The 576716-nt window shown below is 41.6% G+C and overlaps 1 protein-coding gene and 1 long non-coding RNA gene across 2 annotated transcripts; one reads left to right on the plus strand and one right to left on the minus strand.

The window, feature by feature from the left end:
- Nucleotides 1–70954: 70954 nt before the first annotated feature.
- ZNF804A (zinc finger protein 804A) lies at nt 70955–380540 on the minus strand. The gene is made up of 4 exons (XM_090045284.1): nt 379249–380540; nt 143172–143315; nt 79570–79700; nt 70955–75035 (listed from the first exon to the last, which is right to left on the minus strand). The coding sequence occupies exons 1-4, from the start codon at nt 379357–379359 to the stop codon at nt 71741–71743; spliced, it is 3681 nt and encodes a 1226-aa protein (XP_089901410.1). The 5' UTR covers nt 379360–380540; the 3' UTR covers nt 70955–71740.
- A 41270-nt stretch (nt 380541–421810) lies between these two features.
- Nucleotides 421811–442880, plus strand: LOC149867388 (uncharacterized). The gene is made up of 5 exons (XR_016442027.1): nt 421811–421929; nt 427241–427316; nt 431254–431301; nt 440216–440354; nt 442687–442880. It is a non-coding gene; the product is annotated as an uncharacterized LOC149867388 (long non-coding RNA).
- The last annotated feature ends 133836 nt before the right edge of the window (nt 442881–576716 follow it).

A 576716-nucleotide genomic window follows, 5' to 3' on the forward strand; every position in this document is an offset into this window, starting at 1 on the left:
TGAGGAGTAAAATTAGTTTTAACTTGTGGCATTTCTTTGTCACTAAAAAATTATTATAAACAAAAAATGCTTCAATAACCAACCACATTAAAAAATGCTGCAATAACCAAGTACACCCCTCAATAACCAGCCACATTCAAAAATCTACATGCGTTGCTTTAAATTCTGGCTCTAGTTATTTTCCAGTTAAAGTAGAATGAGGATAGACTGGAGGACTTCTATCCAGAAAAGAAAGTAATTTAACTTAGTGTCTAGATACTATGGTGAACACAAATAAATGTTTGATTAAAACAGATTTTGACCAGGCATTGTCATAGATGCTTTTCAAAAAACATCCCCATTCTTTCAATATTGTGAAAACGGTTCAATCTAAGGGTTCTGTTATGGGTCACCTTTAATTAAGGCTTAATGCTGTCTCAGACCTGCACTACTATGACTTGCTTCTAGAAGGCCTGATGAGCAAGGGCATGGACAGGAGCCAGGACTCTATCCCTCCTCTGGGGTGGGAGAGGAAGAAAGATGGTGGCATGTGGCTCAGAGGTAAAGAAACCACCATGGGGGCTGTGGCTTCCCTCACTCCACTGCCAGCAGGAGCCCAGTGGAGCCATGGGTGAGAGGGGAAAAGCCTGGGGGGGAACTTTGAAGTAAATGGGCAAGGGAAAAAGTAAGAAAAAGGAGCAAATAAAAGAGAAAAAAAAAGGACTAAAATCTTGCAAGTGTTTCACTAAATTGGGATTGTCTGAGGGGCAGAGGGGAAGAGCTGAGAATCAGCAGGCTCTCTGCATTCATGCCACAATGGGGCAGAGCTGAGACCCAGCAGGCTCACTGCATGCTACACCAGGAAGAGTTGGGTTAGTACTCAAGCCGTGACCGAGCTATGACCCACCAGGCTTTCTATCAGAACAAGACACGTGGAGGAGCACTTCAGATGCTTTGCAGAAGTAATCAAGAGTGACCTAAAGCTTTTCACTGAGTGGGCACACCACAATTGTCAACTGAAGCATCTGAAGATGAACTGAACTGAAGATTGGTAATGGAAATGATAGTTATCTTTACTAAGCATCATTTCTTGCCTATGTTGCAGTTCTCCAACTTATCAAGTTCTCTTTGTATTTTCATAGTAACTGTTAAAACATTTACAATCTCTCCCAGTTCTTTGGGCATGAGGCAGCAGCACTGTTCAAATACGGAAGTAAGTGGGTTTTTTTGTTTTTTTTTAAAAGGACTTCATCCTGTAGTTTGCTTAGTGGATATTGGTAATACTGCAATATCCTTAGCTGCAGGATCAAGCCTTCCTGAGTGTAGAAGAATAATTTATGTAAGATATTGAGTTACCATTTGCTTATTTTAGAAGTTTTGTAGACCCATTACTACAGTCATATTTTGGTTTGGAAGTAGTTTCTACTAAAAAAAAATCAATATACAACTATTAAAGGGACACTATCAACAGAAAAATCCCTCTTCATTTCAAACAAAACATCAACTATTTTTATACACAACTATAGTATTCTGCTTATGTTCCATTGAAAAAAATTAAAAGCAAAAAATACCAGTATGTTTTATTTAGTGATGGCACTTGAACTTCATTTGTGAGTGGTCACTTCATAGTTTCTTATGCTGCTTATGGTCTTCCACAAAGTATCCCAAGAGAGGAAGAAAATAAAGCAAGAGACTAAGATTTTAAATCCGTTCAAGGAGAATGTTTTAGACCTAACTCAGATTTTGGTTGATGAACCTTTAACAAGGACGTTTTACAGAATATTCTACATAATTTTTATATATAATACAGTAATAGATTTTTATAACTCATAACAGCTTTGTAGTGTGTGAAGATCTTTTCTACCAGAGGAGACAAAGAGCTTTGACAAATGATTACAGCAATTTATAAAACAATCAAGCTTCTGCTTCAGATTTAATCATCCTATAATCATGCACAGTATGTAGACAGAAAGCTATAGTATTTAGTAGCTGTTGAATTAACTGAGAAAAGTGTAATACTCAGAGATGTTGCCTTAGTTGAGGAAACACTAAAACTCATGGATATGATGAAATCTGCTCCAACGTATTAACAGCGATAAAAAATCTGCACGATAAGCAACAACATAAAGTTATTATTTGACCAGTCAAGGATAAAAGGTTTTCAGAAATAGTAGAAATGGATAAGATTCACTTAAATACATTATCTAAAAAAATCTGACATAACATGATGGGGGGTGGGGGTGGAGAAGAAACAGAAAGCCAGGGATATACATTCCAATGCTGAAACTTTTAAGTAGTGCATTTAAGTAACACTTTTGAGTAGTCTTCTTTTGAGTAGTCTTATTTAAGTCATCTAATTAATTTCAGTGAACTTCATGCTAGGCCCTTACCTAGCATGGTCACATGCGGGATGTATGGTTTTAAGCTGTTATTACACAATCATGCTCGAGAAGCCATAAAGCTACCACAAGAGTTTTGAGAGTATTCACAGACTCAAGACCTGTAATTTGCCCTTGTTTTCACGGAATATAGATATATAATCCATTCCTTTGCAGTTATGTTCTCTGTAAAATGGAAGGGTCAGTTTAGTAGTTTAAGCATTAAGACTAGATTTCCAGCATCCAAGGATTTAGAACCTGGCAGTTTGCCATCTGTCAAGACACAAAAGGAACCCAGAACATATGAGTTTTTTGAAAGACATCTTCATACCAAGGTATCCTTTATTGTGAGCAGACACAAAATATGCTATGAACTTTTAATAACAGCTGGGGATTTGCCTAATACTCTTACATAAAATGAGTCCTTTGCTAATATTTCACATACCACTACATTCTGTAGTACTTTCCACAGTAGGTGAAGCTGTATTCCTGTGATACTATATATAACTGGAGGATGTAAATGGAAGTCATCTTTGGAGCAGCAGCAGTTGTGCCAGGATGTGTCCCAGGACAGCTGAAATGCTTCACTGGTGTTTACAGAAATTGTGCAGCACTGTTGTACCAGAGGGTCAGGCCCCTGCAACTCCCAGGGATTCAAAGGCCCAATTCTATGGAAGTTGGGGTGCAGCAACCTGATAGATGTACCATGGGCATCCCCTTCAATCCCTGCAATAAACAAGCAGACCTCCTCCACTATAAACATCACAAACTGCACCTACTTTTGGCTGTGGCAATGTTTTGGGGCACATGGAGCACAACAAGGGTCTAGGAGGTCTGTTTGCTCACAGCTGGTGTTGCCATAAACATTTTAATTGGCCATGAAGAAAAATTGTTGTCTGCATGGCCTATTCTGTATCAAACCTTCTGCCTAGTAAAAGCATGCTGTAGCTGCCCCAGTAAGGTACTCAGTATGTATCTTCAGCAGTCCATGCTGTCAGACCTTAATTCTTAAAGGTCTGTGGATAACAAATGTCTTCATAATTTCATTCCTTCCAAATGGTGTATGCCAGTGGAAAATGAATATGAAGCATGAAATAAAAAAAAAAAAATCCTACATAATAACAGTTTGAAAGGTAATTATTTTATTAAGCAGAGACCTCCAGGGTTGTTCAAGGCACAAGGCTGATTTAACTTTTAAAAGACAGTACCACACATCATTTTGCTGATTCCACTAAAAGGAAGCACTTTATCCCTCTGCATATTAACAGTCCCCTGAGACTGCTGTGTTTCATGAGAGAAATGAACAGTATATTGTATTAAATTGATTATGAGAGGGCACTGAAGCTCCTAAGAAGTGAGAGTTGGGTACTTTCATCATGGCTCATTGCCATCAGATCTGATAAACCTTGTGGCTCACAGGATGCAATACTGCATTAACATTTGTTAGATCTGCAATTGATTGGGCTTTGGAGAGCTACAATTGTAAAGCAGTTTTGGGAGCTGTCTAGCTGTAAAATCTCTTAATGGCACCCAGGAAGACTCTGGGTATAGGATACAGAAGGAAAGGTCCATGCCAATAGAAAAATTTGCAAGTAACTAGAAATGCCCATATTGAAAATCAATCATTTACTTTTCAGAATAGAGATATTTTTATAGTACCAAAACCTGACAATTATGGGGGAAAGATCATTATACAAGGGGTGCATCTACGCGGGGGCATTTACTGCTTAGTAACTGAAATCACTGCACAGCACAGAAGTGCATCTACATGAGCATGCCCGTACTGCATAGTAAATATGGCAACTTATGCCAACTTGAATGTAAATTTGGTACCTGCATTATACAGCTATCAGATTTACTCAAAATTAGTTACTGTGCAATAACACACCTTAGACAACTTGCTGTTCAGTAACACTGTGTGTGTGGAGTGACTTGGGACTATCTTTAGTCTCAAGTCATTCTACACACAGCATTAATGTGACTTAATGCCTGCACATGTAGATGCTAGTCTATTTCAGTTTACTGAGCAGTAACTTAGATATATAACCTATACAGTTCCACTGGAATCAATTGTGAGGTGCAGTTCAAAACCTGGTGTTATTTTATGTCATGCATTGTTTGCATTCAGAATGCTTCCAGGATACACCCATATAAAATACATCTGAACTCTACAGTATATGTTCAGTCATTCATTGAAATGTAGCTTGGCAGCTCCAAGTGCCCCAAAAGTTTGTTTTATTCATTTTTCACTCCTTTATCCTGACACTTAAATATCAACAGATGTCAGCAAATGTAGGTGCTTGCAATGCCATTGCTGTCTCACAGAAATGGGGTGCTGGAGGTGGCTTCACATATGGTGAAGATACAGTGCTTTCTGAGTTATACAATCTGCTTTTTTTTTAAAGCATTTGCTGTTTGGCACCTATGAAACCTTGGTGAAATGCTCCTGGAGTATTTCAACAGGAAACTGCCACCCAAACAGATGGTTGTAATTGCAGGCAGCCAAGAGTCCATGCTTGTTCCTGAAGTGTGGGTGTTGACAGGATTTCCATACATAAAATCCAAATGACTGTCAGTCCTGGAGCTTCTTTTTAAAGGGGTATGTCAGTATTAATCCACCTCTGAGATCAGCTTTCACAATAGAAAATCTTCCCCTTCTTCATAAACTGGTTTACTCTGAGCAATACTTAAACATTTTCTTTTTCTAAATTATTGTGTAATGTTTCTGGATATTGCTAATGACAGTTTACTCCAGAGGTGGCTACATTTCAGCAGTGGGAGTTAAATTTGTATATCAGCTTTTAAAGGTTATTTTTAGCTGTTTGAGTTTGTAGGGATATTTTCAGGCATGCATTCAGATAAATGAATTGAAATTTAAATTATTTGGTGTTGTATTGGATAAAAAATACTTGATGTGGCATGTTAATATACAAATAAATAGCCTCAAGTATATCATTGTTATACACGAGGGGCTCGATTCTATTCTATCTATTGGGTGCATAAGTGGACTTAAGCACTGAAGCAGAATACTACTCCACCACTACCAAGTCCCAGAAAAATAGTTAATGCAAGAAATCCTGCTCTACCTCACTGCTTTTTTGTGACTCAATCTTAAGGCTAAGACGACAGTTTATTAGAAAAGTAGATCTAATGCATTAATGTAATAGGGGCAACCTTTTTGGCAGGGTTATCGCAAATTAGCTCCACGTCCTCCTAGAGTGACACTCTGACCCCTTTCCCCTATCTAATCTGAGTGCCGCTATCTAATGAGTGCCAAGTGCCTCTCTGATCCCCTGTCTTTTGGCTCCCTTCCCTGTGTTCCTTGACCAAGTTCTGCATTCTGTTTCCTGCCTGATATCATGCTTTGCTATCTGCTTCCTGCCCTATCTTCCATTGTGCTACCTGTCTTCTCCCCAGTTTGCCCCATGCCACACACAGAGGCTGCCCATGCCACTTGTGTCACTTTTGCTGTAGGTTGGCAACCACTGCATTCATGTAATTTTCAGGATCTGAATATGGTGGAATAAAATCTCACCCAAATTCACTTATGTGCCTAATAGATTAATAGAATCTGGCCCTAGGTCTACATATATTTGGCATAGAATATTTATATACAGATGGATACGTAAGGCTAGCTCTTTGTGCTGACTTTAGAGGAGCTAGCCGTTTATGTGAATTGGGCATCTGACATACAGTCCCAAACTGCTAAATTAGCTAGCCAAAGTATATAGCTAAAGTTATATATATATAAGGTGTAAGGTAGATAGAAAGCTAGTTGAATTGCCAGGTTCCATGGGTAGCGATCAATGACTTGACATCTAGTTGACAGCCAGTATCGAGTCGAGTGCCCCTGGGGTCAGTCCTGGAGCCAGTTTTGTTCAATATCTTCATTAACGATCTGGAAGATGGGATGGAGTGCTCTCCCAGCAAATTTGTGGGGAGTAGTAGATGCACTGAAGGGTAGGCCTAGGATTCAGAGTGAGCTAGATACATTGGAAGATTGGCCCAAAAGAAATCTCATGAGTTTCAACAAGTACAGGTGCAAGGTCCTGCACTTAAAACAGTACAATCCCATGCACTGGTACAGGCTTGGGGCCATCTGGCTAAGCAGCAGCTCTTCAGAAAAGGACCTGGGGGTTACAGTGGACAATAAGCTTGATATAAGCCAACAGTGTGCCCTTGTTGCCAAGAAGGCTAATGGCATATTGGGTTGCATCAGTAGGAAAGTTGCCAGAGGATCAAGAAAAGTATGATTCCCCTCTACTCTGCATTGATGATGACACTTCTGGAGTAATGTGTCCAGTTTTGGGCTCCCCTGTATAGAAATAATGTGGACTAGTTGGAGACAGTCCAATGGAGGGCAATGAAAATGGTTAAGAGGCACATGACTCAGAGAAGACTGAAGGGGGACTTGACTGTAATTACCTGAAAGGTGGTTACTAAGAGGATGGAGCTAGCCAGATCTCAGTGACGACAGATGCCAGAACAAGGAGCAATGGTCTCAAGTTGCAACAAAAGAAGTTTAGGTTGGATATTAGGAAAAACCTTCTCACTAGGAGGCTGGTGAAGCAGTGGAACAGATTACTTAGAGAGGTGGTGGAATCTCCATTCTCGGAGGTTTTTAAGGCCCAGCTCAACAAAGCCCTGGCTGAGATGATCTACTTGGGGGATGGTCCTGCTTTGAGCAGGGGGTTGGACTAGATGACCTCCTGAGGTCCCTTCCAGCCCTACTTACATGTACTGTATATAACACATATACTATATAGGGACTTTTAAAAACACTTTAATAAGTGGAGTGCTTAAAAGGGTATAAAAAAGAGGGTAAAAAAGGAGTCCAAATCAGATCTTCAGATAAATTGGTCTGAGAAAGGCCAGTATAAGTATATAGATCACTAAAAAAAACTAAATTAAACTAAACTAAAGATATTAAAAACTAAATAAAGTGCTCTTCTGTTTCTCTGTAATGTTCTATGCTTATATTACTGTATTTATAATGAATCAACACAGTTTTTATATTGACCTTTATTAAAACTTATATTATTTTATTGGCTCCCATTGGGACTGTAACAACATTACTTTAAACTACATGTTACTCTTAACTTTCCTTCATTGTTGTACTATTTGTTTGCATTATTTGTGTTCAGTAAACAACCAGATCTCAATGGGGTCCTCAATCTAGAGTGGCCACTCTAAGATGTTTGTGCTAGTTCACTGAAGTGTACGTGAAAAAACTGGACACGGTACAATTATTCCTTTAAGAGGAAATCACCTTCCTTTAGATCTCAGAGCAATGACAATGCAGAAGCAAATTTACTCTGCTACAAATGAAACTGAGATGGTTTTAAAAATATATACTAGTAGATGAAAATGAAAATCTGTTGAAGGCACTCTTCCAGTTTTCACTGAAAAAAAGGAACCATGAATAAAGGAAACCCTAAGCAGGCTTTTCTACTCAAACTCAGATGTCTCTCCAAATTCACCTGACAATAATAATACTTGTGTAGCATATGGCAAGGGATAGGGATTTCTAAAAATGTTGAGTCCAACAATCTGCAGAAGAAACAGCCATTTTAAAAATAATTTATACTTCCCTTAGCCTCTCCCTCATTCTGGCATCATGATCATTATCCCTGTTGTACTGTTATGAGATCAGCCTTTCTGCTGTTACTCTTCATTTCAACAGCACGTGGAAGCTGCAGTGGGAGACTTTCTAATATCTGGAACACCAATAACTAGACTGTTATTCAAAGCCATATAATAGGGCTATTCCTGAAATCCTCTGTACAACAGCCAAGTCATAAGCCTTCATGCTGTGCAGTAGGTGGGCTATATAAGTAACTTAAAATAAGTTGTGGCAGTTTCCAAGAGAGTTGCATATATGCATTCCCTTTCCACCTGCGCGTGTGATTAAATGCAAGTCCCACACCTTTTTTCATCCCAGATTAGAGTTAGTTTTCCCAGGCCACATTATTTTAGCAATTGCGAAGCTTTATACAAAAATAACTTCATTGCCTGGAGAAGAAGATGGTTAACAAAAGGCACCCGTGGCTTTTTAGCAGAATCCAGTAAATGTTTCTCTCTCTCAGAAAGACAAGGACTTCATGGATGTATTTCCTTTTCTTCAGTAATTTATCCAAGAGCCAACCTTTCACTCTACCATGACAGGTACAACTTGCTAACCAGCTCTGAAACACCCCCATTTGAACTACCATATTGTTCTCAGGAGCTTACAGGGACAATTATATTTTCTCCTGTGGATCTTAAAAAAATGCATACAAGCTGTAATTTCAACATGAATAAGGAGTATCTCTCACATAGATTACCATCAGCAGTGTATGAGATGCTCATTTGAAATTCTCCCATAATTGTAAAGGGCCCCTTGAGAAGAACAAATAAGCCCTGCCATGTTTCCTAATCTTGCTGCACTAGTTGTACGCTCCTAATGATGACACAAAAGCTGCTGTAAGCTTTTCTTCTGTGACTCCACTGCTTATATCAGCTATTATTCAGTTATTCCATCCTAACGGTGAAGAATCATTTTTGTGCTTTTCATTCTTCCTCCCAGAGGGCAACAGATGTAATAACTTATTCCCTGTCTGGCACATTAAGGCTTGAAAAATTAATGCAGTGCTGCTGAGATTTCCACTTTCAGCTTTACTTAGAGAGCCAAGCTTTGCATTTCAGTGAAAAAATATTAAGTAATAAAAAGCTTATTTTAAATTTGTTAATGTACTTGTCTGTTTTAATGCCTTTCTGCGTTTGCTGCAAAATAAGAATTCCAGTAACTAATCTTTCCGAATTGCTTTTGCTCATCAGCTTCTACTCTGCGTTTAGTTTTGGACAATCTTGCCACAACCCTAGAACCTGCTACTGTTTAAAATATAAGTGCCACAATCAACTGTATATTGTTACATTCTTTAAAGGATATAATATTAGATTAATGTGAACATACTTACCAGTAATGTGTTTTATTACAGACAAATCTGCGCAATCAGTTTAGTCACTACAGCTAAGATGGTAAGCAATTTATCCAGCTAGACATTACTCTGTGAAACATATATCTATCGGTTGTTTCATGAATTATACTTGAGTTCACCCCCTCTCCCAAAATACCTCCCAATAACATGACTTTGTGAGAGACGTAAATGGTTTATGACCAATTTTACTTGCATTTTATTGCTTTAGCTCAAGCCTGTCTTATAGAAGCAGCACACAAAACAAACAAATGCAGTTACGATCATGTCCATTATCAGGAGTTACAATAACAATGCAAGATGGCAACAGGGATTGCCACACTGCATCAGATCAGTTGTCTGTCTGAAGACTCGGTGACAAATACTTTGGAGGATAATATAACAAAGCTGAAATAGGCAAGCATGACATAAATTGTAGGGGAAGTATAGGTACAGAATGACTTATAACCTGGTTTATATATCTTTTCTAAATTTGGGGGGGGTAATATTTTGTTTTGACTTTTTAAAATCTTATCTAATGTACCCACCAATGTCCCCATTTAATACCATTAGATTTAATATACTGTTTTAATCTTTCTTACTAGTATGGACCCTGTCACCCTCACAATCTTTAATGTTCTAAACCTCACAACATGCTGTTATTATAAATGAGAAATAGATGCACACCTGAAACTACCACCCTTGCCACTTGACATCCAACCTCTTTTTAGTACAGATGTACTCAATTGGTGTGCTATCATGGAGTAAGCAACTAAAAATACCAAGCTCCATGGGAAGTATAGTGACAAATAGCAGAGCTCAGTGAGGTGTAAATAATTAAAAGTTTCAACCATGCACTGAGGTGTGATAAGGGGAAAAACACCAGAAATATGCAGTTCTCCTGAAAATATAGCAGAATCACTCCATTCAAAAGGTAGAGTGAGATGAGTTCCTGATTCAGAATTCATTTGCATACGAGGCAACAAACATGGTCTAAATGTAATCCCAGAAAGGATCAGATTAAATTTGTATATTCAAAATGTAGTTGAAACTTGGAAGAAAGGAAACCCCAAGATATTCTCCCAATCACTGTACCATGGTGCTGCAAAATTAGACATTTTAGTGAACTACTGTTTCTTTTCTATCCATCTCAAGACTTTAAACAACCATTTTATCAGCCTGTCATTTCACTCCTACATGTAGCTACTTAACTTTTCTCTTCTTCCAATAGAAATTCTTGAGTTGTTCATCCTTTGTCCTACAGGCAAAAGGCTATTCCACAGAGAGTACTGAAGGCTGACAAACACAAATTTTACTCCATCTCTGGAAATGCCAATTCTTTTATCCCACAAAGAATCTCCATTTCCTTAGGAACAAATTTTGCTGATTCAGATTTTATCATCCCAAAGATTTAAATTCAGAGTTTTATTCAGCAACATGAAATCTCAGAACAAGCTGCTGCAAACAGGACATAAGAATCAGGATGGCTTAAAAAATTCCTCTAGAGTTTAAAAAAGATTAATAAAAATATATTTCTAATTGCTAACTAGCTACATCAGGGTAGCAAGGAAATTTGTCAGTGTTTGCAAACTGCCATACCATTATGTGGTGCTAACTTCTTGTATTTATCTATATAAATATTGTATGTGTCATTTACAGTGATAATGCTGCCTAAAATTAATTTAAGGTTTAATTTTATATTTACCAAAGTTAATGGGTAGCTAACATTTCTGGATGATATTCTTAGGTATGGAAATGGGTACTGAAAAGCATAGACATGGTCTAATTTGCATAAAACAGGACCAGGTAACAAAGTGATACCCTCCAAAACAGTCCCAGATGCTCCTTGAAATGGCATAAAGATGACATTTTTAAAGGGGAGTAACACTGTCAATTAATAAGAGGTGTCAACCTGCAGGCCCTTTGGAAGTCCTACTATACCACATGACCTACCAGGCTATTCCTGCTCCCACTAGATGCATAATTCAGTTTACAGAATAAGAGCTCTTCAAAAGTGGCATTGTCTGCAAGGGGCAATCTGTCAACAAGTCCATCAAAAGCTAGGTTCTATTAGCACGGTAACACTTAAGGATGTTTATACACACGCTCCTGGAGTACAGAGGGGGATTTTAATTGAGCAGCTCCAAGAGCCGCTCTAATTAAAGTGCCCAGAGCGTCTCATGTATCAGCATCTCTGCACTGAAAAATAGCAGCGGGGACACTTTAAAGCTCGTCAAACAAGCTTTAGCTAAGGTGCCTCCACCACCATTTTTCAGTATGGGGATGCTGATACATGTGATGCTTGAGTCTGCTGGAGTGCGGCAATTACCCCTTGATCAATCAAGACTTGACTAATCAAGTCCGCTCAGATGCACTTTAATTACAACGCATCAGAACAGCTTCACTGCATGTATATACCCTAGGTATATATCCTAGGTGAATAAGTACCATTTTCAAAGAGGGCAAAGTCTAAATTGGCACCTTACCCCAAGAGGGAGTCTTAGTGAGTATTCACCAATGTTCCCTATACAGTCAGCAGGAGCTTCTGAAGGGCAATTCGGAGAAACTGTAAACTGAATGGGGAGCTTCCTGGAGCTAACTAATATGAAATAGTTATCATATAAAAGTATGTCTGAATTTCTGCCTCTCTTCAAAGTTTAAACACTGAACTCAGGGCTGCAAGTTAGAATTGTCAGTAGAGATCCTTCAAACCCACATCCTGCATTTCCTAGGAAAATTCACACATGATCTGGCTAAAAATAGTTTGGGGAGAAGAACCCTCCATTCCTTCTGTTAAAGCTGGGTAGCTAAACAAAATATTCATAGCTCAGTGAAGAGGGAACTTAACTTGTCTAGTACTTTGGGCACTCATCTTGGGAAGAGGGAGTTCTGGATTTTGGTCCCTGGACCATTTATGCATCTTTATTAGACAGATTAAAAGAGATAAAAACTAGAAACAATCCCAACAGCACTGAAAATGACCACGGCTCCTCTATTTTGTCCTGAACCTAATCATCTTAATGTGCTTTGGGGACATTGCATTGACTAAGTACAGACAGTCAAAAAGTCCAAGCCTGAATCAATTCAGTCTTTGCAGGTTAGTTTAAGCTGCAAAGATTAAACGGAGAAACAACTGGACACACATTTACCTTTAATTCTGGAAATGCAGCCACATGCCTGCAGTGGCTCAGGCCAGAAGCTGGGAGTCTCTCTTGCACATAGCCAGTATGGACTGTATATTCACTTCTGCTTCCTGATGCCTCCAGGTCTCTGGGATTTGCAGTCCAGCATCACAGAAGCAAGACTCTGCAGGGTTACTCATTACTTCCTCTTCCTGCTTTCAGATGCCTCTGGAATTTGTAGTTTGCAGTCTCAGCCAGCATTAACTTTCAGTAAGTTTACCAGGGCAGATCCACTTTGTGAAGGGGGCTTTAACCTCCCTTCCCTGGCCCCAGACCCCACCCAAGGTTTGCTTGGGGAAATGAGGGGACCTGTCCCTACCTCTCTCTCTCTCTGCCCCCCAACCCTTCTCTGCAGAAGCAGATAGCACAATCCAGCCCATGGCTACAAAGCATGCTGGGATGCTAGGAGACTGTGATTTAACTTGAACCAGTAAGGGGTATGGGACAGAAGTTTCATAAACCAATTTGACCCAGTATTAAGTATGATAATACTTTTAACCAGGTTCATTTTAAACCAGTTTCAGCCATTTTGAAATCACATTTGAATCACATTGGAGCCAGGCAGCCAGCCCTCACACATGTTGGGAAATTCTGGTTTAGGTAAACTTGTAGGCCAAATTGTAGGTACCAAATGCAAATAGATTGTTGGCTGCTTGTGTAGGATTATACTGGGTTGTTGGGTTTGTTGGTTGTCTTTTTTTTTTTTTTTTTTTTTGCAGGGATGGAAGGGGATTGTTAGTTATTTTGTGATTTAGGTGTTTAAAATAATTAAATCACAGTATCATCAGCTCATGCAATAATAACATAAACCCCATTTATAGACAGAAACTCTAAATTCTCTACCTAAGAAATTCATAAGGGATAACTAAGCAAACAAGGACTTGGAACAAACCATAAACATTAGCATGCTAAGACTCTCTTGGACCAGATAGGGCTGTATTCTCCAAACTTTTGAAACTTAGTGTTTTGTCCAGGAGATCAAAACAGATATCACTTACCTTCAGCTAACAAGAATCATGGAAAGGGTTGGAAGGGACCTCAGGAGGCCATCTAGTTCAACCCCCTGCTCAAAGCAGGACCATCCCCAACTAGATCATCTCAGTCAAAGATTTGTCTAGCTGGGTTTTGAAAACGAGAATGGAGATTCCACCACTTCTCTGGGTATCCTGGTCCAGTGTTTTATTACTCTCCTAGTAAGAAAATTATTCCTAATATGTAACCTAAACTTCCCTTTCTGCAACTTGAGACCATTGCTCCTTTTTCTGTTATTTGCCACCACTGAAAACAGTGCATCTCCACCCTCTTTTGAACCATCCTTCAGGTAGTTGAAGGCTGCTATTAAATCCCCTCTTGGTCTGCTTTTCTTTAGACTAAATAAACCCAGTTTCCTGAGCCTTTCCTCATAAGTCATGTCCCCTAACCCCCTTACCATTTTTTCACCCTCCACCGGACTCTCTCCAATTTGTCCATATTCTTTCGGGGATGGGGGGGAACTGAACACAGTACTCCAGATGTGGTCTCACCCACACTGAATAGAGGGGAATAATCACTTCCCTTGGCCTACCGGTAACACATATATCAATGCAGTCCAGTATTCTGTTAGTCTTCTTAGCAACAAGGGCACACTGCTGGTTCATATTCAGCTTATTGTTCACTACAACCCTCAGGTCCTTTTCTGCAGAGCTGCTGCCCAGCCAGTTAGCCCCCACCTTGTGGTGGTGCAAGGACTTTGCACTTGTCCTTGTTAAACCTCATGAGATTCCTTTTGGCCCAATCCTTCAATTTATTTAGGTCACTCTGAATCCTAGCCCTACCCTCCAGCATATCTACTACTCTCCCCATCTTGGTGCCATTGGCAGCCTAGCTGAGGCTGCACTCTATGACATCTTCCAGGTCATTGATGAAGACATTGAACAAAACTGGTCCCAAGACCAATCTCTGGGGCAGTCCACTTGATACAAGCTGGCAACTAGACATTGAGCCACTGATTACTACTCACTGAGCCCAATGCTCCAGCTAGTTCTCTATCCACCTTACAGTCTATTAATCCAGCCTATACTCCCTTAGCTTTCCTGTGAGAATACTGAGGGAGACGGTGGCTAAAATCAAGGTACACCACATCCACCAGTCTCCTTGCATCCACAGAGCCAGTCATCTCATCCTAGAAGGCAATCAGGTTGAACAGGCATGACTTGTCCTTGGTGAATTCTTTAAAGTACAACCAGTTCTCCTGGACTCCTCTCCCCCTCAGTATGGCTTCCCAGTGATCCTGCCCACAAGTACCCTGCATGAGTTGAAGCCTGCTTTTCTGAAGTTCAGGGTCCTTACTCTGCTGCTCTCCATCCTTACTTTCCTCAGGATTCTGAACTCTATCATCTTGTGGTCACTGTTCCCCAAGTCATCATCCACTACTACATTCCCCACCAATTCATTCTAGTTTGTGAACAGCAGATCAAGAAGATTATAGCCCCTAATTGACTGCTCCAACACTTGCACCAGGAAGCAGTCCTCAGTACTCTCCAGATTGCCTGAGTAATGTTGTATTGGCCTCCCAGCAGAGGTCAGGGTGATTGAAGTCCGCCATTAAAACCAGGGCTTGTGATCAGGAAACTTCCACTACCTGTTTGAAGAAAGCTTCATCCACAACTTCATCTTGGTCTGGTGGTCTATAGCAGACCCCCACTATGATATCACCCTTATTTAGCTCCCCACTGACGCTAACCCAGGGACTCTCAAAAGACATATCTCCAGTTTCATACTGGAGCTCTGAGCAATCATATAGCTCTTTTACATAAAGTGCAACTCCTCCTTCTCTTCTCCCCTGCCTGTCTTCCTGAGCAGTTTATACCCATCCATGACAGTAATCCAGTCATGTGAGCTCCCACCAGGTCTCTGTCATTCCAATCATGTCATAATTCCAAGACTATGCAAGGACTTCCAATTGTTCCTGCTTGTTTCTCTGGCTCCATTCATTTGTGTACAGGCACCTGAGGTAATTAGTTGATTGCTATGATTTCTCAGGAAGTATAAAAGCACATACCTTGTTGCTTCCTCTTGCTTGCTCTTCCTCCAGGTCTCCCACTTTCCCACTTACCTCAGGGCTTTGGTCTCCATTCCCCAGTGAACCTTGTGTAAAGCCCTCCTCACTAGGTCAGAGAGCCTGTCTGTGAAGATGCTCTTCCCTGTCTTCATCAGGTGGATCCCATCACTTCCCAACAATCATTCTTCTTGAAAAAACATCCCAGAGTTGAAGAAGCCAAAGCCCTGCTGGTGACACCATCTGTGCAGCCAGGTATTGATCTAAAGGATACATCATCTCTTGCCCAGGCCCTTTTTCTTGACTGGAAGGATTGATGAGAACAAAACCTGAACCCCAGACCCCTTCATCCTTGGACCCAGAGCTCTGTAGTCAGTCTTGATACACTCAGGGTTTCCCCTGGAAGTATCATTGGTGTTCACATGGATAAGTACATGGGTTAGTAATCAGATGGCTGGATGAGCCTAGGTAGTCCCTCCATGACATCTTGGATCTGGGCTCTGGAGAAACAGCAGACCTCTTGAGACAACGGGTCAGGTTGGCAGCTGGACACCTCAGCCTCTGCAGAAAGGAGTCTCTAACCACATAACCTGTTTCTTCTTCTTGGTGGCAGTCATCTCAATCCTTCCCACCTTGGTGAGGCCTGGCCTGTCCTTCTCTACCAATGGAACATGCTCCTCCCTCTTTACTGTTACAACTGCATATCTGTTCTCTAGACAAACCACTGCAGGCAGTGATGAATATCTCTGCTTGCTGCCACAAGTCACAAGCCTCCATCTTCCACCCTTTTGGGTGTCCATGTCCTTTCTCTTGTCTAGTGCTGCCTCTAGGATTTTTCCTTTACAGTCATGGAGGTCTCCTCCAGCATCTAATTGATAAACTCCTCATGGCACAGGATGCTTCAGAGCCTTGCCACCTCCTCCTGTAGTTCTCTTGCCTGTTCCCTAAGAGACACCACCAGGAGGCACCTCTCACACCACAGGCACTCTCTGACCTGGCCGCCCCTGGAAGGAACCTGCAAGCCACATCCCCACAGTGCCAAACCTGTACCTCAGTGGAAGCCTCCATGGTGAGTGGTCCTGCCTGGACAGAAACTGCACATGTGCAAGCAGAGGCAGTGTCCCCCAGCCATTCCCATGGGTCTCTTAATTTGCCTTCTTTCTCTTAAGGCTCTTCTTCCAAGCACACCTTCCTTAGCAAACTCACCTGGAAGCTGCCCTGTTTATTGATCATTGTCTCCAAAGGATTCCTTTTTTTCCTGCTTCATCACATCAGGCTGAAAGGCTTGCCTCTCAAAAAGGCAGGGGGCCATGACATGGCCTTGGAAATGGCCTGCAAACTGTTTACCTTGTTCACTGGCTCCCTAGTCACTGGTTCCCTCATCACCTGGGAAGTCACTTTTTATACCCTGCTGTGCCTGGACCAGCTCCACCCACTCACTAGGGCTTCTGTCAGGCCTAGGCAGCAATCATTCAGCAATCAGCATTCACTCAGTCAGCAACACTCGCAGTTTCTCAGAGCACACACCACAAACACACACAGCCCACCAAACAAACCAAAGGCACTGGCAGCTGGATCACTTACCTTTCCTGGGACATATATGCTGCCTGGTGCCTGGCTTCTCTCCCCCTTACTCCTCTCACCCCTAGCAAACCACCTGCAAACTGCTTACCCTGATTGCAGCCCCTGGTTGCTTGAGAAGTTGTTACCAATACCAGTGGGAACTAAAGTTAATATATATGCATTTCTTTCTTTTTTAAAGAGAGGAACTTTTGTTTTGAAATCTGCAACAAAGGGAGATTGCAGAATAATCTTTTAGGGTATAACTGTTTATCTTCCATCAGTTGTTTTCTTACAGATTGCTGTAATTTGTGATTATTGATGCTTGTAATAATGTTCACATACAATGTTTGCAGTTCACTGTTTTCATTATTAGCTCCAACAACAATACAGATAAAAAAATTAAAGGAGCGTAACGTTACTAATGACACATTAGTAAGTAATTGAAATCCTGGATTAAAATAAATCATATTCTGTACCTACAAAACATTGAGTGTTCTCCAACCTTTTCAGATTTGCATGCTTAAACTTAGGCATAGAATACATCTGTAGGCTTCTAAATAAGAATCCAGATTTTCAGAAAGCCACCCTGCACATGTTAGATTCTATGTTAAACTGAGGTCATTCTTTGGGCCAAATTCTCCACTATATTCTACCTTTTGTAGTCATTCACATCAGTGTGTGATGGATATAAAGTGTTGATGAGGAAAAGCACTGGAGCAAGCAAAATAAAGTTAGGTCATAATAAGGAGCATAAGTAAAGGCCAAAAAAACAAAGAAACCTTGAGATAAACTTACTGGGAGACAGCTGGAGAAAACACGTTTAGTCACGACTCCAAGGTGATTTATTATCAGACTGCCAAGAATGTATTCAAAGGGAGGCTTCTGTGTGTCTTTTTCTCACAAGTACAAAACAGAGTCTCTGCTCTACTGCTGCAGAGAATTAGCAGCCCTTGCTTCTTCTCCCCTGGCCATGAAAAATAAAGCGCTTCTGTTAGCCCAGCAGTGATCCTGTCGTGATTTCCACATCAGTGTCACCATTATCTTCTAGTAATTTTCATCAGTATTATGACTTTGCAAAGCAGAAAATAGTATAGAATTAGGCCTGTGGAAGGTTTTTGGGGGTGGGAGGGAGCATGAGGACAGGAGATTTGGCATGATTTTTCCTCATGCAATTCACCATTTAAATTTGCTCTACTTCTTTTTAAAAGATCTGCTCAAACCATTTTTTTAAACTTGCTTCCAAAATTAAGTTTTCTATGCCTTGGATTTAAATAGGTGGGAATATTATAGGTGGGATTTTTGTTTGTTTTGTCTTGTATGTTATCATTATTTGCTTTATTTAGCCTGTAGTCTAAATCTAAACTGAAGAACAGAAGAAAAATGCATCAAACACCTTCACTGAGCAATAACTTAATAACCCCATAATAGTATGGGGGAAAGCCTGAACAAAGAGCCAATAACAAAACAAAATGATATGAGGAAGAAAGAGGCCACAGATTAAGTCATCAGATTAAGTCATCATGAGTGTGTCTACATGAGATGCTTTACTGCATGGTAGACTAATCTACTGCTCATTAAAGTGTCAGAGTCTACATAGTCTACTGCACAGTTAGCTACTACCTGTCTTTACAGGTAGTAAACTAACTGCACAGTAGATTCTGCACAGAAGCACATGTGTAAACACTGACAGGGAGTAAGTTTGCTCTCAGGCAGCCCCAACAATAGGGTCTGCAAAGGATGGGAAAGTACCCTGGTCCTGGTGCTACTCAGCTTCCAGTTCCCCCCAGAAGCTGGAGGCCAAGTAGTGCCTGAATCAGATAGCTCTCTGCCCACCATATCCTGGCACTGTTCAGCTCCTGACTCCCCACAGGAGTCCCCCACAGGGAACCAAGCAGCACAGGGACTTAAGAGCTCCCTGCTTCCCAGTGCAGCCTGGGGTTGGCTGAGATCTGTCTCTTCTGAGGCAGGTCCCAGTCAGCTCTGGGCTGTAGGGGGATTTCCCTAGGCATAATGGAGCTAGTTGGAAACTGTTCCCATTCTGGGGGGCAGCTGGCTGGGAGCTGCCTCAGAAGCAGGACAGCTCTTGGCCAGCCCTGGGCTGCACAGAGAAGGCTTACTGGGCATGGGGCTTATCCGCCTGTGCACAGGGCTAGAAGAGTTCTGTAGTGGCAGCTGTCTCCCAGCCCCATGCAGATCAGAACCCCTCCTCATGTGTACGAGGCAAAGAGATAGCTGCCACTGCAGCTGGTAGAGCTCTTCAGACTCCGTGTACATAGGAACTGGCCCCATGCTCCCTGCCAGCCTCTGAGCTAGCACCCTGGGGGAGTCTGGAGCTCCCCTGGCTGCTGCTGGGGGCAAGAGCAAGTAGAAGCAACCCTGTATTGGGCTACACCCAACAGAGAGCATGTGTAGATGTGCTCCCAGGGAAATCTTACTGTGCAGTATTTCACTGTTCAGTAAACCTTTAATAGCATATGTAGACATGCCTAGTGAGTAACATGTAGCACTGTGAGGGTTGCAAACAACTTTCCCTAAGGTATGTTGATCTCCACCTCATGCAAAGTTCTATTAAATTCTAGTTATTAACTGGTAGTTCTTTTGTTCATAGAAAACAATGATTATTGTAAAGTAACACATCCTTTAAAACCATGCAGAAAACTTTTACAAACATAACAGTGAAAAAGATCTGAAGAAGACAAATCACATGGAAAACTGTTTCATACATAGAAGACAAGTTTCCTTCCACTAGTTTAAAATTGAATACTATGTGAAGAACAAGCAGTTTTCCTTTTTGCTTTAATTGGCACTAATTTAAAGAATGTCAGTGAACATGCAGGCAAACAGAAAGCTGTGGAAAACATACCAGGAAGAATTCTAAAACATTTCATTTGCATCAACCTTCCTTCATAGGTTGTCACACAGTTCAAGCTAAAATCTCAGGCATATTGATATTTTGTTATAGTATTATATATCTAGGTGCTTTTGTGTTCAGCTGTGAGGATTAAGAATTTTATTAGGAGTTACATTTAAAACACTAGGAAAGATTCAAACTTAGGTAAGTCCCTTCTCCTTTACTTTTCAGTCTCAATCTCTGGTTGTCCACTTTCTGAAATTCAGTTAAATATTGCTTCCATGCTGATGACACCCATCATGGAATGGGTTTACCCTTTCATTACTTTTGAACAGCTTAGACTTAGCAGTTATTGACTCTTCTCTAAAATTCAGTGTATCCAGAAGCAATAGCCACTTACTGTATAAAGAGAATGCCCCATGCAGAACTTGAGTAAAAAACACAGCAATGATTTTGTTTGAAGTTTTAATCAGTAATGAAAGATGAAGTGTCAGTGGGAATGTCTAGATATGCATTTGATCCAGGATCAGTTTACTCTGGAGTAAACTTCTGCAGATTAACTGTTTTCACACAGGTGTTACAAGCAGGGACTAGGCAGCATATTTTCTGCTTTTAGCACCAAACTTCCTGCAGCCCTGCAATGGGCCCATGCCACCATGGCAGGAAGGTCAAGGCTCCCTCTGGGTGATAGCCCAGGGGCTGGCAGGGAACATCAGACCAGGAGGCAGATGTCTTCTGGCCCTGAGGGGGATGCCTGATGGGGCAGGGACTATGTCCTCCTACCCTGGCAGCAGGTAGCTCTGTGCCCTGGCTCCCCAATCAGGGGTGGGGTTCTTGGAAAGAGATGCAGGGAGGGGAAGGTCCCAGCCCCATACCCTGTTCCACTGGTGGGACAGCTAGAAGCTAGCTTACTGATAACTGTCCTGCTGGCAGCTAGCAGTGAGTTAGTCCCTGCCCATGCCCCTGTGGCACAGCCTGCTCTGGCAGCAGGCAGTTCCCAGGGACAAGGAGCTCTCTCTCACCCCCTGGTGGATGGCTGACTGGTAGTAGATTTGCTCCCAGTCAGGCATCTACATGAGTGCTACTGCACCATTACTAATCTTGAGTAAATTTGCTACTTGTATTTGCAGGTAGCAAATTTACTTGGGATTAGGGAAGTTTACTGCATGTGTAGATAGATGTACATGATTACTTAACAGTAAATTATGCTAATGCACAGTTAAGAGTCCCATGTAGATATGCCTAGTGTTCTCCAAATTCAGGTGAATTTTAAAGGAATTTTAAATAAAATATATTCTTTTTGAACCTAACTTATATTTACATGACCAAATATTCAGGTTTTTAAAACAGTGCAGCCAGAGTGAAGCCGTAGTTAATGGAATGAAAATACTGACTAGACTTTCAAAGTTATTTTCTCTTCTAAAATTGGTAGGACAGCACATTTACTCTATGAAGTGAAGAGAGTGAAATCATGTTGATACATATCAGCTAAGAATCTAGCCACATAGCCTTTTCAATAAAAAATTCAAACTTTGTTAACTCTGTTTAAGCCTAAATATTGCTGAAAACCACCCACAGATAGACCTGAACAGGAGAACAGGCTCAGCTGGAAGCTCATCATGACTTTGATTATTTGTTTAATCTAAACCCCAAAATTGTACCAGATTGGTCTATGGAGCATAATTGCCACAGACAAAAAGCTAGTGTTCAATACCACCTAGCTATGAGCAACTTTAGTGTGACCACTATAGTAATTATCCAAAATAGTATTTATGGATACTTTTACTACTCTGTACAATTATGAATTGCTTTTTAAATGATATAACCTTTCATTTAATTATTCTTCACAATAAACACCAAATGACACTTAAACTTCTTGTTTCAGTTGTTAAATAGAGATGACTACACTTTCTTTTCTTCAGAAATATAGGGATGTTTAAAGTACATAATTTATGCCCATGTCCTTGTTTTAACATGGAAGGACTAGAAATGGTAGAAAACAAATACAAGAATTATTTTACTTGATATGTTTTAGAAAAGAACGAAACAGTCTCCAGAAACTAAGACCCGTATTTTCATTCTACTAACTTGTTTATGCAAACATTGCAATGTATATGGCATTAGGAAATAATTTATTTTTATTAGACTTTCTGTGAGGTGATATAAATCACTGTTTTCATTTTGAGATCAGTATTACAAGAGTGATTTAAATGAAAAAAATTCTCTCTCATGGCCTCTAGGAGTGAAAGGTTAATGGCATAATGAATTCCTATAAAACAAATAGTAGACTTTTACCATCCTTCAGCCAGCAGGTGGTAAATTAGTGGGTAATAAAATGTGCATGTAATCTGCATTCACAGGCCAATAAATAATATTCAGAAGCTAGTTTTACCTGCTCTACTTGACAGTGCATTACTGTGACCATACAGCTCCACAGAACATTAGAAATTGTACAGTAAACAGACGGGAGATGATGTTGCAGGAGCCTGACTTTTAACACTGATATATGTCAGATATTACCAGACAGGCATATCCAGCATATTAGAGCAACATTCATAAATTTTACATTGTACTGTAATAAAGACCAATTTCTACAGGTGGCAAATATATATTCTTGTGGTCCCTTTAGCTTGTGACATTTACTCTGCTATCATATTACTACTGTTGGCATTTCACTCTGGTAATGGAATAGCTAAGGAAAGAAATGTTAATATGCAGCAGCACTCACAAGAAGACCCCCCCACATTGCCAGAATAATAGGCTGCCTCTCACTGTGAAAGTAAAACATATCATCAACAGGTTTTTTTTCCTTCTTTTTTATAAGCAGGAGTGCTAATTATCTATTGAATCTGCCAGTGTTACACAATTGAAAAATGTATTGTTTCCCTCCACTGATATAAAATAATGTTGCATTTCAGTGTAATTAAATCAAAATACTATTAAAAGGAAATCCTTTTAACTGGCATTCATTTCTTACTGTAACCCAGGCGGTACTCCAAGAGGTACCCCCTCTCCAATTGAAGGGATCAAAGCAGGGACTCTCCTCCCCACACTGAGCAGAGCCAGACCACCAATGGTGACTTAACCATATACCTTTTAATGAGAGAACAGTATTAGGAACATAACCAGTATAAACCGGGGGGATAGGGGACACTATAACGCCCCAAGTGGGCAGGATTCAACAAAGGTCAGACACTTACAATCATAGACATATTCATCCAGTTGACAAATGACAGATTAACCAAAATGTAAAACACAAACAGCAAAACAAACAATACTGGTTGGTGAAATATAAAAGGCACAAAATCTCAAATAACAAGGAATATTGGGCCTAGGTACCTGGAGGGGAGAACACAGGGGCCCCTTTTTACTGCAATAGAGATACCTCCTTATTATTTCACTAACCCCAAGTCACCCCCACTGGGACTTAAACTCAGTTCTTCCACATGATGGGCAGAAACTCTACCACACAACCACCAGTGCTGGGGCTGCTCCGAACTGCTAGGGGTCTTGACCTCTTGGAGCCCTGGCCTCATGTTGAGCTGCTTGGCCTCTTATTGGAAGAGCTGGGAGCAGAGCTGAGAACCTCTCAGGTCACTGCTCAGATCCTTGCTGGAGCTGGGGAGCCTCTCTTGCTGGCTGTGAGAGAAATTTGCTCTGTGTGTGCTGCCAAGACAGAAGCTGCCAGGCATGCGCCATGGCAACGGGCCTTGCAGGTGCCCTTTTCATGACCTGTTGGCCTGTCACTCAGGCCTGACTTACATTTTCTCTGGCGCAGACTCGGTTGCCTCACAGCTTGCAGCTGGGCATGCTCAGAGACTAACTGGAATGAGGTCACCCTTCTGGAAAATTCACTCAGTCAAGCAGCCTGATTGGCCACAGGACTGCTTTGAAAAGTTGTTGAGCCCCTCCCTGCGGGGGGAGACCCGGGAACTCTGTGACAGAGACTGGCTTGCCAGAGACTCTCTCAGAGACAACCCGCGTGGCTAGAGATAGTGACTGCTCGTCACAGTGCTGTCTCTTAGCTAGGCCCTTAGGCCTACCGGTCTCCTCCTCACCTGCCTCTCGCTTCGCATCGATACCGTTTCTCCATTTCGACCCATTGGCATTCGACCTTCGGCCCGCTCGACCTGGTTACGACTTCGGATTACCTCATCGGACTCCCACTATCTCTCGACTGGCTACCGACTTCGGCTACCCACTGGACCACAAACTTTCTCCGTGTTCAGTTACAGTTTTGTTTGTTCATTATCCCTTTTCATAAGCTGTCTCCCAACTCTGGGACTAGGCATCAGGCTGCCGCATCTATCCCTGGGCAAGTCCCAGGGGTAGAAAGCAAGGGCTTGTTTGCCGAACCTCGTGAGTGGACAGACCCCCTTGTTTGTTGTATAACTGTAACAAGAAGAAGCATCTGTACCTGCGCCACCAAAGCGTAAGTCAATAAATCTGCTTGTTTACAACCATCAAGCTTTTGTGCCACCCCGACTCAACCGCTGCTAATCCCAACCTGTTCGCATCCAATTTGCCCCCACCCGGCTGATGCAAAAATGCTGCGGTTCATTTCTCGGGAGGCGAAGAACTCTCAGACACACTATTAGCAACACAAAAGGTATATTTGCAAATAGGGTCAGAGCGAAGACAAAAGACCACACTCTGCCCTCAGGGAAAACTCTCAGCTGGGTTTTATCCTCTCTCTCCTGAGCACGTGTGCAGAAGCAGGAACTCTTACAACTCATTTCCGGTTCATACAAACATATATGAAATGACGTCACGTCATCCGTCGCATGTGCATTATAATTAACTACTTAAGTATGCGGGGCGGATAGGCTTATATGCATTAGCTAATTACGCATGCTTAGAAAAGCTCTCCAGGTTACCAAAAGTTCAAACCCCCCTCTTTCCCAAGGACACAGCCAATTAAATCATAGCCTTTGTAGTTTACAAGAGTAGAGGCAGAGGAGTTTGAAGGTATGTGTGATTTAGTGTTACAAAGAGTTAGTAAATTAGCGAGATGTCCTTGGTGGTGTTTCTGCTTATCAGGTACGAGATACAAACTGTGCAGCTTTAACAACACTCTATTCATTATGCATTTCTAATAATATTTCTATTTTAATTATATTTCTAACACGGCCAACCCATTGTGACCGAGGAGACCATGAGCTTGGCTCAGCCAGCTGCCTGCACCCTTCTCGACACTGGCTACAGCCTCTCGTAAGGGATCCTGGAGCCCAGCAGGGAGCCTCTCCTGCCTGCCGCACGCCACACTGCTGAGGGTCCAACTGCTGCCTGCAGGTCCCACTCCTTCAGGTGCTTCTGGGGCACCTGGTCCCACCCCACTGGCCAAGCTTTTGCCAGCTCTTTAAAGCTCCTTCCTTGTGGACCCTTGCTAGTCTCTCTGAATCACCCCTCCAGGTGACCCAAGGGGCCAATCAGGGGACCTGGGGTGTGAGTCTCTGGGACCTGATTGGTGGGGAAAGGGAACCCCAAGTCCTCCAGTCATCTTTTACTCCTTCAAAACCCCTGGGCTAAGTCACTGCCAGCTAGCCTGTCACATCACCAAAAAAAGGGAGGGGGAGGGGAGGGGCGGGAGAGAAGGAGAAGATGCTACTTTCTTATTTCTGTTGTCTTGAATGAGAGAAGTAGGATAAACCAATTCCCAGATTTTCAAAGCAGCAGAAAGCCAAAGTGATCTGGACTTAAGTGATTTTTAATATTTTATCTTATGAGCGCAATCCTACCCAGAGCATTCTAGCCCTATTCCAATCAAGCCAGTATCCCGTATCCAGTGATACTGGTATGCTCAGAAATTGCTAAAGAAATAGGCACATGGGACATTATTATATCATCACATTTTCCCTTATTATTGACCCCCTTTCTCCTGACCCCCAATTGGGTGGGGAGGAAAAATTTCAGGATGAGTGGATCTGGTTCTACAACAGACAACAAAGTAACATAGACTATTAATTCAGTCTTCAAAACCCAAGGAGTGACCCACTTGTTCAAAGCAGCTGTATTCAGGTCTCTGCCAGTGAATTCTCACTTCAGAGCCAGGCACATTCCTGATATTTATAGCAACATTGCCAGTGCTCTCTCTCATTCTCAGATTGCTGGATTTCAGGAACCAGCAAGGAATGAATCCTCAAGTCACATGGAACCTGGGCCATGCAAACCGGTAGAAAAGTCCATGGCCCCTGGCCATTCCAGTATTTCAGTACACCGAGGCTTTTCAAGAGCTGGTGTCTGAGCCTACTCTACAAATGTCCTATTCCAGAATCTCAGATATGTTAGCCATAGTTAAGTTAATATTTCAAGGCCTGGTATCATTTACAATTGGCAGGTTGATTAGAAAACATACCTTTCTATGTACTGTGGTTTTTAGTTTTCAAGTTAGTGTAATATCCAAAGGACCCCCAAAATAGATTCCAGATATCTATTCTCTATTCAGATCTGACTGAATTTAGTCTGTATGCTTTCTAGAAGTGTATTGGTGAGAGTGGGTGTATCTACATATGCATCCCACTGTACAGCGCCCACCAGTACTGCGCAATCCCCGCAGCGCGTGGGTCGTTTCCGACACTACTGTGCAGTAGCAATGAGCTACAGTGCAGCAGCTCATTTCTACTGCATGGTAACAGCAGTGTCACAGTAAGTGCTCATCATCACCATAATGACTGAGTTATGTGTAGATGCACCCAGTAAGGCAATACTGTTTAAGCAGCTTGACAGGTGGCCTTCTGGGGGGCCATTTAGATGAATTTGGGTTTTATAGTGAATAGTGATGCTTAAGATAAAATGTCTAATCATTTCACTTATTCAGTGAAATCATAGTTTGCCAGTAACACTATCTTTAAGCTATTTTAAGGAAAAGGAAATAGGACTGTGTACTTTGTTGTTTTTTCTGTAACACCTAATACAGTGGAGATAATCCAGTTCCAAAATGAATCATATGATGAATGTTAATTGCAATGTTGTTAATACATAATAATGTTTGCCTCAGTGCATGTGCCCAGACAAGCACTATTAACTTTTTAGTGTTAAGTGAGTGGTGGTTGGTTGGTCTACAGTTCAAAGGCACCCAAGACCTGGGATCTATTTCCATCAATACGAATATATTACCCTCTTCTTCTTGGCAATTACAGTTGACTTCTTCACACATCCTCTTAAATTAGACATGGAAGTTCAGGACATAGTCTGTTTTGACACTCCTGGCTTGGAATCCTGCCCTCAGATACACATACTTGATGCTTAGACAAGGTCTCCTGGATGCTTACACTCATACCCATCTGTTGGGATGGCATTATGCCTACTCTTGTGATGCTGTGCCAGTTTCATATGGTTGCCAGGCAAAATGAGTTCAGTTGGGCAGTCTAAAAGTGGCATCTTTTCTATAGGAAGTCCCTCCTGTGTGACAGCCCTGACATGTTGGTGCCAAATGCCTCTTTACACTTGATCACATCTGCTGATATTTTCATGCCAAGAAACAAATTCCTAAACTGAGGGGGAAAGGGAGAAAAGAATCCATATTTATGGCTGCCAAAACTGTATTTAAGCATGTAACTATTAAGATGATATAGGATATCAAACTTTAATTTTAGACTAAAAGTTTATTAAGGCAAATTCATAAGTGACACCAGGATGACAAACAATATCAGAAAGGAGGAAAAATGACAGAGCTTGGAACATGGTTGCATATGTGGTAAGGAATGTGAAGCACCTGCAGGTATATCACTCCATAAGCACTCTTGAGTTTGGAGGAGTGGAGGAGATTGGAGAAATTCCAGTTTACTTAAAGTTATCTCATATTTTATCCCCTGCATTGCAACAATGTACACAACTAAGTTTCACAGAGCTGGACCAAATGAAAATGCTGAAGTCTGTGTCCAACTGTCTGTTCATTCATTTATATTCTCAGCACTTTACTGCCTGCAATCTTTAAAAATTCTGAGTCTAAACATATTAAAGAATCCTTTACTCCATGTCTTACAGCAAAGTTTTATTATTCATTGAAACATCATCATCATCATCATCATCATATAGTAATTGTCCCTACAGACAAAATGTTGCAGTCACATGAAAACTCCTTAAAAGGTAAAAGAGATGTATCACAAGTAATACATTTTTCTGTAGCTCTTTTTGTCTCTGTTCTATAGCATACATTCTAGCCGGTGTTAACCACCTTATGTTTTTAAAGAAACTTTGAGAAATGTCTACAACAGCTGCAAATAGGCATACATACACTGTGTATAATTTCCTCTAGGATGATATCCCTAATCACTTCCTAGTACCTTGAAACCCTGTGGAAAGTCTCTGATGTGAGCTATCTTCAACATATTGTGCTTGAAATATCAGTTTCAATGCTCCATCCTGGGCATTTTTTATTATTTTATTTCATTATTTATATTTAACCCCCCCTCCAAAAGGCTTGGATTGGCCTTGACCACCTTTTTTAATTTAATCCATTTTCTACCATGCTTCTTTCTGCCCTCTTCAGGAATTTATACAGGTGCTCTGGGAGTGGGGGAGCGGGGTGCTTTATTTAGAGCGGCTTTGAGAACAGAGTAATTACAATGCTTCAGCAGACTCAATTAAGCAAATCTGCTCTGACATGCTGTAATAACATCATATCAGACCAGCCTCACTGCTCATGTATAGACACCCCTCATTTTTGCCTCTAATCTGTTAGAGGAAAATATGTGAGAGTGAACTTTCTGTGTCTCCTTATCTTGTTGCACCTGATTACAGGCAGCTCATCTCTCATAGCCATACAACTCTCTTCCCTGAAGTAGGCCCTTATGATCTACTATGCCTGGAAAAATCCTGCTTCAAGGCTTTTAACTACTGTTATATGGCCTATAGGTGGACACCAAGATCAGGATTCTGTGCTAGGCACTGTACAAATACATGATAAGAGACAACCCATGCCCTAAACAGTACACAGAGTTAAAACTGACAAAATATACTACCCATCAGGAGAGCACTTGAGAGATTAAATGACTTATCCCATGTACCTCTCCACCTCTTCATTGCCCTTCCACTAACGTATATATATTAGGGCTGTGTGAAGCTTTGGTTGCAGCAGAGATTCGGCCCAATTTGGCAGCTGAATCTTCAAATGTGAACCAAATCAAGAGACCCTTTAAACTCTCTGAGCCCTTCAAATTGATTCAAAGAGATTCGATGATTCAGACATAGACACAGCTTTAAATATTTTTTCTACATATCTCAAGGTACCAGGCAACTTGTGAACACTGAGATGTTGGGGCAGATGGAGCATCCCACAGGAGTGTGTGTGTGGGGGTGTCCCCACTGTGATTGGAGGCAGACCCAGAAGCGGACCAGAAGCACTTCTGGTCCGCTTCCGGGTCTGCCACAGAGTGTGTTGCAGTCCCTCCCCCCACCCCCTGGCTCAGTGACTGGTGCCTCCTGGGCCTGGCGGGTCACCCAGGGTCCCCCTGCAGCTGATCACCAAGCCATAGGGCTGTGGGTGGAGGGTCCCCTGAGAGCTTGGCAGTGGACCCAGAAGTGGGCTGGAAGTACTTCTGGTCCATTTCCAGGTCCACTGCCAAGCACACGGGGGCGCCCCCCCTGCACACACACTCCTGTGGGACACTCCATCTGGCCCAGTATCGCAGCATTCACGAGACATGCCTGGTACCTTGAAGTATCTAGAAAAAAAAGCTGTGTCTGTGACTGAATCACTCATTCTCTGAATCAGCATCAAATCTCCAGATTCGGATTCAGCCAAATCAAATTGGGTCAGTGATCTGAATCAACTAACTGAATCACTGTCCCCTGATTCAGGCCAAATCCAGCCCTTTTCACACACCCCTAATATATATTAAGAGAGAGAGAGAAAGGGAGATGCATCTTGTAACATGTTATATATTTCAGCAGAATTAGGCCCATTGCTAGCAAATGCTGGCAATACCATTGTGAAAGATTGCACTGCTCTACAAGTACTCATATTTTATGGTCTTTTCCAATAGCTCAGCCTCAAATTAAACATTCCAAATTGGTCTTTTCTCCATTGCTTCCATATATTCTTAACATGTTTTGGGGTCCATTGGTTTGTTTTTGACATTTAAGAAATCTGAAAAAGGGCTCAATTTATTTCTCTTTGGGTGCATCTGCACATGTTGTTAATTCTCTAAAGGTTTACTGTGCAGTAAAATACATGGGGAAAATTACACAGGGATTTACCCAGAGAAATACACAAGGATTTCCCTGACCAAACTGGAGGTGGCCAAGAACTGTCCCCTTCTGAGGCAGCTCCTAGCCTGCTGCAGGCTGTGCCAGGATTTCCCCAAGCAACCCAGGGCTGGTGAGAACCGTCCTTTCTGTGGCAGCTCCTAGTCAGCTCCCAACAGAAGGGGAATAATTCCCCAGCCCTGGGCTGCTCAGGGAAATCTCTGTACTGTTCAGAGCTGTCTGGGAGCTTCCTAAGAAGGAACAGCTCCCAGCCAGCCCCAGGCTCTATAGGGAAGCAGGGAGTTCCTGAGTCCCCAACCTACTTGGTTCCTGGCTCATGTGTAGAGTTGGGAGCTGAGCAGCGCTAGGACAGTGATGGGGATGGAGTGGGAAGAGACCACCCCATCCAGGCTCTGCTTGGCTCCGAGCTTCTGGGTAGCCCCCTATTATTCAAGTCTTCTGGAGCATTTGAGTAGCCCCCTATCAATCAAATCTTCAGGAGCACTCAAATCAGAGCACTCCAGCATGCTGCAGCATCTTGTGTATTCAGTGTCTCCACATTTCAAAATGGTGGTTGGGGTCTTTAATTAAAACTCATTAAGCAAGCTTTAGTTAATGTGCCCCTGCCATCATTTTGAAAGGTGGGACACTGGATATGCAAGGCACTGCAGGTGTTTTAATTATAGCGGCTCCTAATTCTCATTGGTACCAAAGGGACTTCAGCACAAGCTTCCAGGTAAAATCATGCAACCCTTATACAGTAGCATATCATTGGTGTGAACTTGTCAATTATTGTCGTATTTTTTCATATTCCATCGTCACAGAATGTGCTGTTTTTTTTATTCTACAAGTCAGCTTGATTTTATGATTTACTTAATTTCACACTTGGCAACAGAGCAAATGCAGAGGTAATAAAGAGGAAATCCTTTGGTAATAAGGAAAACAACTAGAAATCTAATGATGTGTCTTGTTTTTCAATCAATCAGAAGTGTGTGAATTTTCACAGGAAGTATAAGTTAGTTTGCCACGGCAACATGGCAGGATATTCTTGGGTTAGCACCATACTCTCAGGGGGCAAAAATCTAATAAGATTTGCATTCTAACAAAATATATTTCAGAGCAGAATATATGTAGCATAGGTAGGGACCTACCCAAATTGAGGTGGCAGATGAGCAATTTCACAAGCCAGTCGTGGCACCAGTACCATTTTTGTGGGCTTATTGCAGCAGGGCACTCCTATTCCTCTGATTGGCCAAGGGGCCCCGGTGGTCCCACCGCTCACCACAGAAAGCCTGAAACTGCAGCATAATTACCCTGATTAAGCCTGCAGAAGTCATTAATCGATGTATTATTAAGCAATCTAAGCATTCAATTATACTCTAAATGGAAATGTCTTATAAAATTAAAGCTATACACACCATGAATTGTAACTAATACCATCATCATACTTTATTAATGACATTGTAAAACAGCTTAGTAATACTCAGTGCTAACTTGAGATAGTTAAACACTAGCATGCAGCATCCATTGATGGTTACTGCTGACATCCTCTGTCTCTGCAGAGTGAACATTTATCCATACGCTGAAATCACGTGCTTAGTGGCCTCTGAATTGGCTGTAGTGGTGAGGCAGCATTTTGCCAGGGTGTACAGAAGTGAAAAGTGGTCACAAATACAGTCCCAAAATACAGGCATAGGTACAGACATCTGGCCCTCTTTTACAATGTTCACATAAGCAGCATATTCCTCGTCATGTTCTTTCTGCCAGCCAGGGATTGATTTCACTAGCTGGGGGTCACAACTCAGAATAGGCACCAGGGGTCCAAAATGTGAACAGCACTAAGAAAAGGTGGCAGCCAGATTTCTGAACTGTGGTGGCAGTGGTGTGTCGCACCTATACTAACTGGTTCAGCCTCCTAGCTAAATAGGTTTCTTCCCTGCTGGTTTTCACAGTGACATCTGGTCAGTTCTTGTGATGCCATGTCTTTGACCCAGCTTATCAAATCCATCAACTTGTTGTGTGTGTGGTGGACAAAACATGCCAGGCTTCAAACCACATTAGAAACTCCATGAATGGGTGGCATTTTCCAACACAAACTTGACTTGATCTTGAATGTGTCCCTATTCCAGGAGATCAGTAATTTTAGCATGCACTGTGCCAGGTATGATGTCCAGCTTCTTCCATGCAAACTGCTAGTAATACTGCATATGTTTGGAATGATAACAGAAGACACTGAATCACAAATTTCAACTTGTAAGCACAGGCTGTGGTGGCAGTGACACAGTTGCATATGAGTCCTCACTTTGACTGGCAAAGGCTTCCCTGTACTGGAGCTTATAGCCTGGACAGTGCTTGAAGGCTTTCTTGAATGTGTACATCAGGCTATCCACATCAGGGAACTACATGCACCAGATGTCACTTACTAAAGATGGAATATGCACATTGTGGGTGACATGAACTTCATTGGGCATCATTCCACAGAGCACATCAGGGAAAGCCTTGCACATACACATGGCACTGTTGGACAGAAATGCTGAGATCTTATTAAATTTTAAGCTATAATTGACAAATGCCTTCACTATACCCTGAGCCACAGTAGAAAAATTGAAAGACATGTGGTGGAATGGCTCTATTTGAAAAACAGGCACGTCCTGATCTGTCCAGCTCCCAGACACAAACCAAATGTACAGCACAGTTTTCTTGAGTGTCAGTGGCTTCATCAGCCACAGTGGAGAAGGATTCATACTCTGCAAATGCAGACTTGTGGACTGTACATGTAAAGTAATTAATGGGAGATATTTATGGCAAAGCTTGTTTGCATTCAAAAAACTGACAACTTTTGGCATGTTTGGGTTCAGGTAGTCCTTTGACTTAGGGTGATCAAGTTTCTCAAGTGGGATGTTTGCCACTGCAAAAGCTTTCATGAGGGAAAATGTCACTACTCACCTTGCCAAACTGTTTTCCATGGCCCTTTTAAAGACCAAGAACATGGTCACTTGTTACTTACTCTGACCTTAAGCCTTTGCAGCAGCCTTTCGTTTCATGTGTACCTCAGGCTCTAAGTATCTATACTGGTTTTCCTTGACCCATCCATTAGGTCCTAAAGAATCCATTTCTAAGCACTTGGAGTAATCAAGAAAGTGATGAGGAGCAGTCAGCATGGTTTCACCAAAGGCAAGTCATGCCTGACCAACCTGACTGCCTTCTATAATGAGATAACTGGCTGTCTGGATGAACAAAAAGCAGTGGGCATGATATACTTTGACTTTAGCAAGGCTTTTGATACCTTCTCCTGCAGCATTCTTTCAAACAAACAGAGGAAGAATAGATTGAATGAATGGGCTGTAAAGTGGATAGAAAACTGGCTGGATTGTCAGGCTCAGTGGGTAGTAATCAATGGATCAAAGTCTAGTTGGCAGCTTTTATCAAGTGGAGAGCACCAGGGCTTGGTTTTGGGGCTGGTTTTGTTCAATATATTTATTAATGATCTGGAAGATTGAATGGTTTACACCTCAAGCAAGTTCGCTGATGACATGAAGTGGGAGTAGATATATTGGAGGGTAGAGCTAGGATTCAGAGTGACCTAGACAAATTGGAGGATTGGGCAAAAAGAAATCTCATGAGGTTCAACACGGACAAGTGCAAAGTCCTGCACTTAGGTCAGAAGAATCCCATGCACTGCTACAGGCTTGAGACCAACTGGCTAAGCAGCATCTTTGCAAAAAAGGACCTGGGGGTTACAGTGGACAATAAGATGGATATGTATCAACAATGTGCCTTTGTTGCCAAGAAGGCTAACAGTATACTGGGCTGCATTAATAGTAGCGTTGCCAGCAGATCAAGGGAAGTAATGATTGCCCACTGTTATGCACTGGTGAGGCTACAACTGGAGCACTGTATCTAATTTTTGGGCCTCCCACAATAAAAAGAATGTGAACAAGATGGAGAAAGTCCAGCAGAGGGCAACAAAAATGGTTAGGGGGCTGGGAAACATGTCTTCTGAGGAGAGGCTGGGGGAACTGGGCTTATTTATTTAAACTGGAGAAGAGAAGATGGGGAGGAGTGGATTTTATAGCAGTCTTTAACTACCCAAAAGATGGTTACAAAGAGGATAGAGTTAGACTGTTCTCATTGGTGGCAGATGACTGAACAACTGTCTTCAGCTGCAGCAAGGGCAGTTTAGGTTAGATATTAGAAAAAAATCTCTTGCTAGTGCTAGGAACAAACGTTACACATAAACTGGTTTAAGTGATCAGCAACTGGTTTAAACCTGTAACAGAACAGGGGGACCTGTACACACCATGGGGTTTAAACCTCATTAAATTAAATTTAATAGGTTTATAAAATTTAAACTTGTTTATTTTGTAGTGTCACATCAGTGATTGCATGCACTCGATTTTCAAATGAATTAAACCCGGTCCCTGGCCAGCACCACAATCTAGCGCTAACCCCCTGGCCCAGGGCTCCCCACTCCATGACCTGCAATGCAGCTGTTGGAGCACAGAGCCGGCAAACAGCACACACACAAAAAATGTGGAAGCAATTTGAATGTGGAAGAAATGGGTAGGGGTGAACTACAAAAAAGTCATAGTGCCATCTGGTGGACAAATAGGCTCATTACATATTTTGAGTGCCTTTGTGCTTGCACACAATGAATCCACGGACACCACACTTTAATTCATGGCAAGCCAAACTAAACTATGTCCAAGGAGTTTTATTTTAATCATCAGACTTTTAAAAGATCTGGAAAACCTGCTCATGCAAACAGTCACACCATTGCAATGCAAGAAAGGGCAAAAAAGGTGGCATGTACAAAGGCCCCAGGAGTGCAGTGCATATAAACCAGTTTCAAAATGGCTGGCATTGGTTTAAGATAAACCTGGTTGAATGTAGCATTACCTGACTTGGGTCAAACCAGTTTATGAGGCTTCTTTACCAGACCCGTTCTTGGTTTAAATTAACTCAGAGTCCCCCAGCATCCCAGCATGCTTTCCAGCCCTGGGCTGTGCTGTCTGCTCCAGCAGAGAAGGGTTCAGGGGAAGGGAGGCAGGCACTGCCCCCACAGAAAACCCCAGCTGGGGTCTGGGGCCAGGGAGAGGGTTTAAAGTCCCCTTCCTCCAGTTAAACTCTCCTTCCCCTGAGTCCAGAGCTGCCCTGCCCTGCTAAATTTACTAAAAGTTGCTACTGGCTGTGGCTGTGGATTACAAATCCAAGAGGCACCTGGAAGCAGGAAGAGGAAGTAATGAGCAACTCTGCAGGGTCCTGCTTCTGTGATTGTGCACTGCAAATCCCAGAGGAATCGGAGGAAGCAGGAAGAGGAGGCAAACACACAGCCTATGCTGGCAACGTGCCAGAGAGGTGTGGCTTTAGCACCGCCCCCCCCGCCCCCCCCCAGCTTCTGGCCTTTGCTACTGCATGAATGTGGCTGCATTCCTTGAATCAAAAGTAAATGTGTGTCCAAGTGTTTCCCAGTTTAATCTCTGCAGTTTAGAGTAACCTGTAAAGACTGAATTGATTCAGCCTCGGGCTTTTTGACTGTCTGTACTTAGCTTGGAAGGGTGGTTACTGGAACAAGTTACCTAGAGGACTCTCCATCCTTGGAGGTTTTTAAGGACCAGCCTGACAAAGCCCTGGCTGGAATGATCTAGTTGGGATGGTCCTGCTTTAAGCAGGGGGTTGGACTTGATGACCTGAGGTCCCTTCCAACCCTAATTTTCTATGATTCTATGATCCAGAGATACGTAGCCAGCAGTACAGAACAGTCTGCCTACATCTGTGTTTAAGGTTCTTGCAGGATCTAAGTATAAGCTTTGGGTGGAGAACAGTTTATATGAATTCAAGTTTACTACCTTACTATTTTCACCAGGAAAAAAGCTTGGATTATGTACTTTTTACCTGTCAGATATCAGACAAGTTCTTTGCCAAATATTTAATCTGAGGAAAATTGGAGGTTAGCAACCACCAAAGGAACATATAATTTTCTACTTCATTTTTTGGAAAGGGACAGGCTTGCAGGGCCTGGGGACAAAGTAGGGAATAGACATGATCTTTCCTTTCATATAATTATATACCCATGTGCACTATGTAATCAAAATGAACACTTCAAGGTGTTATATGTTTAGCTGGAGGAATACCAGGCATATGGAATGAAAGGCCCCATGGGCAAATAATCTCACTCACCTGGAAAACAGTGTTTGCGTTAATAGAGTAATTTCTTAATTAAAAATCTTAAAATGTCCACCAAAGCTATTTACTTTTGAATTACCACATCCTGGATTTGAACAAGATCCTGGGTAAAAATGTAATTAGAAACTCCCTTTTTTGTAAGTCACAGTTGTTTTTAAGCACAATCAATTTGACAAGTATCCCAGGAGTTACTTCAGTAGCAGATGGTCTATATACTATCCATATCAGCAGAGAGCACCAAGAAAAAAAAAGATAAAACGATTTCACACTTGTCATTAAAGCTTTTGGATATAGCACTGTATTGAATTATTTTCAAATTAAGCTTCTTTCTTACAGTGGAGCACAAAGCAGGGACAACTCCAGAAGACAAATAAAAAAGAACTAACAACCCTCATTTATAGGACTCTGAGTAGACTGCAAGTATTTTTAGAATTCACTACGAATATGGGAGGTGTCATTTAGGCTTACAACTTCAGTACACAAACCTGAATTTGAATGTTAAGAGCTATCTAGAGACAGACTCCCATGGCACCTAAGCACACTTTCCTTTTTCAGCTGTGTTGCAGTCCATTAGACAACAGGAAGCTAATTTTGTCGGGTTTACACAAAGAAATGACCAAGTTGCAATTTACGGATGCTAATCTCTACATTTTGTTTTTTAATATAATCAAGGAAGAAAAGGCAAATAGTTATTTTAGCTACAGTATTAACAGCTCTTAAGTAATTAATTCCTAGGTATGTGTCAGGTGAGATCTTTGCTTCATTTTATGGGGATACTGTAGGTAACTGTGGGCATGTCTACATGTGCATTAATACACCATAATTATGGCACATTTAGTTTAGTTTAACTAAATGTGTCATAATTGGCACCGCACATTAGCACTGAGACATGCTTTTTAAGTGACACTGATACACAGTAGACTAATTCTACCATGCATTACTGTATTAGCACAGTGTTTCATGCAATGTTAATCCGCAGTAGAATTAGTCTACTGCACTGTTAGCATCTCATGTAACTGTGTCCTCTGAGAAAAGGTTTGTCACTAGGGAAGTGATCTGATTGCCTCCGCTTTGTTCATTCTAATTGCCTATTCTCTTACTGCTGCTCCAAATGTTAGAAGATCTAGTATGGATCAGAAGATATTGCCAGACAACTAGCCAGATGGCATGACTTGCAGGTTTATAAGCAAAGGGATAAACATGACAGAGTCAAAGAAGTTTAAGACAGAATTGTAGCAAGTCATGCTTGCATTCTTGTTAAATTATAGAGGATCTAGGAATGGTGGAAGGAATTTTTCTTCATGGCATGGGTTAAAGAGAGAAAGCAGATGATAGTAAGAATATCTTCATATTTGTAGCAAGAAAACATTTGATATTAATTGTAGTTTTTAAATTTAGTCTTTTCCTTAAACAACATACCAATGAAATGGTCAGAAATTATAGAGTCTCTCTAAGGGATGGAGTAAAGGTACACTTGCATTTGTGTAAGTAGCAAATAATGTAAAGAGTAGAGTCATGCATTGTGAGCTTGTTTAGGTCAGTCTCTCTCATGAAGGGTGACCCCTTGCTGATTTGCAAGAATAAAAGGAGTCAGACATAGCATTTTGGAAAGCTGCTTTAACAGAAAAAGGTTCATGTCCAAGCTGTATTGCTGATGGGAATATTGCTCTCAGAGCTGTCATTCTGTGTTTCAAACAAAATAACCACTCTTTTGAATAAGACAGTGCACAATAAAGGCAGTTATACTTGTAGTTTCTCTGTGATGAAAAACAGGTGTTTCCCTTGTCTACAGCTGAATTTCAGAACAAAAGATATTCTTATCCTCTTCCCACTTATAACCTCCAGTTTTGATTTTAGATCACATCCACACATTATGCACAGTTCAGAGAATAAGTTACCCGGTGGAAATCCATATACAGCAATCTGCTGATGAATCATTTTGATAAAAAGTAAGTAATATGAAGAACGCTGATTAAAGTAAACATGCAGGAACAAACTACACCGGGGAAAGAAACATCATAAAACACAACTTGTAAAATGAAACATACTATAATGACAGCTGGTAAATAATGCTCTGTTGTAAGCCACACAATCAACATCCTAGACATTTTAATGAACAACATTTTGTTCATTAATGGACAAAAATCTCAACATCACAAGACACAACTTATCACCCTGAGTCAAACATGATTATGTGGATCTGTTGACTCAAAACCTGGGATTGGGGAAGCAATGGCGTTTTGAGAGAAAGAATGCTTGAGAGAAACAGCTTCCACTCCTCAAATGTAGTTTTATTTACTAGATAGCATACATCCTTATGCTAAGAAGTGTACTAGTTACTAGGGCTGTGCAAAACAGTACCATTTCATTTCCACTTCTGTTTTGATGTTTTGATGAGACAGTGTTTCATTTTGAGTTTCGTTTTGTTTCAAAACCACTGTTCTGTTTTGTTTTGTCAAAGCTGATTTGCTATATCAACGTTTCACCCATAGGCTATAATGGGGAACTACAAACTGCCTATAACTTTCTCAGTTCTTGCCTGATTCAGATGGAACTTTCAAGGATGGTAATTCCTTCTGAGGCCATGAAGCCTGCCAAGTTTCAAGGACATAGATACAGGGGGTTCTGGGAAACTGCACCTCAAATTCTTGAAAGCAAAACTTGTGTCACGTGTGTGTTAAGGCACAGGGGGGTGAAAACAGCAGGCATGGTAGCCCCTGCTGAGGCCACAAAGCTTGCCAAGTTTCAAGGAGATAGGTGCAGGGGGTTTTGAGAAACTGCACCTCAGGCTGCTGACAAGCAAAACTCATGACATGGGTGACAGTGTGTGTGAGTTAAGGTGCAGCAGGGAGAAAACTCCAAGGATGGTAGCCCATGCTCAGGCCATGAAGCCTGCCAGGTTTCAAGGAGATAGGTGCAGGGTTTTCTGGGAAACTGTACCTCAAGCTGAGAACAAGCAAAACTCGTGACAAGTGTGACAGTGTATGTGTTAGGGCACAGCAGGATGAAAACTGCAGGGATGGCAGCCCCTGCTGAGGCCATGAAGCCTGCCAGGTTTCAAGGAGATAGGTGCCAGGGTTTCTGGGAAACTGCACCTCACGCTGCTGACAAGCAAAACTTGTGAAGTGTGTGACAGAAAGCAGGCCAGTTCAAGCAATGCTGCCTTTTATGCTGTTTTTCCATCCCTCCCCCAGAGCACTGGGATTGGAATGGACCTCAGGGAAGGATCACAGTCACTGGTCAGCTACACAGTCACTATGAGAGCACCCCTTCCCCCTCCCTCTCCTTACTTTCTGTTTCCCTGCAGGGAAGACCCGCTTCAGTTTTGAAAGCTGAAATGTTTTGAAACTTTCAAAACGTTTTGACTCATCTCATTTTGCTTTCAGGCTCATTTTGCTTTGAAGCCCCTCATTTCATTTTGATTTTTCTGTTTCAAGCTCGAAACGAGTCGAAACAAAACAGCTGGCAAAATTTTGCACAGCCCTACTAGTAACCTTGCAAGTGAATCTTGCTCCTTATCCTGGTGATCAGACAGTTCAGGGGCTCTCTGGGTAATTCAAGGACATAGACCAGTAATCCAGTGACCTTTTGTTCCCAAACTTGCATACCTTTTTTTTACTTGCATATTACTACTACTACTTATGGCTATTTACAGGCTATTTGTGTGACTGAGTTTTCACTCCTGAGTGTTTTTCATAAAACTCTATATGCATAAACACACCCACAATTGCATATTTTTCTTATCTCACTTTCTGTCTTTCTGCACATCATCTTCCCACTGTTCTTTCCAAGGATTGTGCTTTGACAATGTTAACAGTCGTTTACTCAGCTTTAACTAGATACAGACCTTTTAGCAAGTTTGGTTGCTATGCAATGCCTCACAGGAGTGGACACTAGTGATTTTTATGGTTACAGCGCCCTCCGTTCATTCTGTACATAACGCATCCAGGTTCATTCTGTGCATAACAGTTATGACAGCATACTGCTAACTCATGAGTACCGTTGCCCATGGGTTGGCTCATCAATTTATATAGTTTACAAGCCATTGGGCAGCATGAAGGCATTGCACATGTCAATGGAAGCACTTTATGCAGCAGCACATCATAATCCGGCTTACATATATCATAACCTGCAAGTACAACAGGTCTTCCAGTCAGTTTCATCTTATTGTACCTATCATTAGTGCGACTGCCGGGCCTCCGCTTGCTGCTTTCTGGCGGCTCAGGTCGCTTGGCGGATGTTCCTCCCCTTCCAGGTCGGTTTGTCATCAAGGTAGCTCTTTCCTCCCGCTTCACCAACTCTGTTCTCGTCTGCCACGTCTTGGTGTTCCTCAATGAGTGGGTTAGTTGACGGGTCCCTCGATGATCTGGGTCAGGCCCGATGGTTTCATAGTTTCATAGTTTCTAGGGTTGGAAGGGACCTGAGGAGATCATCTAGTCCGACCCCCTGCCATGGCAGGAAAGAATACTGGGGTCAAACGACCCCAGCAAGATGTTAATCTAACCTCCTCTTAAACACCCCCAGGGTGGGAGCCTGCACCACTTCTCTTGGAAGCTGGTTCCAGATCCTAGCCACCCTGACCATGAAGTAGCGCCTCCTGATATCTAACCTAAACCTACCCTCTGCCAGCTTGTGACCGTTATTCCTGGTCACTCCTGGCGGTGCTCGGGGGAACAGTGACTCCCCCTATGCCTGCTGATCCTCCCTGACTAGTTTATAACAGGCCACAAGATCCCCCCTCAGCCTTCTCTTTTGGAGGCTGAACAGGTTCAGGTCCCGTAGCCTCTCTTCATAGGGCCTGCCCTGTTGTCCCCTGATCATACGAGTGGCCCTCCTCTGGACCCTTTCCATGCTGTTGACATCCCTCTTGAAGTGTGGTGCCCAGAACTGGACACAGTACTCCAACTGTGGCCTGACCAGTGCTGCGGGGGGGGAGGATCACCTCCTTGGAACTGCTCGAGATGCATCTGTGGATGCATGACAAGGTGAGGTTGGCCTTCCTGACTGCCTCCCCACAATGCCGGCCCATGTTCATCTTGGACTCAGTGATGACCTCAAGATCTTTTTCTGCTTCCGTGCTGACAAGAGGGGAGTTCCCTAACCTGTAGGTATGGTGCCGGTTGTTCCTCCCGAGGTGCATCACCTTGCACTTGTCTGTGTTGAAACCCATTCTATTCTCATCCGCCCACCCTTGTAACCTGTCTAGGTCTGCTTGTAGCCTGTTGCATCCTTCCAGTGTACCCATGTCCCCCCACATCTTAGTGTCATCAGCAAATTTGAACAGGGTGCTTTTTACCCCTCGTCCAAATCACTGATGAAGATGTTGAACAGTGCAGGCCCAAGGACCGAGCCCTGCGGAACCCAATGCCCACGTCCTTCCAGGTTAAGAAGGACCCATCCACTACCACCCTCTGGGTGCGGCCCTCCAGCCAGTTGGCAACTCATTTGACTGTGTGGGTGTCTACACCACAGCCCCTCAGTTTCTTAATGAGAACGGGGTGAGAGACAGCGTCAAAAGCCTTCCGGAAGTCCAGGAAGACTATATCCACTGCTACCCCTGCATCTAATGATCTGGTGATCTGATCGTAAAAGGCCACCAGGTTGGTCTGACACGACCTGCCACTGATGAACCAGTGTTGGTTGCCCAAAAGCATGCAGTCCCCTGCTGGCCCCTCCTGGATGTGTGCCAGCATAATTTTCTCAAACAGCTTGCCTAGGATTGAGGTAAGACTAACCGGCCTATAGTTTCCCGGGTCCTCCTTCCTGCCTTTTTTGAAGATGGGAACCATTCTGGCCCTCTTCCAGTCCTCCGCTACCTCACCAGAGCACCACGAGTGCTCGTAAAGCCATGCCAGGGGACTTGCAATGACCTCGGCCAGTTCTTTTAGAACTCTAGGTGGAGATCATCCAGACCAGCTGACTTGAATGCGTCCAACCCTTCCAGAAGCTCCCTAACTAAATTCTCGGTAACCCGTGGCCCAGGTGTGCCTCCCTTGGGGCCCGAGGGAGGCCCAGCAGGGAGGTGGGTGTTCTGGTCCCTACTTAGGAAGACGGAGGCAAAGAAATCGTTAACCATGTTAGCTTTGCCATCTGGTGTGACAACCAAGTTTCTCAACGTGTCCTGCAAGGGCCCCACATTACCTGGGACCTTCTTTTTACCCCCCATGTATTTAAAAAAGGACTTCTTATTGTCCTAATCTGGGAAGCTAGTCCCAGTTCCATCTCTGCCTTGGCCTTCCTAACTACACCCCTACATCCCTGAGCAACTACAGAATAGTCCTCCCTGGTGATGACCCCTTCTTTCCATTGGGTGTAAGCCTCCTTTTTAGCAAGGAGACATTCCCGGATGCTTTTGGTGAGCCATGGAGGTTTGTGTGCTCTCCTGCTCTCTTTGATCCTCGTTGGGATTACCTTCCTTTGGGCTTGGAGGATCGTCTCCTTAAGGAGCGACCACTGTCCTTGGACACCTGGCTCCCCTCCCCTCCGGGACCTCAGCGCTTCTTCAACTATCCTTCTTAGCTCATTGAAGTCTGCCCTCCTAAAATCTAGGGCCGCTGCCTTACTGCATGCCTTTGCCACCTTGCGCTGGATGGTGAATTCCAGCAGGCGATGATCGCTGTCGCCCAGGTGGTCGAGCACCCGCAGCCCCCTCACCAGGTCATCACCCGTGGCCAGCACTAGGTCCAACAAGGCGTCTCCCCTGGTGGGGCTGTGCACCTCCTGGGTTAGATGGAGGTCCTGCACTCTGGCCAAGAACCTACGTGAGTGTTCAGACCTGGCTGACTGTTCTTCCCAGCAGATGTCCGGGAAGTTCAGGTCCCCCATGACTACCACATCCTTAGCCTTCACTACCTCTGTGAGCTGACCCAAGAATTCCTGGTCAAGCTCTTCTCCCTGGTTGGGAGGTCTGTAGTAGACCCCCACCGTTAAGTCTCTTTCCCCTCAACTGCCTTGTACTCTAACCCAAAGCACTTCAGAGTGCCCCTCCCCTGACTCCTTGCTAATTGACAAGGATGTGTATTCCTCCTTAATATAGAGTGTCACGCCCCCACCTCTCTTTCCTATCCTGCCCCTCCTGTACAGCCTATAGCCCTTGACATTCACCGCCCAATCATGCGTTGCATCCCACCACGTTTCTGTAATCCCCACTATGTCCAAGCTGGTGTCAGCCAGCAGGAGGGTGAGTTCCTCCTGCTTGTTACCCATACTGTGAGCGTTTGTGTAGAGTCATTTGAGGCCTCCTGTGGATGTGTATACTGACCCCCTCGTCCCAGCGTTACCCTGGCCCCTATCTCTTACCTGTTTATTTGCTTCTTTCATTGGGCTGGGCTGGGCTGTAGTTGTGGGTGCTGTTTGGTCTGGCAGTCTGATGTTTCCTCCGCCCTCATCTTCCCCTTCCCCTGACGAGCTTAGTTGCTCACGGGGCTCCGCCCCCCCTACACCCCGGCCTCATGCCACCTTCAAAGGGCTGTCTAGGTGTTATCTTGCAGCCTTCTTTGCAGATCTCAACCACCACTCTGCATTCTTAAGCCTACAGCAGGAGGTTGCGCACACTCCTGCGGCACCTCACTCCTGGCTCCTGTCCCACGGAGAACCTTCCCCACTATGCCCCGCCCAGGGCTACCCTATGACCTGAACCCCAGGTGCCCTTATGGAACTCAGCCCCAGCTCAGGGTAATCCCACAACACCAAACAAAACCCAGTGCACCTCCATCAACCCTCCACCTATTCCTCATCCCTGGACCCTTAACGAGGAGGAAGGGGCACCCTGTCTGTCACCCCAGGGCTCACGCCCATCCTTTGCTGACCCTCCTTGGTCCTGGCGGTGACCCTGCCCTGATTATAAACCCTGTCCAGGCCATTCCAGGCTTTCTTCTCCCGGCGTGCCGTCCTCAGTGCCCCACCATGCCAGTACTCCATCTGGGTCTTGCTGCACTCTAAGGGCTGCCTCCAATCCTCCTTCCCTCAGCCAACCATTCACTCTTCTGGTGTATGGTAGGGGTCTTCAATGGGGTGCTCCTGTCCATTCCCAACTTTGCCTCCAGCCCGTCGGTCTCCTTGGGGTCCTCTCTTGGGGCTCCCTCTGATCCTGGCATCAGCAGCAGTCCGGACCATCCGCTCCCTCTGCAGCAACGGCCGCCATTTTTATTTTCACTGGCCGGCGTCTGATGCTGACGTCACTGGCCAGCTGCAGCTGTACATAAAAGCGGCTCACGAGCCACACGGGTTCCTCTCCCCATTCTCCGTGAGCTCTGTTCCGAGCTGCAGGTGAGTGCCCCACATTACCTCATTTCCCAGGACAATTAGGTAAAAAATGTTCTCTCTTCATGCTGTACTCATCCCTTGTACATTTCTAAAATAAGAAATAATTAACCCCCCTCCCCCCAAAAAATTCCTGTCCCTCTCCACTCCCAGACTCTGATCCACCCACCTTGACCAAACAAATCACAAGTCCAGCCTTACAGGAAATGTTGCTTATCAGAAACAGAACTTTATACCTAATTTTTTTCTTGATCTGTATTGATGCTGTTGGGATCACTCCCAACATTTCAAGTGCTACTTGCACTGTAATCACTATCACTTAAGAAGCCAAATCCTGAGCTGTTATCTAATAACAGTTGATTGATATGGCTCTTCATAATCTATTATTTAATATCTGTTAAACATGCCACTGGCCCCACGATCTTCTTTACCTCACATTTTTCCCAGTTTGTCCTTTCCTTGTAATTACACAATATGTTTTTTTCAATGTGGGTTGAGGGGGAAAACAAAACTGCTGATTGGATGTTGTGTATTTTTCAGTTTACTGTTTTAACTTGAGTAATCTACATGCTTTTGTCTTGATAAATACAATCGAGTCCAAATCTTTTTAGTAGTAGTCTGTGAGGTGGACCTATGGTAAAACAGAAACATCCAGTACCATGTCACAAAGTTTTTCCTTCATCTTTATTTATTACCTGTCCTATTGTCTGCAAAAATTGTTCTGGCAGCCCATTTGATGCTGGGTCATAAGGATCCAGACTATTTTTTGCTAAATTGCTAAAATTCTTCAGAAATTGTGGGCCATTGTTTAAAACAAGCTCCCCAGTTGAGTCTTAAGTGGCAGGCATGTTACAACCCCATTTGTTGTTTATAGAGCAGAAACTATTGCCATGTACACCATTTCTAGCCAGCTACCACTAAATGCAGCTCTTGCAGCTCTTGCCATGATTTTGATATATCTGACAGATGTTACAGGAGTCATTCTGACCATCTTCTAGCTCCACATTTGTCACCAAAAATAATTTTGAGCCATTCCATGCACTTTTGCTACCCCTTAGTGCTGCTCAGGTAATGCTATTAGTATGCCTTTCAGATGTCTTTAATTACTTTTAATCTCCATAGGAAAGACCCATTCTCCATGGATAACTTTAATTACCTGAAACAACTCTTATTCTGAGATATGTGATATGGTCATCACAAAAGTGTGTAGGGCTTTTACTTAACCAAACTGCAGATTTTTTTTGGTATCAGAGCAATTTCCTTAGCTCTAGTAGGGAGCCCCTGTAGAAGAAAGGGGATATACGGGCTTTCCTCCCATAAGCTTTTCTGTGTTAAAGGACAACCAGGGCTGTGTATCTATATTAACAAATTTTGAATGCTCTATATGGTCTACATGTATACTGGTTAGCTTCTAAGAGTCAAAGTCCATCTTTGCAGCCTGGACAATACAATCAGAGGAATATTCATATTTGCCCCCCAACATTATAACCAGTGGCCTGTGATCTATGATGAGAATTTTTTCCACTTTTTTCCTGAAATGGATACTCATAAAACTTAACAACCCCCAAGAAGAGATGCCTAAAGCCTCCTTCACTCTTTATGAGTAGTTCCTCTCAGCTATTAGTAGTGTCTTGGATGCAAATGCCAATGTTCCCTTCTTTACAAATGCCTGAACTCCTATACAGGAGAGTCTAGACATTTTCCATTTCTTTTTCTTTTCTTTAAAACCCTTATTTTCTTTTTCTGTCTCTAATGTACCACTTTTTTTTTCCATGAGAGGGCAGACAAGCCTATTCATCTGTGACCATGCAACAAGTTTGGCAGTATATACATATAGGGACCAGCAGCATTCTCTTAATGTATCCTTCCATGTGCTGTGGTACACCTGAAAAGCATTCTCATTCATCTTGCCTTACCCAGACTTCAGCTTCTTCAAGAAGCATTGCATCATGGAAAAATAGAATTCCAACCTCTTTTTTTTTTTGATCCTATAACAAATTCTAACCTATGTCATTGCTTTTTTCTCTGCTGAAGCCATTCTTCCCAGTCCTGGCACAATAATCATTACATTTACAAATTCTGGCACTTAGTTTTAAGTGAATTTGAACAGGAGAGCTGTTTCCTGTGCTCTCTCAAGTAGCAATTTCTTCTTTTAGAAAATATAACCCAATCTTGGGATGTTTTACTGCAACCCCCCCCCCCCTCAATCTCTAGGCCCCCTTTGCCAAGTTAACAAAACAAAAGGTAGCTAATATTGTTTAGAGTTGAAAAACTTAGACACTTACTTCTACTAGTTGGTTTTTGAGATAAAACTTGTGTTGTTTTGTTAAAAACTTTGAGAAAGCACATCAAGTTTTTGAAAAGCAATATTATATCTTTTTGCTCTATTTCACCAGTTTTTTGTGGAAAACATACATTATTCAGCATTGAATTTATGGCAGTTTCCCCACCCCGAGCACGAGAGGACAACCTCTTAGCTGCATTTTTATGGCATTTGCTATATATATATATTTTAAATAACATAAAATTATCCTAATTTCTGAGTAAATTTTAAAATCTTCCTGTGTTCCATTAAATTGGAAACTGTCCACATGTCCATATATAATCTTTTAATCTTTGCGCTTTCTTTTCCTTTGTCAGTTTTCTGTTATGTTTCCCATTCACAGAGCAGTATAATAATAATAATAGTAATAAACTTTCCAAAAAATCAGCAAAAGACCGGTGCTTTATTTACCCAGAATGCAGAATGATAGCATCTGACCCCACAAAATAAAGACCCTCTAAGGCAGAATACATGTAATCCACCATATTGCAAGAAAAAAACTCTTCATTGAACTCTTCCTTTGGGTCCCTCAGGCTGCAAAGAGGAAATAGATGGCCATCCAAAACTATAAAGCAATAGCACAACTTCTTCCATTTGCATATAGCTCTTGACATTCCTAGCCTAATTTAAAAAAAAAGGGTTTTTTTTTAGAGGTTTCATATTTTTAAAGGAGCAACACTGTTCAATGCAACTATCACCCCTTTGCAGGCCTGTGCAAATAGGGAACCATTAGATTCAGATTTAGATTTGGCCAATTCAGATGCCAGAGATTTGATTTGGAGATCCGAATAATTTATCCAATTCAAAGATCTGAATCATTTTTCTGATTTAATTCAGCCGAATTGCTTCGGAAGATTTGGAGCTGATTCGGAGTTTTGGCCATGGTGTATAGTGGGGAATCAATGAAATATCTATACCACTGTTTTATTTTGGCTGATTAAGATGAAACTTGCAGGGATGGTAGCCATTGCTAAGAGCATGACACATGCCAAGCTTCAAGGTGATAGCTGCAGGGGTTTCTGGGAAACTGTACCTCAGAGTCCTGAAAGCAAAACTGATGTCACATGTGTGTGTTAAGCCACAGTGGGGTGAAAACTGCAGAGGTGGTAGCTCTTGATGAGGCCGCAAAGCATGCCATGTTTAAAGGAGATAGGTTCAGGGGTTTCTGGGAACCTACACTTTAAACTGCTGGCAATCAAACCTCATGACATAGGTGACACTGTGTGTGTTAAGGCACAGGAGGGTGAAAACTGCAGGCATGGTAGCCACTGCCAAGGCCATAAAGCCTTTCGAGTTTCAAGGAGATAGGTGCAGGGGTTTTGGGGAAACTGTACCTCAAGCTTTGGACAAGTAAAACTCATGACACAGGTGACACTGTGTGTGTTAAGGCACAGCAGGGTGAAAGCTACAGACCTGCTAGCCCCTGCTGAGGTCACAAAGCCTGCCAGCTTTCAAGGAGATAGGTGCAGAGGTTCTGGGTTCTGGGACCCTGTACCTCTAGCTGCTGATAGGCAAAACTCGTGTCATGGGTGCTGATGTGACTGTGTCTGCCTTGGGGCATGGCGGTGGGGGTGGGAGGGACTATTGCAGGCCTGGCTGCTAAGCTACTGTGTTACTAATCAACCATGATTCACTCAGGGATCAGCTCAATACACAGTTGCTAGCGAGGATAATGAGTTAATAAGTAAGGGTTAACACCTACAGAACCACAGACTAAGGAGAGGAACAAATCAATACAGAGCCCAGAACTGCTTATGCCCCAAGACAGAGACAGTCAGTTGCACAAGCATCCATGTCACAAGTTTGTCTGTCAGCAGCTAGGGGTGGAGGGCCCCAGAACCCCCCTGCACTTATCTCCTTGACAGCTGGCAAGCTTTGTGGCTGCTGTAGGGCCTAGCAGCCAGGCCTGCAGTAGTTTCCCCTCCTTCTCCCTCCCATGCCCCAAGACAGACACAGCCACACAAGCACCCATGACATGAGTTTTGCCTGCCAGCAGCTGGAGGTGCAGGGCCCCAGAACTCAGAAGCCCCTGCACCTATCTCCTTGAAAGCTGGCATGCTTTCTTGCCTCTGCAGGGGCTACCATCCCTGCAGTTTTCACCTTCTCTGTGACTTAACACACACATGGTGTCACCTATGTAATGCATTTTGCTTGTCAGCAGTTTGAAGTGCAGTTTCCCAGAAACCCCTGCACCTATCTCCTTGAAACATGGCAGGGTTTGTAGCCTCAGCAAGAGCTACTGTCCCTGCAGTTTTTACCCCACTGTGGCTTACCACACACGTGACATGAGTTTTGCTTTCAGGATTTGAGGTGCAGTTTCCCAGAAACCCCTGTCACCTTGAAGCTTGGCACATGTCATGCTCTTAGCAGTGGCTGCCATCCCTGCAAGTTTCATCTGAATCAGCCAAAAGACAACAACATTAAAGATATTTCATTGATTCCCCATTATACCATATGGCTGAATCTCTGAATTGCCAAATCTTTTCTGAATAGATTCAGAAGCTCCAAATTGATTCAGAAAGCCTAAAGCTTCCAGCAATTCAATTTGTATTAATAGATTCAACCTCTGAATCATCTGAATAATCTCCGAATCCGAATCATGATCTGAAACTTTGCACAGCCCTACCCCTTTGCCAACTGACAGTAGATGGTTTGGGCTTTGCATGCCAGCTTCCCATATATAGAAGCTGGTTTATTTCCAAATATATCCCAGTTCTAAAACAGAGGTGGTCAAACGTCATGCAGTTTATCTATTTTTTTTCACAAATATCAGTCTAGGACTAATGCTCATGTTTTCCTTACCTCCACAACTCTCCTTTAAAAACTGACTGTAATCCAAGACCACAGAAAAGAGTTGGCTGTCACATTGTTCATTTGACCCTTGTTTAATGATCACTATTTCTACACAAAAAAATGGCAGTCTCCAAACTAACAGCATATCCTGTTTCTCAAATCTATACATTTTCCTGTGTGACAAGAAATAGAACTTGGAAAGGTACATGTAAGAGGCCACCTTGTGACATCTCTCACAACAGTATCATGTATCTTCAAAAAACAGCACTTCATTACTTTTCTATCTAGCTTTAGACAATCCTTAGATTTAGACATTCAACAAAAGAACAACCAAACAAAGGAAATGTGTAGCCATTAAATAGCATGTCTGGATATTTCATAGATTATCAAGCAATTATCTTACTTTACTTCACTTACTTTATAGACTTACTTTCAGCCTTTTGGTTGTCTCTGTTTTCTGTTTCTTACATTTCCTTTTCCATTGACAAATGCTTCAAATACTGTGGAGACATATTTGCTCCAATGAAAAATTAGAAATCCTGCTGGAAAACATTACATTCTGTTTGTATGTATTCCTTTTTATGTCCAAACAACTCTCTCACCATTTGCTTGGAAACTCTAGTTAGGAGACTGTAGAAGAAGAACATAAGAATGCAAGAATTGTCATTTATAGGGTCAGACCATGGATCCACTTTGCCCAATATCCTGTGTTGCACAGTGGCAAAGAAAGAATGAAGAAAGGGAGAATGAATAGGGTATGACCAGCCTTTTTTCCAGTTTTTCTTGCACTTGCAGTCTCCAGCATTTAAAGTCTAGTGAGTTCTGATTCAGAGCCTGTATTCTTAATTCCCATGATCAATAACTACTGATGCACCTTTACTCCAAGAATTTGTCCAATCTCTGTTTGAATCAGGATAAATTGTCAGTTTCCACAATATCTGGTGGCAGTAAATTCCATACTTTAATTATATGCTGTGTGAAAACCAACCTCCTTTTGTTCATTTTAAACTTACTACCTACTAGCTTCATCTTGTGACCCCTCGTTCTTGTATTGTGAGAGATAGTCAATAATAAATCCATAATCACTATCTCTTCACCGTGTAGTATGTTGTGAAACCTAACCATGCCCTCCCTCTCCCAAGTGTCTATCTTCTAAATTGAATAGGCCTAGCCTCTTTAGTCTTGGCATACAACTTTGACTCCATGACTGCTTTGTGACAGATTCTACAGCTATGCTCACCTTATTGATGCCCTTCTCCAAGTGTTCTGTAGCATTCAAGTTTTGGAAGAGGATAGAAGCTTACAGTTTGATATATTGTTCTCTCCTTGAAATTTGCAGCACATGCTCATATTAATTTTCTGCTTTAACATGCTATTTTTGGCATTAACATTCACATTATATCCTGCTACGTACTTGAATCCTTCTTTCCCTTCACACTAGCTCTTGGAAGAGGCTATATTAGCTTTACTTTTTCAGGAGCTATTTTGACCTGGGATAGATTGTAATAGCAGGTCTGAAGGGACCTGTGGTTTGATACATTTGTCATTCCAGTGCAGGGGAGCAAGTCCTCACATCTTTCAGCTGATAGAAAAATTAGCAAGATGTACAGTGGGTGCATTTACATGTGACGATACTTTGCTGTGCATATGGTGATGTAGCATAGGTGGGCACAAACCATGACACCACAGCTATGTGACCATTGCAACGTGTTCCCTTACTATAGTGTATTGTTACAGCAACATAGCAGCTAAAAATATAAAAATAGCCAAAAGGAAGCGCTAAATGATGACACAGCAACAACAGCACCATAAGGGCACATGTAGACATTCCCAGTGAGTTCAGAATCAGGAAATAAACTGCATAGGATATTCATTCAAAGAGAAAAACTGAACTCAATCAGAAATCGGAAATCATGTAAGCAAGAAAGCTGTTTTTCACTGTGTTTGTGTACTGCCAACTTCACATTTTACTGGCAGACAAATTTATTATGAGAAGTAATGTTCATAAGTGCAGACAAGAGGCTGAATATATTAGCTCTGTAATAAACTCAAAAGGCTGAATATAATTATTTATTTTGGAAAACTGATGCATGTGCAAATCAAGAAAATAATTTATTATCTGGCTAAGATAAATGGGTTAGTTCCAGTCCCACTGTATGAGCTGTTTACCAAAGAGAAATGCATCTACTTTAAGTGAATTTTCTTTTATTTCTGTGTAAAACTATTTTTTAAAAGAAAACTATTTAAATTTTATTATGCTTTTTTATTTTTAAAAAGAAAACAAAACCACAGATCTGGTAAAAGAGCAAAATCTTGTATAGAACGACAATGAAGTATATTTTAAGGCTGGAAGATAAGCTCTGTATACTTATAGCTGCTGGCAGAACCAACTGTAAATCAATGACAGGCAAATCAATACGATAATCTAATGGGACCATAAGAACAACTTGAAACTCTAGATGTTGAACCAAGGTCCGGAACAGATCTGTAACTGTAACTGAACTATATCTTAAATTATTTGGAGGAATGAAAGAGTTTTGAAAATCTTTGACCCATTCTATTTGATGGAGTAAGTGCAACTCAACTGTAAAATAGTCGATAAAAGTAATAATTCCCTTAATGTCTACAAGTGAAAAGGTTGCACTCAACATAATAAATAATATATGGCATAATTGTTGTTTGTTAAAAATAAATCAAGTCTCAGTGAAATCTGAAAATGTCAGTTGTCAAAAAGGATCGTAACTTAAATTGGAAAACTAAACTGTGAATAAAAATATAGTCCATTCCAAAAAAAGGAGCCATGGAAGATCGTATTTTTTTACTTATTTTGTAAGGAATGAAAGCTGTTTAAATGAGTCATAGGAGTGAAGGTAAACTTCAGTTGCCAAGAACAACATAGTGAATCTTTAGGTCACAGTCTAAGGCATGTTCTGAACTAGCTAGGCAAAAGTGCTACTGAAGGTTATTAACTTGAGCAGGTCCCAAAATTGAAGTCTATGAGAGGTTATTCTACCTAAAAATTTCAGTTTTCAGCTCTTAGAGAACAACAAACTGAGTTATAAAAGGAATTCTAAAACGTTTTACAAGCCACAGTCCAGAAATTCAGCCCTAATATGAAGGCATCTTCTTCTTACAAGAAAAATGCTGTAAGCTATAGAATTGACTATATGAAAACAATTAATCAATAACCTACGATTTCTCATGTAAAAATTGATTTCTCATGTAAAAATCAGCTGAAGCTCCAGGTGGACAGAGATGCACTATATGAACCAAGGGTTCCTTCCATCCCTACTTTACTATGATGCTATGTTGTAGCTATACTGTATGGCATAAGTTGGTTTGATTCCAGCTATCTGAATAGCATGGGAGTTCCCCAGGGAGTTCCCTAGCTGTGATGCTAAGTGCGTCCCTGGGGAACACTCATGCCACCCGAACTTTGGCATGAGGCAAGTTACGCTGGAGGTAGAAGGGGAGGCTGTGGTCTGCACTGTACTGGCTCCAGCAGCCTTATCTACAGTCCAGGAGCCTCCCAGGGCTGGAGCCACGGCAATCCTGCCAGGCAGAGGCTGCCCGACAATGGCAGTGCAGCTGCAGGCAGCCTGGCTCCACTTTTTAGCAGAGTATGCTGCCTGAACATGCACTGCTTTGTTTTTTTCCCTGTGTTTTATTTTTACCCCTGGATATCTTTATATTGATATATTTTATATATAGATTAATATATTTTTTCTGCCCCTCCTTTCCTATCGGTCTTCACTGTGACCAGTCTTTCAGTTTATTGTATCTTTTGTTGCTTTGTAGGAAATAATTAGACATTGAATATCTTTTTTACAGTACTGTAATGTTTGAAGCATACATCTATACGTCAGCAACAGCATGTCCCATCAAGTACACACCTGAGCATACCCCACTTCCCCACTCCCACTTGTATGCCCCAACCTAGAAATATTCTGGTAAAGTTGTTTTAATGTATCCTAGGTTTCCAACATGATTAACAGAGGCTGCTGGGAAAGTATGTAGATTGAAAGTGATGGATGTGTAGGCAAGGCTAGCTGCATGCCAGTGGGACATGCTGCCAAAATTGTATTGTAATACCTTCTGAGTCATCATTACATTTTCAAACCAGTAGAGGTTTTTATTTGATTATTATATGCTTCAATTGCTGTCCAAACTTTGACTTTTTACTATCAGTTGGATGCAATGAATCATGCATGCACTGCTTTCTAGAATTCTGCTATGTTACACTCTAAGGAACTATTAATGATACATGTCTTTCACTCTCCTGCAAGGCAGAATACTCTACTAATATATTGTGCTATGTAAGAATGTCAGACATGTTACACTGGATTAGACCACAGGTCCAGGTAGCCCAGTATCTTGTACTTCACAGTGGCAGAGAATAGATGCTAAAGAAAATAGTATTTCTGCAGGAACTTTCCAGAGCGTCCTTACTTACTCTGTCCTTACTTCTTTTCCCCTAAATATTTCAGCATTTAGAGGCTTAGGAAGTCCTCATTTGGATGTTGAACTATAATGTCTGAAGATTACATTAACACTACAATTAAGTACAAGGCTTAATATCCACTAATGGACCTCTCCTGCATGAATTTTATCTAATCTTGTTTTGAACTTGATTGTTCTCAGCCTCTACAAAATCTTGTAGCAAAAAGTTCCACAAGTTAATTAGATGCTTTGTGAAAAAGGAACTTCCTTTTGGCTATTTTAAACCCTTTTCCTAATAATTTAATTGTATGTCTCCTAGTATTAACATTGCAAGGGACAGCAAATACTAAATCCTGGTTTACTTTGTCCACACTATTCATTATTTCATAGACCTCTACCATATCCCACTGTTGTTCTGAAGTGTGTAGTGCTTGGGTGGCTTCTGGCTTGCTGTGGTTCTTGGAATTCAGGCTGCTGGGGTCTGTGTGCCCCAGGAGACCAGTGCTAGAAAGTAGCTTTCTGGAAACCTGGTGTGATGCAGAAAGAATGACTTAAATTTGTGTTCAGGGGTGAAAAGCTTAGAGAAGTTTATTGTCACTTATACAGTATGCTAGCTGGTCTGTTTGGCAGTCAGCCTAACTCTGTAAAGCTGCCCAAGACAATGGTAGCAACACTGTGCATCAATTATGCTCCCCTGGGTTGTTATAAATAACAAATAACGTGGCACTTATATTCATACACCAAATACCCAAGTTTTCATGCCAATGCTTATCTACAATTCTGTCCAGATATCAATTTCTACTTATCTCTTTGCCAAGTTCATACACCTTGCATGTTCAGTTCTTCTCTTAGCTTTGCACCTGCTCTCATTCATTTCATTTTCCTCCTACTACTCATTTATCATACTAGTTTCTGTGTTTAGTAATGAATTTTACTTCATACATTTCTCCTTGAGTCATCCAGAGTGAGACCTATTCTTCCCAAGCTCTTGTTTGGCACCTTAGCTTAACTACAGCTTAGCATAACTATGACTTAATGTAAAGGGGAGTCCCCCACCAACCCCTCAGTCATCTTTTCAAAAGCCTAGCTTGAGTATGTGCATTTCACGTTCCTCTTTCCCAAATGCAACACTTTGTACTAATGAATATTGAAATACATTTGCCATTTTGTTGCCAATTTACTCCATTTTATGAGATCCTTTTGTAGTTCCTCATCAGCAGCTTTATTTTTTGTGACACTCAGTAATTTAATGTTATTTGCAAATATGCCCGTCTGACTATCATTATATGTTAAACAGTGCAGGAGTGGACCTGTGGTGAACCCCATTGTTACCTCCCTCCATTGTGAGTACTACTTTATCCCTTGTAGTTTTTTAGCCTTATAAGAACATAAGAAGTATCATATTGGATCAGGCCAATAGTCCATACAGCCCCATATCCTGTCTCTGACAGTGGCAGGAATGGATGCTATAGAGGAAAAGCTGTGAACTGGGCATATCTAGAATGATCTATCTCCTATTCAAAACCCTATCTGACGTGCATCATTATTAATTTAGAAATGCCTGGGGAAACATCTCTAACCATTCTGTTCAATAGTTATTAATTGATCTATCATTCATGAATTCATCCAGTCCCTTTTTGAACCAGGCTATACCATCTCCATCTACCACCTCCTCTGGCAATGAATTCCACAAGTTAACTGCATGCTGATTTCGTATGGATTTCTTTTGTATATTAACTATTGGGTAGAAATGGACAATCAGACACCTGTTGTAGTTGTTACTGTGTTGACAGAAGAATGGGAAGCAAATTTTCACCAAAAAAATGTGTAGATGAAACACTGCTTATTGGAAAAATATATGGACAAAGTTATGTAATTTTACTATGCAAGTATTTCTAAAGTGTAAAAGCCTTTCTTAATACAAACAGTATTTATCAAGGCAAGGAATTTCTTACCTGTAGACATCAGGTATAGGTTATTTGGCAGCCTCAGTGGATCTTCTTTATATTCTCTCTCCTGCACAGTGTCTAGGCATAGCTGAGCAGATGCAGCTCAGCAGGTTCAGCTCCATGTACAGCATTGCATCTGGAGGGAGAAGGGGGTAAGACAATGCACCCCCTCAGGAGGCTTTGCCATGAAAGGAGCACCAGGAACAGCCTCCTGGGGAGCCCATGCCAATGTCTCTCCTTTACTTGCAGCAGCTTAGCCTGTGCTGCTATGAGAGAAGTGACTGCAGTAGCAGCTTCTGCTGAAATGAGGAGAACCAAGGCAGGTAAGACTCCTTTCCCCCTTTCTCTCCCTGTTCCTGTCCTCTCCTTCTCTCTCTCCCTCCTTGCTCACCTTTACTCCCTCCCCCTCCTCGCAAGGACTGAAAGAGCTCATTACCCCTCTGCATATAAATGAAATAGCTAAGTTAAAGAAAGATAAGTTTGGCTGCATAAGGACATGACATCTATTGAAATAGAAAGAGAGAGAGAGCATTTCCAAGCACACATTAAAGTAAAGAACAATATTGCAGCCTCATCCCCATTGACATCCCTAATGCCAAGCCAATTATGTCAATGGAAAATCCCAATTGAGTGCAAAGGTATCTGGGGAACATTTGTTTCCTGTTATATGGGCTTCAGAAACACAGAATCACAGGCCTGGATTTTTGGGTGGTTTTTCATTTGAGATTGTTTCCCCCAAATGATTGTCACCATTTTATTTTTAAAAATGCAGAATTTACTGGAAAATATATTCATGTAGCTATCCAATGTGCATAGTAAAAAAACTGTAAATAATTTAAATAAAAATACAAACAACAGGACATGAATTTACAATCGCAAGTTAGAAGAAGTTTTACATTACCACAGAACCCTTTTATAAATCAAAATCAAGCACCTCCAGAAGGAAGCTACATTTTGGATAAATCATTTAAAAACCACTTGAGAAATAAAAGGTTCTGGATCATTTTCCACCCCTCAAGTCCAATGTGATGAGAAGACTTTCACATGCTGATCTTTCCCTTCCTGTGTGGTTGGGCATTTGTGAAGACCTAGATTCCTTGAAGTAATCTTGGTGCTTCTGGTGAACTTTATTATACCACATCCACTAAATGTTTATAGATCTTTATCCATTTTTAGTATCTGATTAGAATCCAAGCTAGTGCTAATTTAATGATTTTTTTGCACAACCCTGGGCCTCTGTTTATGGTGTGATTAAAGATTTCTGGCATAGTATCTCCACTAGAGGTTATTACAGTCTGCCTACCTAGCATTCCCCCCCCTCTATATTTTGAATGAAATGTATTTTTTTTCATTTTCTGTTATGTCGTATTGTGGTGTATTGATAGACACTAACTGTATTTTACCAGAGGGGATGGTACTGTATTGCAATAATAAATTAAATATATTTTAATATATATACTTATTTCTATATCAGTTGTAATTGCTTTTGTGATACTCTGTATTAAAAAAAAAATTTGTTACTGTTCAATATCAGTAGTGCAATTGGTTTTCCTTGGTCTTTTTCTAAAATAGATGAACTATACATTTTATTTTTAACAAGTAAAAAACCCACAATAAAACTCAGCTCTTAATGAAATGTTTATTCCAAAGTATATTGCAACAATTATCCTGGTTTTATAAAGGAGTCATGGAGAAGCAAGATTTGTCTTACGTCACACACATTGTCTTTAACTGCGTTGGAAATCAATGTAGTTAAATTACTACAGCCCCGTGCTCAATCCAGGATCCAGCATCCATCTTTAATTTTTGTATCATGTTCTAATATACATATCTTAGCCATTTTCCCAGAACCAACAGGAAGAAAGACAAGGAACCATGAATGTTTCTTTCTCTTTTTTAAAAAAGTTAGATTGCACATGAGGGAAGTATCTGATAATAATTTGTCTAGTTCAGGTAAATCATTGTCCAGTCCAGGTAATTTTTCCTTCTTTAATCCATGCCAGCTAAGGAAGCTGCTACCAACTCCCTTCTCCATACTGATACCTGAGACTTCCCTCCTGTCTGTATATATGAGGGTTAAGACACTGGAACAAAAGGTCCTTGTTGCAGAAGGCATTGGGAGTGAAGCCCCTCAAATTATTACCACTTCCTATAGCAGATGCCTTCCCTAAATCTTTCAATTCCATTTTATGAGACAACTAGATCTCATACTGACTTATTCCCTGCACTAAGTTCCTGTCAAATTGTGAGAATTAACTTTATTAATTAACCAACTCAATCTACAGGGAAGATGAAAAAAAAGGCACATTACCCAGGCCCAGTAAGGCAGTGACAGAAAATTCCTTCCCAGACTCCAAAAGACAACCAGCATCACGCCGGCAGCAAAGTTAACAAAAAAACTCAGTCCAATGGGCAAAGGAAGGAGACTCAGGATAAAGGGAGAAGTTATAACCTGTCCCCTTCATATATTTGGATTTAAGATTTCAGGTCCTTCTTGCTATGAATTTGTAATCATAAAAGTGATAATTCAAGTCATTTATCAGTTTCTTATATTTCTTATTACATGGCAACAAATTCATAAAATCATCCATCACTTTTTGGAATAATACATTAATTTTTTATGTCTTTTGAATGTGTATAAACATTTTGTGGAAGAAAAAGTTTCATCTCATGAAGGGTGCAAAAATGATTCTAACCTAAACTTCCACTTACTTCCATATAACTGTTCAGTAACTAGCTCATGGTGGGAAATCTTTGTAGTCTCATGAAAAGGTCAGAAACAACCATGAACTGAAATCTCTTCTTTTTAAATTTTAGATACATGGAAATTGTTATTTGAATGAAAGGAAACATATAAGATCATATTATTTTATCTGTTACTTTAACATGATCATATCATATGGCACACCGATACATTGCAGTAAAATATCTAGTGACAGAATGCTTAACGTCTATAGAACTACCCAGCTGAGACCATGCTTACCAGAAGGAGGAGTGCTTAAAAGAAGAGTTCCAAAGCTGGGTTCTAATTAAGTTAAGCAGCATAATTTTAGTAACTTACTATAGACAAAATGTTTATCATGACTTCCATGAAAAAAATACCGCCTTTCCTACTTCTCTCCATGGTGGTATGTTGACTGTTCAATAGGCATACACATAAATACACATACACATACATACATACCACTGCTCTCTACTGGGTGAAATTTAGCTTTGTGTTCTACCCATTACACAATCCATTCGCAACAGTGGGGTGACTGCATTGTTGAAGAAGAATTTCTCAGTTATGAATTATTATAAACTTGCCAATCTACCTTGAAGAGCTTTCTATCTCTGCAGCTATCAAGAGGTTCATTGCAGCTTCTTATGTAGAACAAAGGCAACCATGGAGTCCCTGGTGGCTATATGCATGTTACTGGACCTCTTGCTAGAATTATGCTAAACATGTCATCAACATACTTTTCTGCCTATTCCTTCCTGCATCTCATTTCTAATTGTACTAGTGATTATGTGTGACATCTCACCAGAACATGAAAAAAAGCTAATAAAGAATATAATCCTTGTCATCATATGTAAATCAGTTTTATTTAAATGTATTACAAGAGGGTTTTTTCTTTAATTGTGGCTGCTGTTTTTGAGCGAATCATGTTGTTTTCAGATGTTCCCACTGACACATCTTCTTGTGATGTGTCAAATCAAATCTATCAGCTATGTTAAGCTTCATAACACTGCACGACAATGAAAAATGATGGAAAGAACTAGCCTCGATAAAGAATATTCACACTGTGACACAGCAGTGGTGGGATTTTGAAACATTTAAAGCTCAAATAAAAAGCTTTAGACCTTCAGCCATAGGAAGGCTCAGATCATGCTCTAACAAAGCTTTGCTCTTTGTGAAAACCCCCCCCCAAAACACTACATTCTAATAGGTGTTTGCCTACATTCTAATAGGCAACTTAAATCTTTTCAGGTAATTAGTCCCTTTGGTGCCTCAGGATCGAGAGCTCCTGCTGTTTGTACTAGTGCCACACAACAGTGTGTCAGGAAATCCCACCCTTTCTATATCCAGGGGTTAAAAGGTAAAAATACTCCAAAGGAGCAATGGGTAAATAGAAGTGCTGGGTTTCTAGAGATTAATTATCACTACTTTCTATAAGGTTCAGTACAATTTCATAAAGTTTCTTGTAGTCTTTTTTTAAGGCCCTTTGAGATCTTTGTGTATTTATCTTATTGGTTTGCAGTAGTAGCTCTATGCACTATGCCAGCCTCTACCTGTTTGCTCACCTTACCCAGAAGTATTTTCCTGCTTTTCTCTATGCTGCCTTTCCAGGACATCTCCCAACCAGATTGTAAAACTACCTTCTTCCTCCAGGACACCTGTCAGGACAGCAATCATTGTTCTTTAAAATCATAATTTTTCATTTCAGCTGAACACAATATAGTACAGACTCAGTTATCTGATCCTCAATAATCCAAACCTTTGGTTATCAAAATGTCATTTTTTAAATAACTCATATTATGTAACAAATTATTCTCTTTTTAAGCTTTATTTAATATAGCACTGCATCTCTACACGGGGCGCATCCACACGAGCGTACACATGCCTCTTGTCCCACATCAAACCCCTTTGAGGCGGGGCAACAGGCATGTGCGGGAACAAAAAAATGTTCCCCATGCTGCAAACTTGCAGCATGGGGAGAAAATTAGATTCCTAGATATCCAGCGCCCCCTTGATCCCTGACTCCTGCCAGAGCTGGCCCCTCCACCTGCCAACCTCCCCAAACCCCCCTCCTCCTGCCAGCCGCCTGACATCTGTTGGAGCTGGCCCTCCCCCACCATCCACCCCAAGGCCCCCAACCCCTGCTGCAGCCAGCCCCTTCCCTCACCAGCTTCCCCAAGCCTTCCGACCTCTGCTGGGGCCAATCCCAAGCCCCACCAACCCCCCTGAGCCCCCCGACACCTTCCAGGGCCAGCCACTCCCCCTACCAGCCCCTCCAAGGCCCCCTCTCACTGCCACAGCCAGCCCCTTCCCCCACCAATCCCCCCTCCCCCCTCTCTCTGCTGGGGCTGGCCCCTCCTCCTGCCATCCTCCCCGAGCCTCCTAACCCCTGCTGGGGCTGGCCCCATCCCCCCAAACCCCCCATCCCTGCCCCCCCACCCCATACTTTAAAAAAAACCAACCCAGCACTTACCAGCAGTTGGAGCTGTCTGCTGACTGGGGCCCCACCCACACAGTGCGGGGCAGGGTGACAGCACCAGCAGCCCCAGCCTGAGCCCTTCTGCCCACCGGCTGTCCTGTGCTGCCCAGGGAGCTGTGCCAGGAGGCCCTGGAGCTCCCCCACCCCTGCTTCTCAGGTAAACAGAGGCTTTTTTCCCCACATTTTTTCTGTTCTTTTTCTGAGTTTTTTTTTTTAAGTGATGATGCCTGGAGGTGTGGGGGTAGCCATGGGGACCTGGGGGTGCAGGTTGGGTGGTGGGGCAGCCATTAGGGGGCTGCAGCTGCTGGTGAGAGATGCAGCTATGTGGGGCAGCAATCAGGGGGCTGGGGTGTGGCATGTGGACCACACCCCTTGTGTGTGGTGATGAACCCCCTGTGGGGGGCTGTACCCCTTGTGAGAGAGCCAAGCCCCCCCGTTGGAGGTCTGAACCCTTTTTGGGGAGCTGAACCTTTTGTGTGTGGGATGAACTCCCTGTTGGGTGGCTGAACGCCCTGTTGGGGGGTGTAGCCCTTGTGTGAGAGACCAACCCATTGTGTGGGGGCCATTGCCCTGTAGGAGGACAGCAAAATATGTATTCATGAATTCATGAAACCTGTATTTATAGTTCACTTTATTATTATGATAAGAGACTTGCTTTAACACTGTAGAGATATCAAATAAATATTGTCCAACTGATCGCTATCTCTGTCTCACACTCTTTCTCTCTCTTTATAGTGGTCTTTTGTTTTAATTGTGGAGGAACATGGATTTTGGGGTCTTTTACAGAGTGACTTTGGGATTTTTTTTATCAGGGATTTTTCAGTTTTCCAATAGGAAACACTGGAATTCCTGCTAGGGAGGTCAGTGGCAGGACCCTGCTTGCTCAGAGCTGGAATCTTGGACCCAGCTGGCTGTGGCTGACCTCTTGGCCAAATGGGCAGTTCAAAGCAGGCCACCACACCTGGAACATCTTCTGAGTGACAGCTGCTCAGACGGCCGGGCAGGGGGCACAAATGGCAGTAGTGCCGCACAAAGGTCAACCCTGCAACCGCAGTCCATTGGCAGCTGGCCCAGAGGGGCAGATGCCTCTACTGGCTGTGCAGTCCCCATCCGAGTCTGGCAGGTGCACAGCAGGTCACAGCCAGGCAGCAGCCCCCACTGCCAGGCTGCTGCAGTGGATAGAGGGTGCACAATTTGCTCCACAACAAAGTGCATGTCTGAGCATGTGTGCTGATGCAAAAAGCCCCAGCTCAAATTTGCACTGCTTCTATTTGAGCTCCTGCAAGCACACGTGCTTGCATGTGTGGACGCACCCACTGAAGTTAGATATAGTATTGTAACTTGGAAGTTAATATTGTATACTTTTCTCTTTGAATATAATTCTGTATCTATACACTTACTTACCTTTGATACAATCACTTAGAACTGTTTTAGTTATCAAAGAAAATTTAATTATCTGAACAACTTTTCAGCAAGTGCTTTCCAAAGGGGTTAGATAGCCATGGACATATTGTATTCACACATTACTCCATAGCAAAATGCATGCATCCATTACCCAATTCCTCCAGTCACATTTTCAAGACAGTATTGATGCCTGAGTATACTATTTTTTGATCAGAACTTTGAATATGTAAAATTCTATACAGAAAATTAACATAATGTGTTTTTATTTTTATTATTAATTTATAATTGCTGAAGAGTCCTGAGAGCAAGCCAGCCAAGATGGCTGCTTTGCCTGACACCCTTCCTCCTTTAGATCTTATTTATGGTATCTGCTTGCCTGGCATTTCTCTCCTTTTACCTGCAGAATGGCATTTTCTTTTTCATTATCCCCCTAGACATACAGATTTATTTTTTATATTGTTATACTATGGAAGAAAGAATGCAAAATATCCCCAAATTTTTAAGACTTCAAACTAGGTATGCCCCTACTGCAGGAAAAAGATTCCAGTTAACCTCTATCACAATCAGTTTTAGGGAAACATCATTCAATAGATCTCAGAATATAACTCAGCCAGTAAAGTTCATCCTTTCTATGAACTGGATAGCATTCTAACAGAAAAATAGTGGAAGCATTCTCAAATCATGACTTTCTAATGCAAATGTTCAGGTCATTCATTAATGACATGCTTTGCTAGAATCACACCACTACAAGCATGATAGTCCAGGTATCATAGTAATTTGGATTTCTGGCAGCAAAGTAATATTAAAAAGTAGACTGTTCACCAAAGTGTCTCAGCTAAGGAGCATGAAACATCAGCCGCCTCTGAAAGTGAAATCATAATAATCTTCGTGCCTACCAATTCATAATCCATTTTTTACTAAACACTTGAAAAGTGAAAAAACAGAAAACTCATCATAAAAGGAACTTACATATGTGACTAAATAAAACAATAGAACTCTGGATTACTTTATTTAAATATCGTGTTCATTAACAAAGGCCATTTGACCCTATTATTTTTATTTGTGTGCTTTTTTTTAACTGGCTGTAAATCACACTTAAGTACCCAAGATTAAAAAATGTTTAGTTATTAGAAAGAATAGTGGAGTTCTAGGCAATAACAGAGAAGTTAGAGTGTCTGTTTTGTATATCGAGACCTAGTTATATTGAATCATTTCTCCAGAGAAAAAAAGAACACTTAATTTGGAGCAAACTGTATGCAGGTCTTTTCTCATTATTCTGTCTTTTGTAACAATGATGAATTGTAGGACGTGCTAGTAGAAATCATAGTTAGCAAGGAAAATGGCATTACTAATGTAAAAGATAAAAATAAGGGACAAAAGAAAAAGGTATTAAAATCACTTGAAACTAACTTCTTTCACCCGGCAAGATTGAAGTGTTTATCACACAATAGGCACCATCATCCCTCACTGTTCAAACCATATTAACAGCCTGCTTTTCCTTGAAGCTTTTCATTGATTACCTGCTTTACTATGTCAATTTCAAGTTAACTACAAATATTCATGTCAATAATGACTTACAGGTGCAAACTTGCACCTGCAAAATATAAGTCTATTCCTGTGTCCCTGATAATAGATATATAAAATATCTATGTTAATTACAATAATGTGAAAATTGCATTTCTGTCCTACCTGTTTTAATTCAAAGGGGAAACAATGTCCTTCCCTTTTCCACATATCTATATACAGTACAAAACCACCATTGTTCATTTAAACTGACCTTTCATTTACACAATTAATGAAAGCACCATAATGAGTTACCAAATGTGAAGCTTAGTGACTATATGTCTCTCCATCTGGATTTGTACCACCTTCCTTGGCTTGAAGACACACGAGTCTGATTCTTACATCATGTTCTATAAATATTATGTGAAAGTTGACACAATGCATATGAATCCATATACTAGCCTTGATGTAGAGAAAGCCCAGCACTAGCCTTGATGTAGAGAAAGCCTTGATGTAGAGAAAGCCCAGTGCTTTTAATTGCAAAAGCACTTATTACCTTCTGACTCAGGTTATATTACTTTTCCTGAAACTGAATACTATACGATAAATACAGAGAAACAAACACATTATCATTAAATAGAACATTTTCTATTTTTCTATATCAAGAAATACCTTTTATAATTAGAAATAACTTTGCTGCCACATATTTTATATTGAATTGATATTGGACTGAGAGGAGTAAATATGTCAGCCAAGTTTTAATAAATAAAGAATATTATTTAGGAACACATGGCAAAATTCCCTATTCTGAGGGGCCAGGACTTCTCCAGTGAATTGTAATTTGGACTACGGATAGAAATTTTATCTGGTATTCAAGCATGGGAAATATCTATCACGTTGAAAGGCTGAAACTAAATTAAAAAATCATCTAACTGATCCAGCAGGTACATGGATTTTTACTATTAGGAGCACAGGAAAAAACCTAGATATTATTTTAAAATATACATTCATAGAAACCTTGATGATGTCACAAATTGGTAAAGAAAAATGAACAAACCTTTATAAAATGCCAGAGTAAGAATGAAAAAGTATTATATGAAGAAAATAATATTAAAGCATATAGTTTCTGGACACATTTAGCCAAAACAATCCACAACATTCTGTATACATATTATATCCCATAATAATTTATAAAGTTAATGGCATTTGCATAATACTCTACATATCCTACTTCACTAAAAAATCTAAAATTTCAGTAAAAAAAGCACCGGTATAACTTGGTATTTTTTTACAAGAGTAAATTGCACATGCATGTACAGTGGCACAGTTTTCATATATACAGTTACTTAAACAATATACAATAATATAGATTAGAAAATAAATATATTAATATGGATTTTAGAACAGATATTGGACACATCAAAATATCATAGGCTCATTTACAAAGTGATAACAATTTAGAAGTGCGTCTTAGAGACTTACTGCTTACGTTAATTATGAAATGTTAGAGATTATAAAATACATTGGTCTGCATCTTCAGCTTAGGCAGCAAATTGATGGCTCTGCTGGCTTCCACAGAAACCAAAAGAGCTGCATTGCCTTACACCAGAAGAGCATACTGTTCAATATATTCACAAAATATTTTAAATGAAGAACATTATTAAATAAACTTTTGATTTATTGCTAATATGTTATGTATGTTATAAAAAGTCACTGTAAAAACTATACTGAAGGCTCAAAATGTAGATGTTTAACAAATTAGAAACTTTTGTAAGAGCAATTATAGTATCAAAACAGCAAAATATAGAAGGACTGCCCACCTGAGGCATTTAACCTACTATGTAAGACACTGTCACAAAAGGAAAAATCACAGTTTAAAAGATCGATTGCTTGACATAAGTATCAGTAAAATATTCATATTTCAGCTAGAGAATTTTTTGACTGTGATTCCAGAGCCATAACAAGTGCTAAAAAGAGATAATATGATGGCAATCTGTCGTATATTGTTGGAGCATAATTTTCCTGTAACAAGTCTTTTCTCAATGTGGGACCCACTTCTAAGACTGAAAATTCATGCTGAAATCAAAACCTAAAATACACTAAAAATTAAAAGCAACAGAGGCAGGGAGTGTGGTGGGGAGGGGCAAGGGGAAGAAGGGGAGGGAGAGGAGGAATGATGGCATCAGAAAAGTAAATTGTTTCAAGCAATTTTAAATTACATTTTGTAGTAAATTCACTGATTCTGACTAGAGTGAATTTTCACCTTCTCTTCCAGCATTGAAAAATGAGAATGTTAATAGACTAGTCAAATCAGCATAATGATTAAAATAACTTAAATGTACTGGATGCATTGTTCAGCCTTAGGTCAAGGAAAAAGCCAAGCACAACGGCACAAGCCAAAATGAAAACAGCACTGAAGGTTTTTATCAACTAAAAATTACCATGCCTTCTCTATCAGGTAACTAAATGGAAAAGAAATGGATGTAATACTTCTGCTGGCTGCTGATTTGCAGATACACTATTTATAAATAAAGATGTACCTGCCATTAAGGGCATTTCCACTGAAGTCAAATTGATTATTTACATATTTACAGTCAGCTTTACATTTGCATATTTAAGTAACTTGTGGCATCAAGACTATAAGAATGAAGAAAGAAACAACAAACAGGGTGTAAATATAAAATAAAAGTCTTCAAAAAACGGGGGCAGTTCCAGTAAAAGGATTAGTGTAATTTTTATTGCAGGAATTTGTTCTCATTTGAAGAAAAGAATGCTTGAGGGACGTTTAAAAGATATCTAGATCTATTTATATCTATCTTTTAAACATCTCTCAAGCATTTTTTTCTTCCAATATACAACTCACAACTGTTTGGGAGATGCTGAGTGCCCACAGTAACCTCTGACTGTAGTTTGGATTCATAGGTGCTCAATAGGCAGTCAATAATGGCTCTATAATATGAAAGTTAGCTGTAACAATATATCCAAACACCATTTTGTTCATTCCTGAAAAAGCTCTACGGGGGTTTACTCCTCTTCAGCTGAGCTAAGATTTGAGATAATTTCTGGCTATGTGCAATAAAGGAAATCAGACAAACAATTTGTTTTTTTTCATGTATTGAAGGCATTTTAATGGTTGCATGTATCCACAGACCAAAAAGGTAAGTATGTAATTAGTTTAACCTGCCCATAACAATGCAAGATCATTATGATTCTTAATGCTTGAAAAATCCCATTTAGAACATTATTTTCTGGATCATATTACCTGAGAAATGCCATGCCTCCAGGAAGGTCATAGTCTGGACAGATTGCTGCTTTCCAAGGGCAGGTGAGGGAAAAACACCTCTGTCATCTCAGTATACCATATTAACTTTTTCAATCATTTCTCTATATAGCAGTTCTGGGAATGGGAAAACATTTAACAAAATCTATAACTTAATTTAGACTTATCTGAAGATTGAAATCTTAAGATTTAATTCTAAATACTCAAGTAATTTAAAGGAAAAGTAACAACAAAAATATTTATATTGGGATAGTGCAATCATTTCATCAGATGGTAGTATGAAATAGAATATGACTATATTAAACTATTAGATTTGGAAACGCTAAAGATATTGTTAAGATTTAACAAATTAGACAGATTGTATATATAATAATAGTGATGTCTTCAATTATTCAGCAGTTGCAGAGTTTTTACTTACACATGAAACTATATAAAAAAGTAGAAGTATACATGAAATCTACAATACGAATAACATTGGAAAAAGCAGAACTAGAGTTAGATAATGTATTTATTATGGTTATTTATTTGGTATTGAAACACAAATGCAAATGATATATATGTATATATTAAAAATTGATGTAGCATTTTCAATCTTAAATTCAGTTTGTGTTTCTTATAATGTTGTTTTATTAACTTGTGGATAGAAAACACTTCCAGTGCTAAAGGTATTACTCTATAAAGAATTTTTACTCCTAAAGGTTTTTGGTATTTCACTATAGCTGGCTTGTAGATTATCGAAAAATAGTTGCTTTAAAAAGATTACACAGTACTAAATATTTTTTTCTGTACTTTAAAATTCTGAAACTGAACATAGAAACTGTTTCAGTAAAATTCCAAGGAAAATGTAAAAATAAAGGTAGGGGGAATACTGGAAAAAAATTTTGGATGTTAATAAAAAATATTTTTCAGTGAAGATTTTTTTCAGTTGAAAGTTGGAAAATTTTAGCCAGCTATAGCATAAACATCATTAGTCCGAGAAGTTGCACTAATTATTTTTCTATAGCATCTTCTGATTTTCTAATTAAGACATCATATAATATTTTGATTTTGCTCCTAATACTTCCTAAATAATGTGTTAGCTACAATTTGTTGCTTGAATGAAGTACCTGGATCTAAGGGCATGTGAACACTCCACAATACAATGCTGATATTATACTAGCTATAAAAGGAACTAAGAAACATGGAAATTACCACATATGGATCTCTTGGCTACCTCAGTTAAGCTACTTCTGACACCTGAGCTGGCTCATTTAGAATTAGTTGAGTCCTTCACACCCATGCACTGCAGACAAACCTTAAACTCAACTTAGAAAAAGTAAATTTGACAAAATATGTGAAAAAGTATAATTTTTAATATACCAGAGTAAGGAAAAGTAGTCATCTACACAGAAGAGACTCTGTGCCCTGGGTAGCGGCTGCAGCAAGGGCTGGAGTGACAGCGGCAAGGACTACAATAGCAACAAGCTCAGAAGTAGAATTGGCCAGGGCAGGCATTGTATCAGCTCCATTCTCACACCCTCTCTAAGGTTGGTACCTGGGGCTAGTGACCTGCCTGCTCACTCACCCTACCGCATCCTCACAAAAATGATTAAGGAGCCTTCTCCCTAAACTACCATATCATTGGCCTCATTTTCAAAGGAGTATGTCTGTGCAGCATCTATTCCACAAACACATCGGTGTATGTTCAGCACCTTTGAAAATTAAATCATTCATTTTCTCTCTGTTATCACCTTTGGGCATATTGATATATATTTATCCTTTTACAAAGCAAAATAAATTTGTAGGCACCAAAACTTTAAAATTGAAATGGAATACAATCAATTTCCTTGTATGTTTTCATGTAATATTATAATAAAACTTGCCTTTTAATCAATAAATTCTAATATTATAGATGAAAATAAAATACCTCAATTATATAGTATCTGAACCAATTAAGATGTGATTTTGCTTGTTTTTATGAGTAAAATAGATATTAAATACTCAATGTTCTTTTATAACCTTCAGAAATTATATTTTATTGAACTTTATTTATACTTAATTTTATCATAACTTTTTAAATGATGACAGGAAGCCACCATTAACTTTAGAGTTAGACATGGTATTTTATTACTGGAGAATATGTGACCTAACTCTAGTTCTCTCTGACATAATTTGTCTCATTTAAATTAAGTTGCATTGTCCCTATTGAAAAATAAACTAACATTCCAAAATCAGGTCCATCTTTAACTTGGGCTGTGTTGGAAGGAAGGACCTGATATGCCTTCATTAAACTCAGTGGAAAGAATCTTTTGACTTTAATAAGTGTTAGATCAGTTTAGAGTTAAATAAGCAGGATTTGTAGGTTGAGGGGAATTGTATGATGAAAAAGGCATACATTATTTATCATTATATATTATAATTTTGATGACATCCTGCCAAAACACAAAACCATTTAGAAATAAAGTTTAATGCAATATTAAGAATATGAGTCAATCTCATAAAAGATTAGAAATTCCAAGTCAGGTTTAACACTACTGATAACTCTTCCCATTATTCTTACAGATCACTGCCATTTTGAAATACATCCTAAATTTATACCAGTGGCAAAAATTTCTCCCCTCTGATATGCTTAGCTGTCTTCCACTGAAATAAATTTGAGTTATATATCCATCAAGAGAACACTTTAAATATTTACCCCTTTTTATGAACAGCCTCCATTCTCAGGTATACAATAAATTATATTATCAAAATTATATTATCAACACCCATACTAGCAAATCTAAGCTAAATAAAGACGGTTAAAAAGCCAGAGGCTGAATTGATTGAATTGCATAAATTGAACTCATAAGCAAGTGAACAGACATTCACTTTTAATTCTGGAAATGCAGCCACATGCCTAAAGTGGCCTAGGCCAGAAATAGAGGGTGGTGCTAGAGCACACAGCTTGGGCCAAGGCTAGCCTGCCCACCCTGCAAGGGGAGTGTGGAGTGGAGGGGATCACAGCAGAAGTGCAAAACATCCAAGGATGCTGAGGTACTATGAGTTAATTTGAATAGTGAAGGGATTGGGGACAGAAGTTCAAGGAACCAATTTAAGCTAAATCAGTTAAGTCTGATTTACATCCATCCATGTTTATCTTAGACCAGTTTTGGCCATTTTGAAAGCAGTTTATGTACACTGAACTTCTGTTGTATTACATTCTTGAAACAGTTTATGGTCACTTATATGAGTTTATGTTTAATTTCTGTCCCTAGCCCTAGAATTTCAGTTACATCAATGACTATTCACTATGCTTGTATGCCACTATGCCTGTAGTCTTACAGGTTTAAAATATTTTTGTGGGTGTAATCTCCTACAAAGATGTATGTATAAAATAGCCTCTTGGAAGTAGAGAATAACTGGGTGCTTGATGGTACGCTGGCCCTCTCTATTCTTTAATATTCAAGCACTGATATTCTTAGATGATGTTCTTTGATATTCTGCTTTTATTGTTTTTAGCTGTCATTTATGTTACTTTAGTTACATGTTTTTTGGTATTTTAGGTACACGTTTTGTGGTTAAATAAATAATAAAAATAAAGTGGTTCAAACAGATGGTAGTTTGGTCACATACTGCTTGTAAGCAAAATTTGTCTCAGTGACATTGAACTGCTAACACAAACAGATCTATTACCCTTTTTGCCTTGCTCAGTAAGATACTTGCCCTTAAGGTATTAACCTCTGAGCCTTGGTGATAAATCACTGAATGATAGAAAACTTGATCCAAATATAGCAGAGTTGGGTACATTATTCAGAGGGTGAAGAATAACATCTGTGAGGCTTACAATGAATGATTTTTGATATACTTAAATAGTTAACAAAAATTTATTGCAAGAGATAGTTTGTCACTAGATTTACAGTTTCAAGGAACATAGTACAAAACATAGTGCATTAGCTTTGTCTAAACAGTAAATAGGTGCAAGTACACAAAGATTAAAAAAAAGGAGCATACTTTACAACATAAATTACAGTACTATAAATATATTTTATGTACATTATATTCTAAGACATAATTTCACTTATATATATATAGTTCATATTAGTGTCAGACTATTCAGTGCTTTAATTATATTATAGATCAGAAATTTACATAAAGTACTTGCATCATTACACTTACAGTAAATGATTCCAAATTAATGAGGCATTTTAACCAATCTCAATCATTTGCAGAATGTCAAAACCTAGGAGTGCTTTAGATAGAGCAATATGTTTACTTGGAGTTCTTCTTCCCATTTGTATTCTAGAAAGTCAAGCCTAGAAGAGGGGCTGTAATGGAATGACAGCTGGATGTGGGGACAGCAACGAGGGGAAAAGCGCATGGGGCAAAGGAGGAAAAGCCAGGTGACTTGGATGAAGAACTGAAGTTGGAATTAGTGGCAAATGTGGGGGAGCAATAAAAGTTGTGTGGCCTCCTGGACAAAGTCGAGGTCCAACTGATAGGTGAGGTACAGGTGTTCTTGAAAGAGCTGGGACTTGTGACAGGAACTGTTGGTGAGGCTGAAGAACTTTAAAGGTACTTGCAGCTGCGGCAGCAGCAGCAGCATGCTGCTGTAAAACAGTGTGATGGATTGTGGTTACAGAGGTAGAACACAGTGGCTGCTGCAAAGGTAATGGCTGCAGAGGAGAGTTTGAAGGTTGAATTGCAGGGGAAGGAAAGGTAAATTTCATCTTGTTAGCCAGCATGTTTTGCTGCATGATCTGCTGATAAGCCTCACATTGCAGATCTTTAAATTTCTCATGGTTTTCTTGGGGAAATATCAAAGTCTGATCAGGTAATGTGAATGGGGTAAGTATCTGTTCAGTAGCTAAAAAGGTATGACTGTTTATGTGTGCTTCTTTGAATGGCAAAGGTGGTGGGCTGTTAAAAATGCCTGAATTGTACCGTAACCATTCACTGGTTGCTTCATTTATTTTCTCTTGTGGTACAGTTTCAGCTACTTCATAGTGGCATAGATAAGATTTAGGAGGAGTTTGTTCCACATTTCTGTCAATATTGGGCACTTTATATGGAGCTTGAGTTTCATGAACAGTTATATTTTCATGTTTCTTTTCTTCTTCCAGCTTGTTTTCTTGTGTTGCTGTTGTTTGAACACAATGATCAGAAACAGAAGAAGCAGAGTGTGTGGCATCCTCCAAAAATGCATTTGGAGTGCTCTCCATCCCGAAACACTCTGTTGATTTGTCTTTTTCTACTGAATGCAAACTATCAGCTTGTAGAGGCAAATTGTTTTCTCCCAACTGCATTATTTGGTCCTTATCTTTTGCATAATCCATTATGGGTTGAGATTTTGTTTGTTCAATATTATCTTGAATTAACAATTCCCCCAAAATATTTACTGTAGAACTGTCTTTCAAAGGCCTATAATTTTCATTTCTTTTTAGTTCCCTGTCAACAAACGCATGATGAATTCTATTTTTTTTCCTTCTCCGTTTCCCTTTAGGTTTACACGGTACAGTTAGATTACTCATTTGATTTAAACACTCTTGTGATAAAAATGTCTGTTTATATGAACTTTCATCTGACGAACAAGAATATGTTTGTTGTCTTCGTTTTCTATGGGATCGTTCAGGTTCATCAGTCAGAAAGTTGTAAGCTCTCTTTATAGACTGGCTTTGACTTGTACATTTTTCCTTATTATATTGGCCCAGACATTTATGATCTGGACTACAGGTAGACCTTTTGACTCTCCAACCACAAAATGTTCTAGAGTACATTAAGTTATGTCTTCTGGAATTCAAAGTTAATTTTTTTGAGCATTTGTGAGAGCTTGCTTTGTATTTTCTGTGGAGATGTTTAAAATCAGTGCAGTGGTCATTGCTATTTGTTGTGTTCCAAATAGCACATGTGCCCCTATGCTCATGTATGTGTGCTGCTGTGAACATAACTCTTTTATGATCACTGTTTTCAATGCCAGGTTTTTGACATGACTGTTGCATTTCCTCTGAAGCTAACCACATGCTGCTAATTTCAGACTTGCACATGTTTGGAGCGTTCTGAAGAGGCTGAAGTTTATTTTCCTTAAGATAATTAATTTCCTGTCCAGCTGTTAAAGAAATTTCATCTACTGCCTTTCCAGTTTTCCCATGATGATGATGACACAGTTTTCTCCTCCCTCTTCTTTTTCTGTTTTTGCGAAACCATTTTTCACAAGGTTCTTTGATCCATCCTTTATTCTGTCCCTCATCTATCGCAGTATCCTGTCGTGAATTTCTTCTCAAAATGTGGTACTTTTCTGTTTCTCCAATTCTGAAAGAGTTGTCTAAGCACAATTTAACTTGTTTTTCAGAATCATAGCTTTTAGTTGAAACACCATTAGTTTTAATTGAGGATGCATGATTGCACACATTCTTACACATTTCTGTTTCACAGTCAGCTAACTCTGAAATAGATTTATCAGCATAATCCCAAACTAGGCTCCGGTCAGACTCAGTCTTGTGGTGAGAGTGAGGTACGTTTAACTCATGCTTACTCTTCTCTAAACTGTTAGTTGATTTTGATGACTTGAAGTCAAAATATAAAGGATTGCAACTGTAGGAAACTGATGGTTCTGTATTGGTGTAAATTAACATTTCAGATGGCCACTGAAGAATAGTAGATCCATGTTTACTAAGGACAGGAACAAATGGTTCACAAGATCTTTTATATGAATCTGATTTATTTTGCAAGGCTGCACTGCTCCCTTCATAATTTGAGGAAATTAATACATTGGACCCAAGTTTTTTAATTTCATTTTCAGCCTTGGAGGAATTACTATTAATGCCTTCCTTATTTTCCTCAGTGATATCATGCAAAGACAAATTATTCTCTGTGACAACAAAAGCTGTGGATTTGTTTCCCAGTAGGTCAGAAGTGTTACATTCTATGGGTAGTTCTTGATTACAGATGGTAGCTGTGGGTGGAGTTGTATCTGGGAATGCTGTTGAATTTATGTCAGTGCAGTAGCCATTCAAACCAGAATACATAGATTGTTCCAAATGAGAAACAGCAGGCAGCATTTCTGTATTCTCGAGTGTTGTGTTTTCATTACTGGCTAGTTCTTTTGGTTCCTGAAACTCTGCAGCTTCTGCTGTGTCAGTACATTTTTCCATTAGTGAGTGAATATCATTATGTTTCTCCTCAGAGCACAGAACCATTTCTGTTGTGGATGGAGACTGAAGATTACAGGAACCTGGAACAAATCTTCTTCTTCTGCTAACTCCATGTTCAAAAGATGTTTCATCATTATATTCATAGAAAACAGCTGCTGAGGACTCCAGTTTGACAGAAGCTTTCTTTGGAAAAGCAAAAGAGAATCCAACTTTGTGTCCTTGAGCTCCATGTATTTGATTCCCAAGTTTATTAGTGTCAGATGCATTACTGCTTGTACTTTCAGAAGTGGAAGAAGCAATAGAAGCAATATCTTTAGTATTCTGTGCCTTGTACATTAATGTGGAATTGAAATCTTGTTGTTTGTTAGAAGAGTCTACGACAGCATTTTGTGAGATTTCATTACAATTCTCTCTCACAGTAACAGTAGTGGACTTGAACATGGGGCCACTCCCAGGAGCACTGAAAAAACAAAACACAACCTGCCATAAGTACACTTCAGAGAAATTAAATGTCGACAGTTACTGCATTCCCACTGTACAATTACATAGAAATGTGATTTTTATATTTGTATCCATCAAGGATTCTACAAAAACAGGTTATCTAACAAATTGTTTGCTACAAAAAGTCACAGCTTCAAAACATGAATGAACTTTTTCATATTGCAAAATATATTTAAACTAAAAAAGTCTCTTAGCTGACCTTCACCTCACTCACAACCTCAGATATTAGCTCCCCTTCTCCATATGATCACTGTATTGATGACCTTCATTTTTGTGATTATAAATACAGTTATGGCAATCTCTGCGAATTCTTACATGGAAAAATAGTCGCTGAAAGTATTTATGCTCTCAGTATTCATCCTAGATTTTTTTTTTAAGTCTATGACTGTCTTCTTTTAACAATCATTACATGTCCTCCTACAAGTGTTCATGTTTCATTCAATAGAAAGCAAAAATAGATAAAAACACATGAAAAACAAAATTTCTACAAACTACAAATAACTGACCTACAGAGCACAAGTAGTCTATACACAACAGTCTGAGCATTTTTGCAGTAAAATAGGTCATTTTATTTTTGAAACTCAGCCAATAGCAACTTTTAGTCAAAATGAAATACAACACTTCTGTTTTAACTGGAAAATCAAAATTACATTTTTAAAGCAATGATGGATAAATCTGAATACTCAAAAGGTTAAGTGCACGTGACTATGTGACACTCCTGCTTGAAGAAGGGTGTTTGTACCTGAAAGCTTGCAAAGAGAATTTTTACAACTATTTTACTCTAATAAAAGACACCAGTTTTACACAAAGAACGTTGTCTGCCTATGTCCTTAGACCAACACAGCTACAACCAACACCCCTGTAACTATGTGGATGTGTTACCAAGTTTAGCCTACTTGGGATAGAACTCAATATAGAAAACTCACTAGAAAAGGGTTCATCATGAGCAGGGATCCCCAGTCATTGCCTCTCACTCCCAGCCTCTTGGCCCTGGCCCGTGCCCTGGCCCTGGCCCTGTTGGTGCCCCTGACTCTGGACCCACTTCCCCCTGCTCTCAGGCTCCCAGTGTGGAAGGCTGGGGTCTGGGGCTGGTGGCCAGTGGGTTGAGAGTGAGGGGTACCAGCAGGGCTGAGGGGGCTGTGTGTTGGCAGTGAGGGGCATTGACAGGGCCAGGAGACTGTGGGTTTGGAGTGAGGGACACTGGCTAGGTTGGGGCGGGGGGGCAGGTTGTGGCTTGGGAGTGAGGGGCAATGGCATGAGCAGGGGGAAGGCACTGGTATATCAGGGCTGCTTAGCACCACAAAGTAGCATGGGGACAGCTGAAATTGGACCCATATCCTGGTGAGCAAAGTGGGCAGGGGAAGCTCATATTTTCCATATTAAAAAGAACAAAATCAAATGCCAAAATATATAGAAATTTAGAATTAATTTTATAATTATCATTGAGGCACTGGTAGGCTTCCAAATTGTTTTAAAATTGTAGATTCATAGATGCTAGGGTTGGAAGGAACCTCAACAAATCATCAAATCTGACCCCCTGCCATGGCAGGAAAGAGTGCTGGGGTCAGATGACCTCAGCCAGATGCCAATCGAGCCTTCTCTTAAAGATCCCCAAGGTAGCGGAGAGCACCACCTTCCTTGGAAGCCCATTCCAAATTTTGGCCACCCTTACTATGGAGAAGTTCTCCCTGACATCGAGCCTAAATCTGTTCTCTGTCAGTTTGTGACCATTTTTCCTTGTTACCCCAAGAGGCGCCCTGGTGAACAGAGCCTTTCCAATCCCTTGCTGCATCCCCCTAATGAATTTTTAGGCGGCCACAAGATCATGTCTCAGGTATCTCTTGCAGAAGCTGAAGAGGTCCAGGTCCCTCAGTTTCTCCTCATAGGGCTTGTCCTGTAAGCCCCTAACCATACAAGTGGCCCTCCTCTGGACCCTCTTGAGTCTATCGACATCCTTCTTGAAGTACAGTGTGCAAAACTGGATGCAGTACTCCAACTGTAGTCTGACCATTGCCGCATAGAGGGGAAGTATCTCCTCCCTGGTTCTATTTGTCATGCATCTGCTGATGCATGATGAAGTGTGGTTAGCATTGCTGATGATTTCATCACACTGATGACTCATGTTCATCTTGGAGTTCACTATGACTCCAAGATCCCTTTCTGCTAATATGCTGATATATATATATTGCATTATGTGGTTGGGGCCTATCAGGATGTGGGAGTGAATAGAAGATCCCAGGAGTGGGGGACAGCATTGCTGCAGCTAAGTAAGACTGCATTAAATTTGAATCCAGCCTTTGTTATTGCTGTCTAGAGCTACAAGTTATATTTACAGTATATGAAACATATGCCAGTAAAATCATATATTAGTAAAACAGATTGGTTGACAGTAAAAAGTTTATTGATTGTTAATATAACCTTTTTTTCTTGGATTGGCAAGCCTGGGTCCAACCTAGAAAGTCCCAGTAAAATGTTTTGTATCTCTATTGCACTCTAAGAACAACACTTAAGCCAGATCTGATTGTTTATTCTCATAGTCCTGTAGTCCTGTATTGTAATATACATTATATTCTATCAATTAAATTTAATGAAGTTCTAATTTATTTGCAAATGCAGTTTTTTGTGTTTTTATGATACTATTTAAATAAAGCATTATACAGAAATGCAGAACAATAAAACATGCTTTGAGTAATAAAAGTTAATTTTTAATTTGAGTTCTGTCTCTTTATTTATTTCTAATGTTCCACAATACTCCGTTATTAAAGACTGCAAAATATCATCACTTCATTCAATAACCTGCTCCTTTTCCTGCAGATTTTCATTTAAAATCCCTAATTTTGTCATCAAACAAGTAAATGAATTTTAAATATTCTAGTGTCAAGTTTGCTAGCAGTTTAGAGTCACAAAATAAATACAAATCCATATTTTGTGAGGATAATTGAGGTTCAATGCAAATTTGGTCCCACATATCTTAGCTCTCGCACATTTATGAATTCAGTGAACAGAACAGGTATGTGCTACAGAACAGTCAACTCAAAATGAGCAAGAAAGACAAATTCAGGAATAATAAAAATGGCCAGTTAATTTCTGCTTGCAGAATTAATATTGTTGTTTATAAAATGTAGAGCGAGAAATGAAGACTGTTGATAGATTTTCAAATTGCACATTTACTTTACAGTCTGGTTATTTTGAATTTTTATCTGTAAGTTAATCAATATGCAAGTCATCGAGAGAGAATGAATACAGAACCCCACAGTGTTACTTTTTAGAGTATAACCTCACTGTAATAAACATGTCTGTCTTTTCTCTGATGAAACAAGTAGCACTACTGCACCTTCTTTACATGTACAAAGCACCCCTGGAGCCCAGCTAGAACTTCCAAAGTTGCTACTGCCTTTCATTATCTCCATAGTATACCATTAAAGTATTTAATGTTATATATTCTATGAACCATAACAGTGAGATAAAATTACCTATGTGTTATCTAAAGGTTCCAAATGAACCTGATGAAAAAAAGTAGAACCACACTCAATACATCTCAAAAAGTTATTGTCACTAAAGAAATTCAAAATCAGATTCTGTGTTGTTCATTCCATATGCACACTACCCACATCCATGACATCCCCACTTCTAGAGGAGACCTTCATTTCAGTATGTTGCACAACATCCAAGTTACAAAGATTGCCAGCTCTCCACAGAAACTGCAGAATATTTGGTCAACTGCGGTATCTGGCAGTTTATGTAGTGAGATGCACCTGGAAACAAAGTCTGAATAAACATTCTGTTTACACAGCAATCACCAGCTTTTTTCTTCTTGTGACTACATTACATAAACCGAAATTGGTTCAAAAGCACTTTCACTAGACCCTCAGCATCAAAAGTATTTAATTTTTTTATTACGCATGCTGTCAACTCCAGCAAACTAAGATCTGTTAATATCAATTAAGAATGTATTTCCAAATTCAATAAGAATGGACAACAGGTATCAAGTGACTCTTATGTACTCTACTAGGCTAGGGAAAAGCGGAAAAAAACCTTTCATACAGGTTCGCCCGTTATTTAAATGTAAAACTAGATTTTGGGATGCATTCCCAGGTAACCAGTTTGAACACTAAATCACACAGATCTGTTACATCTAGGAAAAATAGAATGTATTTCTCTCTTCATCAATGAAGTAATGCCAGGCTTCAAATGTATGACCTAGTTCACTAATGCTTTCAACAACAGTGCCTAGTTCCATGAAATATGCATGGAACATTTTCTTAAAAACTAAAACTACATGTCATTTTAGCTTCACTGAAAAAGTAACGTTAAACATTTATTTCCCCATGTAGTGCCAAATCAAATTACAGCAGGCATACATCTTCAAAAATACTATAAAAACATGTGCAGCTTGTTCTGGATGAGGGTCTTAATAATGCCATGTCCCACAACCCCATGAGTCTGAGAATTAAATACTAGTGTGTTTTACATTTCAGTAAATATCCACTTACCAAGATGTCTCTTTCCTTAGTTCAGCTAATTTGTGCAAACGTTGAAGGGCCTTTTCCTGCTTCCTTTCATCTTTTCTTGACTTAGAAGCTACATTTCGAGCAAACTCCCTGTGTTTCAGTTCCTTGAGTCTCTATTAAAAAAATTAAAAATGAAAAAAAGAGATTTAATATAAAAAGGATGCACAAAAACAGCAGAAAACACCTATAAAGGCTATCATTTTCTATTATTGCAAAAACGGCGAATTTGTTCATTTACACAAATAGAGAGGATTAGCTAAATACACCATAGCATTACCGTTACTACAGTGTTATATTTGTTCTGTTTACAAAATTTAGTAGCAATTTTGCCAGGTATAGTCTTCTGTAAAATAAGAAAAAGGAAAGAAAAGAACATCCAATTTTTAGTTTGCTCAGCAACATTAAAAAGTACACTAGATGGTTACATGATTCTCTCTCTCAATTTCTTACATTTTTGTATCCATTTACTTAAATTCATTCCTGGTATAATCTTACCTTGTACAATGAGGTTATACTTTAGGTGAATTTAGGACTTCAGGATGAATGGAAAAACAATAGATATACACGAAAAATGTTTTTATCATTCTGAATAGACAATCCAAAATTTTATATTATGGGATCATTGAGTCAGCTAAACATGTCCAACATTTGATAGATTTTTAAAGTGAAAAATAAAGCAATGCATGCCACGTGCATTGCTTTGTTACTTTGAAAAAATAAAGCTTATTTTCTCTACAAAAATGTTAAATCTTTGATTTTGACAAATTGGTTAATCTTTGTTATATGCTTTGGAAAGTGGAAATTTGATAAATAGATTTTATCTAGTTCTACCAGCAAAAATTGTCAAGGTTGAAATTTGTGATTAATCATAAAAAAGTCCTTCACCCTATCTAGCAATCATGGCCATGGCAGCAGTCAGCTAATTGTCAACCTCCAGTCAAACATTAAATTTAAATTTAAATTTAAACTTAAATTAAATTTAAGGCATTTTAAATTTAAAATGAGTCGTAAACTTATTCTACATTATTTACAGAACATTTTTGTGGTTCATTCCCCATTAATGGTGGCATACATATAATGTAGGGGTCTGATACGAATAATAGCACAGACAGGATTTTTTTTTAAGTGGATAAAACACCACAAGGGAACTGCTAGGAGCCTGTTGTGATACCATTGTTTCCATAGCCATAAATCTTGGTATATGAAAGCACTATGATCGACAAAGATCAGTAGTCATTTGGCACAGAGAACCAACAATACCAGAAATTGTCTGAATTTATGTCATTAAAGGTGTACTCAAATCTATCCTGTCAGAGTTGTCCGTTCCAGAAGTGCAGGCAGTGGAGCAGAAGAACTGCCCAATAAACACTAATTTCTATTTTCCTTTGCTATTTTTCTGTCTTTGTTCTTTCTAATTTGATCCTGTCACTGAAATTACAAATAAAAAGACAACAAAGTATAATACAACACAATCTGCTTATCCTCTGTGCTTGTCTGTCTGTCATTTTGGGTGATACCTAAAACACACAGACATATAGACAAGTGAAATACTTTCAGATAGATGAATGTTACCTTTTTTCTACAACTTTCCCATTATTTTGCCAGCAGTTTTCTATACCTTTGAGGGAAAGTTTGATGGGTATAGAGAAATGATTGGAAAGATAAGTGATTGTGAATGTTTCCTAGCTAGAATCATCAACAACTTTATTACCATGCTAAAAGAAGTGCAAGGTTAAATAGCTCAAGCAAGACTTGAATGTACGATTGCTTTATTTTAAAGCAGTAGACCAAAAGTGTGAAGGTGTTTTTTCATAAAATTCCTTACCTCTGTGTAATCTTGTTTTCCTATAGATAATATGATACTGACCCTGGTTCCACTTTGCACTCATGCTTGAAACTTTGCATTCATTTAGTAAATGCATTTTGAGCATTGAGTATAGTAGTTGATGTAAAAAATGTGCAGAAACAAAGGACACGGATACTACAGAAGAATGAATGTCACTGCTTATTGTGGCATTTTATCATTTTCTGACCATAAATATGTGTTTTTCTTTCAACTACTCATTCAATGAATAAGAAAAAAAAATGCAAAAAGATAAGGACAGCCATATTACTGTTTAAGGGAAATAAGTTTTCAGTTTTCATCTTAAAGACTTACAAGAAGAAACTGAGCCAATCTGAGCAAAACTAACCTTTATGAGTACTTAATTATAATTATTGTGATAATTATTGCCTTGAGTTCCTCGTAAGGGTCAGTTTTGCATACTTTCCTTCCATAGGTAGGTTGAAGTGAATATTCTATTTATGTAAGTGTCAGCAGGGGTTATGAATCTGACACTAAATATTGTATATTTGTATTTACTACACAATTGGAGAGCTTCTACAGCTGAACTCTATAACTAAATTCCTTGAGACTTGCATTGAACAGGACCAGAAAATCTTGTTTCCCAGTATGGATGTATCCATTGCTGGCTTATGGAAAGACATGTGCATTTGTGTTGTGTACACAAAAACAGTCCATGCTGTTCGAAACTATTTTCAAGCAACATGATATTGCAAAATAATATCACGGTGTCAATCTGAGTTTCATGTCAAATTAACCAGCTGCTATTTGTTCAGCACATGTAAGCACAGAAGAAATACTGAATATTGTTATGTAAGGAAATTGTTTTGCTTAACTGTTGTGAATAGGTGTTATAACATAAAGGTGCCTGAGGTCAGTTTTAATTTGCACAGCTAAACGTTCAGAGAACGTTTTTTTCTCTTCATATACCTGTTCATTCCAGATTCACTCTTCTCTCAACTAGCTCTGGATGGTCTTTCATATACAGTAAAAGCTCCGTCAACCGGCACCTTACAAGCTGGCATGTCTTATCAAATGGCATGCCGGCTTCTAAGGTAAAGTGAAACCAGAAGTGCCCACTGTGGCACTTCTGCTTTCGCTGAGCCCCCATGGCCCGGGGCATAGCAGGCTGCATGGGGCCCTCCTCCCCATCCCTCAGGGCCCACAGGACGGTCGGCAATGTGGTGGGAGGGTTGGCGATGCCCCAAACATGGCGGGAGAAATGGCGGCCCAAACAGGCAAAGATACCTGTTTGGGCCTCTCAATTAACCAGCATATTTTGTTATCTGACACCCCCCATTCCTCATGGGTGGCAAATAACAAAGCTTTTACTGTAGTAAAAGTAAGTATTTATGAATTTAATTGCTGTGTGTGTTACATAAGAAGTTATACTATGTGAATTTTTTTCTTTCCTTTTTTCTAATCTCCTCTACAGAATATGCAAATGACTTAATAAAAAAATCTTGGTATAGAAACTTCTCTATTTAAATTATTTAGATAGCTTTTAATAAAACATGCTACTATGCATAGTCAGTGGCATATTCTTGCAGTAAGTGTTGGTAAGTCTGGGACCTGAGTTACTAGGCCTGTGCAAAGTGGCTAGCATTTGTTTTGGATTCAGACACAGCCAATTTAGGGGACAGTGATTCAATCTGGTGATTCAAATCACTGTCCCATCCCCTGCCCACTCTCTCAGCCCTGGCAATGGCTACCCCACCTGCCCCAGCTCTTGGCACTTTGAAAAAAAAACCCCAACTCATTGGGTGCTGCCCTCCACTGCCCCATGCTGCATGGAGGGCTCTGCCACAAACCCCCCAACCTCCCCTCTGCTGGCCCAGCCCCCCCACGGCTGCCCTGCCCATCCCAGCTCCAGCCCTTTAAGAATAAAAAGCTGGCATGGCTGCCCCACTACCCCGTGCTGGGTGGGGAGCTCTGCACAAGCCCCCAGAAGCCCCAAGGAGCAGGTGAGTCTTGGGGGGGTGTTGGGTTTTTTTCTTAAAGGGCTGGAGCTGGGGCAAGAGAGGCAGTCATGGGGGGTCTGGTAGAGTGGGGGGGTTGTGGGACTCATGGCAGAGACTCTCACATGGCATGGGACAGTGGGTGGCAGCAGGGATTGCCCCTCCACTGGGCAGCATCCAGTATGTGAGGGCTTTTTTTTAAAGCACCAGGAGTTGGGGTGGGTGGGGAAGCCATGGGGGGGCTGGGTGCACTGGGGTGACTGGGGGAGCAGGCAGGGGATGGGGCCTGGTGGGGGTCCAGCTCCCTGCTGCAATGGATGGGGACTGCCTGAATCACTGAAGCTCTCTGAATCTTTTTTGAATTGATTTGGAGAGCTTCTAAGCGATTTGGACCTTTTCATTGGTCTCCTGATTCAATTCAGATTTGGAGATTCAGGCACCAAATCAGGCCAAATCTCCTTCAAGTTGAATTAGCACCTTAAGTTTTGCACATCCCTATGAGTTACTTATATGAAGACATGTCTTCCCTATTCATACGTCAGGAAGAACTGGCTTAATACTAATCCTTTCTGAATACTGTTGTTATTTTCTCTTATAAATCTATTCATCTGATAAACTATAACTGAAAGCTCCCATCCTTATAAATTCTTATTCAGGCTGCTAACAATAAAAAAGCAGTAAGTGCTTATAGGAATGGACCACAAATAAATACACCTAAGAAGGTAAAAAGGATAAATGGAAAGAAACACCTCTAGTCTATATATTATTTGATATATTGATATATTGTAGAGTGTTCTATGGGAAGTTTTGAAAGAGATGTTGAGATTCTCTTTTCCTTAATATGATTTTGTGTACTGGAATTATAAATTATAACCCTCCATTGTTAATTTATAATATATATGCATTTATATCCATGAATTCTTTCTATGCAAATTATGAGTGAAAATCTAACTGCAAGTATAAAAGTTCAAACAAGTAGAGAACTCATCAAATAGTTTGTCATTAATAATTTAGGCAAGAGATTTCTCTGAAGGCCAGATTTTCTACTGGCCTGCACCTGTGGAAGTTATTCACATGGAAGCAAGATGGGTATAAAATGTAACTGTTCTTATTAGATAGCATTCTATGACCACTTTTAACTCATTTGTAAATGGCTGTGCAAGACATCAAGCTGAGGGAAACCTGACCCTAAGGCTTCATTCCTAGAATATGGATGGATACATACACTCATGCAGAACTCCATTAACTTTAATTTGACTTTTGGATCAGACCTACAATGTCAACATTTTACCCTCTATAGAGGTTAATTGGTTGTCTTCCTGTGCACTGAAATGCACAAGACATGAGCCATTCATGGACTGCACATATTACTTGAGTCTATATGCTAGGGAAGAGCTGGTGTTTATCATTACTATTCTTCCCTCTGTTCATGAGGAGCACCAGTGACATCTGTACACCTGAGCTGCTGAGGGAAAGGAAGTGTTCCTGGCCAGGAAAAAGGCTGAATCAGGTTGAACTAACCTGGGAGTATGAGAGGCTCAATGTGATTCCTGTCTTACTTCTGGTTCAGCAGAACCATAAACTGTCCCCTGTAAATCCTGGGAAGTAGGGTTCTTAATATTCACTATGCATTTTGTACTATAATTACCATTTGTCCATACTCCACTCAGAAGCTGAGACTTCCACTGTCAATACCTCCATTTACAAAGAAGCACAAGTATTGCTTTTCTATCTCTGGAAATTTTGATTTAACCAAAGGAAGTAAGGCCATTTTTGTACTAATATACAAGCCCCAGGTATCTATATCATGGAAGATCAGTCTTCAACTCCCATTTGAAGCCCCATAAGGACAAAGTATTAATGGTCTGTGTCAACCCCCTGCCACTTCCAGTGTCAGTTTAGTAGCACAATGAATACACAGTTGTGGGGTTTCTGGACATCAAGCTGTTAAGTGGTCAAAACTGCTACATGACTGACAGCAGTAAGTCTGATCAGTGAAGATCAGAGAGGGTATTAACACTTCATGTGTGACTGCTCAGACATCAATCATACTTTTATGCCACCTAACTTGTGCACATCCTAATTGTAACATGTAACTTCACCCTTATGCAGCTCCCTGCTCAGTGTTCTGACCTTTAGGAGTTCCCCTTGGTTTGCCAATTTTTTGGGGGGGGGGAGGTCTCATTCTGAAGTATCTTATGTGGGGGGGGACTAGATACTTCACTCAGGAGTGTGGATTTTACTATAGGACCCAGGAACCTAAGTTCCTTTGTAGGTATGGGCCTAGGTTCATAATCACAGGAAAAGCATTGAGCACATTTTTTACATCTCCTTTACAAATTTTTTGCCAACTGACAAAGGTTGAACTTTCTTTAACTGAAGATTTAAGTATTTGTAACCAGAGCACTTTAAACTAATAGGCTTAAAACATGGACAAACCATAAATTAATAAATATGCTTGAGCTAGCCAACACACTTTTAGTGGTTGAAAATGAAGCACAAAGAACTTGAATATTTTCATAACAAAATTGACAGAAGGAAAAAAGAAGCAAAGGCATTAAGTTATGAAACTAGTATCCTAAGAACTTTAAAACAGTTAATATGCTAATAAAAATGCTAATAAATTCAATATTAACAGAGCTGACCATGTGTAATACAAAGAAAGTCAGATAATGTCATTGGAAAATAGTGAAACCTTCATGGAGCTTATAAAAGTATGGAAAAAATGTTACTGCCTAGAGCAGGTGTGATGTGGATCTGCTCACTTAGCTCTGTCAATTGTATTCATTCCCCACTCTCCACCATGCCCACCTTAAAATAACCACTAAAGAGTTGCTTCTACAGCATAGGTCATAAGAAGCGAAAGCAACTAGGGTTCACTTTACTGGCTGGGGCACAACCAGAAGCACTAGGGACATCTCCTTAAAAGAGGTGGGAAGAAAGAGATGCCCAAGGATCCAGAAGGGGTTGGGGCTACAGTACTCCTGCTACTATAATCCTTGGTGCTTCCTGAAAATGGATTAGCAGTTGTAGCAAATTATGCAGAGAACTTATAATGCTGAAGATATCCAGGTCTTTGTATTCACTTTTAAGAAAGGAAAAAGTTAAAGCACTGACCTATTCATAGAATCATAGAAAACTAGGGTTGGAAGGGATTTTAGGAGGTCATCTAGTCCAACCCACAGCTAAAATCAGGACCATCCCCAACTAGATCATCCCAGCCCAGGCTTTCTCTTCTTGGGTCTTAAAGACCTCCACAACTTCTGTGGTAACCTGTACCAATGCTTTACTACCCTCCTCATGAGAAAGTTTTCCCTAATTTCTTACCTAAACTTCCCTTCCTGCAATTTGAGACCATTGCTCCTTGTTCTGCCACCACTGAGAACAGTCTAGCTCCATCTCCTTTCAAACCACCTTTCAGGTAGTTGAAGGCTGTTATTAAATCCCCTTTCAGTCTTCTCTTTTCCAGATTAAATAAGCCCAGTTCCCTCAGCCTCTCTTCATAACTCATGTGCCTCCAAGCATTTTCATTGCCCTGTTAGACTCTTTTGAATTTGTCTATATCCTTTCTGTAGTGGGGGGCCCAAAACTGGATGCAGTACTCCAAACATGGTCTCACCAGTGCCAAAGAAGGGAATAATAACTTCCCTCAATCTTCTGGTAATGCTTCTACTAATACAGCCCAGTATGTTGTTATTTTTCTTTGGAAGAAAAACACACTGTTGGCTCATATTCAGCTTGCTGTCCACTTTTCTGAAGAGCTGCTACTTAGCCAGTCCATCCCCAGCCTGTGCAGGGTTCTTTTGTCCTAAGTGCAGGATTTTTCACTTCTCTTTACTGAACCTCACAAGATTTCTTTCGGTCCAATCCTCCAATTTGTCTAGGTCTCTATAAATCCTAGCTATACTCTCCAGTGCATCTACTATTCTACCCAGCTTGGTATCGTCTGCAAACGTACTGAGGGTGCACGCCACACCCTCTTCTATGCTGTTAAAGATATTGAACAAAACCAACCCTAGGGTAAACCCCTGGGCCATTCCACTTGAGACCAGCTGCCAACTAGATACTGAGCCATTGATTACTACCTTTTGAGCCTGATTATCCAGTCAGTTTTCTATCTGCCACATAGTTCATTCATCTGACCTATACATCCTTAGTTTGCTTGCTAGAATGTTGTTGGAGACAGTATCAAAAGCTTTGCTAAAGTCAAGGTATATCATGTCCACTGCTCTCCCCACATCCACAGAACCAGTCATCTCATCATAGAAGGCAAACAGGTTGGTCAGGCATGACTTGTCCTTCATGAATCCATGCTGACTGTTCCTAATAACCTTCTTCTCCTTCAAGTGCTTAGAAATGGATTCCTTGAGGATCTGCTCTATGATTGTTCCAGGGACTGAGGTGAGGCTGACCAGTCTGTAGTTCCCTGGACCTTCCTTCTTTCCTTTTTTAAAGTTGGGCACTACATTCACCCTTTTCCAATCACTTGGGGCCTTTCCAACCACAAGGCATTGTCAAAGATAATGGCCAGTGGCTCTGCAATCACATTGCCCAAATTCCTCAGCACCCTCAAATACATTGTGTCTGGCCCCATGGACTTATACACATCCAACTTTTCTAAATAGTTCTGGACCTGTTCTTTCATGACTGTTGGCTGCTCACCTCCTCTCCAAACTGTTGCCAGATGCAGTAGCTTAGGAGCTGACCTTGCCTATGAAGACTGAGGTGAAAAAGGCATGGAGTATTTCAGCTTTTTCTGCATCATCTGTTACTAGGTTGCCTCCCCCATTTAGTAATGGACCAACACTTCCCTGATCCTCCTCTTGCTGGTGACATATTCATAGAAACCCTTCTTGTTACTCTGTCTCCCTTGCTAGCTGTAATTCCAGTTGTGCTTTGGCCTTCCTGATTTCATCCCTGTGTGCTCAAGCAATATTTGTACACTCCTCTCCTAGTCATTTGTCCAAGTTTCCACTTCTTGTAAGCTTCTTGTTTGTGTTTTAGTGCACTGAGGAGTTCCATCCTAAGCCAGGGTGGTATTCTGTCATAATTGTGAGTCTTCCTTTGCATTTGGATGCTTTCTGTGCCCTCAGTAAGGTTTCTTTAAAGTACAACCAGCAGACTGGCCTCCCAGGGGATCCTGCCATCACTTCCCTGAATAAGTCAAAGTCCAATTTTCTGAAGCCCAAGAGTCATTATTTTGGTCCTCCCATTTCTTCCTTTCTTTAGGATCCTGAACTCAATCATTGCTTGGTAACTGCTGCCCAAGCTGTCATCCACATTTCCCACCAATTCTTCCCTGTTTGTGAGCAGCAGGTCAAGAAGACCATGGTCCCTAGTTGGCCTCTCCAACACTTATACCAACAAGTTGTCCCCAACACTCTCCAAAAGTTTCTTGGGTTGCCTGTCCATTGACCTCCCAGCAGATGTCAGGGTGACTGAAGTACCCTTTGAGAACCAGGGCCTGTGATCAGAAAATTTCTACTATCTGTTTGAAAAAAGTGCCATCCACCTCATTTGGTGATCTATAGCACACATTCACCATGACATCATATTCGTTGCTCTCCCCTCTTACCCTAAACCAAAGACTTTCACCAGGCCTATCTCCAGTTTCATACTGGAACTCTGAGCTATCATACAGCTCTTTTACACAAATTGCCACTCCTCCTCCTCCTCTTCTCTTCTCCCCTGCCTCTCCTTTATAAACAGTTTTTATTCATCCATGACAGTACTCAAGTCATGCAAGCTATCCCACCAAGTCTCTGTTATTACAATTACATAGTAGATTTGTGACTGTTTGAGAATATCCAATTCTTCCTGCTTGTTTCCCAGGATCTGTATATTTATGTGGTAACTAGCTGATTGACCTGCTTTCTCAAGAAGAATGAGAAGGCCTCCCTTGTTCCCCCTTCTACTTGTGATTCTTTCAGATCACCCACTTTCCCACTTACTCTGGGGCTTTGGTCTCTGTTGATATCTCCTGATGACTCTTGGTCTGTGGCTGCCATTGTTGGTCTCTCTGTGTTCGTCACATGTACATATAGCTCATCACATGCACACATACTAATTTGGTCCTTGTAGGCCTTCTCCTAATTTCATCTGTTCTCCCAAAACTGGGATTCAGCCTGCTCCACCCACTCCCCCCAACTCTGGGGCTTAACCGGTGACACCTTTAGCTCATGTTATGGAACAGTGTGGTACATGCCTTCTCTTTCCCAGCCTGTGTTTGTAGCCATTGGTCTTGTGTTAGACAGCCTGTATAATTTGAAGGCTGTGTGAAACTGCATGGGTGACTGGTGCCTCACGAGTCAGGGGGGCATGCCCCCGCCTCTAGTTCCACCCCCAGGGGTTTAAAGCAAAACTTTAAATACCATTTCTAAGCCAACAGTCTCCATCCGCCCTGCTCACCAACCCTGAGAACTTGGTTTAAAGCACTTCTCACTAGGTTAGAAAGCCCATCTGTGAAAATGTTCTTCCTTCTTTTCATCAGGTGGATTCCATCTCTTCCTATTTATCTTTCTTCTTGGAACAACATCCTATGATTAAAGAATCCAAAGTCCTTCTGGCAACACCATACTGCAGCCACGTATTGCTCTGTGGGATGAATCCACTCCTGCCAGGGCCCTTCCCCTTGACTGGAAGGATTGAGAAGACCACCTGAGTCAAAGAGAATACCACCTGAGACATCACGTCACTTCTTCCATGCTGTTTTAACTAAGCAATATCACCTTCTGCTCACAGATCTGTCTCCCTGGGATTTATGCTATTAAGTAGTTTCAACCAGTTGCAAGTTTATTTTAAAGTCAAATCCCTAGAAAAGTATTTCCTTCTTCTTCTAGAAGTGAAAATTACTGCATCAGATCCATATGCTAAGGATTGTAGATAGACAAGATTCAGCTTTTTCAGATCAGTAAAAGCTTTTTCCATAAAGATGAGGTGGCATGAAGATTTTGTTAATGCTCACTTGAAATCACCTGTAAAACTCTTGATACCATTTCTGAACATGTTTCCTTTCCTGACAGCTAAAAAAGTAACAAAATTGGACATTGGTTAGCATTAAAATATTCTGACTTAAAAGATGGTAGAGTAAAACCAAGCAGAGTAACTAACAAGAGTGTAGAAAGTACTACAGGGGAAATAGTTTTAGAAGAGAAATAAAAACAGAACAGGCATCACACAACTGATTAAATCGATGTGAGCCATAAGGCCTCTAAAGGGAATGAACCTGTAACAGTTCATTCCTGAATGGACAGTGATAAAATTGAAGTTATGTTGGACTAATTTAAATTTAATGTTCAATGCCTCAAGTATTATCTATCTATAAATAATGAGAGAACTCTCAAGGAAAAGGTGATATGTATATTCATTCCTATTACACTGCTCACTGCTGCATTTCTCTGTGCCTATTTAATACCAAGATGGTTATCATCATTATAGTGTCTGAGCACCTTGCAACCATTAATTTCTTAGCACAACAAATGGGAATCTGAAATCCAGCTAGATTTTCTGCAATGGCCCAGATCACATGGGAAGTCTAAAAGACATAGGAACTGAACTCATATCTGCAGACTCCTATTTCTGTGCCTTAGACCCCTGCCAGATGTTACACTTAAGTTGACCTTAACTTGTTAATTGAGTCTTAAATGGTAACCCAGCTGCATGTTCATGAAATTAATGTCATGACAAAACAGGAAACCAGCCACAAAATAGTTTCACAAAATATGTGTAATATTTTTGTGGCTGGCTCTAACTGCACCTTAACTTAAACGTTTGTCAGGGTCCCTGCATTGCAGCCTGATTCCAGCTATATAGTGGGCCTTGGTTGATGACTCCACCTTGTTGGCAAGTTAAGAGTTATGTGGTGCAGTTCTGCATCCATCTGTACTCTGCTGTTGTCAAAAGGGGTTCACCAGCTGTGCTGGGGTGCCAGCTTGCAGGGAGCCAGGAGGCACTCAACAATCCAGAGGGTTGACTTCCTTGCCCTGCAGCTCCTAAGGAGTTGTGGTATAAGGCAGCCGACACATCCTGGCCAAAAGGATTCTGTGACTGAGAAAAGATACCAGGTTTTCCCTACACTGGAACTTTAAAAAACTGCACATGAAGTTTTATGGTATTCCCAGCACATGGGGATTCTCGGATTGAGGAATCTCTACTGGATTCCAGAACAAGACATGCTGAGAACATAAAAATTGTGTGTTCAGCTAGGCGGTACATGAGGTTTTCTGGCATTCTCATCCTGGATTTAGGGCCAGCCCCAGGGCAGAGTCTCCAACCAGCTCTGATGAAATACAACAGTTAACTTATTGTCAGTCCCAGCCCTGGTATAGCACTTGTTTAGCACTTGGGTGGCGGGGGGGGGGGGGGGGGGGGTGGTCGGGCATGGGATCATGACAAGCGGGAATGGAATGACTGGTATCTGTTCCTCAATTCCAAAATTATACATCCTGCCATATATGTGTGGCATTGAAGAGGTATGACTATTGGGATCAGGGATCAGATCCCATCACATCATTAAATAAATGTATGCCAGGGGCCTTTGTTACAACAGCACCCACATCTTAAACTAGTAAGGATTTGAGAAGAGATGGCAAACCCATTTTCTCAGAGCTCAGTTGACTTTATTACCCACTCTAGTTTAGGGGGACCAAATTCCCCAATTCTTTCCTAGCATTAAACCCTCTTCATTAAGGAAGACTATGAAGAGAATGTCCACATCAGCATCACTATCATTAATTTTCTGATGGGCTTCAACGACAGCAGCCCTTGGTAAGATGCAAAGTGAAGACACTCCCAGTCACAAAGTTTACAGTGCCAGTAACCAAAGATGCACAAGGAAACCCAGAGGAAAGAATAACATAGAGCACATTTTAAAAAAAGGGTTTGATGGAGCATACCAAAAGGACACTTAAATATGGATGCCCATGTCTTTAATAAAACCATTAACCCATAGAGACCCAACTACCAAGCAAGGTTCCTCTAATACAGTATAACGGACCTATAAATCTGAAGACTGGAATGTGGGAGATGTCTATCTGGATTTGTTTGTTTGTCAATTTGCCATATATAAAAATGTATCCAGACCCCAGAAAAGTCTGAAAATTAAAAACAAAGTTCAAAAAGGAAATTTCTAGTAACAATGGGAAGCAAAAGCCAACATGCCTTTCTTCTGCCTCATTATCTCCCCAGGTCAATCAGGTTATTTCATTGTTTGGGACTGTCGCAAAGCACTCTGGTGCTCTGCTGCTATAAAGAGGGGAGGTGTGTAGGAGGGTATTGAGATGCCTGCTACTTAGGAAGCAGTAAGTAAGGAGCCCAGCTGTGGGTTGCCAGGGCAACCAGTAGAAGTCAGATGCTCTCCACCCCAGGGTATTGAGGGAACTAGCAGGCGTTATTGCAGGGCCCTTGGCACAGCTTTACAAGTACTCTAGTGCTTGGGCCAGGTGCCGGATGATTGGAAGATAGTCAACGTGGTCCCCATCTTTAAAAAAGGGAGGAGGGAGGACCCAGGCAACTATAGGTCCGTCAGTCTTACCTCAATCCTTGGGAAAATCTTTAAGAAGATCATCATGGAACACATCTGTGATGGGCCAGCCTCAGAGATGATACTCAAGGGCAACCAGCATGGTTTCATTAGGGGCAGGTCATGTCAGACCAACCTGATTGCCTATTATGATCAGGTCACAAAAGCACTGGATGCAGGTGTTGCCGTGGATGTAGTCTTTCTGGACTTCAGCAAGGCCTTTGACAGGATGCGTTTCAATACTGACAAGTGCAGGGTGCTGCACTTGGGCAGTAGTAACCAGCAGCACACTTATAAGATGGGAAACTCCCTTCTTGAGAGCACGGAGGCAGAAAGGGATCTTGGAGTCATTATTTACTCCAAGATGAACATGGGCTGACAATGCGAGGTCACGGTTGGCAGGGTTAACCGGACCTTGTCATGTATCCACAGGTGCATCTCAAGCAGGGCCAAGGAGGTGTTCTTCCCCCTCTTCCTGGTCAGGCCAGAGCTGGAGTACTGTGTCCAGTTCTGTGTGTACCACTTCAGGACAACATTGAGAGGGTTCAGAGGAGGGCCACCCGCATGATCTGGGGACAACAGGGCAGACCCTACAATGAGAGACTGTGGGACCTGAACCTGTTCAGTCTTCACAAGCAAAGACTGAGGGGGGACCTGGTGACCGTCTATGAACTCACTAGGGGGGACCAGAAGGGTTTGGGAGAGACCTTGTTTCCCCTAGCGCCCCCTGGCATAACAAGGAATAACGGCCACAAGTTGTTCGAGAGTAGGTTTAGATTAGACATCCATAAGAACTACTTCATGGTCAGGGCAGCTAGGATCCGGAAGCGGCTTCCAAGGGAAGTGGTGCTAGCTCCTATCCTGGGGGTCTTTAAGAAGAGGCTTGAGGCCTACCTGGCTGGAATCATTTGACCCCAGTTTTTTTTTTCTCTTGACCAGACAGGGAGTTGGACTTGAAGATCTACAAGGTCCTTACCAACCCTACTTCTATGATTCTATGATAGGAAGGGGCAGGGCCTGGCCCCTATATACTTCCCAGGCTGAGGCCAGGCAGGGAGTTCCCTGCTAGCAGCCATAGAGGAAGGAGCTCTGCCAGACTGACCAAAGAGGATCGTGGTGGAGCCAAGGCCACAACTGGCCAGTTTGGCCAAGAGGTGATTGTGGGATACCAGATCAAAGGCTTTTTTGAAGTCAAGATATATGACATCAATCTCTTCTCCCTTGTCCAGATGATAGGTCACCTGGTCATAGAAGGAAATGAGATTGGTCAAACAAGACCTACCCGCAACAAACCCATGCTGGCTATCCCTTAGAATGTTAGCCTGGGCCAGTCCATCAAGGATGGCCTCCTTAATAAACTTTTCTAAGATCTTCCCCAGGATAGAAGTCAGGCTAATGGGCCTGTAGTTAGCCGGATCCACTCTCCTCCCTTTCTTGAAGATCGGCACCACATTGGCCTTCTTCCAGTCTTTGGGCACTACACCAGAGTGCCAGGAGTTTTCAAATATCCGTGCCAGGGGCTGGGCTATGACGCTCGCCAGCTCCTTGAGTACCCTGGAGTGCAGATTGTCAGGGCCGGCTGACTTGAAGGTATCCAGCTTCTCAAGGTGCACGAGGGTATCCAGCTTCATGAGGTCAGCATTTATGGAGGGTAGGGGATCCCCTTTGAGTTGTGAGACTGGGGGAAGGATAGAGCACCCCGATGTGGCGGGACTAATGTTATAGCCAAGCAGCTCGAATTTATGTTGCGGCCAAGAGGCTTGAGTTTCTGTTTGCTGTTTATGACTGGTGGTTTGGGTGAGGCTATTAGGGGTTGGAGAAGGCCTCACTGGGGACCCACGGTAGTGCGGGGACCCTGGTGCCAGAGAGGGCACAGCGTTTGGGGTGCACTGACCCCAGCGCCAGAGAAGGCGCAGCATTTTTGGTGCACTGACCTCAGCCCCAAGAAGGGGAGTGGAGAATTGGAGGCCAGGTAAGGCTGAGGCCACCTGAGCCCTCCAGGAGATTCAAGACCCTGAGGAGGAGATTTGGGGGCCAGGCAGGGCTATGGCCACCTAAGCCCCAAGGCTGCGGAAGCCCCAGAGCCAAGGGGGCAGCGAGATGAGCCCCGGAGCCAAGGGGGCGGAAAGCCAGAGAGCTTGTGGGGCGCAGTTGTGAGAGACGAGGGCCGAGGAGGTCCCGAGTGCCAGAGAGAGGGTGCAGAGAGCGAGATAGACTGAACAATGTCCGGTACATCAGTGAGACTTGGGGCGTGGTACAGGGGTGGTTGGAGCCATGCATTGCCCATAAGGCCAGCATGCACGGAAACCCCATTGTGAGAACAAGACGAGTGTCAGCAGGAGAAAACTGTGTCCAACAGGACGAAGGGCAGACTCTCTTTAATATTTAAGATCAAGATGTGGTGGGAGAGATTTTGAGGGCACTTGAAGTACACTCTTCTATCATATAAACAAGCTTCAGGGATTGGGGAGGGGGAGCAAGGGAGGACATGTGTAAGCACTCTCAGGACTCGTGGGGTCTTCCCCGCCCTTCCTTTTTAGCCAGAACATGAAGTATCTTCAATGTTTCATAAACCAGCACTGTTGGGATTCCTTTCTTGTCAGAATAAGAGGGGAATGCTGGGCTACTGATTCTCTGTCTTTCATCTTAATTTAGTTATCTGCTACATATACTTCAGTAACATCTGGTATTACTACACATCAAACTGGTTTATACTGCTGCTTAAAATAATTACACTTTTTTAAAATAAACTCATTTTGGAGTGTTACTAGAACTAGCTGGACTATTTTCTGTAGAACCATGTGAATAATGAGAGTTCCTGACCTGCATGCATTTGAATTCTTTAGACCCATTCACTTAAACCGAGTTTCATTTCTGTTTTTTAGTGATTATTCCAGCATAAGAATAGTGTTGAAAATATAGCATTGAAGTCAGTGAATGTTACAGAAGAATTGCAAGAAATCTGTTTGGTGGGGCCCTTGATGGATGAATCAGAAAATTAGCAATGGAATACAGAGGATTTTTTCTCTATTAAAAGTTGCTATAGTAACCAGAAAGGGACCTAGATGTGACAAGAATTAAGCTTTTCTTTAATCCTATATTAACCAGAATGCTGAAGTTCTGGAAATTCAGGGAAACTCATAAGATTTCCAGCTAAAACCTTCCGGTTCAACTCAACTGGCATTACTATTATCATCTCAATATTTTACAGAAGAAGACTGTGATAGAATATGAATCTAGAGCATTTGAGTGTCTCTAGTGCCTCATGCAGATACAGGTTTGATGAGTGGTTTGGACATAATGACAAGAGCCAAGAATATCTAACTTTTACTCTTTGCTCTTTTTGGAAAATGTACTTGAGCCCATTTGTCTCATTTCTGCTACCAGTAAAAAGCTCTAAGTTGTGGCTGAGATACGGTTCAATGTAAACAGCCCAGATTCAGGGGAGAATAAAATGCTGTACAGCCACTGTTGCTCCCTCCCCACCTTGACCTGTACTGGTCAGGAGCCAGAAACAGTCAGTCTGTTTTCATATAAACATATAGAAATGCTTAAATCTTACTATTCTCAACTCTAGCTGGGACCTAATCCCGAATTTCTTGCACTTTCCTCAATTTTAAATACAGCTTCAGGAGCTACAAAGAATTTTAGAATTAGGCCATATTAATCTTACTTTTAAAACAACCCATTTTCTGAATGTATTTATTCTATTTTGAAAAAACTTGAGTCAGTCTATTATAAGATTTAAAAGCATCTTGTAGATTGAATATTTTTGTGATACATTTTGTTCATATTCCTGACAATACAAGTATGTCACAGAAAAAATGCATTAAAAGAATTGCAGCTAATCTGACTATCTATTTGCTACCTTACTTCTAGATATTTCAGTGTACTCTGTGGTTTTCTGAGTGTTAAACAATTTTATTATTCAACATAGGCTCTGCAATGCTTTCCATAGTGGGTATCAATATTCCTATGGATAATTTCTTGGTGGATTGTGTATATTTCTTAGTAATGGTATTATGGGGTGTGTGTAGATGAAACTGGGGCCCTAAATTGAAGAGGTGGGTTTTAAAAAACACCACTTCAATTTAAGTCTGATTAAACCCCCCTGTGTCGTGCACACACCTTACCTGCCTTTCTGGCGGAGAGGGGAGGACAAACTGCCAGTGGGTGGAGCAGTTCCTGGGCTGCGGGGGGTGGGGAGCTGGTGCTTCCCTCCATGGTAGTGGCACCCCCCCCCGGGGGGCACACACCCACAGGCACCTGGCTCAGGTGGCACCAGGCCCCTGCACAGGTCACGCAGGCAGGCAGGCTCCAAGAGGGACGGGGAGTGGGAAAGATCAGTCTCACTACTTTTCTTGGGTGGAGCCTGCTTTCCCAGGCTGCTGCCAGGATGCCTGCAGAGCTTTCTGCCGAGCCGTGGAGTTGCACAGAGCCTGGTGCTTCACTCTGTGGCTGTAGGGGCAGCAAACTCAAAGTCCTTGAAGGAGTTTATTTATTTAGACCTGCTGCTCTAGAAATTTTGCACTAATCAACCCATATTGTGATGTTGCTTAATGTACAGCTGGAAGGTAACCACATGTCATAATGATCAACATGATATAAGAACCTGAACAGAACAAAAATTGAAAACAACACAAAAATTAATTTGCTTCATTAATTTTATGTTTGACAATGATTATGCTTATATGCTAAACTCCTGGAGAAGCAACGATATTACAAATTGCTTTTGAAAAACAACAAAGAATTAATAAGTCATGAAAGATTCTTCTTAAAAAATTATAATCTTGATGATTTAAACCTGATCATGATGTACAAGAAAAGACCCTGCTATTCCTTTCAAAGCCTTTTCCTGAAAGCACGCTTACTGAATTACCACTGTAGAAGAGTGATAGAGACACAAAACAGTTTTCAACTAGAAATTAAATATAATTTATTTTGAATCTTGTAAATTTTATTTAAAACTTTCTCACAATGTTTTTACTGAAAGTATTAAGTACTTTTCTTTGGTTTGAATCAGACTTTTAAAATATGTTTCTCAGGGCACATCTATGCATAACTGTACATTGCTGTAGCATCTGTGGGCAAAAACCATGATGCTGTACGCACAGTGCAGTACGTACTGTACTAAATGACAGTACACGAAGGAAGTACTAAATGACAGTGCAGTAACAATGGTACTCTAGGGGCACATGTGTAGATGTGTCCACTGTTAATCATTAACAGGATCTGAATCTGAATTATTCAGCTCTCTCAGCTCCCAGTAATATTATTGGAAATTGAATATATTCACTTCTTCAATGGATTGAGCTCTATATGATCTATTTAAATTTCCTGTTAATCAGGCTGCACTATTGTATTTTTTTATGAAGTATATTAACAGTGGATAACAGGACTCTTATATCATCAAAGTGTGTGAAACAAAAATGATTAATATCTTTTCTCAAAGAGGGTCTGGTTTAATTACTTACAAATAATAGTTGAATAGCTTAGGTTTTCCATGGCTCCTGTAGGTACTTGAACATAGAAAATGTGCCTTTTAAAATAGAAACCACTGTTTGCTGAAATGTAAAGTACATGCTCCTTTTACTTTGTTCTTGATTATTTGCATGTGTATGTTTCAGATTGTCATTCATCCAGGGACCACCCTCTATTGAGTCTTATACAGCATGTTGTAATATTATTTGAAGTTTCAATTTTTTGTCAAATATACTTTTGCATTATAAAAACTAATGAAGATCTTTTTGGAAACAATATAATGACTACAAAAACAACAAAAACAAATCTTTGGCATAAGTCATCTAGATTATTATTGGGGAAAACCATTTGTTGAAAATATTAAACTAAAAATAGTTTTTGATTGTTCTGGGTTGAAAACACTAATATCTCCCAGTGAAAGAAGACTATAGTCACAAAAATAAGAAATGGTATTACGTAAAATGTTTATGTCACTACTTTTTGTTTGCTGCCAGTCAGTACAAAGTTGATTCCTACAGTACCTTTTACAATGACTCCCTCCATCTGTTAATGGGATGTATTTTTCTAGCTTCTATTTAGAAGCCTTATATTTCCCATTAGCGGGACTTTCTCCTGATCTGGTGGGAATTTTTTTTTTACTCAGTTTTCTTCCATTGTTGGTTTTCAAGTCATTGGGCAGGAATAAACAACAGAACTCCAATCTCAAGCATCTCATGTGAAGACTTTTATTTAATGTCTGTGTCTGCTTATATGCTCTTATGTATTTTTCTCTGAAGTGCCTCTCTTATTAAAGTGCCTGCAGTTTCAATCAGATGCTCTTGTATAATTCATAGAAAATAAATAATTGAATAAATAATTTGAGCTTGAAATGAAAAAAAAAACTTTCAAAAACCTATGAACGAAATCAGGCATCACTATCACATGTCAGAATAAGTATTTAATTAACAGAGTTATTTATTGTTGAATAAATCATACCTAATATTGCTAATTAGGTCATTGTGAAATAATGAACACATCATTTAACAAAAGAAAGGGAAATATGATAATTTCTTCCTCTATGCTCTTTCTTTTTAATGCTTTTCACTGAAAACATGTTTTTGAGAGGGAAAAAACAAACTTTAAATATTTAAAGAGTAAGGCATTTTCCAGCAGCATGATGCTTATGTGAGCCTTCACATCACTCTGGCACCTAATTCTCTTTCTGTCCCTCACTATCCTTTCAGTCATAGTAAAGAAGCACCGTTATGTCCTGCAGCATAATAGGGGTCCAGTACTAATAATAGTTTCTGAAGCAGAAATGCAGGTATTTTTATAACTAATCTTATCTAAAGTTGACTAAATGGCCAGAGCATTCAGCTTTTTAAATGCACAAAATTGCTGAGGATTGCACATTGAATATTTCACTGTGATAGCTGGTAAGTAACCATGTGCATAAAAGCAGTCTGGTCAAATTGCAAGCTTTAGGATATTTTTGTTAGCTTCAGCAAAAATATTCAGAATACCTCATAAATATTAAGGCTAGAACCAATGAAAGCAGTATAAAAACAGAATTAGCATTTTGATTATCAAATTAATTTTACTAGTTAATGGAAAGATCATAAAGCTTGCATTCATTTGTATATATGGAGAGTGGTTACATATGCTAGATCCTTTGGTTTTAAATGTATTTATTTTAATGGTTCTGGGCCTTATTCTGTCTTAAGCCCATACTTTTAATTATAAAGCGCAAATTTTAAGTAACATTTAAAAAGTTTTTTTCAATCAGGAAGGTTAAAGATAATTTGAGTATACTGTCATCTGTACCTTGTAGAGATCACTTCACCTTTCTTTCTATTTCTTCATCCTTGTGGGCTTGTTTAAAAAACTTTGGTATATATAGATGGATCCATTCTAGCCACAATGATGAATGCATGCATGGTATTTTCAAAGAGATGGAGTGGATTGTAAGATTTATCTTGAAGACATACAGTCTATTTTCAAAATGACTCTAGTGTTCCCCATGACACACGCAAGGTTATTGTCCCTAAAGTCGAGGTAGACTAGATGGTGAATTGGTGCTACAGTCATAAAAACCCAGAATTGTTTTCTTACTTTTGTGGACTACTTATTAATAGAAAATCCAATTCACCAGTCCTATAGATCATTTCAGGCATGACAATTTGGACCACCTAGGAATCACTTTCCGTTGGGCACTACTTACCCTTTAGCTCACATCATTGTCTCTCAACTACTCAACTTCGGGTAATCAGCTTGTCTTTTGTACAGATATGTATTATTTTACAGGTCTTGGTCTTGTCCACAGTTTCATTACGCCTTCAGTTTTCCTGATACTACTCAGTGATCACTGAGTAATAAAGACGCTTTCAAGATACCTACTTTATTCTGGCTCCAATTGTCACATATAGCAGGGACTTCATAGTATTCCATACAGACTCTGGTCAGGTCCAGACATTAAATACAGACCAGTCTAACTCATCAGAAATGGTCTAAACACATAACCATGCAGAAGTTTGGTGTACATAGAGTGCAGCAAAAAAATGGCAGTCTAAAAATTGTGGAAACAGGTCTATGACAGACGTTATCTGATGTACACTGAAAAATAAGTGATTTAGGGCCTGTGTAGACAAAATGAGGGCCCTAAATTGAAGTGGTGGGTTTTAAAAAACACCACTTCAATTTAGGGCTGATTAAACCCCCAGGTTGTACACACACCCTGCTGTCTTACTTGCCTCTCTGGTGGGGTGGGGAGGGGAGGGCAAGTTGCCAGCAGGTGGAGTGGTACCTGGGCTGTTTGTGTGGGGGGAGGCTGGTGCTTCCCTCCGTGACAGCAGCAACCCCCCACCCCCTCCCAGGCTGCACCTGCCTGCAGGCACCCAGCTTGGACAGTCCCAGGGGGCACTGCAGCCACAGAGGGAAGTACCGGGCCCCTGCGCAGCTCAGGCAGGAAGGCAGACTCTGGGGTGGGGAATAATAAGACTCACCACTTTTCTTGGGCAGTCTGCTTTCCTGGGCTGCTGCCAGGCTGCTTGCAGAGCTTCTTGTGGAGCCTTGAAGCTGCAGGGAGCCTGGTGCTTCACTCCAGTTTAGGGCCCATGTCTAGGGAGCTCAGTTTTAAATGGTATAGCATTTAATATCACAATGCTGTCCTGAGTAGTCTTCATCTTGTAGGAACTGGCATCAAAGGAATGATTCATTCTCCTTCTCTTCCAGTGCTAGGAGTTTATCCCAATACCCATGGTAGAGTCTCATGTGCTTTACATTTGCTCCTTACTTAAAATAAGAGTGTGGCCTTGTTCATTACTAAATTGAATCATGCTAACTTCATAGCTAGCTTATGCTTAGTGCTACTTCTCTGTCTTCCTAATAGATACATTTCTTTCATGGAAAATATTAAAAGCAAATTTCGGACATACCATTTAATCACAGTCTCATATTTAAAACTCTCTCTCATCTAGCTGTTGAAAATTTGGCCAGACTTTCACATTTTATTCTACCCATAGAGTAGAACTCCAATGATGAGAAGACAGGAATTTCATATTGCTATTTTCCCACATGCATTACCACTTCAAAAAATTGTTGTTTTTGAAGGAGAAAATATCAGTTTGTAATCTTTAGTCATCATTCTTTTGCTTAAAAGAACACTGTCCCAGTTATAAAAACACTTTGAAAGTTGCAGACATCAATTTTCAGACCATTTTGCCAATTTAATTCACTATGTTCATCAACAGTCTCACAAAGAATGGTTTACATTGCCATAGAGCCTGAAAATGAGCTAAACATTTACCTTGCAAATGTTTCAGTCACTGAAATTAGTTAGAGAACTAAAAATGAGGCACAAATCTGGTACTGGACATTACATATCTCTTTCCATTCGTTACTGGTGAGTTCAAACATGTTTTATGCCACAGAGTGTGCCAATAAACCAGGGCGGGTCAAACTTATGACCTATAAGCTGGATCCAGCCCAAAGAGAGGGGTTATCTGGCCCTCAGACTTTTACCCTAGCTGTGGTGGCAGGACTTCTTCGGTGATGGGGCTTCCACCCACTGTGGCAGCTGGTGCATCACAGGCAGAAGTCCCACCACTGTAATCAGAGATTCTGCTTTGGACACTGTGGCGGGGCTTCCAATATAGCAACCAAGGCCCAGAAAGAGCTGAGGCTCTGGGACCCCAGCAGTATCATGGACAGAAGTCCTGCCATGGTCCGAGCCCCACATATGGCTGCAGTAGAAAGGCTTCCTCCTTCAAAGGCAGCCAGTACGCTAGGGACACTGCAGGAAGAATTGCCACCATCACATCGAGAGATCCAGATCTGGGAAAGCTGGCAGTCCTTCCTCTTGCAGTGGTAGCCAGGGCCAGGGTACTAGAGCTTCAGCTCCACCATAGGCAGGAGGCCTGCAACTGGTCTGAGCCTCAGTGCTGCCTATGGGCATCAGAAAAGCAGAGAATGTGGCTCTCCAACCAATTTGAGTTTAATAACCCTGCAGTAAACCATATGCTAAAGTATGAGAGGGAAGCCGTATCTTGGTCCTTTCTTTCAATAAGCACTTGTATCAACTGATGTGTCTACAAGTGCTATGCAAACAGGCCCATCTTTATTGTGCTGCTTCAATTCCCACTGTCCTTTTTAGGACTCCACTCTGTCCTCCCTAGCCTTTCTCTCTTCAGGTCTCTCAGAGCCTCCTTTTTCTCCTCAGGCACAGTCAAGCACATTCCGTAAAAAATATTATAGAACTCTAATATTAAACTTTGAGACAACATTTATCTGCTAAAATGAAATAGTCATGGGGAATCAATCAGAGAGGAGTCTCTGCAGCCTGTCATCAGGCCTAAAATGTCATCTGTTCCTGGAGTGAAAGGAGCATATAGGTATCCTGCATATGAAACTATTTACAGAAACTATTTATACTTGTTCAGATTGAGACCACCAAAGTGTTTCCCATCAGAACTGCAGGCTAGAACTCATTCACTTCATCTCTTTGGTCACAAAGTTAAAGCAAAAAAGTCTCTCCCTATCTTGTCTTACTAAGTAAGACAAGTTATGAGGTAAGATAAGATATGGAGAGACTTCTTTGCTTTAACTTTGTATTATTTTCACAAGCTTTGTAAAGTCAAGTTTAAGATTAGCGCAACCCTGCACCCTCTTCTAGGTGATTTTACAACTTGCTGCTCTGCAGAAGCTGTCTCCTTGTTTCATTGAGGCTTCATTTTTATCTATTTTCAAGCTCTTTTAGATTTTCTGTCTGGACTTCCTACCATTAAAGAATAGGATTGTCCCTCCAACCTGCTTCAGGATCAGTCTGATTTCATGACACAGGGCATGTGTACACATGAAATGAATGCACAGCAATAAACTCTGGTGCATACTTAACCAGAGTTTATTGCTCCCAGGTACCACATTTACATGTGCACCCGGGACTGCAGCACGTAGAGCCACGTTAGTGCAGCCCCAAGCTGGGGACCTGAGGGGAGGGCAGTCAGCCTGCCAGACCAGGGATGCTCTAACCTGGCTCAGTGTGCTGTGGAGAGGCTGGCTGGGGCACAAGGGTGCTCTAATGCAGGGCTAGCCAGCAGGCAGCCCCCGCACTGAAGCACCCTCATGCCCCAGGCAGCCCTGACAGAGTCTACATGTGTGTTGCTGTACAGTAAGAAACTTCTCTGCAGAATAATACTTGTATTTACAACTACCAACATACTGTCGAGTTAATTAATTTACTGTGGCTTAATAGGGCTGTAGACACAGAGACACTACTGCAGAGCTAATTAGGCAGCTCCACAGAAACAGCTCATGTAGACATGCTAACATAGAAGTAAACTTCAAAGGAATTAACATTTTCCATTTTCTGTTGAAATATTGGGACTGTCTACAACACTGATTCTCGTTCTACAAGATCTGTATGAGAAAAGGTGGATTTAACTCTTTTGTATGCCCATATTACATATTTAATTTAGATTTTTACATGGGGTATCAGTGTTAACCCTCCCCACTCCATGCCATTTATACAGAAGAGGTCTGACTCAAGTCTGAGGTATTATAAGCTCAGGATAAATGGTCTCTAATTAGGAAACTTAATTAGAGGTGTGAATTAAAAACCAGGCTGGAACCCATTTTGCAATAAGAATGCAGGAAAAAATAATCACTGAATTTTTCAAAGCTTTCCCCATATCTGTCTTTAAAGGAAAGCCAAATTCTCCTAAAGTCTACTTGATCTTTTTAGCACAAAGAACCATGGATATAGTACCATGTCCACATAGAAGAAGTGAGGACATATTAATGCAGATAGGTCTTTGTTCTGTGGGCTGTCACATCTGGGCTAGGCTAAAGTAGGTACCATAGATAAAACTGGCTTAGTTATCCATTAGCTAGCAACAAACCAGCATTAAAAAACACATAAATTATGCAGTATAATTATAAAATGAATACAGATGTCTTGACATTCTTCATTTAGAACTGTTTCATTATATCTCCTTGCTAAAAAGGAGGCTTACACCCAATGGAAGGAAGGGGTCATCACCAGAGAGGGCTATTCTGTAGTTGCTCGGGGATGTAGGGGGTAGTTAGGAAGGCCAAGGCAGAGATGGAACTGGGACTAGCTTCCCAGATTAAGGACAATAAGAAGTCCTTTTTTAAATAGGTAGGGGGTAAAAAGAAGGTCCTGGGTAATGTGGGGCCCTTGCAGGACACGTTGAGAAACTTGGTTGTCACACCAGATGGCAAAGCTAACATGGTTAATGATTTCTTTGCCTCCGTCTTCCTAAGTAGGGACCAGAACACCCACCTCCCTGCTGGGCCCCCCTCGGGCCCCGGGGGAGGCACACCTGGGCCACCGGTTAGCGAGGATTTAGTCAGGGAGCTTCTGGAGGGGTTAGACATATTCAAGTCAGCCGGCCCGGATGATCTCCAACCTAGAGTTCTAAAGGAACTGGCCGAGGTCATTGCAAGTCCTCTGGCACAACTTTATGAGCACTCGTGGTGCTCTGGTGAGGTAGCGGAGGACTGGAAGAGGGCCAACGTGGTCCCCATCTTCAAAAAAGGCAGGAAGGAGGACCCGGGAAACTATAGGCTGGTTAGTCTCACCTTGATCCTAGGCAAGCTGTTCAAGAAAATTATGCTGGCACACATCCAGGAGGGGCCAGCAGGGGACTGCATGCTTAGGGGCAACCAACACGGGTTCATCTGTGGCAGGTCCTGTCAGACCAACCTGGTGGCCTTTTACGATCAGATCACCAGATCATTAGACACAGGGGTAGCAGTGGATATAATCTTCCTGGACTTCCGGAAGGCTTTTGACACTGTCTCTCACCCTGTTCTCATTAAGAAACTGGGAGGCTGTGGTGTAGACACCCACACAGTCAAATGGGTCACCAGCTGGCTGGTGGGCCGCACCCAGAAGGTGGTAGTGGACGGGTCCTTCTCAACATCTTCATCAGTGATTTGGATGAGGGGGTAAAAAGCACCCTGTTCAAATTTGCTGATGACACTAAGATGTGGGGGGACATAGGCACATTGGAAGGATGCAACAGGCTACAATCAGATCTGGACAGGTTACAAGGGTGGGCGAACACAGACAAGCGCAAGATGATGCACCTCGGGAGGAACAACCGGCACCATAGGGGAACTCCCCTCTTGTCAGCACGGAGGCGGAAAGGGATCTGGGGGTCATCATTGACTCCAAGATGAACATGGGCCGGCAGTGTGGGGAGGCAGTCAGGAAGGCCAACCACACCTTGTCATGCATCCACAGATGCATCTCGAGCAGGTCTAAGGAGGTGATCCTCCCCGTCTATGCGGCACTGGTTCAGGTCGCAGCTGGAGTATTGCGTCCAGTTCTGGGCACCACACTTCAAGAGGGATGTCGACAGCATGGAGAGGGTCCAGAGGAGGGCCACTCGCATGAACTAGGGGTAGCAGGGCAGGCCCTATGAGGACAGGCTGCGGGACCTGAACCTGTTCATCCTCCAAAAGAGAAGGCTGAGGGGGGATCTTGTGGCCTGTTATAAACTAGTCAGGGGGGATCAGCAGGCATTGGGGAAGTCACTGTTTCCCCAAGCACCGCCAGGAGTGACCAGGAATAACGGTCACAAGCTGGCAAAGGGTAGATTTAGGTAAGATATCAGGAGGCGCTACTTCACAGTCAGGGCGGCTAGGGTCTGGAACCAGCTTCTAAGAGAAGTGGTGCAGGCTCCTACCCTCAGGGTGTTTAAGAGGAGGTTAGATGAACATCTTGCTGGGTCATTTGACCCCAGTACTCTTTCCTGCCATGGCAGGGGGTTGGACCAGATGATCTGCTCAGGTCCCTTCCAACCCTAGAAACTATGAAACTATCTCACTGAACAATCTTCTAATGACATAGCACATTATATGCTTTCTTTATTTTACTATATTACTGTAAGTAGTCAGACAAAAATCATCTGATTCAGAGCTGTTATCTAAAGGACTTCTAAACATCCTTTTGCTAGAGAATTAAAAAAATCTTAAAAAAGAGAAGAATTGAAAGTTATAATTACATCTTGGAAGAAGAATTTGATGAACTCAAATTAGCCTGGATTCATAACTCATTTTACAGAAATATAACATATGACAGACACCAGTTGTGTTGTGTAATCAACTGCCCTGCTTTAACTATATAGAGTCTCCAAATAAAAAGCGAAGTTCATATTTGAAATAAACTATAAAACATGGCTCTAAAGTATTGAAGATAAGTCATTTTATAGTCAAGTTGGGGGGTTTTTGGCGAGGGGACAAGAAACATATAAAAAGCTAACCACGTTGTTAGTGTGTCTGTGCAGGGTACCACCGAATCCCCTGGTTCTCACCTGCCACGACTTGGATCTTGTTAAAGAAATGGGGAGGAAAGTGATGTTGTGATAATTAGTACCTGCAGAAGGACCATGCTTGGTCTATTTCATAATCTAGGTACTTTTTCTTTTAAAAAAAAGCAGCTCATTGGAGTTGTTCCTGGGATCACCCCTGTGCTCTGAAGAGGATCCCTGGCACCTCAATTGGGATGGTAAGTGAGGAGGTGCATTTCGCCTGCTTGTGGCTACATTGATCAGTCCACGCAGGGTCCCCTCTGCATCCTCTGCCCTGCAAAGGGAGTCTCTGGGCTTCTCCATCTTATTAAAGTCCTTGCCTGATCCCCATAATCAAAAGAAAGTAGAAGGGAGAAGAGTTTTCTTTGTTCTTTCAAGTCTGGGCTCCCTGCTGCTAATTACCTCATTAGCAGCTTGTTATGGGCACTGCCCAGCCTCCTTTGCCATGCCGTGCCAGCGTGTGGGTTCAGGAGTTCACCCACAGACAGGTCTTGAGATCTCAGTCTGCAGAGTCCCTCTCTCCTCAGGGTCTGGATACTGTGCCAGGTCTCTTCAGGCTGTCCTGTGGTGCCCGAAGACAACTTTCCCTAGGGACCGTCCTCTTCATATCCCCAGGTGCCGAGCCCCGTTGGCTCTCTGCGGGTGTGGGGGCATCTCCTCGCCGGGCCATAATCACTATCAGCTGCAAAATTTCTCAAGTAACAGGGCTTTGGTCTGGAACCCTGTTACACACATGTCACATAAATAAGGACTGCAATTAACCAAGTGGACTTCCTTTGTAACTCAACAAAAGAACAGTTTAATGTCTACACAGTAGTCTGAAGTTATTTTTGCCTAAAATACTATGCAAGGAAACAAAAAGGAACCATTTCAAGATGGAGATTTATTATTTCTTTGGTAAAACAATTTTAACATTTCCCTACCACCTCCCATTACTGAAAACAAATAATATATTTCCAGACCAGAGCATCTTCAATTGAATATCTTCAATATTCCTGTATGCCAAGAAGATAAGCCACATCCTGACAGGGTGCCTGTGTTAACACAACTCAAGCATTTCCAAAACACAGTTTGCACTATCAAACATTGTGTTGACAGGTAATTTAGAGTTCCCTGGATCAACTTTTAATTGTGTTACCCCAGTTCCTGTGAAAACCTCATGGTATATTCCTGTGTCTGGAAATATAAACCCCACACCAGCCAAATCAGAAATTTTGCTTACACTTCTTCCATTCTGGGTGCAGATAGTTTCTTCTGCACATCCCATTTCATGAAAGAGTTCACATTTACATTTCAAAGATCTCCTTCTTGTCTTCACTTAGCCACCTGCACTGCACCTCCTCAACTACAATTCCTGAAGAATTGCTGTGCTGCTGAAAGATCCCACAACCACTTTCCCAGAACCACTGTATGCTTATTATTGTTGTGTACACTGGATGATGCTCTGGGAAGATAATCTGTTAGATATCTGGTTGCTATTACCCTATCATGGCCTTTAACACCACAGATGCTCTACATGAGGAGGTGAAAGTAACATTGTCTCCTGCACATTCTGAGCGGGTTCTTGGGCTTGAGATCCCTATTTTTGGAAGACCAGAAAAATATGCTTAGTCCTTTGCTGATGTCTCTTCACTTCAACTTCATTTTCACTTCATCTCCTAGTCATTTAATTGTTTTCTTGGTACAGAAAGACAAGATCCAATGCCCCATTTGCTTAGGCAAGAAAGTTTATAATCTTCTAAACAATGATAAGGAATGTAGATTATAAGATTCACCTTGGGAAGCATCATCATTCCACAGACTCCTCCCCTCCCTCATACACATACCCAGAAGGAATTTTCCACTTAAGGTAGAAAAGGTATATAGTAGGAAGGGTCATATTTATTCCTTCTGTAGGAAACATGCAAAGATATTCAGAGATATTTAGTACCTGTACAAAGGCACCACCTTTGGAAATGCCCCAAAATAGCCAATGCTGCAGCTAAGCACTCGACCTGTCACCACCACTGGCAAAATAGCAACTGATATTGCCCTGTGCACCACTGTTGCCCAGGGTATTGAGCTACTATGTTACACCTCTGTCCACTACAAAGACAGGCTGTGTGGAAAAATGAATGCAAGGCATCCTGTCTGTAGTAGGTGGACAGGGTCTTTTGTAATAAAGTGAAACTGTAGTCCAGTCAACATCGTGCTAAATGTAATGCAACGAGATCTGTATTTCATTCCTAGGTCTGCCACAGACTTATTCACTGACCTGAAAACAAAACAGATTCTGTACATTACAGATTCTCTACTTGTAAAATAGGATTAATTCTTAATTAACTTAATGAAGCTTTATATAGCTGTACTATTTTCATGAACAATGTCCTGGAAGATGTGGGCCATAACTGAATATTTTATTCAGTTAACAATTGAGATACTTTGTTGATATTATTGACCTTATTAAAGTTGATGAATTAGGAGACATCTTTGATGATTTGCAAGCAGGAGATGAGATAAAGTAGAACTGTCATTACTCTACAAAAGTAGCAAGATTTGTATATTACCTATGTTATTTCTACACTACATTAAATTATAGTCCTTTGCCCCTCAGTAGGTGCTCTAAAAGTGTTCTAAGTAGAATTTTATTGAAACTTATTTTCCCTTAAAAGGTGGGAGTTCACAGCTTTTTGTGAATAATTAAAAATGTTGTTAAAGAGGTTAAAAATCACTTTCTATACTTCTATTCTTCACATTTCAAAAATCAAATATACTAAACACTGAATAAACAGACACATACAGAACCATCATCCTTAACTGTTTTCAAAACATAAATAATATGTTAATTTCCTGATTTTACCTGCTTTTTGACTAAGCTACCAATTTGTTTATTGTGTTGACTTCTCGTAAAAATTGAACTTTGCTAGTTAATAGGTAGAAATTGTAAATGCTAATAAAAAATCTGTTTAGATATACAGTAACTCTCCTGCTGCATTCTATAACTCCCTGACTTAAATTCAAAGCTTTCTCTGGTGCATTATGTATATATGAGCATATATAACACAGACAACAGTTAGATCTAGTTATCATACCTTTATTCTGTTAAGGATTGCAAGTCCTCAGCATTTTTCAGTACTGAAAATAGAAGTGGCATAGTTGTGATTTCCTCCCATGTTTTTCAGAAGTGCAATAGTTCAGATGGGGGTAACAACATAGTTATTTTGTACCTGTTAAATAACTGTTGAAATGTCATTTATTCTTTTTAGATAACCCTTCACATTTAAACGTGATCTATTCTGTGGGATACCATGGCATTACATCACCAGTAATGCTGCTAATCAATTTGCAGGAAGAAACAATTCTGTAAGCTGCAGGACCAAAGATCACAGAAGGAAGGTGTGATGTGTTTTTTTCCCCCTCTTTAATAAAGTTTTTCTGAATTAGACTGGAATGGAAAGGATTTCCACTTTCTCAGTCACAACATCAAGGCCAATTGTATTAAGTGCCTTTAGTGATAGCAAAATTTTGATTTCCAGAAGACGTTTGAAACAGTATAAGAAGAATGCAGCAACTGTGCAGTACATTAGTGACATTATACAATATTGTAATACTTGTATTACAAGTATTACAGGGCCAGGCCCAGCATCAGGATCATTTCTACTCTATCAGCAGCCTGCCTTGCTCCTTTTTATAGATAACCTACAATAGCTTAGTTTACTATTAGGCGTTATCCTTTAGACAGATGTCGCAAGCTGGTTTTATATCCTTTCCCAGTCTCAGGAAATTTACTGCATCTGGTGGTAGAGAAATAAAACAACATTTCCTGAGATTTAGATCTGGTGAGAAGCTTGATTACTGAAGAAAGGGATTGTGACCAGGGAGATGCTGCAGTTCTAAATGGGTAGGGGAAAGAGTGGTAGACGCTGAACTCCAGAAATCATGAGTTTCAGGATCATTTAGGAATACCCAGGAGCTGTTACAGCCGCAGAACTCCCAAGGCACACAGCAGTAGAATCAGCCTACTTCTGTTCCCCAAACTTTTACTGACTACACTTGGGGGAATACTCAGGACACATGGAGTGAAGGCCCTCTTCTGGACACCTGAGTAAATGTGACCACCTTTCAAGTCATGCTTTCAAACCTTGCAGGGAAGTGTACTCTATGGCCAGGAATCTCCTGCCAAACACTTACACATCCTACTTGTATTTCTTTGGTTTCCTAAGCCATAGTGTCACCTCCTCTCCATCAATACAAATGCTTCCAACTCTTCAAATACTACAGTTAAAACATCTATTTAAGTGAAAAGGATGCACATTCTGGGGAGCAAACATTTAATTCCCATACTAAATGTCAGGGATCATATGGGGTGGGGGAAACTGTTATTTGCCTCACCTATAACCACAAACAAATTTAAATGCCAAAATGAGATTCTAGTCATAGCAGATTTTAATGTTTTCCTTCTCCTTTTTTGCAGTGAAATAGTTAAAGTTGGTGACATTTCCAGTTTGGTTGTAAGCTTGTAGAGCCGAAACCTCTTGAAATGAAGTTGGGCAGTTCACTTTACTTTCAATTATACTGATTAAACCTATCTACAGATGCAGATACAGGAGATCACTGCAACACAACTGGGTCTCCTATTTAAGAGTGCCAATGTCACCATAAAGGCTTGAGACTTTTTTCTGTAAAAACTTAGATTCTACAGCATAAGATAGCAGCCTCCAAAAAAGTACCACTGTACCCCCACTTAAAAATTGGTGACTAGTGTTGTTGGTGGCTCTAGAACAGATGTGGGCAAAATAAAGCTCATGGGCCAGATCTGGCCTGCCAGGAAATTTCATCCAGCCCATGGGTGCCCACCAGTTAATTGTATCCCATGCAGCCTGCACACCTTGCTCCCACGCTCATGCATAGAAAGGCCCAGTCCAGCCAGCACGCAGCCTCCAGACAAGGCTGCTGCTGCCACTGTTGCAGCTGCTGGGGGACCTATTCAACTTTCCTGGTGTCCAGTGGCTCTTCCCTGTCTTCCTGCTACAGTACTCACTCCAGGCAGCAACTAGGGAAATGGTGTGGGAGGTGGGTAGCTGCAACAGGGATCGGGGTGAGCTGCAGCTGGGTAAGGGCAGGGAGTGTGTGGCTGGCAGGAGCACAGAGTTCAGGTGGGCAGGGTATGGGTGTGAGGGAGGGTGGGGGGTGTGGGCACCCTCCCCACACTCCCCTATATGGTGCACACCAGTGGTGCAGCAGCGGGAGGCAGTGAGAACTTGGGATTCTCATGGCTTATGCAGGTGCTGCTGCTCAGCGGTGCATGGTTCTGGCCAGCACTGCACATGGCAGCAAGGAGTGCAGTCATGCCAGCCGGCCTTTATCATGAGGGGATTCTTGCAGTACACATGCAGCTCCCAGCACTCACACACCACCAAGGGAAGCCCCATACCATGGAGCCAGCTGCCTTCCTCACATGCATCTACCAGGACTCTGCTGGAAGTGGTGGGGAGCCATGTTCCCTGCTTCCATGGTGGCAAGGAGCAGAAAAGGTAGCCATTTTCATTGTGTGGGGCTTTCCCCAGTGGTGTGTGAGTGCCAGGAGCTGCACATGCACTGTGGGGAGCCCCATGCTATACAGCAGGGATCAGCTTGGCTGCACTCCTTGCTGCCATGTGCAGTACTGGCCAGAGCCATGTGGCACTGGGCAGCAGTGCCTGCATGGGCCACGAGAACCCCGAGCACCCACTTCCTGCTCCTGGCAGTGGGGGCTGTGTGCCATGGTGGGGAGTGTGTAGGTAGTCTCCATACCTTTCCCCCTCCCTCATCCTTCACAAACCCAACATGCTTCCCCCAACACCCCAACATATACACACACCTCTGCAGCATACTTTATGCCCCCTCACACACACAGCCACACTCTCTCACAACCCCCACACCCTACCATACACTCACACCCACCTGTAACTACACCGCACCCCCCCACACAACATACATAAGACTTTATTTTTAGTTATTATGCGATCATCTCTATATCCAGTATGCAAACACAAATCATGACAAAAATATTTTTTGTAATAAAAGTAAAATATATTAGAGTAGGTATTTGACTTTTAGCATATGCTTTATTTTTTCTGGTTCAAAGATGGCAAATCCCTCCTCACAAAAGGAGTATTTCCAGGGCAAGGGAGGATCTTCCAGTGGCAAAGGTCAGGGGTTAGGGGTAGGATTTACAGTCCCAAGATGGCAAGCAGGGGGTGGAGCACCTGTCAAGGGGCAGGTCTACTCTTGCAGCCTTGGATAGCTCACCAAAACTTATTAAGTGGCCCTCCAGCCAAATAATTTCCCACCCCTCCTCTCTTCTATTTTTATAGAAAATAATACTTTCAATTACACAATGCCTTGTATTCCATGACATCAAAAAACCTTACAGACTTTGTATGATCTAAAACGTTCCACCTGAGGCACTGGAAATAAATATATCAGCAACACACCATTTATCAGTGATACGTAACCACTACTGGAGCAGAACATGGCAGCTGTTTGACAACGCATACCAATTATAAACAACTGTTTAGAACAGGAAGCGAGAAGACACCGTAATCACTTGAAGCTGCAGGGGGCATTAATGTAACAGAACCTAATTACCTGACTTGGAATTTGGCCAGCGCTCTTAAAAAGGTGTCGTGGAACTTTAATTATCACAGTGGTCAAGGTCTTGATTTTGTGTGTCAAAGACAGCAACTCCAGCATCCCAAATAAGTATTGCTTCAAAGCCAACTCACAATAAGAAGTGCTATGTATTAAAGTATTGCCACTTTCATAGCACACAGAAAGTCTTTTATCGAAGTTCGGAGGTGTCACAACTTTGATTGGCTAGTGAGAGCCAATGTGTTGAAAGTAGGGTTAATAAATCGATTTCCTATGCAATCCTGCTTCATTAAATGGAAAGCAGATACATGGATCTTAACAATCAACAGCTGCATACCTACATTTGCAAATGGAAATACTTACTTTTCTGGGATCTTTCTGAATAGCAAGTGCTAAGCTAGCATTATTTACTGGAAAACAATGACCCAATACAGGAAAAGTAAGGACATCAAGTCCTGACTTTGTTATAAGAAATATGGAAAGATAGAGAGAACCAACAAAAGCATTATGCAAGAACAAACAGTAAAGGTACCATTTTCTCAAGTGAACAACTTTTTAAAAGCTGACAAGAGCTGTCAAGGTGTCAGGACAAGAAAAATAAAAGCCAGCATAATTAACATAAAGCATAGTTCAACCTATTGGGAGGGTAAAAAAGCAGAATTTGGCTTTGGACAATTACAATTTAATAAGTGGATGTGTCAGTTCCTCTATACTTATTTCTAAAGCATACATTAAACTGTATTAAAGGCCAAAACCTTTTACAGTCTCTGTCATGTTAGAAAACACGCTACCATTAATTTGTATTTCAAGTGATTTTATTGTCAATGATAGCAGTTACAAATGTATAAGAAAATGTTTTCCTTAGTGCTATACTAGACAGTTTGCTCTGCTGAGAGTGACCTTCATTTTATATCTGTGCTATGTACAAAGTGAATATTTTTTCTCAGAAAATACATGTATAAAACTATATAAAAAGAGCTATTTGTTAATCAAGAATAATATTCATCCCTATTCTGTAGATCAATACAAAGGATAGGTACTCAATAAATTCCAGTAAAGCTTCTGCAACTGGGAAATTTCAATTTCATAAACTTGAAATTTAATTTGATAAATTTCACCTCTCTAGCCCAGTAAATCTTACTCTTATGTATTTACTGGATAGTTTTTATTATGAATAGGCCTAATCACAGATCCAGTATTGCAAGGGAATTGTTTCCTATTATGAGTATATTAAAATTATTGAATACACTTTGTAGAAATATCCCCAGGCATTAATATAGCAGGCAGGGTTCATATATTTGTACACAAAAGGGTTTTACACCAGCATTGTTACAAATATCTTGCACTGTCCTTTTTATTCTTCTAAATACCTAGTCCTTTTCGGTTTTTTTCAATAGTGGCTCCTTTCGTCCCTGACAAACACTGAATCCTCTTTCCACATTATGACTTCCTTTCTAAAAATATACTACATATCAACAAGTGGATTTCATATGGTATTTGTTAATGACTTTTGTCTTTGTTGTTGCAAAGTGTTAGATAACTCTGGGCTACTTCATCCTAAACCTTTCTGACAGATATAGTATACATCATATAGTAAATCTGCCATTAGTATTTCTTGTATTTCATATTTATTTTGGCTTTTTCCCCCTTTCATTTTCTCTTCCCCCCATGATCTTTTCAAAAGTGTACCTGGGAGTATATGTTGTCTCCCTCTCAGGCTATTGTGGCCAAGAGGGAGAGGGTGAATCACCCCATCTTGAATGCTCAAAGTGCAAGGCTTCAAGCAATTAAATGCTCATGAGGTCTCTATCTTTCAGCACTGGGCAGACTACTTACCCTCTCCATTTACTCCTGCCTGCCCTGGACTGCAGCCAAGGCACCAGGCCCCAGTCCCCCTGGCCTTAGGCAGTTAGTAGCCTGTCTTATAATCTATGTCTATGGGAACACCTCTCTGCTTCATCTCTCAGGGCCAGGCTCAGTTCTTGGGAGAAAAGGAGCCTCCTCTGAGCTGGCCAGAGCATTGGTGCTGAAACAGCTCCTTCTCACCCTTGCACTCACAGAAAGGCACTAAAAAGTTTATTAAGCTCTGCAGACAACGTGTAAAAATCAAGTACACTTGCTGGTGCTTGGTGCTCTGCCCCAGTTGGTGGTGCCACAGGGCTGGGTGACAGAGAGGACACTGAGGTCAGGGACATGAAATAACACACAGCTATCTATGAGAACCACTGAAGTTGCAGTACATCAGGGCAGAAAAAAATTCCCCTTTGACAAACAACCCCTCTGCCTCCCTCCATCCTAGGCCAAGGCAGGCACAGATGTGATGCCAGGAGTCCCATGTGGGAACCTTAGCTGATTTGATCGCACTGCAATAGTGACTCACGAGTTGTGTACCTGGAGAGGCTTGCAAATGGCACTTCATCACTTTTCCCCCTCCCTTCTCATCTGATTCCTGGGGAAGGTCCATGTGTACCAAGTGACCAGGTGTTTTTACACTGACCATGGCACTCTATTCTGCAAGACTGAGGTTGCAGTATAAATGCTGGCAGTCTCAGAGTGGGCACAGAAACAGAAATAGTTTATATATAGGTCTAGATTGAGGCTGCCACCCTCATGTAGAATCCCAGTGCTGTCCTTTTTATTGTGCTGTATATGGATCTAATCTGTGGAGGGTTGATCATTGCAAGCTTGTCTTCATGGAAATATTCCCTAGATGTTAGACTATGGAAAAAGTCCTGAAGGCCATCATACAGCAGAACATTTTGGGGTTGCATATTAGGGTAGAAAGAAAGACCCCAAGATAGTAAAAGCACCTCAGCCAGGCGGAGAGTATGGTTGAGCAGGTTGCTGATATTATTATGGATCATAGGGTTATTGTTGCATCATAGTGCAACAATAACCTTACAGACTGCATCGTAGCTCTGTAGTCTGTATATTAGTTCTGCTGGTCTGATGTTGATCTGTTGCTTTTTGCTGTTTACTGATAAGGTGGTATACAGAGAAACAGTGTACATTTGATTTAAGGAAACCGGCAAATTGGCAGCTATATTACAAAGTTTAACACAAAAGATAAAGTCACTCAGAATGACCAGCCCTATTAAGCATGTATCTTAGACTGTGAAAGGCCTTAAAACCACTGTTAAAAAGAACAAAATGCATCTTTTCTTTAAAAGCAGGATTGATATAGCTAGGATCTAAGAAACTACATGACAGTAGAGGAATTTCATAAATTAGTGCATTACAAATTGTACTCCCATTTAATTGACATAGCTGATGATCCAAAAGGTAGATATATTTCTGGTTAAAGTGTTAAAATTATGGACTCCGTTTTTACTTTGGGATGTATCTATAGTCCCAATCCAGATAATCCAACATTTTCATTTGTTTTTGTAGAGCTCTATGATTTTGGGAAAAAACCCTTATGTTTTTTGAGGAAGATGAATTAAACTATAGCTTTTGTCATTGGTAGGTCTTGTGCTCCTTTGTTCACAAGATTTACTTCTAGGGAAGTTATTAAACATTTCATGTCAGACCTGGGTTTAGAAGATATTTGTAGAATAGTGAATCCAATAAAGAATGGTTATAGGTTTTTTCAACATCTCTGTATATTCTGGAATTGACTACTTTTTAGGTTCTCAGAGCATAACTGACTCTGTAGTCAATGCTTCTAGTTGCTCTATAGCTGTTTTGGACTATGCTGAGGTGGAGCTTCAGCTCTTCTTCATGGATATATCAGCTGTAACTGGGTATACTAGCTATAACTATTATTGGAGACTCACCACCTCCCTGTCGAATGGTTATAAATTTGAATAATTTATTCTCAAACAGTTGAAAAAAAAGGGAATTAATCAACCTACTGCTTCCTCCACTCCAATATTATGAGAAACTACTACAGTCTTCTTATGAGGGCATATAATATCATGCTTCTGGGGAAAAAAATTAAAAAGGGATACAGAAATAGACACTTTAATAAGAAAAATTAAGTCTTTAGATGAGGATTATATCACAAATCCTTTGCCTAATAAACTACACATTCTTACCAATATGAGATATGAATTGAATAAATTACTGTCCCAGAAGGTGAAGTATGCTTCATATAGATTATGCCAATATTATGAGGAATCATGGGAATGTGCAGGAAGGCTGCTAGCGTATAAAGAATAAATCAAACTATGATAAAATATAAGTTATAGGAAGCTCTCTGGGGAATATGCATATGCACAGAGACCAACTGTTCAGTCAATTTTATTCTAATTTCTACAATGAGAATCTGAATGTTACTAGTGAGGAAATAGATACATTCCTGAGCTTTATACCCACACATGAAATTCCAGAGATGAACATGGCAATTTTAGAGGCTCCTGTATCATTAGTTGATATAACTTTTTGTCCTTAAAGTACATGAACATTAATAAATCTCCAGGCATTGATGGATTTCCTGTGCAGTTATATATATATATGATATATTTCCTCAATTACTGAATGCTTATAATGATAATAAAAACCAAAGTACACTACCAATCGTTTTATATGAAGCAATTATTTTTGTAATGCTTATATCAGGTGAGTGTCCTAGGATTTGTTTTAGCTATAGACTAATCTTTTTAATGAATGCAGACACCATGGCAGCAGGAGTGCTTTAACTAAAACTCATTCAATGAGCTTTAAAGTGCCCCTGCCACCATTTTGAAGCACGGGAACACTGAATACATGAGACGCTGAGGCTGCTGGAAGATGCTAATTAGAACACTCAAGCAGACTAAATTAAATACAGCAGGTTGGAGCAGGTGTCCCACACATCTACAGGTACCTATTGACTACAGCTGTAAGGAATAAAAGTGATATAAAAGGCATTAAGGTGGAAGATAGTGAACACAATATCATATTCTATGCAGACAATGCACAGATACTTCTGTCACAGCCTGAGAGATAAGTTTCTACTTGCAACAGTTGTAGCAATTAATCTGGTTAGAATATTAACTGGACAAAATCTGAGTAAATTGAAATAAATAAGCATACCACAAAGGATGTTTAGTAAATGCTAGTTTCAATGGTAATCAGAATACATAACTTACTTGGGTATTAAAAATCCAATAATATTATGTTATTGTCTGCCAAAACTTTCAGAAGATTCTCATTCTTATATTACATAATCTAAACAAATGGAGCAGTTTGGCAATATCTTTGCTGTGATAATATGTTTTAAGTGAATGTTGTATCCTGACTAATTTGCCTATACCATTATTACCGGTTGTAATTCTCCAATCTTATTTTGTTAAAATCAATTGAATACTCAGGTTTCTGTGGGAAGAGGAAAACAAGGCTTAACTTTCATCAAAAGAGATGCAACTACCAATTGAAATGTGTGGTTTTCATCTTCCAAACCTTTCACAATATCACAATGCCTTCTTAGTAAGGCCACCTATACAGTGGATGACTGATACAAGTTATAACTCTCCTGTATGGGTGAAAATTTAACAGGCACATCATAAGGTCTACTTACAACATCTTTCAAGCTCTCTAATTCCTTATAATTTTTGCATCCAAACAAGTTTAAAAAATTTGGGAAGCTTGCTGAAATGTCTTCCTTTGTTAAACTGTAAGGACTCTGTTTGAGGCAATCCCTGTTTAAAGCATAGGTTCCAAAAACCGATGTGGAAAAACTGGTTGGGTAAGGGTGTTGTACATGTGGAACAGCTTCTAGCAGGATATGATCTTAATTACTTTTCTGAGTTATGTGATGAATTTCATGTTCCAGAACCAATTAAATGACAATATGTGCGGTTCAATCAGGTATTAGAAAATTATGCTGAGACTTTAAGGTTGTGTTTACATACGTATTTATGTGCACCTAAATATAATGCGCCTTTATTTAAGGTGCATGAAGGTGATTCAGGCACGTATCTACATTTGGACATGTTAATGTGCATTGAAGTACATTAAATTTAGACACAAGTAGCTACGTCTCATTAGCACACGTGCAGCTGCACTAATCTGCATTAATGCAGTACGTAGCCATTGATGCACACTGCATTAATGCGCATTAGCGCATTTATAGGTGTGCTAATGCAAATTAGCTATTAGGCTCACATAGCCTCAAATCACCAGTTTTAAGGCACATTAAGGATGCACACATGCCGACATGAGCCCTTAATGCACCTTAAAATGGTGATTTTAGGTTAAGCCTGCTTAAAAGAGAGATGTGTATATATGCCCTAGGTGTAGCAAATACCCCAGATATATTATGTTTTGCCTTGATATCTGCTTTTGTTCCAAGATTCTGTATCATCACTCCATGAATACATAAATCTCATATAACAAACCTGATACAGAGTATTTATGACTGAAGTAGAATGAAGACCTAGGTACCCATATAACAGTGTCCCAGTGGAAATCAGCAATTCGCAATTTTCAAACATTGACAATTTATCTTAGATTTCATCTTATACAACAGAAGATCTTTTTTCATCTTATAGTTTCATAGTAGATAGGGTCAGAAGGGACCTGAGCAGATCATCAAGTCTGACCGCCTGCTAAGTGATTATCTAGCCTCGTTTTGAAGACCCCCAGGGTAGGACCGAGCATGACTGTCCTTGGAAGTGGGTTCCAGTTCCTAGCCACCCTGACTGTGAAGTAGTACCTCCTGATACCTAGCCTGAATCTACTCTTGGTCAACTTATGGCCATTGTTCCTTGTTACTCCCGGCAGTGCTTGGGGGAACAGGGACTCTCCCATAGCTTGCTGGTCTTCCTTGGCCAGTTCGTAGACAGCCAACAGATCCCCTTTCAGCCTTCTCTTGTGGAGGCTGAACAGGTTCAGGTCCCCATAGCCTCCACTCATAGGGCCTGCCTTGCTGCCCCTTGATCATGCAAGTGGCCCTCCTCTGGACCACCTTGATGCTGTCCATGACCCTCCTGAAGTGTGGCACCCAGAATGGGATATAGTACTCCAACTGCAGCCTGACCAGTGTCGCAAAGAGGGGGAGTATCACCTCCTTGGACCTGCTCGTGATGCATCTGTGGATGCATGACAAGGTACGGTTGGCCTTCCTGACTGCCTCCCCACACTGGTGGCCCATGTTTATTTTGGAATCAATAATGACACCAAGATCCTTTTCTGCCTCTGTGCTGATGAGAAAGGAGTTCCCCAACGTGTAGGTATGTTGCTGGTTCTTCCTCCCCAGGTGCAGTACCTTGTACTTGTCAGTATTGAATCCTATCCTGTTCTCATCCCACCCCTTTAACCTGTCTAGATCTAGTTGCAGCCTGTCCCTCTCCTCCAGGGTGTCCACTTCTCCCCACATTTTAGTGTCATTCATGAATTTGAACAAGGTGATTTTCACCCCCTTGTCCAAGACACTGATGAAGATGTGCGAGACCAAGGACCAAGCCCTGGGGGACCCTACTGCCCACATACCTCCAAGTCAAAAAAGACCCATCCACCACCACTCTTCAGGTGCAGCCCTCCAGCCAATTTGTGACCCATCTGACGGTGTAGGCATCAACGCCACAGTCACCTATTTTCTTAATGAGAATGGGGTGAGAGACAGTGTTGAAGGCCTTCCTAAAGTCCAGGAAGGCTACGTCCACCGCGACACCTGCATCCAAGGATTTTGTGACCTGGCTGTAGAAGGCCACCATGTTGGTCTGACAGGACCTGCCTCTAATGAACCCATGTTGATTGCCCCTAAGCACAATCTCCCCTGCTGGTCCCTCACAGATGTGCTCCTGGATAATTTTCTTAAAGAGCTTCCTTAGGACTGAGGTAAGACTAATGGCCCTGTAGTTTCCTGGGTCCTCCTTCCTCCCTTTTTTGAAACTGGGGACCACATTGGCCCTTTTCCAGTCCTTTGGCACCTCACCAGAGTACCATGAGTGCTCGTAAAGCTGTGCCAGGGATCCCACAATGACCTCTGCTAATTCCCTCAGCACTCTGGGTTGGAGATTGTCAGGACCTGCTGACTTGAACATTTCTAGACCCACCAGAAGTTCCCTGACCAGGTCCTCACTGACCCTGGGCCTGGCAGTGCCTCCCCTGGGTCCATCGGGGATCCCAGTGTGGGGGATGCCTTGGTCCCTGCTCAAAAAAATGGAGGCAAAGAAATTGTTAAAGAGGTTAGCTTTGTTGTCTGGTGTGACCACCAGATTTCCTGCTGTATCCTGCAGAGTCCTTACATTACTCGGTACCTTCTTTTTATCCCTTATGCATTTAAAAAAGGACTTCTTATTATCCTTGATCTGGGTCACTAGTCCCAGTTCCATCTCCACCTTAGCCTTCCTAACAGCCTCGCTACAATCTCGGGCAATGGAGATATAATCCTCCTTGGTGATGGCCCCTCCCTTCCATTGGGTATATACCTGCTTTTTAACTTTGAGATGTTCATGGATGCTTTTGGTGAGCCATGGGGGCTTTTGAGCACTCCTGCCCCCTTTGATCTGCATGGGGATTGTCACCCTTTGGGCTTGGAGGATTGTCTCCTTAAGGAACGAACACTCTTCCAGGTCTCCCAACTCCCCTCCCCTCTGGGACCTCAGTGCCCCCCTGACTAGTCTCCTTACCTCATTGAAATCTGCCCTCTTGAAGTCTAGGGCTGTTGCCTTGCTGCAGGCCTTTGACACCCTGCGCTGGATGATGAATTCCAGTAGGCAATGATTGCTATCGCCCAGGTGGTCAAGAACCCGCAGTCCACTCACCAGGTTGTCACCCGTGGCCAGGACCAGGTTCAACAAAGCATTTCCCCAGTGGGACTGTGCACCTTCTGGGTTAGACAGAGATCCTGTAACTTGGCTAGGAACTTATGTGAGCGGTCAGACCTGGCTGACTGTTCTTCCCAGCAGATATCCGGATAGTTTAGGTCACCGCTGATGACCATGTCCCTTGACTTGGTCATCTGTGCTAGGCTCCCTCTAAACTTAAAAAAATCAAATGGTAGATGCATGTGGGAGATGTGATACACTGCAAGCAATGCTTGGTCACATTTTAGTTATATCTTATTGTCAATTATTTTTTGGAATGAAGTTATAATTAGAATTAACATGATTTTGAACACAGCACTGGCACCTTTGGCAAATATGTGTATTCTTTGGTACTTCTCTAAGGAGTATATGGAATCACCCCAGACTGCACTTTTACAGTGGGCCTTAGGAACATGAAGTTACATTGTTACTGTATTGAAGAAGTCAGGCATCACCTGAGGTTGAAATCTGATGAGTTTGCATCTATGGAGAGAGACAGGGCTTAGCAGGTTTAACTGTTTTGAAAAGTTTAGTGTAATTTAGGAAAAATGCTTCTATTATTTTGGTGATTAAAACATTAGTATTTGGAATCTTCTGTTTTATTCTTCTCACTCTCCCTCTTTTACTCTCCCTGCCTTTATTAGTTATTGTAACGGATATGTACTTAGTTCATAGTTCAACTATATTTAGTTGTTACAACACACACACACACTTCCGATCTTTTGTGCTGATTTTAGAAAAGAAAAGAAAAACATCGTCAGAATTTTGCCTTCTTCATATTCTTAATCAGGTCAAAAAGAACGGAGTTTTGTTAGCTGCTTTGTGTTCCCTCTGCTGGTAGTTATCTGGCTATACAGACCCAAAGTAAATGGTGCACTTTATAGCAGGTGATTATTTAAAAAGAAAATTCCATAATAGGAGAGAAATATATATATACATACACACACACACACACACACTGCAGATGTTTTGAAATTTTGAGAGTATAATCTGTAAATATAAAAAAATTAATAGCAATCTTTTTCTAAAAAATGACACTGAATCAAAACATTCAGAACCACTATGTTTTTAGGGGTGGGACTGATCACACTGCCTGTCATAAAGGTTGCCGATACTTTCCATTTTCTTGTTTTAAACTTTGCCACACTTAAAAACTTTATGGTATATAGAGTAATTTGCTGCACCTGGTCTATGTTCATGAGTCCAATTTTGGCCGACTAAATGTACACCTCGAGTAGCAAGTACAGTCATTTGCTGCTCCTAGAGCTGTGCAGGGAACCTGACATCATTAACTCAGAGTAGCCTGGGTCACAGGGGCTTGTGGGTCTGTGGGGGGAGGGGTGGTGGCAGGGCCAGGGTGAGGTTGGTGGGATTAGGGAGGGTTGGTATGTCTGCAGCAGGGGTTTAGTGGGTCCATGAAGGGGAGAATGTGTTGTCCAGTCAGGAGGATAAAGGGGGCTAAAAATAACCTGGTCAGGGTTGGGGGGTAGGGATAGCACAGCTCCAGGTTTGGGACAAGAGTCTGGGCTTTCCCAGCCTTGGGGCTGTAGTGCAAAAGCAGGCAAGTATTTAACAGATCAGGTTAACCCTTTCTTGGGTGAACTAACTCAGATTGGGCATGGGATTTTGGGGGCTACATAAGCCCTCTAAAATGCCTGAAAGATTGGACATTTAGGTCAACTTTACCAGACTATAACATACCAGTTGCCTGCCTCAAGGTGTTTTTTTCTAAAATTCCAATAAAATTGGAATTGTCTATCCTCGGCAATGTGGCTAGGGAGTATACTAGTTTTCCACATACATCAGGTCCCAAAACATAATACACACCTTATTTTGGAAAGGCAGATGAAGGGTTCCTTCCCCCCCTTGCTCCCCCCCCAGCTATGGATGCAAAAAGTAGAGACAGAGCCTAATCTTCAGCTGATTCAGCTTCCTTTTCCTACTTGGGACATAAAATAGGTGGAGAGAGACCAGGAACAGGTTACAGTCAGCACAAATGCCTTAAGAAAGGTTAACCTGATTAGTAAAATATCAAGATTATTATGAAGGAGAGATAAACATTAACAACTGTGGAGTGAAGAAAAATGAGCTAGTAAGTCAACTGACCCCTTCAGCTGCCTGAATACTAACATCAGAGTTGCTGCACTGTGGACCAGAAATCAAAGAAGGGTGCTACTATTTCAGGAATAAAGTGAGCATCCCCAAGTAAAACAACCACCCAATTTTGGGGGGCTGAATTGGAGAACATTGTGTGTTATATGTGAAGAAATATGATATGGCATTTGCCCATTGTTAACCATTCTGGTAATCTCTTTAAAAACATCTAGGGCTTCTAAGTTTTGAAAAAAGGAGTTACACATTGTGTAAAATCTGTCCAAGTTAAAAAATTGCAGTTTCCACAACTTCCAGTGAGTTAGCTTATATTTAAGCTTCTAAGTTCCCTAAAAATTCAATCTGCATTGGGCATCTTCCTGCCTCATCAGATAAAAACTTCCTTTGATATTGCAGCTGTATTATGAGCTATGCTGTCTGATCTCCACAAATGAAAACTGGAAGCCTGTCTTTCTTCTACTATAAATCACCCCCAATTCCCAACTGCTAGCTCCAGGTCAGTTGGAGGAGGATGGTATCCAACGGAAATGTAAGAAATGAACATCTAAAGGAAATGGTGGGAAGAGGCTGGGGTAAAAAATACATTTGAATAAGGAATTTGAATGAAGTTATTCAAACCAAATTTTACCTAGGTAACTAGATCTGTGCTTCCTATCTTCTAAAAGTTTGACTTGAGGTCTGTAGATCCTTGGATCTGCATTGCAGTACTGAGCACTCATAGCTGTACCTGAAGTCAATGGGAACAGTGCTTGGGGCATGAAAAGTACAGAATACACTGGAAAAATCACATCCCAAGTATCTGAGAATACCAACAGACTCTTCTTAATTTAAATATTTCGTAGTTACCAGTGCCTCATCAGTAAAATGGGGATAGGATAACTCCTTCGTTTCACAGGGACCTTGTGAAAATAAATAAGTGTCTTCAAAGTGCTCAGATTCTGTACAGGTGAGTACCTTGAAAAGAATCCGTAAGCACTTCAGAATTCTTCAGAGCAAAGCTTATCTGAACTTCATTTCTCAACTGTCCCTTTTACTATGGTCTGCCCTCCCACTCCTTACCTTTTCTCTCTCATTGATTTATTTCCTCCTGAGTAAGCTCATCAGCAAATAGATAAACACCATGGCACTAACATGCCATTTGCTGTTATCAGATAGCTCACTCTGGTTGTATGGCCCTGTGCCTTATTTACTGCACACTGATCATTAATCAGATTTATTACTAAAGCAAAAAAGGACAACTAAGAATCAAGATCTATTGTGCTAGGTAAGTACAGAGAAGTAGAATGTCTCTGCCACACAGAGCTTATATTCAAATAGTCAAGCCAGATGACACAGGGCAGAGCAGGGGTTATACCGCACAAGCTGAATAAATAATGTGAGGGCATGATTAATAAGTGTGCATTGAATAAGGCTTCAGGCCATGTGCTGATCAACCAGGAAGAGAGCTACCAGGTCATTATGTGAATATTGCCTTCTCACTAACTGAGGCAGGGGCCCTATGAGATTAAAGGCTGTGCCATAATGCCTAAACACAATTAAAACTATAAATAATAAATTAACTAAAATGGAAAAAAATCTATATAAGAACAGACACTTTCCTTCCTTTCATAGTGGAGAATGGTCATAAGATTTTCAGGTGTATGAAGAGGAAGGTAGCTCACATACGTAAAGTCAACTTTTTGTGTTAATGTTTGTTTCCATTAATGTATCAAGATGACAGAATTAAACCAAACTAAAGAAGCTAAGTGTTTAAATAGAGCAACATTAATCATAAATGAATTTGAATTAATATAATTTATTATTTATTATTCTTATTGCAGTAATGTCCAGAGGCAACAGTCAGATCTAATTTAAAGATAAAACACAACTGAGTAGTGTAACACACAGCCTGAGGAAAGAGAAGGATAACATTAGAATAAGACATGTTTACAGAGATGCTTATATTTATACTGCAGTTCACAAATTCAGACACAGGAATGGTTTAAATAAATGGTAGACATTAAGGCTAGGGACAGACTTTCAAAAAGCCTGAGCCTGAATTAATTCAACCATTGCAGGTTAGTTTAACCTGGCTAGGCTGAACTGGTTTCCAACTATACAGGCAATCCCTCTGGACAGAGCAAATTCAGGCATATGCCTACACTGGCTCAAGCTGGAAGTGGGGGGAGGAGGGGCGTGCTAGAGAATCCATCCCTTCCCTTGCACAGAGTTGAGCTGAGGGGGTGTGGCCAGGCCCCAGCCGGACTCTCTCATTAGGGATGTCTGCCCGAACCATCCTAGGTTTTTCTCTGCTGACTGCTCAAGGAGTGGGAGAATTGTCAGCCCCAGACCCCTGCTAGCACTTTGAGACAAGGAGCTGGGGGGGTGCAGTGCATGGATACATTGATGATATGGAGCTTTTCAATCTTCCTCCTTGCTTGTCAGACTGCCTACAGAAAACTGACAGGTGAGCAAACCAGCTGGGGAGGGGTGGGGGTGCTGACAGGAGTCTTTATCACTCAATTTGCAAAACAATAGCTTTTCTCCCATTACTTCAAACTCTTCTTAAACAGTTTACCAGGGTGACTGGTTGATTAGCTCCAAAAGCCCTGTTCTGTCTGTCTGCCTGTCCCAATGATATTTGAGAGACACACATTTATGCTCTCAGCATTTGCTAGCATACCACATGCCTAGGGTCCATGCTAGGGAGAGGAGGATTTCCTGCTTGAGCAGCAAGGATGGGTAGGGCAGGGGGAAGCCAGCAGACCTTGCTGTGCCTGTAGTCGCTGTCAGAGCCTTATACAGCACTAGCTAGCATACCACATGCTGGCTCAGGTCCATGCTCTGGGAGAGGGGAGGAAGGGATCTCTGCTTAAGCAGCAAGAGGTAAGAGGGGAAAGGGGGGTCAGGGGAGGCATGGGGAAGCCAGCAGACCTTGCTGTATCTGCAAGTCTCTGCCCAGGGAGCAGAGGGGAGGGGCCAGCCCTGCTGTAAAGCACCCACCCAGCCCAGAGAGCATGCCGGGATGCTGGGGGTATCTGGTTTATCTTAAACCAGGAAGTGGTCTGGGATAGACATTGCATAAAATGGTTTGACCCAAAGCAGTTAAGTCTGATACTACATTCAACCAGGTTTATCTCAAACTGGTTTCAGCCATTTTTAAACTGGTTTATGTGCAATGAACGTCTGTTCTGTTAAAGATTTAAAGGCGTTTCTGATCACTTAAACCAGTTTATGTGTAATGTCTTTCCCTAATCTAATGATCCAGACCTAACCATTAGCATTTGTTAGTTTACCCACCCAACTAATATTGCATTATTGCCAGACGGGAATGAGAGGAAAAAAAGTAAGTAAAAAGTAAAAGGTTAGGAATAAGAACTTGTACTTGATATTGTGGAAAATGGATTTTAAAGAAACAGATGAAGGTTATTAATCTAATAACGGGGGATAGTAGCAGTGATCTGAACAGACCTGAGAGTAATAAGGATGTCAGAAGGGGCAGCAAGGAAAGGGATGCAATATTCATCACAGGAAACATTAAGAGTCTGAATGTTATTAAGCTTAAACTTTCATATTCAAGAAGATTCATAATTTACTTGACTTCCTAATTTTTCATAAAACTAAAGGACGCTAAATGAATCTGGAAACATTGGCATCATATTCAATATTGTACTTGCATATATTTGGATTTCAAAATAATACTGCATGTACTTTTCCACTAAGATCATATTTACACCTATTTCCTTACAACCAATAAGCTAATTAGGAAATCAGTATAGACAGGAATAAACTTCCTCAGATGTAGGAAAAATAAAATTAAATAAGAATAATGTATAATATATTTCTAATTAGTTATCATTACAAAAATACTGTTATGGTTTGTTTGGTAATGAAAAGATAAAATGGCCAGTTTTGCATTTTCATCATTATAATTTACTCAACAATATCCTGTTCTAAACTGTCAATCAGAAATCCCAAGTTTAAAGGATCTAAAACTCCCAAGAGAGCTTATACCAAATGAAAATACATTTTTGATTATTCATGTTATGAATACTACAAGAAAACTAAATCTGACTCCAAAAAACACTGCAAAAATTCTCACCCACAACACACAGAAAAGGAAGTAAATTGATTCCTAATACAATTTTATTTACTTCATTTTACAAGTATTTTTACAGAGCAATGGAAGATCGGTACTTTAAAAATCTTTAGTGCTAATATGCCATTAACCAAGATCAGCAAAATATTGTTTAACTACTTTTGAGGGTTTTTTTTCTGTTTATATCTAGATAGTCATATCTAGATATTTATAGGTGAATTTTATTCTAAAGGTTAAACAGGGAAATATTTCCATCACTTTTTATAGTATTAGCGTTATTAAAATTTATAACATTGACTGTAAAGCAGAAAGTTCAGTCACAAACTGAAATAACATGTATTTTTTGGCTTCTAATTTTTCATGAAATTTGGAAGAAAAACCTTGAAATAAAATGGACCATATTCAAGTCATAGGTTAAATCCACTATATCATTTTTCTCTCCCTACAGCATTCCAATTTTTACTTGTGGATCTTTGTACTTCAGGAAACTTTCAGAGGGGATGTATCATGGTACCTGCATTATTGTCTCTACTTGTCACATTGGCTGGTGACAGCAGAGCGATAAGGCTGTAAAAACACCACCTATATCATTTTTAAATATGTAGCAAATATATCTCTGTTAACACCAAGGAGGCATTATGCTTTTCATTCCCATCAAAAGGACTTTCCACTTGCTGCACTCACCTGGGCCTGAAGAGCCATAGTTAGGTTTTTAATTTTATTTACAATGCAATCACCAGTCATTAGGTAGTCAAAGCCAATTTCAAAAATGGCATTTTTATTAATCTGTTGTCTCTTATTTGGAATTCTCTTTGTGACTTTGTATTCTGTTCACATTTTTAACAGAGTAGTGATCTTGATTTCTATGCCTCACCTTCTTCATGGTCCAGTGCTGTGCTGTTGTTTTGGCAATCTAGTCCTTCTTCAGGGACCAGTATTGTCAGCATTTTTTAAATGAAGTGGAAGGAAGATTTAACAGAGTTCTACTGCAACATTTCTATTCCCATCCAGCGTTACAAAAATCAGAAGCCATATGGTAAAAAAATGTAATTAACAGGCCCAGATTTGATAGTTCTCCTTATAATTTTAACTGTTATTACTATGTAAGCTTTACAAGAAAAGGAGCTCCATCTCAGAAAAACAAAAATATAGGGAAAATATTCAAAATTACATTTAGCAAAAGCTTTTAACAGAAAAGAGGGATATTGGTTCAATTTAAATAGAAATGTTTAAATCCCAGTCTGTGTTTCATTAACAATCAAGAAAATCAAGATTGTTTGTGCATCAGGAGAAAGCAAAATGAGAAATACCATTTTTTCTCATGTGAATTGTAAACCTAAAGAAGAAATATGATTTTATTCCTTGCTCCCAGCTGAAAACTAGTTTTACCCAGTTCAGTTGCAAGAAGCATGAACTATCTTGCAAAGTTTATAGCAAAAGTCCTATCTGTTTAAATATTTAGAGCCTGAGAAGACAAAACATTCCACAATATATTGAAGAGAATTATTTTAACAAGTTGGAAATGGACAGGCTATTTTCCATCTATGATTCTTATAAACCAAGTTCTCCTTGCACAGGAAACATTTTTCCCATGGAAAAACCCAACAGTATCACTGTATGCATTATGGTTCCTGGCTGCTTATTCCACTTGAAACTGGGGTTTGGTGGGAGGGGCTTTGGCACTGAACTTCTCAAATTTTGGAGGATCTGCTAGTCATAGCAGTTCTGTCCAACTGAACTGCTGCATAGACCCCCAGGGATCTTGATAACAGTACAGCTCCTGCCACAGTTTCCTGATCCCAATCCCTCCCTTCAGGAAGGTTTCAGTGTACAGTGGGATCAGAAAAGATGAATGCTGAATCAAATTAGTATTCAGTTGCATTGAGGTGGCTAGCAGACTTATGCAGAAAATGCTGATGAGAAAGACCATTCTCTTGCCTGGCTTCCAGCTTGCTCCTTTGTAAGAGAGTGTCTCTGAAAAGCACACAATGGATGAAGTAAAGAAGGAAGCTCGTGTAGAGCCAGCGCTTTCCTTTTCTGTAGGCCATGCAGGCCTAATCAACTTCTTTTGGCCTCCCCTTTGTTTTCTCTCTATGGCTTAATTACATCCAGGTAGACACAGGGGAAGCAGATATAAAAATCAAGAGCACAAATTTAATGCCCTCATAGTATATAAAAGGTGTTCAAATAAAACCTTATGCTTATGGGAGGGTCACAGCACTCTGCCACATTGTGTCCACAATCTTGGATGTATTCTTACCTATGAACAAATTGTTGGAATTTTTGCAAGGTTTAGGGCTCATTTTATACTGGAACTTGCACAATTCCAGCGTACTTCTCTATGATTGAATAACATTTCAAAAGCCAAAAGTTCTAGGATAGCATGACGAAAAGAAGGCAGTTGGTGAATAGTTTGTGGCAATGATACCATCGCAGATAGGCTGCTGCTTTTGCCTTAGTCTGATTCTATGCCAGTTACACAACTTGTGATGGCCAGAACCAAAAAGGTCAAACAGAAGCTTTAACCAGAAAGATTTGCTTTCTGAGATATCTGCAAAGTGGCTGATGAAGCAGTTCCCTGTCTGTCTGAAAAAAGATTTATATATAGCTTTTTGTATTGATCTGCAGACAGCGTGAACTTTAAAAAGCAGAACTGAAAATTATAATTGCAGACATAGCTGATTTACAAATTTTATTTAGAAACAGTAAAAAACTAACAAATGTAATCACAAGATATAATTAACATAGTGGGTTGAACTTAGGTGGAGACATGTTAATCTCAGACTCCACAGTGATGTGGTGTAATTTGCTTATTGGGTAAACCCAAGCTTGGGCAGTGACTTATTATAATGATTTCTAACACCTTTTAACCCCATAGGATAACAGTTATAAAAGTAACACTATGAATGGCTATATAAATAAAAAATTAGCATAAATAAGATATAAAAGAACACACACATCAAAATAACCCTCGGGAAGGATGGAAGAGAAGGGTTATTGCTGTTCAATACCCCCATGGATCTCTCTTACTCCCTGAGAGAGCGGAGACCAGATCCTGACTGAGGTGCTTCCCCCAGGTACCCCCTCCAACAGCCCAGTTCAGAGACGTCTGACTTTGCTGAATCAGCCTGACGTGCATCTTCTAACCGAGGGGCTATCGATAAGTTACTAACCAAGTAGAAACTCTTGGTTAATTTCTTCATCTGTTTTATTATCACTGTCAGTTTTAATCTGTATTGTTATGTTGTCTGTTTATTAGCTTAACCTTTTTACTAACTGTCATATGCGCAAACTATATCTTTTGTTGTCATAAGTAAAATGTATTCTTTTTATAAGTAAAAATTGTCATTGCTTTCCTTCCCAACATCACCTCCTCGATCCCGAACCAAAATAGCCCACTGGCTAATAAATTTGCAGTGCTCAGTCAGTCTGCAACTAAATTGCTATACTCACAGTGCCCAGCTGGCCTGTGACAACAACTTTAGACAGACCTGAAAAATACTGTTGGTCCATGCCCAAAGAATGGCTATTTTACACCCTTCAGAGTAAGTCACTTTCTGGTTTTGGAGAGAAAATGTTCCAGAGAAAGGTCTGATACAATATCCTGGCTAATCTTATATTCCTGTTGTTATGTATCCTGCTTTGTTTTTTTCCTCCATTAGTCCCACACAACCCCAGAAATCACAGTAGTCACCAGAAGAAACAACAATTCAACAGCTACTTTTGTCATTGTCCTTCCAGTTCTTTACTTTTCCTTTCCACAGTCATAGAATTTTCTTCCATAGTTAAGCCGGCATCCTCCATTTAGAAACAAGACCAGCATCAGATTCACTATCAGCTCTTTTGCCCAAATAACTTCAACTCACCTCACCTCACCTATTGCTGCTCACAGTAGTTTTACCTTCTGCAGCTTTGTTTTTATCAGCAAAATCACATACCCCTAAAGAATGTCATGAAGTTAGCTTTAAAAAAACGTTTTGTACAATGAAGGTACCAGATAAGATGTTGTCATGTCAGGGGCAAAATTCCTATTTCCGTTCTGTCCTTTCTATCATTTTGAGGCTACAGAGATTAAAAAGCATTAAAATATTACATTAGAAAGGTCATGTTTCAACAGCCATAGATGACATTTTTCTTTCCCAAAATGTTGCCTCCATTGAGCGTAAGTCATTGGATAAGTCTTCATGGGGATTTCCCATTTAACAGCAGCACAAGGTCACCAGAGTTGTAATTTAATTAATTTGACGAGGCAATATCTTTAATATCATAGAGAGGTTCTTTGCCACAAGGCAAGGTAGCACCTTTAAGACTAAAACATTCTGAGATTTAATATTATAATAATTTTATAGGCATTCTTAATACACCAGATGCTACTACTTGGTTCTTTATACATCACAATCTTTGCTACATCTTTTAAAAAGAAATCAAGACAAACTCCTTCAGCAATCCCTTACAGTCAAGGATGATTATCTTCCATGTTTGTCTAATCTGTGTGCCCGAAGATGGCTGATGAGGCCTATCCAGGACTGACAGACTCTACTGCAGCGTGGCTATGATTTCCGTGTGGGGTGGGTGGTGCTGGATTCTTGATTTGGTCCATGACATGCTGTTTGTGCTGTTCCTGCCTTTCCACCCCCTGTTGTTTTTGTGTGGTTTCAAAGTACAGAGATCCCTGAAGCGGACTTTTCCTCCATATGGAGTGGTCCTGGGTGATGGTCTCCCACACATTGATGCTAATGTTGCATTTTTTTAAGTTGGCTTTGAGGATGTCCCTGAAGAGCTCTCTCTGACCTCTTCTTGGCCATATGCCTTGGCTGGGAGAATAAAACGTGCTTCAGGAGTCTGGAGTCAGACATCTGGATGATATGGCCCAAAGTTGATGCTGGATGATCATCTCCTCAATACTCATGGTATCTATTTGCAGGAAGATGCTACCATTGGTGTATCTGTCTTCCCACTGGATCTGAAGGATCTTAGGCAGGCAAAATTGGTGGTACTTCAACAATTTTAGATGTTCCCTGTATGTTGTCCATGCCTTATGTCCATACAGCAAGATGAAGAATACAACTGCTTAATGAATGATGAGCTTGGGGACTGTTTGTTAGGAGCTGGTTGGTAGAAGACCTTAGTTTTCTGAATATTACGCTTCAGTCCCATTTTCTTGTATGCCGCAATAAAGATGGTGATGTTTGCTGAAGGTCTGTTTCCAAGTGAGCATACACTACAACATCATCAGCATACTGGAGCTCAGTGATTGAGCTTGATGTGGGTAGCAGTAAAGTTATGCCACACAGAAGACAAACTATTGGTTATAGAAAAGCAGGCAGATTATTTGGTTTTAAGAGGAGAGTAAAGGTGGGCTTTATTATCACTTTTGGATAACAAAGTTTACTTGGAAAAAAGGATGTTTGAGTTTTATAGATAGAAGTTGCCAGCGGAAGAATAAGCATTTCCAATGAGGGATAAAGATATTTATTTATTCTTAAAAAGAAAAAAAACCCTCCACTTTGTGTATTTAAAGAAGAGCTGTACAAATCATTACTTTTTTGTTGTTTTTCTTTTTAAATTGCTTACTGTGACAGACAATTGACCGTTAGGGTGGTGAAAATATCATACTCATTCTTGTTGTGTCTTCTGTGCTGCACATATTACCTATATCAAGGTTTAATCTTAAATTTACAAATGTCTTGGGAGATATCTGAAATCTCAGCAAAACTGGAATTTTGTAAAAATCAAACTTATTTCCTTATTCATCCTTTTCATTTTTCTTTTCACTGAATATGAGTAGAGAGCTGCTTTCCAATTGGCCACAGGACAAGTATTCTGTAGCTAATCAGACTGCAATATCTGAAAGAGCCAGGGGAGATGATGGGATAGAGAGAAAACAGAAGCCAGAGGAACCACAATTATGCAGATAGAACAGCAATAAAATATCACACATATATGGAGAAAGAGAAGTAACAACACATACCCTTGAAACACGCATTTTGTCACTTACAACTCCTGCTTCAGTCCTTGTACACAACTAGTTTAATTACAGGCTATATAAAGAGAGACTATTTTCATCTACTGGACCTTTTTTATGAACCAGCCTCTGATTTTGAAGAAACATTTTAAAAATACAATTTGCTCACATGATTTTTTGACACTTTCTGACCCCAAATGTAGCCAGGATGCCTTTGAAATGCATTCCTGGGATATATTCAGGATTGCCCTCCTACTCCCAACTCCTTCTTGCCATCTTCTGCTTGACTACTGAGAACATACTCAAATGTTTTAAAGGAGGAGACATACTCAAATGTCTCTTCCATGACCTATGGCACCTCAGCTTTACCTGTCTCTCCCAGTCCTGGCCATCTCTTAGCAGAGGAGATTTTGCCACCTAGAAAAACCACATCCTTGTCCAGTCATGTGCTTAGAAAGTGTAGATACTCCTCCATGCTGCCACTCCACCCTCCTTCCTTGGAAAAGGCCTGTCTGCATGGTCAAATACTTTGAAATCACAATTACCATGAGAATAAGGTTATAAAAAGATAGCAAAAAGATGTATTATAAAAAACAAGCGTAAGCCTAAGAAATCAGTGACCATTTGTTGAAATAGTTATCAGAAAATATCAGAACAATAACCATTCTTACTTAACCTGAATCTTAAATCCAAGAATAAAATTCTAACTCAGCTCAACTGGTGAGAGAACAGAGCCTTTTTCTGTCAAAGCTCCCTGCCACTTCTTCCTGGTAAGACATTCAGACAGCTGTCTCATGACCTATAACCTTCCCTATGCTCAAAAAGATGAGAGACAAAACTGTGCTCAAGGCAAAGCTTAAGTATTTTTTTCTGATCTGGCTATTTACATACATCATCTATTGGATTCTTAGGGAACCCACACTACACATAAAATTTCCTGCCTCCCCTGCATGCCTCTTCTCTCCACACCCCACCACCACCCACCATATAAGTTTATCAGACTAAAGTATTTCCTGATCTAGGAAATTTCCTCAAGACTAGGAGAATATTTGCATCCTTTTAGACATGAAAATTACTAAATACAACCCCCAAAGATGCTGTCTCTTAGTTTCCTCACTGTTGGAAATGTCCTTCTCTGACTATCCTGAATAGCCAGGTGTTACTCTTATGGATCCCTTCTTTTAAAATGTCAATTCATCATGGTCTGGAAAGGCCTGTCTGATGAGTAAACAACTCATATCAGATGGTAATTCTCAGGGATTACTTCTCTCAGGTATGAATAGGTGAGAAAGACTTAAATCAATCACTACCCAATAAAGTCTTGGGTAAAATATAAAGATACATCAAAATTACATGTATATTGAATATCATAATTCATGAAGACATAACAAATATAAGGCCAAATACAGCTTGGCACTACTTATACAGAGAGACCACATGTCATATTCATAAAAAAAAACACAAGAAACTTGCATGACCACACAAAACCCCCAGAACAGAGAGAATTTGTGACAACTGTATTTTAACATGTATGGTAAAATTTTCTGTGATATCAGGCTTGTTATATTGATTTAATCACATTTTCTTCTTGTTCTGATTTATTTGAACAAGATTTTTTGCAGGAAGAGGAACTGAAACTAAGAGTGCACATACTTGTATGGTGTCAGGTGTCAATGGTGATCTAGGATCGTTTGTAGGCTTTCAAATTCAAGACGAAAAGCATTTTGCTCTTGCTATAGCAAAAATCCTTTGAGGAATAACTGATTCAGAAGCTCTGGTTGTATAATCTGGACTTCCCCACTGACATAACAAAATAGGATATTACTCTGGTTCTCACAGGCTGTGAGATGAAGGTCATATACAGCACATTCTGAATGTTCAGACATTAAACAAAACGTATGCATTTTGAACAATACTCACAGGGATTCCCATTTTTCCTACATGCCAAGAAGTAACATTGTTAGTGGTTCCTCAAATGGAAATGGCTCAAGATTCTCTAAAATTTTCTAAATGTATGTGATCACCATTTTCTATTTTAGAAGTGATAAGGCAGACAACAACATATTTTCAGAGATGTTATTTCTTTGTGAGACCTTTGCTGCAGTTTTAATGATAGAACACAAGAAAGAAGATTCAAGGACATCATTGCTTTTGTACTTCCTTATCAAAAGAAGGGGAACAATAAAATCCAATGATTATGTAGGCTTGATTTATTCACTACATCTGTCATTGAGCTGAGCAAGCTATTTAGGCCAACACTGTCAAATAGCAAGTCCTGATTTTAAGAAATTTTATTTTGCTTAGCTGTGATTCTGTCCCCTCCAAATAAGAACCTACCACTGCCTTGAGTTTGGAACTGCTGACATTTTTTTTTCTCTCAAGAGAAACAGCAAGCTTAATATTTCCCCCACCATGTTAAGTGCTGGTATGTGCCAGGGGCACTGATATTGTTCTGAAAATGTCTCTAAGAGTTCCTCAAAGCTGAGAAGAGAAGTAATAGCAACAAACTCTAAAAGAAGCAAGGAATTGGTCTGAACATTTTCAGACAGAGAGAAAAAAAAGATCTAAAATGAAATCAGATTTGCCATCGCCTCTCTCTCTCTGAGCCATGGAGATTCATTGCTTACCATTTCCAAATAGCAAAGGATTCAGACATTGTCAAATACATTAAAGCAGAGCAAAAGCAGCACTTGAGAAAATAGTAAGGTCCACATTCAAAGAAAGCAACAACAACAAAAGGAAGTTCCTCTCCTGGTATTCTTCAATCAGGTTTTGTTCTTAAGTTGCAGGTTAGACCATCCTCTGACAATAATATAGAAGTAAAGTTGAGATAAGGAAAAACTTCTGAAGATTTGGTATGAAGTCACAATGCCCCAGAAATCTGATGTGTTGGTGAGTCTAGTGAGCTATTACTTTGTAGTATTAGTAGATTAATTAGGTAGTATTAGAGTTTATTTGCATTGGGCACATGGATATTTGTACAGTTTCCCAGAAATTTTGTCTGGGATGGAAAATGAGGAAATAAATGGGTAACTACTACTGTAGAGGAATAGAAAGAGAAGATGGAAAACCTGGAAGATTAGAGTGAACACAGATGTGGAAGTATTTGAATTGCTAAATGGCCGAGACTCATCTGCTAAGTCTCTGAAGTCACTGGGATACAATCTCAGGTTAAAAGAATTGCATCCATCATAGTTCTCCCCTGAACTATGTTTCCACTTTGCAGACGAAAGGAAGGGAAAGAAGGGCATGGAAAAATTCCAGAAAGAAAAAACTCTCGGCGTATCCAGACAAGCGTGCACATGCACTATGCAGCGCTGCAGAGCCACACGCTGCACATGCAGGCATTCTCTGCACTGCTAGCTTGCAGCATAGTATTTGTTTTTGTTTGGTTTATTTTATACCAGGAGATCCTGGTGTCAAAAAAAGAATCACAGTGGAAAAAAGCAGGGAGATGACTATTCAGCAGTGCATCCTCTCCCTCCGCCCCCAAAACTGGAGCCTGGCTGGCTGGAGCTACACTGGCTGCCAGCCAGGCTCCCTGCTGCCAGATTACTACAGCTAGAGCCTCAGGAGCCCCCAAGACCCCAGGTAAGATTGCTAGGGCTAGGACACATGCTGGCCCCAGCATCCCCTACTCTACCCAGGACAACTTACGCCATGTCACGTGTGCATAGGTGTTTCCTGGGGACAAGTAGCAGTGTCACATATTTGTCCCCCGGGAAATGCACATGCATGCTTGTCTGAACAGGTTCTCAGAGACAGCTAAAGGGGACACTTTTGTCTCTTAACAGATATAATATTAGGAATGAAACTTTGTGCAGTTCAACAGCTCTGTCTGAAGAGGGCACTGATAGGCAGACTATGTGTAGTGGCTTGCTTTCTTTTAGTGGACTCAAGGAATGTTCTCTCTATCTGAACTTGGAAAAAACTTAAATATGAACCTGATGCACCAGCAAGTTCCTATGATGGGAAGCTACATTTAGGCAGCTACATAAGTGAACTCAATTTCAGGAGTACCGAGAATCCATAACTTCCACTGGATCCACAACTTCTACCGCTAATGGTGCAGTATTGTTTATTTCTCTATGCAAAACCATTTTAAATCTACATATGAAAACTCTTATAAATTGGTAAATATGCTTTATTATTGTTATTTCAATGGGAAGATAGCCTACTTAACTTGTCTTATTACAAAAAATTATTGCTTTGTTTGGATATAATTTGTTCTTGAGATGGGCTCAAATTAGAATTTGTACCTGAACTCCCATACATAGGGACTGGTTCACAAAATATTAAGTGGCCTAGCTTATGGATTTTTAGAAGCAGGAAAAAAGCTCAGCTAATCTGTTTGTTTTATAAATTCTCTCTCTCCATAGACTGAAATTTCTTAAAGACTCTATCTTCCCAAATATGGATACAGGGCCAGATTCAGATAGCCTTTGCAGACACATTACTGGAGTTTAGGAAGCTCTGGATGCACTTAGCATCCTAAAAAGTAATTCAAATTGGCCACTGTGACCCTAACCACCTACTGTGGGCCTAAATTCACCATGCACCTCTGATTTTGGAATTCAGCATCTCTACTCAGGTTCATCAGCAATTGCACACTCCACTGCTGACTAAGGTCCCTCATGATTGAAACTGTTCACTAAAAACATATGAATTCCACCTATCGTCCTGGAGTAGAATCATTAGATAGGCAAAACCCAAGGCTAACCCAGATTGCTAGTACTGAATTCAGCTCAAAATCAGTGATGATGATAGTGCCTATGTTTTGCCCCCTATCACAGTGATCACAGCACTTACCCAAGACAATGGAGACCCGGGTTCTAGCTGCCCCCTTCCCCACTCCCGAAGTCTTCCAGATCATGGGCAAATGCTCTAGGGCATTTATACACATACTTTTTTTTCCAGAGATGCACTGGAAGTCTCCAATACACACACACATAAAAATTCCTCTAATGACTAAGGTGTTTATAAATGTGCTCCGGGAGGCACTGGGGGGGGAGGGATGGGGGAAGTGGGGTGCTTTCATTAGCGCAGCTCCAAGAGCTGTGATAATTAAAAGCACGTGGATCATCATGTGCATCAGCATCCCTGCACTGAAAAATGGCAGCAGGGTGCTTTGAACTAAAGCTTGTCAACCCTAGAGGCTGCTGGAGCGTGATAAATTTCCATGCTCCAGCAGACTGGAATTACAGTGGTTTGGAGCAGATTCTCTGCACATGTATAGGAGCCCTAAGATACTGGGAAAAAGAGAAGAGACATTTCTGCCATTGTTGTGAATCACCTATGTTTAGAAATTCAGTATAAATGTACAACTGCGTGTTGTGAATCAAAAGTAAAGAGAGGAGTATAATGGATAGTTTATGAAGCAGGAGTTGAGACAGAGGCCTATACTTCAGCATTACTCACTGGTTAGCCCCCAGTATCTCCAGACTTTCTGAATTGCCCTTTGGTGCATAGGTGTACACTGCATCCTATTCTCTTTTCAAAGTACCTACACAGAATAAGCAAGTGTCTCTGAATTTTCTCCATTGATTCTATGGATCATATTGAATGTCTCTTCTACAGCAGTTTTCATCTAAGCTTAGGTACATTCTGAGACGCTCTTAATACATCTGTAGTGCTAGCATGTACCTACTCCATTAAAAAAAATTCACAAATAAAAGCAATATGAACCACTGAACATAATCCTTATTCAACTTCATATCTAACCTCTAGGATTCTTTTTCTGCACCCCATCTATACCTAATACAGGGAGGTTCAAATATTGCAATCTTTACTATGTTCTTATTTTTTTAGAAGTCATATAAAAGTCTGGCAGAAACTAAGTGCTGATGAGTCAGCTTGTTCTCTCCTTGTGGAGATGAAACACTCTTTATAGGGTCAGTGATGGTTTCTATTGCTTCTCTGTCTTGTTTTTCCTGCTCTCATTAAGTTCATCTCATTTTATGAGACAGTTTTAAGAAAACAAATAAAAAACCTTGAGAATTTAAATTTAAATTCATAAGACATAAAGAAACATTCACAAAGGTTCAAGCTAATGTTCCACCTACTTAAGGCTCCTGTCTCTGAAAATAGTCAAAATAATTTTAAACAAAAAAATTCCTATGAAAAGCAAGTGTGTAACATCCTTCCTAACCTCCATCAGTTAGATGTTACCTTACACCATAAGCAAAACAAATTATCTATATTACTCATACTTATATCCTATCTAAGATTCTAAGGGGCATGTAACCCTCTTTAAAAAAAATGTTTTCCTAAATGGCAACTTGAGACTACCTTAAATAATATATAGCCTGCTGACAGATGTGAGGATAGTTGGGGGGTGGGGGGTGGGGGGAGAAAGAACACACCTTACCAGAAGCAGCAGCATGTTAGTTTGACTTGACTCCCCAGTGTCTGTATAGATCACATGCTTCAGCAGGCCTTTTTGGTGTTTTCATCCAATCAGCTATTGGATTAAAATACCAAAAAAGCCCCACTGAAGTGCCCAATCTATACAGAAGTTGGGCAGTCTGGGTCAAACTAACACAATGCCTCTTCTTGGCATGCGCTAGGCCCAGTCCTGGAGCATGTGAAGTTTACAGTAAAGCACCAATTACTTTTGGTTTTTTATGTCTGTAAGCAGCCTATGTTTCTAATGGAATGATTTGACTTTGCTTATAATGAAACAATACATTTGGCTTAAATAGAATAAAACTAAACTCCAACGGGGAAATTCATTTCAGTTAGCCAGTTTCTAAAGAATTATTTTCATTTGTCTACCATTATCTTATGAGTTGCCACATATGCTACATACCTAATATAAGTTACCATAAAAGTAAAGAACTGTTAGTTCTAATACCATTTTGCAGTAATACAACAAAGAACTTCAGAATGGAGCAAAGAAAACAAGTAGCGTCTCATTTGGAATATATTTTTCTCCTGCTCCTAATAGGATGCTATTGCTGATAAGATGCAGTATGTCTGCGGGCTTCTCCAGAAACTCCAATTATAAGGAGAGATTTGGAGTGAACTCCAATTCATTCCAGAGTGATAGAGTAATTTGTATACGTTCAAATTAAAAATGAGAGAGAGAGAAAGAGAGAGAGAGAGAGAGAATGCATCCCAGGAAGGATTGAATGAAAAAGACAGGGCAAATATCAATTTGTAGAATATGGAATTCCTCAATGTAGGTACAACTGGAAAGAGAGAGGCCAATGTGATAACAGCAGAACTAAGTACTCTATAAACATGCAAATAATATAGGATATTCAGTAATATTATTTTCATAATAATACAAGATTAGCTCTTTATATATTTCTAGCCTTGTAGACCACTCATAAAATAAAATGATCTAACTGAAAACACAGAGAGAAATAATATCTAGAATGGAAAATTTAAGAATGACAATAATTGTAATGGTGCCATAACACAAGTTAGAGACATTCAATTAAAATGAAAGGCAATTTAAAACTCATAAAAAAGTAAATTTGTTTGTACACAGCATGCAGCTAACCCATGGAACTAACTGCAGCTCAGTTTTATGGTGTCAAGCTCTTCATTACAATGTTGGCTAAAAATGTAAGCAATATCAGTCTCTTGCTTCAGACATAAACCAACTGCCAATTATTGACTTAAATCAAAAGGAAACTTCCCTTATGGGTAAATTAATAAGGACTATTAAGAAATACCTGTACATTTTTGATCATGGTCAGAGACCATATGATTTTATGTCATAAGGCAATTCCAATAACACTAGTATCTATTCTCTCTCAATGAAAAAGTATTTCCTGTAGTGGCACAAATCATCATAGTAGAGTTCAGGACTGAGAAAGAAGGAAGGTGATTGGTATAAAGAAAAACATCAGCATTTCAGAATGCTTAGTAGTTCATCGCTTGTTTTGGGGCAAACCATTTTTCTATTTTTTTTTTATCATCAGTATATTTTTTTAAATATAATTCATCTGAGAAATGTAAAGAAAACGTCTAGCAAAAAGTATCTTAACTACTTGTCCGGAACAGTGGAGATAATGTTTTCCCATTGCAGTTTATTGTAAGTATAGTGCAAAACTAAAACGAGAAAACATGATTTTTACAATTATGTTTTCCTGAATGGGTTTTATTAACTCCCTATTTTCATTCACTGCTGGTGTCCACAGCTCCCATATTGACATTTTGTCTCTCAAAAGCAGGCCATTTTGAAGGTTTGCCTATCAAAGCATATTTTAAGATTAGTCCTAAGCAAACTGCATATTTCAATTCCCAGTTCTAGTGATTAGTAACTATCAACATTCTTGACAACTGTGATTTTCCATGCTGTTACTAATTCCCAATCATTTTAGTAAGAATTTAGTGTGAAATCCTGGTTGTTGATGTCAACAACAAAACTTCCACTGGCTTCAGCAGGAAGTCATCCTAGGTATCAATAGCACTGAATAGCCTGTCTGAAATGCATACGTTTTTAGCAAGTTTCTCTTACCTGTTTGTGGGCGTGGTCATATGAGTTAATGTGATTGTCAAACTCCTGGTGTTTATAATACTGTTTGTCACAGAGTTCACAGTAGAAGTTGGCCTTAAGATCTTCCAAAGCTTTTGCTATAGTGTTCTCTTTTTCAGCATAATCCTGGGAAGAAAAAAACAAGAAAACCCAGAAGCATTAGCTGTCTCTCTGATGCTAGAAACAAGTTCTCTGCTCTGCTGTTTATGCTTATTTGTCAACATTTGCACTGCAATAACTAAAGACTGTGCATATTTACTGTGTCACTCTGCACATATTTACTGTATTAGATTAGAGGCGTCAAATTATGTGCACTCCAGTTTGCTGTACAGTTGATGGCTACCCCACTGTCTCTGATAGATGCAAACTTAGAGAAAGTTTTTCAACTGAGTTCTGTCTAAAAATTACAAATATTTACTATGTCTAAGGCCATGGTAATGCTAATTTCTGTCAAACATAAATTCTCAAAAGATTCAGTATCTAATGCATCTAAACAGAACAACCATGAAGGTAAAAATCACGCATTTAATCTAGTTTCAGGACATGTGCAATGAATGATGCTGATAAGAAAAAACTGACTTTAGTCCACCTGAGTTTTTCTTTCTGCCTTTGTTCCAGTGCTAAAATAAGGAATAAATATGGAAAATGATTTTAGAATCAAATGTCTTGATATTGATCGTTCTTCTGAAAAATAAAAATTTATCTCTGTTTTCCTGTTTCCTAAAAAACTTTCAGGTTGGGACAAACATTTCATTCAATCCTAAGTAGTGTAATCATAACTATTTTATAATCCACCTTCATTTGTTACAATAAATTTAGGTTGAGTGCTTGCTGTCTAAATACAAAGAGGTTTGCTAACATATAATATTTCTGTTTCTCAAAATAATAAGTGCTGATTTCACACTAGAAATACATTTATGGCACAAAAAAGCATTTTAAGGAATCTAGCCTGGAAGTACTGCAGTGAGTTCTGTGTAGTAATATGTGGGAAACCATTTGGTGACTTGATTACTGGTCACTCCAAGTATTGCTTAGGTTGGCTGCATTTTGGAAAGCAATGAAGATAGCATGTTCAGCCTTTGTGGGGGATAGACTGCCTTCCATTTCACAATAGTCTAAAGTGCTACTGATGGTCAACAAAGGGATTTCCATGCCATATTGTTTATTTGGAAAAATAAGGGTTTCATAGTTTCATAGTAGCTAGAGTCGGAAGGGACCTAGGTAGATCATCTAGTCCGACCCCCTGCCTTGGCAGGAAAGAGCACCGGGGTCAGATGACCCCGGCAAGGTGCTCATCTAACTTCCTTTTAAAAATCCCCAGGCTAGGAGCCTGCACCACTTCCCCTGGAAGCTGGTTCCAGGCCCTAGCCGCCCTGACTGTGAAGTAGCGCCTCCTAATATCTAATCTAAACTTACCCTCCGCCAGCTTGTGACCGTTATTCCTGGTCACTCCTGGCAGCGCACGGGGGAACAGGGACTCCCCCAATACCTGCTGATCCCCCCTGACCAGTTTGTAGCAGGCCACAAGGTCCCCCCTTAACCTTCTCTTGTGGAGGCTAAACAGGTTCAGGTCCCGTAGCCTCTCCTCATAAGGCCTGCCCTGCTTACCCCTGATCATACGAGTGGCCCTCCTCTGAACTCTTTCCATATCGTCCACGTCCCTCTTGAAGTGTGGCGCCCAGAACTGGACGCAGTACTCCAGCTGCGGCCTGACCAGTGCCGCATAGAGGGGGAGGATCACCTCCCTGGACCTGCTCGAGATGCATCTGTGGATGCATGACAGGGTACGATTGGCCTTCTTGACTGCCTCCCCACACTGCCGGCCCATGTTCATCGTGGAGTCAATGACGACTCCAAGATCCTTTTCCGTCTCCGTGCTGGCAAGAGGGGAGTTCCCCAACCTGTAAGTGTGGTGCCGGTTCTTCCTCCCCATGTGCAACACCTTGCACTTATCAGTGTTAAACCCCATCCTATTCTCATCCGCCCACCGTTGCAACCTGTCAAGGTCAGCCTGTAGCCTACTGCACCCTTCTAGTGCACCCACATCCCCCCACATCTTAGTGTCATCAGCAAACTTGAACAGGGTGCTTTCTACCCCGTCATCCAAGTCACTGATGAAGATGTTGAACAGTGCGGGCCCGAGGACCGAGCCCTGCGGAACCCCACTGCCCACATCCTTCCAGGTCGAGAAGAACCCATCCACTACCACCCTCTGGGTGCGGCCCTCCAACCAGTTGGCGACCCATTTGACCGTGTGGGCATCGACACCACAGTCTCCCAGCTTTTTGATGAGGACAGGGTGAGAGACAGTGTCGAAAGCCTTCCGGAAGTCCAGAAAGACTACATCCACAGCAACCCCTGCGTCTAATGATTTGGTGACCTGATCGTAAAAGGCCACCAGGTTGGTCTGACAAGACCTGCCACTGATGAACCCATGTTGGTTGCCCCTGAGCATGCATTCCCCCGCAAGGCCCTCCTGGATGTGTGCCAGGGTGAAGAGATTTAAGGAATATGAAGAATTCCTTAAATGGCTACTCTGGAAGTAAAATAACCCATGTACATATAGATGTGATCCAGTACTAACTTTAGTGCTAGGTTTTCCCAGCCACTAGGAACACAGGGCAGGGGGTTGTGTAGACACCTCCCCAAAATTGCTTAATGTGCATGAGCTTAATGCATATTAAATTTAGTCACACGTAGATGTGCCCACTGCTTCTCAAATAAAGTACTATTATCATAGTGGTGGCAGAATCTGACCCAATACTGGCTAAATGACATTAGACTTTGAAATTATATATACAAGATCGAATGCATCATAATAGAGATATTCTTTGATTGAACCACAACAACCATGCCACAGCACCTCTTAGAATTCCTCTGCAAATTATATTTATGGTACAATTAACATGTTAATCTCAGCATAAATTGGCAGGTTTCTCAAATACACCCAATTTAAGATGCCACAAAATGGCAAATGATCCATAAAAATGTTCCACATATAATGTAGAACATTTTTTTTTATGGCATGTATAGTTTGTATGGTACCTTATATTTAACATGTGGTCCTGGTTGCCAATCAGCTGATTAACTCTCCCAGGCCAAGATTGCCAGATTCTCCAATAGACCCAGGAAAGACAACTCATTGATTATTGCCCCCATCCTGGGATAGGGGACACCACAGGTTTTCCCTGCTAGGGACTTCAAATGCTGGACTGCCAGCCATAGGGGATTAGAAGCTCTTGTGAAGGCTTGATCCCACTAGGGACATTAAATCCTATGCTGGTCAGCTCTGTCCAGGCTGCTGGGTGCAGGTTTTGAAGTCTCCATGGGGAGAGCTCTTCAGCTACCATGTAGGAGCCTCTGATGCTCCCTGCCTGGCAGGAAAATCAGAGTTTCTAAGCATCGAGTTTTGACAATCAGCTGATTGTCAGCCCTTGCCCAGACAGCTCAAGACCCAGTGCTGTCCAGCCCCAATTTCCTTCTAAGACAGCCACAATTGAGCCAGATCCAGGATTGGTTAAGCCAAGGCCAATAATCAACTGGATTGTCAGCTCCAGTCCAGGACTGCACTGAGTTCTCAAACAGGTCCTAGTCTGGGCCTTTCAATCACCAGAGCTGGACTGAGTCCCCAATGTGGTTCTGGGGCCAGAGATAAAATTCAACTGATTCTTGCCCCTGGGACTGCACCAGGACTAGTTTGAAACCCAGAGCCTGAGTCAACATTCAGCTAGGTGGTGACGGCAGACAACTTGCCAGTGCAAAGGGAGCCCAGGATTATGATTCCGCTGGCAAGTCATAATGACATGATTGGTATGTGATCCCCAAATTGCAAAATTATGCTTCCTTCCATGCACACGTGCCAGCAGAACCCAACAATGAGGAGATCCCTGGGGACCTGAGGAATACCTACATTGTGACTATTTTCAAGAAAGGAGCCTGAAAAGGTATCTCTAATGATGCCACTGGAAAATCCTCTGCATAGAATGGGAAGAACACCACACAAACAACTGCATCCTTGCTGAAGCCACTGTTACTAGCACTGCAGGAGTAACAACATCACTGGACTGAACATTGCATGTGGATGGCTGACCCTCGGCACCCAAAACAGGTGCTCTATTCCTCGTTTATTTGTGATCTGAGATCTCACAGTGGACAGATGAAATGTTAAAGTGCACATTGAAGGCATACCTCAGGAAAACAAATGCCTACATCAAGAACCAGGAGGAACTGGCTGGTAACTAACTCCAGGAAAGCCACAACCTCAGCCAAGCAGCAGGCCGCTTTAAGGTAAAGCACCTTGCCCTTGAAGTAGAGAAGAGACAGCAGAGGAAAGAAAAGGAGAGAAATGCCAGCCTTTGGCCTATTTTCCTTTGTGAAAAGTTTTGCAACTTCTGCAGATGGATCTGTTGTTCAAGGTTTGGATTTTTTGGTTACCTCAAGACCTATCAAAAAGGCATGATAGAGATGCTTGAATTGATTGTCCTCATAACTGATGCCAGCAGATCTCATCATGCCAGTGGCCTTAGTCATCTTAGTGCTAAGTAATTACATAGAAATTCACTACAGAAATCTCTTTATTTTAAATTAACGTGTTACATTGGAGAAAAAAGGGGAAAATAAAAGACACCACTTCAACAATTAGAACTGAAGAAACAAAAAAGTGGGTGGACTCAAATAACTAAAAATGGAAGTTTGGCCAAGTACTAGGATAAAATGCAATAATTTTAAAAGAAAGTGCAGTAAATTCTAGGGAAGACAAGAAGTGATCAAAACCTTATTCCAATACAAAACAGCACAGTGTCCTTCAATATATTGGACTAGTGAATTGCCCATCAAGAATGATGGATGAATTTCAAATAACACCAATGTTCACAGCAGCCTCATAGTAACCAGCCAAATGTCTTCTCACAGTAGCCTTACAGTAGCTGGGAATCTGGCTCCTGCTTTTCCTCAGCTTGCCCATCCCTCTGTCCTCCCCACCACACCGGGCTTCTAGTGCCCTTAAAGAGTGTTACAGACAAAAACACACAGACAGAAGGACTCAGTCACTCTTTCTCTCTCTCTGTAGATAGATAGATAGATAGATAGATATTAGCCAAGCACTGAATCAGGAAAGACTGGCACCTACTGCATTACATATGTAACCTGATGGTGCATACAATTTCGCATGCAAGTACTCTTCCAGCTTCAATCCAACTTCATCTAAAAGACATGGCGGGTCTAGAACAGGGCAGTTGCAACAAAGTTCTTGAACTATCTCCTTAGAGACTTCTGAGGGACAGAGAACAAACTATTAATAGTGAAGATAAAAATACCAGACCATAAGAACTGCTGTACTTTCACAGCATATCCATTGGGATTGAACAAATAGCAATATAAACTTAATAATAGAGATTAAAGATAAATGAAAAAATATCAGGAAAAAAAATGGTGGGGCAGATGGATCATCCCATGGGAGCATGGGGGAGACCCGAAGTATTTCTGGTCCACTTCCGCGTCTGCCACAGAGAGTGCGGGGGATTCTGCCCTCCACTCCACAACTTGGCGACTGGTGCCTCCTGGGTCGGGGGCGGGGGGAGGTACCTGGAGTCCCATCTGCAGCCAATTGCCAAGCTGGGGGGGCACAGGAGTTACCCTGCATGCTCAGTGGTGGACTCCCACGCTCCCCTGGGACTCTCCATCTGCCCACCATCTCAGCATTCACGAGCCTTGCCTGGTACCTTGAGGTATATAGATAAAACATATGTGTATGGCCAAATCACTGGCTCTCCAAATCAGAATCGAACCTTCAGATTCAGATTTAGTCAAAAAGAATTGGGACAGTGATCCAAATCAGCAAATCTAATCACTGTCCCCAGAATCAGGCAAAATCTGAATAGAATACTGCCTGTTTCACACACCCCTAATATCCAAAAGCTAAAACTATTCCCTCCTAAAATTTGTATACAATCTGAACAAACCCTGTCCCAATTTCATCAAAATATTTTCAAACCCTTACTGAAATTTTGAATTATGTTTCAGTTTGTTAATGAAACTCAAAACTAGATTACTTGGTTTCATGATTTTTTTTCCTAAAAAGTTTTACAGCTGTAATTCACAATCAGAGATAGACAGACAAGGTTCTTTGGGTGAATCTGCTCTCTTTTATTAGAGCAACTTACACTGTTGGGGGGGAAAAAAGGAAGCTTTTGGGTTTAAAAAACCTTCATTAGACTGAGGAAGTTTCTGCAGTTGGCATGTGCTCTTCCAGGATAATCCCTCTTCCAGGCAGAGCACACACCAACTGCAGAAACTTCCTCAGCCTGACAAAGGGTTTTTAAACCCAAAAGCTTGCTTAATTTTTTTCCCCCAATAATTTAAGTTGGTCTAATAAAAGACAGCAGATTCACCCAAAGAACCTTGTCTGCCTATGTCCTTAGACCAACACAACTACAACCTACATCCCCTGCAATCAGAGATATGTATTGTGATCACATCACTCAGCTCCATTTCTTTAAATCTTGTTTTCCACTATCCCCTAATCATAAACAGAGTAAAAATACTGCTCCAATAATTTCTCAGCTTATAGAAGTAACAGACTTTCAGGATACTTCTCCTCCCTTCCTGCTTTCTCATCCCAAAGACTGTCAAGAGGTAAGGTAAGATTGTCTTAACACTTCTCATTAAGAGGACCCCAGTGCTTGTTATGATCCTTCTGCTCAGCAGCATTCAGTCTGCTTGATATATGGTCCTGCAAAGTACTAAGCATTTTTGCAAGGTGTCCACTTTCACTTTGTAATTACTCTACTCTGAAAGGTTTTTCAGAACTTCATAGAATGAGCCCCAGGGTAGGGGCTCTTAAATAACTAAATATGGTTAATACTAAGTGCATGTTTCATCAAAATATGCTGTTCTGTCAACATTCAAACATTTTGTGGAGACAAGTCAATTTTGGCAAAGATTTTAAAAGGTAGATTTCTGAATTCCTGGGTGGAATCCTTGGTCATTTCTTATGTGACAAGGAAAGAGAGAAAAACTGGCATTTCAAAACTAAAAACAGACATTTTAATATGCTATACAACAATGTTCAGCAGGTTTCATTTCTATGTCAATGTAAAAGGCAAGTTGATAGTGGTCACAAAATGGAAATATTGTATTCCAGCCAGCTGTATTACATTTAGAAAATATACTTTACTGTGAAAGAATATTATATTGCTTAAAATGTACTACTGAAAAAGAAAATTGAGCAGGAAAATAGCAGTATTTTGAGATTAGATGCCTCTATATTCAATTAAATGAAATAGCTATAGACATAATTAACACAATCTTTCTTTCATTTATATTCATTCTGATACTCTATAAAGCTTTCACTGGAAAAATGCGTAATGTAGAAGTGTTCTTCCTTCTCTGTGTTCTGGTATAACTAGGTAAATTGAAACTTTTTTTTCCTGTAAATGTATGCATATGTGCTCTTTTCTTTTTTCTTTGTAAGCAAACAATATGTTATGTGCATAATTGATTTGAAGGAATCAAGAAAAAGAGAAAAACAAAATTAATGCAACCTATATTACATTTAGTTAATTAATAATAAAGCTCCCCCCCCACCAAAGGTGCTCAGCGCAATGCAAAGTATTTTACAATTAAAAACATTTACTAAGTTACTTCTCACTCTGACATTCATTCAGATCCAGTTTGGGAGTAGGTAACCAGTATTTGAACTTTGATCCAAAAAAGGAGAGCCATTCCAGACTCATGTCTTGATTAATGAAGTGCCATCCCAGTCAAGCCAGCTAGGCAATCATTGATCTAATTAGGCCACCTACCCAAGTCTGAGCTAGGCAATACTGAAATAATTTGAGTGGATCCTCTTTAGACCATGCAGACATTTAGCCCACTATAAAATACAATGGACACGTGCATGCATTTGCAGGATGCAATCAACAATCAAGCTGTATGACTGTAGATAGCGTCCTCGCTTGTGCACACATTCACTGGTGCTGGGAGCAGCACTGGGAATGTGTTCTAAGTATTTTTGGATGGTGCAATAGCCAGTAGAATCATGGGGGACTAGTTGGCCCAGGGTGAGAGGGGTTGGCAGGTTCATGGGAGGGGCATGTTTTCTAGGGGTTAAAAATAGCCTGGTAAGGTGCGGGGAGTTAGGAAAAGTGCAGTTCTGGGGCTGCAGCCCAAACACATTTAGTTAGATAAGGCATAGATTAGCCCAAGGGTGGGCAAAATGGCAGATCTGCCTGGCAGCCAGACTCCATTTCCCAGAAGCCCCTGCCCGCATGGCTGGGGCTGATCTCCATGGAGACCCAAGCCACAGCTGTGCTGTGATAGGCCAAGGCTAAGATGTGGGGGGAAGTGGGCGCACTAGAAGGGTGCAATAGGCTACAAGCTGACCTTGACAGGTTGCAACGGTGGGCGGATGAGAATAGGATGGGGTTTAACACTGATAAGTGCAAGGTGTTGCACATGGGGAGGAAGAACCGGCACCACACTTACAGGTTGGGGAACTCCCCTCTTGCCAGCATGGAGACGGAAAAGGATCTTGGAGTCGTCATTGACTCCACGATGAACATGGGCCGGCAGTGTGGGGAGGCAGTCAAGAAGGCCAATCGTACCCTGTCATGCATCCACAGATGCATCTCGAGCAGGTCCAGGGAGGTGATCCTCCCCCTCTATGCGGCACTGGTCAGGCCACAGCTGGAGTACTGCGTCCAGTTCTGGGCGCCACACTTCAAGAGGGACGTGGACGATATGGAAAGAGTTCAGAGGAGGGCCACTCGTATGATCAGGGGTCAGCAGGGCAGGCCTTATGAGGAGAGGCTACGGGACCTGAACCTGTTTAGCCTCCACAAGAGAAGGTTAAGGGGGGACCTTGTGGCCTGCTACAAACTGGTCAGGGGGGATCAGCAGGTATTGGGGGAGTCCCTGTTCCCCCGTGCGCTGCCAGGAGTGACCAGGAATAACGGTCACAAGCTGGCGGAGGGTAAGTTTAGATTAGATATTAGGAGGCGCTACTTCACAGTCAGGGCGGCTAGGGCCTGGAACCAGCTTCCAGGGGAAGTGGTGCAGGCTCCTAGCCTGGGGATTTTTAAAAGGAAGTTAGATGAGCACCTTGCCGGGGTCATCTGACCCCGGTGCTCTTTCCTGCTAAGGCAGGGGGTCGGACTAGATGATCTACCTAGGTCCCTTCCGACTCTAGCTACTATGAAACTATGAAACTATAAGGCTGGGGTTGCCATGGAGACTGGCCCCAGGCATGCTGGCGGGGCACGTGGCAGGGCAAGGCAGGGGGCTGCTTCCGAGCTGTTGGGACAGCAGTAGGGGCAGCTTGGTCTGGGGTCAGGGCAGAGCCATAATCTGCAGTGTGTATGCTCCAGGAAGAGGTGCATGGGCAGTGGATTGCAACTCTGCCCTGGCTTCTTGCAGGGGTGACAGCTGGTCCAGAGCTTGAGCACAGTCGCAACCTGCTGCTTGCACAGCCCTGTCAGGAGCATGCAGGCTGCAAATCGCAACTCTGCCCTAGCCCTGAACCAAGATGCTCATGCTGCATGATCCCAGGAGCTCCAGAGCAGCCCCTTGCCCTGCTACATGCTCTGCCTGTGTGGCTGGGGCTGGTCTTCATGGCAACCCCACCTTGCATTATCCCAGTGCAGATGCAGCTGGGGACTCCATGGAGACTGGCCCCAGCCATGCAGGCACTGCCTGCTGGATCTGGCCCATGGGCCAGACTTTTGCCCACCCCTGGGTTAGCCTGATCTACATAGTGTACCTCCTAAGGTGAAATAAGTTAAATTAGGTCAACCATCTTTCACCTGATCTAAACCTTCTGCACATATGCACAGGTTGGCACTTACATCAACCTAACCCTGGTTTGGTTGATCTAAGTATAACAACTGCATTTACCCATTTACTTCTAAAATCCTCCAAACCCCAAAGTTTTGTGTATTGTTACAGAACTACTTTAAATATACTGGTATAATGAAAAAAACACATTGCCGAATGCTGAGAGCAGTTGAGAACTCACAACTCATAGTAACAACTTCTTTTCATCTTTCCATCCAATGATAATATACTAGAGATGCAATCTTCAGCCTCTAATAAACCTTTTATACTGCAGGTTTCATCTGGAGGTAGGGAAAAATATGTATATGTGTGAAACTGAATTAGATGTATCAAAACTGTTCCTAAATAGCCCCATACATGAACTGGGATCACACTGTCATTTGGAAATGCCAAATTCCTGTACTCTAAATACTCTTCCTGAAGTCAATGGAGTTAATAAATGAGGCCAGAATTAGATCCAATGGCATGTATGTCCATGCAGAATTTGGCCTGTAATATTAAAGTGGAATTAAAGTTCTGGCAAACATGTGGTGAGACCGCTATTTATTACCAGATTTGTCTGTCAAAACCAACCTGTGTGATGGGGGGTGCTGCACAGATAGGGGCAGGTATAGATGCACCCAGTAAGGTTTTTTCAGCACATTTGACTTTGTAAAGGTGTTACTTTGTGTCTGATGGACTCTGTTGTCTTGCAAAAGCCCAACTGAGTTTCCCTTGAGGGGACTGGGGTGTAGGTTGTAGTCGTGTTTGTCTAAGGACATAGGCAGACAAGATTCTTTGGGTGAATCTGATAACTTTTATTAGACCAACTTAAGTAGTTGGGAAAAAAAAATTAAGCAAGCTTTTGGGTTTAAAAACCCTTCATCAGGCTGAGGAAGTTTCTGCAGTGGTTTTGTGTGGTCTCTCCTACCAAACAACAACTGCGCACCAGAATGAACACACACCAGAAATCAATCAAGGACAAGAATACCTAATTACCGGTGGAGGCACATTTCTCACAAGAAAACCACTCTCTCTCCAATCCCTGAGTTCTAACCCTCAAAGAAAAATTACAAAACACTTCTCAGAGACGAGCCTACGAACTCCACTTCATCAACCTCCTGGACACTAAAAATCATGGACTAAATATAGACACTGTATTTATGACACGTTATAACCTGCCTGACATCTGACTCCCCAGGTACCTCTCCATTACTCATCCCCCTTCTCTCCCCCACATCCAGCCTGTCTTTCACCCACAGACTCCTCAAAATATATCTTCACTGACTGCCTATCTCGTATGCATATCAGATCAGCCTTTGGCTTCTTTACTTTTCATTTCCTCAAGGAAGAGCACATACCAACTGCAGAAACTTCTTCACCCTGATGAAAGGTTTTGAAACCCGAAAGCTTGCTTAATTTTTTTTCCAACTCTTTAAATTGGGTGAATCTGATATCTTTTATTAGACCAAAGAACCTTGTCTGCCTTGAGGGGACTGATATTTGCAATGATCATCTGCATTCCTAAGGAATGCTTATTTGGGGTGCTAAGGACTGTTTTTCCTAAAAGCAATATTGTATGCATTTGTTAATTAATACAGTTTAAATTGACTAATTTGATTGTCCTAGCCTGAGTTAACTTTACACCTTATTCAATGAGAATTAGTTAATTCAGACTGGTGCCAATTTTAATTAAGACTACAAACATCCACATGTATATAGTGATGGCTGTAATACAGACTAAACATAGAAAAAAGGTAAAGTCTATAAATGACTATGCAAGACAGATTTGTACAAGGTTCTAGGCAGGCGCTGAACAGAAAGCATAAAGGGAGAGATTTGACTCTAGGAGACAAAACATTTTTTTCCTTAATCTAATGAGGTTTCTGGTTTGATGCTTGGAGAAAACCCCATTTTGGAGATTCTTTAATCATAAGACATTCTGCATAGACCCAGAAGGAAAAGGTTTCCTAAGTCATCCAACATTTTTTTCAGCCAGATACAGATAAAATGTAGGCTCAGATTTTTCAAAGGTTTGTAAGTGACTTAAGTTCTTTGCAGGTATCTACTGATATTTCAATGAGACTTAGACACCTAATATGGTTAGTCTCCCTTGAAAATCTCAATAGGCACCTCCAACACCTTTGAAAATCTAGTTCTAGATTTGAAAGGCCTGAAAGTGGCCTGACTGAAGATGAACTTGAATATCATTCCTGAGTAGAACATCTTAGAAGGGGATGTGATTTTATTAAAAAGGTACACAAAATCCATTTTGATTAGTCATGGATTGAAATCTCATTAATAAGAATAAGGCAAAAAGTAAAACACATAGAAGAGAACAGGGAAAAAAAGGATGGACAGGAATCAGCAAATATGGCACAATCTTGAAAACACTTACATATGCACCTAAGATTGACACATGAGACTACACATGCATAAACTTTAGCATACATGTTCTTGCAGGATCAGAGTTGATAATGAGTGCCAAATTACTTCATGTTAATACCAGCCTATGCCTACTGTTTAGCATTTAAGTCATATACCTAATCTCACTTTTCTATATTTTCTCTTTTTTCCTAAAATTGGTGATGGGGAAAGGAAAAAATAGTTTCCCTTTGTTTTTTCTTTTCTTTTTCAGTTTCTACATTTAAAAGGATTTTCTAAAATAAAAGAAAAATGGCAATATATATATTCTTAATTTACCTAATTTTTCCCCTTCATCGTGTATATGTTTCTATCAAATCCCTTTTTATTTTGTATTAGTTATAAGTTACAAATTGTCCCATTTTCATATAAATAACTTTAAGCCTTTTATTATTGAAATACAAAACAATAATTCAAAAGTAGGAATACTATATATTACAATTTCAAAAAGTACATTTTGAATGAAAGTAATTACGCTCACTGAATTGTCTGTCAATGTGTTTATTAGGAACAAAGCTCTACAGAATTTTAAATGATGCCTATTTCAAGCAAATGCTGGATGAAATCCCAACAGAAGGCTTGGTGATTTTTCTTTACAGACCTTTTACTGATTCCATTTTAGAATGGCTTTCCAGACCATTAAACTTTTTCATGGAAATTTACCATTTTTCTTCTATCTTTTTATAGCTTCAGTGACCCATCACTACTACTTCTACTTTATATATTTTGAAGCTATGTGCTCTGCCACAAGTACTTACATATCAAGTCATTGAAAGGATACCTTAGAACTGTGTGGGTCTTAAACAATTGTATGCAGGTTCATGTGCATCTGCTTTCCATTCCACTTGAAGAAGCTAGGAAAAGTTTCCAGCCTATACACACACTGAGAGCGATATTCAATCCTAGAACATTAAAATTTCAGTTATCCTACAGAAAATGAATATCCTCCCCAAAAGCCCAATTCTATTTATTCAAATATATCCTGTAGAGTGAGTCTATGTAAGTGGGGAAGCGGCAGCGGTGGAGTAACAGTGAATTATTTCAAGTTTAGGAACGCTGTCATGTAAAAAAAAATAAATTAAAAATCCAAATATTAAGCAAAAATCAGTCATCTCTAATATTGAACCAAAAATTCAACTTACTTGTAAACCCACAAGGGTTTTCACATTTCAAAACAGAAGTTAGACACGAGGCAGGAAGTATGGATACAATATTTTGAACTGTGTTATGTTGGTGGTTGGGTTAGACTAGATGATTATAACAGTCTCTACTAGCTTTTAAATCTATGAGTTTATATGGGAAAAGCAGGGGTTACCAAAAAAGAAACGATGTTACTGAATTTTTTTATCCAAGGTGAACATAAGAATCAGGGCTCCGAATTCTGTCCTTGTTTACAACTTTTTAAAAGTAAGCAGGTATACAGAGGTGTAATGGCCCAATAAGACATCCATCTTCATGTTTCAAATTATTTCTAATATATCTAATATATATACAGTGGCATAACTGGTGGGAAACATAGGACACTTCAGACACCAACTGGGGCATGAGGGGGGAAAAAATGGCTGCGGCTGGCAGCCGCATGTTCACATTTGCATCCACAATCACAAACCAGAAGTCACCACATCTGTTTTGTCCTAGGCCCCCAGCTGTGTCCCTATACTGTTACATATCTGTCTAGGGTGTGTGTGTGTGTACACATAATCACTTACCGAGAGAAAGAGAGAGTGAGAGGGAGGTAGTAAACAGTGTTACGTATGTATGTAAGACTAATCTTCAGTTGGACCAGTTTACAAATCAAGCATATACACACACCTTTTCGTGTTGCGACACACCGGAGATCTGACATGTTGGAGTAGGCTCAATTAATTGTGTCTGCTTCGCATGAGAGCTGATACTCATGCTGCATCATACACAGTTGTATAAGTGGCAAAATGTGTGTTGGCACACAGAAAATGGTGATGATGCACTTTTGAACTAAAATACCTTCAATGTATTTTAATTAAAAAATGTGCTGCTACCATTTTCTCCAGCACTGACATGCATTTCATCATTTATACACATATCCCCTGTGACTGATTATGGTCTAGATGAATTTTCCCAGTAAGTGGAAGTATCTGTCACTATTGTCTTTGAAGGTAGCAAAGGAAAAAAATACACCTCTGTATATCTGTCTGGGACTTATTTTCTAGCACGCTAATGACTTGGGGAGGCATTTGATGGATACTCACTGTCATGCTGGTGCTTGAAATACTGATTTTAGCCCTCAAAGCATACAATAAAAAGAGGATCTAGAATGTAGAGATAAAAACGTACATGAAGTCATGAACCCTAGTAACGCTGATCAATGTGCTTTGAATCTGGCCTGATGCTCTTGTCATTGGGGAATCAAGAAGTGATTCCAAATTGTCATGGTAGGCCAGAAGCTGGCATTTGTCTTCAGTCCTAAACTGGTACAGAGTAATACAATGTGCTGAAAGTTGTTTATAACCTGTTTAGGTGAGTGCTCTGAAACAGGCCATTTATCAAGTTAATGATAAACTTGAATTCCTTTCCTCCTTCAATACACCCGTATTATTGCAAGCCATTTCGTGAAAGCTCTTAGGGCTGTTTAACCCAAATGGTAGGACCTTACTTTGGAAATGCAATAACCATAGAAGAAACTTTAGGCATTTTCTGGGAAATATGGAAATACATGTTTTGGAGTCTAAGAACTGCAAATTTTGACAGTCTAACCTTGAAACCCTGTCAAAAACACAGGAGACAAAAGTGTATGTTGTTGGGGAATTTGTTATGGCTTTGTTCTGCTATGGGCTGAAGCAAAAACAGAGAACAAATATTCCTTCTGTTTTGGAGATCAGGATCCTATAGGAGTTTAAAGCTTAATGATGGGAAATTAATGGCCCAATATACATAGTACTTGGTGCTGATGTGGGCGCCTTTACAACAAATGATAATAGCAGAGATTCAAAGACGGTTGGGTCTCCTGGTACTATGAATTTCAGTGCCACAGATAATTACAATTTGTTGGTAGCAGAGTAGCTGCTACTGATAAAGTCAGTATCAGTACTAGAAAGGAGAGCCTTACAAATGATACTGAGAGTCCTTGAATGAGTAATGTAGATCCTGTCCCAAATGAAGCTGAAGGGTGATTTCATGCTGGTATCAGAGTACAGACGCTTCTTTTTTGGGGGTGAAGTGGGGGAGGAGGGTGCTAGAAGGATTGAAGTAGGTTTTATATTAACTGTAGAGAATTTTTAAAGATGTGGGGTTTACCTCATTTTCTTGGTAGTCACCCAGATGGTGACCAGCATTTATTCTTTATAACAACGATGCTACTCTGCAGCCTTCTTAGTCACTGAGAAGATCTGTGCGTAGGAGAAGCTGAATAATACTTTAAAGAAGCAACTAAGGGCATATGTAGATGAAATGGGGCCCCTGAACTGAAGCGGTGGGTTTTTAAAAGTACCGCTTCAATTTAGGGCTGATTAAACCCCCATGGCATGCAAACAAACCACTGACTTACCTGGCTCTCTGGCAACGGGGAGGGGAGGGCAAGCTGCTGGCAGGCAGAGCAGTTCCTAGGTGAGGCTGGTGCTTCCCTCTGTGGCAGCGGCAGGCCCCCTCAGGCAGCATCTGGCCGTAGGCAGCCAGCTCGGGCAGTCCTGGGATACTGCAGCCATGGAGGGAAGCACCAAGCCCCTGCACAGCTCAGGCAAGCAGTCAGGCTCTAGCAAGGAGGTGGAGGGGGGGAAATCAGGCTCACCGCTTTCCTTGGGCAGAGCGTGCCTTCCCGGGCTGCTGCCAGGCTGCCTGCAGGGCTTTCTACAGAGCTGTGGAGCTGCACCGAACCCAGTGCTTTGCTTCGCAGCTGTAGGCACGGCAAACTAAAACTCCTCAGAGTTTCCTACAGTGGCTGGAATTAGAGTGCAATATGCCACCGAGGCATGCAAACACCAACATCATTAAAGCAGTGCATAAGCATTTAGCTTGCTTTAAAGTGTTGTGCACACATGCCCCTCATTTTGTCTACATATGGCCTTAGTTACTAATTGCAGAGTCAGGGCAGAATGGAACACCTCTGAAGGAGGTCTCAGAATAGGGGGTATATCTACATAAAATGTTTACTGCGGAGTTGCCTAAATAGCTCTGTAATAGTCTCCACATCTACACTATTAAACTAATTAATGCTGCCACAGGACACAGTACTTACAAATACTGTGGTGGAGTCCTTTACAGCACAGCAATGCAAGCATGTATAGATGCTGACAAAGTTGGCTGGGGCATGACAGTGCTTCAGTGTGGGGGCTGCCTGCTGGCTAGTCCTGCACTAGAGCATGCTCATGCCTCAGGCAGCCCTTCTGCAGCATGTTAAGCCAAGTCAGAGCAGCCTTGCTGGCAGGCTGACCCCCCAGGCTCCCTGCTAGCTGGGGATGCTCTGACCTGACTCAACGTGCTGTGTTCCTGAGCACACATGCAAACAGCTTGCCGGGGAGCAATAACCTCTGGTATAATAAGCATTGGAGTTTATTTCTCCACATTAATTGCACATGTAGATGCACCTACAGGGTTATATCTATAGAGATACTCTTTACAGACTATAGGATGCAATATAAACCTATGCACCAAACGACAATTAAGAAAGTTTAAACATGCACCTGGGAGCAACAAATTCTGGTGCAATATGCATCAGAGTTTATTGCTTCGTATTAACAGCACTTGTAGACGTGCCCAGGACGTTCTTGTTTACTCTGAACTGGAGATAGATTTGATGCAGACTGACTGAAAATAAGAGATGACTGAAGTTCATGGGACATGTGCTAGGCAATATATGAGCAAACCATTTAAGACAGGGCCAGGCCCAATAAATGTAAATAGGCAATACAGAAAAGTGTGGGAGTGGAATAAAAAATAAAAGGATTTTCATTGGGTCACAAAGAAGGTCAGCTAGTGGCAAAGAGAAGAATGGAAGCCAGATATCCTGAAATTCCAGACTAATGCCCTATCTGCTTTAATATCTACTTCATGATTTTAGGCAAACTCCCAAGGTCCATGCTCAATTGTCATGGTGACAAACCTCCTAGGAATATGGCCTTTAGAAAAAGGTGAAATATAGCATCCTAGATTAGAGATTCTGACTCAGTGGTATAAAGGGCCCAAATTATTGATGAGGCAACTAGAAAAAGAAGGATCTTTTCTGAGAAAACTTGGGAGAGAAAAATAAAAGCCTTAGCAGTAAGGGGGAAAAAAAAGGTTAAACCAGAAAAGTCTGTTGGGAAAACAGGACTAAAGTTAAATGGGAAAGAGGAAATCCAGGCATTAGGTGAAGAATGAAGAATTTCTGCAGGAGCTGATATTTTTGAGAGGTACATTTTTGACTTAGCACCATTTTTCAGTAAGACATCCCTGAATACATGTTTTCCTCATCTTTAGGCTGAAAGAATTACAGCAGCACTGAAGTAGTATAACCTATGTAGAAATAAATGCTGTAAAATGCTCAGCCCCATGGAAGCTACATGATGTACAAAGAAACTCAATTTTTCATCATGAACAAACTGTGTAATGCATATAAAATTAACATTTCTGAGCCAGCTAATCACAGCAGACATTTTATTAAAAAGTGACAGAATTCCAGTTACTGGTTGTGCAAGTAGCCATGAATAAGATCAGCAGGACTGCAATTCATTTATAATTTAACAATAAGAAAACAAGTTTATTACTATAACAACGTTTCTACTTACAAAACAAGGGGCCAGTGAACCAAATATCTTAAAGAATGAATAACTGAATATGAAGCCCAGCATTTAGGCATTCCAAATCTATGGTTATTTTTGTAGTAGGTCCTGCAATAACCTCCATTTTCCTCTGTCAGTTTAAAGACCAGGCTTTTTTTTTTGCCAGTTATATTTCTTTTCTTCACAAATTTATCTGCTTTATATATCCATTTATATTTCATATATCAACCAGCAGTTGCAGGTGTTATTTTAGGTATACAGTGATTCTGCAGCCTCTTAGCTGTTTCTTGAAACAGTGTGAAGCGCTGACAAATGGGTTTGGTCTGTCCTATTATGGCATCAAGATCTCTGGTGAAGCCTTCCAAATTTGAATTTTTGGAATTCAATGGAAGGGCATTGAATCTGGTTTTGCAGCTGAATTTATCTGTGTGTTGGCTATCTTGCAAATTTGGGAGAGGGGCTATAACAACTTTGTAGGATAGTTCAGTGATTCTGTTGCAAAAAAAATCACTGAGCAGGGTCATAGCTCCATTTCCACTGGTTTTTCTCTTTCTTCTTAAGAGCGTTAAGACGCTTTAGGCTAAGATGGTATGATCCTGTCCATGCTTCAGCTACTTCCTTCTCTTTATTAATTGTGTTGTAACCCTAATTGGTGCTATGGCTGTTGAAATCACCAGTTATCATCAGTTTCCATCCAGGAAGAGCACACACCAACTGCTAAAACTTCCTCAGCCTGATGAAAGGTTTTTGAACCGGAAAGCTTGCTAAATAATTGTTTTCCATTTATTTAAGTTGGTCTAATAGAAGATATTAGATTCACCCAAAGAAACTTGTCTGCCAGTTATCACCCGTGTTTTATCATGACTGAGATTTGATGAGGCAAACTACTGATGCCTATTGTCAGGATTTCTGCTTCCATTATCAGTCATAGATGCTGTGTTGACAATGAGGTCATGTCTGTTGTTTTATGAGATCTTTCAATGGCCAGGTTCATCCTGGGTATTGAGCACAGCCAGTACCTGTCAGGTGCAATTAGTACACAATTCAATTTGAATTTAGCTGAATACACATGCCCAACATGGAAATGATTAATACATTCAAAAAAGGTAGGCAAGGTTCTTTCGATAAATCTAATATCTTTTATTAGACCAACTAAATAGGTGGATGAGGTTCTGCAGGTAAATCTGATATATTTATTAGACCAACTTGTCTGCCTATGTCCTTAGACCAACATGGCTACAACCTACATCCCTGTAACTCCAAAGAAGGTAGACACTGCATTGAATGAAAGATGCTGATGCACTGAATGAAAGCTGACTTTAGATCAACTGATGTGAAATGATCTGTGTGAATTGATATGTATGTGCTTGCTGGGATGGCTCTGCTGGACAGCTGCAGAGCAATCACAAGCAAGATTGGCAGTCCATTATTTGCTTCCTAATTAAATCACAAAACCAGTTTTCTTGATGCAGTGAAATTACTTTAAAAATTACCAGGTATTCAAATAGAAACGTGATACTTAGGATTCCACACAGGCAGTGAGAGATTCATGTTCTTTGACACCTGCCTTGAGGCACAGGACTGAACTGGCCAGACTGGAAACATTTGCACTCTCTCTGAATAAAAAAGTCATCAGGACAAAATAAATGCATGTGGAAATGGGGCTACTTTAATAATGGAGACATATGTGAATGAAAATAAACAAGCCATAGAATACCTGTTGGTCTGTGTGGTCTTGGAAGAGCTGTGTAACCCCCATAACTTAGCCAAGACTGCAAACTGAGACATAGTCTGTGCACATATAGTTAAGTTGGAAGAACATGAGACAGCAATGTCAACTAGATATAGGATCTAATTCAAAAATGTATATCTGTACTTTTCCATAGTTGGGAAGTCCCTGCATCCAGGACTTGTGGTGCTCCAACCTCTTCCACTAATCAAAAAGGTACTGTTAGGTAGCTGTTGGTCCTAATCAACTACCTAGTGGAACTTGTTAAGAAACCAAAGCAGTCTGGGACAAACCACAATGTCTGAGCAAGCATTCTTGCAAAGGTAAAACTTCTGAGTGTATGTGGCCCTCAGAAATGGATTAAATAAGGTAAGATCTGAATTAGGAAACAATACCAGCAGGACTGGAGTCTAAGTTCCATCAAATTTTATTTCTGACATTGCTTATTAATGCACATTCAAAAGAAAGATTTAAATGAATCACATTGACACTACTGGTTCAATTATGTTCCTTAAAACTGCTCTAATACTGTGGAAGTAACAGCTATAACAAAAATAACTGTTTATTATAATATCTCCTGAGTAAGAGTACTGAGCAATGGTGCAGGAGGTATTCACTCTCCAGCCCCCTCAATTTATTACTCCAGTGCCTCTCAGTTAAGATACCGATTGCTGTTTGGTGTCCGTATTAATTTGTGTTTAAGAAATACGTTAATCTTACACAGAATAATATTATTATATAGACTAACTATATATTTTTGCTTCTCTATACCTGTAACTTGCTTCTACAAATTGAACTTGGACTTACAAGAAATATATATTTTCTGTGGCAGATAAGTCTATTTTGTGAGACTAGTAAAAAAATTATAGCCATTTGTCAACCTAAACTGGATTTCATCATAGAATAAAATTCTTTATACTGATGGAAGCCTTTCTACTGCCTCAGACAGCTAGTTTATTTTTTAAGGAGTGGGTGGAAAGTTGCTCAATAGAGAATGCTAGTGTTTTGGACCCAGTTGATAATAGGAGATGCTAAATAAAGCACCAATATCTTTTCACAATTTAAAACACAGCAGTGCTTGTGAATTTCTAAAGCTTTTCTGGTTAGTTTAGTAGTTTACCTCATTGTAAGCACTGTTTTACCTAACTTGCTACTTTTTGTTTCTGATATTCCTTGCAAATTGCAACAAAATAAACTCTCAACTCGAAGATAAAAATTAAATTTGCTAATATATTGTCTGTTAATATATTACGTATATCAATTAAGTGGACATTTTCATGGCCAGCCTTACAATAAAGTTTATCCCGGGAATATTTTTTAAACCATTTAATAACAGTATTTCAGCATACCATTATGTCTCTATCCATATGAAGTACCAGTTCAACCACTTCTTGTGGTATGATTATAAATCAGAAATTACCTTACATTATCATACATTTACCACTGCTGCTGGCTCCTGGGTGCTGGGCCTCATGCTGTAGCATTATTATCTCCCCGTGCCAATGATGCCTGAGCTGCCCTGCCATGGATCCCAAGGCTTGGGCCCATGCACTGCCCTGCGCACTGTGGGACCTGGGCACTTTCTGGGAGATGGGACCTGAGCCACCTCACTGCAACTCCCAAGAACCTTGCCCCGTGCACTGCCCCATGCAGCATGTGGCCCACTGGCCCTCCACAGTTGCAGGTTTGAGCCGCTGTTTGTAGCTCCCAAAGCTTGGGCTCCATGCACCGAATCACGCACCATGATGGGCCCGAGCAGTCTCACACCGCTCCCAGGGCCGGGTCTGTGTGCACTGTCCTCATGCGGCGTCAACAGCCCAAGCAGTCTTGCACCGCTTCCAGGGCTGCTCCTCCAGTGGCAGCTTCAGAAGCCTTGAGCCTACTGCATGCTGGGGGAGAGCTGTCCAGCGTTTCTTGGCTCCGCTCTTCTTGAGTCCCTCTCTGCATCTGCCCTTCATGCTGCACACACAGCTCCTTTTATACGCTCTAGGGCTCTGCCCCTAAAGTCTTCTGTACTTGACAGTTTACAGTCTTCACTCAGGTCTGGGGGAGCTCTTCTTCCCCTTCCCTCAGGAAAGGGGTGTGACTTTATCTTTGCTGTCTCTTGATTGGTAGATGGGCTTCATCAATCAAAACAGCAGAATCTCAAGCCTGGGACTCAACCCAAGCTCTGAAAGGTGAGCCTGCTGCACAAGGCTTGTACAGATTTTTGAGAGATTAAAGCCATAATTTTATGTGATGGGTATCCAAAGCTATTGCAAATTGACAGATGCTATTCAGCCACTCAGGTATGGTAGGTCTAAAACTGGAAGACTAGCAATTTTCTTATACTTCTGTAAAAAGAGCTATATTTATCACTTTTTATAACTATAAAAAGCAAAATGAATTGAATAGAAATGTTTACACTGACATCACAAAGCTTAGGATCAGGCCTTATATGTAGTTCCCTCTCCCACTACATTTAAAATTCTTAAGAGCAAACAAATGCACAGAACCCCTCCCCCCCAAAAAGTCTACATGCACATACTAGTCCTTAGTGAGCCAAGAAGCAAAGGCAACATAGAGAAAAAAATGTTACTTTTTTCATAGTTTTTTCATCTGAAATCTTAAAATAAAAGTATTGCCTTATAATTTTGATGTTTGAGTTACAGAAGTGATGACTGTGCTAGCAACCTCCTCTGAAGAATTTGTATACAACTGACTGAAGAAAACGTATATACATGGCTGAAAATCTAGGAATGCACATTTTTGTCCTTGAAAGCAAGGCTGAAATTTCCATTTTCAGTTCCATCAGAGAGTTAATATTACAAACTGAAATTTATAACTTCATGTAATTATTTGTAGAATTTATTTTAGAACTTCAAATAACTTGCTTAATGCTTTGCACATGACTTCCTTCAAATCCCTGAAAAACATGAGTTTCTAGTACATTTCTTTTCAACTCAGCATAGCAATTTATATGGCATTGTGCTCTTCATTTTGTTAGAGAGATACCTGCCTCCAGAGGGGTAGATGTTCTCTATGACAGTGATCCTCAACAGGGTACCATGGCACCCTGGGGTGCCACCTAATCCTTTGAAGGATGCTGGGAGGTGTGAGGAGATAAGCAAAGTGTGCTGGGATAACCAGATAAATTAAGTATCTAAAGGCAGGCTCAGGCTAGTCCCTGCCTGAATAATCCCTCAACCCCATTGCCCTGCCCCTCTGCAAGGAGGTAAATTTATGATGCATAAATTAGTTTTTGAAGTTGCATGCTATTCATTTCACAAAAAGTTACGGAGGGGTACATCAAGTCATGACAGGGGCCTCTAATCCAAAAAGGTTGAGAACCATTGATATATAAGCACAAGAAAGTGAGGGAAGTGACTGAATTTCCATAATAATGTGCTGCCTTCATTATTTGTTATTGTGGCAGTCATCTTGGATTTTTGTATTTCAAAATGTTAAATATTTTTAAAATCAACATAATTTTACATCTACCATTCAAATAATTATTACAGATAATCATTTTTGTTAATTTCAATTCACATAGGTATCCTCTAACAATTAAAATAAACAATTATACAAATGGAAAAAGGATCATGCCAGCTGCTCAGAAAACGTATATGCACTGACTGGCCAGGGAACTGATAGTATTCCTAGATATAGTCCAAGTCGCTTAATCACCATTAACTATTGGCTTGTTGCCCACTTTCAATCTATCTTCTAATTGAATGTTCATGATAAAATAGGGTGATTTTCCAACACGAATGGAAAGGTAACAAACCTAATCTCAGGCTGACTTGGAGCAAGGTGTGAGATTTAAATGTACTGTAGCTAGACCCAAGTCTTTAAAGTGAGTGGGCTCCAATGCCTTTAGTTGTGTTATTAGTTATGCTACTATTACATGGGAGGAAGAGGTGCTCTCTTAAGTGAGGGACATTCTGATTTTCCTAGAGTGTATAAACTATCCTTTTAATTTCCCTTCTCCATTCAGCCCCCATAATTAATGCAAACTCTTTCTTGATTCTTGGATCAGGACTTATAGGACAGAATAAGTGAGCTTTACTTCAAAGTCAATATATGGCATTATTATCATGTGGTCTCTATGCAAAACCCTATGCATTGGCCTCAATAGGGATGTTCAGAGATTTAAAAATAGCTATATGCTTAAGTGCTAGATCGTCAGAACAGCTAATCCTATGTTAATTGTTTTACAATAGCCACTTGAGCCAAAAGTTGCTCAAATACAGGTACCCTAGACACACAGACAATGAGACAATGTAAGAAATAAGATATTATGGAAAATGTTGTTTTTAAAATGCCCATGGTTGATTAGTGCATGTAAGGCTGCTGAATAAAAGATGGCAAAATGTCTTAATTGGTACAAAGTATGCAAGTGTATAATAAAATCTAATCCATCCACATGTCACTGAAGGCTTATAAGATTTCTCTGCTATTCTACACTTACAGTAACTTTTTATGTAAAACTGCCATTGATATCAACTAGAGGATAAATTGCATAAAATTCTCAGGGTTTGACCTAGCATTTATTCACATTTTAAGAGGCTTCACTATTTATGATTCAGTGTCAAATTTTAAAGCAACAGTGACTTGCTTCAGGGCATTTGCTTAAATGCAGTGTGACACATGTATTCTGTAACAATGAATGGAATATTTCTTTATAGGAATTTTTCTGAAAACAGTTAAGTTTAAAGATTAGCATTTATAGCAAAGGCCCTGCAAATACTTAAACATTTGCAGTTCTTCCCATTTATTAAGGATTATGCTGCTCCTTTCACTTTAAATGGTATTCCATAGCCTGGGAATCAAAAAATACTAAGCTTTTATTGCTGACCTTTCATGCTCAATCTGAAAGCTAATGAGAACAGAACAGCTGAATAAAAAAATCATTTACCTTTTGGAAGCTTTCCTACAGTATCATTGCTCATAAATTGGTTAAATATTTGCAGGTAGGAACCATTTGCTTTTTCTATGAACAGGCATTAATTTAATCATAATCTAGTTGTTTATGATGTCATAATACTACCCTATACAAATAATTACGAGATAAAAATGAAAAAAGATCCCTTTAAAATTAAGAAAGCCATAGAGAGGTGTAGAAATAAGTATGAGCAATACATTGAGATTAAGCCTTATATGTGATTATAGAAATAAAGATGTATATTGTTTTAATGCATGTTTAAATAGCTATTTGAAGCTAAAAGTACAGCTCCCATAAAATAACTGGAAGCATATGTAACCTATTATCTGTTCATAGGTAACCTATTATCTGTTCCAATAATGAAACAATGTGGCATACTATAACACAGGAAAGTAGGGTTTTAAAATAATCTTCTCTAGATTGAACATTTTAAAATTAAACTATTCCATGGATCTATTTTACAAATGCATCTTTTAAGCACATATGAAGAATAACATACTAGGTAAAATGCTTCTCCCTGGTCCCTGGTCCTGAAGGTGCTACATGCTGTTCAACATCTTCATTAGCGACCTGGATGAGGGTGTGGAGAGCACCCTGTTCAAGTTCACTGATGACACCAAGCTGTGGGGTAAAGTGAATACACCGGCAGGCAGGGACTGCATCCAGGCAGACCTGGATAGGTTGGAGAAGTGGGCGGATCTGAACAGGATGCGGTTCAACAAGGACAAGTGCAGGGTGCTGCACCTGGGGAGAGGGAACCAGCATTATGGTTATAGGTTAGGGGCTGCTCCTCTCAGCAGCACAGAGGCAGAGAGGGATCTTGGAGTCAGGATTGACTCCAGGATGAATATGAGTTGCCAATGCGATGAAGCAATAGGCGGAGCCAACCGCACCCTGTCCTGCATCAACAGGGGCATCACTAACAGGTCCAGAGAGGTCTTTCTCCCCCTCTATGCGGCACTGGTCAGGCCACAGCTGGAGTACTGTGTCCAGTTCTGGGCACCGCACTTCAAGAAGGACGTGGGGAACCTGGAGAGGGTCCAGAGGAGGCCACTTGTATGGTTGAGGGCCTCCATGGCCAGCCCTATGAGGAGAGGCTGAGGGACCTGAATCTCTTCAGTGTCCGCAAGAGGAGACTGAGGGGGGATCTTGTGGCTGCCTACTACCTTATCAGGGGCCACCAGCAGGGACTTGGAGAAAGTCTATTCACCAGGGCCCCCCTTGGAGTCACCAGGAACAATGGCCACAAGCTGAGGGAGGATAAGTTTAGGTTACATATCAGGAAGAACTACTTCACTGTAAGGGTGGCCAGAGCCTGGAATAGGCTTCCCAGAGAGGTGGTGCTCTTACCTTCCCTGGAAGTCTTCAAGAGGAGACTGGATAGGCACCTGGCTGGGGTCTTATGACCCCTGCCACTCCCAGTGCTCCTTCTTGCCGGTGGTGGGGAGTTGGACTCGATGATCTGTCTAGGTCCCTTCCAACTCATGGATTCTATGTTTCTATGCTCTGTCCAGACTCATTGAATTAACATATTCCTGCTTCTTGAGTGGGTCCACAAAAACTATTTACAGTAAAAGTCTCTAAACTGAACTTGAGACTACTTGTTCCTTCCACTATCCTGAGAAACAGAACACTATAAAGGGATCAGAGACAGAAACAGAGGAAGAGCAGTGCCATTGCAGATGGAAGTAACTGTGCAAGCAACAGTTCTAAAGAGATTTTGCTTGCCTCCATGCTGCTTCTCCAGTAGTGACACTGATCAGCACCCTATCTATAGGGGATACCATTTTTAGTGCTTAGTGACAAGCTGTAGTATATCTAACTTGTACAAAATAGATCACATCATAATTTATGCTACAAGCATAATACCAATTTATTTTACTAGCTACATTGTTTTCAGTGTTCAAATTGCCCATCATAAACTACCATATTTACCTGAATCTAAGATGTCCCACCAATAATTTGATTCTATAGATTGAAAATTTATAAAATTTGTTTTAAGTCCCTATGTGCAAAATCTAGTTATTGGAGGGTTGTTTTTAACTGGTATCTGGTTTTGCAGAAAGGCAGGGCCAGGTGGAGTGGGGAGGTCAAGCAGTTTGTGCCCCTGCCTGCCCACCTCACAACTTCCAGCTCCTCCTCCTCTCTCCCCCCAATATCTGCTCCCCTCCCTTGCCCTTGGTCCACACTAGCAGGCTTTTGCTGAGTGGTGTTTGCTGCAGTAAATGCCTTTACAGAAGAGGTTGCCTACTGTGCTGCTTGGAAGTGTGGGCTGTCCTGGATCCCCCCCACAAGCGGAGATGAAGCCTCTCTCCTTGAGTCAGGGTCATTGAGAGCTAGGGAGGATGAGGGACTGAAAAGCCAGGACTCTTCAGAGTTGGAAGGAGCCTGGGGTTCCCCCCCTGCTCTAGAAGCCATTCCTGGTCCAGCTTCATGGGAAAGTCCCAAAGGCCAGAAAAGGCCACAGTGGATGCAAACAAGCCCTCTGGAAGGCAATACATGACCCCTGTGACAAAGGAAAAGAGCAAACTAAAATAGCCTGACTTCTTAATTCCCACCCCCAAATCTCTTTAGCTGATGGAACTCATTTCGTAAGTGAGTGGAACACACAAAATAATTTTCCAGAACAAATAATTGATTAATACTTGTCATTCAGTGAAACATGGCCTCTTAAATACCAATCACACTGCAAAGACTGAACAGTTTGAATCTTGTTATTTATTTATTTATTTATTTGTTAGTTTAATGGGTTGTCTCAGGACATGTCTGTAGAAAAATCAATGCAATTATTCCCAAATGTAAGAAACAGAAAGCTCCCAATCAATAATTTCTGAATTATTTTCAGAGCAAAAGACCTCAGCATTGGAACATTAAAATAACTTCAAAACAGCATTTCTAATTATGGAACCACACAAGACAGTAACCTTAGAGCTCTATAGTTACAATTCCCATTTGTTCTCTATTGACCTGGAACTTTTCTTTTATACTGCATCTTTCAATATCCAAATAACTGCTTTCTTGGCTTTAACAAGTAAACTTCTTTATAGTTTAACTCTCACATAACTATCTTGATTGTTGGTAACCTCCCATACTCTTAGTTAGATTTTTATGCTGTCTAGTTCTAAGGTAGTTCTTTCCAGAATAAAATCTTGTGGTAAACTATTATTTAGTAGGATATCATCTGGCCTTACACCCTAGGTTTCATAAATCCCTTCTTATGTCAGTACTGGCATACATTTTACATAAATGTAGCTTACTTAAGTGAGGTAAGGGTCAATGATGGACTGAGACAGCTTTTTCAATTAAAATGTAGTTGCCAGTTTTCTACTGCTCAATGTACTAATCTCACATGAACAAAAAAAAATTACAACCCAACCAATGGACAATAATGAAATGGCTACTTGTTAGCAAAAATGGGCATCATGAAAAAGAAGTGTGTGGTCTTAAACCCCTGCAAAACTAGATACCACATACCTGGAAACTATTTCTTTATGATGAACTCTGTAACATTACTTCTTTTGATGTAATTACTCATCACATGTCACAAGAGGAGACCATGTTATTCAAAGGAAGACAGCTTAGATTCATATAACAAAGCAATATATATTCACAACTGTTGGTAAATAAATACAATAGTAAGTAAACTTGTAAAAGTCTCCTCATTTTCTATGCAATTAAAAACAGATATTGAGCAATTAAAGAGATAATTAAAAACAGATCACTTAACTGTTTTAAAATAATTTTGTTTCTGCCAGTGCATCCCTCAAATATACCTGAATGGAACACTAATTTCTCTTTAAACTCTTCCAGGAGTCATAAACTCCTGCAAGATCATTTCAGGCTGGACATAAGGAAGAATTTCTTTACTGTCGGAGCCCCCAAGGTCTGGAACAGTCTGCCAGCGGAGGTGGTTTAAGCACCTACACTGAACACCTTCAAGAGTAAATTGGATGCTTATCTTGCTGGGATCCTATGACCCCAGCTGACTTCCTGCCCCCGAGGCAGGGGGCTGGACTCGATGATCTCCCGAGGTCCCTTCCAGCCCTGATGTCTATGAAATCTATGACATTTCTTATTTGTTCATTTTTCTCAGGATTAAACTGTGCCCTATCTAGTACTGCATTACAGAGAATCAGTCTGCAATTCTTAATACCATACTTAAAATATATGAGCTGAAGCAGTCACACATTCCACGGACACAAATGCCCATCTGGATATTGCTAAATGTTGTATGAAAAAATTGTGAAGAAATATATTGCTATTACATGAGACAGATGAAATATGGCCAACGATCTTGATTTAAATTGATGATCTACAAGGCAAATTACCATGTATTAGTAACAGATCCACAAGTGATCTAGTCCTAATTATGTAATGGTATTGTTACACATTACACTGGGAGCCACACAAATATTATCAATGTTAGTGCTAGCACAAGTTTGAAGCAGTCACACTTCAGGCCAGCAGGGAGCTGGAGAACTGAAAGGTAAGAATAACTTTCCTCACGACCCCCACCCCAACCTGCCTACCATGCTGGGCTTTCCCTTAACCCCTTGCCCCTGGGGATCCCCCATCCCTCTGAATTCTCACCTGCCTCCTGCCCCACTTACTTGTGAGTGCCTGTGCTGGGTGTCCTAGGGGAGCAGGCAGGGAAGGGTTAACCTGCCTGTCCATTCCCATTCATCCCCACTGTCCAGCTACTGCTCTTCTCTAGGCTGAACCAACCCAGAGAGTAGCAGAAGCAGTGGTGGTTACCAAGCAGCCAGGTTAACCATTCCCTGCCAGCATGGGTGGCTATAAATAAGAGGAAGGTGAGGGTAGGGCAGTGAGTGGGGATCTGTGGTGATGAAGAACAGCGGGGCAACAGACCCAATCTAGCCAGCTGAGGAGTGGGGCCAGATGGGGTGTTTACACTAAGGTTTAGCCTAGAATGGCTAAAGTTTAGTATAATACAAGTTGGGTAACATAGATCAGAGACAATCCTTCCCCTGGAGTGGCAGAACTGTGCTTAAAACTAGTTTAAGGTGTTAACGTGTGAAGAATCCAAATGTTAAGAGCTCCAAGAGCTGCCCCAAATTACTGTGTAATGAGGCCCTAAGTATGTCTCTGTGGCTGTGTCTACACAAACGGCCAACTGTGCATTTGTTGCTGTGCAGTCATTTAGTACTGCACAGTTACCGTCTTAAAGAGATTTTGCTTGCCGCCATGCTGCTTCTCCAGTAGTGACACTGATCAGCACCCTATGTATAGGGGGTACTGTATTTAGTGGTTAGTGAGAAGCTGTGGCATATCTAACCTTTACAATGTAGCTAGTAAAATAAATTCGTATTATGTAAGTATTACGTAAGCTATTGTGCAGTATCTTTTTACGACTGTGCAGTAATCATGGTTCGTGCCCAGCAACGCTATGGTGCCATAGCAATGAGCTACGCATTGCTACTGCGCTGTAGCATCTCGTGTAGATGTGCCCTGTGAAACTAATGTCTGAGTCAGTACCAAACAATCCTTGATATTTCCCCATAAATTCCCTCTTTTTTTGTAAATAATAAAAATTTTCTACCATTTATTTTAGTGAGACTTACTGATTATTCCTTTCTCTCATCATAAAAAAAATTAGTATATATTAAATTTTAACTGCCACAACTTAGTACCATTTTACAGAATCTTTCTTGGAAAGTTTACTTCATTGGTTTCAAGTTTAGTTTGATCTAAGCTAGCAATATTGAATGAAAAGATATTTTAAAATATATTCATATAAAAACTGCTCTTAAGAATCCATAATGTCAGGTGAAATATGCGAATATTTACTTTAATTTAAACATGTAACAATGTGAAAATAAGCTCTGATTTCAGCAGTTCAACCTCAACTATATGCAGCGGTTTTAACACAAAGCATTTATTCTCATCACAGCATTGGTTATAAATAGATGTTTTTTCTATCCAGTTCTGCTATTTGTATTATAGCCTAAGGGAAAGCATACACATGTGTAAACATACATCACACACAAAATTTCCATGAACAATGAAGGAGATTGTGAGGATTTTCATGTAGGAAAATTATGCTAAATGTGTCTGTCACTTTTTCATTAAGCTGTCAACCCCCCTTCCCCCCCAAAAAAAATTTTTTAAAAAAATTAAAAAACCACAAAAAAAACCCCTACAGAGAATCATAACTAAAAAAACCAGCATGAACTAAAGATGAACTAAAGGTCAATTACCTACTGCTACTTAAAATGATTTATTTTTATGACTTTTAAAGGTAAAAGGACTATGCCTGTTTTATTATGGTCTTAAATGTACTTCCACATAGGCAAGACTCGCTGCCATTTTTTATCAGCATTCAAATTGGTTTAAATAAAGAGGATCATCTCTCTCCCTATCTCTCATTTTTCTTCTGGTCCATGAAGGTAATTTTCATTTATTTGTAACAGTGTAACAGAATTTACTTTTTTTTCTTTCATAGTTTAGTTACACTGGGTGGGCACTCATTACTTCTCAGAGACTTTCATCCAGTTTCAGTGTCAAGTAAAGCCATTCCTAACAGGCATTATGGTGGAATAGGAATACTAATAAACTGTAGATACTATGCTTCTGGACTAGAAAAGTTTTAAATAATTTAATAGATAATTCTAACCTATTAAAATGTAGGATCTCTGGGATGACAAACCCCTCACATAGGTTTTATTTTCTTTTACATCTTATTTTATTACCGTATTTTATATGAAACATTATTGGATGCTATAGAACTTCTCTATAAAAGCAAAAATTCAAAAGGTAAAACTTTTAAAACCATTTTGAATTGGAAATTCCCTTCATGTTCAGTGTCCCAGAATATTTGCCCAGATGGTCAGTCATATCTCACTGGCAAGACCAATGAGTTTTGCAAATTGTAAGGATAAAGTTCTTTTTAAGTACCAGAATTCTGTGATGTATATAATTCAGACCTCTCAAAATCTGGTTTTTACAGTGAAATTAGAGTGAACACCATTTCTGTTTCTACAGCTAAGATGTTCGGCTATCCAGGGAAGAATTCAAATGTATTAGAATATTCTTTTCAAGACACTCTTCACTCCTAACCTAGAAGTACAGAGCTACACCACCAACAACCAGTTCTGGTAACCAGTGGTACGCAGTTAAAAATACTAACAGATAACGTAAGCCTTGTAAAAGTAACTTTCCTTGCCAGTAAGACTCTTTCAGCTTCCACTGACACACTTAAGTGAATAGCTGCAGGATCAGGTGCTTTAAGAATATCTATGAATAAAATATTCCAGTGTCAGATTGAGTAAGGACTTATTTAGTTTAGCTTATTTTGATGGAAGATTCAAAGTGACAATAGAGCCTTAGCAAAGGTCTATTATGAGGCATTTTTAATTTCTGTTGCTCAATGCTTGTATGTTTCTGAAACAAGGTGAGGTATAACATATTTCTGGATCTCAATGCCATTTTATGTTTGAATACTGGAATTAATGGTGTGTGCAACTGATCATCTGACAATCTTTCATTAATACACAAAGATGGAAAAATAGATGCATATGAAAAATAGTAGATATACATAACAAGTACTACAGTTTTGAAATCCATGTTCATGACTCTGTGTCTATTTCAGTGGTCTGGGATGTTTGATTTATTAGCATTCCGGTTGCCAAGTTTCTTTGTTTTATAGTTTTTTCCCTTCACTCCAGTCTCAGCTGAACCAATAGGCTTGCATAATGGAGTTCAGAATTAGTACAGTATCCAATTCAGTTCTGAGTGCCCCTCTGTTTGATGTCCTTGACCTTAGTATGAGCTGAGCAGAGAGGGCTATCATCTCTAGCAATGGGAATAATGAGATGAGGAGGAATTGCCTATTCAGAAATACATAGTAAGGTAGCATGCAGGTACATAATAATTTTTTCCTGTTTGCCTTAGCCAGCCATATTATATTCAACTCTACTGATTTATTTATAGCCACTTGTAATCAATGATTCTTAAGAAAAAAAAAGAGAGAAGCATCTTGAAACGTTACTGAGACTTTAGAAATAGATAATGTCATTTAAAGAGAACATTTTTGCCCTAAAGCAAGCATGTTTTGTGATGCCTTTCATCAATATCACATTACACACAGCTTATGCATCAAGAATACAAAATTAACTAGAAAATGAAAACTGATAATATTCAATTATGCCATTACCTTTTTTTCTGTGAATGTCTAAAAATCTCTAAGCCTTAATTTCGAAAGTGCTGAGGAACCTAAATTTCTTTGAAAAGTGATGGATACCTAAAGACATAGGCATATGAGCAAGTTACTGCAATGCAAAAGAGGATGAGGTTTGACTGTTCATAAGCTGTGGCAACTGCACATGAGAATGCTCTTGCCCATGTTTCAGTGAGGGTCTAGTTATTGCAGGTTGCTTTAGCTAACTGTGATATGAACATTTTCACTGGCAGGTACCACAGAGTAGCTGATGCCTAGTAAAACCCCAACTTCCCTCACCTTGTACTAACTGATGCACATAGCCATGTCCTAAAGGACAAATTTTCAAAAGAAAATAAGCACCTTGTGGGATCTTCAAAACACTTATGAAAGTTTGACACTTAAGCCTCACTGCTTAACCACTTTTGAAATTTCCAGTAGGTTCCTGAATCTGTAAACATAAAAATATTTTTTCGGAAATCGGGCCCTACATCACTTTAAAAGCCTCTGAAAATGTTAGAATTGAAAAATTAGATTGATTTAGAGGCTAAAACTTAGTAATTCTATTTTTTCAAATTTAGAATCACAGTGACTGTGTATTGACAAGGCTCTCCCAAACAAACTATATATCTATTGAAACATTCCCCTCTGTAGGGCCTCCTTCTTTCTCAGGAAACTGAAAAGTTTCTCCCTGCTTGTGACTGAATGTGATCTGTCAACTTCTGTCTTCAAAATGACCATTGGATGAATTTGTTGAAATTTAACCCATCATCAGAACTTAAACATAATTTCTAGTTTTCAGTAATTTACAAAAGAGCAGGTGTTAGGCAGAACTGCAAGTCTAAAGTAAAATTTTGTTCCTAGTTACATTATTAAAATATATCTAATTCATCTCCCCATAAACAGTCAGGCCACGCCTACACAAGATGCTGACTGAGCATGACTAAGCCCATGAATACTCCGCAGTAAGGTTGCATGGCAGAAAGTATGGTGCAATGCTACTGGGCAGTAGTCTCAGGTTCCCGTGTTGTCAGCATCACAAAAAAGACATGGCCTCAGTAAACATATTTGAAAGTTGTTTCTAGATAGCTAATACAAATTATGTCAACTTTTTCACATTTAATATTATTGGGTATATCTACACCTTGCAATATGGTGATGTTGCATGGTGCAGTGCAGGAGGTAACTGTGCTGTGCATGTGCTGCACAGATAAATTTTGCCACTAGATTGCCATAGCAACACACTCTGCCCAGGGAGTGCGCTGCTATGGCATAGCTGCCGATCATGTGCAGACACAAACTTGCAGATAATAAATGTGTAGATGGCAAAACTTTATTAGTTTGCAGAAAGGATGGGTAAGATTTCCTCTTATCCTTTTCCTGTAATCAAAAAAAAATCTTCAAAGTATTTTTTCTAAGAAAGCAAGTTTCAGATCAATTGAGAGTTAAAGGGCAATTTTTTAACGGTGGCAGATATTCATATGCATTTTTGAAAACCAGCCTTCCTAAAACAGTGTCAGATGGTAAAAGAAATACATTATCTCACAGTTTAAATCTATAGTGGGGCAATTACATTTCCTATTTTGCAGACAAATAGGTGCTACCTGAATTACACAATGAGAACCTAAGGGTCAATAAGAAAAGGGCTCCATTGTGCTCTGTACAAACAGAGAATGAGAGCCTGTGCCCCCAAGAACAATTAGGTTGTATAATTTCAGATACACACATAACACACTGTTTAAATTTCAGAGTGATGTGATTTTGAAGACACCAATCGGGAGAGCCAGCATTAATCTCAAGGTTAACGTATATTAACAATAACTGTACTCTTAATGTGTGTCTGTTTTTTTCTCCTCACCTTAACTGTAAATATCCTGAACTTTTGACACAATAACATGTAGAAAAGATCTAAAAAAAAGACTTATGAAATCATTTTTTAATGATTAGGTAATTTTTTTCAAATGTGGAAGAAGAAATCCTTGATGGCTCACTCATAGTATTATCTCCATGTTATGAATATACATCATTGGTTCTTTTTTCATTGAATAGGTTTATAAAGTTTGTATATATGTTTTGGGAATGTGTATGCCATGATAACGATGTTATTTTTTGTCCAGAAAAATTCATTTCAATATCAATTCTGTCCTATTTGTGTTCTGATCCTGTGCCCATCCTCATTGTATCTGAATCCCTGCTAAAGCCATACCTGTTTTCAATTAAACCTACCTTTACATTAATATAAAATACTAGATTGTAGTAAAAGAGTATGATTTTCTTGTTTTTCTCAAAACTACAAGATTTTGGTAATTGTTGGCAAGTACCAGAATCAAAAAGAGATATCTACTGCACACTCAAGAAGAAAACTGTAGCATGCTCAAGAAGAAAGCATGAACCCCTGAACAAAAACGTTGACAGATGAAGCAGTGAATGTGTCCTATGGATCCAGTACCATGAAGAGAAAATAAGTAGAAAAGTTGGGATATCTGCAAGTGAAGTAGATTTTCCTCTTAAATATGATGTAAGAGTTTCTTTGGATGACTTGCTCTCTAAAACCTTTATAGATAGTCTTGGAGTATGGTTAGACTTTACAGTTATAGCACAAGTAAGAGCTTTGGAGCAGCTGCATGTTAAGAGTTAAATGCTCCTGTAGCATGCATTACCCTGACCTGCTCTCAGAGGCAGGGTAGGTGGCCCGGATTCATGCATAGACAGGAGCTGGTATGCTCCCATTGGGCCAACTAGCCCCTGCCTGCCTGTATTCTGGGTCTCCATGACCCCCTATTCTCACTGGCCTGGATGGGTCCTCTGCCTTCCCCCCCTTGTTCCCCATTCCCTTGGGCTCCCCCTCTGTCACCCTTTGGGGTTCTCCCCTGCTCCTTTGGTTCATCCCTGCTCCCCACATCCCCCAATTTACCTGTGGCTGCTAGTGGTTGTCCAGACGAGCAACCAGAGAAGAGGAATTTCTCCACCTCACTGCCACCATCTAGGCCACTTCTGGTATACAGAATGAGCCCAGTCCAGAGAGTGGGGGCAGAGGTGGGCAGGTAGGTTCCCTTTCCTGCTTGCTCCCCCAGGACAGAGCCAGCAGCCACAGGTGAGCTGGGGGACACGGGGGCATGGGTGAGCCACAAAGGCTGGGTGGGGGGTAGAGGAGGAACACTAGCAGACAGAGTGGGAGACCAGGACGTGGGTCATAAGGTGAAGAGGGGAGTCCTGAGGGTGGGGGGAACCCAAAATGGGAGAGGAGAAGGGGGGGGGGATTTTTACCTTTAGACACTCCCCCATTGTCATTGTGAAGGAAGATTGAGCACCTGGGAGTGGTGTCTCCTAGGATGCTAGAGCAGCATTTCTCAACCAGTGGGTCACAACCCAAAAGTGGGTCACAAGAATATTTGAAAGGATTGCGAGCAGGATCCCGGAAAAAATCATGAAAGCACAGATTTCCCCTTGCAGGCTGGCAGTGTTCCAGCCTGCAAGTGGCTGTTTGTGATGATTGAAGGCAGCAAGAGCATGTGTGTCTGTGCATGCAGACACACTTGGCCAGCATAGAGTGAGGCCAGGTTGTGGGAGCAGCCCCAGCTGCTGGATGCAGATAAGTGAATGGGGACCAAAGGTTGGAAGTCCAAGGGAATATCCAGAGATCTGAGGGCGGTGTGGGGGCACATGTGCTCGTGTGTGCGCATGTGCCAGTGCTGGGGATAGTGACTGGGCACAGGGCTGTGGTGGGGTAGAGGGAATGGGGGGAGAAGATGCCTGGACCTTCAGCAGGGGAAAGAGAGACAGAGGCAGTCCTTCATAGTGGGGAGCTATGTGCCTAGCATGAAGAAATGCCCCTACATGCAGGGGCCTTACTCACTGCTTATGCCCTGGTCCGAATGGGATAGAGGTGGCTGGGGGTCCCCTGCAGCAGGGCTCAGAGGGGCAGGAAACTGCAGGTTGGGACAAGTCAATCTTGGCAAATAGGCCCTAGTACAGAACAGGTTGAGAACCACTGTGCTAGAGAACCTCTCCGAATTCGTTTTGGGCCTGTGGAACAGTCACACATAAGTGTAATACAAGCTGCCCAAAACCAGTTAGAGATCATCTTCAATGGAAAAAGATCATCTCTAAACTGCTCAGAAGGCCCTTATCACGTTTTTTTCTGCCCTAGTATGTGGACACTCATGATTTAAGGATTTTTAATGCATATTTAAAGTTACCATGTTACAACACTGTCACTCTAAGCAAAATGCTGCCAGGCACTAACACATCAACCATGTTATGCCACTAATACCTAACATAGCATGTTCTCAAATCCAAAAATTTACTCAGAAGTTCAAGTGAAAGAGTACAGTGAATAATTTTCAATGCATCTGTGGTGTTTTAACAGACAATGTGGTATAGTGGTCTGCACAGTGGGTGAAGCATTAGCAAACAGAGTTCTAGCCTTGGATTTTACACTGACCTGGAGCAAAAGCCACCACTTCCCATTCCCAAAAGCCATCACTTCCCATTCCCAACCTTGATATGCCTTGTTACTTTTACTTTACCCAGTAGGATAGACTCCTAGGTCAATAAGAGTCCTTAGGCAGTACTTCAATGCAAAAATAAATTAATATATTCAGGGATGAATTCTGTTTTGGTAAGTCCAATAGGACCTACAGCAGCTAACCTTTAGACACAAAAAGGAATCCACTTTGATCATAAGGCTAGTGTATTCAACTCTACCACCCAAACCATTACTGGCATACAACCATGTAAGTGGTACATCAGGAACCTTCATAATAAGCCATTCCTACTTAAAATGAATGTTAGACATGCTTTTTGGCACAATGAAGAAGGGCACTTTGCACGTGAAAGCTCATCTAACTACTTTCCCAAACATACAGTTAGTTCAATAAAGGGTATAAATTAAAAAACACTGTGCTCCTTGCTCATTTCCTGCACCATTTTTTGCCTACAACAACACTCTAACCTTCCTACCTAAAGTAGGGCCAACAGGCACCAGAATTGCTATATGCAATATTGTGGAGTAATATCAACTCTATTTGCACAATCCTTGCTTAAGGCAAGTCTAGCCCAGCTCAGGTACATTTGTGGAATGGGCCTTCAGCATTTAAAAATGGATAGTCTATCACTTCCCTATGTGTCTGTGAAATGGTTATCAGTTATGTACCTGTGACAGGAGAAGATCAAAATATTACAGCATATATATACTGCACATTAGACTATGCACACACACGTGGACATAACTGACTATAAATATTGGCTTGGAACACTGTGGTTCTAACTAGGGAAAGTAAAAGGAGGATCAGCCATTTTCCAAAGTCAAAAAAATAATTGGAGGGCAACAAGGGACATTTCCTACTTTTATGAGTGAAGGCAGTAGCACCAGCAGGTTCTTTATACATCTTCAGACAAGCCACTTGGAACTGATTTGCTAAGCTCACCTCTTCTAGTGCAGCATGATGTCACACCACCATTTTGTGGTAGTGCCAAGCATCCATTCATGCATTGTTTGTTGTGATTAATGAGGGTTAATTTTTTTAAGTAATATAATACGCCAGACCTAATAGACATGTTCATTTAAGAAAGTGAAAAGATGATGAGCTGAATATTGAAATTGTAATAAAGAGTGAATCTTTGTATTTATAAGCAGGTAAACCTGAAGTAAACACATGCTTGAGTAGTGGTATTAAAATGAGATTGAAAATAGGTAAGTTGAATACTATCTAGCTATGGGTTTTACTTGGTACAGAGATAAGCATTAACCCAAACCTGGTTCCAAGTAAAATGAAATGCCATTTCTCTACAAAAAAAATCAACATTTAGACCAGACTTTGTAAAAAAAAGATAAAGCTATCTGACAAAGCACAAGACATTATTTATAGAGTTGCTATTAAACCTAGTTGCCACTAAATTACAGGTGTTCAACAGGCATCTGGCTGGGGCTACTTAACTCCAGAGCTCTTTCTTGTCTGGAGCAAGGGGTCAGACCCGATGATCTATTGGGTCCCTTCTCACCCTAGAAATCTATGAAATCTATGAACCCTTGATCTGGGCAATAGAGCAAAGGTCAATGCTGAAAGTAGAGACTTCCATATAGAAGCCAGAAGTGATGACTCTGATTAACTTGGTATCAAGTCTCTTGTACACAGGTACTCTGCTTTGTGTGCTGGAGCTTCAGAACCAGAGACAACGGGCACATCCACATGTGCAATAAACGTACCCGGGTTTTCTGTGCAGAAAATTCAGGCGCATTAAACTATGCCCCATGCACATCTGAACGTATGCCTGTTGGGACCAAATTTGTTTCTGACAGGAGCAGTTCAGTCTAAGGCTGCTCCTGCTCCACTCTTCCATCCTGAAGCGGCTCCAGGCTCCCCCAAGTGCCGGGGGGGGGGGGGGGGGGCTTGTCTTGATTTCCATGGGGTGGGAGAGAGCTGTCCCAGCTGCCAAAGCAGCATCCCACCAAGCCAGGGAAATTCTTCTCACCCCATGTGGCCTTCTGCTGCCTAGGTTGGCCGGGAGCAATTTGTACTTAGATGCATTAGTTTAATGTACTGCTTTCTAGTACCTGAATCTATGGTAGAAAATGGTGCATTAGACTAATCTACTATGCAGTAATTCCTAAGCTTGTGTACATGGTGACACTTCACTGTGCATTAGCTTAGTCTAATGTGCAATAAAGCATTTCATATAGATGAACCCACTATCTTCATTTGTGCCATGTCCTTCATACCAGAAGCTTTAGTAGGAGCACAAGAAGATCTGCCAAGAATTGTTGTGTTGAAGCACTTCAATTCTTGCTCAGCAGTACCAAAAACACTAGTAGAGTCTGCAACTTGCACCAATGTAATTAAGTGACCTCTGGTGCCACCTTACCAGCAGAATTCAGTCTGAATGTACAGCTGTCACTTACACTGGATCAGGTATCTCAGAAAGGGATATCTATTTGTCCAATTATTCTAACAAATATCTTATATCCTATGTCTTCATATGTCCTATGTTACACTGAAAGAGATCAGAAACTTCCACTTGGCCCTTAGTCTCATTAACATTCTTGGAGGACATCAACATTCATTTTAATTTCATTTAATTCCCCATGAGAAAAGCAATGTTAATATCATTATTAGAGCCACAAAGTCATGACAACATGCATTGTACTTATATTACTGGAAGATCTCAATAAGACTCTTTATTTTAAACTATCGAGACAGGTAAGCAGCTACATCTATAGCATTATGTTCTATATTCAAGGACTGAGAGCTGATTGTACAAATTATTTTTAATTTATTCTACATTCATGCTGAGCACCAGATTTTTATGCGCGTGTGTTGCATTCTGATGGGGAAAAAGGCCTTTGAGGGTAACTTGCAAACGCAGTTTTCTTCCCTCCCTCCTCCCCCTCTCTTTTTCTTTCACTCGCTGTAAAATGGTGAGCAATTAAGCCAGGTTACTATATTTGGTGTATCAAAACTTCACAGGTTGATAGCGTAATGATTTTAATAACTGCTTTAAATGTAACATGGTGACAAGTTGACACCTGAGGTTTACGTCCTGCAATTTTATTTTTCCAGCATTCTATTGTTATGCCACAGGAATAGTAATATGATTAGGAATAAATTTAAAGGTCATTCCATGCTACTGCTTCTTGTTTTTAACTCAGGTTTTCTTTTGCAGTTTAAGCTTCACAAATATTCAATGTAGAAAAGACTCTTTTGTACAGGGTAATTTTGAAAGTTTTTTTTTTTTTTAAAGCTTATGCAGTACTACAAACAAAGCAAATCCACTTTTCTAAAAGTTCAAATGTACAGTGATCTGCAAATGTTGTTGGCACTGCTTCAGTGAAGGGTACACCACACAAAACATTACTAACTTTATACCAGATCTCTAACATTCATGGTCTATTTGTGAACAATGAGAGACTTGCCCAATATTAAAGTGTCATGGTAACAATAAAATAATATTGCATTTCTATAATGCCTTTCTATGTAATTATCTTAACAAGTTTTACAAATTATTAATTAAGCTTCACAAAAATAACAATTATCATCATCTACATTCTCATTTGGAAAAATAAGGCAAAAGAGAATTTAAGTGATATAGCCAATGACTCACAAAAGCCTGAAGAACAGCAAGAGATAGAAACTAGTTTCTGGTTTACACACTGATTTGGAGAAGAACAAAAACTCTGTAATAGATAGTTTAGTTGGACAAAATAAATGAGAGTCATGCTATTCAAACATCATTTATACACTGCATGGTAAATGTCATCATTATTTTTTGTCCGTATGAGAATACTACTGCCCCATTTGAAAACTATTTACTTTTTTAGCTCTCAATATGTACATTATTAAGACCTATCAATTATAAACATGAAATGTCCTTTTGTAAACAAAATGTGGAATGCTTTCATAATTGAAGATCAAGCACCTTCTTCCATTCTAGGTCTGCATGATATCATTAACAGCAGTTATCTATTCATTTCTGTTTTTGCACCATACTAATTCCTGGAATATTGGATATAATAACTAGTTTTCTGTAGATGAAACACACAGTAAGTAGTAAACAGGATAGTACATATAGTACTGAATCACCTAATAGTAAAAAGAATAGATAAGAAATATAAATGCAACACACAAAACCACATAGTAAAAAGGAATATTTGACAGCAAAATGTTGAAGCCAATATAAAATGCCACAGGGATAGACAGTATGAATTAGAGTTCAGAAATGATGTGATGGCTGAATTTCATCTGAGTAAATAATCTTGATGCAGCACTTGGAATTAATTGAACTCAATTCCAACTCTGCTGCTTCTACTCGATAGCAAGAGACAGCAGTTTAGGCAGAAGCATGGATCAGCATCAGTCTACTAGATTTCAAGACATATGGGACTCAGTCCTATGGACATCTGTGCACTGATCATAATTATGTGAGCAAAATTACTTAAGTACTTCATTGTTTCCAGGGTCAGCGTTATACCAAATATGAGGATCAAAAGTGATTGCATCTATTAAAAAAAATAGAGCAAGATTGCAACCCATGGCCACACATCCACATGAGTGTGAACATCTGTTTCCCTGGGGACAACTAGTAGCAGGACACCTTGTGCCACTGCTAACTGTCCCTGGGGAATGCCTAAAGTACAAGCCCTGTGCATATCAAGGGGTCAAAGAACCTCTAGCTCCCTTGCAGCATAGAGAACAGCTGAATGTGTGGTATGTGGTGTCTGCAGTGCTGCATACTGCATGGCTGCACTCATCTGGATGTGGCCCATGAGTGTATTAAGAGATTTCAGTTATAGATATGTTGTGCACTTTGTAGGACCTAGCATACAGTTCGTTTTGTTATTTTACTGATAGAAAAGTGTATTGTTCAGTGTTTCTGTACGCCATTGTTATCAGATTGATAGGAAAAATGGCTCCATGACAATAAAATAAATTGCAACACAGATGAAACAAATCATTAAATCCTAAAGGGTCCATCAATTAATTTGCATCCAATATAATGTTGTTTATCTCAGTGCAGCAAAGAAAAAGGTTAAGAGACATGGAGGCTTATGTGTCAACTGATCAGATACAACAGAACCACAAATAGACAAGAAGCAAGGTTGCAAAGTTTCAATTTTCATTTAGACCCATCTATGTAGCAATAACACACCAGACTAGCAACTACAGTAATCGTCTCACATGTACTATTTCAGCATAGTCTCAAAAGTAAACTCAGAAAACACTTTGAACTGCAATATTTCTTTGACGGATGCTAGATTTTTAATTTCAAGGATTTGGAATTATCCAGGAATTAAATTAAGCCATCAGAACTATAGACTCTTCCCCTCCCCCAACCCATTTCATTTAAAATATGCATTGAAGTCAGGGAGGAAATTCTGTTTGCTTTTGCTGGGGAAAGCTGATTAATTTATTAAGAATTCATGCTTTAAAACCCAACTTCATGCAAGAATAGTATGGAGAAAAAGCATTGCATTTATGTAGTCTGTTAAGCACTTTAATTACAATGCTATTCTAGGAAACTAATCTTTTGAATACTTTAAAATGTGAATATTTAGTTGATGAGTTCAATTTGGTACCTGTTTATAGGATGAGAAACATGCAGGGCTCAATAACTGGGAAAAAAGCCCAAATTCTACTCAACCCAGAGTTTTACTTAGGATATACTTTATATTTACAGGAAGCACCTTCTGGTTTATAATTGTCATGCTGAAATCTTTTCTATCTCCTCTTATACCAACCGTCTTGTTAGATATAACTTTCAAAACAGCGCATCTATAAACACTAAACAGCTCTACACATCTGCCTTCTACAAATATGTCTTCCTGTACTTCACAAACTTTCCTCATCCAATCAACCCACTGAACCCTCATTATTATTTGAATTGCATCATCACCAAAAATGACACTAAAAGAGATGCAAATTGAAACTAGTAAAGTCAGAATTAGAATAAAAGTTAGAAAATGAATATTAGTACTGTGGGAAATTAAACAAATCAATTGCTTTGAGAGGTGCCTTAGGTGAGAGAATACACTTTTTTAGCATTTCTTAGGAACCACTATTGAGAAAAATCCTTCCCCATGTATAGAGCTAGTTAAATTTCACCATGAGGCATTTAGTACTTTCAGTATTGGAGACATTTAATGCATCAGGTGTATAAAACAAAATTAATCTTCTGCGTTACTTTGTGTTCCTGGTAAAATTGTACTTAAGAGTGAGATTGCCCACTGAAGAAGAACACAAAAGTTAATTGCTTAAATAATTTATGCTAAACATCAATTTTTACCTTATATTTTATATCAACACCAGGAAAGAATAAAATTGAATCTCAGGCATGGAAAAATACATCAGAACTATAGGATTCATAGGCACTGTGGACAAGATCCAAAAAGATGTAAATAGACTTTTTGGCTTCTGGGGAGAGGTAGAAGGCCCCTAACCAGCCACAGTGCTGCTCTTCCACCACCTCTGGGCATGCTGCCCACCTCTGTCTCCTGCCATGCCTTGCTGTTAAGTAATTATTTGGTAATTAGGCAGGAGGCTGCACTTTGAGGGCCCTAATAACTAAGGGCCAAAAGTACATAACTCCTACCATGCCTTAACATGTCCCATGCTTCACAGATGTTTGCAACAGCTGTGCTCTGCTTCAGTTTGAGGCCAGGCCCAACTCAGCACAGTGTTAGCCCTCTCATGTTCTGCCCTGTTATGGGTGACACTCATACCACCTCCTTCTCACTGAGGCCTCTCTCACTCCACTGGCTTTCTTTCCTACTGCCCTCCCTGGGCCTCACTCATACCACCCCTTCTTCCCCTGGGGCCACATTCACCCTGCCCTATCCCATGGCTGGTCCTCTACTGCCTCTGATGTTAGGTAGTCCACCTGAAGGCAGGGCCTGGGGTTAAGGGACCTCTCCTCATCTTTCACCAGGGAGGTAACTGGCCTTGCATTTCCTGGGGGCTCCCATACCATTAGGAGCCCCACCAGGGGCTGCCCATCAGGGTGCAGTTTCCACACATGCTCAGGACCAGGAGCCTCTAAGCCACCCCATAAGCTCCTGCCCTTACCTCCTAGTTGTTGCAGGAGCAACAGCTTCACCAGGAAATGTTCCTTCCTTTGCGTCTGGCAGCAAACTGCTGCCCACAGCTCTACTGGCCTGGATCTAAGATGGTTATTCATGAGAGCTGGGGCAGCACCTGCCGCCAGCTCTTTAAGTGGCAGACACCAGATGTACTCTGCCACCCACCTTCCCCCTTAACATGGTTCCTGGGGGAGGCTTTTCATTGTTGCTCCACAAGCAAGCTCCCAAGGAGCTTGTAACAGCCCCAGAGTGGCGAGCACCTGACTGGTGCTCTGCCACACACCTTCCCCCTTTAAAAAAATTACCCTTGAGGTGTCTCCCAGCTGCCTTCACTGCTGGCTCTTCTCCAGCTTGTTGCAGTCCAACTCACATGGTGAGTACCCCAACTGTGCTCTGCCACAGCTTCTGAGTCCAAAGTAGAAATCCAAAAGACTTCTTAGTAAGCTGCCTAACCCTTCAGCCATGTAAAATTTATTAACTTCCTCCCTGCTTGATCTCAAAACTTCCTAGGTACCTAGATTTAAAGTTCTACATCTGTACTGAGCAGGCATCCATGTTAGGCCAGATTCTATTCAGCATCTGAGTGCCTAAGTAAACTTGAGTAACTTCTCAAGTTACTGACAAAGCATTAATGTGCCTAAGTTTGTAATGTGCCTTCATTTTACCCTTAAGACTATGTTAGGATTATTGATGATGAGGAGGGAGAGGAAGATGCATTTACATTACTTTCTTTTCAGAGAGTTGAGAAGTATGGAAAAGGATTACAGTGGGAGTGTCTATGCATAATATTAATGCAAAGTGATAAATCGTGGTGCAGTTTGTGCTGGAGTTTAGAGTTTATTGCTGCTGGGTACAGCATTTACATGTGCACCTGGGATTGCAGAACATGGAGCCAGGATGGCGCAGCCCCAACCCCAGCTAGCAGGAGGTTGGGGAGGGGGGGTGGTCAGCCTGCCTACCATGAGCTGCTCCCCCCAGGCTTAATATGCTGTAGAGTGGCTGGCTGGGTCATGCGTTGTGGCAGGGCACATAACTCTGCTGTAGGATAGTACTTATGTTGGGTGCTACTATACTATGGCAGAATTAATTAATTTATTCCAGTGAAGTAGGGGTATATGTGCAAATGGTGACACTTTACTGTGGAGTTAGTCAACTCTGCAGTAAGGCATCTCATGTAGATATACCCAGTTAGTCCCCTAATAAATGGAATAGGCTCCTGCCTAAGCCTCCTTAGGATTCAGAAATTAGGTGGGAAGATGACCAAATCCCAGAAAGACCTGATCTGGTAGACATTCTCTGAGCAATCCTAATGCAGCCTACCCAGATTTGGCTTCCCACAAAATGTATTCACAGCTATTGTATTTTTAAAAACATGCCAGAATAGTAAAAGGAACTGGCAGTTCCATTCCCTACCTAGGACTCCTTTCTCCAAGATGTGTGACACAACCACTAGACTCTTTCTTGTGCTGGCCCCTTGAATCTTGCATTTCTTTCTGAATAGTTGAGAAACTTCAACAGAAGAGGTAGAGAGTACTCCTCTAAACTATTCTATAGCCTGGATGTTAGTGAATTCTCTTTTGAGGTCGGAGATGAAGGTTTGTGTCACTGCAAGGGGAAAAGCCTAGAATTCAGGATTCCCACTTTATGGACTACTGCTTTAATCACTGGGGTATTGTATAAAAGAACAGTGCTTCTACTGCCATCACCAATACCTCCAGTTACATTTTGAGAGAAAATATATTTTATGCTCAGTTCATTAAAAGAATGAACCAAGGGTTGGCACCTACCCTTAGTGGTGGGGTTCCAGCTCTGAATCTTGAGTGGATGGAGGCATCTGTTTACAGCCAAGATTCAACCCCTTAAAGGGAGAGAACTCCCCAAAGTACTAGTTCTCAAAGGTTACTTACTCAGTGTAGGGATTTTTCAAATCATCCTTCCAAGATCTCTGACTTTCCCCGCACATTTTATAAGGAGAACAGTCATTTCACTCTGGGTTTTAAATTCTATTGTGTTAAACTTATAGGCACTTAAGTCTTTTAGTGGATTTAGCCTCCTGACAACACAAGCAGCAACAAATAGCTAATACTAGAGGAACACTCAAATAAAATTGGTATGGCAGAAAATGGTAGACAGAAATGTACCATTTATCTTTCAGCATTTTCTTACTGGATTTCACACTAGGGTGATCATGTATAAAGTATATACAGGTTATATACAAGCTATTTTCACACTGAACATTCTCATATTAGATTAAGCTAAACAGCCAATATTTATGCTTAAATACTCAATCAGTGTGCAAGAGGAAAGGTGCCATTCACAGAATAAATGCAGCCTTACATTTAATAATGTAATCTATAAGAAATGCAGTCATCTTATAAGCAACACAAAGATTTTTCAATAAAATACAATTTCACTGGCACTCCTATTGCGAATAAATGCACCCTGACTTGAGACAGGAGTCAATATACTCTAAAAACAACCAGAGACAGGAAACAGAAGAGGAAAAAAAGAAAAAAAAAAAAAAGAAAAGAAACTAAATCTTTGGAAACTCAACAGCAGACCCACTTGTTCTCTTTAGGACTTCCACGGATCACCTCCAAATTATCATGCAGCCTTTTAATTCTCCCAGTCAGGAAAGAAGTAGTTTCCATATTATATGAATAAATTTAAATCTTTATAGTGAATGTTACAAATTAGTTATTTACATGGCTTTGCAGAGATTGAAGTAAATGTAGGACCCTACGTATGGTAGCTACATGGAACATAGTTGATACATGTTGATGCCATCTAGACCTTGCAGCATATATTAGTCTAGGGTAAAGGGACTGAAAACATTGTAATGTGATGCTATGCAGAGAAATATTAATAAGACTTTGCACATGCTAATCACATTGATACAGAGTTGTAAGGTGACAAGACACTCTTAGACATTTTGCATGTGATATCCAATCCTGGGGTGGGGGCAATTAAAGGTCTTTAATAGCGTGTGTGGGGGGAGGGAGGGAGGGATTTAGTTTAACCTGTCAGTCTCACTTCTGGCTAGTAGTCTTACAATGGACCCCAAGCCTAATCATCAAATAATCCATAATATTAAAGACCAAAGTAACACCAGCTGATGTGATGTGGGGCATTGGTCACATGAGCTGGGACGTTGCTCTGAAGCATTGTAATTACAGCATGTCAGAGCAGACTCAATGAATCAAGTCTCCTGGAGTGTGGTAAGTACCATGCTCTAACCAGCCTCCATGTCTTGTGCATCAGTGCCCTGCACTTCAAAATGGCAACAGGGGCACTTTAAATAGCAGCTTGTTAGATGAGCTTCAGATAAAGTTTTCCCCCTACCCCCCACCACCATTTTGAAGCGAGGGGACACTTATACATAAGATGCTCTGGGTGCTTTAATTAGAGCGGTTCTCAAAGCCACTCTAATTAAAGCTTCTCCGCCCCCCTCCCCGCCCAGGAGCCTTTGCTTCTGGAGCACATGTAAAAATGCTCATAGGCGCAGGCAAGTTGAGGAAAATGTTCCAGGAAATGAAGTATAGCTAGGGAGAATGAAAAGGAAAGTTTGAGCAGCATAACAATATGAAATGGAAGAAACTTATAAATAAGGGATACAAGGAGCCAGATAAAAGCAAGAGAAAATATGAAGGGCCAATTAAAAAATGAAACCACTGGGAATGAGACAGGGAAACTTGAAAAGGTGAGTTGGAAAGCAGTGATTTGGAAACTCAAAATAGAGGAAGGAGATTGTAAAGAGAGAAAGCCATACTCAGAAGGAACAGGGAAAGTTCAAATAAGAGGGATACAAAGAGGGGGAAACAGGGAGGAAGAGCCAGAAGCAATAAAATGAAAGATTTGACAGATTGATGAAGAAACAGTAATGCATATTCATCAACTACACAAATTAGTTCATTGCATCATCTGCATGAAACCTCCAGCTTTCTGATCCTTCAATGTTAACATCTCCGCATTTTCCCAACAATATAACGGGGCTTTTTATATATATGTCAGATATCTACTGAGCTGATACTGTATCATTATGTGCTTGTATTACCTGAAGAGTAGCTTGCAAAATCTGTTCAGAATTGGATTTCTCTGTATGCTATTTATAGTAATGTTTATCTTTGCTACATTGAAAATAACATCTTGTTTTCTAAATGGATTTTTTGCTACATGCATAATCAAGGCACCAGGATAGCCAGATAAACTGTCTTACATAATACGATTTACAATCTATAAAATCCAAAAATACAGATTTCTACAAGCTGAACTGAAAGAGTAAATATTCACTATTCCCAGGTTAGAGCAGAAATTTCAGCCTCTTTGTAATCCATTTCACTGAAGAGAGAGAAAGATCAACTCACACACTGAGTAGCATTGTCAACATCAAGTAGAGGAGCACAGTGCATATACATACAAACAGGCCTGGGGCCATTTGCAGAATACATCAAATTTACAAACCGGAACCTGACGCTAAGATGAGCATAGTTGTATACCAGCCGGTATTGAATTTATTGTGAGCCAGTGCTGAGTTGCAAGCAAAAATTCATGGGGATTCCTGATTTGAGCTCAAAATCATGTGAGATTGACTTTGATTTAAAAACAAACAAAAAAAGGAAGGGAAAAAAAGAAACAAAATCAATTTTGTTTTGTTATTCTGATTTTGTTGTTACCAGAATTCAGAATGAAACTAAAGCAGATATTAGGAAAATCTCTGTGTTAAAACTGTTGAAGTTTGCACAGCTTTACACATAAACCAGAACATTACAATTTGGCATTTTGTTTCTGCTTGTAATTCCATAAATTTCTAATTGATTTGCTTACATTATCATTACTGTTCAGACCATTTAGCTGTTTGAATGAAATAGTGAAGCTTGTAATAGCTGCATTGCAATAAACAGAGTTAATCCATTGCCATCTGCCTTTATTTTACTGACCCATTCAGCTGTACACCGTTGTGTGCAAAAGGCATGACATTTTGTAGTCCTGCTGAACTGAAATTGGATTGGAGCTAGTAGTTCTAAGAAAGACAAAAGTCACCAGTTTTACCTCATGTTTATTTCTATATGGTTGCTAGTGACAAGATAGCTCATCCTCATACTGTGCAATGCTTTTGTGCATCATCTTTCACTATGAAACGACATATTCAAATTTCATTTCCTGTTTATTTTTCAATGTTATCAGAACTTCATTCAATTTCAATTTTACTTGCTATCATGTTTATTACTATTAATATTTCCTCACATGCTGCAATTAACTATCGGGTTTGTTTCTAAACAATTTAACATGGACTAAAACAAAAGTATGACCTGCCCATTTTACAGAGGGCCTCGTTACACATACATTTTAGACAGCTCCTAGAGCACTTAACTTCTGGATTATCCACACATTAATACCTGAAACTAGTTTTAAGCACACTCTAGGTGAAGATTTATCTTTGATCCATCTTACCCAGCTTGTGTCCCATTAATGTGGGCAGTGGCCACAAGTTGCTGTCCTCTAGTACCCCAGGGTGCAGTGTCCCCTCTTCCACCCTCCTGTTCTGTGTGGACAGACTTTCTACCCCTGAACTCTACTGCCCAGAGATCAGTTCTAGCACCAAGCCAATTCCCTCTGCTGCCCCCAGGGGTCTGACCTTTCCACCCACAGGGGTGCAAACCTGTGCAAACAGCCTGCAGAGAACAGAGCCAGGTCACAGGGCATGGATGGATCTAGGAGTGGGGTCTTGTGGGGGTGGAGGGGAGAGAAGGTAGGGGGCTAGACTGGGTCCCCATGAGCTGCAGCTTCCTTTCCAGGGCAGGGACGGGGCAGCAGCCATGGGAGAGGTAAGAATGTTTCTCTGAAAAAAGGATTGGGCCCCTCATCACTTCTGCCTTCAACAGGCATCTCCAGAAGGTAGAAGTGGCGAGGGGCCTGATCTTTTTTTGTTTTTCAGCAGAGCCTCCCTGCAGCTAGAGGGACAAATTTCCAGCAGGCTGTGTGGCCCCTGAGCTGTGAAGGGCCTTCTCTCCATAGTGGTGGCATCCCCCCAGGGCCACCCAGGTGGGCTGCTAGCATGCTGGGTGCTGAACCAGTTCAGAGGCAGCACCTGGCTTAATCCAACTTCTCCTTGAGCCCACTCACTGCAAGCCCTCTGGGTGCTCCACCCTGGGTGGACTCAGAGAACGGTTGGACCCATCACATGCATGCACATCCACACATCTTAATGAACTCCTACTATAGAACAGATCCCTTTATATCCATAGTTTTCCATATTCTTACCCCTCTTTAGCTATCTATAGAAAAGCAATGTTAAAAATGTAAGAAAAATTGGTTAGAACACTGTGAGGACTGCTTTCTTTAATTTATTCATTGGGGAGACAATGCATATTAAGAACATCTGCATTGTGGGCAGCCACACATTTCTGTACTCCTTATACTCATACTCTTAAAAAAGCAATTTCATACTTTTGGTTACAGTGAATGCTATATTTTAGTGTGAGTTTAAAAAGTTAGTCTTTCACTAATTATTAAAATTGTAATGTTTCAGTTATTTAATTTTTTATACTTCTCTGAAAAGACTTCATTTATCCCTCTTCCTGCTATCTTTCAGATGTTTCAGGGCCTTGATACATGTTACAGCATGAGCCACACAAATGTTGATGAGTATGGGGACATCTACACAAGATGTTTACTGTGGAACTGACTAATTAGCTCCACAGTAAAAGATCACCATCTACATGTGCGACCGTATTAGATCACAGTAGACTAATGAATGCCGCTGCAGGGCAATCTGACTAAACATAAGTGCAAAGGCACATGTCTAGACAGTGATGGGGCATGAGGGTGCTTCAGTGTGGGAGCTATTTGCTTGCCTCGCACTGGAGGACCCTCGTGCCTCAGCCATCCCCTATACAGCACACTGAGCCAGGTTGGAGCAGCTCTGGGCTGACAGGCTACTCTGGAGGCTGCTGTGGAGCAGCCCTGGGCCCTTGCAAGCCCAGGTCTGTTCTGACCAGGCTCTATGGGCAGTGCAGGGGAGGGATGCTTGCTGAGGCATGAAGGAGCTTCAGCATGGGGCTAGATGGGAGGCAGCCCCCAAGTTGAAACACCTTCATGTCTCAACCAGCACCTCTGCTGCACATGGATCCAAATCAGAGCAGCCCTTGCCTGGCAGGCTGACCCCCTGGGCCCTCTGCCAGCCCAGGCTAATCCAAATGGGCTCCATGTGCTGTGCACAAATAAACTCTATATAAGCTCCAAATTGTATTTATATGCATTAATTGCACTTGTAGATGCTCCCTGCTAGTGCTAGCTTGAGTTAGGAGCAGTCACTCTTCAGAGGAACAGGTGAACTGGAAGACTGACAGGTAAGAATCCCACCCCTCCCTTCCCCTTGCCCCACTGGGGCTCCCACAGTCCCACCCCCCACCCCTGGGGCTCCCCCTCAGGGCTCCCCCCTGCCTCCCCTCACCACCAAGGCATTATTTACTTCTGACTGCCTGTGCTGTCTGTCTTGGGGGAGCAGGCAGAGAAGAGTTAATCTGTTTGCTTAGCCACTGCTGCTGCTGTTGCTGCCTGGCTGCTGCTCTTCTGGCTGCTCCCTGCCTTGGGACGGATAGTGTGGGCAGCCAAAAGTAAGCAGCAGGAGGAGGGGAGAACAGGGAGGGGTAGTGAACCTGATCTGGGCCAACTGGGGAGTGGGGGCTGGCAGGGTGGGGTTAACTGTGTAATAAGGCCCTTGATTCTAGGTGAGGGGGAAGCTTAACTAAACAAGTATCAGTTTTTTAATTATACTACATTGAGTGATGATCATTAGCACCTTTGAGTACAATGAAGTGCTATTACAATTTTAAAAGATTAAAATCTGTTAATATAGTGTTTTAGATCCATAAATGTATTTCTATATTCATCTTTCAAAGCCAATTTTTATAGACTGTCATAAACTTTACATACCAATTATAAGTGGTTTACATGCCAAAAATCTACTAAAAAATCATTGCAAAACATGTCATTTTCATTTGAAAAGTTAGATGCACACATTTACAAAATCTGTGATCAGAAAAGTGGTTTAACACACACCTAGATGGATACAATGGGATATTAGCTTTTTAAAGTCTTTTGAAAATGTTGTCCTCCACACTTGCTAGAGAAATGCCAGGTTATTCCTTAAAGGGACAATTAGGAAATAAACACACAGACAAACTGACTTTTTCTTTAAAGTATGCCAGTTTATTTCTTATCTCTTTTAATCTTATCAAATGTAACTGTGAATCTTCTCAGTATCTATATAAATGTTTAAATCTTTTGTTTCAAATCTTGTTCTTTCATTCAATGATATAGTATGGCAGATAATTCTTCAAGTTAATTATGAGTTGGGTTATAATGTCTTCATTATATGTGTTTTAGACATAATCCTTTAGTTTCAGTGAACGCTACCTTGTTCCTGTAATCTTTAACAGAGTACATAGGAGTGCCTGTTACATGTCATTTATTATTCTTTGTCTTTCATCTCTTCCATTGTAAAAAAACCCTTAATCTTTTCACATCCTTCTCACCTAAAATTAGAAGCTTCTAATCACTGTCATAGTCTTTGCTCCCATGGCTTTATGAAGACAAAGGGAACAGAACCTAGCACAGGATTTCAGTTCAAGGGTGTACATAATTTCCCTAGCATTTACATTAAGTCAATCAAAGTCTACTAAATTAAAAAAATATATATTCAGTATAGAAAGTGATGCTACTGCAATAGTTTTTGAACTATAACTGCAATTATGTCATTAGTCACACCCACCAAATATTCCTAAATACAAACCATCTTATTCACCCACTGCTCTCCTGATGTCTATGGGAAAACGGTAGATCCAGATGATTAATAAATTTGAAATATGGAGCAAAAAACTTAAAGGAAGTCAAAAGGCCTCATTAAAAAGATTTTCTGTCAGGAACCTTGGAGGGATTGAAGGAGGATGGTCATTAATTTCTAATTAATCAATCCCTGGAAAAGCAAAATTTACAAGGGAGCACCATCTGGGACACTTCTGTTGATATTACTTACTGTATAAATGCATTTTCACTTTCATTGTTGGTCCTTTTCTTATATATTTTTTTTAATTTGACCATTAGCAAACGCTGTCATAGAGCTGTTAAGAGTGATGCATGATATTTTCAATGAGTTCTCAAAAAAAGAGAAAAATGAATAAAAACAGGATATTGGGGCAACTGATTTTAGCATAAGATCTTTCATGCCTTCAAATGTGAAAACCTAAAGATTAATTATAGATTAAGATAAAAAGACCCATAAAACAATTGCAATTATTCTGACAGCTCTTTAATGAGCTTGTTCATAAGAGTCATTTTATTACTACTGAACAGAATTTGAATGTTCAAAGTTTGCATTTCATAGATTTCATAGACATTAGGGCTGGAAGGGACGTCAGAAGATCATCGAGTCCAGCCCCCTGCCCAAAGGGCAGGAAGTCAGATGAGGTCATAGGACCTCAACACGATAAACATCCAATCTACTCTTGAAGGTGTTCATTGTAGGTGCTTGAACCACCTCCAATGGCAGGTTATTCCAGACCTTGGGGGCTTGGACAATAAAGAAATTCTTCCTTATGTCCAGCCTGAAACAGTCTTGCAGTAGTTTATAACAGTTTGACCTTGTCATCCCTTGGGGTGCTTTGGTGAACAAATGTTTCCCCAGATCCTGGTGGTCACCCCTGATAAACTTATAGGTGGCCATCAGGTCACCCCTGAGCCTGAGCTTTTCCAGGCTAAAGAGCCCCATGGCTTTCAGCCTGTCCTCGTAAGGTCTGTTTTCCTGACCTCTGATCGTGTGTGTGGCTCTTCTCTGGACTCTCAAGCTTCTCCACATCCTTTTTGAATTGTGGAACCCAAAACTGGACGCAGTACTCCAGCTACGGCCTCACCATGGCTGAGTACAAGGGGAGAATGAGATCCCAGGATTTGTTTGAGAAGCACCTATGGATGCAAGCCAGCATTTTGCTCGCTTTACTAGCTGCAGAATTACATTGAAGGCTCATGTTCATATTGTGGTCAATGATGACCCCCAAGTCTCTTTCTTCCGTGGTGCTAGCCAGTGTAGCACTGCCAAACCTATATGCATGGTGCAGTTTCTTCCTCCCAAGGTGGAGAACCTTGCATTTTGTGGTGTTAAACACCATCAGGTTCTTATCCACCCATTTGCTGAGCTGGTCCATGTCAGCCTGGATCACCTTCCTGTCTTCTGGTGTGGATGCTTTGCCCCAAAGTTTGGTGTCATTGGTGAACTTGGCCAGTCTGCTTCTGACTCCAATGTCCACATCATTAATGAAGATGTTGAACAATATGGGTCCAAGAACAGAACCTTGGGGGACCCCACTGGTCACAGGGCACCACGACAATTGACTTCTGTCAATTACTACCCTCTGAGTGTGACCACGGTGCCAATTTCCCAGCCAGCAGATCATGGACCCAAGGCCACAATTGGCCAGTTTCGCCAAGAGGTGATCATGAGATATCAGATAGAAGGCTTTTTTGATGTGAAGTTATATGACATTAATCTCTCCTCTCTTGTCCAGGTGATAGGTCACCTGGTCGTAGAAGGAAATGAAATTGGTCAAAGAAGACCTATCCGCAACAAACCCATGCTGGCTATCCCTCAGGATGTTGGCATTGTTCAGGCCATTAAGGATGGCCTCCTTAATAAACTTTTCTAAGATCTTCCCCAGGATAGAAGTCAGGCTGATGGGCCTATAGTTAGCCGGATCCACTCTCCTCCCTTTCTTGAAGATCGGCACCACATTGGCCTATTTCCAGTCTTTGAGCACCACACCAGAGTGCCAGGAGTTTTCAAAGATCCGTGCAAGAGGCTGGGCTATGATGCTGTCCAGCTCCTTGAGTACCCTGGGGTGTAGATTGCCAGGGCCAGCTGACTTGAAGGTATCCAGCCTCTCAAGGTATTCCTTCATGAGGTCAGCATTGATGGAGGGCAGGGGATTTCCCTCACCCGGACCTCCTTGTCCCATAGTGGGCATGGAAATCCTATGGGACTGATGAAAGACCGACACAAAGTACCCATTTAATAGGTAGGCTTTATCCTAGGCATCAGTTGTCAGTTTTGCCATCTGGTTCAGCAGGGTTCCAATGTTGCCCTTGCTTTTCCTCCAGCTCCCCTCATATCTGAAAAAGGACTTTTTAATGTCCTTAATCCTTGAAGCTAGTTGGAATTCAGTTGCAGCCTTGGTGTGCTCTCTGCAGGACTGGACCAGTGCAGAATATTCCTCCTTGAAGGTGAATCCCATCCTTCATCCTTTGTAGGTCTTTCTTTTTAGCCTCAGGAGGTCTGCTAGATCCCAAGGCGCTTGCTGTGCCCTCTTGCTGCCTTTCCTCTGAGATGGAATAGAATTAGCTTGTACATTGAGGATTGCTCCCTTGAGGAGCAACCATTCATCCTGAGCTCCCCTTCCCCTGGGGTTGTGGTCCCTTAGGGCCTCACTGACAAGCCTCCTGAGCTTGTCAAAGTCAGCTTGCCTGAAGTCAAGGACTTCCGTGTTGCTGACTGACTTGCCAGCTTTGCAGTGAATGGTGAAGGTGATCAGCTCATAGTCACTAGCTTCCCATCAATCACTAGGTCACTGATTAGGTCATCCCCAGTAGCCAGTATCAGGTTGAGCAGCACTTACCTCTCGTTGGCACATAGACTTCTTGAGTCAAGTAGAGGTCATCCGCATACGATAGGAAGCTTTGCAACCACTTGGATTTTGCTGAGTGATCCTCCCACGAGATGTCTGGGTAATTGAAGTCACCCATGACAACCATAGTCCTGGAGCTTGCATCCTCATCCAGTTCCCGGGCAAACTCCTGGTCAAGCTCTTGACTTTGGGTGGGCTGTCTGTAGTAGATTCCCACTGCTGTGTCCCCTGTACCATTTTCCCCATGGATTTTAACCCAGAGGGTCTCCAGTCATTCACCCTCATCACTCACATCAGCTTGCAGGGACACGTAGCTATCCTTAACATAGACAGCTACACCCCTGCTCCTTTTATCTACTTGATCCCTCCTGTACAGGGTATAGCCACCTATCCTGTGGTCCAGTCATGGGTAGAGTCCCACCAGGTGTCCGATATTGCTTCTTTCAAAACCTACATGTCTTTCTGAAGAACAGACTATCATGACAGTGCAAGAGAAGAGGTCAGTTATGTTCAGACAATGGTATTCTGCTGGAAGACTGAAAAGTTCTGTGGGAACATAAACATTTTTATTTTGATTACATTCCAAAGGGAACAAGGGAGATTTCCAACAGAACTCTACTAACAAAACAGACGGGTATATGATAGATTTCCTGCCAACTTAACTGACCTGCTCCTGAGCAGTTTGGTTGGTAGGCTGTTGGAAAGCTTGGCTTTCATTCTTTCAGTTCCCTAGCTGCCCAAACTCCAGGGCTTCAATGATCCCAGATCCTTAGCAATCTACTAGGTAGAATTCCCATTTCCATTCTGCAGGAAAAAGTAAAACATGTATTTTTCTTAATTATCTACATTTCCTAGCAGAATTAAAATTTCTGTGAAGAATGAATACAATTTAAATAAATTAATGTATAGAATACATATTTCTCTATATGCATGTATGTATACATACTTACATCTAGAGAGAGAGAGAGAGAATGAATAAGGAAAGAGAAGAAAACTGCAATAATTATCAATAATGTTTTTTTTCTGAATTTCAAGGCATGTTTACCACAAACCCTTAGCACTTAGCTGTTGCTCTGTTTTCTCTGATAGCAGAGGCGGTATGAAGAAAATTGCTTTTATCATGCTAATCAGAAAAATAACAAAGCTCCCAATTATGGCAAGTGATATGCAGTTCTCCCTAGAACAAGGCTTTCAAAATCCTTGTTTTGGGAATCTTGAGACTGCCTTCCTACTTGTTCACAAATCGCTCACTTGAGATTTATTTAATAATGTTATGTTACATGTAACTCTTCGCACTGCTGCCAAAAGCCATTTCACTGAACAAAAACTCAAACTGACAAGGCAGAGGATCATGTGTCACATAAAATTGACCTGTTTCTTCTTGGAGAAAGGTTAATAAATACATGCTACCACTTGGCTTAGAGGTCACCATGTCTATAGCCCTCAAAGATTACATCATTATAAAGCAATTATAATCAAGATGATGTCGTTGTTATTGTCTCATTTTGACTGAGCTAGAACGTAGGTCCTTTGACCAGGACACTGCTCTATTTTGCTACATGCTATACAAAGTTAATGGCAATTCCTGCCCAGAACAAGGCAACAAAATTATGTAACAAATATATAAAAGAAGAAAATGTAATGGTAAAAGATGAGAGGTTTTTTCATAGATTCTTAAACCTCAAAGCCAGGGTAATTCTTCTATAACAGGACATAAACCTTCCCAACCTAATTCCAATTAGGTAGAGAACATAACTTTTAGTAAAATATTAAATTTTCTTTTAAAAGTTTTCACCCAGTGATGAAGTAGCTCAATAACTTGGGAAACTACTGCTATAGTTAATGCACTTATTTCTAGTTTAAATTTATGACTTCTAGCTATTGAATCCTCTTATGGATCTTTGAAGAGACCTATACTATTAAATCTTAAACACTATTCCTCATGCAGATAAGTAGATACATATGCATAGTTATTAATTTATGCTTTACTTTGTTTGTTCAACCAAACAGCTGGTGAGTCTTCCATTGTTTTAAATCATATGATCATTCTTACGGCTGCTTCTTTAAACTCTTTCCTGATATCCTTAAACATTTTATTTGATTTATGGAACCAAGAACTTGACAGTTTTCCCAGCAGTTAAAAAACCATTGCCCTGTTACTACAATTAGATATTTCTGTTTTTATAGTAAATTCTTATTAACCCACTAGCCACACTATTTCATCTGGAGCTCATGTTCAGCTGATTATCCATCATGACCCATTTTGACTTGTTCAGGGTCACTGATTTTCAGGATTAAGTCCCCCAGCTTGAAAGTGTGGCCCGCATCATCTGTTCCTGATGATTTTATATTTTGCATCATGAAAATGCTATTTGCCTGCTTACATATAGGAAGCAAACCAGGTTTCTGTGCACCAGTGATCTACCCATTCTTGTTATTCTTTTAATATATGTTTTCCTTCAAACTTTATCAGCTTTCTTTACATCATTGATAAAAATAGTAACTAGTGCAGGGTTAAAAACAATCCCTGACTGACCTCTATTAGAATATACCCATCTGATGGTAACTTCCTCGTCTTAATTAGATTTTGAGACCTATCAGGTGGGCCAGTTCTTAATCCATTTAACCTGTGGCATGTTGATCTCTTATTATTCTAGTTTCCTAATTAAAATTTCGTGCTGTATCAAATCAGATGCCCTACAGAAGTCCAAGTATATTGCATCAAACTAAATGTATAATACCATCAAAAATATCAAGTTAATTCTACAAGATTGGTTTTCCATAAATGGATGTTGTTTAGTAATAATTGTATTACCATCCTTTAATTCTTTATTAATTTAGTCCTCTAGAAGCCATTCCATTATTTTGCCTGGGATCAATGTCAGGCTGGCAGGCTTGTAATTACCCAGGCCTTTGTATTTACCACTTTAAAATATTGGCAACATTAGCTTTCTTCCAGTCCTCTGGAACTTCCCCAGTGTTTCAAGACTTACTGAAAATCAACAGTAGTGATCATGAGAATGACTCAGGCAGATTTAAAAATGTTTAGGTTTAGTAACGCCTGTTTAAAATCCTCCTTAGTTATAACACGGCATTTTCTCCTCCAAATACAAAACTAAAATGTGTATTGAAAACATACATTTTATTTGAATTATTATGAAAAATTCTACCATTCACATTTTGTGATGGACTAATCCCATTGTTAGGATTCCCTTTGTTTCTAATATATTTGAAAACTGTTCTTATTGTCTTTATTTCTGCTGATCTTAGATTACTCCTTGTAAAGTTGTGTTTCCCTTATCTAGTTTCTATAATTCTTTATTTCTTATATGTATTCATTAACAACTTCCCTTTCTTTCACTTTTCATATTTTAATTACTCTTATAGCTGATTTAACTTCTCCTTTAAGTAACTGTGTATGGTTTTTCTGTTTTGTTTTGTTTTGTTTGGGGGGAAGGGCTGGTTGGTGGATTTGTTTAGTTTTAAGTATAATGTGTTACTTTTAATTTATCAGACTGCCACTTACAGGACTTCCTTTCCCTTCATATTCAGAAGCTGATCCTACCTGCTTCCGTTTCCTCTCTCCTACACACCACTGATGCTGTCTTCAGCTGACCCAGGGACAAAAGGAAATGGGCTGGGGAGCTTCAGATCTGCTCTTCCCTTGTTCTAACCAGGTTTTGCGGGGAGCTAGATTTAGCCTAGGAAAGTGGCAGAACACAGGTTCCCCCACTTTGTTTGGTCCCCTGAGGTGTTCTGCAAAAGCCCAAAGGAGGCTCAGGGTGGTAGAACCCACCTTCCTCTGCCATTGATCCTAGCCAAGCCCAGCTCCCTGAACAGCCAGTCTCTGAAGCCCTGGCTGGAAGGGGCTAGAGCTGGTGGAATGGTAGTGGCAGCAGCAGGCGGATTTCCTGAACCCCTTTCTGTACAGAGAGGCCAGGGTGGGGAGAGGGGTTGAGGTAAAATCAGGTGCTACTGAGCAGAGGTGGGAAGGGAGGGGAGCAGAGGGAAAGCTGAGAATGGTAGGGGGGATTTTTACCTGAATCAGGGACTTGAAGTCCCCAGGTGCTCCTCCTGTGGTGTGGGGTCTGTTTGTCCTAGAGGGTAGGAGGCTGGGAGTAGGTGGTGCAGCGACCCCTGAAGCACTGGTCACTGCTCCTGAACCCCCATTTTAAAATGGATCTTCCTATGCATACATACATACATACATACAAACATGTAATTATATATAAATTACATATGTGTATGTATGTATGTATGGGAATAAAATGTATGCATTTATATTATAAATATATACATACGTATATATTACTAGTTAATAATTCATTCTATTTGCAAATAATACATTTAATCAAACCACAGTTACTTTTACTAAAGTTAACTCTTCTACTTACTTTTGCAATCAATTTCTTAAGATAAGAACTAATATAGAACTCCATCAACATCTTGTGAATACAAAAATAATCTATAATTTTTAAATTGCCACATTTTAATTTTGGTAGTGTGGGACCATGAGCATATATCATACAGGAATAAATGTCTCATAATAAGGTTGTTTTCTCTCTCCCTTGATGACTGTGAAACTCAAGCTAAGGTGGTCCTACTCACAAAAATTAAAATAAATATACTGATGATAATTGCATGGTGCAAGAGGATGTGAGTTTGTAGCTAGACCTTCTGAAAAGAAATAATGAGCTTCCCTTTCAGCTTATCTTACTATGTTCATGATGATTTTAAGGAGGCTCCTGTTTTTCTGGTATGTAACCAAAAGATTTCCTTTTTTTTCCTCCTGAAATGGGGGCCATCTGTATCATGTAGCATTCTCTCTCCTTTGAAGGCTCTCCCCTTATGAATTTGTACAATGCCACAAGGTCCCCTCTCAGCCTTCTCTTGGAGAGGCTGAAGAGGTTAAAGTCCCTTAGCTTTTTTTTGTAGGGCTTTTTCTGCAGGCCTCTAATCAGGTGAGTGGCTCTTCTTTAGACCCTCTCCAGGTTGTCCGCATCCCGCTTGAACTGCAGCATCCAGAACTGGACACAGTACTCCAGCTGTGGTCTCACCAGTGCTGCATAGATGGGGAGAATCACTTCCCTGGACCAGTTTGTGAAGCACCTATGGATGCACAATAAGAGGAGATTGGCTCTGCCAAATGCTTCATCACACTGGCGACTCATGTTCATCCTGGAGTCAATAGTGACTCCAAGATCTTTTTCTGCCTCAGTGGAACTTAGAAGTTTGGCCCCCAGCCTGTAGGTATGATGGCAGTTCTTCCTCCCTAGATGCAGCACTTTGCCCTTGTCCTTACTGAATTGCATTCTTTTGCTGTCTGCCCACTTCTCCAGCCTGTCTGTGTTGGCCTAGGTCTGGTTCCTCCTCTCCAGGGTGTTAGCGGCACCCCATAATTTTGTGTCATCTGTGAATTTGGACAGGGTGCTTCCCACACCCTCGTCCAGATCACTGATGATGTTCAACAGCACCGGCCCCAAAACTGAGCCCTGAGGGACTCCACTGCTCACATCTTTCCAAGTTGACACTGACCCATCCACTACCACCCTCTGAATGCAACCCTTGAGCCAATTGCTACCCAGTCTACCATGTAACCATCCAAGGCAAATCCCCTCAGTTTATTTATAAGGATGGTATGGGATACCTTGTCAAAGGCCTTCTTGAAGTCCAGGTAGATAACATCCACCTTGACTCCTGCATCTAAACAATTGGTGGCCTTGTCAGAAAAGGAGACGAGGTTAGTCGGGCAGGACCTGCCTGCTAAAAACCCATGTTGGTTACCCCTCCGCATCACATTAGCCAGCAGGCTCCCACATATGTGCTCCTTGATAATTTTTTCTAGGATTTTCCCAGTGATAGAGGTAAGGCTGCCTGGTCTATAGTTCCCCAGGTCCTCCTTCCTCCCCTTCTTAAAGATTGGGATGACATTAGCCCTCTTCCAATCCTCTGGAACCTGACCCAAGCACCATGAGTGTTCATGTATCCTTAACAGTGGATCAGCTATGACCCCTGCTAATTCCTTCATTACCCATGGGTGGAGTCCCTCTGGCCCTGGTGATTTGAATACATCCAGTCCCTCCAAGTGTCTTTTTACCGTATCGGCACTGACCATTGGTTGACTGATGTTCCCTTGTTGGTGCCCGTGATGTATGTTGAGGGTTCATCTAGATTCCTCTTTAAATAGACAGAGGAAGACAGTATCTTCCTTCACTCCTGGGGCACGAAGGATCCCTAAGATCACTTGGGCACTACTCACTACCCTTCCCAGTTTTAATGCATAGCAGATGTGTTTATATCATATTTACCTGAATCCAAGATGAGCCTAAATTTAAAACAAGCCCCAAATTATTAGATTCTATCAATTTAAACTTTATAGATTTGTTATTTTCCATGTATGAAATTTAATTACTGGAGAATCATAGAATCACAGAAATAGGGTCAGAAGGGACCTTGTAGATCTTCAAGTCTGACCGCCCCCACCTGGGCGGGAGAAAAGACTGGACTCAAATGAGTCCAGCCGGTAGTCATCAAGCCTCTTCTTAAAGATCCCCAGGGTAGGAGCCAGCACCACTTCCCTAGGAAGCTGGTTCCAGCTCCTACCACCTTAACTATGAAGTAGTTCTTGCGGATGTCTAATCTAAATCTGCTCTTTAATAATTTGTGTCCATTGTTCCTTATCATGCCAGGGGGTGCTAGGGGAAACTGTCTCCCCTAAACCTTTCTGGTCCCCCCTAGTGAGTTTATAGACAGTCACCAGGTCCCCCCTCAGCCTTCGCTTGTGAAGGCTGAACAGGTTTAGGTCCCGCAGTTTTTCAATGTAGGGTCTGCCCTGTAGTCCCCGGATCATGCGGGTGGCCCTCCCCTGGACCCTTTCAATGTTGTCCACATCCCTCCTGAAATGGGGCACACAGAACTGGATGCAGTACTCCAGCTGTGGCCTGACCAGCGTCGCATAGAGGGGGAGAATCACCTCCCTGGTTCTACCCGAGATGCACGACAAGGTCCTGTTAGCCCTGCCAACCGTGACCTCGCATTGTTGGCCCATGTTCGTCTTGGATCAATGATGACTCCAAGATCCCTTTCTGCCTCCATGCTCTCAAAAAGGTAGTTTCCCATTCTATAAGTGTGCTGCTGGTTTCTACTGCCTAAGTGCAGCACCCTGCACTTGTCAGTATTGAAACACATCCTGTTTATGTCAGCCCACTGCTGTAACCTATCCAGGTCTTGTTGCAGTCTTTCCCTCCCTACTAGCATGCTCACCTCACCCCAAATTTTGGTATCATCAGCGAATTTAAACAGGTTGCATTTCACCCTGTTGTCCAAATCGCTGATGAAGAAATTGAACAGCTCACGCCCAAGGACCGAGCCCTGGGGGACTCTGCTGCCCACTTCCCCACAGGTCGAATATGACCCGTCCACCACCACCCTCTAAGTACGACCCTTGAGCCAATCTGCAATCCATCTGACTGTGTAGGCATCAATGCCACAGTCGCCTAGTTTTTTAATGAAGATGGGGTGGGAGACGGTGTCAAAGGCCTTACTGAAGTCTAGAAAGACTACGTCCATGGCAACACCTGCATCCATTGCCTTTGTGACCTGATCGTAAAAGGCAATCAGGTTGGTCTGACATGACCTGCCCCTAATGAAACCGTGCTGGTTGCCCTTGAGCATCATCCCTGAAGCCGGCCCATCACAGATGTGCTCCTTGAGGATCTTCTCAAAGAGTTTCCCAAGGATAGAGGCAAGACTGATGGGCCTATAGCTGCCCAGGTCCTCTCTCTTCCCTTTTCTGAAGATGGGGACCATGTTAGCTATCTTCCAGTCATCTGGGACCTGGCCCGAGCACCACGAGCACTCGTAAAGCCGTGCCAAGGGCCCTGCAATAACCCCAGCTAGCTCCCTCAACACCCTGGGGTGGAGAGCTTCTGTACCCACTGACTTGAAGATGTCCAGCCCCTCCAGAAGCTCTCTAACCCAGTCCTCCCCAACCTGAGGTCTGGAGGTGTTCCCCTCAAGTCCATCTGGCATCACAGCAGATCATATTAAATTCGTTGAATGTAAGGGGTTAGATGTAAGGGGAGAGTAATGGGACAGGCATGAGCTGGAGTCTGAGGGAGGAGTGACAGAAGTGGTGGGGCAGAGGTGGTGGAGCAGCAGCTGTGTAGCTGTGTGACCTACCTCTGCTCTCTCATATTGAATTCCAAGATGAGGAGCTTCCTTCCATGTTCAATGGAGGTGGAGGGAAACCTCATCTTGGAACTGAGTAAATACAGAAATTCATTGATGTAATAAATTAATTGGTAACAAGAAATATTCACAATTTCCCTCACCCCCTCCTCAGTTCCAAAGACAAAGGAGGGCAGGATTTCAAAAAAGATCAATGATGTTAAAAACTCCTGATAGGTCAGGACAGAAGGGAATATTTGCGAAGCCAGAAGGAGATTTTTGTAAGACTAGACTCATGGGAGGATGGAGATGAAGAGGATGGAGAAGGGCAAGAAGAGTATTATACAACAAGAATGCTCAACAGCAACTGTATTTAGTACACTCAGTGGGTTTGGAAGAGGTGAGGACAAGGGAGTTTGATAGGGAAGCAGAAGTAAGGATTCTTATTGTTTGTAATACGATAGGAAATTCTAATGATTTTTTACTATAGGAGAAAGAAGTGGAGGAAAACAAGAGGCTGGGAACAACAGATAGGAGGGACCTCAGGATACAGAAAAGAATGGGACTGTCAGGGAAAGCATAAGGAATTCAAAGGAAGCTTCTCATTGTTGGAAAGAGAAGATGTCAGATTGCCCTGTATGGTAGCTACAGCAGACAGAGCAGTATGAGAAGGGAATTACACTACAGAATGCCACCTTCCCACACAAACATATTTCTACTTAAAAGGTAGCAATTTGCTACTAATGCATACAAATAGAAACTTTTAAAGAAGAATGGCCCCCTCCCAAAAAAAGACTCTTTCCTTCTTCTTTGAATTAGCTCATACTAATGCCCATTCCCCTCCTACTCTTTCCTGCATATCACTAACTATTTATTCCATGAATACATGGTTCATGAAGAATAATAAGCACACAATGTCTCCCGTACTCTTTAATAAAAGTTTGTAGACTCTATACAGGAGAATGCATGTGTGGTAGGCCTTATTCTGTCTTATACCCTTATACATCTCCACAACGCAGTGTAGAAATCTGGTATACAGATTAAAGGTTAGCTCAGTATGTATGTCTGATGATGCTAACTGAGTTAGTGTTCATAGGAAAACTATCAATGATGTAAAATCCTTGAAAATAATAGATTTCCCTTAGGGAATCGAAAGAAATTCTAACATTTTCAGTCCTTTCTTAATACTACTGTTTTAACAGCTCAGTCAAGTAACAATTAGCATTTGTATGCAGGGTATGAACTTCTCATAAGAAAATTGCAATGCCAAATGAACACATCAGCTGTACATTGTGAACTGAGATTCATCCATCTATAGGACCTCCTAGTTTGTAATTCTCAGGGTGAATACTTAAATGTCTCCATAGCATTCAGCAAAAGAAATAGGACTGAAAGCATTGACTTTTTCTGCTTTCAGTCCCAACCACTGTAGTGCCTCTTAACAACGTGTTCCAATTTCTGCATATGTGCTGGTTCAGCAAAAGCAGTTATTAATATGTCATTAAGGTAAAGATCACATTGTCTAGCCCAAGTAACAATAAGTTCATGATTCTCTGCAAAACAGACCACAGAGAAAGCAATTACAGTGGCAGGAGCTTTTATCCATATACTGCTATAAAGTAAGTTGTTGAATCAGGATCCAATTCCACTTGCTAGCACACTTGGGATAATTCACTTCACTGAATTTAACTCCTTATACACAGTTTCTTAATGTATCACTATGCTATTGGTCTAACTAACTGATGTATAAACCAATGCTATACCTAAGATATATAGATGGCATCATAATCATTTGGACTGAAAAGCTGGAGTCTGTGATTGAATTCAATAACCATCACCCCTCCATCAGACTATCTCTTTAATATTCTAGCACCAACATTTGCTTTTTAGACACTGTGATCAATATCCAGAATGGTAAAATACAAACCACAAGAAACCCATGGACCAACATACATATCTACACAGAATCAGCAATCACCCTAAACACACCAAGAAAGCTGTAATATACAGCCAAGCCCTCTAATAGCACCAGATTTGCACTGAAAATATGTACAATCGTTACCTCACAAATCTCAAAAAGGCTTTCACCCAACAAAGACACTCCTCCAGAAAGATAGATCAGACTTTTGAAAGAGTCACTTGGATACCAGTGAAGAATTGCTGTAGTACAAAGAGAATTTGTACTCACGAATTGAACACTATTAGTTATGACATACCATCCTTTCCTGGAACATACATGGAAAATATTCATAACTGCAACCCATACTAGAACATCCATTTCTTAAAGAGATCATAGAACCAATGAGTCGGAAGGGACCTAGACAGGTCATCAAATCCGACCCCCTGCCATGGGCAGGAAGGAGCACTGGGGGTGGGAGGAGTCATAAGACCCCAGCCAGGTGCCTATCCAGTCTCCTCTTGAAGATTTCCAGGGAAGGTGAGAGCACTACCACAGATCTTTTATTCTTAAAGAGAACCACCCATCCTAGCCTTTAAACAAGCACAAAACTCCACCAACTTCATCACCAGAAGCAAACTTCATATGGCCCAAAACACACTGAAGGGATGCAGTCCATGCTGGGACAAAAAATGTAAAACCTGCCAACACATCTCCACCACTCCTACAATAATTACACCCCACAACAGAACCAACACTATTCCTGGATCTTACACCTGCACCTCCAGAAATGTAATACATCTCATCCAGTGCACTAAATGCCCTGATGGAAAATATATAGAAGAAATCAAACAATAATTGCATACTAGAATGAATGCACACTGAAAATCTATCAAAGACAAGAATACCCAATTATCTGTGAGTGCTCACTTCTCACAAGACAACTACTCTCTCTCCAATCTGTCAGTTCTAATCCTCAGAGGGAATTTACAAAACACCTTTCGTAGATAAGCCTATGAAATTCACTTCATAAATTTACTGGATACAAAATTCACGGACTAAATATAGACATTAGATTTATGGCACATTATAACCTGCCTGGTATCTGATAACCTTAGGTAACCCATCTGCATTTTACCAACTACATTCAATCACCAGTTCAACAATCCACCACTCCTCACTCCCCACTGGGTACCAGTCTTACACCTATCATCTCCCATTCCCTCTGATCCTCACTGCAATGCATTTGCATTTTTACAGACCTGCATTTTACACATTGGCTTTTATTCTACCCAGGAGAGCACACTAATTGATTCTCCCTATGCTTGAAGAAGGGTGTTTGTGCCCGAAAGCTAGCAAAGTACAATTTTTTCCAAATATTTAGTTGGTCTAATAAAAGATATCACATCTACCCAAAGAATCTTGTGTGCCTATGCTACTTAAGGATAAAGTTTTCTGTTATCTAGTCCTCTCTCATGTGGCTTATTCCACAATGAAATGATGACAGTTGCAAAATAAAGCTCAAAATTCTGCCCTCCTGTGAGACTGAGTTCCCATTAAAACCTTTCGCTGAGCTGATAATTAAAAACTCCTCAAGAGCATTTTCTACTGGCATAGTGTCATTCATTGGTTTTAGGATGCTTGCACCACAGACACAAAAGAATAATGAATGTCTGTGAACTATACTCCTCCTAGCTGTCTTAGTAAATATGTTCAAATGCTTGAAGGATATATCACAATTCCATGCAAAGGACAGGATTTATAGTTACATTTTTCACATATATGCATTTCTTTATCAGCTTTAGGTGAATAGACTATGAAATTGAATCACTATTTAACTGCGTAAACAATGTATTTGGCCTTTGATTTCTTTATATTAGTTTCAATAGCTACCTTTTTTTCCCCTTGTAGCATAGTCTAGTTTGTAAGTGCCTTAAACTCTGCTATTTTTCATTTTAAAAAGAAGCCAGTTACCTTGAATTCTATACTATTAGCACCTCTCGATGCAGGCAGGTAAATGTGCAATGGGGATCTAATGCACAATCTACACAAACATGCCCCCTAACATGCCACACATTCACGGCAGGAGGCATGATTGTGGGATTGTGCATTAGATCTCATTACATCTTACTACCAGTGCTTCCATGATCCTGGACTCCCCATATACTTACACTTGTTTCTATGGCTGCAAGCCCTATAGCTGGTGAGGCTCAGCAGGGCTTGCAACAGGGACAATGCTGGGAATGCTGCCCCTGCTATCAATGTTGTTAGCTGTGGGGCTCACAGTGGGGGCTGCAAGGCTTGCAGTAGGGGCAGAATGATGCCACTACTGTGAGCTTCTTGAGGTAAGCCTCACTGTGAGAGCCACAGCGATGCCAGTCACTAGAAGTGGGGGCAAGCCCTGCAACTGAGAACAGTCAGCCTTGTCAGCTGCAGGGAGAGCAGCAGGTGGTGCCCTTTGTGGCTGGGAGACCTTCAGTTGATGGGACTCCAAGCCACAGGGGAGCCTTTGGCCACATGTTCTGCTAATGATGTCATTAAAACAAACTACATGGTTATTCCACATTTTTTGTGGAATAACTTTGTAACTTATTGCTAGTTTTATTATGCCATTAATTGGTTGAACGTATAGATGGGTCATAACTTAAGGCATGATTACCTGGTTAATCACAACTGAAGTGTAATGTGTAGAGTGGGGTTCATTTATGGTGAATTGGTTAATCTTTCAGTTCTGGTCTTGATATATTTGTGCTCCATTTTTTCGTCAGCAAGAAGGTAAATTATAATTTGAAAGTTGCATGTGTTGTTCACTTACATGTTAATTCTGCCATCCTTCCTGACATGAAGACAAACTTTATTAGGCATCTTAGGGTGTGTCTACACAAAACACTTAACAGTGAATAGCATAGTTTACTGTAAAGTAAGCCTGTGGGTCTAAATGTGCACCTGGTTACAGTAAATCTATCCAATCTGGAGTAAATTTTCTACCTGCAAATGCAAGTAGCAAGTTTACTTGGCATTAGTAATGGTGCCATATCACTCATGCAGACACGCACGTAGCTGGGAACCAAATCTGTTCCCGGTCAGCCGTCTATGCGGGGATGGGAGATAGCTCCTTGCACCTGGGAGCTGCCTGATGCTGGGGTGGGCTCTGCCATAGGAGCCTGGGCAGGGACTATGTCCCCCTGCTCCCAGATCACAATTGTAGAGTGGGAGCTGAGAGATCCTTGTCCGCCATTGTGATTAAGGAGGGGAGAGCTGAAGGACCCTTATCTCCCAGCAGCAACTGCCACCATGAAGCCAGTGCTGGGACATGCTTATCTTCCAACCTAGTCCTTGAGATCTCAGGGCTCAGGCTTCTAGCCTGAGCCTTGTGACCATCTCCCAGCAGCAACCCCATGGTTGGATCTCCCAGCCGGAGCTCCTTGACCTTAGGGCTGAGGCTGAGAGATAAGCGTCTCCCAGCAGTGAGTCCATGGTGCCAGAGGCAGCACTAGGAGCTCCCTGCAGGCCAGGCCTGGGGAGATTTTTCCCTGCCCAGCTCTCCGAGCATGAAGCTGGGATAGAACATGCTGGGGAACTTGTTTCCCACCCAGTTCCATGAGTGTGGAGCTGTGGGTGGGGGGGAACAGGCTGGGCAGCTTGTTCTCTCCCCCAGCTCTGGGAGTGTGGAGCTGGAGGGGGAACAAATTCCCCATCTTGTTCTCCCCCAGCTCCGTGAGCATGGAGCTGGGCAGGGAACAAGCTCCCCAGCCACCACTCCATCATCACAATTGTGATCTTGGAGCAGGGGCTGGGAGCTCTCTGTATGGGTACAGTTTCCCACCCAGCCTGGAGATACCTGTGACAGTTCCTAGTCAGCTTCAGGCTGTGTGGGGAAACACATGCAGCCTGGAGGTGGCTGGGGACTGTCCTGTTTCAGGCAGTCCTCAGCCAGCTCTGGGTTGCACATACAAACTTCCTTACAAAACTCAGGGCTGGGCAGGAACTGTAGCAGTCAGGGTCAGGTCCCAGCCCCATGTCCTGATTGGGTGATCAAGGCACAGGGCTTAGAAAGGGCTGCAAGGGTAGTCTAGATCCTAGCCCCCTGACCCTGTCCACCAGTGGGGCAGCTAACAATGAGCTAGCTGCCTGCTACCTCACTGGTGGATTGGGGCAGGGGATTGGGACCTGCCCCTCCCCTGCAGCTCTTTCCAACCCCCATGACTTTGATCAGGGAGCCAGGACCAAGATCTCCCTGCTCCCTGGCCACAGGGATGAATTGAAGGGCTGCAGGGAACTGGGAGTAAATCTTCTCTCTAAACCCCACAACCCCACTGGAAGCAGATTTTCTCCCTAATACTCACAAAGCCTTACTGTGCAGTACCTTATTGCACATTAAATCTAGGTTGGAATAAATGCATGTGTGGACGTGCCCTTAAAGATACGTTTTAAGACACTAGAGCAAAAATAAAGGAAATAGTGTTTGGCCCTTATATTTAGAACCTTAGAAAATTTGACCAAAAAATTTTAGGCACAACGGAAGGAAAAACATTCATATGTTAAGGTCTAAGTCTCTTCACTGAGTTCTTTAATATGACTGTGTTATGAAGGAATATGTCAGATGTATTACAAAGCTTTACTGTCCCTATTTTTGAGAATGAGAGAGAAATACAAGACTCTGGTAGTTATATCAAATCTCATAACCCACACCATGAAACTATGGAAAAGGATCATTGAACAAAAATTGAAAAGTCCAAATTGGCAACAATCAGTTTATGTTCATGCCAGGTAAATCAACAGTTAATACGATCATCATAAGACTCCTAATGGAAGAATAGAGAAAACAGGAAAAATCTTCATCTGGTGCTTGTTAACATGGACAAAAGCATATGGTATGTACCAAGAAAAGTGGTGCATGAGAGAATAATTGGTACTAATACTCTATGTGAGGATTGTACAAGATATGTATAGAGACTCAACAACTTGAATTAGGCCCCTGCCACATGTTACACTTAAGACATGATTAACTAGTTAGTTGTCTTAAACTACAACTCTCCCAGACCCTGAAGCAATTAATGGCATCATAAAACCACAAAGGAATAAACCACACTGGTTGCTATAAGGCCATTAAATGAACATGTGGCCAAGCGTGACCCTGTGGCTAGGAGCCTCATCGGCTCATCGGTTTTTCTTTGTTGGGGTTTTTTTTTTTTTGAACTCTTCAGAAGCAAATAGCTTTATAAGTAAAAAACAGTATTATTTTTGTAACAACTAGTGGTAAACACTAACATTTTCAAATCACCCAGACCAGGCCATTCATACAGAATCACATTCCAAGAATTTTGTACTGAAAAAAAAAATCCCAAGGACTCTATCAGGTCTCAAATGTATGACACATACTATCTTAGGCCTTAGGAAATGGCACAGATATGATACATAATGTAAATAAATAGTAGCTCACTTTCCAAGATGTGCACATTTCCCATTAACTTTCAATCAAGCATGTATGGCTCATAAGAAAAGAGGATATTTTACATGATTTTCCAAAAATAGAATTCACTTACCAAACTTTGACATTCATCAGAAAAGAGACCCATTCAATCCCGTTCATTTCTGCCTGTTAGATGCAACTAATATATTGTCCTTAAACTTAATCTAGTCTGATCATTAGTTGTATGCAAAGCTGAAATTCATAATTCAAGACATCAAATAGTTTTTACACTTAAGCATGCACATTATACCATAGCACTACTTTCAGTAAAACAATGTAAAACCTAAAAAGATAGAACACATCACACTTCAAAATGAAGCAATAGGTAAATGTGAAGTTTCTCTTTTCTTTTAATAAGCTCCTTGAGTCTTTATGGCAGCTTTACAAATGGAATTTTATTACAAAGTTTCCATGGCACAGGTAAATAGAACTTAGGGAATGTACAGACATTATACTTAGACCAGTCTAAGTGAACATAAATTGCTCTAAACCCATAACAATTAAGAAGTTTAGCACACAGACTGGTCTGAAAATGGTGCAAGACACAGGCTGTGATAGGTACACTGAACTGAGATCAATTTAGGTTAAACCGATGCATCAAACTTATGTATTGTTCCCTTACTGATACAAATTAGATTGCTGTCCTCCAGCATCCTAGCTGACTTTGCAGCCTCTCGTACTCCTACCACACAGGAAAGAGAGCTCTCAGCCAATGCTTGGCTGCTCTGGCAGGGCACCCAGCAGGCCCCACTCTGGGGCTGTCTCAGTGCTGATCATGCACAGCCCCTCTCCCTGGCCCCTCCTCTAGCCTCCAAACAACTGTCAGCCACAGCAGGGGAAAGTATACTATAACTATCCCATGCATGAGCCCCAGGAACAGCCTCTACACCCCCAACACCCTGTTACAAAGCACCCCACAACATACAAGCAGACTCCAATACTGAGTCTAGGAGAACCCCTTGTACACAGCACCCTGACCCTGGCATCTGCACACCACATCTCAGAGACCAGAGCCAGACACCTTGCAACCTGGATGCTAAATAGACATCCCTCCCTCCTGAACAGGATCCAGTGTGGGCAGCTTGCTTCTGGTGGAAGTGACAGGGACCAGAGCATTGAGACTGGGCCTGCACAATGAAGATCCTGTGACTGCCACATCTCAGCCACTGCCAGTGGGTACCTGGGCCATGTGCACTTAGGGTGTTGCAAAGGTTTTTTGACCCACAGTTACATGGTCTCAGAGTACTAGGGCAGGTAAAGCAGGACAGTGAGCATCAAAGTTGAGGCAAGCAGGCAGACACCCCTGGAAACTTCAGAAGCAGGTGGAGTGTGACCACCAACTACCCCATTGTTGCAGGCAGAGGTCACTGGGGCATGGGGTAGCATCCCAATCACTCTGGAAACTGGAGCCTCAGTCAGTCTGAAGCAGGGGCCACACTCAGCTGGAGTGAGAGGGAAAGCCACATGCCAGCATGCACACCTATGTGCATCCACCATTCCATCCATCCACCTCCTCACAGCTGGTCCCCAACGCCCATGGATGCCAAGACACCATGGGCACCACTGAGGACCATGAAAGAACCTGTCCTATTCTTCTCCGCTACCCAATCCCAATCACACAACTAGCGCTATAGGAAGATAAGGGTTCTTATCACCATCTGGGGTGAGCAGGACACCCAGGACCAGCTCTACAAAGGGCAACATAACAGGGACCTGTTCAAGCATATTTCCCAACAGATGCACTCCAATAGTGTACCCTCCATTTTGCAGGAGCCCTATTCCTGATCCTTGGCCCCACAGACTGTGGATGAACATAAGCATCCTGAGACACCATTGCTAACAAACCTTTCACTGGTGTTCTATTTCCACTCCTCCTATGTCTCCTTGCTTCCCTGCTTCCAGATGCAAAGAGCACCTGCCAACCCCCCGACTACCAGTGCAGTAGCTGCTACTACAGTGCCACCCACAGCATCCAAACCCAGCCCTTTCTCCAGTTCTGGTGAAGAATCTGGCACCAAGCGATGTTATCCTATTCGCCAGGACAGTAAGGATCTAGCTTGTACCACGTGGCCATGACAGGGACCCAGGTATTGGGGGGAGCAGTCCTCACAACACCCTGATTGGGAACTAAAGGTGTGGAAGACAGACCCGGAACAGGAGGAATGGGGTAAGGGAGCTGGTAACTCCTGGTCAAGGGAAGAAAAAGGGACTGCTTCAGTGGGTGACAGTGGATGTAGGGAGCAGGACTGGGACCAGGGCCAGAGCCAACCATGACATTGACCTCCTCCCTGAGTGATCTGCACCCCCATAACCCTGGTGGTCACCCCATGTATGCAGTGTACAAGACTGCTTGGAACAAGGGGGAGAGTAAAGCCCACCAGTGACATGCCAGGTTGACCATGGATGGCAGTCAGTTAAGGGTAGCCCGGGTGGTTGACTGTGCTTGACAGTCTCCAGCAGCCCAGAGAGCCCACGGGACACAATGGGAGGCATGCAGGAATGCCCCCCACCTGTTGGCCTCCCTGCATGTCATCCCTGAGCAAGGGTGAATTTATATACTGTCTGTTCCTGATATAAACTAGGTCACTTAGAGAAAACTGCATAACACAGATAGATTTCTCTCCCGGCGTTTTGAACATCTGTACATGGCCTTAATGTGTTTCTTTGCAAAGGTCACTATCCTACCACATGTTACTCATTTCATATCCATCAAAGATATTCAAATACCCTTGCCACATCAGGTTCAATGTATCTGTCTTCTGCACTCTCTGACAGAGCACTATTTAGTTTGAAAATCAAGAGAGATGTTCAGTAAGAAAGGGTAAGACATCACATTCTAATAAACTTTAACTTTCCTCTTGAATATTGCAAGCTTGACAGACTGCAGATACTGAGATGCTGCATTATCCTCATGCTACTTTTACATTTGGCAAAGCGTAATAACAAAGGAGACACATTGCTTGACTTCCAAACATACAAAATGTACAAACTTCACTTAATAAATTCTGATTAAATAACCCCAAATTTGATTTTACATACAGCTTTTCTATAGAGAAAACAGAAAAACTTTTCTCCCCCCCACCACCCACAAATAAGAAAAAGAAAAATAGAGAAAAACAATAAGGAATTAAATGCAGTCATTCAGATTAATGCCAAGAAATTAATTAATCTGTAATAATATTCTGAAAGAAAACTAATGGTTAATATAGTGAATAACTCTGAACCAGTAACTGGTGAAAGAGATCAGGATCTCTGAATTATTTTGAAAAATGTACATATACATATAATCTACAAATCTTTCTGGTAGGAAGCAACTAAAAGATACAGCAATGGAGTTAGACCAGTACAACTCCATTGACTCCAAGAAGAAGCAGTAGAACTTAGCCCAAAGTGTTTCTGAATCGCACCATTGTTATCCTTCTTTTCTTCACACATTAAAAAAAACCCTATTTTGTTTCCTATCTTTCCTCCCATCTACCTATATGTGTGCCCCTTATGATCTTGAACCTGAACAGGGGGATTATATTTGTCTTTCTACTTCTGTTTTTTATTTTTAATGATTTTCCCATTCTTTTCTTTCAGTGTTTCTCTTTACTTTTTTATATTCATTTTGACATTACATCTTAGAATGCCCATATAGTCTCAGTTTCTTTGGAGAGGTTTAGCTTTCAAAGCACAGGACTGATGTGCCACATTTCCTTTTTTTGCTAAAAGGAAACGTTAACGTGTTCTCAACGTTCATCCCACAGTATTCTTCTTTCTTATGCTGGCCAGCTGAAGTTTTGAAAGTCAGCCTATCATCACCAATGTCAAACATGTAAATTTCCAATCAATGTGAAATAAGGAAGCAGCACAGCAGGAATACACTTCAAGAAGTTTTGAAGATCTTGTAATTTTCCCGGGAGAATCAGGTAAACCTCTGCTTCTCTCTCCCAACCTTTTTTCAGATGCATAAATAAGAAAATACAGGACTAGTTTTTCTTTCTTTATTCATGCATGTAACACAGATGAGAAAGATTTGGATTGTAGTTAGCATGCACTACAGAGATGCTGCAACATTTCTTTCTTTATGTGAAGGGTAAAATTAAAAAAAAAAATCTTGAAATATTCTTAAGTGGAATGACATTTTTCAGTGAAGACTGTAGTTAGTTTCACAGCAGGTCTAATTTTTAAATTTAATGTTCTACCTCATATATAAAGGAAAGCATCCTAGTGGGATAATAACTTTTAGCAATCAATTGATTGCATACAGTTGCTGTTTTTGCAGGTACTAGCTTCCTTAAAGAGGCTCGGAAATAGGAAAATAATAGCCTTCAAATGTACAGATTATCTGAGTTTGCAAGGAAATACTGATGTCACGACTACTTACTGCTGTCTTCCTGCCTGTACCACTCTATTCCTCAACAACTATGTTAGAGTAAATAAAACCTCAGCAAATAGTCAACTGGTCAGAAGCCATCACTTGTGCTTTATACTATATTTCTAGTTATTTGAACTCTAAAGTCACTTCTGAAGCAAACTTTTTTGCAGGTTAGCTCAGAGAAAGTTAAGTAATAATAATATACATTACATCACTAGATAGCTCTTTTCAGTCTACTAAAATTGGTGAACACATTTCTGCATAAAAAATCTAGTTGGTCTAATAAGAGATATCACTTCTACCATAAGTCCTGATTGGTTTTGCCTCTAAACTAATATGGCTACAACCTGGATACCTGACACATGGAAGATATCAAATTTTAGCCAATTTTTTAAATGAAATCTTCATAATTTTACAAGCAGGCAGCAAGTTTGACTACCTGAAACCTGAGACCCTGCTCCTCCTGCCTTGGTTTGAAGTAATTTGCATCATCACAGAGCGTCATCACAGAGCTCAGAGATACCTCACCACATAAAAAATGCCTTCCCAGAACAGCATTCCATCTTTTTACTCCTCTGTGAAATGATAACCAGAAGGAAATATGACTACATCCTACTGAACCCCAAACAACTTCAAGGCAAACAGACTATTCCAACTTTTCTGTGATCCCAACCTGCATATTTAATGAACTGCTCCAAACAAGAGGTTTTACCACACCTTCAACTCTCCTATAAAATATGAACTTTCATTTCCACCCAGGAGAACTTTTAGACTCTTCTCTCCTATGCTTGAAGAAAGGTGTTTGTGCCCAAAAGCTTGCAATTAAAGAATCTTTTGTAAAAATCTAGTTGGTCTAATAAAATATATTGCCTCTACCATGAGTCCTGATTCCTTTTGCCTCTAGAACAATATGGCCACAACCCAGATTAAATATTAAATTCATATTTAAATACTATATAACAAGGAACCCTCTCCCTCTTACTGGGGGAGGACCAGCACAATGGGTAAGGGTCCTTTAACAGAAGGGATTTTGCAGTCCAGTTTGCAACTGGCAGGGCTAGGATTACCTGCCAAAGGCTAAGCTGGTAGGAAAGGGAGGGCTCAGGGGGCAAACACGTTTGCTGTCAGGGTGAAGAACTTTCAGTTGGGTTTTTCTGGGACACCTCGAGGACTGAAAACAACTGTGAGGGGAGGTGGAGGTCACTTTGCAGACACCATAAAGAGCATCTATACGTGTACACCATCCAGGGTGGCAGGGTGGAGTTTTAATTAGAGTGGGTCTCAGGAGCCACTCTAATTAAAATACCTGCAGCATCTTATGTATTCAGTATCCTGCAGTTCAAAACAGAGGTGGGGGTGCTTTAACTAAAGCTTGTTGTATGAGCTCCAGTTAAAGCACCCTGCCACCATTTTGAAATGTGGGAATGCTAAATACATGTGACGCTGCAGTACGCTGGAGCAATGAATCTATGAAACAATTTTCATAGCTTTCATAGATTTCATAGACATTAGGGCTGGAAGGGACCTCAGAAGGTCATCGAGTCCAGGCCCTCACCCAAAGGGCAGGAAGTCAGCTGGGGTCATAGGATCCCAGCAAGATAAGCATCCGATTTGCTCTTGAAGGTGTTAAATGTAGGTTCTTGAATCACCTCTGATGGCAGGCTGTTCCAGACCTTGGGGGCTCGGACAGTAAAGAAATTCTTCCTTATGTCCAGCCTGAAATGGTCTTGTAGTAGTTTATGACCGTTCGACCTTGTCATCCCTTGGGGCTCTCTGGTGAACAAACGTTCCCCCAGATCCTGGTGGTCACCCCTGATAAACTTATAGGTGGCCGTCAGATCATCCCTGAGCCTGCGCTTTTCCAGGCTAAAGAGCCCCATGGCTCTTAGCCTGTCATCGTAAGTTCTGTTTTCCTGACCTCTGATCATGCGTGTGGCTCTTCACTGGACTCTCAAGCTTCTCCACATCCTTTCTGAATTGTGGAGCCCAAAACTGGACACAGTACTCCAGCTGCGGCCTCACCAAGGCCAAGTACAAGGGGAGAATGATGTCCTGGGATTTGCTTGAGAAGCACCTATGGATGCAAGCCAGCATTTTGCTCGCTTTAGTATCTGCAGCATTGCATTGCAGGCTCATGTTCATCTTGTGGTCAATGATGACCCCCAAGTCTCTTTCTTCCGTAGTGCTAGCCAGTGTAGCACTGCCAACCCTATAAGGATGCTGCAGGTTTTTCCTCCCAAGGTGGAGAACCTCACATTTTTCAGTGTTAAACACCATCAGGTTCTCATCCACCCATTTGCTGAGCCTGTACAGGTCAGCCTGGATCACCTGTCTGTCTTCTGGCGTGGATGCTTTGCCCCAAAGTTTGGTGTCATCGGTGAACTTGGCCAGTCTGCTCCTGACTCCAATGTCCACATCATTAATGAAGATGTTGAACAATATGGGTCCAAGGACAGAGCCTTGGGGGACCCTACTGGTCACAGGACACCATGATGAGTGACTGCCATCAATTACTATCCTCTGGGTCCGACCACAGAGCCAATTTCCCAGCCAGCAGATCATCGTGGACCCAAGGCCACAATTGGCCAATTTTGCCAAGATATGATCATGGGATACCAGATCAAAGGCTTTTTTGAAGTCAAGATATATGACATCAATCTCTTCTCCCTTGTCCAGGTGATAGGTCACCTGGTCATAGAAGGAAATGAGATTGGTCAGGCACAACCTACCCATAACAAACTCATGCTGGCTATCCCTCAGGATGTTGGTGTCAGCCAGTCCATTAAGGATGGCCTCTTTAATTAACTTTTCCAAGACCTTCCCCGAGATAGAGGTCAGGGTAATGGGCCTATAGTTAGATGGATCCACCTTCCTCCCTTTCTTGAAGATAGGCACCACATTGGCCTTCTTCCAGTCTTCAGGCACTACACCAGAGCATGAGGAGTTTTCAAAGATCCATGCCAGGGGATGAAATACTACAGAAGACTTGATTAATCCAGTCTACTCTTATGCGTTGGAATCAGAATGCATTAGAGCATGTGTAAAAGTTCTGTGTGTGTTTTCACCCCTTGAAGGCAAGGGGATCATACCACAGTGGAACCTAATTTCCAGATGTGCTCACACCACTGGACAGCTGAGGACAGACTAAGTGGACCCAGAGCTGAAGGGAGTAGCTATAGCTATCAGGCTGCAGCCAAGAGGGTCAGGGCCTGGACAAGTGTGAAAGGAGGAAGCCAAAGGGCCAAAGGAAACCCCCTCCCTTCAAGGCTATGGACAATTCCCACTTAATTTATTCCATTAAGACGTGACAGGCAAGATGGAAGGCAGTGCATCAGAGGAGATAGAAAGGGCAGTAGGCAGGCTAGCCACTTTCTGGGGGCACACTACTGCTCTCCCCCACAAAGCTAGGCTTGCCAAAATATGCATACACATTAATAGTGATTTTTCAGGGTAAATCTAGAGAGTAAGGAACCATTTTCACCCATATGCCATTTTTACCCACAGGCTCCGGGTAGTCAGCAGATTCTAAGCAATCACAAAAACTGTTTCCACTAGGTCAAGTTATATTGAAGTCCAATTTTGACTACCATTCTAATACTCTCAGTACAGCCTAAGTTAACTCCAATGTGAGTTTTACCCTCTCAAAATAAGACACATTAAATTTAGAAATCTTTAATGTAATGAAAAAATCAGAAGTATATTCAAATATGCTGATATATTCATACAGGCTCTGTTAGCACATTTTATTTTACAATTAGTGATTGCTCTTCTTACTGTGGATTCTGTAATAACATCATCTGCTTATGGTTGGAATGAAACACTAATGTAGGCTGTCCACAGTGGGGCTGAAGGAGTTGAACAGATGTTGGAATCAGGCTTCATCTCAGCTCTTGCTCACTTTAAAACCAGCCCACATGGATATTTAGGGATAGATCCTCAACTTGTGTAAATTTTCATAATCACCGCACAGAAGTCAGGATAAGACTATAACTGACACAATCTGAGGACGTGACCTGAAAATGTGGGTCCTTTACTGAATGGGGGAGGCAACCTAGTGACAGATGATGCAGAAAACGATGAAGTACTTGATGCCTTTTTCACCTCAATCTTCACAGACAAAGTCAGCTCCCAGACTACTGCACCTGGCAGCACAGTTTGGGAAGGAGGTGAGCATTTGACAGCGGCAAAAGAACAGTTTATGGACTATTCAGAAAAAACCTGGACATGTACAAGTCCATGGGGCCAGATGTGACGATAATAGATTTGGCCAATGTGACTACAGATCTGCTAGCCATTATCTTTGAAAACTTGTGGTGGTTGGGAGAGGTCCTGGATGATTGAAAAAAGGTACATATAGTGCCCATCTTTAAGAAAGGGAAGAGGGATGATCTACAGGGAGCTACAGACTGGTCAGCCCTGCTTCAGTCCCTGAAAAGATCAAGCATTTCTAAGCACTTGGAAGACAAGAAGGTGATTAGGAACAGTCAATATGGATTCACCAAGGGTGAGTCATGCCTGACCAACCTGGTTGCCTTCTATAATGAGACGATTGGTTCAGGGAGAGCAATGGACTTGATATACCTTGATTTTAGCAAGGCTTTTGATACAGTCTCCAACAGCATTCTAGCAAGCAAGCTAAGGATGTATGGTTTGGAGGAATGGATTGTAAACTGGATAGAAAGCTAGCTGGATCATTGGGTTCAAAGGATAGTAATCAATATCTAGTTGGCAGCTGGTATCAAGTGGAGTGCTGTGGGGGTTACCTTTCTTCGATGTCTTTATCAACTATCTGGAAGATGAGATGAATATGCACCCTCAGCGAATTTGGGGATGAAACCAAGCTGGGGGGAGCAGTAGATACTCTGAAGGGTAGGGCTAGGGTTCAGGGAAACCTCAACAAACTGGAAGATTGGATGAAAAGAAATCTCATGAGACTCAATGGGCACATCCAGATGAGCGTGCACGTGCCTCTTGCCCCATCTCAAACCTCTGTGAGGTGGGGCAAGAGGCATGTGCAGAAATAAAAAAAAGTTTGCAGCGTGGGGAGAAAATTAGACCCCAGGGGTAAAACAAAAACCCAGGGGACAAAAGCATGTCAGGGCAGAAGTTCAGTCCTCCAGAGACATTCTGGTGGACTGCCAGAGAGTCTCTATGATTGGCTCTTTCCCTGCTCCTGAAGCATGCTGCCTGCCCAAGCTGGGCAGGCAGCAGTGCAAGCTGCAGGGACACAGACCCAGCTTTTGCCAGGTAAGCAGGGGGTTGGGGGCTGGAGAAGGGGACCTCAGGAGGCTGGAGACAGCAGGGGAAGAAGCAGGGGACTGGAGACAGCACCAGAGGCATTTCCCTGCTGTCCCCTGTTCTCCTGAGGCTGGAGACAGCAGGGGAATGTCTCTGTGGCTGTCTTCAGCCCCCTGCTCCTTCTCCTGCTTGTTTCCAGCCTTGGAGGAGCAGGGGAAGGAGCAGGGATCTGGAGACAGCAGGGGAATGTCTCCAGGGGCAGTATCAGTCTCCTGCTCCTTCCCAAGGCTGGAAGCAAGCAGGGGAAGGGGCACAGGGCTGGAGATGAGCAGGAGGCTGGAGACAAGCCCCTGAAAATAAGCTGGGGACTTCCCCTGCTCTCTCCAGCCTCCTGCTCATTCTCTGCTACTGCTGGTGAGTGGTGGCAGGGGAGGCTGGGAGAGCAAGCAGGGAGCTGGAAGAATGAACAGAAGGTGGGGGGGGATGAACAGGAAGGGGCAAATGAATGGGAACAGGGGGAATAAATGGGGAGCAGGGGAAACAAACAGTGGATGGGGGAAATGAATGGGGAGCAGGGTAACAAATGGGGAGCTGGAGGAACCAATGGGGGTCAGGGGAACGAGCCTCCTGTTAATTCTCATATTCTCTCCAGCCTCCTGCTTGTTCTCCTGCTCACCTCCAGCCTCCAAAGGCTGGAGAAGAGCAGGGGAATGAGCAGGGGGCTGGAGACCAGTGGGGCTGTGGGGGGAGCCGTCACCCCTGGGGGTGGCTGGAACCCTGCAGACAGGATAGTCCATGTCTTGGGGGGGGGGGGGGCTGTGCCCAGTGGGGGGCAGGGGACCATTGGCAATGTGTAGGGAGTGCATGTGCTCTCCCTGAGCTTGGCAGTGCACTCCCTCAATAAAGGTGCCACCAACACTCTCGATGGTGCTTGTAGGTGGTTTCTGCTTGCCACCCTCTGCAGACAGTGGTGTCTGCAGGCAGTCAGTGATTGCCACTGGATACCACTGTTGCTGCTGGTGGTGTCTGTGGGTGCTCGCTGCTCACCACCCCTCCCCGCAATTGCCAGCGGTGCCAATGGTGTCTGCAGGAGCTCCCCACTCATCACTGCCACTACACTCCCACTGCTGCCAGTGCCACCATCCCCCACCAGCCACTGGGGTCATGCAGTGTTCATGCAGGGGACCCACCCCTCCTAAGCAGCCCCCACACCCACAGTCCCCCCACACATACCCACACAGTGACTGACTCCCCCACATCCCTCCACACCCACCCACATACCCCCCCACACCCTTCTGCAAACCTCCCAGCCCCCCATCAAACCCACCATGTAATAAGGAAACCTAAAACAAACATTAAAACATATAGATATTTAGGATTTATTTTATGTTGCTAGAGACACTGATGAGTTTCCAAATGTATTTAACATAGTAAATATAAGAATAAAACATTGCCCATCTGATCATTCCCCCTTTATCGCTCTCTTTTTTTCTAATTGTGGAAGAATGTGGATTTTGGGATATTTTAAAAAGTGATTTTGGGATGCTGCCTCAGCAGTCTAGCTGACACAATGGGCTAGTATCTACAGGTACAAATTGCCTGGGCCCCAGAAGTTCCTGAGATCAAGTAACCCTGAGCTGCTGGCCAGGGCAGATTTTTGTAATGCTAGGGCCAGGACAGAGCAGCTTTTTATACTGCTGGGGACATCACAGGTGCTGGTACTTGGCTTTAGCTCCTCCTGGCTGCAGATCTGGGAGGAGCCAGGCAGGGTTATTTTGCCCCAAGTAGAACAATTTCCTCCACAAGAAAATGCATATCCGAGGACGTGCACTGAGGCAAAAAGCCCTGGCTCAAGTTTACACCACTTCTATTTGATGTGCTGCAAGCGCATGTGCTTGCACGTGTTGATGTGCCCAATAAGGACAAGTGCAATGCACTTAGGACATGAGAATCCCATGTACCAGTATAGGGATTGATGGTTAAGCAGCAGCTTTGGACCTGGGTGTTACAGTGGACAATAAGATGAATATGAGCCAACAGCATACCCTTGTTATGAAAAAGGCTAAGGGCATACTGGGCTGCATTAGAAGAAACATTGCCAGAAGATCAAGGGAAGTGTTTATACTCTTCAAGAGTAGTACTGAGGTACTCTTGCAATGGAGTACGTACGGCAGTGAAACGTGTAGACAGTGATAGGGACTGGCTGAGGTACAAGGGTACTAAAGTGTGGAAGCTGCCTGCTGCTTAGTTCTACACTTTAGCACCCTCATGCCCCAGCCAGCCCCCCACCACCCAAGGCCATGCCCCAGTTCCCTGCCAGCCCAAGGCTGCTTCACCCTGGCTCATAGTGCTGCAGTCCCAGGCACACCTGTAGACGCTGCACCGAGGAGTAGTTGACTCTGGTATAAACTGCACTGGAGTTTATTGCTCTGCCTTAATAGCACATATTGATGCACCCAAAGTTTCTTCATAGCTACCTCTTTCCTAAAGGTGGCCCTGGTCAGGGGACAGACATCAACCAACCAGGACCAGTGTGTTTCCCGGGTTGCAACTGATGCAAAACATTCATGAATAGCATTTGATTGGAGCCAACCACATTAATGACTACAACGTGCAAAGCTACTTCTGCGCCATTTGTAAGATATAGCATGATGCTGGAAAAATTATATATATTTGAACAGTAATTTAGTATTCAAATTCTTGCTGGACTTTGAGGATTTCTTTGAAAATAGTTGGCGCCTATAACTCAATGTCACAAAAATGGTGCTGAATTCATAAAACTGAATATAATAATATGCATTTTCACAGTTAATCAATATTAAACAGAGGTAGGTTCCAAACATTTTCAGGTATAATGTGTAATTTTGTTTTTTTCTTTTTTTCCTCACCTTTCCTTTGATACAGCTTTGATGAATATGAGCTTGTTATTTAAAAAAAAAAAAAAAGATCAAGCATGGAGCTTTGTGTTTATAGAGTACACTCAAATTTAATATTTGAATGAGCTGCAGGAACTGGAATATTCACTATATTGCTTCTTTCAAACAAAAAAGATTTTCAGATATTATATCTTATTTTTTTTCTTTTCATAAGGTATGAAGAAAAACTTTGTTATACCTGAATTTAGCTTTTAGCACAATTCCAGCCAATTCCTACTGCCATCTCCTGATAAGAATTAGTTAGCTACTTTCAGAGAAAGCAAAAAAGCAGAAAAGCAAATCACTCCTTAACAGGTATTATCCGGACCTGCTATAATCTCTAAGATGCTCTTGTGCTTTAAGATAATTCACAGAAGTTCATGTAAGAATTATGCAATATTAAGTGCACAACCCCTCTGGATCCACTACATACACATACACAAAGATACATATTTAATATCTGAGAGCTGCTCTGAGCACAGATTGAGTCCCCATCCTCTGGAGCTCCTGGATAACTTCAACATGTCTGTGTTACATTTCTTCTTCAAAGCACATGTTCACAACTCTCTGATCGAGAGAAATGTCATCCAAATTCCCTTCAACTTCATTCAGTTTACTTGACAGATTTTTACCCCTCTACCTGAAGAGCCAAAATGTATCCAGCGGTCAGTGTTGTCAGTGTTTTTTGGGCCCAAACTGCTATACACTATCCAGTGTGATTCCTAGGATTATGTTTTCTCCCCTCAACCTCAGCGGTACAACCAACAAGGCTGTCAGCCACCACCATCTCCCTACCAACCATGCTTAACAGTATTGCATTGACTTTCCCAAGGCATTTTGAAAAATTCCTCCCTACAGCACAAGGGGGTTAAACTGATTCATTAGATAAAAAATAATTTTTAAGAATGCTGGCCACCTCATTTGGGGGAAGCAGAACAATTTCATGAGCAGAACTGTTAGCAATACATTTCTAGATTAATTATTTTGGGCATGCCAACCTTAAAAGTCTATTTTTAAGCTTTAAGTCTTTCAATTTCAAGGGGGTTCTTTTGGGGTTTTTTTAAACAGAAATTTGCAGCTAAGCAAAGTTTAAAATTAGACAGTGAATAGTTACATACAATAGGGCTTCCAACTTCTATAATAGAGAAAGTCATGTTTAAGCATTTTTTCTAACTGAAACACTAGGAAGTTCTCTTGCACTTTAACCTATTCTTATGGCTGAGTAACAGATGAGAAAGATCTCTCAGACATTCCAGAAAGCAAACATTGCAGTGGGGTCAAATGATGTCAGCTATCATTATCAGAAAGAAAGAAAGAAAGAAAGAAAGAATTTGGTCATCAAAAGGGAAGAATATCTTATTGTCAACAGACAAGTTGCCACTGACAAACCCAACCCAAAAGTGATATTACAAATATGACCATTCACGTTACTGAAACTTGCAAAAATCTGCCATTACTCCTGGTGGATAAAGTTCTACAAAATGTAACAAACAACAAACCAGACTTTTCTATCCAAAAACCAAACAACAGAGTTTTCTCTGTTTTTTAATTATATCATCTCTATAGAATTCTACGGCTTGTCTTAGACAGGAGATAATTCTCTATAACAGGCTGTTGATTAGTTTTCAAAAATGAATTCTCTGAAGTGTAGCTGTAACCTTTATTTCCCACCCCCATCTTCAAAAAAATTTGGCAAAGGATGGCAATAAAATAAGTTTCTCATCTCAAATGCATTGTAATCGTTTGTCAGCTATCCTCACCCCAGTGATACTTAATGAACAGAAGGGGTACCCTGCCACATTAGCTCTGAGGAAGTTTAAAAGTAGTCCCACTATTACATTAAGTTTGTCTGTAAAAGAATGGAATGGAGTAGGGAGATACTGATTACCAAAAATCCTGGTTTTCCCTTAAAAAAAATCCAAAAAAAAATCACAAATGCTCTCAAAAAACCTGCAAAATCTGTGATAAAAATCCCTCTCATTCCCCCCACATCCCCCAACTGCTGGTGACCCTCACTCCACCCTACCTCCCCCTGAGACCTACTGGTGCCCCTTGTACCCCACCCACAGCCCTCTTCCCCCCAGCCCTGGTAGAGGGGGCCCCCAGATGCCACGGCTACAAGGCCAGGGGCCTGGGTCCACAGGAGGCAGTGGCTTCTGCAGTGGAACGGAGCCAAGATCCCCCTCCCACTGCCTGCTTGCTATGGGCTTGGGCGGAATAAGGCAGCTCCTCGCTGCTATGTGCACTCCCAGAGAGGACAGGGGAAACACAGATCCCCAGATCTGTGTGCAGGGCAGAGGCGGGGGCAGATTGCCTACTGTGAGCTCAGGCTTCTGCCCTGCTGCTCTCCCCCAGAGCCTCCACAGCCCAGCAAGTGTGACCCAGCACTGTAGGGAACAGCGGGGCCACATGGGGATTTCCTTGCTGCTGCGAACTCCATGCTGCCCTAGTGATGTGTCCCCTGCACAGCAGTGTGGACAGCAGCATGGGATTGTGCCCCTCACTGCTTCCATGTGCACAGGGGACGTGTCACCAGGGCAGCATGGAGCTCCTAGCAGGAAGAAGTTCCTCATGTTCCCTGCAGCACCGGGTCACACCTGCTGGGCTGTGGAGGTCCTGAGGGAGGGCAGCAGGGTGGGAGCCCAAGCCCAAAGCAGGCAGCTCATTCCTGTCCCTGCCCCGCACACAGATCTGGGGGGGCACAGGTCCATACTGCCCCCCAGGGAGTGCACCCAGAAGTGGAGATCAGGTCCCACCCCACCTTCTGGATGAGCCGCCAGTGGCCCCATCCCTCTCTCTGCTGGGGCCCTGCAGCCATGCATTTCAGCTGTGGGCTTCAAGCCCCCCACACTGCCCAGATGGGCAGCAGCCCCAGCACCAGCCTTACCCAACTCTCTCCCCATGGGGGCTTCAATTCTTCCCCCTTCTCTAGCTTACCCCTGGGAGCTGCTCTCCAGGCTGCGTGGTGGCCATGTACGTGGTACCTCCTGCCTGACTGCCCTCTTCCCACTCCCTCCCAGCCCTCTCTGCCAGCCTCCAGAGAGCTCTTTGCCAAACCACAAAATCCATGGGTTTCTGTTAAAAAGAGAAATCTGTATTTTCCTTTGGTAAGGGGAAAATCTGTTTTTCTCCATTTTTCTGTGGGAAACTGAAAACCCAGATCCCTGCTCATTACCTGGTCTCAGCAAATATCAGTAATGTCAGCGATGGTCACAATATGAAGATGAATGACTAAAGTTCTGTTAGACACATGGTGTGTAGATTCCAAACACTGCCTTGGGAGAGGGCAGGAGGGCCTATGACAAAACTTGTTTGTATGAGGTGTTTAATCTGGTTTATAAATCAAAGAAAAGAAATATTTCTATGATGAGCAACTGACCTGATAATTACTAATCACAAACAATGCAACAATATCTTGAGGTCTGTCTCGTTTACTGTGTATACACTGTGTACTTTGTTAATACAAGTCTTTCCCCACAAATGCAAGATAATAGCTGGCATCGGATTGGCCACTCAAGTTTCTGGTCTTTGTGACCTTAATAGGAACAAACTAATCTGTTGCAGATGCTGTCTTTTAACATTTGAAAATCTCCTCTGGCAAAAGAAGATTTAATTTTCTGGTCATCTGTCATTTTAATAATGTGTTTGCTATATTGCAGAACATATTCTGACCCTTTAACCTTGGCCATGGAAGAGACATTTGACTGAAATGAGAATGCGCTTATACTATTACTACCACTCTTCAAAACAGACAAATAATCTATGCTGCTAGAAGGTTCATATATGTTACGCTTCTCATGAAAAATGGAAGGAAAAACATTTTTCAATTTTTCTATCTAAATAGCCTCTCCACCCTGCATTCCAGCCAATCTTAAGTGCCTTGAGTGACTTTAATATAACATTTAACACGGCATTCTCCTTGTCTTTCATCCACTATATATCTGGGATGATTCCACTGCACCATTTTCTAACATAAAAACTAATATAGTTACCTGGGGTGGGGAGTATGGAGAGGCAGTGATGGAAGACAGCTGCTTTATTCGCTCTTCAGCAACAAGAATGAGATGAAGTTCACTTAAGCCTTCCACAGCTGCTCTCTAATGGCAAATTGTTGGCTGCTTATTTGGCTGTTCATCCAAAACAATATTGCCAATTCAAGGGCAGTTTTGAAGGGGTTAAAAGGAGACTTCATCTCTCTAGCTGGCTGCCTAAAAGAGAAGCAGCCATCTTACATCGGAGTCCCCATGATTCTATTCCAGAAAAATCAGCCTCCTGCTTATGATTTGCACCCCAGTTTTAAAGAGCACTTTCTGGCAGGGGAAGGTGAATGTGATATGTGAATAAATATGGTAATTTTCAAAACTCTCCATTCGGATCGTGGTGGACCCAAGGCCACAACTGGCCAGTTTCGCCAAGACATGATCGTGGGATACCAGATCGAAGGCTTTTTTGAAGTCAAGATATATGACATCAATCTCTTCTCCCTTGTCCAGGTGATAGGTCACCTGGTCATAGAAGGAAATAAAATTCGTCAAGCAAGACCTACCCACAACAAACCCATGCTGGCTGTCCCTTAGAATGTTGACAGCAGCCAGGCCATTAAGGATGGCCTCTTTAATAAACTTTTCTAAGACCTTCCCCGAGATAGAAGTCAGGCTGATGGGCCCATAGATAGTTAGAAACATAATCCAATTAGGATTTCAGCTAACATTTCCTGACAAAGGTAAAGTGGAAACAGAGTGGAGGTGCATTTAAGAAGTACTGTAAACACTCCTTTTGGACTTCTAAAAAGTATAGTTATTTTGAGGAAGTATCATTTTCTCACAGATCCTTTTCCTTATTTGGTATAAGAACTTTGCTTTCTTTTTTAAAGCATAAAAAACAGAACTCCTCTTTGGTTCTTGACCAGATAGGCAGTTTGTAGTGCTGTGAAATATTCTAATATTCCTAGAATATTCCTGAATTCTCCATTATTCAATTATGAAGCATTTCCAGAATATACAATATCTTTTTCCAACTTACATTAAATGCCTCTCATTGTACTTGAAATATTGTCCCTATGTTTAAAGTCTGTCCATCCAGATTATTATTTTTTCCTTAAAAATAGTCTTCAACATGACATAGCTCTTCTCTAAAGCTAAGTAACAGCAGTCAAAAAGCCAAAGGCAGAACCAAGTCCATCTCAGACATTTACTTTTGATTATGGAAATCCAGCTACATGCCTGCAGTAACCCAGGCCAGAAGACAGGAGGTGCTAGAGCATGCCTCTATGCTCTGCTAGAGCAAACTGATTTGGCCAAGGCTAGCCTACCCTCCTTGCAAGGGGGGGTGGGGGTTTAGGGGGAAGGTGCAATGCATTTTGGGATGTTGGGGGACTGTGAGCTGACTTGAATCTGGAGGGGATCTGGGATGGAAGTTCAATAAACTGATTTAACCTAAATCAATTAAGTCTCATATTACAAACATCCAAGGTTATCTTAAACTGGTTTCAGCCATTTTAAAAGCAGTTTATGTGCACTGAACTTCTGCCAACAAACAACACAGGTACCTGAAGATTCGAAGAGTGCCAACATGGTGCCTATCTTCAAGAAGGGAAGGAAGGAAGACCCAGGGAACTACAGGCCAATCTGTTTGACCTCAATCCTTGGAAAGATCTTGGAAAAAAATATTAAAGAATCCATCAGCAGACTAATGGAAGGCATCATTCTGAGAAATAGCCAACACAGCTTTATTATGGGCAGGCCATGCCTGACAACCTCATTTCCTTCTATGACCAGGTGATGCATCACCTAGACAGGGGAGGAGAGGCTGATATCATTTACTTGGATTTCAAAAAAGCCTTTGACTTCATCTTCCATGATGTCCTCATGGTAAAATTGGGGAGCTGCAGCCTCAACAACCTTACAGTTCAATAGCTGGGGAACTGGCTCTGTGGTCAAACCCAGAGAGTGACTGTTGATGGAACAGAGTTAACATGCCTCATGGTGACCAGTGACTTCCCCCAGGGTTCTGTTCTCAGACCAGTACTCTTTAATATATTCATAAATTATCTGGATTTGGGTGTCAGAAGCAGACTGGCTAAGTTAGCAGGTGACACCAAATCACGGGGAATTGCAATCACTCTAGAGTATAGGATAGGGATTCAGGCTGACCTGGACAGGCTTGCAAGGTGGGCAGGTCAAAACCTGATGACATTCAACATAGAAAAATGCAAGGTGCTCCACCTTGGGAAAAAGAACCCACATCATACTTAGAGGCTCAGCAGGAATACACTCACTAGCACCATAATGGAAAGACTTGGAGGTCATGAATGACCACAAGATGAATATGAGCCACCAATGCAATGCCACAGCTGGCAAAGCAAACAAAATACTGTCTTGCATCTACTGATGAATCTCAAGCAAGACCCAAGATGTCATCCTCCCGCTTTACTCGGCTGCCTTCAGGGAAGCGTACGGTGGCTTCCCTTGCTGCCTTAGCAATGTCTCTACTGCTCAAGCAGGGCTTTGCCATATTGCACATCTGACTCCACAAAAGACAATCTCAGTCTATGATTCCCTGGCTACCTATTCCCCTGCAACCATTCCATATAATAAGACTCCCTTCCCCCAATAGGGAAGGGGGGCCCATGTTGCTACCTCTACCTCTGCCTCTGGTTCCCTGTTACACCCTTAATTTGGGAACCACTTCATTGGGTTTATTTAAACTTCTGCATTGTACATGAGTACTCTTTTCTAGCGTAGCTAATAACTCTTTATGTGATTATCAAACAGGCATAAATCATTTTAAAGATATCAGGTGCCTTCTCCCTAACAAACCAATAAAAAAATATTCTGAAGGAGATTTGGAAAGCTATTCTCATTTAAAATGTTTTATACATACAAATCTTACAGGTTCCAACAAACAATTCTGTGACAGAAAGCCCACTTTCCCTCTGCTTTCTCTCCTAGAATTATTACTAATGATAGAAACTTGCTTTGTAATTTAAAATATAAAATCCATTACAAAGGAATTATCAGTGGAATAATGGTGGAAGAAATAAAATAGCAGGCATAATCCAGCAAGCCATGTCTATTTTTTTTTTACAATTCTTACAGCTTGATTTAAACTGAAGTCCTAGGTCTGACTATTACAGATTCATATGCCCACTGGTTCCTTAACACACTGTTGATGCACTCGTGTTATAATATTTCACACCTTAAAAAGCTTTTAGATGTGGATATCAAGGCAACCTACACTGATGCAATTGTAATGCAAAAATGATAAGACGCAGATATTATTATACTAGTAAACTGAGGGGAAAAGGGGCATAGTGACTCACCCACAGCTGCATGGTGAGCCAGGGACAGAGACAGAAAGAGAACCCAGAAGTTGTGATTTTTGATCCCCTAATCTGACCACAAACAGAGAAGCTGATATTTTATTTCAGTGAGCATTATGTGGCCTTTCCAAAGTAATTGGGTAGGAATTTCAACTATAAATTAATTATGAAATAAGGATATCACTAACTGTCACTAATCTACACAGAACTATGCCATCTCCAATTAAAGACAGAGGGTACAGACAGAAGTGACAATTTTTGCCCAATCTGGCCACAGAAAGCATTTATACCTGTGACTAAGTAAGTGCACGGCTGCAGATAGCTTCAAAAATTGCATGAGGGATCAGATAAAGATATTTCAAAATGTAGCATCTTTTGTAACTTGTGTCTGCAAAGCTCCCAGCCTGTCACTGTTTTCAGAATGGGAGTGAGGAAAGGGAGTGGAAGCAGTTCAGTTGGGGAGTGGAGGTTCAGCCCCCTAAGGTGAAGAGGCTCCAATTCACCCACCTGACCCTTCAGTACCAGATGGGGAGCCCTACGACCTTCCTCCACTGCCTTTCCCCCTCCCATTCTGAAAACAGCAAACACTGATAGAAAGCCATTGCCACTGCTATGGGAACCTGGCTGGCGGCTCCTAGCCAGCTGCTAGATTCCCCTCCCTCTGGAACCAACGGCGAACTTCTGTTTGGTCTGGGGTAATGTTGTAACTCCAAACGCTTTGCAAAAATCATTCTGAGTTGCAGCTGGGAGCTGCACTTCTGTCTGTGCAGTTCCTTCTGTGTAAAGTTCCTAGAACACACATTTTTCGTCAGCAATTTGAGGAAAAAGTGAGTGTGACACCTCAGTCCAGAGAAGCATCAGGGATTTAGGCAGCTTGCTGCCTTCCACTAGACTCATTTCCAGTATTACTAAGAATTTTTCAATGAAAAAGAAGGAAGATGTGCTAGAAATTACTTAAAAGATAATATCATTGAGCTCACTCTGTCTGGAAGTGATGTGGTTCTCATGCACTATTTACCTTTGACTTATACATATGTGCCTGTGAGTTTCTTCTGCCTGCGTACTTTGTGACAACAGGTATTAAAGCAAGAAGGAGAGCACATTTTTAAAGATTTCAATGAAAATCACAAGAAAGTTACTGCAATTTTGTTGCTGATGAATACTGCAAATTTAATGACACAAGGCTGAATTAATCCAAAACAACTTAATCCCAAAACAGATTAAGATAACCATGGCATTCCTTCTAACCTTTTGCTCTGAATGTTGTGTCTATTTTATTTTTATAGAATGGTGTCTAGAGTATAAGCAAATGTGTAAAAATACCTACTTACAATCTTTCATAAGTATTCCCTCCAGGAGGAGGAATTGACACTATTTACAGAAGCTAGCACATGGTCCTTTTGTTGCCCTGAAGCTGGGATAACCAACATCTTTTGCTTTGTGGGCTGGATCTGGATATGTTACATTGGTAGGGCTCTGGAATTCAGGGCCACCACCATTCAATCTCCCTTTTTCTTTACTGATGATTTGAATTGCCAGCAGTGACTGAAGACAACAAAATGCTGTGCTGGACAAAGGGGCGGGGGAACAAACAGCGGTGTTGTTCATCCCTTGGGTTCTGGAGTCACATATGCCAAAGAGCCCCATGGGGTGAAAATTAACCCCTGGTGAGCTGCCACTTGAACAACACTGCTCTGAGGAATTTGCTAATACATTTTTTTCTCTCCAACTTGATTCCCAGTTGTTCTTCAGTTATTTTGAAACAGAATTCATACAATGCATCTCTTCTTCTAAAAAAACCCCAAAGATCTAAAACCCTCTTCTGCCAGTGATATGTAATTTAAATTGCCTCCAGTTCTTAAGCCTATGAATAGCATTTTAATTACAACAAGCGTCTAACTTCCTGCCTTTCTAACTTACATTTCTGTTACAACTGTGAAAAAAATACCAGTTCAGTTTTGTATCAACACTGCTTAAAAAACAAAACAAAAGGTAAGAGCAAAGACTATTTATTCTATGACAACATGTTGCTACTCTAAGCTGCTCCTCTCCTTACAAAACCTAGATGGTAGGCACAACATAGATTATTTCAACATTACCATCTGTCTCTTTGGCAGCCTTCATACCCACTGAATGACTGTCAGTTTGCTGGTGACTTAGAAGTTCCCTCTGGATGCATCGTGCCACAGGCAGATGATGGGTTAGCCTGTCTTGTTAAATCTGTTTTCCCTCAAGTCTTTTTTTTTTTCTAATTCTGAACTATTTGAGCATTTAAAAATAAACTCCTGATTTAAAGACATACATTAAACTGCAGAAAACATCAATAGAGAAATAAGATGTTTGACACAAAACTGCTATTCCAGAACAAGAAAATTTCATCCTTAATTTGTCTTGTTTTAATTAATTACTGTTATAGTATTCCAGGCCCTCTTGGGCCACTTCGCTACAGTTTATCATAGGAGGGCAACTATAGTGTTTAGGAAGAAAATGGAGGTAGTGGTAATACATAGCAATTTGCACTGAAAAAATATTGTGGGTGTACAGCAAGGTGACACACAGCAGCAGCTGGGGATGACAGCCTTCCAATGCTTAATTATGATATGAATTAACTATCCTTCTATCATACCTCCCCAGGATGCTTGGGAGGGGTAGCTTGTGTAGGGCAACTGCAGGCCTCTTAACTGTAGTTTTATAATGTCCAGTAAGTTTGCCTGAAGAAGATCATTTTCTATTGATTCTCTAATTAGCCATCCTCCATTTAGGAGGAATAATTCCTTTAGTGGATAGAATCTATGCACACCTACAAGAGTCAGCACATGTCTATAGCCTCCTTCTTTTTTGCATTCATCTGCCATCCATCTACTCCTGGTGGAACTACCCATTCACCAGAACAACCAATACTGTCGTCCCTGAACATGAGCAGAGAAAATAGCGCTATTTTTATTTCCCAATTTCCCCATTAGGTTTGTGTCTCCACAATCCTCCTTCAGACAAGATAGCAAAACGCGGCTCTGAAAATATTCCATGACTTGTAATCTCTGAACCCTCAAAGATGCTGGATTTGTCTCCATGCCCGAAGCTTTGGTTCTCTCAAGGAAGGTACTGGCCTGAGGCTCAAGCAAAGGGTGCTGCAGGAACTCTGTCTCTTTCTACTAAGAGCTAACTCTCTCTCCAGATGGGTCAGGTAGAAGCCTCTGTTTTCTTGTGAACTTTCAGCCATATTACTACAGGTGCCTATTATTGAGATGGTAGTACAGAATGGGCTGAGCAGGTCCAGGCTCTTTCTCTTGCTACCTGAGGTAAAGACAGCTGAGCTCTGCAATCAGTATCCTGGCTGAAGATGACAGCTACCATGAGCCAGGTGTGTACTATTGTTTAGCACACTTCACTCTACATAATAGAAGATAATTGATTGTGCTTCTTAGGCTCATAGGAATAGGAAGACTCTATACGTGTCTGACAAGACTTGCTCAGAACAGGATCATTCCTGAATAAAGCATCCTTGCCAAGTGTCTAACTTGCTCTTGAAAACTTCAGGAATGGAGATTCTACAGTGGAACAGAGATGTCAAGAATGGAGTGGAGATTCCACAGTTTCTCTAGGTAGCCTGTGCTAATGCTCGACTACCCTCATAATCAACAAGTTCTTCCTAACCTGCAACCTAAATTTCCTCATTGCAGCTTGAGATCATTGCTCCTAGTCCTGTTCCCTGCAGCCACATGGAAAAGTTCATTTTCATCTTCTTGTATTTAAAGACTGTTATCAAATTCCCCCATTAGTCTTCCCCAGTTCTCTCAGCTTTTCCTCATAAGACATTCTAATCATTGTTGGTTTCTGCTGGCCTCTGTCCACATCTTTCTAAAAATATGGGGCCTGATACTCCAGATGAGGCTTCACAAGTATCAAATAGAGGGAAAGGATGACTTCCCTTTATTTTCAAAAGACTTTCCTGTTAATACAATTCAGTGTGTTGTTTGCTTTATTTTTTCAACAAAACACTGATGGCTCATATTTAGCTGCAACCCCTTTCTCTGCAGTACTGCCAATCATTTCTCAGTTTCTGCTTGTGCATGAAAATACTTTGTCCCAAGGGCAGGACTTTGCACTTGTCCTTGTTGAATTTCATCTGGTTGATTCTGAACCATTTTTCCAGTTTATTTCAGCTCATTCTGGATCCTAGTCCTACTCTCTAGAGTGTCTTCAGTGCTATCTAACTTGGTGTCATCTGCAAATTTTCCAAGTATGCACTTTATCCCATCCTTCAAATCATGAATAAATATGTTGAAAAATACCAAACCCAGAAGAGATCCTTAAGGAACCCTATTTGATACCTCCTCCTAAGTAGACATTGAGCCATTGATGATTACTGATTGAGCGCAATCATTCAGCCAGTTTTATATCCATCTTGCAGTACTTGAATCTAGTCATGGTTGGGCAGGCATAACCTGCTCTTGGTGAATCTATGCTGGCTGTTCCTGATCACTTTGTTCTCCTCAAGGTGCTTCAAAATAGATTTTCTGTGGACCTTTTCCATGATCTTTCCAGGTATCTTCAGTAATGTCTGACTCCTTCCCTGAGGAAGCGGGGGGCTGATGCAGCTGCATTCAGGCTGCACTGCATATAGCCCTGCAGAGTCAGTATCTCCAATGCTAGCAGCTTCCTTTCTAGAGATATCCAGCCTCACAGATCTTTACAAGACACAATCCTAAATCTTCCTAGCTTCCATTAATCTACCCCTACTCCACCCCCACTTCCTCCCTTGGCCCACCCCTTCCCTCCCCCAAACCTTGTAAAGGTACCAGCCACTAAAACATACTTCCAGAAGGGGCAAATTTATCTAAAGGGAAAATTTCTTCAAAAACCTTGCACCACCCTGGAACATGGTTGGGAGGTTGACAGGCACATTGCTGAACCCAGTTGTTAGCATAAAGTTTTGAAGAAATGATTCAGCAACTTCCTCAGAAAATTTTGCAACAGGGAAGCCTGGCTAAGGCACTGGCTCCTGGGGAGGCAAAAAAAAAAAAGGGACCTTCAGGACATAGATTTATGGACTTTAGCAGAAAAAAGAATGATCCTTTATATAATTTGCAGTTAACATATTTCAGGTTAAGTCACTTACCCAGCAGAAAAACACAATGCAATTTCGAATTAAATGAATGGAAAGACTCTTATTGAGTTCAGCTGTATTGGGTCTAATGTGAGTAACATTCTGTAATGTTATGTAATGAGTAATGTGATGTGAGAAGGTCCACAGAGAGCCAACTGGAAAGCAATGTTCCTTTCCCAAGCTGTTTTGTGATTGTCTGTAGTAATTCCTGTAGGGAAAACAATAGGTAATCTGGAGGAATTGGAATCCTCCCTGCAGGAAATTGTGTTAGAATAGAACTCCAAAATCTTACCAGCAATACTTCACTTTTAATATGTGGAGCTGCTATAATAAATTATTGAGGCATGCTATAAACATATACGCTGTGTCCAGATGAGTGCAGACATTTTGTTCCCTGTAGACAAGTAGCAGCGGCACACCTTGCCCTGCAGCTATTTGTCCCCTGGAAATGCCTGTGCCACGTGTTCTTTGGTGCACGGCAAGTTACCCTGGGGGCATAGGTCAGGCTGTGCTCGTCCTGTGGGACTCCTGGAGCTGCAGCAGTGGTGATCCTTCTGGGCGGAGTCTGGCTGCCAGGCGCAGCTTGGCTCTGGGTGGCATTGCTCCGCTTTTCAGGGGCATGCAATACCCGTGCATGTGCTGCTGCCCCACCCCACCCCAGGCTTTTTGACCTCTGGAAATGCAGGGGTCAAAAAAAATATGTGGACCCCTCCCCGGATCAGTGCATTCATGGGCAGTGTGCTCTTGAAGTGAGGAGAACAACTGACCGTGCGGTACATGTTGCTGAAGTCATGTTTGTGGCGCTGCATACTGCACAGCTGGGCTCATCTGGATGTGCCCATAGTCTGATAGTTATAAAACTTGAACTATTAACCAGACAAAGCCAAACTGTTGATTAAAAAGAGAAAGAGAAAGTAGATCAAACTCCAATCTCCATTCAAGAACAGCCTGATTTGGAAATGGATAGAATGTAAGGATTAAAGGCATTATTAATAAAAACTACTATGCTTCACCACAGGTACTTTCAAAACATCAGTAAGCTGGAAATAAATAATAACAACAATATCAACAACAATGTATTTCATAATGTTAAAACGGTGCTAATTATATTTTGGTGGTTTTATTATAGCACCTAATTAATGAAATCAGACATACAAGTGTAATAAACCTGGAATACTTTCTATAGTCTGAACATAAAAAAAAAGATCAAGAAATTTCTGATCAATTTTTATAAACTGGTTCCAGGTTTAGAATCTGATGTCTTTATATTTTCAATAGTGCTTTGGAAATTACAAAAATAATTCCCTATAGCATTTCTAATTGCTAAAGGAATTCTGACAATACTTTCTGATGAGAAAAAGGTATCCAGAGATTTAGAGCCTTATCCTTCAAAAGTTTACTAATATAAAAGTGACCTTAACCACCTAAATGACCCCACTGCAGGCAATAGCGCTGCTCAGACATTTGAAGTTGCTCAGAGGCATAAGCGTTTTCAAGATCAGACCCTTTTTACAGTATGAAGCCAGTCTTTATGTAGCATCCTTTGACAAAAAAAACTATCTATTTCATTCTCCTATGCAATTATAAAAATAAAACTTACACTAAAGATATCACAATATTTACTAGAGACAGATTAAACAGTCTATACAGCTGTAGGCTTTCCTTGGGCTTTTATTCACATAAAATGCTTATTCTGATAGAATTACTTTCTTTTTTAAAAAGTGTTATAAATGGCAGCTTTGGCATCACAGACACCAAATACTCTCCTGTCCGGAGTTTGCTAACACAGCACAATCTAAGAGCCATTCATGTCAACAACACACAACTGAATACCACATAGAACATTCTTAGAAGATATCATCATCATCCACGTTTATCTAGATGACTTTCACATGAAAACTTAAGGTCTTGGAAATTTAAAACATGACAATTTTACTAGAATATAAACAAAACTGATATGACTCATAGAAAGCTCCCTCTTCACTTTACCAGTATTGGTGATCAGGGGATTAGAGGCATGAAGAGCAAGCCATCCCCTTAGTCTCAAGCTAGTATAGTAATGGTAGCCCTTATCTTTTGCATTGAGGCCCCTATTTACCTGTTTTATAGGTTCCCTCTTTCATGCATGGACACATCTTGATACCGTGGAAAGAGCTAAAAGATATATAAACCCTTCCATTATGCACTTTAACTTTAATAATGATAGCATTACTACATAGCTCCTAACAAAGGCACTGATTAAAGTAATGAAAAGGTAATCAGTATTTTTATAAAGGAAGCTCTGAAAAAAATGGAAAGTTGGTTCCCTTCTTCCTTCAGAAAAAAATATTTTGCCCCCAGTAATCATGTCCTAAATTAGTTCCTAAAGCAAAGAAAAATCTTCATTGAGTCACCTGTGGGGGTTCTGAGTTGACATAGGAAGCAACTTTGTTTTTCTTAGTTGGAGGGACAGTACTGCAAGCCAAAGCCTGTTAAAGTGACAGGTAAAAACCTGAAGAGATTTACAGGCTTTGATGTATTCATGAATAAGTAATGGCAGTGTCTCCACATAAAATATTTCTGAACAATTTAGGTAAGATAAAACTAGAAAAATTACATTCCTGAAATTACTAGGAAAATAAAACATTTTTTTCAAAAGCCTTATTAAAACGCTAGCCATGTATCGCTATATGCATGAATTATTTCTTTAACTATACACACCCTCTTTTCCTGCTTCTTACAGTGGCTACAGTCTACAGGTACTAGTACCAATACAGACTTCATTATTCTTTTATAAGAGTCTCCAGGGTTCTGATCATAGAATCATACAAAACTAGGGTTGGAAGGGATCTCAGGAAGTTATCTAGTCCAACCCCTGCTCGAAGTAGGACCATCCCAAACTAGATCATTCCAGCCAGGCTTCGTCAAGCTGGGCATTAAAAACCTCAATAATGGAGATTTCACCACCTCTCCAAGGTAACCCATTCTAGTGCTTTACCACCCTCCTAGTGAGAAAGTTTTTCCTAATATCCAAACTAAGCCTCCCTTGCTGCAACTTGAGCTCATTGCTCTTTCTTTCTGCCGCTTGCTGCCACTGGTCTGTCATCATCCACCACTGACACATCAGTTATTATTAGCAGTTGTTGTTTTGAGACAATATGTAAATCAGATTAAAAATTAGGAATTTTGTGGTGAAATCTCCAGTGCCTTGCACCTTCTTCAGTCATTTACATCAGAGGAAAAATGGATTTACATGACAACAAGGTCAGAAACATAGAACAGGGTGCAAAAAAACAGTGAAGTATGAGATCCTTTGTTTCAATGCAGAGAACAAATGCAGGAGTTATTTCTCTGGTCCTTTTAATCACCTCTAAGATGAAGCAAAGCAATGTTTATAATAATTCAATCTTTTTTTTTAAATCAAGAATACTAATAGACTTTTGTGTGTAATCAGAACTAAGTAACATTAGATTTAGAATTACTGTGATCTAAACACAATTTGTAATCAGATTCATTCAGGCTGAGCTTGTTTATTTTATTCTTATGGTTTTCAACAATTCATGAATTGTGTATGATTTCTTCAGTTTCTGATTTTTTTTCTTTACTGGGACTAATAAATGTATACGCTTGTTATTAAATGTTATTACAGTTTTTAGATTTTCTATTAGAAGAACATAGTAATACAAGTATTTCTGGATACAAAACCTGGAGGAAATTAGTTATGGAAAGCTTTTATTATAATGAAATGCTATGGTTGGAAACACTATTTCAAAGTCTATATGAAACACTAAAAGTTCTGGTCTGAAGTCATGTTTAAGTAGTAGGGCTGTGCGAAACTTCAGTCCCTGATTCGATTCAGCGGAGATTTGGCCCGATTCAGTGGCTGAAACTCTGAATCGAATCAGGAGACTCTTTAATTTCTCTGAATCAAATCAGAACCCTCCAAATTGATTTGGAGAGATTCAGAAAGATTTGATGATTTGGACATAGACATAGTTTAAAATATTTTTTCTACATACCTCAAGGTACCAGGCCATTCATGAGTGCTGCAGTAGTGGGGTAGATCAAGTGTCCCACAGGGGCATTGGGGGGGAGGGGAGGGGCCTCCTCAGCACACTTGGCAGTAGACCTGGAAGTGGACCAGAACTTTCAGTCCACTTCTGGGTCCGCCACGAAGCATGCAGGGGGTGGCCCCCTGCACCCCTCCAGCTCAGCAATTGCTGCCTCCTGGATCTGGAGGGGCACCTGGGGTCCTCCCATGGCCAATCGCCGAGCCAGGGGAGCATGAGGGGGCCCCCAGAACACACAGTAGTGGACCAAAAAGTAAACTAGAAGTACTTCTGGTCCACTTCTGGGTTCACTGCCAAGTATGTGGCCCCACCCTCCTGCACTCCTGTGGGATGCTCCATGCATCCCATCATTGCAGTGTTCACAAGCTACACCTGGTACCTTGAGGTATGTGGAAAAAACATTTAAAAGGGTGTCTATGGCTGAATCGCTGATTCTCCGAATCATCATCGAATCTTCAGATTTGGCCAAATTGAATCAGGGACAGTGATCTGAATCAATGAATCAAATCAGTGTCCCCAATTCAGGCTGAATTCAAATCAAGTGTGCCCTGTTTCGCACACCTCTATTAAGCAGTTTGGTCTTATTTTCTTTATACTCCATTTAGATCATTTGCAATAAAATGGCATATGAAATTGATCTGTGTTATTGATTCTTCAGTGGTAAAATCCTATTTATAACAATGAATCATTCAGTAGCTTAATCTGCCAAACTTTTTTACTTAAAGTGATAACATTACCTCACCTATACCTCACTTCCTACAGGTTTATAAATTTGAGACAGACATCCCATGGATATGCCTACTTCAGCTTGTCTTTTTTCATACTGATGCCATATGTATTTCACTGATTTTGCCTCATCTTAAACCACTAATACAGGGCTACTTTAAATAAAAAATGTAGGCAAATACACATATGGAAGGATCATTTCTATAAACAATTATTAGTTCCAGATCTATTTAATACTAATAGGCTGCCATATGTGTTTGCTACCCACAGCAGTAAATTATCCAAAATCATAGCAATAAACAGCCCCTAGAACATAAGGCATCTGAAAAATCAAGGGGGACATTAGCTCTTTCTTAAGGACATCTGTGGAAGATTAGCCATGTCTTCCCAAAGCAAAACTGTCATCTCTCACATTGGACTGGACAATCTCCTTGAACTAGCCCACCACAACTTAGTTGGAAAAGGAAGGAACAAAAGATGAATACAATCCTATAAGACAAGGTTGATTTTAGATTTGTGACTTAGAAGGTTGGCTCCACTTCATAGGGCTTCACCATCCCCATCCCCTGCCCTCACCACATAAGACGTTATGAATTTACCTGTGTCAGTTCTCCCCTATGGAAGTCTCAGCCACAGGATTGTATTGACCAGGCCCTAGGTGCCTTGTTCCTTGCTCCTGGTCACTTGCCGCATTTTTCCCCACATGGGTCCCAGGCCAACCATCCCACAGGTCATCCTGGTCCTTATCCTTCAGGTCTGGGTCATATGGGGACAGCACACCAAACGCACACAAACACGCATTTCCACCTCTTCTTTCCAGGTCCCTGGAAAGGGCTGCCCGTACCCCCCAGAATCAGATTCACCAGCTGAAATGCTGCAGCTACCTCCTATGTCTGTCTCCATAGGCAAGTGTTTGGGACTGTCCCCCTCCACCCACCCCCCGAGTCCCATTGGTCAGTTCCTCCCCATGGTCCTTCAAGGTTCTTCCCGTATACTCTACTCTCCCAACCCAATGCTGACTGCCTGGTCAGCATCTTTTTAATTCCCCATGCTGATCAGCTGAGTTTGCCATGGCAGCATCCCATTCACTGCCCTCCCAGCTCTTGCAGATGATTGACTTAATTACCATCTGGGTCTTCTGTGCAGTTCCTTCCCTGCCCAGGTCTGCCACACCTCCTCTCCCTGCCCAGGTTCACTGTGGTGAGTTTCTCTTTTCTCTTTGTTCCTTTGGGGTTTTCTGTCACAACATCCCAAAAGCTACTCACAGGGTGCACCTACACATGGTGATACAGCACCTTTGTTACTGTGCTGTCATTTAGTACTTCCTTTTGGAAGTACTAAGAGACAGCACAGTAACATCCCATACTGTGTCGTAGCATCTGTGCATGGTTATGTTTGGCCACTATGTCACCATAACAATGCACTATAACAAGGAAGTGCATTGCTATGGTGACATCATGGTTTTTGCCAACAGATGCTACAGTGCCATAGTGCACCACTATGGTTCTGTAATGTCTTGTGTAGACACGCCCATAGTGTTCATATTCTGCTAGAAGTTTGATTATTATAACTCCCATTTAAATGCCACGGAGGAGTTTCTTTCCATCACTTATGGCTCAGGATGTAACAAGTACTACAGTTGACAAAACAGATCTGAAGAGTTTCCACTTTTATGTACCATTCACTGTAAACTCTAAGGTCACCAGATGATCATATTTTCCTTACTGCAGCATTCTCTTCTTTGGCATGCATCTTATTGCATCTCTTCACACTTTAATTGAAAAAATCTGTTAAAATTTTTCCTTCAAAACTTTTTTTCTTATATGACAACTATTGGCCCCATGTTTGTTGATCCTACTTGCATTTCTTTTATCCCGCTCTCCTATGGCAGACTTTCTCAATGTTCTTATTCGTTTTGATTTTTAGTTTTTATTTTATGCCAGTGGTAGGTTAGAATGTTAGTTGTAAAGCAAATTGAAAACTTATGTGTATACAGTGGCTATATTTAATAAATTATTCACTAAACAGTAATCTTGATTGGTTGAAATGAAGTAGTAACCTCTTCTTGAGCTTCAAAATTGTGAATTCAGAATTCTAAATGGATTCTGATTAATTTAAAACTCAGAATATACTTTATGTTGTAAGTATTCCACAAAAATAATGCGGGAGGCTAATATTTTTAAGCAACAACTTAAGAGACCCAAGCTCTACCCCTTTGAAGTCAATTGCAGAAATCTAGTTTATTTCAATAGAAGCAGCCTTTCCAGAAGAACTTAAGAGTGCGTACAGCGGTTTGCTGCACCCAGTGTGTGTTCACATGGGTTACTGTAAGTGGCTTGAACATAGAGAGAGGGCAACACGTACAGGCCCTCACTGCTTCCAGCAGCTGCATGGGGAAATCAGTGTAAGTAGTTCAAGGGAGGAAGGGTGGGGGTGCGCGTAGTAGGTCCATGGGGGGTTGATGTGTTGGGGATGTGGTGGGTTTATGGGGCAGTTGGACAACTGGGTAAGTGGGCTGAAGGTCTAAAAAAAAGAGTCCAGTCAGGGAAAGGGGGTAAAAAAAGCACAGCATCAGTGCTGGGATGAATGGCTAGGCTTCCCCAGCCCCAGGGCTGCATTCCAAATATGTACAGGTGTTTGACAGATGAGTTTACCCATTTTCCTTTTAAATTAATTCACCTAATAGTTCAATAATTCAAAAAGTTTTTTTAAAAACAGTTGTGGAAATCAATTCAATTGTATGACATGTTCTAATATTTATTATCTATTAAGCTAAGGCTTTATATGCAGGCAGAACTTCTCTCATGGAAATACTCAGAATTGATTTTTATATCTTAGGGTCTTCCCACTGAGCTGGGAATTTTGTATTATCTTTTCTTTTCTTCATTCTACAGGTTTCCTTTAAATGCTGGTGCATTATTTCAAACCAATAGTTGGCCTTTAATGGAACCTTTAAAAGTCAGGAAGAATAGATACTGCTCAGCTCAAATGACTGTTTTGAGCTTAAGCCGGTTCTTTTCAGGAAGTAACGGTCCAAATATCATTAATGATGATGTGGCTGTGCCTCATAATATATTAATACCTCTGGCTGTAATTGCCTTGATTAAGTTTTAGTGCTCAGATGATCCTTTCGTACTGTATCTACTATTTACTTAATGAATAATACATTCTCCTGTAAAATGTATCTTCTGTGTCATACCTAAGCCTGTTAGAAAGGTTAATGCAGCATTTTATAACTCTTAGGCTATGATAGAAAGGAAAAATGCTACTTTAAGAAGCAGAAATATCAACACATCCCTAACAAGACACAAAATGACACAGAATGAAATGTTACCAACTGCTGAGTCTGAAGAACAATTTTTCTGAAATAAGTGGTAAGATAAACAATAGTACTGACTATATTAAAAGATTAATGTTACTTTCTGCATTTTACAGAGGGTTTTTCACATGCACAATAACTTTAAGAGCCTAAATTGCTGAGACATGCTACTATTACATCCAACTAATTTTGGTGTAACTCCAGAAGTTAGTAAAGAGATGTGTTCCCACATCCTTTGCCAGAATTTGACTTTAAGCAACAATATTGCCTTTCTGAGAGGTCACCAGGACCACAAATTTCCTGACCATGTATAAAATCTCACATTGACATTTCAATATTGTATTCGTTATTTTTTTGAAACAATCAAATTGCCAGTGAAACTATATCTGACTTGATTCACTCTGAGAACAGGAATCAAAATAAGCTTGACTAATATAAACTTGATCTTTTAAAATCTCTACAAGAGAAGTGGAGGCCAATCTGGTAAAAAGATTGGTCTCCTTTATTTTCCAGAATCTAGGTGTGAGATACAGAAAACAGGTATCATCTCTTTGAAAAAAAAAATCACATATCATAACATTAAATAAGCTGAGCCAGTGACAATAAAATAAAACCACGATTTCTTAAACTACCAGAGTCTGTTGGGAATCCCATCTTTACTCACCCGGCTAGATTTTGTAAAACTATAAATATTTTACTTTTGCCTTCTGTGGATGGACAGGGTTAAACCTATCTGGTAATAGTGGGTAGAGGTTTGTCCTCACTACAAGTTCACAGGAAGATATCAATGGCAAAAAACACTATATCTATAATGGAATAATGGAAAAATTGAATATAATTGAAAACATCCTGCAGTCTTTACTCAGACACAATCCTCTTCAAAGCCAATGAGCATTTTCCATAAATGATAACATTAGGAATTTAGTCCAAACACTTAAAGGCAGCAAGCTTCTCCATCTGCCGTCTACCCTTACCTCCGTTCCCTCCCTCCCTCTGATATTACTATTCAGGCAGCTAAAGGAGTCAATAGCCCATTAATAGTTTCATAGTTTGTAGGGTCGGAAGGGACCTGAGCAGATCATCAAGTCCGACCCCCTGCCATGGCAGGAAAAAGTACTGGGGTCAAACACCACAGCAAGGTGTTCATCCAGCCTCCTCTTAAAGACCCCCAGGGTAGGAGCCAGCACCACTTCACTTGGAAGTTGGTTCCAGATCCTAGCCACCCTGACAGTGAAGTAGCGCCTCCTGATATCTAGTCTGAATCTACCCTCTGCCAGCTTGTGACTGTTATTTCTAGTCACTCCTTGTAGTACTGGGGGAAACAGGGACTCCCCCAATGCCTACTGGTCCCCCCTGCCGAATTTGTAACAAGCCACTATATCTACCCTCAGCCTGCTCTTGTGGAGGTTCAGGTCCCGTAGCCTCTCCTCATAGGGCCTGCCCTGTTCCCCCCTGATCATGCAAGTGGTCCTCCTCTGGACCCTCTCCATGCTGTCCACATCCCTCTTGAAGTGTGGTGCCCAGAACTGGACGCAGTACTCCAGCTGCAACCTGACCAGTATCACATAGATGGGGAGTATCACCTCCTTGGACCCACTTGAGATGCATCTGTGGATGCATGACAAGCTAGGGTTGGCCTTCCTGACTGCATCCCCACACTGCCGGCCCATGTTCATCTTGGCATCAATGATGACTCTAAGATCCTTTTCTGCCTCTGCACTAATGAGAAGGGAGTTCCCCAGCCTACAGGTATGCTGATGGTTTTTCCTCCCCAGTGCATCACCTTGCATTTGTCAGTGTTGAAACCCATCCTGTTCTCATCCGCCCACCCCTGTAACCTGTCTAGGTCCGATTGCAGCCTATTCCTCCTGTCTAGCATGCCCACATCCCCCCACATCTTAGTGTCATCAGCAAATTTGAACAGGGTGCTTTTTACCCCCTTGTCCAAGTCACTGATGAAGATGTTGAACAGTGCAGGCCCGAGGACTGAGCCCTGCAGAACCCCACTGCCCACATCCCTCCATGTTGAAAATGACCCATTCACCACCATTCTCTGGGTGTGGCCATCTAGCCAGCTGGTGACCCATTTGACTGTGTGGGTGTCAACACCACAGTCCCCCAGTTTTTTAATGAGAATGGGGTGAGAGACAGTGTTGAAGGCCTTCCTAAAGTCCAGAATGACTACATCCACTGCTACCCCTGCATCTAAGGATTTGGTGACCTGGTCACAGAAGGCCACCAGGTTGGTGTGACAAGACCTGCCTCTAATCAATCTGTGTTGGTTGCCCCTAAGCATAACCTCCCCTGCTGGCCCCTCATGGACATGTGCCAGGATAATTCTCTCAAAAAGCTTGTCCAGGATTGAGGTAAGACTAACTGGCCTATAGTTCCCTGGGTCCTCCTTCCTCCCTTTTTTGAAGATGGGAACCATGCTGGCCCTCTTCTAGTCCTCTGGAACCACACCAGAGCACCATGAGTGCTCATAAAGCTATGCCAGGGGTCCTACAATGACCTCAGCTAATTCCCTCAGCACTCTGGGGTGGAGATCATCCAGACCAGCTGGTTTAAATATGTCCAGTCCCTCCAGAAGTTCCCTGACTAGATCCTCACTGACCCTTGACCAGGTGTGCCTCCCCTGGGGCCTGAGGGGGTCCTTGTATGTGTGTGTGTGAGGGGGTGATCTGGTCCCTGCTCAGGAAAATGGAGGCAAAGAAGTTGTTAAATAGGTTAGCTTTGTTGTCTGGTGTGATGACCAGATTTCCTAGTGTCTTGCAGGGGCCCCACATTACCCGGTACCTTCTTTTTGCCCCCATGTATTTAAAAAAGAACTTCTTGTGTCCTTGATCCTGGTAGCTAGTCTCAGTTCCACCTCTGCCTTGGCCTTCCTGACTGCCCCCCTGCAGCCCCGAACAACATCAGTGTAGTCCTCCCACTGTTCTTTACTTCACAGGTATTAAAGAATCATCTCCCCTTTTTAATGGTCATTCAACTAATCAAGCTAACCTATTTTAGGGCAATTTTGCTGTCTGGTAGGGCTACCTATTTCACAGCTTGGCTTGCTCCACATCACCTGAGGCCAGCACGCTCATTTTCATTCTCATCAGCCAGTCAAGATCAGCCTCCAAAATCTTGGACTGTCCTAGCCAAACCGGGACACATGGTCACCCTAATTATATAAGATATTTTGCATGGAAGTCTTTTAGATGAGTTGTATCATTAGAAAACATATTACTCTTAAGATTTTTATTCTCCAAGAAGTAATTATTTAGTTATAGGTTGTTACCTGACAATAAAAGTTCATTCTCCAATGTTTCAATTTAAGTTGCTACAAAATGTGGAAAACATGCTCTTTAACATTATAATTATAATGGTATAATGACTGTATTCCTAGCAGCTACTCAGGAAATGTGGGAACTTATTTGGCCCTCTTTTGCTATGATGTTAAGCTAACCAAAACAACGTTTCAGCCAAATTGAACAAATTGGTTAATAAAGTCCCATCTACTTTGCCCTAGGAAAGCCCTACTTGAAATTCATAGTTGCTTGAATATTTCAGGTCCCTAATAATGAACATGGATATGTTTTCTTATTCAGTGACAGAAATGGAAGTAAAGAAGGGAAAAGATGACAAATGATGAGGGTAATGTCTCTGCTTGAGGTGACTAGTCATTATAATGGGATATGATGAAAAAACTTTTGAGAGAGAAATATCTGTCCTATGATATTTAATCTTGTTTTTCATTAGATTGGACAACAAAGGAAATTTCATTTCTGTAAGACAAATACTGTATGTGAAAGTATTTACAGAGACAGACAGAATCACTTTGAAGCAGTATAGATATGTATAAACATAGTTGTCTGGGTAGAAAGAGTGTTTTAATCCTACTTAGTTTCCAAACAACAGTCCTGAATCATACAATTTCATATGAAGTAGCATACTCTCCTACTTGTCCAGAAATTTAGTGCTAGCTTTGAACAACACGCACTTAAGAGGAACACTGCAGTCATTAGAGCTATATTATGGACCCCCACCCCACTCCAAACCCCAGATATATGTGCATGAACCATTAGAAGATTTTTTGAATGGGAGCCTTTGAGGTGCTTAAAAAATAAAATGACACAAAACATTAGCAAATATTTTGGCAACCCCTATAGAAATCCAGGAAAGGGTTTAGCTCTTTTCCTTTAGCACTGGATCTGTTAAATATGGAAAATAGACACTTGAAGCATGGTGGTGACTACACCTTTTTTTGAAAAGGAAAAGATGAAAAGGCCATATCTATAACATTGGTTTTATTATCAAAACCAAATTTTTTACTTACATGCTGGGAAGTCTGGCTGGTATCAACAAGCATCTCATAGTTTCATAGTTTCTAGGGTCGGAAGGGACCTGAACAGATCATCTAGTCTGACCCCCTGCCATGGCAGGAAAGAGTACTGGGGTCAAACGACCCTAGCAAGGTGTTCATCTAATCTCCTCTTAAAAACCCCCAGGGTAGGAGCCTGCACCACTTCTCTTGGAAGTTGGTTCCAGGCCCTAGCTGCCCTGATTGTGAAATAGTGCCTCCTGATGTCTAACCTAAACCTACCCTCTGCCAGCTTGTGACCATTATTCCTGGTCACTCCTGGCGGTGCTCGGGGGAACAGTGACTCCCCCAATGCCTGCTGATCCCCCCTGACTAGTTTGTAACAGGCCACAAGATCCCAAACCCTTTCTCTTCCACTGACCAACAGATAACATACAACAGTTGTCAGATGTTAAAGCCCTGACCCTTGATGCAGATGATGAAAATTATTTAAAGAAAGAATTATATTCTAAACCTGACCAGGCCCCCAAATAAGATATTGGCAATTTTAGTGCTACACTAGGCAGGGACTCTGAACTAGGGAAAGGAACACTGAAAAGGGAGGCAGCGGAGAAAGTCAGTTCAACTGGAATTCTTTTCTTGAGCAAGTATTTGTAACATGATCTCATCATCACAAACTCCTTATTCTATCTAAGCAACAAAGGGAAGATATCATAGATGCACCACCACTTATAAAACTGGTATCTGATTAATGCGCTATTTCATAGCACTTATCTGGGACCATCCCAGCCTCCATATCACCAGATCTATGACCAGTACAAATGACAACTGGATGGACCATCCTCTGATATGTTCCATCATGTCCATCCATGTTGCTCCAAAATTACTTAAATAGCAACCAAAGAAAAGTTCAGTGTAGAGTGCTTGAAACACCCTCCTAAAAGCAATTGTTTCCAGTAGTACTTTAGTGAGAAACTTTCCAACCTCCCTGATGATCTTGATGCTTTTGAACACTAGTTGAGCCTCAAGAAAGGCATCCGTGAGACGTGAAGTATTTCTATACTCCTCCACAAAGAAACATCAGGACTGGTTTAATGAGAATGATCATTCTAGCTCCCATTGATAGGAAAAGGAGAACCTTCAAAGCTTGGCAGAATGACATCAACTCCAAACAGAAGCAAGCTACTTATTACCACATTAAAAAAAGAGACCAAGAGGAAAATTTGAGAGCAATCAAAAAATGATGGGAGGATAAAGCAAAAAGATCCAAAAGCTTGCTAAGACTTGATATACCTGGTTTCTTCAGTGCAACTAAGGCTATCTATGGGCCAAATCATCCCTCTGAGGTCTGAGGATGGAACAACACAACACTTTAAAGATAGCTTCTTCATCAATGCATGCTGGAAGAACTATTTTCAAGACCTCCTGAACTGAGATTCTAACGTTGAAGACAATACCATCAAGGCTAGTGTACCCCATTAAAGACTACCTTGCAGATCCACCAACTTATCAAAAGGCCTTGAAAACCATTAAACGGATGAAGAACAATAAAGCATATGATCCCAATGGAATACTTGCTGAATTTTTTTAGCATGGCACCGGTGGCAGCAGCAATCTTCCCCGGCACTGGGCATGGGCTTTTCCCAGTGCCAGTCTGAGGCAGCAACAGCAGCCCCCTGTCAAATGGCATATACAGATCCAGGGGCCTGCACCCCCAGGAGAAGTCCAGCACAGCCCCACAGGATCTGCACACCGGATGACAAGAGGCTGCTGCTGCCACCTGCGACTGGCACTGAAGCCAAGCAAGCCTAGCTTCAAAACTCGAAATGTTTCAAAACTTTCAAAATGTTGAGTGCCCTTGTTTCATTTCAAGGCTGTTTTGAAGCCTTTTGTTTCATTTTGATTTCACTGTTATGAGCTTGAAACGTGCTGAAACAGCTTCAAAACAAAACACCCAGTGAAATTCTGCACAGCTCTACTTTACATGGCCTTTATTGACCTGACCATATCCTTTGATGCAATCAACAGAGACCCTATGACAGATCTTGAGGAAATTTGGAAACCTGCTAAAATGTTTTACCATTACCAGGATTCTTCATGGTGATATGATAGCAACCATCTAAGCAATGGCTCAGAAACAGAACACTTCACTATTAGAACTAAAGTCAAGCAAGGGTGGTTGCACCAATATTCTTTCTGTATAATAACTGTTCTGTATCGCATTGCTGATATAATGCTATCTGGAGTCAGCATGGATGGGACTCTCTTTAACATCAGCTGATTCCATGTCATATCCAAGATAACCAACACCTCCATTACTAATATTCAGTATGATGATAACTGTGTCATGCACTCAATAGAAGAACTACAGGTCATTCTTGACTGCTTCTGTGAAGCATAAGACATGCTTAGACTGACTGCCAGTTTCATAAATAACAAGATACTTTACTGAAGCACCCAACCATCTGCTCCCCCACATATTACAGTTAGAGGACAGTCCTTGAAGACATGTTGGAAACTTAAAAGGATGTCTTTAAGTATTTGACATTGTTTTGAAATATATTGTGTATATGAACAATGGATTCTGGTTTTAGATAAAAATGGATCTGCCACTGCTCCAGTAGGACTGCATATGTATACACCTCTATTTCTACAAAGTGTGTGGGAACCTTTCTTAAGGCAGTCTCTCAGTATTTTTTGGGATGTGTGCATGCATGGATAAGAAAGCTGAGTAACATTTAGTTTCAGTAGCTAGTGAGCTGTGATTGAATACATGGAAGATGGCAATGTCTCCTTGTTTTTTGCACACAGAATGGCATTTTACTTCACCAATAGTCGTATTGAAATTAATCTGACTACTAGTGAAATAAGATAATACTCAATGGCCATGTCTATATGAGATATTTAATGCACGGTAGCTCATTTCTACTGCCCAGTAGCTCGTTACTACTGTGTGGTAGCCAAGCATGAACCATGACACAACACAACTGAACAGTAGTAATAAGCTACTGCACAGTAAGCATCACTAAACAACCATGCCAGGACACTACTGCACAGTAAATCCGATTACTGTGCAGTCATTTAGTACTTGGTTATATTCTGCCTTCTGACTACGCAGTGACAACTGTGCAGTGGGTGCATCTCAGGTAGACACACCCAAGGAGTCAATATGATTTGTTGAGTTTGGGTAAGGTCAACTTTGCACAAAGTTTTAGGTGCAAACAATTAATCCATTTTGGCATTAAAAACCTTAGTCATTTTCTTTATAAATGATAGAAAGACTCATGAGCATGTGTGTACACACCCTAAAAAATCCCAACTAAACTAAACAGGCAACTTTGATGTTGGAAAATATGCACAGTAAAGTCCTTTTGATCAGTTTTATAAAATGTAGGTCTTTGCAGTCTTCCCTGACTGTAGACTCTATGCACACAAGACTCAGTCCTACAACATAAAATACTTACGGCTATGTTGTGGCTAGTTCTGAGCAACTGCCATCCTCTTGTATATTGCAGAGGCAATATACAATTGCAGTCCTTGTCCTATATAAGCACCAGAAAGGAAATTCTAACCTAAACTTCAGACTCCTCAAAGGACTTGTGGAAGGAGAAGATTATGGTCCATCTCTGCTTCCCACTAGATCTGACCTAAATGACAGGGAGAATCTAGCTCTGAAAGCCCACTCTGATGTTTATTTTTTCTAAGCCTCTGAAACAACTCTTAATGAGTCACAGATCCTCTCTATTTACTCACCAGTGAATGCCTGTGGATTAACAGCCACAACATAAATCTTACTATTCTAATTAACAGCAACCCAAAATATACCCTCTTCCCTGCCAAAGAGTCAGTTGTAAAATTAACTCTGCCTTCTGAAGTTGTATTCCATTGTGTTTCTACTAGCTTTTCCTACAGTAATATGCTGTTAAATTATATGATTGTTTTAATAACCTGACTACAGCAGGTTTGAATGGATGCACATCACACTGAAGTCTAAACTACATTTAAATACTTTTAATACAAAGCAGTGTAAACAGGAATATATGTTTCTCTCTAGTGCCAGTTCTCTCCAGAGATGAAAAACATAATTTTCCAATAGTATTTATTGCTTTGAAATTGGTCCTGAAGTCAGTTAAAGACAAAACTGAGAACTGAGGGAGTGAGTATAGTATCCATGAAGGATAAAAATCACACAGAGTTCTTGAACAAAACCCAAGGAACAGGAGTTTAGGAAGGCTGATATACCGTATAGCAGTGGTGCCCAATTCATTTGGCCTTGCAGGCTGGATGACTGGCACAGGGCTAGGCTGCAGGCCGGACCCAAAGCACAGAACTGCATTTGGTGGAAGCGGCATTAATTGCTGTAGTCTTCACACTATCAAATTTCTGGCCCCAAGGGCAGCCCCATGGTCAGATGATGCAGCTATAAGCTCAAGATTTGGTCCATATGGTGCCCCATTGGTCTGGAAATGTGAAGGCAGAAAGAATGGTAGCAGTATTAATTGCTGGAACAATTAATGCTGCCACTGCTTACCATGTTACCACATTTCCATATCTGTTGGGGAGCCCTGTGGCCTGGATGATGTGGCTCACTGAGCCAAATTTGACTCATGGGCTATAGAGCTCCCACAATGCAAACACATGTACCTAAGCAAGGCACATGGTTCTATTGAACGGCCTCCACAGTTGTTATTCCTGTATGCTGAAACATTTTCCCACAGCTTCTTCTGTCAGAATATTTTAATTAGGAGATTACTAGTTAGTATTCTTTTATTTTCTCCACAGTCAAACAATTAATTCCTTCTGGCTGTTATAATCCTCCTTCCGTTCTTGTTATGGAAACCATTTCATTTTCCACCTCACCAGTAATTACAAAGCTTATTGTGAGGATGGTCACTTCTTGTCTCTTCTTTGAAAACACATTTACATCTTCAAAAAGATATTTGAAGAGCCAGTCCAGGGGCTTTCTGTTCAAAATTGTTACCAATCACTGTTTCCCAGGAACTGAGCAGTGCTGTGGAGATGTATGAACCTATATATATTTTGTGGCAAGATTCTGTACTGCAGTCAATGGGAGCTTTGCCACAATAAAGAGAGAATGCAGTTCCTTAAATATCAAAGTGTATGACTGCAGACTGTAAAAGAGTTTTGTATAGAGGCAAGTCTAAGATCCACACCTGCAGCATTAGACAAATAAAAAAGTCTGGTGTTTAACTTTCCTGGTTTTAAGTTAAGTGATAGAGAACAAACTTGATTGACTGGTATATGATTTCTATTAATGAAAAATAAATTTTCTTTCCTTTTACATTTTAAGTAATTAAACCTCTATTAATTTTAGGGAGGTGGTTAGATTCCCAGGATGACTAATTTTAATGCATATTAGACAAGCACCTAGCTGGGGTCGTCTGACCCCAATTCTCTTTCCTGTCCAAGGCAGAGGGTTGGACTTGATGACCTACTGAGGTCCCTTCTGACCCTAACATCTATGAATCTTATGAAAAAAGCATGCCTGAGAAAGGTAAAATTATATCTAAGGTTGCCTAGTACTTTGTTCTAGGCCTGCACGAAGCAGCAAGTATTTGCTTCAGATTTAGATTTGGCCAAATCTGATTTGGAGATTTGGCTACTGCCGAATCAGCTGAATCTCTGAATCACACAGGCCCCATCACCCGCCCACTCCCAGTGGCTGCCCCAGCTCCAGGCTCTCTGGGGAAAAAAAAGCACCTACTCACTGGCTGCTTCTGGGCAGGGGGGAGATCCCCACTGACCCCCACTGACCCACGCTGCATGGGGGGATTCTGTCATGAGCCCCCTGACCCCTTCCTGCTTTCTCAGCCCCACCCACCATGGCTGCCCCCACCACCCCAGCTCCCAAACATTAAAAAACAAAACAAAAAAGCCCCTACTCACTGGCTCCTGCCCAGCAGGGGGGCAATTCCCACTGCCCCGCACTGTGTGGGGGCGGGCTCTGTCACAAGCCCCCAGGAGCCCCAAGGCCACCGCAGGAGATGGGGAGTCGAAGTTTTTTGTTTTGTTGTTTTTTAAAGGGCTGATGTGCATGTGCAACCTTGCTTGAATAGCTGGATAAGAATAAATGAAGCGTTTACCAAAATTATTTAAACTTTTCAGAGTCTTGGCAACTAGCTGAATACTAATCTCACAACAACAGTTCCAACTAACAATGAGAGAGATTTCTAAAAGGAAAGTCATCCATCTGTTAATGAGCTTTGCTTCACCAAGTCATGTGATTTCTGGAGACATGCCTGCGTATTAACCACACAGGAAAAAACTTGAATGTGTATTTCCAAAAAAAACCACACATGTCCCTGCAATCCAGGGACTTAGCCAGATTCAGCATTATCCAGAATTATAATCATTCTTCTAACCTATGTCAGCCCTAGGATTTGGGGGAAATTCTAGCTGAGTTATTAACAATTTGCTTTCTTAAATCCTTCTTTCCATCCCCCAACAAGTTGCAGTATTTTACACTATTCCTCTCTTTGGCTAGGTACAGAAATTACACATAAACAGTATAAAGAAACCAGAAACCAGAAACAAAACAAAAGCAGCTCACATGCACCAGTTCCAAAATTGTGGAACCCGGTTTAAAATAGACCTGGATGGATGTGTTGTATTTAATAAATTGTTAGATTATTAATAATAATAAATAGATTAAGGTCTATTGAACTTCTGTTTCAGATCCCCTCCCGACTCAAGTTGAGTAGGGGCATCCCAGAATGTTCTGTGACCCATGTTATAAAGCAGCCAGTCTAGCCTCTCCCCATGCTCCTCTGCTCCAGTTGAGCCAGGCTGGCCCTGCCCATAGGCTGTCACAGAGCTAAGGCAACAAAGCCTCTGCTCGCCAGCCCTGCATCCTGCCTCACCTGTTAGGTGGGGCAGTTGGGGAGAGGCAGAGGAATTCAGCCCCTTCCCCCACTCAGCTGGGGGGAGATATGCCCAGCTGGGGGGAGCCCCATGTGTTGGGGATATCCCCCTACCCATCAGGGATGCACAGCCTCACCCACCATGAGTCACTTCCTCTAACCTGCAGTGGGGTGGGGAATGGAGCCGTCTGCCCTGGTCCTGGCCTCCGAGCTGGGGTCTGCCAGGGCAAGCCCAGGGCTGGGGGAAAATGCCTACAAGGCAGCACCCCCCAGGTGTGTAGATCCCAGCTCCATTCTCCATCTCACCCCCCCCCCCACTGCCATGAAAGTGGGAAGAACTTCTGTGCTAGATCCTCCCCCCCACAGTTGACAAATCTGGAGGGAGGTCTGGGGGTGTGTTCTGGACAACTACACAAGGATGGCTCCCATTTGGATGGGCTTAGCTGCCCTGGGCAATATCTGCTAGGCTGGGAGGCATGCGGGAGCATCCCCCCCACCTTTCTGTCCTTGGCCACCCCAGGCATCTGCTTGCCTTCCCCAACCAAAGAGTAAACATGGGTTCCGTTCATCAATGGTCCAATCTACACAGCTTATAGAAATGTGCATAGATGGATTGATTCCACCTTAGGCTTTTTGAATGCCTGAACTTAGCCTCAGCTCATAATAATGAATTGAAATGTTAGGTGCAGTGGTGTAAGAAGTTAAGTTGGAGCCTGGGGCAAGGAGGAAGAGAGGGCAGATTCTGAGAGTATGGGGGCTGGGGAGAGGGATCTGACAGTGGGAATTTCAGGGTGCAGAGGCAGGAGTGGGGGCAAATCTAAGAGCAAGGGAACAGCAGTTTTACCCACCAGAAAATTTCAACCAGTCCCATGAGCTGCTGCTGCTCCATGTACTCTGCCTGCCCCAGATTCTCTTGCTCTCAAGGCCACAGCAGCCGGGAACTGTTTTAAAGCTCCCAGCATGGCAATGCTGCCAGGGTAAACTGCTGTGGTTGGGAGTGACTCTTAACTCAGCTCCCAGGGTGGACTTGCTTCTCACCCACCCCTAGTTACACTACTGATTAGGTGGGAAATGCTGAAATCAGTGAGAAAATTCTCACTTAAAAATATTCAGGGTAATTGTACTTAAATAGCTGCTATACTTAGCCAAGCCTGAATTTCTCTGCTGTCTTCAGTTGTATAACAGTTTGTTACATTCGTAAACTTGTTTTTTGTATCTTGTGAAATAAAGGCCTGATGCAAGAAATTGTGTATCCAATTTGGTACTCATTTGCGCTGGGCAGATTCCAAGGCCCTGAGTTATATTCAAGAGGGTTCCACTTATTTCAAGTTCCAGTTGCAATCATCAAGATCAAAGCCTGCCCCACTGACTTCCTGGAAGATTTGTAAACCAGAACCACTTTTTTCCAAGATGCTTTGTATTGCAGTGAAATCATGTCAAAGTAAAAGTAACTGCTTCATTCAAAAACAACAAACCCGGAGAGGGAAAAACCGGTGTAAATAAGGTTGTATGTAGGTCTGAGATAGTATGAAGGTGAGTGTTGTGTTCTTTGATTATACAGGAAATTCATGTCTTTCTAGATGTTAGATCAAAATTGGAGGTGGGGAGTTATTAAGTTAAGAGCTCTCAAATCTTTTGGAGAATATATTTGATAAATAAAAATACTCCAAAGTATACTATCTATCTGGAGCCAATTGTAATTCATCCGGATATTTTCCTAGGATTACTAAATCAAGGTCCTGCGATTTACTATGCATGTTTGAAATGCAGAATTACTTCTTCAGTTGTATCTCAGATTTTCAATCCTAAGGCTTGCTGCATACGCTAGACCACAATAAAACATCTGCACATGGCAGAAAAAAACCCCATTAAAGTGAGCTTTAGCAACTTTTTAAATAAAAACACAATTTACAATAACCAACTGAGGCTCCTGTGCAGTCAGGTAACAGCTTTGCTGTACAATTAGACTGATATGTAGAAAGTGACAATGATTACATTTTAAACAGTTAAACAATATTATATGAGGTTACTTCATCATATTTTCTCATATTTGCATATCTTAATAATCCAGGCTTTAATAAGTAGTTACAGAATGAAAACTAACCTACATTTACTTCTTGTAACTGCTACTAAAAAATTAGATGTCTATATCCAAACGAACAGATTTTCAGCTTGATTTAATTAGAAATAAATGACTGAGTCAGGCATTATGGTTACAAAATAAAATGCATTTGCTGATGAATTTAATTTACCTTCATGGTAACCCTGATTTTTTTTCATCACTTGCATTACTAGCAATTTACCTAGTATCAACCAAACAAAAGCTAAGCTCCCAGCTATGCCCTGGGATATGAATGATGCTTTTATGATTTGAATGAAGCTCAAACCCCCTTCCAAGGGACCACAGTGGGCAGTAAAAGAGAAATGGGTAGGCAGTGAGTAGATCAGGGAACAAGTGGATTTTTGAAGACAAAATGTGGGAGATGGGTATATTTTCTTTCCTGCACGTGGTGGGAACTCCAATAGAGAATTTATAGGAGTTTTGAAGAGTACGGTCCAATGGTCAAACTATATATGAAGTAGTTTTAAGCCCTTTGTGCCAACATGAAGTCAAAATAACACTTTTTTTAATGGCACAGACTCCCAATGTATAATGCATTGAGAGTTTTGTCCTCAAAATGTGTATTGTTCATTTGCAGCCAATACTATACTGGCATTTACTATAGAAACCATCTAGTTCGCTGCATTCCAAAATAATTTGTTTATTTATTTATTTATATTTGATCTTTAAATTGTTTTGTAATTAATGTTTTAGTCCATTATTTTCCTTGAATTCTTATCTTATAAAACAGGCCATATATCTACTAATATCATTGTTTAACAGACTTCACACTGAAAAAGGAGTTCCTGAAGGGGGACTGTAGCGGTTACTGCAGGATTCAGGCTGATAAAGCAAATAATCATGATGACTAACACGAGAACTGTAGCAGCAGCTGCAATTTTGCCTTTCCTAGGCAAAGGAAGAATGGAATAAATGTATGCAGTAGTATAACTCGGGGTGGGCGAAAAAAGGAGGAGCATCGGCAGTATTACCATGCTGGAAGTTTAAAAGAGCAACGCAGCAACGGTGGGCAGAGCATGTGCAGTGGCAGAGGCTTAGCTAGGGCTGGTTAGAAAGCCCCAGGCCCCCAATCTGAACCTGTGCCCTCACCCTCAGAACTCCCCCCATGCTTCCCCCCATGTCCCTCCCCTCCGATTTGCCTCAGGTGCCAACTTAGCTTGTTATGCCACTGATTTTACAAACAAACAATATATACAGAAGTCTTAGTTGTTCACAAATACCACACATGTAGATTTGGGGCATCAATTTGAATGTTTACACTTAAATATTTTCTTACTGTATGATACTGGGAAAAAGAGCCCAATTGTGTTGTCAGTCTCAAAGTTAGTGATAGTCTTATTTCTAAAAAGGCAACAGGAGTGCACTTACAGGCTAGGGACAGACATTATACATTTCATAGATTTCATTGACATTAGGGCTGGAAGGGACCTCAGAAGATCGAGTCCAGCCCCCTGCCCCAGGGGCAGGAAGTCAGCTAGGGTCAAAGGATCCCAGCAAGATAAGCGTCCCAATGTTTCTTAAGAGTCCAGAGTAGGTGCTTGCACCACCTCTGGAAGTAGTCTATTCAAGACCTTGGGGGCTCAAAGAGTAAAGAAGTTTTTCCTTATGTCCAGCCTAAGACGGTCTTGGAGGAGTTTGAGACCATTGGACCTTGTTATCCCTTGGGGTGCTCTGGTGAAGAGGCATTCCCCCAGATCCTGATGCACATCCCTTATGCATTGATAGGCTGCCACCAGGTCACCTGTGCTTTTCCAGGCTGAAGAGTCCCATGGCTCTCAGCCTTTCTTCATAAGGCCTGTTCTTTTGCCTTCTGATCATGCATGTGGCTCTCCTCTGGACTCTCTCAAGCTTCTCCACATCCTTCTTAAGTTGTGAAGCCCATAATTGGATGCAGTACTCCAGCTGCAGCCTCACCAATGCAGAGTACAGTGGGAGGATGACACCCTGAAATGTACTTGAAAAGTATCTATGGATGCAAGCCAGGGTTTTGTTTGCTTTACCAGTTGTGACATCGGATTGGTAGCTCATATTCATCTTGTGGTCAGTCATGACCCCCAAGTCTCTTTCAGCCATGGTGCTAGCGAGCGTAGCACTGCTGAGCCTATAATCATGTTGCAGGGTCCCCCCTCCCCGCCCTGGGGTGAAGTACCTTGCATTTGTTGGTATTGAGTTACATCAGGTTTATATCCATCCACTTTCAAAGCCTATCCAGGTCAGCCTGGATCACCAGCCTATCCTCAGGTGTGGATGCTCTACCCCAAAGTTTAGTGTCATCATTGAACTTGGCCAGTCCACTTCTGACACCATTGTCCACATCGTTAATAAAGACATTAAAGAGAACAGATCCAAGGATGTAGCCTTGGGGGACAACACTGGTTATGGAGCACCATGATGATTCACTTCCATTGGCTGCCACTCTCTGGGTCCAGCCTCAAAGTCAACTCCCCAAACATCAGACTGTGATGTAGCCAAGGCCACAGTTGGCCAATTTTTCTATGAAGAGATCATGGGATACCAGATCAAAGACTTTTCAAAGTCCAAATACATGATGTCAACCTCTTCCCTTTTGTCCAGGTGTCAAGAATGGTTTCGTTGATAATTTTTTTCCAGAATCTTTCCAAGGATTGAAGCCAAGCTGATTGGCCTGTAGTTCCCTGGATCTACTTTCTTCCCTTTCTTGAAGATGGGCATCACACTGGCCTTCTTCCAATCTTCAGGTACTTCATCTGAGTGCCACGAGTTTTCAAATATCTTTGCCAGTGGCGAGGCTATGATGCCTAACAGCTCCTTAAGTACTCTGGGGTGGTCTTTCAGGACCAGGTGACTTGAAGGTGTCCAGTCCAGCTGGGTATAAATTCACCTTCACCCTGGCTGTCTCGCATCATGCTAAGCAGGGCAGTCCCTTTGGGCTTATAAAAAAAGACAAACTACCCATTAAGCAGGTTGGCTTTTTCCTGAGTGCCAGTTGTCCCACTTGGTTTAGCAGGGGTCCAGTGTCACCTTCCTTTTCTTCCAACTCATCATCTATCTAAAAAATGACTTTTTATTGTCCTTGATATGTGTAGCCAATTGGAGTTTGGTTGTAGCCTTGGCTTAAACCAGTTTAAGTGATCAGAAACTGGTTTAAACCTGTAACAGAATAGAAATTCAGTGCACATAAACCAGTCCGAAAATGGCTGAAACCAATTTAAGATAAACCTGGCTGAATGTAGTATCAAACTTGGTTGATATGGGTCAAACCAGTTTATGCAATGTCTGTCCCAGACCCCTTGCTGGATTAAGTTAAACTAGACATGCCCAGCATTCTGGCATGCTCTCTGGGCTTGGCAGGGCTCTCTACTCCAGAGAAGAGCTGGCCCTGCCCCTCTGTTCCCTGGCTGTAGCTCCAGCAGAGACTTGCAAGCTGTTTCTCCCCACTCCCTCCCAACCACTCCCTGCTAAGCAGGAATTCCCCCCTCCCCTCTGCCTTGCTGAGAGGTATCTGTATATAAATTAGCACACAACATTCTGGCTCTGGATCCATGCTGTGACAAAGGCAGAATCAACAGGTAGATGGTAATGTCCCTCTGTTGTTTTCTTAATGGGGTGATAAACACTGAGTTAGGGGTGATAAACTCTGTTATTAATTCCCTGCTGGGATAATCAGAGCATCTGCTGGGGCCAGACTCAGTAGGATTCAATTTTTAATTGGTATAAGGAAGCTTCCAAATGACATCAAGAATCTCAAGTTTGGAGCCTCAAGGACTCCCAAGATAAACTGAAATCTCAGATAAAAGAATTAAAACAGAAAAGTTCACCAACAGGGGATCCCCCATCAATAACAAAAGCACTATCAGCACCAACACCGCTATATCCACAATTGACTGAGAATGAATCTGTAGAACATAATTGATTTCATTAGTGTGCCAACCCCATACCAGTCCCAGGCACAATCTAAATCCAAAGAAATCCATAGTAACCAAATAGACTCTTCCAGTGGAAAAATCTCACCCCAGGAACCTATCACCCAATCATCATCTTCTCCCCCCTGGGCATGCCCAGTAGAATCCAGGTGGCTGGTTCCTGAAGCCTCAACCTCCTCTTATTTAAGGTCTGGCATCCAAAGGTCTGGCATCCAGTCTGGTCCAGTCCCTTCTTCAAAACCTAAAAAGGTTCTTCAAATGCCCTTACGTTAACTCCCAGGGCAGGGTCCAAATGGGGAATCTACAGTCACAGTTCATGCCCCCCTGGACTCTAGGAGGTCTCCTAAACCTTGTTAAGCAGTTCCCCAATATCCAGGAAGAACCCCAGAAGTTCAAAGATGGATTGGAAACTGTAATCAATTGTTATGACCTGACTTAGGCATATTTAAACCAATTAATGAGAAATATTTTGCCCTCTGAAGTTTGTGATCACCTCACCAAGTAGGCTAACTGGCCTGCTCAAGATCTCGGAAGAGACGGTCATTTAGTGAGTACCCAAGAACGTCTTCTTGAGGCCACACTAAGATTTGCCCTAGAAAAACTGACTGGGCAAAAAAAAATAATTGCAAGCAAAACAAAGGAGAATCCCCAGCAGATTACATGGACCACTTAAAACTAGTATTTGAAAGGCATTCAGGTATTGAAAAAGCAGCTGAAACTACCCCAGAAGCAGCTGCTGCTGCTTTCATTCAAGGACACCTTCTTAAAGTCCAGGAACAACTGTGCACAATTGCTGTATGCTGGCAAACTAAGACGCTGGTAGAACTAATTACCATTGCTAGTCATTATGCAACCTGTCAGGAAAAGAAAAAGGAAATCACACAAACAAAGTTAATGTCATTACAATTGCAGACTTTTAGCAGGGGAAGAGGCAGAGGGCTCCTTCGGGGACAATTTAGAGGCAAGGGACGTGTCATGGGATGGGACAAGGAGGGTTTCAGTCCTAAATTAGTGACAGTTGTCACTATTGTGGACAACCAGGACACTGAAAGGTCCACTGTCTTCATCTCCTGGCCAGCCGGAGATGACAGTTAACCTGCCACCACCTCCTCCCACTCAATTTTCTGTCTCGAACCAGAGAACCTCCTGCTAGGACAGCCTGAGGAATAGTAATGTCATCACAGCCCCACTTCTCTCGCTTAATCAAGAAGACCCCTCTGTTTTCTGTGCGATAAATGGCATCTCTACAACATGTTTAGAAGATACAGGTGCAAGCCATTCTACTCTCTGAGCTGAAGAATTTTCTACAACTCCCCTATCCTCTGATGTTATAAATGGTGTAGGAATTTCAAATCAGGTGGTTCCTCATCCTGTTTCACAACCCCTACAGGTTTCTCTAGGTCCTATTTCAGATCAACATGCCTTTTTCCTAAGTCCCTGTTCTCCTGTTAATTTGTTAGGAAGAGATTTGCTTTCTAAACTTGGCTGTACTATTTATTGCTCTCCTAATGGGGTTTATCTAGAAGTTCCCTGTATTAATGAGCTGGCAGTGCTCGCTGTTTTAGACAACTCTCCCCCTGCACTGGAGTTTTCTGATCTTTCTGTGTTGCAAGAAAAAATCATACAGGCTGTCCCTCCGTCTCTCTGGTCTCAGCTCACTAATGAAGTAGGGAAAATCTGTACTGCCCAGCCTAAAAGAATCAAATTAAACCCAGCTAAACCTTTACCCAAGGTTGCTCAATACCCTTTACGCCCAGAAGCCGAAGATGGGATACACCCTGTAATAACTGTCCTTTTGAAGCAAGGTATCATTGTTCCAACTAAAAGCCCTTGTAATACGCCTATTCTTCCTGTAAGGAAACCTGGAAAGAATACTATCACGTTGTACAAGATTTCCAGGCAGTAAATTCTATAGTTTTACCTACTTTTCCTGTTGTACCAAACCCAGCTATTATCTTGTGTTGTATCCCTCCTGACGCATGTTATTTCACTGTTATTAATTTTGTTCTTTATTTTTCTCCATCCCTATACAACCTGATAGTCAGTTTCTCTTTGCATTTACCTATCAAGGATTCCAGTATACCTGGATGCGATTGCCCCAAGGTTATACCAAATCCCCTTCTTTATTGTCTCAAATACTAAAGAAAGACTTAGATGACATAGTATTTAAGGAGGATTCTGTGCTTGTGCAGTACATAGATGATTTGCTTTTAACATCTACTTCCCTTGAAGCCTGTAAAGCCGATTCCTTAGCTCTCGTCATCTGTCTTGCCCTAAAAGGCCATAAGGCATCTAAAGAAAAGCTACAACTTTGTCTTCCCCATGTCCACTATTTGGGTCATGATATTTCTGCTGGAGAGCGACTGCTTTCTTCCTCCAGAATTCTTAAAATCCCTAAGCCAACCACTGTGTCCCAAATGCGTATTTTTCTAGGTATGGTCAGCTACTGCTGCCAGTGGATACTGAGCTATGCTTCTATAGTCAAGCCACTACAAAATGTGACTCTTGTTAATACCCCTGAACCTTTGCCCTAGAACTCAGAGGCTGAAGCTGCTTTTGTTTCTATTAAACAAGCCTTATCACAAGCTCCTGCCTTAGGCCTTTCTGATTACACTAAGCCCTTTTTCCTTTTTTGTCATGAAAGAGATGGATTTGCACTTGCTGTGCTCACTCAAAAGCATGGAGACAAGCATTATCCCATTGCTTATTATAGTTCCGCTCTTGACCCAGTTGCCACTGGTTTTCCTCCCTGCCTTCGTGCTGTAGCGGCAGCGGCTATCACTGCTGAACTTTCCTGTACCTTTGTATTAGGCTCTTTGCTCACTGTTGCTGTCCCACATGTTGTGGCAGCCCTTTTGCTAAAAACTAAAACCCAACACCTTTCAAATGCTAGATCAACTAAATACGAGATCTTGCTCCTCTCTGCTGAAAATGTCAAGCTAAGTAGATACCCTGTTTTAAACCCCGCTTCTTTGTTACTCACCCCTTCAGATGGTGAACCCTATGATTGCATTACTGTCACTGCTCACTTAACAGCCCTGCACTGATCTAAAAGATACCCCCTTGCAAAACCCAGTGCTAGTAGTCTATGTTGATGGATCATGTCACAGAAGCCCAAAAGGTTCCCTTGCTGCAGAATATGCAGTATGTTCCCAATATGATGTCATAGAAAGCCATCCCCTCCCTGATGTGCATTCAGCTCACGTTGCTGAGCTTGTGGCCCTCACGAGGGCTTGTACCTTAGCCTCTGTTAACATTTTTACTGATTCTCACTATGCTTTTGGTATTGTACATGATTATGGTCAACTTTGGAAGCAAAGAGGCTTCCTCACATTGAGAGATACCAAAATCAGTAATGGTCCATATGTAGAAGCCTTGCTAAATGCATTTCAATTGCCTTCTGCTATTGCTATTATTAAATGCCAAGCCCACCAGAAACCTTATGATGATGTTACATATGGGAATGCAGCTATTTCCACTCCTCAGGCCACACCTGTGTTTTTGTCCATTCCAACAGCCCAGTCTCCAGTGGCAAGTCTTCACGACATTGCCCTCCTCCAAGATCAGGCTCCAGAACGAGAAAAAAAATTCATGGAGACCGCCTGGGTGTTTGTTACAGCCTGACCATTTGTGGTGCTCCCCGGACAGCCTTCTGGTTGCCCCAGTGGTCCTCCTTCCCTACCTCACTTGCCTGCACCATGGCGTGACACATGTGAGCAAAGGGGGCATGATAGAAGCTGTTAAGCTTGATTGGTTTGCCCCAACCTTTTCATCTGTAGCTCAGCAGTACTGTTATGCCTGCCCTATTTGTCAAGCCCATAATGTGGGAAAATCTATGAAGACAAAACAGGCAGCACATCCCCCACCTTGGGGACCGTTTGTGAATTTACAAATAGATTTTATTCAAATGCAGAAATTTGCTATTATGAATATGTTCTTGTTATTGTCTGTATGTTCTCTGCATGGGTAGAAGCCTACCCATGTGCAAAGGCTGACACCACCACTGTAAGCAAAAGATTGCTCAGAGATTTTATTCCAAGGTTTGGTATTCCTTTATCCATAAACTCTGATAGAGGAACTCATTTTACTGGGCAAATAATGAAAGAGGTCTGCAAAGTCCTGCAGATTCAACAAAACTTTCATTGCCCATACCATCCACAGGCCTTGGGCCAAGTGGAACACCAAAAGGCATTCTGAAAAATAAACTGGCCAAAATTTGTGCTGAGACTCACTTGAAATGACCAGATGCGCTTCCCATAACCCTAATGAGTATGAGATCTACTGCCAACCAAAAGACTGGGCTTAACCCACATGAAATCCTAATGGGAAGACCCATGAGGCTCTCCACCTCACCACCTGTTACCTCCCACCTTTGTGATATGCATTTACTTGATGATACTATTCTGGACTATTGTAAGGCACTAATGAAGTGTGTTAAGAATTTTTATCCAGAGATACATGCAGCTCTCCCCAAAAAACCTGATGAGCCATGCCATTCTATCCTGCCTGGAGATTGGGTCCATATAAAAGTCCATCTATGAAAATCATCACTGGAAAGGTCCATTCCAGGTACTCTTGACCACCAACACTGCAATAAAGTGTCAAGGACTCCCCACGTGGATTCACGCTTCACACAGTAAAAAAACATCAGCCCCTTTAGACCCAGAGTCTCCTCCATTTCAATTTTGTAATCAGCCTCCACAGAATGGTAGTGAGCCTAGCAGGAGAGCACAAGACCAGTAGTAAGCCAAGTGCCTACTGGCAAAGAGGATTTGCCACTACAAAGCGAAGAGGATGTGCCCCACTGACATCACTATGCCCTTCGGGACAGGAAAAAGGCCTCTACCTAGTTCCTGGTTCCCAAAGTGGAGTTCGTTAGTCGTGACTTGGGCGATTCTCAGTTTTTCCATTTGGCTCATCTTATATGAACTTAAAGACTCACCAGCTAAAAAGAACTTTATAAATCAGACTATGCTTCAAAACAGGGTAAGAAGATCACTCCCTCCCTTGCAGATTTATCAAAATTCTTTTCTTCAACTATCATACCAATATGCAATAGATTTAAATGTTTCTCATTGCTGGATATGTATCCATATCCCTCTCCATTCCACCGAAGGAATACCTATGATACCAGTACCTTTGAATGCAAGATAACTTGTCAACCTCTATGCAAAAAAAAGTATAACATGTATGTTCAAATAGCTTATGGTAAAGAAGAAGAAAAAGTTAAAAGATTAATGGCTATAAATATTTAGTATGTTGAGCCTACCAAAAAGAGGGGAATGTTGAAGTAGATTTATACAGGCCTCTGAAGTCAAGTTACAGTGAAGAGAAAAAAAATGCTCTTGCTTCATATTTTAAAATGTTTTAAGATAAGAAAAACTCTTCTGCTTATTATGTCTCCATGCACAGGTCCTTGGGAATGAATGTTTCTTTCTTTCCTAAAAACAAAAAGGTGATAAAAGTTCTCAAAACAAAACGTGTTGCTGAGCAAACAACTGTTATGATTTACCCCTGACTTTCTTTTCAAGGATGCTTTGTTTAAACAATTTTAGGTATAAAAAGGTATGTTAACTTGTAGAGGGGAGGAGTTCTGTTTAGATCTCCTCCCTGCGATCGTATGATATAGTTGCCAATAAACTCAGACTGAGTCTGTGAATTCTAATACCAAACACAACGCAAAGTTTGATTTCTTCCACAGTTCATAGTATGATCCTCCTTAGGTTCAGACCAATAAGCTCACTGAAAAGCTTGCCTTATCCTGTGGGTGATCATCAGTCTGCCTAAAAGCTCATGTGGCAATAGCAGATCTGGCTATTTCAAAGACATTACGGAAAAAAACTGATTGGGTGGTATGAGTCTGAATAGCTCTTGCTACCTGTGTGGAGATGTGGAGGAGCAGTTCTGTGACAGCTCTAATTCCTGCAGGGTGTCTGGAACTGTCCATTTCCTGTCCTCCACCCTGTACAGGGAAGGAAAATCAAAGCATTCTGGAATTTGGGGTGTGTGAGAAACCTTCTGCAACCTACATGCAACCATTTATGTTATACATAGTGCTACAAAACAACACAAACAAGATTTCATCTATCCATTTTTTTATGGCAAATTCATCATTTTTTGTCACCGTACAGCATGAATATACAGAAACTCACTTTCTATACTGAATATCAACTGGCGGTCAGAGTGTAAGCATTGTATATTAGGTACCCAAAAAAAATCCTTGTAAATATCCTCTCTGTAAGCTCTCTTTATTTTATATTGGTGTCTGACATCAGTGGGTGTCAAACAGTGTACAAGCATTCAAAAGATTCAAGAGAATTCTACCTACTTTTGCTCTCCTGGTAGAGCACCATATGAGTATTAAAGGGTCCAAAAGGGTGCTCCACAATCAGACCCACTTGCACCGCACACGTAGGCATTTGCCACACTGCTAATTTGCAGCACGGAGGGGGTTTTTTGACACCAGGAGATCCCAGTGTCAAAAAAACCCATGGCAGCCCCCCATCTCCCCCCTCCCAAAAAAACAAGGTGGAGTATGTGGCAGCAGTGTGCACTAATGTTCCCTCTAAGGCTTAGTGATCCATGCGCACGCTGCTTCAGTCTGTGAGCATGCTGCTTCAGTCCATTCCGGAATTGGTCTTGCCTCCCCCTTTCAGCATGCTGAACAAATTATTTTCACAACATTATTTGGGAGAAAAGAGTCTTGAAATACTAAACTCTCTCTCTCTATATATATTTATATATTTATTTTTTAAATTAAAATATAAAACCCTACCAAAACAGAAAAGTTTATGTATAATTCTCCACCTGAGGAGAGCATGCAAAAACAATGGATTTCGTGTGACAGACATAAATCACATCATTTAATATACTCTGTAAAGCTCTCAGGTACTGTGAACCACTGAAGGTATCCCTGGTCTGCCCTATCTGGCAGATTTCATCATTCTTTCAAAAATAATTAAGACTGCCTCCGTGCCTCCACAGCCTTTGAAAGTGGCATGGAGCCTTGTGTGTCCTGCCACTGCGCAGACGAGCCAGCGAGGAGGTGCATGGCATTGGGGCTTGGGGCAAAGCTCACTCAGAGGGGCTGGGGAGCGGAGCAGTTCCCCAGAGTCAGCAGAGCCTGCATGGTGCCCAGTTCTGCCCCGGCCCTAGCCCCTGTCCCCACCCCTGCCTTGCCTCGGGGACGATCCGCTGCCTGCCTTGCACCACTTTCTCTCCCTGTGGGGATGCTGGTGTGGTGAGGAGTGGAGCGCAACTTACCGCTGGCCCCAGCCCCTCCGCCACACTCTGGGTTTCTAGGAAGCTGCAGTCCAGGTCCTCTACAAGTGGGTGCATAGCATTAAAAAGTTAATGCACAGCAAGATTTTTTTTCATGCGCAGCCATGCACACACGCTGTTTAGAGGGAACCTTGGCTTGCACCCCCAAAACCAGAGCACATCTGGCCACAGCCATACTCTGGGGGCTGGCCAGGCTCTACATACCCAGATCACCACTGCTGGGGCCCCAAGAGGCCCCCAGAATCACAAGTAAGGCTGCCAGGGCCAGCTGAGGTGCTGGTCTCAGCCCCTCCCACCCTAGCCAGGGTAACTTGCCATGCACCACAGCATACATGCACAGGCATTTCCCAGGGCAAGTCATAGTGGCACAACTATGTGCTGTCCCCAAGGAAATGCACATGCACACTCATGTGCATGCACCCTAGTCTATTTTTAAAGATGCCAACTTTTTAGCACTGAAGAGCTAGTTACAGTACAGCAAAAACAGAAAATGGAACTAAAGGCAGTTTAAGGTGGTATGTGATCACTTTGATAGTCACATCTAAAATCTCCACTCTGTATTATGCTTGTTCCTAAAACTGCACTCCTATGCTGCCTTATATCACTCCAATTACTCAAGAGATGGATAGAACTGGTTTGCTTCCTGGTTCTTCAAGCTGAAGTGCATGGTTAGCAATTTCTCTTGACTGTTTGTGGCAATCTGTGAATCACTTGGAAACTTTCCCTGAAAAAGTAATAGACTTGAGTGCTTGAAGTTTCTCAGCCTTGTTCCAAAGTTTTTTTTTCTTTCCCCGCAAGGTTGTTCTGTGCCTTGTGAAGCTGAGCTGCTCTCAAGATGAAACAAGCTACAAAGCTCTTTTATAAACTCAGCATTTTCTCTCCAGCCATACTTGAATTCCTCTTATTTTTGTTTATACACTCACAGCCACTGTTTTTTCATTCAGTCAAATAAATACCTTGGTAATTTATGTAGCTGTTTCCTACAGGGATTGTCACTGAATTATATTTTATTCCATTTACACTTTTGCATTAGTGAAAATGACAAGAGCGATTTTCCTCTTTATTTTTTTGTATATCAGGCAGTGTTTATTCTTTCTTTATCCTTTATACCCAGCTTAGACCATCATACACTCAGGACTTCTTAAATAATGATCACAGGAAAAACTTCAAAAGCTATAGTTTTTAGACAAACAAAAAGGTTTCTGAGTAAACTATTTTTATCATCATAAAGTGATGGATACCTATATACACATATGTAAGATAAGTACCTGAACTGCCATCTAAATGACATTTGCTACAGATGGGCACAATATCAGGCCTATTTTAGTCTTTATTTTTTTTGGCTCAGGCTAAAAGCAGAGTGAATATTTGGCCCATAGTGACTACTTTTGTATTAGTAGATAGTTTTGATATTTTAGGCTAGTTTCCTTTGATGTTCTGTAAACTGGACAAAGGGTGTGGCACTTCTTCTCCTATAATGTGTATCACAAACTAGTTCTTTCAACTGAAGTTATGCCATAAGGTATCATAGACTCACCTAAGATCCAGGCACTTGCACCAATTGGACTTCATCATCACTAAGTAGTCCAATCTCAATAGCAGTCTCCTTACTTGTAACTACCATAGTGCTGATTGTGACATTAATCACTCAATCCTAGTCACTAAGATCAAACTGAAAGCAAAGCAGATCTGTCTAAGCATCAGTGTTGGCCATGCATTAACATCACTAATACATCTATCATCATACAACCTTGCAGTTTATTGAGGCTTTGGAGGAGGTTGCTTCAGAGCTGTCTTTGTGTGAGTCTGCAGATGAGAAGTTGAGAGAGCCTCAAAAACTGACCTATGTCACTACTAACTCTACATTCAGCAAACAAGTCAGAAGAAACTGGATTGGCCTGAGGTGCACTCACATGACTTTATTCCATTTATCAAAGACAAGCAAACTGCTGTGTTATATCACAAGAATGCCTCAGCTGGAACTTTGAATGAACTGAGGAAAGAAAGGGGCATTCTCTAACTTACCTCAAGTTGCAGCATCAATGATTATTGGCTGCAACTGCGCAAGTAAATTTAATCTGGATTTAACACTGGAAACACTGGAAGTATATAGAATTATAGAAAGTTAGGGTTGGAAGGGACCTCAGAAGGTCATCTAGTCCAATCACCTGCTCAAAGCAGGACCATCACCAAATAAATCATTCCAGCCAAAGCTTTGTCTAGCTGAGTTTTAAAAACCTCCGAGGATGGAGCTTCCACCACCTCTCTGGGTAACCTGTTCCAGTGTTTTACTGCTGTCCTAGTAAGAAAATATTTCCTAATATCTAACCTAAACTTCCCTTGCAACTTGAGACCGTTGCTCCTTGTTCTATCATCTGCCAGCACTGAAGACAGTCTAGTTCCATCCTCTTTTAAACCCCACTTCAGGTAGTTGAAAGCTGCTATTAAATCCCCTCTTAGTCTTCTCTTCTCCAGACTAAATAAACCCAGTACCCTCAACGTCTTCTTGGAAGTCATGTCCCCCAGCCTCCTCACCATTTTTGCTGCCCTCCACTGGATCCTGTCCAGTTTGTACACAACCTTTCTGTAGTGTGGTGCCCAAAACTGAACACAATACTCCAGATGTGGCCTAAGTAGTGCTGAATAGAGGGAAATAATCACTTCCCTCAACCTACTGGCAACACACCTACCAATGCAGCCCAGTATACTGTTAGCCTTCTTGGCAACAAGGGCACATTGCTGGCTCATATTCAGCTTATTGTCCACTGTAACCCCCAGGGCCTTTTGTACAAAGCTGCTGCCCAGCCAGTTAGCCCCCAACCTGTACTAGTGCGTGGGGAATTTTCTGTCCTAAGTGCAGGATTTTGCACTTGCCCTTGTTGAACCTCATGAGATTCCTTTTGGCCCAATCCTACAATTTGTCTAAGTCACTTTGAATCCTAGCCCTACCCTCCAGAGTATCTGCTACTCCCCGTAGCTTGGTGTCATCTGCAAACGTGCTGAGGGTTCACTCTATGCCATCTTCCAGGTTGTTAATGAAGACATTGGACAAAACCGGCCCCAGGGCTGACTCCTGGGGCACTCCACTTGATACCAGCTGCCAACTAGACATTTAGCCATTGATTACTACCCTCTGAGCCTGATGCTCCAGTCAGTTTTCTATCCACCTTACAGTCCATTCATCCAGCCTATACTCCCTTAGCCTGCTTGTGAGAATGATGTGGGAGACGGTATTAAAAGCCTTGCTAAAATCAAGGTACACCATATACACCAGTCTCCCACAGAGCCAGTCACCCCATTATAGAAGGCAATCAGGTTGGTCAAGCATTACTTGCCCCTGGTGAATCCATGCCAACTGTTCCTAATCACCTTGTTCTCCTCCAAGTGCTTAGTAATGGATTCCTTGAGGACCTTAAGGATGATTTTTCCTTGGCCTGAGGTGAGGCTGACTGGTCTGTAGTTCCCTGAATCTTCCCTCTCCCCTTTCTTAAATATGGGCACTATTTTGCCCTTTTCAAATCATTTGGGATTTCTCTTGATTGCTGTGAGTTTTCATAGATGATGGCCAATGGCTCTGCAATCTCATCAGCTAATTCCCTCAGCACCCTCAGGTGCATCCCATCAGGCCACATGGATTTGTACATGTCCAGCTTTTCTAAGTAGTCCCTAACCTGTTCTTTAACCACCGAGGGCTCCTCACCTCCTCCCCAAACTGTGCTGCCCAGTGCAGTAGCCTGAAAGCTGACCTTGCCTGTGAAGACTGAGGCAAAAAAGGCACTGAGCACTTCAGTCTTTTCTACAACCTGTCACAAGGTTGCCTCTCCCATTAAGTAAGGGACCCACACTTTCCTTGAACCTCCTCTTGCTACCAACATAATTGTAGAAAACCTTCTTGTTACCCTTGACATCCATTGCTAGCTGTAACTCCATTTGCACTTTGGCCTTCCTGACTTGATCCCTGCATGCCCGAGCAATACTCTTATATTCCTCCCTAGTTATTTGTCCAAGTTTCCACATCTTATAAGCTCTCTTTTTGTGATTTGGTTTACTGAAGTGTTCCCTTTTAAGCCAAGCTGGTCTGACATACTTGCTAGTCTTTCTGTATATCAGGATTGTTTGCTCCTGCACTCTCAGTAAGGTTTCTTTGAAGTACAACCAGCTCTCCTGGACTCCTCTCCCCATCAGTCTGGTTTCCCAGGGGATCCGGCCCATGAGCTCATGCAGCAAGTCAAAGTCTGCTTTTCTGAAGTCCAGAGTCCTTACTCTGCTGTTCTCCATCCTTCCTTTCCTCAGGATCCTGAACTGTATCATCTTGTGGTCACTCTTGCCCAAGTTGCCATCCACTACTACTTTCCCCACCAATTCTTCCTGGTTTGTGAGCAGCAGGTCAGGAAGAGCATGGCTCCTAGTTGGCCACTCCAGCACTTGCACCAAGGAGTTGCCTCCAATGCCTTCTAAAAACTTTCTGGATTACCTGCACGCTGCTGTATTGCCCTTCCAGCAGGTGTCAGGATGATTTGAAGTCCCCCATGAGAACCTGAGCCTGTGATCATTAAACTTCTGCTAACTGTTTATAGAAAGCCTCATCTGTTACTTCCTCCTGGTCTGGTGTTCTATAGCACACACCCACCACAACATCACCCTTGGTGCTCTCCCCTCTGAAATGGTTGCTCTCTCCTCCGAGATCCCCTCTGACCCTAACCCGGAGACTCTCATATAAGACGGAATTAAGAAGGTACCATGAGTATGCTAAGCACATGAATGAAAAATAAGAACTGACTGTTAAGACCAAGATCAAAGTATACTGTGCTTGTGACATCAACTCTTTTGTATGGTAAGAAATCCCAGACCACATGCTCTACTCAGAAATAAGTACCTCAATACCTTTCACTTGCATTGCCTTTGCTGCAGTCTAAGAATTTTCTGGCAGGATCAGGTTGTTTATGCTGAGGCCTTGACACATGTAATCATTCTGAGCATCCATTCTCTTCCCAGTCAGCATTACCTTTGATGACTTGGTCATAAGTGGAGAATGGGCAATACCCAAGGATCTCTTTTATGGAGAACTATTTACAGACTGAGGCTCTGGCAATGGGGGTTACTGTTCTACCCTCCACCCCCAAAACGATGCCTGGGGGTGCTGCCCTGGTCACCCTGCTTTAGTTATGCTACTGACCTAAAATTAATCTATTCCAGTATTTTTTCAATAGGTCTTTACCCGAATTGCCCCTGTTCATTGAGAAGTTAATTAAATTAAATGCAGATGCTACAAATATAAGTGTATTGCTACCATTAATATATTTAACTCTGCAAGCTTATTTAAAAAAAAAAACAGTAACAGGCATATGGCATAACATGTGGTTCATCAAATGTAATAAAATATTATTAGGGAATTACATTTACAAGGGTTTTCATGAATATATCAACTACTAGAATGTTCATATTCAACAATGGAAGTCATTATGTCTAAGCTTACACGTGATAGATTTGTAGTTCATTAGGGTCCAAACCTAGAGTTATAAATTAACTAAGTGACAGCAGAAAAGGGTGGAAGCAGTAAACAAAGAGAAGAAAAAGTAAGAGAAAGGAATGATACTGAACTCTTTCTTCAGGTTAGGCAAATGGCCCACATTCTAAACGAACCCCTGACCTAGCAGTGCACAATGATGAACTGACATGGATAATTGTCCAGACACAAGATAAGTCCATGTTAATACTTTGGAAGGACGTGTACCAATACAACACACTTGACCACAGTCTACTGGATTTGTTGGTATAACAAAAATACCTAAAATTGATTAGACTGAAAACTTCAATTACCTTGACAGGACCAGGCCTTTTGGTATAGCGCAACAGATCTTCAAAAAACTATGTAAACTGATCAAAGCTTTAGCTAGTGTATGTATCATGGAAGACTCGGATTTAATCAAAGAAATAAAATATTGTATTATTATACTTTTAAACATGGAGTGCAAAATTCCTGCAAACACATCTGTCAAGGAATGACGGTATGGTCTTTGGAGAGTGATTTTAGTACTTTGACTCCATTCCTTGCTAAGCCATGAGCTTCCCATTTTACCTTGGTTTCCTTGAGATAGATACAGAGTCTTAGTGGAATTTAGAAATATAAATCCTGAATTTAGGTCCTCAAAATCCACACTCAGCTGCTACCTAACCGTACGTGCCCCAAATGTGTGAAAATACCTAAACTTTTGCCAGTAAAATTTCTTAGATATTTATTCATTTTGGGGGCCTACTCAGAAAGGTTATCTTCACATTGGACAGTAGCTGAGGCCTAAGTATCACCAGGATTCAAAAACTAGGCATTTTTCTGCCTGCCTCAACTGTGTAGCTCAATCTGGTAAAAGTTCTCAGGACATAGCTAATCAGTAAGGCTCTGCACAAAACAGTGGTGATCCTGGTGTCCCCTTCTATGAATAAGTCACTGGTTAGTATTCTCACAAGATCTGGAAAGTCTGGGAAATCTGGTTTCCATTTATACCTCTACCTGAGGGACTGAGGAGCAAAATTTAAACACATCTCTCTCTTTTCAGCACTTTGTAATGCATGGGTGCCCAATTATTTGGGTAGAAGGCCCACCTAGGGAGTTTTGGTCAGCTGTTGTGGGCTGGGTCAGCAACCCCTCTTGCCCCCATAACAGCTCACCATAACTCCCTAAATGATTCTTCTCCCCACTCAGCTTGGTGGCTGGGATGGATCCATGGGCCAATGAGAAACAGCATCTGGGAGCGGGACAGGTGGGCAAGGCGAGGGCTGGGATCACGGGGTCATGACAGCACAGTGCCAGGGCCCAGAACTTGGGTACAGTCATGATCCACTCCTCACACACGCCTGTGACCAGCAATGGTTCCAAGGGCAGGAACAGACACCCATCACAGGGATGTGCAGGTAGTGGATCATGGCTCTGTCCTGGGCCCCAGCCCCATACTATAACCACCCCAAGATCCCAGCCCTGGCCCTGCCTTCCTGTCCTACTCCTGGACACTGATTCCTGCCAGCCTGTGGCCCCATCCTATCTGCTTGGCCACATGTCTGGCCTGATAGGGTCCAAACCCTGGCTGAGTGCAGGTTGGATGGGTCAAGGTACCCAGGCGCTTGGTCTAATGGTGGCAGCTACCAGAAGGAGCCACCGCCAGAGGGGTTGCCAGGAAGTGAGTACAGCTGTCACGCTGCCCCAGCCCTGCTGTATGAGGCTGGCAGGACCAGCTACATGCATCACAGCCTGGCCTGCTGTCAATGCCTGGGCTGCCTCCAGTGCCTGGGCCAGATGGGGCTAAGGGACCTGCTGTGGGCTGGATATAATCCCTTAGTGGGTTGGATCTGGCACATGGACCATATCTTGCCCACCCCTGTTGTAATGTCTAGTTTAGGTAGTCAGGTGACTGGCTCTTGTGGGCTACATTCTGAGGTACCTGCTTGAGTCTATTTATTATCTGAAAACCTACAGGCTGTAGCCCAGGGCTATGGATTCCAATATGTGGCTGGCTTTTTACAAGTTGGGTTCTGAAATGCCAATCATTTCAACACACAAATCCTTTTGTTGACCTCAAATAGGTACAAACATGGTGGGGGGGGAAGGAAGGAATTAGATCGAGTTAAAAATGACCACCCAATCTAAGATAAGTTGGGAGGTAGGGGGAAAATGCAGGGGGGTTAGTGTGATGGTGGGGGGAGTAGAGTCCATAGAGAGGCTTGAGGGGATTGAAGGGGCTATTGAAGGGGCTAGAATGGCCCATGGGAGGTGTTCAGTGGAGTCTGGCAGAGTTTGGCTGGATCAGGGGGGCTGGGCTAGCAAGATCAACATTGGCGCTTAGGGATATCAGGGAGCCTCTTCCCCTTCCTCAATTCCCCCTCAGATGATGAACTCTCCCTGATCTCACACAACTTACTTCCTTGGTTCCCAGCACTAGTGAACGCTGGTAAACCCAGCAGTGGGAACAGCCTGCAGAATGGAGTATTTGGTGGACTTGGTGGGGGAGGGGCTAGGTAGTTTGTAGAGTGGATTGTCCATCTAAGGGTGAGGCAAAGGACCTGGGCGATAAAAATAGTCTGGTGCTGGAGGGAGGCGGGGGGAGAGGGAGGTAGGAAAAGCACAGCCCAGGGGCTGGGGCCAGCAGCTGGGCTTCCCAGCCCTGGGGTTGTACAGCAAACTGTATAGAAGTTCAATTAGATTGGTCTTTCCACTTAACTGTATCTCAAAGGTAGTCTAACTTAGATTGGGTCAACCATTTTTAGACTAACTTCTGCACAGTTTGCACTTAGTCGATGTAACTAGGGGTCTAAGTGTAAGGTCTAAGTTAGATCTGGTGGCCATTTTTAGAAAGAAAACTAAGTTAGATCTGGTGGCCATTTTTACTGTGATATAACTTCTTCCTAACCTCCCCAAATGTCTGTGTGTGCCCTTAGAATTCTGTGTCATGGTTACATCTCTGACACCATGCTCAGGTTCCTTGGTCTTTACAGAAGAGATTTAATTTCTTCTCCAAAACTGAAGACAACAGTACCTCCCTACTGCACAGACATATTATGAAGATTTATACAGTAAAGACGGAAGCAGACCCAGTATAACAGTAAAGGAGGAGTACATTAGGTCAGATTAAATAATTCAAGGTCATATTAAATAATTTATCTTCCAAAAATGAATAAAGGTGTAACTTTCCATGTGTAAGACTGTCAGAATCTTCACTTTGGATTTATGTTTGATAAAGAAATGCATGTCTAGACTACAAACTTGTACAAAGGGTATCTATAGAAAAGGGGGCTTGTTTTTATTTATTTATTTTTGTTTTTAATTGCATAGTCCCAGAATCATAGAGAAGTAAGGTTGGAAGGGATATCCATATGTCAACTAGTCTAATCCCCTGCTTGAGGCAAGATCATCCCTATTTAAGACATCCTATAAAAATACATAATCTAACCTCTTAGTAAAATTACTGTCAACCCTGAAACTACACAAGATTTAGCACCGTAACCTGCCACAGGTAAAGCAAGGGGACTATGGCAGCCAATGTCCTGCTTCTGTAAAAGGTTGCTAATATACTCACAATAGATCCCAGTAGAGGGTCACAACCCCCTCTGCAGAGGAAGGCAAAAAAACCCACAGTCCATACCCATCTGACCCCAAGGTAAAATTCCTTCCGGACCCCAAATATGGCAATGTCATACTGTACATGAATTATTTTGAAATATAGATTTGTGAGGGCAAGAAAATTATTAAATTTATACCTTCCCCTTTTGTCATTTTGCTGGAGAGGGCTGAAAACGCAAATGAAAAATTACTAGGAAAATGCCTTCTGCAGCATTTAACAGTTTTATATTTTATATTATTTTCTTCTCACTTTTTTTTTTTTAGCTTTTATCTGTTTGTTAGGCTATAAATGAAGCATTTATAACAAGCTAAGTAAAAACACTAAATATAGTTTTTTACTTTATTCTAATGACTTGTAGTATCTAAATAGCTTGTTTTTAGTAGCTTTGGACAGCAACATAAACATGAATAAAAACCAAGATAAATTGATAAGAGAAGGCGTGGAAACAAAGCAAGCTGTATCAAGACATATGAATGCTGAACACACTGGGGAGAAGGAATACTGGCATATAACTCCAGTTAATGTATTGGTATGGTCACAAGTGGAATATTTACCTCAGGATTATTTTTTCCCACAAACTGATTTTTCAGTGAGAAATATTCTGTTACTTGAATAAAATATTTACAGATATTACTAGAAACCCATTTGCATTCCCACCGGTGCACCACTGACTTCATGTACATGAATACAGTCAAATATCCATTAGCGAGGTAGCTAGCCTTCTGAGAAACAACAAAATATCTCATCTGTTATGATACCCATAGTTAAAGGTTGACAAGCACTCCTCAGTACAAAATACTCCTTTCAGTTGTTCACGACATTGCCCAACTTTATCCATTCTGACTGAAAATTTTCATACCATTTGTCTGTCCCCAGTTGAATCATTTATGGGGAGTTTTGGTGAAAATGGTTCCACCATTTCATAAAGGAAGAGAAAAGTTCATTCCAAAAGTGCCCCTAAAAATCACATTTAGAATTTGTTAGCGTAAGCCACGTTTTGGAAGATCTCTTCTGTACTAAGCATGTCCCGTGCAAGGATGCAGGGGCAAAGGAGGGCTTCTGCTGCTGTTAATATTTCCAGCTGCAAATGGGCACACTAATGCCTAAAACCAGAACTAGAACAGGGATTTTGCTGGAAGAACACTGGGTGATCACATAATTAAATACTGCTTCATAATTCCTTCATGTAAAAATTTAAGTTGTACAGAGGAATTTATTTTTGGCATTTCCTAACTTTTGACTGCTTCATTTCTCAATCTTGATATGCTTTTAATCATAAGGGGTTGTTCATGTGTATGTGCAATAATATATATTTAAAAATCATCATAAGATTAAAATGTGTTTTAGTGTTTTTAATGGATAAAAAACCATTTCATAACACACAAGAAAAAAAACCTAGGGAAAAGAAAGTAATTTTAGTTCATTTAATCTAGCAACCACAGAGTTTACAGTACTAAAACTGGATTGATATATTTTGAAATTATTCGAAATGTTTTTATATCCAACACGGAAACAATCCCTTGTCAGCCTGAGTATGCTATTCCCAAAAACATAAAAGTTTAACTAACACTTGGCAGTTTCAATCTAATGCTGTAAAGTGTTTGCACATTAAAACAGGCAGAGTATAACACATCCTAAGCAAAGACCTGATCCAACTTACATTAATATTGTTGGCTCTGTAACCAGGTGGTGTTTCTACCATGCTCCCAGCATAGTAAATACTCTGGATATGGTACACATACAGTTTCTCACTGAGTTTCTTTCACCATTAATTTTAACAACCCCAAACAAATAGCAACGTAGAAGTTCACGTTATTAGCTTGGTCTGAAGGACACATAACTCTACAGTTAGCATCTTCTGCTCTTGAGAAGCACTCCTTCCCTTTTTCCTTCTTCATCTGCCTCCACAGTGAGGCATGCTTACTCAAAATAGATGCCTTGTGCATCATGGCACCACTGGGGTATGATCTAATGCTCGAGTCTCCCAGGCATTGATGTTAATATGACATTTCTTCAGATTGGACTTCAAGGTGTCCTTGATTCGCTTCTTTTGCCCACCTCCAGATTAGTGACCATAAGTGAGCTGGTTGTCAGGTGTATGTATGACCTGTCCTGTCCAATAGAGCTGATACCATATAAAGAAGGCTTCATTGCTGGTGCTGATTGTCTGAACCAAGAGTTGTTTATATGATAATATACACAATTTCAAGGCTGTGAGGAAATGTCTGTAAATGTCTCTAACTCCTAGAGGTTCCTAGCTCATAATTTGTCATAAGGAGCACATCCAAAGTCTGTTTTCAGGATACTTATGAATCCTTTATGTTCAATTTTGCCAAATAACTGAAGTCAATTATAAGTTAAATGCAATATATTCTTAATGAATCTAAAATTTTAAACCTCATTATTAGATTCCAAGAACAGCTTTATGCAGAAAAGTTAAAAAGAATAGAAGGCTTCATCTTTTTGCATTTTTTTTTTTTAGAAAAAGCACCTCAAAACTAAACGGCCCAATTCTCAACAATAAAAAGAAAGCTAGAGCAAGAAATGCAATAAATGTGTTAGATTACTGCAGATACAATATTGATAACAGCAACTGAAAAACTATTTTCTGAGAGTGCTTTGCTGTTACATTTGAGGATCTAGTTGTTGGAAGTGGTTAACAATCCATACATCCCTCTGCAGAATGTGCCAAGCCTTAAACTTTTACACACATACTAAATATCTAGTGCTTCTTCAGTTTTTTGCCAAACCTGATGGTATCATTGTATAATCTTTCAACTGCTTCTCTCTTTTAATTCTAATAAATATCTCTCAATAAAGAAGCTTCTCGCTATGAGATTATATGAAAAAGTAAATCAACTTCGTTAACGAGGGTGTCTGGGGGGACTGGGCCACAACAAATGGCTGTTCACAGACCTTGTTTCAGTAGACCCACAAAGCAATGTATGTAGAGAGACTTCAGTTAAACTGCTGCACTCACACTGTCTATGTTCACTCTCCATCCAGCTGTACAATAAGATTGGAATCAACAGGAGTCCTCTTCACTTGCATGGAAATAGAGGAGACACTTGACTTAATGCTATATAAAAACAAATGCTATGCAATCTAGATTATTGCATGGATGTGATTACTGTGGTAAGTGAATGACAAAGATGCCCACAAATTTTGTATACCCCCATCTCCCTTTAGTGCACAGTTGTAATTGCTATTGTGGGAGCCACAGCATGGCATTGGCCGGGGGGGGGAGTGGTAGGCCTTAATTCAGCACTAACCTGATGTAGAACCTGAAGATATACTGACAATACTTTGGGAATATCTAAAAACAATGCAGCATCTCTTCTTATAAACATAATATTCATTAGTATTTAATGTGCTCTTAATTGGTTAAAAGAGATGTGATTGTTTAGTAGATTCTTTAGTGAGTAATTAAATACGCTTATGGGAAATTCAATAAAACTGACAGACTCTTGGTGCCAGTACGGCAGACTGTAGTCTGAAGCTGTAAATTTACAGAACTTATTGCAAGATATAGAGAAGAGATAAGGTACTTCTGATAAATCCTGAGGGCTGCCACAAAACCAGAGTCAGATGTCAGAAGCTATAAACTTCCCGCTATGGCAACTCAGACTAATCCTTTTTTGTTTGTGGTGCATTCTCATGAATTATTTCTGCTCTATAGTTTTGTTTCCTTGCGTATACAATGAAGGATGAACAGATTCTTGTGGGTATATAACAGTAGGCTGGCATCTGTGATGAAGCTCTCCGGGGATGCTTTGCAAGTCTGCAGTGAATTCAAACACATGGTGCTAGTCCTGAGGGCAGTAGATGTCTCACCATAATAAAAGACTAAGATGTTTCTGAAATCAAAATTAAGCGCTGACTTGCTATCTGTAAAGTACTGCTACTGCTAATTGCCGTGCACTAGATAAAATCATTAACTTGGTATTTTGCTGTAGTTCAGCAATAAAACTATTATTCTGTCACACATACACTGGCTTTTGAAATCACATTTTTCTACCAAATATTTTAAGGAGGAAATTAATTTCATATGAAGTAATTAGGAATGTGAAAGGATTCGATTAAATTCTTTTAGACATGCATTTAAGTAAATGTTGGATCTAATGCTCTCACATGCATGAGAAGAACATACAGTTGAGCAGCAGCCACATGTGCATCTGAAGGTAAAATACAACTTTTAACTACTCACTCTAATCTCACTCCCCCTCCCATCCAAACACATATAAATGGTGTACTTTGTTCTTTAATTTTTAATTATTGAACCACCAAAAATCTTGTTTAATTAAGAACAAGTCTAACACACACACACAAACTAAGGAGAATCAGAATTAAGACTTGCTTTCTTTTGTACTCCACAATACACTAAAAGAACGTATAGTAGTACTCAAAGCACACTTTGGAGAATCTTCCAATGAAGTAACTAAACATAAAAAGTCAAATTTATCTCTGGTGTAAATTCAATTACAAGTCCCTTAACTCAACACATCAAGTGGTTTTTGGCTGATCATACTAGAGGATGGGGAAGAAGCACTATGCTTAAATAACATTTCTCTAAATTGTGCCTTTTTTACAGATATATTAAGTTTGAATATAGACTGGCTTATTCGTCTACTATTTGGACAGGAATATTAACATGGTAATTTTATTATGGAATTATAAGGACATTAACAAAACTGGCAGAATGGTCCAGATGTTCTAATGTGCTGAGACAGCTCTGTACCACACTGTCAGTTTAATCTGGATATACAGCCAATTTAACTGTCCCATGGAGAATGCTAGACTGCAATGGTTAGGGCAGTGTGGCACAATTTGAAGTGATCCTTTGGCTCCTCTAACTTTGTCCATAAAACATATATTAGCAATATATATTGAGAGAGACAGAGAGGGAGAGAGACAGAGTAAAAACTCACTTGGCCGATCAAGCTGGATCTAGACTCCAGGGCTCCTCACAGGTCAAATCTAGACTGTGAGTAGTCCCAAGAGATGCATTGAGACAGACTTCTGATGGTGGAATAAGCAGTGGCATCATGACGATTAATGCAATCATTGTTTGCCCCCACAGCCACAGCCATCAGGGCTCAGTACCCCAAATTTTGGTGGTACTGCTCCTGCCCCTGCCCCTGCTCACCCTACCTCCAAATTTCTGACCACTCTAGAAGCCCAAGGACGATATCTTGATACCCCTGATATAGAAAAATACCAGGATCAAGAGAGTGAAAAGGTAAGATTTTAATGCCCTTCCACACTATATAGCAACCCAAATTGCATGCTGTGTAATTTATCCTTATCAGCAGATTTGGCCTATTGACTGTATGAATTAATTGGTTACATTCTGTTCTCCTAGTCCAGGGATTTTTGAAAACACATCCTACTAAGCCCAGTGAAAGTATGGGTTTTTTTGCAATCACAAATAGCAATTTGCCACATATTAGACCAAGGGTACTCAACCTCCAAATACAGGCCACAGAGCATTGTAATCCAGCCCATGGTACTCCTCATCGGTCAGAAAATTTGGTAGTGGAGTAGCAGTGGCTAGTAATATGACCACCCTCTCTTATGCCAAATTATCAGACCCCATGCCCTATGCACCTGGTTGGAGCCAGGCTGCCCCCCTTTCCCACTGTGGGGATGGGTCACACCCCTTCTCCCCCTTGTAGAGCCAGGCCATGTGCCCTTCTTCCCACCCACAGGGCCAGGTTGGGGCGAAGCCATGCCCTCCTCCCTGCTGTGAGGCTAAGCCATGTCTTCTTCACACCCCCACCCAGCTGAGTCATGCCCCCCCTCACCATGAGGCCAAATGAAGCTCCTCTTCCTCTCCCCATTCCTATCCATGTGGCTCGATGGGGCCCCACTGGTGGGCCCCTGGCACTGGATTGGAAACACCGAAGAGATCCACTGGAGGGACTGGAACCACCAGAGGTACTGCCCATCTGGCCCACAGGGGAAAAAAGTTTAATACCACTGTACTAGACTGCAGTATGTTATCTGATTTTTGAGTAGCTGTCAATTTAAAAGTATCCTTAATAATACAAATATATACACCAAAATGCTTGCAACAAAATAAAAAATATGAGAAATTAGACAGCAGACAATATACATCCTTGTAGTCTTTCTTCCTGCATATGGATTATATAACAACTCAACACAATTCTGAATGGATTTCTTGTAGACTAAACTTTTTTTTTTTTACTGTAGACTTTAAATATACTTATCATACACTTTTAATCATATGTTTAAAGGGAGGCACTTGTTCCTGGAGTACAAATTATTTCCTTTTTATGAAAATATTCAGAAATTTTCTGAAATCTGAATTTCCGGGAATGTCCTATTGATGCATCTGATGGATTCTGAGTTCAAATTTTCAAGACTGATTACATAGATGTATTCCATATATCAAAATTAGAACTTGGCATAAATTTGCATGTTTGAAAGTGTGAGGTGGATGCTTTAGAAAAAAAATAATTCAGAGAGGAGAAAGAAGACCTTGCTACGTTAATAACATCATCTAAGAGGGAAGTGCAATGTGTGCAGATCCAGTTAACAATTTGAAAGTAACACTTACACCTCATTAAGATGGAGCAACCTCAGAAAATATTCACTTCACAAAACACCTACTATAGGCCTGTGATAATCTTTCCCAAATCTTTAAAATGAACAATCTGTGAGTGTTTACATTCTCTAGTGAGACATGCAGGCCAAACAGTCTGAAAATAATGAAAATCCAAAGGCCTATAAGGACACTTTTGGAAGTCTGAAGATTAATGGATTGTTATGTTGTAGAGCAGTAAGCATACTTGAATTTAAGTGGTGGATAATTTCCCCCAGAATATTAAATGAGTGGACAGAGGATTCATGATTTATAATTATCCTAGTCTACTTTTACTTATGAATGTGCTGTTCCTGCACAGAGCTTTTAAAAAGAATAGGATTTAACAGCAACGCAGAATTATTTGAATTTGTTTGTACAGGCCAATAGCAAATAGTTTTGAACTACATGTTCTCAAATGGTCCTCTGTCTCATTTAAGGCTCAGCATTCCTTTCCGTATATAATCTTAATCTCTCAGTTTAAAATAGTTCCTGGCTTTCACGAGCACCAGGCCCTGAAACTATTTTTCAAAATGCCAATGGTTTTTAAATGATAACTCATCTATAAGAGCCCACAGCATTAGCTGACCACCGCTACATCTAACATTTCATTTTTCAGAAAAAAAGTAGTATAGAAGTTGCCAATATGGTAATGATCATTCAGCATGAACTCTGCTGGACCAGCCACACCATCCAACTCAAGACTCCTGAAGCCAGTTTTATTCTCCCAATTCAGTCAACATGTACACTCAAGAGGAAGGCAGAGAAAGCATTTCAAGAAGTCCTCAAGGCCAACTTGAAAAAATGCAACATCAACATCAACTCAGGGGAGACCCCAAAAGGAAGAAAAGCCTGCTGCATGAATCTCAGTACTTTGAAACCTTACGACAACAGGAAACGGAAAAGTGAGTGTGGCAGAAACAATGTGTCATGGACAGAATCAAAAATCTGGAACCACCAACCACACATGGAAATGTGACCAAATTGCAACAGAGTCTGTTGATCCCAGATCAGCCCTGTCAGCCATCTTCAGACCCACAGATAAGACAATCATGGAGAACAATCCTCCTTGACTGCAAGGTATTGTCAAAGACAAAGATAGACAATGATTTGTAGTGTTGGAAAAGTAAATGTGGGGCAGGGAGGAAGAGGTTGCTTTTGCTGGCTTGCAATTCTTGCATGTAGGGGAAAAGGACAAGTGAGGGAGAAGACTGACCAAGTCTGTTATTTTCAACTATATCAATCTTTCTATGACTTCCAATTATAACCCATGACTTCCCTTGAGAAGACTTAATTTATGTGAGGGTAAATTTAGTCATACAATTTACATGGCTTCCAGTGACTGGCACCATTGTAGTTATTTATTTTTTTTAATGCTGTCCAATTAAAAGGACTCCAAATTATTTAGTGGAAATAGCATATCTTAGCTAGACAAAAATTCAGTTACCATTTTGGTAGCCAAGTCAATGGAGCTAACTAAGGGTGAGGTTACATAATACAATTAGATCAGATTAAGGGCACTTAAAGCCTGATTATCCACACCTTCGAGTTCCTTAACAAGTACCAAGTGCCCTCTAAACCTCTTAAAGTTATATCACTTTGTGCAAGGACAATCTTTGAACTCAGCTACCTAGAGTTAGTTACTTTAACTTCCGGCTGATCACCAATATAAATGACAAATTTGGAGTCCTCTAGCATCCCATGAGGCACTGCTCCCATCATGGACTAATTTTCCTCTAGCACTTGATGGCCCTGCACTGGCATCTGAAGACATACAGGTAGCATGTTTGTGGGGAAGGGGTGAGTAGGGAAGGTGAAGAGGAAAGGAAGGCTGGAGTGAAAGGAGACAGGGAAAAGTAGGCAGAGAGAAGAGGGGCAGGGGATGGGTGGGCAGCTGTCAGGTATCTGCAGGAGAGGAATACATGGGCCAGGCAGTTCTCTACATGTCCACATTGGGCCCCTGTTGCCCTCACCAGGCCTCACAGCTACCCAGCAACTCCTTGCCCCCATGGGAAGCTGCCAAGCAGTATCTGTGGTAGGGGTGTGGGGGGCAGCAGGTTAGCAGGCAGCAACAGGGCCCAGTGGGAGTGCTTGGGACTGGATTTGGTTGCATGGGGACAGCACAAGGTACAGGGAGCCCAGAAGTAGGCAGTGAAAGGGAACCCCTCACCACTAACACCCTTGCACAGCCCCCTCACTCCCCCACCCAATTTTCTTCCAAGCCCAGGAGCAGGCATGGATGAGGAACCCACCTAGCAGCTGCCACTGCTTTCCAGTCTGATACCAACCCCCTGCTTCCCTGCAGGTGAGTGGGGAGCTGAAGGAGATTTGGGAAATAGCAGGTACGTCAGTGGAAGAGATAACAGGCCCTGAAGCAAGCCAACAGGGGGCCTTATCTGGGCTGGTGGGCCTGGCAGGGAACCAATTCATTCCAACAGGGGCCCGGGCCTGGAGCCTGTCTTTCCACCTAAAGAGCTAGCAAGTTTGTCAGGTACAGACTTGGCAGCTTCTAGGCACACCCCTGCTTGCCATCCCTCTAGCACAGGGGCAGGCTAAATGCATCCTGCAGGCTGGGTGAGGCCCTCCAGGCCATTCGATCCAGCCCACGGGTCCCCTAAAAAATGTAGAAAATTAATATTTATCTGCCCCTGGCTGCCTGCCATGTGGCCCTCAATGGCTTGCCAAAACTCAGAAAGCTGCTCTCCACCCAAAATAATTGCCTGTCCCTGCTCTAGCAGTAGGTCAGAGCAGTGCAGGTTAGAGAGGGTATTAATCCTTAACATGTGATCTTTCATAGCATGTGCCAACTTTTACACAACTTAAAGTTCCTTAGAGTCAGCATGTGCTAATTGTAATGTGTAACTATGCCCTGAGTATTTACTCAACTTCTTGAGTTAGTTTTGCAGTCCAAACTTAACTTGGTTTCTCTGTGGCTATGCTGGTACAAGCATATGATTCATCTAATATAAAACTAGTTGGTATACTCTAAAATATCTTTCCATTTGAAACTTTGAATAGATGCTTAAATGTGGATCTCAGAAACACTTCTTAATGAAAAGGCAACATTAATTTAGCCACTTGTTAATTTGACTGCTTCTGTTTTCACTGGTGAGTTTCTTCACATACAAAAGGTTTTCTTGTTTAAAATGTAACAAAAAACTTATTAAGATTTAAATGCAATTATGTAACCCTTCAAAAACAACGTTTGTTGAAACATAAATCTGGTGGATAGGTAGTTTTCAGATTCACCAACAATTATGTACCAGTCTTGACTTACGTTAAAACATAGTGGGTGCATCTACACGTGCTATTTCCTCGACACCATAAACTCTGGCACAGCTTGCATCTCAGTCAGCTCCTAGGCACAGCATCTACACATGTGCCTGGGACCACAGCAGTCTATGCCAAAGCAGCCCCAGGCTCCAGGTGACAGCATTGGGTAGCAGAGAGGCTGTAGCTCAAGAGTACTACAGTGTGGGGCTAGGCAGAAGGCAGCCCCCATAGTTTAGTGCCCTCCTGCCCCAGCCAGCCATTGTCACTGTTTACATGTACATTTCAGTGACAGTACTATCCTATGGAGGATTAATTTACAGCTCCCTAATACTGGTGCATGTGAAGACAGTGGTGCATTACTGCAGAGCTAATTAGTAAACTCTACAGTGAAGTGCACATGTAGGTGCACCCAGGTTCTTGCCTGTCATACAGCTGATAGTTTACAACACATATTTTTCATGTTCTGCTCATCTGGAGCTCTGATGCAGTTTAGTAATAAAACAAGCATCCTCTTATTTCTCAAAGAAGAACAAAAAACAGCTTTAAGTTTTATCAGCTGACATGATGAAGTTATAAAATAACAAAAATCTGCATTCACCCAAGGGACCAGTAAAACCTAGATTCCTGGTAAAGATGGTCTTTAAAGGTCAAACAGAATTATAGTGATAACCTTGAAGATATTTTACAATGCCTGTTTAAGACAGGGGGATGCCTATTGGAGGTGGGTTTCATGCAGGTGTCACAAGACAGTCATCTACATTAATGAGACTCATTAAAATGCCCTTTGTTCATAGGAAATCACAATGTGTTCTGCTGACAACAGTTAGTCCTGTATCATCAAAAAATGCATCGTTTATAGCCCTTTTTTTTGCTGATGGCCAAAACTCATCTTCAGAAATGGCAAACAAAGAATTCTTCTGGTATTCAAAGAAAAACAAAACCCAGGGAGTTAACAGCTCATGTACACCTTCAACAGCACAATCCCATGACAGATGTAGAATCAACCCCCTTAGGAATCTGTACACAGTGTCTATGTAAGAGGTCTCTCAAAAGCCAGATACTGCTCCTGGAAAATTATCTTTCACAGCTGGCAACAACTGGGGGAAGGGAGTAGGAATCAGTCCTTTTCCGCTCAAATTAGGAGAAAAAAATTAAATGGAAAATGACAGAGTGAACAAATGGTACCTTACCCATTTTTTTAAAATATTTGAAAATAATCCAAAAACATTTTTTTTTCATAAAAGAGAGAGATTAACTTTCAGGAACTAGATTCATACATGAATTATTATTTTGAATGCTTGGTAGATAAATGCCAGCTTTATGATGCTTTTTGTCTTTTTTCAGGGCACACATCTTTGTACCATCCGAAACACAATCCAGGGAGTTTCTCTTTTGCAACTGCAATGGATATGAACATTCCCCCACAAGAGGAACTGAAGCAGTGTTGAAGGAACACAGTAAATGTTATTCATGACATTAATTAGGTTACATTTTCAAAGATGCATTTTTCTGTTTTTATGCTTTTTTCTCGAACACCATAAAAACAGTGAAAAAACAAGGAATACATTCTTGGATTGATTCCACACACTGTATTTTCTTGCTTTTATACATTTGGAGTCTATACACAGGATGTGAGGTTGGGGATCATGAATATACAAATAGATTTAAATTTTGAAAACAAACTTGCAATTAATCCTTCTCTCTGACCCCAAATTATACTGAAATTCTGTTATGTGTGGAAGTATCATTATATAAATAGAGATGATGAGTTTTGACTTTAAATCCAATTTAGACATTTATGACTAATTCTCACCTTTTTTCCTTTAAAGCCCTTTATTTTAAGAAATCAAAATCATTGTTATAGTCTAATGATTAAATAAAAGTGCCAATAGTTATTATTTTCTGTGAAAACAATCATTCAATAGAGTTATCCATTTTAACCTACCAGAGTTGATTATTTTATTAGTTGTACTGGATTAGTAGTAGTAATTTTAGAGTGCTACTAGTATCCTGATATGTACTTACATGTCAAATATATACATTATTAATCTGCAGAATATCTATGGTGAATAATGTTATATAAATCACAGTTCCATCATCATCATGATTATTCGACCACCCTCACCAAAAAAAATCCAAAATCTAATCAACTAAGGACTCTCAGCTTCCCTTCCCCCCTTAGCTATTCCTTCACATTTTGTACCTAAGTAACCAGTGGAATTAATAGAATCAAATTTATTTCAGGGACGTGTGTGTGTGTGTGTGTGTGTGTGTGTGTGTGTGTGTGTGTGTGTGTGTGTGTGTGTGTGCGTGTCCGTCTTTCCCTCCTAACAAATCCTTCCCATCTTTCTTGCATCTTAGCATTCAGTATTTAAAGAAACTGACAAGCTTCTGGTTGCAGTCATCTGCCACAAAAATCAGTCAGCAAGTTTTCTTACACAACTAATACCCAGAAGGAACTCCATATTATAATAAAGAACTGCTGAGCTTTTAGGAGGATGGAGGCTGAATGCAGCACAGGCTGCACGGGTGGAAGCTAGTGCATGCCATGGGCGCCCAGGCTGCATGCCCCTGCTGTACTGCACATGCAGGCAGCCACCCCTACAACAAGATTGCCCCATGCATGCATGGGTAGTCTGCCTCCTCAATACCACTGAACCATATGCTTGTGGGCAGTTCTGTACCATAATATATTTTAGGCAGCCCCCACCTCAGCTTATTTGCTTCATGCAGTGGGCTCCCCCAGCACCATGGGTAGTACTGCCCTCCTGCCCCTGCTCCCCTCAAGCTGAGGGAGGAGGGGAAACCTAGAGATCCTAGGTGCTGTAACAGTTGGAGAAATAGGGAGAACAGGAGCTAAATAAAAGCTACGAACACCTTGCAGGCTACACATAGCTCTCCAGTTGGACATCCCTGTTTTAATGTATGGAATTAGAAAGGAATGTTAGGGAACACAACTGGTTTTAACTGAAGGAGAGAACAGACTGTAGTCAGAGTCCAGTGTTTAAGCAAGAAAACTGGAAATTTTGATCTGGGGTGAGCTCTGTTTTTGGGAGAAAGAACTATAAAAAGGACTTTATTACCCTGAAATTTTGGGACTGTGATATGTTTAAAGGGAAATCCAAGAGAGAGGGATTGAAGTTGGAAGTAGGAACAAGCCTGGAAAAAATACTTATTTTTGGCATGAATAGAAGACAACCAACAGCTGGAAGTGAAGTGGTTGTTTGCAAAAACAGAGGTGATCAAGCTAGACAACCTTCTGGAATGGAGAGCAAATACTATAAAGAGGGATCACTGTAAAGCATTAATGTTTTAAGGTACAAATCAGGGGTAATATCACTAGGAAGAAAAAATAGCTGTTGGAGCTCCAAATATATAATACTGTTCTTTCATAAGCCAGATCCCTACCTTTTGCTTTATACCAAGATCTGGGGCATAATTATAGTTATAATGGAAATGGGAAACAGTGGGAATTAGAAACAGCTTGTGATGGATAGTTCTCTTAATCTACACAATGGGCAAAAATCATCCCCATGGAGAGGTCAAACACAAGGTTGACAGTAGAGCTCAAGTCATGTACCAGACTTGGACCAACCTTCAGCAAAAGGGTATTTTAATCCTAATAAATAAAAACAAGAATTCTCATAGCTCCATAATGAAAGAGTTGCAATTTTTTCAGTACTGTCCTAAAACACGTCTTAAGAAACACTTCTGAAGAAAATGTATGAGAACATACTTCAAATATAGAAAGAATATTATTATTATTGTTAGTATCATGGTTGTTGTTATGGCGATGGCAGTTTTATTAAATCACCAGAGTTCCCTATTCTTATCTGATATGGAAAATGTACCAATCGTTTAGCTCACTCTTTTTTGTAACTCCAGCCTTAATTATATTAACTGGAAAGGCCCTGAAAAAGGAAACCTAAGTGGTCTGATTTCCATTTTAAATGATATGAAAATAAAAGCACTACAGACTCAGACTCAATCTGACAGGATGTGTTTTGCATTCAGTTGTCTTGCCCTCACCTGTTATTATAGTTGTGGGAGTTGATACTTTGCTGTACGTATTTAGAATCTCATCATTTCAAGCTCTATATGTAGAAACTGAAATGGTGTATTTACATGTTATGAAGCATCTAGAAGTGACTCCATTTTTGGGAACTGAATTCCAAAATCCAGTCAGATCAATGGGACTTGTATCTTTATTTCTTCAAAATACGGATAGGGTTGGAGGACTCTTGTAGTCATGATGGCCCAGGAACAGTAGGAAAAATGGATTTTGTAAGGTGGTATCTTTTAATGGAACAACTGTATAATTAGGAAAGCTGTTGGACAAGCTCTTGATGTAGCTCTTCCAACTATGTAGTTGGTCTGTTAACTTACATCACAAGCTATCTCTGCCTCAAATATATGTGGCCAATTCATGTGAAATTTTTGCACAGGTTCAGTTTTGAGGCTGCTTGTGTGTATTTGTGTTCATATCTGTGGGATGATTTAGTTTCTCTTAAATTTGTAACTAGAAAGTTCTGAAATTGGGCTTCGAGAATACTGTGTTTTTCATTACTGACCAAGATCTTAGAAAAAATATTTTTCTACACAAAACTTTCCCAGAGAAATTATTCAGAATATAATCAACGTTTATATGCTGTGCTTATTCATTGATGGGAAGTGGTTAGTGGAATCTGGTATACATATAAAATCTTGTGTCAGGAGCTATGCTTTGCTGTCAGATTTTATCAGCCAGCTGAGAAGTGTTCAATAGTTTGCTGTTGACATCTTAGTGTTTCATGAGCACTCAATCCTCAACAGGCTTACCCCTCCCACTTTATTGAATCCCAAATCCCAATTAAGATTTTAAAATGTAGAATTCATCACATTAAAAAAACAAACAAACCCTATGAAGCAGAGTAGGCTGACACACGGAAAATTATGACACAAATCTATGCAAGGTGGCTAATGAAATATTAAGCCACTTAACAACAAAGACTTTATATTCCTCACCCCATTAATACCCGTCCTGCTCTTTCCATGAATATAGTACATCATAGGCTACATGTCTCCTCTCCAGTCTCCCACCATCCCCTTTAACTTCTTTCACACGGCACGTTTTGCCAAACAACTTCCCTGACACATACAATTACAAGAAATCACATACAACCAGAAGTGTTAGAGAGAAAACAACTTGGTAAAAGAGTGAGGAAAGAAGGGGTCAGAGATTTACTATACAAAGCCCAAAGTGTCCTAAGGGATAGTCATACCTTAAGGGGGTGATCCTCCAGGCCCAAAGGGTAACAGTCCCTGAGAGAAGCAAGGGGGGTAAGAGTGCTCAGAAACCCCCTTGGCTCAGCAAGGACATTCAGCAATGCCAGAAGACTAAAAGGGGGGTGTACAACCAGTGGAAAGGAGGAGCTATTACCAAAGAGGAGTACTCCTCCTCGGCCTGTGAGGGTAGGAGGGCTATTAGGAAGGCCAAGGCAGAGATGGAACTCAGGCTAGCATCCAGGATTAAGGACAACAAAAAGTTCTTTTTCAAGTACATTGGGAGCAAGAAGAGGGCACCAGGCAATGTAGGGCCCCTGCAAGACTCAAATGGTAACCTTGTGGCTATGTCAGAGGAGAAAGCCAATACTTTTAACAGTTTCTTTGCCTCTGTTTTCTTGAACAGGGACCGTGACATCCTTCTTACCAGAGGTAGGGACAATCTCAGGGATAGCTCTGTCAGGCCATGGGTCTGCGCAGATGTAGTTGGGGATCTTCTGGAAGGGCTGGACATTTTTAAATATGCAGGTCCAGATGCCCTCCACCCAAGGGTGTTGAGGGAGCTGGCAGGGGTCATTGTGGAGCCCTTGGCCCAGCGGTATGAGCATTCGTGGTCATCTGGCCAGGTGCCAGGGGATTGGAAAATAGCTAGTGTGGTCCCCATTTTTAAGAAAGGGAGGAAAGAGGACCCAAGTAACTATAGGCCTGTAAGCCTTACATCAATCCTTGAGAAGATCTTGGAGAAAATAAGGAGCACATCTGTGGGGGGGCAGCAGGGGAGATCATGCTTGGGGCAACCAGCATGGTTTCATCAAAGGCAGGTCCTGTCTGACGATAGTTTCATAGTTTCTAGGGTCGGAAGGGACCTGAGCAGATCATCTATGGTGCGGGGGCTGCCTGTCCCTTTTTCAGGCTCTGGGGCCTGGGAGCATGGCCACCTCCCCTTGCAGGGTCTGCTCCCTACTGGGGTCTCTGGCACGCCAGCTGGAGGAGCTCCAGGCCACAGTCCAGAGACTTCGTGCCATCAGGGACTGCGAGCAGGAGATAGACTCCTACTGCCAGGCCATTCTCCCCCGGGAGCCGCAGGGGAGAGCTCCGTCTCCCTCCGTGACTAAGGAGGACTCTGGGACCTCCCGCTCTGCCCAGTCAGGGGCACGGACCAAGGTGGCCAAGGGCCCCAAGGCCCGCCACACCAAGGCCCCTGCCCCGCCGGAGCTTAGCAACAGGTTCGCACCTCTTGCAGCTCCACCAGAGCCCACGCAGTTGCCAGCTCCCGCAGGCAACCCAGGCTCGACCGCAGCTACTGGCCCTGCTCTCCCCAAGACAAACCGAAAGGTGTTTGTTGTGGGAGACTCCATCCTGCGGGGGACTGAGGGGGCAATCTGCCGCCCCAACCCCTTAGCCCGGGAAGTCTGCTGCTTCCCGGGGGCCCACATCCGAGACATTGCGGAGGGGATCCCGCAGCTCCTCCGGCCTACAGACCACTACCCCATGCTCCTGATTCATGTGGGCACCAATGACATGGCTCGGAGCACCCCCAGCCAGGTCATGAGGCGCTACAGGGAGTTGGGAGCGGGGCTTAGGGGTCTGGGAGCTCAGGTGGTGTTTTCGTCGATCCTCCCAGTCTCGGGCTATGGGCTGAGGAGGGAGAGGAGGATCCATGCGGTGAACCAAAGACTGCGGCGCTGGTGTTATCAGAAAGGCTTTGGCTTCCATGACCACAGCCCGCTCTTTGGAGAGAGAGGCAGCGAGCTGCTGGGAAGAGATGGCCTCCACCTCTCTCCCCTGGGGAGGAGGCTCTTCTCAGCCAGGCTGGCTGACCTGCTCCACCGGGCTTTAAACTAAGCCCGCTGGGGGATGGGGGGACTATAGCCCCTGCTGGCCCGCTGAACGGCCCTTGCAAAGCCAGCGGACCAAGGTACTTAAAGGGGCACTTAAGGGAGCCCACCCCTACCCCAGCCCTGGTACAATCTGTGGGCAAGGCAAGAGCCCCCAAGGGCACACTTGCCTGCCTGTACACTAATGACAGGAGCCTGGGCAACAAGCAGGACGAGGTCGTCCTCCTGCTCAGTGCAAAGAAATATGATGTCATTGGGATAACGGAGACCTGGTGGGACTCCACCCATGACTGGACCACGGGGATAGAGGGCTATACCCTGTACAGGAGGGATCGTATTGACAAAAGGGGCGGGGGTGTAGCTCTCTCTGTGAAGGAAAGCTACATGTCCCTGCAAGCTGATGTTGGCGACCGGCATGGACAGCTAGAGACCCTCTGGGTAAAAATTCGTGGGGAATTCAGCACTGGGGACACAACGGTGGGAGTCTACTACAGACCTCCCACTCAAAGTCCCGAGCTTGACCAGGAGTTCGCCCAGGAACTGACTGAGGCCGCTTGCTCCAGGACCTTGGTTGTCATGGGTGACTTCAATTACCCGGACATCTCGCGGGAAGATCACTCAGCTAAATCTGAGCGGGCGCAAAGCTTTCTCTCGTGCGTGGATGACCTCTACCTGACTCAAGAAGTCTATGGGCCAACGAGAGGCAAAGTGCTGCTTCACCTGGTACTGGCTACGGGGGACGACCTAATCGGCGACCTAGTGATTGATGGGAAGTTGCGTGACAGCGACCACGAGCTGATCACCTTCACCATCCGCCGTAAAGCTGGCAAGTCAGTCAGCAACACAGAAGTCCTTGACTTCAGAAAAGCCGACTTTGACAAGCTCAAGAGGCTAGTCAGTCAGGCCCTCAGGGACCATGACCCCAGGGAGTTGGGAGTTCAAGAAGAGTGGTTGCTTCTCAAGGAAGCGATCCTCACTGCACAAGCTAAATCTATTCCAACACGGAGGAAAGGCAGCAAGAAGGCACAGCAGCCCCCCTGGCTCTCCAGGGACCTAGCGGACATACTGTGGCTAAAAAGGAAAGCCTACAAAGGATGGAGGATGGGATTCACCTCCAAGGAGGATTATTCTGCACTAGTCCGGTCCTGCAGGGAGCAAACCAGGAAAGCCAAGGCTGCAACTGAACTCCAACTAGCTTCAGGCATCAAGGACAACAAAAAGTCCTTTTTCAGATATGTGGGGAGCCGGAGGAAAAGCAAGGGCAATGATGGACCCCTGCTAAACCAGATGGGGCAACTGACAACTGACGCCCAGGAAAAAGCCAACCTATTAAATAGGTACTTTGCGTCAGTCTTTCATCAGTCACACGGGATGCCCATGCCTGCTATGGGACAGGGAAATCTGGGTGAGGGGGATCCCCTACCCTCCATCAATGCTGACCTCGTGAAGGAAAACCTTGAGAAGCTGGATACCTTCAAGTCAGCCGGCCCTGACAATCTGCACTCCAGGGTACTCAAGGAGCTGGCGAGCGTCATAGCCCAGCCCCTGGCACGGATATTTGAAAACTCCTGGCACTCTGGTGTAGTGCCCGAAGACTGGAAGAAGGCCAATGTGGTGCCGATCTTCAAGAAAGGGAGGAGAGTGGATCCGGCTAGCTACAGGCCCATTAGCCTGACTTCTATCCTGGGGAAGATCTTAAAAAAGTTTATTAAGGAGGCCATCCTTGAGGGACTGGCCCAGGCTAACATTCTAAGGGACAGCCAGCATGGGTTTGTTGCGGGTAGGTCTTGTTTGACCAATCTCATTTCCTTCTATGACCAGGTGACCTATCACCTGGACAAGGGAGAAGAGATTGATGTCATATATCTTGAATTCAAAAAAGCTTTTGATCTGGTATCCCATGATCACCTCTTGGCCAAACTGCCCAGATGTGGCTTTGGCTCCACCACAATCCTCTGGCTGGGAAATTGGCTTTGTGGTCGGACCCAGAGGGTTGTGATTGATGGCAGTCACTCATCATGGTGCCGTGTGACCAGTGGGGTCCCTCAAGGCTCTGTCCTGGGACCCATACTGTTCAACATCTTCATTAACTATGTGGACATTGGAGTCAGGAGTGGACTGGCCAAGTTCGCCGATGACACCAAACTCTGGGGCAAAGCATCCACGGCAGAAGATAGGCGGGTGATCCAGGCTGACCTGGACAAGCTCAGCAAATGGGCAGATGAGAACCTCATGGTGTTTAACACCGAAAAATGCAAGGTTCTCCACCTTGGGAGGAAAAACCTGCAGCACCCTTATAGGCTCGGCAGTGCTACGTTGGTTAGCACTACAGAAGAAAAAGACTTGGGGGTCATCATTGACCACAAGATGAACATGAGCCTCCAATGCCATGCTGTGGCTAGTAAAGCGACCAAAATGCTGGCATGCATCCATAGATGCTTCTTGAGCAAATCCCGGGACATCATTCTCCCCTTGTACTTCGCCTTGGTGAGGCCGCAGGTGGAGTACTGCATCCAGTTTTGGGCTCCACAATTCAAAAAGGATGTGGAGAAGCTTGAGAGAGTCCAGAGGAGAGCCACGCGCATGATCAGAGGTCAGGAAAACAGATCTTACGATGACAGGCTGAGAGCCATGGGACTCTTTAGCCTGGAAAAGCGCAGGCTCGGGGTGATCTGATGGCCACCTACAAGTTTATCAGGGGTGACCACCAGGATCTGGGGGAACGTCTGTTCACCAGAGTGCCCCAAGGGATGACGAGGTCGAACGGTCACAAACTCCTGCAAACCGTTTCAGGCTGGACATAAGGAAGAATTTCTTTACTGTCTGAGCCCCGGTCTGGAACAGTCTGCCAGCGGAGGTGGTTCAAGCGCCTACATTGAACACCTTCAAGAGTAAATTGGATGCTTATCTTGCTGGGATTCTATGACCCCAGCTGACTTCCTGCCCTTTGGGCAGGGGGCTGGACTCGATGATCTCCCGAGGTCCCTTCCAGCCCTAATGTCTATGAAATCTATGAAATCTAGTCTGACCCCCTGCCATGGCAGGAAAAAATAGCTGTTCATCTAACCTCCTTTTAAACACCCCCAGGCTAGGACCCTGCACTACTTCTCTTTGAAGCTGGTTCCAGACCCTAGCCGCCCTGACTGTGAAGTAGTGCCTCCTGATATCTTACCTAAACCTACCCTCTGCCAGCTTGTGACTGTTATTCCTTCTCACTCCTGGCAGTGCTCAGAGGAACAGTGACTCCCCCAATGCCTGCTGATCCCCCCTGACTAGTTTATAACAGGCCACAAGATCCCCCCTCAGCCTTCTCTTTTGGAGGCTGAACAGGTTCAGGTCCCGTAGCCTCTCCTCATAGTGCCTGCCCTGCTCCCCCCTGATCATACGAGTGGCCCTCCTCTGGACCCTCTCCATGCTGTCAACATCCCTCTTGAAATGTGGCGCCCAGAACTGGACGCAATACTCCAGCTGCGGCCTGACCAGTGCCGCATAGAAGGGGAGGATCACCTCTTTGGACCTGCTCGAGATGCATCTGTGGATACGTGACAAGGTGCGGTTGGCCTTCCTGACTGCCTCTCCACACTGCCGGCCCATGTTCATCTTGGAGTCAATGATGACCCCCAGATCCCTTTCCGCCTCCGTGCTGACAAGAGGGGAGTTCCCTAACCTGTAGGTATGGTGCCGGTTCTTCCTCCCGAGGTGTATCACCTTGCACTTGTCTGTGTTGAAACCCATCCTATTCTCGTCCGCCCACCCTTGTAACCTGTCGAGGTCTGATTGTAGCTTGTTGCATCCTTCTAGTGTGCCCACGTCCCCCCACATCTTAGTGTCATCAGCAAATTTGAACAGGGTGCTTTTTACCCCCTCATCCAAATCACTGATGAAGATGTTGAACAGTGCGGGCCCGAGGACCGACCCCTGCGGAACCCCACTGCCCGCGTCCTTCCACGTTGAGAAGGACCCATCCACTACCTCCCTCTGGGTGCAGCCCACCAGCCAGTTGGTGACTTATTTGACTGTGTGGGTGTCTATACCACAGCCCCCCAGTTTCTTAATGAGAACAGGGTGAGAGACAGTGTCCAAAGCCTTCCGAAAGTCCAGGAAGACTATATCCACTGCTACCCCTGCATCTAATGATCTGGTGATCTGATCATAAAAGGCCACCAGGTTGGTCTGACAGGACCTGCCACTGATGAACCCATGTTGGTTGCCCCTAAGCATGCAGTCCTCTGCTGGCCCCTCCTAGATGTGTGCCAGCATAATTTTCTCGAACAGCTTGCCTAGGATCGAGGTAAGACTAACCGGCCTATAGTTTCCCGGGTCCTCCTTCCTGCCTTTTTTGAAGATGGGGACCACGTTGGCCCTCTTCCAGTCCTCCGCTACCTCACCAGAGCACCACGAGTGCTCGTAAAGTTGTGCCAGGGGACTTGCAATGACCTCGGCCAGTTCCTTTAGAACTCTAGGGTGGATATCATCCGGGCCGGCTGACTTGAATACATCCAACTCCTCCAGAAGCTCCCTGACTAAATCCTCGCGAACCGGTGGCCCAGGTGTGCCTTTCCCGGGGCCCGAGGGGGGCCCAGCAGGGAGGTGGCTGTTCTGGTCCCTACTTAAGAAGATGGAGGCAAAGAACCAACCTGATTGCCTTTTATGGCCAGGTAACTAAATCCTTGGATGATGTCACCATGGACGTAGTCTTTCTAGACTTTAAGAAGGCCTTTGACACTGTCTCTCACCCTATCCTCATCAATAAATTAAGCAACTGTGGCATTGATGCCTGCAGTTGGATGGGTAAAAAGCTGGCTGATGGGGCGCACCCAGAGAGTAGTGGTGGATGGGTCGTACTCAACCTGGTGAGATGTGAGCAGTGGGGTCCCCCACAACTCAATCCTCAGGCCCTCACTGTTTAACGTCTTCATCAATGACTTGGACAAGGGGGTTAAAAGCAGATTGTCCACGTTTGCTGATGACACTAAGAGGTGGGGCGAGTTGGGCACACTTGAAGGGAGAGAGAGGCTGCAACTAGATTTAGACAGACTACAAAAATGGGCAGATGAGAATAGGATGGGGTTCAGCGTAGATAAATGCAGGGTGCTGCACCTTGGGCGAAGGAATCCACAGCATACATACAGGCTGGGGAGTTCCCCTTCTGAAAGCACAGAGGCAGAAAGGGATCTTGGAGTCATTATTGACTCCAAGATGAACATGAGCCACCAATGCCAGACCTCATCCAGCAAGGCCAGCCATACCTTGTCATGCATCCAAAGATTCATCTCAAGCCAGTCCTAAGAGGCGATACTCCCCCTCTATGCAGCATTGGTCAGGCTGCAATTGGAGTACTGCATCCAGTAGTGGGCGCCACACTTTGAAAAGGATGTGGCCAGCGTGGAGAGAGTTCAGAGGAGGGCCACCCGCTTGGTGAGAGGGCAGCAAGACAGGCCCTATGAGAAGAGACTGAGGGACCTGGTGGCTGTCTACAAACTTATCAGGGGAGATCATCAGCAAATAGGAAGAGCCCTTTTCTCCCCAGCACCACCTGGGGTGATGAGGAAAAACTGTAATAAGCTGACACAGAATAGGTTTAGGTTAGAGATTAGGAGGCAATATTTTACAGCTAGGGTGGCCTGAATCTGGAGCCAGCTTCCTAGGGAAGTGGTCCTTGTCCCTACCTTGGGTAAATTCAAAAAGAGGTTAGATGATCACCTGTCTGGGGTCTTGTGAACCCACCATTCATTCCTGCCTGTGGCAGGTGGTTAGGCTAGATCTGTGCAGGTCCCTCCTGACCCTAGCTACTATGAAACTATGAAACATTTGGCCCAACGGAATGAGTATCAGTTGACTGGGACTGCATTTACTCATCTACTATACACACTTTTCCCCTGCAATATCAAACTCCAAACTTAAAGTGTGCTTCATAAGCAAGGAAGCAGATTTTTCTTTGCTGGAACAGAAATTGGCTCCCACTCTCTGTGGCCCAGCCAGCAGAAGGAAAGAGATCCAGTGTTAAGTCTCTTACAGATACGAAGGAATTTATAATAGCTATTGGCTGAGTAGTGTACCTTATGCCTGAAGCAGCAACTGAGCTGGCTAAGGGCAAATGAGCTGCTGCGTGGAGCCTGTAGTACCTTCATGATGCTTGTGGTATGGAAGCAGCACTTTATTATTTACAAGAACTGATATAAAGAAGTGTTTACAGTTAAAAAAAAAAAAAAGAAAAGAAACAGTTGTGCTACTGCCTTTGCAACAGTATGGGACCTAGTCTTCTTTCCTGTCCTACCATACCAGGAAGTTCCTGATGCCTCATACAGCCTGGCTCCTGGGATGCCACACTTCTTAGACATTTTGTATTTGCAAGAGGATTTACTCTATGGCTGACTCGCAATTAATCAGAACTGAAAAAAAAAAAAAACCTTCCCCTCACCCTCCCATTCTGTCTTCTGGAAAATAAGTTGTGTATCCAAAGGTGAATCTAGAATTTTGAAAAGGGGAGTGAACATGGTCAGGTGCATCATCAGATATAAAATGACACATTTGTCTCTAGTGAAAAGGCACTTGTTTTTAAACTTTGGTTGCATCAGAAATCGAGTGCATCAAAACTGCCCCCCTCCAGATCTGCCCCTTTGTATATCTTATTTAGGGAGTGTGGTATGTGAGAAAATACAGGTATGTACTGCAGCAGAGAAGGACTGAGCTTGTATACAGGAGACTATATGACCTCCAATATTTAATGAAAAAGGTCCATTTTCTTTCCTTTACCAGAAGATTTGGCAGGAAATAAATTGACAGACATATGTATAAGTAATTTTAATCCCACCAGTAACCTACATGAAGACACAGTAATAGGGTAGATTTATCCAGAGTGGATTTATATGACAATTAATATTAGTCAATTTTTGTCCCATCAAAATACATTTTGAAGACAAATTGGGCTTTTAAAATATATATATATTTGTGGATGAGCTTTATTGTAATAAAATAAATAATATAGGCAAATCAAAACACCATGAGATTTTAGATTTAATTAAAAAAACAAACAAACAATTTTTAACTGATAATAGATTGAATTAAAACTGTTTTAACCATTAAAAAATAATCCCTCCAGGTTTTTCAAACGTTTTATTGCAAGATATTTGTCATTTTCAGACAAAGTCTAATTACTATCTTTTTGGCTTAAATCAGAAGAGCCAGCACTTAATTTTAAGCCAAACTTTTTCAGATAACTTCAGGAAATCTTAAATAGTAGACTTAATTTAAAATGTTCTTCATAAACATACAGCTGGCTGAGTTTATCATTATTTTATGTAATTGTTCTTAATATTTTATCCATCATAATAGATTTCTTTGGAGTATGAAAGAAAGTTTATGCCCTGAGGCAAATTAATGTTTTTTAAACTCTTGAGACATCTTGTACTGAAGAAAAAACAAATGAAATAGTAAGACATCAGGAAGAAGTACATAGAAACGAAAGAAAAACTTAATGAAATGGTCATTGTTTTAGCTTTTACCAATTAGGTGTTTAAATTCTGTCAGAAAAAAAATAGGGCTCTGGTTGTTCCCAGCAGACACCTAATAAGTTCACTGCTTTGGATATGGACAACAAGGGTTATGCATCTCCCTCACGCAAATGGGCAATGGCTGGCATGTTGAGCAAAAAATGGATACTGACCGCACAACTGAGGCAACATGGGACAGTGGAGTAGTTATCTGCTTCTGCTGGAAGGCACCATAAATTACTTTTTCCACAGTCTCAGGTAAGCCATGCAACATCCTGTACACAGAGCTGTATTTCAGGCACTATGTGCTCCTAAATGCTTTTTTTTAACCATGTACTGCATTTCTGTGCTACTAAATGTAAATAAAGTGTTATTAATAAAGTATTAAAATAGAGAAAATAGATAAGAAACCACCTCACGTAAACATAACTAAAGTTAATCTATGAAAAACACTTGGTGTCTCAGAAATAGCACAATCACTTTATTCCACAATAACCAATACTATTCAAATTGAACTTTGCCTGATGTTTGTGTAGTAACCTTACAGGTAGATTTCTGAAATACATGCACAAAAGCTAAACTGGAATCCATATAAGCTGTCGTCTCATTATTAATGCAGCACTCAAAAATTAAGCATGGTACTTAAGTCAAAAAGGCATATTCTTGGTACTAAAGAGTTTACAATTAAAGAGAGAGATTATACGCATTTACAAATGGATGCAACTATTAATGAAAAAAGTCCTTTTAAACCTGATGAAATAGTTGAGTAAAGTTCCTATTTTCTATAACTGTTGGATTGCAGTTTATAATTTAGGCAAGATGCATAAAATAAGAGGCAAGGTGTGAAGAAACACAAAGGTCAGAACAGTGAGAAAGAAGAAAACATTTGAAAAGATAAGGCCAGGCTCTTTTATGGTGTGTTACATACATGTTGGTGGTATCAGTGTGTGTATATATTAGGGCTGTGCAAAGCTTTGGGTGCTGACTCGATTCAGAGGAGATTCGGCCTGATTGGGTGGCTGAATCTCTGAATGCTAATCGAATCGGGACCAATTAAAAGGTCCAAATTGATTCAAAGTTCTCCAAATTGATTTGGAAAAGATTTAGAGAGCTTTGGGGATTCAGGCAGTCCCCATTGGCTGCATCATGGAGCTGGACAGAGACTCCATGCTGGTAAGTAGGAGGTGCGGAAGAGGAGGCTGGAGGAGGGAGGAGGTGACCATGGAAGGACCCCTGTCAGCTTCCATCCCCTGCCTGCTACCCCAGTCCCCCTGAGTGTCCCCCCAACTCCCCTCACACTGTGGGAAGCTCTTTTTTTTTTTTTTTTTAAAGGGCCAGGAGCTAGGCCAGGCAGGGCAACCATGGGGGGCAGGAAAAGCAGGTAGACATCAGGGAGCTCATGGCAGAGCCCCCATGCACTGTGGGACAGCAGGGATTGCCCCCTCGCTTGGCAGCAGCTGGTGAATGGGGGCTTTTTCTTTTCAAAGATCCAGGAGCTGGGGCTGGGTGGGGCTGGGAAAGCAGGTGGGGGATGAGACCTGTGTGATTTGGAGATTCAATTGATTCAGCAGCAGCCAAAATCTCTGAATCAGATTTGGCCAACTGGATTCAGGACACTGATTCGAATCACTGGTCTCCCGAATTGGCCAAATCCGAATCCAAAGTGAATACTCAGGCCTAGTGTATATGTATGATCTTAGCCTATGAGAAGCAATAATATTAAAACCAGAACAATGTTCACTCTTAAAAGAATGTTAATGTTGCAAGCAAAATCCTCAACTCTTAGGAATAAAATGGAAAACATAATCTATGATTTTGTAATTAAAAACTGTATCATAAAGCACAGGCAGTCATAATTTAGGCATTTCCAATCTCAATACTCAGGATGGATTGAGCTTGATAAACAGATGGAGTTTTTATTCAGCATATAATCTAAGGCCTCATTTCCCAGAATATATATAACATTTTTGTATTAAATAAAGAAATAATAATCTCTTAGAGGCTTTTCTACTGAATGCAACATCACATACACTTAAGTGTTTCTTGGTCAACATGGTGAAAGCTAAGAATCTCAGAGCCATAAGTGGATCCAGGATTGGGGAGGGGGGCGGGGACATGGGACTAGCTATCAGGGCACCCCAGCTTCCAGTTGCCCACCACCAACCACTGGAAGAGACCATACATTGGCCAGGAACTTTTCTTACATTGTGAGAAAAAGTATTACTCCCCCACCACTCTTGGCATCTCTTCCTTTTCACTCTACATTCAGTGGCATGTTCCCTCCTCTCGCTTTCCTCCTTTCCCCAACACATCACTTTTGCTATCCCTGCTGTCTCTGACTGACCTAGGGGCAGGTGGAATTCCAGAACCTCTCTTACCCCACTCCAACCAGGTTGTGCAGGGACTGAGCTCAGCTGTGGCAGCAATGGTGGTGGGTCAAAAACAGGGAAGTGGGAGGGAAGAGTGTGCACCACTGAGGACAGAGGACAAAAGAGAGTGCTAAGAGCAGCTGGGGTGGGAGGGAAACATACCTGCTTCAGATACTTTTTAAAAGTTCTGTCTGATGCTCCTGTAGCATGGTTTAAATGGGGGGGGGATGGGGAAGGAGGGTGTGACCACACTACTGCACCTCATCTGGATCCTCCCCCTGTTCAGAGCCCAGATTATCAATTTTTACCTAGAAAAATAATCCTTTTGTAACAGTCATGACAACCATATTTAGTCCACAGCAGCCCCACTGGCTCTCCAGGAATCTAACACACCTCCTGAGGCTAAAAAGAAAGGCCTACAAAGGATGGAGGATGGGATTCACCTCCAAGGAGAAATATTCTGCATTGGTCCGGTCTGGTTCAGTCAGGGAGCAAACCAGGAAAGCTAAGGATACAACTGAACTCCAGCTAGCTTCGAGCATCAAGGACAATAAAAAGTCCTTTTTCAGATATGTGGGGAGCCAGAGGAAAAGCAAGGGTAACATTGGACCCCTGCTAAACCAGATGAGACAACTGACAAATGGATGCCCTGAAAAAAGCCAACCTATTAAATGGGTACTTTGTGTCGGTCTTTCATCAGTCCCATGGGACGCCCATGCCCACTACAGGATAGGGAGGTCCAGGTGAGGGAGATCCCCTGCCCTCCATCAATGCTGACCTTGTGAAGGGACACCTTGAGAGGCTGTATACCTTCAAGTCAGCTGGCCCTGACAATCTATAACCTAGGGTACTCAAGGAGCTGGCAATCGTCACAGCCCAGCCCCTGGCATGGATCTTTGAGAACTCCTGGCACTCTGATGTAGTGCCTGAAGACTGGAAGAAGGCCAATGTGGTGCCTATCTTCAAGAAAGGGAGGAGAGGGGATCTGGCAAACTACAGGCTCATCAGCCTGACCTCTATCCCAGGGAAGCTCTTAGAAAAGTTTATTAAAGAGGTCATCCTTAATGGACTGGCCAACACCAATGCCCTGAGGGATAGCCAGCACAGGTTTGTTGTGGGTAGGTCTTCTTTGACCAATCTCATTTCCTTTTACAACCATGTGACCTATCAACTGGACAAGGGAGAAGAGATTGATGCCATATATCTTGACTTCAAAAAAACCTATGATCTGGTATCCCATGATCACCTCTTGGCAAAACTGGCCAACTGTGGCGTTGGGTCCACCATGATCTGCTGCCTGGGAAATTGGCTCCGTGGTTGGACCCAGAGGGTGGTACCTGACAGAAGTCAATCGTCATGGTGTCCTGTGACAAGTGGGGTCTCACAAAGCTCTATCCTTGGACCCATATTGTTTGACATCTTCATTAATGATGTGGACATGGGAGTCAGAAGCAGACTGGCCAAGTTTGTCAATGACAAAAAACTTTGGGGCAAAGCATCCACACCTGAACACAGGATCCAGGCTGACCTGGACAGGGTCAGCAAATGAGCAGACAAGAACCTGATGATGTTTAAACATTGAAAAATTCAAGGTTCTGCACCTTAGGTGGAAAAACCTGGGCATCCTTATAGGCTCGGCAGTGCTACACTGGCTACCACTATGGAAGAAAGAGACTTGGGGGTCATCATTGACCACAAGATGAACATGAGCCTTCAATGTGATGCTGCAGCTAATAAAGCGACCAAAACACTGGCTTGCATCCATAGATGCTTCTCAAGCAAATCCCGGGACATCATTTTCCCCTTGTATTCAGCCTTGGTGAGGCTGCAATGGAAGTACTGTGTCCAGTTTTGGGCTCCACAATTCAAAAAGGATGTGGAGAAACTTGAGAGAGTCCAGAGAAGAGCCACGTGCATGATCAGAGATCAGGAAAACAGACCGTACGATAACAGGCTGAGAGCTATGGGGCTCTTTAGCCTGGAAAAGCGCAGGCTCAGGGGTGATCTGATGGCCACCTATAAGTTTATCAGGGTGACCACCAGTACCTGGGGAACGTTTATTCACCAGACTACCTCAAGGGATGACAAGGTTGAATGGTTATAAACTACTGCAAGCCCATTTTAGGCTAGACATAAGGAAGAATTTCTTTACTGTCTGAGCCCCGAAGGTCTGAGCCTGCCAGCAGAGGTCGTTCAAGCATCTACACTGAACATCTTCAAGAGGAAATCAGATGCTTCTCTTGCTGGAATCCTATGACCCCACCTGACTTCCTGCCCTTTGGATGGGGGGATGGACTTGATGATCTTCCAAGGTCCCTTCCAGCCCTAATGTCTATAAAATCTATGAAATATACATATTAATAATAAATTAATATTGGCTGTTTCTTTCTTATTAAAAGCATCGCCCACTTGAACTTTTTGCAGAGGTGATGTAGTGAGGATGTACTCTTTGCCAGGTGCTCTCCAGGGAGATGTAATAATAGAAAATCACAACCCAAAGATTGTAAAATAAACACAGATAAAACATACTTCAGGTCTCTTATTGCAAAGGGGCATATGATACTATTGAGATCTATATGCTGAACTACTCACTGAAATCATTCAGATTTTAGCATAAACTATAGTCAATGACAAAAAATAGTTCATACTCATATGATTCATTCTGCAATGGTGCTAAAATTATCAGGTAATGTATGTTCATATGGGAGAGGTTTCTTGCTTATTTTGTTTTTTTTGTTTATTGAATGAAGAACTTCAGGTAGTGTGATGTTTAACAATTAACAAATAGACCCAATTGTCTCCAAACTTTTAATTACATACCAAATCCAGGTTATTCCTAGGTATTGTCACAACTTTAAAAAACCCCAAACAATTATGCATCGATGTTTTGAAAAATAAAATAAAAATTCAAACTCTGAATCAGTGACAGGGACCTAGGAGACCGTTCCACTGAAAGCATCCGAATCATTACTAAAAAGCTTTCCTCTTTTGGAAGGGGTAACTTGCTTTTCAAAGTGTAAACTACATGAGTACAACACGGCTCTGCTGAATGGCCTTCCCAATAAATCCTCTTGAAAAAACACAGGTTTTGGAGTATGCAAGATGCGTGAAGATGAAGAGATGCATTTGAGCAGAACATAAATAAATTACCAGTCTACCAGAAAAGGCCTCCCTAAAAATTCAGAGTTTGTCCACACAGCAATAAAGACCTGTGCTTGCTAAATCTAGCTGACATAACAGTATCATTTAAAAAACTGTAGTACAGGCTACAGTAAGTGATAGTAGGCGGGGTATAAACTAGCCAGGAACCTTGGCCATACTGGGGGTGTGCACAAATGTGAAATCTTGTATCACCACATCTTAAAAACATGAGAATTCTCAGATTGGGTCCAATTAAATGAAATGTCTATCTAGCCCAGTGCTTCTCAACCTTGACTGACTTGAGGCACCTGTTAGAAAATGCCATCTCTCAGTTTTTATTATATAAAACAAAGAATATTTTTTCTGGTACAAAGAACTTGGCATGTCAGAACTGGACTGGCCAATTTCTACAAGGACAAAAAAACTTTAGGGTAAAGCATCCACGCCAGAAGACAGGCGGGTGATCCAGGCTGACCTGGACGGGCTCAGCAAATGGGCGGATGAGAATCTGATGGTGTTTAACACCGAAAAATGCAAGGTTTTCCTTCTTGGGAAGAAAAACCTGCAGCATTCTTATAGGCTTGGCAATGCTACGCTGGCTACCACTATGGAAGAAAGAGACTTGGGGGTCATCATTGACCACAAGATGAACATGAGCCTGCAACGCGATGCTGTGGCTAGTAAAGCAACCAAAATGCTGGCTTGCATCCATAGATGCTTCTCAAGCAAATCCTGGAATGTCATTCTCCCGTTGTACTCAGCCTTGGTGAGGGCGCAGCTGGAGTACTGCGTAGAGTTTTGGGCTCCACAATTCAAAAAGGGTATGGAGAAGCTTGAGAGAGTCCAGAGAAAAGCCATGCGCATGATCAGAGGTCAGGAAAACAGACCTTACGGTGACAGGCTGAGAGCTATGGGGCTCTTTAACCTGGAAAAGGACAGGCTCAGGGTGATCTGATGGCCACCTATAAGTTTATCAGGGTGACCACTAGTATCTGGGGGAATGTTTGTTCACCAGAGCACCCCAAGGGATGATGAGGTTGAACAGTCATAAACTACTGCAAGACTGTTTCAGGCTGGACATAAGGAAGAATTTCTTTACTGTTCGAGCCCCCAAGGTCTGGAACAGCTTGCCATCGGAGGTGGTTCAAGCACCTACATTGAACACCTTCAAGAGCAAAAATTGAATGCTTATCTTGCTGGGATCCTATGACCCCAGCTGACTTTCCGCCCTTTGGGCGGGGGGCTGGACTCGATGATCTTCTGAGGTCCCTTCCAGCCCTAATGTCTATGAATGAAATCTATGAATGAAAAGGAGACAGGGTTCCTGGCTGCTGAATAGCCAGAGCTGGGTGGGGGAACAGGTCCTCCTCACCTCACATTCCCCTTCCCCAGCTACTCCCAGTTGGGATATTGATGGAGCCCCCTCATCTCACAGGCCTGACACAGCTCCCCAACACCCCAGCTGGGTAAGTTGGAGGTGGGTGCAAGATGAGGGGTCCCCATTTACCCCCCCCTTTCCCCAGTTCTGGCTAATCAGCAGCCAGGAGCTCCATGCTGGCTGCTGCCAGCTGCTGAATGGCCAGATTTAAGGGTGAGGTGGGGGGAATGGAGCCATCTTGCCTTGTAGGCCTAATCCTTCTCCCCAGCTGGGATAGCAGGGAAGTGGGACTGTGAGTTTAGGGGGCCCCAATCCCTACCCCACCCAAGCTCTCGCCATTCAGCAGCCTGGAATTCCCCTCTCTCTCTCCTTTGCTGACAGCCCTAGAGTTGAGGGAGCAGTGCAGCTAGGGAGAGGGGGCAGTTCAGATGCTTCCTGAGAGGGTGCACCTACTGGTCTTAATCTCTCCCCCTACCGACTCAACAGGTGAACATCTGTTCAGTTGGGGGGGCAGGGCTTTATCTTAGCACTTTATGCATCATGGGACTTTATGTAAAGCACCATGAGTTAGTGTGTGGTCCTAATGTCTGTCTGCACCCTATGTTTGCACACATAACACTGGTAAAAGTTATACAGCATTACATGGCACCCTTGAAAGGACCTCAAGGAACCCCAGGTTGAGAATCACTGATCTAGTCCAATATTTTTTCTCTGACAGTGGCAAACTGTGGATGTTTTAGAGGAAAGTAGAAGAAACAATGTCAAGTTATTCATCCCATCATACCCTTCCAGTCACCTAGAGTAGGAGGAAATATTATCCATAAATTGATTGTCACTACTTGTTACCGGTGCTAGTTAAATTAGCACACATATGCTAGCATGCAACTGAGTAAATACCATCTCAGTTTAAAGCTGTGCTAAGGCTGATTTCAGTTTTTTTAAAAGAAACCCCAAACTTTCCTCTGTCCTCTGGATCTTTGAGCTCTGTGCCACACTACATGGTGGTCATATAACCGATCTGGGCATATCTGGCTGGCACCAGGATAACTTATTATTCAGAGTGTTTTCTGACTGTTCTAAGTAGGTTCCTTGCAATCACATGGGGAAGTGGGTCAGTCTAATAGCATTGGTATGTGAATGTGTGAGAACTTCACCAGAAGAGAAAACAATTGTAATGTCAGTGATAAGATGCTATGGTCTTTCTAAAAAATGTTGGGTCTGATTCTGATCTCAAACTGGTTTAGAGCTATGTAACTCCACTGAGTTGATGAAATTTCACCAGGTAAAGTGCAAAGTAAAAAATCAAACCTTGAGTGCTCTAGGTGCCAAATTTATTTTTCAGAGCACCCCAGTACATGTAGTACAATTTATTCATAACAATATTCCTATGAATTTAATTTTTAATAAAGTCATACATATACTGCATACATATAATTAAAGTGCCTGAGCTGGCACTGCCACCTAATAGAATAAGGTCACCTCTCCAATGAGGAGCATTAGGCATGAACATCTGTCACTTAAACAAATTCCACCAAGTAAATCTACCTAAACAATTCTATTACACATACAGAATATTTTCAGGTTTATGGGGCGACATCTGTTTGAGTGACAGATGCTTGTGTCATAAGACTGCTGAGCACACTTTATTTTATTGATGGAGTAATCTCCTCCAAAAGGCTTTACCCAATGCAGTAAATTAAGAATTCTTACTTTTATGATAAGCTCTTTATATATTTTTAAAATTCTATTTATTAGGGTTTCAAGCTATAAAATGTAAAAAGAGCTCCATATGTTAAAGTAAGGCAGTCTGATACATTTAAAATCGTCATGCTATTTGTGACTAAGCTCAAATCCTTGTGTTTAGATTACATTCTCTTAGTCTGAGACTGAGACTACAAACAAGTCACCCAAATTTATAAAACATTAACACTAATACAAATTACAGCAAAACAGTGCTTTAGACGCTTCCAATTTGCTAATATTTATTCTTTTTATGGCATGTTACTCTAGTTCATAACAATATTGATCATTGCCTTGAATAATCTACCTCATGATGGCTAGCAAATAGAGAGCTGCACTCTGACTACCTTTAACTCAGTTGGCTGTGCCTAGTTATTATTACTACTACATAAAATAGTTTTGTAATCTCTCAGCACTCTTTGTGATTATCTTTGAACTTCTGGCTTATTAGACCTTTCACATAATTTTGAAGTTAGCATTCTATCCCTCACAACATGCTATTTTATCCAGGTTTTTTTCCTAATTCTTTGGCATCTCTTAAATTGTCTGGGATTACTTAGAGTAGGGAGAACACTAGCCTACTATATGGTATGGGGGTTTTCTTGATGATACACATAAGTATGAAATTTAATCTCACATTTTCACTAGTCATTTAAAAAACACAAGAAAAAGTTCACAAGATATGGTAAACTATACAATTAAGGACTTCCTAAGTATAAAATACACAGAAAAATCTAATCTAATTCTTACTGGAATGAGTTTTCTGATGTGAAATGTGATGTGATGTGTCCTGTAAAATGTACTAATAAAAAAATCAAAATGAATTTTTCATTTCAGACTCGTTTGATTCAAATTGGAATATTTCAAACGTTGCATTTCAAAGAAGTCCAACAAAACTTTAAACTGCATTTACATTTCTTTGGTAGTGCATTGTTATATGGGAATTGCAGTTTGGGCCTCCAAGCCCTACAATGGAGAATTATACCTCCCGTTAGGCAATACAGCATCAAAGGAAACATGACTCGGGATGCAAAGGGAGATGTAGTCCAGTTAAGGAGCCTGAGATCTAGGGAAAACAGGGTCAGACTCAGATTCCCAGATGGGAATCTACCTACAACTATATGAAAATATTTAAATAAGTTAATATTGAGAATTTTTTTTCATCACGTCAATAAATCAAAATGGAACATATAGATTTGAGGAATGTCAAAACTATAAACAAGACAAAACAAAAATGTCAAAACTAAAATGCTTTTCCTTTTCAATATCAACGTCTTCATTCCGTGAACATTTTCTGAACTTCAACATTTTGCCCTAACATGGGACAAAAATATACGTTGAAATATTCAAATTTATTGAAAGACAGAAATCTGAATCTTGCTCAACCCTATCACATAGCCAACACAAGCTACATACAAGTTTTCAGGAATTGCAATTATAGAGGATAATCCTTATTGTCATGGAGTGTTTCTCACAAGATACAGTCATCTTCTCCCACCTGAATGGCATAGGAGTCAGGCACAGGAATCATGACTGGTATTCTAATCAGGCTGACTGAGTCTCAGAAAGAAAACTTAACGGACCATTTTACTTGAAACCCTCACCTTCCCTGAAAACTTTGAAATGAAGCTTAGACAAAGGGAAGAATGGTGGGTGACTCATCAACATCAGTAGGGAAACCACTTTAGCAAACAGGAGGGTAGGTAGCCATGATTTATCTCAGCCAATCAGTCTATACAGAGCCAGCCTTACGGGTGGGCAGCCAGCCAGGGCACCATAGTCAGAGGGTGCCAAACACCCCACCACCAAAACTCACCCCAGCTGATCCCCACCCCAAGCTAGAGGATCGGTGCCTAGCCCACCCACCATCCCTACAGGGTCCCCTCATGCACTCCTAGCTCAGCAATGTGGGGCAGAGTCCCTGACTGCTCCCCTCCGCCTGCCCATCATCCTGAGATCCTGGTGTGATGCAGCATAGTACAAGGAGGAATGGGTGGGGGGAGGTGGGAGAATGTACCAGGATGAGCAAGCCCCGCTTCCTCCTGATTAATTCCCAACTGTCTGCTCCTCCCTCGCACAAACTTTATCCTCCTGATCAATGACTCTGCTCTGCTCCACTCCGTGCACCCAGCCCAGCCCAGCCCACATTGCACCTCTGCAGCATGTAGCAGGTAAGTGCCCTGCTCCACTCCGCCCCCTCCCCCCAACAGCACTCCCTGCAGGGCAGGGGCTAGGGCTACCTGGGTATTAGGCACAGGTAGTGGTAGGATGCATTCCTGTCCCACCATAGCAACCCCCAGGGTGCAGCCTGCTCCAATGTGGGGCAAGGGTGGTGTTGTTTGCCTGTAGCTTGGGAGCTGGTGTCCTTGAAGCCACTGAGGAAAAACTGAACTAGGCAGTGTAGGTGGGGTGGCACCTCCTCCAGTTCTGAATAAATTACTCACCCTCCTCTGCCTACAGAAACCCTGAGATGGGGGGAAGGGGGTGCTTCAGGGGAGGCACCAAAATACAAGTTTGCTCAGAGAGCTGTTTTCCATAATGCTGGCTCTGAGGTTATATTACTAAAGGTCAGAAAATCCAGACTTCTTTTTGAATAAATATGAATATTAAACATGAGCTATATTCCTCTTAATTACTTTCAGACTAAAAACCCAGACATTGTGATAAGTTTCTGCCTGGAACAAATCATTCTACAAATGGCAATACCACCTCCCTAAGAAAATGAATCAATGTTAGCTGGTAACATTTAAGACAGATTTTCCCTTCTCTCAAGGGTGATTTTCAGTTGCTTATAAACTTTTTTCCCTGTCTTTTATCTTTCAGGCTAAATCTGGTACATTTTTCTTAGTTTGGAGGGGTTTTTAAAAACAAAAAATGGTTCAAGAAGTTTAGAGAATAATGAATGAAAATACACATCCATAGACATTTAAATATGCTTATATATGCATATATTTTCCTAGTGGATTATAACACTACTAGCACCTCTGCAGCAGATGTTCAAAATGTAAGAATTGCCAGGGACATCACCTTAAGCTTGCAGTTGTGCTTTTTCGTGGCTTGACAAAATTTGTTATAAGTATTTCTGATTTCCTTTCCCCCCTTCCAGGCTTTAAAGGAAATTTTGTATTCTGAAAAGATGCATAATTGACAACCTTAGATAATATTGTTATCACAGTATATAATAAAGTACTGACAGCATAGAGCATACATTAGAGTAACAGCTCATAGCCTCAATCAAATAAATACTCTGTGCCACAAACAGTATACAGTCTAAATAGACAAGACAGAGTAAGCAAAACATTTACCATAATCTCTCTCTCAAAAGGGTTGCATCGAGGAATGAAGTAATTAAATCTGAGAACTTGAATGAATTTTAACAGTGTCAGGGATCAACTTTTGCTGAGATTTCTACCCCAACAGCAAAGAGAAAGTCTGCAGTGAATCGAAAAACTGAACCCTGAACTCGAATCCAAGACCAGTGCCATAACAACAAAAATCAAAGTTCCCTTAATTTCCATTCTAACTGATATTCTCAATTAACTCAGAAAACATTACATTTCCAACATACCTCTGATCTGGATGGATCGTTATAATTCAATGTCATAATATTATATAGCCCAAGGGTGTCAAAGATACAGCCCGTGAAGCCCACCCTGCTGTGCCACCTGTGTATCCCGGACTGGAGTCATGCAGAACATGTGGTATATGCTAGAGTAGCTCCACACACTGCACATACGGCCATATCCAGTGTATACGCAGCATACTATATACATGGGCTGGTCTACACTTGTGGCACTAACACCTGACCAGACCTATATACTGGATCCAGCAGACTGGCCCCATACTACACATCCAGCTTTAACACCCCTGATACAGCCGTATCTCCCATATGGCTCAAAGGACCAATTATAACAAAATATCACAAATAATATTCCTATTTTGGAAAAAAAAAAAATGGAGTAGCACATTGGTTGAATTTTGTCATACACTATTTTTCAAGTAAGTACATGTGTTCAGATTCTGATACTCCTGCAAATGTTGGAAAATGCTTTATTACTGAAATCAGAAGTACAAATCAGGAGTATCCACTGAGAGTAAAGTCATCAGAATTTGGCTCCAAATTGGGAAACAGTAAATTTCCTTACAAACTTAACTTTATCGTTCCCTAATTATGAACATTCCATCTTGCAAGTTTGGCACATTTTCAGCATATCTTTATTTTCTCCCATACTGCATATGGAGTGATTTCTTTCTTCCAAAGTTTTCCCTGAAGGCCAGTCCCAAATAAAAGATATGTCTTGTTTTTAGAAGGCAGAACATGGGTAAGAAAAGGTTGGGTTTTTTTTAAATACAGAGTCATGGCCAACTGTGCAACAAAGTCAGTCAGGGGATTCCAAGTCCTGGCATCCCAGGACCCAGGCTGGATGGAGGCAGCAGGAACTTCCAGGTGTGGCAAGACAGAAAGTGTGTGTGGGATTCAATCCAAGGCCCAGTTACAACAAAGCCCCAGCTGCTCCAAACTGGGCCTTATCTCCCATCCCCACCTCCTTCCCCCCACTCCAGACCCAATAGCCAATGTCTGTTGGGATGCAGGGAACACATGGCACTTCCTGTGAAATGCCATGAGTTACAACAGGGAGCCGGACATTTGTCAACACCCAAAGTGTTTCCACTCCACAATACTACAGACTGCATGCAGCAGCTCACTTGTCCTCAATTACTGCTCCAAGCTGCCAAGATGGCTTCTGCCATTAATGCTCAGCAACTGCTTGCTTTTATTCCTCCCTGTTTGTGTTCCAAAGGGGGAAAAAACAGCTGCCTCTGCTAATAATACATACCCCAATTTTGGAGGGTTGATGTTGAGGGGAAAAGTGCATGTAATATGTGATTAAATATGGTGGGGGAGGTTGCAAAGAATCACAACTAAAATATTTTGAGATAAGTCAGGATGAAAGACATAAGAAAAAAAGTACGCTCCTTCAAATGCCAATTTATAATATTGTTCTCTTTTTAAACTACACCATCTAGATCAGTTCAAATGTTTTAAATGTGGTTACTGGAAATTAATCGAAAGGATAAAAGAAACTGATTACTTTTGTGCCCACCACTCTTTTTTTTTAAACTATTTCTTTTCAAAGTTTTGCTTCATTCTGTACTTCGTAAAATTCTTTTTTCAAGTTCTCCTGTAACTTTAAAGTGACTGATCTAACACATCAAAGTATTTTATATTGGTGTATAAGGAAAAAAAACCCTAAAAGAGATCAAACATTTTATTTGCTACAGTACAATAATTTTTTTTTTTTTGATATCATGGTAATCTTAGGCTAATTTACATTAGATGAAAGTAATGCAAATAACAGGCTTGAAAAAGTCTCTATTACATGAGTGATTTTATTTATTCATAATATCTAAATGCATCCACAGATGCACATTTAAAGACCCTATTTTTTATTCATCAGTGCTACATAAACACAGAATTAATATATTCAAAACATACTAAAATAAGCATGTTAGAATTGTCAACACTTGAATATTAAGGTCATTAGAAACCTGATCAGCCAAAGACAAACTGCATCATTCAGAATTTGAGGGAATTGAAGGCTGGATAATGAGGGGACCTGGCCAAACAGTATCCCCAGTGTACAAAATTAAAAGATATTTAGACTGGTTCTTCTCATTCTAAGCAGCTTTCCATTCTCTGTGAGAAAAGCTGACTCAACAGGACTTCTGTACATTAGCCCTAGAATATGAAACTAGTCCTCCCCAACAGATGTTTCAGTTAATTTCTCACCAATTTTAATGAAAAGCCACACTAATATATTTTTTCTTGCAAAATTCATTTGACTTAAGCCTCCAATGGCCATACCTCTACCTCTTTCCCTTTCACATAGTCTCTGTCCCCTTTTCTGTTCTGCTGTGCATATTTAATTCTGAAGCCTCGACTTCCCTCCCTTTCCCCTCCCCCACTTAATTTTGATCTGTATGGTGGGTATTTTTCCTGTCTACAATGACCAGTGAGAAGGGATATGTATGGACCCTATCTTATTCACCTTCAGGAAAGACTTTGGAAGAGGGAAATCCCTAATTATGTTTCTGTCAAAGAGTTTCCTCCAGATTTAAAGAACACAGTTCTTCTCTCCCTAAAGACAACACAAAATTTAATACCAGAAAAAGATAGCTCTACTTTTGAAGTAGTTGTAAATATTCATAAAGTTGCTTGGAAAAACTTGTATTTCTAACAGCAACCACGAAAAAGGACATAGCTAAAAGAAAGAGGTTATTTAAAACAAAACTCATTACAGTATCTGCAAATTAGCCTACACCTTAGTTTTCAGGCATTGTCTGCAATAGCTTCTCTACCATCTTTGTAAAACTCGGTTTGCTGCTTTGTTGTTAAAGAGTAATTTATTAATGGTAATAAAATAATATTTTATTAGATAAAACGATGTGTCGAGTGGATTTTGTGTCTCGGCTGCTAATTTTTGGTTATAATTCTCACTACAGCTATTATGCTGCATGTGTTTACTGTTACATTTTTGGCAAATATGTTAAATTCACAGATTGATAATACATATTCAGATATCCCAATCACAAAGACTTCAGTACCATGGTAACAAGAAAAAGCAGAACAGCAAGTGCATTGATGTAATCTTTCAGACAAACCAAGTAAGTTAGTTTTCACAGTTATCTTACATGTCTCAGGATAAAAATCAATCACCAGTTTCAAAAAAACATAACAATAATGATACCATAACTTTTAAAAGATCTTGTGGTTAGAGGTTTGATTATGTATGTGAAATGTAAACACTCTTGACTCTGCAGAGCCAAATACAAAGAGCAAATTCAGTCTTTCAACCTGTCCTTGACAGATTTTTACCTCTGAGAGAAAAACTAGGTATTAACACTTCATTTAAAAGGAGAGAAGGAAACCTTCAGTATGACTATCAAGATTATATCAGTTCTAGAAGTCCATATCAAATAATGCATTTTAATGACATTTCAAGAGTTTTAATAGAGTTAATTTGAATTAACATAAAAATAGAAAAAATGAAAAATTACTGCAACATGAAGAAGTTAATGCCGTGTGTTCATAACACAAATGATGTAAAACTGGTTTGATAAGTTTCTGACACTGCTTGGTATAAAATAATCTGATCTGCTAAGTGTCATTTATGTCAGGAGACAGTCAGCCATCTCATGGGTCTCACAATACACTCCTGCATATCAGGTGAAAGAGGGAGAGAGGGAAAGAGGCTTTCACAGAAACCCTGTAGCTTAAAAAAACTGAAGCAGTCTTACAAATCAAGAAACTGAATTTTAATATTCATCTGACTGATGTGGTGGGTGTAGAGTTTATTTACAAACAAGTCCATAGGTCCTGAAGATATAGCAAGTATCCACCTGGCCCAGATGTACGAAGAAATGGCACACACCTTTTACATATGATGTCTCTTACTGCCAATAAGCATGGCAAAGGATTAATGCTAAACAAATAAAAAGAGAATGCTGTAGTAAGTTGATAAAAATCTAAGAAAATCAAAGGAAAGTCATATTATTTATTAAAAGAGGTAAAACTGCATCAGCCTGATGTACTGAAATAATACTAACTATTGTGGGTGAATACTATGAGCTCAAGCCCTAAACCTGACTCATCTCATTTGCCTTTAATAATATTATACCTTCAGTGGATGATCCTCCAAGCTGTTTTAGTTATGAATGGAGATTATTTAATTCCATAGTCCAACATACATCCTTTAGCAAATAAAATGACTTCTAGTAGTAGCTGAGAAAAAAAATGCAGCCTTAATAATACTCTAACCTGCAATTTCTCTGGATTTTTGGAAGCTTCTCTCTTTCTTTACCCAACTATCTATTTCTATGAGCAAAACTAAATTGGAAGCTGTTTAACACTATCCAGTTTATCATTTCTCATAAAAAAGGCTAAAACTTCAGATGAGCCTGGCAGCAAACAAAATACTATTAAGTATACCAGATGGTTCCATGCTTTTCAAAAAGGTGAAGATGCATTAGTTTTACTGCTGTTGGTCTTGCCATGGTATTCCACAGCAGCCAAGAAATATTCAAGTTTCCCAAAAATGTTGTAATGCTCCCAATTCAGTGTTATACATGTACATGTTTAACTGAGCATATGGAATAGAAACCTAACACTAAAAGTACAAGGGTAAGGAGGAAAAGAGTTAAATAATGGTAAATAGAACATCAACTTGCAAAAAATAAGTAAGTTAATAAGACCATTAGCTCTGCATTTGATGAAGGCCCTCAGGTAAAACAAAGATAAAGTGGTCCAGAGCTGGTGAGATACAAGAAAAGCCAATCCTGTAAGATCAGTGGTATCCAAATCTCTACACCTACCCATGGGGCTCCCAACAGGTCCAGAAATTTGGCAGGATGATGATGAGTGGTTGCAGTTTTAATGGCCATGGCTCCCAGAGTTACAACAATTAATGGTACTATCTGTTATCCTGCTGCCAATTTCTGGACCCCTTGGGTGTGTCCACACATGCAAACACGTGCGCTTGCAGCAGCTCAAATAGAAGTGGTGTAAATTTTAGCCGGGGCTTTTTGCTTCAGTGCATGTGCTCAGACATGCATTTTGGTGTGGAGCAAACTATGCCACTTGGGGCAAAATAACCCTGCTTGGTTCCTCCCAGATCTACAGCCAGGGGGAGCTAGAGCCCAGGGCCAGCACCTATGCTGTCCCCAGCAGTATAAAAAGCCACCCTGGCAAGTAGCTCAGGGCTGCTAGCTCTCAGGAGATTCTGGGGACAAGCCAATTGGTACCTGGGGACACTACTCCTTGTGTCAGCCGGACTGCTGAAGCAGCCCTGAGAGTTCCCTGCACTCTCTACTCACCTACAGACATGCCCATTAGGAGCCCCACAGGCCAAATCCAGAACACAACCATGTCATCTGGCCACAGAGTTGCTTGCAGTAACAGAAATTTGGGGGTGGGAGGAGCAGCAGCTACTACAGTTCTGGGAGGTCTAGCAATTAATGGTGTCACTGCCAAATTTGAAACCTGTATGCTAGATGATGCGATTCTGCACTCTGAATCCATCCCACAGACTGGTTCCATGCTCCAGATCCATCTCGCAAATAAGCCTGATCTATCCCATGCCACTCAGTCAGCCCATGGCGCTGGATGAGTTAGACATCACTGCTCTATACTAAGCTCAAAATGAAAAACATGAAGGAAGAAGATTCCCAGTTTGGGTTCATTATAACCACACTGCTTTCATACAGCCTTAGTCACAGGACTCTGGGGACTTTATAAATATATTTAATAATAATACTAGGTAGCTATTGAACAATCTTTTTTCATCAGTAGATCTCAAAGCACCTTATGAAATAGCTTAGTATAATTACCCCATTTTGCAGATGGAACAAACTGAGGCAAAAGCAAAGTGATGTCCAAGATGAAACAAAATTACTTTCTAAAAGTTATATTATAACATATATGGGAAAGACGTTTTAGTAAATACTTAAGTAAAGCTTTGGTTAAAAAAAAATAAAAGTACATGTTTTGTTGCACAAATGCTACACATCATTTTCCTTTACCTAAATCTCTATTTCTGTATTGTTGGACACTTGAATCACAAAAGCTATACAGTTTAATGAAAAAGGCAACCAAGCTTGTAGCATGGACAAGCATGTCAATGTCAAGTATTCAGGCCAGTACTTTTTGTTTTGAATAAATCCGGGAAATAGAGAAGCATTATATTTGTTAAGGCATGACTGCATTCATTTTAGGATACGTTGGATTTGGCAAGTAAGGATGGTTAAGATTTTGATAATGTCCATATAAAATATGAGTTTTACATGCTCTAACTTTAAAATCTTATCATTAAATCTGTTGTATGGCACAGAATTACAAATCACCAAATGAGTTATTTTACTATAAGAGAACTTTAATATAATATGTTTAGCACCTTAAAAAGAATATCATCTTTGCAGGTAGCTGCCCAGTAAAACTATTCTTTTCAATAAAGTCATTTACCAGGAACCAAATTGTTTTGCTACCATTAGAATTTCCCCTTTTACCTATTTTATTGTGCCTTGACAATGTATTTTAAAGGCAGTAAAGCAGAAAGCAGTAAAAGAAGCAATAATGAAGGAAGAGACACACAAAGTGATCCTTAATGGATTGTCAGCTCATGAAGGCAATACACAAGCTGTAGCAAAATGAGTTCTATGCACAAAAGAAATCAATACTCATTGTAGCATCCTTCCTGTTACACTGCAATTTATCAGCTAAACAGAATACTGTCACATCTCATAGGCCTCAGAAAACTAGTTGCTCTCAGAAGCAATATTTATTCTACAGTAGTCCCACCACTGCTGAATTTGATCCGTCTATAGTGTGCATTTGTCGTCTGATGATTTGAAGATCAGAATTGGGCAGTCTGTTTAACAAATAGGCCAATAAGTTTCCTTTACAAGGTGTAGCTTAAAGGCCAAGTGTGATCCAAGGAATCCTGGACTGCAGCCTGTGATAGCCTTCTCCCCATGAGATCAACAGAAAACAAAGTTGTCCACCTACAAAATCTGCTGCTGGCTGGTGAATTCAACATACTTATTTAGCCATCAGGAAAGTACTGGGAAAACCAGATGGTAATGCACTGTGGGTTTTACTATAATATTTGAAATGTGTTCACATTATTATAATGTAGCATGCCTTAGTTTACCCAACCAGCTTCTACTTGAGGACAAAAGGTCCCTGCTGTTAACAGACTAGTTACTAGCTGGGAAAGACAAAATGGAGCTCCAGCAACAAAGGAATTTACTAGTTTTGTTGACACATCAACAAAAGTTTGATGGCCTGGAGGCTCCCGAGAAACTGAAAGAGAGATGTATAACAATGGATATGGGAGTGGGAACAAGCAGACTGTCTGCCCGGTGGATGCAGTCTGGAAACAAGCCAGTAGTGGAGTTTAGGGGCTTTGGAGCTAAGATACTGTCACTGGAAAGAGAAGAACTGAGTTATATTTGTGGTGCTTATGCTGCACCAGGTACAGAGGAACTGCATCCCCCTTTTAAGAAAGGGCAGGATCTTCTTGGTCTATAACCTTTGCCCCATGAAACACCTTTACTGAGGAGGCTGCTTTGTTGCTTGGAATTTTGGGTTGCATTTGTTCTCCCGAGACAGCGAACTCCTTGAGTTAGCGCTACAGAACAAGGAGGAGGGGTCGGACACTGAAAATTTAATGTCTTCACATACAAAGGAACCTCTCTCTCTACCCTACCCTCTACCTTCTCCAGAAGCTAATACTGGGCTGGTTTCAGGGGCATTCTGAGAGACAAAAGAAGGCTGCAGTGGAAAGGCCCGAGAAAGCACCCCGCCAGCCGCCTCCTCTGGGGACTCTGCGACAGGAACACAAATGCCATGTGCCCCCAGAGCTGAGGGGTACAGCAAGCTCCCACAGGTGGTGGCAGCACTGTTGGCAGCATTAAGCAGTGAGCTTCCACAGGCAGCCGTGGCAGTGTCGGCAGCGGGGGAGGGGGTGGTGAGCACTAACCAGGGGTTGGTGACCACCAGCAGATCCTGCCGGTGGTATTGGCAGCAAGGGGTGGTGGGGATTGAATGGCAACCACCTGCAGGCACTGCTGGCAGTGTCGGCCATGTGTTTTTGCAGTGGTTGCACCACCAAGCTCAGGGGGTACATGTGCACCCACTATGCGTCGCCTATGGACAGGAACATAACTATGTTCTTTAAAAAAAAAGAATACATTATCATGTAAACTGTGAAAAGTTTCTGGTTTCCTGGTGGCTTGACAGTGAAGTTCTCAATGTAAGCAAATTCTTGGCATCACTCTTGCAAAAGCAGAATGACAAAGGGTTTATTAAGGAAAACATAAATACATGGCTAAATGGGACATTTTTAACAAAACTGTATACTGGTCAAACATCAAGATCATATAACTAATAGGAAAAAAGTAAACTATATAAAAATTTGCCTTTTTAAACACTATCACCACTGGAAAACTAAAGCAGTGAATACTGTCTTACGTGATTTTTGTTCTATTTTTTACCAATCAACAATTGCAACATTTTTCTCTTTTATATGTAATAAGTGCATGCATGCATACATTTATATAATTAAATGTGTGTCACGTATACTTTTACATTAGCACACAATTTTTAGTATAGCCATAATCTTTCAACATACCTAGGTGTACAATTACACATGCTCTTATGACCAGTCACAATGGTTGGGATTCATTCCCTTGTTGAAATGATCAAGATTAAGACCAAAGCATGGCATCTAAACTGATAGGTTTTTTTCTTTATTTACCCTGGGTAATGGGAGAATATGAAAATGCAGATGTATCTAACCACGGACCTGTTTTAAAATGTCACTGATTAGCAACAAGTTCACAACTGTGTGTGAAATGCTATGGCACTGACATTAGGGAGTGGGACTGATCATCATCCACCCCAGAATTGTAGTAGGTAGTGAAGGGATGACTGTGGCTGGGAGTACTTTCTGCTTTTCCTTTTATGCTAAACATGATTTCAGTAAACTTCAATAGCCTGCAATTGATCAAAGTCTTCAGTGAGCTTGCTTGTCCTCAGGCTGGGGAAAGGAAAGAGAGGGAGGAAGAGTGCTTGGACCCATGCTTTTGGCATCCCAAAAGACGGTGGAAGGATGGTCAACTACAGAATGAGGATGGAGCTGAACGTTATTGAGCAAGCAGTGGAAGAGAACTAATAATTAAAAAGTACCTACTAAAAAGAATAAACCGGGTGGGAACAGTTGGGCAGAAAAGTTTTAGTTGTGTACCAGAGTGGCCAGTTACAGCATTGGAGAGGGGCTGAAGAACGATGCAGTATGAAATGCCTGGAGGACTGACCAGACCCATGTCATAGAATCATAGGAAGTCAGGGTTGGAGCAGACCTCAGGAGGTCATCTGATCCAACCTTCTGCTCAAAGCAGGAGCATCCCCAACTAGGTCATCTCAGCCAAAGATTTGTCTAGCCGGGCCTTGAAAGCCTCCAAGGATGCAGCTTCCACCACCTCTCTAAAAAACCTGTTTCAGTGTTTTGCTATCCTTCTAGTGAGAACATTCTTCCTAATATGTAACCTAAACTTCCCCTCCTGCAACTTGAGACTGTTGCTCCTTGATTCTGTCTTGTCAGCACTGAGAACTGTCTAACTCCATCCTCTTTCAACCCTCCCCACACTTTCAGGTAGTTGAAGGCTGCTTTAAATCCCCCCTCAATCTCATCTTCTCTAAACTAAATAAGCCCAGTTCCCTCAGTCTTTCCTCATAGATCATGTACGCTAGCCTCCTCACAAATTTTGTTGCCCTCCGCTGAACTATCTCCAATTTTTCCACATATTTTCTGTAGTGGGGGGGGGGGGCGCAAAACTGAACACAGTATTTCAGATGTGGCCTCACGGCCTCACCAGTGCTGAATAGAGGGGAATAATCACTTCCCTTGACCAACTGGCAACACGCCTACCAATGCAGCCCAGTATGCCATGAGATTTCTTGGTAGCAAGAGAACACTGCTGGGTCATGTTCAGCTTATTGTCCACTGTAACCCCCAGGTCCTTTGTTGCAGAGCTGCTATGCATCAGCCAGCCCCCAGCCTGTACTGGTGCATGGGAAGTCCTCCATCCTAAGTGGAGGACTTTGCACTTGTCCTTGTTGAACCTCGTGAGATTCCTTTTGGCCCAATCCTCCAATTTGTCTAGATCACTCTGAATCCTAGCCCTATCCTCCAGCATATCTACTACACCCACACCTTGGTGCCATCTGCACACTTGTTGAGGGTACACTGTATGCCATTTTCCAGGTTGTTGATGAAGACATTGAACAAAAATTGCCCCAGGACCAACCCCCGGGGCACTCTACCATGTCTACCAGTCTCCCTGCATCCACAGAGCCCGTCACAGAACACTTGGTGTCCACATGTAACGCTGAACCATTTGGTTTTATTTTTTAAAACATTCCAGGAAGTTTTACACCAGTTTAGAAGGCTTGTACATCTGTCTGCTTCAGATTTAAAATGAAGTTAAACCAGTCTAAGCATTATGTGTGTCCATACCCTCTAGAGTTTGAGCACCAATAAAGTTCATAAGCTTATCCTCAGGAATACTTCTGAAATTTCAGTTATACAAATAGATTTTTAATGAAAGATGATAGGATTGAATAGAATATAAAGCCAGAGTTAAGCATCTGAATATATCAACTTATTGTTCAAAAGTATTCAACCTTCTAAAAATAACTCAGTGTGATTGTAATAAGCAAAATCTGGATAAATTATCAGAGAGAGACAACAGGAGAGAGTAAACTAAAAAGCCTTTTCTGGACAGGAACAATTTTGAGCCACCTGCTCTTTGGACAGCCTGGAAAATGAATGAAGGACAACCATAATATGCCTTGTAGAGGGTAATGCAGTGTCTTTTTCAAAAATGGCCAGTCTGTTAGTACAGAAATGGAATCCAGTAGTTAATATATCATTGTGCCACTTTAGTTATATTTTTCAAATAATGTATTTAAAATATTTAAGCACCCCAACTGTAATCGAGAGTTAAATAAAAGAATGCAGCTCAAAGAAAACAATTAAAAACAGTGTATGTTTTCACCTGATTTAGGGCCAGTGGTACCCACTCCTACTTTGCTGAAGCCAGAAGAAGACCAATTAAATCAATGGGATTATCCCAAGTTAAAAAAAAAGAAATCTACTCAACATGAAGATAAATAACATAAATACTTTTGGTATTCTGATAATTTCTGCAATAAAGTCTGAAGAAAATTGTTTGAAGTCAATCACTGAAGACTCCATTTCACCCCCCAACTCTGTATTCATTGATAGCTATAAGTATGCAGTCTAACTACAGAAGAGTTCACTTTATATATATATCTATAAACTCTTTGATTTGTCAGTATTAAGGAATGTTTGTCACAGAGTGTGAAGAACATTTGCAGATTTATGCTCAACAAATATTTTTGTTTCCAGGGGAAAAATGTCCTGGTTGACATTCAGTAATTTTTCTCTGTAGAAGAGCAAACCATTAACACTGACTGTACCATAAACACACAACAGAAACAGAAGACTCAAACTGAGGTTACAATTTTTTAAAGACAATCTTGATACCAACTGCATATGCGAGTAGCTTCCCTGTCCCCCCCCCCCGAAAAGTTCAGTTTTTCTAATAAGTTTTAGGAATCTTTAATGATGAATTATCTGCACTTACAAATATCCATTTAAGAAACCAAGTATACAGCAAGCACCTAAACAGATATGTACTACATGGTTTAGGAAGAAGAAAATGCAAGCTAACCATGGAAGTTTTTTTATGTTGGATGAAAGATAAGCAGGATATGCTCCTTTGCAGGTCAAAAAGTAAGTTTTGCTTTGTTCTTTTTTGTTTTGTTTGCATTACTACAGTAAGCTTGTTGTATAGACTCATGCATAATGTTATTTTGTTTTTACCTTCAGATTAGCACTTCTCACAATTAACCTTTGGTAGTAATCTTTTGAGGGTACATTGAGATTTTTAGTAGCTAAATGAATCAGCGTGTTACTGTGTCAAAATGTGAAAGTCTCTTGCTCTCAAGAACCATGATTTAATTCTTGCTAGCAGAAATACTAGCTCTTAAATGAGTTTTTATATTTCAGACTAACAGGCTAAGCTACTTTCTACTACCACTACACTTTTAAATCTATAAACCAGCATAACTATCTGCATTTCATAATTTTTCGCAGAGATAATGATATATAAAGCCTACCAGACACAGGAGACACTGCCTAAAGAAAGGAATTAATGAAAAGAAAAAACTCAGTCCCCCCTCCCCTCAAAATAATTTAAGAAAAATACATCAAGGTACAACTGAATTGCTGACAGATAATTCACTTATAATAATGTTATTTTTCAGTATCAAACGACAGATGGGATGCCACAGATTGTCACCTTTTCCAAAATTAGAAAGAAAATCATAATTTTCATTGGCTTATCCTGTGATATGCAAGTCACATGAAAAGCCACATGCTTATTTTGTTTGGCTAAATACACCACGCACAAATCCAGGCATATTGTATACTAACAATAAAATGGAGCCAAATGCCCCCACTAACAGTGCTATATGGCAAAGAAAAACAAGAATGGAAAGGTAAACAACTGAAGGCAATAATCTCTGCTATATGCTCATAATCAACCAGCGTTCTGTAACTAGAACAAACTATAAAAACATTGCAGTACCTACCTATGTTTCTGCCAGATAATATGAGCAGGTAAAAGGTCGGGGGAAGGAAGAACTAAAGAAATATGTCCAGGAGACTAAAAGTTTCTATATACTGTTCATAATATGATTACTGACATTTCCAAAGTGGTACATGACACTTCTTAGATCCCAAGATAATGAAAGACAGTATAGATAGAGCATGCTGCACAACATTATACAGTCAATTTTAATGACTTCCTAGGCTTCTTCCTAAACAAAAAGAAAAAGAAAAAAGGGTGTGTGTGGGGGGGGGGGAAGATGACTGGAATGATAGTATTAGTGCCCTTAAAATGTAACACTTCATTTGAAATAAATGCTTACCTAAGAGGTCATGTAAGAAATACAGCCAATCCTAAAACAAAACAGCAATAAGAACTAGAGATAAAAGTAGGAGGATGGAGAGAAAACAAAGGTATTCCATATTATATAATTAATACTTCTACAGTTCAGTTTTGAGAAAGGGAAGTATTTGCATAGACGGGACCTGCAGTAGAAACAATAATAAGCTAATTTCATACAATTCATACTTTTCATACCAAGATGGTTCATAAGCTGTTTCTTGTGCAGTCAGTTACCCAATTAAGAAACAGTCACTCAGCTTTTGGATGCAACTTGTACTTGAAAAGGGATTGTTTTTCTACTTGGGTGATACATAGCAGTCCTTTTGTACAACTGACTGAAGAAGTGGTGCAGCCCAGAAATAAAAGCCTATGCAAAGTGCAGCACCTCCACAGTCCTGCATAGCTGCTTGCTGCAACTTGCTTGCAAACACTCAACTTTACAGGAGCATGCTTCTCATGGGGGACTTCAAATCACCCTGCCATCTGCTGGGAGGGCAATACAGCAGTGTGCAGTCAATCCAGGAAGTTTTTGGAGCGTGCTGTGGGTAACATCCTAGTGCAAGTGCTGGAGCAGGGGCCATACTCTTCTTGACCTGCTGCTCACAAACAGGGAAGAATTGGTGGGGAATGTAGTAGTGGATGGCAACTTGGGCAGCTGTGACCACGAAATGATTGAGTTCAGGATCCTGAGTAAAGGAAGGAAAGGGAGCAACAGAGTAAGGAACCTGAACTCAGAAAAGTGGACTTCGACTTGCTCAGGGAACTCATGGGCAACATCCCCTGGGAAGTCAGACTGATGGGGAGAGGAGTCCAGAAAAGCTGGCTGTATTTCAAAGAAACCTTACTGAGAACTCTTCAGTCAACTGAACCTCAAAAAGGAGGCTTGTAAGAAGTGGAAACTTGGACAAATAACTAGGGAAGAATGTAAGAGCACTGCTCAGGCATCAGGGATGAAGTCAGGAAGGTCAAAGCGCAATTGGAGTTGCAGCTAGCAAGGAACATGAAGGGTAACAAGAAGGGTGTCTATAAGTATGTTGGTAGCAAGGGAAGGATCAGGGAAAATGTGGGTCCCTTACTGAATAGGGGAGGCAACCTTGTAACAGCGGTTGCAGAAAAGGCTGAAGTGCTCAATGCCTTTTTTGCCTCAGTCTTCATGGGCAAAGTCAGCTGCTGGACTACTGCACTGGGCAGCAAAGTTTGAGGAGGAGGTGAGCAGCTCTCAGTGGTAAAAGAAAAGGTTAGGGAGTACTTAGAAAAGCTGGACATGTACAAGTCCAAGGGCCTGGATGGGATTCACCCGAGGGAGCCGAGGGAGTTGGCTGATGCGACTGCCGGACCAGTGGCCATGATCTTTGAAAACTCATGGTGATCATGAGAGGTTCTGGATGATTGGAAAAGGGCAAACATAGAGTCCATATTTAAGAAAGGAAAAAAATGAGGATCCAGGGAACTACAGACCAGTCAGTGTCACCTCAGTCCCTGGAAAAATCATGGAACAGATCCTCAAGAAATCCATTTTTAAGCATGTGAAGGAAAAGAAAGTGATTAGGAACAGTCAGCATGGATTCACCAAGGGCAAGTCATGCATGACCAACCTGATTGCCTTCTAGGATGAGAAGACTGGCTCTGTGGATGCAGAGAAACTGGTGGATGTGGTGTACCTTGATTTTAGCAAGGCTTTTGATACAGTCTCCCACAGCATTCTCACAGGAGAACTAAGGAAGTATAGGCTGGACATTGGAATTCTGACACACTACAACCTGCCAGATGTCTGACTTCCCACGTACCTCTCCATTTTTATCTGCGCTGCTACACCCCCCCTTCCACCCCCCGCCAAGCCTGTCCCTTACCCAGACACCTCTGTTTCCATTCACCAATGGTGATAGTTTCCAGCCTTTAGGATAGCCATCTTCTATCCTAGGTGGAGTTCCATCTTTTCAAATTTCTGCAGCTTCCAAAGCCTCATATTTATTTTATTGCAGAAACATTTAAAAAAATAAGGTCACAATAAATGGAAGTGAGGGCTCTCAATTTTATGCACCCAAGCTAACTGTGCAAAAGGTCTAGCAACTCAATTAGGAGACACTAGTCATAAACAATGAGAGATTTGGCTTTGGGCTACAATCTCATTTGGACAAAGCTATGTTAATTGTTTGGTACTTGCCACCCACTGTGCAGTAGCATTTACACTTACAGTTCCATATAAACAATGAACATTTTAAAAGGCAGATCAGGGAAACAAGGATGATTAATTCAGTGATGCTATAGTCTTAAGAATCTAAACAAAGCATATCTGCACATCTTTATCTTTTCTTCAATATCATCACCATCCTTACTCCCACACACCTGAGCAGATGCATCTACCAGGTGCCATTATTTTAAAATCACAAAACATACAATGAAAACAAAATTACTAGATGCAATTTCAGCTCCATGATCATTACCCTATAATTCATCAGCTGACATGCTGTAGCAGGCTACCAATTAAAAGGTTAGAAATGAAAAGACTTAAGCTTTGTAGTTTTTGTATGGATTCCTCATGAGGCTTTGTTGGAAGCTCTGAGGTCCAGTTTAATCAGTATTACTGCACACTGTTGTACCCTTTTGCTTAAGTCTATGTTAAGAAAGTGTATATTTTACAGAGATCTATGTTGTAGCAGCGTTAGTCTGAGGAGAACAAAAAGAGAGAAAGAAAGAGAGAGAGAAACACACCTGAAGAGGGTATTTGTGCCTGGAAGCTTACAAAGAAAAGAATTGTTGTGCTACTATTTAGTTGGTCTAATAAAAGATATTGCCTCTGAACCAAGAACTGTGTTTATCTCTTTATTTTACAGAGACATTCATCTGCTTTATGGGGATCATTTTTATTTAAGGTAGCAAACATCCTTCATACATTGCTTGCCTATGTTTTACGTGCTCCTGTTTGAAGCGAAGAGAGAAAAATGATTAATTGCACTCACAGATTTTTATATAATTGCAAACTTTTTAGTTTCACTTAAATAGCTGCAATCTAATCCTAGGCCTGCAGCATGCACAGTACTAGCCATATAGTTATGGGGGTGGCATTCACGTAACTGTTAAACAGCTCACTTAAAGGATCTGAATAGTAGCCATGGTACTCCAGCTTGCTTGCCTCTGCACAGCTAAGCTATAAGCAGGTTTTGGCCAGGTTAAAAAAAAAAAAAAAAATTCAATATTCTGCATTTTCCAGAATCCTTATTTGAGTGAGTAGTAGCACAAGTACTTATGGGGGAGAAGAAGCCTTAGATTTAATATAAAAGTTACTCTGGAAGAACACAGATGAGCTGGAACACTTGTGATCAGCAACTTGATCTGCACATTTTCTCCTAAAATCATCTGTAAGGCCTTTCATGTATGAACACAACATTTTACTTCTTTAGAAAGCAGTACCACATGGCAAACTCCCGTATACCCTGAGCTTCATTTTCTGAAATGCTAACTCCCTGCAACTCCTTTCAAAGAAACTTTCGGAATTTCAGAAGTCATATATTCATATTTATCTTTTATTAGTGTTTACTAGTCTCTAGGATTTCAGAGTTCCCCACCATCAGCCTGGTCTGCATATTATTTGCTTCTGTTGCAAAAATCAAGAGTAGTAGAGGGGAAGATGGTGAGGCAATCATAAACATCCCAAAGAGAATTGTCACATATAACAAAGTGGCATCTTTTTTGGATCTGTATTTCAGCATTTCTATATAAACATGTAAAAGTACAGCAGGGGCAGATTCTGTATGTAACACTTCTTAATATAAAAGTATCCAGGCCTGTAAACAAACAAAGATATCTTTGACTTTCATTGGACTTCCCATATGTATAAAATCTACCATGGGCCTAGATGTTTGGAGAATCTAACAATAAAGCTATCACATATTAAAACTACTTCAACTTTTTTCTTTTTACTTCTCACATTAATGTTTATTAATTGATTTCTATAATAAAACTATAATAGACCTGTAGAAATCTCTCTCCTACTCAAGTACCTTATATATAAAGAATACATTTCTGGTTTGCAAATTGATTTGCATTTTTTTTTTCCATTTCCTCCATTAAAATCTATTCTACAAAAGGCCACAGCAGAAACACAGTACAGCATGTCAGGTTCCAACAAAACCTGCAAATTCTGCTAAATATCTTGTCTGACAAGGACATGAAAAAGGAAAGGAAGTTCTACAAAGATAAAAATAAATGGTTGTATACGACAGATAAATGAATACTTTAAGGTCAATTAAACTAATATAATGTTAGCTAAATTCCCCTCCTTCCCCCCTCATTTCCCCAACACAGACAGATCCTCCTTAATGTATTGGCCTTTATCTGTTTTTTGTTATGTCTACAATTCGATGAGTAGTAAAAGGGATGAAATAAGCATTTTGAGAAGCAGAAACTAAGTCTAATGCATTAGTAATATGTCAGATCCTTGCTGCATCTGTTTCTAAACCATACTAATATCAACATAAAATGCAAATTTTAAATTGTCAAACTAATAGAAATAATGTAAAATAAGCACAGTCTGAAAGGTTTGTGTTTAATGTTTAACATTCTTTATCTTTTTCAGAGAGTACAGTTATGAAGAAGGTTCAGTTTCAGAAGAGGTATATTCACTTGCATTGAAATCAATGGGACCACTCACACAGTTTTGAAGAGATATTATAATATAATGGGGTATCCTTTGAGAATTAATCAAATATCAGTATATGATATATGATATGTGCCCTAACCAGGTTTGAAAGGAAACTTGACCTACATGCAGATTGTTTGGGAGAAAGATCTGGTCATCCTATGCTCTAGGGCAGATTGGCTACATGTGTTGATGCTGCTTAATAGAACTAAGAAATGTTTTGGGTTCCCATCTAGTAAGTTTTATTCATGTGCTCATGGTCAAACCAATCACCAGATTTGGAGTCAGAAAACAACTTCCCCACACATCACTTTGCTAAGGATTTTTTTTTCTTGGGGGGCAGGGGGAGGGAGAAGGGGAGATTGGCTTTTCTGTGTAGGAGACTTGGCCCACTTCCTACCATCAACAGATCAGTGTGACACATTTTGGTAGCACCCTTGTCTCTTCTGCTCTCTCCCGATGGCACAGTGTAGGTTCTTTTTGCTTTGAGCGCTTTGTGGCTCCTATATATAAGAGAGACCAAAGTGGTTGTTCTTATGAACTTCTTGGACAAACAGCTGCCTGCAAACATAGGAAACAGATTCAATGGCCAAGGATTACCTCTCTTCTTCTATATTCCTACGTACAGGTATACAGCATGTGTAAATGGTTGCAGAAGCAGGGCTCAAAAGAGCAATGAAAGTAACAATTTTATTGCAACAAATATATTTCTTGCTTTCTAAAGTTTCTTTAAAAATAATTGTGGGTATTTTTCCCTAAGAAAATGAAAGGTCCCTACCGTAATAGTCTAAAGTAAAAAAAGGAAACAACTTTTGTAACGTTAACAGAAGGTAAGAAACTATAATGAAAAGAGTAATTACACTTCATTGTTTTAAACTTCATTCTGAGAGAGATTACACAAGGTGCCTATAGGCATGAGTGCATTCCCTGCACTAATCCCCACTAAATCCTGATTAAACCAATGAATGTTGCATTTTGGTATTTCAAATGTGCAATAAGGTAACAAAATTAAAATGTCAAGATATCTGCGGTAGATAAACAGAGCTAATTTCTATATGCATATGTGCAGACGGTACTTTGAAAAGTGTACATGAAAAGCAATATGTACATACCCATTTACAGCAGCAGCAATTGGTGAAATAGATGGATTCACTTTATTTAATCCTATCTGCCCATTTTTATATCAGGCATAGGCAGCTGTCCATTTTGATATCAGACACAGGCAGCTCCTGATTGTTTAACCAAATCAGGATAAGCCATATTTGCAAAGGACAGGCATGATTCAGTCCATTTCAGAAGTAACTACAAAGCACACAAAATAAATTACCATCCCCCACAACAAACACAAGCACATTACCTGTGACATTAAAATGGAGCTCAGACAACCTCTGCTTGCTAACTGCTGCCCCAGTGTGGTGTGTATGTTAACAATCAAAAGTAGTTGAAGGAAAACCTCCTTAATATATTGGAAGGGTATTTCTTTGACCCTTAAAGACATGAACAAATATTTTAATAATATAAAGCATTATATATTTAGAAGCATATGTGGTAATGCACAACAGCTGAAAATATTCTCCTGCTCCTACGTAAAACTACCATACGTAAGATTTACTCTGATTTGATTGTAAATATTTTTCACTGTTTTCATTTATATTTCTCATTTTTTCCAGTCTTGAGGACCAAGACTCACATTAATTGTATTGGGTCACTCATAGCCAGCTGTAATTTGCCAGGTCACTGCTGCCTTAGTCAGCAGGTCTTCTTCATAGAACTTTACAAAAATCTGCCAGTTGTACATCAGAAATAAAGTGGTTTGGGGAAATGAAAGTACAAGAAGAATGGTTTAACAGTGTCAAGAGAAAGGAAAACAGACCAAAACAGTAGCCAAAAGATATTTGTTGTCAGTTATGCTAAATACAGACAGTCAAACAGCCCAAGGCTGAATTGATTCAATCTTTGCAGGTTAGTTTAAGCTGCATAGATTGAACCGATAAGCAAGTGAAAAGACATTCATTTTTGAGTCCAGAAATGCAGCCACATGCCTGCAGCCGCATGCCCATGCCAGAAGCCAGGAGGGGTTAGGCACAACTCCCTGCTCAGCTGAAGTAGAAAGCTTGGGCTAACACTAGCCAGCCCGCTCTCTGAGGGGGGGTGGGTTGCCGAGGAGATACAAAGCATTCTGGGGGACTGTGAGATACCCTGAATTTGGAGGGGAGCTGGAACAGAAGTTCAATAACCAATTTACCTGGATCAGCTAAGTCTGATACTACATCCATCAAGGTTCATCTTAAATCAGTTTCAGCTATTTTGAAAGAGGTTTACATGCACTGAACTTCTCTCGTATTACAGATTTGAAACAGTTTCCTATCACTTATACCATTTCTGTGTAAATTCTGTTCCTAGCATTAAGGATTTATCTAAAACTCAGATCTTGCAAATACTTATTCATCAGAATAGATTTAATCCACATTGAGTGGGAAAAAAAAATCAGATAGATAAACATTTAAAGGACTGGACCTTCAAAGATCCTCTCTCACCCAATGAGAGCCAATTAGTTGTGTTAGTCTGGAGTCTGAGAGAAGGCAGGGAAGAGTGGTACCTTTGGAACTATCTGGATCAGTAAGGCATAAGCTTTTTGTAAGTGACAGGCTACTTCTTCAGATGCCTCTAATGTGTATAAAATCTTATACCTCTCTAAATGAGTTAATCTCTAAGGATACAGACAGCTGTTTCTTTCAGATTGAACTAACCAGGTTAAGTAGATCTAAGTGCCATCTGTGCAGGTGTTCAGAATGGTTAAATCAGGCAAAAAAAAAGTCAAGCCCAATCTATGTTAGTTTAATTTAGTAGGTACACTAACTTAGCTCAAGATTTGGTTACCCTGATCTAGGAAATGGTTAACTCAGTCTTGAAAACAACTGTATACATTCACAATGCAGCCTCAAGGCTGCAACAACTCAGCTGCTCACTCCATTCTCATAGCTGTGCTTATCCGACCCTCTTCCCCAACCCTGACCAAGGTATTTTTAGGCCTCTCCCCCCACCCCCAACTAAACAACCTCCCACCCATTACCCATCAACCCTCTCTGCAGATACCCTCTGATTTGTCCCACCCCGCCTCCCACCCAAAATCACATGATTCCCAAAAGAAATGATTGCATGTACATGCGGCTCCCAGGAGCATCAAACTGCTGTATGTGTCCATTCCCAGTCTAGGTGTAGGAGGTTTAAAGCAAGCCATCTACACCCAAAATGAGTGTGGCAAATGCTTTTTTGTACCCTAAGGCAGTAGCTATCAATTTTCCATGACTCAAAGCAATCCTGGTCAGACACAAGGCACCCCTCCATAACGTTTGTCATTTGAGCAGCACCCTATTTACTACAAGTAATTTATTACAATGATTACCATGTTGCAGAGGGTCCTGGCAGTGGACGGGGCGGGGGATACACAAGAAGATTCTGAGCCTACCTAAAGGGTGGGAAAAATATGGTCCGCGGGCCAGATCTGGCCCTCCAAATAATTGGATCCGGCCTGTAGGCGGGTACCCACCAATTGATTGGATCTGATCCATGACACTCTTCATGGGGCCGAGCCCCACTTGCTCCTGCCAGGGGCAGCTTGCACCATGTTCCCGCTTACTCCTGGTCCTGGCCAGCAAACAGTTTCCAGCGGGGAAGCTCCTGGTGTGACTGCAACCACCTGGGTACTGCTCAACTTCCCCTACCTCCCGTGGCTTCTCCTCTTCCTCTGCTCCAGGCTGCACGCAGTACAGGGAAACTGTGGGGATGTTTGCCAGGCACCACATGCCCAGCCTGGTGGGGACAGGAGAGGGAGGGAGGGAGAAGCTACTACCAGGTGTCTCCTACCCCCGTGTGCAGGGCTCCAGCTTCAGCTCCAGCTCCAGCTCTAGATCCCAGACACCTTCCACCCACTCCCAAGTATGTGGTGCCCAGCGCATGTCCTCACAGCTTCCCTGCACTGCCTGCTGCCTGGGGCAGTATAGCAAGGCCAGGATGAGGAGTAAGAGCCATTGGAGGATGCGAGAATGGAGCAGTACTCAGGCAGCCGTAGCTGCACTGTGAGCTGCCCTGCCAGGAAGCTGTGCACACTGGCTGGGGCCAGGGGCAAATGAGATGGAGTGGAGAACAGACCACACCTGTACCTGTACCTGTACTTGCACTGCCTAGGTGAGCTCTTCTGCTTCATGCACCCCCGGCCCCCTTTCCTTCCCCCAGCCCCAGCCAGCTCCTGGCACCCATATACGTGTTCACACCCGTCCCACACATGTCCAACACCACCCCCCCACATACACAAGTAAGACTACTTTGAGCTATTATGCAATTGGTTCTATATATACTAAAAAAAAACAAAGGACAAAAATATTTTTTGAAGCAATTAAAATATGTTGTAGTAGTTTGTTGATTTTTTGTATATGATTTGGTATTTTTTAATCTATATTTTTTTCAAATAGTATCTTCTGAAAGACTATATGTGCAGACCTCAAAGCTCATCAAAACTTATTCAGCAGCCCTCCAGCTGAAATAATTGCCCACCCCTGCCTTATCTGCTTTTCTTATACCTCAAGTCACTTCCTTACACTTCCTGCCACATTCTTCAAAGGGTTTTGCCTTGGCACCCTGGTTGAGAGTCACTGCTCTCAAGTGTCACCTTGCCCTGACTTCTCTAGTTAAGAGAAATAACACGTTTATTTTTATAATCTGTCATCTACACCTAAAGAACATCTTTTGTAAATTCAGAATGTTTTTATCTGTATCCTAAAATTTAAGCTAAAATGAAGTCTCCAATCTGCCTCCAAATCACAGCAAAAATTAACTAAACTTAATCCCATCAGCTGGTTTTTTGTTGTTTTTTTTGAGGAATGGAGTTTACTGTAGGCTGCATGATCGCATTGCTTTCAAAACAGCTCGTGACTGTATTACCTAACTAATCTCTTCTTCTTCCACCTACCCTCATCTCTTCATAGAGACATTTCTATATCTACTTCCTTTTATGCTGTCCTCTACACCTTGCACACACTCTCTGAACCTAGTCACCAAGCTAACAGCTTCACTTTATTCAAACCCATCCTAAAAAGACCTGATTAAAATTCAACGTAAAACAAGTGTCCACCAAAAAGTGGCTGTAAGCCAAGTCACAATAATTACAGATGCAGTTACTTCCACTTATTCATCGAAGTTCTCTTAGGATGACATATTTGCAAATTGAATTTTCTACAAATTTATGGAGTGTTTCCCATGACCCAAGTGTACACTGATCCTGTTATCTGTATAACAACTGACCACACATCAGGGATCAAGAAGCAAGTAAGACTTCTAGCTTGCTTGGGGAAATAAACAAAGCCTAGATCTCCTTACTCATGGCAAATAATAACTAAAAAGGAGCCTACATTGGGTTTTCGCTACAGTCAGTGGTGAGGAACAGGGGATGGAATCCAATTCAGATCTAGTCTTGGTAATCCTTTCCTCAGTTCAGGTATTCCCTATCTTCAAGTTAATCTGCCAGTTCTCCCCAAAGCCTTAAATGCCCACATGAGCTTATTCTTAAACTTTGTATGGATACAAATTTAGATGTACCATATGTGCAGTGATTCACAAAAGCTAGTGTTAAGCAATTTTAGATCAGCAGTGCTGTCAGGGAGTTCCCCTCAGAGGGGCAGGTAGTTGCTCAGTGCCATTGCATCTTTGTCTGGTCATGGTGAGCATCCCCCAAAAGTGAGCCCCCAGGCAGATTCTGAAGCAGAAGCTTGGTTGGGATAGACTTAGACAGGCTAACTAATTCAGTGCATTCTTCTTCAGTTGTTAGAAAAAAGCCTTTCCTCATATACCTACTACAGGTAGAAATGCAGCATTTACCATTGTGAAGTGACTAACTTTTATTAGACCAACAAGATTTTTGCAAAAACAAAACAAAACAAAAACAAAACATTTTTTTTTTCCATTGCAAGCTTTCAGGCACAAACACCCTTCATCAGGCATCAGAGAAAAGATTGTAAAAGTTCTCCTGGGTAGAAATGAATGTTCAAATTTCATAGGATTTCACAGAGGAGTCAATAGATGGAAAAAACCCACTGGGCACCAGTTCTTAGCTGGTATGGAGTCTCAGCTCTCCTGTGAGGCTGTGATGATACAAATTACCTTGGATAAAGGTAGGAACATGATCTCAGGTTTCAGGTGGTCAAAGTTGTTTCCTGCTTGGGAAAAAATGAAGATTTCATTTTTTTTTTTAGATGGTTAAAATTCAATATATTCCAGGTATCCAACCCTGACTGGAGACTCTATACCAGGTAAGAACTGGTGCCCAGTGGTTTTTTCCATCTATTGACCCCTCTGTGAAATCCTATGAAATTTGAACTTTCATTTCTACCCAGGAGAACTTTTACAAACTTTTCTCTGATGCCTGATGAAGGGTGTTTGTGCCTGAAAGCTTGCATTTAAAGTTTGTTTTTTGGGGGTTTTTTGCAAAAATCTTGCTGGTCTAATAAAAGATATCACCTCTGTCCACCAGCCCTGATTGCTTTTTCCTCTAGACCAATATGGCTACAACCTGGATACATGCGTATAAAACAAATATTTCCGACAACAGATATATTATCACATAATAAAGTTATTTTAAAATAATCGAAATGCTACCCCATGAAACTATTTCACACACAAATTTAACAGAAAAATTCAATAGCATAAACATTTATTGGACTTTGTAATCTTACATATTCATATACCTATTATTTTTATTTAGGATAGTAGAAAATCCTGGTAGAAAATCCACAGTCAACTGAATTATGCTGTTCACAAGCCACTACCACTAGTACTTTGCAATATGAAATAGGCTAAGATACTGGTAATATAATTCTAATCCATTTCAAAATGCTGCTTGTCACTGTGCTAGGAAAAACACATGCAAAGTTCTTTCCATCAATTACTTCTGCTGCAAATAAGAAAGAAACACTGATCATGATACACCTTGCCATGACAAGTCAAACAGGAAAGAGAATAGAAATACCCCCTTCACGTCTCAGTATTCAAGGAAGAAGCAGGGGGGGCATGAAATTTGACATGCTAGCAAATTAATGGCTAAATCCTTTAAGGCAGAGGAGAGAAGGAATAGTATGTACTAAATACGTATTAGTTGACAAAGGAAGCATCTTGCCTTTCTTTGGCCAGCCACGGGGAAATAAAAAGGAATAACATTACTGACTGAGTCTTCTGAGGCACCTGGAGTCTGGGTGCCATGATTGCTGCACCTTCTTCCATGCAATTGAGATGTATTAAGCTGAGTTTCCAGGATCCTGTGGATTTGATTAACCATTTAAAAAGGGGGGGGGATTTCTCCCCATGCCCCGACCTCAGGAAATTGGGGCAACTGATATTAGTCTAGAGATTTTTCTTCATCTTTACAGGAGCATGGAGCCCTTATTTAGATGACAAGGGGCAACTTTGAAAAGGGATTATATATAACATATAAGAATAATTATCTCGTTACAGCTTGCATTCATGGTCCAGAGTGGAGACAAGTTAAAATGGCCAGCTCTCAGTAGTAATGAAACCAGTGATATGGCCAAATTTCCCTAATGCATAAAAGAAGGGTAGAACTGAAGTCTTGACAGATTCCACATACCCTTTACCTTCAGTTGCCTTAATTGGAGGAGGGCAAGGGTGTGTACACACACAAAAGTGTGTGTATACTGTCAGTTAGGCAGAAGAGACTTTCTTCAGAGTTATAAGTGGTAGAAACTGTATTACCCTACACTGGACCAAGTTAAATGTCCAGAAGTTTGGGGCAGGTAACAATGGGGATAGGTAAAAGTTACTAAAGTTGTGACCTACCAATGAAAACCATGCCTGTGTTTTTCATTCATTTGTGTGTCTTGATTAAAAGTGGCATGGGAGGAAGGAAACCTCTCCGTGTTCATGGGAGAGAGTAAGTACAGTCAAGTAGGTTAGTGCAGGGTGAAGCAAGTTGCATGAAGCAGTTTGGCATCTGAAATAAAAGGCATAAGGGAAGGGAAAATAATTTCCCTAAATATTGTTATTAAAATATATTTTTCTCCAGTAACCAAATAGTTGATAATTAAGAAGGAAACATAGTTAACACCTCTTTCTCTTTCTAAACATTTAGTATAATTTAAAAAGTTTTGTTCAGAAAAAAACCCCTCAAAATTAATTAATTTAAATTATGGGGCTTGTCCAGTTTACTGCAAAGATTCACAATCCAAAAGTATCACCAGGAAACTTTAACACAACTTGGGTTTTCAAAAATGCCAGTAACCCCCCAAATATCATACCTTAAAAAACAAACAAACAAAAAAACCCTTCCGCCTGTATTTTTAGGCAAAGCAAATTAGATCAGCCCAAGGTTCTTCCAATGTCATACAGCAAAAATGACTTCCATTCTGTGAGGAAGTCATGTGTTTCACACTTATGCCTGCCAGGGCTTTGCTAATAGCCATTTCTATGCTTTGGCTTCCCACTGTTGTACCCAGCTGTGCTGAACTACTCCTGTCCTTATGCTAGCTCTGAGTAGCAGCCAGCTAATCTAGCTTGTATGAGTCTGCTTTAGCTATATACAGTTAAAACTTTATTTCCTATCAAAACCTTCATTTGCATTTTTTTTTTGGGATTCCATTCTTCTTCTCTTCCCTGTTTTCTTTGCCTACAGTTTATTGGCCACATCACACAATCAATTTGACAGATTTGATTGACAAATCATATTTCTGTTAATCAAATTGACAGATTCCTGCTTGTTTGCAGAACTGACACCAACCTGATCACACCAAACTATCAGTGTGGAGACAGTCTTTATCAAAATGCAAAAAATATGAAAAAGTGACAGGTTGTCTTCATGACCACCACAGATACAGTACATTTGGCAACACTGCTGTTCACTAGCCTACACCAAGAGAAACTCATGGCTTTTCTGTTTAAAGTATACATCAAGTAGCTTTGACTTCACATGTACTTTATATACATGTTGGCTTGGTTGCATTTCTGGGACGGACTCCTTTCTGTTGAAACATGGATGCCTATTAATATTCCCCCCCACCCTGTTTTTTTGTGATAGTTGTACTATTTGGCCCATGGGTATAACAGATACTAGAAGTATAATCAGGTGGCAATGTCACACAGGAAGGGATTTTTAAAATGCTTATATATTTTACTCAAATTTTATTGAGCAATTTATAAGTGGGCAAAATGCCAGCTGCACAGAAGGACACAGTGCAGGCAGCTAACAGTCATACTATTTATGAGGATTATGTCTAGCTGATGAGGGGAGCTGCCTTTTTAGGTTATACATCAGTAACTAAAGGAGAATATATTACCACCAGTACAGCTGTCGATGAGAGTAAAAAACAAACACACACACACACACACACACACACACACACACACACACACACACTGTAGATTGTCATGACAGTTTCACAGTGTGTAATACCACACTGGAAATGTTTACTTAATACACATTTTCCATCTTTGCAAAATACCTCTTTTGGTTACTTACTAATTGTTCTGAATAAGTCAAAAGGGTATAGAAATATGAGCCATTGCTCTTCTTACAGATATAACATTGCACAAAGACTTCAGAATGCCTCTCCTTACTCTAATGTTGTGCACATATTTAAGGCAAAAAGGGCAGTGTGGCACCTTATGGCATATTTAAACAATATTGTGCAAAGCAGTACAGATGTATTTGACAAAAAATTGATTAAGTATATTGCTCTATTAGTAATAACTATATTCTCAAAGCGTTTGCCTGCATTTTACAGAGCAAACCAAAATACACTGTTTTTATTTAATAGTAACAGTTAAAGATTTATGGTAAAAATGATTCTGCCAAATTCAGTAGGGCATGGATTTCACCTGTGAGCTTGTTTTTAAAGCTGTCAGATTTGGAAGCAGCCTACAGCTTCCAGGAAGATAAAGTAATTTGTAAGGTTCAACCATGGCTCCTCTGGCCAAATGTAGAAACTGTTTCAAAAAGGAACTTCTGCCTGTCCTTTTGGCTGAAAAAACTGTAACTGCAGCAATATGGGACATGGAGAGTGTTTAGGATTTGAGAGAGAAAACAAGCAGAGTATTTAGATGGCTTGATTTTCCCTCTCTCTCTCTCAACTTGATAGTGCAGGAAGTTTCTCTGTTCTCCAAATAAAATTAATATTTTCCCCTATCTTGATTCTCTAAGCAAGGTGATTATAGTACACTGAAGATAAGTAATAAGTTATTCTGCTGCCGTGCTTAATAACTTCTAAATTAAAAGCAAGTAGACAGGTTTATGGCATTAGTGCCAAATCATTCCTTATTTGTGAAGTGCAGCATCTGGTTTGACTTAAATGCTAAACTTCTACAACAAATTGTTCTTGGTGTCAGAAATATAATATTTAGAACTATATTATTTTTAAACTTTGTTCACAGAAATGTATTCTTCAAAAGTGGTTTATATTCATTTTTTCCCTAATGACAGCACACAAAGTTAGGTTAAGAAGTTCATAAGTTATATTAATTCAGGGCTGAAACTGAGTATTTCTGTATTTTTTGAAAAGCACACTCTTAGGAATTTTAGTAATAATGCAATATCTAAGCAGTTAGCAACTTCAACATGATATTTAAGCAATATATAAAGATGTGATCACAAAACAAAAGAATCACAGAAATGGACAAAATGGTAGGTACAATCAGGACTCAAAAATCTGTCCCCCTTGCCCACGTAATTATTCCTATGGAACTAAAGGGGACTCCTCAAGTAAACAACAGGTTTTGATCCCCTGTAGGATGAAGATGGCATGAAGATGAATGATAGGCATTATCAGCACAATCCTTCCTTCATATATGCACGCACAACTACTGTGTCCAATTTGGGCCTGCTTACTCCAATTCCTATAGATGTTTACTGACTAATCAGCTCACTGACTTCAAGAATGTCATACAGGTAACTGAAGGCATAGAATGAAATGACAACTTTTGTCTGATCTGGCCCCTGAATGCACTCTACAGCCATGACCAAGCAGAACTGCATGGATGCAGAGCTCTTTAAAAAGGCCCAATCCCAGGAAAATCTGAACCCTCATTGCCTGAGAGTTCAGGTAAAGATGCTCCAACATGGAGCAATGGAGTAGCTTCAGTAATTTGTGTCTGCGCTGCCTCCCAGCCCTGGCATTGTTTTTAGAACATTTTGGTTGGTTTTGAAGGTTTCAAATACTTGTGGATGGTGGGGCGAGTGGATTGGAGCACCCCCCCCCCCCCCCGTGGCTGGGGAACCCCCAAAACAAGTCCCTCCACTCCCTTTGCCTCCTCCCATTCTGAAAACAGTGCCAGGGATTGGAGTTGGGAGGGGCATTGCTAGGGGAGAGCATCTCCAGGGTCACAGTCATGGTAAACAGTGGTTGGATTCCCCAACCCCTAGGACCCAACAGTGAATTTCTGTAGGGTCTGGGGGATGATTATAACTTATGAGTTGCAACAGGGAGCTTCTCTTCTCTCTGTACTTTGAGAGAAGCATAAAACTAAATTGTTAATGAGCATTCATTAACAAATATACTTTACTTTCATACAACACAAAATGGTTTTTATATGCCTGTCCTTATTTTTTTTAAGTTTCATCAAGTTTTATTTCATAGAACTAAACCAACTGGGGAGAGGGATTTTTATGTATGTACATGTGAGTATATGCAATAAGATTTTGGAAAACAAAATTATTTCTCTCTTGCCTTACCACCTAATGCTAGTTTTAATTTGTTTCATGATATATTTGGTATTATAAGTGATGTTTCTAATATGAGGCAAGTATAATGTCCAATATGGGTACGCTATTTTAAAAGATTTAGGCCCTGATCCTAATGATGGCCCTGTTATGTCATTCACATGCTTATCTCAAAAATATCAGTAGTTCCACCGACTTCGGTATTACTTATTTGGCAAATATGTGCATACAAGATATGCTCATATATAAAAAATTGCAAGATCCTAAGATTCTGTATGCATGAATTAGACATGCACAAGTCCAGGGCGGTACTAAACAAAGAACCATATTTACAGAATAGCAGAGGAAGTCATCCAATATATGAAGAAGAAAAGGGAGAGTCCCTCTGCCTTAGCCTCTGCCCAGAAGCCTCATGAGTGTAATGTCACCTCTGGATGACATAGGAACTTTTCCATTTCTGATAAAGTGAGCACAGCAAAGGCACTTATGTGTCCACCCATTCTTTACGTTCTGGAATGGTTCCCTTACAGCAGAGAAATGCCAGATATTTGAAGGCTGCTTTAGCTTAGTTTATAAGTTCAGGGATCAGAAACACATCAAGGTAATTTAAAATAACCTTTGTTCCTCCCACCCTGGTCCTCATTTCAACAGACGAAAAACTGTTTCATTTATTTTCTGTACAAGGTAGAAAGTATTTAGATTGACCTAACATTTAGATTGACCTAACCCTGGTTAGCTAATCTGTGCAGACATTCAGGAAGGTTAAGTTGGGCCACAAATGGTAGGCTCAATCTATATTAGTTCACCTGAGTAGCTGAACAGCCTTGGACTGGGAACAGGTTAATCCAATCCAGCAAACATCTGCAGGTGTTTGGAGCATAGCCCAAGAGCTGGGAAATCCCCGCTATTCACCCCAGGCCGAGGGCTGTGTTATTTCTATCCCCTTACCCTGACTGGGCTATACTCCCCAAGCCCTCCCCCTGGACAGACAGCCCCTACCCCTACCTACAGACCCACTAACCCCTCTAGCAGACCCACCAGCCCACCCCTTATCCCACCAACCCCCACCCCTGTGGATCTGCTAGCCTCCCCGCCCCCCCCCCCCATCTCCAAGTTTCTTACACCGGGTTGCCAGCATGGCTCCTGGAACCAGTAAACATCTGCACCCACTTAAAGAAAGCCCCATGATTGTAGACAGAGTGCAACAACTACTTGTATATGCCCATAGTGGATAGTATAATACAGTATTATGCATGTACCTGATATTACATATACATATGATCATATGCACACAAACATTCTGTCCACTAACTTAGAATATTGCATTTGATAGTTATTCCAATAATTCTGGACAAATAATTTCAACATGGTGTTTCTTCCCTTTCCCATGGATAGTATGGAATGCAGCATTATTTTAAAACTGATTATCTGTAAACTGTTCATGCATAACAAAGAAACACCTACGGAACATGTACATTTAGAAATGTCTAGGTTAGAGGAACATTACAAAATGTTTAACCTTAAACAATATTATGGAAGGATGATAGTTGGTAAATGAAAACAGCACACCATGAAGGCCATACATAGAATTTTACCATAAGCTACAGGGTATATTTATTAAAGATACCTCACTGGGTGCATCTACATGAGACACTGATTGTGCAGTACCTGGATACCACTGCACAGTAGCATCATGTGGCAAAAACTGTAGCACAATGCTACTGCGCAACAGCATCACAAAATATGTTTGTCAGCACTACTGCACAGCAACTCTAGTTACTGAGCATTTATTTAGTACTTGTTTATACAAATGCGTAGTAGCCCCTGCACAGTAGCATCTTGTGTAAATGTAGCCATTGTGTAACAGTTGCACACAGCCTGTACATACAATATATTTTCTGCAAAATAATTAAACAAAATAAAATAAAAAAAATCATAGATTAGCCTGCATTTTCTGGGAATAAATAAATAATTAAATAAATAAAGCAGGGATTTTCCAGTGACAAGCTTTGCACTTGGTAGCAAAACTGTTCTATACAGTAGGAAATGAAATGCAAAACCATCCTCATTTATTTCAATCAAAACTAGTGGGGGAGTTTACATAAACATAAAATAATGAACCCCAACTAGGCCTTTTGCTTCAATACTGACATTTCTCTCTCTTTTTTTTCTTTTTTTGTGTGTTGAAGTGGCTTGTGATTTTCCTAGCAGTTTGAATGTGCACATTTGTGTTTAACTATAAGCTATTATACTATTCTTAATCTTAAACCTATGTATCTACATTTAATCATTAGCTACTCCTTGGTGAAAGGAGGGAGGGGATTACTTTAATGTGGTTGAGGACTCCAATCCATGCTCTGAAAGTTTTTCCACAGATATAACAAGTGGTGCTGGGGGGGGAGGGAAGGGAGCACAACTGTTGGCTAGCATGTTGTGCACCTTCCTTCCCCCTGTGCTGTTTCTTGGCTTTCTGGGCAAGTTGGTTCTCTTTGATTGTAGTTTGATGTATGGTGCAGCACCATTGAGACCTGTTACCAGCCAGCACTTCCCAATTTGTGGGGTTGATGCCATGCTTCTTAAGGTATGCTTTCAAGGTGTCCTTGTAGTGCTTCCTCTGTCCTCCACAGGTGCTCTTACTGTAAGTAAGTTGAGAGAAGAGGACTTGATTCAGGAAATGACTGTCAGCCATCTACACAGTAGACAGCCCAGCGGGGTCAGTGTTTCATGCTCTTTACCTCAGTGCTGGCTATGTTAGTTGCAGAGAGGATGCTGCCATTGGCACAGTGGTCTTCCCATCTAATGCAAAAGATCTTCCTGAGGCAACGCTAAACAAACCATTCCAGGTGCTTAAGATGGCTTGATATGTCACCCTTGTCTCACATCCATAGAGGAGCATGGGGATAACCACTGCATTGTAGACCAGAATCTTAGTTTCCATCTGCAGATCTCAGTCAGCAAAGACACAGTGAAGCAATATTTAATACAACTATGGAAAAAGCTACATTTAATATAAACATATAGAAAAAGCTCTCTTTTTGAACTATGAATGGCTTTAAACATTGAATATATATTTATAGCAGGCTATGCTTCTAGGTCCTAAGGCACTCTAAATGTAAACTATTAAATAAAGTTCCTCCCCATCCCTATACGCAGAGTGGCTGCAACATTAAATACCACAAGTATGTAGCACACAAAGTTGTCTGTCTTTCCAGTGAGTGAATCTGATCTTTAAATATTTAAAAAATATGCTGTCTCAGGCCCAAAGTATCACTAAATATTTTTAAATTTTACCTCAGGTGCTGAATGTTTCATTGTTTTCTCCCTAACACAATAGCTGCTTTCCAACCACTTAGCTTCTCTACACATTCAATACTTGAACTTGATGAATGGGTAGTTAGCTGCCTAACTCATTACAGCTGACCATTCTGCAAGGTTATCATCTTTTATGTATGCCTATACCTACCACACATGGATATATACATATATAAGGACTTAGTGTGTATGCTCAAGTATTTTAATAGGATTATAATTTTTTAGAAATCAATAATATTTCCTGAAGTTGGGGTCCTCAATTATTCATTGATTTTTTGGCTTGCTTTATAGAAACAGCGTTTTGAGAAACTTAATTTCAAGTACACTCTTTCAGAATGATCTCTACTTTGATATTTTTAAGTTTGCTCCAGTTCTAGTATACTAGCAAGCTGTGCATTCTGGTATTTTTGCTTAAGCAATGTAGAAATTCCCTGATCTGACTTTTTCTGCTCTTCACTAATTAAATAGTATGTTATATAGCTGATTAAAGCAAAATTACTTACTGTGATCTGTCCTAGAAATGCCTGGAGAATCAGACTTCTTTTCTATGTTCATTCATTTATTGGCATGAACGCCCCTCTTACATTCATAGACCTATAGAAAAATAGGCCTGGAAGGCACCTCAGAAGGTCATCTAGTCCAAACCCCCACAGAATTATCTCTGTCTAAACCATCCTATCTAATGATAGAAATTTTGCAACTTCTCTAGATAATGTATTCCAGTTCTTAAACAGTTAGAAAGTTCCATGGGTGGATTTAGGATTTTAAAAAGGGGGGTGCAGGTGGTGGGGCAAATTTGTACTTGCATGTTTGATTGTTCTGTGCAAAGTGTACTTGTTCTTGTCTTTATTAAATTTCACTTGCTTCATTTTGGACCATTTTTACTAGTCTATCTAGGTCACTTTGGATCCTAATCCTGTATTCAAAGTGTCTGCTACCCAGTGCAAATTAGTAGAGGATGCACCTTTTCCTCTACCTTTCCATAGGGTTTGCAAAAAATTAAATTTTAGAACTCAGAGAGGTATTATTCAGGTAAGAGTACTGAACTATCACTCATAAGTAGAACCTGTACAAGTTTTAGGAGGTTTCTTCCTTTAAACGTACCACCAGAATTCACAAGAACACATGCAAAACTTTATAAATAGAATATAATTAAAAGTATTTTAAACCAGTTTTACCAATCTCTTGTTTGGGAGATTTACAATAAAATGAAAGGCCTTCCATTTGTTAAATCAACTAATATCATCTGTAATGATATCATTAAATGCATACTATATCTAACAAATTAATAAGTAATGTAATTAAGATAATATTAAAGACCTTTATTCTCTCTGAATAATCAAAAACTCTTCTCTATTTTTAAGAAAAAGTGCCACAACAAAAACCTGGCGTTTCAATTCTCAGTAGCTAGCTGACCAAAGCACACAATATATTTTTAAATACGCACCTGTTTGTTTCTTTTGCTTTTTTTTTTCTTAAATTAAGCTTGAATGTGGAGTGAATAAGATAGAGAAGTAAGCCAAGAGAAGGGAAAAAAAGGATAATGAAAAATCACAGGTGACAGAATGGACTAAGAAAGAAGTGAGGCAAAGGACTGATAAGGAAGAAAATACCAGAGGGGGAAAAGGAGAAGAAAAAATATAACGCAAGTAGATGTACTTAGAAAAAAGGACAGGTCAGGATTAGAGAACAGGGTAAACGTGCCAGGTTAGATAAATCAGCTAGCTACTTATCCTCATAGAAGGCCCAATCTGATAGAAACTACTGCAGCCTTTAATTGTTGTCATGAACAGACTTTACTGTTGATCCCATTACTTTTGGGATTGTTTTCAACAAAGTTCAAACACATGAGATTAGCAGACATTGGAAGAAAAATCTCCCTTTGGTAACAAAATATGCTGTGTCCTGCCTGCCATTCTTGAACAGTGACATAATGTGTTTTTACTGTGTCTCCTGAAAAATACTTCCAAAGATATGCAAGTTAGCTGACTCACAAATAAGTAACCATAAAAATGTAATATTTAAGATGAAATGCATTACCTCTAAATATTGAGCTAATAAAAATGCACAAAACAGAAAGACTAACTAAGAAAACCTCATTCAAAGCAAAAACCAGCTATGCTGAGCAGAAAAATGCTGATAGGCGAAGTCATGTATGGCAAGACACAGCAGAAAAATGATTAGTAAGGAATTTCAAGAATAACAGGCATAGAGATAGATATGTATCCTGTATAGGAAGAAAAAAAAGTTTCATCCTGTTAAAAATATTTCGTTTACACTCTTTCATAGATCTCATAGATTTTGGGGGTTGGAAAGGACCTCAGTAGATTGGAATACTACTTATAACCACACAAGTTCTGAAGAAGAGAATAGGTGCAGTTTCTATACAACATTGCTAAATGTCGTATCAGAAGGTAGGAAGTTTTTGTTCATTTTCACCCCTAACCAGTCCATCTAGAACGATGAAGCTGATCAGGTTGCATGGATTTCAGACAGTAATAGTGTAAGCAGACTTTCCATGGTTTTGAGATCAAGTCTTTTTCTCTCTGAAGCTTTCTTTTCCCTTTTCTAGGATAGAAGATGAGAAAAGAACAGGGCAGGTGACCTCCCTCCACTCCCCCCCATCTCCAAAAGGAAGAACCAGGAAGTTAGTATAGGAATATAGGACTAGAAGCCTGCCCAAGCCAACCAATCCATGTAACCCATGTTCTGTGTTGTCGTAGGCAACTCTTTAAAAAAATATATCTTTATTATTCAACTGCATCTAAAAATGTGCTAGCTACTACACACAGGACACGGGAAGGCAAACTTAATCCCAGATAGAACAATCTAAATATTATGTGTAACAAAATAAGCAAGTGTAACAATCTGTGCCTGAGGGGGTGCTCAGCCTTCAGGGGGCTGAAACCCAGCTGCAGATGGTCAGTAGTCTGCCAAGCTGGGAGCTGCAGATGGTCAGTAGTCTTCCAACCGGGAGCCAGTGGTGGGGGTAGAGCTACAGAGACAGTCAATAGCTCCAGGAGCAGCAGGCAAGGGGAAAGAAGAGCAGAGGAGTAATGATTAGGGAGCAAGCACAGAGCTTGTGTTGCTCCTCTCAGGGCACGAAGAAACACTGCAGGTTTTCATTTTGTTTGGTCTTTGTACTTTTGCTCATTTTGTTGTTTTCCTTTTATTGTGGGGACAGGATTGCCCATGTAAAACAAATGGTCTGAAAACCTGACCACTGAGTTGACTGGCCTTATGACTGGATGAATGAGCAGCTTATACTATGACAAGGAAATTGGGAAAAGAAAGATAAGTGCTGAAGCAAAGTAATTATTTCATTTAAATGCATATCTTGAGATGCAGTAGCTCTGAGGTTTTTGTTTTAAATAAAAAATATGGAAGATAAAGATGATGAATGTTAGTAGCTTAATTACTGTAGCCATTATAAGAGGGACAGTCACATGGTTTCAATGTCAGCTGTAATGCAAAGACAATGTAAAAAATGTTAGAAAAACTAAAAGCTATAATAAATATTATATGTATTTGACTGCCTCCTCCCTGATTAGCAAGCACACTTTGTTTTTAAAAGGCAGAATGAGGGAAAGAAAGGATTTTTCCAGAATCTTACCTGCCACAACACCAGCTCAATCTGGGTTGAAACCTCTGACCACATGGAGCAGGAATGGAGCCCCAGCATCAACACCACTCCCCTCCCCCTGCAGTTCAGCCAGCAGCCATTGCCAAGTCATTAGCACCTTAAGAGTGAACTCAGTAGATGTATTGGTCATGCAGCAGGGGAAGAGGAAGTAATGCTAACAATGGTTTCCACCTCTGCTCCACTTGATTACAGGGTTCTGCCTTGGCTAAGCCAGTGCCAAGCATAGCCTATGACCATGATTTCAGCATCCCCCTGCCTACATTCTGGCAGGAAATTAAATTTTGTTGTTTTTTGCTTAAGACATGCACTCCAAATTCGGATGGCTGTTTGGGAGAGGGGTGCATGCAGTATGCAAATAAATATGGTAATAACCTATTGAAATTGTGATCTAGCAGGCATAATGGAACTTAGTAAAATAATCCTCACAACTGGAATATGTCAATAGCAAGGGCAGAATTCTCCACAAGAGAAATGTCAAATGTTTTCAATGTTTAGGAGTTGTCAACAACTCTTTTTATCAACAAAGTATGTGTTCATATATATCCAGCGTATTATATCTGTGTCACTAAAAAGAAGTAAACAAAAAAAATAAGGGAATAAAACAGTAACAGTCAGTTAAATCAGTTAATTGCCAAACAGATAACAGGAATAATATGGAGTTTTAAAAATAAAGCAACGAAAGGAAATCTAAGAAGGAAAAAGCGATTCAGTACGACTGAAACGAAACTGATCATATCTTATAACTGGTGGCCAACTGATCTTAGTTTAATTGGTATTCCGAGGTTAAAAAATGTATATAAAGGTTGTTTATGCAAATCAATAAAGAAAAGAAGTCTCTGTAAAATTAATATCAATAAATACACAAGGTTTTGTATTTTCTTACATACCACAGGCCCCCAGAAAGGACACACACCTTGTTTTTAGAAGGCAGAATGTAGACAAAAATATATTTTTTCCAGAGTCATGTCTGATTCTGTGGCATCTGGAAAACACAGAGGGCATTTTTACATGTGCTGTGGAACACAGTGCCAGGCACTTTAATTAGTGAGCCATGCTAATTAAAAGCGCTGGTGTGTCCCACGTATGAGCATTCCTGTGCTGAAAAAATAGCGGCAGGGCACTCATCAAACGTGTTTGATTTCAAACTGCCCCACTGCCATTTTTTTAGTCCAGAGGCATGCTGGGACGCCGATATACACAACTCAAAAGGCTGCCGGGTCACATCATTTTTTATGCTCCAGCGGACTCAATCAATCAAGTCTGCTCCAACATGCTGGATTTCCAGCACATTGGAGTAGGCTCCACACATATGAATATAATCCCAGAGTGTCTAGGAAGTGTAGCATTCCAGAGGGCAGTCAGCTGAGGCAGCAGGAACTTCTTGATGTGGCAGCACAGCAATAAAGCTAAGCCTCAGACCCATCCAAGGGTAGTAAAGGTATAAATGGGGGGGTGGGGAGATAGATAAGATCCTGTAAAATAACAAAGTGTTAATGAAGATACTACAGACTGCATGCAGCAGCTCACTTGACCTGAGTCAGCTCAATTGCAGCATTGGCACAAGCTAACAGTACTTGTTCAATACCCGCCATTATGAGTGAGTTATAGGCCTCTGTGGCTTCTGGTTTCTGGGACCAGAAACAAGCAGTAAGAATTCCGACAGAACCAAGCAGAATCTATGCTTTAATATTTCCCTGTGTATATTCCACTGAAGAAAAATAGTTTTGGAAGGCTGATCTTTGGCAAAAGTTGCATGTAGTGTTTATTACTTATTATTTAAGTAATAAGCCAGTATAAAATATTCACAAATTAACCAGTCTGAATGACATTCTATGATACTACGAAAATTATCTGAGACCCTTACCAACCTACTGAAAACTATTTTCAAAATAAATATGAAAACTGTGGTTTACAAAAGGCTAAAAGGTCCAACTTCTATCCCTTGAATAATAAAAGAAGGAGAAATACTACAGGGAAAAAACCCCTAGATTTACCTCTTCTTTTTTGGATGCTTAAATGGAGCCCTCCTACTTATTCTCATAAGTAATTTTAACATAAGTGCCTTTTCAATGTTAGTAAAGGTTGCACAATCTGGTCCCAAATATCCTCATGCTAATGGAACCATTAGCTTTACCCCTGGTGTTCTATTGTCAGCTTTTGTGGAGTTCTACATGTTACTTTAAAAGACAGATATAGAAATGCTGGAATGAGTTCAAGAAACCACAGTGAGCAGATATGTAGTTAGAGAGGTTAGTGCATTAGTGAAGAAAGATGTAAATATCTAAATATGCTTAATTCAGCAAAGATGCAAAAAAGGACAGAACACCATACAAATATCTAAAACATACAGCATCAAGAGTACTTGTTCAAGCATAGCAGTGGGGTTAACTAGGAGTAAAAGAATGTAACTCAGAGCAGTGAAATACAGGTTAAGCATTAGGGCATGCTTACTTTTCAGAGATGTAACATCCTACGAGATATTTCATTATTTGCTGGGAATACTGAAAAGTAGATGGGACAAAACAGTAGCATACTGTGGGGAAACAAGCATGCTTTGACTGGTAGACAGACTAGATGATTTAATATGTCTTTTCTGGTTTATAACTTGCATGGCTTTGAATAAGTCTTGAAATATAAAATATTAGCAAGCAGGCATGTCTACATGTGCCTATTAATGTGCAGCAATAAACTCTGGAGCTTACTGCTGCTGGGCACGCATCTGCATGTGTACATAGGATTGCAGCATTTTGAGCCAGGGTGGAGCCGCCCTGGCTGGCAGGAGGCCCCAGGAGTCAGCCTTCCAACCCGAGGCTGCGCACCCCTGCTCAACATGCTGAAGAGGGTATGGCTGGGACATGAGGATACTTCAGCGCAGGGCTAGCTGGCAGGCAGCCTGCACACTGAAGCACCCTCATGCCCCAGCCAGCTGGGGCAGTGTCTACAGAACATTGCTGCAGAATTTTTTACTCCACATCAGGATAGTACTTGTAAATAATACAAGTGCTATCCTGCTGTGGAATAAATTAGTTTACTTCAACCTGATAGGGGTACATGTGTAGATACTGGGCATATCTACATGTGCACAGCTACTGCACAGTAACCAAAAATTACTGTGCAGTACAAGCATGTATCTACATGTGTGCATTTGTACTGTGCAGTAACTATGGTGATTTATGCTGACTTGGGCACAAATTAGTTACTGCTTAGTAAGGCACATGTAGACACCTTACTGCACAGTAACTCTGTGTGTGTAGACTGACTTGGGACCACCTGTAATCCCAAGTCAGTCCACACACAGCATTACTGCACTGTAATGCCTGCTAATTACTCAACTGCACAGTAAACATCTTACTTAGACACACCCAGTAGGCATCTGTAGTTTACTTATTAAAATAACAGTTAAATACAGTTGGCCCTGCTCCTTTTTGCTGGAATCTGTATTACATACAACCTGTTTCATGCAACTGAATAATGATTAAACCAAAAATATTATACATTAATATATTAATTCAGTTTCATTGCTGTAGTTGCCAAAGACAACAAGTGAATGGGCTTATATCAATACAATTCCTCATGAAGAGAGAAAAGAAAAGAAGTTTCTGTTGCAAGTTACCAGACCTAGGCTTACGGATATAAGCGTAAGTCTGTAACTTGCAGCAAAATGTTTTTTCCAGTCCCCAAGCACGGAAAGAACTGTATGTTTTACGTAGTCTTATTATTATTATTATATATTATATGGAGGAAACATACAGCATCTAATAGTCACTGAAGTGTCAGCAAATGGTAAAATATTACTTTTCCATTTTCATTTTATATCTGTCCTTACTTACATATTGTCCTATTGTCCAGGTTGGAAGCTGAACAGGTTATATGACCCAACATGCGAAAGCAAGGACCTTCACGATCTTAAGCTTCTAATCATCCCACCTTGTTTCTAATCCACACTGTACAACATTGACAAGCTTTGCATGGAGCTCTGAACCATATTGAGTACTTATGGTTAGTCATCTGAATGAAAATTTCAAAGTAATTATACATAATAAACATGTTATTTCTAAACCTCTGAGGTAATATTACAAGTACAATAGACCATATGGCTTCAATACACATAAAGCAATGTGTTCCACTGGGCTTTTTTCTCTGTTGGTTGTTACTTAGGAGCAGATACTATTCTAGAGGTGTTTAGTTTACTAAAAAATGTTTTAGCCTGTCAAAGAGGAGGGGAGGAAGAATCATTTTGTGGTTAACATACAACTAGGATCCAGTAAACCTGGATTCCATTTCCAATTCTACAAGCCTTTATGTGATTGTGAGAAAGTCACAGTCTCTCTCAGATTCCTAATAAGTATTATATATTCCTGTATAATATGAGAATCACACACATGTGTACACACACACACACACACACACACACACACACACACTCCTATGTAGTACTAGGATCATATGAAAGTAGGGCTGGAAGGGATCTCACAAGGTCATCTAATCCAATAAATCCAATGTTCAAGCTAGGAGCATCCCCAAATAAACCTTCCCAAGTCAAATGTTTGTCTAATTTGTTCTTGAAAATTCCCAGGGATGAAGATTTCACAACTTCTCTAGATAGCCTGTTCCAATGTGGAAAAGTTCCTCCTAATCTCCAACTAATTTTCCCCTGCTGCATCTTGAAGCCATTGCTTGTAGTCCTGTCCACTATGGCCACAGAAAAAATGACCATCTTCATTATCTCTCTAACTGCCCTTCAGGTATTTTAAGACTGTTATCAACACCTCCTTGCCCTTAGTCTTCTCTTCTCTAAACTAAATAAACCTAGTTCTTTCAGCCTTTCCTCGCAAGTCTTGCTTCCCAGAACTCTAATTACTTTTGTTACTCTCCCCTGGACTCTTTCCAATCTGTTCAATTCTTTCTTCAAGGATGTGGTCCAAAACTGTATTTCAGCTAGGGCCTCCCTGGTACCAGAGTGGAAGAAACACTTCCCTTGATTTGCATGAGACACTCGTTAATTTGACCCAGTATGTTGGATTTTTCTGCAACATGAGAATACCATTGGCTTATATTCAGGTTGTGATCCACTGTAAACCACAGCTCCTCCTCTACAGCACTGGAGCTAAGGCCAATCATACCCCAGTCTGTATTTGCATTTGCAGAACTTTGTATTTATCCTTGTTGAATCTCATCTGATTGATTTCAGACCATTTCTTCAGTTTATCTAGGTCATTCATGATCCCAGCCCTACCCTTCAGTGTCTTTAACTACATATAACTTAGTGTGCCTAAAGTGTATTGTGATCCTCAGGTGAAAATCATTATGAAATTTTTTAAGGATATCTGGACTGAAATACTATTTTACAGATCATAGTAACACGTTAATATTGGTGTTCCAGTATGATCAAAATGTGCATAACTTATACTATATTCCCTACTATAATTCTGCTCTTTTATTTAAAATTTGACCTGTTAATAATTAATCTTAGAACTTCAAGTAATGCAGTGCTCTCTACTTCATCTATAGCAGTGCCTGTCTGTGGATTTAAAGTCATTACAAAGACCTTTGAAAGGGTAGTGTGAAGTAGTGGAAAGTGCTAGCAACTGCGGAAATGAGATAAAAGCTAGTGACTTCCATTCCTATAAAATGAATTGCCACAAGCTTTCTGCCGTTTCCTTGAGTTGGATGCGCTTTGGAAGACAAAGAGTTCCATTTGCTTCTTGACGGACATGCGAGATTTATTACTGTTAATCAGATTTATGCATGTCCATGGAGAGAAGATTGAACTCTGATTACTGCACTGAAAACATGTAATCTTTAAAATAACATTTTCATATGTCCAGCTATTGAAAGAGGGGAAAGAATAGCTAAATCACATTTTTACTACTCTGATACATTAGCATTCAGCCATTCTTAAATTATTCAGAAAAGGGGGAAGCATAGATTCCTGTGCAGAGTCCCAAAAGTGTAAAATGCGTCTCTTAAAGCCCAATTTGAACCTGCAAATAAGAGGATTTTTACCTCTGGCTCCCTGATTATGAGTTCAGATAAAGTATTATGAATTCTCACTAGACAGAGTTGTGCCTATAATTTCATCTGGCAACTATAAAATATAGGTGCAAAGTTTCCCTGAGTAAACTGTTCTCACAAAAAAAAATTCTCAACTATTGAATGACTTAAATCCTACACTCAGTGTACATTCAAACAAAAGTATGATGCTTTTAAATTATACAGAACTGATTACCAAATCATTCTGAAATAAATCCAGCATGAACACATGGAAGCATCCCAAATACCAGGCCATTGTCATTTGAAGCATGGATTATTACCTCGATCTATAATCGAGAAGCACTTTTTGAATACCACATCAGATGCAAAAAAAAAAAAAAAAAAACCACACTGAAAAACCCAGTTAGTCTAAATGCCCAATCATTTGGAAGGTTGAAATAGCCCCCAAAAATGACAAAACCAATCTTAGTTAGTTCATCTGAAGAGGTACACTAACTTAGATCAAGATAGGATTAACCTGATCAGCACATGTTTGCAGCACAACCCTGTGGCTGGGAAAGCTACTCATCCCAGCCCTGTGGCTGTGCTGTTTCCATCCCCTGGATCCTGACTGGGCTTTTAGGCACCAGACCTCCCATCCCCAACCTGGCAACACCTGCAACCATCGACCCCCCAAACCAGCCACCACACCCCACTCTGAACCCACCAGCTACTCCATGAATTCCTTCTACCCAGTTACTTGCACTGGTTTCCCTGGTTGGCTCCCAGGAGTTGTGAACAGCTGCACATGCTGCTCCTGGTCTGTGTTTACATGGCCTAAGGTAATGCGTGAACGTAGTCTGGGTGTGGCAAATGACTATATGCACCCTTAGACACTGCTTTTAACACGGCTTTTATCAATAATAAGCAGTTTTGTTATCCTACTATGGAAGAAAGTTGTACATTGGAGACTGGTGGACAAGCTGAGAGAAAATTTGCTCATCATGTTCATACACAGCTCCCAGTGAATCAATAGGAATCAAGCTGTTGTGACGGTGCAGAATTTGACCCAGAGAGAAAAACAGATGCCGAATTGTTGCACTCTCTCTTTCTCTGCCATAGGCATCATTCCTTGATCTCACTGTTCTTCAGCTACTGATAAATCATCCAGGGGCTATATTTTTACATTAAACAACTCATCTGAATATTAGAATCCAGAACCACACCACTTTCAGTAAGAAAACCTCTGCACCTCAGAGTGTAAATCTCTCCCAAAGTTAGGTGCACAGTTTAAGGCTGCATGCTTTTTTTTTTTCATTCCGGGGAAGCTTTAACAAGCCAACATGGAGTAAGTCACACATGAGGCTTGATTGTCCTCTCCATCCTCCCTTGCTCCTACAGCAGCACAAAACAGAGATGTCCTGGCACACCTCCAAATATGGAAATTGCAACTGCCTAGTTATTACGCACATTGCAGTAACAATGCTCCTCGCATCACCCTCCAGCTTGTGCACCCTATCAGGACAATATGATCATTGCTTAAGGAGTAGAACAAGATATTTACATTCCCTATTTTTTAACACAGTATAGCAAACTTTTCTTTCAAAATGCAGCATTTGAAAAGAACAGAAAACCTTCGCAGGATTATCAATTTGTAAAATATATGAAAGTTAAAACAGGTTTCTGTTTCATAGAACATTTTGCTAAAACACAGTCCTCTCACGCATGCTAAAGCTATAAAGGCACTAGAAGAATGACACCAAATTCCCTCATCTTTTGTTGTTTTTCTTTAAATTTAGCATGTGATCCATCTACATGCTGACTTTCTTGCCCTGTCCCTGTAGTAGATATGACAAAAAAGTTGTATACTGTCAGTTTTCTTTTAAAATATTTTAAGAGCCTTTTCAACCTCAAGATTACCTTCTCTCTTCTTTCATGCAAAAAACTTTTTGGCTCTTTGTTAATTCAAGAGATCTGCAGGGGGGAAAAATCAAATCAGAATTAATATTGAAAGTGTCCTTAGGACTTGTACTTTTTCAGGAAAAAATGAGCAATACTGTTTTCATGGACAGAAAGATTTCAGAAATGGGTCTCTAACTCAGCTGGTGGACTCCAGAAATGAAATCTTTGAAGGGTAAGAATCCGTGTTAGTAAAGACACTGATCTCTGAATCAGAACTTCAAAGAAGTATATCCAGGCCCACTTCCTCTGGTAAGTTGCAGTTACTGGGTATGTCTGCATGTGCATATCAGGCCATAGTTTATTCCTCCCAGGTGTTGCATTTACATGTGCTCCCAGGATCACAACATGCTGAGCTGGGTTGGAGCATCCCCAGATGGCAGGGAACCCGGGGAGGAGAGGCGAGGAGAAGGGGGCGCCAGTCCAGGGCTGCTCTGTCTTAGCTCAGTATGATATGGAGGGGCTAGCTGGGGCAGGAGGCTTCTCCAGTATGGACTGAAGCACCCTCAATCCCAAGTCGGTCCCATCAGCTTCAATACATGTGTTGCTGCAGAATAAGAAAACTTCACTATAGGATAGTACTTGTGTTTACAAGTGCTAAACTACAACAGTTAATAAGTTTACTCCAAGTAACACTGCACATTTTGACGTCAAGTTGGTTAAAGTGAAGCTAATTAGGCAACTCTGCAGTAAACATCTCATGATGTAGACATGTACCCTGTGTATTAAATAACTGAAAGTAGATGTACTGTGAATGTAGAAAGTGGGTAGAGAATGACTAATGTGCAGGCAACCCATTTACCAATAGGGAGATGGCTCTTCTGCCTCCTGTACCAGCCATTCTTCACCTTGCTCTTCCCTCCCTCACCTTGGGTGACTTTGCTGGCAGAGTGTAGACAAGATATAGGCTGATCTCGCAACAGCAATGGCTTAAGTTAAAGCTGTAGCATAGAAACTGCAACTTGTTTTATATTTCTAAGTGAGAAAAGGTCATGGAAGCAGGATTGGAATATGGACTTCCTGGCCAGGTATGGATATTACACATAAGCCAGTATAAGCAATCAGAAACTGGTTTACACCCATTTCGAAACAGAAGTTCAGTGCATGTAGACTAGTTTAAAAATGGCAGGGATCAGTCTAAGGTAGACCTAGAACTATGTGGGCTTGGAATTAATTCATTTAGGTTAAACTGGTATTGAACTTCTGTACCAGATCCCCTACCAATTCAAGTTAGGTCACTGTCCACCAGCATCCCAGGCTGCTTTGCAGCTTCCTTGCTATCCCCCCTTTGCAGGGAGACATGCTAGCAACAGGCCTGCAGTCATGTGCTCTGGCCAAGTGCCTAGCTAGGCATGCTCTGGCTTCTTACAGATGCCCAGCTTCACCTCCTGCCTACATCCAGCTGTCAGCCACTGGCAGGGAAGGGGTGGGGGAAGGGAGCATCTCTAGCTTAATGTTTACTTGTCTTTATACAATGCCCCTAAGAACAAGGGAGCGGTATGCTGCAGAAGGAAGGATCAGCCCCCTCAGCACTCAGGTAAACAGAAGACAGTGGCAGCAGATGCCCCACATGTTTGTAGGAATCACAATTGCAGAAACTGTGCCGGGCACCTCCTGCCACTGCCTGCCATTCTCCAGAGTTCCAAGGGGCCTGATCCTTCGTTCTGCAGAGTGCCCATTTCCCTGCTGTATGGCGCAGGGCTGCTGGGCACCTGCTGCTGCCACCTGCTGTTTGCCAGACCTCTGAAGGCTCCTATCCATCCCTTCCGCAGATCACTAACTCTCCACCCCCCCACTGGCGAGTCTGTTGGGCATGACCCACTTGGGGGTTCCTCTGGAAGCCTAGGGCTGGACATGGGGGGGCGTCCACAGTTACAGGGGTTGGGGGCACGCTCATCCATGCCCAGCAAACAATCAACATATGTCCTGGCCTCTCAGCTCTGCTCAGCATTCTCTAGTAGCCTGGGGAGCCTACTGGGCATGGTGGGAGGCATGGGGGAGTGCCCCCAACCTGTTGGCCTCAGCCAGTGCAGGCAGCCTTCATGCGCCCACCCCCCATCAAAAGGTGAACACGTGTTCTGTTCACTCCCAATCTAATCTACTCTGCATAAAGAAACCCGCATAGGTAAGACTGATTCTGCCTCAGCCTGTTTGAATGTCAGTACTTAGCCTCTCTGCTCTCTCTCATGCACACACTTCCATATGGGATTTCTCTTATAGAAAATGTCTTAATAACTAAGAGAACTTAAAATTTCATGTTATATGTAAGGGTTTGCAACTAAACTCAAATTCACAAGAATCCATTCTTTTGCTTAATATAAAAACAAAATGCAAGGCACAGGCAGCACTATTGCTGAGTCTAATACACTGGAAGTAATTGCTGCTATAGACATAGAACTTTGTTATCACATTGATGATTGTCTTTAAATGACTTCTATTCCTTGTTTACTGCTCATCACTAATTAGCCTAATTGTCAGCTATAGCTTTCTAATGCTGTTTGTCTAATGCTATATGCAGATCCAAATTCTTCACAATACTTTTATATTTCTTTTCTTGTATGCCTTATGTTTTTTTCCTATCAATTATGAGTTCACCATTAATGGATGGCTTTGTGTGTATACACCCACTCATAATGCAAGTCCAGTACACTTATATTATTTCTCCATCAGTTATTGCCAGTATAGCAGTTTAACTTAAAAAAAAAATCTTGCCACTGCAAGGTCTACTAATATTTTTCCTGTCTTTTCATACAGCATGCTCTAGATTTCTATTGAAGCTCTTGTAAACTGCCAAGTCAATATGTGTTAGGGAAAGGGAAAGAGCAATACAGCTTTTGGCTGCTTCTCAAAAAGTATGGAGATGGCTATGGAATGATTTAGTGTGCCAATTCTGTGGCAAAAGAACAGCCAAATATTCTTTAGACCTTCTTTCCTTCCTGCTGGAGAAACTTCTTTCCAAAATGTGGACCAGCTGTTGGTAGACCAATATGAAGAAAAACTAAAAAGCCAGTATGATTAATACATCCCACCACTAGCTCAGTCGCTTCCTAAGCCACAGTGAAAGCCAATATTATTCTCTCTTAAATAACAGATGCTAAATAAACATTAAAATGATTTAAGCTATTTTAAAACAATTATTGAATTGTGTCAATACTGTTATCTGTCCAGTTACCACTCATCATTCATACAATACACAGCGTATTCTATATTTTAGTACATTTTAATTAATTTATGAGATATATTTTTGCAATGTGAATTTTCTTTATTTTAAATCAGTGTATAATTGTAAAAGCATTGGAAACAAGTAAGCATATTTGAAAAAGTTTTTATAGACTATGGCCCCTGAAATATTAGACTGTACTGTGGTTACTCCCGAAAGACTCATATATACAGTCTGGTATAAAATTATTTACAACCACATTTCAAATTTGTTATTTTGCTTAATATTTTTTTATCCCTGGAAGCAAACCACAGTGTTTTACATATTCAGTACATTTCATTATCTTTAATTAGTACCCCTCCATATTATTCTTTTAAGATCAAGAAAAACTAACATTAAGTTTTGCACTATTGGTTCAGGATGTTAAATTAACTTAGACCAACCTTTTTAGTTTAAACCTCTCTAATTAAAAACTCATTTAATTGAATCCTTTCAGTTTCTTCCCCCTCCATGCCCAAAATTAATACTTTGTGATTTAAAAGAAAATAGCAGAGTGTATACATAGCTTAAATATTAAATCATAGGCATAAAAGTATGTATAAGTCTATGTAAAAACTTAACTGCATTGATTATCTCAAGTGACCGGCAAATTGTTCATCTAGACAAATTTATCACAGCTAGTAACTATATTTACACAATCAGAAAAAAATTGCTGATAATTCTAAGTTTACTCCAAGACAACAGTGAATGAAAAGAAGGAATGTTCTTTTGCAGATGATACTAATGTGCTGTTCAGACTTATTCCTGATTACTCCCTGTTCACACATCACAAGGTACTCTTCATTTTTACCCTTCCACTCCTCTGCAGCACAGCCAGCAATTAGTGGAGAATATATTTAGAAGCAGCAGAAACTAACCAGACATGATATTAAAAGACTACAGATCATTTCATTTTCTTCTACCACAGAAAGCCAGTCTTACTGAGAAAGATAGAAGAAAAACCTGTAAATTATGAACTGATTAATACATAACATAGCCTTCAAGACTCAAAGAGAAGTCTACAAAGTTGCACAAATTACAACACAAAAACCTTATCCACATTTTTGTTTTTATGATGAAGCAAATTCTTTATAATAAAAAGAAAAAAAATCATACGAACAACATATTTATTTACAGATCATTTAATTACAAAGTACAGAAATAGTATGTTTTAAAATATTGTGAACATTTAACTGATGAGGCTAATTGTTCCTCATGATACAAGTCAATACCTAGTGCTCTTGTTAGAATGTTTGAAACAAAAGACGGGATGGGTGAGCATATTAAACTACCGCTACCCCTTTCTTATACATAGAAGTATAAGGTTCCTGAAGGTTGTGGTGGAGACATGTAGGTGGATGATTATAGCGATATCTCTATATGGCTTTCTGTGGTTTATTGCTTTTTTGCATAAATACTTGGGTCTTCAGAACTGTCAACCTGACACTTTTCAGGAACACCAGACCAGTTAAAAACAAAAAAGCCAAAAGAATCAAGTCAATACATTCCTGAATAAGAGAAGACCTGTCTGTTTAAGAATTTTGACTGTAATTTTTAAGTTAACAACACAGAAACAAAGGACTTGAAATATCTAATGTAAGCTACAACAGCAAGTCTACCCCAAATTAACAAAATAAAAACAAACAAACAAAATATTATCCCGCCCCACAGAAACATCTTTGTAAACATGTTTCAAACTTTATCACTAGTATGTACTCCCATCTTCATTCCTGAAAAGATACTCTTCTTGCATGCAATGGGTGGGTCCCCACGTACAGGGACGTGCAGTTCGTGGTGCAACAATTTTTATGCAAGGACTGTGAAAACATGCACCAGAGAACATGAACACCTAGTGGGAACGTTTGCTACAAGGAAATCCCATAGCAAGAAAAGAAAAACAAAAAACCCAACTCTGCAGAAAAAAGTGGTGCAAAGCATGTGTCAGAGTGCACTTGAACAAATGAAGGGCTGGCTGTCCAGAGTAACGCTCTGGCTGCCAGCCAGACTGTGCTGCTGGATCTGCACCCCTGCTGCACCAGAACACCAGGCAATTTTGCTGGGGCCAGCACAAATGCTGGCATCAGCCTCTCCTACTCCTGCTCTGGACAATTTGCTGCACGCTGACACACATGTGCAGGGGTGTGCTATGGGGCACAAAGCAGCAGCACAAATTTGTGACACTGCCATTTGTGCCTCTACACGCATATGCTCCTGCACATGGGAACCAGCGCAATAAGGTTAGTTGGAGTTAAAACTGACTAATTGACTATAACTGTCACAACCTTTAAGGGGTATTGGTGAGCCAGAAAGGAATATTTTTAACACTATTCTCTGACTGAGGGACTGAAGTTAATATAAATGTTTTGCGTAAACTGCAACAACTAGAAGGCTATTCTAATAGCCCCTATGCTGATGTCCTCTACTCCAGTGGTTTTCTGTGAACCCCTAAAAAATTCACAATGGAGTTGCGGACCCCTTCAGAAATTTTGAATGGAGGTGAAGACACCTTTGAATTGTAAGTGTGGGTATTCACATACTTGAAGGGGTCAACAAAGATAACTATGATCAACCAAGAGCATGTGAATACCCACACTTACAATTCAAAGACATCCGTGCCTCCATTTGAAATTTCCAAAGGTGTCCGTAACTCCATTTGATTTTTTTTAGGGGTCCACAAATAAAAAACAGTTGAAAAATCACTCGTCTTGTCACACATCTTCCATTTCATGTGCCTTTCTTTGTAATACCTTCAGTGTTGGACTATGGCAATTGCAATCTCTTTGCTTTCATGTAATAGAAGATCCCCTTTCAGAAAAAGCCTTCCTGTTATAAAAGCCCTGGAGAAAGTATGTAAACACAAAATGTGCAAATAAGAAAAAAAAGCCAAAAAAAACCCTCACACAGCCAGCACCTTAGCAGTCAGAGGATATACAGACATGCTCACTGTGGACCTAATTTAACTATAAGAATGGTTTCTTTAAAGTTAGATTTAAAATGTGTTTGCAGCAAAAGAGCCTAAATCAGAAGTAATTTCACTAAAGCCAAGTAAGTGACAACAAAGTAAAACTGGTAGAGGGGAGAGCAGGCTCTGGCTATTTCAAGTTTAGATTATGAATCTGGTGCACAATGACATGTAAATAAACCTGTAGAGTTTCACATTTTATAACAACTGAACTTTTAATGGCAAAAGTCTTTACATGGAAAAGTCTCTAGATTAAATATGCACATTTAATGCCCTTATAATCACTGCATGAGACTTGTGATCCCTACAAATTGCTTTAGAAATGTACTGGAATCATAATAAAACAGCCTCCCATGCAGTCAATTCACTGTAACTGTCCTGTGGATAGTACAGCTTCAAAATATTCCCTTTTGTGTTATTAGACTTGTGAACTAAAACATTATACATTACTGAAATTTTAGGCAGCATTCTAAAAATAGACAAGAACAGGTTTTAGATCTTAACTATTATTTTCATTTTATTAAAAACATTCTGTTTTTTAATGACTGACTGCTTTCTTACAATTATTATAAATGAAAGTATGATTAGCTATTAGAACTGAACTGAGTAGGATAATTATATTTTGCATCATTTTAATACTTCAAGTTATCATATCCACATGAACTGTCACATAGATGAGATTTAAAATTTCTTTTTTTAAACGCAGACTACCTTAGCATCCACAGATATTAAAGCCATTAAATGATCCAACAGGGGACTGAAAAGTGTGTGTGTGTGTGTGTGTGTGTGTGTCTGTGTGTGTGTGTGTGAAATTTAAAGTTCAACCTGACCTCTTGAAGGTCAGATGCTTTGTTAATTTTAAAATTCATATTAAACCATTATAAAATGTCCTTATGCCACAGATCATGTTATGGTAGTCTTAGGGCCTTGTTACACATTACATTTTAGGTAGCTCCTAGATCTCTTAATCCCTGGATTGTTCACACACTGACACCTTAAATTAGCAGTAAACACACTTTAGGCAGCTTAAAGTTATGCCAACCTGGGACAGGCTTCTCTCTGATCTATGTTATTTAGGTTATGTTCCATTAATGTGTGGCCACTCCCCACAGATGAACTGTCCAAGATGTAATCCTCTGGTGTCCCAGGATGCAGTGTCCCCTCCCCAACCCTCCCATTCTTTGTGGACAAACTTTCCACCCCCTGAACTCTCCTGTCCAGAGGGCGGTTCTGGCACCAAGTCACCTCTTCTTCCAACCCCCATGAGTGCAACCCCATGAAAACAGCCTGCAGGACACATGCTAGTTAGCCAGGTCACAGGGTAGAAGCAGGTCCAGGAATGGGGTGTACAGGAGGGGCAACAAGGTAGGGGGCCAGATCAGGTCCCCATGAGCAGCAGCTTCCTACCCAGGAGAGAGGCAGTAGCTCCCCCAGAAGCACCTTCCCTCACAGCTCCCACTTCCTAGCTACCCCAGAAACCACAACCAGCACCCCAATCCCAAATCCCAATTTATTAAAACATGAGACCTTCTTTAATTTACTTCCTCTTTGTTTCTTTTAATTTTTTTAAATATCATTATAGATTCATAGATTGTTAAGGGCTGGAAGGGACCTTGTAGATTATTGGGTCCAGCCCCCTGCATCGGCAGGAAAAGACAGCTGGGGTCAAGTGAACCCAGCACGGTGACTGTCCAGTCTCCTTTTGAAGATTTCCAGGGTAGGAGACTGCACCACCACTGGAGGGAGTTTATTCCACAATCTGAACACCCTGATCATGAAGGAGTTTTTCCTGGAACTGAGCCTGAAGTGATGTTCCAGGAGTTTGTATCCATCGCTCCTGGTCTTCCCCAAGGGTGCCCTGGTGAACAACTGTTCACTAAGTTCTTAATGTACTCCCCTGATATAGCCATAAGCTACTACTAAGTCCCCGCTCAGCCTTCTCTTCTGTAAGCTGAAGAGCCCAAGTCCCTCAGCCTCTCTTTGTATGGCTCGTCTTGCAAGTCCCTGATCATACAGGTGGTTCTTCTCTGGACCCTCTCAAGTTTTTCCACATCCTTGTTGAAGTGTGGTGCCCAGAACTGGATGCAGTACTCCAGCTGCAGTCTCACCAGTGCGGCGTACAGTTGGAGTATCACTTCCTTAGTTTTGTATGAGATACAATGGTTAATGCATGCCAGTGTGGTATTTGCCCTGCTGGCCAGCAGCATTGCTGCTGGCTCATGTTCATGCAATGGTCGATCACTACCTCTAGCTCTATTTTGGCTGTGGTGCAAGTCAAATTGTCACCACCGAGCCTGTAGGTATGTTGTGGGTTGTTTGCCCCCCCCCCCATGATGGAGCATCCTACACTTCTGAGTGTTGAACTTCATCTAGTTCCAAACTGTCTGACACTCTAGCTTGCGCAGGTCTGCCTGTATCTGCAACCTATCTTCTGGCATGACCACACTCCCCCATAACTTGGTGTCATCTGAAAACTTGGCCAGTGAGCTTTTCACCCCCACATCCAAATCACTGATAAAGATGTTGAAAAGCACCAGTCCAAGCACTGAAGGACATCACTGGCCACTTCTCACCAAGATGATACAGATTCATGAGAACTCTCTTGGTCCTACCATGCAGTCAGTTTGCCACCCACTGAACTGTTGAGCAGTTAAGCCACAATTCTTCCACAAGGATATTGAGGGTCACTAGATCAAAAGACTTTGGAAGTCTACATACATAATGTCGATCGTCTCTCCCATGTCCAGGTGGGAAGAGACCTGTTCATAGAAGGAAAAGAGATTGGTATGCCAAGACCTACCCATGACAAAGCCATTCTGGCTGTCATTCAGAATCTTACCCTCAATAAGCGTATTGCACATAGATTCTTTAATGAATTTCTCCAGGATTTTCCTTGGGATGGAGGTTAGGCTGACTGGCGTATTGTTATCCAGGTCCTCCCTCTTCCCCTTCTTGAAGATGAACACAATGTTGCCCTCTTCCAATCTTCAAGGATCTCCCCTGTGTGCCAAAATTTCTGAAAGAGTTTTGCCAGGGGTTCCACAATGACCTCAGCCAGATCATCAGCACTCTTGGGTGAAGTCTATATTACTTCTTTTTATTTTATCCTTCAGTGATTGACTTTATTTCACCAGCCTTTCCCCACCCCATTTCCTTTCCACCTCCCATTTCATTATACACCATTAAATCTCCCACTCCTGGCTTCATTTGCCTGACCGCCCCCCCCCACACACACCTAGAGCAGGGATAGAAGTCTGTTTTTACACTTAAGATGCAACTGCCCCAAACTTGAGCTGCCACTAACACTACTCAATATCTGAGCAATTCAAAGTACAACATGTAACAAGGCCCTTACTATCATCCTGCATATGAACCTGACAGTTGTATAAGGTTTACTGTTATTTCATAAAGGCAGTGGTAAATATGATCGATATGGACCTAATGCAGCAAAGTGCTTACATATGTAACTTTAAACATCCAGACCCTCTAAGTACTGTGGAGTACTGGATACTATCTTCAGTGTGATTACTTGTTAGCCATTTGTTAGCTACTTCTGAAAGTAAAACTCTATCTATTGCTGAACAGTTGAAAGTGTAGCCAAGAGATAGCCAACACTACTCTAGCAATTGAAATGGGTTAAGTATAAATTCTGTAATAATACAAAAAGGTATGTAAAATAATTATGTTGCATTTACTAGCAGCCTGGAGAACTATACAACCCACTTTACTGAACATTGTTTTTTTTCCATTTAATCCATTTTATTTTCAACTATAAACTATATGGAGGCAGTTTGTCATGATCTTTTTCTTTAACTATTAAAATAAACTTATGATACCAGGCCTACTTATATACCATATTATTTCTCACATACCATATGCCGTATGTGCCTTGTTTGAGGAAGGCAGATTCATGGCTGAATACAGGCCTCACTCACTCTCTCCTTTCATCCAAGGCTTTAACTCAGTTACAGCTGCTGAGTGGACAGCAGCTTTTGGCTGTTTAGCCAATTCAGCAGCATTTCTGAAGGTGTTCAAGCTTTAGCTACAAGGAGAAAGCAAATCACACTGCAGAGTGGGCTCCACCCCGCTGCATGCCAACAAGGAGCCAGTCCTCAGCCCCCATCATTCTCATGCCCCCATTCTGGCACACAAGTCAGCTTCATCTGTTAAAACATGTACCCTAATTTTAGAGGGCCCTCTTTGGGGAAAGGATGCATGTGGTATTTATCAAAAGTACATATTAGGAAATTTGGAATCTGTATACATTTCCAACATATTTGCCAGATATATGCTTTCATTGAACTACATTTAGGTTATTACATGTAACTACCAAATCAATGCAGTTTTATAATTAGTTATTACTTTAATATTCTCAACTATAAACATTTATAATAAATTTCTCATAAAAGAGGTTTTCATGTCCACCACAACATATTTACTTTAGTTGATCTGGGAATACAGAAATATTCTACAAAATGTAGAAAAGACAAAGACAACAGACAGCCTGAGCGACAGATGGCATTTTCAGAATGCACTAGTTAATCATTATTCCCAACCTCATGAAATTTAACATAACTAAACCCTGAGACTTGGAACTTACAATTTAAAAAAACCGAGCAGACATGTTCAATAAACATGTCAACAGACATTTAAAAAGATATACAAGATACTTATCAGCAAAAGAGCCAGTTTTAAAAACGTAAGAGTCTATGAATTGAACAATTAAATTCTTATTCATATGTTTAAATAAGTGCTCCCCCCTTTGATGGCAATTTAACACATGTAATGCCTTTGCAAACATGGAGACTTCCATGGTGCCTAATGGAAATTTAGCTCCCAACTGGCATCTTATGGATTTCATATAGTCAATGAGTGGTTAAATTCTGGGGTACAGGACCTTGTTGACATGGCTGCAAAAGCCACTGTGTTAGTGCAGCTCCAGAAACCAGGTGGTGAACACCTCTTCCACTAAATTCAGGGTCTTATGTGACTAAAATAAGTAGCAGGGGAAAAAAGGGGTGAGTGGCTGTGAAATTCAGCCCCTGAGTTCTAGAGATGTGCCAATGCAGCAGTCAGTTTCACCAGAAAGCTGTCGCACTGCTACCAGAGGTGGGTCATCTGGACCATAACAAGCCCCATGGTCCAGTCCAGCTAGCACAGCCAAATAAGTTGGATACTTCTGGCCTAATGCATAAAAATTGTGGCTTACCTACTTCTTACTAAAAATCAGTAAGCAAATTCAGTAGCAAATTCCACCACCTGAAAATGTGGCCCAGTGAGGTATCATTTCTGCTCTGGAATCACCTTAATGATGGTAATCAGTAGTAAACAAAATAAAGGAAATACCATTGGAATTAATAAGATTTTATTCATATTTTTTATTATCATCTGCTGTACACTTACTTGATGGGTTAGTTTTGCAGTTGTATATGAATAAAGATTTAGAGCAGGTAAAACATTCATAGAATTGAACTAAAGTCAAAGGAAGGAGCATCTGTACCTTTATTAATTAGCAGAGCTTCCATTACTACTTACCTACCAGCTACTTAGAGGATTACATTTAAAAGGTCTGTTCACCCACTAGTCTATTGGAGAATCATGTGTGTAACAAAAATAAATTCCATCATATATTGTTTGCAATTCTGAGGGACACTGTTGGGAAGGTTTAGCAAATTAACCTGTCTGTGATTCTAAACAACTGATTTATCTATTCAGACAGGTATCCTTTAGTACAACTTTCAAACCCTTGAGATTAAAAAATTGAAAGAGAGCAGCCATGGGGCAAGTATATAAATTATGAGGAAAGATTAGTTAAAACTGACCTCCATGACATGGAAAGAGGTTAGTCATAGTGATAGGTTGTGAAGAAGTTCAGAAGATCCAAAGTGGGAAGGGATGGCTCATACAAACAGACATCAACTACATTTCACTGCAGTCTCCATGAACACTCCAGCCTGAATAAATTATTAATTACTGGGAAAGTTCTGTTGAAGTCATTGAACACAAACCCTGCTGGCAAGTGATTGCATAATCAGACCTTTAACACTCCCCCCCCCAAAAAAGCCCAAAAAAACCCAACCAAACAAAAAAAAGACCAGAAACTAGGAATGCCAGGGAAGATAACAAAACTTTGAATCTGGTGTTTAGAGTTTGTTTTTTGTTTGTTTGTTTTTTATTATAAGCAGAATAAGTATATGGAATAGATGACCAAAGAAAGGAACAAAAACATAATGTCTACTTCAATTACCAATTTTACTATATATAATTTTGGACATTAAAGTGAACCATATTACAGTCAGATCTTGTCCTTACATTAAAAAGGCATACTTTAGTACCTTAAAAAGGTATACAGTTTCCTTACACAGAATGAACCATCAAGCAAGTTAGATAGGATCACGTAAAATAGATGACCCAGCAAGCTTATTACAATTAACTATTTGGTTCTTTCAAAAAGACACTGAACATCCCTTAAAAAAATATTTAACAATGAGAAGCTCACAGCAACATAGGACTCCCTCCTCTTCCCCCCACCTGCCCCCACATATTCACTTGTATGGTTTTCTTAATTTTAGTCTCTCTTCATAACACTAATCCTGACAGCAATAAAGTATTCATAACTTTTGTTTCACCAATAAAATTAATAAATAATTAAATTAAAAAGTGTTTCAGTATTTTAGAATATAATATAAGTAAAACATTTTAAAAGTCACATGCATTCCAAAGAGAATGTTTCAGAAGGCAGGATGTAAGATGTGAAAAGTTTAACCCATAATTAATGGTCCAGAGACCCAACAAAACAACCACTGATTTCTTTTAACAACTTAGTGCATTGACAATTTTTTAATAGTTTTAGGTTTTTAGACAGCACTCTCCAATGAAAAATTCTGAGTCCCTCTTCCTCATAAACTACAGTACCAGGATTCCAATTTATAGCCTTCCCAGGAAGAAGCATTTTAGGACTACATGAGGCCCAGAATGACAAAAACTCAATGTCCCCAACATACCTATGTATTATTCAGACACACTAAGGAGAGCAAGTATGCAAAGATTCCGACACAAACAGCTTTTTTCCCCACTGTATTTTTCTTCTTTCATTTTTCACAGGAATGTTCAATGGTTACTAAATCTGACCAGCTCCATTGTGCTTTACCTCTCACTTTACCTCTCACTTCTTTGTTCCTTCTGCCCTCTAGCTACATTCCTTCATTGATTTTATGCTATCGCAGCCACATTTCTGTGGCCATTCTTTTTCTCTCCCTTTTACCACTTCTTTCTCCCTTTCTTCAACTCCCACATTGATCTTTGCTGAAGTCCTACTGTAAGTGCATACTGCCAGCAAAAGTTACTGATTTCCTGGGGATGGGTGAGGGGACATCCACCCATAAATGTGGCAGTGAAAATAAGTGATTTCCCTTTCTTCCTCAAATGTAAGTAGGCACAGAAAGGACCCTTCTTTTCTCCCATGGAATAGGTAATATCCTTTTCCATACCTCTCCACCATATCTGAGAGGTAATTCAATCTACCCTAGTAGGATAATAGGGCAGTTTTCTTGTCTTTTCTGACCAGAGGAGACAAGAGCTCTCAAACTAACTTCTCCTCCCAGTTTGGAAATCAAGGCTACCCTGATACCACCCCTGCTCTCCACTGTCAACAAGCCCTTCATCTTCCCAATCAAAGGGCAAAGAGAAGCTCTGAGGCCGTGTCCTACCTTCTTCACCACTAGAGAAGCAGAATGTTTCTAGATCCGATCTTCAGACAGTGTTTGTCTTCCCAGGTCACTTTAGGACCAGAGGGAAATTCAGAGGAGGCATTCCAGGTCTCCAAGCAGCCTCCTCCACTTCTAGACTTAAAAGAGGTACTTAAAAGAGGCAATTAGGTCAGCAGGGTGGCAGAAAGAGGAGCTAGCAATACGCCATTCCTACTTCATCCGTTGTCTGCAATCATCCCTTTCCTACTTTTAGAGAGAGAAGTTTAATAGATTTTAGCAAAGTATCTTGCATTTAGTGGCACAGTATTGGACTTTTTTTCCTTCAGAGCACAGGCAAAGCAGGGCTTAATACATGCCATCTTCTGCACAGAAGCCATTCAACTCTATAGAAATAAACAGTTGCTTTAGTGTTATCCCCCACTCACAAGAAAACATTCACAATCTGCTTTTGGGTTAAGAGTGTAAACGAAAATGAACTAAGAACAGTCATATGCTTCTTCAATTCTTATACTGCCTATATCTTTTCTTCAGATTTCAGAAATGTATTATAGGTATCCTGACATATTTCAGAATGACTATCCCAAAAGATTTCATTAAGAGACTATGGATTCTTATCAAAACTCCTGAAGATACATTTTTAAATGTCTTAAAGCAAAGCTTTTCAACAATTTGTGCTCAATTTGGTTGATTCTCTATCATTTGATTTGCAAATAAAAGCCGAATGAAATGTGCCTGTTTAGAGGGTAAGGCTGAATCTTTGAAGCTATTTTTTTAGTTAGTTATCAGGTGTGCTAACTTTGTAATGTGGTTTATTCATTGTTTGAAAATGAATAATTTTTTATTTATTTCAAAATAAAATTACCTGGAGATAAAAACACTTTCTTAGATTCTGTGTGTTTTGTCATTTACATGATTTCTTAAGATACAGATTAAGAAATCCAATATAGAATCTGAGACAAAGAACTTTTTTTATTTTAAATTTAGAACTTCATTGGAGAATTATATTGCTTTCTGACCACAACTGTAAAGATACATTGTATTCAAGCTTTAAATTAAAATAATAGAAACTCAGTTAAAAACTACAGTATTCATTATTCAGCCTTATTGCGAAACTTTCCCCAAATCAGTAATAAACTTTACATTTACTTCCAGAAAGTAAATAACAGGTTACAATTTCCTTTTTTTTTTAATTGTTGTTAAACACAGATGCTTTCTTTCCAGCATTATTTTACTTTTTTTTCCATAAGATTATTACTGACTGTAAAAAAATATTTTCCTTGTAGAAGTATTAGAAAGGAGGGTTGTCAGGCAAGAGCAGGAGTACAATGCAACCCAAACAACATAGGTTGTGTGTGGCAATATGCAGCTCAGAAGTTACCTTTAGACTTTCTATCAATTAAGCTTGCCTGATCCATCTTTTCTCCAACGGCTCAAATCAGCCAAGGAAGCAATATATTGTACCAATTGTGTTAATTATTTTAGGAATTGTAACAGTTACTTAACAGTTTTGCTATAGTTGCTGTTTTTTTCTCTGAAACTGTAAAAGCAAAATGCATTTATTAACAGTAATCACAAGGATTCTACAAACCTATTAAATTTTGGAGACAAGGGTATTTTCCTAATTCATAAGCAGTATTTAAAGTATAGAGCTTTGAAATACCTCTATCAATTCTTCAACATCAGAGCAGTAGCATTTCAATTGGAACAATTTGGAACAATCCAAAGACTGCTTCAGATATTCTAGTAGTAGTTACTATTTTTATGGCTTGGCTCAGACTTGCTTTAATCTCTTTATTTAAGGAGAAACTGCAAGCTTGCCAACTTTAGCAAATGTTAAGCACTTTAGTAAATTCCCTGTCAATACAGGTCACGCATTCCAGGGAACAAGTATGTTGAAGGTAAATCCTGCTGTTTTATCCAAAGGAAACTTGGATAAGGTGATAAAAGGGACTGGTAAAACTATGTGACTAAACACTACTTCCATACATCAGTCTACACTTTCCTTGCATGTTGACTGAGCTGTTACATGATGTCGCTCACTCAGTCTCTCGTTATCCTTTATTGATAATATTTTAAGGGGCAAATTGTCATATGTAAAATATGGACTTCATTACCCCCCACTCATTCCACCTGGCTTCCTATGTACACTTGTTCACAATCTACCGAGTCCAGAAACCACACAGAAGTGAGCACAAAAGTCAACTGAAGTAGCAGAAACTGAAGGCATGTATGACTAACACATGAACAAATGAGCACGACACTGCTGTCATTTGAAGGTGCAGTCTGTGAATGAACACTTTCTACACAATCCAAGTAAAAATCTCCTAAACACTGCTTAGTTGAGACCTGTTCAGATCATTTGTATTAACCACCAGGTAGAGTTTTACGTCCTTCCTGAACAACTGAATGGCCTTGTTCAGGACCTTCAGGCCTCAAATAAGTGTTTCTCTTTTACCTTCTTTTTTCCTTTTTCTTTTTTAAACTTTCTGAAATCAAAACAAAACAACCCCCCACAATTGGTACAGAAGCAATCAGCTGTTGTACTTGGATCCCGATTGGCAGTATGCCGCCTCTGCCCGTGATGTGCGCTGGCAGCACCAATGCACAAGTTTCCCGCTTGTTAAAGACTCTGCCCTCCCAGGTGAAAAGGCCGCATGAAGCCTGACCTGGAGAGGGTGGGTATGGAAGAAGGGTTTCCCACAGCCCCATTTCCAGGACTTCCATAACCTGACCCAAATGAGTGGGAGCAAAAAAAAAAAGGAAAGGTCAGCAGGGATCTCCTGCAGGGAGTGGAAGACATGCCCCCGGAGGGTGACAACTCCCAGGAAAAAAAGGGGGAGCCTCCGTGCTGTAGCCATCCACTCTCCCAGCCTATGTATGCCCTGAGCATGAGGCCAGGTGCCCATCACCCGCCAGCACAGCCGCACTTCCCCACCTGCCCAGGGCTCCGGCTCGCTGCAGATCCCTTCCAGCAGAGCCGCGGCTGGGGAAGGGGTGGAGGGGGAGGGATAGAAAGAGACAGGAAAAGCCATTACCAGAGTTTTGTTCCCGTTCTTGCTGAGGGGACCGCGGAAAACTCCCTTGATGTTGCGAAAGTGCCCATTGCTGAGGTGCGCGGAGCTGATGACAATGTAGTAACACTCCATGGGGCGGCCGCCGCCTCCGCCGCAGCCGCGTCCATGCACCCCGCGGCCGGCGGCTCGGGCAGACCCCGGGGGGTGGCCTCGCGGGACCCGCGCCCGGTCCCGGCTCTCGCCCTCCTCCTCCTCCCGCGGCGGCGGCAGGGCTCGGCCCCCTCCCTTCGAGCTCAGCCCCGGCGCCTCTCGCAGCCTCAGTGCAGCGCTGGCGGCAGCGGGAGGAGGAGCAGAGGCAGCGGCGGCGGCATCTCCGTGGCTTTGCGAGAGGCGTGTGAGCCGCTGCCTCTGCCAGGCATAGTGCTATTATACCGCGCAGCCTTGCCGGTCCGCTGCACTGAGCCAATGGCAGGGAGCCGCTGGGCTGCTCCCGAGAGCTGTCAGCGCGCGGCATCTGGCACACGCCGCCTTCCCCGCCCCGCGCCCCCGCCCGGCGCAGCCCATGTCGCAGCCCCGCCACGGCCCCTTCCGGCGCCCGCCCAGGTAAAGCAGCGAGGATCCGGGGGGCGGGAGCCGCGCCAGGACTCGCGCCTCGCGCCACCCGCTCCAGCCCTGCCTCGGGCGCCCGGCCGCCGGCTCCACGGGCGGACGGACTGACGGACGGACGGACGATGGACGGATGGATGGATGGATGGATGGGGGGGGGGGGGGGGGCTGAGGGCCAAGCCCCGGGGAGCGCACTCCCAGCCCTCGTCAGGGGTGTCCCGCAGCCCCCGGCCGGGCCCGCTCCTCAGGGCTGCACAGCGCCGGGCAGGGCGGGGAGGCAGCCGGCGCCCGCGGGGCTGGGAGAGGCCTGGCTGGCCCGCGAGCAGGGCACGGGCGGAGCTGAAGGGGGACCGAGGCGGCAGCATTTGGTTTCTTCTGGGAGGTTTTTGCAGAAGCCTTGAAGCACTGGCGAAGCGGCCCGATCTTCTCCGCAGCCACTTGGGGGAGTCTGGGAATCTCTTCGGCTGGGAACAGGGCTCCCAAACTTGGAGGGAAGGTTGGCACGGGGGGATGTGCTTAAAGGGAAAAGAGCCGGACTCCCGTTAGGGTCCGCGGTTCCCTTGGAAATACAAATGAGAAAGACACCTGTCAAGCGCTTCCTGCTGGTGTTAGGTATCCAGGTTGTGGCCGTATTGGTCTAGAGGAAAAGGCAATTAGAACTCGTAGCAGAGATGGTTATCTTTTATTAGATCAAGATTTTTGCACAAAAAAAAAATCTGTAGAGAAATTCTTTTTTGTGGGGGGGGGTGGGATCTTGTTGGTCTAATAAAAGATATCATCTCTACTATGAGTCCTGATTGCCTCCTCCTGTTGTTTGCATTTTCCTAAAGGTGGGTAGCAACAGCTGCTTACCTAGATGTCTTAAGTTTTTCTCTTTTTTTGGATCTAATCCCTGCTTTCACTAACCCAGAGTTTCCATGGTCCAAGGCCTAGATCAGGGGTGCTCAGCCTCTGTCCTTCAAGGCATATGCGGCCCATAGAGCCACATCTCCCTCATGCGGCTCCCCACTAGTCACTAGACTGGAAATTTGGGGGTGAGGGAATGTAGTGGCTATTAATACCACCCTCCTCCCCTACTGCCAAATTGCCAAGCCCCAGCAGGAATTGGTGCAAGACCATGCCCCCTCCCACCTGCACAGCTGCATTGGGGACATTGATGAATTGAGTGGGGCTGGGCTTCCCCCCCCCCTTTCTCTGTGGGGTCTGCTGTAGTACTGGATTGGGCCCAGGGGTGGACCATGCACTGCCCATTTAGCCCACCAGAGAAAAAGGTTGAGCACCACTTGCCTAGAGATTAAAGATGAAAATAAACCTGTGCTCACTTCCCTAGTCTGATACTGGTTGTGTGATGACAATCAAATCAGTTTCCTCAATTACGAAAAGGTATTTATTTATTCTAATTCATTAGTATATACCCTGCTCTTCCCAACAAAGGCTCAGGGCATGCTAAAATAAGCATGACGATACTTGGCATAATTTAGAGAATATTAGGGCTGTGCGAAATTTCACTGAATGTTTTGTTTCAAAGTTGTTTTGATGCATTTTGAGCTGGAATCAACAACATTGAAACAACAAAAAGCATCAAAACAGCTTCAAAATGAAATGAGATAACTCAAAATATTTCTAAAGTTTCAAAATGTTTTGAGTTTTGAAGCAGCCCAGTGGTGGGAGGCACAGGAGAACCAGGGCTGTGCTCCAAGTGGCTCCACAGCCCTATGTAGGTTAGGTCAGCCCAGTGGGGACCACAGCCCTGGCCCTCCCTGCCTCCCACTCTTGGGCTGCGCTCCATGGGGCTGGCGGAGTTGATCAAAGTGCAGTGCCGGCTCTGCCTGCCTCCTGCCACTGGACTGTACCCCATGGAGGTCAGCCCAATGGCAGGAGGTGGGCAAAGCTGGGGCTGCATTCTGCTTTCCATCACTGGACTGAGCTCTATGTAGCCTGGTGCTAGGTGTGACCGGTCCCAGGTGGCAGCGGCAGCCTCCTGTCATTCAGCACAGATCCGGGGACCTGCACCCCCCAGAGGAGTCTGGCACAATGCTGCAGCCCTCCTGGGGGTGTGAGCCCCAGGATCAGCATGCCAGATGACAGAAGGCTGCCAAATTTTGCTTTCAAGACTTTGAGGTGCAGTTTCCAAGAAACCTCTGCACCTATCTCCTTGAAACTTCATGGCCTCAGAAGGGGCTACCATCCCTGCAACTTGCATCGGAATCAGGCAACAAATGACAATGTTTTAGGTATTGCCATAATTCCCCATTATAGCCTATGGGTGAAACTTGGAAATGAGTCAAAACAGAAAAACAGTTTCACTGAAATGAAATGGAACAGTGCTTCAAAATGAAACAAAACAATGAAACAAAGCATTTTTCCTTCAGAATGGCGAAAAGGACAAAGAAACGAAACAATGGTGTTCCAGACTTTCTAGAAAACTATGGATAACAAAGTGCTGAATTAGTGAAAGGCTGTTTTTCTTCTTTCTCCAAATCTAACCTTCTAACAGTTAATAAACAATAACAATTGTGTTTCTTTGTATTTTATACAGCAAAGAGAATTTGATAGCCCAAACTGATTATCGTCACAGTTAACTAAATACCGGTTAACTAAAAATACTTTAGATCAGTGGTTCTTAACCTCCCTAGTCTCAAGGTACGCCATCATAGTTTTTTTAATGAGATACTGCTCTATTCACAAATGGTTAGCTATTAATAACAGTATTTACCTCCTTGCAGAGGGGCAGGATAGCTTTTATTTGCCTATCTCCTCACAAGTCCTGAAGTATCCTTCAAAGGTTGCTGTAGCACCCTGGGTGCCCTGAAACCCTAGCTCAGGGGTCGGCAACCTCCACCCCATGTGCCAAGCATGGCACACGAGGCCATTTTGCTTGGCATGCCACGGTCAGCCCTGGCTCTGGGTAGCTGCTGCCAGCAACAGAGACCAGGCTGCTCCCAGCAGAGCTTGCTTGAAGTGACTGCATGTGCATGGAGCTGATGCCAGAGCTGTGGAGCCCAGTGCAGCTGTTTGCAGCCTGCCGGCTGCTTGCTGCAACTGCCCACAGCCCAGGCTGGCTACAAACAGCTGTGCCAAGCTCTGGAGCCCAGTCACCGGCTCTGTGCCAGGAACAGGAGAGATACTGGGGTTGTGCTGCCTCAGGCCCCTCCCCCACTGCCCACTCTGAGGCACATGCTGGTACAGAGCTGATGCCAGGGCTCCAGAGCCTGGCACAGCTGTTTGCAGCATCCTGGCTGCAGCCAGCCCCAGCTCTGCGTAGCTGGCAGGCAGGAGAAGCAGAGCTGGGGTCAGGGGCAAGGGGCAGCAGGGCTGGGGGGCAGGGGCTTTAGGTGGGGGGGCAAGGGGTACAAGCAGTGCCATGTACCTGCTGCCCTCGTGTAGTTTTTCTGGCATGTCGGCACTCCGGCACCTTTCAAGGTAGACATTGTGGTGTTTTTCGACACTCCAGCCAAAAAACATTGCCTACCCCTGCTCTAGTTGACAATCACTGCTATACCTTCTTGATTTTTACATGCTATTAAGACCTTCCTACCCATCTCTTCCAACCCACTTTATATTAACTGTTTCGAGTCAGGTTTCGTGTTTCAAAATTCCAGTCCTACAAGCAAGAACAGCCGAGCAAACAAAAAATAACTCAGTCATGATGTAACATCACAAAATGCCTAGCTCTTGAATGCTTCTGGCATTAAAATATGATGACCCTATCATCTTGGATTCAAAAAGAAGGAAGTTGCTTAAAGGGGATTTTGTTGGGTGTCACTTCTCTGTCAGAATTTCCTATCTTTACTATTTGCAACCTTGATATAGGAGGCAACAATTTATGATAGGTGAGTTTCTCATATTAGGATATGATATTTTCTCTGCTTCCTCTCTTGCGCTAGGTAGTAATGTTTGATGGGTGTCACTCATCCATCAGGATTTTCTGTGTGCTAAAGTAATAATGCAGATGGTAAAAGTAGGAAATAAAAACAGATTTATGAAAATTTGCTTTTTCCTGCTACAAGGGCATAAGTTAGAGAAACAGAATGAAGTGTGACACACCAAAAAAAATGTAAATAGCAAGATAAATACAAAATATTATAAGTTTGATATTTGTTAGATTTAATGTTACAGCACTCTTCCAGCCTTGTTTTTGGTAGGACCACAGATGTGAATAAAGTCTGTAGATTTGGCCCCAGAAAGGTACAGTACCACAGCCAGTCAGTGCACTGTATCATTTCTTTGCCAGGGTGCACATCTACACAAGGTGTTTACTACAGAATAGACTAATTAGCTCAGCAGTAAACATCTTCACATCTACATGTGAAGGGCTATTAGGCTGGAGTAAATAAATAACTCTGCATCAGGGTAGTACTTGTATTTACAGAACAAATACAAATACTAAAAAATGCCATAGCAGGATAGTACTTGTATTTACTGTGGAGTGTTTTAGTCTGCAGTAGCGCATGTGTAAATGCTGATACAGCTGGCTCAGGCATAAGGATGCTTCAATATGGGGGTTGCCTGCTGGCTGGCCCCACACTGGAATACCCTTGTGCCCCAGCCAGCCCCTCTGCAGCATGTTGAACCAGGTCAGAACAGCTCCAGCTGGCAGTGAGCCTGAGAGGTCAGCCTTACAGCCCAGAGCTGCTCTGACCTGGTTCAACATACTGTGGTGCACGTGTAAATTGCTGGGGGGCAATAAACCCCAATGCAATAAGTGCTGGAGTTTATTGTGTCACATTAATATGCATGTGTAGCCATGCCCATTGAGACAAAGCAAGCTTTTTAGAAGGTGAGCATGTATGTCCTACTTGTTTATAAAGTGCATAGCACAATGGGGCTCCAGCTCTGAACAAGACTTCTTGCATCTATCTCAAAACATATAATAAAGAGGTACTAATAAACAACAGGAAGTGACAGGAAGCAGGAAAAGAACAGACACCACGGGAGAGAAGAGTATCTTAGAAAACTCTATGAATGTGGGTTTTGATGGGATATTTCATATACAGAAGTGATACAGGGATTTTGGATCATGCCTAAACACTTGAAAGATGCCTGATTTTGTTCTGGTTACTTCTGCCAAGTGCAGTGACTCAGATATAGTACTGATGTGCTAGTGTCAACTACTCATTGAAAAATCCTGGGGAAAATAGTTTACAATGAAGTGTCTCCATAGCATAGCAGTGAGCACAAAATAATGCTTAAATTAATACATAAGACAGTTGTGGCTCTGCCTTCTCTACTCTTTCCAACTTCTCCATGGTTTCCATGACATGTGTGATGTTGCACAGTCTCCATGCTATTCTTCATTATGCACCTTCAGTATTCACCTAGTATTATCATATGTACAGAAAGAAATTCTGATCTTGGAACTCTGTCTACTGGTACTGGCTACTTGACTTATCTGTGCCTGTCAGCCATAGCTATTTCTCCTCTACCCTATTATCTTCAGGATTTCTTTGGAAACCAAAAAAGTAGTACTAGCTATCTGTGCAGCAGAACAGTACCTAAGGCGAATTTCAGGCCCTGTACCAGGCCAGTCAAGAGACACGACAAAATATTAAGCAGGTAAAGCAAGTCAAGAAGAGAGATTAGAGATGTCTCCATTTCTGCATATTTATAGTTCCTAGCAACTGTCTGTTAATTTGGAAGAAAGACATCATAATAATATTGTGCATGACCAAAATACTGATCATAAGATCAAATAATAAGTAAATGTAGAAAATGTAGTAGGGTAACTTAAGAATGGGCCATTTGTGATAGATGATAAACAGATGTTTGTATATCTATCATTCATCATAAAACCAGTTAAAGCATATACAATGAAAATACCACACTAATTAACAAATATTTTGACCACTGTCGTTCAAACTACCTGTCTCATAGATATATATAACCAAGTACTCAAATGAGCAGAAATCCTTAGGACACAATAATATTCCAAAAGTACCTAAACTAACATTAAAATAATATACTATTTGCAGATGCAAAATAAAACAACACTTTGCACATATCGTGCCTCTTATAAATAGATGCTAAAATACTTGAAAAACATTAACAAATTAAATCACACAACAGTTCCATTGGGTAGGAAAGGATTGTCCCCATTTAATTGATGAGAAAATGGAAACCCTAAAAAGGATACACTTTTTGAAAGGTCAAGTGCTTTAACTAAAACCATATGTCATGTTAATGACAAAGCTGGGAATAAAGCAATCCTGATGCCAATCCCCTGCTCATACATTAGCAATCTCCCCCTAAAGAATGCAAAAATAAATTAAAGTTTACAGGGTGTGATACAGGAAAACAAATCCAAGATAGGAATAGTGTACAGAACTTCCACAACCACATGTTGTTACGTATCTCTAGCTGCCAAATAAATCATCTTGAAGTTTTGTGTAAACTCTTAAAAATGTAGCTAGACCTCATTGGAGTACTGATTTCCCTTAAGCCTGTTTCAATATCCATGTTTGACAGCTTTATAGTAAATCTTAGTTTTTAAAGACAAACTTTGCTTGCTTCAGCACTGACTGGAAAAATGTGTTTTGTAACTACACCATTATATTACCTGGATTATATTATTACTTCTGTATTGCTCCAATATTCTTTTATCGTCATTATTTTTTAATAGAATTTTTAAACCTAAAGATGCACTTTCCATCAATTTAAAGCAACAAGAGAAACAAAAAAATATTATTTTAGAAAAAGTGCTGTAAATGAAATAAACTGACAGAATAGTCAGAGAAGAAAACAACAACATGAAAAGAAAGTGTTCATGCAATCCCTTTTTGAGAATAAGAGATTAAAATTTTTGCAGGGACAAACTGGAACTAAAGCCCTTGTCTGTGTTTTAAAATCATACCTAGAAATGCTTCTAAATGCAATATTAATACCACTTTCTGCCCGGGGACAGGGTGAAACTGCCATGAATAAGTTATTGCATCGTCTTATTAATTTTGCATATTCCTTCCAAGTATCTGGCATTGGTACTGTTGGATACAGGGTATACCTTTAGATATTCTGCTGGTCTGATCACATATGGGGATTTATGGGTTTATGTACTCTTTCAGTATGATACACTATTTTCAGATTTCTGGAAACATATAGCTAGTGCTTTATAGTGTATGCTGCAGAAAACTGTGAACTTTTTATGATGGCTTCATGGATACACTGGATAATAGGTTATTATGTTAAAAAACCTATGTGTTAAAAAAGTATTTGTTTATTCAAGATCACTCTGTCCTTCATGAGTGGCTATTAATAGCTGGCTATTCATTCTTTCAGTAGCCAGCCTCTCCTTCTGTAGCCAGCCCCTCTGCAGCATATTGAGTTGGGCAGAAGCAGCCCTGATCTGGGAGGCTGACTCCCCGGACCCTCTGCCAGCTGGGGCCGTGCTGCCCCAGCTCAACATGCTATGGTGCTGGGTGCACATGTAAAAGCTGCGTGTGGGAGCAATAAACTCTGGCATGAAGTGCACCAGAGTTTATTGCATCAAATTAATTCCATGTATAGACACACCCAGTGATAAATGAGAACTTCCTACCTTATCTTATTATACCCTCCATAAATGCACAAACTTAACATCAGTTAGGTTCCTTGCTCCCACTCTTTGCTTAGAAGATCATTCCAAAACTACACTTCCCAGATAATTAAAACACATCTTTTATTTGCTAACCTAAATTTGTTCACAGTTTATAGCCAATTGATCTTATGCTGGTATTTTTCTTTAGTCCCCAAAGATTTTCCCCTTGCTAATATTCATCCCATGGAAGAAATTATAACCCCTCTTAATCTTCATTTTACTCAGCTAAAGAAGCCAAGATCTTTTCATTTTCTCTCACAATAAGATCCCTATCTCTTAGCAACTTTACCAGCACTCTTTTATACCTGTCCTGGCTTAAGTTAATAATTGTATAAACATTGTCTACAGAATTGTAAACAATATTGGAAATGAGGATTTATTCATGCCTTATACGATGATACTAGTACTCCCTTGTGTCTACTGAATATACCCTACCTAATATGTTCTAGCATAGCATACTTGTCTTTCCACCCCTTTTTCATTCATCTCCCAATGTGTGTCTATCTCCTTCTCAATTCTTTATTCTTTTTATTCCACTCCCTTGTCCATGAATGCTTCATATCATGGCGCTTTTCCATTTCTGCCCATATTTTCCTCATTCCCTTTCTTTGTTTAGCTGTTGCTATAAAGTTTGCTCTTGTATAATTCCGGATACCCTTCTCCAATTTTGGCCTCAGTGATTAGAGCACTGCTTATGTATAAGTTAGTCCCAGCAATAACCAGTCAGTGTCAATAACATCTATACAATTCTTAATATTCTACCTGATCCCTTTCATCTTGATATCGTATATGGAGTTGTAAGTCTACTTAAGTTTTGACAAAGCAAAGCTGCAAATGCACATTCTAGCACCCAGAGAGTAGAATTGTGGTACTCCTTGAAGACTTTAGAGCTATAAATCACATTGGATGAGTTACATTAATCCATACTCAGTATGCAGTTTTTCTTTGTGTGGCAGAGATAATACTCAATATTCTTCAGTTTAATATTTAATAACAGTCTTCATTTAATAAATAGCACAAACAAAATTTAGTAATATTTATTCCACCGGCAAAAATATTCATTTTCTTTAATGTACGTGTTACTAAATATGAATACCAAGTACGTTTATCTTAAGGAATCATTTTGATGGCTAGAAAATGGTATTTAGAGGTTTGCTCTTGGGAATTGGCTTGCAGGTAGTATAGATACGCATTAAACAAATGGTCCAGGAGAACAGCTTGGAATAACTGGCTTCTAAAAGCCTGTTTGTGCTAGTTTCCTTCAAGGCCCACTGTGTCTGAAACCAGCAGACACAAGCTAGGAATTTAAAGACATTTATCATACTGTTCCATAACATGAGATAGGGTGGCATCAGGTCACAATGCCCAACTGCAGAGCCCTTGGGATTTCTGGGTTTGGTAAACAGACCAAATTAAGAGGCCCAGGAAGTAACCAAATTAAGATATGTGTGCATGTGATGGGTTTGTTGGAGCAAAGGAATATGCTAATAGGACGGAACATGGATACTATGACGACCACAGGGAAATGAATCAACAATGCCTGGCAATGAAGAATCATCAAAAAGGAAAAATATACAAAAGGAAGGATTTCAGAACAGCAAAGCGTCCCTGAGGGGGAAACTCGACCACCACAGGCAGAGGGCATACCACAAACGCATCTCATCCACCCCACTGGGTGGGGAGGGGCCTAAGCCCTCAAACTCCTGGCTGCTGACTTCTGACATTCAAGAGAGAACCACAGGGTGAAGCTTGTGTACCATCCAGATGTACCTTCCCCCTGTGACTGCCCTACGACTGGTAAATATAGAATCGGAGGGGAGGTCGGGAGGGGGAATTTTGTTTGCCTTCCTGGAATTATTCTTATCTGTTATCACTGTGTATCAATACAATTTTCCTGTTACTGATTGGAGAAGTCGTGATCAGTCTGAGGATTTGGGTCTGCCTGGAACAAGGTATCTGGGTCATAAATCCAGTACCAACAGTTTCACCCAACAAGTGGCAGCTTTTCAACAACCCAGAAGAGGCCTTATCCAGCTCCTAACAAACTTCTATTGAATTCAGTTCGAACTGGAACTGTTCAAGGAACCTTACTCCGTCTCTCAGACCTTTAGTTGTTTTCATGCAAATCTAATTTCCATTTCATAATACGAATAGCTTATTGGACATCTAACAGAAGCCAAAATATTTCATTCTTAATAGTCTGAGAGAGAGCTTGTCAAAATTTTTTGAAAGTCTAAATAAATTGCATCACCCATCTCATTCACTATCTTGATGTCTGCTATATGGGAGAAACATGATTTTCCTTTATAAAATCCATTCTGGTTTGCTCCTATCATATTGTGTTCATCAAGTGTGCATTGTGTAACTCTCTCCTCAATTGTAACTTCAGCCAATTTACCTGGTACTGAAGCAAGACACATTGTTCTGTAATTCACATAATCACCCTAAGCACCTTTTTGAAGAGGGAAATACAACCTTTGCTATCCTCCAGTGCTCTGGTATAATAGATCATTTTAATGAAATATTGCATATTTTTATTGTAATCTCAGCCACCTTATTCTTAAATTCCTTTAGAAAACTTGATGAATGCCATCTATATTTGATGATTTTGTTAAAGCACCTCCCCTTTTGACACCTCAATCACTGAGGGTGCCTGACTTCATTATCTGAAAAGAAAAAGGAGCAGATACCGCCACAGTCTAATAAAGATTCATTCAAATACTTCCTCTGCAGAGTTTTTATCCACTTTCATTGCTCCTTAATCCATTAATAGTCAACTGGCTCAACAATCTCCTTACCAGCTTCTTATAGTAATTAGATTGTATTCCTTTGAGGCTATTTCTTGAACCATCTCCCATGCATTTTTTCAGACTAAGTTCATTAGGCCTAAAGTTCTTCTGTGCCTTAGAACTAACCAGTCATTATAAACAATCATTTAAAAAAAAAACCAAAACCCAGCCCCCTGCCTTTTATTGCAATCTGATATATCATATAACTAATATACATATCTAGAGTTGAAATCGGACATCATACTAGATGTCATTTGCTATGCTTGCCCCCTTGACCTACATCCTTTTTCTGATCAGGTAGCTTGAGGCCATATTCTTGATACAGAACTAGAGCTAGCTGAATAACAGGCTTGTTTTATGTTGTTTTTTGTTTATTAACCAAAAATTAAAAAAAATGTTTCATATTATAAAACAAGCATTTGCAAAATTTCAGCAGTTTGAAAAAAAAACCCAAATCCATTAAAACTCTCTCCTTCCTTCACTGTAAGCTTGGTGAGAGGAAGCAGGGAAAAGCGAATCTTTTGGGACCCAGGGACAGTGAAAAGGCCAGCTTATAGGGAAGTTTGCTAGGAAAGGTTTGCTTGGAAAGAGGGGCAGGAAAAGAGAGGTGGTAGACTAAAAGATCCAGAGAAATGGCTGGAGGATGTCACAGTGCCAAAGCTTTTGCTACTATCAGAGCTTCTTCTGCTTGCACCTGTGAGATGTGTGTCCAGATGGCTTCCACTGAGGTCCTGGTTTGGCATTATGGAGAACTGTAGCTTGCAGATTGCTTCCAGTGAAAGCCAGATGGAGGAGTGCCTTTGATGTTAATTGTGCCTCCTGGTGGTGTCCCTCAGGAAGCGGGAAAGAGAGCTACAGGAGGAGGTGGCAAGGCTCCAAAGCATCCTCCACCATGAGAACATTTCTCTTTCTGGACTTTTGGAAGGCCTTCAACACTGTCTCTCACCCCTTTCTCATTAAGAAACGGGGGACTGTGGTGTCAACACCTACACAGTCAAATGGGTTACCAACTGGCTGGAGGGCCACACCCCGAGAGTGGTAGTGGATGGGTCATTTTCGACCTGGAGGGATGTGGGCAGTGGGGTTCTGCAAGGCTTGGTCCTCGGGTCCGCACTGTTCAACATCTTCATCAGTGACTTGGACAAGGGGGTAAAAAGCACGCTGTTCAAATTTGCTGATGACACTAAGATGTGGGGCAGGGTAGGCATGTTAGAAGGATGGGATAGGCTACAGTTAGACTGAGACAGGTTACAGGGGTGGGCGGATGAGAATAGGATGGGATTCAACACTGACAAATGCAAGATGATGCACCTGGGGAGGAAGAACCAGCACCATACCTATAGGCTGGGGAACTCCCTTCTCGTCAGTGCAGAGGCAGAAAAGGAACTTGGAGTCATCATTGATGCCATGATGAACATGGGCCGGCAGTGTGGGGATGCAGTCAGGAAGACCAGCCACACCTTGTCATGCACCCACAGATGCATCTCAAGCAGGTCCAGGGAGGTGATACTCCCCGCCTATGAGGCACTGGTAAAGCCACAGCTGGAGTACTGCATCCAGTTCTGGGTGCCGCACTTCTGGAGGGATGTGGACAACATGGAGAGGGTCCAGAGGAGGGCCACTCACATGATCAGGGGGACAGCATGGCAGGCCCTACGAGGACAGGCTATGGGACCTGAACCTGGTCAGCCTCCATAAGAGAAGGCTGAGGGGGGATCTAGTGGCCTGGTACAAACTAGTGAGAGGGGACCAGCAGGCATTAGGGGAGTCCCTGTTTCCCCGAGCACTACCAGGAGTGACTAGAAATAACGGTCACAAGCTGGCAGAGGGTAAATTCAGATTAGACATCAGGAGGCACTACTTCACTGTCAGAGTGGCTAGGATCTGGAACCAACTTCCAAGTGAAGTGGTGCTGGCTCCTACCCTGGAGTTCTTTAAGACAAGGCTTGACAGTCACCTTGCTGGGGTCGTTTGACCCCAGTACTCTTTCCTGCCATGGCAGGGGGTCGGACTTGATGATCTGCTCAGGCCCCTTCTGACCCTACTAACTATGAAACTATGAAACATCAGAGACTTCTAGGACTGTGGAGGAAGGGCTGCTAGAAGCAGCACTAAAGAAGGAAAAGGACATGGACTCTGAGGAAGGTAGAAGCTTGTCACCTCTGCCAGCAAGTAGAAGTCTTTATCTCTACCTGCAGCAGATATGGAACCCTAGCAACAGACGAGGAGAAGCATGTTCCATTGGCAGAGAAGGCCAGGCCAGGCATCCCCAAAGCTGGGAGAATCAAGACTGCCAAAAGGAACCAATGGAGAGAGGTGGTTGGAGACTCCCTTCTGCAAGGAATGGAGACATCCATCTGCCAGCCTGACCTGTTGTCTTATGAGGTCTGCTGCTTGCCCAGAGCCCAGATCTAAAATGTTACAGAAGGATTACTGTGACTCATCTGGCCCTCTGACTACTACTCCATGCTGTTCACTTATATGGACACCAGTGATACTGCCAGGAGTGATCCTGAGAAGATCAAAAGTGACTACAGGGCACAGTGTACGGGTGAAGGGCACAGGGGCTCAGGTGGTGTTCTTGATTCTTCTGGTCAAGGGGAAATGCCTGGGAAGGAGCAGACACATCATGCAGATCATTGCATGGCTGCACAGATGTGTCACCAGCAGGGCTTTGGCTTCTTTGACCATGGGATGTTATAACAAGAAGAAGGATTGCTATAAATCCATGTGAAGAAGAGAGGGAAGAACATTTTCACAGACAGGCTCACTAACCTAGTGAGGAGCACAAGCAGGAAGGGGCAACATGAGAGGCCTTCTCATTCTTCCTGAGTAAGTAGGGCAATTGGCTCAGGTGTTGGTACATGAATGCTAGAGTCTGAGAAACAAGCAGGAGGAATTGGTCCTGCCAGTCTTGTCAGTCACAGAACTATGATGTGACCAGAATACCAGATTTTGTGGGATACCTAGTATAGGAGTACTGTCATGGATAGGTATAAACGGGGTTTGAATTACGAAGGGAGCTCAGGAGGGCTGAGTCCCCCTATAAGATTTGAAAATCATAACCGCGGGGGGGGGTGTCTCTGATCAGATTGCTTTTCCACTTAGGTGGACTTGTTAATCAATTAAATCAAAGATTGGGATTATCTTGATACCCCTAAAGAGTCAAAGTGTCATTTGTACTCTGGGTATAAACTGTCCAGGAAGGACAGGCAGGAGAAAAGAGGAAGAAGAGTTGCTCTTTATGAAAAAGCGATGTATGATTGCTCAATGCTCCAGTATGAAACTGGTGATAGGCCTGTTGAAAGTCTCTGGTTTAGGGTCAGAAGAGAGAGCAATAAAGATGATGATGTGGTGGATGTCTGCTAAAGATCTACCAGGCCAGGAGCATGAGGTGGATGAGGCATTCTTCAAATAATTACCAGAAGTTTCCTGATCATAGGCCATGGTTTTCATGGGGGACTTAAATCACCATGACATCTGCATTGTACAGGTAATCCAGGAAGTTTTTGGAGAGTGTTAGGGATAACTTCCTCGTGCAAGTGCTGGAGAGGCCAATTTATCTCGTCTTGTTGATTATATAAGTCCAATGTGGCAGGGTTTGAGTAGGCTGTGGAGCAGCTGACAGGTGTGATGCAACCTAATGAGGGAGTCATGTGACCATGGGAGGACTCCTGGATTGGAGGACGGGGCTGATAAGCTTCAATATATACCTAGACCCTCAAAGCTGAGCTGGCAATTACTGCAGGGAGCCAGAGAGACAACATTATCTGGCTGGAGCTGCTGTTCCCAGAATGCTTAGCGGTCAAGGGTAGGAACTATGGGATGGAGAAGGTTCCTGGTCCTGGGGAATGACCTAAAACTACACCCTGGTAGGGTTGGATGGTGGGGCTGCCTGTCGTGGGGTGGTCCCTACAAAACACCACACCAGTGCCTCCCTTGTGAAAGGTGAGTATGGGGTGAGGTACAGCCTCAGCTCCCACAACCTGGTGGTTTACCCCACAGAGGATATAGGTGAGGATCCAGGCATTGTCATCAGAGGCCTGAGTCCCAAGGAATGTAAGTCTGAGAGTCCCAGTGATGAGACAGAGTACTGGGCCCTAGTGAGGGCATATGAGAAAGCAGTAGGTTCAAATGAGAAGGCTGTGTAGAGTACGGTTCACGTGGTCAGACCTGAAAGACTGTGCATAGATTGGCCTTAGAGATTGAGAGAGCTGGGTTTGGAGGGCCACTAGAAGGTGGACCCATATGTGAAAGAGAGGGTGATTGACTCAATAATCTGACCAGAGAAACCCTCAACTGGTCAATGCTGGGGCCAGGACCAGAACAGTTGAAGGGCCAGAAAGTCCACTGTAAGGGATGCCCAGAGCCAGAGGTCTGGGGTTCTGACTAGCCTAGAGGTAAGTCCAGGGCCTATGTGGCCAAAGGTCCCAAAGAGCGCCACTGTTGAAATGGAGAAGTGTTCAGGGAGCTTGGCAGCCCAGAATGAGAGTGAGGCTCCGGAGCGGTAGGAGATGCGCAGGTGAAATTCTGCTGTGCCCCCGCTCCCCTAAAGCCTCCCCAGATACCCCCTCAGCAGCTGCAGAGCCCCCTGCCGACCCCCAGCACAGCCGGAGGTAAGTGGGCTCGTGGTGGGAAGGGGTTAACTCCTTGCTCCCTGGGAGGAGGCAGCTGCGTGGAGCCGGGCTGGGTCAAGCCCCCACCCAGGCCCCTACTTCGCCCAGCCCCCCCAGGGAGCCAGGCAACCGGAGCCGCATGAACACACTGCGTAAACAGGCACTTGAGTTAGCGCGGAGTTCGTGCAGGAGAGGGCGTGGGAGGGCATGAGACCCTGCCTGCGAACACCCCAGAGTAGTTAGTCCCAGCCATAGCCAGCCTATCAGAGGCATGACACGGATGGGCACACGCCGCACCCTGAGGGTCCCCTCGGTCTCTGCAGCCCCCCCATTAGGCACCCAGACGGAGCCCATGGTTCCGGGCTCCACACAGACGGAGCCCCTGGCTCTTGGCTGCGGGGGCTGCCTGTCCCTTTTTCAGGCTCTGGGGCCCGGGAGCATGGCCACCTCCCCTTGCGGGGTCTGCTCCCTACTGCGGTCTCTGGCGCGCCAGCTGGAGGAGCTCCAGGCCACAGTCCAGAGACTGCGTACCATCAGGGACTGCGAGCAGGAGATAGACTCCTACTGCCAGGCCATCTCCCTTCAGGACTAAGGAGGACTCTGGGACCTCCCGCTCTGCCCAGTCAGGGGTATGGACCAAGGTGGTCAAGGGCCCTAAGGCCCACTGCACCAAGGCCCCTCCCTCGCTGGAGCTTAGCAACAGGTTCGCACCTCTTGCAGCCCCAGCAGAGCCTCCTCAGTTGCCAGCTCCCGCAGGCAACCCAGGTTCAACCGCAGCTACTACCCCTGCTCTCCCCACGACAAAATGAAAGGTGTTTGTTGTGGGAGACTCCATCCTGCGGGGGACTGAAGGGGCAATCTGCCGCCCCGACCCCTTAGCCCGGGAAGTCTGCTGCTTCCCGGGGGCCCGCATCCAAGACATTGCAGAGAGGATCCCAGAGCTCCTCCAGCCCACACACTACTATCCCATGCTCCTTATTCACGTGGGCACCAATGACATGGCTCAGAGCATCCCCAGCCAGGTCATGAGGTGCTACAGGGATTTAGGAGCGGGGCTTAGGGGTCTGGGAGCTCAGGTGGTGTTTTCGTCGATCCTCCCAGTCTCGGGCTATGGGCTGAGGAGGGAGAGGAGGATCCACGTAGTGAACCAAAGACTGCGGAGCTGGTGTCATCAGGAAGGCTTTGGCTTCCACGACCACAGCCCGCTCTTTGGCGAGACAGGCAGCAAGCTGCTGGGAAGAGATGGCCTCCACCTCTCCCCCCTGGGGAGGAGGCTCTTCTCAGCCAGGCTGGCTGACCTGCTCTACTGGGCTTTAAACTAAGCCCGCTGGGGAATGGGGGGACTACTGCCACTGCTGGCCTACTGAGCAACCCTTGCAAAGCCAGCAGACCAAGGCACTTAAGGGAGCCCACCCCTGTCCCAGCCCTGGCACAATCTGCGGGCAAGGCAAGAGCCCCCAAGGGGACACTTGCCTGCCTGTACACTAATGCCAGGAGCCTGGGCAACAAGCAGGAGAAGCTCATCCTCCCGCTCAGTGCAAAGAATTATGACGTCACTGGGATAACGGAGACCTGGTGGCCAGCACGGGTTTGTTGCAGGTAGGTCTTGTTTGACCAATCTAATTTCCTGCTATGACCAGGTGACCTATCACCTGGACGAGGGAGAAGAGATTGAAGTCATATATCTTGAATTCAAAAAAGCTTTTGATCTGGTATCCCATGATCACCTCTTGGCCAAACTGGCTGTTGTGGCCTTGGCTCCACCATGATCCACTAGCTGGGAAATTGGCTACGTGGTCGGACCCAGAGGGTTGTAATTGATGGCAGTCACACATCGTGGTGCCCTGTGACCAGTGGGGTCCCTCAAGGCTCTGTCCTTGGACCCATACTGTTCAACATCTTCATTAATGATGTGGGCATTGGAGTCAGGAGTGGACTGGCCAAGTTCACCGATGACACCAAACTTTGGGGCAAAGCATCCACGCCACAAGATAGGCGGGTGATCCAGGCTGAACTGGACAAGCTCAGCAAATGGGCGGATGAGAACCTGATGGTGTTTAACGCCGAAAAATGCAAGGTTCTCCACCTTGGGAGGAAAGACCTGCAGCATCCTTATAGGCTCGGCAGTGCTACGTTGGATAGCACTACAGAAGAAAGAGACTTGGGGGTCATCATTGACCACAAGATGAACATGAGCCTCCAATGCGATGCTGTGGCTAGTAAAGTGACCAAAATGCTGGCTTGCATCCGTAGATGCTTCTCAAGCAAATCCTGGGATCTCATTCTCCCCTTGTACTCGGCCTTGGTGAGGCCTCAGCTGGAGTACTGCATCCAGTTTTGGGCTCCACAATTCAAAAAGGATGTGGAGAAGCTTGAGAGAGTCCAGAAAGGAGCCACACGCATGATCAGAGGTCAGGAAAACAGACCCTATGACGACAGGCTGAGAGACATGGGACTCTTTAGCCTGGAAAAGCGCAGGCTCAGGGGTGATCTGATGGCCACCTATTAGTTTATCAGGGGTGACCACCAGGATCTGGCGGAATGTTTGTTCACCAGAGCTCCTCAAGGGGTGATGAGGTCGAACGGTCATAAACTCCTGCAAAACTGTTTCAGGCTGGACATAAGGAAGAATTTCTTTACTGTCTGAGCTCCCAAGGTCTGAAACAGTCTGCCAGCGGAGGTGGTTCAAGCACCTACACTGAACACCTTCAAGAGTAAATTGGATGCTTATCTTGCTGGGATCCTATTGGATGCTTATCTTGCTGGGCTGACTTCCTGCCCTTTGGGCAGGGGGCTGGACTCGATGATCTCCCAAGGTCCCTTCCAGCCCTGATGTCTATGAAATCTATGAAAGTAGACTACCTGAGAAGGAGGGATCCGTATGGGGTCTGAACTCCAGGTGGGCATTGTGGGGCTGGAGCCATATAGTGATGCCATCTGCAAGGCATGGGACAGGGTATAAGGGAAGGTTCAGAGCCATATATTACACCGTTGGCATCAGGCAGTAAATGAGCAGTCTCCCATCTTAGAAACAACTACTAATTGGTTACATCAAAGGCATGGCAGGAAAGGCAGGTGGGTGGACTGCCCTAGAGAGGTGGGCAGGCTAACGGTTGGACAGGCTGTGAGATAGTCCTGTCACATTTACCAATTTAAGTATTTTATTACTGTCATTCCTATGTATTTCAGCACTGCTCACTTTGTAGAAGTCTTCTATTTTCATGCAAATTTCTTTATAATAATCTGTATAATAAGATAGATAAAATGGTGTGATTCCAGATTTGGCATTATAAAGCTTCAGCACAAGAGGCATTCTGCTACAATTACAGGTGTTTCATTTTTTTGTAGAGACAAACCCAAGAACTTCTGCACCTGCCTCAAAATCATCTCATTTGTTGTTTGTACCTCCAAAAGCATCTCATTCAAATGCAAAAAAAACTGATACACAAGCTATCATGACCAGGACAATGTTTTGGGTCAGTGACCTTCAGCCTTATGTGGAGGCAGTGTCTTATGAGGCACCAACACCTTACACACATAAGAAAAGCAAGTTTACTAAATATTGAATCACTAAGACTACTTCCATTTCACAGACAATAACTTGTTCTAGAAAGGAAATAAATACCTCAACAACTATCACAGGAAACAAGAATACCTTTGTCAAATCCATAAATTCATGAAAGATCAATCTCAATTAAATAATGGAATAATTTAATGACAATAGTACCCATTTTAAGATCCAAACAGGGAATGAGTTGTAACCTTTAATAAATATTTACCACACAGATAGATTATTTTCCTGTTGAGTCAGAAGACTGAGCAAGGGTTCAGGCAGATGAAGTAGAAGGGGTTTGCATCCAGGGTCAAGGACCTGGTTAAAAGCCATATGAAAGAGCTGTTTGCCATTGTGTGATACAGAATACTGGGGAATATGGTATGACCCAATAAACTGCAGTTCTTACGTTCAGGAAGAGCTTTTCTAATTACTTCAATGAGCTTTGGACCATTCCCTTAATGCTATAGCAGTAGAAGTCTGCATCCAGACTTTTCCTCATGAAGTGCAATCGTGTCTACACCAGGGCTAGGGACAGACATTACAGATAAACTGCTTTAAGTGATCAGAAAGTGGTTTAAACCAGGAACAGAACAGACATTCAGTGCACATAAACCAGTTTCAAAATGGATGAAACCAGTTTGAGATAAACCTGGTTGAATATAGTATCAGACTTAATTGATTTAGCTCAAAGCAATTTATGCAATGTTTTTCCCAGACCCCTTCCTAGTTTAACTTAAACCAGAGTCCTCCAGCATCCTCTTTGGACAGGGATATATGCTTCAGCCGAGCAGGCCCTGTCCCTCTACTCTCCAGCTGGAGCACAGACAGTTGGGAGAGGAACATGGCCAGAGAGGGGTTTAATTCCCTCCTTCCTGTCCCACCAGCAGAGACCCGAAGCAGGTCTGCCAGGCACTTCCCCCTCACTACTGCAGTGGCAGGCCAACATAGCCCCTTAGACAGAGGGTGCAGGGAAGCTCATGCTCAGAGAAACCCTGAGGGGGGTGGGGCCAGATGTGGGCTGGTAGGGCCCCTTGAGGGGGCAGGGAGCAGGGTTATTCCACATTTTGCCCTCAGGACACCACAATTGGGTGTGCCCACCCCAGCCACTGCCATCACCGCCGCTTACTCTGTGCCTGGGGCAGACGGTGGAATAAGCCCCCTTCTGCCCCACTCTCTCTGGCATCCAGTGGAGGAAGCTTATTCTACTGCTTGCCATGGACACAGAGCGAGCAGTGGTGGTGGTTGTGGCATGTAATCCCTCAAAGCCCTGGTGTTACCATGTGCAATCCACCACAGTTCTGCCTGTCTCACAGTAGAGCCCCCCTGCTGGGAAGCTGCTCACACCCCCAGACACTATGACAGGGGATACAAGAGCCAGACACCAGCCAGCAGGGCCTTTAGGTGGGGGCAAGGACACAGGTTTTCCCCCACCTTCCTCTGGCATCTGGCAGAGGGGACAGGAGGGGGCTTATTCTGCCACTTGTACCAAAGACAGAGTGAGTGACAACAACAGTGGTTGGAGAGGGCAAACCCATCTGTGGCCTCCTGGGGGCAGTGGGGGTAGATGGAGGAATAACTCCCCTCTTTGCTCCTCTACCCCAGGGGCCATGCTGGCCCTCTGCTGTGTCATTGAGGGGGGAGCTCCTGCAAACCCAGCTTGGATCCCTGCCAGTGGGACAGGGAGGGGGGAATGCATGCAAATAAAATTAAGAATTTAATGTTGTACCTTAAAACCAGGAAAATTCATACCTTATGCTATCTCAGTATTAGGATCATAGTACAGTAGAGCTGGAAGGGACCTCACAGATTCATCTAAGCCTAGCCCCTGCTAAAGGCAAAATCAATTATCCCTGACTAAACCATTCCAGCCAAGTATCTGTCTAACCTGAGCTTGAAACTTCAAAGCATGGAGATTCCACAGTTCCTCTAGGTAACCTACCCCAATGCTTCACCAACCTTATAGTCAGAAGGATCCTCCTAATATTCAACCTAAATTTCCTTTGCTTCACCTTGAGGCCATTGCCTTTGGTCCTGATACCTATAGCCCAGAGAAAATTCCATCTTCATCCTCTCTGTAACGGCTCTTCAGGTATCCGAAGATTGTTACCAAATCCCCCCTCGGTCTTCTCTTCTCCAGACAAGATAACCCTAATTCTTTCAGCTTTTCCTCAGAAATCTTGCTTCCCAAGTCCTTAATCATTTTTGATGTTCTGCACTGACATCTTCCAAAACTGTCCAGATCTTCCTTGTAGTATAGGGACCAAAACTGGACACAATATTCCAGCTGAGGCCTCACCAGTGCTGAATAGAGCAAAAGAATCACTTCCCCTGCTCTGCAAGTAGCACTCCTGTTAATACAACGCACTATGGTATAGGCCCTTTTTTTTTTTTTGCTACAAGAGCACACCATTTTACTCTTTTTCAGCTTATAGTATACTGTAACCCCCAGATCTTTCTCTGTATCATTGAAGCCAAGCCTACCCATTCCCAAACTTGTATTTGGGCATACAACTATTCCATACCAAGTACAGAACTTTGCACTTGTCCTTGTTGGATCTCATCTGATTGATTGCAGACCATTTCTTCAATTAATTTATGTTATTATGGACCCTAGTCCTACTTTCCAGAATATCTGCAACTTCACCCAACTTGGTGTTCTCCACAAATTTTCTAAGTGTGCACTTGATCCCAAAATCTAAATCATTAATGAAGATGTTAAACAATACCAGACCCAGAACAGACTACTAGAGAACCTCACTTGATACCTTCTGCCAACTAGACATTGAGTCATTGATGACTGTTTGCTAAGCACAATGATCCAACCAGTTATGTACATGTTATAGTACTTTTAACTAATCCTCTTGCTACTAGGTGTTCAGGCATGTGGCATATGACTTTTGGAGGCTTGTCTGGGGGTAAGTAAAATGAGTACTAGATACAACAGTCTCTTTTGGATTTAAGTTCCTCTCTTGATTTTATTCAAATATACCTTTATGGTTGATTTAGATTTGTTAACCATAACCAAAGGGAATGTTATGATCTATCATTTAAGCATGCTTAGGTGTATGCTAAAAACTTCAAATAGTTTTTCAAAGTACTCATTATGATCCAAATCCTGAGTGGCACTGCATACTTGCAACCTACTTTGAGAAAGGCCCTATTTACTAATTAGAACAATCACACCATTCTTTTCCTAATACTTCATGACAAACCATATCTGTCAGCTACAGCAGAAGAATATTAATTATGAATAAGCATATTAAAAATACTATGAAGAGAATTTATTAGGGCCAGAAACCAATTTTCAAAACATTAATAACTTAAGTGTTTAATTAAAAATAGCCATATCAAAGTGGCCTTGAGCATATAATAGATTTTTAGCTTGTAAAATTTTATTATAAGAAACAAAGTCAATTTTTCCTTCTAAAACCAGTGTTTCCAAAACCCACTATTTCCTTTTTGGCAGTTTGACAATGCAAAAACTGTCCACATTTTAAAAAAATTAATTTTAAAAAAAGATCCCCGGGTGATATTACATGGGTAATGTTACGTTTATCCAAAAGTGCATTTTCATGTGCAGGTATGAAACCCATAATCATGAGCTTTAATTGAAGATGAGATAAAATATCAAAAATAATATTATTTTTAAGGAGGAGTATTAAGGAGTATTAAGGAATATTAAGACAACTATGTTGTTAAAAAATCCATATACTGAGATCAGGTTCAAACAGCAATAAAATTATCTCTTTCTTTTTTCTCACACACCAAGGCATATTGTTTGCCTTAAAGATATTTATTTTCATTGCACTACTGATCTCTGAATTAAGATCAGTCCCTCGTGCCAAGTTGGCAGAGGAGGATGCAGTGATTTAATATAGCTTCAGTGATGCGGGACTAAATCCTTGAAATATAACTTTTTACTATTTCATGAGGTCTAACCTCATGAAAAAAATCAGGGACATAGTAAAGAAAAAATCAGAATTTGATTTAATAGAAATTAGAAAGGAATATGTAAACCAATACTACTGACTCCTAATACAATAGATATATGCTGAATATGCTCAATAGACATTATCAACCAACATGTCTGTGACAACCATCAATCCTCCTGGATCATAGTATATGCATAAGAGCCACCCAGACCCTTGATAAATATGCCTGGGCAGGAATTTTTGGAGGAGTGGGGACTGCCCAGACCTTCCATCCTCTCTTTAGGTCATGGGCGGGCAATTATTTTGGGCAGAGGGCCGCTTACTGAGTTTTGGCAATCCACTGAGGGTCACGTAACAGGCAACCAAATAAATATTAATTTTCTAAATTTTTCAGGGGCCCCATGGGCCAGATGGAATAGGTTGGTGGGCCAGATCTGACCCACAGGCCGCATTTTGCCCACCCCTGCTTTAGGCCAATGAGACAGTTCCAAAAACCAAACTGGATCTACATGTTTGGTGCCTCCATGGCTGTAGTTGCATAAGTGTCTGGGAATTGAACCCAGGTTTCCTGTACAGTACATGAAGATTCTACCACTGAACCACAGGGGACTCCTACTAGCATGTCTAAGGAATACAAATTCAGTACATTTCCTTGAATATGTATTCATGTTCTGATTGAGTTTTAAAAGAGCAGCTCCTACTTCTCTGTTTACACCAGGGGTGTCAAACTCAACCTGTTCCCCATATTGGATCTGGACCATAGGGTTCCTCACAGGTCCATGAAGTATAAGAACATAAGAACAAAAGCATTGCCATTTACTGGATCAGACCATAGGTCCATGTTGCTGAGTTTCTTGTGTCACACAGTGGCAGAGAGTGGCTGCTAAAAGGGAGAATTAATTGTGTGTGAATAGGTTTTTTTTTCTCTTGTTCCTCTCCCACTTGTAGTATCCAGCATTTAAGCTCTATGAAGTTTTGATTCAGAGGCTGTATCCCTAACTCCCATGCTCAACAGCTACTGATGCCCCTTTTCTCTAAAAATTTCTCCAGTCCCCTTTTTAATCTAACTAAACTCACTTTTCACAACAACTGGTGGCAATGATTTCCACACTTAAAATAAATAATTTTTCACAGAGTTTAATTAGTTAGCTTTAAACTTAATACCTACTTTTTTCACCCCCTAGCTCTTGTATTGTGAGATAGTAAATAAGAAATCCTTATTTACTTTCTCTTGGCCATTTAGTATGTCGTAAACCCTTATCACGTCCCTGCATCATGAGTCTCTTTTCTAAACTGAATAGGCCTAGCCTCTTTAGTCTCTCTCCATATGGAAGCCCCTCCATGCCACTAATCATCCTTGTTGCCCTTCTCTGGACCTTCTCCAGTTCTTCTATATCCTTTTTAAAGTGAGGGGATTAAAACTGTGCACAGTATTCAAGGTATGGACCCACCGTATATTTATAAAGAGACATGACAACACTTTCAGTTTTGTTTATAATTCCCTTCATAATAATCCCTAATATTTTGTTTGCCTTTTTGACAGCTGTTGAGCATTGAGCAGATGTTTTTAGGAAACTGTCCACAATAACTCCCAGATCTCTTCTCTGTGTGGTAACAGCTAATGTAGAGCCCATCACAGCATAGGTATAGTCTGGGTTATTTTTGCCTAAGTGCACCTCCTGACACTTATCTACATTGAATTTCATCTGCTATTTAGTTGCCCATTCACTCATTCAATCTTACCATGGTCTACTAAGAAATAGTAAGTTGTGAGGATGTCTATAAATGTGTTTACTTGGAAACCTTCAAAAAGAGCATAGAAAATGAACTATTTTGAAATCTAGCAACCTGAAAATTGTTTCCCATATTTGGTAAGCCCAAGTTTAGGTTCCCTTATTGTCAGAAAGGCTGAAGGGTCAAATTGGAAATGGGAACACTTATTTGACTACCCCATCAATTCCCTTATGAGAGAATTTTTTTAACAATGTTGCACAAAATACTTTGAGAGAGGACTTCCACTACTTGCTTTCAGTGGCTATTTCACAGTCTAAAAATAGCCAAGAACTTTCTCTCCTTCCTAGTAGGCTATCTCTTTTCCCTTTTTGAGTTTTATCCTGGCACCTACATTTTTACACTCTTCTTTATTTGCTTGATTTTCTCTCCATTTCTGAGAGAAGCAAATGGATTCCAAGACAGAGCTTTTGTTTTCTTATACCTTGTAAATACTTATATATTATTATGTCTAACTCTAATCCAGTGTCTTTGTCACCTTGGCCAAAGTACACACCTGTTTTGCTCTTAATTCTTGGACACAAAGTCAATCCCTCCTGAACATTTTCTTCTCTTCTACAGCTGTGCCCTGACAGAAGTGCACAGTTGTAGAGTGCTTTAAAAGTGCCCAATCACATGACAAATTAACTTTCATCTAATGAGGTTTCAAATGAAGGTGCTCCAAAGTGTACTGCTTTCATTAGCTAATGTCAGTCCCTGCACATGATTGGGACTGGGCTGATGTAGCCCAGCCCTGCCTGTGGTGCTATCTCCTGGAAGGGGGAGGAAAGAGACCTGTGGGATGGGGTTTGCTCAGCCTGAGCTGGAGGGGAGGCAGTTGGATTGGATCCCTGCCACCTCACAGACTCCCAGCCCCTGCCTCCTCTCCCTCTAGCTCAGGCTGGGCAAGCCCATCCCCTCCCTTCTCCTCCCTCCTATTTTGCAGACAGCACCAGAGCTGGGAGTGGGGGGCAGAGCTAGGGAAGAGAGGCTGCAGGAAGGCAGCTCCTCCACTGGGCTGGCTCCGAAGTGGAGCTTAATTCTTCCTCCCCCCACAACCCAACAGCAAACATCTGTTGGATCAGAGGGTTCTCTGTAACTCATGTAACTTTCTGTGAAGAGCCATGAGTTGCATGGTGCTTTCTGTGAAGAGCCATGAGTTAGAGTGGGAAGCTGCACATCTCTCAGCACCCATGGTCTTATTTTTAGTCCCTATTTCTTTTAGTTTAGAGAAGTTCCCTTTAAATATGTTGGTGAAGTTAGCATCATTGACATATCTGCTGGAACATTATTCAAAAATACTCATAGGAAATGAGTTACTTTCACCTATGATTCTGTTAAAGCCTTCAATTTAGCATCTGGGTTAGTAGCCTGAAATCCTACTTATGAGCTATTACAAAGATTTTTTACAATTTAATTTAGATAGGAAAAAGTGAAATGGCCTAATTCTAGAAATGATATATCCTGCCCTCAGGGGACAGACAGTTTCTTAGCAGAACTGTTCTTCATGATAATGGACAGACTGACTATCTTTAAGGATAAATAGTTGGATTTCATTGTAATTTGCAGTCCATTTCACAACCATTATTATTATCTAAAGGAAAAGCCAATGAAAGAATGAAGTGAAACATTTTCAAAATTTAAGGAACAAAATCCAAAAAGGGAATATTGCTTGTTTATAAATTCTTTGTTATTTTTAGTCTGTAGCTGAGATCACCTTAATATGAGGAGATTAATGATGTCTTGTATAAAAGACCAGGTTAAGGTTAACAGAGTCTTACCACTGCAACTAAGGATACCACTGCGTAGAGATAATGAAATACATTGCTAGTTTGCCTATGTTTCTTTTATTTTACATTGTAATTGTCTTTGTTATGTTGTGCTGGGAATATCATTTCAAGAAGAAATATTTCAAGTATTGTATACAATATATTCATCTGAAAATTCTGAAATGTTTATATAATTGCATTAGTAATGTTCTGGGGATAAACAGAAGATGTCAGTTTCTGGTATTGTCAACCCATCACTTTTCTATAGTGCAGAATTCACTTAAAGTACTTTTGCATGCAAATGTTTACAAGTGAGTATATTCTCTTAATAAGCAAATTATAATTAATGGACTTCTAATCAACTATTGTGGTTTAGGTTTTTAATAATTAAGAATGCATGGCAGAGTTTTTTTCATTATCTCTTCAGTCCTATTTTAGAATTTTAGTTTTTAGAATAAAAAATGATGACAGGAATAAAGCTGGGGGTACTGATAGACAGTAATTGTAACATAAAGTTTCTTAGAGAAAAGATACACAGAGAAGTTAGATCAACTAGGCTCAGTCATGAATTTAGAAAACATATGGCATGTCACCACAAGTGAAAACATACAGGAGTGCATGTTTCCCATGGGACAAGTAGCAGTGGCACATATTTGTGTCACTGATGGTTGTCCCTTAGGCACACCCCTGCATGTGTGCTCTGGTGTGTGGCAAATTGCCCCAGATGGGGTAGGGGAGGCTGTGGCCAGCACCTGTGCTGGCCCCCAGTAACATTACCTGGAGTTCTGGGTGTCTCAAAAGAAAGTAGCAGTGCTGAGCTGGCCACTCAGAGTCTGACCAGTAGCCACAGTGTGGCTCTGACTGGATGGATGGATCATGTTGCTGCCATGTGCACTATACTTCTTTTTTTAGCAGTGGGTTTTTGTTTTGTTCTTTGACATAGTGATCTCACAGTGTCAAAAAAAACCCCAATGCTTTGTAAATTAGCAGCACAGTGCAGTGCATGTGCACTGTGTGCATGTGGCAGGGCACTGTTGGTGTTTGCCACTTTAAGGGCTGGATCAGGCATCCAGCAGATGCCTGATGGCGGCAACCATTTTGAGAATGTAGTATATAAAGGCTGCAGTCTGCCACTGCCAGCCCAGGCAGAAACATCATCTAGCTGAGCTTTAGCAGAAACAACCCAGGAGCTAAGGGCAAGAGCTTATGGGGATAACTAGGAGGCTCTTGGTCCTGGGCAAGGCCTAAAACTACACTCTGCTGGGGATGGGTGGCTCCTGGTGGCACAGAAGTCCCCAGGAAATGCCAAGCCAGTTACCACCCCCGTGAAAGGCAGATTGGGGTGCCTTAATAACCCCAGCTCCCACAACTGGGTGGGTAACCCAATAGTAGGGCCAACAAGGTGAGACCTGTGTGAGAAAGTGGGCTAGATGCTCAGAAACCTGACTTGAGGCACCCTCGACCTGGTCAATGCTGGGGTCAGGACTAGAAGGGTCAAAAGGATCAGGGACCCATCACGAGGGACACCCAGAACTGAGGGCCTGTGGTTCCAACTGGCCTTGGAAGTGAGGCCAGGGCCTGTGTGGCCAAAGCTCCCAGGAGGGCTATACCCAAAAGGGGTAAGAGTGTAAGGAGCTAGACAGCCCAGAATAAGGGAAGAGTAGGCTCCCTGATTAGAGGGATTAAGTTGGGGTCCAGACTGGAGGATTATGGGTCCCAGTGTGGGGCCAGAGATGCTAAGAACTGTGATGCCATCTGCGAGGCACGTGCTGTGGTGTATGGCAGGTCAGAGCCACAGATAGCACCCCCTGGCATCAGGGCAGTATTGGGCAGTCTTCCGCATCTCACCAGCAATTTATGGAACAGCAAAGTCGTGGCAGGTGAAACTGGGCAGACTGCCCCATAGAGACAGGTGGGCAGGCTGGCATGAGACCCATCCCTGAGAACTGCCTCCTGTCACAATCTAGATTGCAGTGCCACAAACAGCTTTGAAGCACTGTAAACCTCGTGTGTGCTCATCAGGGCATGCCCACAAAGTTCTCAGCAGCTGACTTATATGTGAATGTGGAGTAAGCTACCTCATAATTACTGTGAATTCTAAATTCTAATATCTTACTTCATAACACCTTCCCATAGTAGAAAAGTATATACCACCAGCCATCCCTACATCATCTAGATTAAAATCCATCCATCCATCCATCATTTGCCTCCAATGAATTTTCTAATTGTAATTGATGGCTCACTGTATAACATTTGTTTTCCTCACTATTTCCCATCCCTAGTTTACTTACTATTTATGATTAACTTGTTCCAGGATTGAGAACAAACAAGAAAAGCAAATTGTGAAAGAAAACCAAGTACAGAATCCTTATTTCAGTTTCTATTGGCAAGCTGTCAATTTATGCCCTTCCTGTGTAATAATCATGAAATTGCTCTGACTTCATACACTTCAAGTCTGATCCAAAGCCCACTGAATTCAATGAAAAGAAACCCCTCGATTTCACTGAGCTTTGACTAAGATCGGTTATGACATCAGTAGAGTTCCGTGGCTGCAACTTAAAAGTGATATTGATACACTTACTTCCAACACCTAACCTGTCCCTTGAACAGAGTAATAAGGGGTCTGGTAAAAAAAAACACCAGAATTTGATTTAATAGAAATTAGAAAGAAATGCGTAAATCAACAATACTTACCTCTAATACCCTAGATATATGCTGAACGTGTTCAAAAGACATTATCAACCAACATGTCTAAGGAATACAAATTCAATACATGTTCCTTGAAGATGTGTTTTATATATCAAAACCAGCACTTTTTTGATCTTGCTGCAATGATTTGCATTTTTTATAAGGAATGGTATAATGCTGACAATATTCCCATAAGTTTTAATACTTCAATTCTACCTCATAAACCATTACAAATAGACCAAATTTATGAATGAAAAGCCTCAGTATATGCATAGTACAGAGACAAGCCATTGATAAGTTTCTTTGCAGTTTAACTAGATTCTATGAGAAGCATAAAGGGAGCATAGCAAGAAAAGTACATCTGAAATAAGTGAGTACCTGTCTGACTGACTGAAATATCCTAGAATAGAAGCTATTTTCCATGAGATTCACTAGCCACTAGCTGTCTCCAAACCAAATCTATTAGATATCTATTAGATAGCTTTATTGGAACCAGTTTTCTGTGACAAAAAATGTTTCTAGAGCCCTGTTTTTACTCAAGGAACAAATTCAAAGTATTATGTATTAAAATGTCACCAGATCGTATGAAAATGGGGTTACAGCAGTGGTAAAAACAAATGTATACAGAGACAAACCGAGAGTAGTAATTAGTGATCTGTATCATTGGTAGAATTGATTGTCGGGGTAAGGATTCCAACCTGTAACTGTAACCTCTTTTTTCTTATGAAACAAAACCCAGCCTTATACACAGCCTTTGCAGCTGTTCTGTACATTGATTTAAGCAGTTGTATTAAAAAACCATAGGTTTAAAAGCAGAGACTGTTGTTACCCCAGTAATAACAGTCAATAGTAAATGCATGTTTCTTAATTTAATGTTAATATAAAACACTTCAACACAACACAGACACCTTAACATGAATGCTTGTGTATGTATCATATCTCTGTCCCCTCTAGTAATACCACCTTGCCTCCCCCTCCCCCGAAAAAAAAATACCGCATATGCTTCTCAAATGAGTTTCTAAAATGGATCAGATTGGTACAGTACAAGTACGAAGCTGTTCTCATTTATTGGACTGCGAAGGGATAGGATTTCCCACATTTATCTACAGTATGTCTTCTGCAGCAGTCTGTTATGTGAATCAGTAAAGAATACTATATATCTTATTTGTATGCTGCCAAGTCTATTTGTGAATTCAGAGCTAAGATAGCTCTTTGTAGCACCATGAAAATTTGCAGACCTTCTGAGATTATGTATAATTTAATGCAGTCAAATATGTTTCTGGAGTAAAAAGTCTCCGTTTAGGGAATGTTAGAAAAGCATAGACTAAAAATGGTCTCCTTGGCCATCTGTCAACATTTACTATAATACTGTATTCCTAATATAGTAATTATTAAATGGGTGAACAAATATTTAAACAAAATCCATTTCACAGTTATCAGTTTATGCAAAGTTCTAGTTTATTTTAAACTACAAGGTATCCTAATGGGTATACTCTAAATATTCGAAAATTAGTGTTTGGATAAACCAACCACCATTAATTTTTAATTAAACATTTTTTTAAATTAAATATGCTTCTGTAAATCATACTTACTGAACATACTCGTGGTTCAAGTCCCACACAGTGTTTGAATTCCATAAGGTGTGTGGGAGGCTTTTTTTAATCCACATAATTTTGTGTTATTTTTTACATGTTAAATTATTATCATCAGATGGAGGGGAAATTAAACATTCTGAATGTGTTAAAAACCTCACTCTTCTTGACTCTTATTACCAACTGCTAACTACTGCTAAAACTCATCCATTTTTGGAACATTAGCAACCTTGATAACATCAGACTTAAGAGAAAATAAAAATAAGCTTTGGCAAACCATGTGAATTGAATTCCGGTATTTTAGAACACAGTGTAAAGCTCTTTGTTGCCTTAGCAAAAGTAACTCTGTGTATTAATAGTTTAGAGAGTACATTTCCTAACTATGCCTTTATTAAGAACCACTAGACCTATGGTCATTTAAGGAAAAAAACACATTGAACAAAATAGAAAATGATATTATCAGAGCACTGAAGGAGCCTGGGGGAAAATAAGGAAGGCTTCAGTCTGAGGGCAGAAACATAACATGCAATAAATGTTCATCAACACTTTTTATCTACATTCTTCCTCACCCCATGTTTAGAAGTCATCTAAATATGGGGAGATTCTTGAGTGGAAGTAGTGTTGGAATAGAAGGAAGAATAGTAATTGTGGTTTCTCTTCCTGTTTTTGTGCGAGAAAGGGAAAAGTAAATTTACTCATCACATTGTTTATCTGGCTTGCTGAAGATGAACAATAAATAAATCATGTTCAGCCACATAATGCAGGTCTTGACATATGGACCTTTATTTGATCTCTGGATGTTATCACTATTCAAATTTATTGCAAGAGAAATTCTTAACTATTGGCAAAATTTGTTTTTGGCTGTCTTTATGTTACATTTATGTTATATCATGTTAGTTATAGAACACTGAATCTCATACATGCACTTCTCTGGAGCACAACTCTGCCAGTGTGTGAAATTCTAGACTGTTAAGGTAATGGCATCCTCTTCCTGGATTTATCCCCATATTCTGACATACGTATAGGTCAATTCACGTCTCATGATTTTTCCAACTTTGACCTCAATCAGCTGAGCATAATTCTGTTTACTTTCAGCAGCACAAAATACAAACTGCAAGAATCCTTATTACAGGAATATGGCTGGCTGAGTGTACAAAGCCCTACTTTCAACCTGACAGCATTTTCTCTATTTGTGTCTGTGCATCATGCAATAACTTTTGAATCCTGTATCTTATCCAGTCCATAGTTTCAGGAAATCTTCTAGGCATCAATGGACAGAACCCTATTACTTTTAGGAAAAACTTGTGAGACGGAAAATGTCATATACAAGGAGTTCTTCCTACCTATAAAGCAGAATCACAGTGCTATTGTTTATTCTTAGGTCACATCATTGATTGATGGCACAAACTAACATCTTTAGTACACCCCTACCATCCATGCTTTCTTGCCAATAGTTAGATATTTGGCATCCTAAAAGATTTTTCTCCAAGACAAACAGCATAAAAATAAGGTGGGGGAAGGAACTAATAGAATGCATTGGGGAAGGAGAGAGTGGAGGTGCACAAGGAGAAGGGGCAAGCCTGCAATGACGCTGTGTAGTGACAGGAAAAAGAATGTCTGGCACCTGGTTTAATAGGGGGACTGCAGAAGGAGGGATGGTGTGTAATATTCTCATAATCCCCAAAGGGGAGAGAATGAGATAGCCTACTATCCCCTGGAGCGAGGAAGTAGAGGACACAGACCAGTTGACATGGAAAGGAAAGAAGATGAGGTATTCATACAGCCCATGGCATGTGGAGGAGACAGGAATAGAGGAAATGCGAAGTCCCTGGCATGAGGGAATTGGCATTATTGAAACAGAGGGGTAAAAGAGAAGGGCCCACAAAGAACTTTGTAAGAGGAATGGAGCAATGCAAGGAGCCTCTGGAACATAACGTGTTTGGTCAATAGAAGCAAAATGTGGGAAGTGTTACATTATGGCTAGGCACAGACATTCAAACAGCCTATACAGTTTTCTGTAAATGACGCAATTTAGATCGGTAAAAAATGGAATGATTCCTAAGGTAGTCAGTAAAAAGAAATGGATATGTGGACCCAGGATGTCTTAACTACTTTCCTACCACTCAATAAAGCTGTGACAATATCTCTTGCTCTGAAAGCCTTTCAAAAGAAGAAGACAGCTGGCAATACTTTTCAGAACTGTTGAATAGAAAAGGGAGCTTGCCCCTATTAATTCTTGAATCTGCACCGATTGAATACTGCAATATGAAGTTAATAGAATTCTGTGCAGACAAACAGGCTCATCCACGTAGATGCCATTGCAACCATTGCCATTGCCATTCAGGCTTCAAATCACTCATTTCTTTTTCCTTTGCTTACAAATCTCAAGAACACATACAGTATTATATGATGGTATGAGTGCAGACTAGTATGTCAATTCTGAAAGAGCAGATTGTATTACATTTACTATATTGAATCTCTGAGTTAAAGTCAGAGACTATTTAAAAAGTAGCATGCAGTACTACAACATTATAATCCAGTCACAAAATAAATGGTAAATGAAAATTAAAAAAAGGCTTACTAAAAATCCCATGCCTGTAAGCCAGCCTGATGCTTTCAACTACTTAACATAGAGCCAAGTTATGGATATTGCTTAATAATATACTTGTTTAGGTAAAAAACAGGAAAACAGGAATTTAATAATAAAGTAGTAAATAGTATATAACATGCGCACACGTGCACCCCCCCCACAATTTCATATATTTCATATGTGATATATGTATCATGTATGAAATTCTTACTTGGGGGGAAAAAATGAATACTTCTCTCTTTTGTGCAGCATCCTCTCTTTTACCTACAAGGTGATAAGTCTAATGTGACTTCTAGGTAGGCTGAGATATGCTCATGGGGAAGGATGTGGTTGCCTACACTGATATTCAATGTGCTCCTGGCTAAATGATTGTCCAGATGGAACAGAGATGATACTGATTTATTGATGGTCAACTTTAAGCACTATTTGTGAAGAGTTCCATGTCAGTTCTCAGTGTCTTTTTCAGTTCTGTCATGTCTCTTTCTTGGCCTACTATGATGACATTATCAGCATACGTGTATCGCTTAGATGTTGTATGCAGGAAGTATGAGGTATATATACTGAAAAATTATTGGTGCAAGCAATGACCCTTGGGGGACTCCATTCTTCAGAGTTAGTACTATGCTTTTTTCTCCTTGGCTGGTAGTGAGTTTGAATGATCTGTTGGAGATTAAGTTCATGATGAAAGCACATAGTCTACAGTCAGGTATCATAGAGTTTATATTTGAGGTCTTGATACCATACAGTGTCATAGGCGGCTGTAAGGTTGATAAAGACTGCACCTGTTTGCTGCTTCATTTCAAATGTGGTGCCTATCTTCAAGAAAGGGAGGAAAGTAGATCTGGGAAACTACAGGCCTATCAGCCTTACCTCTATCCTGGGGAAGGTCTTGGAAAAGATTATCAAGGAGGCCATCCTTAACAGCCTAGCTGAAGGCAATATCCTGAGGGATACCCAGCATGGGTTTGTTGCGGGTAGGTCTTGCTTGACCAATCTCATTTGCTTTTATGACCAGGTGACTTATCACCTGGACAAGGAGGAAGGGATCGACATTGTATACCTCGACTTTAAAAAAGCCTTTGATCTGGTATCCCACAATCACCTCTTGGCTAAACTGGCTAACTGTGGCCTTGACGTCACCATGATCTGCTGGCTGGGGAACTGGCACAGGACCCAGAGGGTGTTGGTCGATGGGAGTCAATCGTCTTGGTGCACTGTGACCAGTGGAGTCCCACAAGGCTTTGCCCTAGGGCCTATACTGTTTAACATCTTCATCAATGATGTGGACACTGGTGTCAGAAGTAGACTAGGCAAGTTCGCTGATGACACCAAACTCTGGGGTAAAGCATCCACACCTGAGGACAGGAGGGTGATCCAGGCAGATCTGGACAGACTCATGAAATGGGCAGACAAGAACCTGATGGTGTTCAACACCGAAAAATGCAAGGTTCTCCACCTTGGGAGGAAAAACCTGAAGCATGCTTATAGGCTCGGTAGTGCTATGCTGGTTAGCAGTTCAGATGAAAGGGACTTGGGAGTCATGGTTGACCACAAGATGAACATGAGCCTGCAATGCGATGCTGCGGCTAGTAAAGCAACCAAAACGCTGGCTTGCATCCATAGATGCTTCTCAGGCAAATCCTAGGATGTCATTCTTCCGCTGTATTCGGCCTTGGTGAGGCTGCAGCTGGATTACTGCATCCAGTTTTGCGCTCCACAATTCAAAAATGATGTAGAGAAGCTTGAGAGGGTGCAGAGCAGAGCCACATGATCAGAAGTCAGGAAAACAGACCTTATGATAAGAGGCTGAGAGCAATGGGGCTATTCAGCCTGGAAAAGCGCAGGCTCAGGGGTGATCTGGTGGCCACCTATAAGTTTACCAGGGGTGCTCATCAGGATCTGGGGGAACGACTGTTCACCAAAGCCCCCTAAAGGATGACAAGATTGAATGGTCACAAACTCCACTGTGACTGGTTCAGGCTGGACATAAGAAAGAACTTCTTCACTGTCCGGGCCCCCAAGGTTTGGAACAGACTGTCACCTGAGGCAGTTCAAGCACCTACTCTGAATGCCTTCAAAACACATTTGGATGCTTATCTTGCTGGGATCCTATGATCCCTGCTGACTTCCTGCCCTTGGGGCAGGGGGCTGGACTCAATGATCCTCTGGGGTCCCTTCCAGCCCAAATGTCTATGAAATCTATGAAAAATCTGTTTTCTATATCAGATGTACGTACTGTAACTTGGTCAATGGTACACCGCTTTTTCCAAAAGCCAGCTTGTTCTTTTGGGCACTGGGATTCAATGTTGTTCTCCATTCTATTCAGGATTATGCACTCCATGATTTTATATGTAATGCAGAGTAGTGAGATGGGTTGGTGGTTCTCTTGTAGTTTATTGGGTTTTAGAACAGTAATGATGTCAGCTGTCAGCTTTTTGCCAAATTTTTGGAAGTCTTATATTCTAGACATTTATACATGAATTTCTGAGGCCATCTTTTTTATTGTGGTTCCAAGCTTGGCAAAGAATTCTGGAATTACCTGGTCCAGGAGCCTTACTAGATTTGATCACTTTAGTCTGTGCTGAATTCATTGTCAGAGATAAGGGTGGTTACATTAAGGATGGAATAGGGTAATTTAAGTTGTCCATGAGTTGGGTATCTAATCCCTTCTGTTTATTGTTTGCTTTGCTGTTGCTGCACAATAATTTCATGATGAAGTTTGCTAACAGGGCAATGTCATCTTTGGTGCCTTTTCCCGCAAGATGGTTAATGGTCTACCATGTTTGTCTGCTCAAGTGGGTCATATCTATGGTAGTAAGCCATCTATCCATTTTGATATTGTTCAGTGTAGTTGTCACAGGGAGCACTGTCCTGGGCCTGATTCAGTACTGGCCTACCCACCTGTCTAAGGCAGTCTGCCCCATCTCACCTGCCATGCCTTGTTAAGATTCTACTTATAATAATGTGGGAAACTGCCCCTTTAACACCCCAATGTCTTGGGGTTTACACACAACTCTGACCTCCCCTTATCATGTCCCATGCCTCACAGATGTTTCACTGTTATAATTAACTCTATGCACCCTCTTGGCATGGAGCCCTCCAGCTCCTCTGCCTCTACAGTACTCAGGCACTGAGTTCTCTGGTGCCTGACTCTGCAACTTTCTGGCACCACTCTCTCTCTCTCTCAGTCAGTCTCTTTGCACCTCTGGCTCCCTGGGCTCTATGCACCCACTACTGGGCTCTGCCCAGCTCTTGTGCCCTTTTCCCCAAGCACTAATGAGGCCTCCAAACCTTCCCCTTTAGCCTCATCCTGGTCCATCAGATTAAACAACAACACAAATACAAGCCCTTGTACTACAACATAACAACACTAATGTCAACTGTGTTCTGTCTCTTTAAGAGGGTAAAACTTCCACCCTTAGGACAACACATCTCTAAGCCCTGGGTACCTTAGGTTACTGAATCCTCACGGTTCTGATAGGTAGCCAAATAGTCAGCACCTACTTTCAGGTGGCTTGCTTGGACAGAAGTTCCTTTTCTTGGTAGTTGCTAGAGATAGTGTGTTTCTGCTAGCTCCAGCCCTAGGCGTATATGTTCTCCAGGGTCCTGCTCCCTCCAGGTCAACTGACCACCTGCAGGTGAGCATCCTATTAAGCCATTGCTTAGGCAACCTGCGGCTGTGCAATTTTACTGAGGCTTCTGAGTAGCCTTGACAGGCTTCTTCTGCCCTTTACGGTAGCAGGCACATCTTGGTGCCATACTACAGTAGTAGCCATCTGTTCTGTAGTTCTTTTTATGATTGCGGGGTCATTACATTGCTTGATGATGTTAAAGAGCTGTTCACACTACTGCTCCCAGCATGGCATATAATGGCTTCTATAGCCTCTAGGTAGACCAAGTTTGGTTATTTCAATTAGGCAGTTTGTAAATGTATTGTAGCCTCGATGTTGGTTTCTGATGGATCCTCTAATTGATTTGCTCTCTTGTTGGTTAGCCTTTGATATTTCTGCCAGTCCATCTTCTGAAAGTGTATTTTGGAGTAGGTCTGGATGGTGTGGGCTGAAAAGTCATCTTGTGAATGCTAACGAGTAAGGGACTGTGCTGGGATAATGGAAACTTGTCAAGGACTTTTCTTATCAGTGTTCTACTCAAGTCACGCTTCCACCAGGCAAGATCTGGGTTTGTCTGAATGTTCCAATGTCCATAGTGGAAGGTGCATGCTCTTTTGGGTCATATTTGAGGGTTGTATCGTTCAGGCTTCCCAAAGACAAAGATTGTTTCCATTTCTACTGTTGACACTTAAGTCATCTGCATATAAGGTCACCTGGTCATAAACAGCCAGGGATGTAATAGACAGACCATTCCCTAACCTAAACAGCACATTCAGAAAGTCAGCAGCAAAGCTTCTAAATGGGTAGTTGTTTTAAGATGTTTAGCTAGCATGACATAGAGTGCCAATTTCAAAGTGCTCAGAACCACTGCATCTGCAACAATATATGTCCCAGCAGAATATTGTGCTCCTGTATGGTCCAGAAGTTGTCACGCTAAAAAGCTCAATTCTGTACTTAACAGTGCATTTAAACACATAACAGGCTAAGCAACTTATACACACACACAGATGTACTCCTTGAAATCTTGAGCATTAGACCCTAACAATCATCACTAGCAATAGAGGCAAGAGATGACAAAAATCATCTGTTCCATCATTATTAACTGAAAACCTGAACAGCTGGAGGCTTAAGAGGCTCAAAAGTTGCAAACCATTTATACATGAAACCCATAAGCTCCTGAAAGGGATAAGGAACCATACCTATGGGCAGCAAAGGAGCGGGCTGACCACTTGGAAAGGTCTATCTCTACAACATTTTATACCAACACCAAATGAGTCCCACATCGGGTGTGCCTCTGACAGAGAAGCATGGGTCAAACTGAACTGCCTGAGATCTGGATATGGACACTTCAAAACAAGATTTCACAAGATGAACATCTTGGACAGTCCCCTGTGTGAATGTGGCATCCAACAAACAGCACAGCACTTAATCAAAAGCTGCAATCTTTACAAAAGCCCAGATGGGGTAGATGAAACCTGCACATTGAGTGATAATACCAGACAGTGGCTCATAGATTTGGAGGCCAATATCTGATGTCATAGAAAAGAAGAAGGGTGATACGTGTTCTATGACTTTTAATATCCTTTAACAGACCAAGAGCCACAGGATGCCTTGGATTAATATAACATCAGTTTAAAAAAAAAATATATATATAGGCCCTGAATGTCAGGAACTCATATGGCAAGTCATAAATATCTGGGAGGTGTGTGATTATTTAATGCCTTGTTCTGTTCATAAGCCTCTTAGAGTAACAGCGGTTTCCCAGGAGACCATTAGCTTACTGTGTACCTAAGTAAAATAAGCTACAGTTAAGCTATAGTAAATATATTTAATTTACCCAAGAAACAGCTAGGTAAAAGTGCTTAAGTAAAGTTCAAGTGGCTGATAAATGTAAATAATAAAAAGTAAGAAAAAAGTCCTAAAATATCATGAGACATTTATCTTATGCAACCTTATAAGAACTACCTAACAGCCAGAGCAGAATATGTTGTTTATTTTTTATTTTCTCTTTAGTTATAATTTCATTGTAAAATTCTAACTTGTAACAGGAACTCTTAAAATGATGGAGCCTACTGGTTCTATATTTTGGACTAAAATATAGTGCAAAAATCTGAGATAAAAAAGCTAAGTGAATAAAAGCTTTAGTTCTTCTGAAATCCCAGGTTGTGACTCCCTGCACCCCTTTCTTTTAATAATTTCACATATGGTCCCATTAATGTCAATATGACCACTCAAGGGATATTCAGCAATAGCAGGGATTTCATATTTCAACCAAATGTAAACATGTGCTGCCTACTTTCCTCTAACGCGTGCTTGTCCTTCTTAATTTTTTTACCAAGCTTTTTCTTGTATTGCTTCATGTCTGTGTTTCTTTTTAGACTATAAACTTTTCTGGACCCAGGTCTCCTAGATTTTGTTTAAAGCATCTAGCACATTTTGGGTGCTACACTGCTATTTGCCTTCATGAGATAAATTTTAATGGTATATCAGGAGCACTTAAGTCTTGATCATACAAATCTTTGCTCATCACTAATTTTACACTAGTGAGTGGGATTACTGATGTCTATGTATGTATCTGAGTACATGCTAAAAAGTCATCAGAATTGTGACTTTAAAGCCAGGAAAAAAAAGTTGCTTTTAGATTTATGTTCAAAACACAGAGCTAGAAAGGACCATTCAACCAGAACATAGCAAAAACTCAATAATCCTCCAGTTCACATGCCTGTTATAGGCAAAAGATAGGGACTTCTTATTTCTTACTTTCTGTACAGAAACTGCAAACATCACTTTCTCATGTATTTTGTATTTTTCAAACATATTTACATACATATAAGGTGTCCTGCTGTACTGAAGTTAATCAAAAATTCATTGAACAGGTACAGACTTTCGAAAATCCAGAGGCATGCAAAGTTAGGTCAAGAGCAAACAGAACAGATGTTCACCCTTCAGTGGAGGGAGGGGTACATGCACATGCCTGCAATGGCTCATTCCAGCTGGTTGGGGGCACTCCCACATGCCTCCCAGTAGGCTGATGGAAAATGCAAAACCCAGCTGAGCAGCTGACCACCCCTGCTTGATAAATGTGGCTCCTCTCCCCAGCCGCACCCCCCCCCACCTGTCAGCAGTGGCAGGAGGGAAAGGAGGCCCCTGCCATGTGAATCTAGCCCCACCCGACCCAATCCAGAAGAGCTGGGGGGGGTGAGGGGGGCTGTAGCAGGAGCCTCTACTCCCTGCCACCTTTCAGCAGCCACTGACAGCTGCCCACTGGCAGAGGGGAGGGGCTGGGGGCTGTGCTGGTCATTGGGAACCTGGAAAGCAGAAGCCCCTGCCATGTGGGCCCCCCTTATTCCCCAACTGTGCTGGCTTAGGCTGCAGCTAGGTCCGGCAGGGGCCAAACCTCCTGCCCTGTTTCCTGCCTGTGGCTAGCTCTGTGAGAGCCTGCTTGGCCAGGACAAACAAGCGCTGGCCAAAGTTAGAGCACTGTCCTGTAACAGCGCATTAGCAGGGACCCCAAAACAGCCTAGGAAGTCAGAGGACTGGGACTTAACTTGAGTCAATAAGGAATCTGGTACAGAAGCTTGATAGACTGTTTTAACCTAAATCACTTAAGTCTGGTACTACATCCATTCAAGTCCATCTTAGACAGAATTCTGTCTTTTTAAAACCAGTCCACAGGCAGAGAAATTGCATAGTACCATTAACAGTAGCATAGGGTGTTCAAGGAGCTTTCCACTCATACTGATAATTTGCCTCATCATGTTCATAATTGATTTTTAAAAGGAGTGAGCTGGTAATCATACAAGCTATAACATTTTTTTAAAAGAGTTGTAGGACTTAATTGACTAAATCAGTCAAACAACAGTTTGAATAATTATTAGGATTCTGATATATCTTGGAACTTCTTTTAAAATACAACAGAAGCCATTAAAAAATTATACTCCTCGTTTAGGAAATAGTAGTTAAATGTTGGGAAATGCCAACATTTAATAGCAAACACTGTGGGCCAGATGGTGTAAATTAAAATCACTTTATTGGTTTGAGGAGTGCTACATCACTGTATACCAAACAAAATTATAGGGTAGAGGAGGATTCATTACATATTATAGGATGAAATGAAAAGTAAAGCAAAATTAAATTTATCAGTAATCAACTTACAATTATTGCAATATGTCTGCTGTGAGGTTTCAATGGCTGAAATTCTTCCCTCCTCCCCTCCCACTTCCTTTTTTTTTTTTACTTTTGACTATTAATTATGCAATTCTTATAAGTATCAAAGTGTGTGTGTAGTAGGGGAACAGAAGTAGGAAAGGAGATAATATTGATTTCTTTAGTCCATTGTCTGATACTGCCAAAGAATATACGATTATAGTACTGCCCTTCAAGATATGTGCTTATCCACAATATCTCAGTGCAGCAAATGTCCCAATATTGAATTGCTTGGACATTAGAAAGAGGCTGATGCCAATGGACTGTTACCATTACAAACATTGCTTCAGTTTCTGGTTGTTGATGCAAATTAACAATCTGTTTACAAATAAGATTTTTTTCAACATTGCACAGTGGTGATGCAAGCTATTATTTGGATAATACAGTATTAAAATAAAATTATAAAAATGCAAGTCAATTTTGTCATGTAACAAAATAGTAGGCCTGTGTGAGTCGGCAGCGATCTGATCCGGCTTTGGATCCAGCCGCTTTGGATGGCCATGATCCAATCTGGAGTTCTGGATTGGTTTGCCACTTCAATCCGACCAAAGCGGCACCAAAGCTTCAGAGCCACCTCAGAGGTCTAGCTATAGGTTATAATGGGGGATGAATGAAATACCTGTAACTTTGTTATTTTAGCTCTGCTTTGGGTGCAACTTGTAGGGATGCTAGCAACTGCTGAGAGCATGAGTCCTGCCAAGTTTCAAGAAAATTGGTACAGGGGCTTGGGGGGAACTGCACCCCAAATTCTTGAAAGCACTACTCCTGTCATGACTACGTGTTACACCACAGGGGGATGAAAACTGCGGAGATGGTAGCTCCTGGTGAGGCCACAAACCCTGCCAAGTTTCAAGAAGATCAGTGCAGGGGTTTGGGGAGAACTGCACCCCAAGCTGGTGCTTGGGGTAAAATTCGTCATGTGGGTAGGTGTTTGGGTGACTGCGTCTGTCTTGGGGCACAGGAGCGTTAAATCTAGTGCAGGACTGAGTGCTGGGCCCTGCCAGTCCTTGAAGCCTGCTGGCTGTGTGTGTCTTAGTGCAGGCCTGAGTGCTGGGCCCTTCCAAGCCACGAAGCCTGCCAGTGTGTCTCACTGGGGGTGTCTGTTGTCTGGGGCCCTGCACCCCAAGCTGCTGACAGGCAAAACTCATCATGGGAGTAGGTAACATTGTGTGTGTGTTAAGGTGTGCCCTTCCTGGTGCTGGAGCCTCTCCACAACATGGCAGTGTGCCCCACTGAGGTCTCCTCCTCCCCTACAGCCTCACATCTGGTCCTCTGCTTTATGTGACAACAGGTAAAATAAGTTATCTGCCTCAACACCAGTAGCATCAACATCAGGATCAGCATCAAATGTACCCGAACGGAACTGTCACAGAGCCTTTCTTTTTATAAAGGAATTGACAGCAAGAGGTAAAGATGTTTTGTTGTGTTGTGTTGTGTTGGACATATGATGTTATTCATGCTGTGTGATGGCTTGTGTTTTTATGTCTATATGTGTATTATGAAAAAAATGAGTACTTAAAAACTGTATCTTTGTAAGCTTTAGGGTTGAAAACCCTTTTGTCAGGCTGAGGAAGAACCTGCAGTTGGTTCTGGATGGAAGGAACAGTAAAGAAGCCAGAGGCTGGCCTGGCCCGCAATGCAGGCAAGAAAGCCAGTCAGTGAAAATGGAAATGGAGGCATCAGGGGGTGAGGGGCAGGCTGGGGTGGAGGGTTGGGGGGAAAAGGGGATGTAGCAGCTCAGGTAAAAGTGCAGAGGTGCCTGGGGTGTCAGATGTTCGGCAGGTCGCAGCGTGCCGGAATTCCACTGTCAGTGTCTACATTGAGTCCATGAGTTTCTGTACCTACTACCTAGGAGGCTGATGAAGTGCAGTTCGTAGGCCCAGCTCTGTGTGTGCAGTAGCTGGAGGTTATGGTGCCTCCTACCCACCTTTCACCAGGGGATCATTGGTCCTGGCATTTATGGGGCTGCCACACTGCCAGCAGTCCCACCAGGCCTCCCTACCCTGGCAGGGTGCAGGTTTAGTGGTCATACCCAGGACCTGGGGCCTCCTCCTTCCCCATATCCCCAATCCCATACCTTCAAGTTCATCCTGGCAGGGGAATGAGCTCAGCAGAGACATGTTCTTCCCCTGTTGGCTGGTGATGCAGTTAGTGCCCCCTCCAGCTGAGAGTGGGCATTACTCAGCTTTTCAAAAACTCAAAAAAGGAAATTGGTGCAGATGGAGTGAGGAGGGTTCATAACAAGAAAAAGGAGCAGGCAAGTCTCAGTCTGAGTGTTCCTCTCTCTCACACAGTTGCTGACAGGGAAGGAGCTGCAAAAGGCACAGAAGGGCTGCAAACAGAGGCTTTTATGCTGTTTCTAGTCCCACCCCACAGACGCTGCCATTGGAAAGGTAGCCAGGGAGAAATCCTTCTTACTGGCTCCCTACAGATGTCAGTCTTCCCCCCCACCCCCCACTCCCACCTTCCCCCCACTCTCCGTCCTTCCCCTGCTCCCTCTCCTAATTGTGCCTCAGAATGGCCGAAGAGGGTCTGAAGCACTTTGGATGCCCCTGACCCACTTTGGATACCATTGCTGAGACCCTGACTTGATCCGGACACGCTGCTTCAGACGCCAAAGCATCTGATGCCTCTTCAGATTCAAAGCGGGATCCGAAGACTCACATAGCCCTACAAAATAGTCACAGTTGATAGAATTAGTTCTGTTACAGACACAGCGTCACAACTTTTTTATTTCTTTGTGTTACATTTGGTTACCATAATGCTTCTGTTTCTTCTCAGATAGAAATATACTTCCCAGTCACTCAAATTCATAAATAATTTCACATTATTTTATTAAGTGCAAAAGGAAATGGAGTTGCCTCAAGTACAAATCAATCTGCATTCTTTCTGTGTTTTCATAGTGCTGCCTTATGCCTATGCTTACATCATGATGTTTAAAAGATGAGTTGTGGTTGTAGAGAAGTGAGCTGCATCACTTTAAACTTAATCCTATACCTAAACTCAAGTGCACAGCAACAATTTTGGGAATAAATAATTTTTCCTGATCAGAAATCTTAAGAAGTACTTCATAAAAATGTGGTCTGATATACAGGCAAAGGCACAAGCAATTTCTTTGTATTTATGCCAGTCTTTGAATGAGTCAGTGGTATTAGTAAAGTCACATTTTGCAAAGCTTGCTCAGACTACAAATTCCTTTCTGAACTCAAACTGCCTCCTCTCAATATCAGGATGCAGCCAGTGCCTTCCTGTACAAGTTCCCAGAGAGGTTCACCTGCATCTAGGATGCTCCAATCAGCCCCCAAAATAACGAAACAACCAAAGGAACATAGAATCCAACAACATCTTTCGTTTTAGAATTAGTCCACAAAATAGTTGTGGAAAAACTGACAAAAATCAGAGCTATTGCTTGTGACTAAACCCTTTGTCCTTTCTGGAGGACAAAGAAGCAAGTGTGTGTGCTGTGTGTGGTGACTAACACAAAATCCAATCTCACCTTTAAGGATTGCCTCTTTGTGTACCAAAAATCAATTAATTTGTGGGCCAACTCAAGCAAACTTGCTTCACTATGGAGGCAGATAGATGATAGAGAAAAAAAGGGAAAAAGCTGTGACCACCAGCATCAGCATCTACTCCTTCCATCTGCAACTATTTGCCACAAATATAGCTGAACATGCAGATATCAGATCACCTCCTCAATTACTGATGAACTCACTGATGACTTCTCTATTTACTGGAAAACTGTCATCCTTGTATCAAGGGGATACCACTGCCACTGTTGACAAATTCCTGTGCCAAGTCACCTGATCTAAAGCAGAGTTAAAAAATAAATAAATAAATAAAATAAAATAAAATCACTGTCACCTACCATGACCTACCAAAACAGCTAAAGTCCACTAGAACAATGAAACTTAACTTCTGGCAAGAGATATATGATTGTAGTTTGACAATTCTACAAATGAGTCATATACTTCTCTTCCTCTAAGAGTTTATGTTACTGTTATTACATCCCTTGTCAGTGTCCCCTTATCACATCCTGCTCATAGCTGCTTTTATTAAAAGAGGCTTGGTCTTTACAATTTTTAACATAATATTCTACACTATGATAGTAATGTGACAGTTATAGTGAAAGCATAACTTTCATTTTAAGAATTTTTTTCAAAATGGTATAACTTTCCCAATGTAATTTCTTCATGTATATAATTTATTGTGTCTTATCTCAGCCGGTAATAAATTATCAGGGAATAATGTTGAAATTCCACATGGATCATTTTTTTTGTTTAGATGGTTAGACCAGACCATCACTGATACTTGTGGACAATATGATGATTTAAAATCTAGCTAGGACTTGGGAGATTTCTCTTCAGTTTCTATTATTGTTGTAGTTTTTTCTGTATGGATTTATATTCTTAATATTTCTGTCTCAGTCCCCTATTTGAAAAACAGGAGATAAAAATACTTTCTTCCTCTTACCTCCTGTTGTTACACAAATTGCCAATTGCTCAAATCATGAGCGAGACTTTATAAAGGGGGATAAGAAAAGGTGCTGTGTTTATTGATCACATGAGTTAGACATAGAGGTTTGGGCAAACCATTCATACAAAACACACACAAATCATCATACGCATCATTACACACAGGCATACACATACACAAAACAACCATTTCATCCACACATGCACCAGATATAGTTACCAGCAATAGTTGCTCAATATCAGCCCAGGGTGGGCTTATTATATCAGCCAAACTGGGCTTATTGAGTAGATGATGATGATTTGAAGACAGCAGATTTGAAGACAACAGCTGGAGTGGGGTGAACAGATGCATCTGTGCTCTGATGAAACAGCAGTAGAGAAAGAGAGTCACCCTACTTGGCATTTTTAAAGTGTTCTTTTATAGGGATTGGCATCCTTTGTTTCAGTGCTTTGGGGGGGGGTTTCATACCCAGCTCTATTTTTGTGGTTGTTCTTCTTTTATCTTCAGCATATCTTAGCCTTGGAGTGTTTTTGCTGCCTGTCTGGCGATGGGTGCATTTCTTCTCCTTATTATCTTCTTTGTACCCTAGGCCTAAAAGGGATTCTTCAGCCATTCATTAATTAGATTAGACTGGCAACTTACATTTGGCACCTTGCTGCTTACATAAACAGTTAAATCTTTTTCTCCCTTCTCTATGCCATTCTCCCACCATTTACCCTTTTACACACACTCATACATAAAGGCTATGCAGAATTCATTCACTTATGTCAAACAGAAGGATAGAGTTAGAGTTATATCACATGTATTCCATTTACTGGCCAGTAAACTAGGATATAAAGAGGATGATCAATTACAAAAATCACACATCAAATCAAACACACGTAAAGCAGGTGGCCTCAACTCCCGGCTCCCATTACATAGAACGTCTCCTTCTCTATCCCAAAGAAGCTTTATTATTATTATTATTATTATTATTATTATTATTATTATTAGTCTCAGAAGCCAAAAAAGTTTCCCTGTGATTCATTTTCTGTCTTTAATTACTGAATTAAAATCAGTGATTTATAACTACTCCCAGTAGTCTTTTTTAATGCAGGGCAAGTGGCATCCAGTACTTGGCATCATATCCTGCAGCTGTTAGTGCGCCCAAAGAATAAAAGTGAAGAACTGAATTAGCTATTTTATCATTATTTTATACCTCAGTCACTGATGGGAAAGAAACAGGATCTTTCTGCTCTTCATTTTCTCTGTTTCTCTCTACTAGGTTTGTTCTTCAGTCTCTGAATTGTAATCATGGCATATTTAGGGTCTCCCCCTCCCTTACATTATTCCAATTTTACAACATTTTTCAGACCCTTTGCTTCTCTCCCCACATTAGCAGTTTCTGAAGACCAAATAACTACTCAGTCAAGGGAAGAACTAAATCATTAGATACTGAAATAGTCATAACAGCAACTATGTGCAAACAACATTCTTACTATAACCCTAATATTGTTTCCTTAACTTGTATGAGCAAGGATTTTTATTCCACCAATATAAATGTTGTGCTTTAGATAATCTGGGAGTTTGAGGAAAGGAGAATGAAGGTCTTACCATTTTTGTAGTTAGGTTATCTTTACTCTCAGTACAAAATACCCTTGTGTTTTTTTTTGTTTTGTTTTTTTTATATACAGGCAACTAGGTAAACTGCTACAGCTCAGGTGGAAATAAAAATCTTTCAGCAGATCAGGTCAGTCTCAACTGTGTGATGGAAAGTTCATAAAACAGTCTGCCCCCCAACCAGGTCAGATAAGAGCTGGAACTTTGCTTCACGTTGCTGCAAAACTTTCTGCTTTTCTTGTTATAGGCACTAATGAGGTTATCTAGAATTTTTCTTTGGAATAAAGAGAGGCCAAGTGAAAGTTAACAATGTTTAGAGAACGGAAATAGATCTTGGGGTGAGAAGAATGGGGCAGTGAGCTTCAATATTTCAAATTATATCATTAAGATGACTCATGTTGGGAAAGAATTGTAGTCTCTCTCTGATGACTCATATGATAGGTTGTTAGAAGTGGAGGCTTAATTGTTGGTCTAGATCTTCTAAATATTTTTAAACAATGCAGTTTAGTTCATGTGTAGGGGCAAAGACGTTCCCTTTACTAAAGTTAATTGGAAATGAATTGTGAAAAGCTACCTCATATTGAGCATTGTAAATGAAAGAAATCATTTGAAAGAGAACACAAAATATATTTTCTTTTTACAGAGAACTTCAGAATGTCATCTGATCCAAGTCAGAACAATACAATGAAAGTATATAAGGACTGTACAGATGCCCTTGGGTAGGTACCATATTTGTAGCTGCTGATGTTGGAGGAAAAAAACATTAGGATTGTTGTCTAAGCCATTTGTTAAAAAATGTATCACATCACTATAGATAAAAACTAGCAGCCTCTAAAAAAAAAAAAAAAGACATCTAATTATACAAATTATTGGTTTGATTTTGTGATCGACGATTCTCAGATACTATAATGAAGAGCAGGTACCATTTAAATATATACATACCAGGCATTTATGGTATGTAACTTCCACTGAGTTTGTTGGAAGTGGACTTGAGCCCATAAGTAGGGCATTGGCTTCTCTATTCTATACACCACCATACAGCATGTGTAAAGGGAAATATATCTTCCTTTCTTTCAAAAGAGCTACTTTCACTTTCACACATGCTTATAGTTTTACTAGCACTTTGGTATCTTGCTGATCCAGCCTACAACTGGATACCCAATTCTTTCAATAGGAGTTGTGTCTGGCTCTGTCTAAAGATACAGCCAGTCTCAAATTATCAAACACATACAATCACCGAAACATAAGATTACTTAGAGATTTTTTGTCAACACAACTGACTTTATGGAATAATAGGCCATAACATTCTGTAAAAACAAAAAACCAAACAAACAAACAAACTATATTCTGTCCAAACAATACTGTATTTTCTCACATATAATATGCATCTTTTCCCAAAAACACAGCTGGAGAAAACTGGGGTGTGCATTAGGGCTAGGTACAGACATTCAAAAATCCCAAGGCAGAATTCATCTCAGCTACATAGTTCTCTGTAAGCAGCATTGTTCAGATTGGTAGCAAACAGAACACACATTCACCCTTTGATGGGAAGAAGAGAGGGCAAACCTTAGACCAATGGTATCATCATTTTTAAACCAGTCTGTGTGTACTGAACTTCTATTCTGTTATGGGTATAGAGCAGTTTCTGATCACTTATGCTAAATAAAGACATTGAAAAAGCCTAAGCCTGAATTGATTCAATTTTTGCAGGTTAGTTTAACCTGGGAAGATTGAACCAATTTGCAAGTGAATAGACTTCCACTTTTGATTCTGGAAATGCAGCCACATGCCAGCAGTGGCTTAGGCTAGAAGTCGGGGGATGCTAGAGCGAGCCCTCCTTCCCTTTGAAAACAGCTGCACAGCTGGAGGAAAGTGGCCTGGGGAGGAGGCATGGCCAGGCCCTTCCAGGCCACTATGATTGGAGAGGGATTTAAAATGCCCATCCTGGCCTGCAGGGACCCAGCCAGGGTGTGCCTGGAGGAAGAAGGGGAGAGCAGCCCTTGCTAAGTTTATCTCTGGGGGACATGGCCAGACACTGCCCAAGGTAGTGCCTCAGGTGAAGGGAGGGAGATTAAATTCCCCTGTCTCCCCTCTCTCCCATTGATATGAGGACCCCAGCCAGGGTTTGTCCAGCATCTCCCACCCCCCACTGTCTACTCGTGTAGTGGATGTCATGGCCAGAGCTGGCCTGGACAGCAGCCTGCCCAGGCTGGCTCTAGCCATTTCCACCCCCTGCCCACAAGTAGTGCAGCCAGTAGTGGGGAAAACTGGTCAGACCCCAGCTGGGATCCCACGAGGGTAGGAGAGGGAAGACAAGGAGGTTTAATCCCCTTCCCTCCCCAAGAGCCTGCTGGCCCATGTCCCCTCCACTCCAGCAGGAAAAAAGTCTATCAGGGACTACTCTGCCCCTACCAGACAGACTGGGCTGCACCAACTGGGTGTCCTACCCCCACCCACTTGTCAGCCAGCCCTAACTGCTTCAGCTAGGGAAAAGAGGGGTGGGGCCAACCCTGCTCTGGTTAATCAGATAGCATAGCCAAGCCCAGGGCTGTAAACCTTGCTGGGGTACTAATTTAACTTGAACCAGGAAGGGATCTGGGACAGAAGTTCCAGTTTGACCTAAATCAGTTAACTGTGATACTATGTTTAACCAGGTTTCTTAAACCAGTTTCGGTCATTTTGAAACCAGTCTACGTGTACTGAACTTCTGTTCTGTTACAGATTTAAATGAGTTTCTGCTCACTTAAACCATTTTTGTGTAACTTCTGTTCCTAGCCTGAGGGTGTGTACAGAAGTGCTCCATGCATGTTTGACATCACTGTAATTTAGAGTACTTTTTATAGCACTACAAAGTTACAGAGATTTTAAACATGGCATAAGTGCAGTTTTTGGTTCGAAGGCAGGTGGGGCAGTGGGCTTTCTGAGTCTCCCTGCACTTTCTGGACTAGAAGGCTGGTGGTGCTCCACAACGTCCTGGGGCTGCCCTACTGGTGAGAAATTTGACCAGCGTACAGAAGTTTTTTTAAAGGACTGTAGGTTACTAACGTGCTCTAAAATCCAGCACTTCAGATTTAATATCTCATTCAACAAGAGTTAATTTAAAGCACTGTACCCATTTTTAAAGTGCTGTAAAGCCAAAAATGATCTGTTGAGTCCTGGCAATAAATCACTTTAAAATGGTGAAAAAAGCAACTTCTTTATACACCCTTAAAGCAGTAAAAAAATAATGTCTATACTTGGTTCATATGTGAGGAAAAGGGCCACATATGGGTCTGGAAACTTGGAGTGGGGTGGGAGGAGCAACAGCAACAATAATGCTGCAGACATTCTGGAAGCCACAGCAATTAATATTGCCACTGCTTCCTCCTTCTTCCCTTCCCCTGTCCCTCCAGTGCAAAATTTCCAGATCAGGACAACACACAGGGTTGATCCACGATATGACCAGTGGGCCAGGCCTGACCTAAGACATAGTCCCTGACCCAGCACATGGTCCAAGGGCCAGGACACAGTCCCAATGCAAGTCCCATACTGAATCAGAACCTGCTGTGTCACATGGCTCCAGTGCAGGCATGCCAGATTGGGCCTAAGCACACAGCTCAGGGTCTAGCATGTTGGATTGGAGCCTGGCATATGGCATCCACCTATGTGGAACCCCTACTACAAAGTGGGTTGCGTTTTTTTTTCTTCTTGGGACCTTCCAAAAATAGGGCAAGTGTTATATTTAGACGTATGTCATATGAAAAAATATAGCAATTTCCAAGCCCCATGTTTAGGGGCTTTTGGTAAAGTGACTTTAGCTTATTGTGAGCCATAAAAATTTTGTACACTGATCGTGAAAGATTCCTTTACAATCATCATACTATTTATGTGTTCTTTAAATACTTTCAATTCTAAAGAGCTCCCATTTGGTCTACTTAATTCCATCGATAACATCTAATGAACTAACTTTAATCTTCTAATAATGAGTACCATTGACAGCAGACTCTAGAGTAGCTTTTTAACTAAAGCAATTTAGGTTTAGTACTGGTCACAACTGAATGACAGACTGAACAGTTGAAGTTTTGCACTTAAGAAGCTTTATTTCAAGTCTGGTTCAAGATGAGCAGCCATATTGACTCAGGGTAGTAGTGATTCCCCACCACCCTTTATTTCATACCCATGGGAGATATGTTGGTGTGTTTAGTTTTTATTTGAATATTTTGAGTCATAATACCACATACTCTATTCCTCCCTACGTGGGACTCCAGGGAGCATCCATACAGGTGTACGTGGTCACCCATTCATGTACCAGTTCACTGTGCACCAGTTCACTGTGCTGCAAATTAGTGGCAAGGCAGGTTTTTCTGACACTGGGAAATCCCAGTGCCAAAAAAACCCGCTGCAAAAAAAAGCAACATGGCACACATGGCAGGAGCATGCGCCACCAGATCAGAAGCCTAGCTGGCCAGATCCATACTCTGGCTGCTAGCCAGGCTCCCTGATGCTGGATTACCACTGTCACTGCTGCCCCAGGAAGCCCCCAGGACCCACATACTGGTCCCAGCCTCCCCTACCCCACCCGGAGCATTTTTCCCTGCACTAACCCCACATACATGGGTGTGTACCAGGACAAGAAGCAAGGCACAAATTCATGCTGCTGCTTTTTTCCCCCAACAGCAACCACACGTTCCTGCTCATGGGGATGTGGCCCAGGAGTACAGAAGAGTAGGTACTATGCAATTAGAGAATAAACTTGTGGAAGTATTATAGTCGTTTAGGACCTCTGATTTGCAAAGAGGTATGTCTATCTTTAGGGATGTATAGATTAAAGGGAGAACAAACTGCAGTGACTAGTAACGTGCCAATCTAATAATGACGTAAGTCACTAAGTTTTGTCTCTTTCATAAGGCTTTTACATCAATAACAATCTGGTTTTTGGTTATTTTTCTTCTTTGAATGTTTGTTATCATGCCATGTTCAGATGATTCATAATGGATTTACTTTCACATTTTGCTGCATTTTTATTATTTTTAAAAACTGATACTAAGTATTAAATTTTTAAAAACCCCAAAAAACTGACATCCAGATTGCAGTGGTGGCCAGGGCAATCAGATGCAGCCTAAACAAATGACTGCTTTAAGGCAATTCAAAAGCTGCCAGCACAAATGCTCAAAGAGTCTGGAAGAAGACAGATGCTGCCATTTTATTAATATCTTCTATAAATGAGGCTTGTCATTCAAATTCAGGAAGAAAAACAGCGACTGATAAAAGAAATGAAAAGATTTAAAATATTATGGTGAACTTGATTTATATTGCATTTTAAGCACTTGTAAATGAGAGTCTCAAACTGAGTAATAACAAGAGCAGTAGAGTTTGAGTGAAGATGTTTTGGGAGAAGGTTTCATCCTTTGATCAGAGGCCCTCAGGTACTTAATTTTCCAGGAGGTGATCAAGAGACAAAGTATTCAACCGGTGAAATACTGAGAAGCATTACTTAACCAAAGCAAACTTTCAGTAGCTGATATAACTAAGGGTAAAGAGTTGGTAAAAAGTATTGCATTAAAAAAAACAAAACAAAAAAACTAAATTTGGAATTGAAATGTATTGTTAATGAAAGGTATCATAAAAGGTATCATAAATTTATAGTATTTCCATTCTAGGGGTAAGGATAGTAAGCATTATAGGACAAATTTTGCCACCACTGCAAATGGCAAAATTTCCATTCAAGTTTTCCTTGCAGCTTTGGAAGAAAATGGCACCTTTCTCCAAAACAGAAGATAGATCACGGCTCATATCAAGTTTCTGGGTCATGCACTGTCCAAATGATCATTATCACTATAGCTTTCTGTATGGAAATGCTTTGTGTGTTCAGAATACTTGGGAAAAAAAAAAAACAAAAATCACAGAAGAAGTTGGAAACAAACTTGGTAATTTAATTAAACAGGCACTTTTTTTTCTCATTTGCTTTCTCTCTCAACTTTTCAATTTTAAACCCTAACCACATAAGCAGTGACTTTTTTCTACACTACTAAGAGCCCAAGCCGTACAGGCCAGGTACGACAATCAGACAATTGTTGAACTGTTTCAACAGTCCTCATCTCAGGCCAGATGGTGGAACTCACCACAATCAGTCCATCACATTTAGAGATGTTTTTTCTTCGGATGAGATGAAAAGGACTATGTAAATTAATATCTGCAAGGAATTTCCCTGAGTTTTCCAAGAAAAGAGCCTTTTCTCAAACTTTTTTTTATATGTGAGGCCATGATCTGGCCTAGTATGTCCTTATAGTTATGCAGTAATTGGTGAAAATAAAGTACTTAGTTCTCAGAAACAATTGCCATGTTTAGGTTATACAAAACAAATTCTGAGTGATTAATAATCTTCTAGCCTGAATAGTTTTCAATTAATTTAGGAGTTCTAATTGCTAGATATGTTTCTTGAACAAGTCTCTAAAAATATACAGATAAGGTATTGAAGATTTTATAGCTTTAAGACATAGGCACAAAAATTATAAATGAATTCTTTACAGAGTATATTATCCATAAATCACTGAAGCAGAGACAATGATCATAATGCAAACTGCAGTCCTCTGGAATCCTTGGACAAACATCAGCCATACATCTATGAAGTTTCCACTCACTGGAACACAGGCTGACTTTAAAAGATACTAGTATCCTTGAAAAACAGTTATCAGAAGATTACATTAATGTTAGCAGTGGTGGAATTACTAGTAATTTACTTACCATTTTGGTTTTCCAACCAATTTGGCCAAAAATGTTTCTAAAAATCTCAAATGCCTTTTTAAGCCTAAAAAATATTTTAAGTTGGTATGGTCTTGAAATGCTTGTTTCAACCTTGTGGAGAAGGGGTGGGGTAGGGAGTGGGGAGGTGGGGTGACACACTTACTTTTCGCAAGTGATTCTCAATGATTAGTTTCTCTCTTTTCTTTCATATAGCATTTTCGTAATTCATTTAGAACTGATTTAGATAGAGTTGCTATCACATAAGAAAATGTTCCTTCTGAACCCAATTTGTACACAGAATGTGAAAACTATTTCCTAATACAGAAGTTTGATGAATAAGATCCTGGCATTGTTTATCATTAATAAATTTGTTTTTACCATGATTGTAAGATTTATTTGGTATATTTTGTGTCCTGGTTCATTGCACTGACTAGAGCAGTTCATACTGTATATTCAACAAGGAAAAATCTCTTAATACTTAGGAACCTTACAGAATTTCACACTCATACATTCAAGGTGTGGAGTTACATGCCATTACAACTAAAAGAGAGTATTCTCTTCACAGCATCATGACATTCTGTGGACTTTAACAGCTAAGAAATACAAAGAAAAATGTTGTAGGAAATAAAATAAAACACTGTCTTAAAAACAATAGTTGGACTTCAGTGGGCCCAATGCCACTCAAACAGCGCAAATAAGAATAACTTTATTAGAGTACCATAAATATATGTATTATCTATGTGTATAATATAAAATTCTCCCAGAATTTTAAAGGACAGTGCTCAGTATGCTATGTTAAACATGTACAACAATTCCAGATATTTCTATGATATTGTGATAATCTTCTTTTCATTACAGAAACAGCAAAAACAGGCAGAGAGTATCTTAATTGCCTTATTTCTTTATGTTGTTGTGTTGGGGGAAAGGAAAAGTTTAAAGAAAGAGACTAAAGTACAGAACAGGCAGAAAAGTATTCTCTAGCTTTGCATAGCATTAGATTTTTTTTTTAATGTAAAGCTAAAGAAGTAGGTCAAATAAGTATTAAAATACCTTATTTGTAGCTGTGATTTTGCTAATAACTTCCAACGATTACTTTAATCACTTTGACATGCTCAGTATTAGACTCCAGACTTTTTGCCTTTATATATTTGTCTGTTTTTGCACTTAAACAGACTCTCTTACTAAGGCAAAAGGCTTGATTTGCACTTTTCCTGCATTTCTACTTAGCACAAGTACCAGATTTTATCTTTTCTCTAAAATAAAAATTCAAAATACTGTCAGAGACTCAAATGGGATCACGTAGTTTAAAGTCAGTAGACAGCTAAGGCCATTATCCTCAACTAATAAAATCTTAAATTAAGAACATAAAAAGGAATAAACTAGAATGAAAATAGGCAGTATAATATATATCTGATGGAAGGGAGAGAGATATTGTTTGGATTTTTCTCACAAATAGAAAAGATTTTTCAAATGCAGTCAGGGTGGAACTAACTAGGGTTTTCCATCAGATTTGGCATCAAAAAGGTAAAATTAGGTTTAATGGGATTTTATTTATTTACTAGTGAATTGACCATCAAGAATTATGGAAAAATGTCAACTATCAAAAAGAAATAGATAGATTTTACTTTTTAAATTTTATATTTATTAAATAAATTAAATATTTATAAAACTGAAATAAAATAGGCTGAACATTTGAAGATACCAATCCCTTCCTGCACTTGCTCTTGTAAAACGAGTTGGAGGTGAACCTACCTATGTTGCCACCCAGCAACAGCCACCCACACCCCAGGGCTTCCTCCATGCTGCTCCTGGGTGTCTCGTTCCCTGCTTGAGGCTCAGGGCAGGGCCGCCACTGCTCACCTACTGCCTTGCACCCCTGCCTGGATCCTGCTTTTCCTCAGCTGGCCCCTCCCTCTCCCCTCCTCACTGTGCTGGGCTTCTGGCATCCTCCTGGGAGGAGCCCCATAGAAACAGCCCTGGCCCCTGGCTTTTTTTTCCCCCAATTTTGGAAGTTGTGAACATCCTGACATGTTCACTAAACAAATGCTAAAGTTTAGCAGAGAAATTTCTCTGAAGACACAAATGTTCTCTTTTTTACAGTTTTCAAGCTATTCACATTTAAAGAGTGTTACAGACAGACACACACACACACACACACACACACACAAACAGATGGACTAAGCCCTTTATATATAAAGAATTTTTAAATCTTGCCCTACTAACACAAAACTAGGTTATGCTACAATTCTTCCTTGGACTGAGATAGCTGAAAGAGGTCAGGTTGCAAAATCATTGGACGCAGGTGTCACAGTGGATGTAGTCTTTCTGGAGTTTAGGACGGCCTTTGACACTGTCTCCCACCCCATTCTCATTAAAAAAAACTAGGCGACTGTGGCGTTGATGCCTACACAGTCAGATGGGTTACAAATTGGCTGAGGAACCGCACCGAGGGAGGTGGTGGATGGGTCATATTTGACCTGGAGGGATGTGGGCAGTGGCGTCCCCCAGGGCTCAGTCCTCAGGCCCGTACTTTTGAATCTCTTTATTAGGGACTTGGATGAGGGGGTGAAAAGCACCCTGTTCAAATTCACGGACCATACCAAGATCTGCAAGGTAGGCATGCTAGAAGGGAGGGACAGGATACAGCTGGACCTGGAAAGTTTACAGGGCTGGGCAAGTGAGAATAGGATGAGATTCAATACTGCATTTGGGTAGTAAGTGCAGGGTACTGCACTTGGGTAGTAAGAACCAGCAGTATACTGTAGGCTGGGGAACTCCCTTCTTGAAAGCACAGTGGCAGAAAGAGATCTTGGAGTCATTATCAATTCCAAAATGAACATGGGATGTCAATGTGAGGACATAGTAAGGCCAACTGCACCTTGTCATGCATCCACAGATGCATCACAAGCAGGGCGAAGGAGGTGATTCTCCTCCTGCATGCGACACTGGTCAGGCCAAAGTTGGAGTACTGCATCCAGTTCTGGGCGCTGCACTTTAGGAGAGATGTGGCCAGCATGGAGAGGGTCCAGAGGAGGGCCACTCATATGATCTGGGGACAGCAGGGCAGACCCTATAACAAGAGGATACAGGACCTGAATCTGTTCAGCCCTCACAAGAGAAGGCTGCGAGGGGACCTGGTGGCCATCTACAAACTTAGCAGGGGGGACCAATGGGAAATAGGAGGTGGTGCTGGCACCTAACTTGGAGGTCTTTAAGAGGAGGCTTGATAATTACCTAGCTGAGGTCATATAAGCCCAGTATTCTCTCCTGCCCAGGGCAGGGGCTCAGACTTAATGATCTACTTAGGTCTCTTCCGCCCCTACATCTATGAATCTCTAAAAGAGTGACCTCTCTCTCTCTCTTACACACACACACACTTCTACATGGCTTAAGCCAAGAGGAGAGGCTCCTGGCAGGTTCACTTGTTAGAGTAGCTTATGAATCGCAAGAATAATAATATAAGCCTGAGTTTTGTTAATGAGTAGGATATACACACTCTTTGGTGCCAGACGGGTGTCTGTTCTAGCATCCAGCCTAAAATTGTCATTCAAAGTAGCAGATTGCTTCAGAGCCTATCAACCACCTTTTCTACATCAACCAGGAAGATCACAAACTATCTTGGTTTTACTTACCATCCTCAAGTCATTTGCAATGCTCATAGCCCTGATGCCAGAACCAAAGGCTTGAAATTCTAGTTAAAACAAGGACAATCCAATGCTGATTTTGTACATCATTCTGGATTGTTTACAAAAGGAATAATCCCTACCAAAGAGAAGTGTATGCTGTCTTAATGTTTAATTTTCATGCACCTGGATTATTGATAATTTAGCTTTCCAGTGCCAACCACGGGACATGGAGGTCCAGGTGAGGGACATCCCCTGCCCTCCATTAATGCTGACCTTGTGAAAAAACACCTTGAGAGGCTGGATACCTTCAAGTCAGCTGGCCCTGACAATCTACACCCCAAGGTACTCAAGGAGCTGGCGAGCATTATAGCCCAGCCTCTGGCATGGATCTTTGAAAACTCCTCACACTCTGGTATAGTGCCCAAAGACTGGAAGAAGGCCAATGTGGTACCTTTCTTCAAGAAAGGGAGGAAAGTGGATCTGGCTAACTATAAGCCCATCAGCCTGACTTCTATCCTGGGGAAGGTCTTTAAAAAGTTTATTACAGAAACTATCCTTAATGGACTGGCAGATGCCAACATCCTGAGGGAGAGCAAGCATGGGTTTGTTGCGAGTGGGTCTTGCTTGACCAATCTCATTACCTTCTATGACCAGGTGACCTATCACCTGGACAAGGGAGAAGAGATTGATGTCCTATATCTTGACTTCAAAAAAGCCTTTGATCTGGTATCCCATGTGGAAGAAATCAAACTTCGCGTTGTGGTTGAATCAGAACTGACAGAGCCAGCTTTTCTTTATTATTTAAGGCTATACTGTGATCACAGGGAGAATTCCATACAGCAAGGGGAATCACCCTTGTCTGTTTCAAAGGATTGCTCAGACTCTCTAGTATAAATACGCTTGTAAACTTAAAGACAGAGAAAGAGATAAAAAAATACACCTTGGAGAAAGAAAAACAATAGTAAATTACACAGAAACTTAGAACATTTACTTAAACAACTATCTATGCATAGGGCTATCCCAAGGCATGCAGGAATACACAGGGCAAGATATCAAGATAACCCAAGGAATGCAGGAATGCGGATTCCTTATCTCAGAACATTTGAATTAAGCAGTATCAGCATGTCTGGTCTTTGTCTGTTTTTTCTAGTCAAGTAAGCCAATTACTTCTACACCCATAAATCACCCTCTTGACAAAACTGGCCAGTTCTGGGCTTAGGTCCACCACGATCCACTGGCTGGAGAACTGGCTCCATGGTCGGACCCAAAAGGTAGTAACTGACAGAAGTCAATCATCAGGGTGCCCTGTGACCAGTGGGTTCCCCCAAGGCTCTGTCCTTGGACACATATTGTTCAACATCTTCATTAATGATGTGGACATTGGAGTCAGAAGTGGACTGGCCAAGTTCGCCGATGACACCAAACTTTGGGGCAAAGCATCCACACCAGAAGACAGGAGGGTGATCCAAGCTGACCTAGACAGGCTCAGCAAATGGGCAGATGAGAACCCGATGGTGTTTAACGCTGAAAAATGCAAGGTTCTCCACCTTGGGAGGAAAAACCTGCAGCATCATTATAGGCTTGGCAGTGCTATGCTGGCTAGCACTATGGAAGAAAGAGACTTGGGGGTCATCATTGACCACAAGATGAACACGAGCCTGCAACTTGATGCTGCGGCTAATAAAGCGAGCAAAGTGCTGGCTTGCATCCATAGATGCTTCTCAAGCAAATCCTGGAATCTCATTCTCCCCTTGTACTCAGCCTTGGTGAGGCCGCAGCTGGAATACTGCATCCAGTTTTGGGCTCCACAATTCAGAAAGGATATGGAGAAGCTTGAGAGTCCAGTGAAGAGCCATGCGCATGATCAGAGGTCAGGAAAACGGAACTTACGATGACAGGCTGAGAGCCATGGGGCTCTTTAGCTTGGAACAGCACAGGCTCAGGGGTGATCTGATGGCCACCTATGTTTATCAGGGGTGACCACCAGGATCTGAGGGAACGTTTGTTCACCAGAGCATCCCAGGGGATGACAAGGTTGAATGGGTATAAACTACTCCAAGACCATTTCAGGCTGGACATAAGGAAGAATTTCTTTACTGTCCGAGCCCTCAAGCTCTGCTATTGGAGGTGGTTCAAGCACCTACATTGAACACCTTCAAGAGCTAATTGGATGCTTATCTTGCTTGGATCCTATGACCCCAGCTGACTTCCTGCCCTTTGGGTGAGGGGCTGGACTCTATGATCTTCCAAGGTCCCTTCCAGCCCTGTCCATGAAATCTATGAAATCAAATATACAGTCAATCCACAATATGTGGAATAAGGTCAAGAGCATGTCATCAGGCCTATGATACTGCAGTTGTGAAAGTAAACAGAATTAAAGACACAGTTCCCAATCTTTACATTAAAATATGTTCTATAGTGCAAAAATGAATCAAAACTTTATCAAACTTCATCAGAAAAAGTAGTAAAAAAAATAAAACATTCTACAGAAGAAATAGGTTTAATATTTCCTTTCTTTAGAAATTGTTTAAATAATCCAATCCTTTTCTAAATTATCTTACAAAGCCACCTAAGAAAGCGTCACATTTTAAAAACATACCTTATTAATTAGATATTCAATTGAACAGTTTTATAATGTATTCCTCATACAGTTCTTCTAAAGAAAGAACTATCAATATTTTGCAAGACAACTTCAGTCAACCTTTTTTTTAATAAATGTCCCTCATCAGAAGATAAATATCTGTTTTTATCTCAACTGAGTCTGATAACACACAAAATATGCTAAGGAGACTGTTTCATTTTTACAAACTTAAAAAAAAAAAGACAAAACTAAAATTATGCTGAACTGAAATAGTACAGTTATGTAGATAGTACAGACGGTACTTATGGTATTCAAATGATCCAAACTATTATGTCCTAGACTGAGGTGTTTAGTGACTTGAATATAAAGCAATGCTGGAGTTACTTTAAGTTAAAGGTGCTAAAACTAGCTAGAATTTGTATTCCAAGAAATGAGAAAAATATTGTAGGAAAGGGGGGGAAATTACATGAAATACCTAACTGGATGAATAAACACTTCAAGAAAGAAATTAGGAGAAAACATGAAGTCTTCAAGGAATTGGTGAGGGGGAAATGAGAGGGAACGGAAAGTTATATTTTAGAAGTTGAAAACTGTAAGGATAAAATAAATTGTCAAAAGTCAAGGTATATTAGATTTTTCAATGGATATTAAAACAAATACAAAATATTATTTTGTTTTCATTTATAAGGTTGAACATGGACAGAAGAAATGAAGCTATGATACAGTGACAATACCATGGAAATTATGGCCTACTTAAACTAAGACCCACAAACTAAATGATGATGTTGACCTCTGAGGCAAAGACAAGAAGGCTAGCAAAGATAAAGGTATGGAAATAGAAAATAGCACAACTGAAGTTAAAGCAAAACTGAAAGAGTGTAATGCAATCAGATTAAAGTAACTAGATAACCTCCGTCTTCAAATTCTAAAAAAAAACCTGGCACTTAAAATTAAAGGCTCCATAGCAAGTATTTTATACAAATTCATCAAGTTGAAGCTGGTATCATATGACTGGAGAATAGTAAATGTAGTACATGTATTTAATTTTCCAGGGAAGTGAGTCGATCAACTACAGACCAGCAAGTCTGACCTCAATAATATACAGGAACCATTTCAAAAATATGAAATAGAACCATTTAAAAAATAAAGTCAAGGAACTAAATAGGAAATGGGATAACATGCAATATGGATTTATCAAAGGTAGATATCTCTGTTTGATAAAATGACTGATTTTCTAAAACAGAGGTGTCAAATTAATTTGTCTTCGCAGGCTGGATGAGTGGCACAGGAACAGTCCATGAACAACAGCACAAGGCCAGCCCTGAAGGCTGGATTGGGCTCAGAGACGCAACCCCTGTATGCCAGACCAATACCTGAGGTGCCTGCTCTAGCTGGTCCAGAACACACATGGCACCTGCTACAGCTGATCTGGGGTGGGTGCCATGTGCCACACAATCCTGGACTGGCCAGAGTGGACACTGGATTTGGCATGTTGGGGAAGCAGGCCCCGCTTTGCCCTCCCCCGCCTCCTCAGCATGCTGGATTCAGTGCACACTTTGACCAGCCTGGGACTGCATTGAATGCACTCAGTGCCCACTCTGGGACCCATGCTGGGGGTGTCTGCCCCAGACCAGCTGGAGTAGGTGCCACATGCAATTTGTGTACCAGACTGGCTGACATAGGCACTGCAGACACTGGTTCAGCATGCAGCGGGGGAGTAAGGGGGTAGGTCCATGTAGATGCTGCATACTATGCAGGACCTGGAGCTGGCACTTCACGTTGTGTTTGTCCCACAGCCTGTACATGGACCAGTCTAACATATGCCCCATAGACCAAGGGGCGGCACTGGGAGCTAGATGGTGTAGTTTCAGGGGTCAGATCCAGCTACATGCCATATCTTTAACACCCCAATTGTACACTAGTGAAATACAATAGATCTTAATATGAACTTTAATAAACTGTTTGATACAGTGCCACATGAACAGTTTTAGTTAATCTGAGGAAGATGAGTTTAAGTAGGAGAATTAAGGTAGGTTAGGAACTGTCTAGAGCAGAGACTGAAATGTTTCATGTTGAAAGGAAAAGCAACAGGCTACAGGGAAGTTACTAGTGGAGTTCCCCAGATCAGTCTTGGGAACAATCTTGTTTAATAATGTAATTAATGGTATAAAAAAATACCATTTGTTTGTAAAATCTTTGACAAAATTAGTCTAAGTTTTGAGCAAATAAATGGTGATTTAAAGCGGGTAATAAAAACATGCAGTACTAAGTCATTTTTAGTTCTGACCTTTTTTTGAGTGCATGCTTAAATAGAAAGAATAGAGAAAATTAAATAAATAAATAAGACGATGCAGATCCAAGTGTGGAGCAATGGCTGAATGTCCATGAATTTTCATGACTTAAAGTCTAACACATATTTTTCTATTATTTTAGTACCAGATCAGAACATTAAAAAAGCAAGATGAAAGTGATCAGTCTCATTTGCAATATTTCTATTCCCCAACCTAAAAGCTGTTTGTTAACAAAACCACTGTAGTTTAAGAACTTTGTATTCATATATTTTTAACTTATATGCAGATGACACAACATAACAGCATAAAGAAAAATAATTTTAGCAATGATACAATTAATAGTAATCACTTCATATGCAAAAGAATTAAAGTAACTACTTGCTGTAAGAGTCCTACAAAGAATGCAGAAAATTTGGAATTGTAAATCAGTTCTAGCTAACACTGATAGTTACTTGACCTTTCTTTGGTGTGGAATAGAAATTGTCAGCTAAGGTACAAGAAACTGTGGTAAATATTGTACTCTTACAGTGAGACTCAGCTGTTCTGCTCCATAAATAATTCTTTTTAAACAGAATGAAAGAAAATATTTGGAGACGTGTACATTTTATTTATAAAGATGTATGCATTTCATTATATTTAACTTTAATTGTAAGAAATCACTGTGCATTTTAATTTGCAAAAAATATTTTTTAAAAACTCAGAAAAGAAAGAATGCACTGAAGTATTGCCATAACAAATGTGGTTGCTCATGTCATATACTTGAAGTAAGCTTTTTCTCTACACACAAAGTTGTGGTGACAGCTTTTTTACACTACCATCCATTATTTGCTTTTGGCACTAACACTTTTTTTTTTTTTTTAAATCATAGCACCTGATATGGTAGATTTAACCTGGGATAAGGTAAGCTGAAAAAAAGAAACAAACCAGGATGTGATGGACCCAAGAAAATGTTCAACAGTAAAATTGTTAAGGTCTGGATAAAACATATTTCTGTGCAGACCTCCAAACAGAATGAACCAAGGGAATAAGTGTCCTTCAGAAACATGCATCATTATGTCTCAATTTTGCCAGCTAAAATCATTTGATATTATTGAAGCTATTGTTTCAAAACTTTTAAATTGTTTCAATTTTATTATTTTCATTACTTTTAGTAATATACTCTGTAAATAAATCCTTAGTAAGAATTGTTAGATTTATAGTTTCAATCATAATTGATTCAATCACAAGAAATCTTTGGTGATGCCCAGAAAAGATATATTTTAATCCAGCCTTTATTTCTATTAATACACTCTCTCATTTTTTAAATTGGTTCAAGAGCAGACGTTTAAACAGAAATAAAGTATTTGGGTCATGATTTAACTGGTAAATTCCAATGTGACTTTAGATTAGATCTTCCACTTAGTCTTTTTCCAGTGCCCAAAAAGTAACAGATGATTCTTAATCAGCTTCACTATGCCAACCCAGAGGGTCATATTGTCAGGGGGCTGCACCACAGCATGACAGAAACAAAGGATATATGATTATTAGGGCTGTGTGAAGCTTTGGTCACTGATTTGATTCGGCAGAGATCTGGCCTGATTCAGTGGCCGAATCTCCAATTCTAAATTGAATCAAGAGACCCTTTAATGTCTCTGAATCAATCAGAACCCTCTGAGTTGATTTAGAGAGATTTGAAAATTCAGACAAACACAGCTTTAAATGTTTTTTTCTACATACCTCAAGGTACCAGGTAGCTTATGAATGCTGAGATGCTGGGGCAGATGTAGAGTCATGCCTGGTACCGCGAGGTATGTAGAAAAAACATTTAAAGCTGTGCCTATGTATGAATTGCTGATTATCTGAATCAGCATCAAATCTTCAGATTCAGATTCAGCTTAACAGAAATGGGGACAATGATCCAAATCAATTAATTGAATCACTGTCCCCGATTCAGGCCAAATCTAAATCGAATATGGCCCATTTTGCACACCTCTAATGATTATGTGTATCCATTTGCTGTAACACTATGTGTTTGAATGGAGGGGACTGGGGCTAATATTATAGCATAACTGGAAAGTCAACTGTGTGAGGCCTTTATTCTAGCCCCGAGTTGGGGATTTATGGATTTTCCCATTTTATACTCGCTTTTCACCAAAAAGCTTCAACACAATCTAGCTATTTGGAATGTGTGCGCGTGGAATGAATTCTACTCAAGAACATTGGCCATTTTTCTGTTTGTTAGTGGGGTAGCTTTAAAAGCAGAGTTACTTCCTAAAAGCCTTGTTGAAGGGTCACATCTGCAAAGCTTCTGTTTTTTGTTGGAAGGTTATTCTTAAATCATCTTTTTAACAAGATCGTGAACACAAAACAGCATATACTGCAGTGTGGACAGATTAGGACCAGCTGGTACTTTCCATTTGATTTGCATTTTTTAGCTCAAGGTGATCCTTTGTTACTTGTGCTGATGATTCAAAAGTCTAACATACTGTGAAGAGGGAGTTTCCATGGGGTAAAGGACATGGGATTTTAGCAGTAAAAATAAATAACTGAAAATAGCATGTACAGATGAACAGATGAAGTTGCAGGTACTTTTTTCTTCTCTTTTAATTTGTCTTTTTGTTAATAAAATAAACATGAGTAAAGGTCAATTTATAAATCATTTTACAATTGAACACTATCTGTTTTTACTACAGGACTCATGCAGTTTGTTTTACATTACAATTTATTACCTGCTCATCCTTTTAGACTAGCTGTAATACTGCAACATATTGGCCAGACTTCATTGTTAAGCTGCTCACAGTTTGTCATTGTATTGCTATTAGACTGCTGTAATTTGATAATTTAGAATGTAAAAAATATGAAATTGAATACAGTACATACAACTGCCTAAACACGATTTAAAAGAAAAAAAAAAAAAAAAACAACAGTCTTATTGGAAGAAGTTGAAGAGTTTCTATATATCAGTTGAACTCACAGGGCTGAAATATGAAAGAACATTGAGGACTCTGTGTAGGAGGGATTTTTTTAATCATATAGACGTACTTCATAGCAAAATAAGTCAGTCCATGGGCTGTATAACAGAGACTCAGATGTATCCTGCACAGAAGTATTTATACACTTCTGCATGTCAAAACCTGAATATGCAATTTCTGCAGTACCATGTCCTTAGCAACTAGAACAAAAAATTCTTCCTTTGTAGTGTGGTACTGACTGTTTTGTTAAGAGGCAACAAATAGCAAGTACATGGATAAAATCCATTATCTTTCAGTATGTGCATTGATTTAATTCCTTACTTATTTAGAAATAAATTGAGTTTAGCCTCAAAGCAATTGCACAAGAAGAGAAGAGGAAGAAGGAGTCCTATCTTCTTGTGCAACCAAGTTAGGATTTCCTAAGGCTTGACGTCAACTCCTAGGGGAAGACTGTAAAGAGCAAAATATACTGCTATAAAGAGCAGCTAGGCAAGAAGCAGATGGGAAGGCGAATGGAGTAACAAAAAACCGTGGCACCACTCTTTCCTACGTGCTCTCCAGGGTAGATGATGAACAGAGGGAGTATGCTCCATCCCATCAAAAATTACTTTCGTCTCTGGTCTGTGTACCATGGCTAGACATTTCAGTTGCCTGATTTCAAGGTGGAAAAAGCATGCACTAATTGTTACAAGTTCCATTTTGGAAAGAAAAAGATGCAGTCTTTCAGCCAAATGCAAATAGAAATAAGTACTTCTGGCTATTAACTGTATTTCAGCATACATACAGATGCCCCCATGCCAAACTACAGCTGCAATGAACAGATGTACCCCTTCAGACAAGAGAGCCAAGAACCTTTGCCAGTACTGTCAGCTGCTTTCCCTAGTCTAACATTAGTGCCATCTTATACAGACGAAGCTTCATCCAACCCCAGACTTATATAGACATTGAGCAGTTCATTCCATTGCACCAGCTGAACCAAGCATTATAGATAGATATCTGTGTGTCATTGGCCTACTGAAAGCACAGGTCATACTTCCTTTCAACGATCAGTCAACTATATTCAGTGGCAATGGCAAATACAGATCCAATAAAACTGATCAGATACTTGGCCGTTGGTCATAGCACAGAGGATATCACTGTCTATTGCAACTGTGTTTCATTCCTAAAATTCTACCCAGCTTCCTAAGATCAAGGGCATCTAAGGACTTCACAAGATGATAGTGCTACCATCTTCTTTCTGACAGTTGCCAAAGTGTTCTTATTACTCTACAGGGAGAGGCTGAAAATTCTACTAAGAATAGGCTAACTAAGCCCCTTTTGGGTTTTATCAGCCAAAACTAAAGGTTAAGTACAGACAAATCAAAAAGCCCAAGGCTGAATCATTTCAGTCTTTGCAGGTTTGTCTAAACTGCAGAGATTAAAATGAAACAGAAATGAATAGACATTTACCTTTGTTTCAGGAATGCAGCCACATGCCAAGCCAGAAGCTGGGGGGGCTAGAGCATGACTCTCATCACTTCCTCTTCCTGCTTCCAGGTGCCTCTGAGATTTGAAATCCAGTTGCAGTCAGCAGTAAGTTTGAGTGGGGCAAGGGCTGTTTAACCCCCCTCTCTGGTTCCATATCCCAACCAGGGTTTGCATGGGGGCAGTTTGCCCCTCCCTTGTCCTGCAGGCTAGGCTGAACCCCCAGATGGGCTTGCACCCCCAACCCTGATCAGCCAGGTCTTACTGCTCCAGCTAGGGTGCAAATGGGCATGGCCAGCCCTGCTCTCTGGAGCAGACAGCACAGTCCATCCTAGGACTGCAAAGCATGCTTGGATGCTTGGGGATTTTAATTTAACTTGAGCCAGGAACGGGTCTGGGACAGAAGTTTTATAAACTGGTTTGATGCCAATCAGTTAAGTCTTCTATTACATTCAACCACAGAATCAATGAGTTGGAAGGGACCTAGACAGATCTTTGAGTCTGACCCCCTGCCATGGGCAGGAATGAGCACTGAGGGTGGAGAGGGTCGTAAGACCCCAGCCAGGTGCCTATCCAGTCTCCTCTTGAAGATTTCCAGAGAAGGTGAGAGCACCACCTCTCTGGGAAGCCTATTCCAGGCTCTGGCCACTCTTATAGTGAAGTAGTTCTTCCTAATATCTAACCTAAACCTATCCTCCCTCAGTTTGTGGCCATTGTTCCTAGCGACTCCAAGGGGGGCCCTGGTGAATAGACTTTCCCTGAGTCTCTGCTGCTGACCCCTGATAAGGTTGTAGGCAGCCACAAGATTCCCCCCTCAGTCTCCTCTTGTGGAGACTGAAGAGATTCAGGTCTCTCAGCCTCTTCTCATAGGGCTGGCCACGGAGGCCCCCAACCATATAAGTGGCCCTCCTCTGGACCCTCTCCAGGTTCTCCACGTCCCTCTTGAAGTGCGACGCCCAGAACTGGACACAGTACTCCAGCTGCGGCCTGACCAGCGCCGCATAGAGGGGGAGCAAGACCTCTCTGGACTTGTTAGTGATGCCCCTGTTGATGCATGACAGGGTGCGGTTGTATCTGCCTATTGCTTCATCGCAGTAGCGACTCATATTCATCCTGGAGTCAATCATGATTTCAAAGTCTCTCTCTGCCTCTGTGCTGCTGAGAGGGTCAGCCCCTAACCTATAACCATAATGCTGGTTCCCTCTCCCCAGGTGCAGCACCCTGCACTTGTCCTTGTTGAACCACATCCTGTTCAGATCCGCCCACTTCGCTAACCTATCCAGGTCTGCCTGGAAGTGGTCCCTGCCTGCCGGTGTATTCACTTTACCCCACAGCTTGGTGTCATCAGCGAACTTTAACAGGGTGTTCTCCACACCCTCTTTCAGGTAGCTAATGAAGATATTGAACAGCACTGGCCCAAGGACCAAGCTCTGGGGGACTCCGCTGCCCACACCCTCCCAGGTTGACATCGACCCATTCAGCACCACCACCCTCTGGGTGTGCCCCTGGAGCCAGTTTGCCACACATGTGTCTGTGCATTCGTCAATGCCACAGTCCCTCAGCTTGCCCACCAGAATGTGTTGAAGGCCTTCTGGAAGTCCAAGAAGATGACATTGACTTCCTCCTTCACAACTATGCTTTTTGTTACCTGGTCGTAGAAAGAGACCAGGTTAGCCAGGCAGGATTGGCCTGGCACAAACCCGTGTTGGTTACCCCTGAACATCACTTCCCCTGCAAGGCTCTCACAAATGTTGCTGTCATGGAGCGGGGTGCAGGAGCGGCCATGATCTCTCTCTACCACCCCCTGCCGTGCCAAGTAGGCAGTCCAGCATCCTCTTATTTGCCCACCACATCTTGTTGTTATATGGTTCTAGAAGGGAGGCTGCCTCTTGTCACCCTGGACACCGTGCTATGCGTATACTGTCCCCCCGTTCCGTATGGAGTGACCTGGTGCACCCCAGCCTTATGGGCTATGCATGCCTCCAACCCCCCCTTTAGCATGTCCCAAGCCTCGCAGATGTACCGGACCTTATCTGGTCAGATTCCTATATGCGCCCTTTACTGGCACCCCTGGGCTTGTCACGCAACCGGCGCCCCCTTTACTGGCACCCCTGGGCTTGTCACGCAACCGGCGCCCCCTTTACTGGCACCCCTGGGCTTGTCACGCAACCGGCGCCCCCTTTACTGGCACCCCTGGGCTTGTCACGCAACCGGCGCCCCCTTTACTGGCACCCCTGGGCTTGTCACGCAACCGGCGCCCCCTTTACTGGCACCCCTGGGCTTGTCACGCAACCGGCGCCCCTCTATCCGCTAGCCCTCTTGGGCCTACTAATTATATCTGCCCTCCTCCTGGGGTCCACTCAATATACTCGCCCCTCCTGGGGCCTCTCCATGTACAGATGGTGCCCCCCCCCCCACTGGGGCCTGTCTCTCTGTGCATGTGCCCTCTCCAGGCTCTCTATAATCACGGACTCGCCCTCTCCGGGCTCATCTCTATAGTAGCACCCTACCCTGGGCTTCTCTTCCTGTGTGCCCCCCTTGGGGCCTAACACGAGCCCCTAGGGCTTCTCACAGGTGCTCCTTGCAAGTGGGGCTCAGGTGGCCTTAGCCATGCCTGGCCCCCCCAAAATCCTCTTTGCCCTCTCAGGGGTGGGGTATTACACCCCAAACTACACAGTGCCCTCGCCGGCACTGTGCACCTTGTCAGGGCTGGGGTAATACACCCCGAACTACAGTGCCCTCGTGGGCCCCGGGGTCCCCACCACTGTGGAGCCCCTTGGGGACTCTTTCTAATCGGGGCTCAGGCAGCCCTAGCCTTACCTGGCCCCCTTGACCCCTTTGTCTGGGTCCTGCCCCACTGGGGCTTCTACTTACACCCATGCTGGGCTTCCTCTCACTAAACGTGCCCTCCCCAGGCTCTTGGGGCCGGGGCCTAGCCATCCTGCAATACAGAACCCCTCTCTGGCACTAGGAGCACCCCACCTCCCTGGGGAGCTCCTAATGAGGCCTCCTCCACCCCTACAGCCTCGCCCAGTCCTCCAGTTTAACAATAACTAAACAGAACCATAAGCCAATCAGCTGTAACGCAACAATAAGCCTCCTGGCTATAACATAGGATCTAGGCCCACCTGGCTGTCTTGCAAAGGCCTCCCAGTCCAGGTTCTCTCCACCCTTACCATGATGCAGCCCCTTGGGTGCTCTGCTCTGCTCTGCTCTGCTCTGCTCTGCTCTGCTCTGCTCTGCTCTGCTCTGCTCTGCTCTGCTCTGCTCTGCTCTGCTCTGCTCTGCTCTGCTCTGCTCTGCTCTGCTCTGCTCAACGCTCCTGCACCTCAGGCTGCTGGAAGGGAACTGCCACTAGGCTTTGGACTGGCCTGTTTATAAAGGCCCAGCCCTGCCCCCTTCTGGTCATGTGACCAGCCTGGCTGCTCCAGCAACCAACGCCTGTGCTGTTTAAAGGAGCTTCAGCAGCCTTTATTCCTTCCTAGGAACAGGGCACCCAAGTGCTCCTGTGACACAGGCCCTTGATCATTTTTTCAAAGACCTTCCCCAGGATAGAAGTGAGGCTGGCCTCACATTTGTCTTAAACCAGTTTCAGCCATTTTGAAACTGGTTTATTTGCACTGAGTTTCTGTTTTGTTACAGGCTTAAACCAGTTTCTGATCACTTAAACTGTTTTACTAGTCCAGCTAGCCCCCTGCCTCCAACCACTGCTCGAAGAGTGCCAAAATATAAGTTCACCCAGGTCACCACATGCACACATGCACGAATAGTCCATGCTCACAGCAGCGCTGTTCCCCCCCACCCCAAGGAGAACACTACAATTGGTATGAGCCTTATCAGCTGTGGGGCTTGCAGCAGCAGCAGCATTCCCAGTGCTGCCCCCACTGCAAATCCTGTACTTGACTAGGCTCAGAGCAGCAGCAGCATTCTCCCTGCTGCCCCTGCTGTGAGCCTTGCAGCTGAAAATCCCTCATTGTGAGTCCCACAGCTGATGAGCCTCATAGTGGTGGCAACATTCCTGGTGCCGATTCCCTGTGAGCCCCACAGCTGCAGGGCTTGCAGTGCAAGGAACCCTGCACTGCAAGCCATGCCAGCTGTAGGGCTCACAGCCATGGGAGCTGGTGCAGGAAGAGACTAGGATCATGATCTCAGGCTTCCCCTGCATTGGCAGTAAGGCACAATGGGATCTGATGTGTGATCCCGCAATTAGTTCTCCTGCTATTCACATGTGGCATAGCGTGGATTGCACATCAGATCCCATTGAGCCTTTACCTGCACATGTAGAGGGGCTCTAACAATCCAAAAATATTTAACAAGTTGACTTAACAGTGATCTCCATCAAAACTCCTTCAATCAAGCCTTTAGGAACAGAACATTAGAGAATGTACCTCACTCCACTTTCTTAATAAAGGAAAGAACAATCTTTTAAAAAATGAAGTAACCCACAAATCCTAAACATCTAATCCTTTCTCAAGTGAGTATAATAAAATTGTTTTTCTCTGCAGATTTTTTGAAGTAATAGAAAGATTTACATCTCATAAATGTGAGACAAGTTTCTCTCAAAGAGAACAGCTATGCTTTTTTGTGTTCAAAAGAGAAAAAAAGGCAGCAACATTCTGTGATTTTGCTTTTATTTTTTTGTCTCCTGGGTCACTGTACAGATTTGGCATCCACTTTAATTTAGCAAGCTCTTTTCTCTCTAAAGAAAGCTTCCTGATTCTACACAATTTTACTATCCAATCTTTGGTTTTATTTTAACTTTGAGAGGAGTAAAGCTGTTAGTCCCCTAAAGCCAACCATATGGTCCTGGCAGCGTAAAGACTCCCAGTTGTATCTGTATTCAGATAGTTTGCTGGCCTGGATAAAACCATCATCTTGGAAGAATTTATCTTTCTTAATAGCATATTCATTTCTTCTGTGGATGTATAAATGCCAAAATTTCTATTTTACATAGTAACAACAATAGCTCTTACATAGTTATTACCTTCAATAGAACTCAAAGTATGTTACAAACAGGCATCAATATTGTACCTATTTTGTAGATGGTGAGAGTGAGGCAATGAGAGGAAAGTGATTTGCCAAAGTCATCTAGTAAGTCAGTGGTAGAGCCAGAAATACTAATCAGATTTTCTGACACTATTGCTCTGCCCACTGTTAGGGTAATGATATGTGGATTTTGGGGAGTGCTGGGTGTGCAGCTGAATAAAAGTTTTTTCCTGTGTCTCAGCAAAAGCCAATGGTTACAAGGCTGGATAATACATTAAAAGTAACTTCAGCAAAAGCCACTAGTCACAGTGCTGGATGATATATTAAAAGTAACTAACTTTGCTAATGCTTAAGTAAGCAGATTCCTAACAAAAGGATTGGGTGCAAAGTGCATTATGTGTTGTGTAAAAATAGGATACAGACCAATGGCTATCGTTAGGGGACAAAGCAGAAATACGGCCTTGGAGGTGGTGCTGAAGTCAGCAAGAAAACCAGAAAGAACTAGCGAGAAACCGCAAGTGACCGAAAGAAGTGGAGGTCAAAGTCTTATGCACACGCTTTTAGCAGAGAAGCATTTAAATGAATGAAATGCATAGGCAATACCATGCTAAGGAAGCAGACAGCAAACAGAGTCAGAGCTTGAGATGGGAGGAGAAAAGAAGGAGGGACATAGGCAGAGTAATTGTTAATGAGTATGAACCAAGGTGTATAAAATGTGGAAAGAACTAATGTTCAGGGCAGGTCCCTGGTTTGTTGTTTTTTTGGGAGCTGGCCGGAGGCTGTCTCCATTCTGAATAAAGCCGTTGTGAGCAATGTGTGCTGGTGTTTGCTCCCTGCTTGCTCCAGCTAATGAGTAACAGGACCCATGAGCAATTGGATTGTCGTCTTCCTAGTCATTGAGCACTGCATGGAGTCGGGGTCTAACACCCACTAGGCCATAAACTGGGGGTGAGGAGGAACACAAAGGTAAAAATTAACAATCCATTTCTTATTTGTTCCATTTAACTTATCACTGCATCACACACAGAAAGTGAATTAATGTCAAACATTAAAATGACTCATCTGGTAACGTTTGTCAAAACTTGGACTTTACTCTCGTAATACTATCAACCTGGGAAACACTTTGCACCTATGTTAACCTGCACTGCCTTCATGGGGATTCCATGAAATGCAAACATGATGCATCATTGACATTAAAGAAGGTACAATAATTCAACTGTATAGATCTTATGACAAGGCTGAAACCCTACTATTTAACATAGAGATTGTTTTTGGTTTTGTAAATGGTAACTTATAAAAAACAAAGTTCAAATATTTAATAAATTTCTATGGGAGGTGGCATTCTGCAGGATTTCAGGTATTTTCTGTCAGAGAGATGGATTTCTACTTTATTTTCTGCCTATTGTATGTGAGAACTGCCCATAAGAGGGATGTGTTTCAAATAAGAATGGTTTTAGATTATTTTAGACCCTTAGAGCCCCCAGTAGTTTACTTTAATACATATTAATAACCCTTTAAAAACATGAGATGGAATAATAATCTTTATGAATAATAAGTAGTTTATATAGTTAAATAAACAGGGTGAAAAGGAGTGGGGGAAAAAAGAGAGGCAACTAGGTCAGACTCTGGATTAAATATTCATCCTAATTACATTTTTGAATGAAGCTGATTTTGAATCCTATGTTATGTAAGCATAAATCTTCAGTTATTCTTTTTAAGAACTATTAAAATGGGTCAAATCATTTTTATAGAATTATGTTTAAACAAAATCCCATATTTAAAGGCCAGTGCTTTGTATATTGAATATTAGTTCAGAGTGACTATGTACTTCCTATTGTATACTATAAATGCTCTGAAACATGGTCTCTAAATGGAAATGCTGACACAAGCATAGAAGGCTTTGCTGTAATACAGTTTTATTTACTTCAGTTGACACATCTTGGGAAAAGAAATTACAAGCTGAAAAAAGAAACTTTAAAATAATAGAGAAAAAATAGATCCCAGGTTGAATAATATTTTACAGATGGAAAACCCAGGGAAAGGTATAATTATTGTCATGTTACTATTACAAAGTTCCCCAAGTTATCCAGTTAAAATTATAGTAAGTTGCGTGGGTGAATGAGTTCCCTGATATTCCAATCACAGAGGTGTGGCAAAAGCCATTTTTTAGCACGTCCCCTCCCTAGCCCCTGTTGCCCAACCCTAGTAATGCCAAGGAGGACTACTGTTATTCCATTATAATGATCTATTTAATGGGGAATTTGGTTCAAAAGGGAAGAAAAAGTAAAACTTTTTGATAGAACATTTCTTTTTGAAATGTACAGATTTATGGCAGGGATGTATTTGGTAGCTGCGTTGGTCTGAGACAAAAAGAAATGCAAAAATTTAGAACTCTTGGTTCACAGATGATACCTTTTATTAAACTAACTGATAAACTGAAAAAAAAAAATTCTGCATGATTTCACACACCTTTCATCAGGCTCAGGGAAAGTTGAAGATGGTAAAAAGTCCCCATATATAGGAAATACATTTCATTTTTGCACAGAGGAAGCTGAAGCTGGAAATTTTTCTGTATACACACACACACACACACACACACACACACACACACACACAAAGCATCATAAAATTCTACAGTATTCATACATAAGGCCAAATTCTGTCTTCATTTACAAACTGTGACCTCAGTAATAGACGATCTTGGCTTATTTTGCAGCAACCTCTTCAGTGCTCTTGCCCTGTGGAATGCAAGATTTTTATGGAGTCTCAATCAACCATTTTTTTTAAAGCATAATAAATGACGTGGATAAAGGAATAATTTCTTCTATAAATTCTAGTACACAAAATCCAAGGTCGTAGCTTTGCATTTTTTCTATGGAAACCAATATCATACAGAATCTTAAAAATAAATTATACAGAGAGGTAGGTAGCACTGTTTCAGTACTAATTAGAATACTGTGTCGCGGGGCACTCCCGCGCCCCGCTCCTAAGGAGATGCCCCAGGAAGAGGAGAGGTGTAACAGGGCACCAGGGTGCCTGCTACTAGCAGGAGGAATAGGGCTGCTGAAGCACCCTGGAGCAACACAGATGGGGGTTGCTAGGGCAACCAGGCAGGTCATGTGGCCAGGAGGGGGCAGGGCCAGGCCCTTATAAACAGCTAGGCCCAAGCCTAGCTAGCAGTACCCTTCTGGATGCCACAGGAGCAGGAGCTCTGTGGCTGAGCTGAGCGGCCAGAGTCAGGGGTTCCAGCCTTACTTTACTGACCGGCTGCAATGATGCTAGGGACGAGAACACCCTGATGAGAGGTAGGGCTGGGAGCCCGAGAGGGGCTGAGAGTTGGCTTTACGAGCGGGTAGCTCTTTGTTGGTTTTGTTACAGCCGTTCGGGCTTGGCTTGAGTTATAGTTAACCGGAGGACCGGGTGAGGCTGTAGGGGAGCGAGGAGGCCTCAGCGGGGCTCCCCAGCAGTTTGGGGGCTCTGGGTGCCCAGTAGGGGCACAGTGCCAGGGAGGCACAACGGTTTGTGCCGGAGTGGCACGGAGCACGGGGTTGGACCCCGGCCCGGAAGGGCGGCACTTTGCCCAGTGGGGCAAAAGACCCAAGAAAGGGTCAAGGGGGCCAGGCACGGCTACGGCTACCTGAGCCCCAAGCGCGGGAGGCGCGCAGCGCGGAGAGCGCGGTACAGGCCCCAGAGAGGGCGAGGCCCCAAGAGAGGGCGCAGTGCCGAGAGCGCGGTATACAGGCCCCAGAGAGGGCGCGGCCCGGAGAGGGCGCTGCGCCGAGAGCGCGATACAAGCCCAGAGAGGGCGAGGCCCGGAGAGGGCGCAGAACAGAAACGACCCAGGAAAGGGTCAAGGGGGCCAGGCACGGCTACGGCCACCTGAGCCCCAAACACGGGAAATCCGCAAGCGCGGAGGGCGCGGCGGGGACCCCGAGAGGGGCCGCAAGCGCGGAGGGCGCGGCGGGGACCCAAGGGCGTCAGGAATAGGCCAGTGGGTGAGAGCCCGGCCCAGGGGCGCCAGGCGGGCGACGAGCCCAGGGCGCCAGAGGGAGAGCACCCAAGGGGCAGGGGACCAGACAACGTCCCCCGGCACAGCTGCAAGGCTTGGGGCGTGCTAAAGGGGAGGTTTTGGAGGCACGCATTTGCCCATAAGGCTGGGGCGAGAGTACCCCCCACTTTGGAGCGGAGGTGATACCATCAAGGTGCTGTTAGGTGCGAGTAGGCAGCCTCCCGTTTTGAACCTCAACAGCAAAGACGTGGCGGGCGAGTAGAGGGTGTCAGACCACCCTAATTGGCACGGCAAAGGGGCGCTCGCGAGCTCATGGCCGCTCGCAGGGCCATCCGTGACATACTGTATAATACAATTTGGAGAGCTTGCTGGTGAAAGACTGTATACCAATGTAAGTGACATCTTGGATTGACTTTGGTGTAATTACTTAAGTTTTACACCAGCATAACAAAGCAAACTTTGGTCCAGTGTTGCAAAAGATTCTACCAAACCACAGTTATGAAACTCTTCTTGTTTTACCATTTGGATAGTGGACTTTTATGGGAAAATACATTTGACTGAAACACACATTTTGTTCCATTTCCATCCTACATACATTTTCTATAATATACAGTTGCTAAATGTCACATTAGCTGCAGCTGGAGTATTCAAGTATTCCAACCCAATCATTGATGTCATTTTGTGGATTCTATAATGGAGCTGGAGAACTGCAATATTAAACAATTAACATTGCAGTTATTTTTTAACTTAACTGCAGATAATCTCACTGTGGCTCCAGACTGTTTTGTGGGACAACCATCTTGTTGCTCATCAGATCCAAGAAAAGTGTTGGGAACATCAGGACCAGTATAGGGCCTTCATTGACCTTACTAAGGCCTTTGACTCCATCAATCACAAAGCATTGTGGAAAGCACTGTCCAGATTTAGATGCCCTGAAAAGAGAGATTGGAAGGAAAAAAAGAGAGAAATCCTGGCCTATGGCCTACTTTCTCCTGCACAAAGACCTGCTATTTCAATGGATGGATCTGTGGCTTAAGGATTGGCCTCTTAAGTCAACTCAGGACACATCAATGAGGCATAATAGATATCACTTTTGAGCTGAGGGATTGCTGCCACCACCACCAGGGATAGTGGACTCCAAGACATAAATCATCTACAAAGTGCTACCCATGAGATATGATATTTCTCATGGCCACAGGAAATTAAAAAGTGAAAACTAAAGTTAACAGGAAAAGTAAAGTATGAGTTTGTCCACAGCACCTTATTTATCAGTTTTGCCATCCATAGTCCAGCAAAGGTTGTAGACTACTGATTAATGTTATGTTCCATATTCACAGAGAGAGTAGACTCAGAGAACCACAATTGCCATTTCACAGTCCTATGAAAAATCTCACTCAAACACCTATCTTCATCAACGAAGTAATGTATACATGAGGTGCTTATAAAAGATTTAGATACTATCACTAAGAGGAATAAAGGGGCAGCTTTGAGCCAGGGATAGTGCCCACACATGAGGCAGCACCAGTACAACTAGCCTCCAGTTGCAAAGGCAATTATATGTTTGCCCCGCACCCCAAAGGTGGCACCTGTGGCTCTTGTCCTGGCCACCCCTTCAGTTACTCTACTGCTATGCTGGTGCTTCCTGACCTGGATATTCTTGTAGCAAAAAGACCAATAAAATGGACCATTGGCCTATTTCATTAGGCAACAATATTTGTATGCAATAATAAACAAGTCAGTTTGACTTTCTTTTGTGAAAACTTCAAATGCCAATTATAATCCATCAACTAATGTTGTTTTTGGATAATCCTTTTGACATTTTCAGAAACCATTATGCTCTTTAAAAACACTGAGTGAATAATAATTCTTTATTTGTAGTTGTCCCAGGTTGTTATGATTGTAAAATATCACTATAAGCTAATCCTTCCTTTGACAAGTTTGTGAAAAGCTATGCTGTTTTTATGTTTTCACTCTCCTCACCAAAATTAAGAAAATATAAGGAAAAAAATCTGTTACCAGAATATTACTTTGTCAGTTTAAAAATGAAAAGGTAAGGAAATTCAGAAGTCCTTTCAGGTACCATTAATTACTCTGATGCATTAAGATATAACAGTCTGTTAGAAAAATAGACATATGTCATTTTACATGTATAATTTTAAAATCTGCTACTATTATAGCATACCATATTTGAAACTTTAAATGATATACTGTTGGACAAATGGTTTCTACATATGGCCAAGTATTTGTCAAAGCAATTTGTTCAACAGTATATAGTTTTCTTTCTTTACCTGATCACACAATAGGGGGATTTCTCTGCAGTTTAAAGACAAGAGTTTTTCCAGTGTTTATGAAGGAATGATATTGCGAGCTTTATTTGGGTACAAGACTTGAATGACATGCAGAATATCAGAAAAAAGAAAATGAAAACTATTGAACAACTTATTCTCTGATCCCTGCCCATCCCAGTGAGAATATAATAAGAAGAAATATCATATAGCTGAACATGCTTCCATAGTGAATACACAGAAAAGAGAGACTTAAGATTGCATGGAAATCCTTTATTTTGGCACTTTCTGAGTCTCAACCTCTTGGTTCTGTAGACATCATAGTTTTCTTTTCATACCCAAAAGCTAGGTAGTGCATTCTAGCACATCTCTGTCTGCCCATCTGTCTCTTTAGCTGTCTTTGGATATATGTATGTATGTATGTATGTATATGTGTGTGTGTATAAAACAATATATCATATTTTTATGCACCATGTTTTAGTCAGGAATTAGTCTGACTCTCTGACTTGATTTGAATGAAGTTTTAAAAAGTGCTTTAACAATAGTAATTTAAAAATATCTGTTTTAAATACTTCATATAGCTTGTATTGCTGTAATATCTAAACACCCAACAGCCTTCAGTGAATTTAGCTTTTCAGCAACCTTGTGTGATACAAATGTATTATAATCACAGTTTTTTCAGGTGAGCAACTGAGCACCCAGAGATTAAGACTCATATTCACAAAGATATTTTGGCACCCAATTCAAAACTAATAGAAATTAGACACCTATGTAAGCAGACACTTAAGGGCCTCTCTATACATGCAGGTAAAGGCATGATGGGATCTAATGCACAATCCACGCAATCGTGCAATCCACATATGGCAGGAGGCATCCGATGTTCTTTGGGTGAATCTGATTATCTTTTATTAGACCAACTTAAATAGTTGGTGGAAAAATTAGCAAGCTTTCAGATTTAAAAACCCTTTATCAGGCTGAGGAAGTCTCTGCAGTTGGTGTGTGCTCTTCCTAGATGGAATGAATACTTAAGAAGCCAGAGGCTGGTATGCATGCAAGACAAGCAGTCAGTGAAGATGTAAATTGAGGAGTCAGTGGGTGAGAGATGGAAGGGGTGGGAGCGAAAAGAGGGATGAATGCAGCAGTTAAATAGTGGAGAGGTACCCGGGGAGTCAGATGTCAGGCAGGTTATAATGTCATAAATCCAATGTCTATATTTAGTCTGTGATTTTTTTGTATTCAGGAGGTAGATGAAGTGAAGTTCATAGGCTTATTTCTGAGAAGCGAGGATTAGAACTGAGAGATTGGAGTGAGAGTGATTTTCTTGTGAGAAATGTGCCCCCACCAGTAATTGGGTATTTTTGTTTTTGATAGATTTCTGGTGTGCGTTCATTCTGGCGTGCAGTTGTTGTTTGGATTCATAGCTTCATAGCTGGTAGTGTCAGAAGGAACCTAGGCAGATCATCTAGTCCAATGCCCTACCATGGGCAGGAAAGGATGCTGGGGTCAAATGACCCCAGGTAGGTGGCTGTCTAGCCTCCTTTTGAAGACCCCCAGGGTAGGAGCAAGCACCACTTTCCGTGGAAGTTGGTTCCAGCTGCTAGCTGCCCTGACAGTGAAGTAGCACCTCCTGATATCTAGACTGAATCTACTCTGGAACCTACTTGAGCAGTCAGACATGGCTGACTGCTCTTCCCAGCAGATGTCCAGGTAGTGTAGGTCACCCATGATGGCCACATCCCTTGACTTAACTGCTCCATGAGCTGACCTGAGAATTCCTGGTCCAGCTCTTCCCCCTGGTTGGGTGGCCTGCAGTAGATCCCCACCATTAGGTCCCTTTCCCCCTGATCCCCTTGTATTCTGACCCAGAGCACCTCCATTTGCCCTACCTCAGACCCAGTGCTGTTTGCAGAGGATGTATATTACTCATTGACATAGAGTGCCACACCCCCACCTTTCCTCCTTGTTCTAGCCCTCCTTGTTTTATCTATACTATTTGGGAAACAAGCAGGAGGAGCTCGTCCTCCTGCTCAATGCAAATAATTATGATGTCATAGGGATAACGGAGACCTGGTAGGACTCCACCCATGACTGGACCACGGGTATGATGGCTATTTAGGTTGAGTCACATAAAGTTTAGGGTCATTCAATATGTACTTTTGGTATCTTATTCTATCCTGCACGTATACTCTGTACAACATGTGCACAGTGCTTAATATACATCTTTTCTTATCAAGCAGTATCATATAGAAAGGATGGTGTTCTCTTCTTTGTACGCAGTAGTGTCAGCTGCAAGTCTCTTTCAGCTTTTTCTGCTGAAAAAATGAATATGTGCTGATTTAATGGTCATGTGACCCTTTCCCCCTAAGTGTCTATTTTTAGTTTTTGTCAGTTATTGAATGAGCTGAACTGGCCATCTACAGTGAAAAAAAAACATTAGGAGTTACATTCATTCAGGAACCCTCCTTCTGCCCTCCTGCATCTATAATACTACTTATTTCTATGATTTCTTTTTAGTTCTATTTCCTTCTCAGATAAATATTTGGAAAGAAATAAACTTCCTAAACTTATGAGCTGTCTTTCCCTTGCTTCTAGATATACTGTATTTCTAAAATCAGCCAAATTATATTTTTCCATTACCTAGAGATGACTATAACTTGGATCATTATCTTTTGGAGGAAGGAAAATAGAAAAGAGAATCAAGGCATGTTATTTGTTCCCACGTAGGACTTGCTGAAACTCAACAGAAGTAGCATTTTTTAAAATAAAAAAATTCCAACTTAATTATAACTCCAATACAAATCATTTGTTTGTACAAAAAAAAATTCTATAAGACTTTTAATTGTTAAAAACTAACATATGCCATAAAGAAGCTATGTATAACATATGAGAAAGTTTGGCTACAATTTTTGTTAGAATTTTTTCAGTCTAGAAGCTTACCATATCTGCTTCTCCCTGAGCTGTTTTGTTACTCAACTGACTGCCTTGCCAAACCAATGAAACTACTTTTAGACAAAGTGAGCAAGATTTGATCATTACTTTTATTAACAATAATAGTAGTGTTTATATATACACACACACACGCGCGCACACACACACACTTTATATAAAGTTATCTATATATATATATATATACATACATAACTTTATATATATAAAGGGTTAAGCATTTCTATACAACATTTTTATGACTGCAAACTTAGTTTGAGATGATCCAAAATGATTTTGGAGGTGCCTAAACAGAACTCAGGTAGCATTTAGATGCCTAAGAAATTGAACATATACCAGTGTAGAAAAATTGTGGATACACAATGTATATCCCTACTCTAGTGTAACTTGAATCTGGTTTAGCATTTCCCCAGGAAAAAAAAATCAGGGTTCTTTTAAAGTTCACCTGAGCTAGGTTGCAATCTAAATTCATGCTTAGAAGTGTCTAAAAATCCACCTGAGTTCCCAATTCCTTAGGATAATTCTGAGCATGCCTAGCAATGGTTGATGAGCATCTGTACTTTCAGCCCATGGAGCCAGCTAGACGGAGTACGACTGTGCAGCTCAGCATAGACGGCACTTTGCTGCTAGGGGGATTTCTGGATTCTGGCCCCTGTTACCAGAACTTAATGTATTTTACATTACACAACCATTGGTTAAAAAGAAGTATCTCCAAAGTCAGTGTTCAGGAAGGAACCAGTTATCCATCCTAGTTCAAGTAGGCATCCCACATCTGAGCAGGTTGGATTCCAACAGGATGGAAGCACCTCCTTGCAGCACTGAGGAAGAGTTGGAGGACACAAATACCTTCATGCCTCGAGTGTCCTATTGACTATTTATAAGAACCTTTCTACTGAGGACAGAGATGTTCAGGTTACCCTTGGGAGGTACCATGGTATCACTAGTCATTGTATGGAAAAGGCCCCTGTTGAGCTGTATCACCCTCTTGGGACAAAGAATCTAAATTATAGCTCTTGTGATGCATAAATGGTTGGTTTTGAACTGCTCCATATAAATTGCTTTACCAAAAGTAGGAAAAATCTCTTTTTCATAAAAGATTTAATTTTCCAGAAAATCAATGCCACAACATGAAAAAATTCTCCTTGCACTGTGGTCCTGGTGCCTCATAAGAACTGTAGCAAACTCTTAGTTACCACATATTTCTATTTTTCTTGGAAGGCCATCCTGAGTGGACGTATCTTCAGTTACACACAATGGCAAGGGCTGTCCTCATACCAAGCCAGAGACAAGACAGATGCTTCGTTTGAATCAGTCATATCTAGTTCAGGTATTAATTTTTTTAAACCTTAGATAATTCTCAAAGTTAAACAACAATTGTTAGGAATTTAAGATTTATTTTATACATGAAAGCATTCTGCAGTGTTAACTTGGCCACAACTGACATGATATGATGTATGGCGTATTCGCACAGATGAATATTAGATCACTTTAAACACTCTAGGCACTCATTTTCTCCCTCTGTCATGGATCAAGAGATTATAACATACACAAGTTCAAAACAGTCTTCCAATACTTCACTTTTTTTCTAAACACGGGAGTATCTATCAAAGGCTGCATACCCGTGTTCAAATTACCTAAGAGGATTTTCCTAGGTCTGTACTCCTGGTAAAAAACATACCCAGAGTTGCCTGAACAGGTATTCAAATACTGAGCCCCTAAAGAACAGAAAATTTACTGATGCTACACAGCTAGAGGACCCTTGTGCATACATCTCAGAGTGTTCTGAAGTCTCCTTCAGTCTATCTGGTGACAGGTGCACAGGGGTAGCCTTGACTGGCTGACCCAGACTGTCTCACAGGCTGTTTCCCTACAGCTCAATGTGGAGATAATGAAAGGAGTGTGTTCTGCTCCCTCCAAGGGAGAGAGCAGAAGCAAAGCACCCTGGGATGCTGGAGGACTATGCTGTAGTTTTTCTCAGAAAGGTAAATGCTATGGACATTCACTCTTCCAGGAGAAACTCTCCCATGAGATATTTAATCCTGATTGTTCCCAGATTATTTTTCTTCTGGGGTGGCCATTTTCAGTTCTGGGAGAAAAATCCTGAACATCTGTACATTCATGGTTTCTCCTGTGACAGAGTAACTGTCCCAAGAGAAACATAATGTTTACATGTAACCAGAGTTTACATGAAACTTTGGGTATGTACAGGTGTTACATTCAGATCAACTTAATCCTAGTATGCAGAGGACCTAAATCACCCCCAAAATGGTATATTCAATCTAAATTCATCTGAGTAGGTGCACTAATTTAGATTGAGATCAGGTTACACAATCTAAGAAAAAGTTAACCTGACCACATGAACACTTATATGCGTTCACAACACAGCCCTGGGGCTGGGAAAACCTAGTTTCTCACCCCAGCCCCAGGGCTGTACTATTTCCACCCCGACAACCCTGACTGGGTTACCTGCCAGCATCCCTAGACTCCAATCCCACTAACCCTCCTTCAGACCTGCTAACTCTTCCATAGATCTTCTAGTTCCCCATCCCCAAAACCCTGAGTAATTTATATTGGGCTTCCTGCACAGCTCCCAGGAGCAAATGGCTTGACATACTGCTCCTGGAAGTGATGAACTGCTGCACACTCCACTCCTGGTCTAGGTCTAGGTACCTTAAAAGTAAATTGCCTAAACTTAGACCACATGCCATGAATGCTTGTTTGCACTCTATATCTGCTTTGCCAAAAGAATGGGGAATTCTTAACAACCAGGCCACATGAACATGCAATTCTCTCTGGGCTTTCAAAGCAGGTGGTTTTTGTGTGACCAGACAGATAGGTCTGGTCTCATACTCAATCTACAATGCTTCTCTAGATTCTGATATTGTTCCCAAAAGTGGAGAATCTAGCCTTGGTTTAGATCTGCATGCAAGCTAGGATTTCTTTGCTCCAGATAAATACTTCTAAATAACCATTTTTATACCTTAAAACTTACCTAATCTTTGCAACATGAGCACAGTTTTATGTTTACATCAATATTTAGAAGTTTTAAAATATGCTTTAATTGACATACAACCCCAAGGCATTATACAGATATTTAAATGGGAGTGGATTGCTTTGTTAAGTAACAGGTAGGAAAAGATAAATCATTCATATGTTTTGTTTTCAATAATGGATAAACATTTGTTGGCATTTTCTGCTGATAAAGGTACAGACATATATATTTGGTCATTTATAAAACAATGGCAACATGTTTAATGCTGACATATTTTATATAAGATATTAGGAACATCTTACTGCCAACAGAAGTTTATCTAGCATAAATGTATTATATTTATGAAAGATGCTTGGGCTGAAAAAACTGCATGAGAAAGATGTGTTCGTGAAATTTCCAGACTGCATAGAAAAAGATAAACGTGATACCAGAAATCTTGCAAAAATTGTGATCTCTAGAGATTCATAACTCTATTTCCATACCAGATGGGTACATATAAGCATCCAAATTTATGTAGTAGTAACTGTTTAGAACTGTTTACTCTCGCTAGAAACTTCTTGATAACTTTTACCTTGTTAGGTGTAGTAAATCAAATGCATCTTCCTTGGAGGTGGTTCTCTGGTTTTGAAGTTAGAGATCAAGGCTGTATGCATGGCAGCTGGTATTTAGGACCATAGGAATATTTTACAACTGCTACCTCAGAACATCATGTCATTGGAGTTAATACTTAATTTTCAATGACCTTTCATATACGAGAGGTCAGAGGAAACAAGGAAAATTGGCTAATAGTTTAAAACAAAATGATCCAATTGTATGAACATAATAATAAATACTAATATAATGTGCTAATTAAAACTATCAGAAGGGGGAAAATGAGGTAAAGAATAGGGAAAGTGGGAAGAATGGGGAGTAGTTAAGGAGAAGGAAAGAAGGTAAGGGAGTACTCAGAAACCACACATTGCAAGGTACATGCTGCATTTTAGGATACTGTATATTATCCTACCCTCCTCTGAAACCTGATTTTTTAATAGTATAATGTAAATCTTACAGAGAAAAATGAAGGTTTTTATATCTGAAAATAAAGCTACCAAATTTCCTAATAAGGTAAGTTGATTCTCAGTGCACAAAAACAAACATGCAGCTCATACATAGTATACAATACCAGTTTCACTATGTGGGCCACGTGATCCAAGAAAAATCACTTTTTCACATGTGACTTAATCCAACCCTTACTGGGATTAAATGCACTTTTTCTATTGATTTCAATGAGACTTGAATCAGGCCCATAATGTAGGAAGAATGGGGGGAGGGTGGGAAATTACAGAAATAGAAATTTCTGGCACAGGCTCTGCCAGCTCCAGAGAACTGCTCCAATCCTCGATGCCACGTGCCTCCTCGCTCCATGAGGCGATGCTGGGGAGTGGAACAGTTCCCGGAGCCAGTGGAGCCTGCGGAGCCCCCAGCACCAGCCCCCATCTCTGCCTTACTTCACCTCAGGGAAGAGCTGCTGCCTGGCCCACATGAGACTCTGTCAGCTCTGAGGAACTGTTCCATGTTGCGTACAAGCAAAAATACTATTTAAGCCAGCAATTATCTAAGTCAGACAGGGAATTTTGCTTTTGAAAATATAGGCAATTACTTACATACCAAAGTGCTAAAGTTCAAAATTGTATTCCTCTACTTACCTAGCACCTGCACCAGCCCTGAGCCCCCCATCCCCTGTCCCCATCCCCACCCCTGCCCTCACCTCAGGGAGGAGCTTCTGCCCGCCCTGCACTTCGGTAAGCGTCCCATGCTGGCCCCAGTGCCTCCCTTTCTATCAATTGATTGTGTTCAGCCCGTGGCTGCCCCACAGCACTCCACTGCACTGCTCTGGGCAGCAGTTAGCAAGGAGAAATGTGGTGGCTGAACCCTGCCCGCTCCCACTTGGACACTTACTTTGGGACACTCACCGGTGGAGCATGCTGCACCAAAAGGGGGAGGCGGGACTGAAGCAACGTGCTCACAGACCAAAGCAGCATGCTTACGGACTGCTACTCCTTAGAGGGAACATTGCCATTGAATGTGATCCTTCCCTGAGGTCCCTTCCAATTCCATTGCTCTGGGGGAGGGACAGAAAAGGAGCATAAAAGCGTTGTTTGAAATGAGCTTTGTCAGCTGTGCCTTTGTCAGCTTACTGAGCTGTGTCCTCCAGCAGCATCAGGAAGGCTCTCGCTTCCTATTTGCTAGTCTGCTCCTAGCAAGTGGGATCCAATCCTTTCTCAAATACCTTAATACCCTTTCTTAATCCATTCCTTTCCATTTATTCCTCCCCTCAAAACCTCTTTTTGTTTTTGTTACTTTCTGTAACTTTTTCTCCACATAAATGAAATCTGCATTTTCCCTGACAGTTTGAATTGACTGTGCAGGAAAGCACAACATACATTACAGAACGTATATTTATATATTACATAAATACATACATTACATTACAGAAACACACACATATTTTCCAGCGCACCAAACATGAAGCGTGCTGGAAAGGCAGGTGGCCGCTCTTCTAGCTGGGATGGAAAAGGGGGCAGAGGGAGAGCTCTAAGTCCCCACCCTCCCCCCCAAACTTAGATTCAGCCTCTTTCCAACAACTAGCAACCATGACACTTCTGCTGCTAGTGGCATCAAGGAGATGGGAGCAGTTACAGGCAGTCCTCAACTTACAATGTTTCAAGTGACAATGTTTTGCACTTACTTTTATAAATTGACACCCTGTTTCAACTTTACAATGCCAGTTTTGGCCTACAATGCTTGATCTGATGCAATGCCATGCCAGTGAACAAGTTTGCTGTGTCACTCATCTCCCTGGAGAACATCTGTCCAATCTTCCTTGGACACTTTCTTTAAGAAAGCAGACAAGACTCCTAAGAAAACTCTAGCCAAAAACCCTTCAAAAAGTCCAACCAAGAGCCCTTCAAAAAATCCAGCAAAGTCACCTCAAAGAAGTCCTTCCAAATCAATATGATTGCTATTTACAATATAAATATATTAAATATATTAATGTAGCTATATTATTCATCTATAATTGATCGCATATAAAATTCTGGGGTATTTTTGCTGAAAATAGGGTATTGGGCCTTGGTTCAGGAACCAATCCCCCATTTATAACATTGTTTCTTAGTTCCGAGTTGCAACGTTTCGACTTAAGACGCGGTTCTCAGGAACCAATTGTGTTGTAAGTCTGAGGATTGCCTGTATATGCATTTTTGTGATTCCCCATTATAGCCTATGGGCAAAACACCAAAATGTATTGAAACAGCATCAAAACAGTTCCAGCAAAATAAAATGGAACAGTGCTTCAAAACAGCGAAATGAAACACTGGCCCTCTGAAATCTGAAATCAAAGCAAATCTGAAATCAAAGCAAAATGTTGCCATTTTTCCCAGTCCTAATAAGCATATCCATAAGCACACAACTATTTAAAGCATACTTTTGCATGCTTATGCATCACATCAAAATACAAAAGATAAGGTGATGCAAAACAAAACAGAAGAGCAGAGGAGGAACTAAACCTATTAGTAACCCTGTAATCAAAACTTTTCAATGTTTCTCTTTATAGCTACACTAGTTATTTTTTAGTTAGAATCATAGTACTTTAGTGTTATTGAAACACACTTACAAGAACTCCGTATAGTCCTGGACATGTTTGAAAAAATAGGATATGCTTCCAAGAAAGGTTTCCAAGAAATATGCCCAGCCAACTTACTCCTTGTACACAATACTGGAAACGAGATAGTAAAACCATTCTTAGGGAGCCAACCACTGATGTTCTCAAGTGTAAGAGAGATCTCAAGAGCAGCATCACCAGATGCCCTTAGGAAAGCTTCACTGACCATGGACAAGCTTTCATTTCTATCAGTGCAAATTTCTGGGCAATTTGAAATGATAGAAATATTCCCAAGGGAATATACAAAGGGAACATACAAGCATTCCAGCCTGCAGATGCCCCTTGTCTCTGCTTTTCAGGCTTTCCCCAAACTGGGGCTAGGAAAGGTGCAGGGAGTAGCTGCTGTTCCACTCCTTCTGATCCCCTGGTCTTAGGAAGGCTCTCAGGGAAAGAGGTAGTGGCAGCTCAACTCATCCACTGATTGGGAGGAGTCAAGACGTTGGGAGATGCCCCTGCAGCTGTCCCCAGTCTGGGGAAGGCACAAGGTTCATTTTATGCAAAATAGGCTCAGGTAAAAGTTGGAGCAGTCTATTTACCTCAGAGCTGTCTGATGCCAAGCAGGGCATTGAATTATGCTTCTTCTTTTTTATGATGTTTCATATTTCATAGGAGGATGGTTGATGGAAAGCTCTTCCAGGCAAGGAATTACTCTTGTGTCATGGCTGCTCTGTGAGCATGCAAATTTGGCTTTTATTCATAGATTCATAGATTGTAGAGTTGGAAGGGACCACAATGGATCATCGTGTCTGACCCCCTGCCCCTGGCAGGAAAGAGGACCGACATCAGATGACCCCAGCCAGGTGACTATCCAGCCTCCTCTTGAAGACCTCCAAGTTAGGTGATAGTACTACCTCTCTTGGAAGCCCATTCCAGATTCTGGCCCCCCTTACTGTAAAATAATTCTTCCTAATGTCTAACATAAATCTACTTTCCACTAGTTTGCACCCATTATTCCTAGTTACTCCCAGGGGCTCTCTGGTAAATATAGCATCTCCAATTCCCTGTTGTCCTCCCTTGATAAATTTATAGGCAGCTACAAGGTCTTTTGTGAAGACTGAAGAGATCCAGATCTCTCAACCTCCCCTTGTAGGGTCTTTCATGGAGGCCACTAATTATGTGAATGGCCCTCCTCTGAACCCTCTCCAGATTCTCTGTGTCCCTCTTGAAGTGTGGTGCCCAAAACTGGGCACAGTACTCCAACTGCGGCCTGACCAATGCTGCATAGAGGGGGAGCATCACCTCCCTTCATCTGTTGGTCATGCATCTGCTAATACACAATAAGGTGTGATTAGCCTTGTGGATGGCCTCATTACACTTCCAAATCATGTTCATCTTGGAGTCAACTATGAATCCAAGATCCCTCTCAGCCACTGAGATGCTGAGGAGGTCATCTCCCAACCTACAGGTCTGCTGGGGATTCCTTCTTCCTAGGTGGAGTACCTAACATTTATCTTTCTTGAACTGTACCCTATTTCATTCCACCTATTGATCCAACCTGTCCAGGTCGGCCTGCATCTGCTCCCTGCCCTCTAGTGTGTTGACTTTGCCTCATAACTTGGTATCATCTGTGAACCTGGAGAGGGTGCTCTCCACACCCTCATCCAAATCACTGATAAAGATATTCAATAACACCGGTCCAAGGACCAAACCCTGCAGGATCCCACTGCCCACCTCCTTCCAGGCCGAGAATGACCTGCCCACCAACACTCTCTGGGTGCAGTCCTTAAGCCAGTTGACCACCCACCTGACTGTGTAGGTATCCACTCCATAGCCTGCTAGCGTCCCTATAAGAATAGGATGCGAAACTGTGTCGAAGATCTTCCTAAAATCCAGGTAGATCACATCAGCCTCAGCTCCTGTGTCAAGGTAGTGTGTTACCTGGTCATAAAAGGCTATAAGGTTTTTCAGGCAGGATCTACCTGTGATGAACCTGTGCTGGTTTCCTTTCAGCATCATTTCCCCCACTGGGCCTTCACAAATGTGCTCTCTGATGATTTTTTCCAGTATTTTCTCAGGGATAGATGTAAGACTGACTGGCCTAAAGTTACCTGGTTCATCCCTTCTCCTCTTCTTAAAAATGGGCACCACATTGGCCCTTTTCCAGTCCTCAGGGACCTGGCTGGAGCACCATGAGTGCTCAAACAGCCGTGCCAGTAGCTCAGCTATGACATGGCTTGAAAAAAGAGGCTGGAGCAAGGGTGTCAGCTCTTAGGTCTCACAGTGGTAAATTTTGTTTTCTTTTTGTAAAATTATGAAGTTTTCATTTCAAAATGGTTAATTTTGATATCTTCCATGTTTCTTGGATACAGGTTGTAGCCATGTTGGTCTGAAGGCAAAAGTAATCAGAAGTCTTGGGAAGTGAACTTTTACCTGAGCCTATTTTGCATCAAATGAACTTTTCCAAACAGGAGATCCTACATCACCTTTCAGTTCTCCTGTGATATATGAATTTTCATTTCCACATGGGAGACATTTTACAATCATTGCACTCTCCTATGCCTGCGGAAGGGCATGTATGACAAAAAGCTTGCAAATAAAACAAAAAAAAATGCAACTATATAGTTGGTCTAATAAAAGATATCACCTCCCCAAGAGTTCTGATTAATTTTGCCTGCAGACCAACATAGGCATATTGTATACCTGAAACAACAAGGTATCAAGGCTTTTTATTATATTTATGGGGCACCCTCTCCTATAAGGCTTAAGTGCAAAATGATATATATTTTCTGGGGTAGTGAATTATATTGCCCAGGTACATCTCAATTTTGAAGACTCACTCTTAAAAATCCTGGACCCATATTCAACATATAAAATTCTACTGTGGGCAGAAAACTCAGCTAGTAGCAAGTGAACAAATATAGACTGACAGCAAATAAAAAGCCAAAGCCTGAGAATTGATTCTACTTTGAGTTTAAGCAGTACTTTCTGCTTGCCCTCAACAGTTAAGTGAATTTCACTCTCTCTCACCAAGTTGCTTCATCTGTTAAATGAAAAGAGCTTACCTTAGTCTAGTTTACATATACAAGTTGCTTAGCCACTATCTCAATACAGGCACAGTCCTTGGACTTACAACACAATTGGTTCCTGAAAACTGCATCTTAAGTCAAAACATTGTAACTTGGAACTGATTTTCCCATAGGAAACAATGAGGAACAATGTTATAAATGCAGGATTGGTTCCTGAACCAAGGCCTGATACCCTATTTTCATGAAAAAATAACCTGGAATTTTGAACTCAATCAATTACAAATGAGTAATATAGTTACATTAATGCATTTATACTGTAAATAGTAATCATACTGATTTGGAAGGACTTATTATAGGTGACTTTGCTGGGCTTTTTGAAGGGCTCTTGGCTGGAGTTTTTGAAGGGTTCTTGGCTACAGTCTTCTCAGGAGTCTTGTCTCCAGATGTTTCTGTCTTGTCTGCTTTCTTAAAAAAAACGTCCAAGGAAGTTTGAACAGATGTTCTCCAGGGAGATGGACAATGCAGCAAACTTGTTCACTGGCATGGTGTTGGATCAAGTGTTGTAAAGTCAAAACTGATGTCAGAAAGTTGAAACAGGGTGTCAATTTATAAATGTTGCGGATGCAAAACATTGTAACTTGAAATGTTGTAAGTCAAGGACTGCTTGTAATCATAATAGAAATTAATTTAAAAAAATACATTCTCAACCTACATTTTAGAAGATTATTGTTAAAGTTATCAATCCTCCCATCTGTACAAGTTATCTAAAAAGGTTTCCTTTAAACTAAAAAGCTGGATAACAAAATGCCAATGATGAAAAAATAAGTATTTATTGACTAAAAAAGATCATTAACATTATTTTAATATAATTTGAGGCACGCATTAGCTTCACAGTTTATATCTTCTCTTGCCAAAGCAAACAACTTGAAGAATTCCTTCTAATTTAAACTAATACTCTAATTTGTTGTTCTCCCTTCTAAAAGAGTTGCTTTGCCAGTTGTAAACTAACAGAAATCATATAGTGAAACAATATTCCAATTTTACCATGCGGTAACCTTACTAATATCAGCCTTTGAAATTATATTTAGTTCTCTCGGAAAAAATATATTATTTGGCTAAAATTGATCATTTTTCCCTTTGGCTATATGTCTAAAACTCCTACAAAAAATGGTTCAAAACAACCTCCAATCACCTTCAGGCAATGGAAGCTGCACATAGAATGCAGGGAAATAATTTGACCCTGATTTGGCAAAATTCTTAAATCACATGCCCAAGTTTATAGATGTCAGTACAGTTCTATATACTTCAATAGCACTGTTTACCTGATTAGAATTATGTACATATTTAAGAAACCTGATTTGCCCCAAATATGACATGCAGATATATATAGAGGTAAAAGTACAATTATTGATTTATATATAACCAATATACAGCAGAAATCTCTTAGAGATATTCCCTTGATTCATTTAATTAAGCATATGCTTAACTTTAATCTTATATGCTGCAAATTTGCACATACTTAAATACTCTGATTGATCATGGTCTACAATTAGACTATAGCTAAAATATATTTAAAAAATGAAGCATTCATTGAATTACATCATAATTGGAGCTGAACTATGTCACCTTTCTTTTTAAGTATTTTACACTGTTAATCACAAAACAGCTGCCCTACACAGAGAACATACAAGGGGACTTTTTATCCAGGCAGATTATGTCCTATAATTTCATCCACTCCAATTCACCCTTAGAGACATATACATCCTTAGAAAGGCCATCTCTCTTTTACCCTCAATTATGGAGCAATCAAGTATTCACAATGAAAAACTCTAAGCTAGTATTTTTTACTATTACTCTACAGATAGGTACTCTACTCCCATGAATGGATTCCATTTTTTTGTAAAACCCCTTTGACCCTTATTACTGCTTCAGGGAGCATCCAGACCAGATGGATGAAAAAGGTCAATAAAATAGCCTATTATATATTTTTATTGCTTTCTAAAGCAACTGGGGAAATAATAACCATAAGGTTTAAAGACTGATTTTGAATGAAATGCTTACAGGCAAATAGATATGATAATTGCATTAAGGAATAGTAGATCTTATACTGCTTATTTTCATATGCTTTAAGAAAAGGAGAATTGAATTTTATATTTTAATCAATTTCTTGACCACATTTTGAATTAGACTGTTATAATTACTTTATGCAAAAGACATTTTGCAAATAATTAAAACCATGATTGTTATCTGTATTTCATTTTGATTTAGCATATAAAGTTAAGTAGATGACATTTTAGAAGTCTTTTCTTACACAGTACCTTTGTTCACAGACTAGTGCTAACATATATACATGGGTTACCTGTATAGGATGCATACTTTCATGATTATGTAGTGAAGAGACTGCCTATCCTTTTGTAATAGTAAACTGAAATTTGCTTATAACATCTCAATTTTTTGAGCAATTTTATCCTCACAAAGACATCTTATATATATGAATAGCATAGTTCACCTTGACCAGCTGATCTACAGCCATATAGGAGTAGATTAATAGTAGTTGCTATAGGCTATATGCTGAAATGTTTAATTGAGCAAACTATAATGAAGTCACTATAATATGCTTGTGAGAATTTGGCAGTGGATTAAAGTGATTCTGGTATAGCAATACAGCGTATAGGTTCAGCTTCTAAATTAACGTAACCATGTATACATGTTCAAATAATGTAGGAGAATTCTGCCAGGTTTGTTTTTCCTGGTGGAAAAATTTACCCAGTGATGCCTGAGCAGGCATTTAAATACTGATTTCTTGAAGAGCAGAGAGTTTTTAGTATTATCTCTGTACAGCGACAGGACCCTTGTGCACACATCTCAATGTGTTCTGCAGCCTCCTTTAGTTTGCTTGGCAACAGATGGCATCAGGGCACAGGACAGCCCTGACTGCCTGACCCAGCCTGTTCAGTCAGCCTCTATCTCCTTGCAGCACAATGTGGTATTATTAAAGGGGCATGTTCTGCTTCCTGCTTGGCTGGAGAAGCTTAGTCCAACAAGTAACAAATGGTTTTCCTGGGGCACGGGGGAGGGGACAGGTGGAAGCAAATGCCCTGGGCTGCTGGAGGACTGTGCTGTAGCTTCTGTCAGAAGAGAATGTATATGGACTTTCTCTCTTACAGTAAAAACTCTCCTGGGAGTGATTTAGGTCTGGTCATTCCTAGCTTATTTTTCTGATGAACAGAAAAAAAACCAGAAAAAGTAACAAAGTGATACTGGTGCATTTCTATATGCAAAACATCTACTTAACCTGTAACTCCTATTATTAAATAAAATTATAGATTGTCTGCATTACAGTTAGGATTTCAGCTTGAGGTGTCAGCATCTCAGGATAAACTTCTACTTCCAAAGTAATAGTTAGTCTACATAAATATGATTTTGACTGAGGTTGAGTAACAAAGGTTTCAGACCAAGCAACATTTTCAGGCACACATATTTTTAAAACTAATAATAAACCCCCACAAACTATACATGCTATACCACTATTTTCAAGTCTCACTTATGTCAAGGATAAATTTTAAGTTTGTGCTGCCAATACAAGGAGTTAAGTTTGACATATGCACGGACAGCCTAGGTCAGTGGAAAATTTCGTAGTGCAGTCAGAGCTTGTCCCCAGCTCGACCTTTAGGCCTGTCAATCACGGGTTACCTAGTTTTCAGTTTGCGCATGCTCAGTCATGTAAAACAACCGTATCAGACGCATGCTCAGTACAGCAATAGCATGAGGTAATTTGACCAGAAATTTCCATTGAGAAAACATTTTGATTGGCTACTAAACTGGTATAAAAGGCTGGTGAGCCCCCGCTCGGGGGGGGGGGGTGGGGAGAGCCGCTTGACTGAGAACAGAGGCTGTTCATCAGGTACTGTTCCTCAGTAAGGCTCCTCGGCCTATTGGTCTCCGCCCGCCCGGATTTTCGCTTTGTTTTCAATCTCATTTCATTCCTATCATACTGATCTCCTGGCTTTCAACTAACACTGGCACCGATTACTGACCATGACTCGGATCATCCCTACTCACCTTGATTGCATCTCCGCTTCTCCACATCTCGGCTTCTGACCTCGGCTTCGTCTTTCGACCACTCATTGTTCATCACTGGACTGGCGTCATGACACCGTTCATCATTTCTACGAGTTACAGTTCTGTTCATTTGCATTCCACTCATGAGCTATTGACCAGCCCTGGGACTAGCTAGTGGGCAGCTGCACCAATCCCTCAGGGGGTAAAAAGCAAGGTCTCACTAGTGAACACTGTGGGCCAACAGACCCCTTTGTTGTTGTTTATCGTTCAACTGTAACTGAAGAAAACATCATCACCTACACCTCATAAGCGTAAGTTAATAAATCCATCTTTATTTGAAACCATACAAGTCTCATGCCTCAGAACTCCTCGACAATAATCCCGCCTGTTTCATTCCAAGCCACCGCCTGGCCCACCGTGACCTTGGGGCCTTCATTTAGTTCCGACATCTTACTTTTTTTTTTACCAGATTCAGCCTCATTCATTAGTAAGTCACTGTGGATTTCATAGATGCATAGATTTCATAGACATTAGGGCTGGAAGGGACCTCAGAAGATCATTGAGTCCAAGGGGAAGGAAGTCAGCTGGGGTCACAGGATCCCAGCAAGATAAACATCCAAATTTCTCTTGAAGGTGTTCAATGTAGGTGCTTGAACTACCTCTGGTGGCAGGCCATTCCAGACCTTGGGGGCTCAGACAGTAAAGAAGTTCTTATGTCCAGCCTGAAATGATCTTAGAGTTTATAACCACTCAAACTTGTTATCCCTTGGGGTGCTCTGGTGAACAAACATTCCCCCAGGTCCTGGTAAACACCCTTTATAAACTTATAGGTGGCCATCAGATTGCCCCTGAGCCTGAGCTTTTCCAGGCTGAAGAGTGCCATAGCTCTCAGCCTCTTGTCGTAAGGTCTGTTTTCCTGACCTCTGATCATGTGTGTGGCTCTTCTCTGGACTATCTCAAGTTTCTCCACATCCTTTTTGAACTGTGGAGCCCAAAACTGGACGCAGTACACCAGCTGCGGCCTCACCAAGGCCGAGTACAAGGGGAGAATGACGTCCTGGGATTTGGCTGAGAAGCATCTATGGATGCAAGCCAGCGTTTTGGTCGCTTTACTAGCAGCAGCATCATATTGCAGACTCATGTTCATCTTGTGGTCAATCATGACCCCCAAGTGCCTTTCATCTGTAGTGCTAGCCAGCATACTGTACACAAATGACCTTTTCTTTTTAACCTTCATACATTCCCATGGGGTAATTTCCTACCCCAGAAACATATTTTCTGTTGTATCTTAAAGTTAATTAATTCTAAAAGAAAAAAAAATTAGGACATTGTCACTGGCACTGCAGTGCACAAAATTTCCCCAAAACAGCCAGTTTACATGAATGGTTTGCTCTCTGTGGATGAAAAACTTTCCAGAGTAACAGGTTACCAAGGGCATGAATGTGTTTTTTCCATATGAGGCAACAACTTACCCCAAGCCTGTGTTAATGCACTGGGGTAACTTGTTACCCCAATGCAATTTCAGTATAAATGACAGGCCTAGACCTGTTTGGCCACTTTGGATGGATGCATCTCAAAGGGCAGAATTACTTCCATGACAGCATAGGTGGGCAGGCTTGTCTTTGATTGTTATTTATATGCATTTGCAGTAATCATTTTTTTCTTTTTTTCCTGCAGTCCAGGATGAGAAGGCAGTGCATATTCAGTGGTGAATCCTGTCTTGCACAGGTAACCAGGGATCACAGCAACACATCCACTGATGAAATCTTATCACAAGGCAGCGAGGATGCTGACTTTGTTCCAGATATGGGAGATTGTTCAGAGCAAGAAGAGCATGCGTCTATGGAGGCTTCATTCAGCTCAGATGAGGAGGAGTTGGTGCTACAAGCAAAAGTGATGTCAACACTTTCAGTGGCCTGGGGCCACCATGGAAGACCGAGGAGAGCTACAGCAGGACATGGAGCAGACCCACTGCCACCACCCCCAGAAAACATTGCAGATGATGACACCTTTAGAGGAAGGAATGGCAGAGTGTAGGAAAGAAGTCCACAGCTAATACATCATCAGAGAACAGCCAATGACATAGTCCATGAAAGTGCTGGGCCAACAAGAGAAAGTAATAAAGACACAGTGGCACAAACTTTCCATCTGTTTCTCTCAGAAGATATCCTGAAAGTTATAATAGGAAAAACAAATAGAGAGGCAGAAAGAAGATTCAGCAAGTGGAATGATAGCCATCCTGGAAATAGAAAGCAGTGGAAAAAGCTGGATGAAACAGAGCTGAAAGCCTACATTGGCCACCTACTGCTGAGTGGTCTATGCCATGGTGGTCACAAGGCACTGAAGAAGTTGCCTTCATGCCACCATGAGTTTAAAATGATCCTGTCAAATCACCAACTACCTGATATTTGACATCAAACTGACATGTGAGGAAAGGAGAGCTGTGGACATGCTTTCTGAGATACTGGGACACAATTTGTGGAGCAGCTCAGGAAATGGTATATTTCAGGAATACACCTGATGGCTGATGAGCAGCTCAGTGTGTTGATGGGTTGCTGTCCCTTCAGACAATATATGCCCAGCAAGCCTGCCAAATATGACTTGAAAATTTGGTGGGGCTGTGATGCAGCAACATTGTTCCCACTGTATGGAGACAGCTATCTGGGCAAGCAGCCAGAAGGTCCACACCAAGGTAATCTTGGCACCCAGGTTTTTGAAAAACTGGTTCATCCCTGGTACAAGATGGGAAGGAATATTATGGGTGGCAATTTTTTCACAAGTACTGACCTGGAAGAAAGACTGCTACAGCAGGATTTGACCTATGTGGGTACAATTCGGGAAAAAAAAGGTTAATATCCCAAACGAGATGCAAGCAAATACAATAAGGGACATTTTTCATCCATTTTTGCTTTTGATGGGGAACTCACCCTAGTTCCCTGTGTTCCAAAGAAGTCCAAAGTTGTGCTGTTGCTGTCAAGCATGCACCATGACCTGTCAGTGGGTGGAGAGCAAAGAATGCCAGACATCATCCATGACTACAATAAAAAAGGGTGGGGTGGATAACCTTTCATAGATTTCATAGACATTAGGGCTGGAAGGGACCTCAGGAGATCATTGAGTCCAGCCCCCTGCCCAAAGGGCAGGAAGTCAGCTGGGGTCATAGGATCCCAGCAAGATAAGCATCCAATTTACTCTTGAAGGTGCCTGAACCACCTCCACTGGCAGACTGTTCCAGACCTTGGGGGCTCGGATAGTAAAGAAATTCTTCCTTATGTCCAGCCTGAAACGGCCTTGCAGGAGTTTGTGACCGTTCGACCTCGTCATCCGTTGGGGCACTCCGGTGAACAAACGTTCTCCCAGATCCCGGTGGTCACCCTTGATAAACTTATAGGTGGCCATCAGATCACCCCTGAGCCTGCGCTTTTCCAGGCTAAAGAGTCCCATGGCTCTCAGCCTGTCATCGTAAGATCTGTTTTCCTGACCTCTGATTATGCGCGTGGCTCTCCTCTGGACTCTCTCAAGCTTCTCCACATCCTTTTTGAATTATGGAGCCCAAAACTGGACTCAGTACTCCAGCTGCAGCCTCACCAAGGCCGAGTACAAGGGGAGAATGACGTCCTGGGATTTGCTCGAGAAGCATCTATGGATGCAAGCCAGCGTTTTGGTTGCTTTACTAGCCGCAGCATCGCATTGCAGGCTCATGTTCATCTTGTGGTCAATGATGACCCCCAAGTCTCTTTCTTCTATAGTGCTATCCAACGTAGCACTGCCAAGCCTATAAGGAAGCTGCAGTTTTTTCCTCCCAAGGTGGAGAACCTTGCATTTAAACACCATCAGGTTCTCATCCGCCCATTTGCTGAGCTTGTCCAGGTCAGCCTGGATCACCCGCCTGTCTTCTGGCGTGGATGCTTTGCCCCAAAGTTTGGTGTCATCGGTGAACTTGGCCAGTCTGCTTCTGACTCCAATGTCCACATCATTAATGAAGATGTTGAACAGGATGGGTCCCAGGACAGAGCCTTGAGGGACCCCAGTGGTCACAGGGCACCACGATGAGCGAGTGCCATCAATTACAACCCTCTGGGTCCGACCACAGAGCCAGTTTCCCAACCAGCAGATCATGGTGGAGCCAAGGCCACAACTGGGCAGTTTGGCCAAGAGGTGATCATGGGATACCAGATCAAAAGCTTTTTTGAAGTCAAGATATATGACATCAATCTCTTCTCCCTTGTCCAGGTGATAGGTCACCTGGTCATAGAAGGAAATGAGATTGGTCAAACAAGACCTACCCGCAACAAACCCGTGCTGGCTATCCCTTAGAATGTTAGCCTGGGCCAGTCCATCAAGGATGGCCTCCTTAATACACTTTTCTAAGATCTTCCCCAGGATACAAGACAGGCTAATGGGCCTGTAGTTAGCCAGATCCACTCTCCTCCCTTTCTCGAAGATCGGCACCACATTGGCCTTCTTCCAGTCTTCGGGCACTACACCAGAGCGCCAGGAGTTTTCAAAGATCTGTGCCAGGGGCTGGGCTATGATGCCTACCAGCTCCTTGAGTACCCTGGGGTACAGATTGTCAGGGCCGGCTGACTTGAAGGTATCCAGCTTCTCAAGGTGTTCCTTCACAAGGTCAGCATTTATGGAGGGTAGGGGATCCCCATCACCCAGATCTCCCTGTCCCATAGCAGGCATGGGCGTCCCATGGGACTGATGAAAGACTGACGCAAAGTACCTATTTAATAGGTTGGCTTTTTCCTGGGCATCAGTTGTCAGTTGCCCCATCTGGTTCAGCAGGGGTCCAACACTGCCCTTGCTTTTCCTCTGGCTCCCCACATATCTGAAAAAGGACTTTTTGTTGTCCTTGATGCTTGAAGCTAGTTGGAGTTCAGTTGCAGCCTTGGCTTTCCTGGTTTGCTCCCTGCAGAACTGGACCAGTGTAGAATAATTCTCCTTGGATGTGAATCCCGTTCTCCATCCTTTGTAGGCTTTCCTTTTTAGCCGCAGGAGGTCCGCTAGGTCCCTATAGAGCCAGGAGGGCTGCTGTGCCTTCTTGCTGCCTTTCCTCCGTGTTGGAATAGATTTAGCTTGTGCATTGAGGATCGCTTCCTTGAGAAGCAACCGCTCTTCTTGAACTCCCATCTCCCTGGGGTCACGGTCCCTGAGGGCCTGACCAACAAGCCTCTTGAGCTTGTCAAAGTCAGCTTTTCTGAAGTCAAGGACTTCAGAACTTGTGTTGCTGACTGACTTGCCAGCTTTACGGCGAATGGTGAAGGTGATCAGCTCGTGGTCACTGTCACCCAGCTTCCCATCGATCACTAGGTTGCCGATTAGGTCGTCCCCCATAGCCAGCACCAGGTCGAGCAGCGCTTTGCCTCTCGTTGGCCCATAGACTTCTTGAGTCAGGTAGAGGTCATCCACGCACGAGAGAAAGCTTTGCAACCGCTCGGATTTTGCTGAGTGATCTTCCCAGGAGATGTCCGGGTAACTGAAGTCACCCATGACAACCAAGGTCCTGGAGCAAGCGGCCTCAGTCAGTTCCCGGGCGAACTCCTGGTCAAGCTCAGGACTTTGAGTGGGAGGTCTGTAGTAGACTCCCATCATTGATCACTTAGTTCGTATGATCACCTGCAAATGGCAAATCAACAGGTGGTCAATTACACTAGTTTTCAATATGCTGGATGTGGCTGCCGTTGCCAGCCTCATCATTTGGCTAAGCCATAATGCAAACTGGAAGCAAAGTTCACATTTAAGAACACAGCACTATTTTTTTGCAGGAGCTTAGAGAACAGTTGATTGACAGACAAATAAAATGAAGAATTATGGATACACAAAATCTGTCCAAGTCTGTCAAGTCTGGTATGACTGCCCTAAATTACCAATTGCCACAACACACCTCAGTAGAACCTTCTGCAAGCATGAGTGGATATTGTGCTTTTTGTCCAAGGACAGAAGACCGCAAAACCCAGAAACGATGCAAAGATTGCAAGTGATTTGCTTGTGTGCACCACAGTACATCACTGATGCTTTGTGAGGAATGCAATATTTAGTTGAACAGTTAGGAAATGTTTTTGGGAGTAACTGTTAGTTTGAAAACAGTGTGAACTGCAGACTTAGCAAATTGTTCAATCATGTTTTGAAACTAAAAAAAGTTTTAATTTGTTCATCATGCTAGTTAAATATTTTGGGTTCAAATAATTATAAATACTCTTTCAAACAATTTGTATGTTTAATAAATAGTTTTTGGAACATTTATACTGTTGTCAGTGTTTCCATTTTGTTCATGTGGGTGGGGTAACAAGTTACCCCATGAGACCAACAATGTTGAATTGCAATGTAACAAGTTCATAGATTGATTCATAGATTGTTAGGAGCTGAAAGGCACCTTGTAGATCACTGGATCCAGTCCCCCTGCACTAGGCTGGAAAAACAACTGGAGTCAAGTGACCACAGTGAGGTGACTGTCCAGTCTCCTTTTGAAGATTTCCAGAATAGGTGACTGCACCACCACTGGAAGGACTTTATTCCACAGCCTGGACACCCTGATTGTGAAGGAGTTGAGCTGGAAGCAGCCTTCCAGGAGTTTGTATCCATTGCTCCTGCCTTCCCCAGGGGTGCCCTGGTGAAGAGCTGTTCACTGAGTTCTTGATGTACTCTCCTGATAAAGCGGTAAGGTGCTACGAAATTCCCTTTCAGCCTTCTCTTGTGTAGGCTGAAGGGGCCCAAATCCCTCAGCCTCTCCTCATATGGTTTGTCTTGCAAGTCTCTGATGGCTCTTCTCTGGTCCCTCTCAAGTTTTTCCACATCCTTGTTGAAGTGTGGTGCCCAGAACTGGATGCAGTACTCCAGCTGCGGTCTCACCAGTGAGGAATACAGTGGGAGTATCACTTCCTTGTTTTGCATGGGATGCAATGGTTAATGTATGCCAGCATGTTGTTTGCCCTGCTGGCCATAGCATTGCACTGCTGGCTCATGTTCATGTGATGCTCAAACACTACCCGTAGGTCCCTTTCAGCTGTACTGCAAGTCAAATTGTCACCACCAAGCCTGTAGGTATGTTGGGGTTTGTTTGCCCCCAGATGGAGCACCTTACACTTCTGAGTGTTGAACTTCATCTAGTTCCGGTCTGCCCAACTCTCCAACCTGTCCAGGTCTGCTTGTATCTGCAAACTATTTTCTCACATGACCATGCTCCCTCATAACTTGGTGTCATCCACAAAGCTGGCCAGTGAGATTTTTACCCCCACCTCCAAATTATTGATAAAAATGTTGAAAAGCACAGGTCTGAGCACAGACCGCTGAGGGACACCACTGGCCACTTCTCACCAGGATGACACAGATTCATTCATCAGAACTCTCTGGATCCTACCATGCAGCCAGCTTTCCAGTTGAGCAGTTAAGCCCACAATCATCCAATTTTTCCACAAAAAATATTGTGGGATACTAGATCAAAAGCCTTTTGAAAGTCTAGATATATAATGTCAACCTTCTCTCCCATGTCCAGGTGGCGAGAGACCTGTTTATACAGGGAGATGAGATTGGTAAGACAAGACCTACCCATGACAAAGCCATGCTGGCTGTCATTCAGTATCTTACCCACAACAAGCGTATCACACATAGATCCTTTAATGAGTTTTTTCAGGATTTTCCCTGGGATGGATATTAGGTTGATTGCCCTATAGTTGCCCGGGTCCTCCCTCTTCCCTTTCTTGAAGATGGATACAATGTTGCCCTCTTCCAATCCTCAGGGAGCTCCCCTCTGTTCCATGATTTCTAAAAGTGTTTTGCCAGGGGTTCTGCAATGACCTCAGCCAGCTCCATCAGCACACTTGGGTGAAGTCCAGCAGGTCCTGCTGACTTATTAATGTATACCCTTTGTAGTTGGTTTTGCACCATTGCAGCATCCACAGTGGGAAGGCTATTATTCCCACCATGCCCCTTGTGATCCTTATTTCACTTGTCTTTCCCTTTGGTCTGGTGAAATACTGAAGCAAAGTAGGCATTCAGGAGTTGTTTGTTCCTGATTGTCTGTTACCAGCCATCCCAAGGTGCTAATCAGGGGGCCCATGCTTCTATTTGTTTTCCTTCTGTCCCCTACATACCTAAAGAAGGACTTCTTATTGTCCTTGACTCCCTTGGCTAACTTAAACTCAGTTGCTGCCCTAGCTTTCCTAATCATTTCCCTATAAGCGTGGACCACTGTTGTATAATCCTCCTTGAGGACTGCCCCTAGCTTCCACTGTGCTTTTTGCTTTTTCAAGAGGCTCTTGACATGGTCTCAAGTTACCCCGTGAGAACAATAATGATTATGGTTTCACAAGTATGGATGAAGGTTAAATAACATTTGAAAGCTTAGCTGACGTTGCTTTTTTATAATAAGCTAACCTAAGGGTTAGAAATTGGCTGGAGCTCATGAATAGGTTTTTATAGAGCTTTATCTAATATGCTTATCCATATTAATGTGACAGTCTAAGCAACTCACTGATCAACTACAATGGCTATTTTGGACTTGCTACAAGTTCAGCTAACAATGTGCGCTTTTTATTTATGGTTACATGAACTGTAGCTACCATATAATTCCAAATACAATCTATGTATGTTCTGATGCATCTCATTAATCTTCTGAGTTTCTCTTGTATGATATTCCAAAGATATCTTATTCTGGGAGGAGTTACAATGGCAGAGTTTGCTTTTTCTTTCTGCGAAAAAGATTCAGTTTTATATAACGATTTACATTTAAATAATATTTAGAGTGGTATAAATATGTAAGAGTATCTGCATAATTTATACTATTCTGTGTTCTGTTCACAACATGTTGTTTAAATGTGTTTGAGAACTTCAGTGTTTAAATAATTTCAAGCATGTATCAGACAAATACAGTAAATGCCCTGTTTAGGTACATTGCAGTACATACTTACTAGTTTGCCCATTTAGTGATACAACATCCCTTTAATCCATGTGTGCCTTGCCTTTCTCATTTACATCTAGGGGGCAGAATATAATAGTAATGATGTCCTTGATCTGTATATCTAAATTTATGAAAATCTGCACTCATTTCTAAGGCCTCTGGGTACATTCACATTAATATGTAAATATAATTTAGAACAAATAGCATGCTGCCGATAATTGGTAGCATAAAAAGATATTCCTTGAGAACCATTTCTTAACTGCCATAATATAAAAGAACAAACATTGAAGTACTCCCATGCAAACTGTCCCAGAATCAGTTTTTAAATTACTTTTTATATTCAGTTTACATCAGGGAAAACCTGAACAAACACAATGACTTTAAATTGTGTGAAGGTCAAGAAACTAACTCTGATGAACCAACAAGGGAAGTGAAATTTGAGGACATGAACCATCCACTAACAATACTGAGGGTATCATGTTGGACTTCCTATTTGTTTCCGCTGCTGCCAAACCTTCAACTAAATCTTTTTCCCTCCTTAAAAGAGAGACTATTACAATTTTATCTAAAATGCCCATGACAAAGTCCCATATATTTTTTGCTTCTCCTTTCCAGTCTTTATCTTCTCCTTTCTTATTTTTTAAAGCTTTCTTGATTTTTGAAATGTAACAAGAATCATAATTTTTGTCAGCTATCCATGTCAAACTGAACTATGTACATTCCTGTCAGAAACAATAAGTAATAAAAAGGAAAAGAAAAAAAAAGAGGTGGAAAAAAGGAAGGACAAAAGAAGAAAAGAAAAGTGTGCAAGTAATAACTTAGTTACCAAAATATTCTAAAAATATGTTTCAAATTTCACCAAACTTTTCAAATATAGAAGTTATGTCAGCTAAACATGACTATCTCCATAGATGGAAGAGCTGGCATGTCATACCAATTTTCAAATCTCATATTTGGAGATGTACTTTTCCAGTATAGTAATAGAATTCTATATGTCAGTAATAAAGCCCACTGCAAGAGTACAATCTGTGAAGACTTCAGTTTTAATTCCTTAGGGATATACTCAAGGAAATATATATTTGCCAAAGGTATTAGTGTTGTGTTCAAAACCATGTTAACTCTAGTTATAATTTCTTTCCAAAAAGAACTAATAATATGGCATGATCAAAATACGTGAGCAAGCATTGCCTGTAAAGCATCACATCACCAACATGTATTTACTGACAGTATATATATTTTTAAGTTTAGAGGGAACCTAGTGCATATGAAAAAAGATCTTTTATTCCAACTGCTGATATTCAAGTGTTCTGAATCTCTAATTTATACTAGGATTCTATAATCTGGCTTTTTCTTGATCTTGCTCCAACAGTAAAACCAAAACTGTAGAGTGTATGGGTAGTGGTTTTGCTATGAAGACCAAGACTGTTACTCAAATGCCAGAATTGGACCCTGAACCCTCAACCCTTTAGGGCAGGGATTAAGCACCAGCTCAGACCTCTGTCAGGTCACAGCTTGTGAAGGAAGGCAGAATAGCAAGGAAAGGGGCCTCACCAGGGAAAGGCCTTCTACCACTGGCCTCTGATTGGTCTAGGGATTCCATAATATCAAGCAAGGATGTAACTACACCAACATTTTTTTCCTATCTTTATCACAGTTATTTCACATCACATTGTTAATAGACTTTCATCTGGAGTCAGCATCTAGTATCACATGGATGGGAATCTCTTTAACATCAATCAATTACATTCCAAATCCAAGATAACCAATACCCCTATTACTGATCTCCAAAGCACTAAACATTGTGTCATATACCCTCACTCAATTGAAGAGCTCCAGGTCACTCTCAACTGCTTCTGTGAAAAGTATGAAATGCTTAGATTAATTGTCAACTTCACAAATACCACAATACTTTATCAATTTACCCCAAACCAACGAGCTACTTTCTTTACCAATGACTTCCCTGTCTAGTGAAAGACTGTTATCATCATACTGAGAGACTCCTACTGATGCCTGTCATATGGATACCTAGGTCTTCATTCCATTTCAATTGTAAATAGTCTGCATCAGGCTTGTTATGAGACATCATATATTCATACAATGATGGCACAGAATGCAAGAGAAGCAGATATTAGGCAAAAAAATATATATCTGAAGTATTTGCTATACCCACAGCTCAGGTCCAAACTGATTTTCTAATACTTGATGCAAGCATATTGCCATTCAGTTGTTTTTAGAAGGTCAGAATCATCACAACTTAGAAAAGGATTTGTAGGATTTCCCACTAGAAGCTGTTTTACATATGCAGTAACTTTATCCATTCAATTTCTCTACATCAGTTTGTGGGGTTACCACAAATACAGTCTTTCAATGTAACAAAGGAAACTTCAGTAAGTTTGCCATTTTTTCCCATGCTTGTCAAGTTGCAAAAGGTGTAGGTATTTGAAAGTTAGAAAGAAGGTGATAAGCAAAGTCCATATTTCCTTTTCTATTACCACCATCATAAGTGCTTTAATTTCCAACCATACAGGAGAGTTACCAGTTTTATCATTCATCCAGCCTGACTTACTAAAACTACATTGTGATTTCAATTAATAGCTGATTTTTTAAAAATGAAAGTCAAGCCATTTTATCCTCTCCCCACAGAAACCTATTGAGCATGTGGTTGTTTTGTAACAAAATAGGACTGGGGGGATTATAATGGGTAGGTTATGTAATAGGTAAATTAAGCGAGTTAAGACATTCATTTTTAATTTATTAGCACATCCCCACAATACTGTTGCCAAACTGATCTATTTGTTCAGAATCTGTAATGTAACACTGAGAATCTGAAAGAAGGCTTTAGCAAAAAATAGCATTGATATCTTTGCGTATTTTAACACCCAAATAAGTTATGTGTTCTGGTTGCCATTGAAACTGCCACTTCATACTTTGTATTATGCTTATTTAGTCTGGTTAATTTTCTAACCAGGTTAACTGCTAAAAGTATTGATCAATAAAAGTGCAGGAACTGATCTCCTGGCTGTGACAGAAGTATTAGTACATCATCTGCATATAACAGAAACTTATGTGTGCTATCTTTTACATCATTGTTATTCCTTATAGCTGTAGCCCACTCATAGTAGCATGGTTCCAATGCTAAATCAAATATGCCATCTCCTTTCTTGACTTTCTGCCTTGTATTAACTCCCCAGTTCACTGAAATGACCATTCTATTTGCCTCCACCTCTGTCCAAAGGACATTAAACACATCTGGAAGATGTGGGGGAGGGGTTTGTCACCAACTTATTCTTTGCTCCTTCTCCATTTACTTTGTGATATTTATTTATGTGATTTGGACTATTATCTCTTTGACTCTAAGGGGGTGAATAGGTTTATGAGGTCCAATATTGGAACCATCTGACTGCTACAATAAAAAAAATGGCCTAACAATTGTGCTATTTTTAAATATTTGTATGCATCATGTATATTTTTACAAGGGTTCTTAATCTGTGTCAGTCTGATAGTGATTAAGAAGCAAAGGCAATTAAAAAAATGAAAACTACTACTAAATATTGAGATTGTTTCTAGGAATATTTTTAGCCAATTTTTATAAAAGACAAATTGTTGATATCATTTGAATCTAAGGCTGAAGATATAATGGAAAAGTTGGCCTTTTACTCATTTGATACCCATAGCACTAATTTCCAAAAGCCATATTCCGTCAGTTTCTATGCAATACTTTAATGATAGCTAGATATGGGGTTAATCCTTTAATACCTATAACAAACCTTTCCAGGATTTAATTAATCAGCTTCAGATCACAGAAATTAGAATTAAGGGACCACTTGGGAGAAACAAGCATCAAGAGTTCCTTGCATTTTTAAGCTTCTGTGATGTTACTACCATGTTTTTGTCTTATGTTTTGTAAAAAATAAGTAGTGCCATACTGGGTCGACCAATGTTTTAGTATCCTGTCTCTGACAGAAGCACGAGCAGATGGTGTGATCTAGTCCCTCTCATATTTTCCCTTGCATCTACCAGGGGTTTAGGGAAGTGTCAGGACTTGGCCTGGTTAAAATCATGTGCACCGCATCCCAGTACCTTCCTGGCCCTGACCACCAGTCCTGTGATCACTTGCCTGTATTTTGTAGCAATGGTCCCAAGTTTCTCCTGCCACGTCGTGGTGTTTTAGAATGATATCAATCAGGAGGTGCTAATTCTCACTGCCACTGGACAACAGCAACCTGATGTGGGTCTCTTCTGGGGCTCCAACCTCTTCTACACCTCATCCTAGTGCCACCCAGATGTTACGCTACCACTCATTTACGCCAGTCTTAACAGGCAACTTATCTTTTCTCTTTTAGGTTCACATGCGTCTTCACAGCTGTCTTGATGAAACTAACTTAACATGGGCCACTTAACATGGGCTTCTTCCCAGTCTCACATGAGTCATGTGGTTGGTCTTGGGAGGGATTTTTGTCCCCTCTCTCCACAAGGGTTACACGCTCTAGTACTACAATAAAAATCAAAGAGTAAAAAAATCCAAAAAAACCCCCAACCCTGAAACTCATCCAGGCTGACAGCTCCTTGTCCCAGGGTATATTAGTGTGGCTGGGGAATTTCCCCCTTATTCTTATTAAGTTGGGAGTTCTTCCAACCTGGCTTAGCACCCTGCTGGCCTGTTGAGGTGAAGGTGCCAGACCAAAATAAAAAAAAGAAGAAAGGAACTAAAATGTCAGTACCCTGATATAAGACCTGGTCACTTTCCTCCTGGCTGGTCCTTTTGCAGCATAGCTTCCAGACCACTTGCACCACTCCATTCCATGGCTTCTCTGTGGCTGGCATCTCCCAGCTTAATCAAGCTCCTCTGAGGTCTTCAGCCAGCTGTCTGCTGGCTCCCCGCCATTGGTGATGTCCTGCCTGATGTCTCATGTTTCCGGACATAGATCCCCATTCCCCAGCTCTCCGCATTCTCCTTGCTCCCTGGCTCTTCCCACCTCTCTCTTCCACCTCTCCATGTGATAGCTGAATGAAGCAGCTGCTTCAGAACTGCAGCTACCGGGGCACTCTTCTCTCTTTCACTAGCTCCTTCAGGCTCCTGGTAGTGCCTTTCCACTTTCCTCTTCTTCAGGAAGGCAAAGGAGAGCTCCCCAACTGTAGTGGTTAATAGCTATGAATAGACCTGTCCTCCATTATTTTGTCCAATTCCTTTTTGAACCTGGCTACATTCTGTGCATCTACAAGTTCCTGTGAGGAGTTCTATAAAGTTAACTATGTGCTGTGTAAAAAAATTACTTTCTCTTGATTAATTTTTAAACCTTTCTCCTGTTAATTTCAGTTCCAATATTCGGGGATTTGGCAAATAACAGTTCCCTATTCACTTTCTCCACACCCTTTATGATTTTATAGAGGTCTATCATACCTTCCCTCAGCCTTCTCCTTTCTAAACTAATGAGTCATAGCTTCTTTAGGGTCTCCTCATAAGGCAGCTGCTTCATGCACCAGATAATATTTTCAGCCCTTCTCTGTACTTTTTCTTATTCTGCTATCTCCTTTTTGAGACGCAGAGACCAGAACTGCATTCAAGATGTGGATGCACTCTGGATTTATATAGTGGCAGGATGATGTTTTCTATTTTGTTTTCAATTCCCTTGTTCACAATGCCCAATATTTTATTGACTTTATTCAGTCACCGTCATACATAAAGGTGATGTTTTTAAAGAATTTTCTATAATGACTCCAAAAGCTCTTTCCTGAGTCATTAACAGCTAGCTCAGATCACAGCATTGTGTATGTACAGTTGTGGTTATTTTTCCCCGTGTGCATTAACTTTGCGCTTGTCAACACTGAAGTTCATCTGTTACTGATTGTTGATATTTGGGAACCAAGGAAAACACATCCTCCACCTTCCCACCCTCCTACATACACATTTGAAGTGTATCCATTTTTCCTATAAATTATGTCACTTGTTAATTGTGCCCTTAATTTTTGTTTTCAAAAAATTAAAAGGAAACTCCTTTAATTTTTTCCCCATATGTAACTTTCCAGTGCTGCCTCCTTCTTTATGGAATGCCATAGTATTTTCCTTTCATCATTCCCATCGATAAACAAAACATATGCAAAACAATTAATTTAAACAATACACTCTCAAGTGAATGACAATTAAAAACACACATATGTGCAACATTATATATGCATTATGAAGCAAAGGAAACCTCCAAAGTATCTCATTCTGTGAATATAGGGTTTCAAAACTAGTGAGCATACAATAGAATATTTTTCCTAACTTTAGTACTGTTAACTAGGACAAGGTCAGCAACAACATTTCATGAAGCATTCAAGTGCATAGCCTGTTTGAAAACCTGTGTAATTTTACAATATAGTTTTGATGCTATCAAACCTTAAAACAAAAATGGTGTTTAGATCATTTTTGCACTGCTGAAAACATGCTGATTTGTAAGCCAGAGTTGTCAGACAAACACATTTTATTCTTATTTTACATGTAATGCTTTGATGTTGGGGTCTTTCATGTAATGTCAACTTACCAAACCATGGATGATGCAATGCAAATGCATGTGATATGTCACAATAGGAGACACATCCTTTGGGAAACTGAGAGGTGGAGAGAAAGGAATGTTATTTTCAGTAACATTGCCACTTCATGTATACTATGTCTCAGCACACAGTAAAAGATTAAGATCACTTAAGCAAATTTAAGATATGGTTGCATTATAAAAATACTTTATCAGCTTATTTTTAATATTGCAGGATTTTTTGTAATTGTTTCATATTTCAGCTGAGGTTCATAGGACAATATGTTCTGAAGCGGATAATATTCTCCTACTTGTATTCTATAAGTAGGTAGTTATGGACAATCTTCCTCAGCTAAGATTTTTGATCACTTACATTAAGTGTACAATGGAAGAAAATTATATGAAAGCATATATAAATATTATATCAAATGTCTCTGATGGTATTGATCAAGGAAGTAGAACAAGAATCATTTAAGGAAAAAAAGGTTGGTTGTTAGTTTAACTGGTGGTTAAATGCTCTCCCCACAAAAGCAGGACAAACAGAAAAAAAAAATCAGAATACATACAGACTGTTAGGATTTTGCCATGTTGGGTTAGGCCATTCGTACTTTATGACCAGCATCATACTTATAAAAGTCACCAGTTCCTGATGTTTCAGAAGAAAATGAATCTCCCATAAAGTGTAAGAGATAAGTACCATTCCAATTTGATTGCTTTTTTTCAAATGTTAAGTATTTATACTACTGTTATTTCACTGTAGTGTCTATCTCCACATCCCAATTAGTTTTAGATAATACATTTTAGTGAGAACCTTTCAGAACTTAAGAGAAACAATGATGACATTAAAAACATTTATTACTAAGTTAAAATTTCTGTAGGGTTATGGTAAAATCAGAAAATGATCAATCATAAAAGCAGTATATTATTTGGTTAATTGGGTATTTCAAACAATGACAAGAGTGGACTCTTGATAGTGTCAGGATTCACTTCAAATCAAACACCTCAGTTTCAAAACATCCCTTATTATATTCTCTTTACTTAATGCTAGCCCTTTAGATTGATCTGATAACCTACATCATTACCGTAACAATGGTTCAAATTATTGTAACAAAATAAAACAACTCTGTGGTTTACACATTTTGCAATCATACCTAAAACCAAGATTCCATGTTAGCTTTGAGATTTTTGCTTCATAAGGACTTCCCATATTGATTTTGTATTCTTAGGCTGCATCCAGAGGAATGTGGTGCTGCAAAGCTATCCACGGCACCACCCATTGCACCTGCAGGCATTCTCCACACTGCTACCTTGAAGTGTGGGCGTTTTCTTGACCTCAGGAACTCCCTGGGTCAAGACACACACACACACACACACACACACACAGAGCAGATCAGTGCACATGGTGGTGGCACACACTGCCTAAAACCAGAACCTGGCAGCCAGAGCCACACTCCGGCTGTTGACCAGGCTCCCAGCTGCAAAAGCATCATGACTGCATCTCCCCAAGGCCCCAAGGACCCTAGCTAAGGATGCTGGGGCCAGCACAGTTTCTGGCCCCAGCCTCCCTTGCCCTACTACCCAGGATAACTTTCCATATGCCAGAGCATACATAGCATGGACATTCCTTGAAGACAAGTAGCAGTGGCACAATGTGTGATGTTGCTACTTGTCCCCAAGGAAACAAGTATTGGTGCTTGTGTGGATGTGGCCTTATGGTCTTGGAACTTTTTGCCTCATTTTTCACACTTATTTTTGTTTCATGTAGTATTGCTAAATTAATAGTACTTTTGCCTTTACCCTCTTCTTACATTCTGAGGCCAAACTTAGGTCAATTAAATTAAATGTGTATGTTCACTAACATTTATATTCTATTAGCAATTTTTCTTTTTAAAATCTTCTCTGCTAACAGCACTAAAACAATCAGTAACATAATATTTTTTTCCTGCAAGATCTATGTGGATCACCTTCTGAGGTCCTTACAAAGCCAACTGATTTCAGGGGGAGTTTCACTGGGGTGAGGATTTCTGTAGTAATTCTTACAGAGGCTAGTGGCACCCCTCTTAACTCTTGGACTTAATGGATTTATCAATATTGTTAAAGTCAAGACTCAGCAACTGGGGAGAAGGAGACAAGGCAGTCACAAAAATCATAAATGAAGATAAATAAACTCTCATAGTACCATATTAATGAGTTGAGAGTAATGATGCCATATATTTCCCAATTTGTGCATATGTTGTCTTATTGTTTGCTCTCCCAAAAGCAAATGTTTCCATGAGTACCCTATGTGCCATTTCTTTAATTCATTGGTGATAGGAAGGGTTGACACTGGGACTTGGAGGACAGCCATTTTCACAACTGCTTTTACAATAGCAGTAGTAGTAATTGCAGCTTGCTTACAGCTTCTCCAAAAACAATTAAATAATATTGACCATTGACAATTAATTTATATAATAATGTAATACATTATACAGTATGGTTCTTGAAAAAAGCATACAGTAAGGTTACGCATTCTGCCAAGTTAAACAAAATTCAAATAGAATGGTATATGATCTTACAAACAAAGATAAAATGAAGCAATATAAAACAGTAAAGTAACAAATTAAAAACAGGGAATTCTATTTGATATTGGCCTTTTATTCTTTGTGGAATAAAAGGCCAACATCAAATAAAAATACACCTAGGAAGTATAGGATAGGCTGTAAGCTTTTAGAGAGGAGCCAGATTATTCTTCCGTCAGTAGCCCACTATTTATGGAGAGATTCATTTTCCTTCTATTTCTTCAATGAATGAAAAGGAACACAAATAGAGATTTAAGTCATCTATCTCCTTTTTCCCACAGGAACATATCCTGTCTGTGTATGGCATCCAACACCACCTGCCTGTGACAACTGCAGATCACATTAAAGTGAACCTCAGCCTAGTAATGGCCAATCATTGTTTGTAGTTTTGTACTTCAGATACATAGGTTTCTAAGCCAAAAGAGTGCTTTATTAATCTCTAAAAAAGAAGTTAAAGAGAATCACACTGTCTGTATATATGTTTTCATGTTGTCATCTTTAATTTTTCAATTTATACCATGTTTTAAATATAGGAGAAATATTGGGTCAGTAACTGTCGGTACATTTCCCAGGCCATTGATCCAAATAAAGGATTATTTGGAAAAAGGAGAGACTCCTAAAATTGACTTCTTAGTATATCTGACAGGAATAGAAGCTCTACTTTTTATCTTATAATTTCAAGATTAATTTAGATAAAGTCTCAGATCATTTCAGATCACATAAGATCCCCCCACCCCACTGTATAATTTGGTATAAATATAACCTACTTTAAAATAATTAGATTTTTGTTCTATTTTTGAATGAGCAATGGTGTCAGTACCCCATAGTTCCTCTTCATACAATAAAATGGACCCTACCTTAGCTCTACAGGCTATTGCTGCCAGTACCATCCTAATGGTAAAAGGATAAAACACCCCAGGTTTGTTTTCATATAATGCTGCATTTTCAATGTGTTTATTCCAGCTCAGATAAGTTCCAAGATATTAAAACAAGGACACCACTTCCAATATCTTTTTCTGTAAAAATTATATTAATTTATTTCTTTCATTCCAAAAATCCAATGCCTTGGATTCAACACTGGTGATTTTCAAGTTATTTGAGACATAATATTGTTGAAAAGAATTTTTGAAGGAGATAACTGAGAGATTTTCTTTTTTGCAGTAATATTGTATGGTCAGCCCAATATGCAAACATCTATACCTGGTCCAGAGAAAGTGGAAACATACCCTAGAAAGTCAACTGAATGAAAAGAACCCCATGTCAAGCAAAGATGGCTTTTCTCATTTAAAATTAAGAGAGATTTTCAAATTCAGAAAATCCGTTAGAAATAAATCATTATTTTGAAATTGAGAATGGCAGTATTTTATTACAATTAATAGAAAAACTGGTGCTAGAAATTACATAGAATGAACTCTGATTCTTCTTTGATGAAACATTGACAACAGATCTCAGGGCAAATTGTGTCATGTGAACAATACTATTAATGTTTAATTAAACCTCTAAAGATGACTTCAGGAATAATGATGAAAAGTTTTAAGTTTAAAAAAAAATTCTGACAATCCATCAGTTTTAATATTTTTGTGATACAGATTTGTATTCCCAAATCCCTGCCCCACCTTGTGATTCAATATGATACAGCACAATTCACACTGTTTATTTATCCGCTTTGTATCAGAGTTTCAATATTACATTGTAATAGTACCTAAGGAGATTTCTACATTAGGCTGTCATTAACTGTGTTTTATAATTAATTTCCTTAGGAGACCCCATGAGATAAAGACATACCTGAAATGAAGAAAGAAAACAATTTTGCTTTGAAGTGTGGTCTGTAATGTGGTAAGAGGGGTTTCCATGTACCTTTCTTAAACCAAAACTGTTACACTGCAAACGAAAAAGCATACAAGGCTCTTAAAAAAATCCAAAGCAAACAAACAAAAACCCTAGAAGGCATAAACATAACTTACATTTTTATACTAACAGATATTTATGCTAAATGGTATACTCTATACAATCCATGGCTATTTTTCTTTACCATAAAAAACAAAGCAAAACAACCAACCAACCAAACATATCACAAGGTTATTCATTGAAAATAATAAGAGGTACAGCACCTTAAGAAGTAAACACACCTACCTTGAAGTCATGTGTATTTTATCACTTCAATTTTCATAGATTTCATAGATTTCATAGACATTAGGGCTGGAAGGGACCTCGGGAGATCATCGAGTCCAGCCCCCTGCCCAAAAAAAAAAGGTAGTCATTTATTTAAATCCTTCAGCATCTGTTTATTGCTAAAGTCATAATTTATTTTAGATGTTCCTGATTTGCATGCAATTCTGGTGCATATCTTAAAGGAAAAATAAGATATTTGGCATTTTAGAAATGTCAGTTACCTTTAATTTCATCCTATTAAATTTTCATCTGGACCAGTGACCAAAATGATCTGTTAACTCTGACAGCAGCAATGAAAAGTACAAAGGATTTTTGATTAATAGACATAAGCATACATATTAAGTTTTTTAATGTATTTCCATATGTATAACTTTTAAGTCTGTTTGCACTTAGTAAGTACTGTTAATATTTCTACTGAAAACTTGGGGGAAGGAAGAAAGAGGGTATTTTAGGCCTTTTATCTTGGTTCAGCTTAAATGGGGAAAAATAGCATTAGAGTTCGATTTAATTGCAATTCAATTGAACACTTTTATTGGGTTTATCCCCTTTTCTAATTGCTCTCCTCCAAATATAAACTAGATAATCTCTGTTCTTTCATCTTAAATATCTCTTTGAAGATATAAATGTTAGTTTCTCAATCCCTGGCCCAGTGGTTCTGTGACTGAGCTTGTTGTATAAACAACATTTCCAGTCTGGGTGTGATGCTGCATTTCTTTTGCCCCTGACTTGAGAACTGACTTCATTAATTCTTTCAGGTTTAGTACTCATTTTCCAACCATACTTGACCTTTGTGAATCACAAGAGATATCGGCCAAGTTATAAGCCTTTATTTAACAATCATTTCTTATTTTATCTTTGACTTGAGCCTGTGATTTCCATAGAGCATTTCACTTCTGGGGCACCAGTATATACTGAGGTTAGATCATTTGTATGTTTTATCATATATATAAAATGATGTAATATCACTGTATAAGTAATAATGCTGTATAGTTCAGAGGTATTCAACCCCTGACCTAGGGCCAGGTCTGGCAGGCCACACCTTGTCATCTAGAAATTTGGCAGCAGGGGGGAGCAGTGCCACCTCTCTCTAGTGTCCAGACCTACATGGAGCCCCAAACTCTGCCCACTGGGTTGGGTGCCCACTCCTGGCATGTGGGGAAGGAGAGGGTTGCATGGGGCCACTACATCTCAATCCCACCATGTGAGCCTCTATTTTGCCCACAGACACCCATGCCACTTGTCTTTCCCACAGGAACAAAGGTTGAGCACCCATGGTATAATAATGTTACCATGTAAGTAATATCAGGTGAAGTTCTTAATGCAGACATATTTGTCATGAAACTTGAGGGTTTTGTGAAATGTCATACATGTTTTCTTTAGTTCATCTTATTGATATGGCATTGTAGTCTCTACATATAGGTAGTACCAAGCTGTTTTTAGCCTTACCATTATTATGTTTGCATGAATTGTTGTATATAGGATAAATGCAATTTGAATATATATTTATATTTTAGCCAAGACTGTTTTTGAGGTAATACTTAACTTAAGTGTTCCTCACCTATTCACATTTTGAAGAGATAATTGCTGGGAATTAGGATTTGACATGAGTTTGTTTACTCATTACCCTTATTGGATGTGCTCTGAGATGGATGAACCAGACAACAACAAGTGTTGTTATATTTGAAAAGCAGGGACCCATAAGATTATCACTTGGCCATTTAGGCTATTCTAGGGAAGGACATTTCTATCAGTGCGGAAATTAGATGATAATATCTTTAAGATACTGAATGAGTAATCTTCATATCCAATATTCTTCTGGTCTTAGATCACAAAGAGTTTTTAGTATGGCAGATATGTACCTTTGTAGGGGGAGGGAGTTATGTGAATAGTGTGGGCTCCCCAAAAATGCAAGGGGTGGTGTATGTAAATGGTCAGATAAGAAATCATATTTAAGCTTTGCCTTTAGTTTATTCTCAGGCATAAGGAATAGCTTTAGGCCTTCAGTCAGTAGGCTGAGTTAAGTAGGCTGACAGGAGAATTTGCAGAAGGCCCTGGGAGAAGGTCTGGAGGCAGAAGATGCTTTCTAACCTGCTGTTAGAGTCTGGGCTAGTGGTTAGGTTCCTAAAGCCTTGTGCAGTACAGGTTTATTTCCCAGGAGCTGGGGTATGGTCTGATGTCAGAACTGAAACTGGGAGCTATAGCCAAAGTCAAAACAGATGGCGGTCGAAAGCTGGAGCCAGAAACAGGATAAGATGAGGGTTAACCAGGAATCAGATCCAAGCATCAAACCAGAATCAAGAGCAGAAAACCAGAATCAGCGCATTCCAAGGGTCCTACCAGACTCAGAAGCCAGTCAGAGCCAGAGGTCAAAACCAGTGAACCAACAAAAAAGTGTAAGGAGAGTCAAGAGCAAGAATTTTCATCTTAATCTGGACAAAGAGACTGGGCTGGGCCTGGCTTTTAAAAGCTGGAGAAAGTGTAACCTGTTGCCTGTGGCTTTAGGGGTTTGTCTGTCCTGATTGCCGCACTCAGCTGAGTTCTGCTCTGGGCTCGTTGCAGGTGGCACTTGTTCGGGGAATAAATGCCCCTGATCTTCTGACTGGGACAGGCTACATCCAGGGTTCTGATCTGGCCTCATTACCCACGCTGGGCTAGGTAGAAACTGTAGTCTTAGGTTTAAGATGCAGAGTAAAATCAAATTATTGTTCTCATATTTCCTTTTGTTTATTTTTATCTCTCTGTATCTCAATATATGGTTACTTATATCTTATGTTTGTTCTTGTTTTTATAATAAATCTTTTTGGTATTTTTTTCACTTGCTTTTTCTTTCATGTCAGAGTAGGCATGTTTTCAGAATATTTGAGCATACAGGCAGGCCTCTTCTCCAGAAAGCTAGAGATCTATCTTTTCTGAGCACATAACCAGACAATGGCATGATTCTTCTAGCCAGCAAAATCCCCTGTGCCAAGATCTGGCAAGACTTAGGTTAGGCAGGTAAAGCCAAGGTTCCAGAGATTAGTGAGGCAACTTGTGAAACTCTCAGTCCATTCTCGGTGGTCAAGTGGCAGATGACAGAGAAGGATTCGGGGCAGAAGGGCACCCTTGAAGTGTGTCTCAGAGGCATACACAACCACATCTCGGGTTGAGATGTGTCATAGCATTTACATAAAAAGGGGAAAAAACACCATATCGGTAGGAATTCTAATATTATAAAAGCTGTAATCTGTCTGTCTGTCTGTCCATAAGGCTTTATTCACACTCTGATTGGCTGATAAACAGCCAATCAGAGTGCAAAGATGCTTTTGGACTGGAGATGCCAGCACAGTGGAGCACCACCATGATGGTGGGGACACAAGGGACAGAGGAGGGGGGTGAGCAAGGCCACTGAGTGATCATACAAGCTGAATTACCCTCTCACGACCAAATCAAGAACGGGTAGTTCCTACAAATCTGAGGGTAGTATAATGATGAAGCTGGTAGGAAATTCTGCATGTGACAGGTGCAATATACAGACAAGCTGGCATGAAAACAAAAGTCCCCAAGTTCCAGATAATCATCACTGCATTTTTTAACTCAACTGATAAATGGAAGGTGTCAATATCCAGTGATGTCTCTAGCATTTGCTGTGCTCATCAAGACTCTTCTAATCACATTCTTATCTTCCCAGAATGTGACATTGCACAGCTCCTCTATTCCACCTGTCTTCAACCCAGGATAACAGAAGCACCTAAATGTCGCCCTTATCTCTCTGCCCTCACATACTGATAGTAAAGAAGAAAAGCTCCATTCAAAGGGAGCTTCAGTGGCTCAAAATCTGTATTAGTGGTTTTCAAACTGTTTCGTGGAACACTGGGGTTCTGCACTAGTTCATCAGGGGTTCTGCAAAAACACTGGGGGTAACAGTGGAGTGGGCTGGGAGACAACGTGCTGCCACTGCTGGGCCAGGTCACCTGGCTGCATGTCAGCCCATAGATAGAGGTAGGGTTTCTACAGTAGAAGTGGTGATATGAAAAAATTCTCTGACTTTAGGTAAGTTTGAAAACCACTGACTTATTACAATACTGTCATCTGTATTAATGTATGCCCTTGTCATACACCACCCCCATCAAATGGAATCATAATCTTGTGATGATGCAGTAACATTTTGCCAAAACTTAAGATAGACTCTACTTTTGCCTAGGTGGTAGAGGCCAGTAGTTTCAAAATAAGAAGATCCAAATACCATTCCTATTGTACCACAAAGTTTTCAGGGGCCCTGATGAATCATCCCCAACCCAATCTGTCAAGGTAAAGATGCTGTCTCATAACCTAAGGGTAAAGCTTCCAACTGTCACCAAAAGAATCTTTCTGTTTGTTGAAATGTTACATTCTGATCTCGGGGTATAGTCCTGAGTCTGAGAATATAATGGTAAAACTCCCATTTACTTCAAGATTTGGCCAGGATTTCATTTTCTGTTACAAGAATTGTTTGTTCAAAAACAGCCTTTTTGACATGCAGAGGAAAACCAACACTAACTTTGTACTTCACTGATCTTACAGGAAATATCATAGAATCATAGAATATTAGAGTTGGAAGGGACCTCAGGAGGTCATCTAGTCCAGCCCCCTGCACAAAGCAGGACCATTCCCAACTAGATCATCCCAGCCAAGGATTTGTCTACCTAGGTCTTAAAAATCGCCAAGGATGGAAAGTCCATAACCTCTCTGGGTTCCAGTGCTTTACTATCCTCCTAGTGAAAAAATTCTTCCTAATATCTAACCTAAATTTCCCTTGCTGCAACCTGAGACCGTTGATCCTTGTTCTGTCTTCTGCGACCACTGAGAAGAGTCTAGCTCCATCCTCTTTTGAACCCCACTTCAGGTAGTTTCATAATTTCATAGTTAGTAGGGTCAGAAGGGACCTGAGTAGATCATCGAGTCCAACCCCCTGCCGTGGCAGGAAAGAGTACTGGGATCAAACAACCCCAGCAAGGTGACTGTCAAGCCTTGTCTTAAAGACCCCCAAGGTAGGAGCCAGCACCACTTTGCTTGGAAGTTGGTTCCAGATCCTAGCCACCCTGACAGTGAAGTAGCGCTTCCTGATGTCTAATCTGAATTTACCCTCTGCCAGCTTGTGACTGTTATTTCTAGTCGCTCCTCGTAGTGCTTGGGGGTACAAGGACTCCCCCAATGCCTGCTGGTCCCCTCTGACTAGTTTGTAACAGGCCACTAGATCCCCCCTCAGCCTTCTCGTGTGGAGGCTGACCAGGTTCAGGTCCTGTAGCCTGTCCTCACAGGACCTGCCCTGCTGCCCCCCGATCATGTGAGTGGCCCTCCTCTGGACCCTCTCCATGCTGTCCACATCCCTCTTGAAGCGCGGCGCCCAGAACTGGATGCAGTACTCCAACTGCAGCCTTATGAGTGCCGCACAGAGGGGGAGGATCACCTCCCTGGACCTGCTTGAGATGCATCTGTGGATGCATGACAAGGTGTGGTTGGCCTTCCTGACTGCATTCCCACACTGCCAGCCCATGTTCATCTTGGCATCAGTGATGACTCTAAGATCCTTTTCTGCCTCTGCACTGACGAGAAGGGAGTTCCCCAACCTGTAGGTATGGTTTCATAGTTTCATAGTTTCATAGTTTCATGGTGCTGGTTCTTCCTCCCCAGGTGCATCACCTTGCACTTGTCAGTCTTAAATCCCATCCTATTCTCATCTTCCCATCCCTGTAACCTGTCTAGGTACAATTGTAGCCTAGTCCTTCCTTCTAATGTGCCCACATCCCCCCACATCTTAGTGTCATCAGCAAATTTGAACAGGGTGCTTTTTACCCCCTCGTCCAAGTCACTGATGAAGATGTTGAACAGTGCAGGCCTGAGGACCGAGCCCTGGGGAACCGTACTGCCCACATCCCTCCTGGTTGAACAATACCCGTCCACCACCACTCTCTGGGTGCGGCCCTCCAGCCAATTAGTGACCCATCTGACTGTGTAAGTATCGATGCCACACACTCTGAGCCTGATGATCCAGCCAGTTTTCCAACCACCTTACAGTCCATTCATTGAGCCAATACTTCCTTAGCTTGCCTGTGAGAATGTTGTGGCTAACTGTATCAAAGGCCTTGCTAAAATCTAGGTATACCACATCCATAGTTTCATAGTTTCATAGTAGCTAGAGTCGGAAGGGACCTAGGTAGATCATCTAGTCCGACCCCCTGCCTTAGCAGGAAAGAGCACCGGGGTCAGATGACCCCGGCAAGGTGCTCATCTAACTTCCTTTTAAAAATCCCCAGGCTAGGAGCCTGCACCACTTCCCCTGGAAGCTGGTTCCAGGCCCTAGCCACCCTGACTGTGAAGTAGCGCCTCCTAATATCTAATCTAAACTTACCCTCCGCCAGTTTGTGACCGTTATTCCTGGTCACTCCTGGCAGCGCACGGGGGAACAGGGACTCCCCCAATACCTGCTGATCCCCCCTGACCAGTTTGTAGCAGGCCACAAGGTCCCCCCTTAGCCTTCTCTTGTGGAGGCTAAACAGGTTCAGGTCCCGTAGCCTCTCCTCATAAGGCCTGCCCTGCTGACCCCTGATCATACGAGTGGCCCTCCTCTGAACTCTTTCCATATTGTCCACGTCCCTCTTGAAGTGTGGCGCCCAGAACTGGACGCAGTACTCCAGCTGCGGCCTGACCAGTGCCGCATAGAGGGGGAGGATCACCTCCCTGGACCTGCTCGAGATGCATCTGTGGATGCATGACAGGGTACGATTGGCCTTCTTGACTGCCTCCCCACACTGTCGGCCCATGTTCATCGTGGAGTCAATGACGACTCCAAGATCCTTTTCCGTCTCCGTGCTGGCAAGAGGGGAGTTCCCCAACCTGTAAGTGTGATGCCGGTTCTTCCTCCCCATGTGCAACACCTTGCACTTATCAGTGTTAAACCCCATCCTATTCTCATCCGCCCACCGTTGCAACCTGTCAAGGTCAGCTTGTAGCCTATTGCACCCTTCTAGTGCACCCACATCCCCCCACATCTTAGTGTCATCAGCAAACTTGAACAGGGTGCTTTCTACCCCCTCATCCAAGTCACTGATGAAGATGTTGAACAGTGCAGGCCCGAGGACCGAGCCCTGCGGAACCCCACTGCCCACATCCTTCCATGTCGAGAAGAACCCATCCACTACCACCCTCTGGGTGCGGCCCTCCAACCAGTTGGCGACCCATTTGATCGTGTGGGCATCGACACCACAGTCTCCCAGCTTTTTGATGAGGACAGGGTGAGAGACAGTGTCGAAAGCCTTCCGGAAGTCCAAAAAGACTACATCCACAGCAACCCCTGCGTCTAATGATTTGGTGACCTGATCGTAAAAGGCCACCAGGTTGGTCTGACAAGACCTGCCACTGATAAACCCATGTTGGTTGCCCCTGAGCATGCATTCCCCCGCAGGGCCCTCCTGGATGTGTGCCAGGATAATTTTTTCAAAGAGCTTACCCGGGATTGAGGTCAGACTAACTGGCCTGTAATTTCCCGGGTCCTCTTTTTTTCCCTTTTTGAAGATAGGGACCACATTGGCCCTCTTCCAGTCCTCCGGCACCTCGCCAGAGCACCACGAGTGCTCATAGAGCCGTGCCAGGGGTCCCACAATGACCTCAGCCAGTTCCTGTAGAACCCTAGGGTGAAGATCGTCCGGACCAGCGGACTTGAACACGTCCAGCCTCTCCAGAAGTACCCTAACTAACTCCTCACTAACCCTTGGCCCAGGCGTGTCTCTCTCGGGGCCCGAGGGGGGCCCAGCAGGGAGGTGGCTGAACTGGTCCCTACTTAGGAAGACAGAGGCAAAGAAATCGTTAAATATGTTAGCTTTGTCATCTGGCGTGATGACTAAGTTGCCCATCGTGTCCTGCAGGGGCCCCACATTACCCGGGACCCTCTTTTTACCCCCTATGTATTTGAAGAAGGACTTCTTATTGTCCTTGATCTTATTGTCACTGGTCTCCTCGCCTCCACAATGCCAGTCACATCATCATGGAAAGCAATCAGGTTGGTCAGGTATGACTTGCCCTTGGTGAATCCATGATGACTGTTCCAAATCACTTACTTCTCCAAGTGCTTTGAGATGGATTCCTTGAGGACGTGCTCCATGATTTTTCCAGGGACTGAAGTGAGGCTACAGTTCCCTGGATCCTCCTTTTCCCTTTCTTATATAGCAGAAAGCCCCCCTAGTACATTTCCCTTCTGGACATAGATATAACAGAAGCCCCTTCTTGCCTGCAAACCCCCGCCCCCCCCATTTTGTGCATTTCTTTTCCTTCTAAGTATTGGCAGAGACCTAGCACACACATTACATGGATGTGGCAAGACTCAGAGCAAGCCAGAAAGCTGAAGTGGCTTTCTCTAGGAGAAACCTAAAAACTACATCTACATATTAATTAAGCTCAGTGTCACTAAAGAAAACAAAAGAACTAAAATATCCACTGAAAAGACTGTAAATATATCCTGTGCTAACCTAACTGACTTATTGTCCCCAGTCTCTTTTATTCTCACTACCTCATATTGCATTTTTATATATTTCTCATGGTGCATTTTCATATTTCATCTGTCTCATCTTTACCATGGCATTTTGTATTCTATACCTTTAAACTCTTAAGGAATGTACCCCCTGTGGAATGAAGTTACAAACTGGACCATTGTTAAAACTGCATTGAAACTGTAACTGTAAAGTGACAAAATCTGTTGAATGAATGCGAGTGAATGATGATCATTAGTAGACAATAGCCTAGCCAAAGGAACTCCATTTTAAACTAATCAAGCTAAATAACTGATTCTTGGAACTGAGCACTCACCCTCTGGACTATTCTTATAACCTGTGACAATACAGCCATTAAGTCAATAAGTCAAAGGTCCTGAAACTTCAGGTACCAGCAGGCAGAGACCCCTGTGACTAATAGCTGTCAGGTACTACTCAAGACCCATGTGGGACAGAGTCCTCCAGATTGGGTAGCCAAGATAATGCTGCAGGAATCACATAAATCTGCCAGAAAGGGATAAAAGACAGTGAAGCATGACCTTCAATGGTGCCCTCTCATCCAGCACCTCACCTACTGAGACAGAAGGACAAGCAAGCAACCCCCTTTTGGAGAAGACATCACCTTGAAGGAAGCAGACTCCAGGGCCTCAGATAGGTAGCTATACTGATAACAATGCTCACAATCACTACAGCAGCCACTACACACTATACTACATGGGTTTGAATGAGTGTGTGTGTGTGTATGTGTGCACGCGTGCACACTAAGGTGACCAGTACCAACCATAACTCAAAGTTTGCATTTATGATTTTATTAGTAACTTTACATCCTGTCCAATAAACTAGAATTTATTATGATCCCGTGAGTTGGTCCTTTGTAGCCAACATTTAAATATGGGCACCATGTTTGCCGTTTTCCAATCATCCAGGACCTCTCCTGATTGCCACGAGTTTTCAAAGACGATAGCCAGCGGCTCTGGAATCGCATCACCCACCAGCCTAAGCACCTTCAGGTGCATCCTATCCAGCCCCTTGGATTTCTACACGTCCAGTTTTTCTAAATAGCCCCCAACCTGTTCTTTGGCCACTATTGGCTGCTCACTTCCTCCCCCAAATGTGCTGCCCAGTGCAATAGTCTTGGAGCTGACCTTGCCTGTAAAGACTGAGGTAAAATAGGCATTGAATACCTCAGCTTTTTCTGCATCCTCTGTCACAAGGTTGCCTTCTCCATTCAGTAAAGGACCAACACTTTCCCTGACCCCTTTCTTGATACCAACCTACTTGTAGAAACCCTTCATAACACTTGCTAGCTGCAACTACAATTATGCTTTGTTTTTCCTGACTTGATCCCTTCATGCCCGAGCAATACTCTTATATTCCCCCCTACTTGTTTGACCAAGTTTCCACTTCTCATAAGCTTCCTTTTTGTGATTTAGTCTACTTAATTGTTCCATTCTAAGCCAAGCTGGTCTTCTGCCATACTAGCTGGTCTTCCTGCACATCAGGATGGTTTGTTCCTCCACTCCAATTTTTTCTGCCTGTTTCTCAGACTCAGTGCATTTGTGTACAGGCACCTAAGGTACTTATTTGATTGCCCTGATTTCTCAGGAAGTATGAGATCACCTCCCTTGTTTCCCCCTCCTGCTCTTAATTCTTCCAGATCTCCTGCTTCCCCACTTACCTCAGGGGTCTCATCTCCATTTCCTGGTGAGTGTAGTTTAAAGCCCCCCTTACTAGGTTAGTGAGCTGTCTGCAAAGACACTCTTCCCTCTCTTCACCAGGTGGTTCCCTTCTCTTCTCAGCAATCCTTCTCCTTGGAAAAACATCCCATGGTCAAAGAAGCCAAAGCCCTGCTGGCAACACCACCTGCCCAGCCAGGTGTTGATCTGCAGGATGCACCTGCTCCTGCCTGGGCCCTTTGCCTTCACCAGAAGGATTGACGAGAACACAACCCACTGGACCCCTCACCCTTGTACCTAGAGCCCTGTAGTAACCCTTGGACCCAGAACACTGTAGTCACAGTCTCCCCTGACAGTATCATTGGTGCCCACTTGGATGAGTGGCATGGGGTAGTAGTCAGAGGCCTGGATTAGTCCCAGTAATCCCTCCTTAACATCTCAAATCCAGGCTTCAAGCAAGCAGAAGACTTCCTAAGGCAACAGGTCAGGAAGGCAGATGGCTCCCTCCCATCCCCTTCAGAAACTAGTCTCCAGCCACCACCACCTGTTGCTTCTTCTTGGTGGTGATCATCTTGATCCTTCCCACTTTGGGGAGGCCCGTCCTGTCCTCCTCCACCAATGGAACACGCTCTTCCCTCTCTGGTGCTAGGGCTGCATATCTGTTCACCAGATGAACCACTGCAGGTGGAGGTGAAGATCTCTGCTTGCTGCCAGAGGTAACAAGCCTCCAGCTTCTGTCCTCTTGGGAGTCCATGTCTTCTCTCTTCTCTAGCACTGCCTCTGGCATTTCTTCCTCCACAGCCCCGGTGGTCTCCTCCAGCACTGAACTGATGAACTTCTCATGGCAGAGGAGGATTTGGAGGCTTGCCACCTCCTCCTGTAGTTCTCCTGCCTGTTCTCACCAAGAGGCACCACTCAGACCGCAGGCAGTCCCCAACCTGGCCATCACAGAAAGGAACCTGCAAGCCACAGTCCCCACAGCGCCAAACTTGGACCTGGGTGGAAGTCCCAATGGTGAGTGGTCCTGCCTGGACAGAAACCTCACAGATGCAAACAGAGGTCGTGCAAGTGGCTCTGGCACTGCACTGTCCTCCAGCCACTTCCATGGGTCTCTTAATCTGCTTTCTCTCTCTCACTGTTCTTCTTCCAGGCACTCCTTCCCTAGCAAACTCACCTGGCAGGTGGCTTATTGCTCCTTGGTCCCAAAGGGTTCTTTTTTTTTCTGCTTCCTCATGCCAAGCTGCAAGGCTTTCCTCTCAAAAGGGGCAGAAAACTTCTCCTGTGAACTGCCTGCAAACTGCTTGCCCTGTTTGCAACCCCTGTTCACTGGCTCCTTGGTTACCTGGGGAGTCTCCTGTTATACCCTGCTGGGCCTGGATTGGGTGGAACCCTGTTGGGCTCCACCTGCTCAATATTATAATACATTCCTTCAGGATCAATAGTATGGTCTCTTCTATTTTCCTTAACTATGGTTATTATTTGATAAATATAGCATTTTAAGAAATATACAAAATCTCTAAATATTCTGATTGCTTATGCAAGTGTTAGGCAGTTTTCCATTTCTGAAGAACAATGTTTAAGTGAGCCTGTATCAAGCAACTCAACAATACAGGTTATCATATTGAATGTAAATGTACATATTAATCAAGTGATCACTAATTTTGGACACTCCTAAATGCAGTATTGGCAGAATTTTAAACAACTGTTTCCAAGCTTCCACATCTGTGCCTACATTTACTTGAGGAATCACCTGTCACATAAAAGGTTAGTTAGTAAAATTAACCAATTAGTTAAATGGATAAATAAATCTCAAGGGTCCAAGCTTATTGAAATTTTGTCACACATTTCTGACTTGGTCATAAAGGCTAAGTATGGACAGTCAAAAAGCCAACAGCTGAATTGATTCAATCTTCACAGGTATCTCTAAACTTCATAGATTGAACCAATAATGAACTGAACTGACATTTGGTTTTCAATTGGGAAAGGCAAGGAGGGGCCTGGACTGACTCAGACCAGAAAATGGGGATTGCTAGAGCATGGCTTCCAGCCTGCCTTCATGGGAAGAAAGGGCCCTTCTCCTGGTGCTGTCTCCCTAAGCCAGGTGTTTGGTCACAGGCAGAGCCCCACGCCTCTCCCCAGGCTGGCCTGGGATCTCTCCAGCCCTGGTTTGCCCAACTTGGGGGAGCGGGGGAGAGCAGAAAGGGGAGAGGAATCTCCCAGGGCCAGCCCCTGAGCACAGCATCTGCCTAGTTACTGGTGGGGGATGGGCCACTGACATTCAGGGGGGAGAGGAAAGCAAAACCCCATTCTTGGCTCCTTGAGCTGGGGTCTTCCTGGTTGGAGCAGTCCTGGCCCTGGGGGGTGGATGTTTCCCCCTTCCACACCTGGCCAAGCCAGCTCCATAGAAAGAGGAATCAGTCTCTGCTGCCCAGAATAAGCTCCCAGCGCTGCCTGATGTATCTATCTGGCTGCTTCTGGTGCCAGCCTCCAGCAAGATGTGCCACATGGCCCAGGGAACTTGCACTGGGCATCAGGGTTGGGAGTACACCATGAAGGGCAGGATCATGCCCTGCTGCCCAGCATAAGCCCCTTGGGCTTCCTAGTGTGTCCTGTCAGAGCCCAGCTCCAGGAACAGTGGTGAAGACATGCCAGGAGCCCCAGGGCGGCGGGGCTGATCTTTCGTTCTATGAAGTCAGCCTGAGTGGGTTGAGAAAATTCCCTGGGGACTACCCTCCCTCCCCCAAGGCTGGGACAACTCCAGCTCAGGGGGTTGAGACCAGGATGGAGGGTTTCATTTCCCCCTCCCAAGCCTGTGCATCAGTGACTCACACTGGCCCAGTTGCATGGTGGGGGATCACTCCCCATAACGAGGCAGACCAGGGCTGTGGGGCATTCTGGGCCAGCCAGAGGAAACCCCCCAGAGACTGCTGTTGGCACTGGATCTATGACCCAGATATTTTGTTCTGGGTGGACGCAAACCCCCGGGTTGAACACGACCTCTTCATTCAATAATAGACAAATTTTATTAATACAGCAATAGCAGATAAGAACAGCACAAACAATTCTATATCTACCAGCCCTAGTGATGCACAGAGTTAAGGTATATCTGACCAGTATATGAGTTTCACTTTGAGATTCTCTCAATGTCAGATGTCAGCAGCCTGAAGGATGGAGGCCAAGATCCCTGCCCCAGTTGGGTGGGTGAAATGGGCTGGTGGTATGCCGTTTGTTCACGGTAGCCTCAGGCTCCCCTCTCGGGGATCTGTTGCTGCTCTGAAATCCCTCCTTTTGTATCTTTTCCCCTCTGTGATGATTTTTCATCTCTGGCCATTGTTTATTAGCCTTCCTGTGGTCATCATACTGTCCACTTTCGTCCTGCCAACATATTCCTTTGTTTTACTAACCCATCACATGCACACATCTTAATTTGGGCTTTTCCTGTTCTCCTAATTTAGTCTGTTCTCAAAACTGGAAATCCCAAGGGCCTTGCATTTGGGCAGTGTGACCTGGCAAACACAGCAGGGTTCCTTATCTCATGTTATAGAACATGTCTTTAATTTCCCATCCTAGGTGTCTGCTTGCTGCTTGCCTATGTCAGACAAAGTGGGCCCTGAAGGCACAAACACGCTTTTAGAAAACAGTTAACTCTTGCCATTGCCATGGACCACTGTCCTAATGCATATCTACTTCACCTATGAGCCAATTCCCAAAAGCAAACCTCTAAATACCATTTTCTAGTCATCCGCTGGGACTCCGCCTACATTGGCAGATGTTGGGCTCAGGGATGGCTGAGAGGCTGGACTCCTTTCCCCCTCCCCACAGAGGGTCATTTACTGCATCAGCTTTCCCTGGGAGGTGGGGGGCACCTTCATAGACCAGGGCTCAGGAGCTGCAGCTGGAGGCTCTGTTTTCTCACCTCCCCCAAAACTGCCCTTCAGGGCTGACAGGCATAGGTAGGACTAGACTGGGGAGTGAGGCATTGTTGCCTCAGTTCTGTGACAGCCATGGGACAGGCTTAGCTGGAGCAGATACAAGTGAAGTTAATTTGTGATGGGGGGTTATCAGGGGTCCTAATGCATCCTGAGATGCTGTGGGACTGGGATATAACCTGAGTTGGGAGGAGATCTGGGACAGAAGTTCCATAGATCAGTTTAACCTAAATCAGTTAAGTCTAACTACATCCATCCGTATTTATCTTTAACTGGGTTTGGCCATTTTGAAGCTGGTTTATGTTTACTGAACTTCTGTTCTGTTACAGGTTTAAACTGGTTCCTGTTCACTTATACCAGTGTATATGTAACTTCTGTCCCTATCCAAGGAAATATCAAAAATGTTTTTTGCTAATTATTGCTACAATTGTATTTCAAGTGTGTTAAGTTTTTTTTTAAGTTGTGCCAAATGATGGTTTTGTTTTCTTCTTAAAATGTAGATGAATTGTATATGACAGGGCAATTGTCAAAATTTTGAAGTCTTGTTTCCTTCCTTTTTCTCATTCTGAATGCTTAGTTTGACTTTTAAGATCATTTTTGTACTTTAGTCAATTTTGTGAACTATTCATTGTTCATGCCTTTGGACTACTTTTGTTAATTTACTATTGATCTGGACCTTTGGGATGTATGGATCTTTGGGTATTTGTTTAATTTCTATTGATATTTGTTCTAACTCCTCTATGGTGTCTAATTGGTTTAAATCTCCACTGGGATGTATTTTTAAAGGTCTTGTAATTTCAACCTGCAATGTGTTTTACAGCACTTTTGAACAGCTTCTTTCTTAGTTCTTTTTTTTTTCCTTTTAGCTTAAATTAGACTGTAATTGTTTCCTGTTCCTATAATAAAAATAACCTAGTCCTTATGACAAAAGAGAGTGAGAAAAAGATGGAGAGCTTGTAGACATTTTAAGCTGAATAAGGGTTTGGAGGCAAAATAAAAATGCATAGCTCTGGTATAATTCTTTTTATTTTTAGATTCCAAAGCACTCTGCAACACCAGTATAACTCTCCCGTTCTCACAAATGCAGAATCTGAAGCACAGCATGGGGAAATGAATGACCCAGGAGGCCAGGAACAGACTCTTGAGTCTTGTGTTCTAGCCCAGCATTCTGTCCATTGTTTGCCCAGAGACAATGTTAGTGACAAAAAGTTCACTCCCTGAATCCCATCAAGCACAAAAGATGCAAGATTAAGTTTCCTTCATACACATACAAGCATTTGTCTGACTTACACACCTGTCTGACTGGTTTGTATTGAAACCTATTACTCATTGTTCATCAGCCATTACAGATCTGATAGTCTGAATGACAGAAATTACCTGAGTAAGACTAAGTCTTGGGTATTGTTAGACCTCTAATTGCTTCATAATCATGCAGTCGCTGAAGTTATTAGCGTAGCTGATCTATAACGGCTGCAATTTTATCCCTTATTTCTCTTCTCCTATTTCCTTTGTAGGAACCAGCTTTTTAATATTATCATATCATTCTTCAGATATTTTTCATGACTTTGCTGGTCTGACATTTCCATTGAACTTCTGACATCTAACCTTAATCATCAATTTTAGATTCCTACTAATCAGAATCTTTCAGTAGTTTTTAGACCAAATTTTGAACTCCTACAGTACTGAAAAGGGTTTGATTTTTTTTATTGTTAAAAATAAACAAGAAATCATAACCATTATTTTATTGTTATTTAAAGCTTACACCACCCCATAATTTGTTCCTTTAAAAAAGTTGACTCCTTAGTACTTCTTACTGTCATTTTGAGATAGAAAGAACTCTAAGATTATATTTGTATTCATGATATACTAAAATTCATTTTAGTTCCTCTATGTCTACAGTACAGTACTTTCTTCTCATAATCATAATTGTAAAGAAAACAGATATTGGATCTTCTGAATTCATTTCCCTGACACCATTCAGTTTGCTCAGGTGAACTAATATTAACTGCTACAAATATAATCTTGACTATATTCATCTTTTTCTGATACAAATCAGGAATAAATCCTTTGAAGTCAATGGAATAACACTTGTATAAAACCAACATAAACATTGCAAAATACAAAAATAATCTTGAGTAAATGTATTTCTATTATATAGGAAATCTCTACAGCATTACGATAACTATTGGTTAATATTAATGGAAACAATCTCAGTTTCAAATAATATCAAACAGACTGGGAGAGGAAAATCCATAATCAAGGATACACCGTACCATTAGGATTCAGATATACAGACTACCACAGTAACAGCTCAGAATGATCAAAAGGGAACATAAACTGAAAGTCACTATTCAAATTAATCAGGACCCAAACTTTTTATGGAAATCAAGGGGTTGCATCACAATAAGAAACAAATAAGAGTGCAACCATACAAAAAGCACCACAAAACAAGCAACAATGGCAGGAAGTTGTATCTTGTTAAAAAATCCATTGCAAATGTCACTGCAGTAACATAGCTCAAGTGTAAAGCCATAGATAACCATGGCATAGTTCAGAAGGCAAGGATTTTTTATGGACCAATTGCATGGATGGGAAAAATTGTAGACAACCTTTTGGGTGCAAAGAACCCTTCTTCATCTCTGAGAAAGCAGCACAGACAGCTTGAGCCAAGTAACAGAATAATAGCCAATGTAAAATTCCATATGTAAATAAAAAGTCTGCTTAAGGAATTAAATCAGGACTGTAAAAGGATTGTTAAAAAGACAAGAGAAATGTAATAGAAAGGAATACCTACCTACAAATGCCATCTGGAATGGAAAAGGGTCATTTATTATGTGTGGAATCCAGAGCTTTGCAGGTAGATTATAATGAGACTAAGTCAATCTTGTGCTTAGTCCTTGGTATTTCATGTATAGTAGATTTATGAAAATTTCTTCCCAGGCCCATCTTTAGAAAGGAGATGTACAAATACCTTGAGCACGTAAACATGCCTTGTGAGGTCAGAGTTACTGGTTGTTCTGTGAAAAGTGTTTTCCTACCAGTTTTTGTATGTCTCTGTCCTTTGTCTTTTCTCTGTGTCTTCTCAGTGCTGGGGCATAGCTTTTGTCTAGATAATGTACATAGTTCCCAACGAGGGCTTCTGGTACATTGGATGAAATATACCACATTCTGAGATTCACATGTGTAGGGGAATGGATTCTAATGGCTTTGTTGTGAGGGTGTTGATAATGGTAGCATTGACAGGTTTTACATTGCTTGTTAAAGTAAGGTTATGTTCTACTAGGTGTCTATTGATTGGCCAGGTATTTGCTTCTGATGGTGAGTTTGGCAATGTTAGCAGCTTGTTTAAAAGCCATTGGGGAGGGAGGGTATTGGGACAATTTCTCTCAAGTTATGATCTTTTTCAAGTATATATTACAATTTTTTGATGATCCTATTTATTGGTTCCATTGTGGGATGGTAAGTGGGGGGTTTTCTTTTTATGTTGCAGCAGGTTACTGCAGAATATTTGAGTGGCACTTTCAAAGATATGATCTATTTCTCGGCTGCAATGTTCTTGTTGAGTTAAGACAGTCTTCATGGTAGCAAGGTGGGTGTCACAAGTACCATCTTTACACTAATTCAAGATGAGTTTTTATTCCCCAATCGACATGGTGGAAGAAATTCTCATCTTAAATTTGATTATTGGCCCAGGACAGGCAGCTGCTTTGGCCCTGGTTCTGGGCTCAGGCTGAAGCTAGAGCTAAACAGCCACCTGCTCTAGGCTGGTTCATGTGGCATGGGAAGGGGCAGTGGGGAGAGTATAGAGTGACCATGCAGTGGGGTCAGGTGACATATGGAGTGACTGCATGATGGGGGACATGTTGGGGGCAACCTGCTGTATGCAGCTTGGTGGGAGTTCAGGGGAGGTTGTACAGACTGCCTCATGCTTGCTCCCTCCACAACTTACCCCCCAACCCCCTCCAGTTACTTTTGGCTCTATCTCTGGCCTTGGCTCCAGCCCTGACCTGAGGCTGGAGTTAGGTTTGGGGCTGGCATTGGGGGATGTGCAGCTGGCAGATGAGACAGAGAATGGAGGAGGATGGAACTAGGGACAGGAGACAAGGGGGCAGATACACCAGGGGGAGGCAAGAGGTGGGTGGGCAGACAGAAGGGGGAGTATATGATAGGTGGCAGGAGAGTAGCTAGCAAGCATAGGGGGAAAGGGGCAGGGGAAAGATCATGGGGGGAAAGTGAAAGGAATCTGGCTACCTTTTCCCTCCTTCCCCTCCATGCTGTAGCTTTCTCCACCACAGCAGTGGAAGGCACAAAATTAAGACACCCTCCAATGCTTAGATTCTACAGGTAGTCCTTGACTTACGATGTTTTGAGTTACAATGTTTCGCACTTACAATGTTTATAAATTGACACTCTGTTTCAATGTTACAAAGCCAGTTTCAACTTAAAATGCTTGATCCGATGCAATGCCACACCAGCAAACAGGTTTCTTGAGTCACCCGTCTCCCTAGAGAACATCTGTCCAAACTTCCTTGGACACTTTCTTTAAGAAAGCAGACAAGACTACAGAAGAACCTGCAGTCAAGACTCCTGAGAAAACTCCAGCCAAGTCACCTCAGAGAAGTCCTGCTAAATCAACATGATTGCTATTTACAATAAAAATATATTAATGTAGCTATATTACTCATCTATAATTGCTCTAGTACAAAATTCTGGGGTATTTTTGGTGAAAATAGGGTATCCGACTGTGGCAGGGTGCGCCCTAGGGGTGCCGTGAACTCCCCTAGCGCCCCCCTTACTGTGCCAAATTGGTTTCAATGCACCGTCACTAACTCGCCTGCCATGTCTTTGATGCTGATATTGTTAAAGGGAGGCTGCCTTTTTACCCTCTTAGGGCACCGTGCCCTGAGATGTCCCAGTCTATGCCCTGCCTTCGATGACACTGTGCACTATAGCCTCTGGGGCTATGCGTGGGTCCTACAGTCACCTGTGCCCTCACAGGTCTTCTGACTCATGTTTCTCCATTGCCAGTGCCCTCATGGACTCTCTCTGGCTTCTTTCTGTGCTCTCACCTGCACTGGGGCTTCTCTCTGTGCTCTCTCCCACACTGGGGCTCGCCTCGCGACACTGCCCACACTGGGCCCGGGGTTGATATACCCCAAAACACTGTGCCCTCTCTGGCGCTGGGTCTCCATGCTACTGTGGAGCCCCTATGAAGCCTTCTCCAACCCCTATTAGCCTCACCTGGTCCTCCAGTCTTATAAAACTACAAAACAGAAACTCCAGCTCCTGGGCTAGACCGTAAATTCTAAGTCAACTGGCTAACCATCATTCATATCCCTACCAGGGTTTCCTCCACCCGGTATCATCAAGCAGAACCTGTTCAAGCCATCAGGCTTCTCTGCTTTGCTTACTCCAGCAGAGCTCCCTCTTCCTCGGCTGCAAGCGAGGAACTGCTGTTTGGTCTCAACCTGGCTTGTTTACATAGGCCAGGCCCTGCCCCCTTCTGGTCAGCTGACCAAACTGCGGTTGCCCCAGCAACCGGCACCTGTCTTTCTTTCTAGGAGCAGGGCACTTCAATGTCCTGTGACACACCTCCCCCCTTAAGTTCGAGTCTCACTAGGAGTGGGCCACGGAAGTGCCCTGTGACACGGACCTTGGTTTGGGAACCAATCCCCCATTTATTGTTTCTTAGGAGGATTTCCATCCTTATAGAATATATAAGCAGAGGAGTCTAGCCAGCCTAATGGAAACTGTTTTCCCATGCTTGTCTGGAGGAATTGTAGTTGGAGCCTTTGAATTTCCTCAGAAGAACAAGAACTAAAGATAAGATTTATAGATGCTGCTACTGAAAAGATGCAGACTCTTTAAGCTAGGAGGAGCCTCTTGACTGCTAGATCAACATAAGATAATGAGGACTAACTAGTTTCAAGAGTAGGTAGAGAATCCCAAGCTGGAGAAGGAATAGAGGAGAGATTTGGGACCCAAAAGGAATACCCCAAACGCTTTTGCAATATGGAAGATACAAGAGAGAAAGCTTGTGCATGTATATTTCATAGGGTTTTTTTTCTTTGCTTCTTTCTTCCCTGTTGGATATACAAGTTTCTGTTTTTAATACAAATATGTGTATGTTTAAGACATTATTTTGCAAAACATCCAAGTTCCTTGCAACAAGCTTTGAGGATCCTCCAGTGAAACTGTAATCCTGATGCTAGTGGAGCTCTGGGAAGAGTGTATGAAAACTATAGGAATAGTTTGTGATTCTATTTTGGGTCCTAGGTTGGCTACGCTGCTGGATCTCACCACTTGGAACTGCACACCGAGAACATGATCCTGACAAGTCATTGAATATGATTCAGTACTACTCAATGGGATTAGAAAACTGAAAAGAGCTAGTGCTTCTATCCAAACACAATAGCTTGAAAAGCATCTTGTAAGGTAAGACTCAGCTTGGACTAAGACTCCGGTAAATCTTGTTTATAATATCATACTACTTCTCTTTTATTCAGCTTTCTCTCACTGTCAATATGAGATGGCCCTTGTCATCTCATTATTTTACAATGCTGGGCTAAGAAGTTGAAGTTTCTCTATTATACTAAAATACATAGTAATTTGACTGAAAAACTGATAGGATCTTCTAGACTAAAATGTATTTTTAACTTCTTCTAATGACTAAATGATTACAGTTCATTACTAATGCCTTGATGTGGTTTCATTCAGAGTTCGTTTTGTAGTTATTATGGCAACTACATTTTTCCCTTGAGCAGTTTCAAACACTGCTATTTTAAGAATTAGTGTAGAAATTTGCATCCTGTCCAGAAATGTTCTAAACAGAAACATAACTATGGTTCCCATAAAACTACATGGAAAGGAATTTGTCAGCTCCTATACTCTGCTAATTCTTTAATGTTTGTATTTATATACACATACACTTACTTATGTCAGAAACCACTACAGTCAGAAAGAAGTTCAAAGGCAGAGAAATAAAGCACATTCTGGTAGTTCTATTTAGTTCAGCCCTCTCTGAATGAATCCTAGTAAAAGGAATACATTCTACTGACATGTGACTGTCATGAATAGTCAAGTGTTATGGTCATTGTTTCTGCTGTTTCTGTAGTTTCTCTATTTGTAATGCAGAGTGTCAAATGCTGGAAAGTGCAGAACTTGCACAGAGCTACTGTAAATTCCATGCAGGCTGCCCACTTAATTAAATAGGAATCTTGTGCCTGGCTCTGTGGGTGGGCTGCAATTTCCCAGCAGCCCACACCATAGCTTCCTGTATATAAAATATGTCCACAATGGTTTCTCATGGTTTCTTTCAATATTTCTATCCATATAAAATGTCCATTCCCTATTAATATGGAAATTCTAATCCAAATGCATAAATGTTTTTTTGAGTCAAATGTATTCAGCATGCTTCCCACACCACCCCTTTTCTCTTTAAGTCAATTTAGTGCTCATGAAAGGTGCCAGATTGACTGTGTTGGAGACCTACGTTTTCTATTTTTCCCAAAATAGCTACTGCATGGGTAGCAGCACTACAAACTCCCGCCTACATGAGCCAATGTGTGTCAGCCCCGACCTAGAGGGAACTACTCTACTGAAAAGAAGATGGTATACTTGACATAAGCATTGAATCACTGGGCTTTTTGCTGACACTGACACTATCAGCTATGCCTGTAGACTGGAATGAGACAATCAGTTAATATCACATCAACTAGACTGACAACCCCTGCCTATCACTTCTGAATTGAGATTGGTTATCTCAGAGTGAAAGGCTTAGTACTCTATTACCTGGCCTTCAAACTATCCCAAGTTCTAACAGTATTTTGCCTAGATGTTCCTGAAATTGTACAGTTCAGAAGAAGTGGGTCAACTGGCTCCCTTCTGAAGGATTTCTAGAGTGTAAAATGTTACTGACCACTGCCTTGCCCAAGGAATTCAGGGTTACCTTACTGGAAGATGCTTTTGAGCAGGTAAATGTTTAGTGACATCTACAGAAAACATTACAACACAGAATGGAAGCCAAACAGACACTACAGCTATTAAAAATATGTGCTATAGTGCATAGCTGCCATGTCGTACGTATAAGAACATAAGAAGTGCCATACTGGGTCAGATAAATGGTTCACCTAGCCCAGTACCCTGTCTCTGATAGCAGCAGGAATGGATGTTTTTGAAGAAAGCTCTAAGCCAGAAATATCTAGAATAGGGGCAGTCAAAGTCTGGCCCATAGGCCAGATCAAATCCGTGGTGGACTCCATTTCCCAGCAGTCCCTGCCTACATAGCTCTGGCAGGTCCCTGTGGAGCAGCAGGGCCATGACAGTGTGGAGCCAGCATCTCCATAGAGCCTGCCCTGAGTGGCATGTCGGCAGGGCACTTGGCTGGATGGGGAGCTGCTCTGGGGCCAGGGCTGTGGCTGGGATCTTGCAGCAGTCATAACACAGGCCAGAGTGGGGACAGAGCTATGCTCTGCTGCCCCGAGGGGATCTGTTGCCCCTGCCATGATCTGCTGCAGGCAATGGATTGTGGCTGTGCCCCAGCTTAGGCCCACGTGGTCACTGCCACAAGATCCCGATCCAGCTCCAGAGCAGCTCCCTGCCCAGCTGCGTGGACTGCCAGCATACCACTTGCCTTGGGCTCCACAGAAATGCTGGCTCTGCGCTGTCATAACCTCACCGCTCCTGGGGTCTCCATGGAGACCTGCCAGAGCAATGTAGGCAGGGTCTGCTGGGAAATGGAGTTCAGCATTTTGCCGAACCCGAATCTAGAGTGATCTATCCCCTATTCATTACCCTTCCTGGCATATACCTGCAAAAGAGTGAAGGAAAATTCTCCAGAGCTTATAGCAGGGGAGGACTCACCAGTCCCACCAGAGCCAACATCTGAGAAAGACTGGCAGCTGAGATGCTTTGTCAGCAGCTGCACAACCAGGATTGGCCCCACTCATGGCAATGTGGCTATTTCTGGCCTGCTGCCAGGGCAGGGGAGCAGACGAGATGGATGCCAGATGAAAGAAGAGGGCTGGTAACACCAGGACGCCGGAGTAGAAGCCTCCAACCCTGGGGTGCTGGCAGAGATGATCCTTGAGAGCCCAGAGGGACACTGCTACTGAAGTCCACCATGGCAAACTGTGCAAGAGAACAGACTGCAGATAATACCAGCCATGAGACATGCTGAGGGAAGGTGCAGTCAGGAGCCAGCACTGCACTGCTCCTTCAATAATGGTTACTTTAATTTTTTTTTATCTTTTCTTTTCTTTGATGATCAGCCTGGGAAACAGGGCTGTAGCCCTGAGAAAGGGGGAAAGCAAAAAGCTACCTCTGGCTGGGGCACAGTGGCAGGAGAATCAGCTTTAAAGAGCCAGCTGGAGTTTGAGCGGGAGGAGTGGGAGAACAAACCCCTCATTCCAGGGAAAATGGCAGGTGCTGCAAAGGTTTTGAATTACCAGATGCTGAAGCATCCAAGAAGGAACAATATCCCAGATGGGGTGAAGGGGGCTGGGAAGGCTCATCTAGTTCTTTTCATTGATTCTTTATTTTCTTTTGTGAGGGCCACTGGCCTGAGAGTTGCCCAACACTCTAGGGACACTTGGGGCTCAAGGCCCACAGATGTAGCCAGTGCAACATCCATTCTCAGGAGTGACTTACCTGCATCTCTTTCAAAGCTGAGCTGTCCTTTGTTCCTTCACCATGATGCAATCTGTGACTGAGCAATCAGAGGACCAGCTCAATCATGGTCGCAGTAAATCAGGATCACAATGGACGTGGTGCTGTGGAGTAAATAAGAGAAGAGGAACACCCTTTAAGAGACCTGGGGCAACAGATGCAAAAACAACTGGGTGGTGCTAGGATGGGGTGTAGGGGAGGTTGGATCCCCAAAGAAGAATCAGACCCGACTCATCCGAGATCCTACACAGCAGAAGTAGGTCACCTTGCGACTAAAATAAGCCCAACAACAAGATGTAGCAGGAAAGAATCGGGCAACTTCCGTTGGCTGCACAAACTCAGTGAGTCTGCTTCCCCACAGCACAGTCCCACAGGGCACGGGACTACCAGGCACCATGGCTCTACCCTATGCTGTGCCAACACTACCATCACTTTTTCAGGGAGCTACACATTGCATGAAAAAAGACTTTCTCTTGTTTAACAATTTAACAATTTGTCTAATTTCACTGGGTGCCCCCTAGTTCCAACATTGCAGGACTTGATGAATAACAGTTTCTTGTTCACTTTGTCCATACCCTTCAAGTTTTCGTAGACCTCTATCATATCCCTGTTCAGCCTTTTTCTTTCCAAACTGAAGAGTCCTGGCCTTTTTAGTCTCCCCTGGTATGGCACTGGACTTTGCATATCTTTGAGTGACACTTTTTATATTGAGTGAACAAAACAAGTTTTCCCAGACTCAGCCTCCCACATTCTGTCATAGCAATTATTATGCTTGCTCCTTACCTCTAATATTAAACTTTGCATCAGAAGATCTTAAACTATGAGTGAGGTAGGGAAGCAGCGATAGCCCTCTTTTCCAGATAGAGAAAACAAACAGAGAAAGGAAACACAGATCGTTTGTGGTCCCACAATGAGTCTGTAAATTGGCAATGGACAGAACTCAGGCAGGCAAATCCCAAGTTTTATGCATATTCCACACAGCAGTCTTTCATTATTTTTTAATTTCAGCATTTTTCTCTTCCTTCTCCCTCTCTCAGTCCCACATCTCTTCCTTTTCTCTTTAACCACCATTTCCCCCTTATCCCATCTCCTCATCTAGTACATCCTTCATCCTAGTGGAATAAGCCAATAGGCTTATTCTCCATCTTCTCCTCCCGCTTTCCACCTGTCTTTTCTCTCCATGTCCCTAATCCTTCCTGCTCAGATCTTGTCTCTTCCCTGGTATCACTTTCTCTTCAGAAAGTCATCTCTTGTGCCTATCCATGTGATGTTTTTACACTGGTGCTCAGCGCTAGGAGGCAGGTATGAAAATAAGTGAGAGGCAAATAGCACAGAATGTTACTCCTCATCTCAGTATACTTTACAAAAAACAATTTGCTCAGCAACTGCAAATTGAGATCATTGGAGGTACACCAGTTTAAAGAAGCTGAAGCTCTGCCATCAAGAAATAACTACAAAACAACTACTTTTATCTGCAAGAAACATTTTACAACGGACAATAAAATATGTCAAATATACACACTCTATTTACATCCGATTTTCATGAATTTTGCCTTCATGTAGGTCTTGGTATGCTCTGGGGAACAAGCTTTCTTTGAATGCTGTAGCCCTATATTCACATTTTAAATAGCGTTTTGCTTTTAATTCTTTCAGTGTTGCTTTTAGGGAACAATAGGTGTTCCCTCTTGTAGTTAATTTACCAGCTATGAGTTCACATAGGCAGTAACTAAAATATGTGCAGCCTAATTTATTAAATCTGTTTAAGATTGGAAACATTATGAATTTATATTCACTTATGGTTGTATTCTTATTTAAATATTTCCATCAGTCTAATTATAGATTAATTAATACCACTGTTTTTATCTCAAGCAAACAAACAAGCAAAAACTGATTCAAAACACTACATGTATTTTAGATGGGACAAGAAGTTGTCTTCTAGTCCCACTGCTTGTTTTTGGTTGCTTATGGTGAATTTTAACTATTCTGAATAACATTTTAGCCAAAAAACTGTTTCTTTCCAAGAATGAGGCCAGGGGAAAATATATTGCAAGGTCCCTGTTAAAAAAAATCCATTCTTACTAAGCATGGTCAAACCTCTCAGAGCATTAACCAGAATGTTCATTTGTCATTCTCACAAAGTGACTCAGCCTGCTTCCTCTGGCATAGAATGACTTACGGACAACTGGACTTTACCTACAATGGCTAAACTGGGATGGGGTAGATCTGGGTTGGAAGTAAGAACAGAGTTCCTGACTCTCTTGTGCTATCCATGAACACTTTGTTAATGACAAAAAAGAGGAAACATTTGGCTAGAAGGTAGAGAAGCTAAAACTTAGATCAGGAGATGAAGCAGATTTGCAAAAAGGAGCCTTGTAAGAAAAGGACTGGAAGCTGGAGAGAAGCTATATTGAAAATTGTTGGTTAGGGAGCCTAGGCATGAAAATTGGTGCTGGCAAGGTGACCACATGAAGGGGCTTGGAACTGGTTAGCTGGGTGGGCACTGAGAACCAAAAAAGAACTGGGGAGAGGAGGAGCTTGGGAAAGTCAAGACAAGAACTCAGGATAAGGAGGCAAAGAGTGTAGAATAAAAAGGCAGGAGTGGGGATACTAGAGCAAGAAAGAGCTGAGGAGAGAGGCCAGGTTAGATGGTGAGCTGAGAAAAGAAGATGGGTCTGAAAGTCAATGGGAGGTGAGAGAAGAGAAACATAGGCTGACTGGGCAAGAAGCAGCATGGAACAGGAAGAACTGTGACAGGTAACAGCAGATGGAAGAGAAAGTGTTATATTTTGAGAGTAGAAGCTAAAGAGTCTATGCTGGCAAAAGCAAATTCCTCTCTCTCCACTCCACCTAGAGTATGGAGCTTATTTCTCTGCCTGAAAATATCTATGAAACTCATTTGCAAAGTATGCATCTCTTCCCTTATTAAGTGCTATTCCACGTACAGGATGACAAAGCCTCATTCAGATCTTCCAATAGCTTAAGAGATTTTTCCAGTGGATCTAAAGTTTGAACAAATATCTGTTGAACAAATATTTATTTTAGTATCAATGTGATACCACATTACTACTTTATCAAAAAAGGCAGCAAATTACATGTATATTTACAAAACTGTGGGCACGTCTACAAGAGATGCTACTGTACAGTGGTTACTGTGCATCTATTTAGTACTTGTATAAGTAAGTACTAAATAAATGTGCAGTAACCAGAATTACTGTGCAGTAGCACTGGTGAATGCATTTTAAGTGATGCTACTGCACAGTAGGCCCATACTACTGAACTGTAGCTTCTCAGCACAGTTTTGTCGTGAGACACTACTGCACAGTATTATCAGGATACTGCACAGTCAGCATCTCATGTAGACCCCCTGTTAAAAAAATATCAAGGAAATACAGGCAGGCATTCAAATCTAAAAAATAAGATTGTCTGTGCATCCTTATTTTGCTTCCTGTGGGTATATGCTTTATGATAGTTTTAATTACACGGTCAGTACCATAGCAACAAAGTTTGGTGCCCAGGGCAAAGCTCACAGTGGTAGCCCACTCTTGCCCACACAGATCTGGGGAGCACATGCCCTCCCAAGCTTGCTCGGGAGTGCACATAGTGGCAGGAGCCACCCTTCCCCTGTTCCTGTGCCTCCCACAAATGAACCACTCATGGCTCCATCCCATGCCCCACCCAGGCTGGGCAGCACCTAGTAGTGCCCCTTTGCTTAGGCACCCAGGGCAGTCACCCTGCTTCCCTCCTCCCACCCTGTTTGCTACTGCCTTGTATGTGGTCATATCCTTTTCCCCTGATAGGACCTCTGCTGGAGTCAGCTCACAGGACTGAACTTCCCTAGAGATGAATTATAGTGAAAAAATCATTGCTTTATAAATCACCTGCTTTATAGTGAAAAAATCATTGTTACAATCTGCCTCACAGTCAGATTGGTTGTATACTTGAAATTTCTGATTCGTAGGAAATTGTGACATTTTAAATTATGGTTTTGTTTTGACTCAGAATAAACATTTCCCACCAGACAGTAATTCTATAAATGTTCACTTTGGAAATACTGATACACAAGGTTTCCAAAATTAAAATTATGAGTCCCAGTGCATACCACTGATAAAACTGACCATCTGGCCTTAAATTTTAAAAAATAAATACATATTTCAACTATTATATTGTGTCATCCCACACATGACTTGGCTACATATGCCATATTTTGCATTATGATTACTGAGGTGTCATGAAATATTGCAAGAGTATTAAGTAATAAAATAAGAAAAGGATTTTTTGACATGAAAAATATTAAAATTTGGGGTTTTTTTTAAGAACTGAACATTTCTTTAGATGAACATTTGCAGAATGTTTATTTCATGGAAAATATGTAATTAAAAAATTAAATTTAGCAAGATAATTTTTAAATGATCAGAATTTCCTATGAAATAGAAATTATGAATTTTGACCAAAATCATTACAGAACCCCAGACCCTGGTATATCAACTTGTGTCTTTGATGGTGTGAAAAATTATTTTTTGCATCCTACAGTAAACCTCAAAGCTTTTTTCAGCACCTATTAATACTCAAAAAATGGGTTGTTTATGCCAATGGAAAGCTGCATATCAAAAATAGTTCTACTGCTCACTGTTGAGATCATTGAGGACCTGTAGCATAACAACTCAAAGATCCAAATGCAAAATTTATTTGAAATTCTAGGATTAAGGGAGCAGAGTTGTCTAACCAACACCTGAGCAGATATTTGTTTTACATATGTATCCTTTGGCATATTATAATTTGTGCTGGGTAGATTACGAGAGAAAATAAGTGAGAGTGAGCTCTTCCACCATTTGACTCCCAAAATGCAATAAAGATAGATTTTTATGTGCATCTTATGGAGCATAAAAACTTCCAGAAAAAAAAAAGTTTTGACCAGAATATTGGATTTGTACTTGATTTATATATGCAGCATCCTAAAGCTGGCATTATAATTCTCCTCTGTGGATAGTGATCACAGCACTGGATGTGTACAGTGTCATGGTAGTTATCTGTACTTTGTAATGCAGTCTAAAGTGGAATTTTAAGAGTATAATGCATACATATACATGATTAATAGTTCAGGGATTTTGTAAATCTATTAAATTCAGTCCCATAGCTGCAGCTACATAAGACTCTAGTATATTCCTTGAAATAGAGTAGATCACATAGCTAATTGTATAGCTGCAGATGGCGTTTAAAAAATATTTTGCTGAGTCAGACAAAATTTGCAAAGGAAACTCATTTGCATGAATCCTCCACCTACTGTTTGGCTTCACTATTTTCCACAGCTTGGCACTATATAAAAGACTTTTAAAATGGTTTCAACTTGCTGGCTGATTTCTTGCTATATTAGCCAGCCAGGCATAGAGCCAATTTTCATGACTTCTGCACAGTTTATCCTAAAAGTACTCCTAAAATATTTTTTAGAATATTTCTTACTGAATCAAACCCCAAGCTATGGCCTTTACAAAAAAACTTTAACATCCAAACCAACCGTAGAAGTCATACAATGGAAAAATATTTTTGCAAAAACAACAAGTTATCTTTTGAATAAAAGTCTGTTTTTTATTCTATAGTCAGTCTTAGTTAGGCTTTATTGAACAGATTTTATTGCAAATAGACATTTTGTTTGCCACAAAAGCTCCTAAAGCAAGCACAATGCATTTTGTAGATGAATCCTGAAAGTTGTAAAACCTAGAATTGATTTAATATAATACCAATTGATATTACTGTTGATGCATTAACAAATAATTACATTTCTAATATGTTAAACAAATGAGGATTTCACAAGCCCTCTGAAAAAAAAAGCTTGGCTTTGTGGTTTGCTTTTCCAACTAGTACCATTGCTTCTCCATTTCCTTTCTTTAGAACCAAATTCTACATATAATTATTCATTCAAGGATTTGTATAGATGCTCAAGTGAAATTATTTGTGTACTTAAGTTTGCTAAATTGATTCTTAACACTGTAAGCTCTTCAGGGTAAGTGCCAATAAGTTTACTTCTTTGTGTGAAGCCCTGATACACTACTGGTCATTCACACATAAAAATAATGTGCTTTCACTTTTCTATAATGAATAGTAATTAAGTATAAGAGCATTTAATTAGAATAATGCATCCCATATGATTTTTAAAACAAAACAAGCCAATATTCTTCATGTTGATTTTCACTACTGCTATTACTACTATCCAATCCAATTGATTAAACTCTTGCCAAAAATGGTGTGAAGACCAACCCCAAATCTAACTGAGAGTTAAAAAGAAAATGAGAATGCGGAAGAATGAAACCTCCATGAAATAATTCAGTAAAAACAACAATTTTATAGTAAATGGATTTTTGTTTAAAAGGTCACTGAGACAATGAGACTATAATTAAATTAGAAATAGCTAATTTAACAAATTATTGATGCCAAAGGTAATAATTACAGGAAATTTTACTATAATACCCATCAGCAGAAAGGATTCTTATTATAGGGTGATGATATACAATTAGTTTTAAAGAAATATTAACATGAAATGGTCAACATAATGGATGAAGTACTCTAAGGATAGTTGAGTAATTTTAAAAGCCTTGTTTTAATATAGAAGTTATATAGAAAAAAATAGAAGCTAGACTACATTGGAATCATAAAAAAATGATATTCCTTTTTTAAAGGAAACAAACAAAGGCTACCAAATCTGGCAAACCTGTCATGGACACTTTTTTGTTTCCTGACAATGCAGTTTAAAACAGTAAATTACAATTACATTTTTGCTGCTTAATATGCTATGGTAGTAACATTACATTCATGCTACATTTTCAACAATGAACAACAATGTCAACTGCTTGTATTATGTGATATATGGAGGATCCTCAACTCCAGCTAGTACTGAACACTTCAGTGCACCTGCTCATGAGCAAAACCATCCTCGGTTCTGCAACTGGTTCCCTGTAGAATAGAGGTGTTACAGGAGTGACTGAGGGCTGTGTTGCATATCCCTTGTGTACCCCATTGCTGCCAAGGGCAAAGTCCACCAGGGTGCCAGGTTCCTAGATTCTGCAGCAGGTCCCTCCAATAATCTCCAGTGTGCTCAATGGAGCGGGTCCAGTAGAACCTTTTTCAGGTCCCACTGCCTCACAGACTGCCGTGCTTACTGCCCCATGAACTGAAGAATAGTTGATGTCCAAGAAAGTATCAAAGGATCACTCTAGATATGCCCCATTTGTGTACTCTCCCTCTAAATCGTCTACTCAGAGACAGGATGCCAGAGGAAGATTGACCAGTAATCTCACTCAGTGTGACAGTTCTTGTGTTCTTAATGTTACCCTTCCCAAAACAAGTCACTTGTGTCGCCTCAACACCTATCCACAGTTTTCTCTCTGGGGAGATGATGTGAAAGAGTGAACTGATAGTAATGCTGGTTAATAACCTTTTGGAAGGTGTTCAGACACAACAGTGGTCTGGATGCTGTAAAACTAGAATAGAAACAGTTTGGGGGTACTGAATGTTATGTCAATACACTTCCTGATGTCTGTACATCTCAGGTACTCTGTGGCAGAGTGCTACAATGGTCCTAGCAGCATAATAGATGTCTGCCAGAGTAGCAAGCAGCAGTGCTTTAGCTTTGGGGAATCTGGTTTATGGCTCTTCTCCGTTTACCCTTACCCCACCTCCTTTTAATCTCCCCACTGTCCTTCTTGGGTCTTCTCTTTACTGTTTCGCTCCTTCAACCTCCTGCAAATGGAACTCCCAGCCCAGCCTGATCCAGAGCAGCATCAGGTCAGGCCCGCTCACTGCAGCTGCCAAGTGAGTGAAGCAAGAAACAAGGTTTGATCCAAAAATTGTTTTGGATTATGGTATTATTTCCTTTATTCCTCAATTGCCTATCATTTTTCCCAGCTAAATGGTTAGGGTCACCAATTCTCATAGTTACATAGTAGCTAGGGTCAGGAGGGACCTGAACAGATCATCTAGCCTGGCCCCCTGCCACAGGCAAGAATGAATTCTGGGTTCACAAGACCCCAGACAGGTGATCATCTAACCTCCTCTTGAATTTGCCCAACGTGGGGGCAGGGACCACTTCCCTGGGAAGTTGGGTCCAGATTTTGGCCACCCTAACTGTAAAATAGTGCCTTCTGATCTCTAACCTAAAACTATTCTCCATCAGCTTATTACCATTGTTTCTCATCACCCCAGGTGGTGCTGGGGAGAAAAGGGCTTTACCTATTTGCTGTTGATCTCCCTGATGAGTTTATAGGCAGCCACCAGGTCCCCCCTCTTGCTGAGGTTGAACAGGTTCAGGGCCCTCAGTCTCTCCTCCTAGGGCCTGTCCTGCTGCCCTCTCACCAAGTGGGTGGCCCACCTCTGAACCCTCTCCAGGCTGGCCACATCCTTTCTGAAGTGTGGCGCCCAGTACTGGACGCAGTACTCCAACTGTGCCTGACCAGTTGGGGGAGTATCACTTCTCTGGACCGGCTTGAGATACATCTTTGAATGTGTGACAGGGTGTGTGGCTGGCCTTGCTGGCTGCGGTCTGGCATTGGTGGCTCATGTTTATCTTGGGGTCAGTAATGATCCCTTTCCGCCTCTGTGCTTTCGAGAAGGGAACTCCCCAGCCTGTATGTATGCTGTGAATTCCTTCTCCCAAGGTGCAGCACCCTACATTTGTCTACATTGAACCCCATCCTATTCTCATCTGCCCACTTTTGTTGTCTGTTTAAATCTATTTGCAGCCTCTCTCTCCCTTCAAGTGTGCTCACCTTGCCCCATATCTTAGTGTCATCAGCAAACTTGAACAGCGTGCTTCTCACCCCCTCATCCAAGTCGCTGATGAAGATGTTAAACAATGAGGGCCCGAGGACCAAACCCTGGGGTACCTCACTGCTCATGTCTCGCCAGGTTGAGTACAACCTGTCCACCACTATTCTCTGGGTGCACCCCTTCAGCCAATTTTTTACCCATCCAACTGTGCAGGCATCAATGCCACAGTCACTTAATTTATTGATGAGGATAGGGTGAAAGGAAGTGTCAAAGGTCTTCTTAAAGTCTAGAAAGACTATGTCCACAGCGACACCATCATCCAAGGATTTAGTTACTTGGTCAGAAAAGGCAATCAGGTTGGTCACGCAGGACCTGCCTTTGATGAACCCATGCTGGTTGCCCCTGAGCATGATCTCCCATGCAGGCCAATCTCCTTTTCCTTCTCAATCTCCTTCTCCTTATCTTGTCTCTCATCCAAGTCCATTTTGAATAAATTGTTCAACCTAATTATTTCCTTTGTCCTTGATTCAGTAGACCTTCCTTAATTGCTACATCATTCATTCCACTATCCTCTGACCCTGTTTCTCCAAATTATGAGCACATAGCTTTAAGGGGTGAGCACAGAGTCCACTGCTTCTATTCAACTCCCAACTTTTCCAAATGGTTGGCTCTAACCTTATGTAGAGCTTCTACAAATATCAGTTAGATGACACTGGGTACATCTACACAAGATGAATTCCTGGGCGTTAGTGTAGTTTACTGCACAGTAAGTGCACTCATCTACACATGTGCATGCTTACTGAGCAGTAAACATCCTTAATCTCACTTAAATTTGTGCCTGAAAATGCAAGTAGCAAATTTAAGCAGGATTAGTTACCGTGCAGTAATGCGAATGTAGACATGACCCAGGGACAAGCTTGCTCCCAGGTCTGCCCAGCCACTAGGGGGCGAGCCTCAGGCCAGCACCAAGGCTCTGGGCTAGGAGCCTCTCCTATCCAAGGGCTGGGCTGCCTCAATTGCAGCTTCTGCTTTCAGGCTTTAAAAGCTTGCAGACATTTTGAGCCCTAGGGCACACTTAACAGGGAGTCTGAGGGCACTCTAGGCTCTGTGTGTCCCCCCTAGGCAGGCCACAATCTACCTGTGCCTGCCTGCCAAAACCCCCAGTACTGCTGTTTGGTGCCACAGTGCCATGCAGCTGACAGGGCAGTGCCATCAAGGCTAGCAGGGTGCTTCAGGCTGCTGTAGCCTCTGGTCAGGCCTGTCAGCCCCCAGGGCCAACTGCAGGCAGCTTCTGGCCAGCAGGGCCAGGAGCTGCCTGCTTGTAGCACACTCCAGCAGCCTGCCCTGCACCTGCAGGTGCTATGGGGCATTACCTCTGCCACACAACTGCCAGTCCCTTGCTGTACCCTTGTGTTGGATGCTCCAGGCAGCTGCCCAGGGCTAGCAACACAGGGACAGCCATGCAGGGCCCCAGAAAGCCAGTGCAGGACCCACCATGGCCTCCTCCCCATCTGCAGGTGTCCCATGCCCATGCCCTCCATCCAGGGCCCCAACTGAACTAAGCAACAGACTGGTGACCTCATGGTACTGTGGGATGAGGCAGAGGTGCAGCCCCAGTTTGAATGGGGAAGGCACTTCAACGTGCATATTTATGAGGCACTGTCAGGCTGAATGCAAGAGTGAGGGCACAACTGGTTGGTGCAGCAGTACCTCATAAAGGTCAAAGCTTTGCAGGCATAGTGGGTTGCCATGACTAAACAGTTGTGAGTCCAGCCATGCCCACACAACCATGTCCTTTATGTGGTAACTGACAGCCATTCTTGTACCCTGAGACCCAGGCTGCAGCCATGCAGTATATACCAGCATGGGTGGCTTGCCTGAGGCCCTGCCCCAGTCTGGTTCCCTCAATGACAGGTCACTAGGGAGAGCCCAGCTCCTCATACCACTTGTCTGGGCTCTCTGCAGCCCCCAAGCCTGGGTGCTGTGGACTGGGTGGCAGCATGGCAGAACAATCAGCCTGCAGGAGGTGGGGGGAAGAAGGGTCTGGAGCTGTGGAAGCATGTACTGCCAGAAGCCTGGCCTGTACCACCCTGGGGATGAGGTGGGGGAGGCAGGCTGTCTCTGGCCAGCACTCAGCAGCTTGCCAGCCCCAGGGGAGTGCACAGGTATGGGGGGCTGGGCCAGCACTTGCCTGGGCCTGGGCCTGGGCCTGGGCCTGGGCCTGTCCAGCCAACTTACCATGCCTGGGCACTGGTGCATGCCTGACCCTTGATCTGAGGCCAGGCAACTCACAGCCCCTGGTACAGAACATCTTATCTCTGAAATGTTTCACACTCTCAAAAAAAGCTTCTGTCCTGTGGCTCTGAAGGTCCTGCAGCTGTACATGGGGGAGAGGACACACTTGGCAGCAGGGTTGCCAGCTCAGGGTCACCACTACCCACAACTGGGGTGCTGCAGATGTGCTGGCTCCACCAGAGGCCCACAATGGACCATGTCATCCCCCTTTAGTGGCTGGTGGTGGTCTTGAAGGAGCATGTGGAGGACACATGGGCCTCACAGGTGGAGGATGACACCCACAAGGACACACAGAACTGGTGCAAAAAACTCAGTACTCACACAAGAAGTAGCGGAACCAGGCAGACCAAGAGTCACAGGCGACTGGGCGGGTGTGCACAGGGTGCACGTGCCCCCGCTGAAGGGGCTGGTGCCCCCCGATAGCTGACATTGATGTTGCCGGTAGGGCTGGTACCCCCCTGCCAGGGCCACCAGCAGCGGCGGCTTCTGCGGGTGGTCCCCGCAGATTCAGAAGGCACCAGTCACTCATGCCGGGAGTTCCAGGCTGAGCTGCTGGCCCTGGAAGTCAAGCAGCTCCAGGTGCTGTGGGAAAAGAATACCATCCTGAGCCGGCCAGTGCAGGCCACAGATGGTGACCGCCTGGTCCTGGACATCATTCTGGCCCTGGCTATGACCTTCAGGCTGCCTGCTGCCTGGCCACTAACCCTAACCCCACACACTACCCCGGCAGCCACCCACTGCCCAGTAGCAGGCCCCCACCTGGGCCTGGCAGGAGGTCCTGCACTGCTGCCTACCACCAGAAGCCCATATCCCAGGTCCACCATCACCCAGACCCCAACTTTCCTTAGACCTGCCACTCATGCCCGCTAGTGAGGTCAGTCCTCTTGCAGGGCAGGAATCCTCCTTAGGAGCTTACAGAGAAAATGTATGATTTTTTCTATTTTATTTCTTGTTTTCTCTGAAAGATTCCTTTTTTATTCTCCTTGGGTTTTTTTCATTTATACTTACCTTTGCTGAAAGCTTACGTTTGTGTTTGTGGTCTGTGCCTGAATGGGTCAACCTGGCCCCAAGTGTACTAGCAGTAGGACTGGGATCCAGGACTGCGGGGTCTGTTAAAACCAGGCTTAACTAGCCTGGTCCAGAGTTTGCCTGAGCCAGTAGTTTGCCATGTCAACAACTAAGGTGTGGTTAGGTGGGGTGAAGGGGAAGAAGACGCCCCGTTGGTCCAGCCAAGGGCCCAAGGGGATTCTCCTACTGAAAAATATCATCTCAATAATAATCTTAAGGAACATCAAAGACATGGTGGGTGAGAATAAAACATTGGGGAAGGGCTGAAGGAGGTAGTTGGTACACCTCCTGGCTCACTAAGAACAGAGAAGACATCAAGGTACCAAGGACAAAAGCTCTACAGTACTTATCCTTGATAGGAGTACATAATAAGAAAAAGTTTGGGGACCTCTGTTCTACTACAGGTATTTCCCATGCTTCTGGGCTTTGCTGGTTGCCACGTGGGGTTGGAAAGGAATTTTTCTTCCTCCTGTAGCTGTTGGTTTTTTTGTTTGTTTGTTTTGTTTTTTTATTTTGTTTTAATTTTTTTTTGTTGTTCAGAAGCATTGGGCACTGGCTCTAGCTAAGGCTGGGGATTTTGACTGGGGTGTGCTAATGCTTCTGCTGGAACTAAATCCCAAGTTTTTTGGCTAGAAGGTCTTGTCCCAATCTTGACCCTTCTAGCTCAGGTTTAACCCAATCACCATATCTGATTTCAGAAATAAATTTTACCCCATAGTCAGATTGTTATAGACTATGGGGGAGGGGGTTGTATTTCTCTGTAGCAGGGGCATGGCTCTCTGAGACATCTTGAGCATATTTTAACAAACCTTGCAGCAGCAGAACCCTGATTACTATTGTCCCCCCACTTTACCTGTGACAGGTTAGGATGCTTTGACTTATGGCTGAGTGACAGGGTTGACTGTACAGTTTTACTAATAGGTTAGATGAGGATTTGTATGGGATGATTTGGATAGGGATGACCCTGACTGGAGCAGAGGGCTGAACTGGATGACCTCCAGAGGTCCCTTCCAGCCCTACTTGTCTATGATGCTATGATTTCCATGGTTAATAGACAAGGCTGCAAGGATAACTGACTAGTCCAACTACACACAGCAAGTCAGACTCCAAAATGGATTCCATGCCCACTGACACCCAGACCCAAACCTTACATTAGTTTCATGCTTCCTTTTGCACTGCAGAGCATTACAACCATAAAGGAAGGAACTAGATTCTGTTTTGCTTTGTGCATTGTGACTGACGGGTGATAGCTGAATCTTTATTACTAGCTGTGAAATAAAAGGAAGGAAGACCACAGCTTGATTTTCATCTCCCCCATTGAACTTGCAATGATGGCTGTTAGAAAAATCATCTATTGACTTGTCAACTGAGCAAATTTGATCTGGAAATCACAAAGAACGAAAAATATGGAACCCCACAATGTCATTTTTACAGAGTCACTTTTCTAACTATAACTACACTTTAATTTGTCAGTCAGTCTCTCTTTCTCAGTCCCACATAGATTTGGTTTCCCTGGAGACAAGTCTTTTAAATCACAGTTCAAAACACCAACCAGATTGGAAGTGGAATTCAATTAAAGAAAAAATGTCTTGTTGCTTTTGGAACCTCATCCTAGCCAAAGCTCCTGGAACACACTTTCCTGCTTTCACTTGTTCTGCATTTTCTTCTCTCTCTTATTTGTGTGTGTGTGAGCACGTGTGTGTACTTCCATTATTGTGTCTATGGTTGAGAAGTGAATCCTAGTCTGACATCTAGAGCTGGTCAGATTCTTGTTATTTCCAAGTCTTTGCCAGATAGCTTGGATGAATAATTTTTAAGCTTTTGGGCTGTTCACAATCTGATTGGTTTAGTTTTGTTATTCATTGCTAACTGCATGTAATTGGTATGCCTTAACATATACTTTTAAAAGAGTTGCATAAGAGCAAAGTTAAGGTTTTTTTGCTTCCTTTGACTTTGCTCTTTGCAGGCCAGCCAGACATTATGACCTTTGTTTTCAAAATCTGTTTTTTAGAGCAGTAAAGAAATCACATCCTCAGTTCTTTTCATTCACAATATATTAATAGGCAAAAACCTCAATGACCTGTCTATTGTAGTCCTTCACTGTTCTATGAAGCAAATGCAAAACTGATACTCCATTCTGAGTGCTGTTCACACTTTACACAGTTCTAAATGTCTGTGCACAGAGCAAAACAAGGAAGAACCAGACCACTGGGCTGGCCATCACAGAAGTTACTATGATACCAATCTTTATAGCTAAAGCTTGGTGTGCCATTAACAAGGTACTGATGTGAGACAGGTATTATTGGTCACTGTACCCCATCAAGTCATGTAATCTGAGAAAATGCATATGCTTACAGTTTCCGAGGAGCAATGGAAAACAGTTTTAGATGTCTTCGTTCATACCATTACCTGTGGATAAATGAAATACAGACTCAGAGCAAGGTCCACAAGGGTTGGCTTCTTTTAAAAGACATGTTTTAAAAGATAGTAGAGAAAACGTAATACAATGGTTCATAATCTTGCTAAAATGTATTGATTTAACTTTACCTACTGTGAGTAGTCCCATTAATTACAGGCTGGGGACCTTGGCTCTAAAAGAAAAAAATAAGCCAGCTGGAAATAGCAGTGTCTAGTTCGTTTCATGCCATGCACTGTAAAAACACAGAACTAGGCTGGTCCCTGCCCCAAAGAGTTTACAAAATGATCAACAATGAAATGTGTTCAGTAGCATTTTGGAGTACGTGCAAGGAACACTTACCTGGGGTGCCGAGTTAGAAGGGGTGCTGGAATGGCCTCCCACCTCCCTGGAGTCTATGCTTTGGGAATGCATGCTAGAAAATCCAAAACAGCCCCTGGCTGCTGTGAGCAGCAGCTCAGCCAGGACTGTGGAGTTTCTGACCAGCCTAATTCAGTTTTTACAGTACATAGCATAAAAGAAACTATGCTCTGCTATTTCCAGGTGGCTTATTTATTTTATTTTGTAGCCAAGGTCCCTGGGTCTGTGCTGCTTCACTCCCCCATGCTCAGATCGAAGGTCTCTGGGAACCCATGTCCCCTGCAACCTGCACCCCACTCGCTCCCACAACCCGTACCCCTCTTCCCCCGCTCTCATAACCCATGCCCTCCACCTCCGCTTTTGGAACTATGTGACCCCTTCTTCATCCCCTGCTCACTCTCACACAGGGTTTGCCCTGGGCAGCAACTCTGCTTGTTATGCCAATGCATATGTTTATCTGAAAGGATTGTTTGGCCTCCTATAGATAAACTATGTTCGCTATTAGTTTAACGCTATACTGGAAAAAAAGGACAAGATAGATGCTGTTAGGGTTAGCTTACCAGTTAACTTTTTGTCAGAGAACAATGAGAATCAGCCAGTGTTAACAGTTTCTTAGAAGGATTTAAGATCCATACCACATGTTTAAAACTACCATCACACAAGGTAATTTCATACTATTTTAGTTTGGAAGTTAAAATCCAGAAAGCTTGTTTATTCAGTATAAGAAGAATAGTTTAATAGAATCTAATATTCCTACCATACTATTGTTACCCACTTAAGAACTCCCTAATTATTCCTCATAATAATGTTGATTTTAAAGATGTGGCAATTTTCATCATGAAAATAGTTCTACTATTTTTATCTTACAAAAGAATGCTAATTTATTCTTGAAATTTCCACCTGTGTCAAGCAGACTTCAGGGTATGTTGAAGAGTATTGTAATTACATTACTCCCCCCACCCCATACTTGATTTTTTTAATCGAACTTAGCCCTTTCAGCTGGGCCCAAGTTGGGCTACATAATGAAATTATTTAAAAGGCAGCTACTTTTAATGAGATCTGATTTATATAAGGAGAAAATTGACTATTGTTACAAGTATCTGCAAACAAATGTAACTGAGCCCTCAAAATGCTATGTCACAGCCTTGAGAAAAAAACCCAGCAGCATGACTAGGCCAGTTCACTAGTGTTCAGTAGTTCATGTTACTTTTAAACACAAGTGCATTCTCATAGGTAAAGGCTATGGATTTAGGTCTTCTGTCAAGCAACAGGAACCAAGCAATAGCTGAAGCACAAGTTACAATTACTGATATATCTTTTGAAAACTCAGTGGGTAAGCCACAAAAGGCACCTATATAATTTGTTGGAAATTCAGTTATTATTTTACAAATAAAGTTCTCATACAGCTACACACCTGGGTTACCTGCATCTTTTATACTTTTCTAAAACTTTTGCTTCAAGACATAGAGGTCTATTGCATATATGCCTCACTATTTTATATTCTTTAAAAATCTCTGATTGACAGTCATGAAGTAAAGCTGTTGGCAAGAGAGCTGGGATACAGTTCATAGGGCCAAAACCACACCCCTTAGCAACTGATCCAGGAGAGATTGGCATTCTCTCTCTCTCAAGTGTATTAATATGGCTTTTCCCAAAACATAATTCATCCTTCCCATTTGGCCAATCAGGCAATGACCAACATATCACAGAGCCAGAAAAATAAGATATGAGGTATTAAGTGATTCATTTTGATGCACCGTGGCTTCCCCGGGTAAAAGGCATTCTGTAATTATGCAATATTTAGAGAAAATAGCTGGCCCAATTTCAACAACAACAGGAAACTATAGTAAAACTTATATTTGAAAAAGTAGTAATTGACTCAAATTCAAAAAAATCCCAAAGATGCAGGTTACTACCAACTGCTTTGGAAAATATTGCATGAAATTTTTCTTCCCTTCAAATGTTTAAAAAGGAGCTTGGTTGATTTTCAGTGCCAATATTATATACATATTTGGCTAGCCGTGTATCTTGTGGATTGGGCACTTTTTATGTATGTAAAATAAAACCCAGGGAAATGACAAATACCTGCGTAAGAGTTGTTTGGTATAAATTTTTATCTTAGGGGTTGACCGGAAATTTTGAGAAGAGAAACTGAATAGCTAAACTGCTTGCAAAAAGGAAAACAATCCCATGAGACCAGCCAAGTAATAGCACAAAATAATGTGCTCATGACTCCAAAGAATTATGTCATGCTTTATAGTATACAGGGAATGAGATTTATCAACATCATTAAATCGAGAGAATGAGAACAATATTAGGAATAATATTGCCTTCGAGAATAACACGAGAAGAAGCATGTTTTGTGTGTATGACACAGAAACACTGGAATCTGAGGATTAGTGCAGAAATGGAAGGGAATAAATTTGGCTTGATTTATGCCTACTTTTCTTTTATGTGTAGCCTGAGGAGTATCATGATGATATGTAATGATTCAGGGTAAAACATGTATAAATAAATATACTGTCATTTACTAGGGATTTGTAAGTGCCTGTTCTTGTATGTTTCACATTTAATTCATGACATGGATGGATCACTATTTAGTCAGATTAATCATGGATATGCAGCTTGCGCCATAACACTGTAAACAACTGAAAATTATGTGGAAGAGATTTAACATCAAGGCACTCCAGACCAAGCTAGATGTGAAGTTCTTCAGAAACACCTTACTGAGAGGCTTTCTGACCTACCTGATGACATCAAGGACATCGAGGTACATTGGGAGGAGCATAAGAATATTATTCACAAGTCATGCATTGAATCAATTGGATACTCCATTCACCATCACCAAGACCAGAACAACAAGGAAATCCTAGCACTTATCCATCAGAAGAGAGCCATGTTCTGCAGTTGGCAAAATGAACCCTCCAACCAGAAAAAACAGAAGTGTTATTACCAGCTCAAAGGTGAAGTTCAGGGGAGGCTATGGAACATGAAGAGTCAGTGGTGGCAAATGAACACCATGGAAATCCAGAGTTTTGTTGATCAACACGACATAGGAGGGTTCTTTTAAGCAATAAAAGCCATCCATGGTCCAACCCCATTGCAACCACAGGACGGCTCCACACTTCTCATGGACAACGTATCCATCAAGCAATGCTGGAAGCAGCATTTCAAGACTCCACTCAACCATGTATCTGAGGTCTCAGATGCCCCCATTGAATCTATCCCTCAACCTCGTGTTGCTCCACCATCCTTCAAGGAAGTCTGCATGCCATGCCGTTACTCAGACCAAAAACAACAAGGCACCAGGCCCAAATGGCATCCCTGCAGAAGTCTTCAAAGCTGGTGGAATAGCACTAGTGCAAAAATTTCACCAACTTCTCATCAAAATATAGGTTAATGAGGAAGTTCCGCCTGACTTAAAGAATGCCACCATTGTGACCATCTTCAAGAAAGGGGACAAGTCAGTATGTGAGAACTACTAATACGCTCTGTTGCTGGGAAGATTCTTACTCGGGTCCTTCTGAATTGCCTCCTCCCCTGTGCCAAAGATGTCCTTCCAGAATCCCAGTGTGGCTTTAGACCATCTCAGGGTACCACCAACATGATTTTTGTTGCAAGACAGATTCAGGAGAAGTGTAGAGAGCAACGGCAAGAGCTGTTTATGGTATTCATTGACCTAACTAAAGCCTTCAACTCAATTAATCATGAAGCCTTATGGAAGGTGCTAACTAGGTTTCATTGTCCACTGAAGTTCATCAGTGTCCTCAGGCTACTTTATGATGGGACAGCCACGTCCTTTGCAATGGATCAGACAGACCCATTTACCATCTGTACTTGTGTCAAGCAGGGCTGCGTCATCACCCTAACCCTTTTTTCCATGTATTTTGCTGTGAGTTTGATTCTCATCCATGACCACCTTCCTCCCAAATTGGAGTTGAGTATTGAATGGCCAGTCAGCTTTTCAACCTGCAGTGCCTTCACATCAAAACCAAGTTACCAAGACTGGCATCACTGACCTTCAGTACTCTGACGACTGTGTTATCCTCACGCACACTGAAACCGATCTGCAGTCTACCCTCAATCTTTTCCCAGGTGCCTATCAAAGCCTGGGACTCTCCCTTCACATTGGGAAGATCAAGTTGCTCCACCAACCTGCCCCAAAACAAGCTGTCCCCCATCCCCACCCCACCACATATTACTATTTATGGAGAACCCCTGGAACACATGGAGCATTTCCCATACCTTGGCAGTCACCTCTGCTAGTCAGTCAGTCTTGATACAGAAAGTGAACATAGAATTCATTGTGCCAGTGTATCCTTTGGAAAGTTGCTTTGCCATATTTTTGCTGACCAATATCTGCAGTTGGAAACTAAGATCCTGGTCTATAATGCAGTGGTTATCCCCACACTTCTCTATGGGTATGAGATATGGGTGGCATATCAAAGCCATCTTAAGTGCCTGAAATGGTTCCACCAACAATGCCTCAGGAAAATTTTTTGCATTAGATAGGAAGACCACTGCACCAATACCATCATCCTCTCTGCAGCTAACATAACCAGCATTGAGACAAAGATCATGAAACTTCAGCTTCACTGGACTAGCCACTGTGTGCAGATGGCTGACACACATCTCCTGAAGCAAGTCCTCTTCTCTGAACTTATTCATGGTAAGAGGATCTGTGGAGGACAGAGAAAGCACTACAAGGGTACTCTGAAAGCATACCTTAAGATGAGTGGGAACTCATATAACTCTATAAATTGGGAAATGCTGGCTGGTAACAGGTTTCAATGGTGCTGCACCATACATCAAGCTATAGCCCACTTCAAAAAGAACCATTTTGCTCAGGAAGCTGAGAAATGGCAGAGGAGGAAGGAAAGCACACAACATCTTGGCTAACAGTTGTGCTCCTCTCCTCCTCCCACTCCCCATGGCACCATTCTTCATATCTTTGTAAAAACTTGTAGAGCATGGATTGGAGTCCTCAGTCACCTGAAAACTCACCAGTAATCCCTCCCCACCCCTGAACAGACATCATCCTCATATTAAGAGATAGCCAGTGATGATGATACCATAGTATACCATTCTTCAACTTAGTTTACTGAGTACACTGTCAAGGTGCACTGGCATTTATACCTTTGCAAATATCAATTGATTCCATTGATTTCAGTGATTAAACTAGGTGTATATCATTTAGGCAGAGAAAAATATGACATCCACCATTAGTCTGGGGATTATTTTGGAGTATCTTTGGCTTGGTCATTTAATTGATACTTAAGCACAAGTGTGCTTTATTTGCATTCTGTTCTCTTTTAGATAGATCAGTCAGACATATGTCTTGGATGTCTGTGTAGGTAGGATTTCACTCAGAGAAAAATGTTACAGACTGACTAGAATCTTTACCTAAAAATCAAAACAATTCAAGTTATTTTGTCATTTGTACCTTTGTCCTCTCCCCTGACCACCTTGGGTATACTTGGCAGTTACAGCAAGCTCTCCATGTCCAAATCTACTAGATGGCCCATTGTTTGAGTGTTCCAGTGAGGTAGGTTTAAAAAGTTTTTCTGGCCATACTTTCTGCCATTTGTACATGGACTGGAAACTATCACAGTCTCTGCATACAAAGAGATCAAAGATTGTCCCCAGCAGTGGAAATTATTCTGAAAAGAGCAGGGTGAAGTCAAGGCTATGGTCTCCCTCCCTGCATGCCAATCTTCAGAATCAACATCACTGCACTGCTTCACTAGTAAGAACAGAGAAGCACACATGACCATTTCTGTGCATAATGGAGCTTGTTCTTTTATATATGTTCACAAATCTTTAATTCTCTATGATTAAAAAAAATGTTTCCTTGAGTCATTTTTTCCTTCTTATGCCAAATGTAAATTAAGAATCCCCCCAAATGCATAAATGTACATCTATATTAGCTTGCTTTCCTATACAACATCACAACCCCTCATTAAACCACATTAGCAAAAATAAAATTTAAGCTATGCATATATATGTAATACTATCAACCTCAAGGCTGGGTAAAAACATTAAAAAAGTCTGAAGTGGAATCAATCTAAATTATGCGGCTTTCTGTAAACTGCGTAGTTTAGACTGGTAGTGAACAGAACACACGTCCTCCCTTTGGACGGGGAGAGGGGAATCTTAGACTAGGGTCCACCCTTTTAAAAACAGTCTACGTGCACTGAGCTTGTGTTATGTCATGGGTACAAACCAGTAAAAGTGAAATGCCTGTACCTGACTCAAGTGTTCAAACATGATTGATTGATTGATTGATTGATTAAGGTATAACACCTAAAAAACATCTGTGTGACTTAAAATGCCCACATGAAATACAAACAGAAAATATCTTGGAATCCTTACCTTTCACAATAATGAGGATTTTCATTTTAAGTGACAGTAAAGAGTCTTACATATTTACCAGACTGAAAAGCTGAGGATTAAAAAAGTACTGAGAGATTGACAGTTCACCCCAGTTGGTAACACTGAGATGCATTGTGTACTTTCACTGTGTGAGTTATTAATGTTAATTACTGTATGGTTGTAGTCATTTTTCTATGTGTAATGGTGAAAATTGCTAAAGTTTGCTCTAGTTTTCCAAAACTGGCATGTGCATGACTACCACAATTTCTATGCCAACAAATCGTTAATTAGAAAATTAATTGCAAATTACTAATACCTAGACATTTATGAACATTTGAGTATGGAATTCATTGCAGCTTCATTGTCCTAGGACATCACTATACAATATTCATCCTTAACTTTTTGTATTGCAATATTCAGAATGAATAAACTAAAACATAATTCTGCTACCAGTCACTACCCATTAGTGCCATTGTTAATTGTGGGTAATGAACAAATGCAGGCTTTCCCTGCCTTTGGAAGTTACTGGCATTTATTGTATCCAGTTTAAAAGAAAGCCTAAGCCAAATTTTCCTCTTCTGTTCCATATAAATGATCAATATTTATGTAAGCCTAGACGAATAAGTGTGTTGCTTAATTGTTAGAAACAAATATATCGGTTCTTTAAGGAAGTTAGAATGGGCATGTTGAATAGGTTATGCTTGAATACTGGTCTAAAACCTATCCTGGGAGCACTGATTTTAATTGATAGAGTAACTAAGAGGTTGTCACCATTCCAGGATAAACTACGTTTCCTATGAAAATAAACATCTTTGCTTTGCCTCATTGTTTATCCTTTGATAAATGCCTCATCTTTGCATACATATTTATCATCTTAGGAGGAGGAGACCATTATCCTGTGGCAGCATTCGATTCCATTGACATTATCATCACTTACATTTTCTTCTGTCTTACACCTCTTGGCTTTTTCACCATTTTCATGTTTGGAGTGATATTTATCAAAGGAAGTTTGAAATTATCAGTATCTCAATTTTGTTTTTCATCTGATTCATGAAGCACTTCCCCTAATGTGAAAAGCAGTTCATGAATTGCTTGAGAGCCAGCAAAAGAATAGTAGCGCATCCATTTCCATACAAATGGCCTCATTACTATGCAGTTTGGTGATAATTTATGAGACTGGATTCTTGTCTGCAAAGAGGGGTCCTGCTGGCAGTGTCCTTCTGCTTATAGGCAAGAAATACAATTTCAAACCATTTAACAAATATAACTTTTAGATTGGCAAGGTTCATCAAACTCTGACCCACAACAAAAACACCGATTAGACTTGGAGTTTTCAGAAGGTATCTAGAGGCATTTTAATACCAGCACACAATATTGCTCACCATCTCTAAAACAATAAAATAATATCATCTAAGAAGAGATAAAAAATTGTTTTTGGAAACACAGAAGCACCTCAAGACGTATGTTAAAAATGTGCAGAAGGAAGATGGTTAAACCCTTCAGAATGACAGGCATCTTTCTAGGAATGGAATAAAATTTATTAAAAATCTTCTTACCTAAAGAAATGTTAAAAAAGAAGCAGCAAATATCCTTTACCTAATTGCATTTACAACACATTTCTCTAAGTTTCTATCCATGTATTAAATTCCATCCCACACAGTCATTTTTTACAGGTAATTGTTGTCCTCTGAGCTTGCCAAAATTATGGAATTTGAGCCTGGCTTAGATAAATACCAGGGTTTTTTTTTAGTTTTTTAGCTTTTTCCCAATTCCAACCAAGAGAAAAATAACTAAAAAATTATCAAAGTTTGCTCAAAGTGTTTTGCCAGTTCTGACCCATCTCTTGATTTAAATCTGTAAGTACAAAGATATTGGACCAAATTTTTAGCTGCTGAAAGTAGGGATGGATCCAAGGAAATCATGGTGCTTCAACAATTTACAGTAGCTGAAATGTTGCAGTTTAGAAACTAGAAAACAATGACCCAGTGACTAATATACACACGCATGCACACATAACAGTTGTCATAATTCAAAAAGATATTCTTTAATTTTAGATCTGGATCTTAGTAAAGTTTCAGAAAAAGTGGTGGTGGCCAGAGAAGGCAGCAGGGATGGTACACCTGGGCTTCCAGTGCGCTGTGCACCATCCCTGCTACCTTCTCCAGCCACCAACACACCCAGCCACCCTCCTCCCACTTCTCTGCACTACCCCAAGGGCAGGCTAGCCCATTCCTTGGTGGCCCTAGGCATCAGAAAGGCAGCAGGAACACTACACAGGGTGCTGGAAGTCCTGGTGGGCTTGGGGAAAGAGTTGGATCCAGCTGAGTGTTGCCTCTGAGCTGGGGCAGGCCACCTGGGCGCTCCTGGAAGGTACTGCCACTGCAGAGGGAAGGACCAGGTCCCCCTGCAGCTCAGTGGACACCTGACAGCTCACCCCCTATATGCAGAAGAGGCAGGAAGGTCCACCAAAAAAAAAAAAAGATTGAGCCCCTAACCACGTCTATCTTCAGCCACCTGTCGGCTGAAAGCAGAAGCAGTGAGGGGCCTAATCCTTTTTTTTTGTGGTGCCTGCCTGCCTCTCCCGTGGTTCGGTGGTGAACTGACAACTGCATCTTTGCAATGATCTAGATGTAGTTCAGTTATCAATGATGCAAAGTTATTTAAAACTCCCCAATCTGGCACACGTGTAATGCATAATGTCATTAAGGCACACAAATAACATTTCTGTCACGTGTACATCATGATGGCCATCATGTGTACAAGTGCCCACAGTACAAGATTTCCCCCCTAGCCCACCCTATAAAGGGGGAATATGTGTTCTGTTTGCTACCGATCTAAACGATGCAGTTTACACAAACCTGTGCAACTTAGATAGAATCCACCTCGGGCTTTGTGAATGTCTGTACCTAGCCTATATCTTGCATACAACAAAGAAAATTATTCTCCAAATTCTGTTCTATAATTGGAGATTCTGTAAATCCTGGCATCTCTAGAAGGAAGAAAAGAAGTCCCTAGAATGCAATAGAAGTATTTTTTTTCTTAGTTTACCGGCTGCTCCTTGCACAGCTATTTATAAATGTAATTGCCGTGTGGAGACAGAATATGGTAAAGCTGCTAGTACTGAGACAGTTCACTGTGTGTGCGTGGTTAATTTTGAATTTAATTGTAATTTAAATTAGGAACCAAGCAGATGGAGAAAATTTGAGTTGTTATGTGGGATGAGTAAAACATTAAGGGATCACAAGAACACTGAAAGCATGGCATTACTGGCCATGAATGTAGGAAGGTGGATACCCCCACCTTATCATTTTTATATCTTCCTGGAAACTGAATGTAAAAGATTTATATGACTGAAGTGAAAGCACTAATTGGCATATACAAGTCATTCCTCTCTTTATTACTATACCTCTCTAGCGTGAAATATTCTTTGTTAACGATCAACACAAGCATAATTATCAGCATAAATTCTTTGAGGATAACTAAAATTCCTACCAGTTTTATAACTGCATCAGGATGTTATTATTAAATTCTGCATTAAGCTTGTGTCATCTATTATGGATTCTTATGTTACATTATTGTAGAATGGCAAAATATTATTTTATTACAATTGCAAATTCCTTAACTGAGGACCATTCCACAGTAATTTTACTTGTTTCACATCTACTTCCTCCCAAGGAAAAAAACCGTATTTTTTATTACCTTTCCTGGATATGTCAACAGTCTCTCTCATTTCTGGATCAGTAGCTTTATAGTCAGTGCTAGTAAAACTATAAAGCCACCACTTAGATTTCAAAGTGGTATGAGACCTGGATGAGGTTTACCATTACATTTGCTTTATACCTGTCATTTATTGGGCCTGATCCAGTTCCCACTGAAGAAAGAAAGGAAACATTTCTGGAAATCAGTAAGGTGAGAAAAAGCCAAGTCTACATAATGTGTGTGTGTGTGTGTGTGTGTGTGTATGATAGATATGCATTCCCTTCCCCAATTATTTCTGGCTTTTCTTTCTCTCCCTCTCTATTCCCTATAGACAAGCATAAGCGAGCTCAGACTTAGGATAAGCTTTAACATTTTTATTTTGGTAGAAAATTTTTGGTTTTGGATATCCACTGTTTTACATTGTATAATTATTAGATTTGTATTGATTTTTACTGCTGGATATTGTATTATTATCATATTTGTATTGATTTTTATTGTTTCATATGGATATTATATGGTTTAGGCTTGTGTTTGTAAGTGAACCAAAGTCATGTCAAGTTTCCATTTTACAAGTCAAGTCTTCGTCTTGTGTCCTCTGCCCCAGCATCCCATGTTGCAACTGTATGAGTCACGTACCCCTTCCATGTAAATTGGTTCCCAGATGAATGAGAATGATTGGGAATGATTGAAATACAATGTTAGCAGACCTCTACTGAATGGCCTGTGACTGGGTCATCACCTTGCATTGATTCATCCAGGAACCACAGACCTCACCAGAAACAGAGACAAGCATCCAGCATTTGAAAGACAAAAGACCCTGCAGAATCAGCAGCTCTACCATTGTACCCCACCATTACAGACACCCAAAACTGCACATCCATGCATGGAGCACACATGCTCAGTACGCCAGAGGCTGACCCTTGCCTGGGCATGCCTCCTGTCACTAGGGTCACACAAGGTCTGCCTCTATAAAAAGGGGGAGTGAAGACAGACCCAGTGGGATGCCCTCTCCATCTGGACCAGCACCATGCCACACCACCTATCCACCCAGAGGCCCTGCCAGCAATCCCCCTCTGGACAACACCTACTGGACAAGGACCCCTCTCCAGCCTGGATAAGTAGCTGTCACCCCCCATCCTCTCTTCAACCAAGGACTTGGACTCTGCTTCTCTTCCCTACCTAGACTCCAACCCTTCCACTGAGTCTCTTTCTCCTGTTGCCATTGTGAGTGCGTGTGTGTGTGTGTGTGAACCAATAACTTCATGGGGCTGTGTAGTGTGTTGTCTGTGTAATAATACTGTTATTTGGACCCCTAAGTTGGGTTTTGCTTTACTATGGTTTGGCCCTGCTCCAATCTCTGTGCCTCGCCCCTCTAACTTCTGTCTCATTTCTCCCTCTCCTGCTTCTGGCTCACTGCCACCTCCAACACCTGTCCTGAGCTCCAACACCTGTCCTGAGCTCCAACACCTGTCCTGAGCTCCTCTCTGCCTCCAAACCCCCTGTTTCTTTGCCACTGTCTTATCCCCACTGATTTTTCCCTTTCCCCTAAGCAACCAGGTTTCTGCCTCAGTTTCTTTCCTGGCTGTCTCCTCCCTGCCACTACTTATCTGCACCCCCCCACCAATATCTCAGCTGTCTGCCTCAGTTTCCAGCCCCAGTCTACCTTAAGTAAACCCAAGCCTCAGTTCCTCAGCCAGCTTCTCTGTAGTCCACCAATTCTAATCCCAGTTCTGGCAACTTTTACTCCCTTAACTCTCTCTCTTACCTGAAACTTCCCCTGAGTATCCCAGGTACCCCAAGCACACACATACACACGCTGTACTGTCCAAGTTGGGAATTCACCTGTGTGTATGTGTAGGTGGATTGTATGTGTGTGTGCGCATGTGTGCGTGTGTGTGTATGGCATTGTGTGCATGATCTGTGAATTAGTGATCTGTGTCTAACTTTTGGGGTATATAGAGTATGTGCTTGACTTGGTGATAGGTATGCATGTGCCTAGGCTGATTTGGGTGTGTATGTGCCAGAGCTGGTAGTATGTGTGTGTGTATGCACTTAATTGATTTGTGTATTTGTATATGTGCAATTGTGTTACACCCTCCTGTCTAACAGCACGATATTGAGATCCTGAGAGTTGGCCTGACCCCGCAGGGCAACACTTCAATTCAATACAAGCTCTTTGAAATCCAGTTACTCAAACTTCAGGCTAGCATAAGGCCTGTTACATCTCCATAGGTTTGGGCCAATTAAAACTCAACTACTGCAAAGTGCCCATTTTCTGAAAGACTGAGGCTCTTAATCTCCCAGCACTTTATTGTAGAAAGACATGGGATGACTCCATAAGCTTTCTAAAATTCAGGTTCATACACTTGTGCTATTACTTAAACCAGATCTCTTTTCTAGTGTTACAATATATTTCTTACACCTAGTACCACTTTCTGTCTATAAAGCCTTAATTTTCATCATTATTCACTTTACCACATTTTAAATGGCTACCTCAAATATTAATATTGAGCAAATTAACATAATTAGCATTCAATTATAAATAACCTATTGTACCAGCTGAAGAGTAAAATTCATTATAAAAGTGCCTGTTCACAGTATGAGTTCCTACTGTGCGCTGAAAAGAAAACTGCATATTCCAATTTCAGAAGGGAAGAGCATTGTCTCTCCATGAATAAGCAATGAAATATATTTGAAAATTAAAATTTATATTAATTACAGTTTAAATGTCTTAGACTAGAAATTTCTGGTGACTGCAATCATCTTGCTGAAAAGCAGCACTGAAATATTCACATAGAGGTGTGACCACCAACAAATGTTTTCCATTGTGTTTTATTCCTTATTTTTAATAAGCAGAAGAAAGCAAACTCTCTTCTACTGTCTGAGACCTTTTACTGTATTTATACTCAAAATATCCTTATGAGAAAGAGAAGCAGTTGGAAATTTTCCAGAAGACTATTTCACTATAAATTATATGTATTCCTTAAAATTATATATTTTCCTAGGCAAACTGGCAGGAAGCTAGATAGGTTTCTGATATAGATATAGTAAGAAACCTATGTAGCTTCCTGCCAGTTTGCCAAGGAAAATGGACTGCTGTAAAGCCAGAAGACTGTCTCAGGATCCCTCATTTTCAGTCATAGTTCTTGACCAAGCAGCTGAGGTTCCCTCATTAAGGTAACTGGGAAAAATCAAAATGAAGTATGATTTTTTTTTCCCTAAGCAAAGTTTTGAAATTCTGTGGGAAAAGTTGAAATGGCCAGAGTTTATTCAATTGCACCACAAAATTTTGGAAGCAAGTTTTGGAATTCCTTACAGAACAGGATATATTCTTGCTCATCAGCCCTACTGTTATCCTCATTTATTTTAAGGAGAAAGAACAATAAGAGCCAAGAACACTATGGACCTGTCTAAATTGTACCTACAAGATGACTTAGGGATGACAGGACTGAGCATCTCCTGCTTGCCTAAGTCTGCCAACACACTCCAGAGTTAGAAGTTTACTTTTGGGGCTATTCTGGACTCTTCCCAGTGCCTCCTCTTGAGCCCTTGGTCTCCAACAGGACTACGAGCTACAACTGGGAACAAATCGAGACTGGTCTTGCAGGCTAGCTTCTAGCTCTGGAATGCATCAACAGACTTCTGCTGGAAAGGTATACTTAGCTGTCCCCAAGACCTGCCATTTACATGATATAGAAAAACCCAGAGTGACCTACTTGAACCCTCACATGGAATCTGTGGCAAAGTACAGAGCTGAACCCATGTCTCCAAAGTCCAAGACAATCATCCTTTTTATACAAATACTTTTGAAAAGAAATGCCCTTTAAACTTGATTGGTTTATTTTGGTATAAGTAACAAATCCTTTATTATAACATAGCATTCCGACACATCACCAGTTTTGCTAATTTCAAATGAAAGCACACACCATCTATGCTGGAAAAAAGTTGCTGTTGGGAAAGAGGCAGACTGCAATTTCTGGGAAATAACTGAAACACATGATAAAGAATTGATACAAGAGGTTTATAAAGAAGGGCTGTGTCAAGGCAGAAACATATTTAGAAAGCCTGTGGTAAAGCAGACAAATCACACACTACCATACCATTTCATGCAGGCTAATACTTGGCAAACAATACTAGCAGTAAAAGGAAAATGCAGTTTGTCTCTAGGCATAATTTGTTAATACCAGGTTTAATAGGCACACCAGCAGCATGGGCAATTGTTGACTTCTTAAGAAGACCAGCGAAGACATTCATGTTGTTTGTCATTCAAGTATCAGAAAACACTGAACTGAATCTGAGAGGCTTTGGTGTTTTGGGAAAAAAGGAAGGGATCTAAATTAAATACTCTGACACCACAGAATATTTAGAAGCAAAATATGTAAATTTATGTTTCAATAGGTCTCGAATTGATATATATATATGTGAACAAGCCTTTTGAATTTTTATTTTTCTCTCTTTCTGGGTACTTAATAGCTCCTCCCATGATCATAATGTCTGATTGAGCCTCATCCTGAAGAATGGACATAGTATCACCACCTAAGTGAGCATTGTCATCTCTCTTCTACAGATTCTTCTTCTCAATATGAGTTCTGATATTGCAATAAACTCACATGGACAGACTCTGTGCTTATGCAGAGGTCACTGCAAATTGGAGAGGCTTTATTTTTACTCAAATAACATGTATATTGAATATTTAAAATGTCTTCCATGCTAATTGACATTGGAAGTACCTGATAATAATACTCCTGTTTTAAGCATTATTTGTTTGGTGATATGAATTATGTTTATTATATGATGTCCTAAGGTTATGCAAGTATCTGTAGGCAAAGTAAATTTGTACTTTCAACTTTATTAACAATATTGGTAATAACATAAACATAAAGTATAAAATAAACGTGCATAACTTAGAGTTATATTACAATGCAATGGAAATTCATTCTTAGAATATGCAATTAGATTTTATAGTCTCTTGTTATTATCATAACTTGATAATAACCTGCTGTTACTATATTTGCATATTTTTGTTTTTTCAACACTCAATTGCATGCTAAGATAATCAGTGTAAGGCAAGTTGGGAAACAGTGAGACATGGAGGAGATTTAAAAACAAATCCATTTACTGTTCATTTTCAAATGTTTTAATATGTAAAAAGTGGGACTAAAAAAGACATTGATTTTTTTCTTTAAAAAAGACAATTTTTGAGACATTTGCTGTACTTTATAGAAACATACTTCCAGCTGGAGCCTACTGCAATGTTTTTTAATCCAAACATTTTTAATACAATATAATGGCATAAATTAAATTAAGGGAGTACTTTTTGATGAAAATGTAGAGGCTGTCTGTTTTTTAGAAAAGGCCAAGAAATCTTGAGTTTTGATTTTTAAACCCAAACTATTTCAGTTTTAATTCATAACTTTATGATTTCCCCTCCTTCTCTCTCCTCACATCAGAAACTGAAACCTTTTTTTTTTTGTATGAAAAGGAAACATTTCAAATGGAACACAAAACCTGTTTCATTCATTTTTTTTCACAAGGTAAAAAATGAATATTTGGTTAGCTATCCTTTCAGTCATTTTAAATGGAACCTTTTCCCCCCCCACAGTTTCTATCCCCTTTCCCTCTTCCTTTTTGATGAAATTCAGACATTTCAGTTCAGTATAAAGGCTTCAGGAAGGAAGCCTAGCTGTACAGAATTTATGAACCTCACTAAAGAAGGGTACATCTCAGGCATTCTCGAACACTACTATAGGAGGCAATTCATAGGTATTTAAAATGTTTAACTTTTTTTTAAATAAAATATTTTCCACTTTCTCTTCATCCATTCTCCATGCTGCCCTGTGCCCTCAGTATCTCTCTTCAATGCTTCTCTTTCTTTGAGATCCCCTTTTAAGCCCACCTGAGCCCCGTTTACCCATCTGCCAAAAGCTGTACAGGAAAAACTGTCTCAGCTAGGTACCATACTGTATAATAGGCCCCCCTATGCATATTTATTGTGCAATTACCTTGTTATTTGAACAATAAGTTTAGATGGCTACATGTGCAAAATAACTGTCACTCCTTGAAAAGGTACAACCAGCTATAAAGTTATTGCTCAAAAATGTATAATAACTTTATAGCTGGTTCCTATCCAGCTTTAATTTGCATGTGTAGGCAGTCCTATGGCTGAGTGCCTACACCTGCTGTGATCTCCCAGGCAGGGTCCCCCAGCTGCAGGTGTGTGGGGGCATTCCAGGCATTGCCCAGGGGTTTGCAACTGCTGTGACCCCCCTGGCTGAGCCACAAATGCATGGCTCCAGGACCAAGAATCCACACACCTGATTGTGTGGATTGTGCATTAGATCCAATTGTACCTTTACCTGCACATATAGAGGATGCCACAGAATGGGGTCCTGTTTTACAGGTGCTACCATAATACAAATTTGCCAGTGAAAGTATTTCTTTCCAGGTCTCTAATTCCTTTTGTAAAATTCCTCCTGGCTCTACACCCCTGCCTTCCTCCATGCCCCGAGAAAAGTCTCATGGCACAATCATACATCATACCCACATCCTGATTTTCTACACACCTATACTTCCTTTTCTGAGGCCAGAGAGCATGGCTCCATATTATCATTCAAAAATTCCTCAGAATCCCCTACTCCCCAACCCAATCACCACTCCCTGAGCCTCATCCTCAATTGATTTCTGAACTCAGAGGGATTGTTTTCTTTTTATAGCCCCACTCTAATCAGGCCCTAGTTAATCTCTTGCCTGTTTACGCTAGTGTAGATTAAGCACAGCTAATTAGAAACTCTTTAAACAATCTATCTTTGTGATACCCCCATTAACTTCACACATCTCCCTAAAAATGCAATTACTGTCTTTAGGAAGACTAACAAAATCAAACTGAGGTTTTCAGGCACAGATATTTTGGGACTAATCTGAACCAAATTTAGTAAAAAGTTCAAAAGAAAACAATAAAGTCATTTTAAAAATCACCATGATTGTAAAATTGCTTTCCTGATTTTTCAGGACACCATAGAAGAGTTTTATCTTGGCAAGACATGCAGCATATAATATTGCAGAGGGAATCATTTATTTCTGGGGAAAATTTGGCATGGGTAGCAAAAACAGAAAAGTGAGGGGGAGTTAAATAAACAGGCTAAATTCAACTTTTAATATAGAACAGTTCCCTTAGTGCCACAAGACTTTGTACTTTCTATGTCAAAATTCCAACTTTTACCCAGTCCAAATTAATATCCAAGTGTGATATGTACTAAGAGGGGATCATTAGTACATATCATAGCACATGCTCAATCAGTATTAGTCACAGTGATTAGAATCCACGTCTCATTCCCAAGATCTACATTATCTTTCCATGTCTCTAGAGTACAGTCCTAACAGAGTCATTACACAGGTGGGACGAAGACATAAATGCTTGTGAGAAAGAAAATGAACAACAGCCTTGCCTATCTACAAAGCAAATACATCTACTCTCCAGTAGAGTGAAGTCTCATTATTGTAACCCAGACCAACCACATTATTTTTTGTATAAAAGTCTGATTTTAGAGGGTCTTCACCTTCTGTTATGTTCAGCATAAATCTACATTACACAAACTGTTCAGTCTGTACACAATACTGGTCAATGAAGAAGAAACAAATATTTAATGTAGCATTGTGTTATCCATTTAAAAGATCTTCAGACAAATAAAACTCTAAAATCCCTGTAATACAATCCACAGTTAAACACTGAAATATATTTGTACTTTCAAAATTAAGCCGAAAGAAACCATGCTATTGAGAGAGAAAACAAGAAAAGAGTAAATCTGGGAGGCCTGACAGGCTCTACCTACTTTGGAAATTATTTGGTTTTTGTCTAAATGTCTACTATAAAAATTGTGATTCCATAACCACTAGAATAGGGGGATAGAATAGGAAAATTCACTGTTGTGTTTAGAGACTACACATGAATGTTTACATTTGTTTGTTGTTCATGTGTTTTCTGAAGACAGACTCTTTTATTCTTCTTGAGTACTTAGGAATAACCTTGCAGACTATCCTAAATAGCTTTAAAAGCACAACTTTTTATGCTACCTGTAAAGGCAGTTGACATTTTAGGGGGAGGGAAGAATGCTTTTTTTTTTTTTGGTTTCTTCAAAAAAGACTAGCTGAAATAGGATTATAATTTGAATATCATATTATACCACCTCCACAAAAAAGGTTGGAGTTGATATATTGATTTGTGCACATTTAGGGAAGGCCCTACTCTTCTGTTTGGGAATTTGTATATTTATCATTAAGCATCATAGCCAGTAAGAAGCTGAAATCTGCTATTTACCCTCAGTACTTACAGGCTGGAACTACCCCATAATGGAAGCACAGGACTGTAACAGGGACTTTAATACCTGAGGGACTTGTGTGAACTTGGACCTTAAGTACACATGGAGCGTGTCTACACTTGCCCCTGACTCTGCTAGTACTGCACAGTCCCGGCAGTGCATGGGTCATTTTCAACCCTACTTCACTGTAGCAGCAGCTTCACTGTCATTGTCTCATGTAAACGTGCCCATGGTGTTCTGGAAAATACTCCTGGTTTTAGATTAACAGGACTGTTTTATGACAACCGGAATCCTTTTTGAACATTTTGATTACATTGAATATTTTGGTAGATTAAAATATTTTAAATAGGGCCTCTTTTGAAATGTTTGTTGCATTCAGTATTGTTGTGTTTTTCTACTACTACTAAATAAAATCATACCATATTTACAACATAGAAGAGCACTGACACTGAGTCACTAAATGCATTCACCAAATATCAGTAATAATCAAAAGTTTTTAAAAGTCCATTACCTGAAAACTAGATTTGTATCTTTTTCAGTGAAGCCAAAGGGGAAAAGAGAGACACTGGTAGAAAATATTTTCATAGTTATCTTCTAATGGAAGCTACTTTTGAAGTTGACTTCTACATTGTCCTGAGATTCCTTTACAAAAATGAAGGTTTGATTGGACATGGTAAAATCACTATCCCTTCTTTGTTCAGCATGTGCCAGATAGAAGAGCTCCAGGCCACAGTCCAGAGCTCTGCAAGCCTGGATGCCATCAGGGATGGCAAGCAGGAGATAGACTCCTACTGCCAGGCCCTTCACCCCCTGGAGGCTGAGGGTAGACCAAGGTCACCTTCCAGGACAAGGGAGGACTCAAGGATCTCCTATATTGTCCATCCACGGCATTGGACTAAGGTGGTCAATATCCCCAAGGCCTGCTGCATCAGGATCCCCTCCCCTCTGGAGCTTTGCAACAGGTATGAACCTCTTGCAGCCCCAGTAGAGCCTGCAGAGCTGCCAGCTCCTGCAGGCAATGGAGGTTCACTCACAGCTACTGTCCTCACTCTCCCTAATACTTCTGTGGGTATTGGTATCAGAAGCAGACTGGCCAAGTTCACCGATGACACCAAACTCTGGGGTAAAGCATCCATACCTGAGGACAATATGGTGATCCAGGCTGACCTAGACAGGCTCAGAAAATGGGTGGATGAAAACCTGATAGTGTTCAACACTGAAAAATGCAAGGTACTCCACCTTGTGAAAAAAACCCCGCAGCATGCTTATAGGCTCAGCAGTGCTACTCTCGCGAGCAACATGGCCGAAAGGCACTTGGGGGTTATATTTGACCACAAGATGAACATGCAAGCACCTCCTCTGGACTCATTTAAGAGACAATTGAATGTTTAGCTTGCTGGAATCCTATAACCCCAGCTGACCTCCTGCCCCTGGTGCAGGGGGCTAGACTTAATGAACTTCTGAGGTCCCTTCCAGCCCTAATGTCTATGGGGAAACAAATACTTAGGACCAGAAGGCAGTCACAGTGAGGAGAATGCATCTGTTCTCATCTGTTCCTAAAAGCTAAGCAGCCCTAGCTTTGCCTATTATGTGGATAAGAGACCAGCTGGGTTTACAAGCCACAGAACTTCAGGTGAATACTATATCATAGACATAGAAGCTGAAAGAGTAACAAGTGCCATTTTGTTGATCAATGGGAAAGAAGCAATGTAAGTTGAGAATTAAACACGGGGCAGAGGAGACACTTTATGGGGAGAATCTGTTTCCATCAGCAACATAGAGTCAGATTTTGCATCCTGAGTTATACCTTACTACAATAATTTACTATTATTTTGGAAACAAATTTTCATAAATATACATGAATTTTTCAAAAGAAAAACAAACGGCTATTACATAAAGTGATTTTTTAAAGTCTGTACAATATTAGCTTAATGAACAAAATGAGCAGAAGATGCTTTTTATCAATCTCTATAGATTGGTATGTCTCATATGAAGAGTTCCACCTATCTCAGCTTGATACTGTATAGAATTTCTTTGACATCTTATTCTTGCAGCAGATTTTTTCCTGGTGCCTTGATAACATTACAGTATACAGATGAAAATTCTGTTAGGTTTCTTGACAATTTCCTTTCTTTAAAAACAACTTAGGTTAAAAAGTCAGTTTCCCTCATATTTCTTGCTGCACCACTTCAATTCAAATTACGCTCTGTTAATGAATTTCTGCTTGTCTCATCTCATTAAGTGTTGTCATTCTGATGCTAAACATTTTTATATGCAATTTTTTATGTCTGCTTCATTTAAATACCCATCATTTTTCTTCCAGGTTTAATGTCTCTTATCCAGATGTATTAATATTGGGTTTATTCTTTGCTAATGCAGAAAGAGATAAGTAAAAACAGAATGACAACAGAAAAATATCAGTTCTAGCTTGTTTACGCTTTAAAAATGATAGATATACAATGAAATCTTTTGCAAGTGTCCATTGAAAACCCTACTGACCAAGGACCTGGTAGTACAGATATAAGTGCAGCATCAACTACTTCTGATTAGGCCTCCACCTATATGCCTGACTTGTCACCTGGTAAACTCTTTTGACCTTAAATTTGTTGCCAAATCTGATTAGACATTGCATTAATAGAAACTGTGATGTGTGGAAAACTTTTATAGACTACAGGGTCATTTCATATACAATACTAATAATAGTTGTTTTCAATACTACTCTGGAGCCTCCCCAGTTCAGAATAAGCAGTTCAAGTTTTGCTTCTACCTGAGATACAATAATTTCCATTAATGTATCCTTATTCTTATATGGGATTTTGTCATTAATCTTATTTACACCCTTATGGAAGATGTTATCCTTGATCTCCATACTACAGCTGCCCCACTTCTCATCACTAGTTCTCTTTTGCTTTTTGTGATTTCTTTTAGTTTTATTTCCAAGGTCCAACTTAATTAAGTGCTGATTTTGACTTTGCTTCTGACCTTTCTGAACTTGGAAATCTCTCTCTCTTCCTCGACCAATCCATTTTTCATTTTTTGTAGATCGTCTTAACATGCTTGTTCATTCAAGGGCTAAGCAGAATACCTGCCTCCGATTGGAATTGACCCACCAGGCATGAAAGTACAAATTTGATGGGACCAGAAGGAGAGCAAACAAGAGGGAGCGTGATTTTAGCTGTAATGGCACTCTCTTGGAGGGGAGACAGGGTGCTGCTGCCAGAGTTTGTTTCTTTGTTTTTTTTCTCTCATTCAATGGGCATAGACAGAGGTATTGGTTGTATTAGGTTTCTGTAGGTAAAAATAATGGAACAAGGCAAAGGACCCATGAGTTGATGAGTGTTGGATGGAGTGTACAGTAATTTTCATGAGACTAATAGGGCATGAAACATATATGCTCATGTAAAAATATTGAATAACCAGCAAGACAGAGCAATGCACTAAATTGTACTAAAATGCTAAAATGTGAGAAGTTTTGTTGGAATATTTTCTCACTAATTAAGTCTCTTGCTATAAATCAGGAGAAATTATGACCATACGATCAATAATCTAATAAATTACAATGAACAACTGCAGAATGTTAGATTAGAGTACATTTCAGCATCTACCACAAATTAACATCAAAAACCATTACCATTCATTGTAGCTCAGTAGAATTTATTGTTTATGATGGGTCAGAGGTGAAACTAGCACATGGGCTCAGACTGGGAGCTGCAGAGCTGTGTCCATGGCAATAATCAGAAAAACAATTAATTTAGTCATTAATTTCTCTTTCTAAACCAACTGTACTTTTGTTTGTCTTCTACCCAGTTCTTTCCTTTTTTGCTTATCAGAATGAGTTTTTTTACAGACATTTCCACTTTATAAACTCATGAATATTTCTTGCTTGTTTGCTTTATCATGATTATTTTTCCCTACCTTCATAAACTTCTATATTAAACTTAAGCAATAAAGAATATTTCATAATGCTGAGCAGCTATTAATTAAACCTGAGTCTTTTTATTTGAAATAAATATTAATTATGTTAATCTAAAAAAAGACAAGATCTGTCTTAATTTCTTTATATTATGCAGTCATGGCCTTCTTAGTTTCTAGACATCTGGTTATCTTCAATATGTCCCCTCAAAGTCAGTAACAATGAATTGTTAAGTCTAAAAATTTATTTTGCAACTATGGGAATTTTCAGTTACACTGCATGTCACATTTGCTAAGTTTGTTCGACAAAAGCAACTCATTGATAATTCATCCTGTATATTTCCTTTTAAAAATTAAACCATGCAATCTTGATCTGTACATTAATGCCAGCCTCAATTCCAAAATTGATTTTTTTCTACCATTTAGAAGGATAATACAAAGTTTAAGATTCTTACATTGCTTTTTACATCTTTATCACTCTAAATGATAGGACAAACAGAAGGCTTTTATGTTTTGGTAATAATCCTTATCTCTGTATTCTAATAAGGCAGTCTTTGTATCTAGAGAGAGAAAATGCAACAAGAATGCCTGTGATACTGTTACAGACACAGGAAGTTATAGGTTATTACAATGGAAAATAATAAAAAACGAAGTATATAAAGTGAAGCATAGGGTGTGCTGCCATTGTTGATGTAAACAGAAAATAAAGATTCATGTTTATACTGTCAGCTGACTACTAAAAGGCAAAAGAGGCCCAGAGCTGCTCAGATGGACTTCCAAGAGAAGTAGAAATGAATGGAGAAGTGTAAATATAACATGTTTACATATGCCCTGTGTTTTGTGTAAACAGTTTTCAGCAGTCTTCAGTTGGAGGTGGTCAAAGAACATGTTCCTATGATTTTCTTTTAGGAATTTCAATCCAAGACACACTATCTCAAAAACGGACTGAAGGCATATACATAGTGAGATAATAAGATTTCTTGATACTCACTATGCTCTATATCATTGCATAAAAAGCTAACAACTATGCAGTGCATTTCCTGTAGAGACATTTGCTTTCCTGTTAAAACAGGAACTTGTATAGTAGCAGCACCTGGCATGCCAAGGTTCTATATATTTAGGCATTATAGAGTAGCTCATTATGGATAACATGCTGAACCATCATCCCTGTCAATTTATTTGCATTAATATACTATAGAAATCCCAGCATGGACCAGGACACTACTGTGCTGGGGGCTGTAGAGGCACATAATGAAAGGTGATTCTTGATCCAAAGAAATTATAATAAGACAAGAGATAATAGTTGAATTAAGAAAAAAAATAGATAGGGGAGCACATGGGTACCATGAGATAATATCTAAGCCCTAGGCACCTAAATTATTAACACTGTTTTGTAGGCCTCACAGCAGAAGAGAGTTTTAAGGAAAGATTTAGACAGTGGCAAATGCGATTGTTTTTTGAATATTTAAAGGAAGCATGTGTAACAATAAGAATGGAATAAAGTACACAAAGAATTTGTTTGCAAATATAACAAGTGGTTTGATTTGCCTCATAGACCAGCTGAAGGCAGGAGATCACCTTTCAATAAACACAAGAGGAGAGAAAAAGGGGGAAGCCATGTTGTAAATGGCCTTGAAAATGAATACAAGAAGCTTATGTTTGATATGACAAGAGAGGATGTGGCTAGATGCCAAAGACGGATGGGTTCAAACTGTTGGGAATGAAAATGATCTTTGTTGCTGCATTCTGAATAAATATGATTGGTCCATTTGTCAAGGAGAGAGAAAGGGATATCATAATTATCAAAAGGTGACATAATAACAGTTCTAGCTCTAGAAATACATAAAAAAGATTTTTTTTATATATTATGCAAACAAAATTAGCAATCTTTTGACATTCCCAAGATAGGAAGACTTAGAGAGAGGTCTAAGTCAAAGATAGGGACTACTTACAGGCCTGAATGACAAGCAAAATGGTGGTATTTCCTCTGTTGTCAAGAAAGAATATAGTGGATTGTGGGTTTTTTAGGAAAGTTATCTGATATCTAGAACTCTCTGAGATGTCATACAGACAGGGTCAGAACCTATTTTGGACAGAAAACAGGTATGAAGTAGCAAGGCAATAGTTGCAATAGCATGCAGCTAGTGAAAATTGTGTTTACAGGCAAGATTATATGGAAATAATGTAGAGAGAGATTAGAGTCCTGTGGAGAGTTGGAACATAAGGAGAGTCCTCCAAATACCACACTTGTTATTATAATTCACTAAATTAATTATTAGAGTTCAATCTAATGAGTCTAATTAAGAATGAGGAAAAGACAGTAATGGAGACCACAAGAATGAGCTTTCAAGAAGAGTATGGTCAATTTTGTTGAAGTAGAATGGCAGGTGGAGGAAGATGCGGACAGAGTGCTTGTGTGAGTTTTTGCTGAGGGAAATCTTTGAAGAGAAGATTCAGTAAAGAAAAGGGTGGGAGCCAAGTATCACAAACTGAGGGTTTGTCGAGTGTCTTGCATGATATATTGAGTTTATGTTACTAATTGGCAACCATCGTCTTTATGTATAGGTAGCATTCAAAATGTGTTCAACCATACTGTTCTTATGTCTGTATTGATTTTGGTATTTTGATATAAATGTAATTTTAATATATCTTTATATAATTGCCAAGGCTGTTTTAGTAACGTAGTTATTAACTTAAGTGGTCTTAACCTATTCACACTTAGAAGAGGTAATTGCTGAAAATTAGGATTTGACTTGTTTCCTGGCTCCCTTGAATTTACATTTTAAAAGAAGTTTGACACCTAGCTAGTTAAATACTAGAGCGATAGACATTATATTAGGTTAGGAAATCTCCAGGTCTGAAAGAATGCAAATATCCTCCTTTTCTTGATAAATTCAGGGAAGTTTTGTAGTTTGGTAAGCATGAACCTTTGTGGGTCATAGTATGGCAGAGTGTGAGCCCCCTAGAATTGACAAGGGGATATAAGTGATTGCCAGAGAAGCATTTGTACTTAAGCCTTCCTCTAGAACAGGCGTGGGCAATTATTTCAGCTGGAGAGCCACCTACTGGGTTTTGGAAACCTGTCAATGCCCACACCCCTTTCTGTCTCTGTCTCCTCTTTCTTTCTCTCTTCGCTTCCCTCTCTGTCTTTCTCTCTCCCCTCTCTTCTCTTTCATCACTCCTCTTTCCCTTTCCTTTCCTTTCCCTTCTCTCTTCACTTACCCTCTTCCTTCCGCTCCACCTCTTTCCAGAACCTAGGCAGAGCTGTAGTTCACCAGGAGTCAGGCAGGAGCTCAGCTTTAGACCCAGGCAGGAGCTTCTGAAACGACAGGTGCATTGAAGCATCAGATGTTGGTGGATCCAGCAATTTCTGGAGCTCCAATGCAGAACGTGCCAGTGTTGTCCACAGCTGACACTGCCACCTACCTGGTACAGCAGAAGCTCCTGCCTAGGTCAACAGCTGAAACCACTGGCAGGTTCTGAATTGGGGCTCCAGGCAGGAGGTTGCACTATGTTGTGAGGACAGTGGCATCAGCTGTAGATCCCACTGGCAGGTTCCATGTACAGGCTTCTGAACCTGGTGGTGTCATCCTCAGCTGACATCACTGCCCACCTACTGCAACAAAAGTCCTGCATGGGTCCATAGCTGATGCTGTCACATCAAGGGCTGATTCTGCTGGGTGGAAGCAGTCCCACCCATCCACCCAATGCCATGTGGCAGCCAGAACCACTGGCCACCCACAGGCCAGATTCAATGAGTTGGCAAATATCAACCTTCAGGCCGAATCAAATCTGTTGGTGGACTAGGTCTGGCCTGTAAGCCATATTTTGCTCACCCCTGGTCTATAGTATGGCTTTGTCTTCAGTCTTTTGGGGAACACAGAGGCTGTGTCACTCAGCCAAAGAGACAGAGTAGATCAAGGTGGCAACAGAAACTGCAGGAGACTACAAATAATGTTTTGTAACCTGTTCAAGCTGGATTTACAGTGCAAGGTAAGAACAGGTTATTGTTTTGATATTTTATTTCCTTTATTTTATGCTTATATCTCTGTCTGTATCTTAACGTATGCTTATTGATTTCTTATGCTGGTACTTCGGGGGACTTGGGTTTTTTTTTGTTCTTTAAATGTTTTTACAGAGTATTTGTCAGTGATACTTGTGGTTCCAAAGAATTTTCTAAGTGCATTATTGATTTCATAGATTTCATAGACATTAGGGCTGGAGGGATCTCGGAAGATCATTGAGTCTAGCCCCCTCACCGAGGGGCAGGAAGTCAGCTGGGGTCATAGGATCCCAGCAACATAAACATCCAATTTTCTTTTGAATGTGTTCAATGTAAGTGCTTGAATCACCTCTGATGGCAGGCTATTCCAGATCTGGGGGGCTCAGACAGTAGAGAAATTCTTCCTTATGTCCAGCCTGAAACGGTCTCATAGTAGTTGACCGTTCAACCTCATCACCCCTTGGGGTGCTCTGGTGAACAAACGTTCCCCCAGATCCTGGTGGTCACCCCTGATAAACTTATAGGTGGCCATCAGATCACTCCTGAGCCTGCACTTTTCCAGACTAAAAGCCTCATAGCTCTCAGCCTGTCGTCGTAAGGTCTACTTTCCTGACCTCTGATCATGCATGTGGCTCTTCTCTGGACTCTCTCAAGCTTCTGCACATACTTTTTGAATTCTGGGGCCTAAAAGTGGACACAGTACTCCAGCTGCAGCCACACCAAGGCTGAGCACAAGGGGAGAATGAGATCCCAGGATTTGAGAAGCATCTATGGATGCAAGGCAGCATTTTGTTCGCTTTACTAGCTGTAGCATCACATTGAAGGCTTATATTCATCTTGTGGTCAATGATCATAGAATCATAGAATCATAGAAGTAGGGTCGGAAGGGACCTTATAGATCTTCAAGCCTGACCCCCAGCCTGGGCAGGAGAAAAACTGGGCTTAGATGACTCCAGCCAGGTAGGCATCAAGCCTCTTCTTAAAGACTCCCAGGGTAGGAACCAGGACCACTTCCCTTGGAAGTTGCTTCCAGACCCTAGCTGCCCTGACTGTGAAGTAGTTCTTACGGATGTCTAATCTAAACCTACTCTCCAACAATGTATGGCCGTTATTCCCTGTTATGCCAGGGGGCGCTAGAGGAAACAAGGTCTCTCCCAAACCCTTCTGGTCCTCCCTAGTGAGTTTATAGATGGTCACCAGGTCCCCCCTCAGCCTTTGCTTGTGAAGGCTGAACAGATTCAGGTCCCGCAGTCTCTCATTGTAGGGTCGGCCCTATTGTCCCCGGATCATGCGGGTGGCCCTCCTCTGGACCCTCTCAATGTTGTCCACATCCCTCCTGAAATGGGGCGCACAGAACTGGACACAGTACTCCAGCTGTGGCCTAACCAATGTTGCATAGAGGGGGAGGATCACCTCCTTGGCCCTACTTGACATGCACCTGTGGATGTACGACAAGGTCTGGTTAGCCCTGCCAACTGTAACCTCGCATCGTCGGCCCATGTCGGCCCATGTTCATCTTGGAGTGAATAATGACTCCAAGATCCCCTTCTGCCTCCGTGCTCTCAAGAAGGGAGTTTCCCATCTTAAAAGTGTGCTGCTGGTTACTACTGCCCAAGTGCAGTACCCTGCACTTGTCAGTATTGAAACGCATCCTGTTTTTGTTAGCCCACCCCTGTAACCTATCCAGGACTTGCTGTAGTCTTTCCCTCCCTACTAGCATGCTCACCTCACCCCAAATTTTGGTATCATCAGCAAATTTAAACAGGTTGCTTTTCACCCCATAGTCCAAGTAGCTGAGAAAGAAATTGAACAGCGCGGGCCCAAGGACCGAGCCCTGGGAGACTCTGCTGCCCACTTCTCTCCAGGTTGAATATGACCCATCCACCACCACCTTCTGAGTACGACCCTTCAGGCAATCTGCAATCCATCTGACTGTGTAGGCATCAATGCAACAGTCGCCTAGTTTTTTAATGAGGATGGGGTAGGAGATGGTGTCAAAGGCCTTGCTGAAGTCCAGAAAGGCTACGTCCATGGCAACACCTGCATCCAATGCTTTTGCAATCTGATTATAAAAGGCAACCTGGTTGGTCTGACATGAACTGTCCCTAATGAAACCATGCTGGTTGCCCTTAAGTATCATCCCTGAACCTGGCCCTTCACAGATGTGCTCCTTGATGATCTTCTCAAAGAGTTTCCCTAGGATTGAGGTAAGACTGACGGGCCTATAGTTGCCTGAGTCCTCCCTCCTCCCTTTTTTAAAGATGGGGACCACATCAGCTATCTTCCAATCATCTGGCACCTGGCCTGAGCACCATGAGGGCTTGTAATGCCATGCCAAGGGCTCTGCAATAACCCCTGCTAGCTCCCTCAACACCCTGGAGTGGAGAGCCTCTGGACTTGCTAATTTGAACACATCCAGCCCCTCCAGAAGCTCTCTAATGCAGTCCTCCCCAACCTGAGGTCTGGAGGCATTCCCCTTGAGTCTGTCTTGCATCATGGTGGGGAAGTTCCAGTCCCTGCACAAGAAAACGGAGGTGAAGAATTGGTTAAAGAGGTCTGCTTTCTTCTCTGGTGCAACCACCAGATTGCCCAGAGAATCATGCATCCTCCCTATACATCTGAAAAAGGACTTTTTATTATCTTTGATCTTGGATGCTAGTCCTAGCTCTATGTCTGCCTTAGCTTCCTGACAGCATCCTTGCAGGCCTGAACAGAGGAGGCATACTCCTCTTTGGAGATAGCACTCCCCCTTCCACTGGTTGTACGCTGCCATTTTGGCAATCAGGCATTCCCGGACACCCTTGGTGATCCAGGAGGGAATTTTGGGCACTCTTGCCCCTCTTGCTTCTTGTTGGGATGGTCACCCCTTGGTCCTTGAATATCGTCTCCTTAAGGAACAACCACTCATCTTGGGCACTGAGTTCCCCTGCTCTCGAGAACCCCAGCACCTCTCCCACTAATCTCAACTCACTGAAGTTGGTCCTCTTGAAGTCTAGGGCTACCACCTTGCTGCAGGCCCTTGACACCCTGCGCTGGATGGTGAATTCCAGCAAGCGATGATCACTATCACCCTAGTGGTCAAGAACCTGGAGGCCCAAGTGATGATGCCCAAGTCTCTTTCTTCCATAGTGCTAGCCAGCATAGCACTGCCGAGCCCATAAGGATGCTGCAGGTTTTCGTCTGCCCATTTGCTGAGCCTGTCCAGGTCAGCCTGGATCGCCCTCCTGTCTTCAGGTGTGGATGCTTTGCCCCAAAGTTTGGTGTCATTGGTGACCTTGGCTAGTCCGTTCCTGACTCCAATTTCCACATCGTTAATGAAAATGTTGAACAATATGGGTTCAAGGACAGAGCCTTGGGGAACCCCACTAATCACATAGCACCATGATGATTGACTTCCATCAATTACCACCCTCTAGGCCTGACCATGGAGCCAATTTCCCAGCCAGAAGATCATGGTGGACCCAAGGCCACAATTGGCCAGTTTTACCAAGAGGTGACCATGGGATACCAGACCAAAGGTTTTTTTGAAGTCAAGATATATGACATCAATTTATTCTTCTTTGTCCAGGTGATAGGTCACCTGGTCATAAAAGGAAATGAGATTGGTCAAGCAAGACCTACCACAACAAACCCGTGCCGGCTATCCCTCAGGATGTTGGCGTTGGCTAGTCCATTAAGGATGGCCTCTTTAATAAACTTTTCTAACATCTTCCCTGGGATAGAGGTAAGGCTGATGGGCCTCTAGTTTGCTGGATCCACTTTCCTCCCTTTCTTGAAGATAGGCACCACATTGGCCTTCTTCCAGTCTTTAGGCACTACACCAGAGTGCCAGGAGTTCTCAAAGATCCATGCCAGAGACTGGGCTATGATGCTTACCAGGTCCTTGAGTACTCTGGGGTGTACATTGTCAGGGCCGGCTGACTTGAAGGTATCCAGCCTCTCCTCCATGAGGTCAGCATTGATGGAGGGCAGGGGATCTCCCGCACCCAGACCTCCCTGTCCCGCAGTGGGCATGGGCGTCCCATGGGACTGATGAAAGACTGATGCAAAGTACCTATTTAATAGGTTGTTTTTTTCCTGGGTGTCAGTTGTCAGTTGTCCCATCTCATTCATCAGGGGTCCAATGTTGCCCTTGCTTTTCTTCTGGCTCCCCACATATCTGAAAAAGGTCTTTTTATTGTCCTTGATGCTCAAAGCTAGTTGGAGTTCAGTTGCAGCCTTGGCTTTCCTGGTTTGCATCCTGCAAGACCAGACCAGTGCAGAATAATCCTCCTTGGAGGTGAATCCCATCCTCCATCCTTTGTAGACCTTTCTTTTTAGCCTCAGGAGGTCTGCTAGATCCCTGGAGAGCCAGGGGGGCTGCTGTGCCCTCTTGCTGCCTTTCTTCTGAGATGGGCCAGTACCAGGTCGAGCAGCACTTTACCTCTCAACGGACATGGCAGTGATCCTTCTGGCTGGCAAAATTCCCCCTGCTAAGTGGTAGAAAGGCCTGAGCAAGAAAGGTAGGGTTGATGCGATGCAGGCCAAGGAGTTGACCTCTCTCACAACTCCTCTGGTTTTCAGTGGTCATGTAGCGGGCAACAGAGAAGTGTTTGGGGCAAAAGTGCAACCCAAAGTTGTGGAACCCCCCTGAGAAAGCATCTCAAAAGTACATCCAGGTTATGACCAATGCCAGAGTGCATTATACCAAGTTTGAGTAGTTCTAAGACGGAACTGAATGTAAGCAGTTGAAAATGTCTTCAGTAAGGAAATTGAAGCATAAATATGAAAGAGTGTGAGGAAATTTAACAAAAAAAATTAAAATCAGAAACAGTCTGGGAAGAGATGAATGGATGATTAAACAACAACATTGTGAAGGGAGACAGGAAAGAAGAGTCAGCTATAGTGTTCTTTTAACACAGAAGAAGGCGCAGGAGGGAGAAGGAGGAACAGGAGGGAGAAGACTGCAGTGCTAGAAACAGCAGAAATGGAATTGTATTCCAATTCCCAGAAAAATCATTGTCTGATTTATCCTAAGGTCTGTGAGAAAAGGGGCCCAGAGGAGACACTCCTTTACCCTATCTCTTTAGGTAAACTGAGATGGATACATTCCTGAGGGAGGGGGGGAACCTGCTACCTCTACCTACGTGACTGGTATCAGCTACCTGGTGGGCTCGAGTCTGCCCGGCAACTAGTGATGTATTTCAGATTGGTTGGCCGACAGCAATCAGGTGCTGGCCTTAATTGAACCAGGTGAACAAGGTCACAGGGGCTATATAAGGTAAGACTGCCCAGGAGGAGGTGGCAGCAGCCATGCAGGGGACTGAAACTTAGAGAGGAGTTTTACCATCTGAAACTGACTCTCTCCCCTATACCTCATGAGCAAGGAATGGCCTGCCTCCAGAGGGAATCTCCAACAGCCTCTGGATGATGCTTGTAAGTTACTCGAGATCTGATTAGCTGGCAGTAACTCAGATGCGTGATCAAAAGGCTACCTCAGCCAGACTGTTTTGCTCTATGGGATTTCTAGGATATTGCTCTATCTTGTACCCTATTTTCACCCTACCCCCTGTAATCAATAAAGTTCTCCTTTGTGACTGGTGTAGGAGGCTTATTGAGGGGGTGGGTCTAAATTATGCCTAAGAGATCCCTTAGGTCTGTGGACTAAGAGGGACTTTTCTTTTTGGCCCCTGACTTGGGAAAGTGTCCCAACTGCCTGTACTGGGTCGTAGGACTATTAGAGCTGTGTTTCCCTGAGGACACAGGGCTGAGAGAGTCCCTTCTCAGGGTGGTGGCAGCGTATGTTACCCCCAGGCTAGCGAGTGTGCTTCAGGAAGGGGGTCAGCCAGACACAAGGCACCCCTAGGGAGGCACTCGGAGCCTGGAAGGTGGTCAGGCAGAGTGAGGTGGGTGGCTCAATGCAGGAGCGCTCCCTACTGGCCCGCTACACCATGTAGCATGGCACTGGGGTTTGTCTGCTTCTTTCAGGGAGCTAGCAGCCTGTGAGGCTGCTTGCAGGTGGGGCAGGCTCACATGACTGGAAGAGGGCTCAGGCTGGTGCTATATAAGCCCACAGCCTGAGATGATCAGGGACCCTCTCCCTGGCAGCTGCAGGAGAAGGAACTCCTGCCCAGGAAAGCCACACGAGGATGCTAGACCATTTGGCTGCCTGCAGGAACAATGAGGCTTAGGGAGCTCACAAGGTGCCCAGGCTGGGAGGTAGGCTATATTACAGAGTGAAGGTTTACACTCTTAAAGAGGAAGAGGGCTGTTATCCCTTTGTGTTTATGTTATAGCCTAGGGGCTTAGTGTTTACATTACAGTTTGACCCGTGGTTCGGGTTGGGACTATAAGGGGTAGGAGGTCCCATTAATGCCCCTGGGGCATGTGATAGCTTTGAGCCCTGCCAGGGGCCAGCTCAGGGCCTGAGCAGCTGTTGATCCTGGACTGAGCAGAGTTGAAGGCCACAGGGCCAGACAAGTGCCAGGGACCCAGTGCCTAAGAGGGGTATGGCCAGATGGGCCAGGGGGCCAGTAGATGGGGACCAGGGGTTCAGCTCCCAAAAGGGTCAAACATTGTTATGGTTATGAGGCCTGGGATATGGTGTAGGGGATGTTAAGGAGCCATACAAGGAGTCCCTATGGTTATTGGTGCCTGGCAGGGGCACAGGCAGGCTGAAGCAGCCTGCTGGTTTGTGGCATAGAACTGCTACTGAGGGGACTCGGGGGGAGCCCAGTAGACATTGACAGGCTCAGGCTCATGTACAGTCCACAGGCAGCCTCCCTTTTATAGTCTTTATTAAGATCAAGGATATCTTAGGGTATCATCCAAGGGAAGGGCTTCAGCTGAGCCTGAGCCACGCAGGGGCTGCATGGCCACTAGGGGCAGTCACGGTTGCTCTGTGGCCACTGACTTGCTACAGACCAGTACAGAACACCAAAATGGACAATGAAGAGAAGGCTGAAGCACTGAATGCCTTTTTAAATTCAATCTTCACAAATAAGTGCAGCTAACAGATTATGAGTATAGTTGGCAGCAAAGATAGGGAAGGAGTCAACAGCCTAAAACAGTGGCAAAACAGATTAGAGATTACTTAGATAAGCTAGATACTTTCAAGTTGGCAGGCTGTATGGGATGTACCCTAAGATACTAAATAAATTGGGTGAGGTAATTTCAGAGCCATTATCTACCATCTTTGAGAGCTCATGGAGGTTGTGTGAGGTCCTGGGTGACTTAGAAAGGGACAACATAGTACTCATCTTTAAGAAAGGGAAAAAGAAGGATCCAGAGAGTCACAGACCTCAATATTTGGAACGATCTTGGAGCAAATCTTTAAGGAATCTACTGGGAAAAACCATGAGAAGAGTCGGGAACAGCCAGCATGGATTCACCAAGAGCCAATCATGATGCACAAAACTGATTTCCTTCTACTATCAGTTCACAGGCTTTGTGGATGCAAGGAGAGCAGTGGATCTTGTATACCTTGATTTAGCAAGGCTTTTGAAATAGTTTACCACAATATTGTCATTAACAAGCTAAGGAAATGCAGGCTAAATTGTATCTACTGTAAAGTAGACAACCAGTTAAATCATCATGATCAATGAGTAGTCATCAATGCCTTAATGTCTAATTGGGAGAAGGCATCAAGTAGGGTTCCCCAGAAGTCTATCTTGGGCCTAGTATTGTTTAATATCTCCATTAATGATATGGACAAGAAGATTGAGTACACAGATCAAATTTGTGGACTGGTAACAAGTTGGGTAGAGTTGTAGACACTCTGGAGGGTAGGGCTAGAATCCAGAATGACTTGGATAGACTGGAAAAGTGGTCTTCAATCAACTAGATACAATTCAACAAAGACAGGTACACGGTTTTGCACTTGGGATAGAATAACTGCATGCACAAATACAGACTTGGGAATGACTGGACTATAACAGCATGCTCTTGTTGCAAAAAAGGTCAACAGGATATCAGGTTGTGTTATCAGGAGTGATATATGTAAATCAAGGGAAGTGATTCTTTCACTCCATTGAATATTGGTTCTGTATCTGGAGTATTGGCGTCCTAGTAGGTAGCTAAAAACATCTAAATCCTGATGCAGGTGTCACAGGAAGGGTTCATTATAGGGTCACCAAAAGACTGTATGCCCTAGCATAATAATCCTATAGACAAATGTGAGAGCACACACTTATATAGATGCTTCAAAGTCATTTCGTGTAAAATATATTATTTATGTGTATGAAGATGAAATTCACATGCCATTGTATTCAGTGTACTGGCTATGAATCAGAATATTGACAGGATTTTTGGCTGAACATTTATGCTCAGCCTGTCCCTGGCAATCCCCTGTTTCCCATAAATGGAAAATCCTTGAAATACTAAGTCATTGGGACCAGTCCCATCTGTCTGATTCCTGTCATTTCAGGAAGGATCGGTATACTCCAAGGCAGCACAGGAAAGAGAACAGCATAATTACATAGTCACATTACAATAATAATCATTATCCATGGTAAAAACCTATATCTGTTTTGCTAAAAGAACACCTCCCATGGAACTTCACTAGATGCAAAGCCCAGAAGTAACAACATCACTGGGCCCCAAGGAAAGAAAGATGTTTTATTCTTCTATGACAACTCTGGGATTCATAATCAAAGGAAAATGTAAAGGAAGGGAAATGAATGACAGAAAGAAATCAACACTGTGCTCAATCATTTCTTGCTGGAACTTAGCTCACAAGCTGTAGCCTTGTGAAATATAACATTTGAGATATGGTTCTTACCATGATCACTGAGAGCATCAAATGGTCCATTAAATTTTCCAGAAAATCATTTAAAATGTATAAAGAACAGATTACCTCTTATACTAGTAATCTAGCAACAAATCACAAAGTATATGGGGTGGAGAAGGGGATAAATTCTCTTGACATCATCTAGTCCAGCCCCCTGCACTAACCAGGACCATCTTCAACTAGATCATCCCAGTCGAGACTTTGTCTACCTAGGTCTTAAAAACCTCCAAGGATGAAAAGTCTACAACCTCCCTGGGTAACCTGTTCCAGTGTTTTACTATCCTACTACTGAGAAAATTCTTCCTAATATCTAACCTAAACTTCCCTTGCTACAACTTGAAACTGTTGCTCCTTGTTCTGCCATCTGCCACCACTGAGAACAGTCTAGTTCCATCCTTTTTGGAACTACCCTTCAGGTAGTTGAAGGTTGTTATTAAGTCCCCTCTCAGTCTCCTCTTCTCTAGACTAAATAAGCCTAGTTCCCTCAGCTTCTCCTCAAAAATAATGCCCCCCCAGCCCCCTCACCATTTTTGTCATCCTCTGCTAGACTCTCTCCACCTTGTCCACACCTTTTCCATAGGGGGGGCCCAAAACAGCACATGGTACAGCCAGATGTGGCTTCCAGTGCTGAATAGAGGGGAACAACCAATTCCCTTGCATTACTGGCAACACTACAAGCAATGCAGCCCAGTATGCCATTAGCCTTCTTGGCAACAAGGGCACACTGGCTCATATTCAACTCATTGTCCACTGCAACCCCCAAGTCCTTTTTTCCAGAGCTGCTGCCCAGCCAGCCAACCCCCAGCCTATACCAGTGCATAAGATTGTTCTGTGCAGGACTTTGCACTTGTCCTTGTTGAACCTCATGAGATTTCTTTTGGCCCAGGACTCCAATTTGTCTAGGGCTCTTTGAATCCTAGCCCTACTCTCCAATTTTTCTCTTCCTGAAATACTGGTCACCCAAGATGTCTTGAAGTCCCTGCTTAATCTTCCCAGCACATGGTATACCAGGAATGGACAAAGTCCAACCCATGGGCTGGATCAGGTCTACGGTGGACTCCATTTCCCAGCAGCCCCTACTACCATCACTGTGGCTGGTTTCCATGGAGACCCCAGAAGTGGCAGGGCCGTGCTAGCGCGGGGCCAGAGTTTCAATGGATACCAGCCCCAGCAGCACTAGAAAGGTGTGCCGCTGAATGGGGAGCTGCTGTGGAGCTGGGATCTACCTGCAGTGACATCTTAGTTTGGAGCCAGAGCAAAGCTGTGATTCACTGCCCACACACCCTAGGCAAGACCATGGTGTCACCATGGCAAGATCCCCACCCTGGCCATGAATCAGTTCCTCACCCTGCCATGCACCCTGCCAGAACTACTGTGGCCAGTCACCTTAGAAACCCTGGCCCCACGCTGTCAGCGCTGCCGCTACTGGGCTTTCCATGGAAACTGGCCACAGTGACATGGAAAAGGGCTGCTGAGAAATGGAGTCTGGTTATGGGCCAGAGTCACCATTTTGCATGTCCCTACTGTATACTCACCATCATATTTAATACATCTAGGCCCAAAATCAGGAAGTGGATAACCTCATCTCACATAAGTGCTCTCGGGCTCTTCTCATTGTCACTAGGGAACTCATCGTGACTACTTGCATAAGTAAGTGCTCACAAACTAGGAACAAGGGTTCCAGGATTTGTCTCCTAAATAATCAAACTGCACAAAAGATCAGGCATGGCCTCAAATATCTTCAATCAGTTTAGATAATTGCTTTAAGCAACATTCACTCTGAAGAATGCAACATGAACCATCACACCTACAACATTTCAGCTTACACTTTTTTTTATTAAAAAGTAATTAAAAATTAGTGTCAGCTTGTCTTACTCATCACTATTTCAATACAAAATAATGTTATATAATACCATGCCAAAAGTGACACAATTTTATATGATATACAATGAAAACCTTTAGGTCTTCAGAAAGCCAATATAAATCCGATATGCCAAAAATCAGCTTTTCAGATTTTTCTTTGCTACTTACAAATCTATTGCAAACACTTGTCTCTAATTTCTAAAGGTTCAGCTTGATAGAATATTAGAGGTCTCTGTGCTATAAAAAGCAGTTTAACATTTATTTTAAAAATGAGAAGTACAGTAGGCTTCTTATCTACTGTGGTTGGACACAGTAAGAAACGTGCAATGAAAAGTTAATGGGAACAATGTATTGTGCTTAGATTTGAGTTTAAGTCTGGAAATGGAAAGCTGTCCAAAGCTTGGATTAGTGCTCAAACGGAAGGCTAATTGGACTCTAATCCTCCAGCATCATGGCAGCTAGAAAAAATACAGATCACAAGTGCTTCTGAACCAAACAAGTTCAGAAGCTGCTGAAAAGTCATATGAGGGGTATACAGTATGTCAGCATAAATCCAAGAGTTTTGTCATTATTTTGCCTATAATATCCTGCATTGAAGATTATTGACATAACAATTGCACAGAAAATAAAAGCAAGCTAAGGATTTTCAGAGAAGAACTTTTTTGCTATAAGACATAACACTATGAGGTTTGCAAAAGTCCTGATTAATTTTGATGCCATGCAAATTTAACTACTGGTAGTGGACAGTATAAGAGTTTCTTTGAACTCATTTGAACAATAAACCCCCCCCAAGTTATGATATCATTATCATACATTCTCCTATTACAAAATTTAGTAGTAGCCAAGAGGCAGAAACAGGCCCCTGGTAGACTAGATATGATACTTAAGGCATGATTATTTAAGCAGTAACTTGGCCACACATTCATTCAATTAGTGGCATGATAGAACAGGGAATAATCCACAAAGTTATTACACAAAATGTGTGTAACAGCTTTGTGGTTGGTTTCCTTTACACTATAAATTGAACATGGGGCCAGCACCAGAGCCTTAAAGGTTCTAATGCCTCCCTAAGCTGAGCATGCCTTTCAGCTGATTGGGACTCCCATTCTGATTGGGACTCCCATTCAGTCCTGTAGCTGGGAGTGCCAGGAGCACGCATCAACTGATCAGTACTCCCAACCACAAGAGTGTCAGTTGCCGATATAGGGGAAGCCTAGGATCATAATCCTGGGCACCACCTGCACTAGCAATATGTCATAATTATTATCTGATCCCTAATCCCAAAATCATGCCTCCTGATGTGTACATGAGGCATGATAGAAGGTGTGATTTTGGTATTGGGAACCAGATCCTACTGTGCCTTTAACTGAATGTCTGTCAATGACCTCATAGTTATCCCACCTTCCACTTGTCCTACTTGCTGTAAGCTCTTTCAATTACTTCTGTAAGCTTTGCATAGAATTATTAAATAATAAAATTTGGGAGTCAAATTTTGCTTTCAGACGTATTGCCAGTAGAGTTTGTCTCTCTATATGGTTATCAATGACAGAAAAGTCTGTCCTGGAAATAAGATTATCTGTATTTCCAGCTGTGAAATGTTACTTACACTTTTAAAAAGTCTATCAAGCCTATAAAAGTCAGTCTTAAAGAATGAAAAGTTCTTGATTTCACTGTGACAGCCATGAAGGAGTGACAAAAAGATTTCTTTCCCATCACATATACTCTTTCCTCCAAAAAATTGTCACATTTATAGGTATACCCTCTGTTCTAAAGTCCAAGTCATTACTGAAAATACTGATTAGAACTGGACCCAGAGGAAACCCTCCAATATATCACTTGACAGCAAACTATTGACAGGTACACTTTCTTTTTAGTCACTTGTGCAACCCCTCTTAGCTCCTCCTCTTCTTTCATATGGCTAGGGCAAGCAATGGCAGAGAAGGTGCAATTTAATTAAAGTTGTATGTTGAGGTTTGATACCCAGTTGCTGATATCTGAGTAAGCTAAGTGGATTGCTTCTATCCCTTCATGATATGCAAGTTCAGGGCAGGAGTTTGCAACGTGGCTCACTGACTGTACCTTATCATATAAGTGGTTCAGGGAGGCTTTGATGCCCCATTTGTTCAATAAATAGATACGCCTTCCATCTCCCATACAAATGTGGTTCATCATGATCCAGTGTTCATGTTGCAACTGGAAATCTGGAAGATTGATGGTCAGAACTACGACAACATTTTTATTGCACACTATTGCTGCAGACCAGATTTTGTACCAGTAGCTCTCAGCAACCAGACTGTTTGATGGAAGTTTGAGTATGTGTAACCAGAAAAGGTTTTCTTGACTTAAGCCTACATCTTGGTGGGTGGGTGATATCTTCATACAATAGGAGTTCAGGGTCAGCCATGATTTTTTTGTACTCCTGAGGGCCAAATCCCTTCTCATCATGGAGGGAGCAATATTCAGTAACACAAGCAGCTATGGGAACTGGACTTTAGAACACTACTTACTACTCACATGGTGATGTGTTCACCTGTGTGTCGATGTGATGAGTGTAAAGGCTTTGGCACAAGATGGGAGCTTATTATTCAGCTGTAGAGAGTACCAGGGCCTGGGTTAGTCTAAGGAGAGTAGGATCCTTACTTCCTCAGGATATTCCAGTGAGCTTCTCTATAATGTTTACCTTCATCGTTGTCTTTTTGCCAGTCATTTTGAGGTGTTGGTAGTAATGGACAGTTCAATCTAGAGTGCCTCCAAGGTACTGTGGAAGTTTTTCATGTGTTATTTCAGTTCCACAAAACTGTACATTCAGCTTTATATTGGTCTCAGTGTTGTTAAGGTGAAATGAGGAAACAGGCATTTTAACTGCATTAGGTTTCAAGCACCAAGTTTGGAAATGGTCTTTTAGGGTGTACCGATCATTTTCAAGGACTTCTTCTGTTACCACAGAGAATCATCTTGTGTGGCTAATGCAATACCATCAGTGTAAATAAATTTATGTGATGCTGTTGGTGGTATGGCACTGGTGTATAGGTTTAAAAGAATCAGAGAAAGAACAGACCTTGAGAGATGTTATCATTTAGCTCTCACCAGCAGCTCAAATCCTCACCAGGAGGTATTCAGAATCTATGGTTTGTTAAGAATGTTTTTATTACTGCGCAAGTTGTTCTGCACTTGATGACATACACCAAAAGTCCTTTTCTCCAAAGAATTTCATATGCAGAGGAAAGGTCTAAAAATGGTGCGCTTGTTTTTAAATTACAGTGAAATCCAGCATCAGTATAATTAGCCAATGCCAATACCAGATCACAGCAGCTTCTGTTTGTCCAGAAGCTGGTTTCCTTCTTGGGTGGGTTTCAGCTGGGCAAGGATTAACCTCTCTGTAAGTTTATAAGCCATGGACAGAAGAGAGATTGGCCTATTGCCTTTTGAGTCATCAGCAAGCTTTCCAGGCTTTCTGTTTGTGATGAATTTCACCTCTTTCCACTCTTTAGGGTGCTGACCAGTGGTATGTATATTGCTGAAAAGATTCACAAGCCACGTCCATGAGAGTAGTCCCATGTTCCTAAAGAACTCTAGGAATACTTGATCAGAGCCATATGCTTTCCCAGACTTAGTGGCTGCAAGGTCTTTGTCTCCTTCCTCCAGCATGAAAGAGACAGAAAAGGGGGAGGAAGGATGGCAGGTCGATTTACTCTGGTGCAGTTTTTTGTGGACATGATGCCTAATAGGGTGTGCAAAGCTTTGGTCTGCAATTTGATTCAGAGAAGATTTGGCCTGATTTCGAGGCTGAATCACCAAATCCAAATTGAATTGGGAGAAGAAAAAAAAAAACTCTGAATGGATTTGGAAGCTCTAAATCTATTTGGAAAAGATCCTGAAAATTCAGAGATTTGGAAGGCAGTCTTTCAGGGGAACAGAAACTGAGAAGAGGGAGGGGGAGCAGGTGGGGAAAGAGTGACATCTCTAGCTGGCCAGTGACTGTGATCTTTCCCAGAGTCCCCTTCCAATCACAGTTCTCAGGGGGAGGGATGTAGAAACAACATAAAAGCCTCTTTCTGAAGTCTCTCTGTGCCTTTTGTGAGCTGCTTCTACCTGGGCAACAGCGTCTGAAAGGTACTGGACTGGCTTGGCTTCCCACTTAGTCAGTCTTGTGCTACTTTCTGTTCTTGGAAAGGATTGGATATAGCTTATTAACTAGAAACCCTTTACTTATCTCTATCCAATCTATTTCTTCCAATTTATAATTGTTTTTGTTTGTTTTTTTCCCAACACTTTTTAAAAAGAAAGCTGTGTTTTCCCTGGCAGTGTGATCCATCACTGTACAGGGAAGCACATACATTACACACACTAACACACATACATCATAGAAGAAGTCAGACGTTCATAAAAGAAGAAGAGATTATATATAGTTATTAATATTATTAGCTATAGTTAGTTACATACAGACTAAAGACAACACAGAAGAAGTCAGATAGAGATTCAGATTAACACAACACAGAAGTCAGACAGTCATAGAAGAAAAAGAGACTATTTTAGTTACACACACAATAGTAAACGCACCACAGAAGTCAGACATAGTCATACATCAGAGAAAAAGAAGCCATATATTATTAGTTAGTTACACACACAGACACATTTTTCAGCACAGAAATATTAATATGAAGTGTTCTATAAAGGTAGGTAATAGGTCTTTTGGCATGGGGGGGAATGAGGGGCTAGAAGGGGTAGGGAGAGAGCTAGAGCTGCAAGTCTCCCTCCCCTACTCAAACATAGATGCACCCTGTTTCCTGGCAGCCAGTGGAAGCAAGGAGGTGGGAGCAGTACCTGACATCCCTGCACCTGCACCACCTCCCCTAACTCCAGAAATAGGCACCAGCAGCAGAATGACCATCTGCTCCAATTTCATCTCCCAGAGTAAGCCTCCAACTGCCAGAGGAGGAGCTGGATCTGGAACCAGGGACCTGAGCACTCTAGCTAAAGAAATTAGGGACTGAGGGGGAATCTGAGTTTGTTCTCTACACCCCTCAAAGTTCCCCTAGACCCAGATCTCTTTGTCAGGAAGGCACCTCAGAGAAGGTTGTGGAGGCAAGTAGCTCAGCTGAGCCAGCTCCTCCTGTTGTTGTGCCTCTGCCTGCTGAGGAGGGGAGTAAGATAGGATCCCTACCCTCAACCCAGAAGCAGGGGAGTAGTGTATTATGGGATCATTTTGAGGTGGCAGATGATCCCAAGTTTGCTATCTTCCAGTTCTGCTGAAGGCAGATCAGCCAGATCAAGGAGGTGAAGCACTTCACCACCACAGAGATGCTGGTGCATCTGAGGAGGCAGAACCCCCCTGCCCTTCTACCTCCTCAGCCTGGTACTAGTAGGAACATGCCCAAAGGGAAGTCTCCCTCTTACTCCAAAGCCCCCCTCTCCCCAAAGCAGAGGCAGGCTACCTTGGAACAGTGGAGGGAAGCTGCAGACAAAGGGCTTGCATTGCGAGGGTGAGCTAGGTCACCCAGAGCACTGGGGAGATGCTTGCTCTGGATGGCCTGCCCTTCTTCTTAGCTGAGAGGCCAGGGTTCAGGCAGCTCGTTGCACTCGTGGCCCCCTCCTACCAAGTGCCCACACACACCACCTTTAGCAGGATGGTAGTGCCCTCCCTGTATAAGGCATGCAGGAAGTACTTGAGGGAGGAGCTATGCAATGAAGGCCTGCAGGTAGCCTTTCACTTCACCTCCAACATCTGGAGCAGCTGGGGTGGAGAGCATGCCTGCCTCTCCCTCACAGGGCATTGGTGAAATCAGTCAGGATGTCGGTGGGCTCTCCTTCAAGTCGAGGTGATGGATCAGCCCCACAGGACAAGGGAGATCATGGTGGTTGTTAGGGTAATGATATGGATTTTGGATTTTGGGGTAATGATGTGGAACCTGGGGGGTGCTGAGTGTGCAGCTGAATGAAGGCTTTTTCCCGTGCCTTAGCAAAAAGCTGCTGGTCACAAGGTTGGATGATATATTAAAAGATATCCTCAGCAAAAGCTGGTGGTCACAAGGCTAGCCGATATATTAAAAGCAACTAACATAGCTAATGCTTAAGTAAGCAGAATCTTAACAGGGGAGGTAGGGTGCAAAGTGCGTGGTGTTAAAAATAGAATAGCCCACCAACCAGTGTCAAAAGCAGAAATACAGCCTTGGAGATGAGGAAGTCAGCAAGAAAACCAGCAAGAACCAACAAGAAACCACAGGTGAGTGAGAGAAGAGAGGGGTCAACATCTTACGCATGCGCTCTTAGCAAAGAGGCATGTAAATGAATAAAATGAATAGGTAATACCATGCTAAGGAAGCAAACAGTAAACAGAGGTGGAGCTTGAGATAGGAGGAGAAATGGGTAGAACCAAAGGTGGGACAAGGGTGGAATGAATGTTAATATGTATGAACCAATGTGTATAAATGTTGGAAAGAACTGTTGTTCAGGGTGGCTCCCTGGTTTGTTGGTTTTTTTGGGAGCTAGTCCAAAGCTGTCTCCATTCTGAATTAAGGTACTGCAAGCAATGTGTGCTGATGTTTGCTCCCTGTTCTGCTCTGGCTAATGAATACCAGGATCCATGGGCAATTGAATCATCGTCTTCCTGGTTGTTGGGCGCTGCATGGAGTCAGGGTCTAACAGTGGCCATGAACTGCATGATGCAGGGCTGGCTTGTTGGGCAGGGCAAGCTCACCCACCCTGTTGGGCAGGACAGCTTCATGGTCACCAACAATGGGGCTAATATAATCAAGGCCATTCATGTTGACAACTTCATTGGCATCTGCTCTGTA

This window comes from Crocodylus siamensis, chromosome 4 (assembly GCF_052110815.1).
Source record: "Crocodylus siamensis isolate JL-2025a chromosome 4, ASM5211081v1, whole genome shotgun sequence".
NCBI classification, from domain to species: domain Eukaryota; kingdom Metazoa; phylum Chordata; order Crocodylia; family Crocodylidae; genus Crocodylus; species Crocodylus siamensis.

What these genes read in the sequence shown, in the direction of transcription:
- ZNF804A (XM_090045284.1), bottom strand. Translation starts at nt 379,359, where the DNA reads ATGGAGTGTTACTACATTGTCATCAGCTCCGCGCACCTCAGCAATGGG. An exon ending in AGAACGGGAACAAAACTCTG is followed by an intron (nt 143,316 to 379,248) that starts GTAATGGCTTTT and finishes TTTTCTTCCCAG; the next exon opens with GATTATGCTGAAAAAGAGAA. An exon ending in ATGACCACGCCCACAAACAG is followed by an intron (nt 79,701 to 143,171) that starts GTAAGAGAAACT and finishes TTTTTTTAATAG; the next exon opens with AGACTCAAGGAACTGAAACA.